The 428,700-nt window shown below is 39.6% G+C and overlaps 3 protein-coding genes and 2 long non-coding RNA genes across 12 annotated transcripts; 4 read left to right on the forward strand and 1 right to left on the reverse strand.

The window, feature by feature from the left end:
• The first annotated feature begins 22,732 nt into the window (after positions 1-22,732).
• On the forward strand, positions 22,733-101,319 carry igsf9ba (immunoglobulin superfamily, member 9Ba). 5 transcript variants are annotated; one of them, XM_044119178.1, is made up of 21 exons: positions 22,789-23,155; positions 44,133-44,330; positions 50,995-51,141; positions 59,809-59,960; positions 66,126-66,243; positions 69,625-69,766; positions 74,792-74,937; positions 76,043-76,185; positions 77,580-77,720; positions 77,826-77,945; positions 78,089-78,239; positions 80,147-80,270; positions 80,583-80,758; positions 84,546-84,772; positions 84,868-84,952; positions 85,054-85,218; positions 86,035-86,080; positions 86,783-86,869; positions 88,667-90,286; positions 96,175-96,305; positions 97,694-101,319. In XM_044119178.1, the coding sequence occupies exons 1-21, from the start codon at positions 23,092-23,094 to the stop codon at positions 97,897-97,899; spliced, it is 4,389 nt and encodes a 1,462-aa protein (XP_043975113.1). In that variant the 5' UTR covers positions 22,789-23,091; the 3' UTR covers positions 97,900-101,319. The 5 variants fall into 5 exon arrangements, with proteins under 5 accessions (XP_043975116.1, XP_043975113.1, XP_043975114.1 ...); XM_044119179.1 differs by having other exon boundaries at positions 85,057-85,218; XM_044119182.1 differs by lacking the exon at positions 97,694-101,319 and adding an exon at positions 93,558-93,603 and having other exon boundaries at positions 96,175-96,297.
• A 5,002-nt stretch (positions 101,320-106,321) lies between these two features.
• arhgap32a (Rho GTPase activating protein 32a) lies at positions 106,322-139,436 on the forward strand. Of its 2 annotated transcripts, XM_044119185.1 has the most exons (22): positions 106,323-106,788; positions 116,165-116,278; positions 117,150-117,255; positions 118,716-118,807; positions 119,092-119,176; positions 122,044-122,130; positions 122,238-122,375; positions 123,084-123,176; positions 124,928-125,050; positions 125,159-125,236; positions 126,240-126,321; positions 126,436-126,585; positions 127,788-127,890; positions 129,774-129,918; positions 130,153-130,235; positions 131,391-131,498; positions 131,628-131,773; positions 131,858-132,071; positions 132,914-133,062; positions 133,171-133,245; positions 133,348-133,971; positions 135,353-139,434. In XM_044119185.1, exons 2-22 carry the CDS (start codon positions 116,190-116,192, stop codon positions 137,527-137,529), a joined length of 4,947 nt encoding a protein of 1,648 aa, XP_043975120.1. In that variant the 5' UTR covers positions 106,323-106,788; positions 116,165-116,189; the 3' UTR covers positions 137,530-139,434. The 2 variants fall into 2 exon arrangements, with proteins under 2 accessions (XP_043975119.1, XP_043975120.1); XM_044119184.1 differs by having other exon boundaries at positions 106,322-106,788; positions 126,240-126,585; positions 135,353-139,436.
• A 21,242-nt stretch (positions 139,437-160,678) lies between these two features.
• Positions 160,679-405,901, reverse strand: cadm1b (cell adhesion molecule 1b). Of its 3 annotated transcripts, XM_044119210.1 has the most exons (11): positions 405,770-405,901; positions 234,619-234,639; positions 225,342-225,488; positions 216,532-216,684; positions 212,567-212,704; positions 203,956-204,114; positions 200,005-200,101; positions 199,571-199,743; positions 181,747-181,797; positions 165,635-165,763; positions 160,679-165,475 (listed from the first exon to the last, which is right to left on the reverse strand). In XM_044119210.1, exons 1-11 carry the CDS (start codon positions 405,843-405,845, stop codon positions 165,357-165,359), a joined length of 1,263 nt encoding a protein of 420 aa, XP_043975145.1. In that variant the 5' UTR covers positions 405,846-405,901; the 3' UTR covers positions 160,679-165,356. The 3 variants fall into 3 exon arrangements, with proteins under 3 accessions (XP_043975145.1, XP_043975146.1, XP_043975148.1); XM_044119211.1 differs by lacking the exon at positions 234,619-234,639 and having other exon boundaries at positions 405,770-405,862; XM_044119213.1 differs by lacking the exon at positions 181,747-181,797 and having other exon boundaries at positions 405,770-405,860.
• Positions 304,833-306,465, forward strand: LOC122832440. Its single transcript, XR_006370844.1, has 3 exons — positions 304,833-304,939; positions 306,045-306,117; positions 306,299-306,465. It is a non-coding gene; the product is annotated as an uncharacterized LOC122832440 (long non-coding RNA).
• Positions 321,619-337,534, forward strand: LOC122832441. The gene is made up of 3 exons (XR_006370845.1): positions 321,619-321,901; positions 333,517-333,673; positions 337,387-337,534. It is a non-coding gene; the product is annotated as an uncharacterized LOC122832441 (long non-coding RNA).
• Positions 405,902-428,700: the final 22,799 nt, after the last annotated feature.

Raw genomic sequence — 428,700 nt, forward strand, 5'->3', positions numbered from 1 at the left:
TAACACCACCAGGGCATCGGAGCTGAAGAGGAACTGACTGGAAACAGCGCTACCCAATAATGCAAGTGTGCTTTCTAATGTCAACACCAGTCCCTTTTTTCCACCAGACCAAACATTCCCAAACTGGGGCACGCATGAATCACAAATGATGCTGAAACAAATAAACAAACAAACAAACAAATAAATAAATAAATAAATAATATTAAAAAAGGACCTAAGATATTTTTTGGCAATATTTGTATCCACTAGGAGAGGAATTAAATCACAGATAAGGTTGTCTCTGTCAGAGGAGAATTTATTTCTTTTTTAAACTTTACTGAACTCCAAGCAAGTTCCAACAACATACAGTAGGGGGCAGTATAAAACCAGAAACGATTTAATGTGTTAATTAAAACCTTGATTTGAATTTATGTTTACGTTCTGAATTTATTTAAGTTACGAAACTTCCCCTTTAAACAGCCTTGCTAAATCAACATGTCCTTGTTGTGACAAACCTTACTGCATAGGTTACTTGGTTTTGTTGTTTATCTCAGAGTGGCAGCCTAAAACAGCTGTTTTGATTATTTTGGGAGGGGAAAATCGATGTTCCATCAAAAAAGATTCAAGAAATAGTTTACACTGACCATATAGAGACAAATTTAAGGAGCCCACCTGAATCAAGTTTTATGCAGACGTTTTCGTAAAGCCCTTTCAATGCATTCTTTACACACGGCATGCATTTTCGGAAGATGCAAAAAAAAATATACTTTAAAATATCACTCATCTGTTTCCTTTCAGCCTTCTTTGACCTCACTATAGACAGATCAAACACCAGTGGTTGCTTTAAGGTGCTGAATATGTCCAGATATTGAAGAGTATTGGCTGTCACCTTTCTTGAAAATCGTAAATTGAAAGAGCGCATTTCTTTTAAATTGATGTAGATAAGGAAGAATGCCACCTATGCGGGCTGTATAAGCCGAAACAATTTATCATCCTGATTCTTTCCTGATTTTTGATATTTGATTTTGAGTCACATGCAGCACTGTGAGAAAGTTAGGCCAGTATCTGTACAGATATCCTACGTTTCTGCTTTGTTCCTTGTCCTTTGAATATTGCCGATTATCCATGAAACGCAGCAACACCTCCCCTGCTAACCCCCCCCAACCTCCCCCCCTGCCCCACACACACACCACCACCACCACCACCACCTCCCACTCAGCTCCTTCAGACTAGCAAGCAGCAATTAGCAAATACCTGGCGGATCTGCACAGCTGCTGAGCTCATTACACAACTTACTTCTCAGTGCTGCATTGATTAAAATGTTAAAGGGATAAGAGAGGAGCACTGTCCTGATGCCTTCCTGAAGGCGGAGTGTTGGAGAAAGCAGGACTTTCTTAAAGAGACGGTGGCGCAATTTCAAGCCATATTTGACATATACAGCATTTTTATAAGAACTGAAGGTAATGTAGTCATTTGATTATGCTATAAAATGGCATTATGTGGCTGTAAAACACACAGTGCTGCTTCTTTAGTATTTAAAATTTGCAGCCTTTTATTTAAACACATAAACCCTCCTCCTCAAAATAACTGACAGACACATTTCATTACTTTTTTCTATAATTGGCTTCAATATGATTTGAATCAGTATTTAGATAACAAGGTGTTTTCAGGTTGCTACACCCCCAATACTTTTACACAGGTTAAACATACGAAGACATATAAAGTTTAAAATGTACTATCTGGGCGTATTCAGGTCATATTTAAGAGTATCTTTAATGGATATTCATATCTCCAACCCGTCTGTAAGATGAAAAAAAAAGAAGCTCATATGAGATTCCCATAAAGCCTCCAGCTCCCCCTCCTTGGAGCTATTATTAGTAACACCCGTGAAGCGAGACGTCTTCTCCTTGCAACATTTTCTGCCCCCCATTGTTCTTCCACAGACTCCCTGATATAAGCACCAACTATCGAAGCATGAACCTAGAAAAAAAAAAAGAACTGTGGAGAATCCTTGACTTGTGCAGCCTTTAATTTTTGCCCTGCCAGTCGCTCCTTGCTGCTGACACACATTTGGCTTCAGCTTTAGGAAGCTGCAGGGCTCCTCAGAGCGGGAGAGGGACTCAAAGCAGCAGCTCACGGTTCAGATAAGGAGGCGACTCAAATTCCCAGACCTGACTGTCAGATGGAGGAGGCTAATGAACGAACAAAGCAGGGGAGGTGATAGAGTTTCTCCCTGTGTGGATGGCCCGCCTGTGTAGGATGCTGTAGCTTTTAAACTGACACGTCAGACAGACTTTGTTTTGACTTTGTTCAGCATCAACGTCTACGTGAGTTGTGAAGTGTTTTGAACAGTTTTAAAATCTGCTGACTCGGTATTGCATATGTGCAACACGTCATATTTTGGTATCGATGTGATGCCAAGTAATTCCAGAGTCGGTATCGGTGATACTGATACTGATGCCGATACTTAAGTATGATATATCCTCAAGTTTCTGACCTTTTAGTGGTTTTTCTTTTAAGCTATTTTGTTAAATCCTGGGACAAAATTTATACAATGCTTATGGGCATTTACAGAATACTTTAACAACATAGTTACATAGTTAAACAATATAAGAACAAAACAAATTTGTGTCCATTGTTTTCTAAATTGACAGACTACAAAAGAAATATTGTTTAAGACCAATTCCAAGCAAAATCTTTTTTGACGGAGAGTTGAAAATTAAAATTTTAAGAGGGAATCTAATACTAAATAATACGTTAGTATCGATTCGATACCAATAGCGACTTGGTATCGATATTATCGATATATTTGGATCGATCCGTCCACCAATACACACAAAATCCTTTTTACTACGACACCCCTAAATGAGGTCCAGCGCAACCAAATGCCTTTAGAAGTCCCAGCAATTGGTAAATAGAACACGTCTGTTTCTAGTTTGATGTAATCTGAGTTCAAATAGAGAACATTAGTGAATAAACGGCATCATGAGGACCGAGATGCACCACAGACACATTAGGTATGAACTGCTGAAGAAGTTCAAAGCAGCTTGAGTTAGGTTATAGAAAGAAAAATAGCCCAAGCCTCGAAGAGAGCCACAGTTCACACCATTATTTTACAAGACAAAATAGTTACAGAACTGGGAAGCTCTGTAACTTGTCCAGAGTTAATATGGAGCTCGATCCTGGGAGTGTCACTGAGCCCAAAGCTCATGTGAGAGAAGAACAAAAAGCTAAAAGAGCTTGAGCTTTTCCCAAGCAATGTAGAGGACATTACAAACATGTGAGAAAAGAGCAAATGACTTTTGGCCTGAGTGCTAATCTGTATGTCTGGTGAAAAACACTACACATCCCCACTGTCTAAAATGGCGGCGGCAGCATTTTCACGCAGCTTTTATTTCAGTGGGGACTGAGAAGTTGGTCAGAGGTGATGGGAAGATGGAGGAACCTAAATATAGAGTAATGTTACAATAAGTCTTTGGTGCAAAAATATACACACCACACTTTTCAGTCTTTTATTCGGGACAAGAAAGAAAAACCACACAGAATAGAGTTTTCCACTACAAAACTATGAAATTCCTTCAAAATAAACAGACGTTTGGTTTGGTTTGGTTTGCCTTCACTTATACAAAAAGTGAAGGCATTGAAAGCATCGACACTGCAATAATCTGTTTGGGGAAAAAGTAAGCAGGATATATGTCATGTTTTTAGGTTACTAAACATTTAAACATGCATGTGTCAGTAATTTAGTGTAAGAGTCAGTGTTACATAATGCCAACAGTGATGGGATAGTTACTTTGAAAAAGTAACTTTAATCGGATTACTGATTACCCCTTGAAAAAGTCACTTAGTTAGATTACTGACTACTTGATCTGGAAAATAACTTAGTTACATTAAAAGTAACTTTTTAGTTACTTTCAGCAGCTGCTAACAACAACGCTCCGCCACCTGTGAAAATTATATTAATCTTTGCCAATACTTAATTGTAAGCTATTTTATAACAATGACATCAACTATGTGTCTCCACTTATAAGGTTGAATTGAATTGCTGAGATCACGCGCTGAAGGCGGAGTCTCTGAAAAAAAAAGGCACTTCTCAAAGAGACGCAGGCCCAACTTCAAGGCATCAAATTATGAAGTCAGATTTCTTCTATTTGACATACGCAGTGTTTTCTTTTACAACTGAACGTAATACAGTTGCTCGATTTTGCTGTAAGAAAATGGCACACAACGCCGACCTTTTAAAGTCTACACTGTTAGCCTTTGCTGTATTTTCTACAGCTAAATACCGCAAAATGCCCAGTAAAACTAACATAAAACATCTTTACAATTAGTTACTGTAATTTGCATTGCATTATGGGTAAAGGACATAGTATTACAGTAACTTACTGTATGTTTTGAAGTTGCAGTATTTTACTGTTTACACATTGCAGTAGTGGTACTGTATTTATAATGTCTTGCACTGTTAGCCTTTACTGTATTTTTTACAGCTAAATACCGCAAAATGCCCAGTAAAACTAACATAAAACATCTTTACAATTAGTTACTGTAATTTGCATTGCATTATGGGTAAAGGACATAGTATTACAGTAACTTACTGTATGTTTTGAAGTTGCAGTATTTTACTGTTTACACATTGCAGTAGTGGTACTGTATTTATAATGTCTTGCACTGTTAGCCTTTACTGTATTTTTTACAGCTAAATACCGCAAAATGCCCAGTAAAACTAACATAAAACATCTTTACAATTAGTTACTGTAATTTGCATTGCATTATGGGTGTAGTACATAGTATTACATTAACTTACTGTATGTTTTGAAGTTGCCGTAATTTACTGTTTACACATTGCAGTAGTGGTACTGCACTTATAATGTCTTTGCGCTGGCCATGTAAGAATTCTATTTGATTTCCAACGGTCATCATAGATGTTTCATCGTGGTTCCCTGTTTCTGTATTTTTACTCCTTTAGTGGTTAACATATTTTTAAGGCAGAAAGAGAGCATGTACTTTTGTTTTTTTCACATCCTAGCTAACATTAATATGCAGTTTATCTAGCTACGTCATCAAGGGTGGCTTCCAACGTTTTTCTGATGACGTTTGTTTTAAACTCCGAAGCTTTTTCCGTCCAAGTGCAAGTGCAGCTCTGTCGCCGTGCTGTGGGCTCACACTGCTTCAGCTCTTCGCAATACAGGTAAACTTCTTAGAAAACTGTTTGAAGCCAAAACCTAATCTGGAAATGTATATTTTAGATGGAGCTAACGTAACTTATAGCATCATGCTATAATGCTATTACTTAGCATGAGGTGAAAGATAGAAAAATATGATGGTGTTATTTTTTGAGCTGGTTCGGAATTAACGTTAGCTAAGGTGCTAATTTTACCGAAGGTTTTAGCTTGACTTTTGTCGCTAAATCTTCCTCGAACGACTAGCTTTGGGTTGAGATAAGCTCAGTGCTGAGTGTCTGTTAGCATTGTTGTTACATCCTTTGTCGAACAATATAACGTTAATTGATAATTGATCCCCCTTTTTTTAAAAAAATAACTAATACCTAATTATCTAATTATTTTATTAGATAATAAAATAATCTAATAACTGTTCATTTGTTTAAACCATGACCTTGCAAATGTTAAGAGCGCAGATTAGCTAGGTCAACAAGGATGAATTCTAACTTGTTCTTTTTTTCTTTTGTCAGATGACTTTTTTAACTCCCAAGCTTTTTCCCTCCAAGTGGCTGTGCAGTTTTGTCCTGCTGAGTGCTAACATAGTTTCAACTCTTGAAAAGACAAGACAACAGGTAAAGAGACAGCTCTTCAAACATATTTGAAGCCACAAAATAGTCTGGAAATGTAGAGGAGCAGCTAACCTAATCTATAACTTTGAGCTTGCTACAGCTAGTTAGCCTGCTAAAGTACCATTACATCTCCAACATAGTGTATAAGAGTCTGTAAATGAGGACAAAGGTGGAAAACATTCAAGTGGTTTCTGTTATTTTTTGAGTTGGTTCAGCCACAGTGGCAGGTGGACAAAAAGTTAATTTCCAACCTGGTTACATATAAGGACTGTTCACCTGTTTAAACCATGCTCTTGCAAATTTAAAGTTAAGTCAGTACTAACAGGTGCAATTATGTACAGGTGTAAATTCTGCAGTATTTGTACTTCATAATTTAGAGAATTTTGTAGTCATGTGAAGAAACATCAACACACAGCTAATTATCGGTTTCGTTGTGGAATAGAGCAATGTCCTACTTCCGTCAGAGAAAAAGAAAACATTTCGAAGAAAAAGAGGACTCAATCTTCATCTTGGTTGATGTAATTTTATATCGACTCTTAACTTAAAACACACATCTTAAATCAGAATTGTTCAATTAATTTGTTAAAGGTATCAATTCACCCAAATCACAAACATTTCATTTCATTAACCCATATTGTACTTAGCCATTCAGATACTGTATTTGTGGAATGTAATGCTTTCAAAAATGCATTTAGCCTCACAAACTGTCATTCACATCTGCTGTTTCAGAGTGGTAGCAGGATGTAGGGGTAAAGTCTAGTCTAGTCTCCGGGGTGAGGTTCTCAAAAACCTGTTGTAATCTGGGTGAACTGGCCCTTTAAATATAAATTACTACCAGTAATTCATATTTAAGAGTTTTCCTTTTATGTTTCAAAGGTATCTTCCACCAAGATGTCTGTTGAGATGGAAATGACCTTACCTACAACACCAAGGGTAATCATGCTTGGTAAGAGGAATATTTTCTATCACTATAATTTTTTTGTAGCAATGTATGTAATAGTTATGGTAGTCTGTACTTTTACTCACTAGCGTTAGCCTGACAAGGGTTTGTCTATTTTAGGAAATAGCTTGATGTCTGCAACCCGGTGGATGGTCAGTATGGAGGAGAAGGTATTTTTCGAGCCTGAGCAACTACATGACTTTGCCAGCGTCCTTGCTGTCTTTTTTGGGTCATATTATGACTTCAATCTGGAGTATCAGGAGTCAGCATCCACCACGCTGGAGATGATACAACGGTAAGTACTCTACACCAAGCCATTTATTAATTAAATTTAATGACAGTTTGACTGATGATGAAGAACCATAGCTGATTGCTGTATTGTATGTCTTCATTTAAAAAAATACAATTAATATATTTTATTTCTGTTAAAAGATTCTTTGTGAGGATCAATCCAGATGTTGGTACCAAATGCACAGCCAAAGTCAGTACAAGCCGCAAGACGGGAAGTCAAGAGGAAAGTAGTCAGTGTCAACTCCCGGATCACCACCTTCCTCAAACGACTCGCTGAATTTGAATAGAGGACTTCCAACAAGGTAAGTATTTTACCAAATGTTTATTATTTTATTGTCTTTATTGTCCACCAACAAAATGACTAAAAAGATTGTTATGACATGTTGTACTTCATCGTCTCCTTGGGGACATTTGCAGGGTCTCAATACAGTACGCAATCGTTTGAATTAGTGAAGACTGACTGACTGCTTTTGCCATAAACAATCCAAAAACCTGAAGTGAAGCCAGTCCTGCTCATTCTTTATGCAGCTTCTATTATCACTTCATTGCAATTGATTTTTTTTTATCACCTTAATGCTGCTTTATACCAATGGTTTTATGCATTTGGACATTGTCACTTCGGCTTAATTTGTCAGCCTTCCTGTCGATTTGAAAATGTAGATAACTTCCTGACCATCTCATGACTTCCCACATCGTCTTATTCTTTACAGTTCAGCTTCCACAAGATGGATCTCACTGATTTTGTTTGACGAATGGAATAAAAGTTCCTCTGATGTAGGAAATGCATCTGATATAACAATATTTATTGATATGAATGCCTACCATACAGTACATTATCACACTTGCACTGTTTTTGTGATGTATTGTGTAACAGAGCACATTTAAGCTTCTGTTAACTGCTTTCTGACAATGCAGCCTCTGCTGGTTTTTGACTGTTCACCATTTGAATGATATACGTGTTCATGTTGGTGCATACCTGATATGGTACATAAAATTTGTAGTGCCCAGTTTTTTTAGTTGTTCTTTTGTTGTACAGTGTGCAACAAATAGAAAAGATTATGTAAAGATTGTTACTGTTATTGGATCCAGATGCATTCAAGTGTCCATATTGAATGAAATACAGTTCATATTCAAATGAAGTTAAGTATATTCTATATATTTTTTAAAAGTCAGTCTTTTAATAGTTTATGGCTGGTACTTGATGCACACGTTCATGTTGCTACATACATGTGCCATAAAAAATATTGACATGACCTGTAGTGTGTTCTATGGTTTTGTTGTTTTATAGCACTGTTATGTGCTTTCGGCACATTGTATTTATTTCTATTTTCTTTCTTTTGGATCGTTTTGTATTTACTTTAGTTGTATGGCGTTTTGTTGTTTAATGTACTTTGGAGTTTAGATAATCATTTATTCTAATTTGGTTTGTTAATTTGTGACGCTGTTGGACCGCCTATAAATAGGCTGGGTTGCGCCAGGTAACGGCGACGCCCACTTCCAATCACCTCCTAGGATGCACGCGTTGTGACACCTCCAGCCTGCCTCACGGTAGTTTTTGTTAGCCCTTTGTTTGGTTGGGATTTTGACCTAGTGGGACCGATTGTCCTGTTTTCGAATTTTCCTTTTCAGTAGTTTCTTTTTTTGTAGTCCGGTACTAGCAGAGGCTTCGACGGCCCTGTATAGGGTTGGCCCCCTGCTGTATCGTTTTGTTCCTTTTGATCGGCTCATCAGGTCCAACTTTCTGTTTCTACTTTGGGATTTTTGTTTTCTTTTGTTTTTTGGGACACGGGGAACACTGAGGATTGGTTCTCTCTCTTCCTTCACAGGAAAAAGAAGATAAAGAAAAGGTCCAGAGAGTGGTGAAATAAAATACGTTTCAATCCTCATTTTTGTCTTCGTGTCCTCAAATATGTTGTGCCCTGTGTGGACGTAACATATTTATGGGGGCTCGTTTAAACAAGGTTTACCTTTAGTGACTAGTCGTGTCCTGAGCTTGTTTTGAGTTTGTTTGTTGTGTGGTTTTTCTATGCAATTTGGAACAGCTAGTGTGCGTTGCAGTGATTTAGGTGGGCGTGGTGTTCTGGTAGCTTTTTGTTTGTGCATGGGCTTTTAGTGAAAAGTGTGGCTTGATTCTGTGGTCTTGACATGGAGTTTGACCTGGATGAGTTTGTTAAAAAGCCCACATTGGAGTCCTTGAGTAAATGCACAAAGGATCAGTTGCTGTTGGTAGCCGATCACTTCAAGGTTACAGTAAATAAGCGTGCTAAAAGAGGAACAATTGAAGCTGAGTTGTTGGCAGCACTGGTTCAGGTTGGGATTTTTCCTGCTACAAGTTTACCAAAAAGTCCTGTTGGGTCTCCATCCAGAGCTTCGTGGTCAGATGATCCGGTTCGTTTGAAGGAACTTGAAGTTGAATTAGGACGGCTTGCTTTGAGAGAGAAGGAGCTGTATCTTGAACAAAGGAAAGTGGAGATACAAGCCGAACTGCGTTTGAAAGAACTTGAGATTGGTGCTGTGTCTTCGCAATCCCAATCAAATGATTTTGACGTGAGTAAAAATGTTCGCTTGGTTCCTCCATTTAATGAGCGAGATGTTGATAAATATTTCACGTTGTTTGAAAGGGTGGCGCTCACACTTAAATGGCCTAAAGAGGTGTGGACTTTGTTGTTGCAGTGTGCATTAAGTGGCAAAGCGCAAGAAGCATATGCTTCTCTGTCTGTCGCAGATAGCCTTGATTTTGACAAAGTTAAAAATGCTATTTTGCGCGCGTATGAATTAGTGCCTGAAGCATATCGCCAAAAATTTCGTAAGTTAAAAAAACATTATCATCAGACTTACGCAGATTTTGTCAGAGACAAAGAAATTCTCTTTGATCGTTGGTGCTCTGCTAAAAATGTTGCGGACTTTGCACAACTTAAGCAGCTCATTTTAATGGAAGATTTTAAAAACAACTTGCCAGAGAGAGTTGCCATCTATTTGAATGAAAATAAAGTGTCAGACGTGTCAAAAGCGGCAATACTCGTTGATGAGTACATGTTGACGCACAAAGCTAATTTTGAGCGATCACATGTTTTTAATAAATTTGACAAATCAGAAAATAACGGGAAAGAGTGTGCAAAACCTGTTTCATTCGCAGAATCAGATACTCCTGCTGCCCTTAGTGGCGTTGAAAGTAAGTCAGACCATGCGTTGGATTTAAAAGTAAATGTAACGTGTTTTTATTGTAAAAAGAGAGGACACATTGTGGCCAATTGTCCGGTATTAAAGAAAAAGAACACTAAGCCGGTCGCTCTAATTAAAACGGTAAATCACGTTACCCAGTCACTTTCAACTGAAAAGTCTTGTGAGTATGCTGATTTTAAGCCTTTCGTTATGGACGGATTTGTTTCTGTGTCTAGTACTGGTGAGAAAATCCCTGTAAAAATATTGCGGGATACTGCTGCTTCTCAATCTTTTATTTTGGAGGGGATTTTGCCGTTAAATGTTGACACTGCAATTGGTTCGGATGTGCCGGTTCGTGGTTTTGGCATGCAAGATATTGGTGTCCCTCTGCACAAAGTCGTCATCCAGTCTGAGCTGTGGTCTGGTGACGCGGTGGTTGGGGTGCGCCCTAGTTTTCCCATACCGGGCGTCTCCATGATCATGGGTAACGACTTGGCTGGGGGTCGAGTGTTAGTTACTCCAGACGTTACACCCGTCCCGGTGTTGCGCACCTGTCCAGATGAGCTTGCTCGTACATTCCCTGATGTGTTTACATCGTGCGCAGTTACGCGCGCAGCACTTAAGCGTCAACAAGAGGAAGATAAAGATGACCTGGACTTGAGTGAAACTTTTCTGTGCAACGCTGAACCTGAACATGTCCCAGTAAAGGAAGGTTTGAAGGAGGTCATGTTTGATGCCAATGCTCTGTCATTATCTAGACAGCAATTGATGGAGCTCCAAAAAACTGACAAAAGCTTAGCATCTTTGTTTAACGATGCATTGACTGATGAGTCTGATTCTATGTCTACTGGTTATTTTTTAAATGAGGGGATTTTGATGCGTAAATGGACGCCTTTAAGTGTTTCCCCTGTTGAAGAGTGGAGTGTCGTGAAACAGATTGTTGTCCCAACCCCATATCGACCAGAGATTTTGCGATTAGCACATGACAATCCACTAGCTGGTCACCTTGGCATAAGAAAAACCTATGATCGCATTTTGCGTCATTTCTTTTGGCCGGGGTTGAAGAGTGATGTCGTGCGATATTGTAATTCGTGTCATTTCTGTCAAAAATCTGGAAAACCGAATCAGACTATTCCTCCTGCTCCGTTGTATCCCATTCCAGCCATTGCTGAACCCTTTGAACGAGTGCTGGTTGACTGTGTGGGTCCGTTGCCTCGAACCAAAGCGGGGAATAAGTTCTTGGTAACGGTGATGTGTACCTCCACTCGTTTTCCAGAGGTTTTTCCGGTGCGAAAAATATCTACGCCAGTAGTGGTTAAAGCATTAACAAAGTTTTTTTCATTGTTTGGCTTACCTCGGGTTGTGCAGACTGACCAAGGGTCTAACTTTATGTCTAAAGTATTTGCGCAGGTTTTAAATCAACTTGACATAAAGCACTGTCATTCCAGCGCTTATCACCCGGAAAGTCAGGGCGCACTCGAGCGTTTCCATCAAACGTTAAAAACAATGCTTCGCACCTACTGTTTGGAGTTCGAAAAGGACTGGGATGAAGGGGTACATTTACAACTGTTTGCTATACGGGAAGTAGTTCAGGAGTCTCTGGGGTTTAGCCCGGCGGACTTGGTTTTTGCTCATGCTGTTCGTGGTCCTTTAAAGCTATTGAAAGAGAAATGGTTGTGTGAAAAATCTGACCAAAATCTGTTGGACTACGTCAGTAATTTTAGACTGAAGCTGAGCCGTGCGTGCGAGATAGCCAAAGAAAATCTTCAAACTGCACAGGCTAAAATGAAATCTTTATTTGACAGAAAGGCGGCCATGAGAGTTTTTGAGCCTGGTGACAAAGTGTTGGTGTTACTTCCGGTTCCCGGTTCTAGCTTACAAGCACGCTACAGTGGCCCTTATGTAATCAAGAGGAAGGTCGGCGATAGAGATTTTATGGTTTCTACTCCTGATCGGAGCCGGACATCTCGCCTATGTCATATCAATATGCTCAAGCCTTACATCGAGCGTGCGCACTCTCTGTCTAAAGCAGTGAGTTGCGTTTCCAGTGAACGAGCTGACTCATGCGTCGGTGCAGGTGCGGACGCACGGGAGGAGCTGTCCAGTGCTGAACCTGAAGGTGACGTCTTTTTCCCGGATGTTTCTAAAGGACAGTTTCCAAATTCGGAGGTGTTAGAAAACTTACCTCTCTTGTTGTCTCACCTTGATTTTTCCAAGCAGGCTGATGTCATTAATTTGATCCAGTCTTATAGGTCGCTGTTTGCAGATATTCCCACTCAGACTCGTGTGCTCAGCCATGATATTGACGTTGGTGATTCCAAGCCTATTAAACAGCATCCTTACAGAGTGAACCCAGACAAGAGATGCCGTTTGAAAGCACAGGTGGAGTACATGGTGAAACATGGACTTGCTGTTGCAAGCAGTAGTGCGTGGAGTTCGCCATGCCTCCTTACTATCAAAGCCAATGGAGACGACCGTTTCTGTACGGACTTCCGGAAGGTAAATGGGGTGACTAAGCCGGATTGTTATCCACTACCACGTATGGAGGACTGTGTGGACCATGTGGGGGCTGCCCAGTTTGTGACCAAGCTGGATTTGCTGAAGGGATACTGGCAGGTACCCTTAACAGCACGAGCCCAAGAAATTTCCGCTTTTGTCACACCCGATGATTTCCTTCAGTACACGGTTATGGCTTTTGGGATGCGTAATGCCCCAGCAACGTTTCAGCGGCTCATGAATGTTGTCTTGTCTGGTTTATCATTCTGTGAGGCTTACTTGGATGATTTGGTTATTTGTTCTACTACATGGGCTGAGCACATTGAACATTTGACATCTGTTTTTGCGCGTCTGAGTGAGGCCAATTTGACTGTTAATCTTTCCAAATGCCAATTTAGCCAAGCGACAGTTACCTATCTTGGAAAAAGGGTGGGGGGAGGTCAGGTACGCCCAGTGGAGGCTAAAGTAGAGGCTATTCTGTCTGTTCCTGTACCCACCAATCGTACAGAGTTACGCCGCTATTTAGCGATGATTGGTTACTATAGGGGGTTCTGTAAAAACTTTTCTTCTGTAGCCGCCCCTTTAACGGATTTACTTAGCCCAAAAGTAGCTTTTATTTGGTCTGACCGGTGTCAAGCTGCTTTTGAACAAACTAAACAGTTATTGGTTAACGCTCCTGTGTTGTCTGCCCCTCGTTTTGACGTGCCGTTTAAATTGGCTGTGGACGCATGTGATTCAGGCGTCGGAGCTGTCCTTTTGCAAGATGGTACTGATGGGGTGGAACATCCGGTTTCTTATTTCTCGAAGAAACTTGATAGGTATCAAAGATGGTATTCAACCATCGAAAAGGAGGCGCTGGCGTTGGTCCTGGCTTTAGAACATTTTGAGGTGTACGTAAGCGGCTCCAATGGATCTGTGGTTGTTTTTACGGACCATAATCCTTTAGTCTTTCTAGACCGCATGCGTAATAAAAATCGCCGGTTGATGGGCTGGTCTCTGCGGCTTCAATTTTTTAATATCTCTATTCAACATGTTCGAGGTAAGGACAACGTAGTTGCCGACGCACTCTCACGACTCTAGTGTTTTTTTTGTTTGTTTTTTTTTTCTCTGAATGGGCTGAGTTTTGTGCGGATTACATCAATCCCCATTCAGAGTCTTTGGGTGGGGGTGTTATGTGCTTTCGGCACATTGTATTTATTTCTATTTTCTTTCTTTTGGATCGTTTTGTATTTACTTTAGTTGTATGGCGTTTTGTTGTTTAATGTACTTTGGAGTTTAGATAATCATTTATTCTAATTTGGTTTGTTAATTTGTGACGCTGTTGGACCGCCTATAAATAGGCTGGGTTGCGCCAGGTAACGGCGACGCCCACTTCCAATCACCTCCTAGGATGCACGCGTTGTGACACCTCCAGCCTGCCTCACGGTAGTTTTTGTTAGCCCTTTGTTTGGTTGGGATTTTGACCTAGTGGGACCGATTGTCCTGTTTTCGAATTTTCCTTTTCAGTAGTTTCTTTTTTTGTAGTCCGGTACTAGCAGAGGCTTCGACGGCCCTGTATAGGGTTGGCCCCCTGCTGTATCGTTTTGTTCCTTTTGATCGGCTCATCAGGTCCAACTTTCTGTTTCTACTTTGGGATTTTTGTTTTCTTTTGTTTTTTGGGACACGGGGAACACTGAGGATTGGTTCTCTCTCTTCCTTCACAGGAAAAAGAAGATAAAGAAAAGGTCCAGAGAGTGGTGAAATAAAATACGTTTCAATCCTCATTTTTGTCTTCGTGTCCTCAAATATGTTGTGCCCTGTGTGGACGTAACAAGCACATTATATTGTATTGTGACATTGTTCTTTATGACATTGTGAATATATAAATGGATTTTATTTCAACAAATCTGCTGAAAATAAATACCTGTTTTTATTCACAGTACTTGGACTAAAATTTCTTTTATGAAATTTTTCGGTTTATGGTAAAATATTCTTGTATTAAAAAATGTAAACTTTAATTTACAGTAAAACTGACATTATGTTGTGAAACAAGTTTACAGTAGACCAGCTTTACTATAAAATACATTTACAGTTTTATGCTATAAACTACATTTACAGTAAAGCAGTTATAACTGCAAATCACACTCACAGTAAAAATTAACTGTGAAATATCATGACAGTAAAGGTACTGTAGAATGTCAATTACAGTAACTTACAGGCAACACTGTTGCCAGTAAGTTACTGTAGAATGGCAATTACAGTAACTTACTGGCAACACTGTTGCCAGTAAGTTGCCAGTAAGTTACTGTAGAATGGCAATTACAGTAACTTACTGGCAACACTGTTGCCAGTAAGTTACTGTAGAATGGCAACTACAGTAACTTACTGGCAACACTGTTGCCAGCAAGATACTGTAGAATGGCAATTACAGTAACTTACTGGCAACAGTGTTGCCAGTAAGGTACTGTAAAATTACAATAAAAAGTCTAACAGTGTAATGCCAGCAGTAGCTGCAGTTCTTTATTTAGGAGCAGGCTGCTGTGATCAGTCGTTTTAATCTAAACCACAGCAGAGGTTTCTTTTTTTCTTTTTCCCCTTGATTGGATTAACTTCCTAAAAACACTGACTCCAAATGTGCTCTCTCTCCCTCTTCTTCGGCTTACAAAAAGCATGGAGTGTCTCCCCCCAGCAGCAGTAACAGCTTGAACTCTCTCTCACGTGCTCTCACGGACAGGAGGAGAGATGTTGTCAACTCAGCTCTGCGCACAGCGAAGCTCATCATGTTCGCAGAGGCTAAATGTCTTTTACGTGCCACCCAGATCAAGAGTCAATAGTTTGCAGGCGCTGCCTCCACGGCACTTTTAGCACTGTGGTATTTATAGACTTCACAAATGAGCTAAAAGACGACGCAATGCGCAGGAGGAAAAGAATGTTTAGAGGCTCGTTGATTTCAGAAAAAAAAAAAAAAAAAAGGCCTTGAAGTTCCAATTTTTTGCTTAATTTTCCCCTCCCATGCCTGGGAATAAACTGCTCTTCGCTGTCGATAATAATAGCTGGGCGTGTTTTTTTCTTACGCTGAACATTAAGGAACGCTAACGACAGCGGAGTGGATACGTGACGCCATGGCAACAATGAAAGACTTCACATTTAGATTTGACGTTTTAATTAAAACTACAAATGCAAAGCAAACTTTGAGTTTTAATGAGAGGGCACGCGAACAATTGATCAATAGATGCTTAATTACATCATTACTAAACAGCGGAGGTGATACTTGCAGACAGGCTTGGGGGAGAATACTGTAGGCTAATCCATGTTTAATGCAGAATGCTTCACTGTTGGGCCTTCATCATGAACTTATTCTCTCTTCTTTTTATTATTTATTTATTTTATTTCTTTTTCACATTTTGTCTTACAAATTTAAAAAGCTGTACATTTCTTATTGGGATTTTTGTGCAAAAAATCTCGTTGATTTCGCAACACGGCAGGAAATAGATCTAAACGCATACACGTGTAAAAAGAGAAACAAAGATAAGTGCCTGATACATAAATTTAAAAAAATTAAATAAATAAAGAGCACACACAATATCAAAGTGCTCTTCTTCGATATTGTGTGCATATAACAGTAAAAACTGCTCCTGTGGCACAGTGTTTATCATCCTACATCCTGCCATTTATACACTCACATCAACTTTTTTCCCCTCAATACAACTTCAAGTAGTTTTTTAAAGATTGTATGGCACTAGAGGGTTTTATTAATAGCTTGACGGGAAGAAGGACAGGGGGAGTGAGGGAAGACATGCAATGAATGGCCTGGGGTATAGAAACTTCAAATCAGGGCAACATACAGCATCCATGTGGTAAATAAAAAAGACTGATTTGTCCTTGTTTCTAACAGCCACGCTTCATTTTGAGGAAGGAAGCATACAAACCAGAAAGCTACTCATTTTCTCGTTGACTATTATTCATCAAAACGATCAAAAACGAACTGCAAAACATTGCAAGTGTTCTGCTGTGTAAGGCACTACTGACCACCGCTGGTCAGAAGAGAGAATTTTCCCCAGAGTGTGAAGCTTTGGTTGAGCACGGAGCTTATAAAACACCATAAACAGGCATGCAGCTGAGCATGTGTGGAGCCGCAGGCCGTGTGCTGCGGGCGGCTCACGGCGCGCTGCAGGCGGACTGACTGATTTTGGTCGGGGCCCTCGTTGTACACATCCATACATCTCTGTCACGGAAGCATCTCCCTCTGCAGGAGGACAAATTCACAAGGACGTCAGAATAAAGTCAGAGATGTTGGAATTGTCTGACTCTGACAGAATGTTGTGGACAATAACCTGCCTTCCTGTGCTCTAAAAGAAGGTTAAGAGATGAGTTGAAGTAAAAAAAAAAAAAAAAACACATATATATTTTGCTCTACTGGCCTTTATTTGATAGTGAATAGACAGGAAAGAGGGGAATGAGAGAAGGGGAAAGACATGCAGCAAAGGTCGCCAGCCGGGAATCGAACCTGCGACAGCCACGTCGAGGACTAAGGCCTCCATATGTGGGTTGTGCTTAACCCCTGCGCCACCACAGCACCCCCAAATTAAATATTTCTGTAACTCCATTAAAGTGTTGCTAAATATTAATAACCTGGTTGTACAAGTGTGAACCTGTCATGTTCCGTGTTTTTCTGTATGTTTATTTCAAGTTTCCTGTGTGTCTGAGTCTCCGTGTTGTCCTGTCTCCCCTTGATTAGTTCCCAGGTGTGTCTCGTTCCCTGATTACCCTCTGTGTATTTAGTGTCACCTGTGTCTCTGTGTGTTTGTCGGGTCCTACGTCTTCTTACGTCTAGGTTACGTCTCGCTACATCTGTTGTTCCTTAGTCTGTCGTTCCTGTCCATTCGTTCACCTTGTCGCTACCTGTGTTGAGCCCTGGATTCTGTTCAAGCAGTGCTGCCTTGGTTTTTGGACTTTGTTTGGATTTATTCATTAAAATTACATCATTACTCATTTAATCTGGGTCTACTGCGTTTGCCTCACCGCCATCACCACTCCACCTTATGACAGAACCTGTTAAGCCAAGATCTTTGTGAAACTACCTTTAAATTTAATTTGTTCGTTTGTTTTTTTACTGAGGAATGTTATCGCCATATATTGCTGAAACTGAATTAAAGGTGCTAAAGCCGAGTTTTCACTCAGGTGTGTGTGGACTTCTATAATTAGGTTATTGTGTTCTAATTACACATATTTTCCCCATCAGTGGCTTTATGATTAGTGAATTGTGCAGAAATTGACATTTGAAAGGGGCAATATTGTGTAAAATTGACTTTTTGAGCTTTTCATCATGTTATAATGTTATTTTTTAATTAAAAATACATCTGGAGTATTGCCTTGATTCTTTAATGCAAGTTTGAAAAATCCTTTGAGCTGCAGGCACTCCCCCACTCGGCTCCTTCAGACTAGCCAGCAGCAATTAGCACAACCCTTGGTAGATCTGTGCATCTGCTGAGCTTATTATACGACTTACTTCCCCGTGTAACGCTGGTAAAAACCTTATTAAAGTGTTAATAGAAGAGCGTCGTTGTGATGACTTATTGGAGGCAGAGTTTCAGAAAGAGCAGGAGTTTCTTAAAGAGACAGAGGCCCATTTTCAAGATATTGAATTATGAAGTCACATCAGTCATATTTGATATATTTTTATAACAACTGAAGGTAACTACTTGATTGTGATATGAAATGATACTGTGTGACTGGAAAATACATAATACTGCCCCTTTAAACGTAGAAAATATTTTGGAAATGATATATCATGATGTGATTTTCTTTGTTTCTCCTCACAGCTTGACTAGTGACTTGACTTACCTTCGGTTTTACTGCCTCCCAGATCCCATACTTTAATTTATGTGCCTGGTCTTTTGTGAAGCACTTTGGCATTTTATTTTATTTTATTTATTTATTTTTTTTGTAACCTGTCAAAGCTGCCTTATAAAAATGATCTTTCTTACTTTACATATCTCTCTGCAGATTAAAGTTCCTTTTTACAGGACGCAATCACTTGATTTGTACTTCGGTGATTTGCTGCAGCAGGTGCAGGGTGGAGCCAGCCAGTCAGTCGTTTCCGCTGATTCCCAAAGTCAGAACCAAGGCCTGAGAGTCACAAGACAAATCAGTGAAGTCATGAGATGATTAAAGAGGCTGAGAGAGGGAAAATAACAAAGCAGGGTTGTTTTCATGTGTTTCCGACTACAACACTCACGCTGCTACCTCTGTGGTAGCATGTTCCTCTGAAATCTTTGTGGACTTTGCATTAGAAAACCTCTTAATCTCCTATTTCCCAAGGCAGTAAAAGGTTCACGCCTCAAAATGTTTTGCTTTTTTTTCTTCAGGATATTTTGACATGTAAGAACTTTATTTTGAAGACATTTCGTACCCCTCCAATGGCTTCAGCAATCCGCAGCTTCCTCCACAACAAGGCTCTAAAACTAATACTCCCAGAGTTACATAACAGATTATCTTAACTGTTTTTATCTTCCCACACCCCCCTCCCTGACCTGGATTGTACGAGATCTAATTCTACCGGGAGTGAGGGGACAGTAATGGAAGAAGAGTCACATAAACAATATGATGAGGAAAAATCTGGTGGATGGAAACCCTCCCTTTGGCATCGCACTGGGAATGCACTGGTAAAACACAAAAGCTTACCAAGTATTTTTGGTCTAGTTTCTCGTGCAAATACCTTAGTGCACTTGAAATACGTCAAAACCAACTCACAAGTAACATTTCTGCATGTCACGCAATCTTGTTTTAAGTCAATAACTCTTTAGTATTTGCTTTTAAAAAGTACTTGTTTTATCGGCAGAGGATTTCATTGATGTTCAGACATTTTTCTCACGATCTCTGCCAAATTAAACAAGTACATTTTCATCAGTATTAGGGAATTCTTTACTTAAAATAAGCTCCTATAACTTGTTGAAAAGTTACTCGTGTGTCAGTTTTGTCTTATTTCAAATGTACTAAGATACTTGCAGTAGAAACTAAACCAAAACTACTCGGTAAGATTTTGTGTCTTTGGAGTGCGGTGCTGTACCTGTAGGCGGAGTTGGAGGCGGTAACTCGGTAACATGATCTCGGTTGTCAGACATGCCAACATGTTTTAAAATCCATGAGGAGATAAGATTGTGAACTGGCAGAAAAATGCTAGCGGCTGGAAATCGTGACTCAGGGACTTAAACAAACAGTAACATTTGCGCCGCAAGTCTCTTGTTTTTCAGCTCCTTGCTGCTCTGTCAACTTTCCTTGAGCCTCCAGTGGAGATGTAACAACTGTACCTGCTCCCACTCAAACGTGTTGTAAAGGAGGAGCAGGTGGTTCCCTTCCCTTATCTGCTCATTACCGCTTCAAGTCGGCTTTGTTTTAGAGGAGCTGTTCCCAAACTCCTCAGCTGGAAATCCTTCAAACAGCAAGGCGACATCAAGCTTGCTTGGATTTTTTTTTTCTTTTCTCCTTAGCCTTATTATTTTGAGAAATGCAACACAACAATAAATAGAACAATAAAAGCAAAGGACGGCGAAGATAATGCTAATTTCTTGTTATTTTTCTAAATGTCCCGTTGTTTTGATTTTTCTGGTCATCATTATTGAACAATTCCTTTCAGTTCCTACCCCTACCAGCATATTTCCATTGGAGCATGAAGATCATGGAGTAACTCAGCCAAAGTCCCAGTGTGACCCCGATAGAGAATCAGCTAAAGGGTTGGCAAAGTTTCTTCTTTTTTTTTTAACCTCATCATCAATGATAAACCATCAAAAGTAAATTGGAAAGACTCAAAGAAGAAGATGGGTTTGATTGCATTAGTGTTAATAGAGCTTTCTCCATGGGTTAAAGTGAGTGATATAGATCATTCCTGACTTTAAATTGCTCATTAAAATGTGAATAAAAAACAAACTTTTCGAGTGCTGATCTATTTAAAGTCTAGTTTTGGAGCAAGATGTATTTCATGGCCATGAAAAGCAGCGTAAAGTTGTAACATTTGTGAACAATGTATTATTTTTTACATGTTTGTTAAAACTGTCACTGACATTTTAATATGAGAGATCATTTTTAAAACCAAAAATCGAGCTTCTTCCCTGTAATCCTACTGCCATTTGCAGAATCAAACCACCTGGTCAGAAACAGCCAATCAGAGCAAGGAGACGAGTCTTAGCACTGTCATCACCTACATAAGCTACATAAGCTGTAGCCTAGCTCTCTGCTAGGCTACAGCTAGCTCCCCACACCTGTGGTGAATGCTAAGAATAGTTAGCATGGCCGCCGATGATTTCATATTCTGTCATTGCCCCCATTTTACAGAAACAGTATTTACAGAAAGAAATCACAAAAATTCAATTACAAAAAACACGCAAAACCCCCACAATGTGAATTAACATAACAAATAAATAAGCCAGTATCTGAATATCACCTTTTATTGTTTTCCTTCATGTTTTATTTTCTGTAAAGTTAATAAAATGAAGGTTTGGTATATTTCAATGTTCATTATTGCTTTCAGTTATGTTTGTTTTTTGTGTGTGTTTTTTTATTTTTTTACAAATGTGCACGTACTTTATGAACCAGCTTGTTTTGTGTTTAGGACATTTATTTTTTGAAAATAAATCAAATAAAAATTATAATAAATAAATACAATTCTCTATTCTGTGCATCTTCACAATAAATCATATTCTGTAAATATTATTATTTTTTAATTAATCTTGAGGATGCACATGGAAATCACAAATGTGAACAAAAGCCCGGCAGCCTACTTAACATGCCTCTTCTATGTTTAATTCACAGACGGAACCAATAATGAAGATTGAGTGGTTAAAGGTTCACGGGTTCACTAAATCTCGGCTAAAGCTCTGCATATGATGGATTATAGCGACTCTGACAGTTTCACACATCTGGAAATGTTTCCTTATGATGCGATTTTATCACAGAAATAGAAAGAGAGCTAGAGAGACAGAGAGAAATAAATGAGAATCTTTTTATAAGCATTTTTATTTATTTTTTAAAGGCTCAATTTTAGATTCCCTTTGATTTGATTTGATTATCTCCAAAATGAAAAAAAAAAAAAAAAACATGGAAGGGAGGGGATAGCAGGCAGACAGGCGTATGGAGTCCAAAATAAAAAAGACAAGTTATATTTAAAGGCTGGCAAAAAAAAAGAAAAAAAAAAAAAAAGAACAACTCCTACTTAACCTACATCCACAAAAAGAGAAAAAAGACAAATCACCTGCACGGTTTTGTTTTAGTTACGGCAGCAGGCGGCCCCCTAAACGGTGTGAGATCTGAGCAGCCGGAGGCGCATGGGTCCTCGGTGGCCATGCAGGAAGAAAGAAATCTGAGGCAGCCTCATCAGCCCAACCATGTCTGCGCAGTGGGGCCGTCGAGGGAAAAGAAAACAAGGAAAACCATATTGCATGTGTCGCCACACCCATCACACGCAGCCAGACGTGGAGGGAAAGAGGTGGGGGGCGAAAAAAATATATATAAAAATAAAAATAAAAACATTAAACACTTTTCGATCGGCGACATGACACTATAGTGGAAGGCTGCGGATGAGTCACCACCACCACCACCACCACCATCATCATCATCATCATCATCATCATCATCATCATCATCATCATCATCATCATCATCACCACCACCACCATCATCATCAGCAGCAGCAGCACCAACATCAGCATCCTTCCATCACTGGTCTAGCAAAAGCGAAAAAAAAAAAACAACAAAAAAAAAATAAACCGTTGACATGCTGATGATGCTGTGGAGATGCTATGGCGCACGTGGGGGCCCCCGTTTTAAAGGAGCGGTATTTACAGATGTTGAACGCCGGCAATGCGCATGATACTGCGGCTCCCGCTTTTACACTACGGCACGCTCCAACTCACCTTGAATCGGAACGCTCCTCCGGGTTCGTCATGCGGGGCGGAGGGAGGAAGAGAGAGGTGGAAGGGGGGCTAGCGAGGTAGGGTGCGGAGACAGCCAATACACGCCCCAAAGCCTCAATCGGCAACCAATCCGGTGGCGGAAGAGGCGGACCTGTTGGCTTTTTGCATTCTCACACTTGGTTTCACTATGCGCTCGTAAAAGAGAGACAGAGTGAGAAGGAGAGAGAGAGAGAGAGAGAGAGAGAGAGTAGAGAGCGGAGGAGAGAGGGAGGAAAAGGAAAAGGGGAAAAAAAACGGCTCCGTGTCTACTACAAACGCGGCGGTGCAGGTGCTCTGTCTCTTCGGGAGAGGATGCGGATGGAAGGACGGGGGAGGGAAGAAGAAGAAGAAGAAGGGATGAAGGCAAAGCAGCGCCGCGGGGAGAGAGACTGAGAGACGTGAAATGAAAAAGGGGCTTGCGCCGAAGAGTCCGAGAGGTGCAAGGTCGAATATGAGAAATTGGTCGAACGGGGCACTTTGCGTGGTAATAGCTGGTCGGCAATAGTACTATGATTTGGTATGTGGCCACTCTGATAGCAAGTGTATTCAGCACCAGAGGAACGGCCGCTCAAGGTGAGTTGAAGTGCGATATATTTTCTCTTCAAGCCGCGCGTGCATGACATCCCCCCGCCCCCCGCACCTTCATTTTTTATTTTTTTTTTCTGTGGAGATTATTATTACTCATTCCTCCCCGCGAGTCCGATAATAGGAGCTGGAGCGGCGTCTCGTTCACCTCCCATTAAAGTTCGGCTTACAACCGCGCGGCTCCTCACAGCAGCTGCATTTTGCAACCATTACAGATCATAACAAAAGCTCGCCTGACTGATGCGGCTGCTGGGTTAGGCCGGTGTGTGTGTGTGTCTGTGTGAATGTGTCTGGTGTGCGCGTATGCCTGCGTGAGTGCGTGTACGTGTGCGTGAGGCGCATTTGTGCAGCCTGGAGGGTAACGAATCCGCCGCCGCTGAAGGGGAAATGTGTGCATTTGTATTATAGCCAAGCAGTCCCATTTGAGTTCTCCAGAGAGGGGTGTGACCACCGGTCTCAGCCCTCCAGATGGGGGACGGGGGGGGGGGGGTGAGTAGCTAAATAATGCATCACGTGTCAGACGAAATGCATTCTTGAATTTGATGGAGCTCACTGCCGCATGCACAGAACCGAAATGCAGGATTTCACACTATAAAAGAGCAGGAGGAGGTAGAAGGAAAGAGGGAAGAGGAGGAGAAATAGGAGGAAGAGGAGGAGGGGGGGTCAGAGTGTGGCGTGCGTGATGCACCGCCGCATGCTCGGCCCCTGTGCTGATCTAAGAGCTTCAGAGAAATACTCACATTGCTCCACAAACCCCTGTGCAAAATAAATAAATAAATAAGAAGAAGGAAGAAAAAACTGCACAGTGTCCATTTTGCTCAGATTTGCCTCAGATCTGCTCTCTTGTTGACCCATGTACTTACTTAACCTTGCTTTTCCACTGGCGCCCAGATGAGGGAGACATGTGCCCAGTCTGTCGCCTGGTAACCGATCCCAATGACCCCCACCAACACACACACACACACACACACACACACACACGCACACGCGTACCCAGTCATAGCTGCACTTGCTTACAGGTGTTGGCCACTATGCTGGGATACCAGCCAAAGGAGTTAGCAGCGGGGGAAAAAAATACATAAATAAACAACACAGTGTATCTACGGTGACTCTTTAAGGCAAAAAAATGTCAATTCTGGATTACATTTAAGGAAGTGGGTGCAAATGAATGACCAATCACAACGTCTTACAGTCACATCTTGTTGTTTCACTTGGATTCTATGTGACGAAATGGTGCGTCACAGGAGGGAGATCATTTCCAATTTCAAGCATAAATCCAGAAAGTGTGATGTCCGTTTGTGATCGGCCCTCCGTTGTGGTGGAACCACTTTGAAACGCTCGTCTTTGCGAAGCGGTTTAAGCTCGGTTGGATTAGCATGAAGCTACTGCGGACATCATTCGGATCTTCTTAAATAGATTAAGACCTTGGATTCAAGATAGCGTCCTACTGAGGATGTTATTTTTTTTAGCCGTCCTTCCAGGGTTACCTTATATTTCCATCCTTGCGTTACCTCAGATGATGCTGCCAATGCCAGGTTTCATAACGGAAATGGTGTGTCATCTAGCTTCTTATACCTGGTTGCTGTGCCCACAATGAGTTGCTTGTGGCAATAGTGGCTAATAGTTGACCTGTGATTTTTTTCTTTTTGCTTGTTCCGTGCTGCATCCACTCTCTGAAGATGGGTAGAAATGGGTAAAGATTAAATCTGAGCCTGTTTCAAGCTCAGATTTACTAATATCCTCTCAGAAATATCTCTGGTTTTCCGCAGAACATCTAGGTCCACGTTGAGGTTTAATTGCGGCCAGGTTGTTTTCTAAGCATGTGGCTGCTGAAGGCAACGGGTGATGCTGGATTTTACTTAAAGGTATCACAGTAATAGGGGGAGAGATGTTGGTTTTCCACAGAAAACGTGAAAACACAAAGTCTTATCAAGTATATTCATCTAGTTTCTTGTGCAAATACCTTAAGATGCTAGAAGTAAGACAAATTTTATGTAACTTTTTATCAAGATATATGAGCTGGATTTCAACAGAAGTCTTTAATGTGGATAAAAACTAGCTCCACATGGGCTCTTTATAAATAATAATAAAAAAAATATACCAGTGGAGCTAGTTTTTTTTTTCACCTCAATATTCAAGAATTATTGACATAAAACAAGCTCCTTTTTCAAGTGTACTAAGATATTTTCACTAGAAAGTAGACAAAACACAACAAGAAAAAAACAGTCTGTGAGACTCAGTGTTTTTGTGGTGAAGTTTGTGGCTGAAATTTTTTTTAAAAAGTTCACCAATACATCAATATCAGCCGGGGCTTGCAAAAGAAAATAACTAAAATCTTATTTGTAAACAGCTCTAGGGGGTGCAGTTCATAGCAAATTAGTTAATCCTATTATAAGAGACATAATATTTACATCAATTTGTTTATCTCACTTTTGGCAGGAAAGCCAGTGAGTCCCAAAAACTCCTCGAGTTTTTTTTCCTTTTCTTCTTTTGACCAGTTTTTTCATCTATACAGTCACTTTACCTTTCAGAATTCGTAACATTTTCTAGGCTATTAAATGGTTTTGACTGTGTGAACAGAAGATTTTTGTTCTCCGTGTTCAAATCTGAATTTGCTCCATAACAGGAAAAAAAAAGAAAAAGAAAAAGAAAAACTGAAAAAAAGGAAAGTGAGATCAGGGCAGCTCAGCTCAGTTGAAACTTGGCTGCTTTGTGTGGAGTGGTATTTCGCTTGGTGTGCACTTTGCTCTGTGTCAGGCATAAACAAAGGATCAGGAGATCTACAAATAAATGTTCTTTCTCCAGAAAATAACATCTGAATCTGGCTCAAACGCTCTGAAACAGCGTGACGTTGTGTTTGCATAGATTATATTAGTGCATAAATGTACACTGTAGTGTATTTGTAGAAGTTGGATTTTCTGTCCTGAATTTTTTTTCACTTAAGAACAGTGAATACATGAGAGTTTTAGTAATGCTTTCTGCCTTACCTGTTGCGACAGAAGATTCAGATTTTACCCATTTCTGGGATTTCTTCAATAATTAAACGATAAATCCATTCAATTCATTGAAACAAACATTTACTTTACCTAAAAAATACATTTCGGATTTATTAACATATGTAAGCATGTGCACCAAGCTATATGTTCCTTACTTTTGTCTCTTTCTCTATAACCAAAGTGTTTGCCAAAAAAAAGGAGTAATGAAAAAAAAGGAGCAAGTTTCCATTTTGACTCATTTTAAAAACAGGGAAAAACACCAGATTTTCTGACATTTGACCTGCTAATAGAAACTTATTTAACTGGTTCAATCATGTTTAATCTGGTTTTTACTGTTCTTGACCAGAGTTTCACTGTGTTCGCCAACATATTCACTGTCCTTGACAGTTTCAGTTCATTTTAACATACACTGCCTGGCCAAAATAAAAGTCGCCACCTGGATTTAACTAAGCAAATTGGTACAAGCCTCCTATTGGATAAGTACTGTATAGGCGATTATCTTTCAGCTGGCAACAAGTTATCTAACCCCAGCTGATGCAATGAGTAACTCCTCATTTCTTAAACAACCGTGGCAAAAGACACATCCTGTGGTCGTGGAAAAGACGTTAGTCTGTTTAAGAAGGGTCAAATCATTGGTATGCATCAAGGAGAGAAAACATCTAAGGAGATTGCAGAAACTACTAGAATTGGGTTAAAAACTGTCCAAAGCTTCATTAAAACTGGAAGGATGGTGGGGAACCATCGTCTTCCAGGATTCATCGGGCTCAAATTGTGAAAGAGTGGTTCAGGAAGCATGAGACATCTTTTTCACACATGGATTGGCCACCACAGAGTCCAGACATTAACCCCAATGAGAATCTTTGGGATGTGCTGGAGAAGGCTTTGTGCAGTGGTCAGACTCTCCCATCATCAATACAAGATCTTGGTGAAAAATTAATGCAACACTGGATGGAAATCAATCTTGTGACACTGCAGAAGCTTATTGAAACAATGCCATAGCGAATGCGGGCTGTAATCAAAGCTAAAGGCGGTCCAACAAAATATTAGAGAGTGTGACCATTTTTTGGTGGCAACCTTTTTTTTGGCCAGGCAGTGTATAAAGAACCTTCTTAGACTGTTATGCTTTAAATGTAAGATATGTACAAATTTAATGGCTTAAGTTAAATATGAAATCAATTTTAACATAGATCACCTGACTTCAACTTCTTCTTAAGCTTCTGTTTTTATCCAAATTTTAAAAGACCAATTTTTTAAGCAAAAGATCCTTAATTATGAGCTTTGCAACAAAGAAGGAGCTGGATTTGAACAACATATCAGCCTTTTGGATTTTAGCTACTTAAATGTTGAATTTTGAGCCATTATTATGAGATGTTTTGCTAGTTTGCAGGAAAGGGGATAAATTATTTTCAACTGTGCTGATTGCATCACGAGGAGAGGTGCACCCAGCATGGTATTGTTGGCAGATTTCCCCATCCAGATTATATTCGTATACACATGTTATGCCACCCTAAACCTGACACTGATCACCCCTATAAACATTTTCTGAGGGTGCCATTTGAGCCGAACTTGAGATGCTTCTTTAACTCATCTGATTTATATTCAGTCCTGACTTGCTTGGATCTGTGCAGTAGAGGTGGAGCTATCAATCCAAAATATCAATAATATCCATACCAAGTCGGTATCGTTATCAGACAGATACAAGTGTGGCAAGATTGATACTATACTTTCAAATTCTCTCCTGAAATTTTGTTTTATTTTTGGATCCTAGTTTCTTAAAAATCCAAAGGATTTTGTTTCAATTTGCTTCCAAATGATAACATTTTTACACTTTGTTTATTTAGGAAAGAAAATGCACACAAATCATGTTGATATGTTATTAAAAGTATCTTGTGGATCCCTGCAAACTTTGTCCAAATTCTGTTGTGGGCCTGAACAAAAATAATTCACAGGAAAACCACAAAAACACCAGAATGTCACAAGTTTGATTATTTATCGAGCTTAAAAAGTATCGGCATCAGTATTGTATCGCTGATCGATATCAAAACATGCAGTACCACACACCGTTAATGTGCAGTGTGAAAGATAGAAAAGTAGACAGCAACTGTGTCATAATAGTTTTTGCATTTATAAAGCCTAAACTCCTGTGCGTAAACCATTTTTCTGAAACGCTACGAATAAAAACATGTTAGCATTTCTCCTGAGACCGAAGAAGGCACCTTCCAAGGAACTGCAGCACTAATTCAGGCTGTTTCAGGAACTCCACTGTTAGCCATGTCCGATATGCAGACAGTGATGTATATCGCTCGGGTATGAGCTGCCACTTCCAGTAAATGCACATTCAAAGACTTTGTTGTATGCCAAGTGCCCATCAGGGAAGAAACATATGCTAAGAGAGACCCAGGGTTAGTCCAACAAAGGCAGCAGTGACTTGGCAGCAGATTGAGGTGAAGCAGGACGGACGCCAACGGTAGTATAGAAGTAATTAAACGTCATCGACGGGTGGAATATTTGAAGTATTTTTGCTCAGTCACGAGTTCTTTCACTCACCATCGCACCGAGATTTGATGTTACCTCAGCACACATCAATTTAGCTTCAGTTTTTATCTTAAGAACTGTGTTTTTAGAGTGTCAAATGACCTTGGTTGACTCTCTATTTTGTCCCTTCTTATAAGCACGTCCTATATTTTTATCTGTTGTGAGCAGCCAAATTATTGTCAAGAGCCTTCACCTCATCTACACGCATGATCTAATGTTGAAGTTCTTTGCGATTTGTAACTTTTTTTTTTTAAAGGTTTTATTGGCTCTAGTGGCCTTTATTTGATAGTTAATTGACAGGAAAGTGGGTAATGAGAGAAGGGGGAAGACATGCGGCAAAGGTCGCCAGGCCGGGAATCGAACCTGCGACGGCCGCGTCGAGGACTAAGGCCTTCCTATGTGGGCCGTGCTCAACCCCGCGCCACCACAGCACATCCCTGTGATTTGTAACTTTTAATGATATCCGGAAGACACAGATCTGATGTCTGTAGGTCTTTACCGGTTTGCTGTTGTTTGATGACTGCTTTACTGTTTCAAATGTCAAATAGAAATTTGGACTGTGCTTGGGAAATTTCATTTTAAAATTGTCACTGTTTTTATGAATCAGAAGGATAGAGTCATTTTTCAAACGTTTTTATAGATTTGGGGGTTTAGTATAGTTGTTATGAAATTACGGTAGTATTTCAAGCAGGAATTTTCTCCTGACATTTTTCTCACATTTACATTTGACAGTTTTGCGATGTTGACTTTGTTTCTATTTTCAAGGCTAGAAAAGCCTCTTTCCTTGGTCTTTTCTTCTTCTTTTGCCTTTTTCTAATTTAAAGATAGCCATTCAACTAGCAGTAAGGTCATTTGCACAGTTTTAAAACACATTGATTCCCAGCTTTGAAAGTCAGTTGTCATGGATACCATCAAGGGTTTTGATAGTTTTTAAATGCTGGAGTGTGACTTTAATTCTTCACCAGAACTTTTACTTGTTTTCATTTGTTTTTTTACTCAACAAAAACTATTTTATTTATTAAATTTTTCTGTATTATGGCATTAAGTAATAATTGTATTGTTTGAATTCATAACCTTTAAAAACCACGGTGTACCTTGAGATATGCATAACATATTATCTGAATCTTTATTTCCATTTAAAAAGGTGCAATGTACTGTAGTGGGCATTTTTGAAAAAAAAAATACATAAGATAAACATTTATTTTAAACTGAAATAGTTTGAAATTCTTCAAATATGACAGATTTTATAATCTATTTTTTTTTTTACTTTTTTTTTGTTCATCCCAAAATACGATCTAAGTCCAAAATGGGACCGGACTGTTTTCCAACCAGTTTCTCAGACATGAACCCAAGCTCTCCCTCTCAAATTCTCTGTGCTCTTTTTTTTTTTTTTTTTTCTTTTTTATCTCGCTATGCTTTATTTTATCACGATCGTGAGAGTAAAGCTTAGTAATGAGCTTAGGAGAAAGGCTGTGCTCAAGCTGCGGATGGCAGACTCTCAGTGCTGGGCATCTGCCAGCTCTCTCTGGCAGTGCCACCCTCCATCCCCCCTTTACCTCTTCCTCCCTCCCCCCACATCCCCTCTCTGCCTTCCTCTTCCTCAGCCAGTCCGGTCCCGGCGGAGTCCTCTTTGCAAATAGAGCCTGCAGCATTCTGGGAAAGCCACATTCAGATCATGTGGTTCTGGTTAGACGGACTAACTCAAAATCCTCTTCAGTTGTAGCTCTTGCAGCTGGACACAAGTTGTAATGTGTCCTACATTGTAGATTTTTTGATCGGCACAATATATAAAAAATAATAAAATATTAAATTCCCTTCTCACCCACCGCGGGTGGTGATTCTTCTTCCTCTTAGCTCGGGTCCTCTACCAGAGGCCTGGGAGCTTGAGGGTTCTGCGCAGTATCTTGGCTGTGCCTAGGACTGCACATTTCTGGACTGAGATGTCTGATGTTGTTCCTGGGATCTGTTGTAGCCACTGTTCCAGTTTGGGGGTGACTGCCCCGAGGGTCCCGATGACCACAGGCACCACTGTGGTCTTCACCTTCCAGGCCCTCTCCAGTTCCTCCCTTAGGCCCTGGTATTTCTCTAGTTTTTCATGCTCCTTTTTCCTGATGTTGCAGTCACTTGGTATTGCCACATCCACCACAACGGCTTTCCTCTGTTGTTTGTCCACCACGACTATGTCTGGTTGGTTCGCCCTCACCATTTTGTCTGTCTGGATCTGGAAGTCCCACAGGATCTTAGCTCGGTCATTCTCCACTACCTTCGGGGGTGTTTCCCACTTTGATCTTGGGGGTTCCAGTCCATATTCTGCACAGATGTTTCTGTACACTATGCCTGCCACTTGGTTGTGTCGTTCCATGTATTCTTTCCCTGCCAGTATCTTGCACCCTGCTGTTATGTGTTGGACTGTCTCAGGGGCCTCCTTGCACAACCTACACCTTGGGTCTTGTCTGGTGTGGTAGATCTGGGCCTCAATTGCTCTGGTGTTTAGGGCCTGTTCCTGGGCGGCCATGATGAGGGCCTCTGTGCTGTCCTTCAGTCCAGCTTTTTCCAGCCATTGGTAGGACTTTCTGATGTCAGCCACTTGATTGTTGCGGTGGTACATCCCATGCAGGGGCTTGTCCTCCCATGATGGTTCCTCCGGCACCTCAGGTTCTGTTCCCCATTGTTTGAGACATTCACTGAGCACATTGTCTGTTGAGGCTTTGTCCCTGATGTATCTATGGATCTTGGATGTCTCGTCTTGGATAGTGGTTCTCACACTCACTAGTCCTCTGCCTCCTTCTTTGCGGTTCGTGTAGAGTCTCAGTGTGCTGGATTTGGGGTGGAACCCTCCGTGCATTGTTAGTAGTTTCCGGGTCTTAACATCTGTGGCCTGTATGTTATATATATATATATATATATATATATATATATATATATATATATATATATATGTAGTAATATTTTTTTGCAATAGAATTATGAAACTGATGTCACACTATTCACATAAAAGCGTTGAATGTGACTTCCATCAATTTCTTTAAAACAGAGAAGTAACAATTACTCCTACTGCAAATACTATGTAAGATTTTGATTGTTTACATTTGCAATGTGGCAAAAAATATAAACATTTGCTAAATTTAGCACTTTTTTATGTCATCATCCTACTTGTTTTGGGACAGTGTTAGAACTTGGGGGCTCTCCTTCGGTTTCAGTTTATGTTTTTATAGGGTTATATTTTGGAAAAATGCTGTGGTTTTGTTACAGTAATTAATAATTTTCTAAACTAAATTTCCATAAGTCATTTTGGTAATTTTTCTACAGGTTGAAAGTGACATATATCCTCTGAACACATTTAAATTTGAATAAAATGCAATACCTTACATCTAAAGAAAAAAAATTGGATACTGTAAAAAACTTCAATATTTATATTTATTTTATTCTTGTCAAACAGTGTAACTCACAGATTCATTAAACATGGAGTGATATTCTTGTAATTTAAATAGTTTCTTGGCTCTGCAGTAATGAAAACCCAAAACTCTGTGTCTCAGATAAAAAACAGAATATTACTGAACAGCTCCCTCGCTAAACTGAAACACACATTTACAGGCGCTAACAGAAACTTGTGTTTTGTTGTGCTTTTATTTTGAAGACTATTTTTGAGGCCAACTTCCTGAGGGCTGGCTTTGGCCAATGACTTCACTTGGAGGGACTTCGGTGATCATCCACCTCATGGGGTCGGACCAAATGAGTGAAGCTGAGGGTTAAAGTGGGATGAAACTATTGTTTGATTTATTTTTTGTTGTTTTACATATTATATGTTAAGTTGGTAGTTAGTTGTGTGTGTGTTAATCATTCTTTTAGTAATTTGTGTAGCTCTGTTTGCTTAGGGCAACATCCTCCCTCCCCCCAAATTGAAATAGTGGTAGGATCTTTATCTATTGAAGCAAGATGTAGAGTAGTTGGGGAGATTTTTTTAGATATACTTTTTAAAAGATGGGTTGTTGATTTAAAGCTGCAGTTCTGCCTGCCTGTTGATGCAGTGATGCTGTGACAGAATCTGCAACTGGTGAGATGTTCGTACATGTTTTTATGAAGAAATTAAAAGGGGAAAAAACCCCCAAACATTCAGAGGTCTGGACAACTACTGTACTGTTGTTGCCCTTTTCCATCTGATTTCTGGTTTTCATCTTGTTTCGGAGCTCTACAACACAAACCTCCACAACTGCATAATGCAAATAAAAACAAAACATTTTAAAGAGAAATGTTTGTTGCACAGAATCATTGGCTGTCCCTCCTTTTTCTAGTATTACTGCATCAATGTGGCGTAGGTGTAATGGGAGCCCAGATTGCTTTGATAGCGGCACTCGGGTCATCTGTATTGTTGGGTCTGGTGTCTCACCTTCTTCACAACGCCGTATGGATTCTCTGTGTTGTTCAGGTCAGGCAAGTTTGCTGTCCAGTCGACCACAGCGCCACCGTGGTTTTTACAGCAGATTTTGGCACCTTTTGCTGAAAAAAATGAAATTGGCGTCTCCGTAAAGCTTGTCAGCAGAAGTAAGAGTGAAGTGCTCTAAAATTTCCCGATGGACAGCTACAAGAATGTTGTGTCATTCCGCTCTTCATCCTCAGTCCGAGAACATGATTTCCAAATTAAAGTACAAAGTTTTGTGTTTTGGTAGCATTTGTGGCCCTCGTCTAGGATTTGTCTGAAGTGGCTCATTGTGTGCGGAATCCAGCCTCGGTCCACTCCTTGTAAATTTTGCTTGACAATCTTCTCAAGGCTGCTCTTACTGCTGTTGCAACCTCTTTCTACCACACGTTTTTCCTTTCACTTAACTTTTTATGAACATGCTTAGATGTGGCACTCTGTGAAAAAGCTTCTTTAGTCATCAGTAGTTTACTCTACTTCCCACTCTTGTGGAGGTTGTCAGTGACTGTCTTCTAGACACGTGTCAAGTCAGCAGTCTTCCTCATGACAGTGTAGCCTACTGACCCAGACTGAGAGACTATTTAAAGGCTCCTGAAACCTCTGTGGTTAGTTAGCTGTTTAGTGGCTGACTCCATGTGGTTGTAATTTTTATCTTTATTACAATGAAATGTCCTGAAAGAAACCCCCTGATTTTGGTGTTTTGAGACACATAAGCTATTAGTATTAGCTTGCAGATAATGAAGCTTGTTTAGCTTCATAAAACAAGCTTGCTTAGCTTGTTTCTGCAGCAGCTTGTAGCTACAGAAAAGCTACTGTTTGACTGTAGCTTCTCTGCAAGCTACAGTCAAAATAAAAGCTTGGAGGGAAAATAAAGTTAATTAAAAATGATTTAAAGTATTTGTATGGGAAACTCGTCCAAAATGTTCTGCTGTGTTTCACTAGCTTTTAAAACCAAAGAGAAAATGATTGAGGTCACATTCTAAACTGTCTTTAGCATCCTGTGTTAGCAATTAGCACCAGGTGCGGGAGCATTATTTGTTTGTTTTTTGATAGACGATATAATTTGTAACCCTACTCTGAGTTTTATGAAAGGTTGCCAACAGTTTCATCATCAGTATGTTCTGTGATAAATAGAGGCTGTGAGCTCAAAATCAACACAGAGCAGAGCTAATCTTCGCTACACTGCTTAGACTTTCCCAGTAAGGGCTAAATTTCTTGCTGTCTGTTTTGTTCACACGTGTGTTGCCTTGACATGGAAAAATAGCCTTTATTTCAATATACTGAGGGTCTTGCATCGCGTTGCTTCTCTGGTCTTTATTTTTTGTTAAGCTGATATGGACAATAACTAGCTTTGCGTGTTCTTCACTGAATAGTAACACTGAAGTGTCATTGTTCTCTGTAAACTGATAGTGCTACATATGGCTCATTCCAAAAGACTGCACTTACTTTTTTTTTAACAGCCTCAGTGTTTTTATTGCTGTTTAAAGGAATGACTTTCTAATGAGGCTTATCTTTCAAAAAAAATGCGGTTATGGTAGAAGGTACAAAGATTAGACTGAAACATTGTTAAAAAGTAGAAACGAACTGAAAACATACCCCAAAGAACGTTTCTGAATGTTTTCAAGATATTCTAAAGAAATAAAAGTAGATTTCAAGCTTTTGTGCACTGCTGTATGTGGGACAGCTATTATCTGAATGTCTGAGCAGCTGATGAGGAAGGCCTGTGCCGTGTTGACTTTTTCCCTCGCATGATTGTATATGATTCACTGATGCTGAATAAATAGTCTCATAAGAAGCCATAATTAGAGGAGTCGCATTAAAGCGCCAATAACCACTGTCGTAGCAATATACCTCTTGGTATAATTACTATAAAACACCTCAGCTGAAGCTTTTCTAACTCATCTAAACATCACTTTGAGGCACAATAAAAATATCTGAATTCAGCTGAGAATGAGGAATTTTTGTGCCTCGCAGCAGTCAGTGTCCAGCGATGTCTTTTGGCAAGCCAAGTTCATTTCAAACATCCCTCAATTCTTTGTGCTCTTTTCTTTTTTCCCCTGCACATTTAGTTGGGCGTCAGTAAATCCAGCGCACATCCCTGATTGAGCCTCTGCCAGTAAAGGAAACTATCAGATCTATGACACAGTTTTACTGCACTAAAGTAGACACAACAGACTCTCTCAGACTGGACTGGAAAATGATATAACAGGATTTCCAGTTCGGTTCATGTGAAATATTTAGTTCAGTGATGAATCATTGAGCTTTGACTCAAAACGTGTGGCTGTTTTAAAACGACCTCTCTCAGAAAAAAAATATAGATTAAAATAAAATGTTGGGGAAAGACAATATAATAAAGTAGCGTCCAAACCGTTTTGGACGCTACGCTAAGATCTCTGTATTCATAAAAAACATCAAGCCATAAGGTAACTTACTAATTAGTGTTTCTTCGCCTCCCCCTGTAACTCACACGTGGCACTCCAAGACTTGCTCAGTGGTTTTCTCTGAGCGGCAGACGTCTGGCTAATCGTCGGTAATACGTATCCTGCTACATAAGTCATAAGAAATCCGATGGAAACTTGTAAATTAAGCAGCGCTTCGTTTTCACAGACGGTGGGGACTACGTCTAACTTTTGTCGTCATTTAGAAAAGAAGCTTTAAGAAAGGTAAGATAACGTTAGCCCTTCATGGATATTTCCGGCAGTAAATGTAGACATAAAACTCCTTAAAATGAAAAACGATTGGAATTTAAAAGAAATAGGGGTAAAAACCGATATATACTTAAGAAACTCATATTATAATTATGCTAAAATATATTCAGATGGTTCTAAGAATTCAAAAGGATGTGTGGGAATAGGAATTTATATATCTGAGTTTAAAATTGACATATCTAAAAGATTATCTGATCAACTATCTGTATTCACGGCAGAAATGGTGGCAGTTATCATCAGTTTGCAGTGGGTAGAGGAGGTGCGTCCAGACAGAGTAGTAATTTGCACAGATTCCAGAGCAGTCATAGAAAGTATTCAAGGAGAAGGAAACAATAGGAAAGATCTAGTACTAGAAATTCAACATAGCTTATTTAGATTATACAGAGGTGGCATTGATGTTTGGTTCTGTTGGGTACCAGCACATCAAGGTGTAAAAGGCAATGAAAGGGCAGATAAATTAGCAAAAAGGGCTTTAGATCAGGCAATAACGATTAAAATACCTATTGGCAAAGGGGAAGGGAAATCAATTATTAAGAATAAAGAAATGGAAATATGGCAAAAAAGATGGAATGAAGATAAGAAAGGAAGGAAATTATATAAAATACAGAAGTCAATATTTAGTAGAAATGTTAAGGAGAGAAATAGAAGGGAAGAAATAATAATGACTAGATTGAGAGTAGGGCACACATATTTAAATGATACTTTATATTTAATAGGGAAGAAAAATAATGATAAATGCGAAAAATGTGGAGAGAAAGAAAATGTAGAACATATACTACTGAACTGTAAAACATATGAACGTGAAAGGGAGAAATTGAGAAGAATAGTTGGAAAGACAGATCAAGAATGGAGTCTGAAAGGAATATTGGGAAATGATGGAAATATAATGGATATTTGTATGATAAGAAAAGCGTTATTTATTTTTCTTCAAAACACAAAATTAAAAAATAGAATATGACTGATGTAGAATACTGTTGCTACACACTCGTGTACAGTAGGTGGCGGTATGCACCTTAAAGTTGATTGCGACCCGCCATAATAGAAAAGAAGAAGAAGAAGAAGAAAGGTAAGCTCTGTGGACGTGATGTTAGCAAAGCAAGCTGTACAGAGACACATCTGCATCTCCGATAAAAATAAAGAAACGTCGTCACTCACTGCGCTGAATTATTGTGCGGATGTGTTGACTGATGTGTTGAATATGTCGGACAACGCTGTGTCCAAAAGTGTGCAATATAGGGATGTGACATTCACAATTGATCCGATTCTTCTGAACGGATCTTTACCATGAACGACAGGACTGGAGCCTCACTGCGAGCCGTTCTTTGTTCTTGTAATGCTCTGTGTACACTGCAATAGCTATTATTATTTTATTTAATTATATACCTTGATATTTATTTAATTAGCGAATAAATAAAACAAGAACGGAAGAGCACGCAGAGCATGCGCATTGCTCTTTGATTGTCACCTGTCATGGTGGCAGACATTACAGCACTGTGTGCTGCCTGGCTTCATGCAGCGGGATAGAGAGTTGTTCCTTGCTCAGTGTTCATTGTTGAGTCTTGTTTACAGTTAAGGCAATGCCTTAACTGCTATGTTTAATGGTGCAGACAGTGGTGGTTTCTGACATGGGCAATATCTTGTTAGGGATGGCATTAGATTGTGGCAGAGAGATGGAAACAAAGCAGAATGACAAGGAGTTTGAATCGGTAATGACATTGGTTAAATCTGTTTCGGCTCTATGTGCTTAATATCTAGGTGTTTTTTTTATGGGAATTTGAATCTTTTAGACCAGTTTAAGATGCAATTTTGATCGTGATTCACATTTTATTGTGTCATGTAGTCTCGTCTTGATCTCGATACACTCTGGCCTTGGTCTTGACTTGGTCTCAGGTTAGGTGGTCTTGACTACAACATTAATTTGGCATTCAAAAAAGCAGCAGATGTGAATATTTAGATATTTTTTCAGCTGATTTTTCAAAAATTTATTTCATGTTCCACGTACTCTGTGTTGCAAACACCGGATGCTTGGGAGGAAAGGGTTTCCCTAATAAGTTGTATACTCTCAAGAAAAATGGTTAGTCTTCAATTTAATATGACTTTCTCAGAAATCTTAAGTTCTACACAGATTTGAGCTGAAAGGCTATTGGCAGAATGCCCATTGACATAAAATCTCTTTTCTGAGTGAGAGCTAGCCAACACTTGACCAAGATACAAAAAATTACAAATTGCTTTGAATGATGAAGGTCTTTGAAAGATAAAACCAGTTGAAGGATTCAAGCGTCATAGTTGCATTCTTCAATTCTAAGAAGGCTTTAGAGAAGGTTTTGCCTAAGGGGATAAAAATGCTGTAGCTGAAGCAAGTCCAGCAATATCCTCCACGACCAAGTTGCAGCATATGAAAATGGATTCAGAGGACTTTGAAAAGAAGCCGGTGTGATGAAGACGAGCTCTACCCAGTTGGTTTTGGAGACAGGAAGTGACGTAGATAATAAGGTAGTTTTCCCAGTGACGCGTATCAGAAACTAATGTAAGCCTGTTCTGTTTCCTCCTCACACCCAGGGGAGGCCGTGCTGGGAGCGGATAGCTACCACAGCGATATACAGCGTTATGAAATCTGATTTAGTGCATCTTTCAAAAATGTTTCTAATTTAATTTCATTTGTGTACAACAGAATGCTTTCCACATATCAGTTTTAGATTGAGTCTGTGTATCTTTACAGAGAGCGTCTTCTCTGGAAGATAAAAGAAAGCAAGCTAAAGTGAGAAATTGACTTTTACCTATTAATAATTGCAGTCATTACCTATGAAAAGATGCGACAACGTCCCTTTTTTTCCCCCCCCTTCAACTTTACGTATTAACATGCAAGCTAACCGAAGCGTACAGGTCCACCCACATGCTCGGCGCTGAGTCCATTCTCTGATGTGACCTTCAGCATATGCAGGCTGGCATTCAATTACCGCCCTGTCAGTGGCCCATCCAGCCCAGTGGCCGCACGTCCTTGAGACTCTCTCTGCAGCCTCCGTCCAGTTTATATTCTATTACATCCTCTGTCCGGCACAGAGCTCCTCTCAAACCCTCATCGCTACAAAAAGGGGGAATTACACGTAATCGCATGGCATTCATGGTTTTGATGTACTCCCTATAAAGTCTGTGGTTGCAGGGGGAAAAAAATGGAGATTCATGTTCATACCCTCAATTATGCCCAGGCTTGAGCTAAATATTAATTTTTAGTTTCACTCTGTGAAATATCGTTCAGATGGGAGAAAAAGACGTTCAGGGGGCTCGGATCAGAAAATCCAGCACGGGCTCATCTGTAATTGCCTCACTGAGCTTCCTCTGTTTTCATGTGTTTTCTCGTATAGGAGCTTGTTTTTAGGTTAGTTTTAGCTCTTAGGCTTAGCTACTATGTTAAAACTGCAGTGGAAGGTCTTTGTAAATTTACAGTGAAGTGTGCTGTTTAAGCAAAGAGAAGATCAAGACTATTTTTATTGCAGTTATTTTCCTTAAGTTGTTTTTGCTAGTATAGCCATAGCTTCTATGTCGGGTTTGATTCCCCCCTGGTGGGGGAAAAAGAAAAAAAAAAAGCCTCATGAGTTAAAGCTAAAGGTCTAACCCAGTGTTTCTCAGTTCCGGTCCTCAGGAACCCCTGCACTGCATGTTTTAGGTGTTTCCCTTCTGCCACACACCTGGATTGAATCTATGGGTGATTAACAGGCTCCTGAAGCACTTGATGGTCATGGAAACATTTGAATCAGCAGGGGGGCTTGAGGACTGGAATTGAGAAGCACTGGTCTAACCAAATGTTTAATGTTATAAAAATAAGCTGTTTTAAACACCTTACATGCATGATTTTCTTTTTGTCTGAGGCTGAGCCAAAGTGCTTTCCTAAAGACAAGAGAGGCAAAACCAGTAACATAAACAGAAATTTTCCCATCTCTGCTGGACAAGGCAAACTGCTGTTGGACAGGTTTGTTGTTCTGTCCGACAGGCCTTCGCAACGGTTTCAGACAATTTACAGCTGAAACAATTAATTGAGGAAATAATTAGCCAATTGCTCGATAAAGTAAACAATCCATACTTGAAGCCCAATCAGTCACTGCGATGGACTCGTTGCAACACTGACTGTTTAACTGCTGCCAAGCAGTGAGGTCTGACTCCCTCTGTGTGTGTTTTTTTTTTTTTTCTGCTTTTGTACCCGAGCCGTTTGCGCTGCCACAGATTTATCTCCGGCTGACTGAATTGTTACCTTTCTCTAATTCACAACCAAAGCTATAAATTCAGTAAAGCCAGCAGATATATGCATGAAAATATTTTGGGGGTCTGCAGGATTTATTAGGTGTTTGATTTATGCATGTCTTACGCGACAGAATCTCACCTTCATGCATTTGCAGAGCATCTGCAACAACTTCAGGTCAGCTTAGAGACAGTGCCAAAAATAAAAAAGAATCAAGATGCAATCATCTCTTTAAGTGTCTTGATGCCTTTATATCTTTACTGCTGTTTAGTTGTAAAATCTTAGTCATGGATCATTGTTGAACACAAACATATTTCTTACATCTCAGCTCATAAACACCCCGAAGGTTTTTCATTCTCCATTAGGGAAATGAAAAGCGGCGACCAATCCAGTGCTTATTGTTGCCTTATGAGGATCTCATAAAGGGTCGATGAATTAGTTTGCCTGGGAATATTTCATACTTGTGTGTGATGCGCTCTTTCCTTGCCACAAGGACCCAGACGCAGAGCCAACTGGAAACCCAACCTGCTAAACTAGTGCGACCTGAACCGCCTGCAGAGAAAACAATGGATTTCAGCAGCATGCGCTCTAGTTTCGTAGGGCTTGAGTTTGCATTTCACGTGACTTCACTTACTCAAACCAATCTGTCCAATGTGTTGGTGGCCAGCGGTAACAATCCGAAGTAAAGAGGGACAATCTGTTCATTTTTGCAGTTGCGTCTTGGTCTACAGGTGCTCAAATGTGAAGTTGCAACCATAAACTTTAGTGCATCTTATTATCCTTTTTATTGAATAAGCCAACATAAACTGTGCATCATTGTGAATTGAAGAAAATCAAAAATCTTTTAAAACTTTTTTTATAAACAAAAATGCAAAAATTCTTATGTACGTTCAGGCCCCTTTAATAACCTTAAATATAATAAGGGCAACAAACTGCAATCAGAAACAAAATTATGAAGTTTAACGAACACATAGGAGATTAAAAAAACCCATTTAGAGACACTTAAATTAAGTGAGCTAGTAATGAAAATAAATAATAAAAACAATAAATGACAATAGCTTGTTTGTAAATTGAGTGAGCAATTAGCAATTAGCATAGAAAGCAATAAAAATTGACCCATAAATATCATGGTATTAACACCGTTTTACTAAATTACATAAACCATAAACAGACTTATCTGCATACAGTATTTCTGGCAGTTTCTTTCTTTACTGTTAAACCAATACTCACTTGTTTTGGCATTCAACTTCCTGTTTGCTGACGCTTTACTTCATGATTATAATTAACAGCTTCAATCAGCTTTTGTACTTCATCTGACTTTATACCAGTACTGAAACTGATTATAGGTACATTCGAGGCTTGTTCCTGCTGTAACAACTTCCACACTGAAGGGTGTTGTTATAACAGCAAGTTCCTAGCTGTTAATATGTGTTCACTTATTGGAAAACGCTGTTTTTTTTTGTTTTTTTTTTAAGTTTCTGACAAAATATAGCTGATTTACCTTTGCCTCTTTATTGGAATTAGCAATTTCTATCTTTAAGGTGAGCAAACTTACTTGCTTAAAGAGTATTCTGCAGTTTAATCAATAATACAAAAGCATTTTATGTTTCTTGTAGCTTATGTTAAGAACTTCGACTAGTATTGCACAGCTTTTTTTAAAATCGTCAGCAAAGTGGGCTAAACGGCAAAGCAGATTCCAGTACAGAGGCCTGTGACGGGCAGAACACATCTTTGCTTTAAAATGTGCAATTTGATTAAATCTGCTCTGTTTCTGTCCAGAATGTGTGCTGGCTGAAATGAATAAAGTGGATTAACTCTGTCACAGGATAATGCAGATTAAACTGGTAAACACAATCACTAAGTGGTGCATATGGCCTGCAGGGGCGGAGTTAAGGCATTAATTTTTTTTTCAAACGGGGGAACTGGATGAAAATATTTGGGTTTTAATTTCAGTTGGAAAGGCAATACTTGCAGATCACCCTGTGGTTTCTGTTTTAACACAGCAGGAAAAGGCTGTTTAACATCATTTCAGACGGTAACAGCAGCCCATGCTTGAGCTCATAAAACCTCCTTGTCCTGTAGTGCTGTTTTTTCTTTTTTTCCTTTTAAGGTAAAAATCTGTCCTGATCATGCAAACAATCCTGCTAATGAAAGCGTTTTAAGTTATTCAGCTGGGAACGTCAGCATGTCTCCTGATTTCCCCCGGAGCGATCGTTCCCCCTCCGGACAGGAGGAGGGCTCGGCAGTCAACGCTCGCTCCGACGGCAGAGATGCAGCCGGCCCCGGCCGGTCGATGAGGGGGCGGTGGCTGGAGAAAAATCCATTCCCAGAGTGAGCGTTCTGCTGAGGCAGGTACGCCGACCTTTGAGTCATCTGATAGGTCAACGCTCTGCAGCGCTTGCCAGGACATCGGTGGCGAGGCGCCAGGCTTTGGTGGTGATGATAGTAAAGCTCGTCTGAGCAGCGGCCAGCTAGGATCAATGGAGCCTCTTGGCAGCTCGTTTATTGTACGGCACGGCCGCGAAATATTCACCAACAGATGCAGGTGACAGATGACGATACGGGACGATGGGTGAGGGAAGGCCAGGGTGGAGGGTTTCCCCATGTGCACTGAACGTATTCAGACGCTACACTAGAGTAACACTGACCCCAACGCAAAAATTATTTATATTTTTTATAGTTGTTGATCAACTGCAGGAAGTATTTACACCCTTAAAGATTTCTTCAGTTTTGACCTCTCCTGTATGCTGTTGTACATCTTTCTCTTGCTGCAAGTAGAGCGAATTGTCCCATCAAAAAAGTTTCTTCTTTTTTTTCAGTACTCGCAATATTTTCCCAGACGTCTTGGTGATCATCAAGATGATTTGGGTGAATGTGAGGCAGGCCTTTGTGTTGTTTTTGGTCCACACTGTCATTGGTCTGGATACTCTTTACTACTCGCTTTTGTTGCTGGTCAACCAGAAACGCTGATCGTGACCCAGACCTGCAGATGTTGTTCGATGTTGTAACCAAATGGATGAGTCATTGTTGCCACTGAAGTAAATTTAGTTCAGGCAGCCACAACAAACACTGTTCCATATTTTCTCTTTGTGGAAAGTTCGCTGGAGTCCCAAAGCCTTATAAAGGTTTTCGTAGCTCTGACCAGACTGATAGATGGCAGTGACTCTTTCATCTGTTGAAATTATTTCTTTTTAGATTTATTTTTTGTAATTTAATAAATTATTATTATTTTTTTTGGGTCTACTTCATTTTGTCAGATGGGGTGTAATTAAGGGATTTCTTGTTACTATGGTCTGGGTTCAGCCTAAGAAACTGAAAGAAAAATAATTGTTAATGAAAATTTATGATTTTACAAGGGGCCACTTGTGTTTTTCCCCAGGGTCAGGTTGATTTTCAAATGTTTCTTTATGACTAAAACTTATATTAGAACTGCCTTTGAAATAAAATTCCATCCTGATCTGAAATGTTTAGTTTTTAAAAAAGTAAAAAATACTAAACCTTTAAAGAAGTAGTACATAACTTTTATGATTTAATTTCTTTTTTTTATCCATTTGTTGAAACTGTCACTATGTTGTAACAGTATGGTATGACAAGATCTGTGAAAGAAGAAAAAAAGGCCTCTGCCTTTTCCCAGAGCTAACTCAAAGCAACCAATCAGAGCCAGGAGGCGGGTCTTGGTGCTGTCAATCACAATCTCTTGTGGCAGCTAGCATAGCTTGTTCGTGAATGCTCAGGCTAATTAGCATAGCCACTGATGATGGCAGATGAGCTGTTTTTGTGTAACGGTAAGTTGTTTCTCTGCCTTTTTAACATTTAGCGGTGCGTAGATGAAGTTTAGGATGATTGACAGCACTGAGACCCTCCTCCTGGCTCTTATTGGCTGTTTTTGCTTGGTAGCGGTGCATTCCCTCAAGCGGCAACAGTAGCTAAACAAGGAGGTGGAGGAAGTCAATCTTTTCACAGATTAGCTGACTCATAACATTCTGTCACAAAATGGTGACAGTTTTAACAAATATATTTTAAAAAAACCCCATCTGATCTAATCAAAGCCCGCCCTCTGTCTGCTGCCATGCAGGTGCCCACGGAGTGAGAGAGGAGCCCCGGTTTGTGACGGCGCGCGCTGGAGAGAGCGTGATCCTGGGGTGTGACGTGTCCCCTCCCCTGGACGGCCAGCAGCCCCCCTATGTGGTGGAGTGGTTCAAGTTCGGAGTGCCTATCCCCTTCTTCATCAACTTCCGATTCTACCCTCCTCATGTGGACCCAGAGTACACTGGTAAGACGGGGCGGGGGCCAAAGCCGTCTAATCCACCTCTGAATGTACGCAGAAACGAGCCGCATCAAGGGTTTCGGATCCACTAGGTTTTGAGTTTGTGGTGATATGATTTGTCTTGGAATAAATAAGGATGAAGTTTTTTTTTTGTGTTTTTTTTTTTTTTTTTTTGTGAGGAAGCCAAATGAATGTTTATACAGCAGCAGATGCAGAGTTGTCAACAGAATTTCACGCTGCATGTTAATAAACAGGGGCCCAAAAATATCCACGAAATTAGAAATCGTTTTTGGAAAGTTTATCTGATCATACAGAGAGAGCCCTGTAAGAGTATGCATGCCTTAAGGTTTTCTACCCCAATAAAGTACCAAACCTCCAGGTATTTGATTAGGATTTACGAGACAAATCAGCACAAAGCCGTGAGTGACTGTGAGGTGAAAAGAAAAGGATGAATAGTTTTTAAAAAATGTTTAATTTTCTTGACAAATATCTTAAAAGTGTGGCATGCGTTTGTATAGCTTCCTTTAGTTTCAAGGACAGCCAGTTGCAATCAGAAGTCACACATTCTACAAGCCTGACTTGGTTTTCCTATATGTGGGGAGAAAACCTCACTTTTTATATTTCTATTCGTAGAATCTCCCATTCCTTCAGATTTACAGTTATGTGGCACCTTGAGTTTTTTTCTTTCACATAAAAACACAAAAAAACATTCAAGCTTATTGCGTTCCAACGTAAAAACGTCTCCAGCTCTGGTTCTGTCAGATGATAAAATGGAGCTTCTTTATCGCACGTTTATGGGAATTAAAATCCTCACCCTTTTCAATGTGCATTGATTAAGAATAGTTGAAGTTTCAACTATTCATTTTTCATTGTGTCGATACCCGGACGGCAGCCACACCTTCTCATTTCTCTTGCATCAGAGCCCCACTTCCTGTCACGGCAGTCTTTTTTTTTTTTCTATCACTAAACTGTCTTTCTCTGTTTGACAAGTATTTTGTGGCAATTTTTTATGATAGTAAGAAGTGCTGACGTTTGAGGCGCATTAGATAATTTGAATAATGTGGAGTTTCATCAGTTGGTCTGTCTATCTAAAAAAAAAGAAAATCTATTCAACTTAGATCTTTTGTTGTCAGGCCTCAGTATTTTATATCCGGTATTTCTGTGATGCGTTAAATAGGATTACATTTAGGGTTTTCTTTTGTTTATTGATTTATTTTTGTCCCTTACGTTGTTCTTGTTGTTTTTTTTTACTCTGAGCTGACTCGTGATTGTATTTTTTGAAAATAATAAAGCCACGACATTTTCTTATGAAAACTGTCTGAAAAAGACATTCAGACCATAAATCAGGCCCTTAAATCGATGTAAAAAAAGACTCTCGTTCGCTGCTGCTCCCTGTCATTTCTTCCTGTGATCTACACTATCAGCTTGTGGATCTTCCATGTTTTCAGTTGTTTGCGTGGAATATAAATTAAGGTCCACACAACTAAGCAGCTTGGGCTAAATATGATCTAAATTTAGTCAGAGGGATTCGGGGCTAAACAAGTCGTGCAAACAGACTCCAGGGTTTTAAATCACGTCTTTTGCTCACTGGGACAAACATAAATTGGGCTAAAACTGACAGCTGTATCTTTAAAAGCAGGAAGCAAATCTAAACCTGTAACTCTGACCTCTTCAAATTGTTTTTTACTCTTGTTTTTTTGTGTGTTTTATCTCTGTTTAGCATGGCTCGATACAATTAAATATTTCTACAGGGACAGTGCGGAGTTTGTGCAATTTTGCTGCTGCTGCAAACCCCATCATAAAGCGAGAACAGAACAATGTCCCACTACTAATGATCCACAGATTGCATATATAGATGGGCTTTTTTGTCTCTGAGCAGTACTTAAGCTCAATGGTGTTTATGTATATTGTAAAAAATGGCGCTCTGATGTTGTAAAGAGAGTAACGTTGCCGGGCTTTTAGCTACGTTTTGCTCCCTGAACACGACTTGGGGAGAGGCATCTGCTGCGTCTGGGTGAACAGAGGGGAAATAAGAGAGTCTCAGCAGTTTAATGCTGCATGGTAAATACATGGCTCCTGCACACTCCAGTGACAATGCAACACAGAGTGCACATAGTCAGCGCAGTGGGCTGAAAATGTAAGATGTAGAAATTGTGAAGAATTTACTTTCTATAGCGTACAGGGAAAAAAAATCACCAGAGTTCAGTTACAAAAATCTGATTAAGAGTTGTTTAATTGCAATATAAGATGAGCAGCTGTATTCACTAAACATTGGTGTGTATGTATTAAGTTAAGAAGAAAAAAAAGTAGTAGTTTGGAAAATTGGTTCATCCATCTGCAGTAGGCGCAGGAATGATTTCTAAGCTTCTTTATTTCTGATATAAGCAAGATTTTATTACAGAAATAAATAAAAGGTGGATAAAATAACAGGTGAGTGTTGACGGTGTTTGAAATCAGATACAAATTATTTTTTTTTAAATTTAATATCAATGTAGAAAATACATGGTGTGATACACTACATGAAAAACGTGAAAAAGAATTTACAAATTTGATTCTGGAGAATTTTGGAAATGTAAAAAATGCCAAAACCCTGTGTCACTCTTCACAAACTAGAATCATTCTCATTGCTGTCTGTATAGGATGCAGCCTGACAGGAAGTAAGGTGGAACCCTGATGTTTGCAGAGTTAAGCATTGCTGCCTAAAAGATTGGTGATTGACCAGAAAATGGCAATCTTTAAAAAACCTAACCTGCCAATTCCAATTTTGGCCTTTGCCAATTTTTTAAAAATTATATTTTCTGTTATAAAAAACACTGAATCCCTGTGAAATAATACAAACTTTTTTTTTTAAAGCTGAACATGCAGTAGTGCACAGCTGTACTTTGCTTCTACGAAATCACAAGGTTTGAGGTCAGTTGAGGACAAACGAACAACTTAAACCACCAATAAAGTTCCCTGAGTTTTAGGTTTCCTTTGTGTGAAAAAAAAATACCCCAGAAAAACAGCTTGGAGATTCACTTCTCATGTTCTGTAAACTAGTCAGGTTCTTATGTGTTTTATTCATATGAATGATGGGAAAAGTAGTTGACTGGTAATTAATTTACTGAAACTCCTTATGGTTTTTGAAGCAAGTCTTCATTCAAACGAACACGTATCATCATCTCGGGAACCCTCTAACTCCCTCTCTTCTTTTTCATTTTTCTTTCTCCACTTTGCGTCGGTCTCAAAAGGCACAGAATCTGCCGGAGCGTTTCAGGTTGCTCGCTCTAACCTCCTTGCGTTGGGGTTGGGGGTGGGGTTTTGAACAAGCGCCACTCTCTGACACTTCACCGTGCTCGCTTGGACGCCGTTGGAGGGCGTCCGCCATGTGGCTCGGAGTCGGCCATCGAGGAATTATCGGCGAACAGATGCAACTTGAATATGGCCGGTCTCATTACGTAGATTAAAGTGCATTCTGGGGATTTTGTGTTTGTGGTGACGCCGGACTCAGCTTTATGAGACGCTCATTTGGGCCGCTTAATGGCTCGGTGTGGTCTCCGAGCTCATTTGGGCAATTCCCATGAATTGTTTTCGCTCTGTGCGAGGAAAGTTGATGAATAGAGTACATGTGTGATTATTCCATCACCCAGCTGCTACCCAAACCAGACGTAAATCTCTATAAATACCATACTTACAATATTTTTTTTCACAGTTCATTTGGAAAGATATGCTCTCGGTGCAACAGGTATTTATGCCAAATGGTGGGGGGTGGGGGGGGGGATTTATATCTTGCTGTTAAGCTGGATCATTTTCCCACTTTGCCCTGCAGCTAAAAAGGGAACAATTGCATTTAAAAACATCTATTTTTGTTTTCTCACTCCAGCAAAGATGCAATCAATAATTCAGATGTGCATGTGAAAATGTATCGTCAGATCCTGCTGTTCCCACACTGTCTGGTAAAATGTGTTTTTTTTTTTTCCCTTTTTTGCTACCAGGTCACTTTCAGTTGCATCTCTATAGTGGTATGATGTGATTACACACACTAAACTATTAGACCTATATGCAGAGTAGGGGCGGCTGTGGGTCGAGTCGTTGTCTTGTGACCAGAAGGTTGTAGGTCCAACTTCAGCTTACTTTTGTCACATGCCGATTTAAGGCACTGAACCCCAAGTTGCTTACCGATCTGTGTGTTGGTGTATAAAGTATGACACACAGTAATTACCTACTTTTTTTTGAGTGGTCAAAATGATAGAAAAAGCGCTCTAGGTTCAGACCATTTACCATTTAGTAAATAAAAACCCCTAAAGAAATGATACACAGGACAGTTTCCTCCAAAGATATTGATGCCAATTGAACTTTTGTCCACGTTTTGTCATGTGACAACCACAAACTCCACGGTTTGGCATAAATGGGAAGCAGAACAAAAGCGAAACATCATGCAGATTTGAAGGATCGCTGCCTCTCATGTCTCTCTGCATTTGGTAGCTGTACGGCCTCTCCTGTTTTGGTCAAATCATCCATGTGATCTGAACCAGGAGCTTTGCTGTCCCAGGAGACAGAACCTTGAGGCCGGTCCCGACTCGGATACAGTCCTTTAAACTCTGTTCACAGCAGCACCATTTCACTTCCTGACAAATTGGAGGTCAGAGTGATCGAGATGCTTCACCCCATCGCCTCACACACTCAGCGCATCACAGCTTTGAAATAAAATGCACAAAACCCCCCCCCCAGATTTTTTTAAAAGATATTCTTTCCACTTCCTGTTTGCTGGTTTGATTTTCTGATATATATATATATATATATATATATATATATATATATATATATATTTTTTTTTTTTTTTTTCATTATATATATAATAGTTTTTTCCCCCTGGAGTAGGAAAGCCGTGCTCGGCTTTAGAACCTGACTAATGCCGCTTCATTGCCGCGAGAGCAATTTCAGCCCTCCCTCAACGTCGATCTGTTTGCCTGACACTCGCTTTAAAGTGACAGGAAGCTGTACTTACAGTACATCTACACATCAAAGTTTTTTTGGGGGGGAAAACGCCCCCATTTGTCTGAACACTTGTCAGACGGAGCAGAAGTCTGCCGGGCTGTCAGAGGCTGCCGGAGGTGCTGGCGGCTCGCTTGGCAGCTGAAGGTTTCTGCTATGCGCCTGCATTCCTTTAAATCTCTCATCCCTTGTGACTTCCTCCTTTTTTTAGAATTCCAATTTATCCCCAGCCTTGAAGTAGGAAGAGTCGAGGATGGAAAAGTTGTGTGAGAAATATGATTTCTGTGAAGTCCAAGACTGACTTTTTTTTTTTTTTCTTGCAGTGTGACATCAAATGATTTATACTAATTCAGATGAAGGTGCGTCTTGCAGACAGCTTCATGTTTGAATCCTGATTCTGGAGCCACATGGCTGTTAAGTTATCTTTAAATAGTTATGGCAATAGGTATGTTGCGTTTTTGAATTTGTGACACCCGGATGGGATGGCTCATTTAGTTGGAACATAGTTTATGATTTATTGACATAAACCTGCCAGCAGGAGCCTCATGTTGTACAGCAAATTTCATCTGCAGAAGCTTCCAAACTGAAAATCTGTTTTTTTGAAAATTTAACATTAAACATATTAGTTTGACTCTCGTATGTGAAAAACAATTTTTCTAAACTTTTTTTTAAATTTCAGTAAATGCTGTACATTACATTACATTTTCTCATACGTTTGCTTTTGATCCCTAGATCCTAAAATAAGTTAGTTCTCCGAAACATTCCTGCAAGAAGGAGTTTGCGCCGTTATTTTGTTTTGATCTGGGGTCATAATTTGAGATTCACTTTTGTCACTTCCGATACCGATGCAGATATCTGAGGTTTAGTATCGGCCAATACCGATACAATACAAAAGAACAGTTACTTAAAATGTTTCTTCTTTGTTTTTTAAACACAGACATGTACAGAGTTATACAGCTGCACCAGTTCAGCAAACTTAAATTTACCAATAGCTTCACAAGCTTGGACAAATGTGATAAAAACAGCACAACTTTAATTTGTTGAATCTTGTTCCGCAACTAGAAAATGAATAATAAAGAAACAATAGATTGACTACCTGGATCAAACATAAAATTAAACTACAACACACCTTTCAAATGGTTCTGAAAGTGCAATTAGGAATTCTGAATATAGTGTAAAATGAATAACAAAGCATGACGTCGCTCAAAGCACAAAGCATAGAATTAGATGGAATAGATCTGCTCTTCTCTGGATCGGGAACATCATCTCTGATTACCCGATCTACAAATGTTTTCAATATCGGGACCGATTCAGATATTCATATTGGATTGATGCATCTCTGGTTGTAAGCTAACTTTCCTTAAAGCAGACTATAAATCGATTCTAAAAATACTACATTAAATTGTTTGATATTTGCAACCTTTAAACATCGCCCTGGCTGAGGACGATACAAAATGTCCCCACAGAAAACGGGATTACGTCTTGCCTAAAACCACCACATCCAAACAGTCACATTAAGAAAAAAACATTCAGCAATTGTGGACACCTTTTAGATAATCATGTTCCTTTTTGCCACGCAGCAAACCTCATGGCGGCATATGCCGTGGAAAACCACATGCCTTAAAAAAAAATGTTTATGACGTTGCTGAGGTTAACTCAGCGTTTTTTTCCTCTTTCCCCCCAACTCTGTCTGCAGGCAGAGCTTCTCTGCATGGGAAGGCCTCCTTGCAGATCGACCCGGTGCGCTCCGAGGACCAGGGCTGGTACGAGTGCAGGGTCCTGATGCTGGAGCAACAGTACGACACCTTCCACAACGGCAGCTGGGTGCACCTCACGGTCAACGGTGAGTCAACGGCCTGCATGAATGGCCTGGCTCGTGTGAAGAAGGGAGCAAACTAGGATGTGTTGTTGTTGAAAAAGCCCATTGAGTTTCACAAAGGAGAAAAAATATCTACTGTTTCAAGGACACAGCATTGAGCATTTTTTTTTTTTTTTTTGCTTCTACATCACATCTTTATACCAGAGGATGACAACTTCCATCATCCTTTAGTAAGTCAAATTGTAGTTGAAGAGATGGTACAACTATGCTTACTTTTTGTCATGAATTGCGGTGGTGGAGGTGAGGCAGACACTGAGAAAACCAGCTTGTAGTGAAAAATTATGGATTTAATGAGGATATGGACAACGGGGAACGGGACGCCAAGACGACGTGTGTGTGACGAGACGTAGACGAGGATCCGACAAGACACAAAGACACAGGTGACACTAAATACACATAAGGTAATCAGGGAACGAGACACACCTGGGAACTAATCAAGGGGAGACAGGACAACACAGAGACTCAGACACACAGGAAACTAGAAATAAATACACCAAAAAACATAGAACCTGACACTTTTAGGGCTGTTGTAAGCAAATATTTTAGTTATCAAGTAATCTATTCTTACGATTAATCGAGAAATGGGATTAAAAAATTAAATAAAACACTGGTAGATCTAACATAACAGCAGTATCATCACTACAGCTCGCTTACCAAAGGCTTGTTTTTAAAAATAATAATGGATAAGTGGCTTAAAACCATGTCAATCAAAAGAAAGACTGGAGATACTGGCGTAAAGAAAACAACTCTAGGATTACTTATATGACCGGAGGAAGAGAAGTCATACCAGCTGGGAGAATTTCGTTCATGATTCAATTCTCTTGAATGGCTCTGTGCCGTGAACGGTAGGACAGAACGGTTGTTTGTTTTTTGACTTTTCTGGCTTATGATGCTCTGCTCACACATCAACAGCTATTGTTCATTTATTTAAATTAAATTAAATACAATAGACAGATGAATGCGTATATAATTTTTACATTTAATGGTACAGAAGAGGATTTTTGCAACTCAGGTCTTTTTTTTTTTTTTTTCTTTAATTGATCTTCTAAATTACAGGTAGCCCTAAATGATATTAATGCAAACAACACTTATAGTAAAGAGCAACTTCTTCATGTGTTTGAATCATGTGCCATTGAAAAGCTTAGAATGACTAAAAACGCCCCAAGTAGAATCATTCATGACAATAAATGAGTTAAGAGACTTATACTTTCATTTCCGATTGTATATATTGAGATGTTGCGTTATTGTGGGGCAATTTCAAGTGAGGCGGTCCATGAGGGTGTGAAATGGGTTACGTGGTCCTCGACCTGAAAACGTTCGAGAAACACTGATCTAAAGAGACCAATTTTTAGATCTCTCTCCAACCTCGTAAAATCATGTACAAGAAAACTAAGTGATATTGACTAAAATGAGGTTGTGCAAAGGAAGCAGTGGTACCAATACGTCTGGCTCTGGTGATGATGATAATATATCAGACTTTATATGGTGTTTTTAGGACACTCAGAGATGCCTTTTATTCCTACTCAACGAATAAACTCCAATGAAAGGTTGATTTATTTATTTTTGTCTATAAAGTCCACTGTGAGTATTTTACTGCAATAAAATATTTATCAACGTTGCTGCTTGCTACTCATCTCTACAGGGGAGCCAATTAACATGGCCGGCCCTATAGGTTGGAGCCTTTCGCTCACATCCTCTCCATAAACCTGAGTTCCTGCTCCAATATATAGAAATTAACCATTTAGCATTTTATTTCATGATGCTTGACGGAGCTTCCCTGTGCGCTCTTTTCTGTCTTAAAAAAAATCCCCCCCAAAAAAACCCGCCAGAGGTAATAAAGGAGCGAGAGGCTGCTCAGAGGAAGGATTGATTGTGGCCAGTTTCAGGCGGTTCCAGCAATGCTCATCCATTACGGTCTGAGAGCCGTCAAACTGATGAGCAGGCGGGAAAAAAATTTAATCTGCACCTTTGCATTTCCCTGGAATGCCCCAGTGGCTCCGAGGATCCAGCGTGAAGCGTGTCTCCTTCGCGTTGTTGCGGAGCATCACAGACAGAGATCCGTCTTATTACGCTCTGCAAAGCGGTCTGCTGCATACAGTTTTAGACTATTTCTCTAAATGCTTTTTTTTTTTTTAAATACACACGCAGATTTCGTGGATTTACTTTTTTTTTTTAAATATCCGACTCAATTGCACGTTTTTCTTTTTGTTTTTTCGTTTTCTTTTTTTTTTAGATTGGAGTATGCTATCTTTAATAATTTTAATAACTGCACAGCATTTTATTCACAGTTCTCTTTTTATATTTTTATCAAATAAAAATTTGTGTTAATCTTCATGCATTGCTGCAACTACACCTGAAAATTTCCCACATTGGCAATAAATGCTATTTTTACTCTATCCTATCCTCTATCCTAGATACACAGATCCAAAGTGAGGCAGAGGCACAAAAATGCAACTTCTTTAATAGCAACATCTTAAAGTTGTGCATTTATTTGGACCTAACCCCTTTTTGTAATACTTTGCAGAAAACTCCATTCATTTCAGGAAGCTCTGCTAGTCTTATAGTTGTATCTTTGCCAGCTTTGCACAATTAGACTGAACTTTTTTTGTGCATTCTGTGCAAAATAGCTCCAGGTAGCCGAGTCAGATCAGATGGAGATGGTTATGAACGTAAATTAAAAGATTTTGCCAATAAATTTAATACAAAATTTTAGTGGGTTGCACAGTGGTGCAGTTGGTAGAGCTGTTGCCTTGCAGCAAGAAGGTCCTGGGTTCGATTCCCAGCCAGGGGTCTTTCTGCATGGAGTTTGCATGTTCTCCCTGTGCATGGTGGGTTCTCTCCGGGTTCTCCGGTTTCCTCCCACAGTCCAAAAACATGACTGTCAGGTTAATTGGTCTCTCTAAATTCTCCCTAGGTGTGAGTGTGTGTGTGCATGGTTGTCTTGTATGTCTTTGTGTTGCCCTGCGACAGACTGGCGACCTGTCCAGGGTGAACCCGCCTCTCGCCCGGGACGCAGCTGGAGAGGAACCAGCAACCCTCCTGACCCCATTAGGGACGAAGGGTGAACAGAAAATGGATGGATGGTCTGGAGTTTGTTTTAATCTGTTAATTTCTTTTTCCTAATCTGATTCCAAGCATTTTTTGCTTGTGCCAAAAATATAACTTAGTTCGTTCAAGTCATGTTTCGAGCTGCTTAGATGGCTTCATGTATGGAAAAATTATTTCTTCAGCATGATGCTGCCATCGCCAAGAGTCACCATGGATACGGTGTGAACACAGAGTTAGGTTTTCCTGCACATGTGGGATTTTCCATGCTTCGATCCTGTGATATTGGTATATGGCTTCAATTTCGCCCCATTTCCAACAAAAACATTTAAAGTCATTGTCCTTGACAACCTTGGAGTACTTTGTTTTGGTATGTTGTATAAACTTCTCCTGCAAGAAATACTTCTAGCCTGAGGTTTGAAGCGTATAAAGAGTTTTACAGGACAGTATGAGGTGAGGCTGCTGCACGATAGCATAAATGAGATCACCTCCTGCTCTAATTTTGTTGTATAGCAGCAGTTTTCTTTTTGTTCCTGGAAAATTCAAGTGATAAAACAGAGAAATGTTAAGACTTAAAGTGTTGATTTCTCCTGACACTTCACAGTCTCCAGAAAGCTGCACTCCTTCGCGTCGTCAGAGTGACTTGGGGGGGCAAGGCGCTGTTAATCACGTATATTTTTGGTCTGTGAACTTAACGAGAGCTGCGTGAAACTCATGCATATTCTCTTCGATTTCTTGCATGTTTTTTTTTTTTTTTCCCCACCCCTTGTCACATCTGAGTAAGGATCACAAGGCGTGGTGTGTAAAGTAATGTGTAGAGAGGCGTCGAATGCTTGCATAGTCGGTTTAGGAAAAAAATGCTGATGTGTTTAAATGGCTGTAATAAAGGAAGAATATAATGGCGGGGGGCGGGGGGGTTTCCTGCGCATTACCCCACTGCCCACTATGAATTACCCTCCGCTTTAATAGGAAATCTGTGTTTGCCGGTTGAATTGGCTGAATGGGTCATGTTGCGCCGCGCTCCTTTTGTGCCGTTTTGGGAGGTTCGAGAGCATCTGTGGACGCGTTTGTGTCGATGTCTGGTTGTTTGAGCAAACTGCGTCTCTGTAACCGCCTCGTTAATATTCGCAACAAGCTCCCAAGTCTTTGAGGTGGAGCAGCAGGACTGATATGAACTCATTTGTCACAGTTTCAAAGCTGGTTCAGTATTTGAAACATCTAACGAGGGAGCTGAGTCGTTGTAGTCCTCTAAATGGGAGTCTTTGAGGTGGAGCAGGTGGCGTCTTCGCCCGGCCCCAGCAGACATTAAAGGACACTCGTTTCCTCTGGCCGTTGGTATTTGCATGAACTGCTCCTTTGTGTTCCTGTTTGTGGGCGCCGACTTCCTGCCAAGCGGACAGGGACTCCATGCCCGCTCAGTGGCAGGTGTCAGATGGCAAGGCCTTGTGCCCGGAAGAGACACTGAGGCCAGTCTCTCTCGCTCCGTCTCTGTCCTCCGGCACTTCTTTGTCTCATCGTTCTTTCTTTCATCCACTGTGTCTTCCTCCTTCTTGCTACTTCGTGAAGTCGCCCGAAAACATCATTAATGAAATCTCGCAACCGTGCCACTTAGTGAGTAATAATCTGGCATTCGGGTTTCGGACTGGACCTCGTTTGTTGCTGACCTTTAAGGCTCTATCGTTTCTTTCATTTTTCTTCTGGTTTCGCACATTGATTTACTTTTACTAATGCATGGAATGAAAAACATAAATCTCCAATAAAATGAGTGCAGTTCTGACCAGAAGCTTACATACACTCGTTTAGGGCGGTTGAAGATCATTGTTTAGTAATCGAGTAATTTAGTGATTATTCTGGCCCGTCAATCGAGTAATTAAGAAAAAATTAGACCGTTTTGTAATAGCTACTTGAGCTTGTCTAACTACTTCAGCCAGAGTAGAGAAAATAAAAACTACAAGTTTAGCTTGTAATCGAATAAGAAAGTGTCCTGTTCTTCAGTAGCTACTCTAGCTAGGTTAGCTACTTTAGCCAGCTTCGCTAAAGTAGCTTCAACAAGTTTCGCTTGTCTAAAGTAGGTAGACCAGCTAGCTATTTAGCAAACTAGCTTGCTACTTAGTCTAGATAAAGTTGCTACTTTATCTAGGTTCTCAAACACAGCAAATGTTTAGACTGATTCTAATTCAGGCAGCTTGTGAGAAAAAAGGCAGAGAACTTTAGTTGCGCATCATGTGTACAAAAACGAATTGTAGTGCTTTTTTTCATTATCTTAAAATGGAATACTGCTGCCAGTACAGCCTAGTGTCCAGCATGTCAAGAATTTGTGTAAAAGACTTTTAAAAATCAATTATATTCTGAATTCTGTGAACTGCAACTTGTCCTTGAATGCTTTTTACTTCTCATGTTGAAGCATTTCAACTTCACGTTGCTAAACCAATAAAAAATGTGTTCTTTTTGAGCTGCGTTCTCTTAGGGGCACAACAAAAAAAAAAGAGTACGGGGAGATTGAAGAGATGTGAAACCGCTTTAAAGTTCTTGAAAAAGCTGTGCCATGTTGGTCTACAGAGACGAACAGAAGGAGCACAACTTCTTCAAGCATTTTTTTTAACGTGGATAATTGATGCAGAGCATCTGTAAGTAGGGCAGGGGTTTACTGCGCAGGATGCTGCTTTTTTTTCCTTCTTATTTTGTGTAATTCCCATGTTTCCCCCCGTCCGTGGTGACGCTTCCTGCGTGCAGAACTGCAGCTGACGATGCGAAACAATTCCCAGGTGGGCCGATGTATCTGCTGCTGTCACAGCAACGCCACGTTTGTCAGCTACTTCCTGTCAGCTGACGCTTGTTCCCTGGAGGAAAGTGGAAATGAAGCCAATTGCTCCACGCAGCGCGTAGAGGGGCGATCAAACGACGTAATTATCAGCAGCATAGAGTCACTTTGAGAATCAATCAAAAACTAAATTTATACAACCTAAAACCAGTTTCTGTCATCTATCTACCAATCATCTTCAAAGGGTGAAGGATACATCACTGGTACTTTCTATAAGAATCTCCTTTAATCAACTGTATCATGTAATGTAATGGGTGTTAGAGAGCGAAAGGCCAGTTCGGACAGACAGATGTCTAAAGTGCTAATTGGGTAATTTGTTTATTACATGCCAGGTGCTTGTGTGTAGTCTGAAGCATGCCAGCACTCCCAGCGGCAAGCGCTGACCCATTTTTCACCAAAGCGCTCTTATTTTTTTATTTAACTGAACTCGGTGTGACTATTTATAATCAAAATGTTATGTAGAAAGGAAAGAGCTGCAGTTTGGTGGCCTCGAGGAAATGATTAGCAGCACAGCGGCGGCAGCTATTTAAGGAGCTCAGAAACATCAGTTGGAAGCACAGCAATGGTGCAAAGTGTGTGTGTTTTTTTTTTTTTTTTTTTTTTTGCTAAATAGGAAGGATGTAAGTGGGATTGTTATCTACTCAGATCCATGTCCGGTGTGCAGCTGGTGGCTGTCACATCACCAAACATTATGAGCAGCAACTGTAGGGTCTAATTGCTTTTGCATACCTCTGCTGTCCCTCTGTTAACAACAGCAAAACAGACAAACACGTTACAAAAGAGCTGCAGAGAAATGTTTAGGTTTCAGTTTGAAAAAGTAAAAACACCTGAGTGGATCTTTAGCAAAAGGTTGTTTAACTCTACCTTAAAGCTGCAGCATGTAACTTTTACGAAAATGTGTCTCCCCCTTCCAACATTTGTTAAAACCGTCACCATATTGTGACAGATAATCTGCAAAAAAGTGAGGCTCCTTCACTACTTTATAGAGCTACTATTGTGGTTTGTAAAAAAAAAAAATCACAGCAGTTACTGTCACGACATGGTGATAATTTGAGCAAATATGTAAAAAAACAAAAAACAAAGAACAAACTTATTTTGAGCTTTTGAGTTTGACACAAGTCTAATTATATTCACAACCAAAAATGCAAACTTTGCGTTCAAATCCTGATGGCAGTTTAGTAGGTTTAAGGAGTAAACACTTTTTCATACAGGATTAGTTTGATTTGAACAGTTTTTCCCTTAAAGCTGTGGTATGTACGTTTATGTAAACAGTGTTTTTTTTTGTTTTGTTACGTATTTGTTTAAACTGTCACCATGATCTGTGAAAAAATTTAGCTCTTCGGCTTTGTCGCAGAGTATCCGTTTCATTTTACACTGTCATGGTCACACTGAGAGTTTTAGCAAATATGCAAAAAAAAAAAGAAAAAAGTATTTTTTAAATACTGCAAGTTCCATGTTGCTGCTTTAGTTCTAGTTTTGCTTAGTTTCCTTCTCATTATTGGATTATGAGCAGTGACCTTTACTCAGGAAAGTGAAGCTTTGAGCGCTTTAGATATTCTGAGTTGTTCTGTCAACTCCTAAACTTTATTGTGAGGTTATGTAAGTGTGTGTTAAATTTTATTTAGCCTTTATTTCACCACTGCTTGAAAATTAAAGTATCTTTCAGAAGAGTTTCCTGAATAACACACACAACAGTAAAGTGTAAAACGAGAGGCACTGGATGGCTCAAATGTGTAGCTGGGCTACAGTCCTTGGTTCAATTCCCCATTCCCAGGCCATTTCCTGTTCAGTAAAGGCCACTGGTACTGAATGTATTTAGAAATCTGAAAACATCAGATGGGTAAAACACATAATCAGTAACTTTTTATTTAGTGACAGCCAGGGTTATTTTATGACTAGTCTAAAGGAAAGTTAAGATATTGACAATAATGCTTCTTTCTCTTTTTTTTAATCCAATGTGAGTGGCAGGTTTAATTTTAGACACAGGTAAGATAAAATAATTTTAAAAAAAGAGACAAATGTATTTGCTGTGTAAATGTGAAGTTGTTTCTTCTAATAAAACTGATTATATTTTGGAGTATTAACACTTTTCATGTGGAACTGGGAGAATGTGCCTGTTGTGATGAGAGCCTAACTGGAAACCTCTCTAAAAGCAGGAAGTGAACTAAAGCGCAGGGCATTCTGGGTAGACACAATCAAAACAAACCTGAGTCTGTCGCTAGCAGGAGAAATAGCTTGTAGTCTTTCTCCAACGACAACAGAGAAATACTACAAATAATTTTTGTTTACATTTTGTGAAGAAAGAAGTTGATCTGTCTCTTCTTCAGAGGTTCTTGTGTCGTTTTCCTTCAGTGGTTCAGCGCCACCACAGGCGAGGAGGAGAACAGGTTTTCTTAAAGGGTTTAGTTTGTTTGACACAGCGCAGCTGGAAATGTAACAAATTACAAACTTTTGGTCCCCAGTCGAACCAAGCTGGCTATGAGATGAGATGAGATGAGAAAACTCCCTAACAAATCAAATCTGATTTCATTTCGTTGAGAAAAACCCTGAACCTCCCAACGGTTTTGAAGGAACATAAAACCAGCATACTCCTGGTGTGATTGGTCCTCACATGGAGGTGAATCACTAAACTCTGCGTCTTGCAGCGCATTAGATAGTAGTCAACCTGTTAACCAGTATAACAGTGTTTTAGTAAACTATGACATGGGTTTACTAAAACACATGTAATGCAGACTTTAAGTACATGGTTTTTTTTCTCTCTACAGCCCCACCTTCATTCACAGCGACGCCGCAGCAGTATGTGGAGGCGAAGGAAGGGGGAAGCACTCTGCTCAGCTGCTCTGCCCAGGGAAACCCAAAACCAATGATCAGCTGGCTCAGAGAAGGGGAGGAGCTTGCAACCAACTCAAAATACTCGGTGAGAAAGAAAAGAAGTATATATATGAGCAGCCAAAACCTTGATTTATGATTGTGCACATAAATACAGAAAGGCTTTGTGCACAGATGGCGTCATCCACTGAACCCATCTGTACCGAAAGTATATTACGGCCCACATCTTATCCGGGCTAATTTTAGATCATGCTGCTGTTTTACTGGAGAATCTAGAGATTATTTATATCACAATCTTATTCCTGATTTCCTGTGGTTAAAAACACCCCAAAATGAACACACACACACACACGCACACACACGCACACGCATGCACGTGCACACACTGAATCCATTTCATCATATTGGGAAGAGCAACTGGCAGCGTGCCTCACATTTCTCAACCCTCTTTGTTGTCTGGTGATGTCAAATTTTTATTTCTGTGAGGGGAAAGAAAAAAGACACAAAACAAAACCGTCCCCATTGTCTGATGTCTGACAGGATATTTCTAGCACAGCTTCACTGTGGTTTGATTTGCAAAAAAAAAGGTTAAAAAAAAATGAAATGAAAAAAGTTTCTCAGCAACACACTACGCAACATCAATAAACATCAGCTCTGTGCCGTCGCTGTTAGCGATTCAAAGGCACTTAAAATACAGATGACTCAGAAGTGTGATGATGCGTTTCAGCCACATGATGCTGCATGTTAAATAAAATGTGTCATGTTCACTTTCTTCCAGCTGAAGTCAGTAATCGTGTTATATATTCTAAGGTTTCAAACCAAAGTGGTTTTGATCATGATTTTTTGGGATTTCTGAAGGTCTTGAAACATCTTCCTTCTTTTTTTTCCTCATTTTTTTTAATCTTCTACATTTTTAGATATAGTGCTAAAAAAATGTACATGACATGATATTTTTTCCCTATAGGGGAAAAAATAAAAAGGTTGTAGTGTGAACTTACGGACCTGCTCAAATCATAAGAGGTGAAAATAAAATCTAAAGCACTATGGTTTCATCTTTTCATTTTCAGTTATATTCAGGCTTGTAGATGATATTGATAATTGTGATAATTATGTTCCTTTCTATGTCCAGAATGGAGAAAAATACACAAACAAGGCAACCAAAAGTGTGATTTTATTACATGCCAAACACAGATCTTATGGATAACACCATGGACACCCAAAAAGACATAATAGGACGATCTTCATCGTTTATTTGATGATTAAGAAGAAAAACAAGGAAAATATTCACAAGCAACAGAAGTGGTCATGTAAAGGGTGTCAGTGAATGGAAGCAGCTGAAAGTCTGACTTTTCTAAACTTAACCCGCCTGTCGTATTCCTGACACTTTAACTGCTGTAACAGGGTTTTGAAACTTTCTTTTGACAACATTTTCAAACCGAAGCAAGTTTATTTGCTTTTAAATCATTAGTCATTAAGTGCTTTAAAATGATTAAAACATAACACTGTAACCTGTCAAATCGTTAGGATAACTGCTCAAGTCCTATTTTGTAAAATGGGATTTAGGTAATTATGCTATTAGGCTAATAAAATGTCATCATGAAACAAATAAACATTAAATAAATAAATCAATTTACTCGCCATCATGAATCCAAGGCAACAATAAAGAAATGGGCTACCAGCCTTGATTTAAAGGAACTCATTGTTTTGGTTGTTTCAACTGAATGCATTGTCATGTTTTTTCTTTCTTTTTTTGTCATTGTTTCAGAGATCGTCATCCATGTACAGAAATAACGTGTTAATGTGGTGGGTTGTGGCTCCAAAGACAGTTTTTTTTTTGTGTGTGTGTGTTAGAAAAGTGCGTCTTAATATCTGGTTTGGAGAATAAAGAGAGTTTTTGATTTGTTAATGTTTCTTAGTTTTAAGATGTTTACCGTTTCATCGCTCTAAAATGTGATCAAATCCGGAATTTAACAAACTATCGACTATTTGATTGCCCTTTGAAAATAAAAAATTGTTTTCCGGACTGATAGGAAAAGAAGCCGCTGACATCCAAAGCAGAACTTCTGCAGGTCGCAGATCCATTCATCAGAACCACTTCAAAACGTTACAAGAACGCCAGTCTCACATTGGAAAGAAATAACGGATGACTCAAGACTTTTTCACATCACTGTAACGCTCTGATCAACATAAGTGAAGATACTGAGGCACCGAAGAAGAAAAGGGGAAACCCAGCTGCTTGAACGGAACAGATCGTCACTATTTCTTCAACTTTTGAAGCAGGTTGCCGCCTCTCTTTGCGGCGTCTCTTCACATTCTTGCATGTCACCGATATTCCAGTCGGCTGCAGGGAGCACGCGCTCCTCGCTTCCCCGCACGGGACTCACTGTACACGAAGTGACAGGATCACAGGCAGCCTGTTAAAAGACCATGTTCACTTCTCTTTCATTTTGCTGCTCTGCTCCCTCCAGCCGCCTCCCTCAACAGCATTCCCTCAGTAAACGATTGGATAATGTTCTGATGCATAATTAATCTTTCTTTTCCATATCAATAATACATTAACCAAAGATAAAAAAAAATAAATAATTAATGTCGAGCTAAGAAGGAGGAGATCTTGTACAAATTTCACAGCTTTTACCCGATGTTTTCCACTTTCCAGTGTGTCTGTCCTTAAATGTGAGAAAGTTTTCTTCTGGTTTAAAGAAAGAGAGAAAAAAAAGAGAAAAAGACTGAGCATGACAAGATATTTGCTCACTGGACTGGCTGCAGATCCACAGAGACATCCTGGAGAAAAGGAGGAATGTGATAGTCTGGGTCAGAGTCTCTCTGCATCCTCCTTTTTTTTTATGGGCACAGAAAAAAAGAGGACATTGAATTTGAAGGCTGGGAAGAAGTGAACAGCTGCCAAGATGGGATTATAAGGCCTTCTCTGAAACAGAACAAAGAAAACTGGAAAATAAATGGTTTAAGGCTGCACGTTGTGTCAGTAAATGTGAAAAAATAAAAGTTGTTGTTTTTAATCTCTATACGTAGACTGAAACATACAGTGTAGAATAAGCAACGGAGTTTGTCTTCAATTGCTAGAAATTGAGCAAAAATATTTTTCTAGACCAACAAAATAGAAAACAGTTGATCCCTGAAAAATTAGGACACTATGGATTTTATAAGTCAATCATGTAAGTTGCTAATCTGTATTTTGGATACATAAATTGAACCAAAACATAAACGTAATCATGTTTTGGTTGTTCTAAATAAAATAGAAGTACAAATCAGAAAAAAAAGACTATTTTGCATTTCTAATTTAATTCTAAAAAGGGTGGTATTATGTATTTTCCAGCCATTCTATAGCACAGTCAAGTTACTTTACCACACATATATATATATATATATATATATATATATATATATATATATATATATACATTATAAAGATGTTGTATATGTCAAACATAACTAAAAAGAAATTTGACTTCTTAATTTGACGCCTTGAAATTGGGCCCCTGTCTCTTTAAGAAGCTCCTACTCTTTCCTCTTTCAGCACCTCACCACAACAATGCATTACTTTAAGCCATTTGCAGTCATTTTAAGGAAATGTTTTAACGTTTTGTAGGAGCAAGCATTTAGGCACCCTGAATGGTTGCCATTGGAGATTCAAGAATTTCTCAGACATGCATGAAAAAAATCAAAGCAACACTCCACATATGTTTTTGATGAGGGAACAACATGATAAAGTGAAGATGAAGGTCAAAAAAGTCAATATTTCATAATACTGCCCCTTTAAAATGTTTGGCTCGAGTTTGTGGTTGAGTTCAACTTGTTCCTTAGTTGTGCTAAGAAACTGGTATTAAAGAACATTAGCTATAATGCAGATTGAATGTGCTTCTTTAGTTAAGTCAGAAAATAAGCCTTCTTCTCAGTGGAAAGAGTAGTTCCATTTTTTTTCTTCAAATTATTTAGAGAATTTGAAAAAAATATATTTTATTACAGTGAACAAGGAATTTTTGTAAATAAAGATTTTAGAAAAAAACAATATAAAAACTGCTTCAAATCAGTATTACAATACAGTGACATTATGGGTTAGCATGCTAAAAGGGATATTATCTCTTACATTAAAGTAATATTCCACTCTACAAGTAGAACTTTAATCTCACCCAATTAGTTAATTTTTTTCTTTTTTCTTTCATTGGTTTAATGAAAGTAGAAAAATGTCAGTCTCTTCCCGCAAAATTTGATTCCTGCACATGGCTTCGTAAGCCTCAGAGTGAAACTTCACAACAGACCAGTGACTAGTTAGCGATCCCGGCACGACACGTGTGCTGCTAGCTTACCGCAGCGCCACACAAAGTGCTACCTCGCTGAAGATAAATGACGATCCAGTTTGCCAGCAGACTCGCAGAAGTTAAAAGCTGCTTTGGTTCATCCAGCAGTAGCCCGACAAACATTTGAGAGATGGATGAATGGGAATAATTCTGCAGGCGCCGCAGATTCCCCCCTCTGCGCCGCATGAATGGACACACTACAGCTGTGTGTGACTTGAATGGACAGAATCTTTCGCAACCTGTTGCATAATTTATGAGCATTTTCTTTCTTTTTCTTCCTTTTTTTGCCTCTTTGGTTTGTTTCATGTGCTCCTTCGTTGCGGTGATTGCTTGGGATCAGGTTGTGATGTTTACAGGCTTACAGAATGTTGCAATCACACTTTAAGGTAGAAATGTTAAAAGCAAACAACAGGTAATGATGTTGATTCTCACCACAAAAAAAGAAAAGCAATTGTTAAACCATGGGCTTAATACTAGTGGTCAAACAGTTTTTTAAAAATAGATATTTTAAGGACGTTATTTTAAACTGTTTTTGGTATTAGTGCAGCTAACACAACTAAAACGAGAGCCTCTATTTATCTTCGATAGAAGATACAGATTCTTATAACTGAGAAAGCAAATCCAGCAAATTTTATTCCAGATTGAGGTTGAAAGCTCACAAAACAGTGGAAGTTACTCGGCTCTCCTGGGATCTGCGGAAAGTCTGGCTCTCTCTCGCTCTTTCGCAGCCTGAATGCGTCTTGGACACGATCTCCAAAGTTTCCTTTAAAATAACCTGACACAATTCTGTTCTACTGAAACTTTTAGACGCCTTAGAACCTGCAGTCTTGTGGAGAAATGAATGGTTTGTGTTGTTGCTGTCATGATATGAGAATGTTTGTACTTTGGGGTTTGTTTCTTTGCAGTTTATATCCTTGGCTCCTGCATTTAGTTTTATTTCTTTGTGTTTGTTCATTTATTTACCACTCTTGCCTCTTTGTGCTCCTGCCTGTGTTGTCTTAGATTAGTATTTATTCTGTACCCTTGCAGTTACTTCTTTGCGTCCTTCTGTTTTTCTGTCACCTTCTCCTTTGCCTGTCAGCCTATTATCTGCACAGCTGTTATCTATCACCTCATGCTACCTGTTCTCTTCTTCAGCTGGTGCCGCTTCCCTCTGATTAGCTCCTCTGGTTCCCTGTCATTTTCTCTCCAGATTCATGCTAAAAAAAAAAAAAAATCTCAGGCTTTTGTGGCGCGTTCAATAAGTGTATGGAACATATGACGCAGAGAAAGTCGAAGTAAAATGTGACATAAAGTTGTGTGAACTGACTGAATGTAGTCTAAGTAGAGGAGAAGGAAACTTATCTTGTTGAGGGAGCAAAGAAAGGAAGGCGCAGAAGCTCATTAGATTGTACAACAAATTCGCAATGCAGCTCCACTCCTATCAATCACATATCCCAGATGATCTGCACTTGACTCACCCTGAGGTTACAAAAAGCAACATAATGGAGTTGGAAGACGCTAAACAAAAGTGGAAGAAGTTGCACTTCTTACTCAAATTATGGTCTAAAGACGAAAGCTGTGAAAGCTTAATTCAAATATGTATCTTGTTTCCTCCGTGTTGGATTTTCTTTAGGCTCGATCTCAGCTCTAAACCTAACCCTCCTTCAGACATCTCCACAACTTTCTCCCAAAACCGTCTGATGTTTACCTTGTTTTTTTCCATAATTACGATGGACTGTTTTATAACAGCTGGAGCTCTCCTGGTAGTGGAATCTGGAGGAACGCTTTCACCCAAGAAACTCAGATATTTTATTGATCTAGAGCTCCAGTGACTCTTCTGCTGAACATCAGTTGCAACAACTCTACTGTACGCTGCTTTGTTTGGTTTAGTACACATAAATACCTGGAAAACCAAAAAGAAGCTTGACGGCGTCTCCTTTGTTTCTGACCTGAAGGTACACGACGGCAGCCTGACCATTCTCGGCATCACCAGAGACGACAGAGGGGCGTACACGTGCAGAGCGTACAGCGACCAGGGAGAGGTGCTTCACACCACCCGCCTCTTGGTTCAAGGTAAGGCCTCCCGTACCGCAGCTGGAGTCGTTGACCAAAGCATTCCTGATCGCGTCATCATACTTTAAGACTAAACGACTCGTCTGCCGGTCTTCGTTCACAGCCTCGGGTTGACTGTGCATCAACCCGGCCGGCTCAGTTTCAGCGTTTTGACCTAAAGGCGGCTTCCTGGCACACTCATGCATTAAGGCGGCGATGCATCAGGCAGACCGACGCTTAGCTCTACGGCCTGCCTGTGTAAATGTGTACATACGTCCGGAACGTCCCCGTCTGTCTCTGGACCATTAACCCGCCTCTTTCTGCTAGACGCGGATCAGATAGATGGCTTCGTGGTACCAGCCTCCCGATACAGCGCTGCTGCTTTGGGGAGTTAACAATGTGTATTTAACAAGCAGCCGAACGCCTCGCTTTTACGGCAGAGTGGGCATCGAGTCTATTTTAACGCTTGACTTCTGTAGGTGCAAACAGCAGCAAAATTGCAGTTCTCTGTGTTCACAGAACAGCAAATACAGACAGTGTAAGCAAACACTTAGCTATTATTTTGTTGTGACAAATAGAGGAGTCGTATTGTTAGATGCATTTTATATAGTTACAGATGTAGAAAGATATTCTTCTGTTTTCACGTTTTTTAGTCTCAAATTGTCAAATGTCAAGAATAAAAGAAAATACAAGTTTAAGTTTTTGTTTAGTTATTTGTGTTATTAGGCAAAAAAAAAAATCTAATGAACCCATAATGCATTTGCAGTCACTAACAACAAGACTTTTGCAGTGCAGTAAAGGAACTGTGACCCCATTTCTTCTTCACAGAGTTGTTTTAATTCAGCCACGTTCAAAGGGATTTATAGCATGAATGACACGCAAGGTCGTGCCACAGAATAGTACATCAAATTTAAATTTGAACTTTGACTAGGCCAATCCAAAATCTTCATTTTGTGTGGTCAGAGCCATTCCTCCTACTCTTCGGCTTACTGTTTCTTTTTTCACTGTTAAGCAGGATCCAGGATTCACTTCTGTGGATCAGAGCATGACGTATTCCCTTTTTAAAGTCTTTTAGTCATATTGTCGGACATGTTTTATTAACTTTTACATTTTTTTTTTCTGATAAAGTTAATGAAGTAATATTTTTGAAAATGTATTTTGTGAATTACTCAAGTTATCGGAGTTTGTCTGACCTCTAAGGTAATTTGATCTGAAACATTTAAGTTTGACACAAAGCAGAGTTAGAGTTAGAGTCTGTTACTGAGTTTTACAGCATGTATACCATATTTCTATTTTAATTTGGAACTTTGAAAGTAAATTCCTCGAAACAAACACTGATGCTGTATTATTCTATGTTGGCTTATTGAGCCTTTTTGTGCGCTGTCTGGCCAGTGAGACAGAGCTCAAATGAAATTTGAGTGTTCGAAATGTTAATGTTGGTACTCTTTACCAAAGATGGCTTGATCAGGTAAAGTCTCTGTTTTGATGAGGCTCATTTTCTGATAAAAAAAAAACGGGAACCCCCCCCAAAAAAAGCAACACCCACTAAATGTATGAACCTGTTAGCTTTGGTATCTGCTGAAAATGAAGTAATAAAAGTGTTTCTTCAAAGCAAGGCCTTGTGACTTTAAATAGCATCATAAAAAAATTAATTTTTAAGATGGCTCCTCTCCGGCTGCCTATTTTTTAATAGAGCGACCAGTGAAAGGAGGAGCGTTAATGGTGTTAGTCCTTATTGCCCCCCTCTGTCACCAGCCAGACGAGATGCTAATGTTTAATCTGAGACTCTGTGACTGCTTGTTAACCTCTGTCATATTAATATCAGAGTTACACCGCTCCGATCCACTGCTACACTTCCTGAGTGTGCGCGCAATAATCCGTCAATCGTAAAATCCACAATAAGTGTGCCACTACCGTCAACTTTTATTCAGTGTTTCAGTACGAAACATAATACAATCTGATACCTGTGGCAGCATGCTATTTTTTTTGTTGTTGTTGTTTTTTTGTATTTAATTGCCGAGTGAGGCGCCTGCCGGTCGTCCCGGGTCGATATGTGAAGCTGAACTCCCGGAGGGGAAAATAACCAGGAGGTTTCTGTCATGAAAAACCACTTACCAATCATTGTTTCTGCTGCTTTTATTGAGTTTTCTGCAAAACCCGCGGCACCTCGAGAGGTAAGGGGGGCGGAAAGTGAAGCAGGCATAAGTTACAGCTGCCACTACTATTAAGATTACAGTAGCCGGCTGCTCTGTGTCGTCCGCCAGACTGCGGTAAAGTAATGTAAATAGTGCATAGCTTGTGCTTTTGCTCAGACTGACGTTTGCTAAGAGAAGAAACCTGGAAGTTTCTTTCCGCTACTTTTTTTTTTTTCATCAAAATGTGCTAAAATATTAACATTAACAGTATTCATTTGGGCATTTGGGTTCATTAAGCTTACTGAGGGTTTCACAGATCACAATCTGAGGTTTTGATCATCTCTGGTTAGTCTTGTCCCAGAAATTATTGCAATGAAGAATAACATTGTCATTCTGACACCATTTTCAATTAATATGTTGACAATGGCATAATCATGCAGTTCCCCCTATCTAAGACAAATAAACTTTAACTATGTGAAGAACGCTTAACACTGAGACTGGAAGACGATTTTAAATGTCCAATATGAAACACGACAACTAACAGTAAATAACTGGGAAATAAAAACTGCACACAACCAAACCCATAAATAAAATACATTATAAAGTGAACAAAAAACATTTCTCTTCAAACAATGTTAATAATCATCAAATCGGAAATTATGGAGCTCATTTTAATTTATCATGCGACTAATGATAGGTCGTTTGGACAGGTCGTCAGTTCAACACAAGAAAACTGGAACAAAAAAACCATCGATGTTCATCATCAGCCTAACCTTTAGTTTTATTCAATTTTAATTTAATGAGAAACAAGATGGATTTGTTTTAAGGATTGCAAAACATCACTACCACAGAGCTTCTAATCAAATGTAGAGGATCAGATCAAATAGTGTTTTATTTACATTTAAAAAGTCCTCGTCTTCTCTCTGTTCTTGCTCTTGTTCATATATGTATTTTTTTTCATTTAAATAAAGTTCCTTAACACAAAATGTAAACGAGGTCAAGCAGTTTGAATCTTCTAAATTTTATTTGTATGTTTTGCTGATGCTCCGCTGGAAACCAAAAAACAGAAAGAAAAAATAGAATGAAAGTTTTACTGATATGCACCACATGGCAAAAAATACTCAGCATTAAAAAGAGCAGTGGCGTTTCTTTATATGCAGAGTTTTTGAACAGCAAAAGTTAACAAGTTGTCACTTGTTAACTTTTGCTGTCGATGTCACAGAGAAGACTAAAATTTCAGCCTTTTTTTTTTGTTTCCCTTCCTCAGGGCCTCCCTACATCGTCTCGCCACCAGAAAACGTCACCGTAAACATATCACAGAACGCACTCTTCACCTGCCAAGCGGAGGCCTACCCTGGCAACCTGACCTACACCTGGTTTTGGGAAGAGGACAACGTCTACTTCAAGAAGTAAAGTTATGATCAAGTTTACTTCTGTACTGTCGCTGCAGAAATCTGTTGTTTGTTTGAGGAAGGCGACACTTTGACATTTAAATGACCAGCATGCCGACAACTTATTGCTCTCTGACGGCAGCATCGCACTTAGTCACGTCTGGTGACGTCTCTGGGCTTCACACAGCTATGATCTAAAGCAGTGTTTCCCAACCCTGGTCCTCAAGGCACACTGTCCTGCATGTCTTAGAGGTTTCCCCTGCTTTTATTGTGCCTGATTCAACTGATTGCAGTTCAACAAACACCTGTTAATCAGTCATCAATTGAAATCAGCTGGACTGAAGCAAGGAAATACCTAAAACATGCAGGGCAGTGTGCCTTGAGGACCAGGGTGGGGAAACGCTGCTCTAAAGCAGAACCCAGACCGCGACAGGGAGCTTTAGGGCTTTAGAGACGGTTGCAAAGTGAGGAGACTGAACGAGCATGAGGAAAGAACATGAGAGTAGAAGTCCAGACCGGAAATGAGAGGCAGCAACAATCACACAGGGGTGTCAAACTCATTCGAGTTTTAAGCCAAATCAAGATCATGAATGCTCTCATAGGGCCAGTTGTGCTGGAATGTATTGATAAAACATGTTCACAAACTGTTACAATGTCAATGGATTCTTAAAGTTAAGTATTATTATTGAACATGTTTTCAGTCCCTTCAGGATTTCGTGATTCTTTTTGGAAGGAACGTGGTAATAATTTTAGAAACATGTCTGATAGTTATGCTTATTTACCATAGTAAATGTGACTTTTATTACCCGATCATGGAATATAATCTGACATCCATTAATGCTGAGGCAGCAGTTTAGCACAAGTAAGAAAGTTTTTCAGAAAAATCTGCAATAAACTCTCAATTATGTATCAGTGCAGTAAAGTGCGAGGATTTGTTGATTTTGCGTGAATTTCTACAAAACTCCTCAAGAAACTGGAGGGACTGATAGATATAATTTGGCAATAAATGGCTAAAAACTGCATTGATTTGATTGATAACATAATATTTCAGCACACTTAGTGTTTAGTCTAGAATCTAGAGGGCCACATGAAAAGCTATGGTGAGCTAGATTTGGCCCACGGTCCTCGAGTTTGACACATGTGGTCTCCTTACAGCTACATTATGTGGCTTTTTAACAGGAATGTTCATTACATATTTGTTCACCGGGTTGTGACAGTTTGTTATGAGACAGATGAACTGCGAAATCCCAGCAGGCAAGTCTTAAGCTGTCACTCAGCCTCATGTATCCGCTGCTAAATGTGCTAATGGTGGAGAAACAGCTTACCATTACAGGAAAACGGTTTATGCGCCGTCATCCGTGCCTATGCTAACTAGCCTTAGCATTCACAACAATATCTGCTGAGGGGTTAAATATGTAGTGGAAAAGGGATGAGCAGCACCACACAAGATTGTGATTGACGAGCACTAAGACCCGCCTCCTGGCTCTGATTGGTTGTTTTTAGATAGAACGGGGAAACGGTAGAGGACTTCTCATACCGTACTGTCCCGACATAGTGAGTTTCAACAAATGTGGACAAAAATATTTTTCATAAAAATTACATACTCCAGCTTTTAGCGTTTCTTAAAGCAGGAGTTATTCACTACTTTGTGTATGCCAATAAAATCAAATCACAACACTGAACATCAAAGTTTGATGTTCTCATGTAAAGCGTTGTTGTTCAATATGCACCAAGTGTGTTGGTTTTCGAAACATTGAGTTATCAGCTCAGCTCAGGAATCTGCAGAAGTTGCAACACTACTGTGTTTTAGCAAACTTAACCGTCCTGTTGTCCTCGGGTCAAAATGACCCGCCACTGTGTTAAAACTCCCCAAAGATCCACTAAATGTTAGTGGGTCTTTGGGGAGTTTCACTAAAAGATCCACTAAATGTTATTTTAGGACAACAGGAGGGTTAAAAGAGAAAGTTTCAGTCTTTTGCCAACAAGCTGTTTTTTTCCTTACTTAAACATTCAAAGATGCAATATGTATGTCCCTGTTTTTATGGCTAGAGGCAGATGCAGCTAATCATTAAAATTACCTAAGAGCTTTGGCCGAACTATTACAAGCTAATAACTTTGTTGCATACAGTTTGCTTAATTAGCAAAATATTTCAGAGCATCTAAATCCAACCGAATGGAGCCCACACCCTTCACTGGACGCAGAGGGATGCCTGTCTCTTCCCACTTTTGAAGTTAGTTGAGATTTCTTCCCCACGTACCTCAGCTGCTGTATCTCCCCCTTAACTTATAAAACATTTCAATATCTGAAACACCACTGAGCCACCTCTAATGGCCCTCGCCTCCGTTTAACCTCACCTTTTCTTTCTGTCGTCATAACCTAGATGCAAAATGGTTTACAGATCCAATATATCCCGGTCTTAAGAGGCAAATGGTTCTGGTCAAAAACACAGGCAGGTGAAGGCATTGCTTGTTTTAAGTTTTTAAACATTAATGTGTTGTGGTCAAGTGTTGCATTGTTGTGAGATTTGTAGTTTTTGGACTGAAATTCGGCATCATTTCAGTCAAACAACTTGCAGTCTGCCACTAAGAGTTTAACACGGGCCGACAACGACATCATGGCTTTGTAAGTTTCTGACAGCTTGGTTCACAACTTTTGAAGTTAACAGAGGCAAACATGCGGATGTATTTTTGGGCATAGCTAAAACAGTTTCCTTGTGCGGCATCATAAATCAATTCCTCCAATTCTGCTTTGAGCCAGAAGGGTTGTGAAAAGACACAGACGGACAACACACATCAAAACTGAGTCTCTGTCTTTTGGTCTGCCAAAAGTAGCTAGAAACTTTGGTGTCATGGTCGGTGATCAGCTGGCCCTTAAGCGTCATGTTGCCTCCTTCGATTGTGACATAAGAAAAATGAGTTACTGCCCAACCCCTCACACCGTTCAGCTGCTGGTGAAGTCTTTAGACACCACCTGTGAAATCTCTGCCGACGGCCCAGAATGTGATTCGTTTAGCCTAAAAGAACACAACTGCACATTTGCATTGGGCTCCACCACAAAGATGATTAATCTGATTAATTGTGACGGATCGACTTTTCAAATACTCGTCAACTGATTTAGTTATTGATTAATCATTAACTGGAGTTTAAAGAGTCTAAAAGAGGCCATTTGCTGAAAGAACAGCATATTCAGAGCAGATAGGCCAAAACTGTACAAAAATATATATTTATTGCATTTAATAAGAAAATCCTGTCTGGAAATATGTTCCATCCACAACATAGTTTTAGCTCCATCTGTTCCAGTTTCTGTAAAAAAAAGTAATAAAAACAAGAATCTCCTAACCATCTTTGATCATTAATCCAAAAAATAGCCACACGTGTTGAAGTATTTTTTTCAGCTGCAGATGACCTGCTAATGATCTCTAAAAGCACACAATGGCATTACATTTTGGGTAATAAAATACTTATTTTCTTATTTTAAAAAGTAATTTAATGATGTTTTTTTGCATTTTTTAACGTACTTTTACATAAATTGTTTAAATAAATAAAAAATCTCCAGAACATGGCAATGTTTTTAAAAAAAATCCAATTTACTGTCAAAATAATCATCCGATTAATCGATTATTAATATAATCATTAGTTGCAGCCATTTCACAAAGTCATGTCATCAACTTAAGGAATGACTCCCAATTTGTTAGCTTTGTTAGCATCTAGCCTGTTAACTTTGAGAGAGCATAACTATATCCTCCTTCTAAGTAGCTTGTTAAATCCTCATTTAAAAGTCGCTTTATCTGAAAGTGCCAGCCAAATGCAAAAAACATAAAAGAAAACATAAAGATATTGACTACAGATTTCATACCTAAGTCTACTGAATGATGCCATATCTGTCAAGTTCTGAATTGAAAGTAGTAATCATTATTCTGGCTTTTGTCAAACAGGAAATGGTTAGTCCGGTTTAATGTCAGAAAGTGAGGGAAAAAAAGGTTTTATCTTTTTATGGCGTTACTCTAACTATTTGCTTTCAAATGTTTTTGGTAAATTCCTAACAAACCTGAACTCTTAAACACAAGTAATAACTCTCTAATAAAAAACAGTACAAGCAAAAATAAACAGATAATAACGAATATCTAAGCTATAACACACATAAGGTATATATACTAGGTGACAGACATCATGGGCGCAAGTGTCAGAGAGCAATTAATGGTGTGAAGCTGTTCCTGTGATTTACAGTTGCTGCTTGAAATTATTTATAGTCCAGTCCATAAGCCAACTTTTGACCTAATTATGAACCTTACATGAACATAATATTGAAAGTGTTCAGATTGATTGCCAGCTTTTTTATTTCCAAATATGACATGGTGATTGTGACATAAGTAACATTATTGGACCTGCAACTTATTGCCGCATTTATATGACTTCATGCTGTTACTTAAACCCTCCAACATGGCAACCACACTGTCATTTTTAATGTTTTCTACAACATTAACGTTGTACACTGCACTAAGGATGTCATGTTTCAGATGGTTTATCCCCGATACTGATCAGAGTGAGACCAACAGGATGTATTTCTTTAATATAACATGTGTAAAATTTGGGTTTTATCTGTATTTGTTCAATTTTCAGTAAATAACTGAAGTTAAACTCGAGTCACAAAGTAACCAAAGAGAGCTTTTTGCAATTTATTTTAGTGGGATTAGGTTTAAGTAAAACTTCAAGTTAGAGCCACAGCCAGTTTCATTGTGGGGAGATCTTTTTTTTTTTTTTTTCTTTAAAGAAAGGACAGAATATATCCACCACATGAGCAGCGTCTTTAAGAGCAAAACGCCATCGAGCAGGAAATTGTAAAGGCGGTTCCATGTGGCAGATTTATTTGAATCTCTGGCTTTGTACACTCTGTTCTCCATGTATCGCCTCCCTTCTGGCTGCTGTTCGACTCTCTGCTGCTCTCTTATGGCTCTTTGTTGCAGCGTAACACTCGCTCGGGGCTGGGGACGGGGTGGAAACAGATGCATGCCGTGTTTCAGAACATGTGTCGTCCTCTCGCAGTGACCTGAAGCTCCGAGTCCGCATCCTCATCGACGGCACCCTCATCATATTCCGGGTCAAGCCCGAGGATGCCGGGAAGTACACCTGCAGTCCGAGCAACAGCCTGGGGATCTCGCCGTCGGCTTCAGCGTACCTGACTGTTCAGTGTGAGTGTTACCGTGGCAACCAGTCGGAGGAGGGGGGAGGGGCAGAGCGAGCTGTGTGTGGAGATGGGAGCAGGAGCAGCAGCATCGGCAGTGTGGAGGTTGTAGTTTTTTGGCTGCTCCATGACTGAAACGAGGAGAATCCTTGTGAATTTGAAGGTCAGGAGTCAAATGGAGGCAGTGGAGTCGTTTTCATGCTCCTAATGGAATTACCCCTCACTCCTTATTTTGTGCCTAAGCAGGACGGGCTCATTCTCAGACACCCCACCCTCCATCTCTCTCCTTGTGCATTTTATTTTTATTTTTTGATTCCAGTCCCTGGGTGTGAAACCATGAAAATCCTCTCCATAAGCTGCCGCTGATGAGTAAATAACACCACGTCTATATAAAAGATACCCAATCTTTAGGCTTTATGTTGCCGTTGAGCTAATTTACTCCCAAGTTGCTGCTGGGAATTGATTATTGTGTTACAGCATAAGAGGAGGGAGCATAGAACCGCCAGCCTAACATGGAGCCAACATAAAGAGAGGGAGAGAGAGAGAGAGAGGGGGGGGAAGAGTAGTCCATTCTAAACGAGCTTTGTACAAAGATGATTGCTCGAGAATCCTCCTTTGTTTTCCCTTTCAGCAGAGAACTGGACTCAAAAGACAAATTCAGGCACACGTTGTAGAAATATTCATAAAGTGTAACCGCGGTCTGACTGCAAAATAAAAACAAATGTGTGTCTTTTATTGTGCACACATGTTTTTTTTTTGCACATTTTGTGGCCTGGTAAAGCTTCCCCACGTCGGGCATATTCAGGGACGGCTCCCAACACTCCTGACTGCTGCCACCTAACCTTCACTTCAGCTAATTCCCCTTTCAGAGCTCCTTTCATGCCCCCAACCCCTGCATGCCACGCTCTGTACTTCTTTATAAAAAAAAATATTTTTTTTTAAATCAAGAAAAAAGTCCAGCAATTTTCAGTTTCCTGACAATAATGACAGTCCCTTTGTCATCATCACTTCACGATCATTTCTTCCTGTTTCAGCGGTTTACGGTTTTAGATTGTGATTTATGAATATGAGTAGTCTTAAGAAGTGTAACTAAGGCCGTTGTTCATGTTCAGACCCCGCTCGAGTGATCAACATGCCCCCGGTCATCTACGTCCCACGGAAACTGCCAGGAATCATCCGCTGCCCTGTGGACGCCAACCCACCGGTGACATCAGTGAAGTGGGAGAAAGATGGCTACCCACTCAGGGTGGAAAAGGTCAGTCACCTCTGTCACAACTCATGACTGAGCTGTGACGCTTCAGCCTGATATTACAGCTAAAATAAAGAATAGCTTCCAGTCCAACCAGGACTTTATCCGCTTTGTTTTACCGGGACGTTTTTTTTTTGGTTTTATTTGGTATCACCATAAATGCTCATTGAGCTTTTGCTCTAATACTTATTCATGTAACAAAGTTTTATTTTCCAGAAGTGAAGTCAATGTCAAAAAAGGATATACCAATACCCTTATAATAATAATAATAATAATAATAATAATAATAATAATAAAAACAACAACACAATTTAGAACAAAAATAAATAAGATACGTTGCCTTGTCAACAGAATTGTGCTTCTTTTTTTTTTGTTCGGCTGATGGAGGTAAAAACGTCCAACCACTTCCTACTTTGTTTAGGTGGCAACTCTATGGAATAACAATTAATAAGCAGAGAAGGAAATTAACCCTATATAGCTGAAATACAACAAGGTTATTTGTACTCATAACCCCCCCCAAAAAAAATCATCAGCAGAGTTGGGTTTGAATGATACCACTCCAGAAAAATAAAACTACTTGCCTTTTAATGTGGTAATTTATGTTATTACTTACTCTGCCCAATTGACTACATCATAATGTAAGACATAATATAAGTAGAATGTGTTATTTCAATACTTCATGCATTTTGTTTTTATTAGATCTGTTCCAACCAAACAGAAGCTGAGTTCAAATTTATACTTGGAAGAAAAAATATCTGATTTTGTGCTAGATCTACCTGATTCTTAAAACAGCCCTCCGTTCTTCGTATTGCCACTACACAAGACCCTTCCTGTCTTGAACGATTATATATTTTTAAGGAATTATGAACAGAAGCGGCCTTCTGCCGGACTTAAAACAAACAATTAGGTAATAGTTTTAAAGTGTCTTTAGCCATAAGCCGAGCTAATAGTTTTCAGAAGGAGTCTAAATAACCAACACATGTGCAAAATACATTTTGTCTAATTTTTGCCTGCTCTGACTTTATTAGGATCATCTTCCACTCTGAAAAGTGCTGTTGTTAGTACAACATGTTAGCTCCTAGATAATAACTCATAAAAAAGGTCCTGGTTTTAAGTTTCTGACTGAGTTATTCCGGGTCCGGCCATCCCGGCTGAAAATCGAGCAAACTGAGGAACATCTTCCCACTTCCACACAACTCTTTCTGTGTTGTCTGATATGTTGGTGTGTGTATTGTAGAAACGCCATGTCCTCTTTTATTAGGTCTAAAAATCAGTTTTAATCTTGAGGATTTTGTTTTGTTTGTTGAGCCGTTCAAAAAGATTTAGATGGGACCCTGAGAGTTCAGGAGCACCTAATGAAAACTAGCCTTTCAGATGCCCGCCCTCCCCTTGTCTTGTAGTATCCCGGCTGGAGCCTGATGCCAGATGGAAGTATCCGGGTGGCAGAGGCCACAGAAGACTCCCTGGGCACCTACACCTGTGTGCCTTACAACGCCCTGGGTACCATGGGCATGTCCCCCCCTGCCACTTTGGTGCTAAAGGTGGACCTCTACTCAGATTTTTCATGCACTGTCTCTTCTCTTCGGTTCCTGCGTTTTTCTGACCTCATGTCTGAATAACGTGTGCTTGTGTGTGTGTTTACCAAGGATCCCCCTTACTTTAACGTGAGACCTGGAGGGGAGTACCGTCAGGAGGCTGGGAGGGAGCTAGTAATCCCTTGCGCTGCTTCTGGAGACCCCGATATACCAACCATCACCTGGAGAAAGGTGCTGCAGAATGACGCACATCCCCTACGTAGTATCTACCGGAAGCAAATCCGTTCTTACTTGTTTTTAAGCTTTACCCAAAATGTTTTATTTTCACCCCTTCCCATCTGCTTGACTTGTTGTGATTTTCCTGTCAATTAAAGGTGGGGAAGCCAAGCAGAAGTAAACACAACATCCTACCCAGTGGCAGCTTACAGTTTCTGTCTCTCAGCAAGGAGGACCATGGAGAGTGGGAGTGTGTAGCCACCAATGTGGTCACAAGCATCACTGCCAGCACACGTATTCTAGTCATCGGTACTGATAAATCCTCACGAATGCTCACAAATATCTTTGCAGTGACTTTGAGTTTACAGCACTCCTACTTTGTTGTGTGATTTAAGCAATTTGCATGAGTTTAAACAGAGTGTAACATCTCATTATGTAGCAATGTAATTAAATCGGGTTTTAGAATGTAATAAAGCATCATTCAAAGTGCATTCTGTAATAATTGATGCAAAATTAGGTCAAATCCTCGAATGCATTTTGAATCGTTCTGCCTTAACGACATGTAGGTTAATACCGAGGCTCCTGGCTGTGAGTCAGGAAAGGTAACTAAATGATTAAAAGTTTGGCATTTATTGACCAAAGTTTAAATTTAAAAAAGTATCGGATCTACAGCATAACTGCTGTAGACGCACATTGATCAACAAAGTATCTAATCATTATATTAGAAGTATTGGAAGTACAATGATTAGGGAGAAGACAAACAGTTTTCGATTGTTTATTTTATAACAATAGTAGTATTCTAGAGCTAGCTCTGTATTTTGTAACAATCAACACTAAATTTAAGGTTGTTACATAATCTGGATGAAAATCCTTCAAAATACTTATAATAAAATAATAAAATATTTTATTACATTTTCCGTTGATTGTCACATATTGCGGTCTCAATGATGTTTTATTACATTTTGAAGTTTGATTTTTATCACATTATTACATAATCCTGCGTTACAGGGAGCCTCATACTTTTATTTCTCTGTGCGAATCAGTATAACTTATGGAGAGAGAGTTACATAAAGCTTTATACAACTAATTTAAAGTCTGAGTCTTTATGCCTTTTCTTTACTGTGGCCTCTGTCGTATATTACTAAACCAGAACTGTCCTTTACCGTTAATTTTTCCCTCTTATTGTAGCCTTACATTGTGCTTTCACAGAAAAGACTTCAACATTACAATGTTTGTTTTATGTTATCTTAACGTAGAGTAGCTTAAGAAAGATTGACAACACATTCAACAAGAGTCAGTGATCACTTTGCTAGCTCCCAGGCTAACAGGATGGAGGCCAAGTATGACATGAGTATTTATTGAGCTCTATAATGCTTCTTAAATGGTCGTGTGTCTCGGATATATTTATTGTGACAGATTGATGTTACGGTAGTTATAATTTACTTGCTCAGTGAGGAGAAATTTTGTATATTTTACCTGCTAGCTTAACTTTTAACGGCTAGCTTAACTGCTAGCTTAGTGACCTAAGCATAATATGCCACTCAGCTAGCAAGTGAGCAAAGCCGACGAACTGCTATCTTAGCTCACTAAGTGAAGCCGCTTGGTAGTTAAAAACTTGGTCCCAGTCTGTTACTTTTTAGATTTCAGAATCAATAAAGCACAAAACTTTGTTTGCTTGTTACGTAATTTTGTCTTTTCACTCCAAATGTCAAGAGTGTAGTTTTCTGCGTGGTAAAGAGGTGAGCGGGTCAATCAGCACGCTGTTTGTTTGCCTGGCCGCTCCCTGTGCACCTATTATCCAGTGGCACAGCTGGCAGCATGTCTGAATGTAACCAGCCTTCAGCTGACACGGGGTCACAGGGCGGCACTGACAGCTGTGCTCCTCAGACCCCATTCAGGTCTCGCCTTAATCTCAGTGAGAAGTAGCTGGCTTTGGGCCGCACTGCACAGCCGTCATGTGGGTGGGATGAACTTGACCTGTGGCTGGTAGCAATCTCGGACCGCATCACATCGTCCAATCTGTTCCTGTAATAATAATAATAATAAAAAATAAAATAAAATCAACTGAAGCATTTATATTGACCCTATCTCCATAAAAACCAAGAGTATCATATTAACATTGTATATGTTCTTAACGTGCAATATTTTAAAAGGTTCTCACTTTGTCTCTGTTTTTGCGGGGTCAAAAAAAAAAAAAAAAAAAAACAACCACTAAGGTACCAGCCCACACGCTCCAGGCAATATCCATGTGTTGCCCTCCACGACCTCTGCTAATGTGTCCTGGGAACCAGGCTATGACGGTGGCTTCGAGCAGACGTTCTCTGTGTGGTATGGTCCAGTGTGAGTGCTCTTACTTTTACTTCTAATCGATGTTTGCAACAGAAAACTAAACATGTTGGAAGGTTAGCAGCTATCTGACGGAACGCAGACGCCTTTCGGCACCGACAGTGATTATAAAGAGGAGCTAACACTCAGCTGTTCTGAGGAAACATCTCCCTGAATATTTAGACACATGGGTTTTAAGTTTGGTTCACAGGTAGTGAACTGTGTTCTTGTGCAAGATATCCATTTTTCTGAATAACACAAACTTAAACAACACGTACCACAACAACTGTGTTTATAGTACTTTTATGACTGTGTTTCTGTTCTCAGGTCTAAAAGAACAGACTTTGGTCCTCATGACTGGCATTCGATGCCAGTTTCTGGTGCTCAGACCTGGTTGGTGGTGCCAGGGTTGGAGTCTGGGACGGAGTACCAGTTCAGTGTGCTGGCTCAAAACAAACTGGGCACGGGCCCATTCAGCGAAGTGGTGACAGTCACCACCGCAGGTAGGCTCTCTCAAATAAAGGTTGTGTGAATGCTAAGCCTAAAGTAGATGTTGGCAGTGACATTTTTTAGAGCATAACTGAACTCAGCAGCATGCCTACTGCCCTCTCTGGAGGATTCACGGAAAGAAAAACAAACTTATGTTGTATTGATAGTTTGAAAGCAAAATCATCTATCTAATTTTCAATTTGGATCTCGATCTTGAAAGTTTGTTTCAATGTTTTCAGTGGCGTATAATGAGCCAAGTAAGGATGGGCTTACTTCATGTTACTGTGTTTGCAGTAACACAGGACAGCCTGAAGGAAATACTTGCAGGCTGCAGTTTGACTACAATAAGTTTCTTTTACTTTTCCTTTTAGAAATCTGAAAAACATAAAAGCAATTTTGCAAAAGTGGCAGAATTTTAATTGCTGGGATGAAAATTGCTGCAGCTCACAATTATAGTTATCGTATACTCTATTGATTATTTTAATGATTAATCGAGTTATGGGAGAGAAAAAAAACTGACTAACTGTGCAGCTGTTTTATTTAACCACTTGAACTTATTTAATACAATATTTGAGATACGCTAAATTGCAAACAGACACTCCAGTCCCTGTTTTGGATAAGAAAATAAAAACTGTATTCCCTAAAAGTCAGTAACAAAGCATTGCTTCAGTGTAGCATTTGTAGCAAAAGATGCATCTGCAGCTAAGATAATAATTCTGTCATCAACATGTGAAAAGCTCGTCCCTTTCTGCTTGACTTGACATCAATTCAATGTAGGACTACTCTGTTTATTATTACTATTATTATTATTATTATTATTATTATTATTTTTATCAAGCAATTAGTAATTGGTCAGTAAAATGTATCTGAAGCTAAAAGTAGACCACTCGTGGACTTCAGGGTGGAAAATATTTAACAAAGAAGGCCTTTTGAAAATCTTAACATATATTTTTTTGCACCGTTTTGGCCTAATATCTGCTCTAAGTTTGTTATTATTTTAGCACATTGCATGTTTTAGACTCCATAGACGATTTTTTTGATCACTATATCAGTTTCAGTAATCAATTAATCACAATTAATCTAATGGTTTCCATCATAGATGGAATAGGTTAAAGTACTTTACACAGTTTAGCAAAAGCAGAGAAACGACCTACCTGATTTTAATGTGTTGGCTTTCTAAAGCAGCTCTTGCTTGTCAAAGCATGAACTCCTAAAGGGCTCTGGAGGCGTGCTGCAATGTTAAATCCTATGCAACAAGAGGTGTGGTCGCCGTGAACAGGATTTGTTTTATTACCTCGTCCCACAGATTATGTTCAGAAATGAGACGTAGTGGGTTTCAAAGCCAAATTACATCACACTGGCTGACAAGAATTGCGTTGTTGCAGGGTGCAGGGCATCCTGCCGAACAAAATACAGCTGAAATTGTGGAACCGTGTAGGCGTGCAGTTGTCTGCAGAAGAGCTTAGAGAGAGGCCGAAGTATCGTTGTAAATGCAAATTTTTTTTTTTTTATGAGTACTGTGTTCACAGGGAGGTGTTGCACTGACTCATGTCTGTCATGTCTAGCTTGGAAAGTTGCTTTCTGTTTACTTTACCTCTTTTGAACAATTTCGAAAACGCCTTTTTCACATTTTTTTTAGGATTCTGAAAAGCAAACTTCAATATATTTAATTATTACTTTATGCCACAGATGAAAACACAAAATAGCTCACAGTTGTGAAGTGGAGGCTAAATGATAAAACATTATTATGATTTGTGTTGAGCTGTCTTTGCTCTCATAACCCTGAATAAAATTGAGTGTCTCCCAGGCTGCGTTCACACTGCAGGCTGAAGTGACCCAATTCCAGTTTTTGTTTTTTTGCGTAATGCGACCTGTATCTGCTCTTTTCATGACAATCTGAACAGCACAGGTCGGATTCTTTTCGAATGCGACCCAGGCCACCTGCATATCCGATACGTCTCCGATTCAAATACGACCTAACGTCCAGGTCACATTCATCTGAACTGGACATCACTGATACTGGACAAATCTCACTGTTCTGCGTCCTTGCAGTGTAGCTAGAAATGGCTGAAAACCATTTTTTTTTGTTTGCCACAAATGTTTTTAGAAAAATTGAAAGAACAAAGAAAGAAGGTTTTTTTGCAGGTGAACAGTCGCTGAATGCCGTGAGCTGTGAACTGGATGTTACTGGGTACAAACAATTTAACTCCTCACAGCAGGAAGGGAACAGGCGTAACTAATTACATTAAAAATGTCAGCGTCCCATTTACGTGTACGGAAACACCAAACGCCTGAGCCATAAATAATCTCATTAGTTCCACCTGTTTGACAAGTCAACACGTAGGAGAAAGGAAAACTCTTCAGGAACAGCTGAAAATTACAGTGATTAAAAAGAAACAAAATCAGTGCAACCACTGAATTAACTGTATGCCTTTTTTGCTGCATGCTTAGTATCTGGTAGATGCATCCAGAGGTACAGCTTGTGAATTGTGAAAAACTACTACGAACAACACTTTGACCTCAAACAAACACGTGTTCATTAATGAAATCACGTGTTGAAGAAGACTTGAAAAGCAGTACAAGATAAGGTGCTTTTTCATCAGCTGTTGGGTAATGCCTCAACACTGACAGAACTGCTCTGTTTTATGTAAATGTACATTTGGTTGCATGTTGCTTGCTATGAAAGCTTGTCTTCAATTAGCAATTGCTAAATGAGGCTTGCAAAGCACTGACCTAATTCTCACACTCGGATGACGTCCTCTTGATGGCTGACAATGAACGTTAATTGGAGTGGATTATCCAATAACCTGCATTTTTATATTATTTCTGGAACTTAAAAAATATATATTTTCATATATTATATCACAAGGCAGTTGTTATAATACTTCATAAAACAGCTATGACAAACTGTTGCGTGAAGAATAGAGCTATTCAGCTCAATGTAATGCCATTTGGTTTGCCGTTAGCATACCTACGTAGCATCAGGTGAGTAACTTAAAATAGTTATTTGAACATTAGAAGAAGAGGGCATGTTGGTTGTTACCGGAACTCTGGAACATAACAATAATCCAAAACATAGAAGTAATCATGTATATTTATATATATTTTAGTTCTTTGAGTTTATTTAAATCACTTTCTTTGCCAGGGATGAAAGAACTGAGGTTTAGTACTATTTCTTTATAAAGGTGCTCGAGCTCTTTTCCATCTAATCTCTAAAAGCTGAATTCCTGTCTTAGAATAAACTGGTTTTCCTAAACAACTTTGTTTAAATCAGATGCAGAAATGAATTTTTCTTTTTCCTGGAGAAACTTTATTTTCTGAGATTGCACCTTTTGAGACGTTATGAGTAGAGGTGTGCCATTTTCAGTTTTCTATCTGTATTTGGTTACAGCTTTAATCTGCTGAGTTTTGTCCGATTCCAATGTACTTCAACATCTATTGACATTTTGGAACAAGTTTCTGTTCTTCTAACTTTCTTTTTAAATGCCTTACAGATGACAAAAGACAGACTTTAATTCTTTTTCTTTCAATGAACACTTAAACTCAAAAGGTGGGTTGTTCACAACATGAATTACCCCGTTAGATATGCTGCATCCAGAAGGAAAAAAAGTCTTCTGATTGCCATAAACGAGTAAATCTAAAACCGTCTTTGTCCAATCACCTTCTAAGCAATCGGTGTTCATTAGTTTGGAGTCTTATTAAATATTAAGGGTGTAATATTTACCTTAGTTGCTCTTCACTTGTTTTTAAGATCAACATGTCTCAGTTTTTCCCTTTCTGAACTGGCATTGTGGCCCACAGGGTCTCCTCTGGGTACCGCTGAACCTCTGGTGCTTCTTACTCCACCACGGTGCCTCACAGCCAATCGCACGCAGCACGGTGTCCTCCTCACATGGCTCCCCCCAGCCAACCACTCGTCCCCCATCGACCGATATATCATGGAGTTCCGCCTTGGGGAGAGGTGGGAAGTTCTCGATGACTTGATTCCATCCACCGAGACCGAGCTGGTAGCGAGAGACCTCGTTCAGGTGAGTTGGACGATAAAAACAGTGCTGCGCTCGTCTGTTCCTGCCACCCAGATGAGACATACACAAATATATCTTTGTCTTCATTGCTCCAACAGGAGTCCTGGTACGAGTTCCGAGTGATGGCGGTGATGGACGACCTGATCAGCGAGAGCAGCAACGTAGTGGGAGTGTCCAGCACAGGTCAGGGGTTTTTTACAGAGCGGTGCTTTAACAATCGTTGTCGATCGTTTTTTTGACCTTTCTGCACTTCTGACGTCTTTCTGTCTCCTTGGTGGACTCAGCAGACCCCTTCCCTGCTGCAGAGTTGCCTGAAGAGGGGCTGGCACGCCCTGTGGTTGCAGGCGTCGTGGCGACTATCTGTTTTCTGGCAGCAGCGGTGCTGTTCAGCACCTTAGCAGCCTGCTTTGTCAATAAACAACACCGTCGAAAACTTAAGCGTAAACCAGGTTGGTCTCTCTTTACTAAGTCAACATGCATTTGCCTTCGTGATGAGAGAAAGACAAAGAGAGAACCAGAAGAACCCATCAGATTGTCAGTTCCCAAAACCACACACTACATAAGCTCCCGGACTGCGCACAGGGTAAAAAGCTTGTGGCATCCAAATGACCCCGTCTCTTAAGATCGTAGGAGGGTTAATCATTTTTGGATGTTGTTGTCTAGAGTTAAACCGGTTGAATTTCTCAAGTGTAAGGAAATAAAATATCCTCAACACACTGTATCGAGGTGGATTATAAAGCTGATTTTTGTGTTTTAATTTTGAACATTACTACAGTAATATCAACCAAATACAGCTCTGGAAAAAAATAAGAGCCCACTGCACTGAACCATATTGAAAACCTCTTGGTTATTCCATTTGTTTTCTTTGCAGTATTTGAGGTTTGAAAGCACAGCATCTTTTTTGTTCTTATTTTCACCATTTCTCATTTTCTGCAAATAAATACAAAAGTTTTGCTTGGAATTTCAGGGACATGTCATCAGTAGTTCATAGGATAAAATAATGTTCATTGTACTCAAACATATACCCATAAAAGGTCAAATCAGAAAAAGGGATCATTTTAAGTGGTCTCTTAATTTTTTCCAGAGCTGTATATTTGAGTAAGTTCCAGGCAACTGCTGGTTATTTAAAGAAACTTTTTAGCTGTTTGAATGCATACCTTACCCACTTATCTTTATTTTCAGCATAGAATGTTAATTTTCCCTTTCTCTCCAAGTAATTTGTCCTGCCAAGCCCATGCTGAACTTAAACCCGTTTGTCCTCGCAGATCCTCCCTTGTCAGTGACGCACTTCAGGAAAAGCATTGAGTCGCCGTAAGTAAAGACATCTCAACCCCCTCCACCCCCCCACCCCCAACCCCTGCATTGCCGAGGTGGCAACAACTGTTTGTCTTCTCTTATACCCAGTTGTCTCACCATGCATGCACAAGGCATACAGCTGAAAGTCACTCAAATATCGATTCTGATTACGACACGGTGGAAATTGAGCTTGAGGCCCATGATGACGTAAAGGTTTCTTTTAATGGTGTGGAACAACATTTACAGAGTCGATCCCCAACAGAATCATGGGCAAATTGAAGCGAAGCAGCAAAGTTAGCATTTTAAGCACAAGCTGCTGTATGTGTTTTGACTTCTACCTCATCTGTGTCGTTAAACTTCGAACCGCTGTCTGCTTTTTTGTTTCTTTTGTTTTTGTGCATGATTGTTGTGTTTAATGGTCTCGTTTCTTGTACAGTATCGGCTCCATGTGTGTATTTGTCAGTTTGTAAATCTTGTGCACATGTATGACCGCATTTCAAACTCAAAACAAGATCCTTTCTGAAAAATAATCTGTTTTCCAAAGTGTTTATTACCTTTTACATAGACCAAAAAAAGAGAAATGATCGGTTTCACTTCCCTTTCCTTATATTTTCTTATGAAAAGGTGAAGGCAGGTCTGGCAGTTTGCACCTAGTCCTTCTTTCAAAGAGCACAGTTAGAAATGAACCAGGCCCATGTTGTTTGTCTCCCATCGCAGGCCTCCTCTCACCCCCTTGCCAGGGGTAGAGCCCTGCTGGGACGAGCCAGCCAGGAGCAGTTTCTTGCCCCCACCGGCCAGCCCCCTGTGAGTGCCTGCCTGCACAAAAATACAGAGTGTGCTGCCCTGCACTGGCTTGGCTGCATGGTTACAGCATTGCATAGAAACGTATCATTTGACGGTGATTTCTTTTAGTTGTAGTGGAGCATTTTTACCGGCATATTTGCATGTACAGCCCCTTACATCATGCAGGGAGGGAATTGCATTAGCCACGTTGCACGAACAATACAGAACTGTGGGTATGGACTCATAATTTCTAAATAGATTTCAAGATTAAATTAGATCTCCAAGATTTCTGAATTTCAAAGAATCGAGACGGAGCTAAGACCCGGAATGCTCTGTTTTAAAAAATGGGACGAACCACGTCAAAACCATTTCATTGACTACTTTGGTAGTTGTTTTTTTTATCCCATCGTTGTTTTTTTAAACGGTTCAGTGCTTCACAAGCAATACGTTGCCCAACGTTTGCTGTACAAATCTTCAAAATCCACAGATCACAGTAGCCAGATGTCCAGACTCAAGAAAGAGTGATAGATTTGGAGTTGACCCTTACCATAGATATGCTAAGATATAATTTGAACATAGACACATTTGCTGATTGCCGAGTTCAAAAAAATGTTTGCGTGGAAGAAAAGTATGAATTCTTGTGCACATGGCCCTACAAGACAACAAATATTAACATCATTAAAAGAATAACTTAGATCTTTGCACAATGTTTTAGGTGTCGAAGCATTGCCAAATCTTTTTTCCAACTAAAAGAGAGTCACCTCTGTTATATGTGTGTTAAAGTAAATATAACTTTTATTGCAATATAATTAGCTTTGAAAAATGTAAGTATTTAATTTGTGTACAGCAAAGCAGTGGGGAAAAAAATCTTCATTTTTTTACACAAGTATTGTTGCCACCTTTATGTACACCTATAAATCCTATAAAGTAGTTGTAACTGAACTATTGAACATTGTCATCTTTGTTGACAAAGATGACAATTAACTCAAAAGATGTGATGAGAGCTTTCACAAATGTACACTTCCTGTATGTTGCCAACCCTAACAATTTAATCTTTTTATATTTCAAAGGCCCTGGGAACATTGTTATGTCACGTGGCATCATGAACTATTTGAAACAGTATAATAAATACAATATAAATAAAACCCTGTTGATAACTTTAAAAGGTTAGAAAAGGTTCAATGAACACAAAATCAGCCTTCTTCTGTAGCAGCTTTGTACAAGCTATTAAAGTCCCAACATGTGTGGCACCAGTTTAGTAAGAATGTATTCCTTAATTTTCTTATCAAAAACGCATATTCAAAGGTTGTAATTTTCTTTTTTTCCTGTGTAAGATTAGGCAACTTGGATCTAAAAGGAGAATAAATCTCACATTTTTAACAGGAAGTCAAATTAGTGCTGAGGACACTGTAGGTATTGGTGAGCTTGTGCAATAAATGTTGTGTACACCGTGTCTAATGTGGGTAATAAAGGCGTGGTCAGACATCATTCGCCTCTGTCTCGTCACCAAGAAGATGTTGATTCAATGGATCTGTGGTACGGCTGCCATGGTTGCATTACTATTTCTCCTCTCATCCCACCATAGTGGCCCTATCAGGACGCTGCCACCGCCATAAACTGGTCATTATCGTAATGTAGTTCATTATGGCTGCCTTGATCAAGTGCTTCAGCTTTGTTTTGTCTCATGCCTTTCAGAAAGCGCAATCATGCGGACTAATTTGCAGCATCAGATACCTCTTTCAACCCCAGTCCCCTCAGAGCTTTAGCAACGTGTTAAATAAAGCCAGCACCTTCAGTCTGCGTTTCTCATCCTTTTAGGTTATCGTCGGGAAAGATAAGTCCAGAGAGCTCCCCTCCGTCCCGGCCCCGCTCTCTATCGTCCGAGGGTTCCCACGGCCCGGGCCTGTACGTCAGGAAGCTGCCCAGCCCTCAGAGAGAAAAGGACAAAGAGCTCTCCTTCTACAAGAAAACCAAGCGTGCCATAGCCAGCAAGAAATACAGTGTGTCCAAACATGAGGCGGAGGTCACCACGCCTATAGAGCTGATAAGCCGAGGCCCTGACGGCCGCTTTGTCATGGAAACCAGCCCGCCTCACCGCCGAATCCAGGGCTTCCCCTTTGCGGAGGAGTCCGACATGTACCCGGAGTTCCGGCAGTCAGATGAGGAGAATGATTTTGACCCCGGGCCTCTGCCGCCTATCATGCCCACGCTGAGGCCCCAGCTGTCCCCAACGTCCTCCAGTCTGGAGTCAACGCAACCCCCCACCTACAGCCCCCGCCTGCACAGGCCCATGGAAGGTATGAGCTTTGCAGAGGGCAGTGCACCTTATGCCTCAGGGCAGGCCCCGGCCTCCCGCTACAGGGGCTTTCCCCAGGGCCCTTTCTATGGGTATCTAGGCAGCCGTGCTGAATCAGGGATTCCACCACCATTCTACATGCCTGACATCAGCCCGCGTAGCTCCGCTCTGTCCTCACCCCCGGGCACGGCTGAGGGGCCCTTCGGTTACCCCTCCATCCCGGAGGAGAGTGAAGGATTGGAACACCATCAGTACACTGCCTCCGGCCATTCTCTGTCGCACACTCACAGCCCTCCTCCTCGCTCACCTGAGAGCTGGCAGGCTCACGAGTTACCCTTCCTGGGTCTAGAGGGCCCGCGGTTCATATACCCACCTCACCATCCCTTACATCATCCCCAGAACCTCCCTGACCCACCCCCATATCCTCCTCATACTCTCCCGCCTAGCCGCCTGCACCTTTCATCCCTGAAGGATCCGACGAGCCCCGGACTTCTGCAGCTGGAGGTCCCTTTGGGTCCACCAGGCAGAGACAGGCCCCCAGGGCCTCCAGTTAGGCGTTTAGCTATGCAACAGGCCCAGAGTCTCGGCCAGCTCAGACACACGGCCCACGGTGTGGGTGTACCAGTGTTGCCTTACCCTGACCCGGCAGCCCGCGCAGGGAGCCCAAGCACAGCCCCCAGTAGTAGCCCTCAGTCCTGGCTCAGCCCAAGGGCGGGGCGCCGGGCAGACCCCAGCCTACCCCCGCTAGTGCTCCAACCCTCCCGTCTGTCTCCGCTCTCCCAGAGCCCTCTTAGCACCCAGCCAGGTTCCCCAGATATCCTAGTGAGGCCCCCCCCGCGCCCCAGCATCCTCCGCACCTCTCGGTCTCTGGAGATGCCCGAGATCGCCCTGCAGCCCTCGGCCACCGTTAGCTTCTCGCGGAGGTCCTCCCTGACCGCTTCGCCCACTCAGAGCCAGGGCGCCAAGCAGCCCAGCCCCGGTTACCCCATGTCCTATGCCTCCACCGCTGCCAGTTACCCCTCCCAGTCCCCCTCCCCCCCTCCAGAGGGCAGGGATGTTTTTGGGCAGAGGCCATCCCAGAGACGGACAGAGGAGGAGATGCTACCCTCAGAGCCCTCCCAGCTCCAGATCTCAGCCTCAGGGTAGGTGATCCATTCCTGTAGAGAATAGTTCCATGTTGATTCTTTTTAAAAAGGGGAGACTTTTCTCCTCGTCTGTTCACCTTTTTTATTTATTTCCAAATATCCTTTGCATTTATCCACACTTTTGCCTTGTGGTGTTTCCATTTAGCAATAATAAAGATGCATATTTACTTTAATATGCAGAAGGCATGTAATAGCATTTAGCACACACCAACAGTTTATAAAAGCAACTGCTCTCTAAGTTGGAAACTTTCACATTTGAAAACCCAGTTTGACTTGTGGGTAATTCTTTTTTCCTCATTATTGCTAATCCAAATGAAACTTTAAATAGTGGTTAAAATGTTTTTTTGTTTTTCTTTTTAAGTATTGATGAAACACCAAATTACTGACCCTCAAAAAATGAACTATTTATGATTAAGGGTCCAACAGATCAATCGCTTCCATAATTAGTGACAGTACATATTTTAAAAAGGCAAATTAGGTACTTTAATGTCATTTTACTAATCACTACTATGTATTAATTTCCAGTCCTAAAAAATGTTTTTATTGATTGTTAAATAATAGTCAAATTATTGTGATTTGAGGTATTTTTTTTTCTTCCTTCTGCAGAAAAATTGTCTTTACTTTAATGACATGTTTTCAACAGACTTAGGCATATGGAGCAAAGATTTTGAGTTATTTTTTGTTAAAATTGTGATTACTTTTAGTCTTCTCAATCTTTAGCAAGTCCAGAAGTTGTTGTTTTTGTTAATGCCTCTATAGGAAATCATCTTTATACAGCCAATTTGTCTCCAGTAGTTTTTATTCTATCTATTTTTTCTTTTTATACACTTCATGAAAATACATATTAAATCTATTTTAATACACACATTATATAGATTCATCGTACAGACCATAATATATTTCAGACCTATATTTCTGCAGCTTAGTATGAATACTGAACTCAAGCACTTTTACCACCAAATTAATGAAAATAAATAATACTTTGATTAGAGAAGACCACTACCAGGCCACAATCTAGTCCCTTTTCTTCTTAACTCAGATATGATACTGTTTCATGTTCATGAGTGGCTCAACACAAATAATGCAACAGTGTCAGTACAAGTTCTGGTGGCTCTTTCAGTGCTGACCCCTACTGGAGCCCATTTCTTCCCAAACTCTTGAAGCTTGTGGCTTTACAGATTGTGCACCCTTTCCTACCACACTTTTTCCTTCCACTCAACTTTTCCAACTTATTAACGGCTGCTTCTTTAGCAATTACCTTTTGTAAAAAATCTAAAAAACAAATAAAAATTACCTTTCGTATCTCATCATCTTTGTGGATGGTGGGTGTCGGTAACTGCAGTATTTTTCATTATTGTGTAAGCATTTCTGTAAAAACAAAACGGTCTTTTAATTTCCCTTGTGCAGTATTCCAATTTTAGGAGAAAATAAAAATTGGTTTTGATTATGTGTAATCCTTTACCATTATAATGTGCAAGTAAAACATCAATTTCACTTCTGACATTGAAATGGAACTAGGCAGTCACTGGACAGCGTGAAAAATTAAGCACTTTATTCAGCAACCTAATTAACTGGGTTCCATCTCACTTATTGGACCTAGCAACAAGGTTTTGCTAGTTTTATATCTTGTCCCGATTGTAGCAGCAGTATTCTTCTCTTAAAGAAGCATCTGGATGACCAAATTGTTTTTGTTGTTGTTTTGTTTTGTTAGTATTTTTTTCTAGAACCATTATTGTGTGAGCATTCAAAAAGGCTGAAGCAGAAAATCTGAGTTCAAAGAATAACCTGCTGTCATCAAGAGGAGTTTTTGGGTTTTAGTTGAGCCACGTTACACTGAGTTAGCCAACCTTAGTTGACCTTGCTTTGTCAATAATCAGTGGTTTAAACTTAAGAGCTGACAAGATAAGCTGAGTTCTTTTCCTGCAGAAGTAAGAATAAAAGCCACAGTTACTTAAGTCAATTTCATGCACAACGAATTTAACTTCCAGGAATTGGAGAAATCCATTTACAAAGTTTGTATTTGTAGGTTCCACTAATATTATTTTTTATGAGTCAACACGTTTGAGCGTGCAGTTGTTTAACAGAAGCAGTACAACACATTTTTTTCCATTCGTACATACATTTAGATAGATAAAGCCCCGTCCCCATTTAAGTGCCTTGCAAAAAAGAATTTTTTTCACATTTTACAACCACAAACAGCAACGCATCTTATTGGGGTTTTGTGTAAGAGATTGGGAGAAAGACGAACGCACACATTTGTGAAGTAAGAAGATAATGACGCATGATTTCAATATTTTCCACCTTGTGCTGACAAGCATCCCCATAGCACAATGCTGCCACCGCATTGTTCCACAATATGTTCAGTCATTTTTGTTTTCTGACTATTTTGAATGTAGAGAAGAAACTTAATATTTTATCTGATCTGATTATAGCACATTATTCCGTTACTTTATTTCTTTAAGACAACAGCAGCTTTCTTCTTGCCCATGTAACTTAACTGGCACATTTTTATAGCGGCCATCTTGTAGTTGTCCAATCAATAGATTTTCCCCACCTGAGCTGTAGAGCTCTGCAGCTCCTCCAGAGTTAACACAGGCCTCTTGGCTGCTTCTTAGCTCTTAATGCTTCTCTTTCTTAGATATTTGTTTTAATGTTTTTTATCTATTTATTTTCATCCACTGTAATTGTTTTTTTTGGGGGTTTTTTGTCAGACCGTTGTGATCTCAAGACATAAAGGGCATGATAAATAAAATCTGTTATAATTATGAGTTTGAAGGGGGTGGGGGAGTCAATACATTTGCAGTTTGCCATGCCTATTCCTTTTATTAGACAATGTGTAAGAATCTGTGAAACACGGTAGTGGCAGCATCATGCTGTGTGGAACAGGCGGTTGCCATAACCACGAATCATTCTCCGTCCACGTTACAATTTGCGCTTCGTTTTGATCTCTTGAAGTGCAAATAACATCCATTGATGTTTGTGACAAAATGTGAAACACTAATGCGAAACCTGCGAGGAAAGATTTAGATTACAAAACAAAAAAGAAAGCAGAGTTTTTAGGTTTCCGTCTCTTTTCTGTGCACACACCTGGAGGCCCCTTACACGCACCTCACCGACTTAGACGCTACGCGGTCAGAGCGGAGCTAAAGCAGCGGGGCAGACTCCCCGCTCCCTCACTACCACTGGCCGCCGAGGGAGGGTAGCTTGTAGGGCTGCTGCTTTTGTAGAGGGTAAGGGTCTTACCTGATTTGTTTTTGATTGATCTCAGCTATCTGGGCAGCGTTGTTGTGACCCGGTCCCCTACGCCGCAATAGGTAAGGGTCGGACCCATGTCTGAGCGGGGAGGGGTCAGCAGGGGGAGGGCTCTAATCACTCTCTCCTTTAAAGGGGAATCGCTTTGGGTTGTGCCTCTGTGCTGGATTCAAGTGAAGAACAACTAATGGTAAAAACGCTGACTCTGCAGGACACATTTGCTCAGTTAGCCTGCCGCGGCGCAGACTGTCGTAGCTGAGCTCGAAGAGTCGCTGCGAACCGAACAAAGCATTTGGTCTCTCACGGTTCGGATGCATAAATCAATCCCTGCAGTGAAACAAAAAGGGAGAAAACAAACAAACAAAAGGCTTGAATCAATAGAGGATGCACTTGAAAGACAGACTGGAGAAATTCCCCTTTAAAGTTTTGTTCCATGTGCAAAATGCCATGCATGCATTCTCTAAACTTCTCTTTTTCGACCAAACAAAATAACAACGATTCTCCAACTAAATTCTCTGTTACATCTGTTGTCCTCAGTGCTTTCGTTCTCTCTGTCATGTGACTCGCTCTTTAACGACCATTTCCTCTTCCTGCCATCTCCTCCCGTCAGCATGGTGAAAGCCTCTGTACGCAGTGTTCATGTTTATGAAAGTGTGCTGTATTAGTGGTTTTTTTTGTTTTGTTTTTTTTTTAATAGAAATGTACTACATTGTTTTTAACACACCGTGGCCTCCGCAAACAGTCGATCTGATTATGAAAATTACCTTTTTTTTTTTTTTTTCCATGTACGGGACTGTTTTGTCAGATTTGTCTCCTCTCCCATTTCTCCCCCCCCTCTCTGCTAATGCCTCTCAATCTTTCTCTCCACAGTGGCAAATGATGGACAGCATCTCTAAAGCTTTGTGTTCCTTTTCCCTTTCTGACACAGTACATGTTTGTTTTTTGGCAAAAAAAATAAACACATATATATATATATGTATAAAGGAAATCGCAGCATTATATCAGGTTTTTGAAAACTGTTTGTATCCAGACGTAAAAATAAAAAATGCGTGAGGTTATGTAGCTTTATATGTGTGTGTTTTAATGACATGTAGCTGTACAGAGAAAGCGAAGATACTTGAAATTGGTATGATTCTTTTCTGTGCTTATCGAAATGATTATTCTTCATTGAACTTGGCATGTATCCCTCATGAAATGAAAATGGTTCCTTTTAGTTTTATTTTCAATTTCTATCAGAAAACACTTTTAAAAAAATGACCCACCTGAAGGGGTTGGCAGTCTCGTCTGAAAGCGTCAAAGTGTAAAGTTTCTTGTTAATAATTTGTGAGCTACTTTTTTATTGAAGTGTTTCAGGTTTATTATTTGCTATGCGACTCTCACTCAGTTACTCATTTGCAAAACTAGAACAAAATCTGCCACTAAGTACAAAGTAGCTTTCATATTTCTACTTCTCAGGGCTAGAGGGACTTTTGCGAAATTATACCCAATTATATATTCACGCATTGCCAGTTTCTCCCTTTCTTATTCCATTTTGTGCCAGTAATCAAAACAGTAAACAAAATTGTTGCATATCAGTTAATCTTTCTTTTTTAGTTAAGTGTTGTAGTACATTGAAGAAATAAATAGTCACAAAATCTGATGAAATTCATTATGCATTTCTGGAAAACCTTGCAATACACCAGTCAGTTGTTGGGTCAGTTTCCCCTTTCACTTCAATTCAGTTTAGATGACAAAAAAAAAAAAAGAACCGATTCACTTTAGCACACATCAGACAGATCTTTAAAGTCCTTATTCTAAACAGAATAATACCTATTTTGAAGCATTCGACACAATATTTAAAGAATCTTACTTCCAGCTTCCTGAGCTGGAAAAGTCTTAAATTTCCTGCCTGTTGATGTTCAGGAGAGCCCCACTATGATCACCATCAGCACAGGGGTAAAGGTCTGCCAACCCCCCAAACTGCACTGTCAAATATTGTGGCTTTGGAAAATTGAAAGAGAAATTGTAAAGTTTTTAATTCCAAAAATTATTTTCATTTTATGAGTTTATACAGCAAAAAACAAATAAAAAAACAAAACAAATCAATGTTACCCATATTTCTGAAGCAGTCACTACTTAAAGATCCGAAATAACTTAAATTCTGCAATCTTTACTCATTTGGAACTAAAATAATAATAATAATACAAAAGATTTAAAAATGTAATTGTGATCCCTAAAATTGGAATCAAACTAAAAATTTAGGAAAAGTAGGAGTCCAAACATGTGACCTGAACTCCTTAGGTTGGATTTTTAACGTCGTGGCTGTTTGAGAGCAACAGCAGTTTCACCATCTCCACCTCCTGTCAACAGTCCTTTCTCTCACTTTGTCTCCTCCATCTTTTCCCCTCTCCTGTCTTAACTTTTATCATCCATCAAAGCAGATAGAGACTGGAAATTCATCATCTTAGTGAAACATCTCTCAATAGACGCTCAAGTGCTCATCAAACTCATGCGATAGCAGCTACTGAAAATAGCAATGAAAGCAATGTTTTGTCTTGTTTGTTGTTATTTTTTTGTCAATGCGACGTCATTGAGCAGACCGCTGGATTAATCCGGAGCAATGCATGCTGTGCTGTCTCTTCTCGTCCTCTCAGGGAACCTCTAGGTGCGTCTAGTGATACTGCCGGGTCTGAGAGCTTACCAGCACTGCTACACCACTGTATAACTAAAGCCAAGGGAGTGGCTGCCAATAATAACAACAACGCAACATCTGTGAGGAGAACAGGTTCGTCTGAGGGGTTCCTTCCGGTTTCACAGCTGTAAAGTTAGACTTTTGTGGGGGTGGGGGGGTTTGTGCCAATTCAGTTTAATTTGTATTCATTATCAACTAGATTTTCACCATTATTACAGAAGTGTGTAAAATAGCGTTTAGTAATAGATAATTAAGACATTCTATATTAGGTCAAATATGCTACGAAACTATTCAAATGAAAATTAGAATCTATGTGGGGCAGCAAGTCCCTTTTTTCTGTCTCTAAATGAACATGAACTTGTGTTCTTTGCATTATTTGAGGTCTGAAAGGACTGCAGCTTTTTTGTTATTTTCCATTTCTCATTTTCTGCAAATAAATACAAAGTACAATCTTCATTTTACTCAAACAGAGAAACTGATCATTTTAAGTGGTCTCTTAATATATATATGTGTGTGTGTGTGTGTGTCATTGTTACGTCCACAAAAGGGCGCAACATATTTGAGGACACGAAGGCAAAAATGAGGATTCGAAGAGTAATTTTTATTTCAAAACTCTCTTGACCTTTTCTTTTGTTTCAGCTTCTTTTGATTTCCTGTGGAGGAAAAGAGAGAATTAAATCCTCAGTTCCCCCGTGTCCCCAAAAAATAAAAAAATAAAACAAAAAAATCCCAAAGTATAATCAGAAAGTTGGACCTGATGAGACAATCAAAAAGAACAAAACAGTACAGCAGGGGGCCAACCCTAAACAGGGCCGTCGAAGCCCCTGCTAGTACTGGACTACAGAAAAAAAAGAAACTACTGCAAAGGAAAAATCGAAAACAGGACAAGCTGTCCCACCAGGTCAAAGTCACACCGAAAAAAACAACAGCAACCAAACAGACGGCTAACAAAAACTAGCGGTATGGGAGGCTGGAGACGGGCACACCGCGTCAGAACGCATCCATCCTCAGTGGTTGTTGGGAGTGGGCGTCGCCCTTTACCTGGCGCAACCCGGCCTATTTATAGGCGGTCCAACAGCACGGGACCAAATTACAAAAAGAAAGAATTATCCAAACTCCAAAGTATATTAAACAACAACAAAAAAAAAATCATACAACTAAAGTCAATACAAAACGATCCAAGAGAAAAAAATAGACAAAAATAAATACAACGTGCCGAAATCACATAACAGTCATTTTCTTAGTTGTTGAACTAGCGCCCCTTAAGCAATTGGAGACCTGCTTAACCATCTATATGCCTGTTAGCAAGATGAGAAACCGAAAGAGAGCAACATTCGTGGTTACACAGTGGTTTGTTCACTTGTATGACATGTAGATAGTGAGAATGACCAAAGTGTGGGTTATAAGTAGAGTTACAAATTGGTCTGGAACCTTAGTCTGGGAGTGTGAACCAGTGTGTGCCTCGTCTGCCTCTCTTTCAGGTGTGTCTCCCTCTCAGACCCTGCAGCAATCTCAGACACCCCAAGAGGGAGAAGATCTCAACCTTCATAAAAAGAGTAAAAAGCAAAGCAAGAACCCTTACCGCTACTTGACCTCCTTCCTGCAGCGTAGGCCGTCCGAGGAGGACCAGACCGGCATCCTGGCCAGTGCAGACTCTGAGGGCCCGAATTATGGAACTCTACGCTGACCTGTGTGCCCCACCAAGCCATTGGACCCAATTAAGCTGGCCCCTCATGGAAGCAAAGTCCAAAACACCTCAGTTCTCTGCCCATCTCCCCCCCCCCCCGTATCAACAGCGACAAACAAAGGTTTCATACAATCCGTACAACTTGATGTGTCTGAGGAGTCGTGACCTGGATCCTCCAGAGGCTGGAAGTCTCATCTGAAGACAAGAACAATGGCGTTATCTTTTTGTTTGTTTGTTTGCTTTTCCTTTTTTTTTTTTCTGAGGAATTTCACTTGAAAATGCTCTGAGAAATATATAATGTATATAACTAGTAAAACAAGGGAATTAAGCTTCCTCTTACAGTAATAAAATGTGTTGGTTGAGTATGACACAACACTTAAAAAAAAAAAAAAAGAAAAAAAAAAGATTTTTTCACTCACGTATCATTGAGGGTTCATACCTTTGAGGTTTTTCAGTAAAACAGTGTACTGTTAAAGCCTGGTGCGTCCTTGTACAGGGACATGAGTCTACCTTTCCTACAATACAACTAGTGTCAGTCTTTAAACACAGGGTTCTTACAGCAAAATATACCTCAGAGTAAACGCAGAGTTGCTGTAATTCTTGTGGTATACTATACGTACTTGACCTTTTTACACTCTAAAGGTACGGACAAAAAGGTTTATAATGCTCACCCCTCATTCAAATGGATAACATGGCCTAGCTTAATCTTATTTGGATGCTTTTCGTTACTGCAGCTGGCGCATCGCGTCTGCTTTTAGGGTTTCTGAGTAGAGAGGAGTGTTACACTCTGGGTCGTCACGCCCTTTGCTAGGGCACGGTATTATGACGAAAGACCATAGCCTTCGTGAGACCTCGTGAAAAATTTCGGGGGGACTTTCATGCTCAGCAGAGGTTGGACTTCCAGAGCGGCGAAACAAAAGTATGAAGCGTCTGTATGTATCTCATTCTTAAAGAATCATTTGTGAAATTGGGCACATCTTGAGGTGCCTTTTCTTTGCCTTTTGTTGTTTTTGTTTTTTTTTTGTTTTCTCTAACATAAACTGCCTTTGTTTCCGTCGCCTTCTCATGTGTGTCACTCTGAAGAAGTGAGAACTCCAATAATGTCTGTTTTTTTTATATTGCTTTTGTCTGCCAAGGACACATGAAAGAGAGAATGCGCAAGTCTAATTTAGCTTGTTTTAACAATAATACCAGAAGACTTTTGTTTTCAAAAAAATATATATATACATATATATATTATAGAAAAATTGCGGGGGCGAGAAATCCCAAGTAAACTGCACAGTGAAGACGTAAAAGTTTGACAGCAGCTGTTAGAGTGGAATGTGATTGCTTCACGAAGCTGTAAAAAAAGCAATGGGGAATCTCCAAACAAAATGGCCACCCTGACTGTTTATCTCTTAAAAACTGTATATTAATTGCTAGCTACTTCTCTATGCGTTTGCTAATTTTTTTGTAATTATTATTACTTTTTTGACACTAACCGATAATGAATGTATGTTTTGCTGTACAGGAAATGAATGTCCCTTCGTCACAGTGCAGTGAATGACCCGCCGAAATGCTTACGTAGCGCAGCGGAGATTTGCTGAGACGACCCGACGGCAACAATAGGTCCAAACTCCAGTATTCAACGGCCACGCCCGTTCTGCCGGTCACCGCTTTCTTTGACGATATTATCGTCTTTTCTCTTTCCGATTGTTTCGCTAAGGCTAGTTCAGTCACTCAAATACGCATCAAGCAGGGTTTTTTTATTTTAATTTTTTTCGCTTCATTTCAGCAAATTGGAACGTCTTGCTATATCCGAGGTTATCCACGTGAATGATTCTCTAAATCTACTTGGACGAGCGAGAAAGCGGCGATTGCTTGAAAGCGAGCGACAAACAAAATAATTGGTTTCATGTAAGATACAAGGAAATAATCTATATTTGTTATGTACTGTACATGGCGTGTATTGTATTTGTAAAGAGAAATCCAACCATGTTTTACAGGAAGACTTTCTTGTGCGGGGATGTATGAATAGGGGGAAAAAAAAAGAAAAAAATGAGACGGATATCCCAAGTTAAAAGAAGTTAGATTATATATCAAAGTATTTGCTGACGATACGGCTTTAAGTGGATGTTTTAAAAACATTTTAAGGTGCCTAATTTGTCATACTTTAGCAGACGGTATTTTAACTGAGAAGAAAAGTACACTTAATGTTAGTACCGTACAGTGTATTATTGCCACAGCCTGCTGGCTGCACAAGTTGAGAAGTATTTTCTCTGATGTGTTAGTATGTGGACGCCCATTGCGGGACAGGAGGGGGGTGGGTGGGACGCTTTAGAAGCAGAAAATGTGTTGCCCTCTATTATATTTCTGAAACAAAGTAATAATGTATTTTGCCCATTCATGAGCACACATGTAGATTCACGACGGTTTTCTTCGCCTTCATGTGTCCAAAGCAAATAAACCTGAAGGAAACTTTTAGATTATTTTTTATTTTTTTTACTTTTACCCCCTTTATGTTTGGTTTCCTAAAAGCAACGGACATGCTGTAGACATGTACAAAACGTGCTGTGGAGGAAATTGTGTTTACATTAGTTTGATGAAATTAAAGTGTGTTAGGGCATAGTTGCTTTGAACATTACGACTTGGTGCTATGTTTAACTTTGTGGTGCTGTAGAATAGAGGTCTGAAGATTTGTTTCTGTTTCCGGAAGGATCTTTTTTTCTCCACCCCCTACGCGTGTGAGCGCGTGCGTGTGTGTGTGAGCAGCTAAGCTAGCTCTGGTAGACATTGTTCTAATCATAACAGTGTGACTACAGTGATAGACAATACTGGAAAAAAGTAGACATATAACCTTGATTAATAGAGACCTGTGACATTCAATTAACTCAAAAATGACCTGTTTTCTATAGTGTGTTTTTTGCTATGTCTGTCTGTGCTTCCAAGATACCCTCTTTAAAATATATTTGTGATGATATTGAAATTATTAACCCAGCCTAAGCGGGAGAAACGTAGCCTGACTTAGATTAGCAACTAGTCACGGGACACAGAAGAGAATCAGCGTGCGCTGTCAGGTCAGGGGGGCTTTTCTGAAAACTTCCTGTACAGTGCTGTGAAAAAGTATTTGCCTCGTTTAAAGATTTTCTCTATTTGTGCTTTTGTTTTGCTTGGAAGTTGCTTAAACCACAAAGGTAAATGTAACATTGGTCAAGTGGAACCTGAGTAAATGCAAAATGCATTTTTCAAATGGGCGATAGGGGGAAGGTGTCTGTAAAATCTGTCCTTATGTGGAAGAAATAATCGCCTCCGCCCTCCCTGAAACACAGATTGACACATCTTTTGACAGCTGAGCTGAGCAGATTATTGCCATATCTGTAAAATCAAGAATTCACATAAGCAGGACTTCTTTTTTTTTTTTTTTTTGCAACATAAAAGTTAGATAAAATATCTCGAAATTCAAGAAATCAAAAAGCAAAAACTCATCAGGAAGAGGAGAAAAGCAAAGTCAACCAACGCAATCTATCAGTGGCGTAAAACATATTCTTTAGCAAAGAATTTCCAATCAGTAGTTTGTAACCTTGCTCAAAAAGGAAGAAACAACAAGCTTGGAGTTGTCTAGTTTGAACCTAAAATGTGATTAAAATATTGTGGCTTGATTTTATTAAGACCTTTCACTCTTGGGAACTATAATTAGTGTGACTAATTCAAGCAATTCTGTAGAGAAAAATGGTTCAAAATTCCTTCACATTGATGGAAAAGTCTAATTGCCCATCATCACAATGAACGCCTAATTGCCGCCCACAATGTTGGCACAACCAGCCGTTAAGTTTACAGGCAATTTTATTTTTCACAATGGTTAATTTGCATATCTTTTGTTCCTTAATAAATAAAATCATCTTTTAGATCTGCATTTTTTTTCTAAAGCATGACAAAAAAACAATATCCAAAACTTTAAATCTGTAAGAGGGGGTAATGCTTTTCCACAGCAATGTAGATCTATGGTCAACAGCACTTGTTTTTTCAAGCACACTTCTACTGCTACTACTGAGGACGCAAACGTCTCACCTCATCCCACCATCAACATTTTTAAACAAACAACTCCTATTAGTACTGTACAGTTTAGCCATGAGTCGTTGCATTTATTCTCTCGTCAGAAAAGCTCACACATCCCCACCACTGTTTTTATTTTTTTATTTTTTTATTTTTCACAAACAGACGCTGTCTTCCGGGCTCGTCATTTGGTTCTTCGCAAAATCCAACAGGAACATGTACAGCGTTTAAGAGGGCTGCTTTGGACGTACTGTTAGCGACATTTTCTGTTCTGTTTCTCTGTTATTTTTTGGGGGGGGGGGCGTTGTTTTGTTTTGGAGGGGATGGGTTCTGCTTACGGCTCTTAGTGCATCACTAGCTGCTGATAGGATGATACTTAACAGATTTGACTTTCTTTTTTCTTTTCTCTTTTATTTAAATCGTATTAATCTTGCATGTAGAGACAATTACAAAAATGCCTATTTAGCAATCATTCATGGCCATCTGAGCTGGTTTGTTATTGGACGGAAGCTAGAAAAGTACGTAGTATTTTCTATATTCTCTTTATCTCTTTTGTTCGTTTGTTTCTGTTTGTTCTTCATGTGTACCAGCACTGAGAAGCTAGAATGTATAATTAATCGTAGGCTACTATAAGCACTACATTGTTGACTGTTTTAGCTCATATTCAAGCAAACCCAGTAGTGCTTAAAAGAAGTGAGAAATTCCCATGTTTGGTTTCACTTTCATCCACCGAACTCTGTGCTGTACATCACATGTTTACATTCGGTATTTTACGTGTTTTTGTTGTTCTTGTTTTGGTTTTTGACCATGATGTCCATATGTAAATATTCAGAGTTAACATTTTTTCCACTCTTCTCTTTTTTAAAAAACGATAACACTGATTGTTTCTTTTATTTTTATTTAATTTTTTTTTAGAAATGCCATTTTATTCTGTCACCGCATCAGGTTTTTTGATGCTTTACTTAACTTTTTTTTTTTTGTGAGCAATTAACTCATACTGTATGGTGCTGTACCAAAGCCTTATGTATAATATCTGTACAATTTTTTTTCTTTTATTTTTTTTTTACCACTGCTATCCAGTGACTCGTCTTGAGATCATGTCTTGGTCACTGCTCATGTTCAACTGCCATGAATTTTCTTTTGATTTTTCTCTCTCTCTCTTTTCTCTTCGAGTAAGCAGAAACCTGAACAAACTAAAATGTAAAAAATAAATAAATAAGTAAAAAGAATGACAACACACACTCTGGCTTGTTACCAAACGGGCCTGGATGTACAGCAGCGGTCGCCATCACAAGCCTTTATAGGGGTAAAATGCACAGGCTCACTCCTGGTGGCTCATCATGACGTAGACATGAGCCCATCACATGATCTCTGCTCTATCTATGGCATGTCTATGAGAACATGAGCGCAGTGTTGTATCCATGTCACCATATCATTTCAAATGCTTAGTCCTATACAAGAGTTTCCTCTCAAATTTTTGTATTTTGATATAATAAAAAAAAAAGAAATCAAAAGAGGTTTTATTTGTGTTTGTTTCCTTGTGTGCTTCCAGAATTTCGCTGCAGTTCGAATGCTGGACACAGGGGGTGAGTGTTGGTCAGAAATTGGAGAGAGAGAGAGAGTGAAGCACTGTGATAATCAGGTCAGGTTTTCTGCCTCCCGTTTTTGATTTCTAGGACACACTGGTCAGAGCAGAGTAGAAGTGCCAAGTTTCAGATGTATTTTGAAATTGAAATTTCAAATAAAGGAAAACGGAATCCAAGCAGGTTTTGGATGTTTTCACCCATACGTTGAAGGAGGAAAACACACTCGGTTCCCTTTGCGCTTGTGTTTAAATTTTTTTAGGCGATTGGTGGAGAGCAAACAAATGAGCTGCCATTCTTCTGCACACACCTGAGTAAAATGTAAAGTTCAGCTAATCCACTGTTTAAACACTCCGCCGCCCTGAGGCATCGTGCCTCAGCTTCAGCCAGGCTGCTAAAACCATGTAGCTAGAGCTGTGTGTTTATCATTAAACACCTACATCACAGGCTTTATAGTCGACACAACTTAACAAAAACATGTACCGTAATGTAAAAATCCTTCATTAGTATTATTAATTCTTTCATGTCCCAGCCAAATTTTATGCTTTATTTCTTCAAGTTTCCTGTGATAGAGTAGTAAAAGAGCTGCATTTGTATCTCGCACCGCTTCATTAAGCCAGAGGACTCCAAAGCCCTGACAGACGCAATGTTATTTCACACTAAATGCATCGTTAATAATTAGAGATAATTAAGTGGTAAGTAAGTCACTAAATTACTTCAGTTTTTGTGTCTGTCGTTCTAATGAATTCAAAATTAACAGAATAAGGAGATTGCACCCAAATGGTGGCTCATTTCTGGCCACATCCAGGGCTGATAATGGTCACATATAGAATTAAAAAATTCTTATTTTTTAAAATGCTTAAATAGAACCAGTCTGACAACGTGAAGAATCAGAATGAGAGGTTTTTGGGCTCTGTCACTTTAAGTACTGCTGGCCACGCCTCCCCAACTCAATGTTTATACGTTATACATGTCAACATGGCGGCAGACATATGGCTAACCACACATCTTTGTTTTTTTTTGTTTTTTTTTGCACTTGGAGTATTTCTAGAAGCAATAAAAACCCAAATAAAAGTAGAAAACCAAGAAAAAAGTGCATTTTGCATAATAGGTCCCCTTTCACATTTTTAAAATTGTCTCAAGAAAGTATTATGAAAATGTAGGCGAAAACATCATTTTCTTTCAAATATCAGATTACTTAGTTAATACATTTTAATTGGCTTTAGAATGTTAGCCAAGTCTTACTCTTTAAAACTGCTGCAGAGGATCTGAATTCTCCTAGCAAAGGTCCTTGACCTCACCAGAACACGGAAGAGTTTCCAGACGTCACATTTTGGAGACTGAAACACGTCTCTGGTGCATTATCTCTCAGGAGAAGAGTTAAAGCAACCTTTAGCTTGAGCCTTCTACAGCCACATAACTTCAACCGGACTCGCTTCGATCCAGTTGAGAGCAAAGAGTGTTTTGTTTGGGGCTCGCGCTCAAACCGGCATTTTTAAAAGCCGGCTGGTGTTTATGAACTGACGGGATCCGTAAACTGTTTAGAACAACGATTTACGGATGCATCCGGATGACATGAGAACAAGGGTTTATAAACAAGGTTGGGAACGCCATGGCAACCGGCCAACAAACAAGTGGAAGAGGTAAAAGGAGGCAAGCTCCGCCGTGCTTTTTCCACTCTTGCTGTGATTCCACATCAGTGCTGCAGGAGAATCCCTGTTTTTGTACATTCAAACTGGAGCAGACTAGTTATGAACTAGAGATTTCTAAACATTAGCCAGGTTGTTAATCTGGTCTATGATGTAAGCCACTGTAAGAGCTGGTCCAACTAGGAGTCTGTGGCATTTTGGCATTGGTTTTTAAAACATAATTTTAAAAACCAATGAGCCCCACTCAGCTCCTTCAAGTGTCACTGGTGGCACTTGGGCTGCGTGAGATGTGCTGTAACACAGACTGCTACAGGAGATTGTTTACTGCGTCTCTGGCATCTCTGAAGAAAATTGTGACATTTGATTTTCCCTCTGGGATTAATAAAGTATTTTCAAACTGAATGGAAATTAATTATAACCTAACCCAGCTCTGAGCCTCTCTGCAGTATCATTTCTGACCCTGCAGCTGTGCTTTTTGTTGTTCTCCAGATGTTTGTTTACTAATGGTCTGTAACAAAATCTCTGACACAGTCTCAGAACATCTGTATTTATACTGATATTAAATCACATTCAGCTGCACTCTTTACTAACTGTGTGATTTCTGAACAAAGTTGATTCCACTGGACAATAAGTAAAGCATCAAGCGTTTTCCGATTTCTAAATGATAATATTATTGAAAAGCGCGTATTATAGTCGTCCTACACAATTATGCACGACATAAATATGGACTATTTCTTCTTTTTTCATAGCTTGACAGCTTCTTATTTGTTTTGTGTTGTATTTGTTGCTGCCTCTTGGCCAGGACTCCCTTGAAAAAGAGATTTTTAATCTCAATGGGTTTTTATGTTGGTAAAAGATATTTAAATAATAATAATAAATATCATATAAAATGTAGAAAAACCAAGATGAACATGACTATCTTAGTTAGATGAATAAAGTTTATAAATGATCAAAATCGTTGTGAATAACCAGAACAAAACCTGAATTTCCGCTTAATTTTCCTCGGTGGATAAAAAAAAAAGAAAAAAAGTATGATGATTATGAGCGATCTCAACACCATTTTTCACTCCTCTCACTGTTACCGCCTACCCACAGTGGAGGGGTTATGTAATTGTTGTACCAAAAGCATTACCTAACACCGCACAACTGCGGTTCCTCGATGCTCGCGAATGTAAATGAATCAGCGCCTGCCTGCAAACCCGCACGCCTACAATCAAATCTGGGTCCCTGGTTTGGGGAGAAGAGGAGGAAGAAGAGGAGGAGGAGGTAGAGAAAAAAAAAGGTCTGGGAACCCCGGAGGCACAAACAGGCGCGAGCACGAATCCAGTTTCAGCAGTGCGCGCTCGCGACGCCCGGACACACACACTCTCTCTATCTCTCTCTCTCTATCTTCCAGCCACGGAATCACTCGCCAGCCCTTTTGTAGAGCGAGATGCCGCACCTGGTCGCGGGCTTTCCTGCCAACACCATCTACCTCAGATGATCAGCCGTGGCCTGTCTTTGATTGAGCGAGCGTCCGGGCTGCGTGGGTCTGCAGTGCGAGGCGATGCTGGCTGGCAGCATGCTTCCTAACCGAGGAGCAGCATAGAGGAGGCGGCGGAGAGGAGCAGCGCGCGCAGTCGCAGGTAAGTTTACCGCTGGATAATCCCGTCGCCTCGCGCGTGCAGGTGAACCTCCTCGCGCGACCACCACCAGCTGCTGCCCATTAAACCGATCAGTTCACGCCCAAGCTGTGAAATAATCGATAATCATAGTTTCTCTCTCTCTTCGTCTATCTCTCTCTTTGCGCGCGCGCGCGCGTGTGCTGTTAATGCGCCTGGTATCCGCCAGGCCCAACAGGTCATAGTTCACCGCCGGTAAACTTTTCCCGTTGGTCATTTAATGCGCATTATGTTGCATCAGAGGTTACAAAAAAATAAAATAAAATAAAACCAAAACAGACTGGAGTTTATCTGTAAAGTACGCTGTCTGGTCAGGAAATAATGAGTCTGCCGCAATGCTTAGCAACAGGCCTGCAACAAGTGCGAGACGTATTCAACATTTTATTATGTCATGTGATTAAAATGTCGGCTGTAAAGAGCTTGGTTGAACTCTCGGTCATCCAGGAAATGACAATTATTGCCGGCTGAAGTCACAGAGAGCAGCTAAGCAGCGGCTTAAACCAACTGTTTTTGCGATTTTATGTGATTCTTGTATAAAGTTTAGTTTGTAGTATAGTCAGACTGAAAGTTTAAAAAACATTTTTTTACTTATAAACTTACACAGTTTTCTTAAAAGGGCGGTGTTGTGTATTTTACAAGCACAGACTGCCATTTTATAGCACAACCCCCCCCCCCCCCCGCTCCCCCCAAAAAAGTGTTACCTTCAGTTGTAAAAATGTTGTAAATGTCAAACATGACTAAAAAGAATTTTGACTCTGCAATTAAACACCTTGAAATTTGGCCTTTGCCTCTTTAAGAAGCTCTTGTTCTTTGAAACTTCGCTTCAGTACTTCATCCCAGCACCTTTCTCCACGAAGCTTTTAGCATCTTTCTTAGCAGACTGAGAAGTAGTTCCCATGATTAGCTCTGCAGATGCACAGTTGAACTAAGTGTATGCTTATTGCTGCTGCCGCTAGTCTGAAGGAGCCCCACTCAGCTCCTTCAGACTAGCGTTAGACTCAGAGAAAGAGGTGCTCTGTGAGACAAATTTGACTTGGAGAAAAGGCGCTGCTTTGTGAGAGCAAGTATTTAGGCACCCATGAATGGTTGCCATGGGAGATTTAAGGATTTCTCAAACAGGATTTTGAAGTTACACTCCAGGTACGTTTTTGATGAGGGAATAACATTATAAATGACATAAAGCTCACAAAAGTTGATTATACTTGCTACTGTCTTTTTATAGTCTGAACTAATTGAGATTTGTTTTTTCAAAGCACTCTAGCTTGTAAACCGAAAAAAAAAGTGAATGCCTTACTAGAGGTAATAGAGTTGAATCCAACATATAATATATTTTTTTTCAATAAAGTCTTTAACAAGGTTTATCAAAGTACATTTTGATGGTTAATGGGTTTCTATGGAAATGCATGTAGGGGTCAGTTTGAATGATGGTATTTGAAAAGGTCCTCAAATCAAATTGTGTTTATGTCCCTCATACAGCATGGGGTTGACTCTGATTACAATCCCAAGTGCTTAAATAGAAGGCCGACAAAGAAAGAAGAGCTTGTTGACCGAGCCAGTAAAGCATAATATAATTTATTAATGTGTGACACGGTAATTGAGTAGAGTACTGTCATATGAGCAGATAAGTTAGCAAAAGAATTTTTGAGAAAAAAAAAAATCATTTATCCAGCATATTTCGACCAAAAGATGCGAGGATCCCTCATTCTACTCACAAACAAAAAGACTTTTTGGCATGCTTTGGGATATGGAGCAGCTTATTTGTTATATATATATATATATATATATATATATATATATATATATATATATATATATATATATATATATATATATATATATATATATATATATATATATAGTTTTTTAAAACAATCACTTAAATAAATTAAGTTTATGTTTTTGGATTGTATGGGTAAAGTAAAATGCTTCAGATATAGGAGACCAAACCACTTGGAATGGATTATCGAGAAATTGTCACATTTCTTGATAACTAAGAAGCATGGGGACTTGTGTTCAAAAAGAAACCTTGGTGTGTAGCCAGCAATGTCTCTTCTATAGTCTTCATCCAGTCTCCGTGGTAACCAACTGCTGTGCTGGACGACTGTTGGGCACTCTTACTGTTTCTGGTTATAACTCAGCGATGGCAGATGCATCAGACCCAGCTCCATAAGTTATTGTTATTTTATAAAAGCATTCTTTGTCTCTGGCTTTTTAGACCAAACAACTCAACTTTTTGGGAGGCATTGGAAACTTTTAAGAGTAAGGTAATTTCTTTGCCATCTGTTTGCAGTATTTTAACACAGTGGAAGCAATTGGGTAACAACAACTCAGCTGCAGAGTATTAAGTCAAGTAAAGTTGCATTCTGAGGAAGATGGGGTGCTGCGACCGCAGCTTCATGGAACGGGTTTCCATGGCAAAGGAGCCACGTCTAAGCTTTCATACAGCATCAGCAAGTGAATTCAGTGGTGTAAAGTATGTCCCTCATGGTCTCTAGAGTGGTGTGAGGGTTTTCTTTGTGGAAATTACATTTCTCTGTTTGGCAATCTATTGGAGAAGTCTGGGTTATAATGTCTGGTTGATTAGGTTTGGATTTAACCTGTTCACCTGTTCACCCAGAAACCTAAAACTTTACAGCAGTTTAAGGATTAAATACTATTTCTTAAGTTTTCTGAACATAATGTTCAGAATTTCAATGTTCTTCAGATGAGGTACTGAGCCAACCTTTATGTTTGTGTCACAGAAGAAATAGAGCATTGTTGAGTCAAGACCTCTGTGAAGTATCTTAAACTGAACAAACATCTCCAAGCTCTTACTCTCCGGTTGTCTCTGCATTAAGTTTCCGCAAGTTGTCTGTCGTATTTCTGAGAATAAACGTTGCCCTCCCTAAAATATATTTCTTGCAAAATGAGATTTTCTCCCATTCACTATTTGTGGTACGCCGTCAGCTTATTTTTAGCATGAGGAGATTTGTGGCTCGTGGCAAGGTTTGGATTGTCTTCGTGAGTGTCAGACTGGATTGTTGATTAAATGTTTGGATCAGCGTGGGCCTGCTGTTCACCCCCCGGCCCTCCCCGTTACTCCGCTCCATCCGCCCGTTCTGGCCTTCATCAGGGATCACTCGCTAAGAGATTTGAGCCGTGACATCTCCTCTGTGCGGGATGAAATAATCTCAGTCTGGCAGATTCTGAGAAGATTAGAGAATCAAATTGACTTCCAGCCGCCAACCAGTTCAACTCCTTCCCTCCGAGAGGTGACATGAGTCACAAAGCATCGGGTAGCGCATGGCCAATTGGGCGGCGGTCTGAAACCTGCAGTGTGGTGACAGTGGCAGCGCCTCGGACAGACAGGCTGATGATGTGTCAGAGCTTCTGGAAAAAGTTCCTCTGAGGCTTTCATTCGTTTCCTTCGTCTTCGCTCTGGAAGAGTGTCAAGTCAGGATGGATGGGAGATGGGTTACTACGGCAACCACAGAGTTTTTTTTTTTTTTTTTTACCCCTTCTGCATTTACAGCTTCTGTTGACTGCAATCAGAATGAGAGCCTGAAACCAACTTTCTCCACACTGACACCAGTCTCTCTTCGGTACTAGCAAAAGAATCAAAATGCGTCAAAGATTCCTGTAAACTGGGAATTTAGCCGCCATTCGGCTTGCTGTTTTCACTCTGACAGTTTCCATTTACGTCGTTTAAAGCCACTGGAAACCTGATGCAACCACTCTGACCAACAACAAATGGCAAAGAAACTGAAGCTAAGGAGCTAAAACACCACCAGCCTCGAGGAAACCAAACGTTTGTGTTCCGTCAACGTCTGGCCGGAGTTTTGGAGAGCCATGAAGTCTACACTCACGTTATCTGATGTAGAGCTGGTCAGCTCGTCAACAATGTCTTTATAGTTTCAGAAAATCAGAAAACCTGCTTTACCAGCTGTCAATTTAAAGACATTTTCTACATTCTATTAAGAGTCTAATGTAAGAAAATGTAATTACGAGACTCAAGTAAATATTTACCAGGAGGTTCTTCTGCATTACTTTGTAAAGTTATTTCACTTTCATCAAATCATCACAATTTGTCCTTTTGTTGGGACTAAAAGAGTTCTCACTGTTTCAAGGTGCTTTATAAATACAGTTGGTTTGGCTATTTTGTAAAAGTCCACAGAGACTAGAGCTAAAATAAATGGAAAGTATGATAAAAAGTTTTTAGATTATGACATTGACACTAAAAGAACCTTGTTATAACCATTTGTCTCTATGATTCAGGAAAAAATACAACAAAAATAAACAAATTGGGTATGATGGAATGAAGTGGTTTGTAGTGGGAAAATACAGATGAAATGGCATTGCATCGGTATAAAGTGAGGTTGTAAATTATAGAAGGAGCAAATTTCCTGAGACTTGATGTTCGGTACAGCTAACATTTACATTACATTAGTCACATTTTTCTCACATTAATTCAGTTTGGTAGCATTAAATTTAAGTTGTGTGGACAAGCATCAGTAAACAGTAAAATAGTTTAAAAATAGTACCTTTGTTCTTGTTATGAACGCTCAGTTCACAAAGCAGTGTTGAGTGTGTGAGAACTAAGTGGTGGTGCAAATTCTTTTCACACATTTACAATAAAACAAACTATTTTCTTCAAAAAATTTATATATATATATTTTTTTAACAAAAACACATTTTCCTGATTAGCCTGAGAAACTAAAGCTAAACTAGTGGTTTGCACTTGGTCTAAAGCTGAACATCTAGTTAGTTACATAATGGCAAAATGTGATAATATTGAAATAAGAATCGTATAACTTTAAATTTAGAGGTAATCTATAAAGCCGGTTATATTTGCAGACTTTGCAAGAGTAGGTTTGCATTTACTCTTGAAACAGAAGCCTGGAAGTTGGTATTGTCCTCCATTTTCAATTGCAAGTTGCCCGATTCACTTTGCCTGCTTTACCTAAAACATACACTTAAATCCGGACTTTTTTCATCAGGTTTAAAAGTTTTTGATCATTTTTTCAAAGTTCAAACTCCATAACTACTGCAGCATACATTTACAAAAATTCAAATTCAAAAAATACTTTATTGATCCCAAAGAGAAATGAAATACATATTTAATAAATGGTGGGAAAATGTGCAACATAGCTTTCCCTCTGGCTATGACCGCTCCCTCGTTTCATTTTTTTTAATGAAGGACTTGTGACTGACAGACTTGCGACAAAATTTTACCTGGGAAAAAAAAAATAATAAAAAATTCACCCAGTCATTCTCTTGTCAACATATCTGCTGATGCTGGTCCCACAGACAGCGTGCAGGATTGTGTGCGCCGCCCCATTTTTCTCGCAGAAACGCCATGTAGGCCATCAGATACCAGGCGACATCCTTTGTGCTCGCCGCTCCGGTCTCCTGAGATCAGAGCTGCACCTCCCCATTAACTGTGACAGGTAAAGGGGCCTCTTTATTCATGCATCCAGAATAGTACGTTTGATACTTTGGAGATGAATGACGACGGAGAAGCTGTGGAAGCAGCACTGCCACTTGATTCGTTGTGACGTCAAGGTTTGTAGAAGAAAATCCAGAGGAAAATACAAATATGTTGCTTTGACAGGTTTGAGACATTTTTGTATATTCATTTTCTCACATATAGTACACCAAAAGGTGGTATGCTGATGAAGATCACTCATAATCATGTCTCTTCACAGCCTTGCGAGTTTGTACTGTACGCTATTTGGAGCATTTCTAAATCGGTCCACTGTTACGGTGTTTGGGTTAAAAAAAGTGATTGCTTTTTTTGATCGTTTGTGTCGTTTGCTGTTGTCGGATTTTCTGAATTTTTCCAGACGAAAAAAACCCCCCAAAAACTGCAAGTCTTTTATCATGCAGGTGCTTTATGCAAGCTCCTCCCCTGTGCTGTGTGCAGGACAACATGTTCCCCCACTCAAACAGACTGTCTGATGAGCTATAATCAGCAAGGTCAGGTACAGTCGTATGCGCCGTGAAACCTTTTCTTTTAATTTTTTTTTTCACATGGAAAGAATTCAGCTGATAGAAATGTCTTAACCTCATTAGCAACTCACAGCCTTAACATTGTTTTTGGGATACAGTACATGCGTGGCTCTAATAATGCACAATTGTAAAGTAGAAGGTAAACGATGCACGCTGTTCACAGTCTTGCGCCAATAAAAATGTGAAGTAGGGGACAAACAGCATCATGTTGACCAAGGAACACAAATCACAGATCAAGGAGAAATTTGGGCTAGATTCAAAACAAGGTTTGAATGTACTGTTTAGATCTCCTCATCTAAAAACGGAAATAGTATGGCACAACGCCAAACCTAATCCTCAACTGAGCAATGGGAGCCAAATAATTGAATTGGGTGTAATTCAGTTTATTATTATAGCACCAGTTCACAACACATACCATCTCAAGGGACTCTGTGAAGAATCGGAAAAGATCCAAAGCTACGGGTGGAGCTACGATTGGTTGGGCTCTCTACAGATCTGGTCACTATAAAAGAGTGGCAAGAATTAAACTGTTATTTACAGAAAGCCTTAAGAAGACCTACTTGTGCGTTTCTTCGGACATGTTGGGGACACGTTAGTGTTCTCTGGGCAGACCCAGTGGGAACGATGGTGTGTTCATCCCAGCTCACACCAGTTTCACAAGGAACCCTGGCAGTGGCTGTAGACGTTTTGAGGTGGTGACCCAGAACATAAAGAAAAAGCTGCAGTAAAAGGACTTAGTTCAAAGGTTGTTAGTTATTTGGCCTAGACCTCAATCTATTTTTTTTTTCTTTTTATAATCTTTTTATAATATTTGTCGTTTTTGCAGCCTTTAAAGTTGTATGTCCTTATTTTATTTATTAATTTTTCCTCCAGTGGGTCTTTTTGTGGTCTCTAGTGTCCCTTATATGACAGTAGGCTGACTGGAAAGGGGGATGGAGAGGGGGGAAGACATGCGGCAAATGTTGCCGGGACCGGGAATCGAACCCGCGTCGAGGACTGAAGGCCTCCATATGTGGGTCGCGCTATCCCCTACGCCACCACAGCACGCCCCTCAATCTAATTTTTGACACAACTTTTAGTACCTATATGTGGAAAGGTGTTAATGGAGATATACCCAAAGAAACTTTTAGCTATGATTGCAGTGAAAGGAGAACTTAAGTAAGGATTGACTCAGGAGACCTCTGTACTGGCCTGGTTAAAAGCTAGTCCTATGTCGCAAGTCGCTTTGCTTCTTACAGAGGGTATGGACCCTCAGCTATTGAGAAATAATTGGTAGCTGGAGGCAATCGCTAACGTTTGGTCCTGATACATGTACAAATTGAGTGCGCTGTAAATAACCGTCCCCACTAGGAAGTAAGAAATCCTAAACCAAACGACTCAATATTTGGAGGCGTGGCCAACACTGACTGGATGTCTCCTTTTACTTCCTCCCCTGCCATTGCCATTGCAAATCTACTGTAGATATCCTCTTTGTGTTGGACTGTCACATCAAATCCCATCAAAATACACAAAAGTTTGTGGCTACAACGTGACAAAACACTGTTCCAAGACACTGTCCGTTCATATAAGAAGACTATAGATGTTGCTACCAAGTGATCGTTGTATAACATAACTTTATGTAATGTGGTCTCTGGGTCGCTGCTATCTGTGTAATGCACATTTTGTCCTCCGGCAAGGTTGAGTTGAGACACAGTTCGAGACGAGGATGAAGCCGAGTCGGACCTGCTCAGTATTCCTGTTGGCCTGTTAGCATCCTGCTGACTCAAGAAGCTTTATGGAAGTCCAGAACCAGCAGCTGAGTGGATAACCGAGCCGGAGGGGCTGCTGGGAAACCGCTACTACGGCGGCACACCGTATTTATAAATTAACACACCGGTTAGACCAGACGTGTTGTGGTTGATCAGCAGAACTCTTTACTCGTGACGGTGACCCGTCTCTCTGCTAGCTGAGCTGTAGTGGTGGGAGCTTTTGAAGAGCCTATTTTTGTCTGTGAAACATTGTTTACTGATAAACACCTTCATAATTCCAGAAGCACGTTACGGGAAAATTGTGGGAGACCCAAGTTTGCTTCATCAGGACATTCCTAGTGTTTTGATTACTGAACTGAGGGTAAGCAGTAGTAGTCGGTGTATGAATGAAAAACAAGAAGTTTTATCCTAACGAAATACTGATGTTTTACCAATTCCATGGCAGTGGATAAAAAACAGTGATTGTTTGATCCCTGAAAAATTAAAACTATTTATGAAGCTGAAGGAAAACGGCTGTTATGCTTGTACAGACGAGATGAGCCAGTGATGGTGTTTTAGCTTAAACGCGACTTTATTCGTCTTCCTTTGCATTACTGTACAGGATAATACCAACACAGGCAACTCAGTACTATTAGGGTGTATTAGGGCTATTGTAGATAGAAAAAAAGGGTAAGTTTCCTCCGAGGAACTCAAAAATGTTGAGATTAATCTTAAAGAAGTTTCTGGGAATTCTCTTGGAATTAGTTTTTTTACAGTTTTGTATTCAAACAGAACTGCAGTGCATAGAATGAGCCTTACAACATCTCACAATCTGTCTTCTTTAGCAGATTGCCAACACATTTTATCATCTTATATCATCATTAGGCACTTTTAATCGAGATAGACGGTTAAAACATATCTGGATGACGGTTTCTGTTTTTGACATCTGTTGACTTTCTGAACATTGGAGCTTGACAAGTTGCTTTTTAAGACTGTTTTAGCCTACTTTGTGTTGTCAGACAGTTTCTACTTGAGTGATTTTTTGATTCTCCAGGCATAGCAGTAATCAGCCTGGGGGTGGCTGATGAAATTAAACCACAAAAATGTACATCACCATTAATTTGTGATTAAACATGGAGGCAAATATTTTATTGGGATTCCTTATCTCTGTTAACAAATGAAATCACCATCTAAAAACCGATGTTTGTATTCATGCAAATTATCTTTGTCGTGACCAAATAGCAGAAGGAATCTGTTATGTGGGAAATACATTTTCGCAGCAGTGGAATTTAAAGAGTAAAGGGGAAATCCATAAACGTGGGTCTCTGGCTGCTGGGAGAAACCTGCCGTTTCCTTGGAGAGCGCGGGAGTTGCTTTTCAACCAAAATCTGTCAGGTCTAGTAGGAAACAGAAGCTGAAATCCGTCCTGCGAACTCATAACCTGACACGTTTAGGTTGCCGTGGCAGCCCGCGACACTCTGGCATGATGTCATCCCAGATTACAGTTGGGGTGGATGGTGGCCTCGAGTGGGTTAACGTCTGATGGCTCTGCAGCTTCAGACCCTCCTACCCGCCCGCCGTGACTTCGTCTCCTTCTCTCCCCTCCCACTCACGTTTCTCTACAGCGGGCTGTTGCAGCAGGGCGGCATCATGGAGGCTGGATGCGTGGTTGCCGCGGTGATTGAGAATGCTGCCTCAGGACCCCGGGGAGAACCAGGAAGTAGTGACGTCCTTGAGGGGTGAGTTACTCCTTTTGTTTTTTTGTTTTTTGTGTGTGTGTTTCCCTGGCTTTGTATGTCTGCTCACCTGGATGATGATGAAAAGACCAGATAACATGTGGCATGCTGCTTTAAAGGAACCTGGGAATTTTTATTTTGAGATGAATAAAACCAGAAGTGAGGCTTTAAAAAAGTTAACCAGTTATCAGAGTAAAGCAGAGAGACAAACTATTCCTTTCTCAACCTCCATCAGCTTCAGACTCCACTATTTTGTTGCGCTCGCTCATGTAATTTCTTGCGTCCTTTTAGAGCACAAAAACGTTGATGTATGTTTACCACATTTCCAGGTTTGATCAGGCTGAATTTCTGTAAGATACCCAAATTCCCTGTGGCCTTTGTTGCTTATGAAAGTTTGCCTGAATGGGCCTCACCCTCCACTCTTCAGTACATTGAATCACATTTCAAGTGAAGGTTTTGTGAAACTCTCCCTGTGGGTGGATTGTCTTTATGCCTCACTGAATACATGAGCTTTGGAGTGCAAATAAAACAAACACTGGATCTGGGTTTGTTTCTTGTTTTTTTCCTCTCTCTCTCCTGAAGCAGAAACTGCTGATATTTTCCAAACTGATCTCAGTAATTGTTCATAGTTACAGCTAACAGAAATAAATGTGTATCTTCTTGGTGACAGCTTCAGTACATGACGTGTTTTTTTTTTGTTTTTGAGGCATGCTGGTGCAATGTCATGATTCCACTCCAATAATTCTTCCTCACTTGCTCCCTCTGGTGGATAAAAATTAAACAAACTATATTTTGAGAGGACTCATTTTCATAACAATAGTTCAGGTTTTGTTCTGTTTTCAACCTTCTTTTTTTTTTTTTACCTCTTGTTCAGCAACCCGACCCCACCTACTGACCTCGACAAAAACGATGCCTTACCTCAAGCTACCAACATTAATCCTCCAGAGGAGAAGCAGTCACAGGAGACATCCACTGCTGTGGTACACGCCTACACACACACACACACATATATATTTATAAATAAGCACACACTGACTCATAGCTGATGCAAGAGAATACACAAAACTCATCAGACATGTTGTCCTTCCTCCATGAGGCTGCTCTGCCCTCTTTAGTTGATGCACACTTTAATGTCGCCTCAACAGATCACAAGGTCTCAGTTGACGACTTTAAATTCATCCTGGGTTTCTGGAAATTAAAAAATAAAGGTCAAAACTACACATACAGCCGCAAATGCAGTCATATGTCCAACTAAAATTTGCTAAAATTTGAGTGAATGCCTCTTAGTGACTGAAATACCATCAACAAGCTTTTAGCTTGTTGAGGTTCCTGGTGTTCAACCACAGACTGTAATGTCACTCTACAGTCTTCATGTCAGCCTGCTTTATCCATACCTAGACTGATTCTGATGCGTCTTTCAGGTTATTGTCCAAGTTTCAATAGTGTGTCAGCTGTTGATTTGAGGTGAAGTTGGAGGATTTAAAGGGATACGGTAAAATGATGCTGCCGTCACCATGCACTGTGTTCTTAGGTTTGAATGTGTTTATGGTGCATTCACACCAGCCATGTTTCATCAAACTCCAGTCCGTGTGTTTTGAAAGTCCAATTTGTTTGGGGAGGTGTGAATTTGCAATCAAACCAAAAAACCAATGTGAGTTCTGGTCCGCCTAAAAGCCTCGCTCTGGGTTTGATTAAAGTAAACTCTGGTGTGCTTCCAGTGCTAATGTGGAGGCAAGCAGACCAGAGACCGCTGCAAAAGCAGGAACCGGACTATGGTGTAGGGCATTCTGGGTAAATAGAAGATAAAACCTAAACCGCCAAAATCTGACTTCACTCCATTTTTGTTTACATTTCGCAAAGAAGGAAGTTACGCTCATGTCTTCTTCTGACATGTTTCTCTCAGTGGTTCTTGGTGCAGCGCCACCACAGGCAAGGAGAGGAACAAGTTTCTCAATTAGTTTGGATCGTTGGACACAGTGCATGGTGAAAGCAAACCACGCCAGGGGGTGTAGTTTCTACCGCAAATATCTTAGTACTCTTGAAATAAGACAAAACTGATAAGTAACTTTTCTGCAATATACAGGGGCTTAATTTCTTAATATTGAAAAAAAATGACTAGTTTCACTGACTGATTACTTCACTCATAACAAGAATTTTTTTTACCTTTTCGAATTATTAACTTAAGCTCCTATATCTTGCTGATAACTTACTTGTATTGTAGTTTTGTAGTTTCTCTGAGGTTCTCACTACAAAGTTGATAAAATACGTGGTAAGACTTTGTGTCTTCACAGTGTGCAATCTACTGTGGAAAAATTATACAACTCTTATTTTAAAAGCGGGCAGAGGCAGGAATGTGCTTTCATGAAACGTTCCAACGACAAGGCCATAAACTATTGGTTTCTCCATCACCGACCCCGTTAATGCTTTCTGCTCTTGGCAGGTGAAGAGCGATGACATCACAGAACACCAAGCCGAGCCCCTCCTGCGCTCCTGCGTCAGCACGGCGAGTATGAAGGTCAAGAACATGAAAAAGTAGGTGCTCTCAGTGACGCTGACGCTGCTTTCGGGGGTCGCTTCGCTGGCCTGAATATAAGGCTCCTTATTCAGGCCAGTGAAGCGAGGGGGAGCCTGTGTTCCAACGATGGGCGCCTCTCACACCGACCAGCCAGTCTGAATCTTAAACGCCGCTCTGTCTCTCGCCGCACAAGCCTGACCTCTCCCTTCCCCTTTCTCTTTGTTTCGCTCGGCTCCGCTCTTCATCGCAGCATCGGTGTGTCTTGAATGTTGATGAGTTGCTGCTCTTCTGTGTGTTCTAGGCTAACGTTCCCCAGAGGTCACTTCCCCAGATTGGCAGAGTGTGCCCATTTCCACTATGAGACTGTCGATTTTGGCAACGTTCAGGTGAGCTCTAAAAATACTTCACAGAGAGTTATTAGCTTTCATAACTGTGCACTTGGCCGGCATTCAGCTACTATATTTCCTGCTGTCTCAAACTGCCCGGCTGCACTTTGGCTTAATCGATAACCTTGTTTGTGTTTTCTGGACAATTGCTGCAGCAGTTTCCCTCATATTCTTGATGTGCCATGTTTGCATCTGTTCGCAGACGATGTTCTGCACTTACTACGCTTATTTTTGTTCTGCTTCTACAAACGGGTTGCCTAAACCTGGATTTGCTTAGCGCTGCTGCCCTCAGACTCAAATATTAGCTGCCAGCGGGAGCTTAATGCTGGTCCTGAAAATGAAAATGTATTGTCAAATAGCACAAATGAACGATTATCATTGGAGAACGGCAGGAAATTGTTTTTCACCGTGCAGGACGCAGACAGAAAGTTTATTCTTAACAAGGAGCGATGTTTTCCGCATAGACAACATAGGTTACATTATTTTATGCTTTACCTGCTTCTTCACCTTTTACAAATAAGCAGTTTTTCTCGATTTTGATCAGTTGAAACAAAGTTTCCTCTTTTTAGCTTGAAATGTCATTTAGAACTGAACTGCATGAACTCAAGTCAAGCTGAAGACTTATTTCGACTAGTTTTGTCATGAGTGGACGTTGTTCTAGATACTCTGACCCTAGCTTAGCGTTCCAAATGTACCTTCCTTTTTTTTGGGTGATTTCTACCTTCATTCTCGACTGCCCTGTGCTTACCTTTCTCTCTTCCTCTTTCTTGTACTTTGTAGTTTTTTGTTTCGAGATTATTTAGAAGTAATGTAATGATAATGACATAATAACACAAGAACACCTTCTCAAAAACTTTGTTTTCTGCTGAAAATTTAACGGTGAAACTGGAAGACATCTTAAATATCCGAACAAAACACCTGAGACAACAAATAAAATGGAAGCGGTCCTTCAGAAACGTGGCGCTGTCCAAGACCAACACACCAGACCGAAGACGTTCATCATCCAGTGTTTGGTAGAGACTAGAGAGAGAGATACAAGAAAAACGATCAATAATGCAAATGGAAGTTACTGAGCTTGTTTCAATTCATCGTGCGATTAATTGATTTATTGCATCAGGCTTAGTGATGTGCGGAAGTAAGCGTTAGCCATCCCCGTTAACTCTCGTCGTAGTTCCGCCTGATCGCCAGCAGAGTGCGTCAGACGCCTCTGCACAGCTGGGAGCCGCTGCTTTAGCTCAAGCACAAAGCATCCTGAGCGGTGCATGTGATACACATGGCGGCGCCGAACCCCTGCACGCCGCATCATTGAGCAACGCTACGGCTGGCTGAGCATTGATCTTAGACGCTTTCGCTCTGTGTGGCTGAATGTTTTGTGCCTTCGTCGGGAAATCAGTGTGAGCAAAAGCAGAAACGTCCTTCTGGAGGTGACACTGACGCTGAAGGCAGGGCTGCATATACGCGGATTCAGACGTTTCTGCCCGAAGTGGGGTTGCGTTTGATTCGGTTTGGGAGACGGGTCTCTGTTCTGTGTTCTCCGATCACGCAGAAGCCGCAGAGGTCGGGTCTCGGGTGTGATGCCTGCAGAGCAGCAGACATCCTTCGACTGCATCCCGACAGATCCGTCTGCAGATTAGCTCCGCTTCCCTCCACGCGAGGACAGGAGTTATAAACGATGGGAGTCTCATCTGCCCGTCTCATGTTGCTGTGTGACGGATGAGCATCTGTGTCCATGTGTCCCAGATAAACCCGCTTACAGGCGAACCTCCTTTTGTCATGAGAGAGAGGAGAACGATTGAGAGAGAGGAAGGGGGGGGAGGGTGACGGAGTACAGGAGAGGCAGGAGGAGGAGGAAGAGGGGGGAAGAAGGAGGCAGGGAGCAGAGGGAAAGCATCAGCGTCTCGTTTTCTCTGCTTTCTGTAGCTCACCGGTGTGGGTTGCTCTGCACATAAGCTTCTCGTGTGCAACGTTGTTGGTGGAGGCGGTGGGACGGGAAAACAGGCGAGTCAGGAGAACCTTCAAACCCTTCTGCTCTCAGCCAAGATTTGGCTTTGTCTTTTCTTTTTTTTTGTATTGTTTGTTTGGATGAGCTCGCTGTGATCCTGCACACAAAGAGGAAGCACTTCCTTCATCCGCCGACGGATATCTGAGATGCTCTAGCGGGAGGTAACCCGAACAAGGCCCGTGACGGTGGGTTAGTTGTTTGATGTGGGCATGTTTCTGAGAAAAATGTTGGAGATGCTTTTTACTTAGTGAATGTGGAGAAAAAAAAAGCTGCATTGTTTCCAAATGTTTTCATTATTTCTCTAAACCTGCCCTCCTCTCTCCAGTCACTGGACCACTGACCTTTTCAGCCTCTTCACAGCCTAATTAGCTTTGTAGTTTGGACTAGGAAAAAAAAAGAAAAGAAAAAGCCTTGTGGTGAACTACGTTTCCTCTGTAATGACTCACTCAATAACAAATTTCTCTTCATCAGTTTGGTTTGCCGTAACTAGGTCGCTGCATGTTGTGTAACAGCCTATCTGGACGGGTTGCTAACAGTTATAAATAACCAAAACTTCCTCAGCAGGGAGGCCTCTGAAGTCAATTCCCCATTAACGTCTTTAGTCTCTTTATGGGCTGACTTCCTATCATCTATAATTTTGCAAAAAAAAAAACCAGAAATCTATTAAGCATTTAAAACTGCTGGATGAAAAGCCAGGCATCCGATGTAAGTGGTAAAACTAGTATTAATATGGGACACGATGCACTTTTGGTACCCCAGTCCAAAAACAGAGAGGGTTTTTGTATCATACTCATCTATTATTTATACTCCATCCTCAATCCAAGCTCCTCTGTGTCTCCTTCCTCCTGTTTGTCTCCCTGTGCAGTTGGCCTTGGCAGAGGGGCAAAGCGAAGGACCGAAGCCCGGTCTGGACTCCAAAGAACTCGTCTTTCTCGTCCAGATCACTTGCCAGGTAACATTACTTGAATATCCGAGTGGTGTTCTTGCTTCTCCCCCCCAAAGAGTGGCAGGTGCTGTGGTTTGGTTTGGTCCTGATTTACTTTGCGTCGTTCCCGTCAGGCTCGAAACTGGCTGGTGAAAAGATCCTACGAGGATTTCCGAGTGCTGGACAAACACCTGCACCTGTGTATCTACGACCGCCGTTACTCCCAACTCACCGAACTGCCACGCTGCGATACCTTAAAGGACACCGTCGAGGTATCGTCTCCACATTCTTGCGAAAGTATTCATGACCCCTTTGAAGCTTCCCTCCATTTAGAACATAACCTCCATTTTTTAGTGTAATTATTTTTGGAAGAGTTGTAGAGATTCACTGCTGATTTTTTTTGGTGTGGGCATTACTTTCTTCAGCAGACACATCTACTAATCCAAAGCATATTCATGCATATACAGTGGCCTAGTCCAAATTAAACTTTTGAATTATTATTTCTACCTTCATTTAACCAGGATTGTGATAACAAAAAAGAAAAAAAACAAAACAAGCGAGTCCTCTTAGGAGTCCAAGAGGCAACAACCAACAATTACATTTGGTTGCATAATAATTCTAATGCCATACAAATAATTATTTTGAAAAGTCGCAGTTTAGCACTAAAACTGGCGTTTAAAGAAGCTGAACCTGATCAAACTTGACTTATTTTGTAAAGAGGAGGGGGAAAAGTAAACCCTAAAAGACTTTCAGCTGCCATTGTAGTGAATTTTCATTTTCTTCTCTAAATATTGACTTATTTGGGGGGAAAAAAAGAAGAAAAACTTAAAGACAGTGTATAATTTCCTTGCACTTCACAATAAAACAGTACTTTGTGTTGTTGTGTTTGCAGAAATACCTCTGCTGGCTTATGACGTCACGTTTATTTTTGGAGCTTTATTGAGGTCTATCTTTTATTTTTTATTTTTGTCTTCTTTCAGTCAACCACCGCAATGCTGACTAACTACCTAACTCGCTTCTCTGCCATCGCGGACAACAAAATCAACTGTGGTCCTGTGTTAACATGGATGGAGGTAGTAGTTATTTTTTATCGTGCTTTTCCATTGTGATGATCTGAAACGCTAAAGCGACTGATGTTTATCCAAGAAACAGTCAGTAAAATTAGATTATGGTTGCAATATCGCGGATAAGATGAAGGAATTGTTACTCCTTGCTGGGAATCCTACACATCCGTGCCAAAGTACATCCTTCTACATTTTGCAGTGGAGCTTTTCTTTTCTAAATGTTAAGTTAAAGACTTAGTTGCTGCACTGGTTCATAGGTCAGGGAGTTTTTGCCTCAGCGTGAGAAGCAGACAAACAGCACTGGTGTCAAGAAAGAAAAAAAAAAAAGAGAAAAGAGGTGTGCAGCTTTTTCTAGCGACTTTCAAGTAGCAAGCTAATGATCGGTGACAGAAAGTGGAGCTTCTGTAGCAAATTTTAAGCACTGAGCAAATGTGTTCAGAGTTCAGTTAATCTTTCATATCTTACCCGTGAGGTTGGCTTTGTATTTACATGTTTGATTTTCATCTGAAGTTATTTTTGGAGTTGTATGTTTTTCATGCTCTGAAGCTCCAAAAAGCCTGTGCAGTCCTTTAGCTGAATGACATTTTCCTGTATTTGTCTTAACAATCACAGCCACAATGGTAAAGTTGTGGTGAGAGCTTTTAATTTTTCAGTAATAGCATGACTGCTAGAGTATTATGGGTATTTGAATGGTTTGTTGTTTTTTTTAAAATTATTATTATTTCTTTTGCCATGGGCTTTTAGTACAACACACGACTTCAATAAGTTAAAAAAAAATAGTAATGCAGATTATTTCTTATATCTTAGTCAGCTCCATCCATTCCTAAACAAGTTTTTATATCAAATCAAGTTTATTTTTATAGAAGATTTAAGCAACAAGGCAGTTTATAGTGCTTTACATGATAAAAGACATTACATATAAAGTCAATAACATAAAGAGAAGTGGTAAAAAGTTGCCACTTGAATTGAATTAATCTATGTTCTAGTTATTATAAATCCACAGACACGCTAAGCATGTGGGGTTTTAGTCTAGTTTTGAAGGAACTCAATGTTTCAGAGATTTTTTTTACAGTTTTCTGAAAGTTTGTTCCAGATTTGTGGCAAATAGAAGCTGAACACTGCTTCTCCATGTTCAGTTCTGGTTCTGGGGATGCAGAGCAGAACACAGGGAGCCATTGTAGGGACTTCACATCTAAGGTGATGTGCTCTAACTTCCTGCTTTTAGTGAGAACGTGAGCAGGAGCGTTCTGGATCAGCTCCAGTTTTCCTATTGATTGTTTTAGGCAGACTGTGAGGACACTGTTGTAGTAATCAGTTAGATTTTACATAAATGCATGCATGAGTTTCTCTTTGTTGCAACATTCGTCCTTTAATCCTGGAAATGTTCTTCAGGTGACAGAAGGCCGACTTTGTAACTGTGTTTATGTGTCTCTGGATGTTCAGGTCAGAGTCCAGTAGCACCACTGGCAGCAAAGCAGATATCTGATTTCTATAAACATAAGTAAAAAAAAAAAAGTACATCCTTCATGTTACACAGACAGAACATTGGGGCCAATTCACCGGCTCTACTTTCCACTGACATTAAAAATGCTGGAAGCTGAAGTGGAGACAAAAACAAACTGGGGCATTTTTAACTTTCCATTGTTCTCTGCTTCTCTTTTATCCGTCGTCTCATGATAAATCGTGACCAGCTCCCACTCCCTGCTCTGGCTTTTTGGGCGTAAGATGTGCCAACGCGTCTCTGCTGTCTTTATTTTTAGATCGACAACAAGGGCAACCATCTGCTGGTTTCTGAAGAAGCTTCGATCAACGTCCCCGCCATCGCCGCCGCCCACGTCACCAAACGGTACACGGCTCAGGCCACGGACGAGTTAACCTTCGAGGTAAGGAGATGGAAACATGGATCAGTCTGTCAGGTGTATTTTTTTTTTCCTGCATATTTTTACATTTAGTTTAGATAAGCATCATAGAGGAAGCTCTTTCTGATCTAGGTCGGGGATATTGTGTCTGTCATCGACATGCCGCCCAAAGAAGACACAGGCTGGTGGAGAGGGAAGCACGGCTTTCAGGTAAACCTCTGCTGTCACCACCTTTACACTGCAAACACACGAACTCCTAGAGTATTTTTGGTCTAGGTTCTAGTGGAAAAATCTTAGTACATTTAAAATAAGACAAAACAGAAGTATGAGTAACTTTTCTTCATGATTTAGGATCTTATTTTAAGTCAGTAATCCCTTAATACTGATGAAAAATCATTAGTTATAAGTGAAATTGTCTGCCAGCGGAATAAGACATTTTTCACATCTTATTAGATAAAATGTCTTTTTCCGTTTTATCTAATAATAAAATGGAGAGAATATATTTCCCAAAATAATATCCTAAAGTTTTCATAGATTATTAAAAAAGAAGAAGTCATGAAAAATGTGTTTTCTTGGCTTTCCTAAATGAAATGTAACTTTCATATTTAAAAAAAATATTTTATTTTTTATTTGTTAAAACTGTCATCATAGTACAATATGGGACATATGATGTGGGGAAAAAATTATTTCCTCTTTCTCCATCCGGCCATTTGCAGAAATACACTAACCAATCACAACTTTTTGATTTATTTTGTTTATTTTTATAAAGGTTACAGAGTGCAGCCTTGAAGATGCTTTCTAAAATAAAAGCCACAATATTTTTTATCATGTTACCAATGGAAATAAACCGAAAGATATAAAAGGGCTTATGTTGGCTTTTCAAAATAAAGCTTCAGAGAATACGCGAGAAAACATTTGATGTCGCAAAATTGGATCCAAATTGCTAGTATTTTAGCTTTTCTAAATCTAAAAGGAAAGTGAAAATTGATCATGCTACTTTAAAAAAAAAAAAAAAAGTTCATAGATCATCTGCAGAGATGGTAGTAAACCAGTGATGAGGCTTTCACAGATCAACTTAAAAAGGTTTAGTTTAGTTGGGAAAGTTTGTTGGAACTTCAAAAGTTCGATTCAGCCATGAATATTATCAGTGCTCAGTCCGAGGTTTTTCTTGACCTCTTTTTCCACGTGTGCAACATCGCCTCTCCTCCTGCAGGTCGGGTTCTTCCCCTGCGACTGCGTGGAGCTGATAAACGAGAAGATCCCACCCAGCGTTCAGAACTCGGTGCCAAAGCCAGGTACTGGTCGCTGCGCGTTGGCACGTGGCGAGTTTTCAAAGACTTGCTCACCAGGATCTGAGTCAGAGTCCGTTTTAACGTGGCTCCCTTGTGTGTGTTTTCCTGCGCATTCAGTGTGCAAGAAGCACGGGAAGCTGGTGACCTTCCTGAGGTCGTTCATGAAGTCTCGGCCGCCGCCGCAAAAGCTGCGGCAGCGCGGGATCCTGAGGGAGCGAGTGTTTGGCTGCGACCTGGGGGAGCATCTCCACAACTCAGGACACGATGGTAGAATATCCCACACGCTTTAACTTAGTGAAAACAGCTGAGGCATAATACAAGGTTAGTCTAGTTTAGAACCTGCTTTTGAAATAGATACTTTGTTGTTTCAGCATAAGCAAAATGATCTATAATGAAACAAAAATGAAGCAGATGAGTAAATGCTCAGCTACTGGATTAAAATCATTTTGTCTCATCATGAATCTCCAGATTTATTTAGCTTTATAATGTTCATATCAACCGTTGTTCTAGTGCAAGTACAATTGAAATAAGACTAAAGTACATTTTTAACAAGATATAGGAGTTTGTTCTAAGTAAATAATTTCTTCATATTGATGGAAAATTGACAGATTATTTCACTTATATTATTTTAACTGTTATTTCTTAACAAAATGTCTTGTTAAAAGTGAAATAATGTACCAGTGGAACTGGGTTTTTTTCCATCAGTATTAAAAAATGATTGACCTTAAACAAGCTCCTGTGTCTTGGTGAAAAGTTACTCGTAAGTTAAATTTGCCTTATTAATTGAAACTAAGCAAAAATATTTTGATATTTTGTCGTTTTTGCAACGTTTAAAGTTGTATGTCCTTATTTTATTTTAATTGAATTAGAATCACCTGCATGTTTGGAGAAATGGGATGAATAATGCAAAAACATTTGGGAGGTCTGGTATTTACAACCTGAAGCCTGTTTATTGTAGGATTCTCTAGAAACAAACCTCTGTGGTTTTTATCAAATCTGCTGCCTGCCGTTGTTCAACACGTCGGCTTTCATTTAACAAAAAAGTTTGTAAATAATGACACTTTTGAGGCAAAGTTGACTCTTTTAATTGACTTTTAATGTAAGTTTTGATGCATCTTTGCATAAAAATATAATCATTTACCAAATAATACTAAGTTGACACTCTTAATGCAGCTTTTAATGCAACTCTGCATTAAAAGTGTCATTATTTACCAAAAGTCACTTCATGACAGTCATAAACATTCATGAAGACTCCTTCATGTTCATGACCGTTGTTCTGTCATGTTTATGGCAGCGTAATATCCGTCTTACGCACACCCCTTCGAATAAAGTGTTACCGAAAACACTTTAAATAATTAGTGTGGAGAATGTAGAATCCAAAAGATGTCTTCCTTTTGCACCCAAAAAGATGTTTTCATAAAACAAATACGAAATGTCTGAACGTTGTGTATTGTCTTTATGTCCTGCAGTCCCACAGGTCGTTAAAAGTTGTGCAGAGTTCATCGAGAAGATCGGCGTCGTGGACGGGATCTACAGACTCTCAGGGATTTCCTCCAACATCCAGAAACTGAGGTTTGTGCTTCCTCTCTAATTCACCACAGAAAATCCTTGTCAGCAGTCCTTCCCTGTCGGGGGGCGGGGCTACGAGGTCTCCGCCGGTTGGTCTGAAGCCAATCAGATGCCAGGATTCATTTGTTGAGCCGAATTTGCTCCTGGTGCACTGCAGTAAAGGAACCATTAAATATTTATGAAACCACGGGAATAATTACACATGATATGAATATATTACGACTGGAAACTTCAGAGTATTTTATTCTTTTTGTTTTATTTTACTGAATTTCACATTTAGTTGAAGAATGCAGTCATTATTCTCAAAATATAATTATTATTATTATTATTTTTGTTTTACTTCTCAACTGCATTTATTTTCAGGTTGGTTTATTTAAAATTGCAGATATACTGATATGTTAAATCAATAAGTGTGTAGCCAATTGGCAGCAAATGAAGAGTCTGCTGTCCAAGTCTTTAACTTTTAGTGCTTTTAAGTAGATTTTTTTTTTTTTTCCCAATCTGTCAATGGAAATCTGATTAACGCTGTGTGGCTTCTGAGAGCGTTGCTGTATTTTTTGCTGGTTCCATAAAACAAACTCCCATCAGTGGATAAATTGAGCTGATGGGGTTGGGCAGCCAATCAAAAGGCTTAATGGGAAAAGCTCGGCTCTCGCCGCGGGACGTCTCCCCCTAACAGCTCAGAAACTACGGCACACGTAAAGATGTCGACACGTTGGAGATCTGTTGGTCTTCTTTTGTTTTTAAGTGATTTTATGGATTTATCGTTTTTTTGTATTTACTGATTTTGTAAGAAATCATTCCGTTAGCGTCAGATTTATTTTTAAATGCAAACGTGGATGAAATGCTGCAAAAGAAACCCAGGACAATAAACTCGTAACAGTAGCAATATTTGCTTAGGTGCGATAAGAACATGTCGGAGCAAAGATTAAAAAAAATATATTTTGCAAATGTAATAAAACAAAGATCAAATTAAAAGTAAAATATGATGCTTTGTAAATTATTCTTGATTTTTGATGATAGCTTTGATCACCTCTTCTTTTTCGTTTGTATCTAGGAACATCTTAGGGCAAAAGGATTTTACACTAGCATGGGAAGTAATTTATGATTATTTATAAAATCCTTTAAGAATGATGGGAAAAGACATTAAAAAACTTAAAAACAAGTGTTTAGCCTTAAAATCTGTTCCTGTAACAAAGGAAAATCTTTTTGAGGGAATGAAAATTGAAGTTGAATTGTTTTTAGGTGCATAATCTGTTCAACATTTTTCAAGGCTTTTGTTTGGCAAGAACTTAATAGATATAGCAAGACAAAACATCGACTACAGGAAGTAAAGTATTCATGACACCTGAAGAAATAGTTTGATTTCTTAAATACAGTGACGTCTGCTTTGGTATTATTGAGATACAGAAGAAGGAATTGCTCATTTTTCTGTTATTGTGGAGAGAGACTGACAAACTGAAAAAGACTCTGATTACAACATAATAAAACGAAACAGGTCTAAGGACTCCTCCATATGTAAGCACTCTTAGACCAGACGCTCGTAATGGACAAATAAGACCTAAACCACTGTCGAAATGTTAAACATACACATATTATAAAATTAAATGTGCCCACATAATAATTTAATTGAGATGACAGGATTCTGTTGACCTGTTTCAAAAGCGACACAAAATTCCACCAAGATGGCTGAACTTCTAGAATCAACTATTATGATAAACTATTAGAATAGCAGTCGGGCTTAAAAATGCGGAGTTTTTCAAAAGCCAAACTAATGCTTTTAATATTCAACTTTTCTCTAAAAGAAAGGGGGAAACTTAACTCAACATTTTAAGTCCAAATGGGTTCTAACCTGGTATAATTCTGTGTTTCTGTTCTGTCTCTAGGCACGAGTTTGACTCTGAGCAGATCCCAGACCTGAGCCGAGAGCTTTTCAGACAAGACATCCACTCTGTGGGCTCCCTGTGCAAGCTTTACTTCAGGGAGCTGCCCAACCCGCTGCTCACCTACCAGCTCTACGACCGGTTCTCGGTGAGCACAGTTCTCAAAGATTTCACGGGAGCCGATTTAGCGCCGGGTCAGTCGATGTGCAGGCAACGCTCCTTGATTAACTGAATGAAAGAGACATCTCATTTTCAAGTGCTGCTCAAAATGAGGCCATTGCATTGTGACGAGCTTTCCAAGAACCGCTTTGAAGCCGAAAGTCAGATGAACTCGTCTGCTTCGGCTGCTAGACTCTGTGCTTTGTCGTCTGTTTCGTCACAGGAAGCTGTGTCTGCAGCCACAGATGAGGAGAGGCTGGTAAAAATCCACAATGTCATCCAGCAGCTGCCGCCTCCTCATTACAGGTCAGATTTACAGCTCACTGCTGCACCCTGCTGTCAGAAAATGGAATGTATCATTTTATTTGGTTAGAGGCACTTTGCTTAGCTCGTGCTTTTCTGCATAAACTTGATCTTTATCTTGCCAAGCACAGGTCATCCTGATCTAAGCTGCTAAATTCTGTGATTTTCTCTCCCGATGTCCGTTCACTAGAGCAAGTCACACATATTTTAAGATCTAGTAACTGAGAGAATATTGGTTCAGGACAAATTATATGAGCATCTTCTGTTAACCAGTGTTGACACTCGTAGTGCCCTGAGAGAAGTATTTGAGTTTCTCCAACTTTTTCCCCCTTTTTTTTTTTTTTTTTCCACATAATGACCCCACACTTTAACATTTTACATTAAGATTAGGTATGATAGGCAAACACAAATTATTCAGAATTGTAAAGTGAAATGAAAACGATAAAATGTTTTCAAAATTGCTCATAAATAAAAATCTTAATAAAAAGATTGCTAAACTCCCAGCGATCTACAAAATCTTACATATTTTACTCATCTACTAGATGAGAGAATATCAGTTCATTATGAGTTACATGAGGATCTTAACTGAGTACTTTTTGTCTATTTTCTAGTGGAAATATCTTACTACACTTGAAATAAGACAAAACTAACTTTTGTCAGTAACTTTTCAGTAGAATGTAACGTGGGGAAAAGTCTTGTTGTAAGTGAACCAATCTGCCAGCTTGAACTAATACTTTTTATTGATCAATATTAAGGAATTATTGACTTAAAACAAGCTCATACATCTTACTGAAACAAGACATTTCCCCATGTTGAAGTGAAATTGTCTGACAGTGGAAATAGTCCTGGCCAGTGATTCCTCGTACTAATACTAAGAAATACTAAGGAATTACTGGCTTCAAACAAGCTCCTATTTCTTGCTGAAAAGTTATTTGTAAGTTAGTTTTGTCTTATGTCAAGTGTACTAGGATATCTATCCACCAAAAACAGCTGGTAAGTGTAAATAAAACCCAGTTCAACTGACTATAATCAGAGGTCTCTGGACCTCTACATGGAGTCCACTTCTGTGTTATTTAATCACAAACAGTTGCCTCAGAGGTTTGTTAGGGAGCAATAGTGAACAATCTCAAACACGAGGATTTCTTTTTACATCCGCAGGACGCTGGAGTACCTCATGAGGCACCTTTCCCGCCTGGCCACCTTCAGTTCTGTCACCAACATGCACACTAAAAACCTGGCCATCGTCTGGGCGCCGAACCTCCTCAGGTGACTGTATCTCGGCCGCGGCACAGTCAGGAATTTCACCGCATCTTCTTGGCCGCTCTGTCGCAGCGAACTGGGGCACATCTCAGTGGTCCCGAGCGCTGAACTAGGTCGCGTTGTGCTCCGTTTCAGGTCCAGACAGATTGAGTCGGCCTGCTTTAGTGGCACAGCGGCCTTCATGGAGGTGCGGATCCAGTCGGTGGTGGTGGAGTTCATCCTCAACAACACAGAGTCCCTTTTCAGCACAAAGTTGAACTCGATTTTAAGAGAAAGCACTGGTAGGGATCTATGAAGCATAAAGAAATGGAAAACAAAACACGTGTTTGTGTCCGTGCTAATGTGCGTGTGTGTATCAATCTTAGGTAACAACACCTTATCAAGACCAAAGTCTCTGATGGTTTGCTCCCCGTCCACAAAGCTGCTGTCTTTAGAGGAGGCCCAGGCTCGGACTCAGACGCAGCTCGGATCTCCAGCCACAACCCCCTGCCTCACCCACAGCGACTACATCGAGGTCGGGGAGGGGCCCGAAGCTCTGCTGGGCAAATTTCACACTGTCATCGAACTGCCAATGGAGAGGTAGAGTTTAAAAAATCTCTTTAAATGCTAGTTCTCCTTCTAGCTAGGTAGCCAGATCTTCTGTTTTAGTTGTTCAGGCCAACTAAAATGGTGTCCAATTTGAGTCATTGGCCCGGGCGTCTTCCATGTCTTCCTTGCTTGATGAATCAAATGACTGAGTGGCTGTTTAATGAGCAAGTCCCAATCTGTATTCATGTCTCTGGTGAAACCTGACGCAGTTAAGGCTACCGATAACAAGCTGTTAACATACCTATACTAGCTGGCTAGCTATTTTTTCTTGCATCTATCATGGCATACAAATTTATTGCCACTTGGCTGGATGACGTTTGTACATTTCTGTGGAAATTTAGATCTTGAATTCCATTCATGATGGTCTTAAATTTGAAATCCTGTCACTTCACTGACTAAACATCAATGTCATATAAACATGTGCTTTAAGGTAGCTAAAAAACCTAGCTAGCCAGCAGGATGAAGCTTGTACATTTCTGTGGACCCAGGTCTTAAATTTGAACCTGCAGAAACCCTTTAACTTCCTTGACTAAATAAAAATGAATTTGTTATATAAATATGTGCCTAGGGTATAGGATGAATCAAATATTTGAAAAAATCACCTTAGTGGGCATGTCCCAATAAAATCAGGGACTGATCAAGGCATTCCTAAATGACTTGCTTTCATGTCGCTGGTGAAACTTGAGCCTATCAATAACAAACTTTCTTGACTAAACAAAAATAAAAATGTTGCCTAAGCATCAGCCAGAACCATTTTGTCCTTGATATTCTTGAGGCTTCACAACACACTTTCAGGGTCAAGCGTTAAATACGATTTGTTCTCTGTGTCGCAGTGGCAAGCGGCCTCTAGTGAAGTCGAAGAAGTCTCCGGTGGGGAACTGGCTGTCCTTTTTCCACCTGGGCAAGTCCCACTCCGTGTCCAAGCGTAAACTAAAGCGACACCCCAGTGAACCAAATGAGATAAAGAGCATAGCACTGCCAGGTCAGTTTGCTGTGGAGCCACAACTTTTTTTTTTTGCTGCTTTTTTTTTTTTTTTTTTAGGATGTCTTGGAAGTTGTGTGATTTATCCGGAACAATTTTTGCTTGCAGGAGGACGAGGAGATAGCGGCACACTGCGGTCCACTAAAAGCGAAGAATCTCTTACTTCTTTGCAAAATTTAGGAGGTAATCTTTCAGGAGATGATAGAAAGTTTTTCTGCTGAGCTCTCAGCGGCTTACATTTATATATATATAAAAATATATTTTTTTTATTTCCACGCAACCCAGGAGGACCTCCGAGTTACCGTCCCCTCAGACCTCGGTCGACCAGCGAAGCGGTTTCTGCCGTCAGCAGGGACGACCTGCGCAACTCCAGAAACAAAAATGACCGCCGAGCTCACCAGCTGAACGACAGTAAACGCAGCGCCGACCGAGGCCGCGCAGCCGCTTCCCCTCACCACTCGGAGGACGACCTCGACCTTTCCCCGCCGGCTGCCGGCATCTCGACCTTAGACTTCGACCCCATGTCTTTCCAGTGCAGCCAGACTCCCGCGATGCAACACGGCAGCAGGTGGAAGAAGAGTGCAGGGTGCTCCAACGAATTCGAGCCCGTGTCCTCCCAGAACAACGTCGGCTGCTCGCGCTCTCCGGAGGACAGCCCGGTTCTGTGCAAAAGTGGAAAAAAAGTCGCCTTGAAGCACCTCTCGCCCAAAGTGAGGAAGAAATCATTAAAAATGCTGGCAGATATTCAGACTCCCGTGCCTTCTTCTTCTCCCAACGTGGACAAGTGCGAGGCTTCGGCAGCCGATGGGAAACAGCTGTTGTTTCAGCACAGCAGCCCCATCAACACGGCGAGTCAGGCATCCGGCGTGACGGACCTCAGTCAGTCTGCCCAGAACCTCCCTGATCCAGGTTAGTTCCTCAATATCCTAAATCTGTGCTGTGCCTTTCAGATCTATTCATACCGTTTAAGCTTTTTCACATTTTGTGCTGTTACAAACACAAACTTTTAATACGTTTTAAAGGTTTTTTTATTCGAGAAAAAAATTATTTTTCAAACTTTGTACATTTAGTTTAGGGATGCACAATATGTCGGCACTAACGTCAGTGCTGGCTAGGTTATAAGTAATTTTGTAACATGTCGGAAACTCTAAAATAAATAAAGTAGAGGCGATTTTAACAACCGATATTTATTTCCATCTTGCTGCCGTTTGTTCCTAGAGGAAGGAGCTTGGTCATCTGACAGTGATAATGATGCAGCGCAGGATTGTGGGTAGTTTAACTGAAGTAGAGAAGCAATTTTGAAGCCAGCAGTGTAGTCGTTTTCTTAAGGTCTTGAAAGGGTATTGAATTAAATGTAATGCATATTATACTGGTAAATATCGGATATCGGTTTATTGGTGTAAATCCAGTAATTCTGCGAACACACACAAGACAGATCATGGATAAAGTTGTGGAAATGCTTAAAGAGGACGTAAGTTTCAAAATCCAAACTTTGACCATGTTACAGAGCCCTGTTCAAAGCATCATTAAAAAACTGAACGAGAATGGCACAAATGCCAGATCTGCAATGAACAAGGATAACATTATTCACAGCACCCAAGAAGCCCGTAGTGACATGAATATCCACATCTAACGTGAGAGAATATGTTGACCGGGCGACAGAAGGAAGATCCATTAAACATTTGTCATCTAGGTTATATAAAACTTCTGTGCAGCTGCAAAAGATTTGTGAAGGTTCCCCTTCTAGCAGGATATTGACCTTAAGCAAAGTACAACCAGAACTACAATTGAATAGATTAGAGCGAAAGATATTAATGTGTTAAAATGGCCCAATCAAAATCCATATCTAAATTCAACAATATCTTAGCAAGGACTTAAAAATTGCTTGAACTATTTTACAATAAAGCTCTAGCAACATCTAGCCTCTGCACAGGGGGATATACCTTCAAAGAGTTGCAGCTGGAATTGCAGTAAAAGTGCATACTTGTAAAATAATTTTAAAATATATTTACCTTCAACTTTGTGTTGATCACAGAAAATCTATAAAACCCCCACCGAGGTCATTATTTTTGTTACAGAACAAAATGTGAAAAGTTTTAAGCGGTCTCAGTAAATATGCAAGGGATGTTCTTTATTCCTTTTTATATCCATATCTGTATAGTTAGTAAGCATGCAAATTTTAATGCACTCTAGTTTCTTATGAAAGCTTTTGTGTCTTGTCCCATCATGTCTTACCATAGCTTTGTTTGTCCTGTCATACTGTAGCGTTGTTTGTCTTATCCCTCCCCAGGAACAGATAGACTTATGAGTTCAGTCTCTGTTCTCCCTCCTCACCCTCCCTCGATGAGTGCTGCGCGCAAGTTGGCTTTGGCCCTGGCGGAATCTGCCCAGAAGGCCAGCAACGCGTCCCAAAGAAGAAGCCACGCACATGACTACAGACCGCAGCGACCCTCCGTTCTCGATGTGAAAGTCCATCCTCAGGAGTGCCGCGGCCCTCACGTCACCCCGGGTTCCCAGAGGCAAGCGGCTGTGGAGGCCCACCGCTGCCCTCACTCTGGCCAGTTCTCGCCTTCGCACCTCTACCCAGAGCCGCTGCAGGTTGCCGACAGTCAGGAGAGTGTGTGCAATTTCACTCCTAACGTCAGCCCGCTTGGGTCGGGGAGTTTGGAGGAAGGCAGCGCTGAAGGGAGGGAGCACAGAGAGGAAGGAGAGTCGGAGGTCAGACAGGAACAACACACTTACCAGAGTGTTGGAGTCTCGACGCCCTGCCAGCCTATTGGCTCAGCAAGGAGCCCACCGGCCTCTCCTGTGTATGCAAACATGGACTCTGTGGATGCTTTTAATTTCAGATCCGTCCTGGCGGAGTCTTCGATGCCTGCCTCTATTGAAGAGGTCTTCCCACGACAATTCCAGACATCTTCGGCCCAACCCTACAGCCCAGAGGAGGAAAGGCCTCCTGGCATGCTTGAGGATGTCTTCAGTAATCATCATCATCATCATCATCATCATCAGCAGCAGCACCATCACCGGCCGATTCATTCAAGTCAAACACCTACGCCTCACTACCCTCGGCCGGGCGCTCTGCCGCCGCACCTCTCTGCGCATAAAGGTCTGTACAGGCAGTCATCGGAGAGCCGCTACAGCTCTCTAGGTTTAAGACAACCTCTGTCACCTCAGTACAGGCGCTACCAGGGCGACTTCCAGAGGCAGCAGGGGCAATGGCAGAGCTCCGAGGACAGGGCAGTGAGAAACCTGGCCATCCGGCGGGCACACTCTTTTCATTCCCCACAGATCAGTCATCATGAGCTGGCAAACACAGAAATCCTGCCCGTTGACTCCATGCTTTATGTGGAGCAGAAACTGAGCCCTGAAGTGCCATATCAAGAGCGAATCCAGGCTGGCCTGAAATCTGTACGGACGCAGTTTGAGAACGTACACCCAGAACACCACTATGGCCCCTATTCCGACTCAAGTTCGAGAGATCCAAGATCTCGTTATTTCATAGATCCACACCGGCAAAGTGGCATCCATCGCCATCAGACCTACACAGTCCACTCCACTAAGGAAGGTGATCAATCAGATTACTACAACTACTCTCCACGCCACGCCTCTCCTGTGAATAGGGAGCTTTACATAGAGAGCAGAGACACTGTGGTTTACGAGGCTAGAGATGCAGAGGTGTTTGAAAGGGTTGTGTATCAACCAGTTCAGCAAGAGAGACACAAAAGCACGTACCACTCCGTGTCTCCCTGTGAGACTCCAGACTCACTAAGGGACATAATACACACAAGGAGTAAGTCAGACCCTGGAAACGCCAACCTCCTCTCTGCCCACAGCGTGGACAGCCAAATGGCCGTAGCCACTTCACCAACCACCCCAAGAATAAGGTCTCAGCAAGCATACCCCGAGGTGTCCAGGCAAAGCTATGGCCAACGGTCTGGCGCGGAATTTGGGCCAATGAGACGGATTCATATCAAAGAGGGTTACTTGAGGCAGCCACTCCTCCGCAAAGTCCCCTCGTTGCCAGAACGAGGCTGCCCCAACCTGAAAAGCATCGAGCACACTCACCGATGCCAAACGAGAGGCTTTGAACAGAATCCATCAGTGCTGGCTGGCGCCGCGAAACCCAGCATCCTGAGAAGACCAGTTCGCTCGCAGAGCACCAGAGAACATCGTCACTACTATCATTACCACTCCAAATCTCCCCTGGATCCTGAACATCTGGAACCCTTCCCTGCTCACCTCAGCAGACGGACTCAGAGCACTAAAGTCAAGCCCACACACTACGACCACATGGAGGGGTATTACGCCGCGCCAAGATCGAAATCCACCCGATCCAGCAAAGCAGCAGCTGGATATTTACCTGCTCAGAGCTGCATGTCTCCGCACGGACAGAGACTCCTGTCCAAGGTCTTGGGTCACGAGGCTTTTTATCACCCCGCTCTTAGATCAGAAGCTGGGGTCTAAGAGTGATCTTAAACCACTGCTTTTATATTTGATTCCATGTTGGGGCCAAAGGACTCCTGCACTTTATCCTCAGCCAGACCAACAGACCACTTTTTGTTTTTAATCTTTACGAGCTGCTAAAAGAAGTGTGAAGCGAGGCTGATGGGGAGGACTTGTGCTGTTGGTACGTTTTGTTACATTAGCTTCCAGAAAAGTTTAACGGGAACAAACTGATTGTTTTAACATTTAACATTTGGAAATAGATGTAAGAAGCATGTTTGAAAATAAAAGTATATATGTTTCGACTACATAACAAGGGATAACAAGGTAAATTCATGTGATTTAATAACATGATTTTTAAGGAACGTGTATAAAATAACTTTAAAAAAAAAAGTAATATACTTACAAATGTGGACAAATATATTGGCACCCCTGATAAAGATGTGGAAAAAATGCCTAGAAAACAAATATAAATTTTATTGCAGAAGCATAATATTACTCTACAATACTAACCTTTAATTAGGCCACATACACAATGTTCAAAAAAATCACTGTTGAGAGGGTGACACCACAGCAGAACACTGAATTTCACACTCTTGATCCCCGTACACCAGAAACAAAACACAGACAATTTAGTTTCCACAAAATCCCATTCCGTTTCCTAATATTTTGAAACACACATTTTATTAACTTTGTTAGAAAGGCAACATTGCGAGAGCACCTTAAAGAACTGCAGCCAAGAGGTCTGTCTTGGAGTCACCAAGTCTGGACAAAAGCCACTGGAAACTATGTAAATACTGATTTGTTCGTCGAAGGGAGCCTACAAGGAAAAAGCTTATTCATGTAAACCCAAGGAGTAGTCTAAAATGTACTCTGACTTTTACTGAAGATATATCTATTGGTGAGATATAATCTCACCAATAGAAACAAGCTAGCATGAAACAAGCTAAGCTTGCTTGTTTTATAAAAAACAAGCTACGTTAGCTTGTTTCATGCTAGCCAACAAGTAAGCTAGGCTAGCAGGAAAGAAAACATGAACAAAATAAAAGTAAAAAAACTGACCTTGAGACAAACAAAAGACAAATAGAAAGCAGTGCACATCTGTGAAAAATACTGTGATACTTTTAAAATGAGAAATTCTCAAAACTATTGAGTACAGATGAAGAATGTACTCAAATGGATTTCTCAAAAAAAATTCAGCTTGATTATATGCTGCTGCCGTAAAATCACCTTTAGCAGGGGTACCAACACGTTTGGCCGGCACTGTATAGGAGTAACACACGTCTAATGTGGCCAATGTACTGTACATTTTTTGTTTTCTATCCGACAGTCTGCTCAGACTTCAACAAGCACTTTTCAGGATAACTGTGTATGAAACACATTGTCTTAACATGGTATAGATGGAGATATAAAGCTTATATTTTTTCTGTAAGAAACAGCTTGCTCAGAGTCATTGTTTAATGCTAAACGGCACTTTTCGGGGGGCAAAAATCGAAAGAAAACTTCACGGTTTCTAATTCTTCAGGGGTCGCTCACACAAGCTCTTCTTGTTTAATGCTATCTAAAAGCAGTGGGTGCTGTATGATTTCTGTTCAAGTCAAAGCTACCGTGGCTAAATATGCTGGATTTAAGGCAAGTCAGCTCATGCTCTTAGATACATATATATATATATATATAAAAACTGCATTTTATATGGCATTGTGATTTTTGTCATAAAATTAAGAAGAAAAAAAAATCCTTCCTCTTTACAAACTTTTAACAATGTGGTGTTTTACATGGAAACATGTTTTATTCAGTTTGTCATAAGTTTTACTCAAGATGCTATATCAGTTTAAAACATGTAAATGAGGACATCCTGTTAAGACATGTTACAACAAGTTATTTTAGTGACAAATAAAAAAATAAAAAAATAAAGATATATTGTCAGTTATAAAAGTTTGTTGAATTTTGCTTGAAGCTATTTCAAAGTAAGACCTATGAATACTCAGCGTCCTGTTGAAAGCTTTTGAACACTGTCAAAGTGTTGGGCTGGGCTTAAGAAAGTATCACAATATTAGCCGATATTGATAATTATTTATTCTTTTTGTTTGTTTGTGTTAAATATCTGAAATGTTACCAAACTGCTGGTGTAACCTTTCCCGTTTTATCCAGTCTTCACTCAATGACTTTATTTTTATTTTTTTATTACTTTTAAGCAGTTGTGAGGTAGGGTGATGAGACAAGAAACTCAACAAGTTTGTTGCTAGGTAACCACAGAGTGAGTGAGTTAGTTGATGTGACCCCACTTGCTTAGCTGGCTGTCAGAGGTTGAGCAGCTAAAACCGTTCCTCTGCCTACATCTCCCAGAATGCAGTGCGATTCTTAATCTGATTGGTATTGGCCACTTAACTATCACAATATATGTTCTTATTGATTTATTCCCCAAGCCTAATTTTGCACATTTTTGTCTTATTCTTTTGGTTAGGCCAAGTGTTTTTAGCTTTCAGGTTTACTTGTTTTACCAAGTATTTTAGTACCAACCTACCAAGAAGGAGCGATGATAATTAGCCTTTAGGCTAAATGTGGCACACTAAAATGCTCTACACGTTTATTCTTTGTATATGTGTGCATTTTTACAGTAATTAAAAGTATTTTGTGACACATAAATTAGCTTTACATGCATATATTACATAAATAATAATAAAAAAAAATGCTAATGCTACACCGAAAAAATGCTGTGTTGATATGTTTATAACTCCGACACAACATCAATACAGCACTAAAAATATCAACTGAGATAGGCAGTCCTTGCTTTGAGCGTCTTTTGTTGGCTTCCTCTGCCAAAACCACAGGGCCTGCTTAGACTTTTTACTTTTTTTCACCAAACATTTTGACTTGTCAGAGGCTGAAAAGCCCAAGTGCAATGAGGTAAGTGCCTTTTAGTGCTCTGTTGTGGAGCTGAAAGCACGCTCCTGGCGAGGAGTGATGAAAGCAAGGCTGGAGAATCCTGCGTTTCTTCTTCTTGTATTCCCAACAAGCGAATTCATAATTCTGTTGATGTTTTATTTTCAGTTTTTGAATAAGTCAGAAAACGGTCCCACACCGTCAGTAAGAACTAATTGCAAAAATGTAAATTTTTAATGTAAGCTTTGAACTGGGAAAAAAAAAAGTTTAGTTGCTTCCTTTTATAGCATGGGTTAATACCATATAATTATGACGTGCCAGTTGTTTTTTAAATTTATTTTGCATTGTGGCTTATACTTATTCACCATCTTGTGGCCTGTAGCTTTTATTAAGCATCGTTTCGACATCCAATATCATGCCAGAACTTTACAAAAAATTGTGATGAAAGTGAAAAGGAAGAAATTTTTCTATTTTTGGAAACACAATATGCAATGACATTAACTACTAAACAATCTTTGAGGTGGTGTGGTCGTCATCTTTGGGTGTTTGTGTTTTGATTCTATTTAGGTCATTTCAGTGATCTTATCTGTATACCAGCTCCTTTGTTTCCTCAGAGTCTCTTACTACATAATCAAGTTAGATTTAGTTATCTCAGTGCTGTGTTAGTCTTTTGTTTGTTGGCAGTTATTTCTAATGTACATCATTTTTATTACAGCTGTGGGTAAAATAGTAGTTACTCGATTGTGCTACAAAATTCCACTTTTTGTCTAGAAGATACATAATATTCTTCTTTAACATACCAGTTCTCTGTCCTATAGAAATGTGTAAATGTTATCGATGACATTATAAACTTGAAGCTATCTGAGCTGAACAAAACGTGGCACTTTTGAAATTGTGTAAAAGCAATTTAATTATTTTTCTTTAATCTTTTGTGGACATAAAGTGAAATCACACTTGATTTAGTCAAGGTTATCAATAAAAATTTCATATTACCACATGAACTGCAATTTATGTGACATTAATCACCATCACATTCTTTGTTTTAAAATTTTTTACCCTGTATCTGTAATCTAACCGTGGTCAACCCACACCTGAATTAATCTGTTTGACTATTCTATGAAAAATTTAGACTTTTTGAATTGTTGTCTCAAATGATTTAGATGTATGTAATTTATTTCAGACCCAAAATTAAAAAAGCAACAAAAATAGGTAAATAATTTTAGAAGAAAAAGAAGATTGACTGAATGAATAAGGCAGATTTTGATCTGCAGTTTGGAAAATCACCACCCCCATCTGCTCACCAGGTGGCAGTGTAACACTGCAGAGACGTCTCTCAGCTGACCCCACTGCTTTCAAAGGAAATCACAGGCTTTCACTTGCTTTTCAAGCATCTCATATCCTCTCAGAAAAGAAGCCCAGACTACCTCTACGTTTTCTAAATATCATTGTAAAACCCAACGAGGGTGTAGTCCCAACACTACAACGCCTCTTTTGCTGTGATGGATCCTGCGAACGCCCGGTTCCAAAGCTCCCTCTGCCGACAACGACTGGAGGCTCTGGAAGTGGATTTGATTTGTCATTTCTCACGTACAGCGCAACTTTCAAGCCACTGAAGGACTTTTCAGTTGCGGTTTAAAGAGCATCGAGTGGCTGGAGGATAATCAGAGGGAATCGACCAAGGTGGTCCGAGGCGCCCGGGGAATTGCCGCTTTGTTATAAATTATTAAAGTGTTCCCCCCCTAGATCAAAACAGTCTCCCATTCACAGCTGACTGAAAGGCTCGGCCTGTGGGCAAAAACCCATTAAGAGAGCCTGCAGACTCAAAGCAATGTCTTCTGGCAGCTCTTGCATTGCTCCTGGAGCAGTGAGCCATTGTTTATTCATCGCTACATTGGCATTCAAAGTGCATCCTCACTGTTCTCTCTCATAACCAACAAGTTGCAATTTTTATGCATGTGACGGTTGAAGGCAAATTATTTATGGGAGACCGGACCTGCGGAAAAGTAAAAGGGAGGGCCTCTTGCTAAAAGAAGAAAAAAGGAAAAAAAAAAAAAAAGGTTTATGTTGAGAGGAATCCTTTTCCATATGGGCTATTGAATTCGCCGGATTACGGAGAAAATATGCATGTATTACTCAGCTTTTCAGAAAAAGAGAATTGTTGCCCTGCCAGTCCGCTTTCTGCTTGTGGCGCGTTTGAGACATGCCACCTATCAGGATCAGGTTAAAGTCTCATCTTTCCAGAGGGAGGCGAATAAAACCAGCAGGTTTTTAAACTCCAGTGAAGATTTCTGAACGGGGGGAACAATGGAGGTCGCGTCCAAACTCACACAACTTTAAGGCGATTTAGAGAAAAGGGGAGAGGAATTGTTCCGCAGCGTCTGGATTCGCGCAAGATGCGGAAGCGGGGACGTGCGCAGTGACTAAACGAGAGCAGGTGCAAGGTGAAAGAACCGTGGCCTCTTTCAGGGGACAGGAAATCTGCTGCCCTCCACGTACATGACTCTTCAGGGCTGGACAAAAGTGAACCTTATGACTCCTTAAATTCAGGAGGAACAATTTACAATTTACAACCTTTAATGGCTCTGACTTTGACTGCAGTGTTAGTGTTATAGTACAACGGTGACTGTGTTGCTCTGGTTCGCGGCACTTTAGTGGCTCCATAAAGAACCATTTTTGGTTGTTCATTACAGTGTAATGTTCCATTACAAAACATTATTGGAACTTTATGAATGTAGACTCTCTCTCATTGTTCCTGCGATGGGTCTTAACGAAGAAGTGCTGAGGCATATTTAGACGTAAACATAAAGCGCTGTGGTGGCAGCTCCTGTTGAAAAGACAATAATAATAATAATAATAATAATAATTAATAATAATAATAATAAAGTTTATTTATGTCAGTGTGCAGTGCAGAATAGTTAATGGCTCTTCGCTTTGTTCTGAGTTTGTCATTTTACAAAACAAAACTTGATCCATTTTACTGGGTTTTTATGTGGGACTCAAATTAAATAGGAGAAAAACTTGACTTTCATTCATATATTTTGTTAAAAAAAAACAATGCTGAAAATCATCTGGTCTGGTCAAATGAGACAAACACTTACACACACACCCAACATCACCATAAACCCCACTGTGAAACACGGAGGTGGCAGCATTATGCTTTGGAGGTGTCTCATGCTGATAAGATGCTGATTAGAGTTGAAGCATGTAGCACCCTGAACTGGAAAAACAACGTTAGTCAGAGCAGAATGTGATTTTCTTAGAATGGACTAGTCAAAGTTTGGATTTGATCTGATTAAGAATTTGCAGGAAGAACTGAAGGTTAATGTCGACATAAGCTCTTCATCCAGATATGACCAAAAGGAGCTCCCCAGATGTCCAAATGCAAGTAAATGAAAGGAAAAATGGGGGTCAGTTTAAACGTTACACTAAAAATAAACTCTAGACTAAGAAAAGGGCGAAAACATTTCAACCGCAACCTCACAAGTGAAGAATGATCACAGAAAAAAAAGAACTTTACCGAAATATTTGCACTTATTTTTGGATTTTGTAAAGGAGAATGGCGACATTAGGGCTGTAGTTTACCTAAATTAGGGCGGTTGGTTCTATTGCAGCACAATAAATATGGTGAATTGTGTGACAAAATGTCAAAAGACTTCAGGCCTTCGCAAGAAAATTAGCAAGAAAATGGGAAAAATAAAACAATTCTTTTTTTTTTTTTTTTTTTAAGAATATGCACAAACAGTATCCGTTTCTGATATGGGCAACATGGACAACCTCCCAGGGCGCCACCTTGTGTGGGCGGCATGAGCGTCCACCACCGCCCACTGAACCAGAGGATCTGAATGTCAACAGTGCCAATAGTGCAAACCCCCCCATCCTCCCAACCCCACTTGGTCTGGAACTCTGTATGGGGGAGGGGGCCCGACGTGGTGGTTTGCCCAGGGCGCCAAAGAGGCTAGGACCGCCTCTATGCACAAAAATATCTTTATCAGCACCACCATAATCTAGAGATAGATTATGGATAGAAATTGTGCTCTAAAATAAGTGTCTGGTTTTTTTTTGTTTGTTTCTGCGAGCACATAAAGCAGAGCCGTTGCTCATTACGAGCTAAAACATCAATATCTGCTTCATTGCTGCGTTCATGCAGCAACGGAGAAGTCTAATCTTCCCTCCAACGTGTTGGCTTGATGCCACGTTGTCCTCTGCGGTAACACTTCACAGATGAGCTTCTTCACAAGAGCTGCACAAAAGACATTTGCTTTTCGAGAATTTCTCTTTAATAGCCGAAGCCGCAGCTCCTTTCTGCTGTAGTCACTTTTATTATTATTGTTTTTTTTTGTAAACTTGCATGTGAAAGGTAGAGTAGCGCCGATGACGGGAGGCAGTTCTCAGAGATCATATGCGTCTCTCACTTAATTACATAGTTAACATGGCAGCGAGTTCACATTTAATTAAAGCCAGTAGGAAAACCTCGTTAGCACCCTGGGTAACCAATTAGGGCCGTGCCTATGGCCAGAAATGGGAGTTTTGCGCGAGTGTATCCATGGTATTGGAAATTAAAATAAAAAAATTTGTGGGTTTTTTTTTTTCCTTCCAAGAGTGCAGCCACGACAGGGTGGTGGGGGACCACCGACACAATGCTTTAGTGATTGAATAAGTGATTAGACCTCAGATTAACACAAAGAATCCTCGCGTACAATAATGGCTGCCTATTAGGGCTCAGCTCTTTAATTCGACATTCACATGCATATCAAAGTGACTAAGCAACACAATGCGAGGGCTCGGGTCTTGTTACAAAATAATGCTCTTGACCTTTAACTGATGAACAACAGCCTGGGAAACAGAAACGTGATCACCAGTCGGTTCAAACGGTAACCACCGGTTGAACGGGCTGTAGCCACGCGAGTCACTTGTAAACGATACATCTCATTATTTATTTAGCTTTTCTTTTTTTCTTTTTTTTTTGCCGCTCGTTGGCTCTCCGGTGCTGAATACAGTTCGTTGAGTCTGAATTATGGAAAGTCTGAGAGCCATAAGCCATTACTAATGAGGAAGCAGGGACAAATGGGGAAACGACTCAACAGGTTGAGAGAAATATATATATATATATATATATATATATATATATATATATATATATATATATATATATATATAGAGAGAGAGAGAGAGAGAGAGAGAGAGAAAGCCAAGTCCGTCATGTTTGTTCTAAGCTCCGCCCACCTGGACGGGCTGAGCAGTCGGTTCAATCACATGAAGAGCTTGAAAAAGCAAAAGTTCCCAATCAGTTGCGTAGCTGCTGAAGCCGCAGGTGGCAATACAGTCCGGTAAAGTAATGCAGCGGCTGATTAATGGTCAGTCAGTGACCCTCGAGTCCGCCGGGTTGCGTAACGTGTCATATGTAAGACAAAGACACACCAGGCGACAGAGTGTGTGCTATGCTGGAATAAAACATAGAAATATGCTGCCACCTGGCAATTCAAAACACAGCTTAGACAGAACATCTTTTAAAAGTGTTAGTATCCCTTCAACCTTTCTACATTTTGTCTTGTTAGCACCTTAAATGGCTACGCCGTTCACAGAGATTTTATTTTTTGTTGGGCCATGAAAACCAGAAGCAAAGGACATAGTGTTCATTTTGTAGAGCTGGATAGCTTTTAGCTTCTCTGTGTTTTATTGTGCTCATTTTAACAATAGGAAGCAAGGTGTTATAAGGCTGAAATGCTCTTTTTTTTTCTTTTTAAAAACAATTGAAATATGCTTTAAGGTAGAGATAAAATGTTTTTCAAACATCTGTTTGAGATCACTGCGACAGACTGGCGACCTGTCCAGGGTGACCCCTCCTCTCACCCGGATCGTTAGCTGGAGATAAACACCAGCACCTCCTGACCCCAGTAGGGACAAGAGTGAACAGAAAATGGATGGATGGATATTTTAGATCAGAACCAAATGCGGTTAAAGGTAAGCTAATTATATAACCTTAAATAGAAATGATTCATGCTGATCGTTTGTTCCTCCTTAATTTCTGATTTTTTTTTTGTCTCTTGTATTGATAATATTGAGAATCTAAAGAAATCAGGCAAAATGTTATAATGAAAACTAATTGTTTCCCCCTTGGATGTAGTTTCTTGCTTAAAAGTGCAAACTTGATCTTTTCACACAACTACGTGCAAGTACACACAGCATGGTAATGTCGGGTCTTTACACTAATAGTGAAGGAGACGAGTTGTCTGTCCAGGGAATGAATGTGATTTGGTGCGAAATGTACAAATCAACTCCAGAACAAAAGTAACAAACATAGGCTAAAATGCCATTCGTTGAGGAAAAAGCCATTATTCCAAACACAAGATAAAAACAAAACAAGACACTCAATGAAACTGACTGCACTTTATGGAGACATTCCCTGTTTTCTGAAGAAACCAGAATTGAAATGTCTGACCATTTGAAGGAAAAATTAGGAAGTACAACGCAGATAAGATAGATAAGATGGTTACAAATGGCTCGGTTTCCTTAGATCGGAAACAATTACCCAATTTGACAGCATTGTTTGATAACGAGGATCAAACTGGAAAGCATGTTGACTTGAAATCTGTCTGCAGGATCCAGCAGGCTTTTGAGAAAGTCCTTGAGACGTTGTTAATTGGTATAATATAGATAAACTGAGTTGAACCGAACTGAGTCTGAGGCCCACAGAAAATCTTTTGCCAGAGCTAATAAAAATACGAGGCGTGGGAGAATGGCGGCCCACGAGTTCAACCCAACTGCAGCGGATCTTAGCATCCTTTATGAATGAGCCGTCACTCAAGCAAACTGCTTGCCGAAGGATCCCCAAAGCAAAACAACGCAGCAAAAATACAAACAAAAAGGATGTCAACCTCTGGATTTAAAGATTGTTTTCAAAAATGAAATCTCTTCCTCAGTTTGAAATCTCCAAACTGACCTACAACAGGAAATGATTGATTTGATGTCAGAGAAACAAACGTCTGTTTCTTTTCGCATGAAATCACTAACCAATGTTTTAATATTGGCGCTTGGCAAAATGCAGCGCTATTGTAGATGACTTTGTGTTTTTGTGTTGGTTTAATGTAAAGCACTTTGACCGGCCTTGTTGCTGAAATGTGCTTCACAACTGAACTTACTCGACTGATTGTTATGGTGTGTATATATATGCAGTTTCAGCTGCATTTACATTCCCCAGATTAGGTGAATGTTGTACTTTTTGTCATATTACGTAGAGTAACTTGACAAACACGTCTTGTGCAGAGGTAAAGAATCTCAGGGTGTGTTTATAGGTAATTACCAGCCAAACTGTGGAGCGTGGTTCACCCTTACGTTCGCCTTAATTACTGGTGGGGTCTGTAATGAAATTCTAAAAATGACACGGTGGTACTGCCACCATTCCTCAAAACACTAATTAACCACAGTTAAAAAAAAAAAAAGAAGGAAAAAAGTGCGTTCCATCTTGTTTCCATTAACTTGTCTCTTTTGTTCCTCTCTGCACACATTCCTCTCGTCTCACCAGCTCTGTTGTCTTTTGTTCGGTGAGAGTGCTTCCAACGCAGGGCGCTCACAGATCTCATGCTCCGGCTTTATGTCTTAAAATGAATACGCGGCGATGGCGCCAGTGTTATTCTTCAGATGACGGCTTGCCTCGTCTCGGGGTGCTTTGTCACGCTGCACGTGTGCAGTTTTCACCGTTGTGTCAATGTAGACTCAGCGCGGCCGCGCAGCAGCGGCCTCACAAGCCAAACTGTATAAACAGCGGCGCTCGGGAATGTTTCAGCAGCCAAAGACTGGATCCTTTGCACAGCTGAACAAAGGAAGGAAATGACAAACATTTCATTGTAAACCTCTCGATCCAAAAGCTCCGCTGCCAAAACCAGGAAGGAGTGGTTACACTTACTACTCTTGGTTAATCTTAGCATAAAATTGGACTTTCCACACAAGTGTGTCGTTTTTAGCTTGAAGCTAAAAAACGACAGAATACCAGAATTCTGAAGTTTGGGTTGAAGAAACACACTCCTCCTCCATTTTGATTCATCGCTGTCAATCAATAATAAGATTTGCTAATGCTAACAAGACACCTTTTTCTATATTGGCGGTCCCCAAACTTGGTTCTTAAGGTCACACATGGGTCAATAACCCGGTTTTATAAAACCAGATGTTTTGCTGTGAAAGTATTTGAGCGATTTCAATCAGATGTGTTGAGGCAGGATCACATCCAATGCAGAGAAGACTGAAGACGAGCCTCAATTAACGGGTTCAGACGCTGCTGCTAGCGAAGATTTTGTGTTAGCTATAGCACCACTTTAGCAAGACTTCATGACAACTCAGTTTTTTCCACCAATGTCTCTATAACTCTCTCAAAAAATTCAGTTTGACGGTTTACAGAGTCAGAGCTTCTAAGTCTGGTTCCATCCCTAACCCATCCGGGTCAGAGGTCAGTCAGTGACTTCATTCTTTTTTAGTGCGGTCAACAAGATGTACTCCAGTGGCCAAATTTCCATTACGAAGTTCCTTTTCTTTTGGTCAAGAAACAGTTAAAAACTGAATTAAAGTGAAAGAGATGCTGTACGTGATCTGGCTTTCCTGTGACTCTCGTTGTTTCTTCTCCCATCTGCTTTGAAAAACAGTGCAAAGTACAGTAGTTATTTATTTATATTTCACAGCTTGAAATAAATTTTAAAAAAATGACGTCTCCGTAATACGATGATACATGAACTTGCACTTAATTTAAATCAAAATCCTGATGTTTGTTTATTAGTCAGCCATAAAAAAGCCTTTTTTTATGATTTAAAACAAACAAAAACCCCTTTTTTCTCAGTTCCTGAACCACATGACTTCGGTATCTCAGTAATTTTTGAAATAGCATGTTAAATTCAAACACTAGACATTCAATTCAATTTAATGCAAAGAATAAATAGCTTATGAAGACAAAATGTTACATGAACACTTTAAGCACTTTATCACTTCATTTCATCGGACATCAAAGTGGATTCACTTGATACCTTCAGATTTCATTTGAAACAAATGTGTTTAAAAATGGCTACAGATACTAAATAAAGTTTTCATGTGTCTTCTTATTTTCTGTTTGTAAAATTATATAGCCGTGAAAATAGGACCTTTAACAGGGAGTTTTACGTACCGGCTCTCGTAAAGTTTAAACCATTTTCCCCCTCGTCTTCGTTTTAGGCTCCTCTGTCTTCAGAAGACAATATATTATTATCTCTAATTCTTGTCATAAAGAGAGTGACTTGAATGGGTTGCAGAGCATGAAACAGATAATTTTCCATTCATCCACGTCTTCCCAAATGGGACTGAATTTAAGTTGGAGCTCAGTCAAGCTGATGAAGTTCATCCCACGATGCCGTCTTTTCAGGTGGAGGCCCAACGTTGGGATTCATTGGCAATTTAATTAAAAATATGTAACTTTTAATTACCCAACTAATTAATTTAATAAGTGAAAATAGACTCAGAGGGATAAATTATTAAGGTGGCATTGTTCCTGCAGCGAGCCAGCCGCTTGCTTCTGGCCGGCGTGTTTGACGTAAAGGTTTCATGCAGAAAAGCTAAAGATATGAGATTATTTTTTTACTTTATTAAAAATAGATGCTAAGACCAGCTAGATGCAGAAAACCTTTTCACGTTTGGCTACAGTCGCAAACCTCATGGACTTTGTAGAGGTTTTATTTGACAAACCAACACAAAGTACAGAAAAATGTGTGTTTGTGTTTAGCACATTTCACACCCAAAGCTCAGATTCTGTACAACCAGATGTTTAGAGAACGTTGATAAAACTCCACCCGCCCCCCCCAAAAACCCCCAGAAAACACAGGAGAGTTCAGACATGAAGTAGAGAAAGTTAATAAAACTAGGGTTTTGTTATAAAACAAAATATGGACATTTCACACGGCAACAGCTGATTTATCACCTGAATATTATGAATGTTGCACAACTGCATGTTGTACCAATCTGGAAAAGGAGGAAATCATTCACTGAAAAACCTTGGCAACCTTGGAGGAGCTACAAAGATCCACAACAGAGGCGAGAGAATCCACTAACAGAAAAATGTCTACTTGTGCACCCAATAAATGTGTGTTGAGTTTCTTTGGCAAGCAGAAAGCCACTGTTGAAAGAAAACTGTAAAATGTGCTACAAGCCACACGGAGGAGACAACAGACATGTAGCATAAGGTGAAGTCAAAATTCAAATGTTCTTCAAGAAAAACCCCATGTGTGGTGGAAAATTACACCCAACGACATCCAGCATCACGGTGTGGAAAGTCTTTTATTTCTGAGCGACAGTGAAGCTCATCAAGAATGTTGAGGATGTGAATTGTTGTGCGGATTGAAGGGAAGAAAGCAGCCTAATCGAGCCAGAGCACCAAAATTAAAACATAAAAACATAAAATGAAACCATGTCTTAGCTCAGTCATAGTGCAGACCTACGTCTAACAGAGCATCCGTGGCCAGACTTGAAAACGGATGTTTGAGGATATTAGTTTGATTGAGCTTGAGGCGTTTTTCTGGGATAAATTTGGCAATAATTTCCTCTGTTTGTGCAAAACTGGTAGAAAATACCTCAAAAAACCTGCAGATGTAATTGCCAGAAAAAAAAAGAAAAAAAAGTGAGTGAATATCAATTCAAAAATACAAACCACGGTTTATTTGTACAACTAATTGAGACTTGTGTCATATTTCTTCTGTCTGACAAGGACTCCTTTGTAATCTCAATAAAATCTGTTTAAGTTCATGCTTGTAATACATCAAAATGATATAAGTAAATATATATACATATATATATATATATATATATATATATATATATATATATATATATATATATATATAAACACACTTTTAGGAGGCAATGTAATTCCATTTATTTTCTTAAAAAAAATAAATAAAAAAATCAGTCACACAGCAGCTCCAACAGAAGCCAGACGACTGAAATAAAATCATGGTTCAACAATAGCATCTATACAACCATCTCCTAAAAGATAATCACAAATAAGTAAGTGATTCACATTAAGAGCTTGGTTTAAATTGAAATTAATTATGCAGTGGCAGTCCTAAATAAGATAGGAAGATTACATGCAGTCGTAAGCGCAGTAAGAGATAAAGAGGAGAAGATTGGGAAGCGTTCGCTCTGCTCATTGTATGTGGGTGGCGGCTGTGAAGCGGAACGTCAATATAAATTTGCTAAAAATAAATAAATAAATATATGTGAAAAAAAAAAAGAGAGAGAGAGAAAACCTCGGCAGAGAGGAGTCACCTTGAGATCTGGTTGTTGGTGGCGTTGGTGGGGGGAGGGGCGGACATCAGAGGATGGAGCTTCAAGCTGAGACTGAGCAGATAATTACACATTTCCTGTCTGAAAGCGTTTAATTTTTGAAAGGAGAGACGAGTAAAAGCCCCTCTTTCCCCCTCCCTAATTTATTTTTCTTTCTTACCCCTAATGCTTTTTCTCATTAATTGCATCTAAACGCAAAAAAAATAAAAAAACAAAAAATCCACATCAACATCCAAGCATGTTTCCTCCCTCTGGTAAACATCAGTCTGTGATTAAATATCAGAGCAATAAAACATCAAGCAGGAACGCAGCCGAAATTAGGGCCTGTAGTGCCGTTCGCAGCATCTTCCAGGTTGGGGAGTTAATCACCTCCCAAACACGAGTCTCTTTCTCCCTGACACTCCGGTACAGGATTAACAGGCCGGCTGTGTGTGCCTTTAATTAATGCAGATTTCTCCGGGTCATCCGGCGGCAGCGGTTGGAGATAATTGTGTTGTGGTTATCACAGGCTTCAGGTGCTCGTCCTTCAACATTGTTTGAAACCACCAGCTCATCTGTTTTTTGCTTTTCTTTTTTTCTTCTTTTTTTTTCTCCCCCCCTCGTAACATGACTTGGCATTTTCCAAACACTCGAGCCACGTGGGATTTGTCGAGAGAGAATGAAAGAAAGACGATTGTTTTGATGATTAGGGTGATTGGGTGAACACAAGTCATTCAGAGTCAGGGCATCTATTCAAAAAAATGGTGCGGTTTCTACCTTGGAAATCAAACGGAAAAGGAACGACCAGTCTAATAATTAGTAATAATTACTCATGTTAAGACGTCAACATTGCATTTTATGAAGTTATTACTTTGAAGTCTCTTCCAAGCGAGATATGAAGTCAAGGAAGTAAAAAGCAACATTTTAAATGTGTGAATTCACAAAGGTTATTGATATCATATCTGTTTATTAAGATGTATATCTTTTATATAAACACAATCTTGTAATTGGATATTCAGGCATTAAAGCAGCAGTATGAAGTATTTTCCTGGTACATTGTACTGTAGTATATCACTTCCAAGTAAGTATGTTAACTTCAGTTATTATAAAAATGCTATATATGCTATATATATCAAACATAACTTAAAAGAAATTTGACTTTGATACTTAACGTCTTTAAATTGGGCCTCTGTCTCTTTAAGAAACTCCTGCTCTTTCTGAAACTCCGCCTCCAGGAAGTCATCATAACATGGCTCCTCTATTAACCTTCAGCAACAATTGAGCTCAGCTGATGCACAGTTCCTGGTGTTTGCTAATTGCTGCTGGCTAGTCTGAAGGGGCAGGATAGGGGAGAGCTGCTCTGTGAGGCGGGAGCTGAGGAACTCCATCTCCGAGGAGGAGCTGCATCTCGAAGGCGAAGCTAAGTCCACCCTGGTGTTTTGTGCAGCTGAATGGTTGCCACGGGAGATTTAGAGGATTTCTAAAACATGCATGAAAGAATTAAAGCAACACTCCAGGTATGTTTTTGATGAGAGAATAACATAATAACAACATAAATCTTTACATAACACTGCTTCTTTGGTGATTTTGACGGTGACGTTTGACAAAATGTAATGTTTATTGCTTGTTTCATAGATGGTTCCTGTGTTATGGTTTTATGGTGAAAAGTAAGCAGAAATGCCTTGTTGTTGAAATGTGCTGTACCAATACACTTCACTTCACTAGAAATATTAACAAAATCTCCCACTTGTTCACACTAGATACCCGACAAACTACTAACTCATTCAGTTAAATGTCTACTAGTTCAACTTAAATACCAGAAATACATAAAAAACACTAACCCCCCCCCAAAACCCTAGATAAAGTAGGAGATTTTCTTTGGGAGCTTTTTGACATTGTAAATGGAGTAATGTTACAGTCTGGTCTGTCAGAATGCATGATAGCTTTCTGACTTTTTCATCTTTAAGATAAAACAAACACCGACATATGAAGATTGAGTTAATGTAACGTTCGCCTTCAATTGTCCTGTGTGGTGTGAAAAGTTTAGGCATGATCAGAAAAATACCAATTTCTCTCACAGCATGCTTGACCGGCTGCTCGGACCGTCACCGGCGAGAAGAGGAGCCGAAATGAGGCCACACTCTCCTTTTGATTGACACACACACCACATACCTGAAGACTGTTGCAAACCACCTGGACATCAGCAGCATTCCCCAATTGACGCTTGGCCTTTTTTTTTTTTCTTTTCTTTTTTTAAACGCAGGATGAAGCCCGCCACCACCGAGCAAAGATTGCTCTGGACAAGATTGAAGAAATGCCACAGATACGTCAAGGTGACCCCGGAGAGTCCAGCCAAGTGTAACTATTGCTCTCCAGGATCAACAAATTTGTCTTGTCCACCTGAGAAACAGATGTCGGCCACAATCATAACTCGCCACCGCTATTACTGGAAGGCACAACACACCTGTGACTGGAAGGACGGGGAGGTCAGATTTGATAAGTTGGGACTCAAATCTTGCCCAGAAATGGGACAAACTGCAGCATGCCCTCGATCTGCTGAGAGACTCTCGGAGACGGAAAACTTCTGGTAATTATTTTGGGGTGAAAGATCTTGTTTTTTGGGGGGTTTTTGGCACCCCTGAGGCAGGATGCGGCATTTGGAGATGTGTTGCAACGAATCGCGATGCTCAGCTGGAAAGCTGAAGAGAGTACAATGAAACGCCTGCGCCAACAGTCGAGGCAGTGCAACACTTACAGTGGAGCTCAAACGTACAGAGGGTCTGTGAAGTGTGCACACCCTTGTTAAAGCACTTTGAACTGCCTTGTTGCTGAAAGTGTGCTATGTGAATTAAGTTACCTTACCTTAAAAGATTGCTGTGATAAAAAATGAGTCTGTGAGTTCATCTTGTCACCGTAAAACTTTCCATCTATGAAAAGAAAATCCTGGATGCAAAGTTTTGAATCAAGGATTCAGTCTTTGTTGGCATCCTGACTTGACCCACTTTAGTCTGCAAAACATCTCCAGATTTATCAGAGGACATCTTTCTCCTTCTCAAGTAATTATCTGCTAGCTTTAGCTCGGGGCTAATAGCTTCCAAAGCTTTAATTTACCTCCCATGATGTCCTTCTTTTTGCTGATTCATCTTTAGGTTGTGTTTATGCCTAAACTGGAAGTAAAAACTGGTCATAGTTTTATCCACCTAGACAAAACAAGCAAACAAAAAAACAATACTTTTTTTAGGTAACCGCTAAGTGTAAAACGTTACTGGTTCTGTGTCAAATAAATTTTTTTGAAAATTGGACATCAACATCCTGTTATTGTTTAGACTCGCTTACTTTAAAGCTGCGGCATGTAACTTTTATAAAAACATATTTTTTTTACATATTTGTTGAAACTGTTACAAGGATGCAACAGCATGGAATGGGACAGATAAGCTGTGAAAACAATGAAGCTCCCAGTGCCCTTACAAAAAAATACCATGAAAATCACATGTGAAAATGTAATTTTTTGGTGTGATTTTCACATGTAAAAATTACATGTAAAAATTACATGTGACCACATGTGAAAATTACATGTGACCACATGTGAAAATTACGTGACTACATGTGATTTTACCACAAAACATTCCAAAATCACACGTATTCATGTGCTTTCACACGTGATTCACATCACTCACATGTGAAAGTCACATGTAATTTTCATGGGATATTTTTGTATGGGTGCCCCCAGTGCTAACTAGAAACAACCAATCAGAGCCAGGAGGCGGATTTTAGCGCTTTCAATCATCCTCTCCTGTGCGCTGCTCACCTCCTCTTCAGCACAGTCTGTCATGAATGCTGTGGCTAGTAATCATGGCCACCGAAAAAGGGGGATAAACATTTTTCGCCACAATTAGTACACTTGGCAGCATGTTCACAAGGGTTATTAACAGCGCTGAGATCCTCCTCCCTGGATCTGATTGGTGGTTTTTGGTGGGAAGCGGTGCATGTTTTCAGACAGCAATCCTGGAAGAACACAATCTTTTAACAGATTGCCTGTCAACATGGTGACAGTTTTAACAAATATGCAAAAAGAAAACTTTTTTTTTTTTTTTTTCATAAAAGTTGCACACTGCAGCTTTAAAGGGTTTAGATAAGGCTGGGTTTAGAGTCTATCTCCAGTGGTCATTTTGAAAGAGCTGGACGACTGTAAAGATTAAACGTGTTGTTTTTTCTTTTGGAAAAACGACCTCCGTCCTGCATTCTCGCTTTTTAGTCGGGATGTAAAGCAAATACGACACACTGCCGTCACATGTGGGACACTTGTTGAGAATCCATGCAGCTGGCTGTCTGTCTGTCTGTCCGCCTGGCCAATTTCAGTCTTTTCATCGACTTCAGAGAATCGTTTGCGTCTGTGTTTCTGGAATATCACTGCTGTCCCATTTTTAGTGGCGACAACAGCGACAGTCATTCACTGTACTTGATATTAATGCGATGTTTTGTGATGTTTCGTTCTCTTCTGATTGCTTTCTTTGTACAATAAGATCCTGTCTCACCTCTGTGAAAAAAAATAAAAATAAATAACATACTCTGCTCTACAGGATACAAATGAACAAATGTCAGAAATTCACTGCATGCGATGACGGGCGCAACCCCAAGAAGAATGAATGACGAGAATAAAATCAAACAAGCACGTCAGCAAAGTGTAAGTCTAGCCGTGCGAGCTTATGCCAGCAGGTTTCTGCAGAGGATATCATGAGACCTGCAAGGACTCAGCAAGTAAAAAAAAAAAAAAAAAAAAGAAATGGGTTTTTCTGAACAGGTTTGCTTGTGTTTTCAGGAAGAATCTCTCGTGGAAAAGTTTTGAAATGAATAATCATTGTTTCATATTTCGCCAAGTCGAGATTTTGTTGCGACACACCAGCTAGCTTCTGTCGTAGAGAAAGACAAAAATCCACAGATTCTTGTTTTGGCGAAACAAGAAAAGGCATTTCAGCTGTTCTTGGAATAAAACCAACAAAAGTTTGACAACCTGTCAATATTTATTCTTTGATTACTGATTAATGAGAACAAAAAATGGTAGAAATGTTTTTTTTTTTTTGTTTGTTTGTTTTTACCAAACAGCAGGGATTTTGAGTCAGAACTGGCTGCTTTTTTACCTTTGTTCACTCCCGCTATTTATTCCTGCTACATTTAATTACACCTCAGCCAAGCCAAGTGGTACATGCCATCAATCTTAATCAATTAATTAGTCAGCTAAACAGGCCGCGCTCAGACATTCGTCCACTCTTAATTTCCCCATTGTGCTAATTATACTTAAACATGTCATTCCAAATTAAAATTGAACATTTAAATAGGATTAGTAATATTAATCTGAAACATCACACGCTGGTGGTGTCTGGACAGCTACCAACAGGAAAATGCAGCTACTTTTTTTTTTATTTATTAATTCAGATTACACCAGTGGCACCACTGTTATCGGCAACCCTGCAATAAAGCAACAATTAAATAAATAAAGAGTTGCACTCTTTGCAGCTTCATTTGCACTTTGAATTTAATTCTTTCACCCCACCTGTGGGTATGGAGGCAAGAACAATGTAATTCCTCCCCAGGCCTTGTTTTTTTCAGGAGCAATTATTTTATTCTTTGGAACTATTTCTTTGTAGTTTTGTGCAAATGTAGACATGTAGCCATTACTTGTAACTATTTCACTTGAATGGCTTGTTCTCCTTTCTGCAACCACAAATGGAGCGTAAAACGAAGAAGAAGAAAAAAGTAGCAGAAATTGTGAAAATAATTACAAAAGCAAATTGTACCACAAATTAGGTTTTGAGCCAAAAAAAAAACTGCATTGCCATTTGGACACATTTTGAAAACGCTTGACAAATTGTTTGTACAAAAGCATTTTTGGTATTAACTCCTGCATTGCTAAGCTGTTATTTTCACCCTTTCCGCACACACACACACACACGCACACACACACACGCACACACACACACACACACACACACACACACACACACACACACACACACACACACACAAACAGTTTTCAAACCTTAAGGGTTCCTGGAGTCCTGTACTCTGTGGTTGGGTCTCCTTGGCTCTCTCTCTTTGAGACTACAATCTTTCTTGGAAGTCCGCTCTTGTTTTGTCTTCAGATTCTCATCAGGAACTTCCTGGTCCATCTCTCCACTCACCACTTCCTGTAATAAAAAACAGCTTGGACCGTAATGGTCCCGCCTCCAGGGGTTCACTTCTGCTGCGATGCTTTGTCCAAATCTCATGGTGCCGACTTTAAAAAGTGTAAACAAAGTTACACTTTTTTTTTCTTCTCCCCCTTCATCAGCAGAGTTGGCTTTTGTGGTTGAGGGCTTTATTTCAACTTGTACTACATTAAAAACACAGCACAGTTATTTTCTCCTCAATGCCACTTCATTACTCATAGTCTAATTTAAGTGCTTCACTTGTCTGGGTTGTTTTACTTCTTACTGAAATGAAGTCTGAATTTTGTTTCAGCAGAAACGCTAAAAGCAGAATTAACGAGACTGAATGACATGTTTACAAATGATTTTAGCCGCTGATGTTTTTTCCCCCACTGTCCCAAAGAATAAATGTCTCCAAAGGTTAGATGGTTCTACATTATTATTTTTTTGTACATAGGTTATGCTTCTGCATCTAAAGATACATTTATTTTTTAACAATATTGATAACTTTGTTTTTATATGTGTGGAGAGCGATGCTAGTTTCTTTGACTGCTTTGATTATGTCTCTGTCAAAGTCAAAGTCAAAGTTTTTCCAGTGGTAGACGATGCTAATGTCCCAAAAAAGATTAATTTATTGTAAGGCGTTTTGCCCATCTTAACCAGGGCTGTATCTAACTTTGTGTTAAGCAAAAAAATAAAAAATTACAAAAAATACAAATCTCAAGTCATCATGATTCACAAAGGGAGTCTCTCTTCGTGCAGCTATTTAATGCTCCTCGAGAGAAGCATTACAGTCAAATCATTGTGTGAATAAGGAAGAAAAGTGGCTGGTTTTTGAAGGTTAGACTTCTCCCATTAAACTTTGAATAATGTTATTGACCTTTACCTGGAACGGATCACTTAAAAGTAATGGGAAATGGCGGTACTGACAGAATTATGACGACAGGATAGCTTATGGTTATGAATTAGGTCTTGTTCCCCAAAACGCCTATCAATTTGTCAAATCACCGGCATCCAGTGTTCAGCTGGAAACTTTAACAGGGCCCCTGAGCCTGTCGGTGTCAGTCATCGTGTCGTTTAAAACGTTTCTCGCCTCTATCTGCGCCACAACGAGCTTGTCAGTCACCGATGGGAGCCCAGATTGCTGCCGCCGCTGCCATTCACCAACATCCAATCGACAGCGGTGCAATATTTTTCCTGCATGTCAAAAGCTCCCTCTCCCTCTCTTTTTCTTTCTTTTCTTTTGGTTGTAATTTTGACAAGCACCAGGAGGGCAGAGTGAAGTGAAAAGGTTCAATCCAACCTAATGCTTTTTGCCCTGTTAAACAAGCAAAGTGAATTTGACAACAAATACGAGGCGCAACGTTCCACCTGCTCCTGCCCTGAAGAAGACTCAGACGTGGTTCGCGACTCTTCGCTACGGAGTCCCGCTCAAGTTCTTGGCGAGCTGCGAGCGCAGCGGAGTAAGAGGAGGCCAAGAGTCACGCACAACTGAATCGTTAATTCAAGGGTTTGCCTTTAAAATAATGCTGTGGGGTTCAACCGGCGAAGAGAAGCAGCAACGTGAAGCCCAGCTGTCATGAACAAAACCTAAACAGGCAGAGGAAATCTGCATGAGTGATGACAGGAGTCAGAAGTTGGTTAACTCGGTGCAACACGGAGGATTAGAGCATTATAATTATTATCGTGTATTAGTTATTAGATTCCTAACAGAGTTCCTCTACATATATTTTTGTGGCAATATTTAAGGGGAGATATTACTTAAGCTAGACGTTTTGTGCTTTACATCAGGTTATAATGTTATTCCATCATCACAACTGTTGCTTTGATTCATTCTTGCATGTTTGAGCAAACCCCTGAGTCTCCCATGGCAACCATTCGAAGGGGCCTAAACGCTTGCTTATATTGTTAACAGATCAAGGGATTTTTAGATTTCTTTTAAATTCTACAAGTTCGGCAGCAACCAGAAAAATTAAACTGAGCCGTCTCAGCTGTAGAGTTAATTCATAATCTAGCAAATATCACAAGGCCACGCTTGGTTTGGTAAGGTTTTATTGTCACTTAGTAAATTAAATCATCATTTAAAAACAGCCTTATAAACCCGATTTATTCATGTTATCTTTGATATTAAAAAGCTGTTTGATAACCTAAAAGCTTTAAGTCTGAGATGGAAATAAAGCCCTGCACGGTCATACTGAGCCTGGCTCTGGTTCTGCTGGAGGTTTCTTCCTGGTGAAGGGGAGTTCTTCCTCGTGGGGCCTCGGCGTGAGGGATTGCTGTAAAGTCATCAACTTCTCGCCCACTACATTTTTTAAAACCACATCGAGTAATTAACTGAGCATACTGTGCTGTGTTATAACCAGGGGAATGTATGAGATATTGAACTGAAATGTGTTTTTTGTTATTTTTTTGTCTCTTTTTTTTGTGAAGTGTCTCGAAACAAGATTTGTTGTGAATTGGAGCTGTATAAATAAACAAGTAAATTGAAATTAAAATTATTAGATCAGTTATTTGCAGGAAAATTTCCAAAAGTTTGGGTTTGTAAATAAAATGATCTACATTATTATGTTGGTCTTTACCTTTACCAGCTGGCCTTTACCTTTTGTATACTGATAACATAAAATTGAACGAATCTTTCTAAACGGTTTGGTTCGAATGAGAATATGGAAATAAAAGCGGCGTTAATAATGTGAAGATCTACTCGCGTTTTTTCCAAATTTAGCCACTTTAAGACGAAATTTAGTCCAGTTTGATTCCTATGTGATTACGAGTGGAAGCGTTGTTTTGAACAAATGACAGCTGCACACCGTTTCAAACATTGATATCTTTTTATTAAGACAAGTACTCTTCAGATTTTTTTTTTCTTTTGTAAAAATGTTGGCATGAACCAATACAAAATATGTATGGTCAAATGAAAACAAAAAAAACATCCTCTTCACTACACAAAAAACCCGCCAAAAAACAAAACAAAACGAAAAAACAAAACATCACTTGGGAACAAAAAAAAGAAAAAAAAAATTTAATTCAAGATTCAACAACCTAAACAACCAATCTAGGGGTTTAAAAACGATCACCTCCCCGACCCGGTCTCCTCTCTCCCCGCGTCCCTTCCTCTTCCTCTTCCTCTTCCTCCCTCCCCAGGCTTTAAAAACAGGAGTTTCGTCCAAATATCCAAGAGGTTACAGATCATTCATAAAACTTCATGTCACAGTAAATACACCATCTTCTAAATAAGAAAAGCGATGCATGGCGCAAACAGATGCTTGAGGGCTGTGAGAATATCCTAGGGTTACTAACTGACCCGCATCGCGCGAGCAGAACGCAACGGTGGAAGAAGTGTCGAGAACATCGTCGTGATTTCGTTAACACCGACTGTACATCGTTTTCAGCTGCTTAACAAATCTAGTTTTCTTTGTGAACTAGGCCTATGCAAAATAATGTTTAACATTTACCGTAACAGTGCACCATATTAAACACAGAAACATGTACAACTGAGAGGAACATGTACATCTTGTGATTTTCGTTACGTCTTCCGATACCTGTGGTACTACAGCATATATATATATATATATCTATATATATATACTCGGGGCTTAAAATTTGCAATCTACCTGAGATGCAAAAAAAATAAAAAATAAAATAACACAACTATAGTAACACTCATGAACCTGAGAGAGTGAAGGAAAAAAAAAAACTACACATTATGTAATAAACATAAATGAAAAAATTGTATTAAAATGATTGACCACCCTCCCCCTACCACAGCCTTTCTCAAAGTTAATCCATCAAAAGCGACGGTTACCATTTAAGATAAATATCAAAGCCCAGAATAACATTTGTCATGCGCATAGCTGTTTCCATGACACCGCAAGTCCACAATCTAGAAACAGCAACAAAAAGAGAGAGATATATTAATTTGTTTTTACTCTAGCTTATTTTCTAGCCTTTAGCACTGGATTCCTCTCTGAAAGCGGCTCAGCCTTCACCCAGGAAATATTCAAATAAATAGCAAACGCAGTAAAGGCGACCAAATACTTAAGGCCAAATTGAATTTTGCTCTTATAAATACTGGCCCCACTGCACACACACAAAAAAAAAAAAATCACCAAAAATGATCTCAACATATTTTACTTTCAAAATGAATGAATTTGATTTATTTATCATTTAGATCCAAAAACCAGGATGAGTTTATAGTGCATTAACAGACAACTTGGCTGAGTATTGGCCTGAAAGTTAGAAAGGACAGATACAGGATATGTACAAGCTAAGAGTATGATTCTAACCATATGCCTCGAGATCAGAAGAAGGCACTACAATATGTCCTTCACTTTATTCTTTATTTATTTTATTATCATACGTATCAAGAGGTCCGTTTAAGGCAGTGGTTATTCGTTTTTATCTGGTCTTTTTCTTCCCCCTTACTCATCTTCTTGTTCTTCTTCTTCAGGCAATACAAGAAAGTGTCCTGCTAATTGCCAAACCAGTTTTGCTCTTCTAGCTGTGAGTCGGAGAGGCGTAGAACGTGTAAAGTTCACACTGTTTGATTGGGGTTAGCGAAAAGGAGAGATAAATTGTAGCACTATGCCATTTCTCTGCCACGGTTTGAGGCTACGAGATGACAGGAAATAAAACAAAACAAAAACAAACAAAAAAACTAAAACAGGAGCTTCCCCAAGTGAAATCTTTTGGCCTTAGACGTTATCAAAGAAAGCCCAAAGATAAAGTATTTGCACAGAGGAAAATTTAATGGACTCATACTTGCAGTGACTGAAAGGTCTTTCAAGTCGGGAACCAACAAGAACAACAGCATAAGAAACAAAAATGGCTCGGCAAGGACTTCAAAGCTAAACGTACGCGGGTAGTTTTTGTGTTTTTATTTAATTGAAAGAGTGACATCAGTTTTGTTTTCTTCCAGCAGATAAGGAGGGGCATTTTGCCGAGGGGACTTTCCAACTTTGTTTATGGATTTTGCACAAAGACTCGTCGGCATGGAATGGAAATATGAAAATGGGAGATATTTTAAGCTAGCAAAGAACTGCTAGCTGTCTGTTTTAGCGTGACATAATACTTAGGTGAAGTCGGATTTTATAAACCAACAAAATAAATGTTGTTTAAGAGTGTAGGTGAGTTAGCTAAACAGCTAATTTAGTTCACATATTCTGATAGCCAGCAGGCTCTGCTGCGGTAGAGGGTGTTGTGCTCATCACCAGATCGCATAGCAAGTCTGGTGTTAGCGTGTAGCGTATATAGGCAATGTGGATGGGTAGTTAAGCAGCCTATTTACTTTAGTTAGCTACTTTGATGGCTAAATTAGCTGTTATTTTTTATTAAAATAGCTAATCTGTTCAATAGGTCAAACAGAGCTAACTAGCTAAATCAGTTTAGCTAGTTAAGTTTAATTAACTAAAGAGACAATCTAGAAAACTACCAAACTGGGTTACTATTATTATTTTTTATTATTATTCGTTATTGTTAGCTAATCAGGTATTCAGGTTGTGCAGCTAATTTAGCTAAACAGCTCCTTTGACTTTTTAACTAAATTAGCTAGAATCTATGTACTTAAATTAGCAAGCTGATTTACTGACTTTTCTGCTTAGCTAATTTCGATAAATATCCTAATTTGCTACTTGAATAGGTAGCCACTTGTTACAGCTAATTAAAATAATTCAGCTAAACTATTTAAGGTCCAGTATATGCACCTTGATACTACTAAATATTACAGTGTCAGTCTCTTACATCAAAGTGTCTTTCCAGAAATCTTAACCTTTCACTATCTGTTGTTTCATCCATTTTTCTTTGTCAATACCAGACAAAAACACGACACCAACAATTGACTCATAAAGTAGGAGATGAAAAGTTTAACAGATGAAAACACATGATGTCGTATGACAAACTAGATTACTTCCTCAAAATCGAGGGACACCGCCGATCCGATCCCAAGCATTGGTCTGGGATTCCGATTATGGTCTTTAACCATTAAGTCAGAGTTGCACTCAGCTGTTCATGCTCTCGCCTTACTATACAGGCTTTACGTCAAATGCCTCAGAGGAGGTGACCGGCAAGTGATTGAATGTCGTGAAGAAAGGTTTGCAGTCAACAGCTATCTTTTAGCGGAAAACAAAAATTGTTCAGCTGTATCCCGCAAAGTTGGCAGTTCAAGTATTTCTTGAGATGGTTGTGAAACGCCCAAATGTTCCTCATGCTAACGCCAACAGGAAGCTACAAGTGGAAAAGCTTCTTAGGGACAGCGACGAGGCAGAAACAATTGCACAGCGATTGAATTTACCGCTCTGGGTGACCAATCCACTGATGTGGCGAAAAATAAAGGTTTTTATTCCCTTTTTTCGTGGTACATCCAGATAGATGTACGTGACATGTGGCATGTATTTGAACTTTAATTTACTAGAGATAGGCAGTGTTCAACTCAAATCTGGCTTTAAAGAAATGCAAGTGTTAGATCAAAACTCTGTATTGGCAAATACTTCATCTTAATTGACCCTGGGGACAAAAAAAGAAAATAAAAAAAGATATAAGCATCCCTTTATAGAAACAACATGGCATCGATTGCAGGTACGGATGGAATTAGGTACCACTGACATTGGAGAGTTTGTCGAATAAATCTGATGAAAATAGTAAGACATTTCAGAAATGGTAGCTGCTAAAGACTTTTTAGGAATGTGGTTCAATATAAAGTTCTGCGTTACTGTCTGGATCTGGGAACTTTTCAGGGACTGGTTGCATCTCGCAACTTGATTTTAAACCCCATATGTATACATGTGACTCGTACTTACTCTTTTACCAAATACATTCAAAGAAAGACATGAGTACTCAAAACGGTTATATAAGTAATCAACAGTGAGTCTAAATTTGAAGGGGGTGGGGGCTGCATGTATGTGTGTGTGGGTGCGTGTGTGTGTGTGCAGGTAATCGTCAAAACCAATCAGACCTGCATCTAAATGTGATGAACTTGGGAGGCACCACAGGACTTTGACCCAGCGGGGAGAAACATGTCAATACTGAGTTTCATTTAATAAGCAACTGGAGAGAAAGAGAAAAAAAAAGTGAACAAAAGTGTGAGTGAGCTGGCCTCTCATATATCTGGTTACATGAGCTAAAAGCTAGTTGTAGCACACACTGACAAACACCAGACCCCTTTCTATCTCCTCTGAAAGCCAAACGCAACAAAGGATCAAGTAGAGCACATGGAGAAAGAATCCAATCCAACAAGCATGTGAATAGAAACCAACGAACCGACAAAAGAAATAGAACAAGGCACAAAATTGTCTGTAAAATAATTATACTGTACAGAATAGGACCCGGCAGTCCAAGGAAGGGTCGGACAGGAGACTAATCGACGCCTCCTCTTCCCACGAGGCTACGTCATTCCTACTTCCCTCCTCCTCGTCCTCCTCTCCCCTTCTTCTTTTACCCAAGCCGTCCTACAACCCAATCAACGCTGGACGCAGTGCTCCCACCGCGTCCCCAACCATCACTTCAGGCCCGTCTGGTTTAGATGTAGTACTCCTTCTTCTCGTCTGTGTTGTTGTGGCCCCCCTCTGCGTTGATGATTGCCGTGTCGGCGTCGGCCGCATCGTCCGCTCCCTTGGCTTCATGCGTGAAGTAAGTTCCTGGAAAAAAAAAAAAGAAAAAGGGGGACAAACGAGTTAGCGTCCGGCACGCTCCTCCTCGCCACCTTTTCTCTTCGACTCTGCTGCACTCCATTTTCAAATAAAGCACTTAAACTCTCAACAATGCGCTTGCGAGCAAGCGCGGCGCAGGCACATCACCTTTGTGTCTGGCAAAGTACCGGCCGAGCACAATGAGCGCGCAGAGGATCGCAAACATCACGACGGCGACCACTCCACCGATGACGGCGTGGTCGATTTTCTGCGGTGCGCCCTCGCCGGCTCTGGAGTCTTGGCAAAACAATGAAGAAAAAACAAAGCACAATAACTAAAAGTTAATATTGTGGTTACAAAACCTCTCAGCTTGAGAACTGTGGTAAAAGTGCAACCCACACACACGTGGTTTTCTGGCCATCAGAGTGCCAAGCCACCGTCAGAATGAGCAAACCAGAACGTTTTTAAGAGAATAGAAATATTATGAACATACACAGCTGCTTCCACACCACTTGGCACCTCTGGTAGAGATGTGTGAAAAGCCCTGAAGTTATATAATGTCTTACTGCAGGAGCGTAACCTCGCATAAACTTTATATGGAGTACATTTCTTGGGTTATGAAAATCTGTCCTGTAGAAAACTTTTGGGCTCAACCGGGGAGAAAACAACATAAACCCAAGACTCAAAAGAGATCGTGCAAACAAGTGGTCAAAATTTGTGAAAAGTTCCGCCTTATTAGTAAAAACTGTTTTCTTACAAAGTAACAGAAAGAAGAGTGCCACCAGTAAATGTGTTAAAAATGTCTTTAATGGTACTAATCTTCTAGCTGAATACTCAGGTTTAATGTCTGATTCAGTACGATACTTTGCTTGATGAATTTATTTTTTATCGGGTTTTTTTCTCCACATTTAACAAACAAATGTGAAGGGTTCATGTTGGGTTTCAATTCATAATTGATTTTAAAAAAATAATCTTTTCATCCCTCAGTACTTCAAACAATCTTTCATCCTTAAAGGAGAACTATATGCAACCCCCCTGACCCCCCCCCCCCCCCCAAAAAAAAAAAACAACAGGATTTTTAAATGTACAATTATTTCTGTTGCCTAGGCAGATTCAAAAGTACAAACAGAGTGAGATGTCGCGTCATACTGCTGAACTCCAGTTTCTTAAAGTTATTTTTTTTTTTACTTTTGCTTTTAGACATTCCCTCCGGCGTCTCCTCGAGCGAGCGACGCTGAAAATATTAAGACAGTCACTCCACCATGAAACGGCAGACACTGTCTGCAATTTCGGTGAGAATTCACACACTGTAAGACGCGCTGCGATTTAAGGGCCCATTTCTGGAAGTTATAGAGCTCAATCATGAGAAAGAGACACACGTCTGAAGATAAATTGGCGGCCGGCGTCCGCCCCTCCACTACCTCCAAAACCGAGAAATACGCGACTGCCTCAGGTGTCGGCGAGTATCGCTGTCCGGCACTTAGCCAGAGTTATCCGTGCGCCGCTCGACATACAAGGCGAAACTCTGAAGCCCGTAAATTTCCAGTCTCAGAATAGTTCAGAGGCATTTATCAATAGTCTATATCTGTGCACACTGGGACTGATTGAGAAGTGATGGGCGAGGGGGAATGGCAGCACTGTTCTTTTTGCTGCATGAGAGGGCAGCTCAATTTTCCATCAGTCTCCCCAGTCATGCTCTGGACTTGAATGATTTTTGATAAAAGACGAGCTGAGGGTGCAGAATTCCTCGACGCGACGAAAAAGCGTAATAAGTCGCCTTGAAGGGTCTGAGAACGTGGCGGTCACAGCTCAACCTAAAGAAGAAGGGAAAAAAAAGTTGAGAAATAATAAAAAAGAAAAGAAAAACACCTCATTCGGTAGCTCGGCTTGTCAGAATCGGTTCTTACGAGGAGCGTAATTAATAGGAAAAGTTCCGTTTCAGCCGAGAGCCCCCGCTAAAATGGATTCATCTTCAACAAGGAGGGCACGGCTGTTGTGCGTCGAGGCCCGTACGAGGCGCAGTTTGTTTACTGTATCAAGGATGTCAGGACAGCATACCTCTCTTCCCCCCCCCGACACACACACACACACACACACACACACACACACACCCCGGAGGAGACGAAACGGCCCGTGCTCCATGCTAATGAACATGCTCCCTCTAAATGGCCTGCGCATCGTCCTGTCTCATCTTCCCTCCCTTTTTTTTCCCCTTCTTCTTCTTTTCCTTCCCAGCCTCCTGCCCTCACCTTGCTCACCCCCTGTCTTTTCGCTTGACACATCCTGGATGAAACACGAGGAGGTCTTGGCTGCCTCGGTGCATCGAGGGAGAGTTTGATTTAACAAGTAGGGGAGGGGAGGGAAAAAAAAAAATTCATCCGGAGTCAGCAGCAAGACACTATCACAAAAATGTCAGAGAATAACTTAAAATCCCCTAACGGCAGCAGTATCAACGGCTACGGTTGGCTGCGTTTCATGTTGCCCGCATTAGGCACACTGCTGAACACTGGTTTCCTGTTCATCGGTCCTGTATTTACCACCAGGGCGAGCGGACAGAACACGACCCCGAAAATCCGATGCGGGCGCGTGTCGTAATTTTTGCCCGTTTTCGCGACGTCCGACTTTGTTGCAAAGGGAATTATAGAGCATGCCAAAAAGCGAAGGGCTTCAGTGTGCTGCAAGATGATTTCATAAGTAAAGGTCAGCAGTGATGAGGAGTGCTAACTCAGCCTATGTGCGCTCCTATGTGGAAATATTCACTGTTGCATTTAGGTTTGTTATGTTGTTGGTCACACAGAAAATTTGGGAGTTTAAGTCATGTCAAAGTCTAAAGGTCAGGATAAACTATCATCTATAAATTTGCTGGAAAGATCATCAAATGTATAAGTGCATATTTATACGTACTTACTGTATATTATCAGACATAAATACATCAAAATCTCCATTTTGACTATACTTCAAAGCGCTTAAGTCATTTTCCGGGAAAAAATAATTTTTTTGCGTTCCACTGATTTTAGCAGGAAGTTACCACTATCTATGAATGACAGTGTTTTACTGCTACAGCACCGTTATCTGAAAGTAAAAATAAAACATTTCTAATCGGAAGAAATGACGACTGAAAAAAAGAGTGGCCACTGTCGCTACAAAGATCAACAGATGAATTTCCCCGCAGTGAGACGGTAAAGCATATTTCTATTCTCTGTGAAATTAAAAACAAAAGACATTTTGAGAGCCACAATGTTGTAGTGCAGCTACACCATCACAACCTGTTACCTTTATGTGGAGAAAAGTGAGACCTGCATAACCAGAGCATGGCTCACTAATATGAAATCAGCAATTCGGTTGACACGACAGTAGGGAGAAAAATGTAAACATCCGCACACACTGGAGAGGCAACAGAAAGGCAGCTGAAGCTGCAACATTCAGGTGAAGACTGTCAGTTGCTCTTTATGTTGCAAAGTGCAATTTCCATCCAAGCAATAACCTAAAACAACACTGAATATCAGTGACATGTGTTAAGACCAGTCATATTGTTTTATTTAACGAGTCTTCCACTCACTGTGTGACATTATATCCAGCTAAACCTTCTGCTTTATTAGATAGAGTAACAAAAACTATTTCCATTCGCTAAATTCTAGAAAAATAAATGTGTAAAACAAAGTTTCGATGTTTGAGTGCTCATATTTTTGCATGTCAAACAAACCCAACATTACACTCTCTCTCTCTGTGTCAGTGGAAATGAGGCAAATATCCAGCAAACTATTGCAACTAGATTCAGAAAAAATACCCAAAATGTTCAAGTGAAATATTACAGTTTGAAGGTAATTCCACCAAATGCTAAGGCAATGTATTTAAACTTTTGAATTTAAAAAGAGTGAAACAATCTCTCCCCAATTATTCTCCTTTTGGCAAATACAAATAATTTAGCCAATTAGGAAATGTTAAGTTGGACTAAATGTCTGATGACGTAAAAAAAATGGTTGTGTCTTTTCATTTATAAATCTCTGATTTGAATTGTAAACGAACATAAAACACAGCTACTGTTCACACTACAGTTATTTGGTTCGCTTTAATTAGTAGCAGTGACGTGTGGTGAGGTTCATAGCTGGTGAGGCACTGACTTAGTCATAATCATCATATTTACAAATATAGACCCCCTGGATGTTATTGTTTACATAAAGAAATTTTGAGCATGCAGACAACGCTGGAGGGCAAAAGGGCTATTCTTTTACATGTCATCCAAAGCCGAGCTGCCGCCGTAGAATAATTCCGTTAACTCAGTCAAAGTTGGAAATTAAGGTATTTATTTAGCGCTGTGCTCCACAGCAAAGAGAAAAACTGTAGAAGTAAAACTCAAAACCACTTCTTTCTCGCTCTTTGCGTTGGCCAGGCTACACACAGACTCGTTGCCATAGCAATTGACAACAATGCCACAAAAAATTCAGCGATTTTGAAGAAAAAATATTTTAAATTGGTTAAACTAAATAAAAAATAAATACTTTACAGTAAAACCATAGGGTGAAAATAGCAATATAAATTATTTTATCATCATATTTGTCATGTTTTGAGTTTTTGTGTGTCTATTTTGAGCTCTTTGTGTACTTTGAGTCCCTATCTTCCCCTTGGTTGTTCCCTGGTGTGTCTCGTTTCCTGGATTGCCCTCTGTGTATTTAACCCCACCTGTGTTCTTTGTTCCTCGTCGGGTCCTTGTCTAACCAGTGTCCTTGCCGTTTGTCGACGTTCTGTTCTGTCTAGCTTTTGTCCACTTGTGTCCCTAGTCGCTACTGGTGTGAATCCTGGTTTCTGCTCAGCTGTGCTGCCTAGTGGTTTGGACTTTCTTGGATTGGTTTTGGATTATTTTGGACTATTCTCATCATTAAACAAATTTTTTCACAGCAACCTTGGGTCTGCTGCGTCTGCCTCACCTCTACCCACTGCTATTCCTGACAATATTTTTCCATTATGACAGATGAGGCTGTGCCTCACTTGCCTCCCCTGATTAGTCACTGATTAGTAGTTAACTTGACTAAGACTGATCTGTTTCTCTAAAATGAGGCTGTTCAGACGGCTACCTACTACTAGTAAGACACTGACTACTGATACCATCTTGGTAGAACCCGTCTTCAGTCATTGTGAACCATGCATGAATTCTAGATGGATCCGTTCCAACTAAACAGAAGGTTTTTAACTGATAACATGTAAATCAGGGATTTTTTTTAAGAGAATTATTATTATTGGAGGATGTCTCATAAACAAAATAATCTTTGTAAGCCTTCACGGCTGAGCAATTCCAATTTACAACTGCGACGTACCAGCGTTAGTTAAAACGCTGGTTTCTCTACGCGCCGCAGCACGGCGGGCGCCTGGAAGATCGCCAAGCGAGACGGCACGTGAACATCAGCGCAACTTTTCCCAGGCATTTATTGGGAGCAAGTGTTGGAGCGGGAAGGAAAGAAAGAAAGAAGGAAAAAAACGGTCTGCCATTGGCTTAACAGTGTAGCTGAAGTGTTCAGATATATCTGCTGTTGATTTGAACACAGAAACTTGTGGGTGAGTTTTATCTGCAATCCTTGCTGCTTGCGCGCTGTAAACAAATCCAGTGGTGACGTCGCATCACCGGAGCAAACTCGCCACAAAGTCCAGAGCAGAAAGGGACTAGTGGCGACACTTTCAACATTTCAGCAACTCTCTGAGGACTTAAGTCCCCAAAAAAGAAAAGTGAGATGGTTTGTTCTATAAATTAGTTTATCGAGATTGTTTCATAAATTTGTCAAGAAAAAGTTGTAATAAATTTTTCATTATTAAAATTTGTGTTGAATTTTCTCATTTATTATGTAAGAACATATCATATGTTCTTTTTTTAAATCACATTAAACGATTAACATGATAGTTTTACTTGTTTTTTTTATGCTTGCCATTTTTTAATTAAAGGTAACAGGTACTTCAGTGTGACATAAAATGTGCCTAAAAATACATATTACCCCCTTCAATAGTCTCATAGTAGCATATCTATACAAGTGATTCAATTTATCAAACAAGCAAACTCAAGTAAGTTGTTCTATTTTCAGTTGTGCTCTGATATTTAATACAGAGCCTTATTGAAAAGTTAATTTATTTAAGTAACTTGATTCACTAAGAAACATTAAAAGCCAAAATTACTACTAATGTTTTCAAGTTGTTATAGTCTTTACATTTGCTAATTATGATTATTTTCTGCTTCCAGCTAAGAAAAACACGACTGGAATATTACATCTGAAAAACAAAAAAGGAAACAGTTTGAGTACAAAAATGAATGAAACATATGTTTGATACCTGCTTAAAGGTTCTCATTTTCAAAAAGTTGCATCACCAGAAGGCATATTTTAATTTATTGAATTTAGTTGAGTTTTGCTCTTTTACTTTTATCAGGGATCTTGACACTAACAGTTTGCTATCACATTAATCTGACAGTGCACAGCTTCAGTTATTACAACTAAAAACCAACAATCAGGCCCGAAACCTGGGAGTAGTGATGGACTCTGACCTGAACATTCTGAGCCACGTAAAGACAGTTACAAAGTCGGCCTTCTATCACCTCAGCCAGATCTAGAGAAACTCATCCATGCGTTTATCTTCAGTCGTATTGATTATTGTAACGGCGTCTTCACAGGTCTGTCCAACAAATCAATCAAACAGCTGCAGCTGATCCAGAATGCTGCTGCTCGTGTTCTGACTAAAACCAGGAAGATAGAGCACATAACACCAGTTTTAAAGTCTCTCCACTGGCTCCCTCTAGCTCAAAGAATAGACTTTAAAATACTGTTGTTAGTTTATAAATCACTGAGTGGTTTAGCACCACAATACATTAAAGATCTGCTGTTGTTGTATCAACCTTCCAGAACTCTCAGGTCTTCTGGTTCTGGTTCTGCTCTGCATCCCCAGAACCAGAACCAAATGAGGAGAAGCAGCATTTAGCATCTATGCACCACAAATCTGGAACAAACTTCCAGAAAACTGTAAACCAGCTGAAACACTGACTTCCTTTAAATCACAACTAAAAACCCACTTGTTTAGAGTTGGATTTGAAACGTAATCAATTACAAATTTAATGAAGGAATCTGACTTGATGTTGTTTTTATTGTTGATTCTATGTTGCATTGTGTTTTTGTGTTTGATTTGATGTAAAGCACTTTGAAATGCTTGATGCTGAAATGTGCTATACAAATAAAGTTTGATTGATTGATTGACAAATAAATGTTCGAAGTTGGCCTTTTACATATTTTCTACTGATCAACATGCTGCCTTCTACATAAACGTATACTTAGCAACCCATTTAACTATGTACCAACTATGTTTAACCTAAAAAGAAAGGGTTTTGAGAGACACATCATTAGATATCTCGGTGTAAACACGTCTTCGTCTTTCATTTTTCACACACGCTGTCGTGTTTCGACAGTGTCGTTACTTCATTGTCTTCTCAGGGCCAGTGTTTAAAACAGTTATTTAGCTCACAGCCAGCAGATATATTATCACAGTCACAATCAAATCAAGCCTTAACCAAATTAGTACCCTTTGCATAGTCCTTTATTATGATTACTGTCATTTATCCTTCTTCCTATGTGGATCAGTTTGTCACTTGGCGCTCTCACAAATCCAGGATTAAGTTTCCCTGCAGCTCGCCGAACTGTTTTTGCATTTATAACAACAGAAGGTGCTCGGAGTGGGAAGAAAATCTCCAAATGAGAGACGGTATCATTATGGCAGCCTTTTGTGGCCTCGCACTTGAATCAAGTAGAATTTGATTATGTCTGTAATGTGTCTGGCTGCTGTCCACATCCCCGGTGCAGCTCTTTCTCCTTCTCCTTCTCTCTCTCTCTTACGCTCCCCCCTCCTCCCACTCTCCCCGGCTGTGCTAGCGGCTCGATCAGAGAGCGCTGACATGCCCACACCGGCGTCCTGACAGGATGCGCGCAACCGTGGGGATTTATGGGAGAATAAAGAGGATTTGCAACTGATGCCCGTGTCTGCGCGGCTGGGAGATCTGCTCCACTCAAGTCCCACTGTCACATGCTTTACAGTCGCACCTTTTCCATCTCTGCGCCGGAATGACTAATTGCCGCTCTGGTCAGTAACAGAACATCCTATTAGAGGGCCTGCTGTCAGCGACGAGATCAGACCGCCGAGGCTCTCCCCAGGTTTATTACAGGGGCGTATCATTTCAGCTTTCCTCTCTTTTATCCTTTTGTTTTCAGCTAATGCTACACGCCCAACCTTCTCACGGGAAAGTCGCACAGCTTCGCAAACGTAGCGCGTTCACGACCCTTGAACTACGTATCCTCGCACTACAACCAACTCGCAGCGTTCTTTTATTCTAATTTTATGTGACAGACCAACGTGAGCGAGAGTGTAAAATGTGAAAAGGAAGCGCTCAAGGTAATCGAAGGCGCTTGCGAACAATACTATTTCAAAACTAAACCACTGAACAAGTGACATCTTAGCTGCACAAGGACGGCTATTCAGCGAAGCCTCAAGGCAATCGAAAAATGCTTCTTTTTTTCCACCATTACACAAATAGATAATTTAAAGTTATCTAATCTCATCACGCGCTTCCTTTTAGAACGTGCCTATAATTGACCCATTCATCCCAACCTTTATCTAAGAAAGACTTGTTCCTATCAGGAACAACGGCATGGTCCCCCAAAGACGCTCCCACACTACCACACGTGAAATTCAGTGCAAAGGCTTGATCACTAAATACGTTCAAAACGTTAATTATGACAGCCCATGTGATGATTTGACATATAAACATAATGACATTCGACGGAAGTGACGAGGTCTCTGAAAATGCGGATGTGAACTTGAACTACTCCATGAGATCCCAGTGTGTCTTTTGGGATTTTACAAAATAAGAAAAGCAAGAACTTTTTTTTCCTTCTTTTTTTTTAAACCAAGAAATACCAAGACAAGGAACTAGCTTGGCAAATAATAATAATAATAATACTAATAAGAAATATAGGCTCTTTTCTTGAAGTTGGACATGGTACGGGTGTTTTAAAATTATTCTTTACAAAATGGGAAAAAAAGTGAGGTCATAGTGTTAGTGTTTTGGCACATAACTTTCTACGTTCAACCCTGTGGTAAAATGTGAGAAAAAAAGAGAGATTTGGATAAGCATTTTTTTCTCTGTAAAAAAAAACACACACACACTGGTGGAGTAAAATGGTTGTTTTAACTTAAGGGAGATTTCACTGGAAATTGTCTGGAGACTAATTAGAACAGACCTTAAAGTATGTTCTTCCATTAAAAGCTGAATAAATAATGGGAAAAAATTGTCTAAGAACCTAGGCATCACAAAAAAATCAGGAGAGGGAGAAAAATGAGGAAAATTAAACTAATTACAATTTCTAAAACAGTGATGATGACGGTGAAAAACACATAAAAGTGCAACAAAATGTCAAGTTTATCTGGTACTTTTGAACACTAAATAATCTCATAACACAACTAAGCACTTATTTGTGCAGGAAATATACACTATATTACTTAGCATGTGCCACACTGAAAAAGTTCTTCTAGTGATTAAACAGTCAAGCATCCAACCAATAAACTCCAGTGGAAACCTCAGGACTGAGAAAAAAAAAAGAGTTAACCACAGCCTTAAAACAGCCTGTGCATTCCTGAAATACCATCACAAGACGGTTTTGGTCTGAGCATAAGCACATTTTGTTGAGGAGTCATGAGAATGACCCTGAAATCATTTATGTTTTTCTGCACCCCTTGTGAAAGTTACGAGGATCCGCAAAATCCCTCATGGCTTAGCCAAAACAGCAACGAAATTTATACAGCCGCTCACAGATTAGGTCCGCAGGGCGAGCCGAGGAGCCCCGAGTAAAATTCATGTCTACTTTGTTAGCTGGCAAAGCTCTTACAGGCAGTTAATAAAAGCAGTGGGTAATGTGTAAATTCAGACGTTCGCAACGTGAAATAGTTCACTTGAGACTCTTGAAGTGCACTATTTGGAATTTTTTTTTTTAAGAGAAAAAAAAAGTTACTTGGTGATTATATTGCACAATGGAAAAGAAATAGAGCAAGGAAAAAAAATCAGTCACCATAAATGCTCTTCATTTAAAAAAAAAAAAGAAAAAAAGTTCAGTGTAAAATTTGAAAAATCTGTAACTTTTGGGTGAAACCGCAAAAGTTCAGTTTTCAAATGACGCTTTTGCGGATTAAAGGAAAAGAGGTGACCTACACCAACGTGCTTGTTTAGTCAAGGCGTGAATGAACTAAACTGATTTCTTTTTCATCACCCAGGCTGGGTTTTTGCCAGAAATCGGTTAAGTAGAACGTGAGAACATAAAGCAACGCATTGAGCCCAGATATTAAAAAAACAGAGGGGAAAACCAACTCTTCACATCTAATGTTCTACAAAGGGTCACAAAACCATTTGTAAAGCTGTGGGACTCCAACGTACCACAGAGACTGCCATTATCCTTAAATGCCCAAAACATTCAACAATGGCAAGCCTTCCCAGAAGTGGCCAGCCTACCAAAATTACTCCAAAGTGCGTTGACGAGTCAGTCAAAAGAGTCCAAAACAGACCCAAGCAACATCTAAAGCCCAGAATGTTAACCTGCCTCTGTTCAGGTTAATATTCAAGATCCAACAACAGAAGAGAGAGATTGGGGATAAAAATGGCATGGGGAAAACCACTGCTAAAGGAAATACCACAGCAATCCACAATCATTTTGGAAAATTATCCTGCGTACTACAATGGAGCTTTTAATAAGAGGTAAATGTTCTTTTACATCCTTCATGATCCAAACACCATTTCAGAAAGCAGATCTACCCATAGTCAAATATGTTGGTGGTAGTGTAATACCCTGGAGGTGCTTTGGTGCTGTCGGACCTGGAAAACTTCCTCTCATTAACAGAACCATGAATTGGTTCTGGGAATTTAAAATAAATTTAAAATTGCTCAAAAATAAATTTTAGTCTGCCTTTTTTTTTTTTTTTGTAAAATTATGTTTGTGCTACTTTTTAAAAAAATTATTTATGAACAAGCCAGGCAGCTAAGCTAACCTAACGGTGCATTCACAGCAAACGCATCAGACGCGTCAAACTCACTCCAGCGGTTGTCTTTCATTGCCGGTCGGATGTGTTGTAACACATCAAACACTCCAAAGGCTCCAAATTGCGCCATGCTAGTTGCTCGAAACGCGCTGCGACGGACCCTCGACGCCCCTTCACATAAACTATGATTGTAAACCAGACGCGCAAAACGCCTTTGGTGTGAACGCACCGTAACCTGCACAAACTTGGTTTGGTTTAAGTAAAAACTGATGGAATTTGATACAGAATGGAACCTTTACTGAATTGTTTTAAATAAAACATGTCCTATTTGTTTGCACTCTCCTTTCCTCTTGTCAGTCACATAATTTGAAGAAAATCTGAATAAGAAAATCAAATCATGACCCTAAAACTCTGAATCAAACTGAGTCACTAGGTGCTAAAAGATTTGCATCTCTGCCATAAATTTAGTTCTCTAAGGTAATGCTTGGAAGGAGAAAGTCCAGCCATCAGATTTGAAATACTCCACTGTGGACGTCGTAAAAACATACAACAACACAGGGAAAAAAATTATTGGTTATAACGTGTCCTATTCGAGGTCTGGACTTTAATCGTACTGAGATGTTAGCAATTGGTGGCACTACTTGTTATTTGGATTAAGCAACAATTGATTTGATTTCCACAGAGGGCCAGGTGTGTTTGGAGAGTTGTTTTTTTTCCCCTCCCTTAACAAATGAAATCTCTTGAAAGCTACATTTCTACTTTCACTCAGGCTGATTTTAAAAAGGGTTTGTTTAGCTGGAACAATAAAGTGCATCCAGGAAGCATGAAAACAAAACGAAGACTATCAGGGGGAAATGCATTTTACAAGCCCACTTTGGTTTTTGCTTAGCCATTTTAAGCAAGTCAAATATTAGAAATAAAAAAAAAACAAAGCAGTAGGAGAGTAGGACAAAAAAGCAAGTTTGTCTAAAGGGGCGACAGACACTTTCTGTCAGTCGGATTAATCCGCCCAGGTCCAACAGCAGCACGATCTGCAGAAACGGGTGTTCTCAATCAAGTCAACAACACAAGTCTTTGTTTTATGTCTTCCCTCTTTCATGTCTACCCTCCTCTGGCTCTCCTCAACGCCTCGGGTTTACTGGAGGCTTACCTAGGATATGATGTCCCTGCTTTGGATCATCTGTGAGCATCTGAGGAGCTCAAGCACTATCACGACAGACTCTCTGCTCTCCTTCAGAGCTAGACATCCCCGGTTATACTCCCCTCTCCCCGGACGAGATGCAACCGCAAGAAGAGGAAATCAGGGCCTGCTAATGCTTGTTTTGGTGTCGGCCCCCATCTTGGATCTGTTGCATAGAGACGCTAAAGATCACGGATCGGCGGCCACACCTGAAACACACCCGCGTCGTCTCTGACTTGAGACAAAGTCGGAAGCAAGAAGCTTTTCAGACTTCGTTAAATATTCAGCGGCGACACATGTCGAGACACGAGGCCTGAAAACTTTCAAACACATGAAAGAAATATTCTTTTTAAAACAGTGACTTATCTCTCCCCAGTGGTCTACCCGCCCACACACACTCTCTGCATCTAGGAAGACTCCGAGCGACCTGATGATATAATTTCCAGCGAAACTTTCTGAACATGAAACAACAAACGCAGAAGACAAACCGCTGTGAGTTTCCGCGCTTTGTTATGACATTTGCTCTTTCATCGCAGAAGACAATATTAGGATTTGGCACTGACACTTCTGAAGTCACAACTAAAGGAGGAAATTGCAGGCAAGATATAAATATAGCGACTTGAATCGTATTTCAGAAAAACAAACAGATTTCCATATAAGAACTATAAAGAAAACAACAAGCTCTAAAAAGCCAGTTATATGTTTTTTACTCTATAGTGGGAAAGTGGCATCCATTTTTTTTTTCTTCATGTGTAAACCAACAATGGGAGGTGAGATTGTGTTTGTTCAGCCAAAGCTAAAAGAACCCCTCAATAACAACTAAGCAAGAGAAAAACAAGAGAAAAAAATGTTAATTAAATATTGGGAAAACACATATCAAATCTCATGCATGCAATTAAAAATCTGGCTTATTTATATTGTTTACTTTCGCTATCATGTGACAGTTATCTTTTTAAAATCCTTATCATTTTCAGATGACATTTCAAAGCTCATAAAGGTCCTGATTTCCCCCAATTGGCCAAACGATTATTGTCTGAATTTCTCAGCAGGTCAATCAGGCATTCAGCATCCTGAGGTGAGCAAATCTTCATTAGTGACAGAGCATCAGCATGCTCTGGTGTTGCATTCGATTAAGTAGCATTGCTATTGAGTTACTGCTGCATCAACTATGTAGCAGTTGCGCTTGTGTACCGTTTGTAAGGCGGTCATCACGACTCAGCACAAAAATACATTCATTTTTGCATACAACCAGGTCTTCTTGTTCACGTCTGCTTTGCATTCGTAAAATCAGAGCCAAGCATGGAGAAGCAGCATTCTAGTTTCTAGGCTCGTCTGATCTGAAACTAACTTCCAGAAAACTGCAAAACAGCTGAAACACTGAGCTCCTTTCAATCGAGGCTGAAAGCCCATACGCCTTTGATTAATAATAACTGGAACATCGTTTGGTATATTTGATGTTAATTATTCTTGACGGTGGCCTTTGACAAAATGTAGTGTTGGTTGCTTGTTTCATAACTGAAACAGTGTTATGGTTTCATCATGTAAAACACTTTGAACTGCCTGGTTGCTGAAATGTGTTATACAAATCAACTTGACATGACTGGTTTGGTAGTTTAAGGTAGTTTGTAATAAGTTGCCAATTGTAGTAGAGCTAACCCACACCAGCCCCTGTTACTACATTATTGCTATTATTTCGATAACTTTCTGCTGTCGCTATATTCGATATTCCATTCATACATGTTTTACTGATGTGGGGTGTACGTGCTTTACCTTACTGACAGGTTATTAGCTAATGCTTATTTTTCTTTTTTGATGGTTGCCAAATTTATCACTCTGCTTTGCTCCTCAAGCCGGCGTACTAAGCAAGAGATGGAAAAGTTTCTGACATGAAAAGACTTAAAAGTGTCTAGTAGCCCACTTATGGAGGACTCTGAGGCAAAAAAAAAAAATCACAAAACAAACAAACAAACAAAAAAAAAACACACACACAAAAAAAACCCTGCACAAATGGGAGTTAAATTCGGAAAAGTTTAGGTACTAAAAATCTGTCCGTTGTGTCTTTGGCATAGATTTGGACAACTTGCTGTTGCTTTTCTTGTTTCGTTTTATTTTTCTTCCTCATGTCGTGTCCTCGTGTTAGAGGTTGCCATGGAGATGTGGCACAAGCGCTCACATTAGTGGTTCGTGACCAAGATAAAGAATTGAGCCAATGGACTCTACGAGTAAAGATTTCCAAACACTCACCACATGTGACTCAAAGTTTTTATCAAGTCTTTTGAAACAGAGACACAGCATCAAAGATATATAAAAAAAAATTGGCAACTCTTTTTTTGAAAACATAACATTGCCTTAAATATTTTTAGGGCAACACTAAATTTGGACCAGAGGACGTACAGACACCGGCTTTAAAATCAGGATCTCTGGGTAGCTGTGGCTGTGTCTCTAGGAAGAACAATTCCCCAGTGGTGGCTTGTTTATTCCAACAAAGCTATATTTACTCATCGGCAGGACAGAAATGCTACACTGTGGCGTTATGCTAATTAAGGTAGTGCAGAGCAGTCTACCACAAGCTAGCTCAGAACTGCCCTGTGACAAGAGAGTATTTAGGAGAGCAGCGAACTGCAAGGAAGCTCAATTACAGCCTCCCAGCATGTTTCACATAAACCACGCTAAATCCTCTTTGGGGCTCGTCTTCTCGGAATGTTTTAGCACAAAACAGAGACGGCAGCATCACGGTGACTCAAAAGGAGAAGGGCTTATGGAAAACTGCAGCGTAATGTAACAGATGTGCAAAGCAGCGTCCCGTTTGACTCCGCCACTCCCAGAGAGAGAGATAGAGAGATAGAGAGAGAGAGAGAGAGAGAGAGAGAGAGAGAGAGAGAGAGAGAGAGAGAGAGAGTCCGTAAGCTGACTGAGGTTTTAACTGTTAGAGGACGATCGCTGATCTGCGGCGCTTCGGATTTGCTGTTTGTCACAGAGGAGAGGCAGGTCTGAAGGAGAAACCGGAGGGAAAAAAGTTGCTTAATTTTCAAGAGAGATTTACCTGCCTGGTGCTATTTTTATCCGACGCACAAAAATAGAGCTAAAATGTCAACCTTTTTTTTTTTTTTTTGATCAATTGAAAGTGTAAATGAATGTTATCTAGAGAGTCGCCTCATTAGAATATGTTTGCTTTTGATCTAGTCTCACTCCTGAGTTTTTTTTTTTTTTAAACTTATTATTGGTCGCCTTGGATTTTTATTTATTTATTTTATTAAACTAAATGAACTGCACAGTGCCCGCGACAAAAGAAAAATTGCCATATCTTTAAAGCGGCTATTGATAAACCGATCTATTCTTTAAAGATATTTTTTTGTATTAAAATGTCACATTCTGGCATATCCAAATGTCAACTCCCAAGGTTGCCTCACCATCTGTCTAGCCTTAACAGTGCTTTTGAAATAATAGCCTTAAAAAAAATAAATAAATGAAAATGATGGTTTGTACTGAAACACTATTTGAAAAAAAAAATTGTTTACAGTTACTAGGTTGCAGCAGAGGTAAATCTAAGCGTTAAAAAAAATGACGCAAGAGGTTGCTACGCTGTTAGCTACTTCCCGTCTGTCCGCGGGAAAACAGTTATGGATGTTTTGCAGCCTCGCCGAAACAAAATGTGACTGGCATTTGTAGTAGAGGGGATGTAACAATGTAACGGATGGGTCCAGTTGAGATATATAGCTGCAGATGTCGATAAGATAACACAGCGGCAAAGCAGCGTCGCAAATTTTTCCTCTGATCAAACGCACGAGCGGGCAGACGGCTGTGACAGGTGTCTCCGACTGTCCCGCACCGCGCGTCCTCACTGACACTTATCAACGCTATCTAATTTAAACCGTTTCCCTTCCACAGTAGGTACAAGCCCTTGTTTTCTTTTTTCCCATCACACATGCATGCAAGCTCTCTCTCTCTCTCTCTCTCTCTCTCGCTCTCTCTCTCTTACACACACACACACACGCACACACACGCACGCCCACATTGTTTTGTTGAGAGGGACAGTAGTGGGGAAATACAGTACCTTGCGTGTTGACTGGGTTGGTGGTGGGTGTGGGGATAGTAGTGGGAGCATCTAGATGAAAAGAGTGGAAAAAAAAATAAAGAACATGTATAAGAAATAAAGACAAGAGCAAAGAAAGAGACAAAGTCACTGAAGATGAGAAGCTGCACTATTTGTTTTTTTAAAAACAAACAAAAAAAAGAAAAATCCTAACATGCACATGTTGAAGCCACTGTGTGAGCTGAAAGTACATGTTAGTAGGTGTGAGGAGGCATTTACAAATTATAGGTTCAGGGTTTTTTTCCACCCCCCAAGTTTTTAAAGAATAAAAGTGTCAGATGTCAACGGAGACGACAAACTCCAAATGCTATTAGCTACGGCACAACATCTCTCCATCTATTTTTTGTTTGTTTTTGTATTTGTTCATGGAGAGCTTGACATACAATGTTCATGGTAACTGTTTTTAAAACCTCAGAAAAACAAAAACAAAAAAAAAAACAGGCACATTTGCAAATGACATTGAATAAATAACATAAACAAATAAACAGTGAAAAAAATCGATCAATAGTTGTGTTTTTAGAACGCATTCTTGAAACTATTGAATCATCTCTGGTCTATATCTATGGCAACTCTGTTGTTTTTTTCGTGGTTTTTTTACATTGCTCTAATGAATTGTTTACATTTACTAGCCTCACCTGCATTTGCTATAAATACATTTCTCAACATGTTGTTTGTGAGGAACTGGATAAAAAAGTCAGAATGGAAATGATTTTTTCTTGTCCTTTTCTAATAAAAAGAAATGTAAATAAATAAATAACCCAATAACAGTGAATAAAGTAAATCTACTCTTTCAGAAAGAATACTTCAAGATCATTACACTTTTTCCCCGTCAATTTAAGACAACCATTTTGTTTTACTTTGAAAGAACTCGATTTTATTAACAAGCTTTTTGCTTAATAAATAAATCACTGATGCTTTTATTAGCCTAGCTTAATAGAAACGTGAACGCTTAAATTTCCAAACTTGTTGGTACCTTTTTGAACACCTTGGCATCTGACATTTGTTTTCAAACAGCCTTGGGGTTAAAAAAAAAGACTTATAAACCCATTTTTGAAGCAGTAATAGAGTCCCATGCCAAAAGCTAACATCAGCATGGAGCTAATGTTAGCGTAAAGCTACAGTGGCTAACGCTACATCCTGTTAGCCATCTGTTTACTTTTTTCATGCCAAAAGAAGTCAAGGCTTAAAATAAATAAATAAAAACCTTTGTGTTTTCTGAACTTAAAATTACATAGATGTGTCCTTGTAAAGCATAAATATATCACTGTGAAGACCTTTGGCGTGTTGAATAGGCATATTTACAGGTCCTTCTCTATTCAAACCAAGACCAAACACAATATTCCCACCTTGCTCAAAATGCAGCTGGACTCCCCGGTTTGGGATTTTCCGGGTCCCCTCTTTAGTTTTTGTTGATGAGCTGGTTCTGTCGCCATTTTAAAGCCCGCTTCTCAAGTACGCTATTGTTTTTATTGGTTAAAAGGCTGCAGTCACAATCGTAAATAAACTATACACTCATCTAAATAGTTTAGAATCACATTAAAAGGTTACGAAGTGACTCAATTCAAAAACTGAAACTCGTGAATTGAATCATCTTTCCAAGCGGTGATGGAATTGAAGCTTATATAGCTGTAAATTTAAATGATTTTGGCTTAAAGTTAAATATTTGAATCTTACAAAAGACCAATAAAAATTTTTTAGAATGTAAATATTGGCCATGGAACCGTATCTACAGTCTTGGGATGTTGATAGAATCCACTAGATCAGAAAATCTAGTGGATTTTCTAATCCACCAACCTAGTGGATTATTTTGCAACAACCCCCTAGATTATTGGAAAATCTAGTGGAAGGAAAAAGTGTGGTAGACATTGGCACACAAGCAACAAGGATAATCAGAGAGAATTTTTGATCATAGCCCATTTGTGAACCTTGGGGGAGGGGAGTGGGTGGTAAGAACATTACAAATAGATGTAGACATGGCAACATGTCTGGTCCAGCGCCTCCTGAACCAAAAGTATTTTTCCTGAGCTAAGGAGAAAAAAAATGTTCTCCATCAGATTAAAACAAATAGATAATAATCTTCAAAAGTCAAGGTGGAAGAGTCTGGAGTCCACATAATATTGCCTGCCAAACCTCAAAATATAAGAGATATTGTCAACAAGAAGATAAGAAACACTAGATCAGTCCATGTAGTTGAGTTGAGGGCAACTATTAAAGCAACCTGGGTTTCATTGACACCTCAGCAGAAATACAAACTGATTGCCTCCACGCCTCGCTTCATCAACGGAGAAAGAATTTAGTTTTTTTAGATGGACGCACTTTGCAGGAGGTCAACATTTCTTTATTAGGCACACATGTCAATTCCAAGTGATCAACACAGTAACTGAGTTTCCTTTGACTATATAATTGATAATAAATTTGCTTAATGCAACACGGCAATGTCAGTAAAACTCAAAAAAACGTTTTAGTGCTAGGATGAGGTGGGTTTTGTTGGCCACATCAAAATTGGTTTACTTCGTAAAAGTCCAACCGGACAAATTTCTTCACATCACACGACCAACAACCAGATGTTGCTACTGGCGCAATCCATGAAGAAGACGACAACAGGAAGTAGATGGAGGATGGTGGTGCAGCATGTTTTGTTTTTTTTTTATGACATTGTGTGAACAAACTTATTCATGTGTGATTTTAATTGCTTTTCTTATTCAAAGAATACACTCCAATTGCAAAGTTGTGTTTTTATAAACATTAGCGGAATATTGACAAAGTTTGGTTCCCATTTGTAACAGAAACGAAGGTAGCATCTCAACTGCGTTTCATGACAGAACCGTTGTTACGGAAATAAAGCTGTTTCTATGAATAAAATTTCGGAAAAAAAAAGAACTGACAAATAAACTCTGGGGTTGCATTACAGTTCTTTACGTTAGCTGTTAAATTTCCCTTTTGAAAAACAACTAGTGACTAACGAGCAAAGACGTTTAGCACAGACTGAGGACATTGCTACTTCCCCAACATTCAAGCAAGACTGTGAACTAAAACGCTGTTCTCTCTGCTCCTCACTCTACGTATCAGAGCCACCGCTAACCTTGCACCAAAATAATCAGGAAGACAAGATGGAGGCCAATTCAGGTATACAACCATACTGAGGAGGACTGAAAGCCCACCTCATCAAGGGGAATTATTTTGCCAGGCTGTGGTGCAGGGCGGGCAGGGGGGGGAAGGTAGCCCGGCCCCTTGCTGAGGGAGAACTGCAGCAAGGGAAATTGGCTGGCTGTTTCCATGCCTTTACTGTCTGCACTCCATCAAAAGACAGCAGTGGGGGACCACACACTCCCAAACTAATGATAAAACATCAAGGACAGCATAATGTTGCCGCCAGGGATGGAGTGTGTAGCAGAGGTGGTGCTGATGGTGGTAGGGGGATATCAGCGGCAGATTCTCCTCTGACAGTGTTTGAAGAGAGGGGTGGGCTAGATTTCCTTCCCTATGACCGAAGGCTGTGTGTTAGCTGAAATGTCAGTGTGTGGAGGAGAGTTGGCTGGGGGTGGGGGCGAAATTGGCCATTCAGGGATGAGGGTCTTCACAAAGCCCGGGATGGGATGTGGCACGTATAATATCCAGGCGAACATGAATTCTCCATGGGCAATTTCCAGGCTGGATGACTCCGGGCTCGGCTTTATGAGGGCTGAAATATGAGTGTGTTTTGGAGATGCCATATTTTCAGGGAGCATTTGTATCAGTGAACAATTTGATATGAGAAAATTTAACCATAAAGTGAAACAATGTTTGAGAAATTGTTTATCCACGCTTGCTTAAATCTGCCTGCCAACATGATGGCAGGGGGCAGAGGGGGGGCGGGGGGGATGGTTTACTTGTTTTTGTGTTGTCTGCTTATTTCTTTTTGCTTAAAAGTTGCATTTCCATAAGATGTTGTGGCAGTGTTCTGCAAAACATGGAGAAAAGTCTGGATTTCAAAGGACTCCAGTGGCCCCTTTGCCTTTCTTCCTTCCTTCCAGCCACAGTCATGTTTTACAGTGTGGATGCTTAGTTCCTGAGGATGTCCAATGTTAGTTTTTTTTTTGCAATATTAAAGAGTTTTGCATGTAGGTCAAAAGTTCAGTTTCTATCTCATCTAACCAGAGTGTCTTCTTCTACATGTTTCATGTGTTTTGTTAACATAGCTTGTGGCAAACTGGAAATGGGTCTCCCTGTTATAATGGTTTACTTTGCCACCTAAAGGTCCAATTTGTGGAGAGAACGACTAATAGCTTCCCCGTTGACAGGATTTCCTCCAGAGTTTAATTGAGCATATTAGATACTTCTGGTGTTTGATGCTCTGCCTATCGGTTTAGAAAGACTCCAAGTCTTGGAAGGTTTGTAGTTGTGGCTCAATTTGTCCGTTTCGCTTAATGAAATTTTATAAATGTAGGATTTCATAAAAATAAGAATAATAATAAAAAAACGTTCCTAGATCACGCTACTTCTTCTTCTTCCTCTGTGTTTATTGGCGTTCGACAAACATTGAATTGGTGCACTACCGCCACCGACTGGCATGGAGTGTGGACCAGAATGTCACTCAAGGATTATAGTCTACAACTCTGTTAATTTGAGATAATTAAATATCATCTGATCCTTTTTACTTTTTGAATCTAGTTTTACTTTAATTCTATTTCAGTTTTGACTCAGTTGTTGTCCTTGTTCCTCTTAATCTTGACTTTGCTTTATTTCTTTGGTCCTCTTGATTATGTTCTGTGAACGCATCAGATTCCCCAATAATCTGATGCGTTCACAGAACAGCTAGATTTGTAGTAGATTACGCATAAGTGAACATGAACATACCTAGTAGATGATGGCACTTGATGATGGCACTTGATAAAAGCAAGTGGGTGCACTGGATTTTATTTCAGGGATTAGAGTAAAATGGGCAGAAGAAAAACCTCAACCCACACTCTTTATGTTCATCTTTCTATTTATTTTCCTGTTACTTCACTGTTTTCCACTTCCTGGTGTCTGTCACATAAAACTCTAATAAAATACAGACATTTATGGCTGCAATGTGACAAAATGTGAAAAAGCTCATTTTCACATTTATGTCTCGCCCCAAACAAACACTGAACTCAAGAGGTGGTTTTACACAAACATTTAAAAAAAAAAGAAAAAAGGAAGCATCTTTGCGAGACAATAAAGTGAGATATATAGAATGATTGTTTTATTTTTTTTTATGTGTGTGCAGCGTTGACAGTGAAAATATGAAGTTCAATTTACAAGGACACGGTTTTCCAACAGGCCCTCATAAGACCAAAGAGACCTCTGAGTCCCCTCCGCTCATGTTATGTCAAACCGCCAACAAACCCCAAATTTCCTACAGCTCGCGTGTCTTTGACTCCGTGTCCATCGAGGATTTATAGGTCAAAAAGTCAATTGCAAGCTGAAGTGAGGTGGTAAAAGGATCGGCAGTATCTGAGGGTTATATATATCGCCGGGCTGCTGCTGCTGCTGCCCCAGAGAGCGAGAGAAAGAGAGAGAGAGAAGAGGGTTTCGCTCTGGCCACTTCTCTCACGAACCAAACGCCAGCCGGGGGCCACAATTTAAAGGCCGTCTCAGACAGACCCTCGTGGAGAAGCAGCGTGAGAAGCCTCTCTCTCTCTGAGCCCCTTTCGACCGGCCGCACACAATGCGGCGCTTTGCACAATGGGACTTGATTTGACGTGGATTTACATCAGCCTCCCACCTGTCCGGCCTGTCGCGCAGTTGAAAGGTCATTAGTTGTTATAAAACTGGACGAGCCTGAAGGAGCAGAGCAGGTAGAAGGTGGCAGGAGGAGCGAAAATAAAACTGATGAGCGATTCAACAGCTCTACATCAAAACTATGAGTGAGAGGGAGAGAGAGAGAGAAAGTTGAACAATTTTTTTTTTTGTATGATAGACGTGGTATAGCTTTATTCGGATCTTGTACAGCAGACTGAAAAAACATTTTACAGATCTTTTTTGTAGTCGCTATTTTCCCATGATTGAACATTTGAGAATATTAGGCAAATTTTCACGTCAAATGACGACAACCTTACTGTACAAAATGCAGTTTTTTTAAGTAAAGAGTTTTGCTTATAGAGGAAAAAAATGCTTTGCAAATCAGCCTGACTGTGAAAAAGTAACTAACTGGTTGGTAGGATGACAACAACAATTGTCGTTGAATGAAGAAATTGCTTGCTTTGAAAAATTCTTTAAATTAAACCACGCTGGCAGGTTTTCTAGCATAAACAAACTTTTTAAGGTCATGCAAAAGCATCTTGATTGGAATCAAGCCCAGACTTTGACTAGGCCCTCACAAACATTTGTTTTTAAAAGTCATTTGTATGTGGACTTGCAGGTGTGTTATGGATTATTATCATGCTATATAACCCAGTTGTTACACAGCATAAATTCACGACTTGCAGACATTTTTTTTCCAGATGTTCTAGTCAAGAGAACATTTCACGTTTCCATCTACAGCTGCGGTTCCATTACAAATGTGCGCAAAACTTTGTCAATATTCTGGTAATGTAAAAAAAAAAGAAAAAAGAGGTGATGTTTCTATTGAATAAGAAATGCAATTAAATTGACATGACTTGTTCATGCATAAAAACACAAAGCCTCATTAAAAAACATGTTGTGCCGTCATCCTCCTACTTTCTGTCTTCTTCGTTTTTTCAGTCGTAACATTCGGTTGCTGACATGTGTGATGCAAAGACGGGGTTCCCAGTGTAGTTTTATTAAATACACTTATCGGAAACTGTGAGGTTTTTTTTTCCAAATCGGCGTTTTTCCATTAATCAAGGGTTTGTTTTTTTTGGGGATTCCAAATTGCAGAATCACGTGGTGAATGGAAACGCAGTTAATGATGGCAAGTTGTCCCTGTCCAGAAGCAGCTGACCATCACACGACCACAACCGCGTTTCAATCTGGTTATGATGTGATTTTATGTAACAGGACGCACTATTTCCAGCACATTCTACTTTTGTCTAGTCAGGACGTTTTCACAAACATTTTAGGGACCATCTCTCCCACAGATGCCCTTTTGACCAGTCTTGTTTTGGCTACGTTGAACCAAAAACCTTACTTGAGACAAGAGAGCCCTCTGATATTTTTTCTTGTGATCTCCAAGTTGGCTCATCGATGTGTTCTTGGAGTATCCTTAACACATCTTCTGGGAAGATTTTGCTGAATGTTTTCTGTGTCTGTGGATAAAGGCTCTCATTGTGGTTCACTGGAATCCCAAACCATTAGGAATGGCTTCGTAACAATTCATAACTTCGTTTCCCATCTGTTACTGAATTTCTTTAATTTGGGAAATGACTTTTTTTTTTTATTTAAAGAGATTTTTTAATCAGTGGTATGTGGTTATCTTAGCGAGATATCAAAAATAAGTTTAATTTGAAATCTTTAACTGTCACAAAAAACAGGCTAAGCCAAAACAAATCCCTAAAATGGCACAGCAAAAAGTGCTCAAAACCCTAAAATATGAAAGCATGCTTGGTTTTCTTAAACTACACAGTTAAATCAAGACTGTGGTGAAATGAATTTGGTCTGTTTCAGAATCAGTGTTGATTTAACTCCCTAAAACTCCCTAATTCTGAGAATTGAGTAGTTATAAAAACTGGATTTTTCTCTTAGAAACACTCTGCCAGCTTTGGAAGCTGCACACGGCTCAAACAGGAAGGGGGGGAACTGCACAAGGTTATAACGCTAAGACCAATCAATGTTACAGGAACACACACACTAATTAAGCTACTGTAGCAGGCATGATTAGTCTGGGACAACAAATTCTCACATGGACCACAACGCGATTTTCGTCTGGCATTAAATCCTCCAGAAAGAGGAGTGGGAGTCGCGGCTACAATTATATGCAGTTTTGAGCACCTTTTATCAATCTCCTGTGTCTCATTACAGAGAGCTGAGGTCAGAGAGCCTCTAAAGCTCACACACCAGAGAAAATCTGTTTAATGGAAATTGGTAAAATATGTGGATACAAAGTTACTAATTGAAGGGGTCATGGCCAAAGGCACAAACGCTGATAACGGAGACACTCTACATGTTTACGGTGTGAGCGGAGCACATTCGGTTCCCACTGCTTTTCCTCATTCATGGGAGTATTACAGAGGTAGTAGTATGAATCAAGTGATACATACATTAAACAACAGTAGACACGCATTATACATGGGGGTTTTCAGCGCTCTCAGGCAGTTCTGTAAATCTGTCCGCGACATGAGAACGCTACAGTACTATTTTGGAGGTTCTGTGACGGAGATCCAGAAGACGTAAAAACAGCAGCCTCCGCCAGGTTCAGGGTCTGTGTGTGGGGGGGGATCCTTACTCAGCTAATGGAAACGTGGTCCTGATAGCGCGATGATCGGCTGTGAATGAGCTACTTGGCAGCATATGTCGTCCTTTTGTTTGGAAGCGATCGTCGCGGGGTCCGCTGGGAACGAGCAGATGTCATCATCCGCCTGGCGGAGCACGTTGATGAACGAGCGAATGGAGCAGCGCAATACCTGCGCAACGCCCATCAGAGCCGCAGCTTCGCTCGCCAATGCGGTGCGAGTGCTCGGGCGGGTTGTGCTACTTGGTTTCATTAGCTGCACCTTTTAAAAGTGTGAGCATGTCATTCAGAGTCGGGGGGACTGCAGGTGTAGCGCTTCAAGATGTTAGCACAGCTTTCACCTTCTGAGCCTTTCCACTTTTTTTTTTTTTGCTCCCAACTTACAAGTGGAAATTTTAATTTGTTGCAGCTGTTCTGTAGGACTCTTGTTTAGTTGGAACCTAAAAATGGATGGAGCTCCAGGTCGATGGAGTCTGCTGAGCTCATCATACGAACTTCTGTTAAGTTGTGATCGGCATCATGAGGAGCGCTGTTGTGACAATGGGCTGAAGGCAGAGCTTCTTAAAGAGACAGAAACCCAGTGACAGTTTATGTCATGTTTGTAAAATAACATAATTTTTATAACAACTGAAGGTAAGACAGTCCTACAAACAGACTTTGTGCCTGAAATAAACATAACATCGCCCATTTAAAGCTCACCCTTTAGAAGGGTAGAAAACAAGGAGGCCCACATAAAACTTTTTATTAGAAGTATAAAAACCCCCAAGCGTAATTTGAATTCATCTCATAATTATGAAATTTTTGGAGTTGGTGTGCCACATAAATCATCCCCTGAATTAACTGTGACTTGGCTTTGCTGAAAAATTAGCTTTTTGTTTAAAAAAAATCTGAAACAAACTTTCAGAAAACTACAAAACAGCCGAAACACTGAGTTCCTTTTAATCAAGAGGAAAAACCAAGCCTGTGTAGAGATGCTTTAGAACTATAAAATACGGAAACATTGACCAACATATTTGATCAAACGTACTTGACAAAATGTAATGTTTGTTGCTTGTTTCTCAACTGGCGACTGTATATGTTGTTTTTATTTTCATGATTTGATGACGTAAAGCACTTTGAACCGCCTTCTTGCTGGAATATGCTATACAAATAAACGTGATTGATTTATTATTTAAAGATGTCCTACAAGCCTTCAATGATGTAACACAAGTAACCAAGGGCTGAGCTGATACAAATATACTGATAATCACTCTAGTTCAAGTAAAGTTTCTGTTGGGAATGATTTCTTTTCTTTTCTTTTTGGAGGCACAGAAATGATTTCGGCAAGGGCAAACTTGAATCCCAGAGCTGTTCCATGCTATTTATTCCCCAGAGATTTGGATTAGTGAGATCCCGCTGTGCTCCGTTGTGACATTTCCTAAAACCCCACGCGACTGCAAATTCATGCCGTCAGTAACGCGCTTGCAAACCATTCGGGAGGCAATAAGTTCACAAGTTTTTACAAAGTCCCCAAACTCAAGTCACTGGCTGCTCCTACAAACTCTGAAAATTAAAAATATATGTATATTGTTATCCTCCGATGCAGACTCCTCCAATTCCTGACATTGACAGGATTTTCGATGTTTCTCCCCAAGACTTTGTCCTTCCAGTAAATTCCTATTAACAGTTTGCCTAACAGTTGCTGTTCTTTCTTTTTTTTATTTTTGCTTTTTTATTTGTTGATGTGAAACCCAATTACAAATGCATTTCTGTTTTGCAAATGGACATTTTCAGCAACCTCCCTAAACACTGGCTTATGAGTCAGACAATAAAATGTTATGCTGGTTGTTTTTGACGAGGAGATTACAGCTGTCAGCGAGAACTCATGAACACGCCGACTGAATAACAACTAAAGCTATTTCAGACACGGCACAAAACCCCCGCTTTTGGACAACAACAACAACAACAACAACAAAAAAGTCCTACGAAATGCTTGTTGTCAGCTTTTTGAGGACCATGTTAGTGTGGTGAGCAGCTCTGATCAAAACGTGTAAAACGTTTATAGCTTTGGGGAATAATGTGAATCGCTATCCAGCTGAGAGACCCAATGAAGGTTTATTTTCCATGCGAAACGTCTCGGTTTTAAAGGAGCTTGTGGTGTTGTGCGTCACACAGAGTTCCCAAAATGACAGGGTCAAGTGAGAGTTACAGAGGCGTCCAACATCCCTCTCTTTGCTGCCGTTCGAACGATCGCTCTTGACTTTGCAATTTAACGTCTCGCTTTGCGCTGTTTTCATTTAATGTTGCACGTCATTTTGTTTTTTCTGGTCTTATTTGTGTTTTTTGTTGTTTTTTTAACTTTTCTGACTGCTACGAAAGAGTTGCTTTTAAATTCCTTTAACAATTGTTCAGTGACAATAAAATCTTTCATTGCTTGCGCTGGTTTGCAGCAGATCCTGTTGTTTTTACTCTAAAAATGGTGGATTTTTCTACGTTGAGATTGTGCCGCAGCAATAAATTTCAGGATTTAAATAAATAACAGAAAATTAGGGTGCTAATGTTGATTAAAAATTTTACATCAAGTAAAAGACGCATCTTTGTCTCTATTGACCTTAAGGATGGGGTGTCCAAAGTGACTTTGTGCGGCCTCCGCACAAAATTCAAGAATTCTGAGCTTTGAATAATTTAAGATTTGATCCGTTCAGCACAGACGGCTGAAACAGACGCAAACTTTTCATTTTTAATCAGGCTACGTAACATAACTTTACTACAATGGGAAACGTTGCTGTCTTTCAGTAGAGCCATGTCTGTCCATAGTATTTTACTGAAAAGCCAACATTTCTACACCTGAATCGACTTTTATTTAATTTATTAAACTTGGCTGAATATAGAAATTGTTTTTTTAAAGAAAGTGACGCATAACAGAATAAATCAGTTTCAAAAGAATTTGAAAACTAAACAAACATTGCTTAATGTTTGTTTAGTTTTCTAAAAAAACAAAAACAAAACCGATCACGATATCGACTTGATTTTATTTATTTATTGCAGTTTCATATTTTATGGCCTTAAAGTACTTTTGACTCATCTATTTTAGCCATGTGATAAAAATTTTGGGCACTGTTAGTGAATAGCAAGGTGCCATTTTCTCAAAAACTCATATTTCTGTTAGGACCAGGAATAATCTCTAATATCCTTTCTAAAAGATAAAATCTATCCTGTAACAGATTCAATTAAAAGAATAACTTCTTATCCAATGAGCCCCCGACTGCTAAATTTAGATGGACGTTTGACATATTGAAGCTAAAAACATTCCAGTCTAAAGTCCAATATCCTAATTTTGTGAAAGACATTTTTCATATTAATTTTTATAGCATGTTTTTGCTAAATATCAGCAAATTAGTTGTAAATCTAACGTGCCTTTTAAAGAAGTGGCTGCTAAATAAAGGAAGTTGAAGACAGAAATCAGTTTTATCACTTTTATTGGAGTTCAAAATCTTTCCCAACTTTTTCTTTGTTGTTTTTTCTTCTTTTTTTTTTTTTGGAGTCTAAACATCAGATAAATTTTCATCGCCGGTACCAGGTACTGTCACTGGCACAGAACGGTTTTGGCACATTGGCAGAAACTTGGGAGAAAAATGCAAAACAGCACGACGCTCCACGGAGGGAAAAAAATTAAACTCGCCAACAACGGGCTGCAGCTGCTGGGAATTTTTTATTTATTTTTCCCCCCCACTGATCGCCATACACCGCTGCCAGCCAGCAAAAAAACCCCAGGAAATTAAGGTCCAAGAAAAGAGTGTATGTCACGTCAGAGCGTCCTTCTTTTTTAAAAACTTCAGATAATCACCTCCTGTCGTTCGCTCCCCCTCTGGGAATTCAAGTGCTAAGATCCTTGGCGGCTGTCGAAAAACGTTTCTTGCAGTCGGAGGAAAATCAAACGTTGCTTGTGCAAAAAATTGATCAAGTAAATCCTCCGAAGATCACAGTAATTGTTCCAGTGATTAATTGGTTGTGTTTTAAAGGGGCTTTTGTAGTTATGTGCTGAAAAACAAAAGCAAAACAAAACAAAAAGAATAATAATAATTAAAAAAAAACATTAACATGCACACAGCTGTGAAAATGATGACAGTCATGTTAGGATAAAAGAGAAAATGAGGCCTAAATGAAGAGAGGTGAGCCAATTGTCAGCTCATTGAAATTCATGCTTCTGGAGAGTCGGCCTCCGTGTTGCCCTTTAAAAGTTATCTGCGGAACAAAAACTAAGTGAACAAAAAATTAAATATGTCATTTATAACTGTATTAAATCCGTGCTCGTTATTTGCACTCAGAGTGATTAGTGTTTATTACAGTTAATGATGATTGTTCAGCTTCAGAAAATGTGAATATTGTTTGAGACCATTCACACTAGTTATGAGAAGAAGGGTTATGTTACACAACCAAATGATAGACGTGGTTGTGTGTCATAAAAGGTTGCTGCTAAAAAAAAAAAAAAAAAAAAAAAAAGCAAAGTATATTAATGGAAAGTTTAGTGGAAGCAAAAGGTGTGGTAGAAAAAGGGGCACAGAAACATGCACAATCACATGTTTCTGTGATTGTGCACAGAAAACTATTTCAGTTTTGATAAAACTGTGAAGCAATCAGAAAAATAAAACAAAAATCTGAGAAACTGAAAATTTATACAAAAATGCACAGACTAGGGCAGATTAGGGACACAACTAAAGAAAAAAATCTACTTCTATTTATTTTGTATTTATTTCTTTATGTATTCATTAAAAAAGATGACGTTGTACTAGGGGTTGAACCAATTAGTCGACTAGTCGACTAGTCGACTCTAGGACATCTCGCGAGTTTTTACATTTCATGTCGACTAGTCGCAGTCATGTGATTGCCGGTGGTGACAGCCTGTGCTGATCTGACAGCACAGTATACGTCACAAGACACAAGAAAAATAAGTTAATACATTAGTTTAAATGATATGTAGATGGATGCATATTTGTGGTTTTACAGTGTTTTTAAAAGGAGATGGAGTTGCAGCTGCAGTCGACTACAAAACACGAGCCGTCTAAAACTCGCCCCCTTCCCGCTAAGGATGTCACTTAGCGGCTCGCGAATGTCTTTGTCACGATCTAACTAATACATTATGATGTTATGTTGCTGATTAAATAAAGATCTGTGGTAATGCCATCTAAAAGATGTGCGTTTCCTTTTGAATGTTGGTTTCCCAGCAACTTATTATTTATCATAAACTATCCCGATGTTTTGTTGTTTCACTTGTTGCTGCTCTGTGTAAATGCCGTATTTTTCGGTGAAAACGGGTAATAAAGCCTGTACGTTACTCCAAAGTTTGCGTCTTGCGTTGCTATGATATCACAACGACTAGACAACTCGACATCGACTCGACTTTTATCATGTTGACGTTGACTAGAAAATATCTTAAATCGTTCAATCTGCTGAGTCAGCAGAGCTTCCTGCCGCGCATCGGGCGGAGGAGAAGCAGGTGGTTTCGTTGAATTCAGCTGTAACCAAACGGGATCCGTTCATAACAAGTTTGGCTTGTGATGTTCCAAAAGCACCATGTAGTCAGTGTGACAATTTGACTCCTATAGTAACTATCCAGAGATCATCAGCATCAGCCGGTGTTTAGAAAAAAAAAGTCAGAGCCGACTTTGTGCAAAAAACTTTTCCCCGCTGCTCACGAAGAATGATCTGTTTATTGCTCTTTTAATATTTGCCGTGAAAATAGCTAATAAAGCCTCCAAGTAGTTGTGAAGGGTTTTTGCGCTTACGTCACTATGACGTCACCGCGACTAGTCGACATCGACTCGACTATTATCATGATGTAGTCGACCTTAAAAAATATGTAGTCGTTCAACCCCTACGTTGTACATGACGTTGTTATGACATGACCATGGTTCCTCTCTGGGGCTGTGGCCCCCTCTGGTTCCCCTCTTCGGGGCGCCACTGTTGTGAAGTTCATTCAAAAGTTATTTGCGTTATTAGTTAAGCCGCCACTCAGAGTTATACTACATAGCCTATGACGCTTGCATTTCTTGCACTGCTGAATCAGAAACGTCAGGAAAACAAAAAACAAAAACAACACATGTTGGTCCATTGTCCAGAGGGCAGAAAGAAGAAATTTTTATTTCATTTGGAAACCAAGGTTCCCCATCCTGGAGTAAGAGTGTAGAAACCACAGAGTGCAAGTTGACCCATGAACTGGGGGAGTAATGTTTTTATAATCTGCTGTTATAGATCCACTGATTTATCAAATCCAAAGTCAGGGCTGGTTTTTTTCCTCCCCAAATTTTACTTTTTTTATTTTCACATAAACACGCAAACAGCGGCTCAGACAAGAAACTGTTTTGCCAAATTGACAGGAAGTAATTCATAAAGGGTTATTTATACAAAGCAGTAAAAAATAAATAAATAAATAAATGTAATAGTAATTTCAGCTGGGGTTAGGGGATAGATGAGGAAGGAATGGCTTCCAAGCACTTTGAAAAGTCCTCAAATACTTTTTATTTCGGGATGAGAGCCTTTCCATCTGTATTAATGACATCATGTCCATGATCCACATCTGAAAGGAGGATATCCATTCCTTTAAGAGCCGTCTTCTTCCCAATGCCAAAGGTCTCAGCAATAAAACTGCAGCATGTTACTTTTATGAAGAAAATGTTTTTTATGTACTTGTAAAAACTGCTATTACATCATGACAGCACAACATGAAACAGAAGAGGTCGACTTCCTCCACCTCATCTCTGAGCTACTGTTGCCATGTGAGGAAATGGACTTCCTCACATGGAAGTCCATGTGAGGCGGGTCTTAGGTCTTCCTAAGACCCGCCTCCTGGCTCTGAAACAACCAATCAGAGCCAGGAGGCAGGTCTTAGTACTATCAATCAATCTCGTGTACTCTCTGCTGAACGTGATAGTGGCAGGGAAACAACTTACCATTACAAGAAAACCGTTTATCTGCAGTCATCGGTGGCTATGGTAACTAGAACTAATTGTTCATTATATAGTCTATGCTAGCTAAAGCTTATCAGAGAGCAAGAGGGGCGGGGGAAGAGAGGATGAGCAGCGCCACAAGAGATTGTGATTGACAGCGCTGAGACTCGCCTCCTATTCGTTGTTTCTCGTTGGCAAAACGAGAGCTCGGCTTTTTCACAGATTATCTGTCTCATACCAAATTCCACATAGTGACAGTTTCACCAAATGTGTAATAAAACATGAATAATAATCACATATACATACTGCAGTTTTAACACAGAAAGGTCCTTAAATGTCCATGATATGCCAAAATATGGCTGATCCTGGGTCAGGCTCAAATGACCTTTTATAAGCCTTAGCATACCAGTGGAGCCACATGCTGATCACGTCTGTGCCATGCTGCACTAATGCAGTCACTCTTGCAAAAAAGAGCCTTGCACTGAGTGCATTAACTGTGCAGCACATGAGCATACTTTGAAATAGGCTGTTTTCAGCAGAAAAAAAATAAATAAATCATATTTTATTGGTCTGTCCAAGACAAACTATCCAAGATAGTTTACTGCTGTGCACCTATACGGGTAAATGAAATAACAAGAATCTGCACATTTTAATTAAAAGTTTGAAAAAAAGTCAATTGGCAAAAAGCATCGCCGCTGTCGGCCGGAAAAAATATTTTTCTGATTGAAAGCAACGCATAGGAACAGCGATGACTTTTTTCCATTTTCTGAGCAAAATGGAAAAAAAAGAAGAAAAACAAGACCAAACTGCCCCACAGCAAAATTGTAAAAAAAAAAAAAAAAATTATAACAATCCAAATGGTAATAAACAAACCATTACAGGTGCGCAGTCATATTAATTATTATAAAGCTCCAGAGGGAACTCTGATTAATTGTCTGGAGTCGTGTTTCTGGGGCCTGAAAAGTTTCAGACTTCGGTGGTGCTTGGAAGCCGGCGAACAGGCACTTTCCATATTTCCGTATAAATTTGACCTGTCCACGTCTCACGCTCCCTCCGGCTCCGCTAACTGCAGAGCATATGGCACGACATGCTGTTTTGGTGCAGCAGTTCCACTTGGTTTATTTGCTGCCCTTCTGTTGACGTCGAAAAAAAAAAAGAAAACCTCACATTCAAGTTTTCTTCTGTTCCGGGTCTGTTTGTTTTTTTTTTTCTTCTTTATTTTAAAGGTTCAGGAATCAAGCTGGCTTTCTTTAACCCAGCACAGGCAAGAAAAAAGTCAATTATCTTACTTCCTGCTCCGCATAGTTCAATTTATAGAGCAGAAAGTAGCTGATATGTAGTGCCATATCAAGGATCATTTTTGCACCTTTAGTCCAAAAGCTAAATTCATGACAGTAAGAAAACCTATTGGAGTAAAAGACCGTGGAAAAAAAAGGTTATTCAAGTTATTTGAATAACTTGAAAAGGTTTTAACCTTGAATAAACATCCAGGCAGGTAAACTACGGGATAGTTTTGATCAAAACATAACCTTGCGTTAGAATTGAAGAGCAAAATCAATGCACATAGATGCTCTTTGTGTAATATTTCAGAGTTTTACAAGAAATGAACAAACACGAGACAATTTTTCTTTCGCCACTTAAGGAGGGCTGGATGATAAATCAATAACAATATGTATTGCAGTAGGCAAGTGATCAACAGATAAAACACCTGACAGAAAATTCAACATTCACCAAACTCTGATCTAGAACTCTGCACAGCATTCTGGGAGATGTAGGAAGAGGAAAGGCTTTAGCTGCTCAGGGTTGGTGACTTGAACTAACTCACTCTTTGGTTACCTAGCAACGTCCGGTCCAGTCGGTAAATAGTTACATCTTTAATGCAAAGTTGCATTTAACGTGCACTAAAAGCGTCAACTTTCCATTATTCGATAAATAATGAAACTTTTAAAGCAAAGTTGCATTCAATTGTCTTTGTCTACCAAATGACACTTCATGACAACAGTCAAACATTTACAGGTGTTACGTTGATGACACTGTCGTGTCAGTCCTATATGCACAAAGAAAGTGTTACCGTTGATGAAAAACTAACCAATAATTATCGATATTGACTGATATGTTTTTCAGCCTGTATTGTCCAGCTCCACACTTGAGTTATGCATAAATGTGTGTATGTTAAATATGGGTATGTTAAATAAAAATCCTATTAAAATGCATAGAAGTCACTTGTTGCAGAATAAAAAAAAACGTTTACGAATACCTCTCCAATTTTGAAAAGGTTCGCGTTCTGCTAGTTTATTTTAATCTTTCCACCGTTTTACTTTTAAAAACAAAACAGTAAAAACAAATGAAAGTTTGATGCGTGGAGTCTGTCACAAATGCCTGTCGTTTGGTGAACATTTCCAGAACAATGAAGCCATGCAGGCTCGGTACTGATGTGAGTAATGTTACAGAGCGTCCCACGTCTGAGGAAGCCAACGATCCGGTGGGATCGGGAGCTGCAACGTACCGTACACATGGAGGACGTAGTCGTCGTAGGCCTCGCCGACGGCGTTCAACGCCACACAGCGATAGGTGCCGTTGTACGACTTGTTCAGGTTCTCGATGTAGAGATCGGAGCCAGTGACCACGGCGTGCGGCGGCACGTCTTCGTCCACCCTGAGCCAGTTGATCTGATGGGGGCTTGAAAGCACAAATGCCACACGCATCACTCAGACGCTGTCTGTCCCATGCTGGAAATCCGAAATAAAGGTCAGATCTGAAATCGACGGCGTAGGGCGGCGTGCCTAATGGTGTACGGCATGCTAACAACTGGTTTAATGGTACAATGAAATGGAAAGGTTAAGAGGATGTTTGGAGAGGCATGGCTACGCAGAGTAAACAGCAATCTCCAGTGCTTAAGTTCATCAGCGGATGTGTGTGTAAGTGTGAAAAACTACTCACTGTGGTTTCCCCTCAGCGATGCATGTCAGATCAAGATTGTCGCCCTCTCTTGTTAAGCCATCAGGATATGTCACCACGATCTTCACCTCGGGTTTATCTGAAAAAAAATAAAATAAAAATACAAAAGTTTTATTTTCTCCTCACTTCCAAGTAAAATACGATTGATCTCTAGAGTGAAACTCTGGAGTGAAATTCACACCAAAATAAAACAAAAGAAAAGATAACTCAGCTACGAGTGAACCACAGACAATGATAAAATTATTGCTTATGTTCTCATTACACATCCAGTCAGTTTGCCCTACCTTACAGCAAAATGTGTGTGTGTGTTCCCCCCCCCCCCCCCTCCGGCTCTCTTATCTCTAGACGCAAAAGATTACCAAAATGTCAAGCGGTTACAGTCAACCTTTCTCTTTTTCCTTAAAAGGTCAGACAAAACAGTTATCTACCTTTAAAATAAAAATTAATATTCGACAGACTACAAAAGACTAGCCTAACCTTTCTTTGATGCTTAACAGTGGTGGACAGCTTGTATTACCTCTTTAATCAATGAGTCAGACAAAAAAAACAAAAAAAAAAAAACAAACAAACGTAAAAATAATCGAAAAGCAATTTTGTTTTTACCTGAAATTAATGTAAGCTATTAGACAAGGCAGCAGCTTACATAAAAACTTAATTTTAATCATATTCCAAAGATTTAAATAAAGCTATGATTTAATGGTAAGAGCATTTGCTGAGCTTTTAAGGGCACATTATGAGTATTAAGAAGGAACTGCACTTTATGCTTAAATTTAGACATTACAATGGAGCTCAGCTTTTTACACTAGGGACAGGCAAGATTATGACAAAAAAAGGTTGTCATAATGATTTGTGATACTTCCTGTGATTACTGGAGGTAATCACAAAAAAACAACTTTAAAACAAAGAGCTTTTTACAAATACATTTGTGAGAAAAAAAAAAATCTTGAGGCTTCCTCAATTCATATAATACAGGAAATGGTGAACAGCAAAAACATTATCCAATAAAGTCATATTCCTACAAATTTGTTGACAACCTCTGGAATGTTACAGTAGAAGTAGTAACAACCAATCAAGCCTTCAGGTTTTGGAGTTTAAAAGCATCACCGGTCTGTTGTCATGACGATGAACCACAAATCATACAATTACCATACACCCTTAATGTATATCAACCACAAATTCAATTGTCTAACTATCCTAACAAGGTAAGGCGCGTGTCTTATTGGATTTTAAAAAAAACTTTCTTCCAACACATTTGTGAGGTCAGACACTAATGTTGGACGAGAAGGTCTCTCCTCTACTTGATTTCTATGGGGTTCAATCGGGTTGAGAGCAGAACAGTCAAGTCGATCCACACCAACCATGCCCATAAATGCCCTGGAATGCTCAATAAAATCTCCCTTCATGAACCTCTCTGTGCAGGTCGGTAGCCACCCTCTACAAAAAGTTGATTACTTCTGTGCTCTCTGCAACTGAGGATGCCCTGATCCATCTGTGTGAGCTCGTGTGGCTCACCACTTCATTGCCGTTGTTCCCAATTGCTTCCACTTTGCTAAAGTAGCAACAACAGTCGAGCAACCGTGGAATATTTTGCAGCCAGAAGATTTTCACCCTGGATTAATTGCCCAGGATGCATCTCATCACTATGCTGGAATGTCCCCAGTTAACCTTTTCTAGGAGCTACATTTTACAAACATGTGGGCAGGGAAATGTTTGAAACAGCTGAATTCAACATGTTAGACCGATGGCCAAGTATTTTTGGAGAAATAGTGTACGTCAAACATGTTTCAAGTACACAATGTGATCAAATATTTGCTTACGACACGTCAAAGATTTTGATAAATAAAAATGAATTTGTTCCGATCTTTTCATTCTGTCCAAGCTGTTATTTGTGTTTGGAACAAGTTTTTAATTCCTTATTTGGGTGTTGGGTTCTTGCCATTTAATGAATCCACTGTCTACATATTGAAAATGCGTTATTTTGGTCTATGTATTACCTCACTCGTTAAAAGTCATGGGTTATTTTTTGTATCATCGAGTCAGCAGACAAAGCACTTAGTAGATTTCTGCAGTTCTTGTTTTTTCTTCCTCAAACTGAGCATTAAGACTTCAGATAATTTTATTTACCAGAACCATTATGCAGAGGGTGAACATTCAATCTGAACTGATTATTTTCTATTTGAAAAACCTTCTGTATGCAGGCTGACGCAAGTTAGACCAATTGTGCCTTTTTAACAAAGTGTTATGCAACGCATTTGATTGGTCTGCGGTGAAAAGATTAGTCCATAATTAACATGTTAAAGATTTGCATACATTAACGGAGTCACAGTTTCAGTCTATCACGTTTTGATAACAATAATGTAGAGTTAATGTTGTGGCCTAAAAATAGAAAAGCCATGTAGCTGTTTCTTGCTTGTTTGTCAAGGACTAAAATGATTATAAATCATAATTATTCTGTGCAGTTTTGCTTAAAAGTTTACATACAATGTGCAGGAAGCCTTTAATTTATAGCTGATTTTCACCAAACACGGAGAATAAAATCATACACTGACAAAGAAATGTACATTTCAAAGCAAATTTATGTTGCCCTAAATAATTCCAAATTCTTGGCAGAAATTAAAGAATAAACTTAAAATATTACGTTTTCTGGTAAAGACGCTGTTTTTCAACATAGTTCACAAAATTTTCAGCAAGGTTGAGCTCATTGTTTATGGAGGAAGAATCAATAAGCTTAACGTTAGACTGTTTAGTCCGTTCAAAATCAATTCTTATGTGTATTTGGGATCGTTCTACCTAAAACGTTGCATTAAACCTTAAGCAAAACAAACCAGCTAAGTCTATGAATTCTGTGACGAAGAATAGTAAATTACCCAAAATTATGTAATAAAACTTTAATAATCAGGCACAAAGGCTGAGCTACTGGGTAAACCGTAACAAAACATACTAAATATAGAAATAAAAAGAACTAGGCGCATGTGAGAAAGTTTAAAAGGTTTAGGACAGAGATGTAAGAGTGGATTTTTAAAGTAGAATTAAAAACTGCCATTGAAAGAGTTAATTAGGACAGGAAAACAAAACCAAACTGTGACAAGTACAGAGCCTTGTGGTACACCCCAGAGGAGACTAACCATCTGCGGGACTTCAAACCAAATATTGAAAAGGTTGCATCTGTATACATGTAGACAGATTGTAGATGTATACTTTATTTTCTCCATAAGGGGAATTTGTCTTGGACATACTTATGGGGACAACAAAGTATACATCTGTCATATTTACATATTTGAATATACTTGAATGAAATAAGATCAGTATTAAATGTAAACTTAGCAACCCAGTTTGTATTATTGTACAAGTTAATAAAAGTAGTATGCAGTTTGTTCATTAACCGGGATAAAATATGTTTGAATTAATCAATATTAAGTTTACACTGTAAAAAAGCAAACAAAAAAAAAAAACGTGTGTAATTTATGGTAAAATGCCAGAAGCTGTGGTTTCCTGTATAAATATGGTAAAATCCATATTTATATGCTAAAATTCTGACAAACAGCTGCTGGTATTTTACCATAAATTAGAAACTTTTTCTTTTCTTTCTTTTTTACAGTGAGTGTAGAGTCAGTAAGGCCAAAGGTTAAATGAACTATCTGAACACACATGAAGGTATTTTTGGCACAAAATGACCCTATCTCAAATATCTCTGTGCTGCTTTTGTCGCTTTAGTTGTTAAACTTTTCTTTTGTTTCACAGTTTCTGTTTTTACAATACTTTTAGATTAAACCTTTAAAGCACAGACTCTAGAGGGCCGTACGCCAGCCCTCTAGAGTCCAAGCATAAGACCGTACTTGGCCTCAGTTTGGTTCTGGCCCTTTAAAAAGAAAAAGGAGAAGAAGAAGAAGAAGAAGAAAACAAAACAACAACATGCATTTCTGGGTCACTTACAGAGCACTTCCAAGTGTCTTTGAGCTAGAAGGTCCTTTACAGCTGGATGGTCAACGATGCAGTCCACCGGCACTCCATCATCCTCCTTGGTGACAGAAAACCTCACCCGACTGGTGACGGTAAACATCCTGTCATACGTCTCCTCCACTGTTGCTTCAGCTGGAAAAAGCCGCCACACACAGAAGAGGAAATAAAAGTGACTGGCCGAAAAAAAAAAAAAAAAAAGTTCAAAATCAAATCTCCAATCCCCCCAACAGCAGCAGCGGTAGCAGCAGCTGGTAATGGGCAAATAGTCACAGCTATTAAGAGCATATTACCTGTCAAAGTGAAGTACTTTAAGTTGGCATTTACATTTAATTTATGATTCGGCGATGCGGTAGCCCGAACGAGACTTCAGAGGATTCAGACGAGCCCCGAGGCCTTCGATTCTGACGCGGGAGCGGCCGGGTCATATCGGGTCCGATAATGAACGTTGGAGGCTGCAGCATTGTTGGGGCTAACCCCGCAGTAATCTGCTGCCCACTAGGCCCGAGGCTGTCAGAGGGGCATTCATTTAGAGAGCATTACAATGCCAGAGGGGCATCGCATTAGCTGCGGTGCTGAGTGTGATGGTTTACCCACACTTAATGAAGTGAGGAAATAATTACAGCCCGACGTTGACCCCGCAGCACACTTCCATTTCAGCCTCGTCACGGGGGAGAGCCCAGCCAGGACCTACGGAGGGCGGGGTGGGGGGAATAAAAACCCCGTCTTGTTCCACAGCCGATGATCGCCAACACACACATATGTGGCCCCTTTGAAGGATATTAACCCTGCGTAACATACATCCGGCCCCGTGAAGGAACCTGCTCGGCATAAAATTTAAAGCGCCGGGATCAGCGAGAGGCCACCGCGCTCGTAGGCATTAAATTTGACGACTCTGCCGACTGCAGGCGAGAGAACACGCCGTTTGGAAAGCACACTTGGCGGAGTAATAACTGTAAACAAATCTCTTATGTTTCCAAAAAAAAAATTATTATTTTTTTTTAAAAATGAACAAAGGCATTACAGAATCATGAAGCACATACTCTACCGCAGTCATAAACTGTTCATGTTATTTCATGTTTTATTGCTCTGGTTGTTAAACGTAGCAGTCTGAATGGGAGCATTACTTAAGAAAACTACTTTGACCAGGCTGCAATCAGCACAGCTAATAACACTGAGTGAGAACACACGCAGAACGCTGCTGTTTTAACGCACAGTCTCACATTTTACCACCCATTTTTCACATCTTGTCGGGTTTTTGAAATTTTATAGCGATTGAATCTGATACGACAGCAGAAAGTAACTACAGATTATTATTCTTACGTTCAAGTTTTAATACACGTACCTGGCAGACAGGGGCAGCATTATGTAAAATCAACTTGTTTTGAGCTTTTCATCATCTTATAATATTATTCCCTCATCAAAAACACTCCAGTGTTGCCTCAATTCTTTCATGCATGTTTGAGAAATCCTTGAATCTCCCATGGCAACCATGCAGCTGTGCAAAACGCCCGGGTGGGCCTAGCCCCGCCTTTGAGGAAGAATCTCCTCCTGGGAGCTACAATTTCCAAGCTTCTGACTCACTCAGCTCCTTCAGACTAGCCAGAAGCAATTAACAAACACCTGGTGGAACTGTGCTTGCTATCTGCTGAGCTCATTATACAAGCTCCTTCTCAGTGAAACACTGGTGGAGGGTTAAATAAAGGAGCCATGTTGTGATGATTTCCTGAAGGCGGAGATTCAGAAAGAGCAGGAGTTTTTTTTAAAGAGACAGAGGCCCAATTTCAAGGTGTAAAATTACAAGTCAAATTTCCTTTTGAGTCATATTTGGTATATACAACATTTTAATAGGAACTGGAGGTAACATAGTTAGTTGTGCTAAAAGGCAATACTCCCCCTTTAAGTAAATCCAGCCCAAACAACTGCCTTTAGATGTCATTTATCTGGTAAAGAGAAGGAAAACTGTGCACTCCACAAATCTAGATTTAACTGGTGAGTGGGAAGATGAAAGTCATTGGAGAAAGTCCTATGAAGTGCAGCTTACAGCTTAGCACTGGCTAGATAGAGGTCACAGCAAACACGTGGAAAAGGGTTTTCTGATCAGATGCAAACAAAATGGAAATTTGTGGCTTACATGCAAACAGATCAAAGCCGATGGGAAGCTAGATGGGGCTAAATGTAGGGCAATGCTGGAAGAAAAACCCATTAGATGCTGCAAAAGACAACGACCTAAACAGTGACCCCGCCCCCCAAAAGACTTGCAGCTGCTGTAGCCGCAAACGCTGGTTCCACAAACTACGGGGTGCTGTTTTTCTTTCTTCTCCCGATTCTCTTTTTGATCATGGCAATTGCAAAGAGGGAAAACTTCGGAAGTCCCCAATCCTCAAGCCAGTCATCTTCTATCAATTAACGGCATCGTCCCGAACCCCGGACGAAGGAGAAGCGGCGCGGATCGGGTCAGAGAAGGACTTGGATCTGAATGCAGAGGGAGATTTTGGAGTTGCAGCAGAGATGTCAAATCAAACGCTCTCGTGAGCATCGAGCACTGATCAATCCCAGAGCAATCAAGCATGGCCGTCTTCTCAGGGTGACATTTTCTTTCACTCAGACTCTAACCCGAGTCGTCTGGCTGCCAACGAGCTGCCGGGGCCCCATCCGTGATCGAGCTGTCTGGAGACGCCTGAGACAAGTACGACTCCAGTGCCGGCAAAGCCGCCGAAAATAAATGCAATGCCAGAATTAAACTCGCTACACCCACCGAGAGGAAGTGAGAGAATATGAGTCGTATCACTACAGCCGGAGTTTTAAAGGAAGGTAGCAAAGTTAGCTAATGCTAAAGTTGAGAAAACTGGCTCTAATAGAGACAAAAGACCCACAGAAGTCCGAGAGCATATTTTAAGAGCATAGGGATAATCCAATAAGGTGCGCACTTTATAAATACTAGGTCTGAAAGAACATGTTGGAAGAATAAATACTTTCTAGCAGCACTGCATAAACATAAAATCTATTTTTGGTGTAGTTTCTTGTGTAAATATCTTAGTACACTAGAAAAAGACAAAAACTAACTTACAAATAACTTTTCAGAAAGATACAGGAGCTTGTTTTAAGTCAGTAATTCCTTAATATTGACACACAAAAAAAGAAGCAATTCCATTGGCAGATTATTTCACATGTCACATGGGCAAAATGTCTTGCTATACGTCAATGGAACAAGTACATTTTTATTAACTATCGACTTGAAACAAGCTCCCATGTCTCGCTGAAAAGTTTCCCGTACGTTAGTTTTGTCTTATTTCAGGTGTAGTAAGTAGTTTGAACTAGAAAACAGGCTAAAAAAAATACTTGGTAAGATTTTGTGTTTTTGCAGTAAGATCAACAATGCAATCAGCCTAGTGAAATGAGACATAAAGGATAACGGGAGATCTAATCAGAAGAATGAAAATGTGAAAACAGTTTCAGGTTAGGACGGTAAAACAAACAATACAAATGAGAACAAACTGGATGGATTATTTTCAAAGTTGATTTCTGTAATTTGATTCAAAACAAATGCAATCAAACTTGGTTGTGTTGCTTATACAAAAAGACGTAGACTTTTTAAAGTGCAAAAGCAGCCCTTTTGCTTTACTAAATCAAATCAAGCATTTGCAATTTACCTAAATTAGGATAGAGAAAATTGTGTCACAGTTTTGACCTGCATTGTTCATTTTTAAGAGGTTGTTTTCATGTCTTTGGCACTGGGTGGGGTTGCCGGATTCCAACATTCTCTCGGGTATTCTTCCACAAGATTCCCACAATACTTTTTGCAAGAATTTGTCCCATTCCTCTTGTAACTCAGTCAGGTTTTGTAATGGCAGCTCCTACATACTGATATATGATAAAGCCAGAGGTTGTGAATGAAACTAACAACAGCTTAAAAAGTCACCTGGGTTTTGACAAATTGCTTAAACAGTTAACAGTCCGAGTGTCGGTGAACTTTTGTCTTTATTTAAGCTTACTCAAAAATTCTTATTATTCTGGAATCATTTATTTGTAATACTACAACAGATAAAGTGTAATTTAGTATCAGTAAAAAAAAAAGGTTGACTTTAAACCACTGCTACCTAAAAGGAACCTAAATATTGAAGCAATATCAAAATAATAATAATAATAATAATAATAATAATAATAATAATAATAATAATAATAATAATAATAATAATAATAATAATAATAGGGTCAAATGGGAAAAAAAGAGGATGAAATATCACTCCAATGAGGTACACACCATAAGCAATGGAGATGTTTCATATGAATGATGCGACATTAAGTGCCAGAAAACACACTTAATTTTTTATGTTAAAAAAATAAAATAAAATTGATTATACGCCAAGATCTATACCAGGATAAGAAAAAATGTGACAAAAGCTCAGCAAGGCTGCTAGATGTTCACAGATTAACATTCAGTGACTGAGCTTTGAATCAGCTTCTGATTGGATCCCAGAGACGTCTTCCCCAGTAGGTTTAAATGTCAGCAAGCTCATTTAAGACGAGGGGGGCGGGTCAACCTTAGGTTTGGTGTAGCCTATTTATTCCAAAATATGATTCCACAAGGTCAAATACGAAACCACACTCCAACTCTTTGAATTAAAAATGAGTCAGAAAATTTTTAATCAAGGTTCTTTTTCTTTTCTTTCTTTCCTTTTGACAACTTGAGGATTTTCACTGAATACTAATTGTCAAGTTAGATGAAACTCTTTTACGGCTCAATCTGAAATTGCAGGTTTTTTAAGCTTTAGTTTGATTTTTTATTTACACACAATTTCTTGAATACCGTTACCCTTGATCACAAGGACAAGAAACAATTAAATGCCGCTGTCTAAACTCATTTCTTCCCACCTTTAACAATAGCAGCATCAAATAAATGGTTTAGTCTTAATATGAATGATATGAATACAAACATGATTTATAAAACCGGCAAGCAGCACAAAAGTTAGATGAACGGTTCATTACTTTTATTGATTTTTTTTAATCACCGTCAGTAAAAGGAATATTGACTTGTAAAATAATAATTAACAATGTAGTAAAACATAGTGTTCTTTATTTAGAGCAAAACTGTCAAAGACAGACATCTTCCGGAAAAAGAGCTGAAAATTTAACCGATAAACATCTATGAAATAAATGAACGCAGTGATGAAAGAGAAGAAACTCTGAACTACAAGTGCACAAGTTGTTAGTGGCTGAACAGCTCATACACATCTGGAGCTGAACACTTCACCACGGTCCCAGCCATTTTTCTTCTGAAGATTACCTCAGACTTCAGCTCAGTGAAGAGACGTTCTCCTCTTGCGATATCATCGGCAACGTTAAACTTGACGATCGCCTGATGATTGGCTCGCCGATCTGCGGGCAGAGCGCTTACCGCGGTGTAATATACGAAAATGTCATGTGATTTGTAGACGCGACGCGCCTGAATTTGAAATGGGGCGGCGGTTTTTGGGCGCTTCGTTTATATACGCCTCATTGATTTGCCGATGCAGACGTCGGGCAGAGCGCGCGCACCAGGGGAAGGTGAGTCAGAGCGGGAGCGCGCTGTGCGCGCACGGCTGTGTGCGATTTGGGATTTAAACACATCACTAATCATTATTTATTCACAAGAACATATGCGCCTACATCAGTCTTACAACTCAGGTTGCAGGAGCAAATAAAACACCATAACAGCTGGACACCGGCCAATCAGAGGGAAGGGCCAACTCTTCACTGTTTCTGATTGGTTTAGACCACGATGTGGACCTAATGAGTGACTGTTGTTGAAGCGCAGGAAGATGGAGTTGAGGTACGACTTCACCATTTTGCTAGGTGCACTATAGAGAAATTGAAACCAAATGGATCTGACTACTGAGTATACTGAGAAGTACATACACGTACTTTTAAAGAACTTTTTGTGTGATTTTTTATATTTGCTGCTGCTCTTACACCTGAATTTCCCCTTTGTGGGTCAATAAAGCGTGTTTCCATTCTTATTCTGTTCCATTTTTCTTTTCAATTATTTAGTTGAAGGCCAACCATGTTATGAATGATCATAGTGAGGAACAGATGATGCTGCTTATGCAGCTGCTTTGCTGCAAGTGTTTTATGTCATAAACAAATGTCACTCAATCAGTGCCAGAAACTGTTCACAATGAAACAAATGAAACACAGAAGTTAAATAATTAAGTATGTAAACCCAGTTGATTTCATTATTACAGTCCTCTTTATCAGGTTTATTTTGCCATTATTTTATTGTATTTTATCATTATTATGCCAGGAAACATGATAGAGAGATGCAGTAGTGATATGCAAATGCGTCTCCAATGGTAACATTTATATAAAACAAATATTCACAGGAGTGACATATTTGAAGTATTTGTTTTACTTTAGATATGTACATTTTGATGATTGCAGCTAATCAACAATTCTGTGTTGAATTTTGCTCCCATATTTTCCTTCCACTCAACTTTCCACAAATCAAAGTTGTGCTAAGTCCATTTGGTCCTTTTCTCAAATGGTATTAATTTAACACTCTGAGTGTTATTTCAACAAGAGACTGTGTAGTTTTAACTAATATAAGTGTTAAAAGTACTAATTTTCTTGTTGAAATAACTTTCAAAGAGTTGACACCAATTCTGAGGACTCGGCACAGTGTTGACATAACTCAAATTTGGCTACCACTATTTGTGGAGATTGTCTGTTGGACCCTGCTATAAACAATAACATGGACATGACGTAAGATTTCTTTTTTAAAAATAATGTTAAGCAATGCTCTAAAACTTTTTGACTAGCATGATTTAGGGTTTTCTAGTAGGAAATAGTCCCTAAACAGAAAAAAAATGCTTCAAATATATCACTATGTATAAATACTTTTTAAATAGAAGCTTGATTATATTCTAACTGAGTGGGATAAATAAAAAAAGTCAACCTATTTGAGTTCAGTTTGAGCAATTTGTTTCTTTGCTAGCATTAAATCTGCCCTGTTAGCTAGCAGTTACAGTTTGCCAGGGACTATAAAGCATCTCTCTAATTATTTTTTAATTACATTTTGACTAGATTCTTACTGAATGGAATTTCAAAAGTAAAATAAAATCAGCCTATTCGAGGTCAGTTTGATCAATTTGTTTCTTTGCTGGCATTAAAGCAGCCCTGCTAGCTAGCAGCTACAGTCAGCCAGAGCCTATAAAGACTGAAGCAAGTGTGCCGAGGAATCAGAGTAGCTACATGCGGGAACTAATTAATTGTTTAGCACGTCCTTAATAACAAGTATTTTGTGATTGTTATGTAATGTTTTAAATATTTGTAACTAGCATAGTTTTGGGTTTCCAGTATAATCACCAAACTAGACCAAAAAAAAATAATACTATAAATACATCACACTGTGTAAGTATTTTTTTTAAATTAAATTTTGATTATATTCTAATTGAATAGGATACATCACATTTAAAAAAATAAAAAAATCAGCTTATTTGAGGTCAATTTGTTTCTTTGCTAGCATTAAAGCTACCCTGCTAGCTAGCAGCTCCGGTCAGCCAGGGCCTGTAAGACCTGCACCAAGTCTGCTGTGGAGTCCGTGTACGTGTGGGGACTAATGAATTGTTTAGCACGACAGTAATAACAAGTGATTTGTGTTTCCTGGGGTACAAGAGGACGTGACTTTGTGGCTAGCTTTATGTATCCACTGCCACTGTGGATTAGTCCTGCTCAGCATGTCGGTGGCATTTTGCTGCTCTAACCATCCTGTTGTCTCGCCCTCCCCAACACAACCCTCTACAACTCATAAACAGAAATTGACTTTGACTCCTGTAGGGAACACTGGAGGCACAGATGGCATTTAGCTTCAGATTTGCTCTTGTCTAAATATTTCATCTCTCAACAAGCCCGATGTATCCTCTCCATTCTAATACATATATAATTTGACAACAAGCTCAGAGACACTCGCTCCGTGTCGGTACAATGTGACTAATATAGACCTCGCTGTTGCCGTACAATAAGTTTATAATGAATAATTGATAACACCTAATCATAACTGAGAGGTAATAAGATTTTTTCTTTCTTTTTTTCCCCGGATTTCCTCAGATTTCATACCGCCTTTTTCTGCAGGCAACAGAAGGCGCCGAAATGAAGATAAAATGTGCAAATGAAGCTTGTTTACCCTGAGCGGCTGGTTGGAAGCAAATCGGAAAAACTTAAGAGTTGAATTCTTTTTTAAAACATATTCCATCAGCCAGTCGAGGTGTAGCGAAAATGTTTCCAGTAAATATTTAAGCAATTTTAAATCCAAACATTGATCTCTGAATTGAAAACTACAGCGCGAAAGTTACTTCGAGGCAGAGCTGAATTTGCGAGGAATGCAAAGCAGCAGCAACTTGAGCACGGCGCCTTCAGCCGTATTCGATATGACAGACGGGATGATCTTCACGTGTACGTACGCCAGTCAACATCATCAGTACACAACGTGTTCACAGAAAAACTCCTTTTATTTCCCCTTCTTTTGTTCGCAAAGCAGGAGCCTCCAGAGGCCAAGCAGACAGGCCAGGGGAACGTGAAGCTGACCGAGGGAGGCTGTTATTCCACCAACCTGTCAGGTCGTCCTCCCCCTTCATCCATCTGATGGAGGCGGCCGGCTTGCTGCCAATGGATATGCAGGTGAGCTCCGTCTCGTTCCCCTCGCTGACCACGTCCTCTCGGCTCTCGATGATTGGGCTGCCTGGCGGGACTGACCACACAGCAGCACAAACGTTCAGACAGACGTGATCAGGCCAGCGCTCGCACACACAGTTGTTTTTGCTTTTTCTAGTAAGGCAAGAAACGATTAATCGGATCAGTCGCAGTGAATCGATTGTTGAGATAATCGTCAACTAATTCAGCGTCTGATTACTCGTTAACCAGGGGTACACACACTTCAGGAACACAAAGTCTTACAAAGTACTTTTGATCGAGTTTCTAGTGCAAATATCTCAGTACACTTAAAATGAGACAAAACTAAATTACATGTACATTTTCAGCAAGATATAGGAGCTTGTTTTAATCAAATATTTACTAAATAGTCATGAAAAACTAATATTTACATTGGCAGATTATTTCACTTGTAACGTGCTGAAAATGTCTTGCTATAAGTGAAATAATCTGCCAATGGAACAAGTACTTATATTAAAATATTTAACAATTATTTATTTAAAACAGGTTCCTAAATCTTGCTGAATTTAGTTAAAGTGTACCAAGATATTTGCACTGGAAATTAGACAAAAACACTTTGTGAGATTTTATGCTTTTGCAGTGCGGAGTAAAAGAAAAAGGTAATTTACTGAGAAAAACCCAACACATTCAGAGCAGTAACTTAATCAAAGCTGTAAAATATACATTTGCATTTAATATGAAAACACCCTTATCTGTAAAGTTTTACAAAAATCTCAACAAGTGGCACAGTTTAGCTTCACCTGCTTCAAACGCCCTTAAGGAATGCCATGTTACCACATTTTAGACAATAAAATGTTTGTTTTCTTCTTTAAAAAGGGAATTCAATTGTTTATTATAATCTTTTAATGTATTTCCAATATAGTACACAAAGGTTAAGATGGTTAAATGAAAAATTTGTAGAATGTACCAAAGTTTTGATACGATTAATTGTCAGAATAACCAATCGATTAATCGATAACTAAATTAATTGTTGGTTACAGCCCTATCTTACAATGGTAACACTTGCAAGCCTTCATCTTTACAAGCATTTTTGGTTTTCCTTTCTCAGTTGGTACCATCTAGATGTTATTGAAGTTAAATTTGGAATCGATGCTTCAACAAACAAATATTAAATTTTTACTGACTTATAGGCCTCAACTGAAGTTTCCTAAGTTTTCCTAAGTCTTTTTGTGATGTTACTATTTTTCTAAATTATATATATATATATATAACAAGGTTAACAAAGAATTTGTGACAAATATTTAAACTGCAGCCAGATTTTTGCCAGCTTTGGAAAAAAAAAAAATTTTTTAACAATATTCCTAGCACAATTAGTTGTATATCTTTGTGAAACGACAGTATTAAGATGCAAAAACAAGGCTTTCCTGCACTTCACACTGCCAACAGTTGTGTGTGGGTGGCGAAACAAGAAGATGAACACGATGTTGCCCTGTGGACACGGGTCACTGCGCCTGTCCAGAACTACTACAGTTTCTCCTGTAAAAAAAAAAACGGAGGATAACATCTGTTGTAATTAATGTGATCAAGATCGATCGGTACAGCAATCAGAAAATGCTTTTTGGGAATCACATTGGCTTTGTTGCAGGTTTTTTTCCCCCTCTTTTTCAGTCGGGATATATTGTCAGCACTGCAACCGGAGTGTTTCTTTTGCAGGAATTACAATTTCTGAAATGCCATGGCGAGATCCTTTTTAACCTGCTGACTTTCACTGAAAGCCAGGCCAATTTTATGGGATTTTTAAAAAAATTTTATTTGAATATTTTACTACCTGAAATATAAAATGTATTGCTGGAAAACTGAGAGAAAACTTCCAGAACCATCTTTTTTTTTTGAACAGGCATAATTCTTGCACTGAAAATGTATTTTCATTCCTGTTAGAGATTTTTTAAATAGAAAATATATATTTTTAAAAAGGACAAGGAAATATTGGTTGAACTTGTTGAAATATGCATCTTTGTATGGTAAAATAATAAGCACGTATTGATGATCAGGAATAAGACTGACTAAGAGTCAGTAGTTACATCTTAAAACCTGACCATTTTGAATAAGCAACAAAAGCAACTTCATACATAATATAGTATTTATGAATGGAAATCAATTAAATTTTAAGGTGAGGTGTTTCACCTCACATATGCAAAGCTAAGATTTAAAAAAAAATCTTATTGCTGCCAAACGTTTTAATGACTATGGCTAGAGCTGGATTCCAAAACTTCTGCATGTTGAAGTGAGTAACAGTGGAGCCCTAAACTGGAAATACAAATAATAAAATCAGTTGCCTAAAAGCCAAGGAATACTAAATTCAAATAGTTAAGAACATTAAGTAGTGCAGTTAATCACAATGGCCCTTATGCAACGCATGAGACATCAGTGTGGACAAATTAAATTTTACACCAGAAATTATCAGCTAGCAAGTAATCCACTAAGACAATAAAGTCTGATCAGAGGAATCCAAATGTGAACACTTTGGGTGGCATTGCACATAACATGTCTGGTCCTCAAAACACATTACACCCGAGTAATGCGTGACTATTTGCGGCCAACAAAAAAGGCTTTTCCACAAATTATTTAATGTGTTTGATAGTTACTCCTTGAGTCTTTCTAATTTATTTCACCATTGCCTTCATATTTTAAACAATAACATTAAAATAAAATGTACATCTTAATATTAAACAACATTTATGATGTTTAAACATCATAAATGTTTAAACTTCCAAAACGTTGACATTGCTTGACACTTATTCCACCCGTTGTTAGATAAACTTTTTTGTTCCATTTAACCGGATGTCCTAATTATTTTTCCAAGACTGTAAGTCATTTCAAGATCCTCCATCTGGTGTTTCTTGACCTCTGGTGGAGTCAGGACGCCAACCTCGAGGTTCACAGGATCAGCCAACTTGCTTTTGCATACTTGACTGAAGATCGGGTCAGAGCTGGAAGACTGAGGCAAAAACTTAAAAATGTTGCACCCACACATTACGTTGTGCTAAAATGAGCCCGTTTTTGTACGTAGAACTCATGTTAAAACCGGTCCAATGTTGAACTGCGACACATCTGGAGGGTTATACAAACGTTGAAACAATAATACAATAAATCACGTACAGTATTAATCATGTAGTTTCTCTTATTCAGGTGTTTCCAAAAGATTTTTGGAAAGGCACAGTCACACATCCCTGTGTAATTGCGACCTGTGTTCACTCGGATGTAAACACAGAATCAGGCCCAATTCCCGACCCCGCCTTGTATTAGTCATCACAGCTAACTTCGAGAACTTCACATACTTGAAAGCAAAACGTCACTTGGGGACTTAGGGGCTGGAGGCGGGAGGGGAGTGCTTATTTCAAGAACTCTTGAATGCAACCCCCTTGATTCAGAAAAGAAGAAGAAGAAGGAAAAAAAGGGGCTAGGTTTCAGCCGTACAACTGGAGTAATTACTTTTAAGTGCTTTTAATTCCTTTCAATCCCCCAGGATGTCTGCATGTATAATAAAGCTTAACTAAAGTAATTTCTCTCCAAAGCATCAAAGTGTGGCACAGCTGACTCTCAATGGGAAATCGTTGGGAGCAGCCAAGTCAACATTCACCGGGATTCACAGAGTCAACACAGCTGCCAAACCAACGCGGTCTGAGCCATCAGTTTCAGCATCTGCTCCTTTTTCGTTATGCTGTTGAGCACCGCGAGAGCCTAATTGGCTGACATTTTGTTTCAGTTGCTTAAGATAACAAGATCAGAGATAACTATTATTTCATATTCACCGCTCACAATGGAGCGACTCATAACGAGAGTGTGGGTTTTTCTTCTCTTTTCCCTTTTTCTTCTTTCACACCCGTGTGTGTCCTCACACCTTACCCAGGACGGTGATGTCTGCGTAGGCTTCCTGAGGAGGATCTGTGTAGAGCTGGCACACGTAGCGTCCCTCGTCGGAGAGCGATACGTTGGACAGAGACACCCGGAGTTCGTTGTCAGAGAAATTCACCAGCTGGAACCGGCTGTCCTTGAGAGCTGTTGGGGATACAGAGTGCAGGGACACAAGTGTGAGATGTGCGGTGTGAGAAGAAAGAATAGAAGGGAGAGGGGGAAGAATAGAGGAAGGGATGAGGGGGATGAAGGATGACGAAGGAGACTCTATCTTGGAAATCAGACAGAAGGAGGAAACTGTGGGGAGGAGGGAGGCAGAGTGCTGCCCTTTATGCGGGGCTTTCTCCTTAATTGAGTAAAAGAAAAGCGAGTTTCAGAACGATTTCTACAAGTTGATTTATAAAGTATCTTTACAGTCCACGGAGCACTCGCAAAGAAAGGAAAGCGCGGGGAGTGTTCATGAAGAGTCCTAACAAGCTAAGAAAGTCTTAAAACGGGGCCGAGGCTGGTCACGGATGGCTGCGTCGGGCTCACACACAGTCCTCTGAAAGGAGAGAGGCATTCAAACATACATAATGAATTAAATCACAGAGAGGAAGCACAGACGCCCGAAAGTTCAAATCAAAAGCAGCCGGGAATCTCTGCACTAAATGCCTCCGCAGATTGTTCCGGACTTTCTATCTTTCGACGTCGTCATCAAACTGGGTTAGCCGACTTCGTCTCGCTCCAACTTCCTTATACTCGCCGCTTTTCATTTTGGGTCAGCGCTCGTTCCCGAGAGCTCCTTTACATAAACAGCCTGGGCTGATTTGATTGGGGAGGCCTTTTGATGCCTTGACCTGCCTTCTTTATCAAGTCCTCTCCGGTTCTGTCGAGCTAACGAACGCCACTCGGCCCCTGTTTGAAGCGCGGGGAGAGTTTATTATTCCCTTCAGGCTTCATACTTTGGATTATAATCATTACTTGAGGTCTCCGGGTGGCGTCGATATGAAACCTTATTCCCTCAATATTATCTTAAGGCTCTTTGGAAGCCTTAAAAGGGGCTGCACTTTGAGAGGCAAGAGCATCTGCTGCAGAGGGAAACACTCCAGGTCTGAAATGAAGAGTGCAGATTGCAGCATATGACTCTGTGACGTATAAGAGGCTGATTGCTTAGATAAGAGCGCCGATAGATACAGTTCCTGTGCATGCATTCAGTAAGTGCATACATGTGATGCTAACTGTGGGGTGCTAAGAATTTATTTGTACCTTTGATTTTCATTCAGTCTTTTTAAAATACAAAAAACTGGATGCGGAGGTTTCTATGTATTGTGTATTTTGTCTAATCCTCACAATCAGTCTACATAATAACCTCCAACGTACTTCAATAGCAGTACTGTCTTATTGTTTGTAGGTTCTGCAAATTATGAAACAGCATCCTGAAGTCTCAGAGAAAATGAGGAGACTTCAGGATTTGAAAAGGATGACAAATTGAAGGTACGAACGTACCAGTAGGTGGTGCTAATATGCAATATTCCCTGGTTTGCCCCACACAATTAATAAGATGCAATTTAAAAAATGATAGGGTTAGCTCACAAAAAACCATGATTTGTCTGATTTGTTGTATCTATCTTTGAGGTTGAGAAGTTGTTTGCAGCTTTTGCAAAGAATTTTATTGGTGGCTGTAATTTTGTTATGTTTATTTGAACAAACAATATAATTTAGCTTAGGCAGGAAAATGTTGGATGGTTTTCTGTTTGGAATATATTTTATTTAGAAATGTCAATTTGTTAAAAGGGCAGAATTTTGTTTAGCACGATCAAGTAGCCATGCTACCTGCCGTTGTTACAAAAATACTGTATATTATCAAACATGACCTAGAAATTGAGTCTCTGTCTCTTTAAGAATCTGCTGCTCTTTGCGACACTCCCCCTTCAGGAACTCATCACAACGATACTCATTGTGCCGTTTACAACTGTTCCTAGGAGTGGTGGAGTGAGAAGTAGTTTATATGATGAGCTCAGGAGATGCTAGTTCCACTAGGTGTTTGCTAATTACTGCTGGCTAGTCTGGAGGAGCAGAGTGGAGGAGTCACAGAAGCGGAAGTGGTGCCTAAATGCTTGTGAGAGCAAGCATTTAGGCACCACTGAATGGTTGCCTTGGGAGATTCAAGGATTCTTCAAACATGCACGAAAGAATGAAAGGATATCATCGGGTATATTTTTGATAAGGGAATGTCCTTTTAGCATAATGTATGTAATACTGCTCCTTTAAAATCTTTGTGGTTTACATACAAGTTTCAAAACGCCGTTCTTGTCTTTATGTCGCAGTGCTTACCAAGTGAAAGACACTGGTGTAGGTCACTGGAAGCAATTGCAACAAGTCTAAAGAAATACTTTAAAAGACCTTGAGAGGAATTAATCAAAAATATCTGTCAAAGATCAAAGGAAGTTCTTCCAAAGTGAGATAAATGCAATTGCTGTGCTTTCTACGATCGTCACAGGCCTTTACGTACTTCACCAGTGGTATCCAAGGTCAGTCCTCCAGATCCGGTCTACTGTAAGGGTAAATAAATATGATATGGTAGTGAGAATTTGTTTGTTCACACAATAATATAGATTTGACACAATCAGAACTGCCGCATGTTTCCTGCTTTCTAAGTTGCTACTGAATTAAATCCGCTGTGTGATCGGTTTTCTATCATAGCCTTTCACAAACCCGTATCCTGAATATAACAAAAATATAAAAACAGCCATAACCGTTTTTGAAATCGAGCTAACCTGCAGGCCTTCGAATGCTGAACATCACATTTGTTTGCGAAGTACCACTTTTTAAATATTAAGCCTTTGTAACACAAACCCGGAAACCTCCCGAAAAGGGGGGAATTGCGGCCAATAAGCAATCGCCCCGTGCCGCGTTGCCGTCCGCGCCGAGGTCCACCTTCACTGATAAAAGACTCATTTTTTGCATTCCGGATGACAACCGCTGCCGAATTACATGTCATTTTGGATATATCTGGAGGAATAAACGTCTCACCCTAACAAGGCTCGCTCGCCCCCGACCGGCCCGTGACATAATTTATCTTTATTTGCTGCAGCAGGAATTTGTTTTTTTAAAAAAAGAGCCCTCCTCTGCGACTGTAAAGCCGATACTCTGCTGTTGTTTGTGTCTTATTCCGAGGTGACTACTCGGCTTGTCAGCTCCCGGTGTGTCTCTGTGTCACTGCTGTTTGCCTTCTCACGCACAAAGATCTGCCACTGTGTCAGGGCAGCCATGATGACAGGTAACAATGCCACTGGCTTGGAGGGTACAGAGCGAGGTGGGGGGGAGAAAGAGGGGTTGGTTTGTGCAGAACTGGAGGTCCTTTAGGAGGCCGGGGCCTAGAATAGCATTGTCGATGGGGGGAGTTCGCCAGACCCCATTACGAGAAGTACAAATACGCAGCAGAAACCCAATAACACTTAATCCGCCCGTCGCAAAGTCTGACATATATTCACATCCAACGGTGGATAAACAACACAGTTTGGTTTTTTTTTCTTCTTTTTTTTTCTTTTTTGCTATTGACGAAGGAGATGTATTGACTTTGGCAGAGAAAATGACATGTTTGCAGGCTCACATGGCGCCGCTCAATATAGAACAAAGAGGGAAAGGTTGTCCTAACCTCCTGGCAAGACTTCTGTAACTGTACAGACTCATCATTGATCAGCGGGCACGATGAGCCTCCTGATTATTGTTTCTTTTAATCTTTGCCGTCTGAGTAAATAGGAGCACAGCCCCCGATCTATACTTTCATAACACTCCTCTCTCTCTATCTTTCTCTTTGCTCTGCCACGTTTATTTTTGTTGTTTTTTTGTGGGTGTTTTACACAAACGTGACAAAGACGTGCGCTCAGACTCCCCTGGCGAGAGAACCAAACGCACGTCTGGCTACCTGGGCCTGCGAAATAACATCTGGGAAGCAATACAGATTAAGATGAACGGTGGCTCTCGTTCACCTTCAATCCTGGCTCAGATCCAAGGTGCGGCGTGAAAAAAAATGCAAGACAGAAAAAAATCTTGGTTTAAAGCATAAGTATCCCATATGCTCATGCATAATCATAATGCCCAATATCCCTAATCTAAGAGATTATCGTAAAAAAAAAAAAAAAAAAAAAAAGGACGACAAGGATACGACAGTATTTCCATTACATAAGCGCTGTGAATTATCTCTTAATAATCTCGCAGCATTCGAAGCTTAATGACATGTGTAAAAGAGCCAGAGAGTCAAGGACAGATGGAATCATGTTTGCACACCAAATCCAAGCGAAAGCCGCAGCTGATCTTGTCGTCGTGTCTGACACCTTCACTGTAGTAAAACCACAACTGCTCCTTCGATACCAGGATGGTTGTACAGTAACCCGCCTGTTTAGAGATGACTTTAATTAGTGGTAAATGGAACACTGCGCCACATGTTCTATCTGCATTCATCTGATGATTTTGATGACGGTATTTGACAAAATGTGATGTTTATTGCTGGTTTCATAATTGATTACTGTTATGTTTTTATGGCAGAAATCCCTTTGGACTGCCTTGTTGCTGAAATGTACTTTTCAAATAAGCCAAACAGAACTAATCAAAGGAGCACAAATAATAAAGTTCACTTTGGTTATGGACGATATTTAGGTTTATAAGCTAAGCTGTTTTTTTTCTTACTTGTTTTTTTTTTAATACTTTGGTAAAGACTTTTGTAACTTATTTGTGTTCTGACACGTCATAAAAAATGGTAGCTTAAAAAGAAAATCACAATTCACAATAAGCTAACTTATTATTGCCATGTAATAATCTCACACTGGAAATTTAGTAAAAGTCCAATCTTTAATTTGAGTGCAAAAATTATTGAAAATTAAATTAATTAAATATAGTTTTGAATAAAAAATACTGGTAACTTACACCCACTGTCATGTCTGCCTCTGCCTTACATTTCAATTGTTTTATTTTTGGTAAATAATCCTCCAGTGATGCTCTATATTAAGCTCTATATAACACAATTTAAGCCCCTGCTAGGCCAGGCAGTCACAGGCAAAAGTCCATTTCTAATGTGTGTCACTGGATCAGTAGTTACACAGCTGCCACAGATGTCGCAGTAATACACAATAATACTGCCTACTTGTGATGCAGACACTGTGCAACAATTAGGATCCACTCACCTCAACATGCTGTATGCTTGAAAGTTGCCAAGATTTATACTTTCTGATTAGCTCCGATAAACTTTTGGTCTGTACTGAGTAAAGACCAAAAGTTTGGACACGCCTTGTAATTGAATTCAATCAGAATTCAATTACAAGGTGTGTCCAAAAGTTTGGACACACCTTGTAATTGAATCCAATTATAAGGTGTTTCCAAACCTTTGGTCTGTACTGTACATATGTTAACCCACCGATAAATGTGGCAAGATAGCAAAGAGTGCGATGGTAGCTTTTAAAAACAAATCATTTACAATTTAAGTAGGGCAGCTGTGTGATACAGAAAGAAACTCAAACCTTTCCTGTGTTTAGAGGCAGAGAAAAGAAAATAGAGTAATTGAAACTGTGACAAGTAGGGCTGAAGAAGGACCCAAATTTGTCTCGTCTCGAGGCTTTTGCACATCATTTCAACAAAGGTCCCAATAATTGCAGAAACTGCTGTGTGTGTGTGTGCGTGTGCGTGTGTGTGTGTTCTTTAATAACGGTTAATTGCTTTTGTTATAAAGCATAATAGTTTAAAATACTTGTGACATTTTGTGTTGCCACATTTGGGAAAGTAGCAGCAGCCGACTCATTTTCTGTATGCCACCTAATACATTAAGACAAATCAGCTTGGTTATGTTTAATTGTAGGTGATAAATGTTACTTTATGGGTGAGGCGATATAAATTGCTGCATCCTCGTCCAACACCTCGTCCATGGTAATGAGTGATAACTGGTAATGATTTCCTGTTTAATTGCTGGTAATAGAATTAAAATTGATCACATATGCAAAACTAAATTAAGACCTGACATTTTTAAGATATTATGCAGCCAGAAAGCTAAAAAAAAGAAAAAAAGAAAAAGTATTCACTTCTAATAGTTAGCAACTGATATTCAAAAAAGAAAAGTTCCCTAAAACTTAATTTTCTGCAATAAAATTGTCAAATGGTGTATACTACGAACAATATTACTTGGTATGAAACAGCACTATGAGATTTTAAAAAATGACAAACCGTTTCGTTTGCAGGAATAATTCTTATAAATGTGTGCCTGCTTTTTGGTAACACAGAAAAGGATAGAGTGGCCGCTCTTTCTTACTCCAAAGATCCACCTTCACAGGAAAAGTAGACTATCTTGATCAAAGTATATGTGTAAAGACACAAACAGTTCAAAGTGCTGTTTTTCTCCAAGAGAACAATTCAAAGTTGAGGGAAAAGGAAACAACAATTTGTACAATGGTAACAATACGGAAGTATTTTTGGTGCAAAGATATTTGTACCTTTTAACTGTGAAGTCGAAGCCAGAGAGCGAAATCCAACTGGAGTTTTGTAATTGTAAATTTTGCAAACTTTCACAAATACAAAGCAGCAGTTATCACTTCAAATTCTTAAGTACAAAAGCACAAATTGGATTCTTTGAGTCGCACTTTTAAAAAAACCCACACTGACAGTTTTGTCCCTAAATGATTCCAAATAAATGGTGCAAAAACAAATCCACATACCTGTGTCAGAAAAAACCAAAACACTTGAGTATTTGTTCATCACTCAGACACAAAACTATTTTTACACCTTCACAGATTCTTCGGTGCGGATCACAGATTCCATTCTACAACTCACAAAGTCTGAAAGGCCGGTAAAAACAATTTCCTGTAATAATATTTTTCCTCAAACTAACTCCGGTACATTTGGAGCCAAGCTAATTCAAACACCTGTATTAACATTTTTAAAATGTTTTTCTTCTTAACACAGATGCAACTCAGTGAATGGAACTATACAAAAACTGATATTGCAAATCACACATTCTGTTTGGAGAGCTACTTTGCTTTTTGTTTTTTGCTTTTTGTCACACTGAAAGTGAAGCAAAACGATTTGTTTCTTGTGGGTAGTACGTGTGCCCGTACAGCAGGGGGCGATGCCAAGCTCAGTATGACAGCATTATTTCTGGCTTAGAAATAATTTCCATTCTGATGATTCCTATTTTTTGAAGGGCATTATGTCGTACAGAAACATTATAATCCATTTTATCTAGGGTTTCGGCTTCAGGTGTTTTTTTTATTTTGCTTTCATTTATTGTTTTTGTTGTCATGTTTTATTTTGGATATTTGTTTTGTCTTCCAGTTCCGATGTTGTGATCTTTACAAAATTATAGTTTATTGGTCATTAAGAGGGAAAACTTGCATTACTATGGCATCATCAATATGTTACTTGAAAATTGTCTCAAAACAACACTATTATCAATTTTTGCAATAATTATTGGGACAATTTATTGTCCAGCAAAATTCATTGTCATTTTACATTTTCTTTTACAGAACGGGAAGGCCTCTTGGTACCCCAAAAATTGGATGAAACAAAGTAGAATTTGGCTTCAGACTGAAGCTAAAGGATATTTCTATTCTATTCTACATATTTTTGATTAAAATGAGATTAACTGTGATCAATTAACTACAGACCCTGCAATCAACTCATTATTATTACGATTATTCGAGTCCCACTACTGTTAAAACGGTAAATGCCCTGTACTTGTGCAATGCTTTATCTAGGATTAAACTCTCACAAATAAAACATGGACTGTTTATGAGAAGAAAAGTGAGACTTTCAGCTGCCTCCATTCACAGCCGTTTTCAGCGCTTGGCGGCTCGCTAGTAAGAAGTGCTCTGGTGGCATGGATGTGTATTAGAGTCATAATAATGCTGGTCAGAACTGGAGCAGAAAGCACTAATTTGTCACTGCGGTGAATTACAGGCGAAGTACAGATCATTTTTGAATCCCTGGAGGAGATGCAAGTCTGTCAGATCTCCAAACTGCTGGAGAAAGTCTGTCCTGACTTTCTCCTCCTCTCTGAATAAATTACCATGTAAATCTTTACCTCATACACTCACACTGGAGCTGGAGATTTAACCACGACCGTTGTCATCTCGCGTGGCCCTCGCGTTATACATTCATGCTCGGATTTTGTGTTTGTTATGTAACGTCACCACTCTGGCAGATTTAGCTTCATGCTAGGATGCATCTTTTTTACATATGTCTCGCCGTCATGGAAATAAAAGCACTGCGAAGTACAAAACCAAATGCAGTTGAAAAGCAAAAGATGTAAAAAATAAATAAAAAAATTAAGATACGTGCCCTTTTATCCTGCTTTAGTAAACTCTGATGCAGAAGAGGAGTGCAGAGCAGTGAGACAATGTGTTATGTTTGTTATGGTCCCAAAGCAGCTGCCTGCATACTTTGTCTAATATTTTTCTCCCCACCAAAAGTTAGCTCTAAAAGTTAACACTAAGAAGGGACAGAGATTTCTCACAGCTGTCAGAAAAAATAAGAAAACAAGAAACTATTTGAGAAAGACATACATAAACCCCCCCCCACACCTCCACCTAAAGTTCTGAAAGAAATATTCCTGGTTTGAGGCAGAAATCAAACCTCTGTAGGCAGTCGGGATTGGAGAAAATTGGATTTCCACTTACTCCATCCCTTTTGTTGTGGCAAACAATATTTCTCTCAGTTACAGTAAAAGGAGGCATGACTGTGCATTTTAAGAAACTCTGGGAATCGCAAATGTAGCTTTGCGTTTCAGGCAGATGGGAGGGGCAGATGGAGGCGGGAGCGGGTGGAGCGGCACTCACGTCTCAGATCTCTGAAGTAGATGGTCTGTCGGTTCGGGTTCAGCAGCTGGATGACGGAGTCGTCGTTGTTTCTCACTCGGCAGCTAATGGTGGCCGTCTCTCCCTCGATCACCGACACGTTGTCAGTCGCCAGGTTCTGGCTGTCAACTAGAAAAAACACAAACACACAAAAAAGAAAACTCTTAAAGTGGCAGTATTAAGTGTTAGTACCACTTCATTGCAGGTTTTTATAACCTTCAATTGTGATAAAAATGCTAAATATATCAAATACAACTTCAAAGAAATATGTTACTTAACACCTTAAAATTGGGCCTGAGTGTCTTTAAAAACTCCAGCTCCTCCTGAAATTTCACCTTCAGGAAGTCATTAGAACATGGCTCCTCTATTAACCCACGTTTTTACCAGTGTGTCACTGAGAAGTAGCTCATACAATGAAGTCAGCTGATGCACAGTTCCACCAGGTGATTGCTAATTGCTGCTGGCTAGTCTGAAGGAGCTGGTTGGTGGGAGTTGCTTGGAAACCGCAGGTCAGAGATGAATGGTTGCCCCGCCAGATTACCGGATTTCTCAAACATGCTTGAAAGAATCAAAGGAAAACTACAGGTATGTTTTTTGATGAAGGAATACCATCATAACATAATGTAAAGTAAAAAAAAAAACAACAACTTGATTTTACACAACACTGCCGCTTTAACGAAACTTTTCCGACTGGATGTCTAGAGTCTATTAAATACTTAGACGTTGTTTTATTTATTCCTTTTGCTCCATGTCAACAGACGGAGCAAAGCTATGTGAAGAGGCTGTGTAGATTGTCAGTTTGCAGCCATGTCTAATCCTTTTAATATAAGAGCCATGTGCAGTGTTTGTCACTATTGATCTCCCCCCACAGCTCAGAGTAGGGCCTGCGAACGAATGCCAGATGGGCTGTAAGCTCTGCTGCCCACAAAGATGCCGGGAGAGGAGAGCGATATGAAGGGAAAAGAAAAGGAAAAAAAAAGGGACAATGAACAAGTGTAAGGGAAGTGGAAACCCGGCAGATACGGGCGGAGCGGTTGGAGGTGAGAAAGATGGAGGAGAGTCAAATCGAGAACGGTGAGAGGAGGAGTCGAATGGCGTTTCTGGTTAAGCTTTTTTTTTTCTTTTATCAGAGCTCTCCATCTGAGGCCGGTGTGTGCTCAGCGGTTCTGTTCCCCGTCTGCAGAAAATACAAGCATCTGAGTCACTGTCTGTACGCCGGCCATTGTTGACACCCCCCCTCCCTACCTCCCTGACAAGACTTTGGACCTTGTCATCATAACTTACACCGTACTAAGACCCAACACACACACACAAAAAATGCCTGGCTTTGTTTTCCCACTCTGTCTTCAGAAAGAAAGAAAGAAAGAAGAAGGAGGAAGTCAAAAGTCACCTTGTGCTATATTTATTTGGCAGGAGCCAGGGAAAAAAAAAAAAACATAAAGGAAACACGTTTAATGCCTCAGATTCACACCAGCGGAGAAGCAACACTCCTAGTCTCATTTCTCCCCCCCGATCCTAAAAAAAAAAGAGAAACATCAAAAGCACATTTGCATGCCTGAGTTGTCAGACACCTCTATTGCATTCTGACATTTACAAAGTGGAGAGGGGGTAGAGGGGGGGGGTAAGAAATGCCTGCGTTTTCCGATAGCGATAATGGGAATAGACAGCCAAACTAACATGATTCAAAATGAACTCTGAAAACGCGGCGAGCAATAAGAAATTAACCTCCTGTGGAGAAAAGCTCCTCAGACCTGTCTGATGCAATGAACTACCCGTTTTATTCCAGTCCTCTGCCAGCCCTCAGGTTCAGGACAAAAGAAGGGTAATAGGTACAAAAAAACAACAACTAAACAAACAAAAAAAGAAACAATTATGAGTCAGAGGACACAATGTAGGCAATTAAAAGTTTATTGTCGCCTCATAATGGGCTTTAATTCGTTTCAGCCAAATACTCGTTTCATACATCGGGTTTCCTTTAATCAACTCATTTCGAACTGCGTCGTTTAAAAAAAAAAAAAAGTCTGGGCTTGATTTTCGGATTAGGTCAGAGATTTAGAATGACAAATGGAATATTATTTAAATTTGCTTTCAATTTACGAGCAAAAATAAAGGTCACCTTCTGGCGACAGTTATTTCTTTGTGACCTCCAGGATGCGCTCATTCGCTCAGTAAAGCTTAAGTAGTTCTAATTTGATAAGAAGTTTCACCTCAAGGCTGTTCAACTTAATTACTTGTCAGGCATCTTCAAAGAAAATAAAAAAAAATAAAACAAGCAACAAAAAACATAAATAGAGAAAATAAAGAAATAATGCAAAGAGGAACTGTTGGAGGATAAACCAACACAGCGCTGTCCCCCACCTGTTGCTGTGTTACCTGCTAGTCATCTAGGTAAAAAAAATAAAAAATAAGCTCACACTTTTCACATATAAGGAAATAAGCGTTTCATTTAAATTGCTAACTTTGGATTTATTTTATCTGGTTTAAATATCAGGAATTTGGGCAAACTTTTGACGTGAACGTTTTTCTGTCTTTTCCCCCATTTCCTCTTGATGTGATGTTCTGAATTTGGTGCCGTGACCCGGATCCCTCGACTGGACATCCGAGGACGTCGACGAACAGCGTTTGGTACCGACCTGGACGAAACACCAGGCTCAAACCTCGTTTAGGATTTAAGAGAGAAGAGGGCTGCTGGTCGGCTCCACGGCTCCAGCGCCGGGATCAAAGAACTCAAAACCACTGTTATCAGGAGGGATTCTCACTCAGGCTAACAAATTCATTTTACAAATTCTAAATTATTAAATCTAAAATAGTAAAGGATCCGATAAACTTTTCACCCTGGGGAATAGAGATTGACGGTGTTAAGAGAAAACGTTGGGTTAAAGTCCCACAGGAAAATAAATAAATAGATAAATAAATAAAAAATATATACATATGTATATAAAATAAACAAAAATAATAAAAACATAAGTGGGGAGTGGATGTCCCCCCGACAGCTGGTTTTCAGACCGAGGGAATAATAAAGGGGACCACGGGTTTCTAGGCTGTAGGTCCTAGTTAAAGCCCTTAAAGGTGAATAAGGCAGGTATTTTCTTCAGTTTTGGTTTTCTAAATTAGGGGAACTAAACCTTTAGAGAAACATAAAGACCTTTATCGGAAATAAAGGCCCCTCTTAAAGGAGTAAGAGGCAGAGCGACCACAAAGCTGATTTGTTGGATTCTGTGAAGACGTTTGCAGTCTAAAGAGGAAATCCCACCCAGTTCAAGAAGAATGGGTCTACGTGGTTCCAGAACGCAATCTCCTCCTCAGGGTGAATTGTTCGACTATATGATAACAAAATATGGAGAAAAAAGTGTGGATGAATGGATAAAATGTGGCGTTTTTCCTACGGGTGGTTCATTGAAACTCTCTGTTTTGAAAAAAGTAAAAAGAGAAATAGAAAATAGAGAACGTACTTTAAGAGAAAAAAACCAGACAGAGACTAGGAGTCTAGATGATCTTGAGAAACATAAAGATAGTTTGGAATGCTGGATGAAAGAAAATGGCCGTAAGGAGAGACGGAAAAATCGTTGGACGATCACTTAAAACGATCAGTTTCTCTTAAAAGGTATTTGTCTGAGTAAAGTAAATATTGTTCTTTTATTCTATGAACTACTGACGACATGTCTCTGAAATTCCAAGCAAAACTTTTGTATTTATTTGCAGAAAATGAGAAATGGACAAAACAACAAAAACACATACAGTGCTTTCAGACCCCAAGTAAATCAAAGAAAAGCAGTTCATATTCATTTAGAAACAACGATATTAATGTTTTAACTCCGGAAGAGTTCAGGAATCAATGTTTGGTGGAGTAACCAGGAGGTTTCCAGTGGGGTTCAGTGCGGTGGGCTCTTCATTTTTCCGATTCCACACCTTTTTGTAACCATCAACAAGCTTCTGGCATAAGTCTGGTTTGATAATTGATCCTTTTTTTTTGTTAGAAAAATTAGTCAAATTGATTTAAACTGGTTGGCTTCTTGTCGCAGATAAATACATTTGAGTACAGGACCGATAGAGAAGGTAGAGGTTGGTCAGCTTTGTCTATCTCAAGATCAACTTTGATTTGGGATCATTTGCTCAACATGAACACCCAACTGTCTCATGTGGCCCAAAATGCTTCTTATTTTTGGGGAAAACACTGGGCACTCTCAAGAATAATTTTCGAACTGGAAGCTGCAGGAAGAACCAGTATCCACGGTCAAAGTTACACTGGTGCTCAGTTCTGACAAGAGATGCCGTGAAATAAAGCCAGAGTTACACCAGAATCTTTTTAATAGCTACAAAAAGTGTGTGGTTTCTCTGCCATGTGTCAAATATTAGATAAATATTAGTGGGGATGTGTAGGCATGAATATGTCTGATCCTGCATTCATGATGTTGAACAAGATTGAATCAAAGAAAAATATATTTTTATAAATTCCTCCAAGTTGTCTCTTGTGTTGTTATTCTGGCTCAAATAAGTCATCAAAAGCCCAAAATCAATATAACATTCACACTGATGATAAACTTCTACCCTGACTTGTACATACTGTATCCAAAACACTAATAAATATGAAAAAAATAAATAAATACATGATTAAGATTCATATTTACAATTGAGTCTGTATGTTAATAACACCAGCACACACGTAAATCTTTCCAGTACTTCTGAAACTTTTATTTATTTATTTTTTTTGGAAAAGCATGCGGCAATTTCAACTTCGAAATCCCCGCGTCTCGTAATGAATACTGCCGAAGAGGAGCCGGAAAGCAATATAAAGAAAAAAAATAAAAAAGTAGTTTTGATGTCTATTTTATTTCATCGCACTAAGAGCAATATATTTGGCAGTCAAAACAGCAACAGAGCAGCCTCAAAGCAAGGTTACTCTGCTCCCAATCTGCTGTACTGAGAGACCGGGAGAAGAAGAAAAAAAAAAAAGATAAATTCTCCATAAGGTTTTAGCAGCCCCCAAGCAAGGTTGGTACCCCTCCAACATCCCATCCTCGGCTCATCTCCAATTCAAAACACACATAAATAACGTCGCTGTGATTAGCAATCCCATCAAAGTGAAAACAGGCCACTTTGTGGAACATGGAGGGTTTTTGCAATTGTAGTAAACATTTTCAATTGCCTCGGCATCCTGGTCATGATTGGGTGCAAATGAGGAGAGGCAGTCATTAATTCTCCGTGGTGGGTGGGGGATGATGGCGGTGGAGGAGGGGGCAGTGGGCAGAGATATAGCACAGATGACTGGCTGATAAATTCACACTCATTCCAGCAGCTGTCTGGGAGAGTAAAGTGCCTGTATCTCTACACATGGCTGCCCTCCTGTTCCCGCATCACAACATACTGAATGAAACAGTCTGAGGAAAATACAGACCTTCAAAAAGTCTGTGCACTCTCCGAGGGGATGTACAATCTGGCGAAAGGAGTCTGGCACGGAGGCGCGGCTCATCAGCCGTACTCAGAATGCAAAACGGCACCAGAACTCCAACACACACACACACACACACACACACACCCACCCCAACCGTTCTCAGAGAAAAAGTTGACGAAATCTGGAAATTTTCAACGGATTGGCTCCTCCATCAGAAATTCAGAGACCGGCACCTTTTGAATCGCGTTGGCTCGCTCTTTGAACTTGTCTCTCTTGTTTTCACATCAAAAGACATGAAAGGGGGGCAGCAAAATGCGGGACAGCCAGCGCCCTCTTCACACAGCCTCCTCCCCCCTCCAGCTCCCTGATTTCTCTCCCGTGAGTCGGCGCTCTCTGCGGCAGCAGTCGTGCTCTCTCAAAAAAAAAACCAGACGGGCATTAACACCGTAAAGTTTCACATTCCTCTTCCTCTTCCTGGGATTCCGCCTCTTCTCAGCCGTTCATTCCCGAGCCTCGTGATGAAACGACGTCTTCACATGTCCACAAATGTGGAGGGTGCATTGGTAATTTGACCAACAACCACTCTTAAGAGGAACTCAACATTAGTAGCAACACGACTACAAAAGAGCAATGTTAAGTTTTTATGTTGTTTTCAATTGCTGCAAAAATTTAAACTTCAGTTTCATGATCATATCATTATTGTGTGCCACTTCAAATAAATGGCTAGAAACTTGTGTCGCAATTTAATCAAGCAAAAATAAATAAAATTTTAGAAAATCACTGATTTTGACTTAATTTCGAGATGAAACTTTCTTTTTTGGATTTCCAAATTTCATATCATATTTAAACAAACTTGCTCCTGTGTAATAATTAAAAGTGCACTTCTTTTTTAAATTCCTCACAAATCTGACAAAAATTCTTGCAAAGTGTTTAGTTTTATTTTGTATGAAAGTAACACATTTTTGTTCTAATTGCAGAAATCTAATTTTAAGAACACAACTTTCACCTATACTGTATGTATTAATGTTGTCGGAGCACAGAAAAAGGCACCAATTAGTTGCTTTGCCTTTTTATAACAAATTTACAGTACTGTGGTCAATTTTTTATTATTATTATAATTTTTTTTGCCCCAGCTCCTCTTAGAGTTGTTCTGATTTTGCCTTTTTGTCACACTTCAAAGTTTCAGGCCATCAAACAACTCATAGGGTAAAAGATAAGCTTAGAAAATACAAAAAAATAAAATAAAATAATGTATTAGGGGAAACCAGCTATCCAAAACAACATGTAAAAAAGAAAAGCAATCATAAATTAATTGTGATCAACTAAAATTTTTTTTTTGGAAAGATAATTTCTATCTCAATAGCCGCACCCAGGCAGGATTACTGCCGGACTGGTGAAAAACAAGAAATAACTTGTCCTCCAACAGGAAGTACGTTTGCCATCAGGTCTCGATCTGAAGAACAGATGAGACGCCACAGACATCTGTCAGTCCGGAGAGGCTAACAAAGCCCTCAGTAAGATGCTGGGAGTCTGGTGAACCGCTGTGGACGCAATATTCAGAGGAAACACGGAAATGTGTGGAACCTCTTCCACCAAAACTATCCTCTTCAGAATTCCTCGGCTAAGGTCGGCGATCAAGACAAGATACTGGTCAGAAATGGCGTCCATTTGGAGATCCCGAAGGTTAAACACAGGTTTGTCTCATTAAATCCTGCCTAGATCTCACTCTTCAGAAAAGGAAAAGCATCATATCGATCAATAGTCAGACGAGGTGGTAGCGATGTAATGTCCTGTTACTATGTTGCTGCTTTAAGACCTGGATGACTGGCCAGAGTCGGAGAGTCCTGCTCTCTGTCAGAGAATCCTGCAGGAGAACAATCTCTGTTTAGTTATCCGTTTATGACCTTAAACTCAAACTCACTTGGTTTATGGAGCAGGACAATGATCGCCAGAACACTGACTAGTCAGTGAATTAGCTGAAAGGTGCACAAATACCATTGCCAGTTGCTGCAACTGCTTAGTTGTTGTTGCCGCAAAGCTGACCTAGTCAGTTTGTAGATTTACTGAGCAACTCTATGTGTATCTATTTGATAAGCTTAATAAACTACATTAGCATTGAAAAACCTTATCTTATATTGACTTGTGTTGATATCTGTCATTGATATTAAAATTAGTTTGATGACAAAAAAAAAAAAAAAAAAAAAAAAAACCAGAAGAAGAAATCTGTTGGGGGCGCGAACGTTTTTTTTTTTTTTTTTTCTTCTTTTCAACACTATAGCTGTATATTAAAATCCAAATGTCAGTAGCTGTTACAAAACTGGGCCTGGCTGCCTGATTTATGGATTATTCTCACACTACAGGACAAAAGCACCAATATGGTTCTAGCCATTGATTTTACCTACTGAAACTGGAAGTATAGGTCGGACTGCTGACTTTTGTCCACTGCGTTCAATGAGCCAGTGGGAGGTTTTACACCAAGAGTGTAAGTTCACATTTCTGTTGTCAACCACAATCATTTTCCCCTCATATAACCGATGGTGTTGAGTAGAGACTCTGTGACGACTGAAACGTCTGTCAGGATTTATCTATAACAACTAATTTAAACACTTACTTCAAATTTAATTTGGGAAAGTTTGGACAAAACAAACAACTTTAACTCCCCAATTATTAATATGTAAAAAAAAAAAATTTAATTAAAAAAACCTTTATGTATTATATTTCCTGTACACTGGAAATACTACACCCGTTATACAATATATTTAATAGGGGTACATTTGAATTATTAAAACATCCAACTCTGAATGTCTATGTTTAGGTTTTCTATGAATTCATTTATAGATTTATTTTGAGATTAACATATTTCCACGTACATATTTTATTATATTCACATTGAAATTACTTATAATATCACACATATGTCTTTTTACAAAAAAATTTTTTATAGCGCTTATGTTAATATTTGTATTTGCTAATATTTAACACTCTTGATGGAGTAGTTTGTCAACAAATAAGCAAATAAAGTTTATTCTTATGCCCTTAAATGTTTTATCTCACATCCACATAAAGAGATCCGCACATAAATAAAAAAATAAAAGATAAACAATTGAGGACTGACAGCATATTTGGTCAGAATTAATTGAACTCAATTGACACGGATGTTTGACAGCACTGTAAATAACCAGATCAAAATCTGAGTTTGGACGTGTTGCATTGTTCCCAACGCAACACGGCTGTTGCTACTTTCGAGTGCAGCAAGAAAAACTTCAAGGATGAAGTTCAACCGAGGAGTTTAGGGCAAATGTAATTGGATAAGAAGTAGTGGCTCCTGGAAAGCGAATGTCTCCAAAACCTAATGGAGAACCAGAGAGGCCATCAGCATTACTTACCCTTGGAAACGGAGTCATTTACGTTCACTTTCCGTTTAGCAGCTACATGTAATTAAGTAATGAATTACCGCTGTTTTTCTGTTTCTTTTCAAACAAACAGCAGACAGTGAAAAACATACCTGATGCTATAAGTGGTAACGATCGGCTAAGAATTCAAGCAGAGCGAACAAACACATTGTGGAGACGGTAAAAGAACTGGGTTAGAGGAGCGTTACAGCTAGAATGTTGAGTAGGAAAAAAAACAACAACTAAGAAACATGTGAGAAGAACTCAAACTAATTAATTACACTATGTGGCCAAAGGGTGATTTTAAAGGAAGACAACAAACGCATGGCTTTCTAAACCGTCTCCAAAATAAACACACAACATAAGCAGGCGTGTAAATATGGACAGATGAACAGACTGGGACGGACAGCCAATCAACAGACGCACAGAAGCGAGCGCTTCCAAATGAACAGCAGGTAGAAGGAAGAAGTAGTACCTGTCACGGTTTCAGCAGCTCCTGTGTTGTTGCAGCGCAGGCGAGGATGAGAGGAAAAGAGAGAGAGAGAGAGAAAAAGAAAGGTTGTGAGCAGACAGCCTCCAAGCAAAGAGCCATATTTAATTCCTTTTTTTTTTTTCATAATTGCAGAAAAAGCATGTTAAAATCGATAAAAATTCAAGTCCTGTTATTGTGCAATTTTTCACCAATTAGGAAACACACAAAAAGAGTTCACAGCGAGCCGGAACTCAATAGAATGAGCCACTTTCCCTGCTTTCTTCCAGAAATACAAACGCAATGAACCTAAGGACTGATTTATTTATTTATTTTTTTTGTTGTTTTTTTTGTCCCCCACTCTCCAACTCCCACCCTGCCTCCACTCATGTCCCTGATTGAGATTCCCAGCCACCCCTACTGTGGAGCAGCCACAGCCTGTAGACTCTCCCCTGGGGACCCGGCAGCGTATCCTGGAGAGAAGGGCACCCATTCGGAACGGTGCCCACCCAAACTGGCATCTCGCAGGGCATGGAAGACTGCCGTGTTCCCGAGTCCCTGCAGCATAGCTCAGGGCTCTGCACCCTCGGGAGCAGCTCCATCATTCATCGCCTGCCATTCTTCATGAATGGCAGGCGAACCACCCACACACGTCCAAACTCTTATATTTCACACACGATGCTTTACTACATTGACACTTCATACGAGATGTTAGCGGTTCTTGACTTAAGACTGTGAGCAATGGGAAGCCGAGCTTAATGCACTATGCACTATGTTGAAGCGGCTGCTCGTCTCACTTGTCACTGCAAGTATAATAAGGGTGTAAGGTATGACACGTGTCCTTGTTATGTCCTTTTGTGGGGGTTTTTTCAGTGTGTCAACAAAGTCCCTCTGGACTGAGGAAACTGACAAATCCCACACAATGGAAAAGAAATTCAAAACATTGCCCCTTTGTCTACTGCAATACTTCAGCGGATGAAGTATTGCCTTTCGTCAAGGTTTAAGTTTGGGTAAAAACTTTACTCCTATTACATGATACAGTGCAGTGTAAAAGTATTCCTAGACCTTGTTTCTTTGTGTATTGTGTCCCTTAAAAACCTCAAATGTCCGTGTATTTTATTATAATTCCACGTGGTGTAATTTAAAGTAGAGCCTAACAGGACACATGGTTTTCAGCATTTCATAGATGAAATACTCAGAAGTGCTGAAATGTGAGTTTGCATCCAAGCCCCTTGAGTTTAATCCTTTTGCTGCAATTACAGACGTCTTTTGGGGAATGTCTATGTTAGCTTTGCCTTCTACCTACTGATCTTTGCAAAAATATCTCAAACTCAGTAACATAGGATCAAAAGTTTACGTGAATTTATTTTTAACAGTTGGGTTTAGGTCTAGTCATTTTCACAATGCTGATCAAAATTTGAAGAATCTGGGCTGCTTAAAGCTTTGAATGTTGTTTAAACAAAACTTGCTTTCGGGGTGCTGTGGTGGCGCAGGGGTTAAGCACATCCCTTCGACCTTTGATGCAGCTGTCGAGGGTTCGATTCCCAGCCTGGTGGCTTTTGCCACATGTCTTTCCCCTTTCTTCATTACCCACTTTCCTGACAATTCACTATCAAATGGAGGCCACAAGAGCCAATAAAACCTTAAAAAAAACAACTTGCTTTTAACTTTCCTACAACTGTATCTGTGACCTGTCTGCCTTGGGCTTATTTGGGCTCTATCAAACCAAATAGGCCTTCACTGAAGCGTAGCATTGATACTGATATTTGCTTGTACACAAGTGGACCGTTGGTGTAATAGATTCCACTGAATTCTATTTAGAGAAATCAATTGAAAGTCTGTGAACAGATAGGAACTGAAGATTTTTTATTTGTGAACAAAAGCTCACACCTAGCAATCCTTTTCCTTCGTCTTCACACTTTTCTGCACTACCTTATGCTGATCTATCACATTAAGTCATTGGGGTTTGCAGTTAAACCATTGCAACTCAACATAATGAGGCCTATGGGTGATCTAGGAAAAAGACACAGAGTGGTTGACAGTCCAACCCGAGCCAGTCCCAGTCTCAGCAGGCCCCAGGACAGCCCATAATGAGGCTTTTGAGCCGCTTTAATTGCCAGGTAATTATAATGTTGTAGCAACATTATGTAAATGAGTCATTATCATCTTGTACGTGTAGTCTCTCTGCCCTCTTTTTATGTTACTCTGTCAGAAGTGTAACCCAGAAAAATGTATCACCCAGATACTGGGACACCTCATTGTTTAATCTTGTCAACGGAGACCTATGTCTAAATACAGGAGCTTGAGATGGAGTGGGGGACAGCGTCTCTAACCCCTCGGTATGATCCACTTCCTGCCAGTGGCCTCTGAAGGGGGCTATTAATAGCGCTGGTAATGGTCGCGGTCGTGTTGGCCGCCTTCCCCCTTCGCTCCTCTGTACCTCCAGCACATTAGGTAGAAGTTATGAGGTGCCAGCTCGCCTGTGATTAGATGTCATGGCTGTCGCTCTGCTTAGCCAATACTGATAGACAGATTTCCAGAGGTATGCATGTGTGACGGCATTCAAGCGAGCCCGCTGCACCAATCCGTCAATCACGCCGGATGAAAGCAGGCGCGGCCAGCCCTCCTCCAAATGATGACCGTCCTTGTCTCCTCACCTCTTCTCCCTCCTATCCAAACGTCACCCCGGTGCTCATCATCCGCCCCGCTCTGCACAATGAGCTAGCAGCGCCGACAAAGCAGCACTCCAACAGCAGTTGTGTCCGCATTTACCTGCTGGAGCCTGGCTCGTTGCGGGCGTTTTGAAAAGGCCAGATTCTTGGCATCCGAGCGTCTCCGTCAAACCTGTAGCCATGCCAATGGATCCATAACAATGTGCAGTATTTTTGAGCTGCTGAGGCATGCTAAGATCTCAGGAGAGGAGATGTCGGTGCGGTAAGAGTGGCACATTGCCTTTCTCTGTCTTTCTTTCTCTCTCTCTCTCCCTTCATGACTGCTGCTCAGTAAAAGCAGTGGGGTAACACTAATGAGGCAACATTTCTTCACAGTGCTGGAGTGATGCCTTTGAATTAAAGTTCCCTCTTTCAGGTAAAACATTCCCTCGCTTATTTATGCTCATGAACTGCAGCGTGTTGCATGTCATCCTGGTGTGCGGTTGCGCTGCACAAGAGGACGGATGTTGGATTGCTGGAGCTCTGTGTTGCTTCCCCTGTTGAGAACACCCACATCGGTTACCTTCAAAACTGTGTTTGCGCACGTGGTTGGAGGAACGCAGTCTTGCTGCGGGTATCCCACTGTGTTTTCATTTAATTAGAAGGGATCAGAGGTGGGCTTTAAACTTTTTTTTTTTTCCCCCGTCTTCAATCGGATCGAGACGTGAGCTCCCGCAGTGTGGACCTAATAAACACGGGCGACTTCAGAGGTCAGCTTGGTTTTCACAAAGGAAACTGATCAAACCATAGCAGAACTACCCAAAAAAAAAGAAAAAAAAGAAAGAAAGATGAAGGAAAAAAGTTTTCAGCACTTCAAGTATCTCCTTTTCAGTGATAATCACTGTAAAGTTTACATTAAAATTTACACTCTTTTTAAATTGACAGTGCAAACACCCCTCCCTTGAATGTGTCGATTAGAAGCAGCAAGACGTAGAAGTCTCTGAGTTTGGACTAACTCTAACCAAAAATAAATAAAATGGTACTAAAATAATATCTCGTGTAATTAGGAGTAAAAATCAGGCATTTAGTAGACCATAGCTTTAACGAGGATAAACATATTTTCCTGTAAAAACAAAAATTGAGTGTTTATCTTAAGTCGGCCAACTGAAACACTGAACAAAAATCTCTTTATGTTGATTTTGATTCGATTGTAAAGATCAGAGGATGTCTCTCTAGGCGAGCTCTGTATAAACTACGTCAAGTGATTTCAATGCAAAATTAACTTTACATTAGCAACTTATTAATTCTGCACTTTTAAGCGCCTCCTAAACTGAACAATTTCATCAAACTAAAGCCCACTGCCACATTCATTCAAGACATTCTCTTTTTACATTCCACCTCAATCTGTGTCATTTAGTTTCAGAAAGAAAATATCAGTAGATACAACTTTAGACGAATAAAAACCGATGACAAATTAAAGCAAGAATTAATTCCCTTAAGAATTAAGAAAAAACGGCCAAGTCCAGTTAATCAAATCCACTTGATTAATTGAGCATCACCTCTGTAAAAACAGGAGATCTGGTAATTTCCTGGCCTGCAGCTTTAAAGTGTGTGTGCGTGTGTGTGTGTGTGTTTGCGTGTGTCTTCGCCCCAACGCTACGAAGGAAGAACATCAGGAACCATCTTTGAAAAGAAGTTGTTGCTGCCAGTCATTCTGGAGATGGTGAAAAATTGAGTTTGAAATATCCGCCATATGTACATTGAATTAAGCAGTTCTTTCTCTTTAGTTCATCTGCATGTGCTTCTTGCTGCTTTTATTGATCAAAGCATGACCTCACAGGAAAAATGAAAAACAAGCCATCCTGACATCTGAAGCGCATGCAGCGAAGATAATTTATCCTCTGCACAACTCTCTTTAAGTCCTTATCAGTGTTATTCAGAGTTAATCACAAATATTGTGCCTCCAGGAAGATTTAGCAAAGCTTCATATGTACATGTTTTGTCAGAATTACATACCGTGACAGCATTTGCAGCATATGTTTGCTTTCTCCACTACTGAGTGGGTGCTAGCTTCCTGAACTTAAGTGTTTTCAGTCTGGCTTTTTGCTGATTTACGGCTGCTCTGATTTGTTTTGTAAACAAAAGAGTGTTCTTATTTGCAAGCAATCAAATCAGATTTGTTTAGATGTAATGAAGTTTTCAGAACGATCAGGCGTGTTAATGATTTGGACATCAATAGCAGGCAGATGCACACAAACAAGAGTTTCTCTGCAAGTGTCTGTAGACTATTTCTTTTTGCATAATTTCAAAAACATTTACTCTTCATGGTGACATACCAGGATATTAACAACAGGCTTTCGTCTTTTCTGTCATATAAAAACCAGAATTCTACCACTGTGCTCTATACAATATACACTATAGGGTATTTTAGCCATTCCGAGACCTTAAAAGCTTTAATGGTAATTGTCAATCAAAAGATAAAAGTAGAGCTCCTGACTTTTAAGTGGAGCTCAGAGTGAGGTCACATGCAGAGCACCCAGTGGCCTTTATGCCAAAGATTGAACGATGACTTTGCGAACAGCTACAGCATGACTTTGTAAAAGTTGAAGCAAATATTCCGAAACGTGAGGAATCGTATAACACGGTTCCACCTGGAGGTGGAAGCAAAGCATCTGATCTTACCAGCCACCGTAAACCCGAAGACCATCGAGCTAGCATCATTGGTTTAATCCAACTCTGGTTCGTTTGCCTAGAAACTTTGATTCATCCAGGGAGGCCTGTTCACAGTTCATTATTTGCAGATTAAGGTATCCATTTGTTTTAAATGATTTGTAAAAATCAGCCTAATCATGAATTTGTCCATAGAGCTCATCCAAAGTATTGCCTACATGCAATGCTTTTTGACATGCTACTGACTGGAGTTTCCAAAGTGGACAGTCTAGAAGCACCATCCATTTTTCTTGGCATTGATCGCCTGAACTCACAAGAACGGAGCTGTGGAAGTTATGGAGTAATGGACTTTGATGTTCAGTTCTGGAATAGTGCCAAAATGGTTTCCACTCTGTATATTATTTCATCTAGCTGGTGTTAGATCTGATAAAATAGGGAGGAATATGTCATTTTTTGACAAGGCCTCAAGCATTCATAGATTGTGGTCCAGGAATATTTGTTTAATATTTGTTTAATATTTGTTTAATATTGCTCCTTATTGTTGCTGAGTATCAAACTAATTTCGCTACACAGTGGCAATAATTCGCTGTCCTCCAATGGCATCCGCAGCCACCAGAGTTAGATCCAATAAAACCATAGAACAACATTGGGATGCCAATGTGTATTGTAAGCCTGGCGGGCCACCAGGCTTTACTTGCCACCCCACCAGGCTAAGCGTTGTTTGTTTATTTTAAATAGTTGCTATGTTTAATTTTACCCACCAGTAACAGTGACAGTAAAGACAAACTAAGCTAGGCTTACAGTTGACCCAATGATGGCGGACTGCCTTGGTGCTCTGACCGCCGAGCCTCGCAGGTGTTGTGAGGGAAACCCTGGGATGTGATGTACTGGGATATTCACTTTGTGGGTGTGCAGCCTACAAATCTCTGGGAAATTCATCACACATTCCCTAGTGGTTTTGGTAAATATGGACCAAAAACACAAAGGAATATTCCCAACATTATCCTGAATGGCACTTTTGAAGGAGAAAGGGGTGAAACCCATTACCATAAAAGATATACCCAAGAGTTTTGATCGTGGTACTATTTTTTTTATCTGCCCTTCTGGTACCTACTGCAGGTAAGATAATAACCGACTGCAATCTTTTTAACTGAATTACACTTGGAAAAACCCTGAGGTTCCCCGTTTACAGTACGGGAAGTTAAGAAGGTTCAATAAACTATCGCTATCAGCGCGCACGTGCCACTAAATCCAGGCTAAACAGGCGACAAGAGATCCAAACACACGCTCACCTGCGAACACAAGTGGGAATACTCAGATTAACTCTCCCCAGAGTCAATCAGGACATAATAATCAGGTGGGCTTACAGGAGACGCAAAGCATGTTTCTGCTCGATAAACTGGAACAAAAAGGAGATTTTACATACATCCCCTCAGAGGAGGGTAATTGCTTTCTGTTAATGTGATGCGCTTTGTCCGACGTCTGGCTTGAATGAGTGTGAAAGCCAGGGGGACATGTGCAGCTGAAGAGAGCCTCCATGTTCGGAGATTAAGGGGAAATCCTTGAAAAATGCCAGGAGGTAAAAAAAAAAAAGAAAAAAAAAAGAAAAAAGGTGGATATATTGAAATTGTTTTGGTATCCAGATCCCTTTTAGTTGCGCGCTACAGGCTTTTGCTGTTCAAAAAAATTTGCAAAAAATGGTGCAAATTGGAGGCTAAACCCGACACAGATCAGTTTCAAGATTGACTTTGAAAACAATAGAGGGGTAGGATCATAAGTGTGTCATTTGCTGTCTACAGTTGATAAAACAACAAAAAAAAAAAAAAAAAAAAAACAACACAGAGCGATTAACAACCTTTAAAGACATCAGTGCCACTGCTTAGGTTGCATTCATCTCTTCCACTTGTGTGGAGAAAAAAGGGAACGCTCTATCACATTTCCGACAACTCGCGATGCCAAGCTGCAGCTTTGCACGCTCTCACATGATAGGTGCCAAGCTCCACCTGATACTCAAAGTAAAAATAAAAACAATTTTTTTTTTCTTTTGTTAAAAAAGCTGTCAGTGTTTGGGATTCGGCTTGGCACATTTATCACAAGGTAACGTGATGAAACAACACTCCTCTCCAACAAGCATAACGTCTCAATTCAACGTAAAATGAAGCAGGAAGAGCGTTAACGTGACACGCAATTAAGTGGCGCTGATTGTGACGAATGTAGCGACTGTAAAGGTCTACAAATCAGCAAGCAGCTGTTTTTTTTCTGTTTCTTTTTTTTTTGTTGTTGTTGTTTTGATGGGAGGTAAACAGAGTTCCCCTTTCTTCGTCGCAGGCTCAATAATCCACTCTGTTATGTTAACAAGACAGGCTGAGTGAGCGCGGACTAAAGTGCAGCAGCAGCAGCGGAGAGATTCCCGCTTAAAGCCGAGGTAAAGCTTAACCTCTGGCGAAGTGACACATCACGCCTCATTCAGACGATCTATTTCAGGTGACGCTGCAACTTTTTCATGTCTCTCCCCCTCAGAAGCAGAAGCCGACGTGAAATCCCCACAAAATCCTTTTTTTTCCCCCCCTTATTTATTTATTTGTTGCGGGTTTTTCATTTTTCTTCCACATCCTCCCCCACCCCCAACTCGGCCTCAGTTGTTGAAAGAAAGTTTAGGAGGGAGAGCTGTGTTCGCTACCACAGGAGAGAAACCGATGCTGCGATTCAAGCGGGATCAAAACGATCTCACAGTGTTTTGCATCAAAGACCCGTGATGAATTCTTGAGGGGAAGAGTCTCTGCTATTCTGGTGAAAAACTGCGGTGCCTCGCCTATGGTGCGTGGGAATTTCACAATACTCTGGAGGGGTTCTAGTGCGATAATTTTTTTTATTTTTTGATTTTCACATGTCTGCTAACATTTCTGCCCACAGCAGCTCCCCGTGCAAAAGTATTCATACTCTTTAAACTTTCTACATTTGTCACATTATGACCAGGAAAGTTAATGCATTTTTATGGGGGTTTTGTGAGGGGGACAAACACCAAGTACTGAACAATTCTGAAGTGGAAGGGGAAAAAAATGGATGGTTTTCTTTCTACAGAACAAATGAATTATTTTATTTTATTTTTTTCCCCAGCCAGGGGGTCTTTTTGTGGGCTCTAGTATCCCTTATTTGAAAGTAGACTGACAGGAAGGGGGGAAGGAGAGAGGGGAAGACATGCGGCAAACGTCGGCCGGGTCCCGGAATCGAACCCGCGATGGCCGCGTCGAGGACTGAAGGCCTCCAAATGTGGGTCGTGCTATCCCCTACGCCACCACAGCACGCCCACACAAATGAATAATTTAAGTGTTTGGCATGCATTTGTACCTTGTTGTGATACCCCTAAATAAAAATCAAATGCATCCAGGTGATCAATAGCTTAGCAAACAAACATCCCCTTGTTCTATGTTTTGCGTCATACGCAGAGTCTGGACCCTCAGATGGAGGCGTCGACTCTGATGAAGTTTTAAATTTTACCCACTTGCTAACGTCTGGCCATAGTTTATGTAGCGCGCCATCTAGATGCTATGAAGCTTGCCGGAAATTGCCTACACCGTAAACGGCCGTCCTCCGTTGCGAACAGAGAGATCCCAAGCCAAATGAGACGGCCATTAATGTTAATACAATATTACCAAACTACAACCACGGCAGACTACAATTCCAAAACGGCACAGAAAATAAAGTTCAAAGTTTGAAACTCCAGCTCAATGGGAGAAATCCCAGATGGAGTAGTAAAGGGAGATGAGAACTGAGCAGAATCACATCTAAAAATAAGCTCTGGTAGGTGTGGGTTATATGCTCCTGGAAAGATTCTACTGTTTTTGTCTTGATGAACTTTTGTTCATTGCCTTAGCATATCTTAAGATAATCAAGGGCCACAACTGCCTTCTCTGGAAGACAATAGCCAGGCTATGGTCTTCTCTATTAGTCAAAGTCTACTAGAGAATCTGTGGCCACAGCTGAAATTTTATATCCAAAGATGTTTTTCATCTGTTCTGACTAACATTAACTTTTGGTGTAAAGAAGGAAGCGTAAGCATTTCAGTCTCTAGACATGCGGAGCTGGAAGAGACAGAAAAAAACCCCAAAACAAATGGCTTTGTGCCAGTAATCGCAACACAATTTGGTTCTACACAATATCAACTCAGTGGGGCTGAATACAAAGGGTGTGATTACGGGCGGCTTTGTGTTGGTCAGTCACATAAAATCCCAATAAAACGTTTTGAAGTTTTGCGGTTGTGATGCTACAAAATGCGAAAGTGTCCATTTGGCACAATATCTGCTCCGTCACTGGGTGCAGAAACACATGAGCATCCCTTTCACTGAGAGTTTGTGTGGTTGTGTGGGGGTAATTAGGACATTAGGAGAAGCCTTTGACAGACTTGTCATCTCTGCAGCCTCCCCCAGTAGAGAGTAGGTGGTCGGGGGGGGGGGGGGTAAGTGGGGGTCCGGCAGGGTCAAGAGACAGCTGCTGCACCACCGCTCACTGTCTGGAAGCTCTCAGAGAATATTAAACCGCAGCAGCGTCGGCCAACTTCCTCTCTCCCTCCATGGTTTATGGAACATACAAAGCCTTTCTGCGGAGAGGTGGCGGCTAATTTATGCCACTGTTATAAAAGTGCTATTGTTTTGTGTTGGTGTGTGTGTTTTTAACACGAGAACATAAACAGAGACCGCAAAGCGAATGCCGAAATAAAAGCTGATGGGAATGAGGTAATTGAGGTTATTTAGTAATTCGGTGGATTTGCAGCTTAATGACTGTTGTTCTCATTTTACATGTTTTTTTTTCTTTTCTTCTTCTTCATGATGATGATGATGATGAATCTGTGTGATCATACACCTCCTGCGTGTTTGTCTCCAACGGAGAGGAGCTCTATTATCACAATATGAGACGTTTTAAGTGCATCCCCCAAGGCTGATGACCTTGGTAATGACATGCCATTAATTGTGCGGATGGATTATTATCTTCGGCAACAACAACGCGGCTTCCTTCCAGACCCGACTCCCCCCAAAAACACCTGGGCCCGCTCTACCGGGCCGCCTCCGCTCATACGTCCATAATCACCTCTATCAGCCCAAAACGTTAACTGCATCCTGGGACGCTAAGCACATCTATTTGTTTGCAGTTGTAATGTCTTCTCGCGTGCCTCAATCAGGCACCTGTCAGACACACACCTGCTACCTCCGACGCCGAGAGAGGAGGCAGAGGGAGGAAAGAAGGGGGCCTTTTGTTTCTCGCGCAGAGTTTATAATCAGCAGCGTTGTTTCCAATCTTCCTCCGCCATTTTTCAATTTCCCATTTCCCTTTTCTCAGTCAAATCACTGCTATCAATCAGGTGCATGTTTGAGAGAGAGACAGAGAAAGACAGAGAGAGAGAGAGAGAGGAGGGGGTAGGGGGGTATTTCCTTGATGGAACCATCTCCAGCCCCAGGCCTCATTAGTCAGACTGCAGGAGGAAATCTGAGTGTGTGTGTGTGAAAGTGAGTGTGTGTGATAAAAATGAATTCTGGAAGAGTGCTTCTGTCAATATGAGGCCATTTAGCATTTCCTATTCCATCCAAATGATGCACGGCGGACATTATGCTCTCTATTTGAGTTCTTCTAAATGGATACTCAGAGGCGAGTAAGTTCTATTATATATTTTGCCTTTTTTTTTTTTTTACCCCTTTCTCTTTCTCCCTCCTCTCCGCTCACCGGTGTCTCAGAAATTTTCCACCAAAACAATTTTTGAGCAGCCACGCCGACTTCTCCTCTGTCGCGGGCGGCAGTGGGATCGTCTCTAGAAAAAAGAAAAAGGGGAAGTAACGAAGTGGGTGTGCGTGTGGGGGGACTGACGTGGAAGTCGATACAAATCAAACCCCAACAGCTGCATAGGCACAAGCTCTATTGATTATGCTGACAAGGGGGAGCTCCAAGTGCATCGACATCCATGAAGAGAGTCAACCGAGTCGCTTTGATGGCGCCGAACACATCATGAAAGGAGATCTGGCCCAAAATCCTGTTGCTGTCACCAGTAAAGAACAGCTGGTAAAGTCAACTTTTATGGCAATTTGGAATGTTTTTAATGCCAAAAATTTATAGACAACTTGATGTGAAAGTTTTAAGTCAACAACCTAATAACGTTGTTGGCTCGGACAAAGTTATTTGCAGAGAATTAAAATAGTAAAACAGCTGCAGCCAAGGTAGGAAACAGCTGTCCATCATACAGAAATTATTCTTGTTAGATTTATAAAGTCAAGGACTTAGTTTGTGAGTTTTGTGTGAACGACTCCACTGCTATGGATGATGTAACATTACTGTATGTTTATATTAGCATATGTACGTTATCAACTAAAATAACGATAATGTTTTCAAAGGCTTAGTATTATGTATTGTCCAGGCCATTTTATGGCACAATCAAGTATCTATGTTACCTTCAGTTGTTATATAATTGCTGTACGTATCAAACATAACTTAAAAAAGAAATTGGACTTTCAATTTCTTACATGAAATTGGGTCTCTGTCTCTTTAAGAAGCTCCTGCTCTTTCTGAAAATCAGAAGTCATCACAACATGGCTCCTCTAATAACCCTTTTGCCAATCCAAGCCAACTTTATAGACAATGCTCCTCATTATGCCATTTAGAAGCGGCATTTAGCATCTATGCACCAAAAATCTGGAACAAACTTCCAGAAAACTGTAAAAGAGCTGAAACACTGACTTCCTTTAAATCTCAACTAAACCCACTTGTTTAGAGTTGTATTTGAAAAGTAATCTATTGCAAATTTATTGACGGAATCTGACTTGATGTTGTGTTTTTATTGTTGATTCTATGTTGCATTGTATTTTTGTGTTTGATTTGATGTGAAGCACTTTGAAATGCCTTGCTGCTGAAATGTGCTATACAAATAAAATTTGATTTGATTTGATTTGATTTTATGCCACTTAAAGCTGTTCTTAGGAGCATTGGGCTAAGTAGCTCATTTCATGAGCTCAGCAGATGCGCAGTTCCAGCAAGTGTTTGCTAATGGGTAATGAGGAGGAGCTTTGTAGAAATGGGCGGGGCTTTGTGGGAGTGAGTGCTAAGAGTCTTCATTGGTTGCCTTAGGAAGTCCAAGGATCCTTTAAACATGCATGAAAAAATATCAAGGCGACACTTTAACATTGTAACATGATACAAAGCTCCAAAAAGTAAATTTTACATGATACCTCTGAGGAGATAATGTCCCTGTTTAACAACTGCAAAAGGCTCATTTCAGACAATATACTGACCAAAATTAGTACAAGCAACACAATATACTAATCTGAATCAACACGCTCATACAAACAGCATTTACAGCTTCCTAATTGCTCCTGGTCCGTCTCCAGAAATAATCCAGTATCCTGGCTTCAGTTGCCAGATTCAACCTCCAATTGACAACCTAAGGGAAGGTTGTTTGGCTACTTCTGCTTCCCTTGCACTGGTAATTTTCTGTTTAGCTAGATGTCAAAATTCTATTCTCTCTGCAATTGAAAGAGGAATTTAATACTATTGATACAAAGACTGGGAAACAAACCCAAACGAGCTAACATGAGAAGTCCAGATTTTCGCCAACTTGGCAATATGTTCAATGTTTGTTTCTGAGCGTATTGATTGGGGGGTGGAGAGGAAGGGATTTGTTTGAAGTGGCCAGACAAAATGGCAACTATAGTAAATTCACAATGGCAGGGTAATATACGGCTTCACCGCTTTCATTTATTCACACTTTGACATTTCCTTCCTTCCACAGAGTGTGCTCTAACCGTGTGCCAATGGCCACATCAGTTAGACCGGGCCTCGCATGAATATTTAACACTAGAGCCCCGACTCGTCGCTCACAGAAAATGAATTATTTTTAGTGGGCTTTGCGGAGGCACCGTGAAAAACTCTCACTCCAGTGATGAATTGCCGGAGAGTTTATGTTGTATTAAGCAGGCAAAACAAATGGCTATCAATCATTTGAAGCCTTCCTCCGTGGTCGCCAGCCACGCATCACCGCATTTAAAAAAAAAAAAATTCCCAGAGATTCGGTTGCTGTTCAAGCTGCCGGTCTTGGGAGTGTAAAATAAAAGGGTCAGGCCTGGAGTTCGTTGTATTCGTTGCGTCTCGTCGTCACTTTCGCTCGAGCATTTAGAGAACAAGCTGCGTCATGCTACGGCCAAAACGAATACAAAGCTATTTGCTGCTTTGTGTCGCCTTTACCCGCGCATTTCTGTTTCCTGGTGCCTGTTGTACTGGAAGCGCTTGCAGCTCTTGTATGCATCGATTGCTCTGTGAAGGCAACACACCGAGCTGATCATTCGGTCTGGCACATATTGTGAACAAGGATGCATTTCACAGGCCGTGAGATATGACGGCCGTCCTTGTCTGCAGAAGGCATTAGCAGTATCAGCTGTGATAATAAACCATTTGGAGGCAACAGAGGAGTGCTGGGGTCAAGCATAAAAGTAGGAGCAATTAATCTTGCCCAGACTCGTGCATCATGAGAGATTGGTTTTATTCACAGGACTTCCCAACCTGGAAAGCGTGGCCTGAGATCAAGTATGCAAAATTCACATTTGGCCCCTTTAACTTTTGCACGTATCGTCACATCACAACGTCAGATTATGTTGTACTTTCTGCACTGTGCGGGTGTTGAACCTCGGCGTAATTGGTTAGAGAAGAGGAAGAGGCGGGCTGGTTTCCACTAATTTCTCAACTGAAAACCTGAAAAGTGCGAATGTGTTTAAACCCCTTAAACGATTTCCAAAAATAAAATCCCAAGCAACTAATTGCCTTCCTCTGTCACCTAATTGGTAAACAGAGATAACCTGTGTGTAATTTACACTCAATGTGGAATGGCAACATTCCACATTGTTGTGAAACCATCAACCTCTGTAAGAGAAAACACTAGTAAACAAACTGCCTCATTAAGACCAAGGAACATATGTATATATAGATGTATATCCATATACATATATATGTCGTATATGTATGTTTGTGAAGAAACTGAGCGTTCGTCTAGTACTGATCTGTAGACTTTTTCCTCTGGTGGGGGCCGTCTTGCTTCCAGCCCCAGATTAGCTTTCCTTCGTGGCTGCAGACGGCAACATTTACTCATTGATTGACGTCAGTCAGTAAGAATCAACATTTAGAGCATCAGTCCAAAACAGTGTCATGTAGAGGAAAAATAAAACATAGACAGACAAGTCACACCTGACTAGCCAATCTGAATAAAAGTGCCACTTATAGTCCAGAAAATACGTTAATTAAACCCATAAGAGGTATATTTTAAAATCAATGTTCTTGGATCAGACTAAAACAACTTCCATGGACTGGAAGCGAGTCGACAAAAAAAACTGAAGGCGATCAAAACGAGTTATTAAGTTTATTGACTTCCATAAACATAGCTTTAAAAACAGTCCTACCACTAAATCTCTCACCATCTACCTAAAAATAACAGTTTCTGTCACCAGCAGCTAAAGGTAGCAGCTCGTGTGAATCTGATGTTGACATATCTCTCTCCACCTCGCCGAGGATTGGTTGGAGGTCTCTCTCATTTTACTACAACACCAAGATAGTGACTATCTAAGATAAACCTGCATTTCTCTCTCTCCCCCCATTTTTTTGGGGAGGGTTTATCTGCACCGTCACTTGCACGCTCTTGTCAGAATGTGAAGTTTAATTACACAAGTGCCTGATTAAATGTTTAATCAGAATCAAGTCAAGTATGATTCAGCGATTGTGTGACCTATTTTTAACCTCGACGCTGTGGAAAAACTCAGTTTTCCACAGCAGCTGCATTCCCTCTCTTCCAAGATAACACACGCATGCACACGAAAAGAAAACCTGCATTTTTGTCGTCGTTTCCATGGCAAAACTTTTAAGTGAAGGTTTCAGGCAAATGTTTTGAGTGAACCATCAATTGGAATATCTGATCTAAAATTATGCCAGCATCAAGAAAGGTCTTAATGAATTCTGGCACACCGCTGCCGAGACTGCAGGAGGAAAGAGACGCGAATACTTCAAATAAAAATGGAAGAAAACGGGCAAAATTAAGAGCACTAAGATCCAACCTTCAGAGTGCCGTAAGGAGCAGTTCTGATAGGTGATTAAATCAGTTCTTCATGCTTGCATTACCTGCTCTGAGTTGTATTGGATTGGATAAGCAATTATCCTTACATTGGTTAATTGCTGGTTAATTTAGCTCGCATAGCAATCACACAACCCTCTACCCTGCCAATCAAAGGCTAGAAAAAAAAAAGATGTCTAGAATCATGGAATAACTCAAATACAGAGGCGTGTCTCAATGGAATTGAATAAAAGCAAAAGATTATTTTAGTAATTTAAAAAAAAGTGAAGATCATGCATAGAGTCGTTGCACATAAAGGGATGTATTTCAAGAGTTTCCTTCTGTTGATTTGATGATTATGGCTTACAGGTAATAAAAAGGAAAAATTAAGTTTCGTCAAACATGTAAATATGACATAAAACTAAAAAGGAAAATAATTTAAACCTAGAACTGCTTTTCCTGGCTACGTCATGCCGTGGCTTTACAACCAGACGATCGTTAACTCCTTTAAGCAGGACGATGAAAAAATAAAAACTAATGGCTGATGAAGCCAGTTGTTCACTTTGTGCTGTGGCTTTGCAGACAAATAGACATTTTAGACAAAGGAAAAAGTGTTACAGCGTGGTTCACACCTTACCATTTTCGCCCAACCTTTTGTTTGTTTATCCGGATAAAATTTTTTCCTAAACATTTTACATTTATACTTATGTCTCTATGCTGTGAGTGCTTGAAAAACAAGGTCAAATTGCTCATTTGTGCACATAATATTGGCAAATAATTCAGATCCTTTGTCCTCTCACCCAATTTTCTGTAGCTAAGCTTAAATACTGCGGTCCGTGAACAACCAGCATACCAGTTGCCTGTTGTGGCTCAACTTTGGTGTGAGGCCAGTGACTATCTGGTGAAGAACTGTCAAGTCTGCAGTCTTCCTAATGATTGTGCAAAGCCACAGCATGCACGTGGCATACAAATTATTGATCTCAAAGTCCCTACTTGTTGGTGTTAAGAAACGTTGTGATTATTTGCGAAGCTGAATTTTGCGTTTTTGTTCCGTTCAGCCTAATATCTACATACCTGTTTCCAAATGTTCTTCTGAATTATATGTCAAAACATATTTCATTGAAAGCTTAAAAAACAAAACCAATCTAGTTTATCTAGATATTAGAACTACTGCAAACAGTCTGTGCTGCTTTTGGTGTAACAGGGATTGTGATCTCCTGGTATTTAAACCTTTGGATATGAAGAAAGTCACACCAAAAAACACTAAAAATGTTTTATTAATGTTCAAATTTAGCAAATGGAAATTATTTTGGCCACTCAAAACTGACTTGAAATACAAAAGACTAATCATAAGAACTGTCACAATGAAAAAAAAGCTTGCCTATATATTTTATTCAGTGTACAGATATCTGGTTTCATCTGTATAACTGTGTTGTTAATGAATCAGTCGGGCTGTAGGTGTCTCTGGTTTTTTGGACTGAATTACTTGAATAAAACTTTTTTTCCACATATATACATATATCTATATGCACAACTTTGTGCCTGAGATGGTGACGCTCCCAGATTACATGACAGTTTCATTAAAGCAGATTACCGCGACCCAGTAGTCTTAATCTCCCAGATAAAGAGAGTCTTTTTTTTTTTTTTTTTTTTTTTACATCTATCTTTGAGGATGCATTTCATATTTCAGGAACGTCCAGCCTGAGATTAGATTTTTTAAATATTTATTTTTTTTACCCTTCAAATACAATCTGAATCACTTCAACCGGTTAAACAGAAAGTGGCATGCTGAACGGAGCGGAGCGTGAACCTGTCCACGCAGCCGCCGGGCGACTGTGGACACAAGATGGAGGGTAAGATATGTGTGAGTGGCCTGGCATCTGACTCCATGAGATAGTCCTGCTTACTTGGAAAGCTGGCGGGGGTAAAGGGGGAGGAGAAGGTGATGGAGGTGGCTTTGCCTGTGTTTCCCCCCTTCAGGTTAATATTTCATAGACGTGCGATACAGCTCAGATGACGGTGCGAGATGACTGAGCGTCGACGGGGAGGCGGCAGAGAGTTCATCCATTTGTTAAATGGGAGGGAGCCTGGCAGTAGCGGGAAGCAGGGAGAGCTGCAGTACGCCTGAGAAATGTGTTAGTGGATGTTAATGTGAAAAGTCCCCAGATTGACTGAAGCTTGTGCTCATATGTGCATGCAAGACACAAGATCAGTTTTTCTACAACCTGAGCCCATTAAAGTCTGAGGAACTGGCAGTACAGATGCATCTCTCTCTCGCTCTCTTTCTCTCTGTGAGCCCCAACATGAAACACAGGAAACAGCCTCTTTGATCATTACCTACCTGTCAGTCTGCCCTCCACAGGGACCGCCTGTTACGACTGATGATGTGCCGTACTGACAGGCCAGAAACACACATGCAAACTTAAACGCATCAAGAAAGAGAAACCGAAAAAAAAAAAAAATTAAAAATTGCCACCGCTATGAGTCTGACTCGTGTTGGCTTTAAGACTCGTCCCTAAGGATGTATAACCATGACAACCGGCAGAGTTGAGGAGGGGAGAAAAAAAAAACAAAAAAAAAAAAAACAGAAAGCCGGTTTATTATTTTATATTTAGATACCAATTATCCTCGGCGACGGTGAGGCCCGCCCGCGTTCACATTCAACGTGCGGCTCACCAACCAGCCCGTGTGGTTGCTGTCGTCCGTTCACCGAATGCGGAAGCGCGCGCAAACGAAAGCGGGATATCGGGAAGTGAGCGGGAAGGGGAACAAACTTGTCCGACTTCATTTATTTGGCTCTCTCCGGCGGACATCTTCCCCGACCCGCTGTGAATATTGGCCGACTAATAGGAAGACATGACAGAAACATATAGACTGTGAGCTTCCTGAGTGAACAGCAACGCTCAAGCGGGCGTACCGCAGTCAGTAAACACATCCATCTTACTTTGTTCCTACAGCAGCTGTTATGTAAAAAAAAGAAAAGAAAGGAAGAAGCTTCTGTGTCTTCATATTATACTACAAAGTAAATTTCCTTTATCCCTTTCAAATCTTTACAAACAGCCAAAAGTGTGATTTTCTTGGTTTAGTTACAACTGACTACAGATGATGCACAGACTTAAAAATTCATCATAGTTTATGGTACGATAAAAAAAAAAAAGGCTGAAATGATTTATCAGATTTATCAGGATTAATCGATTGTTGAAATAATCGTCAACTAATTTCGCAGTAGATTCATCGTTGACTGGACTCAAAAAAAAAAAAAAAAAGAAAGAAAAACACCATTTGATGAAAGAACAACATAGTCGGAGCAGCAAATACAACGAAACTGTTGAAAAATATAAACATTTTGTATTTAAGATTTATTATCCAATTATTAATTAGCTAATAGAAACAGACCTCCATTTATTCTAAGCCAAGCACACAACTGTCAAGGTGTGGATAATTAGTGTATTTCGCAAAACTGCAAAGGAAAAATATTTTTTTGCATCACACAAGTCACATGACCAACAAGCTGGTGTTGCTGCTGCGAAAACCACGAAGAAGACGACAGGAAGTGGGAGGAGGATGACGCGAACAAACTTATTATCTTATTATCTTAATTCCGTTTCTTATTTAATAGAAACACCACAATTGCAAAATTCAGGTTTTTTTCGACACATTAGGAGAATTTCAACAAATTCTGTGTATTTCTAATAGAATCAGTAATGACATGAAAAAATGACAACCGTCTTGCTACACTTGTGGTTTTCAAAGTAGATGATCCTTCCTGATGTATTTGAAAAAAAAAAAAAAAAAAAAGATTTAAAAAGACTAATGTATGTGTGAACGTTTACATTGCGCAACTGATCAACTGATCAGCATCGCCATGGTGATGTGTGACACATCCCTGGGGAAACCTGCTCAGCCCACTGGGTATTGATTGGCTGACAATACGCAGGTGGTGGCAGTGGGGGGGGGGGGGGGGGGGTTTACTGCCTAAATAGTGACAATGGAGTATTTATCTGTATTCAGTGTGTTACTGAGAGACGAGGACAAAGAAAAAGGAGCCGCACAGAAATATGACAATGCACACTTTTGTCGCTGGAACACCAGGAACGGGACGGCTGAAGTCACGGAGCTAAACAAATTTAATGAGACGTTGAAACATTTCCTCCTTCTTAAAAGAAAAAAAAAAAAAAGTTAGAAAAAAAATGAAGCGTAGGTCTTCAGCAGGAATATCTAGTCTCTTCATTAGTGCTGATAACTTGCTATCAGTGTTGTGACGCTCCATCTTTTCTCACTGCTGCTGTTTCTTTGCAGAATTCTCCAAAAAAACAAAAAAAAAAACCCCTCAGGCCATTTTAGATTTTCATTTTCACATTCATTTTCATTTTCACAGTACCAATTGAAAGTTGATACTGAGAGCCACTAACTCTGTGAAGTACGGAGTTTGAACTGTTAACATTTTGTAGTGTCACAACTACAAACTTTAATATACTTTGCTGGGATTTTAGGCGCTACATCAACAAGATGTACTGTCCAATGGCAAAGTAGGAGGAAAATGATGCATGGTTTTAATTCTTTGTTTGCAAATAAAAAAATAAAAAATTGGAATGAGACAAGAGGAGCAGTAGAAGACCCAATATTGGATTCCAATATTAATACTGCTGTTGTGGCCAATAACAGATGTTTACTGATTTTATATATCTCACTACTGTTTTGACACCTTGGGGGGGGAGACCACACCACCGACTTCATCTCTGCTTCAGTTAAACTTCCCACAATCCTTTGCTGCATCACTATCACTGTCACGTGACCAAACCCCTCCGCTCCCCTTCCAGAAACAAATGGCACCAAGGTGGAAATAAATATCGGTTCTTAATATCGGCTCAGTTTTATTTAGTTATTTTGATACCAATACATTAAAAAATATTTTAAAAAATGACAAATACCGACTCATACCGATGTCAGTCCCACTATATTGTGTAAGTAATGAAGTGAAACATGCATTAGAAGATGCTCTGATCATATAAGACCAACGTTACTTTTTTGGGGGTCTACATTCAAAACGCTACAGTGTAAGTCTTAAGATTGCTCTACTTCTAACAGATTCAAGTTTAAAACATTTACATTCCACCGAAATGTTTTGTTTCAGATGGGAAACGGTACAAGCGGCATCGTTTTCAAAAATACTACCATTTTAAATGTTTATTGCAAGAGCTAGAGATGGGATTGTCTCCATCAAAGCGCACGTGTGCGTGAGAATGGTCCAGTCAAAGGAGCTGCTTTGGAAAGAAGAACATGCACATCTGGTCGAGATCAACCCCAAAACGCTTGAAGCTGCTCGTTGCAGAAATGCTGCATACATGTGCATGTCAAACCGATTTCTATCTGTAGGAACAGGGAAACCAAACAGCCTTCTCTTTCCACTGCAAAGGTACGGTTTACTTTTAGGTGGCCTGCCAAAAAAAATGTGAGGTGAAATATATGAAAACTTCGTTTAAGCAATTTTCATTCTTTGGTAAGAATGAACCTCTTCTCTATTTCTCGAATAAATTTCTATGACTGTTTTTTGTTATTATTTTAAAGAAGGATAAAGTGACATTAAATGAGAAAATAAAGCAAAGAGAGGAGATGTTAAATGCCATTTGAGACATCTGTATGTTTTTTTTTTCTTTCTTTAAATAGAACTAAAGTTGGGAAAAATGCAAAAACACAAAATCTTACCAAGTATTTTTGGTCTAATTTCTCAGAACACTGGAAATAAGACAAAACTAACTCAAGGAACTTTTCAGCAACAGATAGGAGCTTGTTTTGAGTTAATAATTCCCTACTATTAATGAAACCGTATTAGTCCCATTGGTGGATTATTTCACTTATGAGAAAAATGTTTTGTTATAAGTGAAATATTCTGCCAATGGAACCAGTACTTGTTAATATTATGCAGTTATCGACTTAAAACAAGCTCTTATCTGCTGCTGACTAGAGTTAATTTTGTCTTATTTCAAGTTTTATGAGATATTGGCACTAGAAACTCGGCAAAAAAATTACCTAGTAAGATGTCGTGTTTGCAGTGATGGGAGCGTCTGGGAATGATTTTCTACCTCAAGGGCAACTCGGCCTGAGCAGTTTAAGAACCAGGAGGGTTATAGGGCTGGCGTACGCTGCAAAGGTTGTGGTTCTGATTAATCAGAAGGTCTGCAATCAGAGGAAAGTCCAGTCCCTCGCACGAGTCTATCCTTTAATCCGCCATCTAAGCCTTTCACAATCTGCTTCGCTGGATAAAGGACATCTAGATTTCTCCAGTGATGATGAATGCTGGTGCTGAACGTGAGGCTAGAGCTGGAAATAAATTCAAACGCAGGATTATTAGGGAGGCGGAGGCTCTGCTTGAAATTTTACACCCTATGCTGGTTTTATTTTTTTTTCCCCCCTCAATTTTTCCCCTTGGATATAGTTGAGTTTTTAATCAAATATTTTGTTTGTGCGAACAAGACAAACAGAGAATCAAAAAAACCCCATCAACTCTACTTTGCTGCTGTGGAGTGGAAACAGGGGATGGATTTCAAAGTCAGAGATCAGATAAAACTTTCATAACCGGCTCATTTAAAGCCACGCCACTGCTGCGAGGACACCGGTGGTAAGGCCGGCTCCATACGGAGTCCAAACGTGTCGACTTTGACGCAAAAGCAGAAAAAAAAAAAAAAAAGAGCCAAAGTGTGCCATGGAGCTCACAAAGGGGAAGCTGCTTAAAAATGCTGTCAGTGTTGTTTTCTTCCGCACGTCCAACGGTTCGCCGCAGTCGGTCAGTGTTTTTCAAAGGGAAATCTTCCGAGACTCCGCTCACGAAGCTTGTTAAGAGGAAACATCAGCAGCTTCATGATCAATCCGGCAGTTTCTGGCGCCCTCATATTCTCCGCTGCCTTGTGCCTCACTCCCCCCTCCTCTGCGGCTCTTCACCCTCTAAATGGCGTGTCACTGTCGCTTTTGGCGTCCGTAGGGTAAAGTCGGGTCTTAATCGATGTCCACACCGGATGCAGGTGGAGAAAACAGATGAGCGTTGTACAACGGCGGGAGCGTAAACCGATTTCAATGTCTGCTCTCCTTCCCCGGGGTGAGGCTGACCCTATTCTCGGAGGTTTCCGCCGCCATCCGTTACCGCGGTCACATTCGGTTGCGGCAATTTACGCACTTTGAGCTGTAATAGCTTTCCGCCCCCCCACCTTCTGCCTCGGAAACAGCTAAGACACCTCTGTAACTACTTTTAGGGATTGCAATGTGGCACAATCGCCTCCGATAGCAATGGGAGGCGTCGTGGTGTCAATTTGAGGCTAATGTTTGAACCTCGTCCTGATTGGAACGAGTCCATCGGTTCAGAACGTAGGCCGAGGGGAAGGACGTGTCGGACAAAAGCAAACATTTGGCAACGGCGCCGCGCGGCTTCCAGCAGGGGCGTCGATGCATTCCAACGTAATGTCATCTGTGTCATCAGAGGAACAGATCTTGCAGCACAACATCAAAGACTCCTCACCGAATAAACATACCAGAGGCCAACAGACTGACAGACGCGCACAGGATCTTGTTGCATCTGTGCAGCTTCAGCAGCGCCACAGCATGCTGTGTCTCCCTTTAAGGCAACAAATATGGTCGGTGCCCGTTTCATCACCGCTGCCTGCGCCTCTCACCTCGGGCTTGGGAAAGGGTGCAGGTTCCAGCATTCTCTTAAAAAGTTCATCTCTGCAGTAGAAACAATAGTCAGCTGATTTTTTTTTTTTTGGGGGGGGGGCAAGTGCGGGAAGTTCATTACTCATGTATTTAAGATATCGATGTTTTCAGGAAAGACATGAATTGGCACAACAGTTTCACATCTAATCCACGCCTAACCGTGAGATTACTAATGCAAAAGGATGAACCTGAGCGTTTCCGGTTCAATTTTAACAACTTATCAGTGAACTTGTATGTTTTGGACCCCAAAGGAAAAGTGCTTTAGCACATATCGATCATTTTGTTCTGATAAAATGTTTAAACACTTTGGAATAAACTTCTGAAGCCATTTTCAATACATAGTTTCATTTTTAAAGGGGCAGTGCTGTTTGTTTTCCAGGCCACTTGATTCTCACATAATCAAGTGGCTTTGTTACCTACAGTTGTTATGAGGTATGAAATGACTTGACTTTGCAATTTAGCACCTTAAATTTGGGCCTCTGTCTCCTCAAGGAATTCCTGCTCTTTCTGACACTCTGCCTTCAGGAAGTCATCACAACATTGCTCCTCTATTAAACCTTTAACAATGTTTTTTTTTTTCACCAGCGATGCACTGAAAAGCAGCTCCTATAATGAGCTCAGCAGATGCTCAGTTCCATCAGGTGTTTGCTAATTGCTGCTGGCTAGTCTGAAGGAGCTGAATGGGGGAGAGGTGGAGAAATGGTGCTCTGAGAGGTGGAAGCTCAGAAGCTCGGAAACTACAAGGAGGAACTTCATCGTCGAAGGCGGCGCTCGGTTCCACCCAGCTGTTGTGCAAAGCCGAATGTTTGCTTTGATGCCTGAAAGAATCAAATCAACACTCCAGGTATGTTTTGATGACGGGAATATTATTATAACATCATAAAAATCTCAAAATAGTCAATTTTTTTTTTTCAGGACGCTGCCGCTTTAATGCAAAAGGAGCCATGAACGTTTCCAGGTAAATCCTAACCACGCATTAGCTGGCTCGACCGTTTTGAACGGCGAGGGAAAAGTGCAGTAGGACATTTCGACCATCCGGTTCTGGTAAGATACTTAAAATCTTCAGAATAAACCCCTGCAGCCGTTTTTCACAAGTTCATCAGTGTCTGGGAACCTCTCATTAGTCCACACAACATTCTGCTTCCCTAGGCCATAAACATGCAGCGACACAGAAAACCATTTATTTTAGCAACTGGCCACATGGCTGAATGAGGATTTTGTTGTTTTTTTTTTCTTTTTTTTTATTTGTTTATCTTTCCACCAGGCACACAAGGTTGATAATGGAGGTGAAAAACTCTCCCAAGCTTGCTGTGAGAGAACCGCAGCTAAGATGGCATCTGAGGGGAGGGGAGGTCACCAGCAAACAATCAGACACTATCTACCCGCACGTTGTTTGTTTGGGAGGCATGTCAGGAAAATGCTGTTTGCTCTCACACCATCACCAAAGGAAACATGTGGAGTTCACATGAGCAGGACACAACTACAACAACGCGCTTTGGTTTTGACGAGGCAAAGATTGAGCTTTTCAACAACAAATACTCACTTCTACTGATAAAATAGTTTGCGATACACCCTGGGACCTTTGGAGCAGATTCATCATCATAGCACCCCGACCTCGTGGTCATGAGTTGCTTTCACGCCAGTAAGTTTTGTAGAAAAATCAAAGACAAAAAAAATGAAAACATGTTTTTTTGTTTTATGCAGAATAAGCTTTCCGTGTGGTTCAACGCAGAACCACACAGAACACAAAGCAAATCTTCTTCCTTCGCCATGTCAGAGCCCAGAACTACATCTTATAGATACAGAACATGGCCGGGCTCAGTCCCAGGACTCTGAACCTTTTGGAGAGATTGTGCAAAGATGAATGGTCAAAGATCCCTCTCTGGCATTTAGTCTAATACTGGAGAGGACTAAACTCTGTGATTGGCAGAAGGCGGGTCATACATGAGGAGGTAAGTAAAGGTTACGCTTATAGCACCTTTCCCAGATAAAAATCCTGAAGTGCTTAGCACTTGAACACCAAAACGCAATTAAAAAGTACAAAAATAAAAAAAAACTGAAGCACTATTATTTAAAACGACGTTGAAATGTAATAATTAAGAGTTGAACCGCAAGTGATTTGGTTAAACAAAATCTATTTTTCATATTTGATTTGTTTTTCTCTACTCGATAAATTAAAGTTGGATTTTTCTAAATTTCTTCATGTGAAAATATGAAACGGTAAAAGAACAAATTACATTTATTTTTAAGGCATTAATTTTTCTATCGACTTATGTTATATACAAATGGGACGGCAAAAAATGTTCTAGTGCCGACGTTTTATTATTCTTTTGACAAAAAGTCAGAACTGGCTGATCATAAAAAAAATTGTAGTTGATGTATTAACTAATATAATGCAAGATTGTTTGAACTTCAGTTTGTTATGAGGGTTTATTCTTAAATTGTTCAGACGGGTCAGCCTTGATTTAAGCTTCCCACATGCTTCATCTGAAGCCGAATAGTCGATGTTCCTATTAACACACCCTTCAAACCGGTGATCTGATAACACAGCACTTTGCACGAACTTCTGTCGAAATAGTTCAACCCAGGCCTGGTGTCGACTTCTGCAGGCAGATGCCTCTCTGCAAACACAATGTCATCAATGAGAGCTGATTTTGACTCTTGGGATTAATGAGTGGGCATTTCTTCATTTAAGAGCAAAACTCCCTTCGGCAGGTAACTCACAGCCGAGTGGTAAAGAATGGACCTGCTGCCACGAGCTGCGTTTCTGTTACAGATCTGCGCAAAACTTTGTCCTTATTCCGCTAATGTCCAAACAATGCAATTTCCCAATCGCTGTGTCTCCATTAAATAAGAAACGCAACGAAAATCACAGGTGAATAAGATTGTGCAACACAATAAGTTATTAACTAACAAGCCACGCCATCATCCTTCAACTACTTCCTGCGGCAACATCCGGTTACAAGTCACGTGACTCGTGATGTGGGGGGGAAAAAACTGTTTCCATTGCAGTTTTGCGAAATAAAGCAATTTTGATACGGTCAAAGAAAATCCTCCTCCTGGTGCCCAAACTTGTTATTGAAAAGCCAGCGGTTTTTTTTTCAAAAGTGGCAAATTTATTTTATGTCAAACTGCACAATTACAAGGTCAACAGAAAGGCAGCTTTGGTCTCTGCAAGGCTTTAGTTTGGTTTGTGTTTCATGGCTTTCGTATTCTGCTTCCCTAAACACCTGGTTTCAATCAATCACGCCTGCGTTACCTTTGGTTGTCTTCTCTCTCCGCGTACAGTCGCCTTGTTGTCCGTTATTCGCTGCCACGTCCTCGTTTCTGCCTGAGCTTGTAGTTAAGATCCACTCCGGTCTTCTTGTAACTCTCATTTTCACCTTCTGATTAGTTTTAATGCAAACAGGGAATGTCTAGTCGGGGTGCTCAGCGCTTATCAAACGTACCCAAATAGAAACGCCACAAACAACGCAACACACGACACACGAGTCGAGATAACAGCAGTTATTACCTCTGCCAGATATAGTAATATTACCATTTAGACGCAGTATTACACAGTGATCTTTGCCGGGGGGGAGGCAACAAAGAGAAGAGGGTCATAGCATAAATAGTCCACTAATCCATGACACAACACTGACACCTCAGAAGATTAGAGATGCCTCTCATTCTAAATCAGTTTTCTCTCTGCATGCTCGGCCCAGTTACTTGCTTTGTGGGGTACTGCCCTCAGGGCTGCGCTACCCACACAAAGGTAGACGCCAAGCGGCAGAGGAGGAACACACGCAAACACACTTGTGAGCACCTTCAAACGCACAGTCACGCCGAGCGAGATAAAGATGAATCGAAAGGGATGATTGATGAGGAAAATTCTAGGAAGTCTGTAAAGGGAGGAGGGGGGAGAAAGCTTCAGACGAACTTGTAGAGCCGTCATAGCGGTGAGAACTTCTCATGAGTAACTGTTGAGGAGTTTCCTTTCTTTCAAATGTAAATGCAAACTTTTAAACCGCGGGCTCGACTGCGGCGCTAAAACAGCAGCAGGCACACTTGGAACTTTTAATGGCCAGACACTTAAGAATACCTGCTAAAGCGAAGGCGCGGTGGTGGGGAAGGATCCGTGTGTGTGCACAGGGCATTGTTTGCCTTGGGCAGACAAAAGACAGCCACCGGAGCGCCGGGGTACATATCCTGGTTTTGTCGCTTCTCTGTGCCGCTGTTTAGCGTCCGAAAAAAATAAAAATAAAAAACCCGGCAGTATAACCAATCTGCATGTTCATCCTGTCATTATCACTGTTTGGTGTGAGCCAGCTTTCTTTTAAAAAAAAACTAAAGAAACAAACAAACAAACAAAAAAACCCGAGATGCATCGAGAAATAGGGTGGTGGCAGGAATCAACTGTCCTGGGTTTCAGTCTCAGGCCATGTTTACCCCATTTGTCTCTCCTCCCTATTGCCTGTCAATTTACTGTGTAATAAAGGGCCTAAACAAAGTCTGATCTATATCCAATTGGTGATTGCATCATACCTTAAACATTACCAGGTCAGGCTGCAGACACTCTTCAGTGAGAACTTTGTCAATAACAGAAGACGATTGAATGCTAGCTAACATTAGCATCAGTGATTAGCCTAAGAATACATTAGCAAGCTCTGAGTGGAATAACGCAGATGTAAAAATGTAAATATTTTTTTTTACCAAATGTCTGGATATAACTGATGTTCCTTAAAGCAGAGAGAGCAACTCTTCAGAAGATAACAAGAAGTCTAAATGAAATGCAAGCAAAGGTGCTGTTTTATTCTTTTGAGCTTTCAGTCTCAGTCTGCTCTGTAACCTGCTTGGAAACATTTGCAGCCTTTGGAAATGTTAGTCTACGTCAACTATAACTAGCATGATGACCATGATCATCTAGCTCAGGGGTGCCCACGCTTTTTGAGACCAAGATCTACTTTTTCTGTCAGCAGCCGGCTCAGATCTACCACATTGACACAAAGATATAACAATTATAAATGAAACTGTTATATGCAGATATCCAGAGGTGAATTTGTGTTGTTTCATCGTTAGTTACCAGTAGCCTGATGTTTCTGTTGTTCTCTTGGTTTGTTGTACTTCATGTCTGTTTGATGAATTTCAGGATGACAGAGTCTCTCTCTGTGGTAAAACTTGTAAGCCCCGCTGTTGCAGGCATGCCTATATCATAAAGTTATATTATCATGGGCTTTATTACTTGGGTATAAAGGGCCCGGTCATTAGCCCCGCCCCCCGGCACGACTTGTTCTGCTAGTGCACAGAGCTCTGTTGAGTTCAAGCCACATCTTGTGAAGTTGGGATATTTTCCCTCCAACAGGTTCCAGAGGAGTCACCTCAGACCAGATGTTGGACTGGAATTTATTTCAATGTCATTTGTGAATGTCAGCTTCTCATTTTCAACAGTGGACCTATAAAGGTTGAAAAAGCTTGTCATTTTGGAGAAAATCTCATCAACACCAATATAATAAATATCATGTTTGATAGAGAAAAAGCCTCTGACTCTGAGCTCAAAGCAAGATGCCAGGGAGCACCAAACAAATTTTTATGTAAATAACAGACAGTTAATTTAATTTCATATAACTATAATTATTTGTTACTTAATGAAATATATTTGTCCTATTTGATGTTTGTTGTGAATAACCTAACGAGGTCATTGGTCCAAGTTTGTCGTTTATTGAACGTTCAGAAACTACGGCGGCTGTAAATAAACAAAGGTGAAGCAACCTGAACAGGTGACCAACTCAAAACCACTCGTACTTTCCGTCTCTCTTCGTCGTTTTAGCACACCTGTTCCCGTGGCAACCGCCTGCACTCCGTAAGCCAAGCAGAGATTACGTTAAAAACAAAACATTCAGTCCGTTACGATGTTAGGTTTTCAGGCCTGATATTTATTTATTTATTATTAACAAGCGTTTTCATGAACACTGCGGTGACTGATTAGCTAATTTAAACTGCTGCTCTGCTGATCTACCGCTTTTACTTTAGTGTTTAGGTCAAAATTAGCTGAAAAATAAAATGAGCTAAAATGCTCTTAATACCATGTGGGTTATCACTTGTATGTTCATGAAAGGTAAGTCACTCCAGTCAGCGATAAAATGAGCTTTTATCAAAGTGAGCTAAAATGCAATTTTGCTAAATTGCTTAAGTTGGCAGAAATGCTATCTGTAGCATGGTGACCAACAGCAATATACTCTATTCAGCATAATAAAAAAATATATATAAAATCTGAGATTAGCTAAAATGCCAATGGTAGCCTAAAGGATAATTTTAGTAAAGTGGCTAACACTTTGTAATCACTTGATGGGAGCTGAAGGTTTTTTAAAAATGTGTTTCTAGCTAAACGTATTTGGAAGTATTATATGAAAAAGCACAACAGTTTTTGTTTTTTTTTGCAGAATTTAAGGTTTCCTGTTCATTCCAATTGGGCCACAATATGCATAAGAAGCGTAATATTTCATAAATTATTGAAGGTATCAGTATTAAAAGCCATAGCATTCACATATGAAATATTTCCTTTCATATGAACAGAGTTCTGCTCTAGTCCCAGTGTAAATAATTCAACATTAGAATGTTAAATACATCTATATATATATATAGATGTATTTTTTTAACGTTATGGTATGACTTATTAAAGAGAAGTGAGAATAATCTCGAACTGATCAAAGCTTTACCAAAATTAGAGATTGGGCTCTAGAAATTGAAATGCAAATCTATACTTTGCAAAACTCTGACTAATAAGGTCAGGGCTGCTTTAATTCTGTTGTAGTTGCTGAAAGCCAACACATAACCTGAAAATATGCCCGCTTCTTTCTTTTCTTAAAATTTATATGTGATCGAAAATACTCTCATAATTCACCATTCAGTTTAAATTAGCACCTTCCCACTCCTCTTTTGTATTTATGCAGAGAGGTACGGCGGCGTACTGCTGATTCTTCAAATTAAATTACTGGAGTTAGTTACAGGGACACCAAACACCTCACATACAACCTGGCAATAACAAAGGGCTTTATAATGAGGCAAAATAGAGGCTAAATGAATCCAAATCAGGAGGAGCCGTGGGACCGAGGGGGGAATGTGCACTGCGAACAATTAGCTAGTGCATCCAGCATACGAATCAGGTCTTGAGACATTACACACATAGTGTAAAGCTCATTACTGCTGCAAAACACACAATCAGTCTATCAAATCCGGTGACAAGAGAGGAGCTGCGAGCAAACGCCGTCAGGATCTGGCTGTCGTTCAGATTCTCCGACCTGCTGTGGTGCCCCGATCGCCCAGCAGACACAACAACAGCCTCGGCGTTGCGCTTTAACAAGTTGCGCTTCGTTCTCTTGCAAGACTTTTTCCAAGACTTTTTTTTTTTTTTCCCCAAGACTCTTTGAAGGATTCTGACTGTTGTGATGCTTTCATCTCCTCCCTCTTAAAAAGAAGTGGAGGTGGGGGAGGAGGAAAAAAAAATAAAAAAATTCTTGAACGCAAAAACCTATGGTTATACATAAAAGGGTTGAGATATTTTAAAACTGACATCACTTCAAAGGGAATGAACACATTCAAAGAGTATCACAGGAAAAGAGATTCAAAAGCCCGCTAGTCACCTGTAATCCACTGCTAATACCTGGTCCCTGAAACCGCATATTAGCATGCGCGCCACAAGCGCCGGGCTCAGTGTATGCACACGCACAGGGGCCTTAATATTCAACCGACAAAACAGATACATAAGAGTTTTCCTCGGTGATGTTTTGTAGTCACTTTGTTTGTATTGATTCAGCATGCGGCAGAGATCTAGACACATGCGCGAGGATTATCCTGTGAATACATCAGTGTCATCGCAGATCAGCCGCTGAACTACAGTGACAGCTAGCCCGTTAGCCGACACCTAACCCCCGCCTGCCCGCCCTTCCTCCGTGGCCGTTGTTCTCGGTGTCTCGTTCTTTCATCACTTCACCTCTTTGACTTCGCCTCCTAAAGTCGTTGCAAGTTCAATGATAAAAAGGAAAAGCTTTAGAGAGGAAAAACAACCTTTTTCTTTTGAATAAAACAGGAAAGAAACCGTACCTTCAAAGGGTTATGTTTTTTTTTTTTTTTATCAAGGAAGAGAAGCTTTTAGAAAATTTAAGAAATAACTACTGAGTTATTTATGTAGCTCTAACAAGTATTTACGAGTTGTGGGTGATATTAAAGTAAAGATGGGGGGTTTTTTGTCTGTAATTTATAAAAAAAAATATGTAAACAATGTTCATCGTGACTGTCTAACAATTGTCTGTTTGATAGTTACAATAATATGAGTATATTGAGGAATCGATTGAGCCACAATGCTATAAAGAAAAGGTAACATTTCTATCAAGGTCTTGAATACATTTTCATATGTCTTTGATTTTTCTCATTCTGTCAGGTTACAGGCGCAGCCTTCAACGTATTTTGTTTTAGGTGATAGACCAACACGTGGCAGTAGTGCGTATTTAAAAAGCGGAAGGAAAATATTTCCATGGTAATTGAAGTTTGAAAAGTGCCACATTTTGCTGCATGCTACTGCTGAAACCATTTTGGGGATCAGCTTTGCACATTTATAGACTCATTTTATTCCAGTTTTTTTTTTTTTTCAACATAAGTCCAAAAGCACAGTCTCTGTACCTCAGATCTATTATCGCTGATCTCTGATGACGATGATAGCAAAGATGTTAATCTCTGCTCTTATTAAGAACACCATAAAAGATATGTGAAAATACTAAAACAAGCGACAATATCATACCATACTTGGGCATAAAACAGATAAGCAAAGGGAAAAAAACCCCCCAGCAAATTTCACAACTTGAGAATTTTTAAACTAAGAAATGAACACTCTTATTATTTATTATCTGGTCTATCTGTATAAAAAGCAGTAAATGAAACAAATTAACAACATCTAAGCATATCTAAGCTTCACAAAAAGGTATAAAACTTTTGAAATTTTTTTTCAAGAGGAGCACACCTCAATCTTTTGATGACTATTTTTATTACTTACAGTAGCCATTAGACAATTAAGCCATTAAAAAGTTTGAGATGACAAAAAGGGTTTACCTTTAACTAAAAGCATCCCACTGGCCTGTTCCAGAGTTAAGTAAATAATAACCGAGAAACTCAGATACGGAAAAACGGCCATGTACTTCTACACACACGCACATTTGTAGAAACAATCAAGAGAATCACAAAAAGAGCATGACAGGGAGAGAAAACGCAAAACCAGAGCCCTGACTATTCCAGCTTATGAGATTCAAGAAAAAGAGATGAGCAAAAAATATCATTTATGGGGAAGCTAACGACTCACTTTCTTTTTGAGCTCACAAGGTTTTGGGAATTGCTAACAATGTTATAAATAATCTGCCTTCATTCTGCTTATCAAACTACAGCCACAAAAAAACAAAAAACAAAGAAACATTCTGCATATGATACAATTGGAAAATGACAGGCCAATCTCCAGTTTTGAAGCACCACTAGGCAGATCTGAGCCAAATGCTATAATTGGTCCAATTAGCGGCTAAAGGTGGCGATAGAAGCTCAGACAAAGAGCAACTTTAGCATTGTTAGCAGCCAACAGTTAGCCTGTGGCAGCATTCTAACAGAGCCTGCAAAACATTTGTCTCTTGTCTGTCACTCTTTCACTGCTTCTTTTTTTCCTAACAAGTATGCTAACAGCTGCTAAATAGCAGATTTAAATAGAACGGGTCCTTTGTTTTTTCTTTTTCTGCTTTTTTAAACAAGTGTTGTCAGGAAGCTCAACAAGCAGACCTTATTAGCTGATTAATTCCTGAAACATGGTGCAACTCTGGGATTATTAACATGTTGTCAAACTTAAAGCACTGACGTTCGGTAGCATACAGCTAGCATTGTAGCTTAAGCTTATATCACTCTACAAAGCCATTAGACAGATGGTGTCTTCACATAACCTTTTCACTAACTTCACCTACTATTTCCTAAGGTCATTTTTAAAATGTCAATACCAATATTCCAGATCAAGCAAAAAATAATTTCTAATCCGCCCAGATGCAAAATGTAAGAGCACAAGACTTTGAGTCCGAATCTGCAACGCCAGTCCTCAGGAGGGTAATTGTTTACACTTATAATCATTTAATAAATTTGGTATTCTAGTCAATGAAATTAAACTGTTTTATTCAACATTTGCGAATTTTATGCACAAAGTGGTTTAATTTCAACACAATGCCAGTCCTGATGCAAGAAAGGTTGTGTAATTTTTGAGAACTATCTTCCACTAATTTGGTGTTGTATCAAATGTGTATCAATATAAACACAGGGGCGCAACTTCATACTTTCTGAGGTGTGTGTGAACATGTCATCGGCGCCCCCATCCCTTTATGACATAAACTTGTACAACTCATCTTTAATTAAAGTATCAAAAATAATAAATTTACATATATGTAAATAAATTGCTGCCTACAGGGCAATTAAAAAAGAATGAAACAAAAAACAGGGCAATATTTCATCATTTAATATATAAGTGAGCCAACGAGCCGCTTCTGTTCGCCTGTCTAGAACCTCCTATGAGCTGCAGGTCTGAGGCTTTTTGTTGGCATGTTTTCTATCATTCTTATAGCTTGATAGGAAGCCTTATCCAAACTGGCAACCCACATTAATAAAATGGTGAAATAATATTGACCACAAACTCTATTTATAAAAGATATTAACATTTTCCCTACACAATCCTAACAAATGTTTTTAATGTTGGAAAAAAAAAAAGGTTTCTATTTACAATATTTATTAATTTATTTATTAACCTATTTGTATGATTTGTTCTTTAAGTTGCCATTCATATTATTTTTCAATCTCAGGAAATGACTGAGGGATGAAGAGACTGATGTCTGGTTCTTTAGGTTCTGCGTTTCCTCTCCTGACCCATTCTGTCTGATATCAAACCCACTGGGTGCCACTGAATGTCACAGACACATTTATTTTTAATGCCCCTATTAAACTTCACTGTGATTGTTTAGCCCGTGTCTTCCCACTACCGTCTGTATTTTTGCCAGAGGTTTTACTTTAAGGACGGTGTAGTATCGGGTGGACATTTTAAAAAGACACTGGTTGATAGCAGCTCACTGCGGCTGCGTAGTGTCCGTCTCTAAAGGTAAAGGTAATTTTATTTATATAGCACATTTTCAGCAACAAGGCAATACAAAGTGCTATACAGGATTTAAAAGGAAATACAAACAAAATAACAAACCAAAGGAAAGAGCAAAAGAAGGAAAAGAATCTAATGTTGACCTAAAGCATGTAAGCTAGGTGCTCCTGTTCAGGGTTGCTACATATTCTCTGGTCTAATTCCATTTCTGGGTTGGGAGAACAAGAGTCTAAAAAAAAACCCCACTGTTGATCCAAAAGTGTCCTCTGGGCTTCTGGTCTCTGCATCTAAATAGTGAATACTCTGCAGTTTCTGATAAAATAAACTAAAAAGAGAGAGGAAAAAAAAAATCAAATTCCTTTTCTGGGTTAAAAGTGAGAACACCACAGTTTCTAAATAATGGTGATGTAGTATTGGTCTAGATAGAGAATACTCCACAGTTTCTAAAAGATTAGCTAAATTCTAAGTTTGTTTTGAAACCTTGCCACCCCATAGTTAATTTTCTAGATCCGCCCCTGAGGGGAGCCAAGGTTTAGTCTGTAGCCTGTCTAACAAGAACGCTTCTAAAAATTACACATGTAATAAAAACACTAAGTAATGTAGGTATTGTTTTTCAGCGACACTTTATTTAGTTCGTTTTGAATAAACAACAAAGAAATATGAACACCATTGTCCTCTGAAAAGAAATCCTAGGCATCAGGCAGAAGTGTAAAACGAAGAACAGAAGGAGGTTGTGAGCGTCGGCCAGCGCGCCCTCGGCGCTGCCGCCACCGAAAGAGGACCTCACGTTTTGGCAGTAGCCCTCACGAGTTTCTGAGAAGAAAATAAACGAACTCCATGTCTGAGCCGCTCAAATTTCTATTTCCGTTCAATCGCTCTCTCAAACTGCTGCGTATTTAAGTCTGCCACGAAAGGCAGATCGAGTCCACTCTATGGAAAAAACAAAAAAAATTGCGAAACTGATTTGTTTCTTGGCATTCTTCACCTTGAACCGAAACCCAGCAGATTGTGTGAAAAGACAAATGACTCAGAAACGGAGATGTGATGCCAAGACGAGTTTCTGTGAAGTTGCGGTAGATATTGTGGACTCCTTGTCCACACAGTTTTGCAAAAGTATTAGTTCCCCTCAACTTTTTAAAATATTTGCCATGTTACAGCCACAAGCTTCATTTTTTTTCTTCATTGGGATTTTATATGATAGATCAACACAAAATAGGATAGAATTAAACTGGAAGAAAAAGGGACACATGAGTAGTGAGATTTCCTGAACATGTGCTGTGAATATAAATGAAGAACCCTTTACTTAAATGTATCCAGGTCAATTCAGTTTCACATTCAGAAAAATATGAAATTGTTAAATGAAAGTCATAAGTAGAAGAAAAACGTTTAATATAAATTGAACTTTCTGGAAAGCTTCGACGGCGTCCCAGCCTTAACCAGCCACGAAACATAACGTTGGCAGAGTAATTTGTGTGCATGTGGGGGGATTTCCAGTGAAACTGGTCAGAGTTGATGGGAAGATGGATGCAATTAAACACATAAGGGCCATCCTAGAAGAAAGTCTGCTAGAGTCTGCAAAACACTTGTGACGGGGAAAGAGTTTTACCTTCCAAAAGGAGATCTATGCCATAAACAGCCGGAGCTACGATGAAATGTTTCGGTTAAAGTGAATTCAAATTGTAAATCCAGTCTAAATTCCTTAAACCATTCAAAATTAGGTTTAAGGAAGCTCTCCAATCTATCTGACGGAGCATTTGCAATTATGCAAAATGTAAATCCCTAGATGGACAAATGAATTGCAACTATAAATAACGGCAAACTACCACGTTTTCTTTTGCTTTCACTTCGCAGTTACGCACTACTTGAGGTCGGTTCCGAAAACATAGTGAAGTTTGTGTTTGATAAAAAAAATGTGCTAAAAGTTAGAGGGCATGAGTACTAATGCAGGGTGCTGCAAAGGCTCTAAAAGCAAGTAAATAAATCAATAAAAATAAAGCGCTTTTATTTCCTTAAAGGCAGCTACCACTATTCTTCGATGGGGAATTTGTATTCCGAATGTTTCAAAGCAAGTACAATCAGAATGCAGGAACTGTACTTTAAAACAAATCCCCCTTACACACTTTTTTTTTTCTGCATTAGCCGGCCCTTTAAGCCTCAAATATTCCGATTTCCATTCTATAAAAGACGCCTGCGCTGCCTTTGTTTTAAAGCAAATAAGCGTTGATGAATCGAAGGTGACAAATGAGAATATAGCTTCCCAAAACCGAGCGATGGCCGGCGCCGCAGGTGAAGGAGCTGCACCTTGGCCGCTGATGACGATGATGATGATGTATGCCTTTGTAGGATAAGGAAAAATAAAGCGGAGGGCTGCTAATCTCTCCACTCTGATTATTGCTGTCACTTTGGATTTACCCGCTGCGTGCATGCACATTTGCCAGTCAATTTCATAGCCTTAAACGCGATATCAGGAGGGAATTGCTGAGGTCACGAAGGATCCATAAATAATCCCCAAGTCCGCGACTCTTCCACTAAGCATTCTTCAAAAGGGGGATCGATAGGATGTTGTGATTCAAACACAAAAACCTATTCTTTTGCTTATCAGCAAAGCTCTCTTGCAGCACTTTGCGGTGATCAATTATTAAAATCAACTTCACGTGGCCCCCACGTGTCAACAAAAATGGGAAGTCAGATTTATTCTATAGGCTGGGGCTTTTGAGAGGTAATTCTTCATGGGAGCGGCCTTTAGCATTTCTTATTAAAATACATTATTGTTCTTGTAGATTTATTTATTCAATGTGATAGCTCATTAGTCAGATTAATCTAATGTACTCCCTTTCTTTCTACAAATGACACGCCTTGCAAAGAGGCCCGCGTATAAATAAATGACGAGAAGTAAAGTTCAAGTCTTCTGACTTTTTTTTGCCTAGCCACTGGGTTTTATTAAGCATCTATTTTTAAGGATGCTAAATTTAACTTTAAGTACTACTGCTGAACACAGTTGGCATCAGCGCTCAGCTTCAGAGTGCAAGAATGACTTAGGAACTAAAAATTAAGTCATTTTCGTAGCGTTCCCGGTAAAGTTTGAGCTAATTTCAAGATAATTTATGATTAGTATATTGGGTGCATTATATACATAACATAAATGTAAAATCTGCTGATTTAAAAGAAGACTAATGCATCAATATTTAGTCCATTCGGTTTTCATTTTATCCTTGAAAGTTTTAGACTTGAAAATCTTCAGTCTTTTTTCTTATCAGCTAATGATTTCAGTTCCTCCTCTACATATTGACTCGTTTTGCTTTTTATGAACATTCATGACGACTCCTTCATGTTCATAACCGGCGTTATGTTTATGACAGGGTCATGTCGGTGTTACACACACCCCTTCAAATAAAGCGTCACCAGATTGTTTTGTTTTACTTTGTAAAGCAATTTTGGTCGCCCATGTGTGCCACAAAAACATCCACATCATTGCTGAGGTAAAATAAAAATAAAAAAGACTAATAAAGAATATAAATAGCTCAAATAAAGTAAACCAAGTTCCACATTTCGCCTGTTTTGCACTGAAACCTTCTGCTACGCTGTATTGGCATCGTGTGCTACTCTCTCAGTTCTTTGGTGAGTAAAACAAATGCGCTCCAATGTGGACTCCGCCGCCTCGTTTATGGATTTTGAAGCAAAGCAAAGCAGAACAGCTGATCTGTGGCCACAATATATATAAAATCCCCCAAAAAACGGGAGAGATTTGGACTTTCAGTAGCGAAAATGCCGCCGTCAAAGATGGAAAATATAACTGTGCCTGAAGTGATCAAAAATAGCCAAATAATTTGATAGGCATTAACTCAGCAGCTAAAACTAAGTAATTGAACTCTCTATCACAAACATTGGCTCAACAGTTTTTGTTATTTAACACAATAACGAGCAGGAGTCTAATTACTTGTTTAGATTTGATCGACGAAAACACGATTATATAATATTAGGTGCAGTTTCTAATATCCGAATAGGTTTACGTTGCTGGTTTTGTTAAATGCTAAAAAGGAGTTAGCACATTTACTTACTATCACGCAAAGCGGACCATTTTCAGAAAGCAGCTCAGGCACAGTTTTGTGAAGCCATTTGTTTTAAATCCTCCGCAGACTCAGTGAGTCTGAAGCTTACGTGGAACAAAGTACCGCAGACAAACCCACAAAAAGCAAACTTTATGTTCACGCTCCGACTGATAAATTACTCAGCTCAAGCTTCAAGAGTCCTCCCATTGATTTTTTACACTGTGCAGAAAAGAATGGAAAACAATAGTTGCCTGCAATCTTAAGGAAAAAAAAAATCATTAAACTGCAACCTAGGAGATGTAAAGCTAAATTGCTTTCACGTGGAAATGTCAAGTGTAGATGAATTTGTTGTTATTGTGCTAAGACATGCAAACACACTGCTATGGTCCTTTATGTCCGCGTTCACACTCCTCCCACCCGGACCACCTCCACACATATTTTGTCTGGTACAGAAAAAAAAACAAAAAACAAAACACGCAACACCTCTGGACTGGAAGTGTTGGTGTGTGCAGGAGAACGGCAAACAGTTGGCAGATGTGCTGATTTTTGCACCTAGAAAGCATTGTTTTATTGTTTATGCAGGCGACCTGCTCTGGACTGACCTTCTGGTGCCCAACATAAAGTAAAAGTTAAAAAAATAAAAAAAAAAAACTCAACAAATGATCCCATTCACAATGCAGTGAAATATAAATACACACGCACACAAATGAAGCCTAGGCGAAAATTCAAGCTGGGAGACAAAACACAGCCGTCACACATCAGGACAGGTGCGCCGCACCGCTTCAGCCAATCGTCGTTCACGGATCCCTTCAAAGGACAAGCTTCCCCGGATCTTCTCGCTCGTCAGCCGTGCTTCGATCCACCTCCTCCCCATCTCCACCATCATCCCAGGGACATCTTCCTAGCTCCCTCTCTGCTCCTTCGTTCAAGGCTCCGTTCCACCACCAGTATTCGGACCGGGGGGAAGACTACCCTGAGCTAAACCCGGACCGATCACCTGCCTGGTGATCCTCAGCTCACAAGTCTTCCGCCGGGTTTGAGCGCCAAAGTTTCTGTATCATTAAATCTTCTAACTGCTTCTCTTTCTCTGTGTGAGTCTATACAGATTGAAATATATATATATATGTATGTGTGCGTTCAAAACTAATCAAGAACATCTAAAAAAAATTGAACGGTGTTATTACATCATTTTCCAACAAAATGATGGCCATTCATTTATGATTATTGCTTACAGCTGGTGAAAGCTCAAACTTGAGTTTCTCTGACAAATAAAACATTATATGATTGATAAAAATATCCTTTTGTAAAATATACAGAAGTCACAGGGTATATTATTATTGCACAATTATGATCTACACCATCGATAGTGAGAGGAAGCTTCCTGTGAACAGCTAATTTATTTATTTTTTTACTTTTATTTAACTTGTGGAGTATTAATAACAAATTCTCAATTATAGAAACAACCTGCTGATTGTCTGACTTCTTCAGTCTCCCTGTATAAATGCGTATAGTTTGCCTGGATCAAACACCTAACTTTAATTAAATTTATTTAAAGAGTGCCAATATTAATTCCTTAATATGCATTATTTCACACAGTAGACATAGCACTGCCACAGAGGATCGTATCTACAGTCTTACCGACCTCCACTGTTGGTGGTACAACCAATCAGTGCCAAAGAAAATGCACACTGCTCCTGGATTGGTTGCTTTGCTAATAGCAGCCAGCTGTGTGTAATGCCTTTGTGCCTCAATTAGCTTCATTTTCTTTCAAATATTTTAGATACGCTTGGTGAAAAAAAAATTTTGCAAGTAGTGGAGTTTCCACAAATAATTTAAAGTCCACAAAAAAATACTTCAATAGGTGAATCCTTGAATACTGAAACGTGAATAGGAGGAGGGGTCGACTTGTTGTTTGTTAAGCCACTGTTGAATGCTGGACAGAGCTCAGAAATACTTTTTAATTTCTACTTCAAAAATCTATTGAGTTACAGTAGCCCCCCCCCCCCCAAAAAAAAAAAAAAACACACTTTACACCGTTGACTCTGGTGTCTTAAGACAAAGCTGTAGCCAATTCTTACACGTTTCTGTGTGGTTATGCTGTTGGTTGTGGACCCTTTTTAAAATCGCACGTCTTCCTTCCACTAAGCTTTCCGTGGATATACTTTCATGCAACACAGATTACAGCCAGCTTCTTTAGCAGTGGCCTTTTGTGGCTTAAAGTCCTTCTTATCTATTAAACAACTGTAAAGTCAAAAGGCTTCTTCACTATTGAGTAGTCAATAATAAAACTCATAGATATGAAACATCTTTGTTTTTACATTGGTTTTACATTTTCTAGGAAAAATTTATTTTTTCTTTTAGGGGTAATATGATCGAAATGAGCAAATAAAGGTTTGAAATATCACACTGTGAGAATTTAATCTATTTATTGCATGAGTTTAACTTTTTACATTGAATTACTTAAAATATTTTTTTTAATGACATTGTAGCTAATGCAGATCCACCTATACATTTCACATGAAAGTATTAAGAGCTTCTTTTGACCTAGTGTAAAGTGGGGCACACCTTCACCATAGGGAAACATTTTATGTCTATTTAAAGACCGACTCCCAGGGGATTGCTTCCTAAAGTCCATATTCTTTATAGAAAACTCCAAATGCCAACCAATAAAGGAGAAAAAGAAAATAAGTATGGTGATGCATTTTTCTTTCTGCTATATCAGAAGAAAAAAAAGACAGCGATTACAGATAAACACTGTTTACAAAATGTTCTAATACTGGCTGCTGGAGATGATGCGATTCCAGTGTTTGATCACAGTCCTGAGGCAATTTTTCAAATCTATCTGCACTACAAAACAGTCTGATGGAAAACACATTTGCTGTGCTCTGATTACAGATTATTACAACCCAATGAACAAACATTTGTCTTGTCAACATCTCCAGAATAAACTACTTCCTCCTGATTGTGATCCGATTTGTGTTTCACCTCGTGTCATTTTTCATGTCAAAAAGTTCCCGTCTTGTGAGGATTCCTCCTGAAATGAGAGGGAGGCCTCTCTCAGGGCAACCCACTGCAGGCAGGGTCACAGAGAGAGTTTAACCACAGCATTTATCAACATCTATAAGCCTGACAGAGGACTATTACTGCATGTCATCTGGTTCTGTCTTTTTCTTTACACATTTATCATGTACATTCTGGCCTCACGGAGTCTGTGTAAAAATGGGAAGCTACTACATTTTCAATAAAACTAAGTTGTACATAACTGTCTTTGTTTTGGGGAAAAAATAAGCCACCGTGGTGCTCTCTTTAGGTTTGTATGTTTTTTTTTTTTACCTTAAAAAAACCTAGCACAGCTAGGTTATCTGTGCTAGCTAGCTAGATAGGCAGCTAGCTAGTTAACTAGCTAGCAAGCCAGACAGCTAGCTAGCTAACTAGCTAGTAAGCCTGACAGCTAGCTAGGTAACTAGCTAGTAAGCCTGACAGCTAGCTAGGTAACTAGCTAGTAAGCCTGACAGCTAGCTAGTTAACTAGCTAGCAAGCCAGACAGCTAGCTAGTTAACTAGCTAGCAAGCCAGACAGCTAGCTATCTGTGTTAGAGAGCTAGCACAGATAAACAGCTAGCCAGATAACTAGCCAGAGCTAGACAGCTAGCTAAATAACTATCCAGATAGCTATATAGCTAAACTTCACAAAATAGATGGCATCATAAGGAAAAAACAAGGTGTAGAAAAATTGAGGCAAATTCTAAAGACTTCTGTCAGAAAGTTAACGCTTCTCCTTAACGTTCACAAACAAAGGAATATGTTGTGCGGACAAAGCATTCCTCTTGTATTTTATACATCCATAAAACTCTTAATGTTTTATTGTCGGTAAAATGCTTTGGGGATTCACACGACTTTATGGTGCCATAACAACATGTCAGTTTCTCTCAAATTACTTTGATGATTTTGTAACTTTATCCATCTACTACGCTGATGAACTCAGGATCAAATCTTTAAAACTTTATACTCAGCTACATTATGTTTGCTGCTTTAATCAAGTGCCACAAATTGATAATCTGAAATACTATTAATTTAAAAGCCATTACATGAAGGCATTGACAATGACTTTCTCTATCTCTTAGGAAAAAATACTTCTTTCTCTCTGTTATTCTTTCATTGTCTATGAAACAGCAAAGGTAATGCTGCGTGTTTGTTTGGAGCTGTGTTAATTTATTTGACTTTTTTCAATGAGACACAAACAAGAAAAATCCCTTAAGGATTGATAAAAGCTTTGATCAAATTACTATTAAATGTGAGTTGTATGTGGGCAAGAGATTATATCACATCATGTCAAGATTGGGGAAAAATAATGCATTATCATATTACAAGAACGATCTCGTAGACTCATGTGAGAGGAGATAAACAGTGCCGCTGCCTGGACGATAACCTATGTAAAACAACACACCCCAAAGGAATAGTCTTATGCAAGCCAAACGGGAGCTTAAAGCTAAGAAATCAATTTCTAAAGTTTTCCTGCTGGTGAATGAACCTCAGGATCACTCATCTGAATTGCAGAGTCGAACTAAGAGCTTCTCTATCATCTCCCCAGTTCTGTAATCACAAGAGGGCAGCTGTATTAATTATTAACACTCTTACTACCACAGGGATGCTTTTCTGAAATATATATATAAAAGAAAAATCATCAGCTCTTTTTCAATTATTTATGTGCGTATATTGAAATTTCCGTGATTGTGATGAATAATTACTGAAAAATAAAACACATGGCTGTTTTAATGGGTGCAGAGGTGCTCTTAAAATGTTTAGGGGTTTTTTTTGTGTGTGCTTTTTTTTTTAATTTTGCATTTATAATTCCTTTTAAACTCTTCTGTTATTTGTTGCTTTTATTAGATGCTACATTCCTAACTGCCTGAACTAGGCATCATTTATTGTGCCCTTAGTTTAAAAAGATGCTAACTGCAAAATTATTTAATAGAAAAACAATAGAAATATACATAAAAATTAGTTTCCTGTATTGTATTTTCATCATTCATCATCCACCAGTAAGAACTGTCCTGAGGTTCCCGCGCAGCTCCATGCAGATCTACTTCCTGCAGTCGGCTGAATTTATTTCAATAAATCCAACTGAAAATATTTAGACTGGCCAGATTTATCTTACTTTTTTAAGTTCCCTGGGGGATCGATACAGTATTCCTGAATTTGAATTTGAAAGCGTAGCATCTAGTCCTTCCGGGCTCCGACCATCTCCACACTGAAGATGCTGCTGAGGCGTTCCCTATTGAATCCTCCCCATTAAGCTGAATGACAAACACTTCAGCAGCTCAAGTGCAGAGGGGAGTTGCGGGGAAGAAAGCGCGTGTTTTCCCACATTTCACCCACTTGTAGCTTTTCTGAGTACTTTTTTTCTTTCTTTTTTTTTGCACCGGGCGAATTACTAGCTTTGCAGACCATTTATTAACTTCTCTTTGGCTGCTAGTTGAAGGCAATTTGCATTTTGGAACGGATTACTTTTATTTTTGATGGTTTTGGAGAGATTTCCATCACATGCATGTTATTTATGCACCTTTAACCTTTCTATTTATCAAAGTGGATTTGCCTGTGAAAAGGTATTTGTCCTCTTACAGACTTCTTGTGTTTTTGTCTCATTTAAATATTTGAATTCACCAAATAAATTTCATTATAAGGATAGCCTGAGCAAAGTTAACTTGGCCCTCAAAAAAAAAAGCCCCATAACCTAATGACTGTCATCAGATAATTAATTATAATTGGCAATTAATCTTCTACCATGCTCTCTGTAGACTTTGGTGTGCTTCAAGGTTATTGTTCTGCTCAATTTTCTGATAGAGAGGAGAATTCATAGTACCAGAAATTAAAGCGAGTCGTCCCTCTGACCATTAAAATACCACTAGCGTCTCAGTATGAAGTCCTTTTTCTTGTGTACTAGTAGTTTGACGCCAGCAATTATGTTCAGCACATCTTTAAAAAGTTCCACATTTGTATCATCAGTCAAAAGAATATTTTTCAGAGTCTTAGAGTAAATCAATAAGCGGGCCCTTGTGTTGGACAGCAGAGGTTTTAAATTTAAAACTCTTCTACTGAAGATATTTCTTTCTTTCCTTCTTATTGTTGAGTCATGGACATTGACTTTAATTTGGACGAGTGATGCCTGCAGAGCTTCAGATGTTGTTTTCTGTTATTTGAATAAGTTGTTAACGTCTCCCGCCATTCCATGTTTTCTCCATTTGTTTATTGTGGCATCCTCTGTGACACGCTGAAGTCAAAAAAGTCAAAAAATATATATTTTTGGTAATCATGGTTAATCCATAATTAAAGAAGTGTGACAAATACTGTTTCATACAAGGCTTGGACACCACTAATTCACACAATTGATGAAAAAGATCATTTGGAAAAATACATGTTATGTTTACTTTAGCTAACTTTGTCTCATATTAGAGCTGGTTTAAGAATTCAACATATTAAATTGCGATTAAAAAAGCAATAAATTAAGCTACACAGGTCCACTAATTATCAAATAAGATTTTAGAGACTTACAGACCTTTGAGATATGACTAAAAATATTAAATTCACCTTCAAAATTACAATCACAGTTTAACCCCAGAGCCCAGCAGGGGCCAGCATCGGTTGCATGCTTTCCCTGTACATGGATTGGTTCTCTCCTGGTACTCCAGCTTTCTTCCACCATCCAAAAACATGAACATTAAGATTCTCAACAATCCTCAGACACGGGCGGCAGCTGGATATGTGTCCCTATGTTGTCCTGTGATGGACAGACACACACACATTAGACTGGCCGCGCCAGCCGCCCCCTTGATCCCAACACGGAATGAGCAGGTATCGAAAACAGATGAAGGCCGGGGCTGACATCTTTGATTCTTTGTCACGTTCTTTTGCGGAAATCTTAAGAAGATTTTCCTGAGACCTAATGGCGTCCTACTGAGAAAAAAGCAGGAGCTGGGGGTGGATGGATTAAGTCCCGCTGTTATGCATCCGTTGGGGGTGCTGTTGCAATGTGGGAGATTTTAATTGGGCCTGAAAATGTTTAGGTAGGTGGCAAAATGGTAGGGAGGAAATGCAGGAAGGGAGGAAATGGATGGCGATGATGTCTTAAGTTGTACATTTTTAGAAGCAAAGATTGACAGCTGTAAAGGGTTTAGGTGCAGGGCATCCATGTGAATTACCCAGGAGCAAGTTTGGTTTTTTCTTTTTTTCGAAAACAACAACAACACTGGAAGTCATAAAAATGCACTGGAAAGTGTCATGGGTCATAAGTCTGAGGTGTTTACCAGACCTCCAGTCTTCAGCATACAAAGGCAAACTGCAACTGTATTAAATTACAGCTGATACGTTTACTGTCAGTCGAGTTTTTCATGTGAACGAAATGGCTCACCACCCAGGGTTTCACAATTTGATGGGCGTTATTTAAACACGTGATCTGTCAGTTGTACCATGAATGTGTTTTCTGTAGCGTAAACGTGGGAATGTTGCTGCAGTGTGTAGCTTTTATAAAATAACTTTCAAGGTAATTGTTAAAACTGTCAGCTTGTCCTGACAGCATATTACAAAACTGAATAGATTGATCTCCTCCGTCTCCTCCAGGAGCGACTTTTTCCATCTGAAGAAATGTACAGTTCCCGACCAAAAACAACCAATCAGAGCCAGGAGGAGGGTCTTAGTGCTGTCAATCAAGCTTGTGTACTGCTCATGGAGGAACAACAACAACTAATAAATCGTTTATCCGCCGTCAATGGGGGTGGGTATGCTAACTAGCATGAGAATTAACAACAGGCTCTGCTAGCCAGTTTCGACAAATGTGTAAAAAAAATAAAAAATCTTTTATAAACGTTACCTACTGCAGCTTTAAGAGGCATTTCTATCTAATGTACGGTTTCCAATTCAGCACCACACTAGACTGGTAGTTATTCTGCATTTTTTCCATAATTATTTTTAATTTATTTGGAAAAAATGTTCCTGCTCGAAACCAAATAAAGTATTTAAACTGGTCGGACATAAATTAAATTACTAAAGAAATTACTTTTTTTATTCTTTTAAATGATTTAATGTTTTTTGCAGGAACAGATTTGTTGAGGGAAAATGTTTCGGATTGGGATGTGCGTTGGGTGCCGGGGTGCAGAGGGGGATTCGCCTCAGGGCGTATTTCATGCAAAAACCACGACTGTTCCTTGACTATGCACTGAGAGGTTTTTGCTTAAATTACCTTTCATTATCTTTTCTTTTTTAAATCTAGGTGAGAGTCTGCTTTATAAATTCATATATAAATAAGCTGCAATAAGCAAAAAAAAAACAACAAAAAAACCGTTAAGTGTCTAAACTTCTAAACTACTCTATTTATTTCTCTTTGTTTGAAAAGTCCTATACTTTGGAAGTGGTGAAGGAAATCTTTAAATGAGAGAAAAATAACATGACACAGTAAAACCACAAGGCAAAACCAAGTCGGTTTAAACAATAAACTTGCTCATGACGTCTGAATGCTCCACGAGTGACTTTTTGCAAAAAGCTGGAGTCTCTTCTGATGAACTGACGGAGGGGGGCAAGCGGCGTTTAAGACTCTGCAGCCATAGATATGCAGTTTAAGACTCGCTTCTTGCTACTGTACCAAGATTTGCCCGTCTCCCTCCACACCCTCCTCTCCTACTGGCTTTCTAATTCAATGTGTGACCTCTTGCCAGAAAGTTTTAAAAGTCTTCAGGCAAAGCTCCAGCAGCTTTAAGTCTGGCCAGTGACAGATGAGCTGCAGAGGCAGAAGCAAGGCAGCTTGCCCAGGGCAAACCACAGAGCTTTGGTCAGCCTGCAGGGGGGAACTTCTGTTACAGCAAGAGGAAGGAGAGCGCGAGTGGGAAGCCACTTATTTTTTATTCAACAATATGGCACCGTCCCTTTTAAGACAACCTCCGACGACAGGATGCGCCGCGAGGGAACGGCGCAGTCGGGGATCGTCGCCATGCGGGGAAGGTTTTCTGTTTTCTGACTCCCAGACAACACATTTTGTAGGCAACTGGGAATTGTACGCAATTTTTTTTATTTGCAAAAAAAAAAAAAAAAAAAAAATTGTAATCACTTTTTTTTGTTTGTTTTCCGTATACAGTCAGCGGTCACCTGTACACGCAAGTGCAGCAAACACAACACGAAGACGAAGCTTTTCTTGCACAGCAACACGTTTACAATTAACTGGATGATCAGCGCAGTCAACAGGCCACATATTCAATGGTTAATGACACCAAAGGGAGACATTAAATGTGCAACAACAAGACAAGCCATGCTACCCTCTGGTGTTACTAATTGCTACCACAGAATTTTTTTTTTTTTTTTTGTGAGTTGCTGGAATGAGGCAGAGCTCATTTAGTAATTGGATATGCAAGCAAGAAAGGGAATAATAGATCTCAAGAAGTAAAAGGGCTGTTTTGCATATGAGGGGGAACAGCTGCTTTGCATATTGCAAGGGTTACACTTAAGTATGCTGGTCATTTTGTTTTCACTCATGAATGGTCTTTTATGTTTGTATTATGCATGACATGCATGAGGACACCTGTTTAATGATTAAGAGCCATTTTTAATTGCAAATGTTTTGAATCTGTGTTTGAAAGGACTGCCTTGTGTTTCCCATTGCGAGCTCCAAACACTTCACTGGTTTACGACATATAAGCATTTAGCAGCTTTACAAAAGACAAACATGGAAATAATATGTCCTTTTCGTGCAGTTTTGAAGGTGTACACCAAGCAAGCGCTGGGATGAGATTCTGAAAGTACGATGACCTTGGATAATCCTGTTGCATGCTACGGTATTGCTGTGTTTACACCAAAAATTGAAAGTAAGACGTATAACAAGAGCTATTTGTTTTTATTTAAGCAGTAAATGATTAACAATGATTATGATTTGACTTGCCAACATAACTAATCTTGCGAGACGATAAATCGTCCCAGATGTTTTTGCGATAAACGATAATGTTGCTGTTTTGAGACAGTTGTCAAGTAATACGATGGGAATGGCATCATGATGCAAGAATACATTCTCAAATATCACTAATATCTAAATTCTAATGAACTTTTAACACTGGAACTGGAACAAATTTAAATATTCAAAGTAAATAAACAAAACAACAGAAATAACAAATAAAATGAATTAAAGAAAAGCTATAAATCATGCAGATGGAAATTATTGAGCTTGTTTTACTAGAGTTTCCATTGTAAGCAGAAGGTAAAATTAAAAACAAATCCTGACACAAACAAAGCTGTTTCTTTTGTGTCTCAATCTCCATATCGATTATCCTCTTTTAAAAATGGATGAAGATGATGTAGCATGTTTTGCTAACAGGAGACAGACACAATGTTTTCTTGAAAAGCAAAGAACTGAAAAAACCTTTTTAAATGGGATATGTTGAATGGAGGCAAGAACAGAACAATGATGGTTAAGTACTTTGGACCATCTGTGCACCAAACAAGGGTGAGTTCTGTGGAAGTAAACAAGAGAGGACGGTTTTGTCCTTGTGCGTAAAAAAACAAAACAAACAACAACAAAAAAACGGGTCTTTTTTTTTGTTGGAAACAAGTTTGCCATTTCAATTACCTTGGATTCAAGGGACATTCATAAATTAAAGCTGGGATGAAGACACACCCCGATCCAGTAACAGTTACGACTGATAACCAAACAATCACCAGTCAGACCACCAAGACAATTTTTTTTAATTCGGTGAGTTAACTTTTACTTTTTAAGTCCTCTGTCAGTAAAAACACAAATGTTCCTCCTGCATCCTGAGCCTCAAGATGTAACTCTTTAGAATTTAGAAACCAATTAACCTGACAGTCATGTTTTTGGACTGTGGGAGGAAGCCGGAGAACCCGGAGAGAACCCACCATGCACAGGGAGAACATGCAAACTCCATGCAGAAAGATCCCCGGCCGGGAATCGAACCCAGGACCTTCTTGCTGCAAGGCAACAGCTATACCAATGGCGCCTTTCACATTTTTCATAAATCCTAAATATTTATGAATGGCTGAATTTGTCGTCACTGCAAGTGGAGGGAACATTCGGACATTTCCTTCAGCCAGAAGACTGGCAGTGTGCAGCAACAGGTGGGGTAGGGGCACAATCTGGTCATCTACCCTTCCTTTAGCTTATAATTAAAAGGACTTTTGAAGCCGTTCCTCTAAAACACGGTACGACTTGCTGTACTCCGTCGGCATCACATCCACCACCGATTAACAGCAGATTTCGCATCGTCTCGTCTCTGTGCCGCTTCCTCTTTCACACAGGCACACGGCGGCTCTTCTCTGAGCACATTCTGTGTTATTGCAGCCAAGTGCTGGATGGAGCCTGCCCTCGAGTTTTGCCATTATCAAGACACTCGATAAAACGCTAACAAAGAGCACATTATAAAGCTAACGGGGGACAGCTGGCGCAATCTTCGCAGAGAAACAAGTAGAGATGTCAGACAGTCATTCTGAGTCGCCGCCAAAAGCCACAATATGGTGAGCGAAATTGCACTGCACGGATGATTTACTCTTCTGCGAAACAAAAAGACTCTTCAAGTCTTGCATGAGCACAATGGCGAGTTCTTTTCAAAGCTCTCAACTTCGACTTCTTGCTATCACTTAAATCAGCAAAAACAAAACAGAAAAAAGAGCCGTGCCTGTTCCTCCCGGACGGTTTAGCTTGTTGTCAGCGTTCTGCTGGGCCTGCGTATTTTTTGAATCGCCAGCCAGCCTCAGAGAAGAGATGATGTATAATCACCTTGAACTTCACCTGCAATCCAAGTGTTTGAACAGGCGCACGTCTCAGCCATAACATCTAATTTAAAATGAAACCGATGTTTAGAGATGGTAAACACGACTGGAGTTTATCCTGATTATGGATCATGGTCATGACCGCTGCGTTCCTCCGCACCACGGAGAGAGGGCGAGATGCAGCCTCTGGTGAATGCTTAAAGGAGCGCTTTGCTGAATAACTGTCAAAAATACATGCATTTCCTGCATCTTGGTGAAAAAGAAAAAAAGTCAAGGTTCTCCTCCGATGCATCCTTGAGCAGAGATCATGCTCTGCATTCCGCTGTTTCCCGCTGATCCACTTCTCTTCGGAGAGGCGATAAAATAAAATAAAAAATAAACAAGCAAGAGGTCGTTGTGCTATCACGCTTGATCGCAAGTGTCTGGGGGAAAGAACATAGCTCAGAGTCAATTATAGACAGTAATGGATCATGTGGGGGGGGGGGACAAAAAAAAACGACTTTTGTGATATGATTTTACGGTTGAGAATCTCCCACTGTCCCCGCCCGCCCGGACCGAGCAGCTCTCGCCGTCCTGTTGGTTGTTTCTTTAAGTTTATCTTTTGAGCCAGCATGGCCAATTTTCGGAGCTGGCCCCGCAGCAGTCAGCGGTGAGAGCCTGCAGCGCTGACTGCACATTTGTCATAATTGTCTGCAGGCTAAGCCCACAAAAACAGTAGTTACAGTTGTGCTGGTTTTCTGTTTGACAAGTAAGCACATTGTGTGTGTGTGCGTGTGTGTGTGTGGACACACCCAACAGGGTGAAGAATTGAGTTGTGATTTTGCTGAGAAATCTAAAGTTAACTCCGATTTCCACGTCTCTGTGACCAACGGAGAGATGTGTAATATCTTCGGTTGCATCACATTCATCACATTAAGTGACCTCTGGCCAGTGCCCTCAGCCACATCCACGGAGCCTGGGTATGATGGATGCCTTATTAGAGACCTTTATTAGTGTACTTTAGCCAGTAGATAAACTTTGTAATTAATGTCTCGGTTTGAGTATATCTCATTTATTTCAATCGGACAAAGGTGACTCTTCCAGCAGACCGGAGAACAATGGCCGTCGGAGAAGACAGGCGCTTGGCAGTGGAGCGGAGCCCAAGAATGCTGAATAACAATCCCATCATCCATCATGGTGCGTAGGGAGTTGGCCAGCTCCGCTCGTCGCAGGGAGAAGCTCCAAGAAGCAGCTCGGTGCGATGAGGAACGGCAGAATGTCGCCACTTTCCCCGTCAAACTGTGCAGGTATACTGGTATGAAAGTGTCTTGGTACAACAACCGTTTGAAACAAATGCATAAGTCTTAAAGCTATGTAATGTTTATATATATATATATATATATATATATATATATATATATATATATATATATATATATATATATTTGTTAAAACTGTTGCTATGTTGTGACTGATAAAATGAAAAAAAAAATCTCCTTTGCTTTAGGGCTCCCAGTGCTAATTGCAGAAATACACCTCAATCAGAAGCAACCAATCAGAGCCAAGAGGAGGCTCTTAGCGCTGTCAATCATGCTTCTGTGTGCTCTCTGCTATGATACAGCTTCTCCCCGTCCCCAGAGCCTAGTTAACATGGACACCCATTATGGCAGATAAATGGTTTTCCTATAAAGGTAAGATGTTTATCTACCTGTAGCACATCTAGCATCACGTACATGAACATGACTGACAGCGCTAAGACCCTCCTCCTGGCCTTGATTGGCTGTTTTTGACGGAAAGCATCATCAGATTGCAGTAGTAGCACAGGAAGGAGCTATAGGAGCTTTATTTATTTATTTTTTTTACAAATTATCTTTCTCATACTGTACTGACATGACATGGTGACAGTTTTAACAAATATGTACAAAAACAACAAACTAACAACAAAAAATCCACTCTTTTATAAAAGTTACATCTTCCAGCTTTAAGCAAGAAGTATTACAAATGTTTATGGTTTATACAGTTTAATTTTTTTCTTTTTACCATATTTTCTTTCTGCTCTCTATAAAGTACCTTAACAAGCTATTATTAGCTGGTTAATTAGAGGCTGCGGTTGGCTTCTATATGCAGACATGCTGCCCTTCGCTTCCCAACTGTGGTTTTAAAACAAAGTTAGCTTAATAGCCATAAAAGGTCTTCTTTTAGCTCCCACACCTTAACTGACTGCAACCATAGCCTTTGGAAATCTTGGAATACCTTAATAGAGGATATCTTTTACTTTTTTATTATTATTATTATTTGTTGCAACCTTGAGCCGTAGTTGTTTTGCAAGAGCATTGACGGTGGTACGTTCCTGTGCTTGTCCAGATCCTGTTGTAATTTGTAAACTACCCTTAGCGGATTCAATGTCAGCTGATGGGACGGATTGATGCAGCCAAGACTCTGTCAGTGTAATTTTAGTGTATTAACAGCGACGTTTTTCAGAGGATAAAATACAAACAAATGACCTGTAAAATAGTATTACGTATGTATTTGTTAAAACGGTCACTATGTCTTGACAATACGGCATGGGGGAGATAATCTGTGGGGCAAAAAACACTGAGCTCCCCTACTTTCTCCCAGTGCTAACTGGAAGCAACCAATCAGAGCCAGGAGGTGAATGCTAAGGCTAGTTAGCATGGCAACCAATAAACAGTTAAACAGTTATCCTGTAAGAGTAAGTCACTTTTCCGCCATTAGCACATTGAGCAGTATTGATTGACAGCACTAAGACCCTCCCCCTGGCTCTGATTGGATGTTTTTGGTCGGGAGCTGTAAATTTCTTCAGATGGCAATTAATCATTTCACAGATTATCTGTCTCATAACATACTCTCATGACATAGTGACAGTTTAAACAAATATGTAAAAAAAAAACAAAAAACATATTCTTTATAAAAGTTACATGCCGCTGCTTTAAAACAATCACAAGGCATAGGAATGTTTTCCTGGTTTTAGGGCTGTAAAGTTTTAAAACACTAATACACATTGCTACTGATAACCAGCTCTTGCCTATCTAAAACAGACCAGGGGCACCGGGGGACAAGATGGAGTCGTGTTCACCATTTTACTCAAATGCCGCAACCTCGAGTGTCATACGGTTTCAAACATCGTAGCAGCCGTAGGTTCCAGTATGCTCCAGTGGCATGCTGCTTGCGTCATACAGTTCAGTAGTACCCACGCATCATTAAAAGCGGAGCTGATAACTGACATAATGATGAGAGCTGCCCCAGCTCCGCCGAGCTGCCCTCTACCATGATGGCAGTAGTAATTTTCCTCTTAGACTGGCCACTCCTGTTTACTTAACCTTTACACAGTCCTCATTAACTCACCATCACCAGCAACTATGTTGGGTTGCCAAGGGCAAACACAATGGGCAGATGGAGCTGGGCTGAGACCATCACTTAGCTGGACCGAGGCCACTCTGCTGTCCTGCTGGACCCGACTCGCTCACTCTGGATCTTAACATGTCATTACAGTGCATTATTTCTGCTGCAAGCTATGCGACCGGCAATAACTAGTTTTTCACGAGCGTTCGTTCTCATTTAGGGAGGAGCACGGACCAGAACCAGCAGGGTGCTGAAGGGGGAAAAAAAAAAAAAAGAAAAAAAATGTCACACTGTTTCTCTCTGCTGCAAACACACTCTTGGCATTTTTTTTTCTCTTCCTCCGTCCTTCCTTCCTTTCGTCTAAAAACAACTTTGGTTTAGCTCCACGAGGGAGGACAAAATGCAAACCCAGCAGCGGGGGTAATGGGATATAGAGTCATTCATTCTGATGGCAGTTCATAGTCTGTGGCCAAATGACATCTTGGAACAGCGCCACACTGATGCAGAAGCACCTTGAGAAATTGCAGCCATTATTAATTCAGAGTAGGACAGCAATGTGATTTTACACCTCTGTACAAGTACACGCACAAAATGAAATCCCACTGAACATCATGGAAAACATCCTAAAAGAAAAAGTCCACTTCCATGGTGAGGATGATTTGTTTTCTTTTTTAAATCATAAATGGAAGCATATATGGAAAACAGAATAATTTCTTTTTTCTGGTGTTAGAACCGGACATAACTTGGACCTTTGTTTTGCCAGTTTTGTTTGAGATGTGTCCTTCTACGATTACGTGAAAAGTGAAAAGTCAGCGCCTGTTGGCTCAGAGGAAGAAATTTTGCCTCGCTATTTTTATCTACTTCCACCGGCGACTTGTAAAAGACGCTACAAACCAAGTGGAGAAAAAAAACATAATAATAATCGGAAAAGCTAATTCACACTTAATTTGGAGTTCTGCTTTGCTATTTAGATCAGATTAGCACCAGGAGTCTCATGTTTTAGCTAATGGGAAGTCTTTGATTAACTGAATTTCAGTACTTTGACCAGTGTCACTATTGATAGTGAGTTTAACAATCAAAAAGAGCTGAGAACATGAACAAGAAACAAACCCTGTTCGGTAATAAACACCTTTAACCACAAATGAATTATGGAACTGCCCATAGAGACCACCTAAAGAATCTAAGGTGTAAAGTTTTGTCTTATGTTTTCAAACCACATAATATTGTACCGATTGTCAAACACAGTGGCGGCACTGATGTGATCAGGGCCGGGTACTCTGCATGAAAACAAAAAAACAAAACAAAACAAAGAAACTTCATCTTCTCCTCAAGCCAACAACTAAATAACAGACATTTGGACCCAGTTAGACAATCATCTGAAATCCAGATCAATACTCATTTTGGAGCAGAAAAGGCATGCCAGCATTAAGGTCCTGAAGTGACCTCGGCTTCAACCCCATTAGAAATTTATGGACTGTGCTTAAAAGCCGAGTTCGTGCGAGAAAACAGGTCAATTAAAATAAGCTGTCCCTGCTGTTTCAAGGGTGCAAATATCCAGCTGGGAATCCAGCAACGTGTCGTTGGCCACAAAAGATGAGCGGTGGAAGTGCAGCTCGAGAAGAGCAGCAGTGTTGCTGGGGCTCGATGTATGCATTTCTGCCTGAGTGAGACATTTGACCCACGTAATCAGGAAAGTCAATTTGTCGAACTTGTGACAAATTATTGTTTTTTTTTTTAACAACTCATTGAAATTGGCTGTTGTGGAATCAGCGTGCCTCAAGAGAATGAAGTCGAAATGTACAATGACGATCTCGCAGTGGCGTATCGAGCTTCGCAACAGTGCGATGGATGTGAGTTGCCCTGGAAGGAATCGTGGCTTTCAAAGTACGAGGAGGCGGGAGGGACTGAGGTCGGCTCATGAGCTACTTTGATGACCTATTTCTTAAAATCTACTGTAAAATGAGGATATATTCTCAGTACCTCCAGAAATAAAGACAAATGGTCTGAAATGCACAATCTATCTATGCTTAACAATTTTTTAGGCTACAAGATGTTCTCTTGCATTTATCTTAAATCCTTTTGTTTTGTAACTTTTGCCACTTTGTGCATTATTTTGATATGCTGGTTGTGATTAGTTCTTCCACATTCAACCTGGTTTTCCTTTTCATTAAAGCACGACACGCATACATATCACAGACAGAAAAAAGCTGAATCCGCAGTAGTACTGGCAAGGAATTCTCGGACTGGATAAAAAACTGAGAGAGATTTAAATGCACGAGCCACAAATGATTGTTCAATCACATAGATACACGCGCTCACATCGTTCTCACTGATCGCCCTGATGGTAACATGCTGAACATGCAGCGCCGGGTTTTTTTTATTTTATTTTTCTTTTAGCAAAACTAAGAGGGTGCTTAACTATTTCACTAGGAAAGGTTTGGGTGATAAAACACACTCTAACATTTCTATACCATTCATGCCGATGAGAATTGACGTAAATCTCTAAATGTAACTTCCTTAAGGTGACTAAGCGTTTTTGAAACCTTGAAGTATTTGTCGAGGTTAAGTCCCAGCTCAACATAAGGACTTTTCTGATGTTTGTGTTCTGTACACTGAGGCAGAATATGAAATGCTCTGAGCTGCTTAATTATTAAGCAAGAGAAGCGAGCGCATCTGGAAGTTTTACTGCTAAAAAAAAAAAAAAAAAAGCAGGTTCTGTGAAAATGTTTTCCTTCTTTTTAGTGTTATACGACACACGTACCCTGTCAGGGATATTTATTCCCAAAAAAGTCACGTTGTATCATTTGGGTGTCTTCCTTACACCTCCTGTCTAAAAGCCCCTGAACTGCCTTAAACTCCTTTTTTTTTTTTTTTTTTTTAATGAAGCCCACATGACTTGGGCTTAGAGCTGCTTGCAGAGCTTTAAGTACCTGCTTCTAGCTTACATCCCAGTCGACCAGTTAAAGCAGATGGCCAGTAATGTCAACACATGCAGGAGCTTCCTCTCCTAAGCCCGACTCGGTCTCTGTTGGGTCCCTCTAGTTTTTTTTTTGTTTTTTTTTTTATAAACTCCCACCAAAGGTCACGTCTGCCATGTTAGAGTAAACAAGAGGCCGATTATACCAGCATGTTTTGTCTCCGTAACACTCTCGGTGGGACACAGACTGCTCTGTTTGGTTTAAGTGGGCCTGCCTCCAATCAGCTAAATCAACAGTAGCCGTTTGGAACCGAAGCGGGAGTGACAGGTGAAGCGTCGCACCGTCTGCTTCGCCTTCCCGTGTTATCAGCTCCCGAGGTTGTGAATGGCAGGACTTGAGTCACTCTCCTGTCAATAGTGAAGCAACCCAGAGGGACACACAGGAAATCCATTAGCCTAGTTCCGCTGTTTGACATGCTCCGAGTGAACAGCACCTATCCTGACACACCACCATGACTGGATTACCAAGTGAGAGCCGGGGCACCGCGGCGGGATAAATACCAGAATCACCCCGGCGGGCTGTTAAGAACGAGAAAGGAAACGGTCGTCTCTGCTGCTGGTGTTTTCTCATGCAGAAACTTTCAGCTGCTCCTGCTGGATTTAACTTGTTAGTAAACTTTGAAACACCTCTGCCCACTCAGCCTGATGCTGCACGATTGCGATGAACGCTGTCGGTTTTCATATCCGTAAAGTCGAAATAGACAATGAAGATATGTTTTCAGGCTAATGATCCCGACCAGACTGCTGTTTACATGCAGCAATAAAAGATGCTGCGAAAGATGTGTTGCATTCCTGTTCTGCTCTAAAATGTCTTTAAAGCTGGGGGATGTCATTTTTATTAGATAAATGTTTCTATACATTTGCTAAAACTGTCAGTCTGTTGTGACTGTATGATATGACACAGATAATCTGTGAGGAGATCAAACTTCTCCACCTCCTCCCAGTGACACTACTGCTGTCTGAAGAAATCAGAAATCAACCAATCAGAGCCAGGGTGGCAGTCTTAGCGCTGTCAATCAATCTCAGACACGCGCTGCTCAATGTTTTAATTACGGAGAAACAATTTATCTTTTTAGAAAAACTATTTATCTGCTTTTAGCCTTGATACCTAGACTTAGCATTCGCAACAGGCTCTGCTGAAAATACATTCTGTACACGAGAGTGATTGACAGCACTAAGACGCTCCTCCCGGCTCTGATTGGTTGTTTCTGACAGAGCTGTGTATTTCTGCAGTTTGCACCTGTAGCAGGCAGAGGAGCTTGATTTTTTTTTTTTTTTTTTCACTTATACTGTCATGACATGGTGACAGTTTAAATAAATATGTAAAAAAAAAAAAAGTTACACAGCCCTCCTTTATGCAATACCCAGTGAGATTTGGATATTTTAAAATAGAAGTTATATTGACTGCATATTTTCCAGAGATATAGAATATAAGGATGATTTCTACCTTTTTCTTTCTGCAGTTATGATCCTGAACTCTTAAATTGCCAAAAAGCTGATATTTTCAAATCCAGCATCTTTGATAACAGACTTTATCAATGATAACGTCCTGATTTCAAAAAATTATAAAACAAAGCAACTTAAAATTCATATTATCGACTGAAGGTCTTCCTCTCTCACTCTCTCTCGCAGCCTAAATGTCTAACAGTCTAACTGCAGAGCTCAAGTCATGGAAAACAGTTTCCTTTAAATATCATTTTGCCCCTTTGTCTTAAATTACGACACCCTAACGATAACATAAAATTCTCCGATTCTGGTCTCCTGGCAATTTGCTTGGTACTTCAACTGGGCAGTGATTTCACATTTGTTCTCCTGAAATTAAAATTCTGTTCACGTTTCGTCAGAAAGGAACCTATTTGTTCTGATCTCTGTTTGCTTCTCCATTTTTCTGTCCTTGTCATTTGACGCAAAAAGTTCCCCATTCGAATAATTAGATAATCGTCCCGACCCCCCTCCCATCGCTTGTTGCTTAAGAGTCGCTTAAATTCAATCACCTCATTATCCCAACAGTATTTAAGCTCATTTGCTACCCAGGTAATTATTTGTCAGTGGCTTCCAGTTTAATCCTGTTTTGTTTTTGTTTTTTGCTGATGATTGCCTTCTTCACTGTTAATCACTACATTAGCTTTTCTCTTTGGACTTTGAATTCTTGTCGGTTTTGCGGGTTTCGGTACCATTAAGTTCAAGCAGAGGCTGCCGTTTCCACATTATCTCCAACCCGTGAGCTGTAACTCTGGACTTGGGCGCTTCCCTCCCACCTTTTCCGAGCCTTGCAGCAGTTGAGGCCAGGTCTGGAAGCAGCCAAAACTCTTCCCTGACACTTTTCCCAGCCATAATGTAGAGACAGTGCTCACTTAATAACCCATTGGAATGTGAGAGATGAAGGCTGGTGACTTTGAAGCCATCTGGTGACCTCCCCAGAGCAACTAAAGAGACATTTCTCCAGTGGCAGCTGTAATATAGCACCTCTGCCTGCATTATTGGCCATCTCAATGCAGGTGTCCTTCAGCCCCATTTAGGTCACTCTCTCCAGTGCGTTATACAAATAAAATTACGCGCAGATTGCAATGCAGCCGCCATTTCTCGACTGGCCAAATTGCTATGAGGCTGGGAGAAATTGAAAAAGCTGGCAAGGTCTCAGCTACCTGACAGTGACTGTGACTATGATGAAGTATCCTCCCGTTACCACCGGTGACTTTGCCAAATATCCGAGATCTCCACAGTCTTCACCCCATGCTCTGGACCTGCAGGGTTTCATAAACAGGGAAGAGCCACTGCCAATATTTCTAGAAGAAACACCCACAGTCCAGCCTGTAGGATCATGGCTCTCTAAATATCTTCCTGCCGGGTGGGGGTTGATTCATTTTCATGTTCCGTTTTAGCTCTTTGCTTGATTTATTTATTAATTTTTTCTTTTTCAGGTTTCAGCAGCAGCATCTTGGGCATTTCCGAAATAAACCCAACTTCCAATCATTTAGGAAAGGATCCCATATGTTATAAAACACACACAAAAAGAAGTTGAGCTTGAGAATCAAATTGTTAAAACTTGCCGTCAGAATACAGGAAAAGCATCGCTTGCTGTCTCCCTTTCCACGCACGCCGTTTCAGGAGTCGCTATGTACGAAGCATGATCTGAAATGTGAGCGTTCTTTGTGTGGCACTTTGATATTTAATGCTGTAATTTGTTAGGCAGAGTCACACGGGGAGGCCTGAGGTTGTGGAGCGGACCAATTGCTGTGGCTGTCTGGTGCACTGATGTTTGAAATGGACTCAAAAGACGGAGGCTGAAAGGGAGAAAGCGGGCTCAAGGTATCTTTTTTCCCATAATGAGCGAGCCGCTGATTGTAGGGGAGCTGCCAGCGACTCAGCAGGTGTTGAAATGCTATGCATGAAAGAACTTGTGCAGTCCATGCATAGAGGACACCGAGTAGTTTGCTGGGGTAAGCAGTAAATTAAGATTTACTCGCTTTACTTACTTGTCTTGGAAAAAAAAAAAAATTCTCCTTTTTTTTTTCTCTATATATGTTGGCACATTATAATCACACACTTCAAAGTGTTGTATGTAACAGAGCAGGGGTGTCCAAAGTGTGACCATTCGATTTTGATTTTGTGTGGCTGTCTACTGAAATTCAAGAATAATACAAATTGAATCCCCCCAGGACAGGTGGCTGATGCAGATGGAAACGTTGTTTTTAATTATTATGGAGAAATTGAAATCTTCTTTAAAGTGGTAGTATTTATCTTCAGATATAACCACGTTTTATTTTTGCAATCTTTTGCAAGGACAACATCTATGCAGTTCCAGAGGCAGAGTGACCTAAATCCTGGTTTTACTGCTCCAAACTGACTTAACTTTTTTTGCTTTTTCCTTAATTAGGCACAAAACAAATATTCTTTTGATAGGGAAAATCTGCAAAAGCCTTAAGTTTTGGCTGTACAATAGATTACACATCTCACTCCAACAACAACAAAAAAATCTAATTTATTTGTTCAATTAAACTATTGCACTGTTTAGTAGGTAAAAAAAAAAAGTTACACTATGAATTTTTGACTTGACAGTTTTGGCCCATGTTGCAAAAAAATGTTGGACGTCCCTGTGAGCGAGCAACACAATGTCGTAGATCACTGCGGAGTGGGAAATGATATAATAAATGGTTTTCAAGCAATTTTCATCAACAAATAATAATAAAAAAAAGATTTTAAAATATTTTAGGTTGCGCTCCACAAAATTCAGGAAAGGCATCCAGCAACCCGCAGCCCAGACAAGGGAAAAGAGGAAACATCACGACCTGCGTTTTGTTTGGAAGGAGGAACTGCAGTCCTAGATGGAGAAGAACTCTTTAAGGATCCATTAATATGGTCACAATATCCTCTGTGTGAAGAGTCTGGGAAAAGGTGAGTTCATTACCATGGTAGAGCTCATTGAGGTAGGTAAAAAGCTCCCCAGATGTGAACGAGATTCATCCTAAGATGATGAAGGACGTTGGGGAGTTGTAGTAATTGGCTCTTGCATGAAGGGTAGGGACAACACTTATGGAGAAGTGAACTGGGCTTTTGGTTCCAGTCTTTAAGGAAAGGCAGGTAGGTACTAGGTACACTACTTTCAAGAAATCACACTTCTCAGTCTTGTGTGTAAAGCTTACTTTGGAAAGAAGACTTCGACCAGTTGCTGACATCTGGATTTGTGAAGAGCATAGTGGTTTTGTCCTGGCCGTGGCACTTGGACCAGATTTCTACCCTTGAAGTGGTCACTGAAGTTGAGTTATGTTCCCCAAATGTCTTTTGTGGACCTGAAGAGGGCTTATCGCTCTGTCCCTTAAAACATGTTTGTCAAAGTTTGTGACACCTGGGTTACCTGGTGCTTGTGTGAAAATAGCTATGTCCCCAAACCCGCCACAAAGTCAAATCTGTTCCCAGTGAGTGCTGGACTCTGCTACTGCTGCCCTTTGTCCCCAGTCCTCTTTGTGCTATTCATGGAAAGGATGAATGATTGTAGAACGGAGTGCGATAATGTGGATGCTCCAGTGTTAGCCAGAAAGCTAAGCTATTCATTTACCAATCTGTCTATGTGCCATCGTTCACTTTTTGGCAAAGGCAAGATCCTAAACACAAGCCCCCCTCACTGCCATGCTGTGGAATGTCCCACTCTCTCTCACAGGTGGGGTGAAGAGTCCGTCATCCAGCTGGAGCCGTAGCGTTCCCAAACCTCCACACCCAAAGAAGTCAGTTGACCTCGAGCCCAGAAAGGTAAATGGCCTGTACTTGTTTAGCGCTTTATCAAAAGCACTTTACACTGCACTCAGTCTCACACACACCCACATGCATACACACACACGCCTTCTCATGGTGATGGTGGCCTGAATAATAGCCACAGTGGCCATCGTTCCAACCTTCCTTTGGACGCTTTCTGGGCCAATCACATAGGGAAGAGACTCTGGAACAAACCCAAAATACGACAGAGGAACAATGTGTCATTGCTAGACCGGGAATACTTAGGAATCTTTCAACATGTGCTAGCAAGTGTTTCTGTGGAAAGAAAAAGCTTCATAAAAACTCTTCTACAGTTAAGGTTTTAATTTTCATATTAGTATGAAAATTAACACATTTCTGTTTTCCCACTCTCTTCATTCTAACTCAGTGCTTCTCGACTCCGGCCCTCACGGATGTTTTAGGCGTTTCCTCGCTGCCACACACCTGACTGGAAAGAGTGGGCGATGCAGTCATTTGAATCAGGTGCTCTGGATCAGAGACACGTCCAAAATATGCAGGGCAGTGATCCCCGAGGACTGGAATCGAGAGACAATTACAGCTGCATTCACTGATTAAGACCTTCCTGTTACTCCTTTAATGCATCTGGCTTCTGTAAAATGCAATTTATATCTTTCTATGCAGTTTTATTTTTACTGTAGGGCCCTTTTAATTGCTTTGTGAATGAAATAAATTTGCTTTACCTTACCTTTTAGCAAAAAAAAAAAAAAGTGCAATTCCATCTCAACGTATGCATGCCAAACAATGAAACGCCACACTTTCATAGGCTCTCACACACACAATCAGAAGAGTTGAGCTAAGTGCCAGAGACAGGTTATGACAGGAGTAAAGTGGTTATCTGAGATAAGAAACGTCTATCCTTCAACTGAAAATCCTGTTTCTCTCTGTAAATTTTTATCTCTGGGTAGCACCTGTTGCAGCAGCAAGTCAGCTGGATACAGACACATGAGCTGTATTTTTCCTGTCAATATCTTTCAGGAAAATGTAGCTTCCCCATATATGGCAGCACATAAGAAAAAAAATAAATCTCCCTTTGATGTGCAAATTTGTGCAAAGTCACACGACTGCAAACACTGTGTCACACTCGCAACTTGTACGGTGGAGCTCGGCCTCCTTAGGTATCAGAACAAGGAGGTAATTTATTCTAATTGCCATAATTATATTTATCCAAATAAGCAGGAAATCAGCAGGTCGCTCCCAGAAATCCTCTGTGATGTCCCTTCGGTCACCGGCGATCACGTCAAACCACCTCCTGCGGCGGCTCGCCGGTCCCAGCAGCCTGTAGTTAAGGTGGGAATCCTGTGTTTACGTGGTTTCAGGGGAGGCTAAGCCCTGAAGCCCGCGTGGCGTGGAAACCCGGACTATTTATCTTTCGCTTTGGGAGGATGCGTCTGACCTTGGTGCCCCGAGGAAATGTTGATAAAGCGTTTTACCTCCGAATCATGGATCACAGCATTAGCTTCGCGCCGGCGCTTTTGTGCCTCGCGTCTCGTCCAACGCGCGCAGGCCGCCGAGTGCGGGGAGGGGAGAGACGGAGGCACACACGTGGAGGCCTGAAATAGGATATTTATTTATTATTTTTTTTAGCTGCGATCACAGGAGGTGATGTAACATGTATAAAGATGTTAAAGAGGCTAAGTCTTAGCCGCTTGGTTTTGTTACGTCTGAACTACTGCTGAGATCTGCTAAAGATGACGGAGAAAAGCCGTGAGATAAATAAGTGCCTATACGAAATGGTCAAAGACTAGTTTTCTTCATGTTGTTTTTTTTAATGTGCCCGTTTAAGGTGCAGCATGTAACTTTTATAGAATTTTACATATTTGGTAAAACTGTGCTGTGTTTATAAAATTGTTATGTAAATTTGCATTAAGCTCAAAATAGTCACTACTTTTAAAAACTTCCATTGGTTACATGATTTAGGCGAAAACCCCCAAACAGTGCAACTCTAACAAAGATGGTGTAAAAGGTGCTGTGAGCTACTTTAATACTACATGTGGATTGTTTTCTTATTTATTATTTTAATGCAGCTATCGTCTTAAACATATTAAAAAGTTTAAGGAACGGTCATAAAAGATCAACTAGACCCCTTCACATTACTTGAATCAAATAAAAATAGAGTGGATAGTTTGTGCTGTGAAACATTTTGTTTTTGTGCTTTTGTTTAAAGCGCAAAAATGTCATAAACACAATAAAAAATATTTTGTTGTGCCTTTTATATATATATAAGTATCAGTGAATCTTTGGATTACCTTTATGTCTAATAGATCTTAATTTTACAGAGTGACAAATTAGCAGCACCGTTAACTAATTTTGCTAATCCTAAAGACAATAGGTTGACAATTTAACTTTCACTTCACAATTTCAGCTTTGTGTTAGACTATCACAAAGAATCCCAAATAGGACTTTGTCGTTATTTTGGTAACGGATGTTGTTACTTTGGCAGCGTTCTGTTTTCTACCATAGGTTTTGAAAGCGCTTCTACTATCCCATTGTGGTGTTCGACGGAAAAAATAAAATCAAATCTATGTAGTTTACTAACTGTAGAAACAAAAGGAAATCGTTATCATTTCATATTCCACCGTTATTGATTAAAGGTCCAGCATGTCTAACGCCAGGCTTTCAGCTGTGCAGAAGCTGCAGTCGTCTAAAGTCGAGCTGGGATTTACACATTAGTCTCAGTAACAACGATAAAGTTAACTTGCCCTCCAACAAAACTGCCAGGAAAGCCCAGAGGTCCTGAAAGATTATTGTTATTGATCTCCTTTTACAAGACAGTATTGTGTGCGCACATATATTATTTGGTGTATATGAGACCTAAATGGATCTTCCAGGACCTTGGGCATTTCAGACGCTGCTCACTGATGTGAGAAGTACTTGGTCTGAAAGGACAGCAACACCTTTAGATGGATCCTGTCCAGGTCACGGCTGTAGTTTTAGTTCTCCTTAAGTTTTAATAACTTTTTTTTTTTTTTTTTTTACGCCAGAGTCTCTCAAGCAGCTCTTCTTTCTTCTCATTACTCACTCTAAGTGGTGTGTACTATCGAGGTTCTGTCTGATAGCCATCCCCGATGTGTGGATAGAAATCTGATAGAAATCTTATTGTGGGCTGGTATGAAAAGGAGAAGAACAAGATAGAAAAGATGAGAATAAATGACTTTCAGACATTATTTCAGTCAGATCAAATGACTAATATAGAAAAACTATAAATAGTGCCAAACATTTTCAATAACTAACTAGTAAAGATGTGTAAAAAGCCTAAAAAATTCTATATATATATATATATATATATATATATATATATATATATATATGTATATATTGCGCAATGACTTTTTTGTTTCTTTTTAAATCCAACCATTGTTTACTTACTTATAGTATATTCAGCTATTGTAAAAACACAAAATAATTGCTTAAAAAAATTACTAGTTATTCTCACAACTCCTATAAAATTTATCTGACTGGAGCCTTTTTAGAAAACCATATTTTTTCTTTTTAAATTGACTACAGTTTCGAAAGACTTTTAATCACTTTTCCATGATTTATTTGGATATGATGTGAAATGAAGGCCCATTTCTCTTCCCCAGTTTTCAAAATGGGAACGAGAAGAGGCGTGATTTGATCATATGCGTAGGAAAGTTATATATTTCCCAGAATGTCAGAGCAGCTTTTATAATAAAATATTATATTTACACACATCAGGCAGACATGGGCCTAAATATCTAGTCAATAAGATTTAAACAGAGCCATGAAAAGATTTATTTCAATTACAAAGAATTCACATTTAGTTAGGTCATGGCAATACTCTATAAACCTAGCATAACTGAGCTAATAAATACTAAGCAACACAAAACTCATCATTAGTACTCCTTGAGGTGTCTAGTGTCACAATATACAACTCTGATTAATACAAAGAAATGCACTTCATGTTGAAAACGTAACCACTACCACTGATAATGACTGCAGGCAGGATGCTGTGAGCATTTAAAACTAGACATGAGTGCAGGCTTGATGTTATAAACCTTAAAATATTTCAGCTCTTAATTTAAAATGTGTCAGGATGACCAGGCTCTGACTGTTCTAACAGAAAGCTGTAACGTTTTATGAGGAATCTGATTTGATTCAACTGCTGTGTGTTTAAACACACTATGAAATAGCGACGGTTTTTTTGGCATTGTACCGGAGGGACTCTGTTTTCATAATATAAACAATAATGTTCATCGTCTTTCCTATGTTCCGAAACCATAAGAATTATTGAAACCCTAAACCGGCCTTGGCAATTATATGTTGAAATGTCAGACTGGAAAGCAACAAGTGATCTAACGATTTACAATTTTGAACTCAACATCACTTTTATGCCTTTAGAAAAAGAGAAAGAAAGAAAATAATGTGCAATTGTTAGTCATTATCACGGCGTTGCATCACTTCAATATGATGAAATTTAAGTGCAACAAAAGGTAAAAAGGCTGCAGCACAAACCAACATATCCTCAGGTGTGCAAAAACCTCTTTGCATTTACCCTCTGCTGAAATGGGGGTCATCATCAAACAGCGACTCGGCGCACTCCAGGTGTCGAAGCCGCACGTAATTTAATTTGGGGATCAATGCCGCGCAGAAAATATCAGCTTAAAAGCCCAAATATAAGCACTGTAAGCTCCTGTTGCATAAAGATGGGAGGTGTTTTTGGCAGTAGATTACAATTCAGACACGTTAAACAGTTAGAGCACGAGATTTGTTAAAAAAAAAAAAAGAGAGAGAGAGAGAGAGAGAAACTCGTATGGAAATAGCCAAAACTAACCGAATGTTGCATCAGGGGTACAGACCCAGAGGCAATCACAGTGTCAAAACAGTGAGGAAGGGTCTGGTAACTGGCAGTAGTTTGCTTTGTCATGAAGATTTTCACTGAGATTTGACAGGTGGAGGTAAGCACAGTGGGTAGCAAGCAAAACTGATATGATAAGACGACCCATCTGAGTTGTCAACAGAGCTAAACTGACCTGGCACCGGTACCTTGTTAAGGGACTTATTCTGAGACCAGAGAGCCACGAGCAGAGAAATCCATGTTGCCTATTAGCTTTTCTGCTTTAGGATTGAGTTATATGTTCAATGAAGGCTTTTTTTTAAAGGTTTTATTGGCTCTAGTGGCCTTTATTTGAAAGTAGTTTGACAGGAAAGAGGGGGAAGACATGCAGCAAATGTCACCAGGTCGGGAATCGAACCTGCGACCGCCGCCACGAGAACTAAGGCCTCGGTATGTGGGTTGTGCTTTGCCCCTGCGCCACCACAGCAGCCCTGAGATGAATGCTTTTAAGCTGGAGTCACAAACAAGAAGAACGACGAAATGCGAGACGTGGGGTCTGTGAAAAAAAAAAAATGAAATAAAAATGGCCGGCCTTTTACAGTGCAGGGAAGCTTTTTGTGTAAGTGCTCAACAATTTGATATTTTGGTGCTCAAAGTAATGCAGAGAGAATTTAGGGAGGTTTAGGGGAGTTCACAAGCTGCTTTTTCCTTTGTTTTTCTTTTTTTGTTTTGTTTTGTTTTTCGCCTTCGTTCAATGCAACACAGATTTTTGTGGTTTAAACAGATAAACCTTGGATACATGGCTTTGGTCTCCGAGTGCCAAACCTTGAATAGGTGCGTGACGAAGTGTTTCAGTTTGTGTTTTTACTTGTCCCTTAAATATATTTCTGATTTATTTCATTGCTCTATCGTAGGTCACATTGAAGTTGTAACTTTGTTTCACTCACTATTAAAGGTTCGTTTGTGCTAGTATAATGGTGCAGCCTACATATTTATATATATATATATATATATATATATATATATATATATATATATATATATATATATCAGAATTAGTAGAAATAAAGGTTTGAAAACGTCAGACGGTGTGAAATTAGCGACGTAACATGTTAACATGTTTCATGAGACGTGGAACTAGGGGAACTTTTCAGGAATCGGCTTTTTTGAATAAGGTTTTACATTGAAAAATCAGAAGCATCTGTTTGCAGGAGGGCATGAGACTGATAGTCAGGGAAATGTGCCGTCTTGTGCACAAACACTTTCAGTGGCGTTGTCTTGGGGTCAACCTTATATGTTGACCTTTATTGTTTTATTAACATCTGAGTTGCATTTCTCAGCCTGGTGTTCACAAAAGTCAACACTAGGCTGACTTTAGTGAACACTAGGCAATAAAAATACCTTCTCAGCTGTTAGCTTCCATTGTTTCAGTCCTTACATCTGTGACTTTACAGACCCACTTTATATATTTGCAAAACCCTGCTTTTGAAATTAATTCCCTTTTCTTTTCATCTGAATTCTTACTCTGTCTCCGATTGTAGCCATTAGTTTTTAGCGACTGTAACCCTATGCTACTCTTTTCCTTGAATTTTCTTTAGTCCCCTCCCTTTTTGGAGGAGGCTGTAGTCTGTCTTTTTCTTTAAAATGTTGACCGACCTGACATCAGCCTCTCTGCTTCTAAGCCGCGACTCCCGTAGCACTAGAAGATCATGTATTTCATTGAAAAATCCTGACCATGCCAATAATCCTCCAAACTCCTTGCTCTAAACCTTAAATCCTTCAGAGAGGATCCTCTTCAAACCCTCACGTCTTGTCCTTTCTCTCTCTCTCTCCCCCCAGTTTGACTTTCTTGTGCTGACGTTTACAGTACAGCGTCCCTTTGTGAGAGGACTGGTGCGGCTCGTTCCATCTGCCCTTCCCGGCTCCATCTGTTGAACTTTGCACATCTCTGTAGGGTTTGTTACCTTTTTTGTGTGGGTGTGTGCGCGGGTGTGTGCGTGGGCGTGTGGGTGTGTGTGTGTGTGTCCTCCTGATAGGGAAACATCTCGAACTCCGGCAATCATTATCTCTCCAAGTCAGCAAGCTATTCTTTGGAGGAAATCCTCAAACTCATGGGTAAATAAATAAATCCCAGGTTTTGACCTTCCTTATCAAGCTCTGCCTCCACCTTTAAAGCAGAAAGAGGTCACCGTGCCACCGGAGTACAATATTACCAGAGCACTTCTCTGGATTTTTTTTTCTTCCTCTCTTTATTCATGATCTCTTTCATACATTTGCTGTCACATCGCTGCTTTTGGATTTATCCAACAACCCCGCCACCTACAATAAGGTCCCCCCTCTGTCTTGTGGGTTGCAGCGCTTATACACCTTGGAAGCAAAATGAGAGCATTAGTCATATTGCCAAAAGCAACATCTGTTTAAAGTGACAAAGTGATTCTTGCCCACTGGGAGGAAAGATGGAAGCAATCATAAAGTCGGAGAGTAGCTCGGGGAGGTTGAGCGGGGCAACTTTAACGGCGCTGGCTGGATTCAATTGCTGACTTTTAGTTCAGCTGTGTGTTGACAGCTAATGTTGCTTTTTTTATTATTATTTCTTTACGCTGGATTTTGGCTTTATAAACCCAGAAAAATCTGTCAGGATCAGCGCACTTGATTTACAGAGGTTAGGCCTCTCACATGCCTTTCATTTTTAGAATGTCACTCACTTTTACTGCCTTTCTGGTAACCTGAAACATGCGCTTGGGCTTTTCCACAACCAGAGAACCGCCGGAGTTGTGTCATTATTTTCATCCAAAGGTTTGTTTTCTGATATGCCATTTGATGGGACCTTTGATATGTTCTCATATTCTGAAGAAGACGGAGAGCCAATTTGTCTTTCTCTGCAGACCGATGCAGATATTTCATGTTAATGGAGGCAACTGTGTCCATTGTTGCTTATTATGGGAGGGCGCATTGGTAATTTCAGACTGCAAACAACTTCAGGATTCATAAGATGCACATAGCTTTACAAAAGTATCCATATCCTTTGAACATTTCCAATGTCTTCATGTTACAACGAAACATTTACTTTAGTTCAACGTATTTTATAGGATTTCTATATGATAGACCAACATAAAGTAATGCATAACTGTGAAGTGGAAGGAAAAGGTTGTTTTTATTCCCCCCTGCAAATCAAATTCTGAAGAAAAAAAAAACAAAAACAGGAGAAATCTTTGAATCTGGTGTGGATCTGTATTCAGGGCAGGTTTATGGATACCTTTGCAGAGGGAGACACCAACATAAAAGAAACGCGGTAGGTTTTATTTTTGATGGAACCTGAGACAACAGAAGAAAAAAAAAACAGGTAGTGCAAGCAATAGGGTTTTTAGTTAGCTAACTAAAACGCCAACCTTAAAGCACTAATCATAAATATTAGTTATGCTAATGCTAAAGCCCCACACCAACATCCAATAGGAGAAGCTAATACTTTAGTGCTAATGCGTCAAATTCAGCTGTGATGTCAACATGGCATTTGACTTTGGCTGTTGTTAACTTTTAACAGCCAAAAACTAAAACCTCAAATTGGATTTAACTAATGGTTTAGCAAACAGCTAAGAAAATTAGCTAAGTATGCTAAATGTTTTTAAAATGAGCAAAAGCGCTAAATGAAAAATTAGCGCATTAGCAGAAGTATGTCATTGCTGATATGGATGATATGGAAGGCATCTAATCTTAATATGTGTAACTGAGCACAAGAAATGCATTTTGAACAATAACAATATTTGTTGTTAATCTGTTGCTAAGAGAGGAGCGTGTTTTCTGGTAACCAAGTGCCACAAAGTCAACATCAGATTTTTACCACCATTGACAAAGAAAACATTTTCACTTTTTGGCAAAATTCACCAGCTGCACAAGTCTTGTTAAGTAGTAAGTAGTATAAGATAAGTAGCACTTTAAAAGACCAGAAGAAATCTTATGTTTTTTGAACAATAACAATATTTGTAGTTAGTTGGTTGCTAAGAGACGAGCGTGTTTTCTGGGAACAAAGTATGCCTTGAAGTAAACCTCTGATTTTTACTTTTGCAAAATTTACCAACTGTAAATTTCTTGTGTCTAAGCAGATAAGCAGTATTTCAAAAGAGCTCATGTTTTCTAAACAATAACATTAATTTGGTGTTAGGAGATGAGCGTAGTTTCTGGTAACAAACTGCCGCAAAGTAAAAATTGAATTTTTACTGTAGTGTTGAATGTCTGTTTTATAATGTATTCACCACCAATGACAAAGAAAACATTTTCGCTTATCTGCAAAATTCAGTAACTGCACGATTCTTAAGTTGCAAGTAGTATAAGATAAGTAGTATTTCAAAAGAACAGAAGAAATCTTATGTTTTATGAACAATAAAAATATTTGTTATTGGTTAAGTGCCACGAAGTAAACATCTGATTTTTACTTTTGCTAAATTTACCAACTGTACATTTCTTGTGTCTAAGCAGATCTAAAAGTATTAAACCCCACCCCTTCTCCAGCAACATCACAACTATTTCTACCTATTTGTGACAATATGCCTCCATTTTGCTCTCAGACTCTTTATTAATCCAGTTTGTCCAATAATCTGTTTACAATAGCCATAAAAGTGGCTTTAATGGTATTAACAATAGTAATGACAATATTGGTGCTAATTGTGCTATAATAAACAACCACAACATGTCAGGATAATTTCTTGTATTTAGTGTGGGCCATTCATGCAGAAGGTTGAATGATCTAATGTTTGGACATTTCTTCAATTGCACAGTCAATCTGCTTCATAGTTTCATGCCACGGAAACAAACAAACAAAAAATCTTCTTGTGGTTCTGATCTCTCAATCTTTGAAATTACATTTGCCACTGGATAAACCGATCAGCTGACAGATTAGGATTTAGGTTGTACACAATGGTTGTCAAACACAAACACTGCAGTCTTTCATAACAGAGTAACATTTATAATTTTTCATAATTTTAAATTTTTTAAAATAATTTTTACGAATGAAAAGGCAACTGAAGTCTGAAGGACCCTCAACGAGTTAAGAGGACAATTACAACAAAGTGCGACTCCTTGGAAACAAAGTAAGGAAAAAGAGAACTTTCACGCAGTGCAGTAAACACGAGCTACAGCAACCTACTTTATGTTATTTTTTGGGGGGGGGAGGGAGCTGGAAGTGCATTATTGAGATGATGATATGTGAGGCCATTAGGAGCAATTAAAATGTCCGGCACTTATCCTGCTGTTCTCTCGCTGTTTGGACAGTACATGAGCTCAGTGGTGGAGCTGGGAGCAGGACTCCGGCATTAGCGCCACGCAGAGCAGCAGCACTCTGATTTACAGATCCCAGAGCTGGTGATTGAGGAGAGCATTACGTCACAGCTGATAGATCAGAGAGTCTTACAGCCGAGCGGAGCTCCATCAACTGCTGCCGAAAGTAGCCTTAGTGCTGACAACCAGTGAAAATTGATTTATTAAAAAAAAAAAAAAAAAAGAAAACATATACTCTATGCCTCTGTGCGCTCTGACACAGAACAGGGTAAGCGCTTACAGCCAGAGAAAACACGTACGTACACACACTGACTGAATACTGCAGGAAGCCATAAGTCTTGGGGCGAGGAAACAAACGCATTCAATAAAACCCATGAAGACTTTATTGTAGTAACAGCCAGATCTGGGAAAGCGCAGATACTCCAATAAAAAAAGCTTACTGGGAAAATAAAAACACAGAGTAGAGCGGAGAACGTGCGAGAACGGCTTACGCTGTCAATCTGCATGTTTTCCTGCTAGTTATTGTATCTGTTATTTCTTCCTGGGTGGCAGTTACTGCAGTCTCAGCCCCACTTTCCAATGACTTGCAAGGTTATGGGACCTGGAGGCTCTGAGCTGCCAGTGGGTCTGCTTTAGTTCAATTTGTCTCCCACACACCAGTTCTTTGGGCGCAATATCTAACACGGAGTATTCAGACAGCAGTTTTCTCTTATATTCAAAACGCTGCTTATCTTGTCACCTGTTGATCTGTTTTCCATTTGCCCACTTAAAGATTTTTTCCTTTTTTGTTGTATTTTTAATTTTCACTTCTAAGATTCGGATTGTCAAACCAGACAAAGATAAACTGAGTTAACAAAGAGTGTAGTTTTCAAATCATGATTCCTTCGAAAATCTGTCCAAAACACCAGACGTGGTAAAAGTAATTGCCCCGTAAACCCAGGCCTCTCGTGATAAAGTTTGCTGTCCCAAAAGTTATTGCGATAAACAATAATGTTGTTGTTTGGAGGCCATTTTTATATAACGTAATGGCATGGTAATGAAAAGAACACATTGTCAAAGATCAATAAACTTTCATTTCTAATGAATATGTAGCACTGCGACTGGAAGACATTTTAAATATTCAAAATAAATGAACAGAAACAACTAATAAAATGAATCATGAAGTCTCTGTAAGAAAAATTATCCTTCAAAAAAAAAAAGGTCCAGTTGAGACCAAAGCACCAAATCAAAGACTTTTTTTGATCCAGTTTTAGGTAGAAGAGAAAGAAAAGAAAAACTATAAGTCATAAAGCTGAAAATGATTGAACTTATTTCTAATTTATCATGATTGATTGATTTATTGATTAATGTGACAGGCCAACGTAAACCTAATACTTCCATGTGCCAGGCTTGGCAACAACAACAACAACAACAACAAAACTTTGCAAATAATAGCAACAAGTCTTTTGTATCCACTGTGAAAGAATCATGGCTCACTTTTGTTTGAGGAACTATTTTAATTCCTGCACACTGGAGGGTTTTTGAGCATCAACAGCCTGTTTATAGGAATGTAATCAGGTCTGGACTTTGACTAGGACTCTCCAAAGCCTTTGTGTTTTTTGAGCTATTAAAAAGTGGACTCGGTGGTGGACTTTGGATCATTGTCTGACCTCAGGGTGTATAAAAAAGATAATAAGGTAGGAACAGCATTTTGCAGTCATTTAGGTCCTGAAACAACAAAATGGCCCAAAACAATTTTAATATAAATGAATGAATGAATCAGTTAATTACAGAAGACTTAATTCCATCAATGTGTGTGAAACTTTTTTTTTTGTGCTATCAACGACACAGAAACTAATAAAAACACAGATCAAGCAATAATTAGTCCAAATAATAATAATAATCACAGTAATCCATAATTTAACATTAGAGCAATTATATTTTCACATAGATTCAGATTGATTTGGACAAATTCATTTCTCAATTAGCTGCTTGTTGTGTTTACTCAAGTCATCGTCGTCTGATATTAGTTATCCGTTCGATCGTCTGAAACATTCTGGTGTGGCGAAAACGCAAAATGAGGCGCAGTTTGTGAGGAGCCGAATTCGTTTTCACAGCTCTGTAGGTTGTTCCTTTAGAGAAATGTGAGTGTTCGTAACTCAGGTGGGATAGTGTCGAACCGAGAGGCAGCATAACAGACCTGATTCATTAACATTCAGAGGCAGACATGCTATATTTCAGGGCTGTGTGTTTTAACTGTGACTTCCCATGAGAATGGAAGTGAGAATTAGCTCTAAGACAAAAAATAAATAAAAATAAAATAAAATAGCTGTTCCGTCGGATGAAATGGAGACTTCTGGTAAATAATTGTGTCTTCACAGAACAAAATATTAAAAAGTATAGTTTTTTTGTTTGTTTGTTTAGAAATGCTGCCTGACACTGATCTACAGCGAGTCTTTATTTGAAGAAGCAAATACAGAAGATGATGATGAATATTTCATCCTTGCGTTTAACGAAGCCTCTTTTTTTTTTTCCCTAAATAAAGAAAAATAACAAAAACATATGGAAAGCTTCAAAAAGACTTGCATCACCCTGGAAAAAGTTTGCAAAAAATTTTCATTTAAAATGTATCCAAAGATCTGAAAGTTGGATTTTATATATTTTTTTTTTTTACAGAAACCACAGGCAGAATTTGGCTCCAGTTACTAGGGAGAAATTTTAGACTTTAATCAACTCAAACAATTAAAAGGCATTTCCACTCGGTTGCTGATCACTGCTAACATATCAACTGTGAAGCTGAAATGAAACGTTTCTAACTGACATCCCATACTGGCGCATTAATCCATGACCCAACATGAGCCTATTTTCTTTTAATTCGCAATGCGCCGTGTGTGTTTATCCTGAAAAATTAAAAGGGCCGGCCAAATGCAACAGGACCAACGGATGTGCTGCGGGCCCTGCATACCAACCGCTTATCAACACAAATGCTAATGTGACCTTTAATATTAGAAACAAAATTATGAATGAGATTCAAATTCAATAGCTGGCAGACATGAAGCATATCGTCCATATCCATGAAAGCGGACCTACAGCACCCGAAGTGTGAGCGGAGTAGGTTAATTGAAGTTAGCCTTTCGCTGAAATACGAATAGGAAGCTGGATTAACAAAAGGAGACGAATGGAGATGAGTTATGATACGAGTTCCAGCTCAGATATTTTTACTTCATTAGCCAGAATATGGAGGAAATACTGCTGAGTGTGCCGGATGCTTTAAGGTTATTTCTACTCGCTAGTAACAGAGGAACGTCGTAACAGTGTCGGCTTTTTTGAAACAGCGGGTTCAGTGGGCAGGATTAGGTTTGATTCGTAAAGAATAAAAGCTACTATATGAATATATAGTAGCTAAATGTTATTTTTGGAAAATAGTAAAACAAAAAATGTAAAAAGCGGGTTATGAGTTGTCCTTTGTTTATGTGATGTAATTGTGTTCGTGTGGAGCATCAATGGGAGCCTAAGGCCATAAATTACTTTACAATAATTAGTTAAAAACAGTGTCAAGAGTGACTAAGATTAGTGAAATGGACTCAGAGGAAAGGTCAAGCAAATATTTATTTACACAGGGTGGGAAGAGGACCTGCAGCACAGATCAGCAAAAAAAAAAAAAAAATCCTTGAGTCATTCATAATTCTTAGTTTTATATATTTCTAGCGTATTAAAACTGACCAAATAACCCGACAGGAAACGCTTTTGTTTCTACTCCACCAGTAGAAACAAAGGCTGGTGAGAGAGGAGCCAGATGAACAAAAGAAACGTAACCAATTAACGCTGAATACTGAATGCAGTTAACACGTCGAATTTCTAAAATATGCCGCTAACCAGACGTGAGACTCTTATTATAATCTTGACTAAAATCAGCACCACACAAATCACCGCAAAAAACCACAAAACTTCAAGTATTTTTTCTTCTAATTTCTGGTGCAAATATCTTACCACGCTTGAATGAGACAAAACTAACTCATGAGTAACTTTTTAGCAAGGCATAGGAGCTTGTTTTAAGTCAATAACTCCTTAATATTTATAAAAACTCATTCCACTGGCAGATTATTTCACTTACAAAACAGGAAAATGTTTTGTTAGAAGTGAAATAATCTGCCAGTGAAACTAGTACTTTCTCATCAATATAAATTGATTGTTTACTCAAAAGAATCTTTAAAATTCTGTTGAAAAGTCACTTGTACATTAGTTTAGCCTTATTTCAAGTGTATTTGCACTATAAGCCAGGAGAGAAATATTTGGTAAGACTTTATTGCTTTGCAGCAACATCATGGCTTGCAAACATGTAAAAGCAGAGCTACTATTCCACGATGCTCATTTTTGTCGTGCCGTTTCATGGCTGTGAAGTTTTGGTTGTTTTATGGCTGACTCACTCAGGTGCAGAACAAAGCCGTCTGCTGTCTTTGCACAGGTTGTGCGTCGTTTCGAACCTGCCGACTGTCGCTTCAGGAAGCATCTTTCGGCGACATCTACCAGCATCGGGTCGCTCGTATATTCTTTATTGGTCCAAGTCCCATTTTTGTGGGATTTAAACCCACAAAGATGGCAAATAAAATTAAATTATTCCACAAGTATTCCTTGAAAATAAATTGTGCTGTAGAAGTCAACATTTTTATGAGTATTTATCCATAAACATAAGCTGCTTAATTTCTGTTGCACAGGCAGCCTCGCCGCAGTCAGCTGCTTAAAAGATATTCTGTTCGTAGCTTTTCCAACTTTTTTTTAAAGTAATGCATGCATTATTCAAACTGATATGCATGCATTACCTTAAAGAGACATTCTTAGTTTCCCACACAGTTACACTCTGTGGTATTAGTCATCACAAATGTTTCAAAACAGCTAAATTTGTCCTCTTTTTTTTCTAACCAAGGTAAATAAATGTCTATTAGCTTTCTTTTAGCCAGCGAACTGCCGCGACGCAGCAACAGGTGGTGGAGGGGCAACAAACACAAAAAATCTGAGTTGTGAAACTTTTTGGTTGACGTTGCTATCGGCTATTCTGAAGGGCTAAAGAAACAAACCGACTCTGACCTTCAGATTTCTTTTGTTTCGCATTAACTGTTGTGCTTCACTCCTGTTGTGTGAAACATCAACCTCTGGGTCAAACGTGTTTTCAAGCAAACCGGGTCGCCGCTACTGTCAATGCCATCTAACCGAGCAGAAACGGCCGCGTTCAAATCCCCCCTTTTCAAACCACAATGAAAACTTTTATTAACCGGTTTTCCCACGCCGAGACGCACAAACGCGTCCCGCTATATGGAAGCGTCCCGTGAAGCCCGAAGAGGAGCAGCAGCAGGGATAGCTGGGATGTCTTGGAGGAGCCGGTCACGTTTCCAATTAGCCCGCACAGCTGCGGAGCGGCAATTTCGGTTAATCAGATGTTGGAACACAAAGGCTGGCTGATAAGGATTATTTCTGAAATGTTTCGATGATGACACACTGTGTGCGATGTGTATTTGCACTGCGCTACGTGCTTATTAACAGTAATCTATAGACTTCCTGAGGGGCCGCTGGAGTCGGGCGGCTCGTTTAAACATATGGCTCCCTGGCAGAAAGGAATCAGAGGGGAGCACGTTGCCGTAACAACCACACTGACAGTTACGTAAGGAGATCATCTCCTCAGATGTACGTATGCGCACGTAAAGCGCAGCTGCCGGGCTCGCGAGGTTTCTGTTTTTTTTTCTTTTTTTTTTTGCCTTAAGCAAACTTATTTTTCCATCCCCATCCAGGCTGGAAGCGGTGATGAGCCCTGCCTTCCAGATTGAGGTGAGAGAGGGGCTGGTCTCCTGCCTCCAGCACCATCTGCTCCAGAAAGGACACTTTTAGACATGCTGAATAGACAATACAGCGCTCGCGAACACAGGTGGTGATTATCAAAGCAGTTACATCATCGATACAGACAGGAGGGAGAGATGACTTACTCTTTTTGGAGATGACTGGCTGAATTTAAGGCTCAAGTAGTAAAACGGGGTACCAAACTTTGCTCTATTAAAAAAGACGGAGATTTCTGGAAGGATTCAGTCAAAAGATGCAAAACCTTCTCAAGTATGTAAAGCCATTATAGTGCGATTAACAAAAAAAAATAGAGGAAGGTTAAATGGGCAACAGAGAATCTGTAGGGTTGGACCCATCGTTACCGACTCCTAACTCGTCAAAGTGGATTAAAAGCCTTGTGTGTCCATCAGTTCATTCCTCACACCTTTAGGTTCATAATTTCTCTCACATTTTTCAAAGAGACTCGCGAAAAGTCCTACACTTACTCTAATGCATATCTGAAACTGATTCATATCTAAAAAAAAGAAAAAAAAAGTGTGATACATGACCAGCAAGAATATCTACAGAAAGTTGAAACTTTCTTTGAAGATAAGATCCTTCAAAGTGCAACTTGATGAAGAGCGAGACGTTCTTAAAGCTGCACCGGAGGTCAAAGCTTGTTTCTAAATGTGTTAGAGACGACAAACCAACAGTGAGGACTAACATGTCACCTTTCTTTAAAACCTCTGCAGGTTTCTATGTGAAAGCGTTGCTTCATATGCAGTCCAATCCATTGTGTCCACTAAGGAGTTCAAAACTTTTAAACTTTAGTTTGTGGGTGTAATTTTAGATCCTATAAAGTGTTTTGCATTCATCAGCTTTGGAGATTTCTTACTGTTCCTTCATTCTCCTGTAAATGACTTACTTGTATTTATGTTTTACGGAACAGTTTTGTGGCCGAACACAAAATATTTGCTTTCAAAATCACATTTTGTCAATACAATTATGTCAGACTTAAAAGATTTCATTCATTTATGATGTTATTAGGTGTGCAAAATGTTTTAAAAATTTGATCGGCAAGTAACTTGATGAAATTCTCCGTCATTATATGACAACAATAATACAATAAACTACAATAAGGTATTCAATAAAAGTATTACCAAATGGAACATCAATGTTATATTACATCGAAATAGCAAAAAAAACAAAAGACAAAAAAAAAGAAAAAGCAATATCTAGTTGTTTTTGACCCAACGTACAAAGAAAGCAGCAAGCTCTCTGCTGTTGCTAAAACCTCTCTTTGCTCTTGCTTGACATCCGTTGAACATCGTCTCACAACAACCGTCTGCCTGCATCTTCACATCTTAAGCGATAAAGTCACCGAGCCGCCCAGAAACACCTATTAATATCGCAGGTTTCCGAAGAGGTCGTGAAAAGGCGTCGTCTGATCCAGACCGGCTCAGACCCTTTGAGTGAGGCGGCATTTTTGTTTTCTTTTCCTCCTGGAGAAACACTGGAGCAGAAATGGTGAAACACGCTGCTCTATCTGATGCAAATAAATCAATTCCTGTGTTCCCTTTCCGTTTTCTGTTCTGCAATGCTCTTTTAAGTGGATTATCCCCTCACTCCCCCCACCCACCTCCTTCCACCAAACAAATATGTAACCACATTTCTGCTTGTACGAAATGCAGCTACGCAGAAAAAACCCATTACAACCCTTTTACAATGCCGCCACTAAGCTCATGTGTTATATGGGCCAGACCTTGACATTTGGCTGTAACTTAACAAGGCAGTTATTAGAATTTGCTTAAACACAAGAACATTTACAAAACAACAAAAAAAAGGTTTTTATCACACTGGTTTTTACTGCTGTCCTTTTAATTCTGATTTGTTGAAAAGAATCAAATCCACAGGATGTGTTTGATGCTCCTTCCTCAGAGCCAGCTGAAGCTGGAAACGTCCAGGACTCTGACAGAGAGAAACGGCTTTCAAGCTATTAGATCAGAGCAGCGGGCCAACCTTTTGAACCCACGAATGAGAGAAACTCCACTTAAGAGGGAAGGGTAAGGAGGCAGAGGGGCCGGGGGGGTTGCGGTAAGTGGGATCCGTGGAGGGAGTTTCCGTACCAGTGGGCTCGTCTTACAGCCTCCCCTGACGGACGCCGCCGATGTCCCCCGGGGTCCAGATGGGATTCAGTGGTCAGCTCGGTGACAGCTGGTGAAGGGCCGGTCAGGCCTCATGCATAATGGAGCCTCAAAGACCAAGGCGCGCAGCGAGACCGCTGCACTGATGTGGAAGCGGCTCCGTCTCCGTGTCAGGACCGGAGGGCTCGCTGGAATTTCAAGCGCCGCTAAAAAGGTCCACGCCCTGCTAGCGGGGCTTCACTTTGACTTTATTCTACTTCTGTACTCCGTCTGTCGGACGGTCGCCATTTTCATTTGAAGCGTGTTTGATTTCCATTTTGGGCTTGTTGGCTGCGGCGTCGTGCGATGTGGTCACAGCGCGGCTGAAGCCAGATATTTACGCACACTTACAGGCCCGTCGCGATGAGGAATAAATCACATCAGAAATTAAAATGAGCTCAATAATTTCCATTTGCGTGGTTTATCGTTTTTTTCTTTCTACCAAAAACTGGATGATAAAAGTCTTCAATCTGGTGCTTTAAACTCAACTGGCTCCTTTTCCTGGAGGATCGTTTTGTTTTACAGAGACTTCACATTTAATTTTATGTGTTGCTTCTGTTGTTTTATTTATTTATTTTGGGTATTTAAAATGCCTTCAAATTCTAGAGTTAAATATTTATTAGAAATTAAAATTGCATTATAATGCCATTACAATTACATTTCTTGAAGATTGTCTCAAAACAACAATATTATTGTTTATCACAATAATTATTGGAACAATTTATCGTCCAGAAAAATACAAAGAGGTACACTAAAACATAAAAAAAAAGACAAGCTTCCTGTACTTCCTATAGTGACATTAAATTTGACTAAAATAATTTTATTGCAGGTTAGTTACGTTTACCGTCAGCCTTTCCTTTTGCTAGATGCCATGCTAATCAGTAAGATGTTTGTCTTTAAAGTCAGAAGTTTACATCCAAAAAAGTTGGGAAAGATTCCAGGTCTGTGACGTCTGAGTTGACGTCACAGACTGGTTGGCTTTTAGGACTTTGCTGCGTTCATTTCGATTAATGAACTAAAATTAAATTAACAGTAGATTAACAGTAGATGTGATTTTCTTATTTTTTACAGACAAAAGTTCCAAGGCGGAACCTTTGTTTTCACATGTTTCTGGTACGGCTGCAAATTCAACGCAAACGCGGTATCAACGACTGCGAGTTCATTTTTGCTTCAAGATCCAACCTAATGGGACGATGCAAAAGGCTGTCCTAGTCATTCAAAATGGAGTTGGCCCGACAAAGAAGCAACTCAGGCCTGAAACAGCCTCTCAATGCTGAACATGTTGCAACAAAAACAAACATCCGGCCCACGTTTCTAAAGAGGGTTGTTCTTTTTTTAAATCAGTTCCATAAATGACCAGGGGATCCTGAAACACTTGAAGGCTGAATGGGTGTTTAAAGCACCACTGTATCAATCTTAATGATTTTTTTTTTTAAATAAACAAAATATAAACAAAGAATGTCTTTGCGGGTAAGCTCGTATGTCTATTTATTCACTAACGAGGCAGCAAAAAGAGGGTTTGAATCAAAAATGCTGCTTATTTTGCAGAAATGTGGTTTTTGACATTGTAGAAAGTCTCACCAATATTTTTACTATCTAAGTTAATTTGATGCTCACATGTGGATAAAAAAAAAAAAAGAACGCTTCCTTGTCTAGCACAATGAAGGAATAAAAAAAAAAAAAAAGAGAATCAAGATGTCAGGTTTATCTTATATGCAAGCATGAACAGCATGAGAACGTAAAGCTTTGATAGAATTCATAATTTTGGTGCAAAATGTGCAGATTGAAGCCAACAAAAGCAAAAGTCATTGTTTCTGAAGCTGTGCTGGTATTCACAGTGTAACCCATCATTGGCTGAACTAGTAATGCTAATCATGCTAATTAAGCTAATTCAGAACTACAATTCAGTAATAGCATTTTCCTGATTAAGAAATACCAAAACCTTTTCTTTTTTGTTTGCCACTCCTCTCACACACACATACACATGAGACCAGATTGGTTCCCATTCCTATACAAAAGGATAGAAAAAGTACTCTTGATACTGTTTATCTGTCCTCTTGTGTGATAGTAGTTAAAGAGAAATCGACAACAGCGGGTCAAGGCTTCAGAGAAGCCGGGAGACCAGAAATGGGTCATCAGTACGTCTCTGAAAACGATCCCCACTTCGTTCACTGATTTTGTTTCCAAAAGCTCTCGAGCAAATGTAGGCATTCATCTTACAGCATTTTATCTGAGCAATTTTTTTTTTTCTTTTTTTGATGAGACTCCAAAAAGAAGGCTCCTCCATTAAGGAAATTTCTGTGCAACACTCCAGAGTCTGATTAACATTTTGAAGTCAAACAGAGGCTTTAATTTGTCTTGACAGGAAGCCGGCGCCGAAAACTTTGCAGTCTTCCTAAAGCCTCCGCTGATTAGCTTGTCAGCTGATTGTTGCAACGTCTTGTCACGCGGTAAATTCATGTAGTCAGATGTAATATCTTCACGGCTATAGCAAAGCAGCTCCGGTCTAAAAGCTGTAACAATGTCATAAGTGGTCTACAACGCAACCCCCTCTCCTCCCCTGCCTTCTTACCTGTCATACGTGCTAAAACTGTTTTTTGTTTTTTTTTAAGCCATATTGAGTGTAAAAAATAGCTCTACAAAGCAAAAAAAAAAAAAAAAAATCTCTTATTTGATGCAAAAATGTGTAAAATCTGTAATAAGTAGGGGAAATCTGAAGCATTAGATCTTTTTGTAGTGGTCTAAAAATACCTCACACATTACAGAATAAGGGGTTGGGTAACAAACATTTTTATTTCACAGATCAGAATAACATTAGCAAATACCTAAGGCTTGAAAGTGTGATATACGAGCTTTTTTTATGTTCCCTCCCTCCAGGAAAAAAAAAAAAGGGGGGGGGGGGGAAGAAAGAACGTCCCACTGTTTATCAGTAAAAGCTCCACTTTGTCCACCCAGCAAGTTGCTAACATTGTCCCTCTGCCATCAGCTGCTGGGCAGATGGTGCAGAGTGCATTTATCAGAGCTTTTTACCTGAAAACAGCAGCTGCAGAAAACAACCGCGGCAGCCAGAACAAGAAAGTTGCATCCATAAAGCCAAGAGAGCAAAGTGAAAGACTCGGAAAGGCAGCGGAGAGCCTGAGAGTGAACTACAAAGTCATAATATTGATTACGGCAACTTCAAGGTTTCCCAAAATATACGGCAGGCAGCAGGAGGAGAAACGGCCGGCTGTTTTATCTTATCGCGCTTTCATCTGTGTGTCGGTGATGCAAAAAGTATTCGCTCCCTAACAGATTTCTTCTGAGGTTTTATTTTTTGTTTGTTTGTTTTTCTGACACATTTATGTCAAAAATCAGATGTTGACTGGGGTGATAAAATATAAAAGAACAGTGACTAGCCACCTAGTCAATGCTGGCCTGATTGCTGCTGGACCTGGAGACTGAAGAAATCATTTACAGAGTCAACATCCTGTAAAACAACAAGACGTTGGCTAAAGAACTACAACCGGAAGGAATCATAACAATCAAACATGGTGAGGATGCCTTTGCTTCCTATAAGATCTGGGTTGTTGTTGATGGAGTCAAGATTTCTGCTCACTAGCAAACCAGACTAGCTCTTAGCTTCTGCTCCTCTGTGCTGCCTGGATTTTTGTGTTTTTCATCATTAAACCACCATGATTTTCAACTGCCTGGGTCCCACCGCATTTATCCTCCACTTCTCCCCCACTTCATGACAGTAGCACTACATTGCATAAACTGTGTCGCTCTTATGTCATTGAAGATAAACATTTTTTTAATGTACAAATCGGGCAAATAAGTTGGTTTGGATACATTTTTTTTTTCCTGTACTAAAATGAGAACCTCATTTGAACTGATTTCTGTATTGAAGTCAGAGATTACTCACACAATCCTCTGAAAGTTTAAATGTGACAAAAAAAGAAGATGTTTATCCTGATGACTTTCTTATCACAATAAGAGTTTGGATTTGCCGTTGCTATGAAAAATTCCAATTAATGAAGTTGAAAATCCCCCAAAACTGATCGCATCGTGGAGATCGCCAAGTTTACTATTTTCTCCATTGTTTGTTCAGTGAGGTTATGAGTAAACATCAGTGAATTTGAAAATATGATTAAACGTGGTTACAGTGTGCAGCTTACTGACAAAAGCTCACACGTCTTCATGTGACTGCTGTCATAAAGGAAAGGGCATTGCAGATGGGAATGTTTCTCCAAGAGCAGTTTTTGTGTTTGTGGGGCTGCAACTTATTAAAGGCAAAACGATTCAACAGATTTGATTTCATTTTGTATTGATTACATTTTAAAGCCTGATTTTGTTACATTATTACATAATGTGCTGTAAGCATTACAAGGTACAATTTCCTTAAGCTGCTGTACATATATATATATATATATATATATATATATATATATATATATATATATATATATATATATATATATATATATATATATAGTTTCAATTTCTAATTTGATGTTATTCATTTTTGCTTATTTTTTAAGTTACTAGGAATTCAAGGTTTGATCTCTATTCAAAACTTTTGTCCCCCTTCAGTACAATTCACTGACTCAAACAGTATTCATAATTTTTTTTTTTTTGAGAGAGAAACCTAAATCCACATCCTCCGAGCATCAGCCGTCTCGCTCCCCCCTCGTCTTCGCTCTTCGACGCGTTGAAGAAATAGAGCGACCGGCCGGCAGCTCCACTGTTGTCAGCGGATACACCGCAGTACATCACCTCAATCAGTTATCCCAGCCCTCGCACAGGCAGCCACCGCGGCTGGCGACCCGACCCCCACAGCAGCAGGAAAGTGCTTACCTAAGAGAAAAAGACAGAGAGGACATTAAATCAGGGGGCATAATATTCTAGTGAGCGCCGGGCTCGCTTTCACAGATTAGCCAATCTCTCCTCTGCACGGCAGACTGCCACGGAGCTTTAACCCTCTCTGGCTTCATTTGAAATGAAGAAGAGGGGGGAGAGATTATCCCATATATTCTGCTGCTCAGCGTTTTCTTTGAGTATTTTTTTTTAAATGCAGGCTGCAATCTCTTGTTTTGCTACTTCGTGGAGCTCGGCTGTCCCGTGTGTGTCTTAATATTCACGGGGTGAACGCCTGAGCTGGTGGGGTTTGGGGGAGGCGTGTGTGTGTGTGTGTGTGTGTGTGTGTGTGGAGGGGGTCTTAGAGAACAAACCCAGCAGGTTGTGAAGGTTTTCTGTGCTCCAGGAGGAACTGAGCCCCACATTCAGCCCGCGGCCCCCGTGTGAAGTGTTTTCCACTTGGCCCGATCAAAAGACAAGGTTGTCTTTCCAGCGCCGGATGTTACATCACACAGCTCGATTCACCACGCTCCCTCATCCATTTCTCTGCCTATTTGTACCCATTGAAGTCCCGGGACTGCGTCACCGACCCCTCCGCTGTGCCAGGCTCAGGCTCAGAGGGCCAGAGGATAATAAAGGGCAGGGAATGCTGCACCGCCATCCAGAGAGAGTGAATGGAGATGCGCGTCTGTGTGAAGGACTTCCGTGATCCCGAGCAATCAATTAAAAAGAGCCTGAGCTACCATAAATCAACTGCCTGTGTGCGTGTGTGTGTTTCAGACACACACACACACACAAAAAGGAAACATTTCTTGAGGTTTTTGGTCAGAAGGTGCCAGAAGTAAAAGAGTTTTTGCCACCCCCCCATCCTGTTGCTGCACACTTGTTGTCAGCTGGCTTAAAGGTGCAGTATGTAGCAGTGACGTGCGGTGAGGTTCATAGCTGGTGAGGCACTGACGTCATCAGAATCAGATTTGCAAATAGATGCATAGATTGACAGCAGTTTACAGGTTATGTTTCACTTCTGCATCCTTACACAGACAAACTGTAGCTCACAAAACACACATATTATCTCCTGCTTCGATTGAAAGTCCACTTGAGAAAACTTTTTTAGTGTTGTAATGTAGTCATCCATGTCGAAAGTCGGGATAAGCGAGAGGAAAAAAATCACTATCTCTATTATAATCTATCGCTGCACTTGACTTGCTTCCCGAATCGTTTAGCCTAGCTCGCTGTCACTTACTCGGCAGTTGAGGAGTGAACAAGACGAACGTCTGGGATCTTGGCGCCCTGCCATGAGGCAAGAGAACTGCCTGCCTCACCTCGAACCTGTTCTCTGCCGTTTATAATCGCTCATTACACGAAACACGTTACACAAACACAGTTGGTGACAAACAGCACTGTACATTATATACATAAGCTAAATTATTGGAAATAAGTTCACATATTAAATTTGTTTAAACCATTTTATTGACGCCGTACAGCAACATGCTCTCTCCGCTTAGCAGCCAGCGCAGAGCCAGGGGTTGCGCAATCCAAGGTGAGGCAGAGCTCGCTGCTGCCTCACCGGCATCGCTTCCAAGCATTTGAATGGGAAAATAAGAAAATTCAGCGATTTTGAACAAATAAAAATCGAAATTGGTGAAGCTACATGAAAAATAAATATTTTTTAGTACAAACCACCGGACGAATATAACAATTTAAATTACTTTATGATTATATATTTTCTTTCTTTTCATGATGGCAGGTGAGGCACTGCCTCACCTGCCTCCCCTGACCGCACGTCACTGGTATGTAGTATGTGTTTTCCAGGCACATAGTGGTATTTTATAGTGCAATCAAGTAGCTATGTTAACTTCAGTTAAAAAAATGCTACATATGTCAAATATGACTTCAAAGAAATTTTAATCTTGTGATTTAATGCCCTGAAATTGGGCGTCTGTCGCTTTAAAAACTCCTGCTCTTTCAGAAACTCCATCTTCAGGAAGTCATCACAACAACGCTCCTCTGTTAACCCTTTAACAACATTTTTACCAGAAATGCACTCCTATTATGAGGGGGGGCAGCATTGTGAGGTGTAAGCCTGGAAGCTTGTAAACTGCAGCTCTGAGGAGGAGCTGTTTCTTGAAGGTGGAGCTAGGTCTACTAAGGTGTTTCTCAAACACACATCTAAGAATCAAAGCAACACTCCAGGTGTGTTTTTGAGAAAGGAGTCACATTATAGCACAATGTAAAGCTTAAGAAAGTCAATATTACACAATCCTGCCTCTTTAAAGAACATATATATATACAGAGCTGGAGACTCGAGTCACATGACTTGGACTCGAGTCATTGAAATCAAGACTTGAGACTTAACTTGAAAATAATGCTCAAAGACTCCGTCTTCACTAACTTTCACACCATTTGACTTGGGACTTGACTTGAAGCTCTTTACTTGAAAAGACTTGATATTTCACACAAAGTCTTAGAATTTAAAACACATTATTTGTGAAGTGGCCACATTAATTCATTTCACTCATTCTGTGTTAACAGGCGCAGACCGTCCCTCTGTTCTTCCACACTCCGTACGTATGTGTGCGAAAGCTGCAGCACAACCAATCAAATGAACAGGATGGGAGTGGGGGAACGAGAGGCGAAAGCAGATATGCTCCTGTGAGCAATTTCTTTTGGGTGCATCAGTCATGAAATATCCAACTAAAAACGGAGTGAAACCTGCAAAACCTGCTAGACCAGCATCTCAGATGGAGATACAACAACTTCCAACTGTTCAGCACTTGAAGTTGCATGAAGAACAGTAAGCGGTACTTTTCTTCTACTATGAGATGAGTGACTAGTTAACATCGTGTTAGCAACTCTGGGTTATGTTGGTGATACTGCTTATCTTCCACTTGTCTGCTATGTTTAGTCGTGCTGTATATCCAGTGTTTCAAACGTGTCCACATTACAGTTAGTTTTATTCCTCTGACGGTAGCAACGGACAGAGACATTTCCCATATTCTCAAATTCAAAATTTGACAGGTATTGGTGTATTTGAAGACATCTATGTTGGAAAATTACATTGACAATAAATAGATTGTGTACTGCAGTCAGTGCATTAAGTTTTTTCAGTTATGACTCTTCAAATGGCGGCGGGATCCATCCAACCATCCATCCATTTTCTAACACCCTTGTCCCCAGTGGGGCCAGGAGGTGCTGGTGTCTATCTCCAGCTAACGTTCCGGGTGAGAGGCGGGGTACGCCCTGGGCAGATCGCCCGGCGGCGTGATGGTCATTGAAATACCATCTGCAAGTGGTGTAATTTTGCTAGAAAACAAATCAAAATCCGGTAATTTTGCTATCCTTCAGAAATTGCTGTAAAAGTTACGTTCAGGCTCCTGAACATAACGCAGTGTGGTAGTTCTGAGTCTTCTAGATGGTAATGCAGTGCGTCATTTTGTGTCTTGGTTAGTGATTCTGGCCAGCTTGATTCACGCAACATGTTTTTATCAATGCTCAGATGTAAAATTGGCTGTAGATTTAACCCCACTTGGACAGACGGATATTTATTTTACCATCACATCCAAATGGAACATTGTTTAAAAAAACAAAAAACGACTCGAAAGGACTTGAAATTCTAAGCTCCCGACTTGAGACTTGACTCGACTTGAGGACAAAGACTTGAGACTTGCAAAACAATAACTTTGTCCCACCTCTGTGTGTATATAGACATACACATATAATAGGTGCAAAAATGTATTCCCATTTATTAAAGTTTTTGCATTCATCCTAATTTTGGAGTAACCAGAACCACAAACATCGACCCACTTTTTCTCAAAAGCAAATCTAACTTGTCAAATAAAAAAAACAACAACAACAACAACAAAAAAACAATCAGCCCCAAAAATTGGGAAGCTCTAGGCAATGTTGATGTTTTGTATCGACTATGATTTACAGACTTGATTTCCACAAAATTCTGAATACTTTGTCAATTCTATATTATAATATTTTAGAAGTATTGAAAACAGTTATGTTGTTGACACTAAACGAGCATCACGCATCGCCGTTTTTAATCTGATGCTATTTAAAGCTGTAGCTGCAAGACATGAGCAGCATGCCTGTTAAAGTGGCCATGATGCAACCGGAGCAAATATACTCCCAGTATCGCAGAACAGCGTAGATATATCAAATTATACACAATTAATTAGAAACTACTGCTACATTCAGATATATTTTGATCTTTGTGCTATATTTCTACTCAAGTCCACATCAACATAACAAAATACAAATGTTATAGATACACGTGATAATCCAGGCATTATTTATGAAATTGTAGATATGAATAAAAGCAAATACATAAAGTGGTAATCATCTTTTTTAAATTTTTTTAATTTTTGTGTAAATTACATCAAAGAAACTGCAATATTTTTACTCACAGTAATCAAAATCAGAATGTTCCACCATGTTAGCCTCATACGGGTCCATATGATGCCTAAAAACAGGATCTGAATGTCCTAATGCATTAAATATTAAAAACAAATGCAAAATTAGTCAAGTTTTATAATATTTCCACAGGTAGTAGAACACATAAAGACTTTAATGTGTTAATTTTGATTAATTATTTGGAAAGATTTGAAACTCGCATTAAAAATTTGAGCGCAATCGATTGCATTTACAGGCGTGAACACAAAGTTTCCGCCCAGAACCTTTGTTTCTAGTACGCACTTAAATCTGACGCACAAGCAGCGCTTGCAATTTCTGTTAGGCTGGAAAAGACTGTTATTGTGTGCAAGTTGCTTACCTATTATTGAAGCTGTTCAGCACAGACGTGTCTAACGCCGTTGTCACCGGCGACAGTCTGTATTTCTAAAATAGTCATTTTTCTAAGAAGTTCCACTGATGATCAGAGGTTCCTGAAACACTTGAAAGCTGAATAAACATGATTTATTTGCACCAATCTGATGGTTGAATAACCTAAATAACAGATGGGACTCAATAAACATTTTTGTTGTTGAGCTCATATGTCTGTTTATTCAGAACCTCAACAGCAAGAAAAGGTTTATGAATTGAAAATGTTGCTTATTTTGGAGATATCTTTTGCTATAATGTAAATAATTAATTGCAGACCCCCCCATTCCCCCCATCCCGCGTCGCCACAACTGACTTGAATAAAAATTTCAATCGAGTCTCACCACTAATTATTATCATATAGTACCAATAGCAGGGGTCATTTCTATCTGATAAACATAAATGCGGATGATGAGAAGAACCAGACTAGCTTTAGTCCAGATGCAAGAAAAAGAAAATCCTTTTTTACTGCAGAGCTGCAACCAGTGACTCCTTTCTCCTGCACACAAGCATGATGTGACGTCACCTCTGTTCCTACCATAAATAATTAACATCCACTCACCACAGAATGGCTCCTTAAGGCTCCATTACTGCTCCGATAAATGAACGGTTTAGTAATTTAAAGCAAATATGTATACATTTGAAGTTTTTTTAATCTGAAATATGAATCGTGGGACAACTGTTCTATTTTTAATCCATCGTGTAAAGAAAAAAATCCTATGTATATTTATATGCAAGGAGATATACAGTAGTGTCAGTGGTATTATTTTGGCTTATTTAGTATGGATATAGTTTTTTTTTTTTTTTTTTATATAATCTGGGGGATTTTACTGCAAGCGGATTTAATAGTTTTCTGTAACGTTCAGTAGAAAAGGCAATGTTTACTTTACTGCAGACATTTTATTGTAAAAGAGGAAGCATTTTCAATTCAGCTGAAAATATTTAAATCCTGCTAATTGTAGCTCTTAATGCAAAATCTGAATTAATAAGTCCGTAGCGACTGTGTGCTAAGAGTATTTTTGTCTAAATAGCGTTTTACACACAGCCTCTCCGCACACAGCGTGTGTTTGTGTAGCCAAACTATTTACTCGGTTGTGCTCTGTGTGGTTTTGTTTCTCATTTAGTCACTCCCTGCACTTTTTGTATCAGCGGTTGCTTTTCAGAAGCAGTTTTTGCTCTTTGCTCTGCTCACACCTGTTCTCAATTACTAATTAGCACACCTGCTCCATCGTCTTTAGCTCCTTCAGCTCAGTTCCAAACGGCTTTCAGACAACCTTTGTCAGGTTTCTCGGCTCTTAATGAGGTTTTTTTTTATGTTGGGGTTCAGATTGTTGCCACGTTCTCCGCACCTTGCTTTGCAGATTTACGTCTCGCTGCCTGACAAAACTCACATTTCGGTTTCATTCATGCGACTCGAAAAGGAAAGTTGCTTGTAGGATGACTTCTCCAGGTGCATCTCTATAAATTGCACACTCAAAGAGAAGCACATTTACCTAAGACCCATGAGAGGTGATGATTAATACAGAAATGTTACGATATGGCCAAACAAAATCGTAGGGAAAACTTTTCCGGTCAATGAAAACCCCAAAAATGAAGTTAAAACTATAAACTGTCAATGCAGAAGAAGCTGGATGTTTAGTGATTGATCGAACCACAATGATGTAAAGTTTAGTGGAAGGAAAATGTAGAAAAATAAAACGCACATGCAGCAGGGATGACATATGACATTTCTGCTAAAAAAAACCCCAAAAACATAATTTATTTATTTTTTATCTAATGTGACATTCTAATTTTCCGAGATACAGAATTTTGGATTTTCTTTACTTGTAAGCAAATTATTAAAATTGCAACAAAAAAAATCACAAATAAATAAAAGCTTTAATTATTTTACTCTGTGTACCAAATCTCAATAAAATTCGGTTTCTGAGATGACTGGCAAGAAATATTGCACTTCTATACAAAGTTTAGTTTTTTGAGATGCACTTGGTTTTCAAATGGCTAACATCAGAAATACGGATGGTGGCCATCAGTATTCGAGGAGAATACAAATTTTACTAATACTAGATTAGTAGAATTTGACTTTAGTTTTACTAATTTACTAATTAATTTTCTTATGAAATGGTATTTCAGTTTTCACACAACCATCAGGATCTATAAGGTAAAAATAACACTTAATCCCAATTAAATAGCAATCTGTGTATGAAAGCAGTTGCTGTAGTGAATTAACTTGAATTAAATGAGACAACAGTAGAACAAATAATCCAACAGTTGTTTTATTTTAAAATGTCATTTTTCTGATTGTAATGTCTAGCTTTTTTTTCTTTTTTTTTTGTATAGTCATTGAATCATTAAAAAAAAGGCCCAGAGGTAAAGTTGGTGACTGTTTAAGTCAGTGTTGCAAATGGGAATTTCACAGCTTTTTTTATATGTGGACCAACTTAGATCAGCTCAATTTCAGAAATTTAGAAATGCATGTAAACGTGTCCAGTCTGGATTAAACACCAAACATTTTCAAAAACACAACTGGTGATGTCATATATTTAACCGTAAAAAAACCTCCCACCAATTTCATCTAAAACCACGATGAAAATGATATTTGTCCCTGACCAATATGACAACAAATCCATAAAAAGGCATTAATTAATAAAATCTATGAAATATTTTAACCAGATTAAAATGTTCCTTTGAACAGAGTTAACAAATGGCTCATCTCAGGAATCCTACACTTTTTTTCCTTCCTTTTTTTTTTATCTGACTGGAGCCGGCAGGTGCTGCTAAGAAGTTATTCTCTCTGTATTGGCAGAGCTGTGACAGCCAGTAAAGCAGCAGCATAGAGATCGACCCACACAGACAGGAGAGCCCACACAAAAGCCTGGGAGACCAAAAACACACATCCTCCAGACTGCTACTGATAATCAGTCAAAATGCAGGGCGTGGGTCAATGGCTGGGAGGAGTTTAAAGTCGTCCACCTGGGCGGCTCTCCGTCTGTGGGAGCTGCCAGCTGTCCAGGTCAATAGAATTAACAGAAGCCGTCTCTGAGCTGAGCGAAGACGGATGATCTCCAGGTAGAACAATCTCTCGGGATTTAAGCCGCCCCCATAAATAATTTTGCTAAACATCCTGCGCATTCTGCTGGCGACAGACGCAGAGTCCGGGTCCGAGTCTTTCTGCTTTTCCCTCGGCAGCCTTTTTGTGAAACCACCCGACAAAAGGAGGCGCGCAGAAATGGTCATTTTCGTTTCAGCCTTGGGAAGTGCTGCGTCCAAAGGTCATCCGCAGCTTTAGAAATATGCAAGCCAAACCTGAACTACCGAGCAAGGACACAACTTGAATGAAGTTACGTGAAAGCCGACAGACAGGTCATTCAAACACTTCCACTGCAAAAGGATGAAAAAAATAAATAAATAAAAATTCTACAATAATAGAAGGAGATTGAAGATAGATTGTAGAATTTAGATTTGCATGGGCTTTGGGTTGAAATAAAAATGTGTGCCTCATGCATATTTTTCATTAAATGGAAATAAATTCCTTCGTTTTTATGTGTTTGTAGCTGTAAAAAAGAAATGTGGCTGTTGTGAATTTTATTACATTTAGTGAACAAATGAGAAATCTGATTGGTTATTCTTTGACGTGACAATAACTGGTCAGAACCAATCAAGCTTTTAATGGTCATTCAACTGGGATATCGAAGATATAGAAACTATTTTATGGTTTCTGTAATGTTTAAACATTTACACGCTAGTTTACGGGACGCATTAGCAAAGCGAAAAAGTTCTTCAAAATAGTGAGCCATCAGTTAACAATGGATTTCATGCCCACGGTAGTTTTAGCAATGCTAACCATGCTAATAGCTAATCTTACTGGCTAAACATAACTTCAAATGTTAATCCTGTCAACTCTATTGAATTTGTCATTGCTCTGGGATATTCCTAAAACATTTCTAAATCAAAAATGGCATCATTATTTATATTAGAAGAATGTTTGTTTTTTTTAAAGGAGACTGGAAACAGCCATTAAATTTTCAATCTCCACAATATTTGTCTGTAGATATTTTTACATCTCCATAATTTCAGTCCGTTTCAAGAATCCAATCAGTTCTTAACGCAGGATTTTGGATCATTTCAATATTTGGTAAAGAGCAATGCAATCAGCGTGGCTTCAGGGAGGTGATAGTTTCATTGTTTAGGCAATTTATGCAAAGCGCAACATGACTATTCAATTAAAGAGCAACGGCTTGTCAGCCAAGACTATTGATTAGAAATAAATCAACTGGCTAATTGATTAACCTCAAATCTAAAGTAATTACCTAATCACTGTGGGCGACACCCCTGGATGCGTAATGACCGTTCTCTTTTCAAAGTTACATATTTACCATCTAATCAATACAATGCATCAGGGCGAGAGAGAACGCGGGGCAGGGGAATCTGCATTTTGGACGAACGGAAGAACTCTACGCCGCTGAAAAAAAAAAAAAGGCGCTTGTTTGAATGTTTCCTCAGGCGGTGTTATGCAAAACACGCCACTGAATCCCGTCGATTCTGCCCTCTGTTTTGAACCGAAGACTTTGAGCTTGGCCAGGATTGTCAATCCATAGCAACACACTCACAATTTGCTTCTGTCTTACAAACAAATACACAAACAAAGAATGGGGGGGAAAGCAACAATACAAAGCTGCATAATTTCGCAGAGGGAGGAGAAAGGGGGCGCCGAGGCAACACGGAGCGGCACAGCCGAGATGGCACTTGTGGGCATTTGTGCAGCGTTTTAGACCGGCGAAGCAGCTTCATTATTTCTGAAGGTTTCTCTCTCCAAGAAGCCACAGCTCTCTCCCTGGAGGACCACATCAGTGTCAAGTCATCATCTGTGACAGCAAAACTGCTGCTGCTGCTTTCCGCCTGCTGCAGACAGCAAAACACACCTCCCAGTAAACACGCGGGGAGCGGCGGGGCGCCCTGCGGTTTCAGCTCGAATGCTTAACGTCTTCCCCGCGACCGAGTCCGACCGCATCAATTATCAATTACATTTAATGGCGGAGGAGAAATTGAATTAAAACAGAGTCATGGTTGACCAGAGGATACGGGGAAGATATTGTTCTTGGCAGCCGCATTCTATTCATTCATCATTGACGTAAAGGTAATGGGACTTCAGAGCCGCGCTAATGACCAACGACAGCCTCTCTGTAAAATAGATGAAAGGTGTGCCATTATGGGGTGGACTCATGAGAGGAGAGGCCATGCAGCTAATGACTCATTAGAGACATCTATAGCCAGACAGGCTGAGAGCCAAAAGGCCAGGAGTTCTTTTTAAAGACTCAATACCCCAGCTGACACTAATTGTAGCAGTCAGGATAGCATGGATTTTCATTGCAGATAATAGCACTCTGCTCCCCTGACACATCTTGGCCTGTTACCCACAACACTGATGGTGCCCAGGTCTGCTAACACGGCTAGCTGGTGCACAACGCCGCCGCCACAAAGTGGCGAGCACTTGACGCCGTAATGGCGGCTCTAAATCTGATATTGCCTCGGCGAACCGAGAGCGAGCCGCAGCCGGGGGAGGAGGGGAGGAGAGAGGTTACGTTTAGATGGACTCCTGAAAGGGCAAGACTGACTGTTGTTCATGTTGGAAGACTTGTGTTAGTGTAACTTTATCACTAGTTGTTATTCATGTCTAATTTCTGAAGTGCTTTTTAGATGTGGACTAATTGGGACTGAAATCAGTTCTCAAATGATCTTTAGATGATTAAACTTCACCAGATTACTAACACATGATGAATGTGAATAATAATAATAATAATATTCATTATTATTATTATTTTGTAGTATTTACACACAGTCTTGAATGGTAGTGTATACATTTCCTTACTTTCCAGTACTGCTATTTGCCCAGTTGAAACCAGATATTTAAGTAAACCATGTGAAATTCTTAAAAACGTTGTCATGAAATTAAACGTAGCTTTTCCTGTTTAGGTCGGTCAGGTTTGGCTAAATTATAAATGCAAACATGATGCTAATTTTTCTTATTTTCCTCAAATTCAGAATTTCTAGAAACAAATAGTTTTGTTGTTGTTTTTTTTTTGATCGATCTACTTTCTAAACAGTATAACTTTTTCCAAATGTTCCAGGTGTTGTTCAAAGTCACAACACTGACTTTGACGTTTTAAATGGACTCAGAAACCAAGTTTAGTGGTATGGCGCGGTGCACCAGTCCCTCCTACGGCAAAACACCCCCACAACGTGATGCTGCTGTTCTCTGGTGGTTTTCAGGCTTGTGATCTTCTTTCTTTTCTCCAAACGTTTAGGTGACCACGAGGAATTTTATACTTCAAACTCCTTATTAAAAATGAAAATAATCTTCCACTGGAATGAGACAAAATGTTATATCATGTACTGCTGCTAGTAAACACATGAATTTATGTTATATATTTAAAACTGTTGGCCATTGTACTCGTAAGTCAAGTCAAGTTTATTTGTGTAGCACATTTCTGTCAGCAAAGTGCTTCACATGATAAAAACACACCAGCGTTAACAGTTGTATTAGAAATGGCAAGCAATCAGCAAACATTACACTTTGCCAAATAGCATCATCAAAATCATCAAGAGTAATCATTATCAAATATAATTAATCAGTGGTGCCGTTGTTCATCAAAGGCAGCGCTAAACAAACGGAGATTGGCTTTGTTTTGAAGGTACTCAGCGTTTCAGCTGTTTTGCAGTTTTCTGGAAGTTTGTTCCGGATTAGTGGGACATAAAAACCGAACCAGAACACCTGAGAGGTCTGGAGGGCGGATCCAATAACAATAGATCTTTAACGCATTTTGGTGCTTAAGTCGTTCAGTGATTTATAAACCTACAGAAGCATCTTAAAATCTATTCCGAGTCACTCTTTAAAGCATATGCAGCATAATATTGCTTTCAAGACGACTGGGACGAATGGGACAAACCCTGTCCCTTATCGAGTTCAAACTGGGCCCACTGATCAAATACAGGATTATTAGGGTTTTTTTTTTAACGGATGTGTGGCTACCTCCGGGGGCGGCGGCGGCGACTCCAACATTAGCGAAATAATTTTCAAAATTCCTGTTGCATCATTCAAACCCGCTGCAAAGTGACCGCAGTGTCGAGCAGACGACTCCCGTTTGGACCGAGGCAAAGTGGGATGTTATATGGCCCCAGTCGAACAAGCCCCCGTCATTCTGCTAATGTGACTCGGTTCCAAAAACAGTCAAAAGAAATTAGAAAAGCTCCTCTTTCTCACCTTTGCCAGACTTAGAAATTATACACAAGGGGCTTTGCGCTGCTAGCGAGAGGAGGGGAAAAGAAAAGACTGTAAAAAAAATCTTTTCGTGATGCATTGACATGAGAGGACGAGAGACGGGGTTCAGAGACCGCAGCAGCAGGGGTGACGTTCGTGATGCTAGATTTAAATGTTAGAATAAAAACCGTGGAGAAAAAAAAATAAATCAAGATTGGAGGCAGTTTTCTGTTCTTCAAATAGAAAAAGGATCGACAGCGAGCTGGAGAACCATACACAGAAAAAACCCTGATAGAAGGCATTGGGGATATCAGCCTCCCACAACACCTGCAGTGTTCACTATTGATTATTTGTTAAACAACTCCCCTAAATGCAGGGAAAATGTCCAGTTGAAAAAAAAAATAAATAAAAAAAAGACATTCGCAGGAAACCATTATGAATCTCAGCGGCTTGGACAGTGTGGTACTGGTGTTTTGATTTCTCATTTCTAACATAGTTTCCATTAACCTTCAGAGCAGAGAGTCGGGCCTGCAGGCTATATGAAATAAGCTCCTAAACAAGACAAATTATTTATAATTCCTCATGTTCTGTTGGCATGCTTGTTCAATTCAGAAAAAAATAAAATAAAATCATATATATATGTATATATATTTCTGTGTCCAACTGATTTCCCTGCCTGTTCAGTGCAGACTGTAATTTTCTCAAAATTATACTCACTTTCTGGTGTTTTTCTTTAGATTTGACACCAGTTTTCTATGTATTTGCATTTACTTTTCAGTTTTCCACAGTCAAACTCAAACGTGAGCAATTTACTTTTACGGAATTTAGAAAAGCAAGACGAAATCTTCCAAAGCAGCACATTGAGCCAATTACTATGTAGCTGTCACTATTTCCAGATGCGTCCAGACTGCATTCATACAAGATTTTTATCACATGCAGTCAAGAAAACATGTTGAGTTACACATAGTTATGAAAAGTAGAGTCTAAAACAAATACCGGTTAACACTAAAGACAAATATTCATCGATATCACCGAATTTGGGTGAATTTGACTGATTCAATCATTTAATTCAATGAATAATTAGAAGTTGTCTTTTTTATTTTTAAGAATCCAACCTTTTTATCCATTTTGATGTTTGTAGAGTAAGAGCTAGCATAACGAGTTGATATTAGCTCTGTGGTTTTAAAATAAAGTGTTTAATGAGAAATTTCCTCATCACAACTGTTCATGTTTTGTTTTTGTTTTTGGTGCAGGGAGAAATATTTCTAAACAGCCAAAGCTGCTTTTCTTGTGACTCTTGGGATGAATCTGTATTCACATATTTAGCCATCCAGGCTGAGGAAACCCCAGTAGTTTCTCCAAGGTCTCATTAAAATGACTGTAAGAATGGAGTGATGCAACTTCTTAGAAAACTTGGTTTGCCCTGATACCAGTGACTAACCCCAGACTTGTTCATAACGCCACACATTTCCATTAAAATCTGCTTTGTATTCGATTTTCATCTAAAATGTTGCATGTTTTCTGCAACTTATTCTTTATTGATTTGACATTGTATTAAAATATAAAACACACAACACGTTCAACTAATTGCCTGATAACATCCTTCATATCTTCTATTTTTCTATACAAATTGTCAAATTTGTCCATTTTTTTTGAACATTTGTGATTCTTGTAGTTTCAGCCTGTGTGTCAGTTTCTCCATTAGAAATATTTCTTCCACTAGTGTTGTCCTTTTGGCTCTTCGATGGTGTTTCCACTTCCCTGCAGTTCTTCACTGTTGCTTTCTTGGCCACTATATTAAGGAACTATTGACTTAAAACAAGCTCCTACTACATCTTGCTGAAAAGTTACTTGTGCATTAGTTTTGTCTTATTTCAATTACTCTAAGATATTTTCACTAAAACCTAAACCAAAAATACTGGTTTCCACATGTTCTGCGGCTTTATATTCCCAATTTTTAAATTGATTTTTTATTATTATTTTTTTTCCATTTAATCGTTACTGAATCGATTGCATCTTTGTCCACGTTTGTCAGGGTTCTATATAATGTTATAATTCTAAGATCGATACGCCTTTTTTATATACGTAATTTGTGTGGCTTCGCTCTCTTCTTTGTGGTTTGTCTGATAAAATGTGGTGCTTTCATAAAAGGCTTTCCAAGTATAACGCAGAACCATCTCAGTGAGAGGAAACATCCATAACTACTGGCTTTAAAAGGCCACAGGACCAACAAACCTTTTAAAAGACCAGAAGAGGTGTAAGCCGAGATACAAAGGTCAATCTAATATAGACTTCCTTAACGATTGTTTCTCTCTTTGACTAATTCCCAGGGGCAAAAAAAGGGAAACACAGGAGGGAGAGAGAGAGGAAAGTGGAAAAGATCCCCTCAGCTCTTCTCTGCCACCTCCATCACCGGGAATTCAACTCGGGCGAGATTTTCGCCCGCCTTTAAAGCGCTCTTCAACTAACCTTAAATGACTCTTAAAGGTAATGTTCACAATTTTCATAAATATTTAAAGATATACCAGTGGAACGATAACGGAGTGGAGAGGGGGCCGAGGAAGTCCTGGCTCATGCCGGCTATTACGAGGCTAATCTAGCCTCCCCATGGGAATTTCTAGATTTAATTTAGGCATTTGGGGATGATGCTTGGCGGCGACAGGGGCCATCCATCTTCTCTTAACAGTCCTAATCTTTAAAGAGGCTCCAGACTTCAGGTAGTGTGCGTGATGGATAGCACCTCTGGCTGAAGACAGTCCATTAGAAGAAAGAGAATACCACAAAGCCAAAAGCCCGGCTCCGCCGTCTTGAGTTCAATTCGGAGGAAGTAATAGCAGCTCTGTTTACTGCACTGCAAAGGAATAAAAAGGTGCACTGTTTTGGTACAAATGTCCGACCCAGTTAACCACTCAAGAGCCCTCATAGTTTCAGGTTAGCGAACCCTAACCAGGCAGAAAGTCTCGGCGACTGCAGCCTAACCCCGGCGTCGGGAGCATTACCCACAGGCAGAATTAGGAGCAACTGGTGGTGGCTTGAAAGCATCCGCTTTATTTTAAAGCTTCAATCCAAAGAGGAGTTTAAAAAAAGAAAAAAAAAATCTAAGACGTGCTTTTACATGTATCCCTGAAATAGCAAAACAAACCTTTCAGCTCTGACTGACTGAGCTCTTGATACAGTCCACTGATTGACAGTGGGTGACAGCCCAGACACTGTTTGATATCAGATGAAGTTTAGCTGTTTTGTGAAGACTGCCTGAAACAAGCTGCGTGTTTGGAGTTTCAAAAGGGTGTGTGGGTGTCAAAAAAAATGAAAAAAAAAAAAAAATGAAGGGAAATCTGCCTGGAGGACCAAACCTTTAAGGTTTAAGACGTATGGTACCTTTGTGTCTGCGATAAAGTTGACAAAGCATCATTTTGTCCTGTGCTTCAGAGGACACACTGCGGTTTTTGAAGTCACTGCTAAGTCAAAATAACAAAAACAGAACCTTTGCAAATGCTTGGTTCATTGGGTTGAGCCTTTCGGATTTGTTGTAATGTTGTACTCACAGTTCATAGTGATATTATCTAGTGTCCCCGTTATCTGCAGCCAATTTTAATGTCAAATCTGCATGGATTCAGATGCAGATTTGACATCAGATGCAAAGGAGGGAAGTTTCTTTTAAAAACAGCAAATTCTGCTGATCGGCTTAGTAAATAAAGACAAGTGTCCAACCTGTTGCGTAGCAGCTAGCTTCGTTTGCACATTACTAACGCCAATCTCCAAACTTCAGACCCAATAGAACTATGAACAACCACAGTTGTAAAAGATTGTCTAAGGTTTCAAGCAAATACACTGATTACAACATTTACACTGGATTTTACTGCTATTTTAAAACAAAGACAAAATTATTCCAGCATTGACACGTTAAACTGGTACCAGTTCATATCAACGACTTGCACAACACGTGTGCTTACTTTCTTCATTGTTAGAAAATCTTCTCTTTTTGTAAAAGGAACAACAATCACTGCATTTTAGGGTGTTTTCACAGCTGATCGACCGGTAGACTCGGTTCGATTGGGAACCAAAATTGAAACCTTCACTTTCACACCACACTGTGAACTAAGAACTTGTTCACCTTCTCGCTTGTGGCGACGCTGCGCCGAGAATCACTGAAGGAAACGTCTTCAAAAACCTCTGAAGAAGACATAAGCGCAAGATGTAAACAAAATGGAGTGGTGTAAGAGTTTAGCGGTTATATATATCCTTTGCCTTTGATCACAACCCATTTCTAACACTAGACTCATGCTTTGGTTTTGATTGTATCTAGCCAGAATGCTTTTGCCGCGGTCTCAGGTCCTTTTGGCATTCACATTTGCATTCGAATCATGCCAGAGTTCGCTTCAACCAAACAGAGGGTTTTAGTTTGCTTTGTAGATACGCATCAGATTTTAAATGTGAATCCATACACCGATCCAAACACACCGGACTTTGTACACAAACAAACTAGAGTTTGATTAAAGCGGACCAAACAGGGCTGGTGTGAATGCACCCCAAGACACTGATAGCTTTACCGCTACATTACTGGAATGGCATTCCATGGAAAACACGAGTTTGTGACAATGGGCTACTAGAATCTATATATTCAAGCAAATCTGAATCTGTTGGACGTCTGAAAATGTCTTTAAGCAGAGTAGCGTTGAGTAAATGGAGGAGAAAATTTACAATACAGACCCTGCTACTTTACCAACTACCTCGTAATATTGTTGTGTAGAGTTTGGTGTGTTTTAATGAATTGTAAGACGCTGTCAGTTTGTATGAGCTCAGTTCGTTACGTGTTCTGGGGTAGAGCCAGGTTGAGCCGTGAATTACGTCTTTGAAGGGAGTTGATTTAATTTTGAATTCGCACAAACCATCTAGCCGAAGAGAGAAGACGAAGACTGGAGTTAACTTTCTCATTCCGCTCCTAATTAGTCTGCAATAAAAGCTGCTCTGAGTGCAGGTCAGAGAAGAGTGCGCTGGTACCGTGATCCTGTTGTGTTTTTGCTCAAAAAATGTCAAGGACCTTGTACCGAAGCCTCCAAAAGCATGTAAGGAAACCAAAACGCGACCGCTCGTAACCCCGGCACTGGCCATCTCGGCTCGACTTTTCTTAATTTTGACGCCAACCTTTGTGTTAGAATAACCTTGTGTGCTGTCAAGATGGTGCTCAGGAAAAGGGGAGAATAAACAGAGAGGCAAACTTTGCTAATTAATCAGTTGAAGTGAAGATGATGTGTTCTACTCCCCCCATGATATCCAATTAAGAGCCGTGTTTATCACTGGCGCTCAGCAGTGGAGCTTTTTACAGGTACCTACTGCTGCTGCCACCACTTTTATCTGTGCAGACAGCAGGACACCAGTTCAAAACAAACACAAGGATTATATACATATAAATATATATGGACTAAAAAAAAAAAGTGTTGTTCATATTTGCAAAGAGTTGTTTTCCCCCCCAAGTCATTTTGAGCAAACACGCACAACAAAAAAACCCGCACTCTTTATCACACATTCGTTTTGTTTTGTATCAAGCCTCAGTGCATTTTCACCGAGTAAATAAAGGGAAGATAAAATGCAGTAATCCATCACAAATCATCTCAGGCCTCCCGTCATCTCTCACAGCATGGTCGCCTGCCTTAGCTTTAATTAAGTTATTCGGGAACTGTAGAAAGAAAAATAAAGAGAAAAGATGGAAAAGAGAGAGAGAGAGACGAGTGTGTGAAGTGTGCGGAGTTTCTATGGAGACCTGAAGCATCTGGCTTGATCCCAATAATTTGTTTTTGGCTGTTTTCATGTTGTTTTTCCCCCTCCTCTTAAACTAGTTTCTTTACATGAACTTTCTCTCTCTCTCTTCGCTCAGGCACACGTTCCACATGTCACCTCACAATTTTAGACTTACAATTACAACCTGCGTATTTTACATTTCACACTCCAGAGTCACAGCCAGGATAAACTTTTTTTTTTTTTTTTTTCCAACTAAAATTTTCGAGAGTTTAAACCAAAGTTTTGATTCGGATGAAGTTTTGTTTTTATGACCAAAACTAATTTTACGCAACCTCTGAAAGGACTACTCCACAGAATGTCACGAAAAATCTTTATTTTCAATGCAGGAAACCAGTTTTGATGTTATCTCACAGCCCTAGCAGAGATTAAATACCTTTTGGACGTATGATTTTGTTTTCCAGTTTCACCAGACCAGGTTTTGCTGGAGGTTTCGTCGTGTTAAAACGGATTATTCCTTCTCACCGTGACCGCAAGCTTGCTCAGTACAGAGACTGAATACTCAGTCTGCAGCATAAACTGAAGCAAAATGCATTCAACTGCACCAAAGAAAGAGAATGGAGCCCCAAATTAAATAATAAAAAGAGCTAATCTGTTACATGTGATCCTATTAAGTTTGTCAAATTTACCAATATGTAGTTTTATACTTTTACTTTTCTTTTTGGTGTAAAACACATTGAATTGCCTTGTTGCTGAAAATGTGCTATATAAATGAAATGACATTACCTTGCCTTACTTTATTTACATTTTTTGAATGTAATATAGTTACCTGGATAAATTCTATTTGATTACACGTGACATTAATTGAGTTTTTTAAAGTTGGATCACCCATTTTCTTTTTACAGTGTAGGATTAAAAAGAACATATACTCAAACTATCCATTTTATTGGATTACATATTTCTGTATGTGCATTCGATCTGTTACTTTTAAGAATAATAATTGAGGATCAACGTTATATGAGTAAAAGCAGTCAGATTTCATCCAAATGACGTTACTCCTAACGGACATTTTTTGTTTGACTCGTGTTTTACATGAAGGGTTTCACGGTGTTTCACTTCAAATGCATCAATAAAATGATCTGATTTCTTTGTTTTGCTCTTTTATGGTACCCTGGCCTCCACTGTTTCTGTGTGTGGAGAACTGCGTCTCCAGACCCCTGAAACTCACAGGAGTGTGTCAGTGGATGTCATTTGCGTGAACGGCCCACTTTTGGACCACACTTGCCTCAACTGATGGACAGGGGAAAATGCAAGGTTCTGGGAAAAGTACGATCCAGGGGGAAAACATTCTGGGTCACATAGTCAAAAGGGACACGTAATAACATGAAGTCCAAGGTTTTTGAATAGCTTGCCTTTAATAGATTAATAAACCCGAGCTACACTTTGGTACACACCACATCCTTGACTTTGAAAGAGCGTTTTACTCTCAGGGGGAAAAGCCGTCACATGGAAGGATGGTCTTTAATTTTCTACATGTTGACTATGGATAAGGTCAGAAGATAAATATTTAAAGAGGACACCGTGTGCATTTTTTTTTTCCCTCTCTTATCTTACATGTTATGTTTCCATTAAAAATGTTAGTTACAAAACCTAAAAGTTGTTAACTGCAGTCCTTCTTGAGCTTTTTCTCCGGTAGCCAAGGCTCTTAATGTCACGATGTGTTGTTTATCTTCTGCCTCCACAGAGGCTGATTGGTCCAAACTGACACAACGAATAACGCTCTAATTCTAACAATAGGCTTCTCAATTAATGTGCATTGTCCTTTTGCAAATGAATAAACAAACAAGCAATCAGAGCAGTGGAAAGGGTGAACTGATGAGTTTCTGCAGCAATATGCCGTTGGAATCCACGACTGTTTTTAGTTTACCTCCAAAAATGCCAACCTTTGCCTTCAAAATGAGTAAAGCAGCATCGTTTTTACACAGAAACAGAATCAAAATATTCCTCCAGTGTTGATCCTTGACACTCATTTTATCAATTTTGAACAGAAAAAACCCCCAAATGAAATGAGTAACCAATTTATTAACTAGACAGTAAAAAAAGTCAGTAAACAAATAAGTAAAAAAAATTACAGATGAATAAAATAAAATTTGATGCGAAGGTATTTGTACATTGCTTTTTTTTTCTTTATATAAGGACATAATGGTAAGATATTAACTGTTAATTTTATTTGAATGAATTTAGAGAGAAAATGAGGTTTTCAAAGTCTGTGGCACATTATAAAGAGATAATATAGAGGGATTATCTTCTTTCTGTTGCAGAAAAAAAGGGCATGTAAACAATCAAGTTCAACTTCACAGACTCAGCTAAGTGCATCATAAATCAGACAAAAAGTCAAAACTATGAAAAAAAGGCTGATGGAGGCTTAAACATATTTCACATATAAGCCTATAAAACTAGTTTCCACCCTTAAAATGTAGTTGTTTTAAAGAGATATATTACCCACTGCAAAATGTTCCAGTGGCTGTTATCATTTTATTGGAGACAAATTTCAATAACAGCTAAAATGAACTTAAAATGCCCAAGTCAGTGAAGCAGAGCTTGTTTGAGTTTTGCATTAGTCATTCCGTTACTTGTTGCTGTCGCAAAACATTCAATCTGTACAATCTCCTGGTTAAGAAAATCACTTGATCAGAGTATTTACCAATCCATTTAGGAAAGATTTTAAACATTTTCACTGCAGACCGAACCAAGCAGAAGAGGATCAAACCCATTTGTAGAGGAAAAGCAATAATAATAATAATAATAATAATAACAATAAGCCTTCAATTCATCCAAGCTGAACCATGTTGTCATTGAGGCGATTGTGTAAAACCCGGACCTTCAAAAAACGAAAACTGTCCAAATCAAATCCAATTTGCTTTCTAAGCAGAAACAGCTCCCACACAATGTTTTCCAAGGTAACTCAGAATTAGTGAATTATACATCTCGAGTTTGCAGCCGATATTCTGTGGGGTTTTCCTGCCTCAGTCGGCTCCCTCAGTGATTTCCAGATCCAGGCTCTTCGGGGGCCACGCCATCTGTTGTAGGAGCACTTAATCTTCCAGAGGTGGAAGTTGGTTCATTACGACTCAGGCTTTATGTTTGGCATTGTGTAACGTTGCGGCTGATTAACTAATGGTTCAGCACCATTAAACCCAACAGCTGAGACTTTGCAACCATAGGAAAAAAGAAAAGAAAAAAGTAGTTGTAACTTCAGTGTATGTAAGATCCAGGATTTGCCGAGCTGGTATTTGTTGTAGGGCAAAGGAAGAATGCAGGGTTCCCCTCTGTCTAGGAAGACGCAAAGGCGAGAAGCCAAAGAGATAAAAGACGGATGCCACGGCAACAAGACAAGTTTACTGTACAGGAGAGACAAGAGTTCAAGGTCAGCAAAGAAAAATCTAGCTATATGGAACAAAATATCGCAAGTTATTTATTGGATTCAAAGCACTAAAAGTAGTTGGTGTGAACATTTCGTCCTGTTCGATTCAGAGTTCACCGTCACGACCAAAGAAATTCCCGACACCATACAGATTGGGGTATAACGTGTGGCAATTATTAAAGTACGGTTGGGTATTAAAGCGATACGTCAGGCTTTGAGAATCACATGGAGCGCTGTTTAACCCATCATCACAAAAAAAAATTAAAAAAAGTGTTGACCGAGATGTGGTCTTCCACCTAAACTAACAAGCTGGGCTGAGAGACTGGAGAGGTTTCACAGATCTACAGCTCATGGGGAAGAATCTGTTAGCTGGATAACGACTGGCTCTGGCTCCCCCAAATCTGGCCTTTTTGGAAGAGCAGCAACAAAAGCCACAAGAAGTTTCACTTGTGGTTACCTTAAGTTATGTTGGCGACACCCCGGCCATGTGTAACAAGGATCCCCTGTCTGATGAGGCCAACAGAATTACTATGTGTAGCAGAAAACCAGGGGTGGGTAGAGAACGCAACATAAAGAAGAGTAGAACTACGTTCACATGTTTTTACTCAAGTTAACAGCAGCCATCCAAGAAACGGCTCAAGTAGGAGTAACAAAGAAAAGGTGTTTGGTAAAAAGTAACTGACCACGTAATATTTAAAAAATACATTATCAGACGGATCTAAATATAAAGTTATATAGAAATGTTGGTGCATTAAGGGCCGATGTGAAAATGATTCATACAAATAACAAAGTCAGGCAATACTTGAATATTTTTCTAAGTAGGTTTTTTTCCAATGTAAAACTTATGAAGCTAACAGAAAGTGCAGGTGTGGGTCTGTAACCGGTGAATTTTTGGTTAAAACAAGCCAAGTGTCCATTATTATTATTCTTTACTCACGTAAGAACAACAATACTTCGTAATAAAGTTGCTCAAGTAAAAGTCCAAAGTGTGAATTAGTAAAATGAATATGTTTTTGTAAATATAACTGAGTAAATGTAGCTTGTCAGCACCCAACTTTGCAGAAAACCAGCGTACAACCCAACATTGATGACACCAAAGTAAAAGTTAGCTCTGTGAGATGGGTTTCTTCAGCTCAGTGCTGACTGAAAGGAACGGCGCGACTGAACACAAGACTGACCTAAAAAGCTCAGAACCTCCCAGAGACTTTGTGACAGGTTTGAGCTTCTCCTTCCTGCAGGAGAACAATAATACATCTACGACCAGAGTTACAATGTAATGGTTCAGCTCAAACTGTAACCACGCAATACAATGTTCAAGTCCAGGCAAACATTATTTAATGTTGACTGAGGCTAACAATTCAATAGCACGACCTACAATGCAAAGAAGAATGGGTAATAATTCAGTCTCAGGAAAGCTGTTGCCCCAGGCAGTTTGCAGTTGTAAATACAGAGAAAGGTGGCTATTGACCAAATAAAAAAAATGCAGGCCACACACTTCAGATTACATAGCTGTCCCTGTAATCTGTTCGCCTCACAATTGGAATCTGCTTTTGTGTTAATCTATCAAATAAAATTCCAATGAAATACAAAGAGTTTTACAGCTGTAACATTACAAAATGTAGAAATGTTGAAGGGGTGACAGAGTTTATAACACATTAGTCTGATATCGCTGGTTTCGACTACAACAGAAAGCTTTAATGTGCTCCTCAACGAGTACATTAAAATGCAAAAAAAAACAGTTTTGTATCTGAAAGATATCTGCGAAACGTTGGTTCCTCAGATGATAATGAGTGGGAGTACTGGCAGATTAGATTGTAGAAATAAGACACAGCAGAATGAGGGATCCTCTCATGGGAGGAGGAACCTTGGCTCGTAGCTCCATCCATTGTCTCCTGGGCCTTTATTTTCCTCTTCTTCAACAGAGGGATAATCTGCTTCAAATGACACCATATTGTTGATAGCAGAGAGGCTCATTGTCCCCCTTTCATGTCCCTGATAAAAGACACAAAGAGCTACTGTTCCAGCCACTGGGACTGAGAGGTGAGTACCATTACACTTCCTCATCTCCATAAAGCCCCCCCACCACCACCACCACCTCCACCCTTCTCCTATTCATCCATTTACCTCTCAGGACGCGGGGCCGCACCGGCCCGGAGGAAGGAGCGGTCGAGTGCAGAAATCTGCCTCTCCTCCGCCTCGCTCGGCCCGGCACCCCGGCGCAGGCTGATGTGCTGAGTAGTGACAGTCAGCAGATTTGCTTTGTTGTGCACTTTAATTTAGGCAACAAGGGGCTGTTTTCGTTAAGTGCATCTCGCTGGGATGAAAGAATCGGAGCTGGCAAAGGCAGGCAACGTTAGTTTTACTCCATCACTTTGAAATTCCAGCAATAACCATCTGTCTAACTCACTGCGGAGATCCGGGCAAGCACGACCGGGGACAGATTACTCATTTCCGCTCTTAAAGTAAACACATTGGGAATTTGATTTTTTTTTATTATTTTTTTTTTCTCCCTCCCTAGCCACTGGCGAGGCAGGTTTATCCTGATTGAGTCCTAATGTTACGTAATGATCCTTTATTGTCAAGACAATCAACTGGCAGCTCCTGAACCATATTCAGAGGGTGAGGTAATGCAATTTAACTCGAGTAGTATTCAATTACTGACAAATTACTTTGAATCTGATTAAGGAGACAGTTGTAGTCCAGTTTAGAAAAGGTTAATGAAAAGTTGCGCAGCAGCCAATCAGATGATAGCGAGGTAAACAGAGTGATTCCCATCCAAGCTTCCTGTACCCTCTATGTCAAACAACCCAAAGTGCGACTCAAAGAGGAAGTTGTAAGATTATAGGTTATTTATTTATTTTATGAATTATGCTAACAGAGGTACAACTGGTCTACTTTTGTAAAGTTTTGTGGGACGGCGTTTTGCCATAAAAGCAGGAGAACAGAGCAGAACAAAATTGTGGCTAATGCAGATTGAGAAATTAACTCAATAAGCTAGCGTTAGCTAACCGCTATGCTAGCCCTCTTCACACGTGTTTTCTGCATTCTAAACGGCTTTCCGACTTGCAAGCTGTGTCTTCAGTTCAACATCTCTTCATGTTATGTGGCTGCCACAGAAGAAGGTTCTGTGTTAGGCTCAAGACTTTTTACAATTTACCACTGTAAAAATGACAATTTACAACAGAAGACTTATTGTAAAATGCACAATTTACAAGTGTAAATTGTGAGGTACATCAGTGATGCATCTCCTAATCTCTATGCCGATAACACAGTTCTCTGCTGTCATGTGAACAGACGAGCCCTGGCGTTAGACTGCAGGTTACATTTGATATTTAGTCATATTTTTTCCATCTCAAATAGATACTGAACACTGCTAAAAAAAAAAAAGGAAAAGAAAAACCCCTGTGAAATTCTTCCTATTATTGCGTTCACACATTGTACCTCTATGGAATTAGTACTTTAGAAAATCTCTAATCTTCTACCTAAGGCAAACCGTTTGTTGTTTCTTCACACTGATTAAGGTTAACATTATTTATCTGCTAACTCTCCATCACAGGAAGAAAATCTTTCACCCACAATGGGGCTTTGTACTGTCTGGTTTTCCTGCCAGCTGAATGTTATTTGGATCAATGATTCACAAGGTATTTCGCTTCTTTTTGGGGAGGGATTGATTTGCACTTTTTCACACCACAGCACCATCATGTCTGAAACACCGAGCACATTTTCTCCTGAACAGCGTGAAGGCTGGACATTCTCTTGGTGTTTAGAGTTGCAGATAATTGTATGAACACATGAATATGGCACCGGGCATCTGGACACCGTAACCAAGGATGAACTATGCCTGCGGAGTTTGGGTTATGATTTTAAAGTTTGAAGTGTTGCCTTAACGCTGCAGTATGGCGTTTCGAGAAGGTAGCCTGAACATTTGAATAAGCCCCTCCCCCTTTTATCTCTGTTGAACTACAGTCCTTACGCCACTTGTTTTTCCTCGTGGGCCTTCTTCTGTTCACCTGCCTGAGTAAGTGTCACTCAAGAAATAATCAGTTTTCCTGTTTCATTAGGTCGATTTCTCCACAGTTAGCATCGCTACAGCTAACGACAGTCTGAGCAGCGCGTTCACATGTTTGATTGACACTGCTAAGACATCCTTCTGGCACTGTTTCGAATCGGGAGCGGGATATTTCTGCAAATGATATTAGGACCACTAGGAGGAGCTGGAGGATGTTGACATTTTCACAAGTTTTGTGTTTCATATTCTAGAGTCTGAAGCTTTAAAATGGACCCACAAGTGTGCTGAAAACCAACTTGTGGGTTAACTTAGAAGATTACAAAACAATGACACCAATGTGATTCGGTCTTTTATCAAAGTGCGAAATGGCATATAGGTAGGCTCTTAGTAAAGTAAAGTAAAAGAAAATCTCAAATTAATCTCTTCTGTTTATTCTGAGATTTCTCAAGTAGGACTACTTTTGATAATCAGTGAGGAAATCAGCGTCTTTTGTACAGTCACCAATTTGTGTAGCGTAGGTAAATATTTGGTTTCAACTGTCTGTTTTTGTCATTATGTGCTGGGATTTTGTTTCTGTCTTTTGTGAATTTCTTTTTCAAATATATATATATATATATATATATATATTTGACAAATACATTTCAAATCGTCAAAGTATAACAGAAAGAAACCCATCCATGACACGTCAAGTAAATACTAGTCTTTACATTTCTTGGACTTTGAGGTCACGTCGTCGATGACCTCTTGTTTTCTGCCACAGTTTCTGGAACAATAGCCTGAGAACATTATTCATGTTCCTGGAAGAGAGAGAGTGAGCAAAAATATGCAACGACTTGCTGAATGAAATGTTTTGGAGTCGTCGTCCCCTCCCTCCCTCCCCCCGTTTTTTTTATTATTTATTTTTTTTTTTTATCTTATGCAAAGTCTGTATGGAAAACAGTTTGAAAATAGTTCAGCGCCTCAGTCGTGCATCACAGTCAAATGGTTTGGCATTCGCAAGAGAGGCTGGAGTCTGGAGCCTGACAGTCGTCCAATTCACACATCCACTGACCTGGCTGTCCACCTCAACCACACACACACACAAACACACGCACACACACACACACACACACACACACACGCCCACCTCCCCTCTTCTCTGAAAAACACAAACATACAGAGAAAAAATAATGTGTGTGTACAAAATGAAACCGTCAAAAATAAATAAATAAATAAAATAAATAGAAGGCAATAGCTTTTGTGGGCTCTGAAGTGACGGGGGGATGTGGGGGGGTTACTGACCCTCACTTGGCCATCTTCATTAAAGTCGCTCACAGAGCAAAACTGACTGTAGGTCAGTAGAGCAAGGCTAACCGCTACTCCACACACGAGATCCAAAGGACTGGCGGAAACATTCACACATCCCCATATTTGTTTATCAAGAAACAGAGACTGTCATGGTCTATTCTCACACTATAAAAGGTCACATTCACAGGTGCAACGATGGTCTAATTGCACTTTTCATACAGTTTCAAGCTTCTCTAGAGGCTGGAAATGTAAGATTAAAAAAAAGAAAAGAAGTAAAGCTCAGAGCGTTTTTCTGTTGTTACCCGGAATATACGTGTTGGAATTGTTGGCATTCAAATTACACATTATATTTCTTCCAGCTGATATGCTTTATACAAGATAATCATCAGGAGGGGAGGGAAAAGGGAAGAGATTTCAACTGGCAAACAATGATTATTTTATTCATAATAATCCAGAGGAGAGAAATGGGGCAGAATATCAAACAAGCAGGTTGCAGGGGTTAGGAGAACTTAAAAAAACCACAGAGGAGCCGGCCAGATCCACCGCACCGCTGTGAATTAGTGGAGAAAAAAAATACTATATATATATATATATATATATATATATATATATATATATATGCTTTTTGTTAATTAAAAGGATGAAAAGAGAGAGAGGAATGTCGAATGCAGACCTGGACAATAAGGTAATGTTATCGAGATCAATTTCCCATACTATCACAACAAGACGAAAAAAAAGAGGAAACTCTTTCTGCCGATTACGTGTTTCACACCATTCATGTGTAAATGAATCATCACACATTTTGCAAAAATATGTCTCTGCGTGAGTTCCTTAGCACTTGACAGTGTACTGTATATATATATATATATATATATATTTTATGTGAAAAACTACTCTGGTAGCACACAAGCATCCCTGCAGTTAGTTCACAAATTATTTATACATGAGGATTTTGTCATGTTTTCTTTTGCTGAAAAAGTTTTCACAGATTTCTTTTGATTTTTTTTTTTTTTTTTTTAATGTTTCAAATCACCAAGGTAATCTAATTGAATCTGACTGAGATAGCACCACTGAGTTTTTATTTATTCATTTATTTATTTTTATATTTTTTTAGCAGGTTGCTAAAAAAAAAGTCGCCGTTGCTCAAAATCCTCCAATGTGAATGAATTAAGACAATTCTGGAAAAAAAAAAAAAGGACAAAATTCCCAAATTGTCATTGCCAGTTATGACAAATGCTCGATTTCACTTATTTACTTTAATAAAAACTGCCTGAAAAAATTAACTCTGACAAAATAATGAGAAAATAAGACATTGTGAGGGGAGCATTTTCAAGGGGACACACACACATATATATATATATATATATAATTTTTTTTTTACAGCACTGTTTACCATATTCCAGGGTGAAAAGTTAAGCAGACAGTTTATTTTACGTTTTTAAAGCTGGGGGCTGACTCATAACTTTGACAGTGTCTTTTGTTAAACTTTAAAGAGTCTCTTAACAGCTTCTACCAGAGTCCAGGCCTCATACAGCCTGGTGGACTGGCACTAATTTCTTCTTTTTTTTCTTACTGTAGTAAGAAAGAAAATTGCCCAAGTAGGACAGAGTTAAAAGAGTGGCATAAACCTCTGATGGGTGACTGCTGCCTTTTAACATAAAAATACCAAAGATAATTTTTGCTCAAATGTTAAAAAAAAAAATCACGCTGTAAATGTATTTATATATATCTTTGGTAACACTGTTTTTATAGGTCAGACTGATTAGCTTTAACTACTTGTCTAATATTAGCTAACTGAAATTGAGGAGGTGTTTCTAAAGTATTAATCAAATATAAAAATTTTTTTCTGCAGCAAATATGATTCACGTCCAACTACTAACCTAATTAAAATGAATCAAAAGTAAACAGAGGTTGGTAATAGGCAGTCAGATGGGTCAGTGTAAACGGGAAGGTTTATTTCCACTGGAAATAAACCAGCACAAAACTGAATAACTTCTTTTTTTAAACTCAAATTTTATTGTCTCCAGTCAAAAGAGAAAATGTACTAGAAATACATTCTGGGTGAAATTTCTTGGGAACCTGATGTGTTGCTATCAGGGGTTTCTCAGATATTTCCTCATTTAGCTGTTCCTGGTTCAGATCCCTGAATGTGTTCACCGTCTCTCTATGCCCTTATTCTTGGCAAGCTGTTAATAAATAAAGTCCATTGGAGCCACAATAAAAAATTAAAAAAAAATGTTGGTTGATATTTGAAGAGAAAAATCCTCATCTTGTTCCTGGAAACAGTTTTTTTTTTCTCTCTCTCCATTATTATAACATCATGTTTCATTTTGTAAATGAGGTTTTGGGCAAGGACTTTTCCAACAGCTCTTCATAAACATTTGGCCTTTTTAAAACCTCTTTATGAGGATTACAACCTGAATACATTTTCAGAAATGTTCAATCCTTGCATTTTACAACACAGATATATGACAGACACTAGATGTGGTTTTGTTTTTATGCCATTCCCAACAAACTCAAATATCCATTCCTATTTAACGTGATAATTTTGAGAGCTTCATAAGTACAAATTAACTTTCCACAAAATATAAGATTGCTATATAATGGAATGACGTTAAATAATCGCGGTTCCTTCGCAGAATAATGCAGAACGTGATTAAAAGATTATTTATCCGCTGCGTTGTAACTGTTTTTATGAAGAGATTTTAGTTTAAGGGGTTTCCAATTAACCTACTGCTATGTTAGTAACTATCCAACCATATCCACAAATATATTTCAATTTCACAAGAAACAATATTAATATCTCGTCCTTCTCTTTATTATTGATACTGCTTCAATAATAGCATAAATAATTTATATTTTTAGCTTTTTTTTTAGTATGTGCACATATGTAAAATTTGAATAATTGGCATTCATTGAGTTTATTCATGTTGTGCCAATCAGTAGCCAATGTCACAACTCATAATCTGAAAACACTGCATGGGACAAAGATCTCCAGATATATTCAAAACAAAAAAATCTAATCATACGGACAAATTTAAATAAATTAAATTCATTTTTTTCTTAAATCTTGCAGAAATAATCAATAACTGGTGCTACATAACGACTGAGATAAAATGTTAGTAGAACACACATTTTTATTTATTGCTTTTATCAACACATAATTCTACAATACTTTCGCTATGAAGCTACAGCAGCGAAAGCGTTAGCCGGCGTGCGTGGCACAGCGTCAGCACAGGCGCCCCGCATGCTGGGTCTAATCCGCCGTTCGATTCCCGACCTTTGAACCTTTCCCGCAGCTCTACCCCCTCATTCTCTCTCTGCTCATTTCCTGTCTGGTCATTGTAAATAAAGGCCTCTAACGCCACACACACACACAAAAAAAACTTCCAACAAAAGACACAACTGTGATAAAAAACAAAACAAAAACGATGACAAGCAAAAGTTTTCAATTAGCGCATCCCAGCAGATCTGAGTGATCTGCACCGTGGCCGGTCTCCATGAGCCCAAACGTTCCTCATGGACTCTATTCAGGAATATATTTATGTCACTATTCAATCTGCATCTGTATACTGTAAAGATATGCGGCAAATCCAATTGATACAGTCCTGGCATCTGTCTTTACAATGGGGCCGCTGTCACGCCGGTCATTCGGGCTCGTCACAGCGGCGCGGCACATGTGGACTAGCTGATGGTTCAGTTCCATCAAGCTTCCCGGTGAGCCGCGACAGCCCGGCCAGCAGGAGCCAAAGCACGACCCCCCTCCAAGTGGAAAATACCACTTATTCATACGGGCTTTCCCCACTGTGACCTGTCAAAATGGCTGCCGTATGAAAAAAAACCCAGGGTAGCTGATGCTGTGGTGTTGTGCTGATGGGTTTTTGTCCCGGTTTGGTATTTGCTTTTTGTCGATAAGTTTGAAATCTAAACGGTGAGTTCAGAAGATTAAAAAAATAACAATAATAATAATCTGATTGGGTCGTTTAAGCTGAAATAATAATAATAATAATAATAATAAAAATAAAAAAAATAGAAGTGATCCAAATTATCTGGGCTCTTTTCTTTAATATACAACACAGGGTGGCGGCTTAACTTGACCTCATTCTGCCAGGTCTTAAACGAGGAACGGTCCGGATCGGTGCCGACCCGATACGTCCACCAGCAGCGGAGGCCTCAATAAAGGACGGTACATTTCGTGTAAGCGTCTCAAAGCTGCTGGCTGTTTAAAATAATTGCGATTTCTAAGCAACATCAAACAATTTTTTTAACCTCCTTAATCTGACAACACCAGCTTGCAAAACGATTCATCCAGTTTTGCCCGATACGACATGAATCCGCTGGAAAACGGTCAACATGTTACCGATGTCATGTCTGACATTGTCCCCTGCTGGGTCCTGTCGACTACGGTTGTTCTGGCAACAGAGAGCAACAAATCAGGATTCGGATAGTCTGCGGTTTCAAAGAAATGAGTGACAGGTTCATAATGCAGAGAAAATGTATATGATGTGTCATATTGTCTGTTTTTTTGACAGAATGAAGACGTATTCTGGCCTCGGATTAAGCTTCTTCTTTTTTTTTTCCCCTCCACGGAGACGTTTTGTTTTTGTTTGTTTTTTTTATACTTTTGCTAACCATTTTTAAATTTAACCAACATAAAAAAAAAAAATCACTTGGTGCCTGCAAAAATACAAAAAAAAAAAAATAATAAAATAAATAAAAATAAAAATCTAAAGAGACAACTGGAATAAACTGAATAAAATAATACAATTCGAATGATACTGAGGAATCAGGATTGAGTCATCCTGCACTGTTTACGAAAACAAACCAAAAATATTTAAACCACTAAGCAAATTTATTGAGTGAACAATTAAATAATTAATCAGAGACATAATTGAATGATTGTAAAAAACACTAACAAAAATTATACGAAGGCATGTTGAGAAAAACACCACACAGGCTGAAGATTAAAAGTTTAATACCTGCAGTGAATATTTTTACAGCCTGGTCATAAAAAAAAAAAAAAAAAAGAAAAAGAAGAAAAGATTTTATCTGATGAAAAGCCGAAGGAAGGCTTTTCCCCGCCTGCCTAAACGTTGCTCTCTCAACGACAGTTAAATGAAATATATGAAGAGAGAACAGACGTCGGGTTTATGAAGCATATGCGCCGCACTTCCTGTCCAGACACAAGTCATCAGATCTGGTCTTATTTAATTCATAACGTGGACGGGGTGAGGAAAAAGGCGTTTAAAATTGGCAGAAAAAACAAAACAAAACAAAACAAAGTCTATAAGGAAGAAGAAGAAGAAGAAAAAAATACTGGATCCTGTATGGAGGACCTGGGAAGAGCTGTAGGTGGAGCGTTTGAAATGAAAGCTGAGGCTCAGCGTGTGGCTCAGCGTGAGGCGCGGCGTGATGGGTGAGCTCTGACGTGAGAATGAATAGATCCTTCTGGTCTCTCTCAGAATTAAATATCTCAAAACTCTTCCCGAACCCTCGTCTGAACGCCTGACAGCCGAGGCTGATAGAATGGAAATGCAGGAAACTTTTTTTTTATTACCTTTATCCTTAAAAGCAAAAGAGAAATAATTGAATAAAAATAGTGAATTTGAGTGATTTCTGGCTGGAGTAAATAAACACGTGTCAGAAAAGTTTTGAAGTTCGTCATCCACGTTTTCAATTTTCGCGCGATGAAAAGGCCCCTTTCTCTGGAGCGCCGTTCAAGTAAATCCAGAGTGTGTCGATCCGAGGCGACCCGGATTTTAAACTCAAACTAAGTCGGCTGCTTTATTCTCTCTTTTTTTCTTCTTTTTTTTTTTTTACTTTTGTAATCTACATTCCACAGCAGGAGCTAAATTCAGTGTCAATTAATGATTGATAACAGAGACACCGGTCTATTAAAAAAAAAGCATTTGACACGAACATCGCATGTTTAGGCGCAAGTATCAGAAATGTTAATATCAAGCTATGAGGATTTTTGTAAACACAATCTGTTAGATTAATATTTAATCATCAGTCCAATGGTGTCCAGTTACAGCTGAAAAGGGAAGGAAGCAGCAGGTTGTGAGAAATGCTAATAAAAAAACAAACAAATCTGAAGACTTAGTTAAAAAAATGAACAAAAGTTAAATCATGATTAAGCTGAAGTCAATACAATTCACTACTGATTATACATGAAAACAGATTTTAAAGTTTTGTGAGCAACTACGTAAAACGGGTTTACATTAAGAGCAAACTATTTTTTTCCACATTTCATTGTTTGGGTTTTATATGAACAAAAACAAAAACCCTGTAAAGACGGCATACGTTCTCTCTTTGAAGTTCTCTCTTTACGGAAAATGGAGGAGACAATAGAAAGTGGTAGACTTCAAAGAACTGCTAAAATTAAGGCTTTCATTTGGCTTTATATTTAAACACGTTGCTCACTTCTATATGATCGCTGGCCAAAGTTATTGAGAGCCGCTCTGCGGGGCTTAAAGGGCCACATGTGGCTCCGGAGCCGCAGGTTGCGGACCCCTGGTGTCGACAGCGTAGCAACACGGATGACACATTGAATTTCATTTCTGTCTTTTCATTTCTTTTTCCACTTTTTTCCCCCCCCTTTAAGGGAAGTCGAAGAGTAGGGACATTTAATTCTTGCATTTCGAATTAATCAACCTTTTTTTCCTCATAGTAATTTGATTGAATTTATTAAATTTAGTTATATATATATATAAAAAATGAAAACATATTTTTTCATCTTTGAAATAATCCATTATTGCAGGAGTTATTCCTCTAATTGATTTGGAGGCAATGGGTTTGCTGATTTGCTGTATACTATGAATAAATTAAAACTACTTTTCCTCATCCTATTAATAAGGAAATGCAAAGTCATTATTCAGCCTTCAATTAACACAACACTCCACTAACATAACGCCAAAAAGATGGAGCTGCATTTATTTGTTTCTTCTTTTCTCATATATTTAAAATAAGATTCCATGGAGAATATATAATTATTGTTACATGGGTTTGTGCCACGATAATTAAGTTTTATAATAAAAATTTACATATAACTAAACAAAAATGTTACGCAAAAGAAGATGCTACGTCATTTAGCGGCTTATCTGGAGTTTTTTGCTTATAACACAAAAATTCACGATTGTAATTGCAACTCACAATGATCCTCAGCTCTGCTTTTATCTTATTTTTTGGATTTTTTTTTGTGTGTGTGTGTGTGTGTGTGTGTGTGTTGCTAGAGGTTTTCATCCAAGGAGATCAGACAGTAAAATGACAAAGAGAGAAAAGGGGAAGACATGCAGCAAAGGTCTCCAGGTCTTTTATCTGCCACTGATGCTACAGATGGAAATGAAGTGGAATGAAGCTGCTGTCGTCTCTGAGTTTAATGTTTTCACGATCCCAGAAATACAACAACAAAGAAAGCTATTAAAATGGTGCTATTATGAGAAATAGAATGGAAAATATATTATTATTATTAGATTTTTTTTTCTTTCCAACTTGAAAAATATTTTGTATAATATATATAAAAACACTGCAATGCAGTTACGTAGAAATCAGTCTAAAATCAATTGTGTAATGTCTCACAATAAATAGAATGCTGTTTTACTAATATCCTCAACATTAATGCTTCACCATGTAAACAATCGCCACATTCAACCCTTTCATTTCATTTGCAATGAATCCAGTTAATAACGGCGAACCAGTGTAGTTTTTTTTTTTTTGTTCAATAACAGAGATTTACAAACGTGAGGGAGGGGGTGGGAATAAAATCCTCCTGCATTGCTGTGCCTTTTAGCAGCAGAGTTACACTGTCAATGTCCATGTCGTCTCTGTGTTAGAGCCCATTCCTCTTTAATTTGGTCTAATTATCTTGGGTTGTTGTGGGGTTTTTTTCTTCCAAAAATCTCCCTCAGACTTGCTTTGAGTTAATGAAGAGACAAATTGTTTTTGAAAATTAATTAATGCGTGTCAAATCCGAGAAGGTGAACCTTTCAAATCTAGGCCCCTCAAAAATCCTCCCACCCACTAAAGCTGACAGGAGTGCGACTTGGATCGCACCACAAAGCAAACGAGGCTGCTGCCAGAAAATAAACCTGGATCTCTTCAGAAGCATTTAGCCACACTTCACCAGTTTTTCTACTTTTTTTTTTTTTTTTTTTGAATAAACTTTTATTTTCAGCTTATCCAGATCGCTCCGTCAGATTTCTTTTCATTCCCTCAACATGACAAACCCTGGCAGCCTCCATCTGAAGACACATTTTGGGTTAAAATAGGTCAGAATGAGCACAAAAAAAGAAGAAAGAAAACTCCAAATGGGGCAACAAATCATTCAACCTACTTAAAAAAAAACCAAAAAAAAACACACTGGGGTAGAAAGAGAGTTTCTCTCGCTGGCAAGGAATCACAAAAGAAAAAAAATCAATTTTTGACCACCCCTCAACAGACTCATTAAAAACTAAATGTTCGCAGGAGCAAAGCAGACTTGGCTGAGAGAGAAGTAAATGGTCGCGCCGGTGAAGAGGAGCCTCCATTTTGTTAAAAAAAAAAAAAAAGAAGAAGAAGAAGAAGAGTGGGCACACCTGGAGGCAGCTCTGGATCTACAACAACCGCAGCATCAAAGTGGCAAATAAAGCAGACTTGTAAATCACAGCCACAGAAGTTCCTCTTGAGCATCAACATTTCCTTAGAAGGCTGCCTCATTTATTTTTCTGCCATGCATATTTAACAGTCGCTCTCGCTTGGGAGAAGCAGGGCCACTTGATGAAACTTGCTCCATGAATTCATCAGCTGTCAGAAAACATGACAGCCAAATATTTCTGTGTCAGGAACACATTAGGAAAAAAAAAAAAAGAAACTAGGGACAGTGTAAGGGAAAAAAGAAAAAGGGGGGGGGGGGGCACGGTTATGATTAACCACTCAAGGCATCATGCAGCGGAAACATGCAAATATTAAATAGGCGAATCGGTCCTGTCTCTAAGAAGTTATTCAGATATTTACGAGACGAACTACAAATTCAGCTGCTGTGAAGACAAACGACGTCACCACAACTGTACACAAAAACACGACTTGTTTTCTCTGGATCTTTGAAGATTTATCAGCAGAGTAATCAACTCTGGTTTGGTGCCAATATGGAAACACTGAGCAGGCTTCACAAACAGTTTTCATTTGAAACTGTTACGCGTCCTCCCAACTTTTTAAAAATGTATTTTTAGTCCGTTTTCAGGTCCAGAATCTTCCAAAGACTTTACAACAGATGTTTCTAAAAAAATGTAGACCTTAAAGCTGCAGTATATAACTTTAATTCAAGTTTTGTTTTCATATTTTTTTAACATCGTCATCATGTTATATGAAACAGGTGGTCTATGGAAAAAAAAAAAAACCCAAAAACATTTCCAACTACTGCCATCAGCAGAAAGGCACCTCTCCTGGTCATAAACAACCAATCAGAATCAGGAGGAGGGTCTTGGTGCTGCCAATCACGTTTGTGTATATGCTGCTAACATGTTAACAACTCACTGTTACAGGAAAACTGTTTGCCTGCTGTCATTAGTGGCTATGCTAACTAGCATTAGTAAAACACATCGGATTCCATTGTGCAGCCTAGACTCACAGCGCTACGTCTCGCCTCTTGGCTCTGATTGGTCCGAGCCGCGGGTTTCTGCAGACGGCAGTAGGACCACAGGGAGGAGCTTGAGTTTTTCACAGACTATCTGTCTGATATTGTGCTGTCATAACATAGTTACAGTTTTAAGAAATATGAAAAATAAAATGGACGGGTGGACAGGCAGACTGGGGCACGGAAAAAATGTGGATACCAGGAATTTAGTCTCCGGAACTGAAAGAGATTTCTCAAGACTAATAAAAGAGCCCAATCGGAGAAGCTGGACTAATCTGTAGCCCGTAATGTGTTTTTAACTTTCACTCTTCATTTCTATTCCAGAACAAAGGAAAGGCAGCAAACATAATAACAACATAAAAAGAAATAAAAAATAAAAAAAAAGAAAACTTGGCAGACTAGCTTGAAAGCCCAAGTTCAAAGGAGTATGGACTTGCGGCTCGTTGCATCATGTAGAGGGCAAACCACCACCAAGCCATCTGAAAGAGAGCTCTTCCTAGACAAACCTGCTGCAGAGCATGAGCAACAAAACAACGCGCAGATCGGTTTTATTCCCCATTACATAAACAAACAACAACAACAAAAAAAAAGAGTCATCTCCTTAGTGTTATTTCGCGAGGCATAAAAGAGATGCAGAGAAATCTAATTTACTTTAGGGTCACGTTCGTCTGCTTCAAGTGTCGGCACAATCATCAGCAAATTTGCTTACGCTAAAGCTGCGAACAGGAAAAGAAAAACAACAACAACAACAACAACAATGCAGGAAAAAAAAAAAAAGTCTCCAGAACTGCTGCTTGTTAGATTCCTAGGATTTACGTGGCTGCATCCATAGAGGTCTAATTTAGCTTGTTTTTCTAAGCGGGAGCTGCAGGAACACACCCACCGACTGCCACATGACCTCCGCAACGCACTAAAACACAGGGTGTTTTCCCTCTCGCCCAGCCATAATCATACGCTGCTATTTATGTTCCGGCAGCTGGTGGGTGGCTGTGCGCAAAAAGTCACTCAATCTGCCTCCCTTTTATTTTGCCCCCTGAATCTTGCGAGGCGCCATAAAGTTCAGCTGGATGCAAAATGCCTCCGCTGGTTGAGATGTAAATGGTTCTCGCAAGCTGACTGATGGCTCAGAGAAGTTGCTCTCCGCTGCACATGCGAAAAATCTTTATTGTGCAAATGGCTACCCCCCCATTTTTTTTTCCCTTAGCAGACTCACTGCTGTGGTTCAGTTGGAGCTTGATGTTTCCTGCTCTGTTGCTGCGGTTTGATGATGATGAACTCTACAAGGCCTGAGCACTGAGTGAACAGCGAATGCAACTCTGAACACTTTCTTTTTTTTTTTTTTTACGTAATGTAAAGGAAAAATGATAAATGTCAGTGTATTTTATTTATTTACTTACACTTTTACCAAAATCAATGTTGAAGATTTCAAGAATGTGAGTTTTGTTTGTCAGCTGAAAGACACAAGTCATAAACACGACTCTAGAGATATTTATTTTCTCTTTTTATCAGTGAACTAGATGAGCACACTGCAAAAACACAAGAGTGTTTCTGGTCTAGTTAGTAGTGCAAACTACTAATAGACACCTGAAATAAGACAAAAACTCATTGACAAGTTTTCAGCCAGATATCAGAGTTTGGTTTAAGTCAATGATTGCATAAGATTGGTGAAAAAGTACTAGTTCCACTGGTAGATTAATGTCTTGCTATAAGTTACATTATAATATATAGAGAAAAAAAAAAAGTCGCTAGATCTGTCGCTAGTCGGCTTAAGAAAAAAGTGGCTAGAAGAGACTGAAAAGTGGCTAAATATAGAAACAAAGTTGCTGAGTTGGCCACTTGTTGTCAGTGCTGACAAGTGGATTGGTCTGAACAGACTTCCATTAAATAAATAAGAAATATTGTTGCCTGTTGAGATTGGAAGTTATCGGGTTATAACATCACAACAGAGAATTATTAAACATTTCAGAGATTTTCGCTGATTGAGGAGGCAGGAGGTTTAAAAGTGGGTTTTTGTCGGATTCCAAAAATGTCCTTGTTTAAACATCATCACCATGTTTTTTTCCTCCCCAGGGTCTTGTTTGTTCTCTGCTGCTAAAGGTAGAAGGAGAAGAAGACGACGACACACTGGGCACACGATTAAAAGTCAGATATACTTTCTTTAGGCGTTAAACGCCTCATGCAATCAGAGGTGAAATTAGCACTTTGCTGGTTGTTAAATCCCATGGAGGCATTCATCTGATGATGCTGCTCCTTGCCTCTGTCACACCTCAAACTACAAATTAATTGGGTTTAAATGCAAAAATAGTTGCACCTAATTTTCCCCCCCTGAGAGATGTTTTTTTATGTATAGGGGTGTGTGTAACAGTTACACACACACACAAGTGATCCAAGTCCTGTGGCTCAGACCTTCCTGTAACCTACACATGTATTTGTCCATGATTTATTTACTCAGAAGGATGAAGAAATACTGAGCACCTTCAGTGCAAATAAATAATTGTGAGAGATATTTATAGCGTAAGAACATATAGATTCTGTGGGAATAAATTATAACAGCATCGTGTGTGTGGTAAAACAGAGTTAGCAAGGCGATTTCTCTTTCTGTTGGCAGTAGATATAAAACAATTCTCATGAATGTACTCTTCGTTTCCACATGCTTCTCCTATTCCCCAACTGCGAGCTGTGGAGACTCTCTTTTATTCTTTTATCCTCCTTCTCATCCTCCCTCTGGCTCTCGTCCAGCCTTGTTTGTCACAGTTTTAGCCGTTTTGAACTATTTATTGCCGTCGACGCTGGAAATGGTTTAAACAGGAACACATTTTCTTGTAGCTATTCCCTGACCCGCAAAGACGGATTCACACACGTCTCAATGAGTGTTTCTTTTTTTTTTTTTTTTTTTTTGCGTTTTCAGGACCGGCCGAGTCGGCGACCTGCGGCTCCGGAGCAGCGAGTTTCCTCTTAATGACTTATCGGCGAAAAATTATTAAGTGCCACCTAATGAATGCGGATTTTAGCATTAGTTAGTTTGCATTTCATTTTCACAGCAGAAGGACGCTAAAAGCACCGGCGATGTTTGTTCGAATCCGTTTTCTTATCACTGGACGGGGAACTTTGAGCTGCACGGTATTTCAATCCGCTCCTTTCTGCAAAAGTTTCACTTTTCTTTGTTTCAAAACCCAACAGCTTGAATAAAATGGCTTCTTTTGTAGGTAATAGTCATTTTTTCAAAAAGTACTGCAACATTTGAGGAGCTAGATGTTTAGCTTGACGGAGGGCAAAAATAGGTTGATGAAGATGGAGACCTTTAGGCTAAGAAAAAAATATTCCTTTGTTCCACTTATGCAACAGAAAACAATGTAAATACTTAATTAATAATAAAAATAATTGACACCTTGTGAATTTGGAGAATAAGAAAGTCTGACTTTGTAATGGGGATTTTTTTTTCCCCGCCTACTAAATATTCGCCCTCATCTTACAGTAACAGTTGGATTTTCTCATTATGTTAACATGGTGCTGCAAAACACTGTATATATTTACAGCTACACACACACCATCACCAGGGGTGCCAGTAGATGTGGTGGTTGATGTTTGCTCTATGAATGATGAGCAGTAACATGTTTAATATGTTTTACCTTCAAAAACATGCAAACAAGCTTTTAATAAACTTCTAAAATCAATGTAAAATTTATTTTAAAACATTTTAAAAAATCACGCCGGAAATGTTTATTTCACCACGTTGCCCCGTTTTATCTGTTTATATTTCCGACCCATTTACCTGAACTGATTACCAGCAGCTATTCTGCTGCCCAGTTAGCTTGACCAGCGACCACTTTGCTGGTCCGGCGTAGTCAAAGGGAACTGCCGGGCTGGTGATTTCATCACACAAACTCCCACACAGACCGCTCGATAAGCCGCTGTTAAAACATTTTTCAAGGTAAAGCAAACAGCTTGTCGAAGTTCAATATTGATCGTCAGCTACCGCAGTCCTCAAAGTCAACTGAACGGGGCATCAAGAGCTCCTCGCTCACAGTTTCGTTTGCGGGGCCTGAGCCATGAGTGGAGCTGACAACAATGTTTTAACGGCTAACGTAAAACAATATTTAAATGAATAGAAGCTTTCCTCACCCCTACACACGCACACACACACACACACACACCATAGTTGCGATTGAGAAAAAAATTCAAATAGGTAACCTTAATTAACTGAAGCTGTTCCGCTCTATGTCTGAACCACCTGGTTGTCAAACAGGGAGCACAGCTGGCCCCTCTGCACTCTGTGAGGACTGACTGCACGTGTGTGTGTGTGTGTGTGTGTGTGTGTGTGTGTGCGTGTGTGTGGATGTGTGTGGGGGTGTTTCATGACAGGTAAGCAGAAAACGATTAAAAACTGGTTTTTGAAATGACAAAAATATTATGAAAATAGAATTTTGCGTAAAAATTTAAAAATTTGCAAATGTACACAAGGGGATTACAGTCACAAGTTTCTGCTCCGAGCATTATAAGTTATATATATATATATATATATATATATATATATATATATATATATGTGGAAGTGAGAGGATGGTAGAAGTGGCTGATGTATTTCTTTGTAGGCGTTTAAATTATCTCCATTTATAGTCTAAATCGCTTCCATTCTTTTCCAGGGAAACTGCTTTGAATTATATTCAACCCACATATTACCTTGCTGAGTGGATAAACAATAAGAAGCTATTCAATAATATGGCTTTGATTTTTCTAGTTCAAAACTAATAGTTGTACAGAAATGCATTCAAAAATGGGAGTCTGACCTCCAGGACTTACTCCTACTATTGTGATTAACATTGAGGTTTTTTTTTTTGATTGTTTCTTTTTTATTTTACTGTAAAATAACCTGTTTATTAAATAAGCTTCTTAGTGTTACTTCAGTTTCAAACGTCTCGGCAGCCCAGAAAGACGTCCTACTTATAGGCTTCTAAGAAAATAATTTAAAAATAAAATAAATTTAGGGCAGACATCAGTATTGAAAAAGCGCCTCAACATCAGCTTTCATCGGGTGCAGCAAAAAAAAAGAAAAAAAAAGGGGGGCTTAAAGAACTGCTAAGACACCATTTAAGTTTTTTTTTTTTTTTTAAGGTCACACCGTTTGATCAGTATGGCTGAGCAGCCGCGGCGACAGATGTGAGCGGGTCGCGTACACTTTGCCCGCGCTGACGTACGAGCCGGAAAATTGGGCCGAGAATATTCATGCGTGCGTCCTTGCAGAGGATCCCGGGGAGTATCTCTCTTTCATGACCGTCGGCCGACCCTTTCCGTAGCACACGTGGGCAAACCGCCACACCATACTGTAAAAACGCTACCAGATGGCCTCCATATCCTCTTACCGCCTGACTCTGTGGTTACGGGTTAACTCGGTGACGCCTACTCCAAGCATTTTTTTATTTCTTGACTTTTGGGAACACACTGAAAAGCTACCCCACACACACAAAGGAGATTTCTATTTACATAAGGGCTCAGGTAGCAAATACATATCGTATCCATCACATAAACTTTAACATATTTTGACCATAAAAGAAAAACAATCCTAGGTATAGCTATTTCTGACTCAGTTGTTGTTGGGGTTTTTTGTTTTTTTTAATTGCCGATTGTATTTTTCCTATTTTCACGCTGTTATGTAGATTGATTGAACTCGCCGCGAGTGTTTGTGTCTTCATACCATGTTAGATGTGGCTTCAAGTCTCCTGCTAATCCAAAATTAACATTTCCAACCTCTGCAGCTCAGCCAGGCTGCACATCAAAACGTGTAATGTGGGTTGTGTGGTAATGTCGGAGGGAAGGGGCGGGGAGACGTGTCACATAGGCAGCCTAAAAAATAAAAAAGGCTGCTCTCTAACACAGATTAACATCGTCAAAAAGATCTATTTGCTACTAAAACACAGAGGCAGACTCCGCAAAAGATTAATTAACTATTAAACGACAAAAATGAAACCTGATCTAAAAGGAAGACGTAGAACAGAGGGAGGTAAAGTAGACGGGAAGAATTAAAAACGGTATGTGAACTCACACTGTGCCAAAGGCCACTGGCAAAAGATGAGCTTTTAAAAGGGAAACAGGAACTAAGGAATCCTGTCTAATACTTCTAATATGGTTCTCTGCTCAAGATGAATTCTTGATCATTCTATGTTCAAGAATGATCAAGCAGATTTAAGTTCAATAATGGAAACTGGTCTGAACCCAAAAAGAAAGAATTCGCCGTAGCGTCTCAGCCAGAAAACACAAGTGTGTTCCAGTCTACTCTTAAAACTCACAATGTCATGCTGACGCTTGTTGAAAGAAAGAAAGAGGTAAAAAAGGAAAAATCTGCTATTGTGCATCAAATATTAATGTGGATCCAAGCTGTGAAAATTTCCCCCCATTTTCAAGTCCAATTTGTGTTTGAATTCGAGCGAAGATGCGCAAACTGATAACCGAGAAGTCTTCATTATCGTTCGGTAAATGGAGCCTTTTTCTATGTGAAAGGTTTTGAGGTTTGGCAAGTAATAATTTTATTTGATCTTTTTCAGCATATTAGAATTTTCTGGTTGCCAATTTACAGCATGGAAGAAACACTAAAAGCAAACAAAAGCGAACATTTTATGTTCACTGAAACCCTCGTGAATGTCAAGAATCTGGGAGTTTGCAACTGTGAGGCTAACGCTCATCTTCCTCAACTTTCACTCCTTCGACAAGTCATAACCTCTGGATCGTCTACCTGTGACTAGCCAGCAACAGGATCCTTACTCTCATCTCTTTGGTCTTCGTGGAACCTGTCTGCATCCTAATTTCATCTCAAAGCTCTGGTTAATTATATAACCCATGAGTTCATTTACACCTCTGTTTTTGTGTTTTTAGACGGCATCTTCAGCTCCTCAAAACCTCTCGTCAATCACGAGACACATTTCCACCAAGTCCTCCAGCACTTCTTTGAGGACAGGTTGTATGTCAAAGCAAAAAAATAAATAAAATAAAAAATGTGACTTTCATCAGATACCTGTGACAGTTCTGGACTTACATCTTCGAGGGCAGACAGGCTGGTACAGGTCAAGGAAAGACAAAAGCAGTTCTGGAGTGGTCCACTCCTGAAACACGAAAACAGCTACAGAGATTCCCTGGTTTTGCCAATTTCTACCGCCCGTGATCTAGGTAATTACACTCAGAAAGCTGAACGTCTCACGACACTCATGTCCACCACAGTCACCTCCATCTGGACCAAGTAGGGCAGGTCTTCTATTAGCAAAAGAGAAAATTCACACAAGAACCCGCTTAATGGAAACACAAGAAATTCAGAAAAAGTTTTTTGATAAAAAGTCTTTGAGCTAGGATGAGATGGTTTAATTGACTGAATCAAAACCAGTGTACTTCATACAACTGCAACGCGAGTCATGCGATCAACAGGAAGCTACTACTGACGACGAAGAAGAAGAAGCTGACAGGAAGTGGTCACATTTTTCAATGAATTGTCACTTACTGATGTGTCATTTTAAGCGTGTCTTATAATGAAAACACTGCAACTCCAAAGGTGTGCTTTGTTGACAGACTTTGCTGACCTTCAGCGATACGTATTGTACATATTGAGCAAAATTTTGGAAACATTAGCAGAATATGGACAAAGTTTTGCTCACATTTAACATGGAAACGCAGCTGGTGGCAACCAAGAGACTCCCTGTTGACTGCTATGGAGAATCCTATGCACTGAAAAACTATACAAAACTTGTTCAAAGTACAACTGGCATTTGAGATCAATTTTTTTGGTGCTCATGTCCATCCACTTTCTCATGCCGCCCTGAACAACTGCCCAGAAGACCCGTATCAAAAACCACTAAATCACACATCGAATGATTTGTAAGGAAGGATGAGTATTAATATTATTTAGAATTTTTTTTTAAACTTTTTCACTTTCCACTTGAAAATTACGCACCCCTTTCCACAAGTAAAATGTCAAAATAACAAACCTGAGTCTGTAATTTTAAAACCATAAATTGTAAAAATGTTCAAATACTTGAAGTTGTTTACCAGGAAAGATACAACTTGCAAAACAAAAAGCATTTATTTTAACTCAAACCAAATAATCTATGCTGTGAAAATGTTTGATCGTACTGCTTCTAATGATTTGTCATTTGCCCCTATTATGTTTTAATAATTTTCTCACAGACACTGAGAGCAACGTATGTCGCGGAGAGCATCTCGAGGAAAAAAATACAAAAAAAAAAAAAAACAACAACACCGGGGCTGCATTTTCAATAATGCACTTAGGGCTGCATTTCAAAACTGGAGCGAGGAGAAAGGATGTCAGAATAAACAAAACAAATTAGGTTTAATTGTATCTAAAATTAGATGACTGCAAGACACGAGGATTTGTAATGCTGAGTGAGGCAGAGGATGAAAGCGCAAATCAAGTCAAGATCACTGAGAGGTTGAGTGGCAAAGCTCATCCAAGGTTTACTGTTTTAGGCAAAGAATATATATTTAAAAAAAAGAAAAAGAAAGAAAAATCCCCCACCTCAAGGTTACAAGCAGCCAAGCTATGTGCAGCAAATGAAATACTCAAGGAAGACATAAGTCTCATTAAGGCCCATAAAGGACATTCCTAATAAAATCCTCACCCTGACATGCAAGAGCTCTCCAGTGATGGCTGATTAATTGCCGGTGCAAATGAAAGCATGAGAGAGAGAGCCGGGGCTCTGTGGCTGTAATTTATCCTCTCCTGTCCTGTCTTGTCCCCGTAGCCGGGGGAGATGGCCGAGGAAGACAGGAGACGGAGAGTGGGCGGCTCGTTTGGACGGGAAGGAGGAGGGAGGGAGAGAGGGAGAGGAGGGGGGTAAGCAGGGTATCAACTTCATATTAGTGGAGGAAAACCTGTTTAGGTGGTCGGCGAGATCATTTGTTTCGATTGTTTTCCGCAATAACAGCCACCACCCGTGTGTGTGGGTGTATGTGTGCGTGTGTGTGTTGACATCTGGGTGTTTGAATTGGAGGGCGGGGGGGCGGGGGGGGGAATCCTCGGAGCAGGTCGGGGTGATAACAACGGCCGCAACGTGGTCTCCGAAGAAATATGGTGGCAGCGACGATGACCCAAAATATATTCTCAGCAGTCGTACATCAAGAGAAAAGACGGGGCTACTTTACGGCGGCCCGCACCGTCATCCATCAGTAATAAAAAAAATTTAAAAAATGTTTTTAAAAATCCTCGCCGATTCTCGGTCCTTCCCTTTCGTCGTCTCCCCCTTGTCAGATCCCTGTTTGTGATTTATAGAGCGGCGCAGACGTCAGGAGAGCGCACTTGTCAAACATATGGCTAATGACTGAGAGATTATTTCCATAAAATACTTTGCTCCGTTCGCCTTTGATCTGCTCCGAACGAGACCAAAGTGGATTAATCAGTGCCGAGGATGGCTTTAAGAACAGCCGGTGATGTATGTGGGGGCGGCGGCGGGGTGTTGGAGAAGAGGTCACAAGACTGAACCGGGGATCCAAGGACAATATGGGCCAGGATAATGCCCAGCTGAGATCAGACACGCCTGGGCCCGACTAGAAATACGTGGATGTGGCAAGAAAAGATAAAAGGGAGAAGGGTTTAAAGACAAAAGCAGAAGAATATGAAGAGGAAACAAAAGTACGATATCAAAGACACTTTCAAAAGAGTTGGGAATCCTACCCTGCCAAGGTTTACCAAAGAATTTTTAGTTCTTTACCGAAAAGGATTGGAAGCTAATGAAAATGTAGCATCACGCAACTTTTTAGTGCCAGCGCCAAATTCACACAGCCAACTTCTGTCCTGATTTCCCTCTTCTGACAATCCTACATTTTGTTCCTTTTTGTACTTTATTTAAAAGGAATGAATACAAAAACATAGATCAAAACGACCTCCACCCTGCATCACCGTGTACACAACCTCAGCGAATATGCGACACTCATCCCTTGAATGACTTTAAGTTATTGATTAAAATCAAACATTAAGTTCAACAGTAAATGCGACAAAATGTTGAAAAGGAGATATATAAAAAAAAATGTATTTGAAACTACGGAATCAAAAGAGTGACGATATTTAAGAATTAGTACAGTTCCGGTTCAGTTTTAGCCATTTCTTAAGCCTTGACATGAATATTTTAAAGTCTGTTAAGCTCTTACAATGAGATGGAAATGAGTTTCAAAGCTTACAACTCATAATATCGAGGGTTGTCTTTCCAAAAGTATTGGATAATGGTATATTACAGTCATGATTTGTGGTCCTCCAAGTGACTCTATTGCTGTTCTGTCTCTGAACAAACGTATGAACACCCCAAAGACTATTTGGCACTACTAGAGTAAAAGGAGGCTGAATACAAGTTCAACATTTAAAAATAAGCAAATTTTTCTTCTCCGTCTCACCAATGTGCTAGTGCTTGTTGGTATATATATTTTTGATTGTTATATGACAAAATGAAAAGTTCAAGGCACTGTATTTAATCACCCAAATGTTTTAAATATTTAGTACCACATTTAAAAATGAGTCTTATCACCCTCTGATTTCTCCTTCTGGGTGCCTTCCCGCTGCTTTCTAATAATGTTCTACATCTATTAAAGAAGGTTCACAAATGCAAAAATCCAGTGTGCCAGAAATGAGCAAAAACATCAGTAATTTCAGAAAAAAAAAAAAAAAAAAAAACATTCTTCAAGGAGAAGTAAATTTGTTAGGGGCCATTATTCCCCAAACACTGCATTCATTTGCATGTGATGCTGGTGCTGGAATATTGCGGTACAACAGAAGACACATCTTCAACATAATGAAGGGAAACGTAAGGTTCAACACTTGATCCGAACGGTAAGGTAAAAAAAATAAAAAATAAAAAAATCCACACGTTCTCGGATACGCTCCATTAACCTGCGTTTTGAAAATCACCAACTATTAAACACAAATACGAAAAATGTCCAATCTTTTTTTTCCCCCCCATGCTAAATCCAAAAAAAGAGAGAGGCTTTTAGCTCATATTTATATGTCTGCCGGGTCATAATTATATCTTTTACATTCATGCATAGTCGCCATACTCAAGTCTGCCACAAAGTGCCGAGAATAATCACACACTCTTCTGACGAGTGTCCACACAGTCTTTTTCTGTCTGTATAAGTAGAGAGCGCATGCAACCTTTGTTTTAAATCGCATTGACATGCTCTGTGGCCACTTCAAGCACTACTAGACGAAAAATCATAAAGAGAACATGGAGGAACATCAAGTGAAGGCGCCGTCTCTCTCTGTTGAGGACGTTATATTTGCACATTTTGAATGCTGACCTTCTATGTTTTGGACTTTTTCATCTCAACTATTCACAGGCAGCATGACAAATACAACTAAATGTCATTAGTAAGAATAAAGCTGAGTGCTAATTAAATGTGGTGGCCTTTTTGTTTGAGAGAAATGACTTTCCTATAACTTCCTTCCAAATCGCCAGTGTCTCGATGTGTACTTTTTATTTCATACGCATAACAAACATTGGCTGCGTTTCTATTACAACTTGTCAATATTCCGCTAATGTCAAAAAACTGAATTTTGCAATTGCGGTGTTTCCATTAAATAGGGAAAGCAGTTAAAATGAATATGTTTGCTCATGAGATAAGCCACTAGGAAACATGACGAGTCATCATCCTTCACCTACTTCCTGTTGTTTTGTTATTCGTTGTTTGCGCCAATGGCGACATGATGTTGTTGGTCATGTGACTTGTGTGATGCGGAAAAAGTGTTTCCATTGCAGTTTTGCGAAGTAAAGCAATTTTGATAAGGATAAAAAAAGATAAAAACACTTCTTCCAAGCGGCCAAACTTTTAGATCGAAAAACTATTTTTTACCAAATTGGCGGGTTTCCATTAAGAGAATTTATTGTCAACATGCCAAATTATGCAATTATGTGGTCAATGGAAGCACAACTACAGTTCATTTGCTTCTGTGAAAGAATCAATTAGGATGAAATGAAAGTGATTCCAGAGATCTTATTACTTATCAGTATTTGTGAAGTTACGCAGTGTGGCGATGTTTGTTATGGAGGGTTACTGTTACTACTTAGGCTGTAACGTCAAGAACCAGGACTGCTCAGTTAAGAAAAACACAATCTTCAATAATTTGGCCAATATTAAAATCATTACAGTTTAGTTATTTATTGAGTGTATTTATTGCTCTTCAATTTTTTTCCAATTCAATTTTCCCTGATGCCCATTTGTTGCATCTTCCCTTAAACCCAATGACAAATCAGTAATGTAAATAGCACTACACATAAAGTATCAACTAATTCTGCTCCAAACAATTTCTATGTCAGAATAAAAAAGAAAAAGTGTCACTACTGGTAATAAATGGGATCTTTTTTTTTTTTTAAACCAATTTAAAAAAAATAAATAAAAACATAAACCTTTGCTAACATTTGTGGACATTAAGTGTGTGAAAGATCCTACATCTGTTTTTCATTTTTCATCTGTTGTTAAGAATATAATAATCACTTTGGCACATAAATGGTGGAAATATAATAATATACTTTGTTTTTGAGATCATTTGGGCCCAAAAATCAACATTTAATACATATAACAATAATGAATGATGCAATAGTGTTTTTTTCCAGGTTCAACAATCCTCAGATTTAAATAAAATGTTTGTGTTCATTTTCTGTTGTTTTCTTGTATAACTTGAATAGGGAAAATTGAATTGGAACAGGTTTTTATTTAATGAGTGAAAGTGACACTAACTATGAAGCAAAAATCGGTTTTGGATGCAACAGTTTGAAGAAAAGAAAAAAAAACATAATATTATCATTAAACATCTAGGAAACAGTCTCTGGAAGGTGTTTCTTTTCCACAAATGAAGACAGGATTTCATTATAATGCAAACTGCACAGAATCTAAACCACTTTCCGCTTTCACTGAAGCATGTAAAACGTTCAAACCGGAAGCCTGAAAACCGACGTAAATGTATAAAATCTTCCACAGTTTCACGAGAGCAAATTGTCCATTTTTATTTTTGCACATTTCTGCATCAGCAATCAAAACAAAGACACACACACACACAAAAAAGTGGCACCCAATTTACCAAATTAATTAATGTGCTCATAAATTCTGACCGTCTTGCAGTGCCATTATGTCAGTAATTAGGCTTGTGAATGTGACGCTACTGTGATCTGATCAACAGCTTGGAGAGGCTAATTTACACAAAAGGCTCTTCCCTTTGGCCTAACTGTGATCAATAGCAAATTTGCACAGACTGTGGATGCAAAGACAGCCGAGCGTTGGGAGAAAAAAAACCAACAAAAAAAAAAAAGCCCTTTGGAGAGACGGAAGCATCGCCCCACTTTCAGAGACTCACGTCTTAACAAGCTGCTGCTTCGAGATGTCTGAAACTATGAAACATTCACTGAACCAGCTGGTCCAAACCCAGGAAAGTAAATAAATAGTAAAAAAAGGAACTAGGGTGTGGTATGGTGTGTTGGTTGTCTCAAGTGTTGCTTGAATCTCAACAGCATGGAGGCGATATTTTATTAACAGGAAACAGAAGCATACCAAAAAAAAAAAGAAAGAAAGAAAGAAAGTGCTACTGCTGAAACAAGCAAAGGCTTGCTGCCAGACTCATTGTCACTTTGTGCTGGCGGTGTGTGTGGGCGTGTGTGTGTGCCACAACTCTAACAGGTGATATATCATGTGAACCATCATGCGGCGGGGCCAAAGTGATGATGATTTAAAAGGCCTGGCGAGAGGAGACGGCTTGTCTGAAAGCATTGTTTCGGCATGTCCGACGCCACTGATGTGCGGCGCCTTCCGGAGAGTCACCTTCAAGCGCGACACGACGCTTGGCGGCTCTCATAAACACCGATCGTAATTATGATCCGGTCGCGAAACAAACCTCCCCATTTTCTTCCAGCCCACTTTGGACGAGAAGCGGAACGTAAAAACCGGGGCGGGCCTCGCCGGGCGTTTTTTTTGCATATCTTTTCTGACCGACGTGTCATTGTGATGGTCTAATACTCCGCAATTATGCTATTGTGGGTGCCTGATAGCTAAGGCTTTCACGGGCCGGCGGCGGCGTGCAGAAGAGGAAGGAAGACGCGCGGCAAATTGTGCGTCAAGAGACGTGACGAATATACAAAAAAAAAAAACAACAACAAAAAAAGAGACCCCCGGCTGGAGAAAAGACAATCGCTGTGTCTTTGCGTATTGAGAAAATCATTAAATATATTTATATGGAAGAATCAGGGGGAAAAAAAACAAAAACATGTCAGCCATTATGCTAATCCTTTGTTTACAAGGAATTTATTATTCCCAACATTGCGTGTTACATGGGTGCAAGGTGACAACATTTCCCTAACAGTGTCATGTTTACAATATGTTTGACAGACAGCAGCCCTCCTGAATGCCAAACATCTGTCAGTCAACATTTCATCAGCCGAGGGCTCAATGTGTCATACAGGTAACCATAAAGGCTCCCTGTGCGGTTCCTCAACACAACCTGCGCCGCTAATCATCGACTAATCCACCGAGAGACAACAAACTGATCTTTTATTTTTTTTGTTGTTGTTTTGTTTTTTTTAACTCCGGATGAGTTTTGTTTATTTCTAAGGATCATAAATGGGCAGTTAAAAATAGACTCATCAAGTCTTGTGGTTTTACTTTCCGTCTGCTTTTGACGCAGGGGAGTCAAAAGCAGACGACCGTTTCACATTCCGAGCCACAGACATTCTCTCATGTTTGTTCCTCCACATACTTTTACGCAAGTCGCTTGGCTGAAGGTAAGAACATCCAGCCACGCCTGTCCCCTGAATTATTCACTATTTGAAACTTAAAGAGTTAGCATCGCGTTGTCATTATGTCTCTTTGTACATTCACACCTCATATGATTCATTTATATTGGTTGAGTTCTAATTTCTTTAAAGCCAATTACATTTTTTGCAATCTTTAACTCTTTGTATCATAATTTTGCTCCTTCTTGTTGAAATTGTATCCTTTCCTACTTCATCATCATACCTGCACACATGTATTAAATCATGGTGTTCATATTTGACTTTATATCATTAGCTAAAACTTTGTTTTACACTCCTATTTCCTTTTACTTTGGTTCTGGTCCCTGAAACTGAGCTGGTTGTTATTAAACATGTAGATCATTTTAATTAAAGTTATATAACCCAATGAAAATAAATATAAAACTTCCTTTAAAGAAATAACTATTGATATATTACACAAAATGAGTTAAAATGGTCAACTGTAAAGCGAGTACACATGGCTTATACGAAAAAAAAGAAAGTGGATGAAACCATGTTGGGGTCAAAATGATTAGCATCTATTTTGGTTGATTATATTTGTCCTCTAGAACTATAATGGGGAGAAAACATAAACATGTTTCTTGACTTGTTATTAGTCATGAATGTATGACTAATAACACTCCATCAGAACAAGTTCAACCTCGGTTCAAACTAAAGCTGCAGTCACACTTTCTTCTGTCTGGCATACGTAAAAACACGGCTTATATGAGGTCAAGTTTCCAGAAATGAAACGACACTTAAAAACGTAAAAAAGAAAAAAAGTGTCACATGAGGAACGTGTTACATATGTTGTGAATGTAAAGGAATAAAGAATTTGTACCATGACTTCAGTCCTAAGGCTGCACAGTGGCGCAGTTGGTAGAGCTGTTGCCTTGCAGCAAGAAGGTTCTGGGTTCGATTCCCGATCTTTCTGCATGGAGTTTGCATGTTCTCCCTGTGCATGGTGGGTTCTCTCTGGGTTCTCCGGCTTCCTCCCACAGTCCAAAAACATGACTGTCAGGTTAATTGGTCTCTCTAAATTCTCCCTAGGTGTGAGTGTGTGTGTGCATGGTTGTGTGTCCTGTCTGTCTCTGTGTTGCCCTGCGACAGACTGACAACCTGTCCAGGGTGAACCTGCCTCTCGCCCAGAACGTAGCTGGAGATTGGCACCAGCAACCCTCCTGACCCCGTTAGGGACAAGAGTGAACAGAAAATGGATGGATGGACTTCAGTCCTTTTCTTCACCCTTTTTTTCACGTTAACGGGTCTATATGTGGAGTCCACGTATATTCAGGAGTCTTTTAGTGGAATTTTTCTGAACCAAATTTATGGAACAATTGATTGTCTGGGAATGAAATATGAGTGCGTCACCCACCAAAATAATCTGTCATCACCCAAAATAATCCAACAGTAGAAAAGAGGAAAGTCTCACTTTGAGTTTTAAGCATCCTGCATGCTGAGGTACATGAATCTTCCACCAGTGCAGACAAAGCATCTGCATAGTGTTGCATTAGCCGATTACTGGGTCCTTTGTCGTAATCGAGTGGTAAATGCTGCAGCAGTAGCACAACAAAGCGGTATAAATATTGTGTGAGAGCAAAAATTATACACCGCTGTGGTTATTCGGCAATGACATTATTGATGCCAAAATGTTAAATGCATGACAAGGTGACGCTGATATGGATAATAAATACTTTGAGGAGCATTCTTATTGTCATTTCAAGTAATCTAGGCTCATTCTTTTGGTTTTTGTGCTCCAAAAGAAAGGAAAGAGACACCACACAGTTTAAAAAAAAAAATCTATTGTGACACACTGGTAATTACCTTCGTCTCAGCTCTGTGAAGTCGCAGCTAAATTCCATTTTGATCCTCTCCTCCCCAAAACCCTAATGATAAAGTGTGACTGAGATTAAGGGTACAGTTTTGACCTTAGCCAAGGCACAGCTAAATACCGCCTAATTCATTTTTTACACGTGCGTCAGTCCGCTTGCACATTCCAACCTTGGGATTGGATACGGGGATGAAAAATACAAGATTCCTGCTCTCCCACACGCAATGAATGAGAAGCCGCGGATGAATGCGAGCATCTCTCAATACGCCGGCTCAAAAACCACAACCACAACCACAACCTTCTCAGGGACAGATAACTTCTTCTGAATCACGTCTTTGTTCTCCTCCCCCACGCAAATTTTCAACTGCACACAAATGAAGAGTGGACTCCAAAAATTCTCCTCTTACTGACAACTGATTTTAAAAACTTTCCTTTTTCCGTGCTGCTTGTGAAACACGAATAAACGATGCTAGAGAGCCGCATCGAGCGGCAAAAAGATGAAAATTCTTGAGAGATTAATAAGTTTCCAGAAGCAGGCCATTTATACCTTTTGACAGCCCTTAAGTCTGCTGATATGTGAACCAGAATAATCCACGTCGCGTAGGTCCCGCCTTTTTATTCATGCACGGATCGGGAAAGGCGCTTTTTTTTTTTTTTTTTTTTTTGCTTCGCTACTGCCTGTGGCACACACATGCTCCCCCTGCCCTCGCTAACTACAACATCCGCTTGCCTGTTCAAGCAAAAACTTTATGCTAAGCAGTCGCTTAGAATGAGGCCGTAACAAAAGTAACGAATGATTAATATCTCTGTGTGCTGCAGATGCAGATATGGAACGTCTCTAGCTGCGTTTTATATCTGGAGGTGAGCAGCAGTTTCTGCAAAACATTTCTAACAGTCACAGTAGAGCATGGTGGATAAAATAATAAAAAATAAATAAATAAAGATTAGCCAGTTCTATATATAGTCTACGCTTTGTGCGAGTACGCCGGGTTCAAAGCTAATCTTGCACCAACGAACACGTGAACAAGAGGTTAATAACAAAACTGAGCATGATAATTGTCAGAAAGGCTTCACATGGTGTTGGAAGCAATTTTCTCCTTTCACTCTTAGGAGGGGGCTGGCATGTTAAGCTTTTAATTGTGACTTTACCACTGTGATATTTTTTTCTTTCTTTCACCACATGCAGAAGTGGTGAAGGGGACAAGTTGCTTTTTTTAACCCTAGGGTTCTGTGGAGAGGTTATTAGCTGGCATTATATGACCTGCAGTTAGGGACAGATTTAGGAAAGTGTGGGCTAAAGCCAAAACTGGTATCTTAGCCACAGAAGAATTGTCATTTACTAGAGCTTTGTAACTACAGTCAACCCCAAAACGATTGAAGCCGTTGGTCAGACCCCTATGTAACCTTATAAATGAAATAACCATGCTGTTTATTAATACAAAATTAACTATAATGATATAGTTAAGTGCACACGAGTCACCAGAAATTAGTAATAATAGCGAGATTAGCATAAACTTCAGCTCATATATTGCAGAAATCAAATAAACTAATGTTTCCAATATATTCAAACTATTTCTTTATAATACAGATAAAAACCTATATTTTGGAGTGATTGTGAAAACCCGGTCCTGACACCTGCCTGCTTTCTTCCTGCAGCGGATCGTCTTTTTCTCAGCAGGTTATCTCCCACCTGAGGAGACCCGGCTTTTCTTCTGCACAGAAATCAAAGAGGATTTGGTTTCTTCCTAGCAGTAAACACATCAACGAGGGCTATAGCAAAGGGAGAAGCAAGTAGAATAGCCAAAAATTGAACTCAAGCAAGAGTAACGTCAGCATATTCGACATTAAGTTCAGCAGTAGCAAATATTTACATGTTCAGCTGCTTTCGCAGTCGGCTTCCACTTCTTTCTCTACGTTGCCAACACTGGTTGACCTGACTGAACAATTCCAACTTTCCCGATAGAAACACATTCTTTGTAAACCTCTGTGTCTGTAAGATTCGCGGTCCACATGTACTGCAAGCATCTGACGAAATTACGCCTCAAGTTGTTGATTCACACCTAACCAGAGGATGGAAACACGCCTAATTCGCATTTGTTTTAATCTTCTTCTGTGCTGCATTTTAAAATTCACATGACAGTTGGATGAAAAACAATCTAATGTGAAGCAGTCTGTTGGCAATAAAAACACCACGCAGCGGAGGCAGAAGGTGCCACAAAAATAAAAGGAGACAAATGGATATTTGGGAAAGTCCATGATTGGTGTTGAGGTTATAAAGAACGGCACAAAAGGAGAAGTCGATCAGACCGGATGTTAGGGAGATTCTGTGTATTACGGAGAATGCAGAAATATGACGGCCTTTCAACCATCTTCAGCTTGAGATTAGAGTTGAGTCTCTCCCCCAGACCAAATGATTGAAAAATGCTGGTAAACTGATTTCTAATGAAAGCAACCTTTACAAGTACAATTTAGTTTCCGCAACATTACTTTGAAGGTTAAAAGCAACTGGCTTTTTTTTTTTTTTTTTTTTTTTAGCACTCTCCTTTAGGACTTTCGAGTATGGAAGGGCATTCATGACTCGCTTGGTATGGGCTCATCACGATATTTTATGTAACGATTGTGGTAACAATAGAAGTGATGATAATAACCATTTATTACGTAGGTAACTGCTGTGTGTCACAGCAATCCCAACCCCACAAACACAAAGAGAGCGCTTGAAAAACATTCCCATTTGTAGCACGCTTCTTCAGGCCACCGGTCCCATAAAGAAGAGCGATTTGTATCTAAGCTGCACACAGTGGCAGTGACTTAATCATAGTTTCAAATTTGTTGATATTTGTTGACTGTCTCATTGCAAAAGCAGTAGAGAAAATAGTAAAGCCGGACAATACAGACAGTTTAAGCATCAATAATTGGAATTGATCATAAATCAAAATTCTTATCATGATAAGAAATTTCTCATGATAAACGATACAATAACCCTCCAACCCGATTCCCTAACTTAGACATCTTTCTAGGGCCTTACCAATAAAATTTATTTGTTTGATCTGATAGATACAGATGTGAATTTTTTTTTTTTAAACTATCGTAATTGGCTGCATATTTCTTCGAATCTCAGTGTTATTTTTAATTAATGCATGGTATTTGTTTTATCATACTGCAGATTTTTTTTTCTGTGTTCATAGTTTTATCTCGTGTCAGTCTGCATGCTTCTATTTGTCATTTAACATGCAAACAGACGCCTTAAAAATAAAGGATATTTCTATTGTGTTTCCAGATTTGATGTTGAGTAAAACAGTGTTACTGCGAATAAAATAATAACTGCCGCCTCTGCAGTACTCCACTTTGACACATCGAAGATTAACGCGAATGAGAAATTTGTCTCGAGAAATTTGATCCCAGGGACAAATCAAGCTCCCGATCGGTACACGTGTGAACAAACGGTGCATAAAAAGGGAAGAAAATCCGAATCAAAAACGTTAAAACGAAAACTGTCTACCGTCTGTTTTCCAATCTCCTCATTCTGACACGTATTTTTCTGTTTGTGAGGAAACGGAGCGTTGTTGGAAGCTGTACATAATGGCTTTGATGTACAGGTTTGCAGCTGTCTGAGGTCCTCTGGGCTTTAACAGGCTCTAACTGCGGAGAAGACCGGGTTACTGCAACAAATTTTGTTATTCAAGAAGCAATTTCCCTGCTCCTAATAATGACTTAAACCTTCTTTTTATTTCTCTTCCGCATCTGGCACATAATACATTATTCACAACATTCTGATGCTGTTAACATAGAAAAAAGAGAGGGAACATCAGACAGAGAAAAGGCTGCTGTCTCACTTCAGTCAGAAGACAATGTTTGTGCATCAAAGACTTTTTGGATTTCATCTCTTTTCTCGTGAGTTAAAACTTTGACCCCCCACCGCCCTTCCTTCTAACATCAGCGCTTTCACCGGAAGCACCAAAAAAAAAAAAAAAAAACTTTCTTATGATACAAATCATTCTAACTTCTTTCTTCAAATGGAACATTTTGACGGATTATGCAGCGTCAACCTTCAGCGCTCTCGACACATTTGAATAAATGTAGATTTGAGACTTTACCGAAAGATGAGGCCAACGTGTCAAGAGTGCCACACAAATCAAATGCAAATACCCCGAAACGCTTTGAAGCTGCCGCTTTTCCACGATCTGGAATTCGACGGCGCCGAAATCTGCTACCGGGGGTACACGTTTAATTTATTCCGGTTCGTCGCGGCGTCGCATCGACAGGCGCCAATAAAGGTAATGGTGATTTATCCGAGCCCCGACATCTATTGTCACAAGCCGCCTTCATTACTGAAAGTTTTTTTTTTTTTTTTCCCCCGTTCTGAAACTACATCATTAGAAATTCAATAATAATAATAAAAAAAAGGAATTCTAAACGTGGAGAAGTTCCTGCTAAATTAGCCTGAACGAACAATATCAAACAGGCAGAGGGAATAAAACAGTCATTTGCACACAGAGTGAGAAACAATCAGCATAAACCTTTAGAAGATGTGACATTTGGGCATGAGTGGCGAAATGAAATCATGTACAACAATCCTATTACACATGTATGCCATTTGACAAGCCTTAAGTCTACTGATATCTGAACCAGAATAATCCACGTTGCTCAGGTCCGGCCTATTTATTCATGCACAGATTGTGATTCCAGGCTCAGAAAATCAGCTGTGGTTTCATGGCGATCCCTATTTTTTTCTGTTTTCTTTTCCGTCACACACACACACACACACACACACCCACGCATATTCCCCGCCCGTACCCTCGCTAACTACGCTATCTCTCTGTCTGTTCAAGCAAAACTTTATGCTAAGTAAATCATTTACATCTCCTATGCAGCCTATCTACATTTTCCAATAAAACCCCCCAAATTGATGGATGTCATCTTAGTGCTCACAGGCAATAACTCCCGCTGCTTCAAAATAACAATATGTTTAGGGTTTTACGAGGTCTAGACACGCTACTCTTTTTAATGACATCCCCTAGGCCAGCGCCGTTTACATTTATTGATATCTCTTTCTAGGCCGGCACGGCTTCCGTCTTCCTCGGAGGTTTGCAGTGCGGAGTTAAGTCGGACTTATGCGAAAGAAGCAAACTTTGTTTCCATTCGGAGAGTTCAGACCACAAAGCGGGGCTTTTTTTATTTATTTTTTCCAACATGTAGTTCATTTTCCTGCTTGGATGAAGAATTCTGCAGAGATTTCATTCTTTTTTTATTGCGTTTCAAAATTCATAAAAGAAGAAAGAAAAAAGGCGAGTTTGTGGGTGAGAAATAATAATTCACGCTTCAAGGGGGGATTTGTGTGCATTTTAAAAACACAGTTTGACACACAAATGACTTTTGTTGCAGGTGAATATCTCCGTGGATGAAAACATAAATACACTCCAGCACGTCTAAAGACAAATACATTTTCCATCTGCGTTCAGTTTAAAGGACCCCGACATCAGTTTCTTGTCACGAACCACGAGGTCCTGCATGATTACAGCATCTGCAATTAATATAAGAAGAGGACCTTCAATAGTGAGATGTCTGTCTGTGCTTCTTGCTGAAGTGGACAGGCCTCTCCACCCTTCGCCCCGCCCGCTGCCGCCGCGTCCAGAACATGAAAACAGGCTGGAATTAAACCCAAGCTATCATCATATATTACCAAAGAGAGAGTGTTTGGAGCTGGTTACAATCAAGGTTAATCACACGAGGCCCTCTCATCTCTTAAAAGCATTGCCCTCCCTACTGCAAAGTACCATTTGGCAACGTGAGGAGAGTTCGGAGAAGTTCCCCCCTCCGCGCCCCCCCCACTCCCCTCCGCCTCCCAGGAGGAAATCCACTGCGGGCTCCGTAAAGAGTCGCCACTGACAAGCATACGGCGAGCGAGATAAACTGCCCAAAGCCAAAAGGCCTGCACGTTTTAAAGCGCAAATGTCAAGCAGTGACCAGATATGCAGTTTTAAATAATGACATTCTGAGGCCCAATCAGGGAAATTGCCGGATATCCCCCTAAGGGCTCAAGCGAAAGCTACAGAGTGAAGGCTGCGGGATATTTCCAATTTTCCCTAAAAGGTTTTAATTGCAAGCGCTGTGTTGCTGGTAAATTAATTATTATTTTTTATTTTTTTAGATCAAATGTCATGTGGAAATAGTTCACCTGAGTCCTTGTTCCAGTTCAGGATGCAGGTTAGCGCTAAACCTTTAGCTTATAGCCCCTTGTGAAAAGGGATTCACGCTAGCTTCGCTTCTATAATTCTGAATAAATCCGGCTTTAATCATGAAGTTAATTTCAAAAGACCACCAACACACTGTTAACACAATACTTTGTGAATTAAATGTATCGACCTTGTGCAGTGGCCCTTTATGATGTAAGTACAAGAAACTAAATTTGCTCCGAACCAGCAGAGTGAATGCTAAATATGCACTGAGAAATTAAACGTGCCTAACACTGTATTTGTTGCATGCAGCTAAAATACCAAGCAAGGATATTATATTTAACTAAACAAGCAAGATATGTAATTGAAAAATTGTTAACGGAGATGAATAAAGTCAATAATTAATGGGGGAAAACCATAACTGACAGGAACTTTATCGTTTATTGTTAAAGTAAAACCTGCTGAAATTATAGATGCAATATCTTTTATTTTTGTGTTTCTGGGTTTATTAGCTTTTCAAATTGATGTGAAACAAATTTTTCCCCCTTCTAAAACAACCAGATTTTGTCAGGTGTCGGCAAATTACGATCATTCCTGGCGGCGCTTACACTGGGCCGCAAAATGGCGACAGCAAAAGTCAGGCTAAAACGCCTGAGTCTTTTGTTGTTCAACAGTAAATATGAATATATTTTCTGAAAATGGTCTGTCGGTGTTGAGCATTCATTACCTGATCTATGTAAACACAATCAAAATACAATACTTTCACATTTTTGAATTCTACTCTTAAACAAATCAACCAAAGTATGAAAAAAACTGAAGTTATTACCATAATTAATACAATCTAAACTAAAACTAAATAATATTTAACTTATAGTAGCTAATAAAAATTAGCAAACAAAGCTGAGTTTGTTTTTAGTCTTCACCAACAGCTTTAATACATGAAACGTTGAATTTAGCACAGTTCAAAAATACCACTCGAATGAAGACAACTCAATGCAAAAAATATTCTTTTGGACTTCCCCACAATTAAAATGGAGACACCTAAAATCATAAAGTTTATCAACCAAATCAAGTCAACTCAAAACACCCCACTTGTTCCTGGTTTTGTTATGAATCCCAAGAGTGGAAATTTAGAAGTAGCAAGCCACAACCAACTTATGCTGCTGAAGGGTCAGAGGTCAGCACTCTGTCCACTACGAAAAGACATTCCAGGCTGGAATCTGAAGGAGTCCTTCAGACCATTTGAGTTCAAGCGGAGGCCAGAGAAGAGGGACCCCCGTCTGGCACCGGTAGAGGTCTAGCAAGCGGAGGAGTCGTGGACGGAGACTCGTCTCACAACTTGTGTCCAAGGAGATGGGTGGAAGAGAGATACAGAGGCAGAAAGGAAGTCCTTAAAAGGCGTGAGGCAGGTCGGGTCAGAACCACATGCTCCCTGTGCTTGGAAACACGGCCCTCGTTTTCTGATAACTCCACGTCCTTCCTCCTCCTTGCATATTTACTCACATAAATGTCTAGAAATACTAACGTTAGTAGATTCACTCACTGCTGGCTAGGATTTCTGGTTGCCGTTCGGCATTGCATTCCATCATGGAAAGTTGAACATCTAATCTTTGCTTTTAGTAATTCTTCCTTCATTCTTCTTCCAAATCCGAGAGCGTCTCTTGAGTCACCGATTTACAATACAAGTTTCTGGTTTCTGACAGAGTCATTATCAAAGAGCATGTGCTGAGATTTTAACACTCACTCCAATTTTCCTCGTACATTAAAGGGTCAAGAGCCTTGTATTGATAATGAGTCCCACCTGCTCCAGTAAGCTTGTTTGGGCTTAATGCGCTTCTTGTGTGATTGTGGAATATCTGGGGCTGGATGAGTGGGGGTCAACTGGAAGGCCTTTCAGATTTAGCTGATTACATTTGACAGCAAGTGGTAGTCTTGGTTTCAAATAGGGACGTAGTAAGGAGTGGTTGACTCAGCAGTTTTAACGCAGAAAGTTTGGGTATAAATATACGCATGTTTTTTGGCAGGGGTGGGGAACTTAATGCTTTCACTGCATTACATTTCAACAATAAAATCATACTTTTTGCTCCACAAAATTTTTCTAAAGGCTCTTGTTGATTTTTACTTCTGTTGGCAGTCTTTGTGTCCATTTTGTTCCACCGACACAGTGAAATGAGGCACTGCGCCGCTTTGCAGTAGGTGGCAAAATGCAGCCTTGAACCAGAATAAGTGCCTTTACATCACTTATAGGTAGTGATGTAAAGGTACAATACGTGAAAATGAACGTCTAGAAAAGCTAGAAGAATATGACTAATAATGCATTATTATTGATTATCTGTCCGATTTAGCAGAAAAATTTCCCAATTGTTCTTGACTACATGAAAACAAAAACCTCAGAATTTTCAGTGGTATTTTTGAAACTACATATTCCAGCAGTTTAAGTTAAATATTAGTTTGAGAGAGATACTTTTACTGGTATAATTTGACCAGTAGGATCAATACTTTTACTCAAGTAATTAAACAGACAGACAGACAGACAGACAGATCGATAGACATTTTTACTAAAGTGTATTCTGAGAATCTCTCCCCCTCCATGCTTGTTTCGAGTGACGCTGATTCCTTAATAAATGTTAATGCGCAATAAGAGGCGCTGGAACATTTTTTACTGCCTTGTAGAAACATGTTTAGAAAATAATGTTTAAAAATAAATGACTCCCAGGCTTCTAAAAACGTGTAATAACATTTTTCCCCTCAGGATACTAGGCTGCACACACACACACACGCACACACACGCACACGCGCACCCACACACACACACAAGCATACCCACGCCTACACACCTGCATTTATAAGTAATATTCCTCACAAGACATTTTAATAATTATAAAAGGGTTCTATTTTTTTTCTACTCTGTCTTTCCATTTTCCACCTAAATCACTATTAAGCATTCAATTAGATTTGGTTGACTTTACCCGCAGCCGAGCCGCTGCTGCCAAACTCGGAATGAAAATGTGTTTATCGCTGCATAAACTGACAATTCCAGTAACGATCCCGTTTATGACAAACAAATAATCATCCTGTTTATGAGCCGCAGCACCTCAAGAAAAATAAGGCTGCAAACTTTTTTGGGTTTGTGCGCTCCCATTAAATAGTTCACAGACAGAAAATAGCTGCGCTGCAACGGCGCACACGGCTTCTTTACCTCCAGCTATTAGACTGACAGCTCTGACGAGCGCCGGTCTGACACTGGAACATATGAGGAAAGAAATCCATACTTGGTTCATGCTCAATTTGGAGAGGAAGAGCAAAGTTCTCTTTCTGGTCGAGGTTTAGTGTGGAGGAGCTGTGTCCACAAACGAAATGCTAACTAAAGCAGGACGGTTGGTGTGGATTAGCCTCCGTGGACGCTAAAAGATTTAGTTAAAAAAATAATAATAATTCGAGACTGTATAGAGTAGCGGCACACTAATATGTTTTCACATATCACGACAACTCCTGTGCATGAAAGAAAAGTCATCACAAGAAAACTCTTGAAATCAAAAATTTTGATTTCAGTTTGTTTTTTTTCTCAGAAACCAGAACAGTTCCAGTTTGATCTGGAACAAACCAGATGTGCTGTAAATGCAGATTTTGCTTTTACAGCAAGCAAAATCTGCTTGCTGTAGATTTTACAATTTACAGCAAGCAATTACATTTTTAAACAATCCTAGCCAAGCAAGGCCCGACTGCATACAACAGCAATAAATGTGAAGAAGGTAGCTCCTCACTTGCTTTGTGTTTATGATGTATATCATTTTCTACATTGAGCTTTGTAGATGAAGATGAAGCTCATACACACAAAGGAGTTATATATCCATTATATGAATATATAATGGATATATAACCATTATATGGATATATCCCATAAAATCCTCGAAGAGAAGTGAAAGAAACATTTACAAGAAAATTTTCATCAAACGTTTTTGTTTCTACCATCATGAGCTACATTGTTTTTGCTTTGTTGCAAATATCGTTGCAATTGAACACAAGATGAAAGTATCTGAAAATGGGTCAAACGACCCCTGCTGTGTCAGCAAGCTCAAGCATTCTGCATGCTGAAGTGAGTGAATCTTGATAAGCACAAACTGATTTGTGTGAATGGTGGGCGTGTGGCAAAAACAAAATCGATTCACATAAACATCGCAATTCTCATTTACTACCTTTAAGAATCGATATAAAATGTGCCAAAATAGATACCGGCAACCTTCATTTTTTAGCGACACGGGACGTTTTGATGTTCTGGTCCTGGAGCGTTCGAATGCAAGGAAAGCACCAAGAATGGAGGTTGCAGATATTCAACTGGTCCCGTATTTGTTAATAGCAAACATTTTGGTTTTTACCAAATGCCCCAGAACACAGACACCTTGACATGATGAATCGTGGCCTCAAAGTTCAGAATGTAAAAAGACAGTAAATGATTCCCACCTCTAGTGAACAGTGTAACATGAGATTGAGAAACGCTATCATTACGTCCTCCTTGTGATATCAGCAGATACTTTATGTATTGTTCATATTAGTTGGATATATGTAAAGCGTCTGTGAGCCACTGTATCAGACATTTAGAAAGGTAATAACTGTCTTATTTACTGAAATATACAGTAGAAAGAAAAGACCACAGTAGTTGATGAGTTTTGTGTAATCTAAAGAAGAAAATGTCTCTGTCACTAAATTAAAACTAAAATACTCAAGTTCTGGTATTAAATCAGCAGTTAAATGTGTTTTGAATTGTTTTACCCTCAACTGTGCAGTGACAATGAGTGTTTTTGAAAGTGGGAGGAATTTTCTGCAAAACCAGACTTTTGCCTTTTATTGATATGCGGCGTCATTTTGTCTTACACATTGATGTTACCAGACCACAGCTGAATAAACATTCACAAAAGAAAAGAAGGGCTTAGTTTTAGGGTCTAGAAGATTAGCAAGAATCGCAACTTCAGCAAAGGAGTAAAAAAAAAACACACATCACAGTTTGCATTTTATATGTGTGTGTGTTTTTTTTTCATGATAATAATGTAAACCGCTGAAAATATGACTGTTGGTGTGCAAATTTGATTTCAGTCAAAACTTTTTTAGCAATATACTGACATTAAGAAAAGACGGTATTCACTTCTTTCTTAGTTGTAATAGGTGCGAATAATAATAATAAATCAAATATCATTGTTAATATACATGTAATATAATCAAATTTCCCATGTACCATCACGTTGACACAGTCAGGGGGGGGGGAATAAAATGATATGAAATCAAGCTAATGACTAGAATATAGTCTAAAAACATTAATGGAGTCGACAGTTGAGCCCTTTCAGCTCCACATACATTTTGGCGAAGGGTGTACAGTAAGATGCAAAGGATTACTAATAGAAGGACCATAAAATGCTTTCAAGAGAAGGCAAAACAAAAAAACAAAACATTACGTTATGATGAAGGGGGGAATGCGAACTGCCGACTCCATTAAGGCCCATTGCTCATTAAAGAAGACTCAACACCTCTTTTAGGCCCCGCTGGGGAAAACCGAAACCAGAAAAATACATTCGAGATGAGTTAGAGGAGAAAAATACATAAGCCTAATACAAACTCATTATAAGAAGAGGCGATAGACGCTTTGCAATTAAATGTCTTTAAGGGCTTTTGTTTGTATTTTAAATCATAATTAGTGTGTTTATCATAAGCTGTGCCACCGAAAGTGTGGCGATAACGAAAAGCAGCCGTTTCATTTCTGTATTGTTGTAAAGCTTTGGCGTGTTTGAAATTTAACTTTTATTTTACAGCCAAAAAAAAAAAAAAAAAGAGTCATAAAGAAAAAATAAACACTGTTTAAGTAGCACTTTGGATGCTAATGGAGCACTTTTAAACCACAATCCCCTGTTTAGGGACAAATCTGAGTTACTTTCCTTTTTCATTATTTCTTTCACACACTGGTAGAGAAAGTCGTATAAAGTGTGGCAAATTTCCTGTCTGTGCAGAGCCAGCTAGCAGCTAACTAAAGACTGTATTTAAGAAACGACGTACATCTATTTCTTCTACACATAACACTGTTTTTGAGGGCCCTGTAAACATGTAAATGCTTTGAAGACCGTGCTAATCAGCACCCAGAAAGTGTTGTAAAGTCATGGTTAGAAGAAAGTTTAGCCTCTCTTAATTCTAGGGTTTCATTTCTGACGTCATTAAAAAAAAAGAAAAAAACGTTTTTGAATCTCGCCCTCGAGAGCACAAATATAACCAACATTTTTAAAATGCCATTCTTTTCTAAACATAAATTAAGCAGAAATGCAAAAGTTGTGAAAATACTAATTACGGTCTGTGGTTTTATAGCTTGTCTAACCATCTTCAGCAGCAGTAAGTCAGTGACTATTTTCTCTACCTCTCCGTCAGTCTTTAACATCACATTATGTGAATAACGCACAACAGGTAGAATGACAGGCTTCAAATAGGAATTTTTTTTCTGACATGTTAATTTTGATTTTTTTTTTCATTACATATATGCTAACATGTTTCTGGTATGCCCATAAATTTGACGCACAGGCAACCGTCGCAAACAACAATAATGGATGACCATGATGATTTTCTTGGCCTGTTAGATGTTACGTTTTTGCTTCACAACCAAATTTATGAGACACTGGAAAATACTATAGTATAATATAGTATAGTATAGTACTGTAGAAACTCACGTACAGTATAAATATAGTCCAGCAAACAAAATACTTGTTATTAGAGGTATTCACCTCCTTTTTCCTGACAATTGTCTTTTTTGGCCAGCTAAAGAGAAAATCCAGCACTTCAGCACAAAAACAAAAAAAAAATCCTGGTGGGGTTCAGACATTGGAACCCTTCCCATTTGATTTAAGGGTCAAATGGGAAGCTAATGTGAGCTGAAGCTTTGCCAAAATCGGGTCATGCAAGCAATGAAATGGAGCTTTAAAACAAGGAGCGGGTCACAGTTCCATCACAGCGATGTCAGAAGCTAAAAGTTGCACAGGCTACGACTAGTTTACCTTTTTGTTGCTGGAAATTTGAAATTATAAAGGTACACTTAGTTTTCACACAAGTTTTCTATTTCACCTTGGTCTTTGTGACTTCGGACCTAACGGCACTTGGAGACGGATTTAAGTAACTGATCCCAGGAACAACAAAATGGAGACCAATTCAGTTTCTAATGCAAACGGGTAAAAAGTCATCGACATCAGGAAGCCCGCCCGATTGCGTCAAGTCTGCAGCTCCACGGCGGTCCCTTCTGAATCCCACAGAAGGCTTCGGTCCGTGAGAAACCGAAAGCGAATTGCGGTGTACTTTCTTCTTACAACCACAATTACACCCAGAAGCCCGTGAAATAAAAAAAGTTATGAAACATTATAAATCATCCTCGGAATAAGACATTTAATCTTAATGCATTAATAGAGCGCGAGAGTGAGTAGAAATGGAAGAAAGCTTGCGAAAGTAATTAGGCACCTGGATATAATTGATGATCTGAGATGATTTCGAAATCTGCCGAGATGAAGAAAAATCATCTCACTGTGACCCGCTATTCCCCCGTTCCCACCTTTTTGCTTTGTTTTTGTTTGAATACTAACATGGGGGTGAGGGCGACTGTTTTGCATTCACCGGCACTGCAGAGCATCTTAATACTCCGCAGGTTGTTAGCAGCAGGCAGACACACAGTTATTTGGGAGCCGATACATCAAGCTCATATTTCCTCCCAAATACATTTACCTGTCATCTTAGATGTAAACAATGTGACTTTGACTTTCCCTCCCCCGTCCCCACCACCACCCTTTCCATTAGCTCTATTGCCTCGCATGTCTCTGTGCTGCAATGACTCAAGTATGAGAAGTAATCAATAGGCCTCCGGTTTGGGTGAATGAGATTAGTGCTTGGTTTGCACAGTCTTGATCAGGCTGACAATGACAGATTACAGCGCGGCATGCGAGAGTAATTAAGATGGGTCTATCTTTGCGCCGATAGCTGAAGAACGCCATGCCACCCCCACCCCACTAAAGCAGCCAGCACCAACATGTCAAGCAGCAGCTCACTTCTCAGTAAACAGGATTCACCTTGACATGGGCTCGATTCTACAACCGTGTGGATTCTTAAAATATATATTTTACAACGGGAAGACCGGCAAAGTGACGCAACCTCAGAACGGATGAAAGTAGCTCAAAACGTACAAGAGTTCAGAGACTCACTATGATATAGCAACCTAGGCTAGGTTTCAGACTCCAGGACTTTTATGTATTGTCATGAAGCTGCTGCACTCTTCTGTGTGAAGAAGCAGGGCTATGTTTAGTGTTGGAAGTTCTCATGAAAAATACTATTTCACTCTACTAATATTACGCCTTCATTCTGGTCATTTTAAGACTTTTTTCTCATTTTATTTCGACCTTCTGGTCGTATAACCTCAAATCAGAGAAGACGACCAGCTGAATTTAAACGTGTTAGTAAGCAGAGGAAAAGAAGCCAACAACTATGACTGAATTCTTGGAACATTATGACTTTATTTTTGCAAAAATAACAACATAAATAAATAAATAAATAAATAAATAAATAAATAAATAAATAAATAAATATTAGCCCGACTAGTAAATTTAATCATAGTGTTGACCTGAATTCAAAGTCCAAATAAATACGAGCTTTAAAACTCACTTGTCAAACAAGACGGCAGCCTTTGACATGCTGACATTACTGAAATATGAAAAAAAAAAAAAAGTTAGATTTTTCAAAAATGAAATCTTCATAAACCAAACATTTGATTTATCAGTAAAATAAACTCTGGCGAAGCAACTCAAATATAAAGATATCTAATAGTCTGGAGATCAGTGACGTGTGGTGAGGGAGAGCCTCATCTGTCATAATGGAGAAATATAATCATAGAATAATTTATATTGCTATTTTCACCCTGTGGTTTGTACTTTAGAGTATTTCAGTTTGGAGAATTTGTCGACATGGCAACTATTAGTCATGCTCAAAGAAGAGTTTGTCGTTTGTTGCAAGTCATGTAAGAAACGCATCAAATCTTCACACTTTCTACTCAATCTAATTTAGCTAGAGCTGTTGTGAATGAACGAATGGGTAAAAAACAAAAAAAAAGTCTGTTTCTGGATGTGTGAGTCTGGTAGAGACATGCTTAAAAAGACTTTGTGTAATTAGAACCAAAGACGAGTCTACAATGTCTTCAGGATGCCTGAAAACACACTTAAGCTTTGTAGTTGTGGGGGAAAAAAGAACATTTCAAAAGTATTTCTTTTCCACTTTATGGTAATGTGCTGCTCAGTCTTCGTCTATCATATGAAATGCTGATGGAAACACTGAGGTTTGTGGTTGTAATGTGACAAAATGTGAAAAAAAGAGAACAGTTCAGAGTGGTGTGATTACTTCTTTAAGGCACAGCAATGCAGACGAACTATGTGCTATTTCCTGACTTTAACAAAGTACTTTAGCATTTAACAAATACACTTTATGACTAGTGAGAGTTCAAAGAGCGCGGCTCACTGTCAGGATGCCAAGACGACGTTACGAGCTCCAGCTAAGCTCTTGCTGATGACAGAAATGGGAGCAGCGCTAAATTATTTGTCTAATTCAGGCCTACGTAGAACATGACCACATTAGTCATAAAGGCAAACGATTCCTCCGATAGATTCCTGCTCTTTTAAGTCTCAGAAGTCATTATCATCATCATCTACGGCGAAGCAACAGAGCGCGAATCCCAGCGTTTATTTTTTCTCCCACACACAGAGTTATTTGGCAAGCACTCAGGCAAATCAACAGCCTCAAAAGTGAAGTTTTTGACCCATTCACCTATTGATCCCTCTTTCTTTATTCATGTTTTTTTTTTTTAAGAATTCAAGATGGGTAAAATCTCATCTGGGGAATTCGTTCAGTCTCTGCTTGTCTTGGATCCAAACACTGCCTCAGTGCAAACGGCGAGAAATACGACAGTGGGCTTTTCACTTTGGTTACGATGCTGTCAATTCAATGGCAGAATAAAAATGTCGACCGTGCGGAGGCAAAAGAACGTTTTGTGAATCTAATACAGAAAGTAGGAATTCAAAGTTAAAAAGAAATAAACTTCCACATAAGAAAGACATCTTAAAGTGTCCTTAACAACTACATTTGGTTCCGTTTCAATCCATTTCCCTTTTACACACTGATTGGTTGAGTTTTTGATAATCATGTTTAGCTGAATGCTATTTTTAAAAAAATAAAATTAGAACAAACTGCTTCAGTTTGTTCAAAATTAGGATAGGCAATTATTACAAATGAGCACGGATGCTGATTATTTCACTGATTCACTATTTTGTAATTATGCATCTTTGGTCAGTCGCATCGTAGCTGAGTCAGCGTTTCCTTTGGTGCTCGTCTCGGGGGTCACTTTGTTTTGCTTTGATAACTGATGGTGTTAATCATTTTAAATTGATCTATTAATAGCGTGTTATAAAATGTGTAGCTAGGCGATTCTGATAAATGTTATGTTCTTATGCGAGTTGTCATAATCTGTCATTTTTCTAAAGCTGACTGGTTCAAAAAAAAAAAAAAAAAAAAAAAAAAAAAGGACCAAAGCCACAAAACAAAAACGACAGGGTGTAATATGAAATGGTTTTGATTTATCGCCAGAATTCTCGTGAATATTAAACAACTAAGAGAAATTAACTGATGCAGAATAGCTGAGCACATAAAACAAGTTTAAAACGGAGATGTTGAGAGTTTGAGGTACAAATTTGCTTAGATAGAACAAACAAAAATATTTTTTAAGAAGACTTACTTACGATAGGTCTTGTAAAGATATCGTGGAACAGAATTAATAATAGTTGTTTTGTTGTGGTTTTCAAAAAAGATTTCTTTTTCAATATTTGGCGTACACATTCATTTGGAGGGAATGCCAGTGAATGTCAGTTTACCCTTTGACATTTCATACTTTCAACGTTTTGGTCTTCCAGTCATCGAGCATAGAAATATGTTAACTCTTGAAAAGAGAACAATCTCTTTTTTTGCTTATTTATCTTTCGAGATGAGCAAATTGCCCACGAAAATAGATAAAGTGAAACATAATGATTATAGGAAATATGAAAAGGTTTGTTAAAAGGCACAATGCGGAAATAAACTGGGACAAAAATCAATTGGTGAGCAAGTGAAACCAAACATTTGAGCCCTGATTGGATATCAAAACTTAAAAAAAAAATAGGAAAAAAAAGAAAAGAAAATTAGCAAAAATCAAATAAATCCATTTTTGTTTCCACTTGAAGAAGTACATACTGCCATTAATGTAAGTCATTGAAACGTAAAAGAACACTTGAGAGTTTTGCTCATTTTTTGGTTTGGAATTAAAGCTGCACAACACAAACAAACATAATTGCCATCTCAATATCAATCGACTCAATATTCATATCTCAAAAAAATATTTGAAATGCACTTATTGTTGGCTTACATATTCAAGGTGAATATGTAAGCCAACAAAATGACAACCCTTGACCGTGATTGGGTCAAGGGTTGTCATTTGATGTTCAGTCTGTAAGATTCAGCAACAGGTGACAATAACCAGGACAGAGAAAGTCATAGAGCGGCTTGATGGCACACGTAATAAAGACAGGAGAGAAGACAGCGAGGATTTACGGCCAGTGAAATGGACCTTTTACCTCTTAACAACTAGAATAATTCTCTAATACAGCTCAGACTGGCTGTGATAAGAACAGATCAACTAGCTCTAAATCTGTCACTCCTAATTTCATTCTCAAATCACTGATATGAAACTTATGAAACACGTTCACTTGGCCTTGCAATTTGCCCCTTTGTTTTGTTTGTGAAAAGGAGCGATCTGCAAAGATATGTTTTACTCTAACCACACAATTAAACCAAAAATAGGCCTTACTGTCCTCTATTGAGCTCAATGTTTAGCAGAGAATAACGTAAGTTATTCAAGTTAATTAAAAAAAAATAAAGCTAGCAATATTAGTTTTAACTTCAGTAGGAAAACCAATATCTCAACATATTAGTTTTACAGTCACAAGGAGAGGAAAAAAAGTCACGCGCTGGTTGTTTATGGCGGATATGCAGATGCGCAGACAAGCCTATTTTAACCACAAAGAAAATTGCATTGCATAAATAAATCTTCAAAACGCGCAGAATTCATTTCAGGGATATTGCTTATATGAAAAAAAAAAAAACAGGACTTTCTGTTTTCCCGGCCCTCTTTTTACCGAACGTGTTTTGCTGTTTTCCTTAAGATTTGTGAGTTCCTTCCAGCTGGCGTCCCTTGGTGTGTTGTTAAATGAAATTACAGAAACATTAGGGGGTCTGTTGGGGGCAATGCCGAAAAAGCAACACAGCAACTTGGAATGACCCGACTATTGTAATGTTGTCCCCGAAACTGGCTGTGTCCTGCTGTGTAAGGGAATAATATTTCATTCATGCCTGCATAAATGCATTTGCAAACAGCACCGAGAGCGACTGATTGTTTGGGATGGTGTAAAGTAAGAACAGGCCTGTCCTCCGACGTTTGAGTGCATATAATCGAGACTTATATATATATATTTTACTTTTTTTCACATTTTCCACTCTTATCACAGGGCTAAAATGTGCCAGCTGCAAGCAGACTGCGTTTCTGTTAGCAGCCTTAGATTTATTGATTACTGCACTGTTTGCATTCTGTCGATGCTTTGGCTCTGTACAGTAGCGCTGCATTATTTCCACTGTGTACCACTGTGCACTGTGGTTATTTTACCAGGCTCAAATGTGCCCCAAAAAGCCCATGAGAACACACACAAACATACACACACACACACAAAGTAACAGTGGCTCCTCTCCTTGTTGTCCGACAGATCTATTGCACAAAGAAAAGCTCCAGTTTGGACTCCTGAAGTGAGTAACCCGCTACTATACACACCGGATGTACTAGATAACAGTTGTCCAAAGAGGGAACGAGTAGATATTGTATTGACAAATCTCCTCTATGTCATTTCTTTTTTTGTGTGTGTGTGCGGCAGAAAAGACAAAACTCCTTTTTGAAAGCCAAACACTGTAGCTGCCGATCAGTGAACCAGAACCCTTTTCGTTTTGATTCAAGCAGTGGATTACCGAGAGCTCAATAACTAAAGATCCCCTCTTCGTTCTCACACGGTCCTTTCTTCTCTCTATTGATCACCCTTTATTTAACCTTAAAGTTGCAAGTTCTTGTCAATCACGGTCAAGGGTTGTCATTTCTCTCAAAACGAGAGGTCCAACAATCGACATAAAGGAACATTTCACCAAATATTTTCAAACCAGTTGCCATCCATCCATCCATCCATTTTCTGTTCACCCTTGTCCCTAACGGGGTCGGAAGGGTTGCAGGTCTCTATCTCCAGCTACGTTCCAGATGAGAGGCGGGGTTCACCCTACACAGGTCGCCAGTCTGTCGCAGGGCATCGAACCAGTTGCCTTTAGTGGAAATCAGATGACAACACGCAATGCCGGAAGAACATAATCCCAGTTATTCTAAAACCAATTTGAGCACACTTTCAAAAATGTACCCGAATATCCCATAGCGTCAGAGAAAACCTACTTTCTGACATTTCATTAACTCCATAAAGAGTGCAGATATTGAAAATACGTAGGTACATAAGTGTTCAAACACTTCTCAATGACACTATGAGATCTAGTACATTTCTTTTCCAGGGACCGTAAATGAAATTGCTTCTGGAACATGACTGGAGTCCACCTGGATTAAAATGAACTTTGCTGGACATAATTTGGAGCAAAATACATATAAGAGAAGTCAAAGAGAGTCATATTACCTCATTTTAGACCTCCGACACTCCTAGCAATCTTGCCTTGCATCAATTGTTTCCAGCATTGAAAGGAAATGTGGACTCCACTTTTTGGAAATGGAAGAAATCTGAAACCACCAGGACCCTTCTTCTAAACTGGACTGCCCAATCAGTCAAGTGGGTTATTGGTCAAAGAGGTGAGCAAAAACCCCAATAGACCCAAAGCTGGAGCTCCAGGGTTCTCTTGTTAAGACAGCGGGAAAACTATCTTGATGGACAACCATTGCTTATGCTTTCTTATGCAGTTTTTCTCTGACCATAAAGGACCAATGACAGCAGCCACCAATAACCGAGACCATGGCAACAATTCCCATTCCAACACGACGACGACTTGAAGCACAGCCAAGACAACAAAGGAGTGGATTTAGGCGCAGTCTGTGAACGCACTGGATTGGCCCAGTCAGAGCCTGGACTTAAATCCAAGTAAATATCACTGGAACTACCTAAATAAAAAACAAAAATGGCTGTCTACGACACTGTCCGTCCAACCTGAATAAGTTTGGGAGACCGTGCAGAGCAGAAGGGTTTAAAATGCCCATGGACGGGTGTGCCAAGCTTGTTGAGTCATGCCCAAGAAGCCTGCTGCCAAAAGAGCTTCAGCAAAAATATTCAGATAGATTATTGGATTAATAAGAATTTGGCAATCACAAAAAAAACTTGCAGATATTTCAAAGAACATGCCTTAGCCTCGTCATTACTGGGTGCTTTGCATGGATGTTTGAAAGTAAATAATCAGTTTTTCACAGATCAAGTGTGACAAAATAGAGGGGAGAAAAAACTAAGGTGTGTGAGCAGTTTCTGGGATTTATCTGTCTGCTTTAAGAGTATTTAACTGATTTCCCCCTTTGGTCTGAATTATCCAATTTTGAACGCTTTAATGCTTTGATGACTCCCATAATCTAATGTTTTCTTAAAATCAAATCTCAGATATCACAGACATGGCTGAGTGCACACACTTTATGAGGCGATCCTGTGGGACAACGAGCGCAAATTTTGATCGAGCGAAACAATTCCTCAACTTCCAACAAAAGTCAACAAAAGAATAAACCTTGCATGCCTCATTTTAAGCAAGAGCAGTGGCATAAAACCAAATAATCTGTTATTTTTAGGTGATTTATAGATGCAGGCCATAACTGTTAATATGTGAACGTTATCAATAATACTGTGTTGCATCCCTCAATCAGTCAAAGATTAGAAATGAAAAATTCTCCTTTGATAGGATTAGCAGATCAGAGACAATTTCATATAAAAGCATTTCCCTGCAGCATGGCCCTTTTTTCTTTTTTTTTTTTTTTTTTGCTTAATAGAAAAAGGTTGATTCAAGAATTGGGATAATTTTGAAATTCCTCCATTTTCTGACAGATTCTCTGTTGTGGAAACTAGAAATCCAGTTTGTTTGTTTGTTTGTTTGTTTTTTTCAGGTATGTGTTGAGCTTTTATTTTTTTCTTTAAATAATAGAAAATGAAAAATTGCATCAACCAGGAAAGGACTGGATTGGTGATTCAACCTAAAAACAAAAATCTCAATAATGTTAACTTTGTCCCAACTCTTTTTTTCGTCCGCTTTTCCCGGATGGAACGATGACTCTTGCTCCAGCAAACAAGCTCTAATAGATCCCAAACTGGCCACTCAACAGCAAACACACGAGCACTTAGGGGAGATAAAGGTGTTTCAGTTTGGTGTTAGCAACTAAAGTAGAAACAACAAAAAAATAAATAAAACAACAAAAAAGTTGCTAATGGAAAGTAAATGCTTGACTTGGACTCATCAGAACGACAGAAGCACGACTCCAAATGCACGACGACGACGACGACGATGATGATGTTGCTTGGAAACTGCTGCATGTGAGCAGCAACCAGCAGCGGATAATTTTGACCAATTAGACGAAAAAGAAGAATTTCATTGTTTTCATTATTACTTTGTGCCTCAGCCAAAAACGTGCACACTTGAAACTTGAAGAGAAAAAAAAAAAAAAGCTTGACAGAAACTTGCTTTGGTACAATGTGTTCTAATCATTTCAGTGGTGAAAAACGTAATTTGATTTCATTTTTTTCTTTCTTTCTTTCTTTAGGTGAAGTACCGTAATAGTTTTTTCTTTCTAACAAAGTCTTTAACACTGTTTGGGCAACAGCCAATCAGAAGGGCTGGTTCGGTTTAGTGAGCACACTCGTTTAAAATAAAGAAAAAGCTGATTGTTTCTCCACATGCTTGGAGATTGGAATGTTTAATAAAAATGTTAGCACCTAAAAATACAGAATATATATTCTCACATTTCCTGAAATAATGGCAAAAGTCTTCTTTTTTTTTGCCAAAAAATGATGTAGGCACAAAAACAGAGAATGAATTTGGGCGAAAAATAACTTTTCAGAAGGTGATAATGTTCCTTTTTGCATTACAAATAAATGTTAACGATCTATTTACTGATGTATGGGAGTATGAATGTTTTCAACTATAGAGTAAAGCACTTTGGGTTCTACATAAATTATTAAATCCATTTACCATTTAAAGAAAAACCATAATCCTTTTTTCCTCTTATTTTCCATTCACATTTAGCTCTCTTTTATCTCATATCGGACGTATTTAAACGCCACTTGTGGATGCGACGTCAAGCTCCACTTCAATGTAGCTTTTTGTTCTACTCCCGGCTAATGCATGTGGACATAATAGGCGATTTGCAAGTCAGTGCATTTTGCTTTTTGCTCTCACCCGCCAATAACGTACAGGGAGAGGCCGCGCGGCGCAGTAAAACGACGGGACGGTTTAATGGTGTCAAAACCCCAACCTCATCCACCGCTCATGAAAAAGTGGTTATTGGCATCTGGACGTTACCTGTGTGTGTGTGTGTGTGTGGGCGTGTGCGTGTGTGTGTGAGTGGGCCACAACACACACCGGGATCACTGTGTCATGGTCTCACCACTGTTTTTTTTGAGTAACTTCACAATGGTGAATATTATTTTTCGCGTGGTGCTGGCTAGGGTGGATATGTGCCCGTTGGAGTTTTTCATTTGGAAAAGTGCTGCGCTGTGAGCCTTAATGATGGCTTGTAATTGCTCCATCACCCATACTAATGTGCACTCTCTGTCCCTTTTCAAAACAAAATCATTGCATTTCCATTTTTTTTTTTTCCTCTCCCTGTTTTTTCTTTTTTTTTTTTTTTTTTTGCTCCCCCTCCTTTTCTCCGTGCGGGCTTGATTGTCGGTGTCTAAACATCGCAGCCAATAGAGAGAGGTCTCTCAGATCCACAGAACAGAGAGAACAATGTCATATTCATAAGCAGAGACATCAGCTCTCCTCCTCATTACCACAGCACTGTGAATGGGAGCTTCTGTCCCCACGACCATAAAAGAACCTGTCATCTGTCTCTTTCCCCTAATTGACTGTTTACTACATTTCGACACAGACAGACAGATTTTTGATCATCCTCGGTTTTGTCCTTCTGTGTGGCACTGCGGCACAAATGGAAATGTCCTCTGACTTCTTTTTTTTTCTTTTCTTTCCTTTTCCATATTTTACATCCTTTTTTTAGCATTAACTACAAGACTCGCAGTAATAGCATGTTTGCCGCTGCATTCGGCAACCTTGACAAAACAACATGACACAGTATTGACACAGAGGTCCCACTGCCTAGTATGCGGAAAAGAAAAAGGAAAAGAAGAAAAAAAACCTTATGCCCAACAGCATCCAGGGTTTTTTTTTCTTTTTAAATGAGACTGAAGTATTTCAGAAATTGAAAGGAAGGTAAAGTCAAGGATAGAAAGAGGTTTTCACTTTTTTTTTATTTTATTTTTCCTTTTAACACAAACCTCAAGAGGTGTTTTTTCCCCCAGTGTCAGATGTTGCATCGAATAACTGGACCCTAAAAAGGTCAAATGAAAAAATGAAAAATCAGCCTGTTTGCTTTAAGCTGCCTCCATACCTTTTTTTTTGTGTTGTTGTTGCTTTTTTCACTAAAGTGCAGTGAAGAAGTAAATGTTTGGGGTCGTCAAACAAACCCTTAACATCACACAAAAATCGACTAAGAAAAAAAACAACAACTTTTCAAATGTTGATTCAATTTAGTGGACGGTTGTGGCCTCAACCTAGGTTCAATCAGCAGGTCTTCTTGCTCCGTTGCTATTTTTTGTAATGTAAATTACAAATTAGTAAGTAATTATGTAAGTAAGTATGTAAATTAGTAGTACATGTGGAAGTGGCAAAAATCAGGGGATTTTTTTTGTCGTTTTTTTTGACAGTGAAAAAAATTGGGATTAAACCTGCCATAAAAAAGTCGGATTTAAGTTGCCTATGGGACTGAAAACTCGCAGATTTGGGTCACATTTTCCTGCTCTGCGAACATAACGTTAGTCTTGTGTGAAAAAAAATAAATAAGTGCCTTCTTCTCAAATGGAGAATTAACTTTGATTAACCAACTGTTTCACTAGTCACACCATGTCTGCCTACAATCTGGAGAAATTATTTACAAAGAACCTGTTCGACAGCATGAAGGAGGCTTAAATTTGAAAAAAGCAACACGTCATTCCTTTTATGAAATGCTAATGACATTTATCAGTCTTGAAAGAGTTACAAAACCACGTCTAAGGTGAGAGCCATTAAATACAGACCAGTGGTGAACCTCCCCCAGAGTGACAGGTCTATCAAGATTACATAACTCATCCAAAAGGTCACCAAAAAAAAAAAAAAAACAGAACAAAATCTAAAAAAAGCTTCTTTTTTTAAGTTTCATTTTCACATGTCAGTGTTCACGGTTCAACAGTAAAAGAAAGTCTGGCGAAACTTGCATTAATCGGAGGGTTCCCTGTCCACAAATAACACAGAACGCCTGTTCTCGTATTTGACATCTTTTTGATCCACAGACCGTCAGAGAACAATTCCTCTTGATTTAAGAGGCAAAAGTGGACCGTTTTGTAAGGCGAGCATGCAGCTAGTTTCATGTGGCATAAGAGAGCATTTCCAGCCATCCGTTTGTGATTTTAAGTTCAAGTGCCAGTTATCACAAACACTTGGTGCCGTTTGTAGCTCAACCAGTTGCTAGGTCTAAGGGGAAAACTGGTGAGGATCACCTTTTCATTTGACAACTGCATTCTGTATTTACTTGAGTCATCACTGTCTGATGATAAACCGAGTTTCATGATCTAAAACACTTTGGATTTGACAAAAAAACAAAACAAAGCAAACACAGAAGGAACCTGGAGGCAAATACGTATCACCTGTGGTATATGTGCTTTTACAAGCTTAGTGAAAAAGAGTGTAAAGTTTGATAGCGGGCACACACACACGCACACACACACACCCACACACACGAATCAGAAAAGGCATTTTACAGCTAAGAACATGGATTTAACAGTTTTTCGGGAGAAGTCAGAGCCGATGGAGTGGAACTGCACACCCCCGAGGTGCATAACCTGCACCGCTTTCTTTGTTAACTCCGCTACAAGTGGCAAAACTCCTTACATGCCTCAGCTGCCAATTCTGCACCAGCCGCTCACTTCCAGCAGCTCCGATTAGCTGCCACCGCATAAAATAGTGCCATGCATTACCCAACAATTAGACGGAGGCTTATTAGGCACAGCTTAATGTAAATTTAATGAGCAATAAATCCGATTTCTTTAAATAGAAGAGTATATTATTGTTACAAATGATGTACAATGGTGATCTCATAGTGCAGGCGATGAAATACTCCACATATCAACGGGCCATTAAGTGCACTATTAAATCTACCGTGCGCTGTTCTATAAATGCTTTTTCATACGGACGGTGGGAAGAAAAAAAGCCATTTTAGAAAACGTACTACAGTGTGAAGATGAGATTTGAAACACTCTGGATTGATTGATTAGATGATAGATTGGTAGAAGACTACCAATCTATCAATAATCAATTACCCTAAACCTTCAGCTGACAGTTTTTTTGGTGAAATGTTAGTTCATGTTTATACCTTTGAACAAACCCTTTCACATTTCACTATTGGGAATGATGGAGGTAATTAATTATAATAAAATGCTAAAATGTCATACTTTGACTTCTTATTTATTGTTTTTCAGATTTTAAGATACATTATTTTTTTTTCAGATCCCTGTTTAGGTTATTATTATTCAAATTAAACAGTATAGATTACAAATCCTAATTAAAGTACAAAAACTCTGAGCAAGCTTCTGCTGGTAAGTATCATTAATTGGAGTTATATGCATGTATTTTCTAATACCAGACTAGAAGCTCACTATTACTTTAAATAACCGGTTATGAGTCTGGGTGGAAAAACATCCACAGCGGTTCGTACTGACTGATGCGCAGTCAGTACGAACCGAGAACGTAGAGCACATAAAGACCAAATGTCTCTATGAGCAGAACTCATTTACATCACAAAGCTCAAAACGAAGTCAGGCAACGTTTGGATGTTTGCTCGGTTGCAAATTAAAAATCTATTTCAGCAAACGATCTGAGAACTAGATGGTCATTGTAGCAGAGCTTCATATTAATATGGCTCAAACTAATTCAGAGCCTTCTCTGGTTATTTAAGTGTTAAGTTTAAGTGGGTTAGCTTTCCTGCAAACCTGAGCGTTACTTCCTGAGCAAACGTTTTAGTCGCTCTTCGTGTTATCTTCTTATATCCCAAGCTATCTTGGTGTTTTTTTGATCATTATTTCTTGAGACTTACAGAAGACCTGACAAAGGTTTTCTCTGGGCATTGTCTGCCTTCTCTTATTATCTGCCATCACATCATTATTATTCCTCCATGTAAGCAACAGACTGGCTGTGTTAAGTTTGGTAAGCCACTTAGCTCTGATAGTTCCAGGTCCAGTTTCGCCACCAATTATCATTTCACACAAATATGTCTCCGTTCCGTCCCAACCTACTTCCATTTTCTACCTTTGTGACCAAAGTCTGTTCCACAGGCAATTTGCCGAACTCAATTTTGTGTGACCCCTGACCACAATCCAAAGGTTAGAAACACTGTGGAAACCCCCTGAAAACTCTTTTGATGATTTACATTTAGAAGGAAAAAAAAATAGGGTGAGAAAAATAACTGAGCAGGTAAAAGTGTGTGTAGTACTTTCAAAGGACCTAAATCAAACATATTTTCATTGGTTATTGTTTTAATCTTCATTTAGGCTCATTTGAAAGATGAGAGATTTGACTCATAATCAATCCAAAATATCTCTGGTCAGTTCTTTACTCGTATAGGAAATGTTTTCTAAAGATAGGCACGCAAAACACAAAAAGACCAACCTGCAAAATGAGTAAATAGCAAAGGGCAAAATCACCAGCTGCAGATTAAATTAAATAGGCCAGAGCCGAGTCATTTGTAAGTTTTGCAAATAATCTGAGAACTTCAAGCGACAGCATGGCTGCAGATGAACAATGAAACTGCATGGTAATGAATATCAAACCCTACATTTCCCAACTGATGCTGAAACTCAGGACTGTGCAAAAGAGTTCAAGTCATACTTAATTTCTCCATGTTTTCTTCTAATAACCCAGATTATCTAACTATTTTTTAAATGTGGCTTTTATTCATATTTGTAGATGCTTCTTAATTGTCTTTTTTTTTTTTTTTTTCCTCATTTTCATTTTTTGTTCATACCTCTACCAGCTCTACCAGACTTTCTTGGGTTGGGTCAACAAATACTAGATCATTTTAATCAGTTTGAATTTTTTTTCCCCAATTTTTTAGCTGAGTTTTTGAAAAATATTAAGCGTGGGACTAAATCAAATAAAGTAGCTTAATGCGAATAAAATAGCATTGCAGCATCAAAATCTTGCCATATTTGAACTGAGCTGAAGAGTGATGCATTACTCAGGTCCTGTATCGCATTTTTATTGGATTTGTTCATATTTTTTATTTAAGGAATTAGAAAGCAAAGTCCAAAATAACCCCTCCAGACGAGAAGATTCTGCCCTCGGCCTGAGTTACCCCGCTGATGTTAGCCTGTTTCCAACAACACAAGACTTCCTTTAGAGTCCGTAAAACTATCTTGCTCCCTGACATGCAGACTTAGTCTAGGTTTGACATGATTGCTGTCTGGAAACGTCTGGCATGTTCAAATGTCGATTGGGGGAAAAGTCCCACTTTTAGACAACAATGTCATGACACCTTAAATCAGCTGGAATCGTCAGACGCTGCATGGCACTGTGAATGTAGCATGTCGTCAAAAAGTGCATGCGCTTTTGACCCTGAACTTCCACCTCATTTTGAAAACAGGACCCCATCTGCGACCAAATGCTCACGTAACACACTTCTTGTCAGAAGTTGTGATAAGCTGAACATGTTAAGAAGCAAACACAGCATGATGCTATATGCGATTGTTTTTCCAGTTACCTGCCTGGGCACGCGTACCATCAACCCTACAGCCGTTCGTGTGGGCTTTCACACCTGCAGAGTACTGCGGTCTTCACCCCGAGACCTGGTTTCAAACAGTGCCGGTGTCAGAGACTCTCATTATAGAAGATGTAAACAACTAGCTGGATCGTAGCAGAAATGTCCACTGATAGCCGGCTCCATGTAAGCAGCGCCTTAATGCTGCAATGTGTAACTTTTACACAAATAAAAGCTTTTTCTCATATTTGTTAAAACCGTCACCATGTTGTGGCAGTATAGTACAAGACTAATAATCTGTGGAAAGAACAAGCTACACCACCTCCACCTCCCTAAGCTACTATTACTGTCTGAAAAAATTCCACCGCCAATCAAAATCAACCAATCAGAGCCAGGAGGAGGGTCTTAGAGCTGTCAATCTATGCTGCTCTATGTGCAGCTCCCCATTCCAGGAAAACAGTTTATCCGCCATCATCAGTGGCCATGGTAACTAGTATTAGCATTGGTGGCAGGCTACGTTGTGGTGAACCAGCTGTAGCGTAGGAAAAAGCAAGGAGGGAGGGAAGGGTCAGCATGAGCCTGATTGACAGCGCTAAGACCCTCCTCCTGGCTCTGATTGGTTCTTTCTGACTGAGTGGTGTACTTCTGCAGTTAGTAGTACGAGCACTGGGAGAAGGCAGATTATTTTTTCACAGATTATTTGTCTTATACCATCACAACGCGATCATACTTTTAACAAGCATGTAAACAAAAAAATCATATTCATTTATAAAAGTTGCCAACTGCAGTTTTAAAAGCCTAAATCCTGACCCGTTTTTTAGAAACATTTCATGTTTTGGACTTTTGGATTTTCGTGTTGCTTAGCGCATCTCCGCTTTCACCAACTCAATAACCTTTTCTCCAATGTACAACTAAAATATGGATGAAAAGCATGGGAGCGCATCCCGCAGGCACCAACATCCACCATGGCCACAGGACAATCAGAAAACACAGGGGAAACTTGTATCATAACAGAAGAAGAAGGAAAAAAAACAACAACAACAACAACAAAAAAAAAACAACCACCCACCAGAATACAAATATACGGAACACAAATTGAGGGCAGAGCGGCACGCTGTGAGCAGATTTCAGCAGTGTCTGTTTCAAAGCCAAACCTCACCATAGGCAGCCTGAGCCGAACATTGTCAATCACTCACCGGGTCAGACGCCAACTGGCATCCAAGAGCTCTGTAACAGCTGTATGTTTCCTTTTGTTTCTCTGAGATCCTGTCCTTCAGCGGCGCCTCGAGGCTCCATGACAGCTCGTATTGATCCACTTCACCATCACTCAGTCCTGACGAATGGCTTTAAACTGGCAATAAGTGGGATCATTGAACCCTCTGAAATTCAACCATCTGATGCGCTACAACAGGCAGGGGCCTCGGGAGACACGGAGGAGAGACACACTGCTAAACAGATTCCTCTGCTGTAATGCAAAAAGTCCCTTTTTTCTTTTTCTTTTTTTTCCATTTTTCCTAACGGGAACGCTCAGCCGTGGCAGCTCTTTAGCTTTATGACTGCCAACGTTCGGAGAAGGAGCCGTGTTCTCGTTTGATAAGTGGGACCAGGCGTGGGTTGGTTGTGGGGTTCTCACGATTCGGCAACCTTGAAGCGAAGGTGACGCAGCGTCGCCGTTTTTACATACGCATTTTGAAGGAAATTGCATAACATGATCTAGCTGCTTTTATGCAACACGGGAAAAACTACAAATTAACCCAACTGTAGCTAAAATAAACAGTTGTCATATTTATTTTGATTTTCGTTTATAGAGCAAAGTTAAATTGTTATTTGGTAGAAGTTTTCCTGGTGCATTTTATACACAACACTGCAGCTTTTGACATTCTCCTCTTTACAGAGTAACACAAGTGCAACAAACTGAGACCAGCTGGTTAATTAGTCAAGCTATTTGCTCTGGTAGCCACCCTGCAGCCGGGTGCTTCAAAGACATTTCGCTTATAGCTTCCCATCAGAAGTTAAAAAAACAGAATATGGCACATTTTGTGGCAAAACTCTTGACGAGTTGCCGCTAAAATCACTGTCCACATTTCTCTGGACACAGAAATATTTCCAAACAGTGAAATATGTGTTCCTTGTAATTAGGGCTGAAACAATAAATCGGATTAGTCGTAACGAATCGATTATTGAAATAAACGTAGAGTGTTTTAGTGATCGATTAATTGTCAACTGGAGTATACAGTCAGAAATAGGCAATTTGCTGAAAAGAAAACAACATATTCAGTGCAGTAGTTAAGCCAAAACTGTACAAAAAACATGAACATTTTGCATTTAAGATACATTTTGCATTGTCAGTAAACATGTTCCACCCAGAAATCCTTTACTGGAATAGTTTTAGCTTCACCTGGCCTCAGACCTACACTCTATCAATGTCAAAGTCTAGCAGAAATGGCCGAGCTTTTCACATGTTGATCTATAAGGTTGTTTTTTTGGGTTTTTTTTGCTGCAGTTGCATCCTTTGCAACAACTACGGTAATCAAGCGTCCACTGAAAAAATGCCACAGCATATGCCACACAGCTCTCTCCCTAATTGCATTTTATGGAATAAAATGTTTCTTATTTAAAAAAGGAATTGAATTATTTGTTTATTTGCATACTTCTAATATTGCATAAAAAGGCTCAAGTGGTTAAACAAAAGCATTGGTTTGGTTCATGATTAATCGATTAATCATCTAAATGATAAACAGAATAGTGGAATACCAAAATAATCGTTACTTGCAGGCCTACTTGTAAGTGAAGGCAACATGTAATGGCCTTATTTCAGCCAGCTGATGCACAATGTGCAGCAAGAAGTTGGGGAAAGGAAGAACTGTTAAGCCACTTCAATGTGTTTAATGCAGGACTTTAAGCCATAAGAAATGAGAGGTGTGAAGTATTAGCAGTTTTAAAAGAATAATGTCATGTTTTGGAAATCGAGAGTAGGACCAAAGTAAAGACATGAACTTGGTTGGCATGAACATGGTGACGGGAGATTCGGCAACTTTCGCTTCAAGGTTGCCGAATCGTGAGAACCCCACAACTAAAACAGCAAACTTAAGGAGCTTACAGAAAAACAAACAGGACACGGACAACAGGAAAAAAAACAGTAAAGAACAATAAAAACCAGTGACTTTATATACTGAGGTGAGAGAGGAGAGTGACAATGAATGCAGGTGAGTTTATCAGGGGCGATTATGAACAGCTGTGGAAGAAAGCTAGCAGGCAGACTGAGCAAAGGAGAATAATTTACACAAAGGAAGCTAAGCCAAGCACAAAGAACCGACAAAGAGAGAGAAAGGCTAACACCGATCTAAGAGAAACAAATCCAAATGCACAAAGAACAGAACATAAGTCCAAACTAGAATACTAAACACAATGGAACGAGGTAATATGCCAACAACTTATTTAATGAACACGGAGAAGTCAACTAAATGCAGAAAAACCTTTTGAACATGAATAAAGCACTCAGAAATGATCAAAACACAAAAGCCAAACACCCAAGGATCATAGCTATAACCTTTGAAACCTTGACATACCTTGATGAAACAGGCCTATGCCTGTCAGGGAGCTATTACCTATCCTTCATTTTCATCTTAATTCACAAAATTCCAACACATAAGTCTGGGACTTCTTTTCCATTCATAACATAAAGACCTGCATATTTACATTAGCAATTACAAAATTTAAGTGCATCCAAAAGGCCGAGTTTTTCAAAGAGCATTTCATATCTATTATTAAAAACCACAAGCAACAAAACCATGAGGTTCAGATCGGAAAAACACAAACGGCACCCTACACAAACTATCCCCATGATAAAACACGATGGTGTCAGTATAATGTTGTGGGAATGTTGTAAGGTGTAACACCGAGCATCCAGGGGTCAGGGACCTTCAGTCCCAGGGCCCTGCATGTTTTAGAGGTGTTCCTGCTAAAATACGGCAGATTTAAAGAGTCTTATTTGATTCAGGGGTGCTGAACCAGGCAAACATCTAAAATGTAGGATATTCGTTGTTGAAGACTGACTCTGGATAACATGGCCTACTCAAAGTGTAAGTCGAAAAGCCTTGCAGACTCTTTTCATCCAATACAACTGGAGCTAATTTGTTAAGAACTGCCCAAACTGTCAAATCTAAGTCAAATCTGGTAGAGAAATTACCTGAGAAGCAAACGTAATCCTCCAAAGCATTGACTTGACTATTTACTATTTATTTACTTTTTTTTTTAACCTGAGGTTAGCTTAAAAGAAAAAAACATGTACCAATAAAAAACGCCTGCTATACAACTCCATATGTCACACAGCTCTCTCCTTGTATTTGGGCCTTGAGGTTATTCCCTATTCAGGATGCATTATTTTTCTCAGCTAAGAGGTTAATTAAATTAATGTGACAAGGAGACGTTGCTGTAAATGTCATTTAGCTGCTATTCAGCATGGCGCATAATACATTCTGCAGCTGTGAAATGAAAGCCTTGTAACCAATGAACTGCAAAGCGGGAAAAAAATTGTCTAAAAATTTCTTTAACAAGTACCCTCATTTTGGGAGCAATGGCCACACACACACACACACACATGGTTTCTGCAGACCTGTTGATGTGTGTGCTGCAGATAGCACTGCTCTATACACCACTGTTATTATGGACCAGAATCAAGCCACTAAGTGTAACCCCTGTCACCTCAACTGTTGCTTAACACCCTTAAGGGGTGGCATGTCTATCCCTACTTGGCAAAGTGTCTGCAAAAAAAAAAAAATAAATACAAATAAATAAATTTAAAAAAATTACAAAAAATCTAGCACAGATCTGATGCAATGTTATGCACATTTTTCTTTAAAAAAAATCCATCTAGGATTGTTGCAATTGCTTTACTAAACCGACATGGCAGATGTTCACTTAAAGCCTCGTCGGCTGACTGGGGAGAAGAAAGTGCGGACACGCGCTCTAATGTATCCGGGGCTGCAGCTGCTGCCACGGCCAGAGGATACACAAGCTGCAATGCGTGTTTTTTTTTGTTTTTTTTCCTTCTTCTCTCTCCTCTCCTCTAAAGCGCACCTGAAGCGCAGAGCCTGAGAGAGAGCGAGAGCTGAAGGGGTAAGCGCGAGGAGGAGTTGTGTGTCTTTGAGGATGCGGTAGAGAACTGGAACTAGAGCCGCGTGCTCCCGGTAATGCTTCGGAAATCCATTGCCTCACTCGTTTGAGTAAATACACCGTTTGTTCACTACTCACACTTTATCTCCGCTTGTTACTTTTTCTTTTTTTCTATGGCAACTCCTGGAGCGTTCGGCAGTTAAGAAATGAAAAATAAAAATACGACACAAGCGGCAATACAAGTCTCCAAACAGCAGCTCTTTTTTAGTATTAAACAAACTAGTAAGTGATGCTGAGATTCAAGGGGGGAGGAAGCTCGTGCGCATCCAGCACGCATACGCACCAACAACTTCTCCCTGGCAGCTCGTTACTCCGCGTCCCCCTCCGTTTTATTTTTATTATTATTTTTGGTTTGGTTCATTGATTGCTGTGAACGAGTATTTCCCCATCACAAGGCAGCTAAAGAAGGTAAAAATAAAACCCGGGGGGAAAAGGACTCACCTTTGTGAAGAAACGCCGCTAAAATCATGAAAACAGAGAAAGAAATAGCGAGAGATCCGCTCCCCGTGATCGCCATGTTGGATACCTGCTTGAGACTGGCGGCGCTAAATCACCTAGAGACGGCCATGGGATGGAAATGTAGACACATGAGGGGCGGAGAGAGCGAAAGATAGAGAGAGCGAAAGAGAGAGAGATAGAGAGGGAGGGGGGTGGAGGGGCATAGAGAGGCTGCCCGCTATTGCATGGGAGCTGCGTTAGGTTGCAATGACACCTAGGCTGGTGTAGAAATAATACAGCGCTTCCTCGTGAGACTTTTAAAATGTTTAAGGTTGTGTTATTGCCTCCTTAGATTGTCAGCTAAGACATACTGCAATTCCCAGTGGGAGAATTGAGGGAATATAAACGTGATTCCATGGGAAGCGTGAAATGCCAAGCAGTGCTGTGAGGTAAATTCACCACAGAGGACCACAGATACTTTATGGTTGTATTATAGTAATTTTCTTTTATGGTTTTTTTTAATATATGTATATCTTGCTGTTTATGTGGTAAACCGAACCACAGTATGCTTACTTGGCTGGGATGTACTTGTTTATAGCCACAGTGCAAAAACAAAAAAAAATCATCCGATAAAACTGCATTTAATTAGTGTTCATTACGCAGGCGCATGTCGGAAGATTAAAAACATAGTGGAAGCGTTTTGTTTTTTTCTTCAATTGTTCTGTTCTAAAACAGATTTTTAATCAGCTATGCAGAATAATTACACACAGTGATATGCTTGTATCACTATGTTATCCAAATAATAGAATTATTTGAATGATCATATTTTCTTTAGGGCCATAAGGAAAATTACTAAAGAGCTGGTTGTGTATGTAATCCAAAGATATTGATGGCAAGTTTAGTGGAAGAAAAACATAGGGATGGTACAAAATTAATTATTATTATTAATAATAATAATAATAATAATAATAATAATAATAATAATAATAATAATAATAATAATAATGAGTACCGTTCCAGCAACTATGCAGCAAAGCTCATTGAACAGTTTTGGAGAAACATATGATATAGATGTATATATGATCAAAAAGTGAATTTATTTCATCAATTCATTTCAAAAATGAACACATGATGATGTGTAGGTTTGTAACATATCAGGCATTTCTGTTCATTTTGATGACAATGGTTTGTGACACAGTTTATCCAAAATTTATATCACATAAGATTATTAACCTTATAAAACATTTTATTACTAAAATATTACTCTATCTAGTCATGAGGAAGACTACTAACTAGACTGTTGTTTAGCAGTATGAATTGTTATTGCTAAAGAAGAATTGCTGTTCCCAGGGTGCTGTATCCAAGTACCTTTATGTAAAGTTTAGCGGAAGGAAAAAGTGGCTGAAAAAGGTGCCATTTTCGGATGTTAAACGGCACAGTGGGCCACCACCAACAGGTGACATGGCTTTCACTTAATGTGAAAACTTTACAAAAGACCTCGAGCCACATCAATTCTTACTCCAGACAACCAGAGCCTTATGTCTTGCCAACGTCTTCAAACACTTGAATGGGCTTTGCTTCGCAATCCCCACAAGGCTGCGGTTGTTCCTGCTGCCCTGTGCATCTTTCCCTACGATATGTTTTTCTTCCACTCAACTGTCCTTTCATGCTGTCCCTGTGGAAAGCCAAGCTGACTGCCGGGCAAGTCAGCAGTCATCCCCATGACCAGAGCCAAACGCTTTCTATAAATGTTTCAAAATGTATGAGTTACATGTTTTGAAATGAATTGTCTGAATAAATTATTTTTCTGTGATAGTCAAATGTTTCTGTACATGCTTATGATTGAGGAGTCTTTAACAAGACAGTTGAGGCTTTCCTTACTAAACATAATCCCTGAAAAGCAATACATAAGCAGCTATATGAATTGTATATAATTTTAAATCCATCAAGAAAATGCAAGTTATTTATTATAGAAAATGCTTTAAAATTCTGCCACTGTGTAGATTTTCAAGCTTCAATTGAATAGAAAACAAAACGTTATTTTGAATACTTCCAAGTTATGTTCTGTAAGCGTCTAGTCAGGACTAATGTTGCTGTTTTTCCAGTTACAACAGAGCTAGAAATCTAAATGATCAAAAAGATTTACTTATAAGAAAAGACTTTGAGACAACAAATGCAAATCCAAACCGTCTAATGAGTAACCAGTCGTGTTTTGACTGTTCTTCTCATTTCTGGTTTGAACAGGGGAATTCGATTCTGAGTATTTTTAGTCGGAAAAATACAGATGACTTGTGAAGACTGTTGGCATTTATAAGCTCATGCTTCACCTTTCACCCTCTTTCAGGACGTCAATCACTTATTTATGAGGAATTTCAGCTTTCTGTTTTTTTTATCTCTATCAATCACCAATATTGCCGGATTTTATTTTATAAAAATATGTTATCCTCACCTCAAGCAAAAAAAGAGAAAAAGGTAAAAGGATTCTCAGTAAGATTGGGAGAAAATCCGGTTCTGCAATCATTTTTTTTCTCCGCTCGATGTCTACTCAAATAGCGCCCCCTTGTCCTTGAACCGAGTATTCCGCCTCACAGTATGGGAGTAACATCACATCAGAATGAAACCCTCTAGAAAAATCACACAGTCTGAATGAAATATTTTGAGATTATTAATAACTCTCTCCCCCGCCAGCCCCCGGTGCATTCCTTCTGTGCTTATATTACGTCTCCGAATGTCTCAACTTATTCTCACCTGGAGTACAGGACGACTATCTTGTGAGGATCGCAGGAGCCACAGAGAGCCATGCATGACAACGTTGAATCTCATTTCCCCTTTTCATTGTGTCAAAACAGCACAAAGGCTGCTAATTGCACAATCTATTCTCTGAGGCTGCGTGTCAGTCCTCATTCCATGGATGAGTAGATAGCATTTAGAACTTCGCTCTAATGCTGCAGCCGTCCCTATCACTACAGATTGAATTCCACACATCAAATTTATTTCAGATGTTATTATCTGTGGCAGCCTGCCAGTTCTGCCTGCCACTCACACAATGTCTCCGCAAGGTGTTTTCTCCTCGCAGCAGTGGCCAAAATGCTGTATTTTCTGACAGCACACAGCACCAGTGGGCAACCCCTCTCTTTCCCTCTCCCTCCCTGTCTCTGCAGAGTGCACCTGGTGGAGAAGTGCTTCAATAAGTCAAAAATGTCATCCTCTTTTTGTGTGTGTGGGACTTTCTTTTTCTCTTCTTCTTCTTCTGCAGGTTTGTGATCATTTAATTTGGCGTTTGCTTGATGGTTCACTTCACCTGTGGCTCACCGCCTCTAACCCACCCCCCCAACTTTTGTTTTCACCCCTTGTCTTTCTATCTCTTTCAGCTGTTCGGTGACTCACTCCACTACCGAGTGGCATTTCCTTCTCCTTTTCTATTTTTTATTTTGGGCTCACAAGGATAGATTGGTTTTGTAGGTTTCCCCAGAAACCCAGTGTTTCTGGGATAAATAATGGATGGGAACGGATCGGATCAAGACCAAACTCCTTCATCTCGATCTTCCGCTGTAATGGCCGCCCGTATAGACGGCTCTGTTGTCTTCGTGACAACGCCTGGGATGGGGGTCACGCTTTCGAGGGGAGGTTGGGAGGGGAAACATAAGAGGATATGCGGCTTTCAAAGAGTTAAGAAGCATATATTGTCTTTTTTTAGGAGATCTTGGGTATGAGTGCATGATCTGAATTGCGATGGTGATATTTAATAGGGGCAGCCGTGAGCATTTTCTATTTAAATTAGTCCAGAAACGGGTAATAAAAGATTTTCGCCTGGCGCCGCTTCCCCGTTAATGTTTGATTAGAAATGCAATGCTTTTAAATTAAGATTTCTTCCCCCCCCCCGAACCCTCCACCCCTACCATCCCCCTTCGGTATGAAATCAATCAAATTAACGGAAATTGAATTATTTGAGATGGTAATCTATTTAGGCAAACCATTCACCATGAAAATGTTTTCCTCCTGTTTTGAAAGGAAGAATAATTGAATCAGACCCTCGTAAGTGACCCCCAGTGGCTGAAACAGAGCAAGGCGTATAGGAATGAAATCTAGGTTCATCCCCCAACCCCCAAACAAAACAAAATAAAATAAAACTCTGAACACATAACTCAACATAAAACAGCAATGTAACATTGATTTCTACTCTACTACAATATACACACTTGCAAAAGTTTTTACATCTCTTGATGTTTTTCACAATGCAGCCAAATTACAACATGATTAGCAGAGGGGGGAGAATATATGGCTAAATTTGTCTTTATAAATAAAAATAGAAAGAATTGGCATGTGTTCATATTTACTCTGATGTCCCTAAATGAAAACCGCCGTTCCCACCATGAGACACAGCTGCAGCTCATCTACCAGCAGGACGGCAAGCACAAAGCAATTTGGATCAGAAATGTTCTGTGTTTTAAAACGGCCCAGTCAAAGTCCTGAAATAATCCCTATCAAGAATATGTAGGGAGATTTAAAAATAGATGCGCTTAACAATCTGACCAAACCTGAGCTGTTTGCAGAAGTAGACAAAATGTCAGGTCTCTATGAACAGTGGCGCCCCCAACTGGGAACCCTGGGGGGCCCAGGAACCCATCTGGAAAAAATGTTGGCTCAGCCGTCATGTTCATGTCATGGAAAGGCATACAGTCTTCTTGAGACATAAATGTAAAACACAAAAAAATAATATTAAACATATGGTGAATATTATATATAAATACAAAATGACATAACCATATTTGATTGTTTTGTGTTTTTCTTATTTTTTGCAGGGGGTTTTGAATTTTTACTGACCTGCTCTGCCCACCCCTATGACACTTTTCAGGGCGCGCCGGGTGGCACTTTCTACAAGTGTGTAAAACTTGTAGAGATTTAGTCCAAAATATTTGCAGCTGTAGTCGTAGCAAAAGGGGTTTCTTCAAAGTAATAATTCTTCTTTAAAAAAAAAAAAAGCAAAAAAAAAAAAAGCACTGCGGTCAAATCAGAAACACTGTACATCACAGAGAACATACCCTCCCACACTGTGAAATATGGTGGCGGCGGTATCATGATGTTGGGATGCTTTACTTACCCATGCCTATTGTTTTCAGTGCCTTTGGTATTTTATCTGTTTTTAAGCCAGATTGTTGTTTTTTTTGTTTTTTTTATCTCCTTGCAGTCATTCAGCACTTTGAAAGTTTTGCTTTCAGCACCTTATAAAGTTATTATTACTTTATCAGTGGCTGGAGAAGCTCGTCAAATTCTGGTCTAATTCTGAAATTTGACCAGGGAGAGAGTCGTCTCCACACCTTGATGTTGCAAATATGTTTCAAGGCGAAGATGATAGACTTCAGAAAGCAGTTGAAGTTGATTTAATTTTGGTGCATCAGAGTATTTGGGATTAAATAGCAAATCATACTACTCTCCTCAAATTTGATTTGTAAAACATCTGATTCCCTTCCTCTTCAAAATACTCCACTTTGTGTTGGTCTTTCACGTTAGAGTCCAATAGGTTTTGTGTTTGCAGCATGACAAAATAACAACAGGTATGAACACTTCTGTAAGGCACTGTACATCCGCGTGGCGCACGTAACATAACAGGACAGCGAGCGTCTGGCAATGAACGCTGAAATGTGTTTTTGTTTCCAGCAACGCATCACAATTCGCATTATCGCAGCAGCGTTTGTGGAGGACGGCATTCCTGCAGTCTCTTTTTATTTCCCTTCCGCAGTAAATTACCACAGGAAATGATACTCCAAATATGCCGCCACAGGTCATCAATTCTTCGTGCCTCTGAGGGACGGAAACTTGTACGCTCAGCTGGTCCTCCTGTCTTGTTTCTTGTCACGTTTACGTACATGAATGTGGGGAACGTTTGTAAAAAACAAAAAAAAACAAAACAGAATACGGCTTCATGTTGTTAGAGGAGCAATCTTTAATTCTTGGATGCATTAAAGTTAATGATTAGACATTAGCATTAAGCCTCTAAACCTCACACAGCTTTAGAAAGCAAACCCACTTGAGTGAGTTATTTTTTATTTTCCTATTGAAGTTGTGTGTTTTTTTTTTTTTTAAATCATAAAAATTGATCACACACGAGAACGATCGCCATTATCCCCCCCCAAAAACATGAAAACGGGCAAACATCATAATTGGTACAGGACATGCTGCACCTATTAGCAGCCGGTCCCATGCACAGGCAATTTTGCATCCCCCAGACACGCGGCAGGTGATTGTAATAAATCATGACTCATGCGGCACCTCGCCGATGCTTAATGGTAAGAAATTTGTCAAAGAATAGTGTGTGTGTGTGTGTCTCGAGTTGACTGGAGAGGCCTGAGCTCGACTTTCCCGTCTCTATATGTGCTGAAGAGAAATATTGTTTCAGTCTCCCACCATTTGTACCAGTCTGAACTCGGAGGGACTGATGGGGCCCTGCACTCGGCATTTCTTTTTTACCACTTCGCTTCCTCCTGAGGCTCGAAATGATCTATTAACCCAAGTGGTCCAATAAATTCATTGCATAACTCCAGAGTATTTTCTATTTAAATTCCGGATGCCAGCACAGTGTCTGACCAGAAGAGTCACCTTCCCCAATTTAGAAAGTACTGTGCTGACTTTTTATGTTTTACTGGGAGCAAGTTAGGATTTTTTTTTTTTTTAAACCAAATCCAGTGTAGTGAACATATCCTCTATTTCATACGGCAATATTTGAAGAGACGTCGTTTGATCAGAACAGTTTGTAATCCAAATAAATAATTCAAAATGGGTGAAATCATTGATCTGGCTCAAGAAAACAATGACACTTAAAAAAACAGTCTTTATTATGTCTAGTAATTTTTTTTTCAGTACTGAACGATTAATTGAGGTGAAGAAAAGAGGTTGAAAATGTATCAACATTTTGTCTTTAGTACTTTGATATTAACCAATCCCTAGTTCGCTCATCCAGGCCCAGCGGGATGGGAAGGGATTGGGGGGCCATTAGGCTACACAGTTCTTACTAATTTGACCTCATCATGAGTAACAGACATGGTCACATCAGGTTGTTTGGTGTGTATTCATTCTGCAGGAAACATTATATGAACTTGATAATGAACACAATTTTATGTACAACAGGAAAAAAACAAACACAACACGAGCTTTTGCACGACTATAAAAGTGGGGGTGGGGAGGGGAGTTGAGAAAGGAGCAAGTTTTGTGCCGCTGAAGTATTGGTATGTTCGGTCTGGTACAATTATCAGCACAGCTGGAGACGGCGGGCTTGAAATGCTGGCGTACAGTAGAATGATCATCATAATGCAAATCCAGGATCATTAGCATCAAACTGTCCGTGTCTATTTCTGCCAGGAGCCAAACGGCCGTGGCCACCCACTGTTAATGAAGAATACCATGCCTATAATTTTCCACATTAAAGTCAAAGTCAAACTGATGGCATAACACCAGTAATGGTGTTATATTAATAGAGATGTATGGAAGCCATGTTTCACCATCAAACCTTGCAGCCGGGCAAAATAAATGTAAACGTGGGATGAGTTTTGGGAACGGGGCTGCATAGAGCGTCAGATTAAGTCGAGTTATTGCAAAGACATTACAGGATCTTGATAACTGAATCACGTGAATTTGCAAATTAACTACTGGAGAGAATACATTATCCTAGACTTAATCTCTCCAAAGTATTTTTGGGAAAGGATTTCTCATATGCCTGTTGGTGACATTTCCTTCTGTAGGAGAGAATCGGCAAGCCGGAACCTTTAACAAAGTCGACTGCGAGCCGTCACGGTGCCTTGTAAAAGCAGGCACGCCTCATTAACGTCTTCACATTTCATCACAAAACAGAAAAAAATCTCAGAAGGTTTTCAAAACGGTGCATAACTGTGACGATGGAGAGATCCACGATTTATGTGAAAGGATTGGTTAACAGAGACACTATTATTTGTGCAATCTACAAATCTGACTTTTATGGAAGAGTGACCAGAGGAATACCCATTGAGAAAAGCAACAAAACTCAACTTTGGTAGCCTAGATCCAAAATGCTATAAATGGTGGAAAACTAACTGAAGGAAACATGGAAAACGCGGCAACCATCGCTGTCTCCAAATCAGTTTACAGATAAAAAAACCAAAAGTATGTTCGTTTCTTGCGCTCCGTATTTGTTGGGCCTCCTTTTGCATAAATGATCAATTAAGTTCAATCAAGTGCATATGTATAGCACAAGTGAATGAGCTTGTTCACGCAATGTCATTAAAAATCAAGGTAGTGAGGGGTGTATACACGCTTTTTTCCTTCCTCTCAACTTTCTGCTAATATGCTACAACTTTTTGACAGTGTACAAATTTTCTGAAACACTGAATTTTGCATTATAGGCCGTAATGATCAAAATTAAAAGTTTGAAATATTTCCCTATATGTGTAATATTTATTACTGTATGTAACATATGAGTTTTACCTTTCGAAACGACTTAAATGATATTAAATATTTTTAGACCTGTGCTACACAGACATTCTCCATCATGTATGAGTAAGTTTGACTTTGTGACAGAGCCCCATAAGACTTGCAAATCCACTGCAATATGTCAATTTATTGCACAGAATCTTTACAAAATACAGTAAGCTCGTGTTTGTTGACGTAAAAAAAAATTTAAAAGCATTCAAAAGGTACGAGAACTTTTCTCAGGCATTGTTTACAAATCGGAGCAAGAGTGCATTTTGCTCAAATGTGCGCCGCATATTAAAAAAGATAAATGAATAAATCGCAAAACAAGCAGACTGGTATGTCACAGAACCCAACAGGATATTTTAACCTTCACACGGCAGACAGCAGTCGTCTGTAATCCTATTGGATGCACAAATTAGTTTTTAACACTCTGGTTTCACACATCAAACTCTTTTTTTTTTTTTTTTTTCAATTGCAGCAGCAAAAGAGATAAGCATTTGGCTTAGAAACACTTTTACCAACAGTTTTGCATTGAAGGGCTGACAAACTTGCTTCTTTTTCCCCCCCAGTACTAAAACAAATGCAGAAAAACAGACTGAAACGTCCAAGTGAGTGAGATAGAAACAGTGTTCAGTGTGAGCCATTATGCTGAGAGCGTTTCTTTCTTTTTCTTTTTTTATTCCAAGTGAAACCACACCGAAAATTAGATTTTACTGCTCGTACATATAGCAGCTTTATGCTTTCAGCTGCAGAGATCCCATCCGCTGGTTTATTTACTCCACTGCACTTTTTCTTATAGATTTCATTGACTGCCGTTGAAGCGGTGACTGTTTGACCCCACAGATTACGCCAGAGCTTTCTGACTCTCCCACAAGCCCCCTCTGGCGAATCTCACCGTCTTGATTAAAGTGACGCAAGAGTTTTCAATTGGCAGCTGATTTATTTTACTTGTTTTTTTGGCTTTGGTATTTTCTTAAGCAAGTCTTATGGAAACATGAGAATGGGCTTTAATTAGATGGTTTAATTAGATAGTTAGTGGCCTGTAAACTGTTAGCCAGGCTTTACGGCGTCCCTATTTGTATGTTAATTTGCATTGTTATGACGATACAACACCATGTTTGTCTTGTCTGGGATGCCGAGCGCTTCCTCAGGGAGGCGAGATCACTGATTGAGATTTTAAATTAAATTAAACACTATTTTACATGGGATTTTCTGACCACAAGTGTTTGTTTTTTTTGTTGTTGTTTCACTAATATGATACAGATTTATGATTAGGTTTCCGTACTCCACAAAGCATCTCCGTGTGCACCTCAGGCATTTGCGTTAAATGTTTATGTAGTTATCATTGGGGTGGGTGTCATTATAATGTGGCTTTAAATTATTAATTTGAAGTGTCCCTCTAGCATTGCATGATGATGCTAACAACATCTCTGAGACGTTTCACCAACTCCATGCATATGATTGATTGTTATGAACGTTTTCTAATCCGCGTATGTACTGCTCCAATACGTAACGTTGGAATCAGATATTTTAAAAGTGAGACTTAAGTTTAAAATCACCTTTCCTATTTTTTGGTCTGTTGGGATTGTTGATGCTTTTTCTGACTGTTAGAGAGGCTGGAATGACTGGGAAGATATTTTTATTTAATTTTCTTCCCAGTCAGCATTTATCTTTACTGCTCAAATCAAAAAGCGTCAATCCCAGTGTTTTTATCCTTTTATTATCGACACACTGAACTACATTTAGCTTCATACAAAGAACAGAAACATTCCTAGCGTGGCCATTTGGGCAACTGCTAAACAACATAAAAAGAATTGTCGAGCTTGAAGATGTTGATTTTGGAATTGTTCAGCAATCAAATTGAAAATTTAGCTTTCTTCCTTTGTTCCAAAAAAATTAAAAGTCTTTGTCCAAAACATAACAGTTTGGTTCAGATGGTTGGAACAATGTCCCAATTTATAAAAGAGAACAATAATCCAGTCAAAATTGGTTTTGGAATGGATAAAATGAGCTACAAATAAAACTCTGGAAAGTTAACATTAACTTATGAGGACTTGGTATGAAATTGGGGTCTTTAAAGGGGAAATAAAGATAAACGCCACAAACCTCATCCTGACAAACGGATCCAATCTGCTCCTTCAGACAAGAGCGCTAGGTATGAGAATCAGCCTGGGGAAATCCAAAGAAGCACTTTCCAGTTTGGTCCGAGTTTGATGCGACAGATACGAAAGTGGCAGAGGTATTCAATACAGTATTACTGTATTGAGGGAACATGCAGTGGTCGACAACAAGATGACAAGGAGAGGCGAGGTTAGCCCAGCCTAGCAAGACAAGGCCAGGCAACAATTGCTAGCCATCTGCAATGCTGTAAGGCTTAAGATAATCTGGTAGAAAACGTTTTGGTGGAAGGAACTTATATAGGCGGAAACATGAATGCGAGACTGATGGCAATGACCAGGTGAATAGCATGAGTGTCATGAGTGGCAGAGCAGAGAGCAGAGTAGGAAACACCCAGATTTCAGGATGCTACATTACAATAGCGGTTAAATATCTAGCCAGAATTACACCAAAGGCCAATGGCTAAAGCACAACTTCCTCAGAAGCCTTTCATTAATCCAAATATCACTGGAGACATAAACCCAAATCATACCCAGGATTACTGTCTGCTTACTTGTTGCTACAAAATGAGAAATTGTAATTCTTCTCCTACACAACCGTCAAGCACCAAAACGGTCAACAACATTTTTCTCCATGATCCCCGTCTTTCAGGATAAGCTAACGAAGAGACGACTGCCAGTGAAACGCCTTCAATATCTCCTCTAGGCGACCGTGAATCACTTTTCAAATCAGCTTTGTGCAGGAGACACAGCTCGTCAAGCAACAGCCTTAGCATCACAGATTACTTTTCCCTCCCCTGTGCTTACCAAGTTCCGTTATTTAATGAATGAGCGGGGAGTGCGGGATGAGAGTCTTTATGAAAACAGACAGAATTTCATCAGGTGTGAAAAGCAGTGTTTTAGCCAGGCCTAATTGGGTTTCATATTTTTATTTCTCCCTCTCCAATTTTTATTCCGTGGGTATGGAGAGTTCATTAAGGAAGTCTTAAGAGAGTTGGCATGACATAAAAACTTAACTGGATTCTTTTGGGCTTAAATTAAAATTGATATGTCTATATAGTTTCCTATTGAACAATTGTAGCTTACATATAATTACTCTATATACCTATACCATCAATAATATTGGTTTACTAAGCATAATCCTAACATTATAATTCAAATTATTTTGAGCCAATTCAACTCTAGGGCCATGGAGTTCTCATATTTGAGTTTACCAAAAACTGCATTTTTAAATATATTGTTTATTTGTCTTGAATTTCTTAGTGTTACTTAAGATATTTGCACATCTACTTAGGTTTCTCCAAAATATTGGAGAAACCTTTGGAGAAAAGATCACATGTAGGTCAACATGACACATTTCTTTTCTTTTTTGCTTTAATATAACGTCAATGCCGAACGCCTTCACTGGCTAGGTTTAGAGTGGTTTACACTTTACCTACCATTAACAACAAGAACTTTGTCGGATTTCTGTGAAGTGCAGTTTTCAAATGCAGAAAATATCATAAATTATATTTCTAAAGAAAAAAAAATCTCACTCACAGACTTGTTCCCTGCAATTTCAGTTGGAACATTAAAGCTTTAGACAGCTCTCAAACGACCCTTCGAATACACCTCAAGGACATATGTCTTCAGCTAAAACAACAATATTGTCCATTATATATATAAAATACTCTTCATACACTCTCCGGGGCCTTGGAGTGAACCATCATTAATGAGAATGAGGTCAGTGGAATAAATGAACTTCATCCCCTCACAGCGACGCGGCTCAAAGCCACGTGCCGCGGAAGTTCATGGCGAGGCACGAAGGCGCGCGCTGCCGCAGTGTTTCAGCCGGGCTGCAAACACAGTCTATTTCTAAACGATGTTTGCAATGCACACGCAGTATCCACTGTGTCATTACAGGTGGAGGGGCAGCGCAGAGGCTGATGACATATTGTAAAAGGGAAGAATCCAGTGGAAGAATTACAGTACAAAACCGTCACAGGCTTCGTTTGTACGTGTATATGTAAAGAAAAGAAAAACTGTTTTGCTCAGCCTTTTTTTTTGAAAAGCACCTTGATGTTGGCGAGTCGGTAATGTAAAACCTGCAACCCGTCTCTAATTATTGCTCAAAGGGTCGATCGACCTAACAGAAAATCATTGTGAATTAAAAACGGGCCACGCTGGGGATGAACCACATTATGATTTCCCAATGTAGCTGGTGCTCATTGACACATATTATTCAAATTACATGCGGAGGGGAAGAGGGGGTACTTTCTGTTAGACAGCGACCTTAATTATGCATATATTTTTTTAAAAACTTCCATTAACAACATGCGCTGTCCTGGTATGTTGGCCTCATGCTGTTGTCTTCTGCAGAAACATATTTTGTGGCACATCAAATTAAAATCAGGTCAAAAATAATCAATTTAGACTCGATAAGCCTGCATGGATTTCCCATCAACTGCTTGTTTTAAGGCAGGATGAAATGTAGGTTTACTCTTTTTATTATATCGTAAAATGCAAAAGTTATGGTGCTGATGTGGAAAAAAATAAATATTTGAAAAGCTGAATGTCCAGGCTTCCACTACCACCATAAATATCACTTGTCCTACCGTCAGCCCATAAAAATAAAGCAACTCTGTGGCTAAATGGCGTAAATATAAGAGTAAGAATTGCTTTTCAGCTTTAAGTGTTTTCATTTTTACTTTGATATATATATATATATATATATATATATATATATATATATATATATAAATCAATCATTCAAACCCAAAAGGAGGTTTCTAAAGGAGCTTCAAAGTCCGGCTTTTAAAGCACACGTAAAATTGTGTTTGGTTTTATTGCTCAAAATCACCTGGTGCACAGCTGCAGTCTCAAAAGAGTAGCTTCCTTCCCAAAACATTTACTCGAGGAAAACGAATAACTCTGAGTAAACACCGGGGTAAGGAGGTCATCTGAATTTAGATTGGAAACCATGCTGGCCTCTGCGCCTCTCCCATCCTTTCCTCATCCTCACACTGCCCTTAAGCTACTGGCTCAAACCTGACCTTTGATTTGATGTCTTCCACCTCGTTGTCCAGTGGACAGCCTTTGAAGGAAAAAGCATACATATGTGCAGGCGCAGTCAGACACAAACTTACCCCTACGCTTTGTAAACAGTGTTAAGTCTTGCTTTTTAAAAGAAATTTGTAAATGTTAACATGTATTTTATCTTCAGCTGATTTTAATTTGCTGAATTGCCGGTGCTGTGTGTTTGCGTCTCTGACAGAAAGGGTTTCGTTACTACAGTGGTGCTCACAAGTTTGTTTTCAGCTGCGTGGAATGTGAGCTATTGCAGACGGTCAACCACACGAACGCTAAACCAACCCACTATCTTAAAAATATTTAGATTTAATAGTATATATAACACACAAAATGTGGCGCATACTTGTATTTTTTTGGATCACAGAAGGAACGTGGCTAATCCAAAATAACTTTTGATTTACCCTCACAGATGTGGCGTATCAAGATGCTGATTAGACAGCATGATCACTGCACAGGTGTGCCACGATAAAAGTCAAGACAAGTTTATTTGCATAGCACATTTCAGCAACAAGGCAGCTCAAGGTGCTTTAATTATATCATAAAAACACCAAAAATGCAAAGTCTTACAACACACAGGCAACAATAAAAGTCTTTCTAGTGGATGCCGCCCCTTTAAATCTTTGGCGTTTGGGATTTCCTCAGTTTCCCAGGACTCCCAACTTCCTTCCTGGTGAATTTTATCACACAGCACAATCCCACGGACGTCACAGGTTTTGAGGCGTGCTGACCACAGGAATGGCCACAAGATCTGTTACCCTTGAATTTAAAGTACACTTCTTTACCATAAGCCGTCTCATAGAATTTGGTGGTACATCCAACCGGGCTCACAACCATAGATCTCCATGTCAAGAATGTTTGCCTCCAAAATTATCTGAGACCGGCCGCCCACAAAGCTCCCGCAGCAATCTGTTTGTGACTCCCGCACAAACTGTCAGAAACCGTCTCGGGGAAGCTCATTTGCACGCTCGGCGTCCTCGCCACCGTCTCGACCTGACTGCAGGCCGTCATCGTAACCGCCTCGAATGGGCAAAGGCTCACATTCGATGACGTCTGGCACATAGAAGAGGTGTCACTCTTCACGGATGAATCACGTTTTGGTTTTTTTTTATGTTCAGGCATGATGGCATATGGCACGTGTCCAGTAACTGGTGGGTTGATGGTTTGAATCCCTGCTTGCATGGCAGCCTCGCTTCTGGGTACAATGTACTTTACCATACGCATGGGAATGAAAAGGTGAATGATTGAAATTGGAGTCCTCGGACTTGATGCAGGGTTACATATATCCATGCTACTTTCTAGAGGCAGTTGGCCTTTTTTCATTTTCGCTCCTTGTTTCTTCTTGTTCTACTTAATTAGGGAGGCGAGTTATTGTAATTTGATCATTTTTTTATTAACCAAGTTTGGTAAATATTTCAAATAGGTTTCTTTATGGTATGTTGTTTTTGACAAAGTCCACCCTGAAGTTACAGCCATCTCCTTTTCGGTGATAAATCTGAAACAACAATAGTCTCTTGTGAATAAATGATTGTAAAAGAATTATATGACTGTGTTTTGTGTTTGAGTCCCGATTGGTGCTGCCTGGACACCCCCACACAGGCCACAGAAATGCATGTCTTATTATTTGGTTTGATTGAGTTCTTAAACGAGACGTTAAACTTCCCTTTAATGACAAGTCATTTGAAACTGAATTTAATCTATTTTAATTTGAAACTTTTTGCATGTCGTTTAACAGTGAACTAGTGCCATCAAACCAGAAGAAATAAGTGCAAATAAACTGACTTTTTATGGCCCAAAAATTTGAAAAGTTTTTTAATAACTAATAAAACGTTATCAATAGGACATAAAGAAATGTCTATTGAACACCGAAATTAACGTTTTCAAAACGTGCTTCATTTCAGTATTTATTAGAGCTTAGTTAACCAAGAAAGCTCTCCTGCATAAAAAAATTTACACTGTTCCTCCCGCCCCAGTTTCTTCTCTTTTTTTTAATGGCGTGGAGGAGAGAGTTGTGTGAGTGCATCAAAATTGCTGCTTTCAGAGACACAGCACTTCTGAGGACGTTATGAGGAAATTTCAGTCTTAAAACTCCTTCAGCTTGTGTGGGTTAGAGATTTAGTAAGAGCTGCCTGTGAGACAGACCACAGGGCTTCACCCCATATTAAAGTATGCCTGAACCAAATGGGGCTCTAAGGATGTGGCCACAGAGGGCACCAGTTGCAAGAATGATTTCTGTGAAAACTTTCACCGGAAAAACTTCAGCGTCTCCAGTTAAAGTTCTGCAGGTATAGGGGAAAAGTGAACAAAAGGTCCTACGGGAGCAGTGTAATGTGTTTGCCAGGCACACAGCACCATTTTACGGTGCAACTGTGTTGCCTTCAGTTGTTATTAAAATGCTGTATAGGTCAAACATGAATTAAAAGAATTAACTTTGCAATTTGGCACCTTAAAATTGGCCTCAGTCTCTTTAAGAAGGTCCTCCAAGATGCCACTTACAGCCATTTTTGGTTCTACAGTCACGTTAGGGTTTCTGTTTGATTACATCCCAAATAAATTAAACAATCCTTCGTCAACCATGTCAGTGAGCCGTAGTTTCATATTTTAACAACAATCCTCAGGTTTGCTAATGCGTCCTAAGTATGCTCAACTGGTGCTACAAGGCCAAAAGTGTTCCAAGAAAATATCCCTCATGCCATTATAACCCCATCAGCGGTCTGTGTTAATGTACCTGCTGGAATCGAGACTCATCGGTTCGGCCAATTTTTATTATCAATATGGAATTGTCTAATTATTGAGACCCTGTGAAAGAAACTGTAACCTTAGTTTTCTGTTTTTAGATGCCAGAATCGGTGCCCTTCCACATTGGAAACTGGCGAGTTCTTCTCTCTGCTGAGTGGGTTAAGGGTTAGTGACGTTCTGCATACCTTGCTTATCAGGAGCAGTTATTTGAGCAACTGTTGTTCATCGGACATCTCTAAAACACCCTGCCTGTTCTCCTCTGACAGTTTCGCTTTTTCAGATCACTCGGTGTCAAATGCTAAGACATAAAAATAAATGGTTTTCTGTAAAGCAGAGTGGGGTTTGAGTCTTGATAGGATGTTCCATGTATGGCATCCAGTCTCACTGGATTGGTATTTGCGTACTTTACAACGCAGTTTGACTTAATTTTTATAAAAATTTTTTTAGCAGTTTTCAGTAGTTTTTGGCATCTCCAAGACATTGTTCTGGAGATTATCCTATTCAGAGTGGCAAATCTAAATCAATAATCAATGAAACAGGCCTGTAAAAGACAAGGATGCAGGTTTTTAGAGCAAATCAGTCAGGATGTCCAGACAAATTAAAAATACATTTGTTACTTAATCTTGGGCTGATAAGGTTGAACCGGATGTAAAAAAAAAAACCCAACAACATTATAATAAAACTAAAACATTCAAATCCAACGTCATGAAGGAGATGATGAAAATCCTTGTTTGCGTTTTCTCCTAATTTCAGTGCTCCGTATCTTTCTGGTTCGACAAAGAGAGAATCGGCACAGTACTGTAATCTACAGTGGAGTCAGAAAATGCAATTAAATTAAATATGCTTTTCTCCCTCAAGTGGAACCTAATAAAACTCATTACTGTTGCTAACACACCATCGATGAATGTTCAGCCAGGGGACGCATTCTGCTTTATATTCCCTCTGTGTCTGATAACAGGTCACTGTTGCGGGCATGGATGACTAGTTTGCCATTTACTTAAAAACTGCTACAGAACTTGCCTAAAAAAAAATCAACAACAAAAAAAAAAAAAACCCTGCTACTTGTTTGTCCCCGTGTTTTATATGGAACCATCAATGATCAGAAAGTGAGAGATTCAAGCCTAAGTGGGGTGAAGTACAGTCGTTTGCAAAAGAATATCCAGAACGCTGGTATACATTTTGTACAAATGTCAGTCTCAAATGCCACGTTGTTATTCTGAAAGGGTTGATATTCCTCCCCAGACACCCACCAAAAGCTCTCAAGCTTTCAAAGGCATTTGTGAACACTTTCACTTTACTTCGATGTATTGCAATTTATTTCATAACTGAGGCTGTTTGTTTCTTTTCAGTCCATGTACGGAAAAAACGTTTCGGTGAAATAACCAAAAGGAAAATGCCTGTTTGAATGACTCACGCAAGCTTTTACATCTAACAGGTCAAAATGTCGTTTTAAATATAAAAGAGTAGGTTTTAAAAAAAAATAAAAATCTACGCATCTACAGTTCCAGTTAGAACAACACATACTGTCACATTTGCCATAAGAATGACTGAAATTTGAAGATCTTACATCCTCCGTGGTTCTGAGAGCTCAGTTCTCAGCTCGACTCCTTCAAATGTCCTCCTGGTCTTTGTGCTCAATTTTAGTCTGACACTAAAACTGACCTCCGGGAGGCAGCTGGTGTATCTATGTGAGAAGTTTCACATTTTAGTCCAGTTGGAAAATGTTTTTTGTTGTTGTTTTAGCTTTTTTTTTTTTTTTTTTTTTGAGTAGGCACATTCTTCTTGGCCAATACCCAACACTCACATCTATATTTGGTTAAAGCTATCGACATTTTTGTAGCTAAATGTCCCTGAACATGCCGAAGAGAAGTCACAGACATTTTGGAGGATATCAGAAAGTTTCAGCAATTATTTCGACTAGATATTTTTCTATTCAGAATTGAGAGTCTTGAGTGTCGTCTACAGGCTCCACATGTATGCTAGCATGCTAATCCATTTAATCCCACAAGTTTGTTGTTTTTTTGTTTGTTTGTTTTTTACTTCTGGAAGCTCTAAAAAACATATTTTGGCTCTGGGCAGGTAGTTTAAGTTTTCAAATGAAATAATAGGTTGTCTATGATAAGCAGTACTAACTTCATGTAGGTAGGGTGAATGGCCACATGTCTATCTCTTTACTTCCTGCCTGTACCACTGGAGGAAAATGTCTGATTCAAACCTGTGCAAGAGGAAGTGAGTCAAATACTGTAACAAACAAAGAGCTAAAACATCTTGTACCTACGTTCTTTAAAGATTCTTCTATTGATATGTAATGAGAATTTTACCCTTGTATGCATATTTTAATCATGAGCTCACCACATAGCGCTACGCTAGGTGTCACGGGTTTGGCTGTTTAGTCTATTCACCGTGTTTTCTCCGCACGGCTTCAAACTGCCAGATGTTTCTTCTGAAGAGATCTTTTGTGGTGTTCTACACCACTGTCGTCCCAGAAGCCCGGATTGTGCCATGAAGCCCACCAACTTCAAAAAACTCCTTCAACTCTGCTAAGAGAAGTGCTCAAATATCAAGACAAAATGATGCCGGATGTCTACAACAAGTGTGTGGTAGAAGTTATTCTTGTTAAGAGACATTCACTTAACTATATTAGAGTAGGCTGTGCATACGTCTGAGCCTGTTGAGCTGCTGTGGATTAAATTCATGAGGTCAACAAGATTTGCAATTCCAAACAAATCATTAAAAGCCTTAAAATGACCGAACATCAATGCCCTTAAAGAATAGATGTACATTTCTAACCGGAAGATAAATTTGCCGCAATTCTACCCTTGGACCCAGTTTCTGGTTTTTATGTTGAGCTTGGCAAACTGGCTGCGGGCTCGTTTTTACCCTCCAGACAAAACACATGATACAGATCTTCTCATCTGTCTCTTGGCAGGGAAGCAAATAAAATCATATCAAACCATTCCTTTGAGGGGTCACAGGGAAAAGAGGTCAGGGACCTTCTTGTCATTTAGACGCTGTTCCTTGATCCGAATCCGTCTCTTAAGAAATTGTGGTATATTTCATATACCGTCCTGACAGATGGAGGAAAAAGTGCAAAAGAACGTCCACCGTTTTACCGCAGCCATCTTTATATAAAATGTTGCAGTAGGGAGTCTTGGGTTTCTTTACATTGATATATAATGTACTTAAGGTCTTGAGATGTTATAGGACAACTCAATGCCAGCAAATATCTTAAACTATCAAACTTTAAGGTGTAATATTTAGAAAGTTGGAGTACTCACAGTGCACAGGCAAAAAGCGAATTAACACAAATATAAGTTTTCTTTCTTCTATGTTACTGTCATCATTATTACTAGTAGTTCATTATTATGTAACTATCATTATCATTTGTTTTTTAAGTTTATTTTATTATTACTACTTTTGCTGGTTATATAAAACAGAAAATAATTTTTTGTGTGTACATTGGCAAGGAGTTGGCCATTATTCTGATGGAATATGTCCAGTTGTTGTTATTATTATTATTATTATTATTATTATTATTATGGGTCAGTAGACTTTATTGTGTGATGAGAGTCAGTTTGTAATTATTTGTTTATGTAACATAATTTATTTGCTGGATCTCCAGCATAGTACGTTGAAAAGGCATATGAATACCAAAACATGGTTTTATTTACAAACTTCTGATCATTACTGAATCGGTAAGCGATATTTTTCATTAAACTGAGATAAAGGGAGGGACTGAATAAGTGTTCACTTCCTGCTACTGCCTTTCAAACAGAAAAGTAGCTGTAAGCTAATTATTTTGTCCTTGGTTATGTATGCACCTATTTAAAATATACATAAAAAAAAAAAAAAACATTCACCGCCTCTTCAGAACGGCTTTGCTTGATCTTTCGTCCGTCACAAAAGGTGCTTACAACACACACGGCTTATATTAACGTTCCATCTGACTGCCGGAACACTGGTTTATTAAAAAAGAAAAACCACACCTGTCTATTCAACGGTCACATGCTGTTCATTAAGTCTCCCTTTTCATCCCTGTCATTCATATCAGCCCCCCTGACTGCAGCTCAGCTGGGGACACGAGTGATAAGACCACTGTGGTGGCTCTTTTCAATTAGTTTCTGAGATGAATACAAAAAAAAGTGTAATCCTTCATCCTTTATGCCAAGATGCTTTCCCAGATTACAACACAGTCTGTATTAATCAGAAGAAGAAAAAAAAAAGTATTAACAACAAGTCCGTACTCGCACAGTGCAGCCTGTCATATTGCCTGCCTCTAGGCGCTGAAATGCCCGAGTGTGTCACCAAGACAATTTGCTGCTGAAGTGTTTGCATGTTGCTGCGCTTGTTGGGGTCTTTTATTTCAAACAATTAATTCTGCAAACAGAGTGTCACAAATGTAGGGTTGGGAGGGGTGGGGTGGATCCCGCAGACTGGGAAATTTACATGAAATAAGATGGTCAGTTCTTTTTGTAGCATGGTCAAGTAACTATGGTAACTTCAGTTGTTGTAAAAATGCTTCATGTATCAAATATGACTTAAAAGACGTTTGGCATCCTAGTTTAATGCCTTGAAAATTGGGCCTCTGTCTCTTTAAAAACTCCTCCTCTTCCTGAAACTCCGCCTTTGCTCATCTATTAACCCTTTAACAACATTTTTACCAGTGTTGTACCGAAAAGTAGCTCCTATAATGAGCTCAGCTGATTTGCAGTTCCACCAGCAGGTGTTTGCAAAATGCTATTGGCTAGTCTGAAGGAGCTGAGTGGGCATGACACTGAAGAGGGCTGCTGTGTGAGGGGGAGGCTTGGAAGCTGAAGGTCTTGAAGGTTTCGCCACAGGAGATTAAAGGATTTCTCTAACACGCATGAAGGAATCATTAACACATGGCAGGTACATCCTTTCTATTTGTAATGACGTTCACAGACGCAGTTGATCCCATAAAATGAATAAATAAATAAAATAAATTTAAAAGCCTCAACATCTGAAGAGACGACAAGCTGAAACTCGTTTGGGTTCTCTGCGTCTCACCTTGTATTTTCAGATATTTCCATCTGAAGCAAACGAATCAGCTGCTCTCTTATTCCAGCTTTTGTTGGCAACGAAGAAGAAAAACAGATTTTTCCTTTTTCTTCTTTTTGCAAATTTCAGTCCCCTGATTTTTCTTAATCAAGAGCGGTCTTAATCAGCCGGAGCCTTTCAGAGACAAGACCTCTCTCCCTGTCTGTGGCGTCACAACCCCTCTATTAAGCCACGGAAGAAGAAATCAGCAATTTACTTAACTTTTGCATGATTTGGTTTAAAGATGATCATTGCCTGCTTCTTGGAAGATTAGAAACACATTTTGAAGCTTCTACTGTACTTTCCCAAAAAATAATTGAAAAAGTAAAATAAAAAATAAACACAACGGGCTTCCCGATTTTGAAGAAACATCAAATGTGTTTTTCACATCTCAAAGTCTTCTTTGTGAAGTTGGGAGCAGAGAGCCCCACGCCTGCGCCGCAGTAATGAAGGTTTAAACAAATTCCTCAAGGTGCCACGCTTTCTTAACAAAGACGCAAGTCGCATATCCTCGCTTGCATTGCACAAAGAAAACATTGCATCATAAATTTATTTCCCACCGGCGACAAGTATCTGAATGTATGATGCCACAATGCGATAACACACTGCAATTAAGCGTTGTTGTCAGTCTCAGTTAGACACCTAGATTTGCAGTACATCTCTTTGTCACACTTTCTGGCGGCGGTAAACATGGCCGCTGCCGTCTAAACAGCTTTACGCGGCTTCACGCAGAGCGAGATGCGAAATAATGAAGCTTTGAATTTCGACGACACGCCGCACAAGACGTATTTGTAGCCGTTATGATATTTTTTATTTCTTCCCCCCCCCCTCCCCCCCCCTAAGTGTGCGCGCGCGAGCGTGTGTGTCTGCAGTTTAATAACGGAGCTACAACAGGGAGATGGGCCCTTTTCTGCGTTTCCTTTATTACGCCGCCTAGGGTGAACTTTCTTTGCAGCTTCATGAATTATCCGCGAGGAATCTAAAAGCGTCTTAAAACAAAAGTAGTTAGACAACCTCATGGTTTTACACTCTTGGAGAAAAGCGATGCCAGCTGCGTCTGGCGTTGGTAAATATGCAGTCACGCGGCGCGGCCGGGTTCAGTGAAGTCGCAGATGAAGGTAAAAGGGAACAACCCGGCCAGCTTGTTATTCTTTATATAATGTGACATTTTGTAAAAGGGTGTTGTTGTTTTTTTTAAATGAACTGGTTGTGTAAGTTAATGTGAGTCATGTACAGATCACAAACCCGGCTCAGCTTTCTCTTCAGTGTTTTATGTCGCTTTGTTTTGTTGTGTGTGACGCAGGATTTAAGTGCAACTCCAGTGCTTTGCAATAGTAGCCATACCTAATTAAGTTGTCTGCAGTTTGTCACAACAAGCTGTAAAGGTGCAGAGTGTGACTCTGTAAACAATGTGTTTTTTTTTGTTGTTTTTTTTTACATATTTGTTAAAGCTGTCACTGGATGCTGTGACAATTTTAATGAGACAGATAATCTGAAAAATATCTATATAAA

The sequence above is a fragment of the Gambusia affinis genome, linkage group LG06 (assembly GCF_019740435.1).
Source record: "Gambusia affinis linkage group LG06, SWU_Gaff_1.0, whole genome shotgun sequence".
NCBI classification, from domain to species: Eukaryota; Metazoa; Chordata; class Actinopteri; order Cyprinodontiformes; family Poeciliidae; genus Gambusia; species Gambusia affinis.

Coding starts and splice junctions, on each gene's coding strand:
- igsf9ba (XM_044119178.1), top strand. CDS start 23,092: ATGATTTGGTATGTGGCCACTCTGATAGCAAGTGTATTCAGCACCAGA. Junction 69,767..74,791: donor GACAACGTCTACTTCAAGAA/GTAAAGTTATGA, acceptor GTCCTCTCGCAG/TGACCTGAAGCTCCGAGTCC. Junction 78,240..80,146: donor CACACGTATTCTAGTCATCG/GTACTGATAAAT, acceptor ACAACCACTAAG/GTACCAGCCCACACGCTCCA.
- arhgap32a (XM_044119184.1), top strand. CDS start 116,190: ATGGAGGCTGGATGCGTGGTTGCCGCGGTGATTGAGAATGCTGCCTCA. Junction 127,891..129,773: donor TCCAACATCCAGAAACTGAG/GTTTGTGCTTCC, acceptor TTCTGTCTCTAG/GCACGAGTTTGACTCTGAGC. Junction 131,499..131,627: donor TGGGCGCCGAACCTCCTCAG/GTGACTGTATCT, acceptor GCTCCGTTTCAG/GTCCAGACAGATTGAGTCGG.
- cadm1b (XM_044119210.1), bottom strand. CDS start 405,845: ATGGCGATCACGGGGAGCGGATCTCTCGCTATTTCTTTCTCTGTTTTC. Junction 225,489..234,618: donor AGCTGCTGAAACCGTGACAG/GTACTACTTCTT, acceptor TGTTTTTTCTAG/TTGACAGCCAGAACCTGGCG. Junction 199,744..200,004: donor ATCGCTGAGGGGAAACCACA/GTGAGTAGTTTT, acceptor TGTGCTTTCAAG/CCCCCATCAGATCAACTGGC.